The sequence below is a fragment of the Muntiacus reevesi genome, chromosome 7 (assembly GCF_963930625.1).
Source record: "Muntiacus reevesi chromosome 7, mMunRee1.1, whole genome shotgun sequence".
Lineage (NCBI taxonomy): Eukaryota > Metazoa > Chordata > Mammalia > Artiodactyla > Cervidae > Muntiacus > Muntiacus reevesi.
The window spans coordinates 97,153,144-97,729,859 of NC_089255.1; the positions used below are offsets into that span (position 1 = coordinate 97,153,144).

The 576,716-nt window shown below is 47.6% G+C and overlaps 5 protein-coding genes, 1 long non-coding RNA gene and 1 pseudogene across 18 annotated transcripts; 3 read left to right on the forward strand and 4 right to left on the reverse strand.

Annotated features, from left to right (window-relative positions):
* Nucleotides 1-43,033: 43,033 nt before the first annotated feature.
* Nucleotides 43,034-204,665, reverse strand: EFCAB11 (EF-hand calcium binding domain 11). Of its 8 annotated transcripts, XR_010663963.1 has the most exons (8): nucleotides 204,549-204,665; nucleotides 203,917-204,012; nucleotides 199,538-199,583; nucleotides 183,513-183,614; nucleotides 182,456-182,546; nucleotides 52,926-52,982; nucleotides 50,516-50,618; nucleotides 43,034-45,217 (listed from the first exon to the last, which is right to left on the reverse strand). XR_010663963.1 is itself a non-coding variant. In XM_065941291.1 (7 exons), the coding sequence occupies exons 1-7, from the start codon at nucleotides 204,621-204,623 to the stop codon at nucleotides 44,772-44,774; spliced, it is 579 nt and encodes a 192-aa protein (XP_065797363.1). In that variant the 5' UTR covers nucleotides 204,624-204,665; the 3' UTR covers nucleotides 43,078-44,771. The 8 variants fall into 8 exon arrangements, 6 of the variants coding, with proteins under 6 accessions (XP_065797363.1, XP_065797365.1, XP_065797367.1 ...); XR_010663962.1 differs by lacking the exon at nucleotides 52,926-52,982 and having other exon boundaries at nucleotides 43,035-45,217; XM_065941291.1 differs by lacking the exons at nucleotides 50,516-50,618; nucleotides 52,926-52,982 and having other exon boundaries at nucleotides 43,078-44,868; nucleotides 45,146-45,217.
* Nucleotides 149,954-153,235, reverse strand: LOC136172152 (uncharacterized). The gene is made up of 4 exons (XR_010663964.1): nucleotides 153,129-153,235; nucleotides 151,705-151,850; nucleotides 150,983-151,125; nucleotides 149,954-150,066 (listed from the first exon to the last, which is right to left on the reverse strand). It is a non-coding gene; the product is annotated as an uncharacterized lncRNA (long non-coding RNA).
* A 1,799-nt stretch (nucleotides 204,666-206,464) lies between the features above and the next one.
* On the forward strand, nucleotides 206,465-280,735 carry TDP1 (tyrosyl-DNA phosphodiesterase 1). Of its 5 annotated transcripts, none has more exons than XM_065941427.1 (17): nucleotides 206,465-206,642; nucleotides 209,597-210,171; nucleotides 213,748-213,791; nucleotides 214,982-215,037; nucleotides 218,335-218,431; nucleotides 222,724-222,758; nucleotides 228,227-228,319; nucleotides 233,434-233,601; nucleotides 234,036-234,114; nucleotides 236,910-237,092; nucleotides 237,711-237,759; nucleotides 239,344-239,410; nucleotides 241,287-241,394; nucleotides 260,941-261,043; nucleotides 272,934-273,045; nucleotides 273,450-273,614; nucleotides 277,784-280,735. In XM_065941427.1, exons 2-16 carry the CDS (start codon nucleotides 209,601-209,603, stop codon nucleotides 273,569-273,571), a joined length of 1,887 nt encoding a protein of 628 aa, XP_065797499.1. In that variant the 5' UTR covers nucleotides 206,465-206,642; nucleotides 209,597-209,600; the 3' UTR covers nucleotides 273,572-273,614; nucleotides 277,784-280,735. The 5 variants fall into 5 exon arrangements, with proteins under 5 accessions (XP_065797499.1, XP_065797501.1, XP_065797502.1 ...); XM_065941428.1 differs by lacking the exon at nucleotides 206,465-206,642 and adding an exon at nucleotides 206,739-206,851; XM_065941429.1 differs by lacking the exon at nucleotides 273,450-273,614.
* Nucleotides 280,736-345,710: 64,975 nt separating this feature from the next.
* LOC136171880 (biorientation of chromosomes in cell division protein 1 pseudogene) lies at nucleotides 345,711-346,984 on the reverse strand (annotated as a pseudogene).
* An 84,780-nt stretch (nucleotides 346,985-431,764) lies between these two features.
* Nucleotides 431,765-443,924, forward strand: PSMC1 (proteasome 26S subunit, ATPase 1). The gene is made up of 11 exons (XM_065940158.1): nucleotides 431,765-431,820; nucleotides 435,368-435,421; nucleotides 436,451-436,547; nucleotides 437,547-437,671; nucleotides 437,860-438,045; nucleotides 438,227-438,355; nucleotides 439,440-439,536; nucleotides 441,401-441,590; nucleotides 442,056-442,207; nucleotides 442,530-442,684; nucleotides 443,635-443,924. Exons 1-11 carry the CDS (start codon nucleotides 431,818-431,820, stop codon nucleotides 443,767-443,769), a joined length of 1,323 nt encoding a protein of 440 aa, XP_065796230.1. The 5' UTR covers nucleotides 431,765-431,817; the 3' UTR covers nucleotides 443,770-443,924.
* On the reverse strand, nucleotides 443,712-488,541 carry NRDE2 (NRDE-2, necessary for RNA interference, domain containing). The gene is made up of 14 exons (XM_065940157.1): nucleotides 488,390-488,541; nucleotides 474,334-474,445; nucleotides 472,249-472,482; nucleotides 468,565-468,714; nucleotides 461,348-461,798; nucleotides 459,499-459,904; nucleotides 458,019-458,152; nucleotides 456,444-456,564; nucleotides 454,227-454,402; nucleotides 450,983-451,369; nucleotides 448,914-449,812; nucleotides 447,721-447,859; nucleotides 445,778-445,849; nucleotides 443,712-445,388 (listed from the first exon to the last, which is right to left on the reverse strand). The coding sequence occupies exons 1-14, from the start codon at nucleotides 488,445-488,447 to the stop codon at nucleotides 445,263-445,265; spliced, it is 3,465 nt and encodes a 1,154-aa protein (XP_065796229.1). The 5' UTR covers nucleotides 488,448-488,541; the 3' UTR covers nucleotides 443,712-445,262.
* Nucleotides 488,542-564,264: 75,723 nt separating this feature from the next.
* CALM1 (calmodulin 1) lies at nucleotides 564,265-574,692 on the forward strand. Of its 2 annotated transcripts, XM_065941934.1 has the most exons (6): nucleotides 564,265-564,463; nucleotides 567,000-567,030; nucleotides 568,082-568,225; nucleotides 570,370-570,476; nucleotides 570,856-570,991; nucleotides 571,161-574,692. In XM_065941934.1, the coding sequence occupies exons 1-6, from the start codon at nucleotides 564,461-564,463 to the stop codon at nucleotides 571,187-571,189; spliced, it is 450 nt and encodes a 149-aa protein (XP_065798006.1). In that variant the 5' UTR covers nucleotides 564,265-564,460; the 3' UTR covers nucleotides 571,190-574,692. The 2 variants fall into 2 exon arrangements, with proteins under 2 accessions (XP_065798006.1, XP_065798005.1); XM_065941933.1 differs by lacking the exon at nucleotides 564,265-564,463 and having other exon boundaries at nucleotides 566,994-567,030.
* The last annotated feature ends 2,024 nt before the right edge of the window (nucleotides 574,693-576,716 follow it).

Genomic DNA, 576,716 nt, shown 5'->3' on the forward strand with positions numbered 1-576,716 from the left:
TCGCATGATGTACTCTGCATATAATTTAAATAAGCAGAGTGACAATATACAGCCTTGACATACTCCTTTTCCTATTTGGAACCAGTGTGTTGTTCCATGTCCAGTTCTAACTGTTGCTTCCTGATCTGCATATAGATTTCTCAAGAGGCAGGTCAGGTGGTCTGGCATTCCCATCTCTTTCAGAATTTTCCACAGTTTATTGTGATCCACACATTCAAAGGCTTTGGCTTAGTCAATAAAGCAGAAATAGATGTTTTTCTGGAACTCTCTTGCTTTTTCTATGATCCAATGGATGTTGGCAATTTGATCTCGGGTTCCTCTGTCTTTTCTAACTCCAGCTCGAACATCTGGAAGTTCACGGTTCAGGTAGCCTGACTTGGAGAATTTTGAGCATTACTTTGCTAGCATGTAGCTCCCTGGTTAGTTGACAGTTAAATCCCAAACAGAAATGAGAATGCCTGCATCCAAGGATGATGCAGAAGACCAGATGGCCATCCCCACAACCCAGAACTTAGATGCAACTCTAAAACAAATTAGGAAAACCCCAAATAAGCTAGAATTCCTTTTCTGCTATGCCAGAGGCATGGAAACTCAAGAAAATTAAAGAAAGTCACGCTTTCGATACCCTGAAATCAATACCCAAGATATTGTCTGAGCAAGCAAGACATTTTCATAAAAAGAGAAGCATAGACACCGGCTAGAAGATACATGGAGTAAATATGCTGTGTCACAGAAACTTTCCATTGATGTTCAAGGCGTTTTCAGTCTGCAGAGGTGGACAGGACATCATGAATGCCCAGTGATCTTGTAATATTAACTGACCATATTGGTTAAGGTGATACGCAACGCCTAACAAGCTGATTGCTATAGGTGGCACTAGTGGTAAAGAATCCTCCTGTCAATGAAGGAGACGCAAGAGATGTGGGTTAGATCCCGGGGTCAGCAAGGTCCCCTGGGGTAGGAAATGACAACCCGCTCCAGTATCCTTGCCTGGAAAAATTCCATGGATAGAGGAGTCTAGAGGGCTACAGTCCATGAGGTCGCAAAGAGTCAGACACGACTGAGCAGGCACACACACACACACACACCAATTTAAAAGATTAACCACAGCTCTTCTCGCGTCTGTAACAGTTTGACACTAGTGATCCTTGTTGCTGGGTGACGTCCTCCACACAGTCATTCAGGGACCCAGGACACAAGGCATGCGGGGCAAGGTGGGACATTGTAACACAGGGAATTCCTAATGAAATGGATCATTCTATTCCCACTGGTCAAGTGCTTCCTGCGTGCCAGGCGCTGTGCCGAGACTCACTATTCCATCCTCACGACAGCACTGTGTGAAGACGCTGAGGCCTGGGAAGGTTCATGCTGAGTGAACCAGACTCTACACCACTCTACTCTCCACCAGGCTCTTGATTTACGCCAATATCATACTCCTGAGAGGTGACAGTTAATTCAGAAGCATGTAGAGCAAAACTGAATTTTCTCACCAGGAATGAAGGGAAAGAAATGCAAGAGAAATGCTCTGGTAGATTGCAAAAGACTCTGGTCATGTAAATGTTTTTTTGCTATATTGCATTAATATGAACAGTAAATAAGCAGTTTATGGGGAAAATTGAATATATTAAAATTTATTCATGGAATAACAAGAAAAAAATAGCCATTGATTAATGGAGCACTGGCCAATATAGCCTGTAAATTGTGAGTCTGCAAGGCTCCATTTTCTACATTATGAGAATTCTAATGTGTGAAGTCGCTCATCACATTAGTGGTGTTCTGAACCAAACGCTCCTGTACTCTTGGTGGTTCTGCTTATAATTTTTCTTAGCACTTTCATCAGAGAGCAGCCGCATACAACTAAAGCCTCTGACGATAGTAATTAATAATAACAATAGTCAAGAGCAAACTCTCACCGAGCCCTGTGCAGACACTGTTCTAAACGCATGCATTGATTCATTTATCCTTTACGTTCACGGAATAGGACAGGCTCTTCTGTATCTCCATTTTATAGATGAGAGCACTGAGGCCCTGGGAGATTGACTTCCTTACGATGGTTGCTTTCATGTGTCAACTTGGCTGGGCCATAGTGCCCAGATATTTGGTCAAACATTATTCTGGATGCTTCTATGAGGGTGTTTTGGGATGAGATTTACATTTAGATCTGCAAAGCAGATTGCCCTCCATAGTGCAGGGTGATCCTCACACAGTTGAAGGCCTGGAAAGACCAGAACGCTGGCCTCGCTCTGAGCAGGGAGAAAGTCTGCCAGCAGACTGCCCGTGGCCTCCGTCTGCGGCGCCGGCTCTTCCCGGCTCACTGACAGCCTGCCTTTGGGGTTGATGTGCCGCTCTTCCCTTTGTCCCCGGCCCACTGGCCTTCCCCACCAGATTTAGGACTTGCCAACCCTCCACAATCGCACAAGTCAATTCCTTGGAATAAATCTCTTCCTATCGGTTCACATCCTGTTGGTTCTGTTTCTCTGGAGAACCCCAGCTGATACATTTGCCTAAGGTTATATTCCCAGTAAATGGTAGACCTGGCTTTCAACCCTAGTCTGGTACTGGGGTCCATACTCTCTTTTTTTTTCTGACTGCATTTGGTCTTAATTGCAGCACACGAGACCTCCGTTGCAGCTCACGAGCGTCTCTCTAGTCGTGGCCTTCGGGCTCTAGAGTGTGTGGGCTCAGTTGTCCCACTGCATGGGGAATCTTGGTTCCCTGATCAGGGATCAGACCAATGTCCCCTGCATGGAAGGGCAGATTCTTAACCACTGGACCACCAGGGAAGTCGCCTGGAATCCATGCTCTTGATGGGAGCTGTTCTGTGAGCCCTTATCAGTGCAGGTGGTAACCTCCTGTTTTAGGCTAATAGTGATAGCTTTCCCTCACTTCTTCCTATTAACTGATCATATTGGTTAAGATAATGCAAATTGCCTAGGAAGCTAGCTGCCATAATAAACAAGCCCCAGCTTCCAGAGGCCAACCACAATAGACCCTTATTTCTTACATCTGCAGCAGCTTGACAGGACTCATTCTGGTTGCTAGGTGACCTTCCTTCACATATTCATCCAGGGACCCAGCTGCTAGAGGCTCTGTCATCTTCAACACTGTAGCTTCCAAGGTCACCCTGGGGCTTGACTCCGTTCCAGCTAGCCAGAAAGGGAAAGGATCATGGTAGATCATGCATGAGAATTTTTATAATCACTGTTGCTAAGGAATTTTTTGTTAAAATAATTAGGCAAGCAGTTTAAATTCTGTTATTCCAAAATTATTTTATGTGCATGTGTTGCTCATTTATTGTTCATTTTAAAGAATGTAATTCTTTTAAAGTAACATGTAAAAGCACATTTTAAAGTCACTTGTTTATTTCATTTTATTTCACACTCAAATTAACAGGCTGTAAATTGAGGGGCAGGTGTATTTCTTAATGAATCAAGCAAATTGAATAGAGGGCTGTTTTTTATAGAGGATACAAAGAAGTTTGGAGGTGAAGTTGGGACAAGATTATGGAGGGCATTAAGTGCCAGGCCAAGGGGCTGGGACTTTTTCCTTTGTTGTTGCTGTTGTTCAGTTGCTAAATCATGTCCTACTCTTTGCAACTCCACGGATTGTAGCTCGCCAGGCTCCTCTGTCCTCCACTATCTCCTGGAGTTTGCTGAAATTCATGTTCATTGAGTCCACTGGGTCAGTGATGCTATCTAACCATCCAGTCCTCTGCCCTCTTCTCCTTTTGCCTTCAACCTTTCCCAGCATCACAGTCTTTTCCAGAGTCAGTTCTTCCCATCAGGTGGCCAAAGTATTGGAGCTTCAGCTTCAGCATCAGTCCTTCCATTATATTCATGACCGATTTCCTTGAGATTGACTCATTTCACCTCCTTGCAGTCCAGGGGATTCTCAAGAGTCTTCTCCAGTACCACAATTTGAAAGCATCAGTTCTTCAGCACTCAGCCTTCTTTAAGGTCCAGCTCTCACATCTGTACATGACTACTGGAAAAAGCATATCTTTGACTAGACAGACCTTTGTCAGCAAAGTGATGTCTCTGCTTTTTCAATATGCTGTCTAGGTTTGCCACAGCTTTCCTTCCAAGGAGCATGCATCTTTTTCCTTTGAGAGATCTCAAATTCTTACTCTTTCTCCTCTGAACTGATGGTCCTTATTCTCTATACCAACTAATCGTAGGTGATGTTCACCACCATATATGAGTATTAAATACTATCAAATATTTAATATAAGTATTAAATATTTATATTAAATATTATTTGTTTTTTATTTCCTCTCCTCCCTCCACACCCATCACCTGGATAAACTGTATGCATTTCAAGGGCAAGATCATGACTAACACTATCTCTTAACACTGCACAAGCCTAGCAGAACATCTCACAGGTGACGTTAGGGACTACATCCTCTTGAAATTCAAGAGATGTCCCTACATCTTCAAATATAGCACAAATTGGTGAATGTAACTATGGATATAATTTCCTCCTAAAATGCAATATATTTTAAGTTAAAAATATGAATCATGTCTTAAGGCTTCTAATGACTTTATAAACTACCATGTTCTGGCATTCTCACCAAAATGACCTACCCAACTATGCTTTCTGGTTTGGGGAGTGCATCCTTTAACTCTTTTCACATCATGAAACCGAGCTGTCATCACATTTGACATTCCATTCTTTGAAACATCTGTTATTAGATGGGGAATCTCTTTTTATCAGCCTCTTTATTTTCCCTTCACTTCCATCACTAAGATTAGCAGTCAGCTGATACTTTTTCGTACTTTTGGAGGGGGGAAGCAAAGCATCAAAAGAAAGGCATCAAAAATTTAATGCATAAGGAATGACTGAAAGTCGCTCAGTCATATCCGACTCTTTGTGACCCCATGGACTATAGAGTGCATGGAACTCTCCAGACCAGAATACTGGAGCGGGTAGCCTTTCCCTTTTCCAGGGGATCTTCCCAACCCAGGGATCACACCCAGGTCTCGCGCATCACAGGCGGATTCTTTGCCAGCTGAGCCACAGAGGGAGTCCAGGGAATGACTAGGAGAGACCAAAACCCTGTTTGTGCTGGTGGACAGTAAGGATCCCTCAATCACTATCTGAGAAACTGGCTCCCACCCACGAGCCTGGGACTCAAATTCATGACTCAGCAAAATTACAAATGACCAGTATCATGGATCTGGGATTTGCAAATAACTGAAACAATGCATGCTGACTCTAGAGGCGCTAAGTGTCTAGGATCCAACAGTAATGTGACTGTAGCACTGCTCCCGAGTTACTAGGCTGCGTGGCTTTGTGTGTCAGACAGGATGCATGTCTGTATGAACGGATTTGCACACAAAGATGAGTGTGCGCACGTGTGCGTTTTCAAGGTTTCCATGGTTACACGGCAAGCCACCTCAAACAGTGGCTTAAAACGATAATCATCATTTCTTCTCCCACTCAGTTCTGGGACCGACTGAACTCAGCTGACTGGTTCTCACTTGGGATCCACTCCTGGCCACGGTCAGCTTGCGAATGGGACTGGAATCATCTCAAAGATCTGCTCACACACACGTGCAGGGCTTGGACTGGGAAGACCCACAAGAGCTGGGAGCTAAGGGCTGGAAGACAGGCAGCCTCTTCTATCCCTATCTGATTTTTCCATGCCGTTGTCCTAGGATGGTGGCCTGAGAGCGGCTGGCCTTTCCCATGGTGGCTCAGCACTCCAGCGGCTCCGCTGGCGGCTCGGACACTGAAGAATCTGCCTGCAGTGCAGGAGGCCTGGGTTCAGCCCCTAGGTCAGGGATTTGCCCCCAAGTGGCCTGACTCCAGAGTCCCCATTCTCAATTATCATACTAGAGGAACATTTCAGTGTGAGTGAATTAAAAAAAAATTGGGGGGGGGGGGCTGCACCATGTAGAATGCAGTATCTTAGTTCCCCACCAGGGACTGAACCTGCACTTCCTGTGTTGGAAGCATAGCATCTTTACCACCAGGAAAGTTCCAAGAGAGAATATTTTTAATTGTTAAAATCCTCTTTTAAAATTAATACACCCTCCTGTGCATCCTCAGTAAGAAACCAAGCTGATGGAATTATGCTTCTGAGTCTGGAAGGCTGAAGACCAGCCCCCAGGACCTGGTGACTTCAGGCAGATAATGCCACACCCATCGTGAAAGCTTCCTTGGTAGCACTTGCTCCATCCTGATACCTTCAGGTTGCAAAATAAAATACCTAAAGTATTTGTATAAGGAGAGAAAAAGAGCTTGTCAGAGACCGTGCATTTCCTTGGAGCATCTTCAGCCCAGATGGCACATGGGCAGGAACAAATGGGTCGAGTTGTGATGGAAGCAAATGGGGGAGGTCCTGGAGGTGCTGGAACCTCAGCCTTGGGAAGACCTCCAGCAGCAGCTGATCCTCTACCGTACACCAGGCTGAGAAAAACACATCTCCAGGAAAAGAAAGAAAAGCCTACCCGAGTGCAGCTGCCAGCCTTCCAATAATTAGATTTGGAGGATTATTGCTGAGATGAATGGAAGATATCATATGGTCACTGCTAGAAATGTTTGCCATCTTTGTCTAACTGCACTACCAGACACTAGAGTTCTTAGCGGACCCACATATGCTTGTTTTTAATTAAAATGTGCTGACTGAACTGTTCGCTACACTGAAATAATGAAGAAAAGCAACAAAGACATGTCGGCTAATTGACAACTCCAAACATTCTATTTTATACCCTTCAGTTATGTTAATGGAGAGTTCCAATATAGTCGAGTTGAAATAATAATTATACAGCGCAGTTACATAATAACCTAAGAGGTAGATAAAAATGTTACAAATAACTACAGCAGCAAGACTCACAAATGGGTCAAAGGATTAAAATTCATTTACTCAGTCTTTATTCCAACAAGTACATATTGAGTGAGTATTGCTCATTATGTGTCAGGCTCTCATAGGCTAATACTTATGATGAAATAGTCCTCGTGTTTTCAAGCACACATTTTTGTTTAAGATAGCATGCTCTGTGAGTGTCAAGGTGCTATGCAGGTTCTCTCTCCAACCACCTGATTAAATCAAATAGCAAGCAACTTTTGAAAAGGGGAGATTGTAATTTTAAATAATTTCCAAAGCCAGTTTATGTGAAGGCAGAGACTCTGGCCAGGATCTTGGCAAATTATGTTTTATTCAGTGCACAAGAAACTAGTACGGCTGCCTGAAGGGACAGCTTGTCCTGAGATTGTGCACCCAGACCAAGGCCAAAGGGCAGCCACGTTCCAAGTGGGCCGTAAACAAGGGGTTGACTGGAAGCCTTTCCAAAGATCATTGCAGAATTTAAACTGTGTGATAACCAGAATTCTGGCCAAAAGGAGGAGTGATAGAAACTGTCACCTCTCTTTGGGTATTTTGTGGAGATTAATCCCTTGGCTGCGTCATCTCTGATGAATGAAGGAAGATAATTCAGAGTCAGTCACAGAACACTCTTGCTCTTAACTGGAGGGGCAGGATATCGATGAGGTAAATTAACTCCAGTGCATTTAGAGTTTATTTACAACTAAACTGCAAAGCTTCCATCTCATCCATATTCAATCAGACAAAATTGTGGCTCATCCAAGGCAAGACATGAGCCAAATTTGGGGCGAGGCGAAGGGTGACATCATCTGAAAGGGCTGGAAATGAAGTGCAAATTTGAATATCATCCGTATATAAGTGATAATTAAAGCTGTGAGACTTAGTGTGTGCCAAGAGAGAAAGTCAATAAAATGAGGGAAACAGTGTCCCAAGCTACGTGGTGCTTCTGAAATGGAGGTTTTCAAAAATAAGCTGGTGGGGGCAAGATTTTCTTTCCTCTTGAATGACCTCAAGACAAATACAGGTCACTTGTGAGGAAGACTCATTTTCTTGCAAAGAGTCACTGAATCACTTGATTTTTTTAAGCAGAGGAGCTTCCTTGTAAGACTTACATTTCAAGGAAATGTTACTTCATTTAGTTTAAGGTAAACCATTATTTCTCCCCAGAGAAATCATTTTGGTAAGTAATAACAAAGAGAATGACCCATTCGAGCTGATATATGTTTGTCCTTTTCAAGTTTGGTGTTAAATTTGGGCTGGAAACTCGTTGCTTTATCTGGTTTTTCGGTGATTTCATTCATGCAGTGAAGAAATAGCTTCTCTTTTCCTAACTGGGTCTGAACATTGTAACAGTAGCATAACTAAAGTAAATGCAACATGAGTTAAGTTCATAAGAAGACTAGTTCATAAAGAATTATTCATTATGAAAAGGGCAGCTTTTGCCCTAATCATCCCTCTAAAGATCTATGACTTAGGGCTCTCTTTCTTTTTTTTTCTAACTTTTTTCTTTTTTAGACTACCAGCTCTCGAGACCATAGAAACTTCCAAACCGTTTGTTCCTCAGTAGCCTGGGCACGGAGGGACCCTCACCCTGAGTGACAGGTGTTACAGGTTGAATAGTGTGTGTGTGCTAGTCACTCAGTTGTGTCCAACTCTTTGCAACCCCATGGACTGCTGCCCACCAGGTTCCTCTGCCCACGGAACCTTCCAGAAAATACTGGAGTAGGTAGCCATTCCTTCTCCAGGGGAATCTTCCCGACCCAGAGATTGAACACGGGTCTCTGCATTGCAGGCAGACTCTTTACCATCTAAGGCACCAGGTAAGTCTAAATAAGGTCACCCTAAATTCATATGTGGAAGTTTTAACCCCTAGTACCTCCTAAGAAATCTGTATGCAGGTCAGGAAACAACAGTTAGAACTGGACATGGAAGAACACACTGGTTCCAAATAGGAAAAGGAGTACGTCAAGGCTGTACATTGTCACCCTGCTTATTTAACTTATATGCAGAGTACATCATGAGAAACGCTGGGCTGGAAGCAGCACAGGCTGGAATCAAGACTGCTGGAAGAAATATCAATAACCTCAGATATGCAGATGATACCACCCTTATGGCAGAAAGTGAAGAAGAACTAAAGAGCTTCTTGATGAATGTGAAAGAAGAGTGAAAAAGTTGGCTTAAAGCTCAACATTCAGAAAACTAAGATCATGGCATGCAGTTCCATCACTTCATAGCAATTAGATGGGGAAACAATGGAAACAGGGACAGACTATTTTTGGGGGTTCCCAAATCACTGCAGATGGTGACTGCAGCCATGAAATTAAAAGATGCCTACTCATTGGAAGGAAAGTTATGACCAACCTAGACAGCATATTAAAAAACAGAGACATTACTTTGTCAACAAAGGTCCGTCTAGTCAAGGCTATGGTTTTTTCCAGTGGTCATGTATGGATGTGAGAGTTGGACTATAAGGAAAGCTGAGTGCAGAAGAATTGATGCTTTTGAACTGTGGTGTTGGAGAAGACTCTTGAGAGTCCCTTGGACTGCAAGGAGATCCAACCAGTCCATCCTAAAGGAGATCAGTCCTGGGTGTTCATTGGAAGGACTGATGCTGAAGCTGAAACTCCAATACTTTGGCCACCTCGTGTGAAGAACTGACTCATTGGAAAAGACCCTGATGCTGGGAAAGATTGAGGGCAGGAGGAAATGGGGACAACAGAGGATGAGATGGTTGGATGGCATCACCGACTCAATGGACATGAGTTTGAGCAAACTCCGGGAGTTGGTGATGGAGAGGGAGGAGGCCTGGCGTGCTGCAGTTCATGGGGTCGCAAAGAGTTGGACATGACTGAGAGACTGAACTGAAGTGAACTGAACAGTTCAGAACATTGCTGCATCTGACAACAGGGTCTTCAAAGAGGTAACTAAACTAACAGGAGGTCATTAGGGTGGGCCGTAATCTAATATACGACTGGAATCCTTGTAAGAAGAGAAAATGTGGACGCAGGCACACAGCGGGGTGACCACGTGAGGACTTGGGGAGAAGGGGGCTGTGTCTACAAGCCGAGGAGAGAGACCTCAGAGGAAACCAGCCCTGCTGACACCTTGACTTCAGACCTCTAGTCTCCAGAATTGTGAGAAGATACACTTTTGAAAAGTACATTTCTGACATCTAAGTCCCTGCAGACTCTGGTACTTGGTTAAAGCCGTCTGAGCTGACTAGTACAATGGGTGAGGACTTGCCTGGTGGCCCGATGGCTAAGACTCAGCACTTCCAATACAGGGTGTCTGGGTTCAATCCCTGGTCTGGGAACTAGAACCCACATGCCTCTACTAAGTGTTCCCAAGCTGCAGCTAAAGGTCCTGCATGCTGCAACCAAGACCCAACACAGCCAGATATACATTTTAAAAAATACAATGGGGCAAAAGAATACAATGTATACAAGCGTACAATGTATTTTCCATGGAGGAGCCTTACCTTGAAACTCTTCTCTAACAATAGACCTACCATATAGAGTATTTTCTTCTGTCATCTTGAACAAGAGGAAAGTTATTTTATTTCTGAGTTTTAGTCTCCTCATTTCAAAACTGGAATGAACAATCTAAAATTGTTGCTCTGGAAGGAGATTTTCAACAAATTTGCACAAACGTGTCTCTTTTCCCTCCTCCGTTCCCTGTACAGTCATAAGATACTCTGGCTTCCCAAATATTTTCATCAAAATATTTTATTACCGCTTGAAGTTAGTCTGGTTCGGTCACTCCTTCTGTGACTTTGGACAAGTTATTGAAAGTTGCTGTTGTCGTTGTTCAGTTGTTAACTTGTGTCCGACTCTTTGAAACCCATGGACAGCAGCTCACCAGGCTTCCCTGTCCTTCCCTCTCTCCTGGAGTTTGCTCAAACTCACGTCCACTGAGTCCACTGAGTCGGTGATGCCATCCAGCCATCTCATCCTCTGTCATCCCCTTCTCCTCCTGCCCCCAATCCGTCCCAGCATCAGGGTCTTTTCCAATGAGTCGACTCTACACATGAGGTGGCCAAAGTATTGGAGTTTCAGCTTCAGCATCAGTCCTTCCAAGGAACACCCAGGACTGATCTCCTTTAGAATGGACTGGTTGGATCTCCTTGTAGTCCAAGGGACTCTCAAGAGTCTTCTCCAACACCACAGTCCAAAAGGTTATGAAAATCAAAATTCAAGTGACAATTATTTAAGGCTTCCAGCAGAGTGCCTGGGACAAGGTAGGAGCTCTGTGAAGGTTGCTTTTATCCTTCTAAAGGCATGAGTCTATTATCCCCCAGTGGAGAAAAGTTTATTGCATTTGATATTATACTCATCTTACTTATTTATGCCCCTCTTCATTCTAAAAGGAATTTATCACTTCAGGAAAATATCTCCAAAATAAATTAGTCTTCATAAGGGAGACATAGCATGAGGTGGCAGACAAGGTCATGGACCACCTTCTTAGAAAGAACTCAAAAGGAAGTTCAGAGGGCTGGTCCCTAAAGCATCCTGCAGTTTCAAGATGTCAAAATGAAGTGGGAGGAGCAGTGCTCTTTGAGGGAGGCAGAGGTGAGGTGCATCCTATTTTGCAGCTCCTTTATGGAGGTTGTTGCTGTCATTCAGACTGCGCAGTCGTGTCTGACTCTTTGTGACGCCATGGACTGTAGCCCGCCAGGCTCCTCTGTCCATGGGATTTCCCAGGCAAGAATACTGGAATGGGCTGCCATTTCCTCCTCCAGGGGACCTTCCCAACCCAGGGATTGAACCTGCATCTCCTGCATTGCAGGCGGATTCTTTACCACTGTGCCACCAGGGAAGCCTGTACGGTTGGACTTCACCTCGAAATAAATGTCAAGTCCCTTTAAGAACGGATGAGTTGGTCTTCCTTTTTGCTTTTTTAACTTCTTGCATAATTGAAATCTGTAAACACTAGGAAGACTGTAACAACCAAACTCCCGTATTGTACTACCTAGAATTAAAAACCACGCACATCTCACCATATTTGCTTCCAGTGTTTTTACAGAGATAAAGCACTACAGCTAAAGTCACATTTAACCAACTGACACAGAGACAACCTCCAACGCATCTGACTCAATCCTCCCAGAACACTGACACGCTTATACAAAGACTCCTGTGCAGGTGAACGTGTGTGCTTCATGCCCGTGACGGCAAGGGGTAGCACATGCAGTATGTGCACCTTGCATTGTGTCTCTGTGCTCCCTCTTTGCGTTGGGCCCTCTCAACTCAATGCTTTCTGAGTTGATGCTGCATTGCTGGATGTGTATCTGACCCATTCCTTGTGGAGGCCATCTTATGGGATGGATTGTGTGCCCCCAAAATCCCTATGGTCAAGTCCTAATCCTCACTGCCTCAGAATGTGACTATTTGGATGAAGGATCTTTAAAGAGATAATTAGGTTAAAGTGGGGCCATTAGGGTAAAGCCTGGTGGGCTACAGTCCATGGGGTCACAAAGAGTTGGACACGACTGAGCGACTTCCACTTTCACAGTGTTTTTAGCCATTCCCCTAATGGTGGACACTTAGATGGAAACAGCACAGATACGTATCCTTGACCATGGCTTCTGTGCATACATGTAGGAGTAGCTCTAGGGTGATGCCTAGAAATGAAACCGCTGGGTTAAACGAGAGGCACATTTTCAAACTTTCAAGATGCTGCCAGATGGTTCTCTAAAGCATTTGTATCAGTTCATACTCTAAATGACAGTTAGTTCCCCCACATCCTAGCCAACATTTAATATCCTCAGACTGAAAAATTTGTGCCAAAATGATTGACAAAAAAAAATGTACTGCCTTAATTACCTTCCCTAATTATATATGCCCTGGAGAAGGAAATGGCAACCCACTCCAGTATTCTTGCCTGGGAAACTCCATGGACAGAGGAGCCTGGCGGGCTACAGTCCATGGGGTCGCAAGGAGTCAGACACAGCTTAGTAACTAAACAACAAGAACCATTATATATGAAATTGACTATCTTTTCATACACTGCCCTTTCTTATTTCTTCTATAAATTCTCAGTGCGTATCCTTTGTCTGTTTTCACTTTAAATTGTATGTCTTCTTCTACCTGACGTGTGGGAATTATATACATCTTAGATAACAATCTTCTGTCTGCTAGCTCTTTTGTAAATCCTTCTCCCAGGCTACCATTTGTCTTTTAATCTTGCTCATGGCGTTATTTTGACAAAAGTTTTCTAATTAGGTGTAATCAGATGTATCTCTATTTATGTCTTTTTTGGTGTCACCTTAAAAAAAAATCCTTTCCTCTCCCCAATTCATAATTTATTTTCTCACAATTCTGGCATTTTCTTACATTTTTTTCTAATAGTTCTAGAACATTTTTTGCCATGTTTAGATCTTCAGTACATCTTTATTTCTGTGATGGGGATAGGTAGGACTTTCTAATTATTTCCTCTGTGAGAGTCAACTGTCTCAACACCATCTATTGAAATAGCAAATACTTACTCTAAAAAAAAGCCTCAGTAAAGCACCCACAGACTGTCTCATTTTAAGTAGTGTAATTTCCTGCTAACTCCTCCAACATGTATTAGGAGGAAAATGTGCCCGAGGTGAGTAAATAAACTGACCTAAATGGGTATTTGGATATGAGCCAAGCAAATGTTAGATGTTGTCTGCCAAAAAAAAAATAAGGGTTTTGATGTTGGAAGAGGTGATGTCAAGCCCTTCTTCCTGACGGTCACTGGATAGCGGGGCCAGGTGTCTCTCCAGGGCCGTTTTGAGTGTGTAATGCTTCAACCATCAGTGGCGTTTAGGAGGCTTGTCTTTCCACTGTCCCTGGCCAGGGGATGTGTCTCCTGCCCCCCAGAGCAGTGACCCCTTCCTCTGGAAGGACACGCTGAAGTCGGCTACAGAATCGTCTCTGGAGATGGGAGAATGTGTGCTTGTGCAGAGGCTGATTTTTTTACTGAATTCCCCCCTTTTTTGACTAGCTGCATGTAGGAGCCACTCAAGATGATAATTTCTTTTTAAAGCCCCAAAGGAAAAAAAAGACACTAAGTAAAACCAGGAGAAAACATGCCTGTGCTATTCTGCTCAAGGAAAGAAACACTGATGAGAACTTTTGCGGGGAGTAATTTGAATAGAAATTTATACTTTACCTTAATTACCTGAATAATTGACACCAGTGGTTTCCAGATATTTCTTAGCTACAAAAAAACCTTTGTTCAAACTAGACCTTTCTCAGAAGACCAACATGTAGAATCGATGAAAATAAAGCAAGCTTGTTTAAAATGGGAATCCCCACTGAGAGCCTTTGAGGGGGGGCTTGGTGGGACCCTCAGGGCTCTTTAGAGTACACTGAAAATCCTCCTTTAAAGTCAAGGTATTGGAGAATTAGAGTCTGTTATAATTCTCTTTTTCACTTGTATCACGTAGTAATTCTCCTTCCTCTCTGAGATTCACAGTGCTGTGTGTCTGTTCATTCTGTAAACACTCCTTGAGCACACCTACTGTTTTCCAGGCCCTAGGACAGGCAGCCAAGGGGAAGAGGTGATGGGGAGGTGGTGAGGTCTGAGCCTGATTGCGAAGCATGAGGAGGGAACCACTGAAGGTCGGGGAGGGCATCCCAGCCTCCGGAGACTGCAGGGGAAAGTTGGGGGAAGCAGGCTGTGGGATCACAGGGGTGGGGGCGGCAGTGGGGGGCGGCCTGGGGAGACGCACACGGCATCTGTTGGCGGCGGCAGGTGCTGAAACTGGAGAGGACGGGAGGAGTGAGCTGCTGCGTGCCTGGGGGACCTTTCTAAGTTTGGACTTGGAAAGCCACGAGGAAAAGATTGAAGGGTCTTAAGCAGGAGATTGACACAGTCATGTTTGTGCTTTGGAAGGATCCCTCTGGCCCAAGCAAGCATTCAAAGAGGATGTGATTAGGGCAGGGAGGCTGGCTAGGAGATCGTCGCAGACATCCAGGGAACGATGGGCTGACCTGAAACCAAGCACAGAGATGAAGCCGGAGAAGGCTGACTAAGACAGAACATGCGGGACGGTGTTCAGAGGAGGAAGACAGAGGGGTCTGGAGGATCCTGGGACTCTGGGTTTGTATAAGCAAATGGGGGTGGGTAATCAGTGCCATTAACATGGCAAGAAAGATGGGAGAAAGGGCTGGAGGTAATCGGTGATGAGTTTCAACGGGGGCAGGTTTTCGTTTGAAGTACCTGCGAGGTGTCAAACTGGACAGGCCCGGTAGGTAGTTGGATATCTGGTTCTAGATCTTGGGGGAGATCTTGGATGGAGGGGATGATCTGGGAACCAGCCTAAGTGTGATGATAACGGTGGGTCAAAACGGTAGCTAAAGTTCTTGACAGACTGGAAACAATGCAGAGAGGAGTCCCGAGAAGGCAGGGCATGGGGACCCCAGGAAGCAGACTGAGCCAGCTCAGCAGAGAGGAAGAGAGTCAGGGAGGGTGGCGATCAAAGAAACAAGGGGAGAGTCCTGGGGTGAAGGGGTCGTGGGAGGTTCAGATGCTGGCTGGGAAGAAGAAAGGGAAGGACTGTGATGATGAAGAAAGCACAGGCTAACCTGGGTCGAGGATTATCTAACTGCACGATAGAATCACCTGGGGGATCTAAAATAATAAATCCTGCATTACACACTTCATTGGTTTAATGTGGGGCCTGGGCCAGAATATGTTTTTAAACCTCCCCAAGACAGCCTAGCGTGTGGCCACAGCTGGGGACCCCTATTTCAGTTATGCCCTGTTTGGGCCACAGGGGATTGAAGCAGGCTCCCCTGGGAGAGGTCAGATGGCGCTCATATTGACCTGCGTTGCTGGGTCACGCCTGGAGCGGTGAGTAGGAGAAACGGAGTCCAGTCAACAAAATGCATCTATGCGGACGCGGGTCTTTTTGGGAGAGACAGATCCTGAAACTGAGGGAACCAAACTGAGGACCCAAAGATGGGTCCTCCATTGCTGGTGAAGGGAATTTCATTGGGCTTTCCCAGAATGTAAGAGATTTGTCCCCAGTTCAGGCCAAATTTATACCCACCAAATGTCTTTCTGGTGAATAATTAAGCTTTACTTGGTAATTTAAAAGTTTCACATAGTTTTTGAAATTTGAAAGGAATATATGAAGTCACAGTTTTCCTCTTCAAATCATCTCCATCCACAACCACACCCCAAAGCCAACCGCTGGGTCATTTCTCTTTATATGTCTTCTGGTGGTTATCCCATAACTGTAAATGATATGCTTTTATCTGTCTTTCATAACTTACCAATACTGTACATTACTTATCAGTAACAGAAGAGGAACATTTACTTACTCTGCTTCTATGTCTTTTCCCTGCCAAAGTTTGGTGCTCTCTGTATAATTTTTAATTCTTCTTTGGGTTCCTTTTATAAGAGTATATTTTAAATTCTATTTCTTGTTCCATGGGCTTGACAAAATTTCTTACCTCCACACAGTGTGAGATGAAGATATCAGCTCCCTGCTTTCCTCTTTCACCTTCTGTCAGTTTGATCTGTGCATTTCCATTGTTCTGACTGACAGCATTACACTCTGTTCTGTAACCATAAGTCCTCTCTTCTTGGTCTGTAGGTTAATTCTGAGTTGAAAACCAAAAAACTGCACTTCCATTATTTCAAGCAGGTATATGTCATTCCCTGGAGAGCCGAGGACTGTGACAGCACCTGTTTCTTTCTCGGGTCCAGTGTCACGGCTCTCGGGGGACTCAGGGGAGTGTTCCCAGCAGCATGGCTGACGCTCTTTTATCACAGTCTACCCATGACTCGAAATCATGGTTCACTTTAGTTTTCCTCCTTTGGGACCATGATTCTCTTGTACCTTTTGGAGGTTTTCCTGAAAGTGAAAAAGTCGCTCAGTCATGTCCAACTCTGCAACCCTGTGGACCATACAGTCCAAGGCATTCTCCAGGCCAGAATACTGGAGTGGGGAGTCTTTCCCTTCTCCAGGGAATCTTCCCGACCCAGGAATTGAACCGGGCTCTCCTGCATTGCAGGCAGATTCTTTACAACTGAGCTTTGTTGTTCTTTACAACAGGGAAGTCCTAGACTTCTCTTTTTTCTTATTGAAAGAAGAAACATACTTTGTCTTCACCACATGACAAACATTTCTGCGTCCTACTTATTCCATCTCTGTAAGAAGACAAATTGAAGGCATTCAATTTGTCTATTTGTCTCTTTACAGAGATGTCTTGGAGTCCAGTTACTTCCTGTTTCAATTTAAACCTGGGAAAAGGGATGCTAGAGATAAAGAATACAAACATTTTGATCACTGCAAAAGGCCAATCTCATTGTAAACAAATCAGTTTGCTGTGTATTCATTAGTATTGTCTGAATTTAGTTAGCATGACCTTGTCACAGAGATGCTAATTGTCTATGGACACATAAAAGAAAAATTCAGGTTCTGAGCCTCAGAGATTAAGTATCCGATGCTGAAGGTGGTCACTCAGGCACCCTTCAGTCTCACTACAACCAGCCAAATCCCCGCAGGGCGCTTGCAGTGGATCCTGCGCTGTGCCGCCAAACACCCGAAAGGACTAAGGCCTTCCGTCTCGCCTCAATTCCAGACATCTCTGAAGAGCCATCCACCTTCAGAGTTTACCTGGGACAGAGAGAGGCCTCTTCTGCAGCTGACTTGAAATTCAGTTCCTTTTTTTGCCCAATCTTTCTTTCACTTTCTGACGGGTTCTGTTCCCACAAGCATTTCCCAAGAAATATTCTGTCCTGTGGTCTGTTTTCTGAGGAACTGTATCTACAATCCTACTTTTCTCTCACACATAAACAAACAACATAAGCGAATAATAATACAGAACGAAGCTTCGCCTTTCTCCGAGACAGGAAGGGGGCCGGTGAGGTGCAGGAGAGAGGGGCGGAGGCGGCGGCCGCGGGACGAGGCTGGGAATCTGGTTGAGGAGGAGAACGCTCTATTTCTAACGGCAGTTTTCCTATGTCTGTACCGGAGGCCATGACAGGAGAGGCGTGGGGTGGCAGACGGGGACGGGTGTGGTCCTGACGTCCTCCCCAACGAGGACGCCTGTCTCCATGCTGCCAGCGCCGTCGATCTAGAAAGCGGTCTCTCCCTTTGCCGTGCCCGCCACCTCCCCAGACCCAGCCCAGGCCCTCCTCTGCCGACAGAGAGCGCGTCCTTGGACGGAGGAGACGCGCACACACGCTGCGGCGTCTGACTTCCGGTTCCGTATCACTTCCTGCCGGAACCAGCTGCCTCACTGCCCCAGCTCCCATGACACTCTCGAAGTGCGCTTGGACTTGACATGCTTATCAGCTTCCGCCAACGATGAGGGTGGACAGAAACCTTTTCCTCCTCACAAAGACAGATTTGGTGAAAATGAAATTCTCAGGGAACACACACACACACACACACACACACACACACATATATATATATATTTTCACTCAGAATGAGAACTTTCCCAAGGGAAAATGTGCAGCCTTGTAGCTTAGATAACCCACTTTGAGAAGGGGCGGGAGCTCCTAGGTCTCTTTGCCAGCTGGGCAACTTGGATCAGTGACTTACTAACTCTAACCCTCAGTCTCCACGTCTGTAAAATTGTCCTAAGAACAGCACCTACTGAGCAGAGCTTGGAAAACTTTTATGAAAAATTGAGGGAGACAACTGTGAAGACTCGCTGGCACCCTGCCCGGCATGTGGTGAGCACTAAGCAAATGTTACCTGTGATTTTTGAATTTTATTTTTTTCTAATATTTTCTTTTTTGAATTTATTTTTTAAATGGAGGAAAATCACTTTACAATGCTGTGTTGGTCTGTACCACGTCACAACAGAAATCAGTCATAATCACACATGTATCACCTCCCTCTTGAGCCTTCCTCCCCTTCCCCCTCAACCCCCGGGGCCATCACAGCGCACCGCGCTAGGCTCCCTGGTATCAGTGAACTGGCCCTGTTTCAGTTGCTAAAATGCTACTGCTTGGGCCTTTGTGAGCAGCAGTTGTCCGGAGTCAGCTTTCTGTTTTATTCTCAAGTGTTGTTCTACTTTCCCTGAAGGTTTCCGGCTCTGGAGGTCCCCATAAGCCTTAAACCCGAGGAGGTATCACGTGGGAATCAAAATCCAGTCTGTTTCTCTTTGGCGAACACTTGCGCTGCCCCATGCAGATGCCTGCCTACTCCACGTGGCAGATTCGTCTTTCGGAGTCGTCGACTCAGAGATTGACCTATCAGGCCACCCCACTTCCCCAGAGTGACGTCCCGCCTTGGGTGTAATGAGAAGGCTGGCCGGGGGAGAACCTGTCCTCTGCGGACGAGGGTGCACTCTGCTCCTACCTGCCCTTTTTTCCTACCTGTGGATTTCTTTCTGTCATCTTATTTTCTGTCATTTTTGCTTTTTTCTTCTACAGGATTGTGGGTTCTTTTTACATATGAAATAACATATGATTAATCTAAACACAGAAAAGCAAAGAAGTGGGAGGAAATGTAATCCCACAACCTTAGGTGTGTGTTCTTCTAAAGCACCTAGACATGCACACAGTTTTTGTCTCCATGAAAATAAAGTCATATAGGTGAGACTGATGGTTCTCCATCAGGGTGATTTTTGTCCCTCTCTCAGGGGACATTTGGCACCCTCTGGAGATATTTTGGGTTTGCTTGGTGGCTCTGTGGTAAAGAATCTGCCTGCCAATGCAGGAGATGTGGGTTCAATCTCTGGGTCGGGAAGATTCCCTGGAGAAGGAGATGACAACCCACTCCAGCATTCATGGACAGAGGAGACTGGTGGGCTACAGTCCGTGGAATCTTAAAAGAACTGGATAGGATTTAGTGACTAAACAATAAGAACAGAGATATTTTAGTTGTTAGAACTGGAGCAGGTGGTGCTGCTGGCACCTCGAGACAGTGGCCGGGGCACTGCTGGACCTCCCACAGCGCACGGGGCAGCCCCACAACCAGCCGTCCAGCCTCAGCAATCAAGAGGGCCAAGTTAGGAAACTCTGGTCCAGACCAGGCTTTAGCAGATCACAGCCTCTGCTGAGTATCTGCCTGTTTTTATAAATAAATTTTTATTGGAACACAGTGATGCCCAACTGTTTACATGTTGTCTTGGGCTGCTTTGGCCTTGCCAGGGCAGCTGAGTAGTTGTCACAGGGACTGTGTGGCCCGCAAAGCCTAAAACAGATGTGAACCACACATGAAATTTTAAGTTTTTCTAGTATCCACAGTTTTTTAAAATTACCCAATAGCAAGAGAAGCAACCCATCTAAAAGAAATGGGCTAAGGATAGGAACAGACATTTTTCTAAAGAAGGCATGAAAATGGCCAATGGGTTTGTGAAAATATTCTCAACCCTAATCATCAGGGAAATGTAAACTAAAACCACAACGAGATATCATCTCACACCAGTTAGGAGAGCTAAAATGAAAAAGAGAAAAGGTAAGTGGTCCTGATGTAGGGAAAAGGAAACCCCCCCTGCCCTGGTGATGGGGATGAAATTGGTGCAGTCGCTATGGAAAATGGAGAAGGAAATGGCAACCCACTTCAGTTTTCTTGCCTGGAGAATTCCATGTAGCCTGGCGGGCTACAGACCACGGAGTTGCAAAGAGTTGGACACGACTGAGCGGCTAATACTCTCACTTTCACCATGGAGAACAGCATGATGGTTCCTCGAAGATTGAAAATAGAACCACCATGTGAGCAGCAATCCCGCCTCTAGCAATCATGCGACCTGGACACTGAAATCACTGTTACCTCGAGGAGAGGTCTGTGTTCTCGTGTTCACTGCTGCATTATTCACAATGACCAAAAATACGGAAACAACCTGAATATCCATTGAGAGATGAAAGAAAAAAGAAATTGCAGTGTATAAAGTCAATGGAATATCATCCAGCCTGAAAAAAGAAGATCTTGCCATCCGCAACAACATGGATGTACCTGGAAGACATTTTGCTAAGTGAAATAATACAGATCTGAAAAGAAAAAATTACTGCACAATCTCATTGACATGTGGAATCTAAGAGAGGTCAAGTACACAGAAACAGGGAATAGAATGGTGGTTACCACGGTCAGGGAGGGGGAGGAAATGGGGAAACGTCGGTGAGATGGTGCAGAGTTGCCTCAAAGAGCACACATAAATGCTGAAGTCTCTGACAGGCTTTGTTTAGTGATAACACCTCCCTTACCAGGTCGTTATGAGGATTACGTGAGCTAGTACCTGTAACCCAGTTTTATTAATTCAAGTAAGGTTAATAAGACTTGCCTGGCACATAAAGGCACCCTATGAATGTCATCTGTTAGTAGTAGTATTACATCTGAATCCATCTCCAGCACTGTTTTATCAATTTAAGCATACGGTTAAATGTCCACAAATACCTATGCATATGCAAAAGTGGCCTCCTGCTATCGCTGGCTTAGTCTGACTGTAACTCATTAGTCTTCTTAGACTTAGTTTTCCTCGATAGATTTGTCACAGCCTCAGTCTATGGCCATATTTATGTGCTGTGTGCTAAGTCACTTCAGTCATATCTGATTCTCTGTGACCCCATGGACTGCAGCCCACCAGGCTCCTCTGTCCATGGGATTCTCCAGGCAACTATAATGGAGTGGATTGCCATGCCCGCCTCCAGGGGATCTTCCCAACCCAGGGACTGAACCTGTGTCTCTTCTGTCTCCTGCATTGGCAGGCAGGTTCTTTACCACTAGCGCCACCTGGGAAGCCCAATCCATATATATATAGTTGAGCTTATTTTTCACTGAAATGTTTAGGACAATAAATGATCATTTGTATCAGTTAGCTTTCACTTGGTTGTTTCATTGTAACAAACAGCGCAATAGTCTCAGGGGTTTGCACATACATGTTTCTCACCATCATCCCTATCATCATGAGAACCTGGGCTGCAGGAGCAGCACCTATTGGGACCACGGCTTTCTCAGGCAGACAGAAAGGGACACGTGATCAAGAGGACGGGGGCAGCCTCCCATAACCTCTGCCCTCCCTGGCACCCGGTCTCTCCTGTCCACATCTCATTTTGCTCAAATCACGGCACCAAGCCCGGTATCAAGGGGTGGGGAAGTACGCTCCAAACTCAAGAGACATGGCAAGCCACACGGCAGCGGGTGGCGATGGGAAGGGGGAGCAAGTGATTGAGAGCAATACTAAAATCTATCGCATCAGTCAGATCAGTCCAGCTAAGTTAGACTAGTTATGTGGTTTCACCTTCCTGCGATCCGAGACCCTTCACCAGGACTCACTGTGGTCCTTACGGGAGCATCACGGCTCCTGCCCCCTGGGAGGACAGATGGCAGATGCTTAGCTGCTCTCAGGACAGACTGATCGGGGGAGACTAAGCTTAAAGCAGACATGGCCGCACCTCCACTGCCTGCATGAAGGTACAGTCAATGAGAAAACTTTGCACCTAAAGAATCATTCATCATCAAACAGCTAGGAAATGATAAATCCCTGGAAGCTCTTGCAGCCATCAAGGAGATGAAAGGGACCTCAATTTTCTAGGAAAGATGGTATGACAGCCTCCTTGGAACAGGAGGAAGTGGGGTTCAAATGCTAGCTGCATCCCCTATGTGATCAATTTTGTTGTGCAGTTGGTAGGTCATGCCCAACTCTCTGACCCCTGGGACTACAGCACGCCAGGCTCCTCGTCCTCCACTATCTCCTGGAGTTTGCTCAAATTCTTGTCCATTGAGTTAGTGATGCCATCCAACCACCTCATCCTCTGCTGTCCCCTTCTTCTTCTGTGTGATCAATAGTTGCTATCATCATCATCACCGCCACTCCCGCCGCCGCCCGGCCAGCTGCCATGCTTCAGAACCAGCCAATGGCGCCCTGGTTGCTCAAAGGGCTGTCTCCATCGCAGAGAACGGACCCCTGACTGGAAGAAATGGGCCACAGGCTCTGGCTGCCAGATCAACTGGAAAACCACTGAGCTACTTGCAGCTGCATAAAAGTGTATTTGTAAAATCCAACACGAGTTTAGGAATTAATAAACGTGTAGTAAATTACAAGCCTATCCCATTCAAATGTGAAAGAAAGCACTCTAGGAACAGGAAAATCACAAAGGAGAACGCCTGTTTCCTGCAGTAAGTCACTTCAGGTTTGAATCACTTATTATATAACAAGCCTTTCTGGACTGATTAAGGGAACTGCCAATTACACTCACCAACCTTTCTTCAGCTTATGGAGGGGCACGTTCCTTCCTGTTTTACCTGGGAGAGCTTGGCTGCAGACTCGAGTCCTGACCACCAGACTCTCCCACTCGTTGTCAGCCTCTGGAAGGATCCAGGGCGCAAAGGGGAATACTCTCATCCCAAACCAACAGCAGAGGGAAGAAAAGCAACGGGATCCTTTCTATCCCACGGGGCCACCAGGCCTGCCTGAGCCTTTGAAAACGGTTAGGAATGAAAGTCCAGTATTTTCTCCTTCATCCATTTTTAAAATCTGAATCTTTCAAGACCCAGTTCAAACCCCACCTCTGCTGTGAAGCGTTTCCGAACCACCCCAGGTGAGCGTCATTTTCCGTCCTCTGAGCCCCAGCTGCTATTTCCTGACTTTACCTGCCTCTTCGGCACCGTCTCCACTCCTGGTCATGCTGGCTGACTTCCCGAGTAGCCTGGAGCAGGCAGTGACTACAGATTCATTCCAGTCTCCTTCTGGGGTTCAAAGCAATGACTTCCGGGTGAGCCCGTGATCCCAGGAGGACCACTCAGCATCTGCTCTGCATAATTAAAAATGCATCTTGGAAGAGAGGAGCTCCTGTCTTCTCCTGGGTTGGGAGATATAACGAGATCTTAAATCTGGAGTTTTTGAGCCCCATCTTCTCCGGATTTCCACAGAACGCCCAGACTGAGAGATGGCGAGCCCCAAGGACATGGTTTGAGCCACATGCAGACGCAGCTACGCCTGAAATTCTTACCCCAGAGTCCCCAATCATGTGAGCAAATAGGTTCCTTTTTCTGCGTCAGGCAATCCGAGTTGGCTGTTATCATCTACAGCCTAAGGGGCTAACATGGTCACTCAGACCTCCCAAAGAAAAAGGCTGCTGAGGGACCTGCCTGGCGGCCCAGTGGCTAAGAATGCACCTGCCCAGGCAGGGGCCACAAGTCCGATCCCTGGTGAGGATGGATGGATTGTTATTCATCACTATACTTCCTTTGACTAAAGTCAGAGCTTCTGTGGGCTCCTGAGTGGCACTGTGTTTGGTGGGGTCAGCCTGGGCCTGCTTCCCCCCCTGGACCCTGACAACAGGTGCACCTGCCTCCCACAGCCGCCTTCTTTGTAAGCAGAACAGAAACGCGGGAAGCAGGGAGTTGCTTCTTTCAAGACCCACCTGAGTTCAGGGGAGGAGCCCCAAGCACGTGAGGCTGCCGTGGACGGGAGCTGAGTGAAACTGGGGGTACGGGGCGGGGGGAGCCTGCTTTAGTCCACGAGCTGGACCAGCAGAAATGCTGGTCGCGATGTGGGGAATTTTCTGGGCAAAAGATGAGTGTGAAATAGAACTCCCTTTTAAAAACACATCAAAGAAAACAAGTGTGTCTCAAGGTGAAACTGTAGACTTGTGTTTTCTATGTATTTTCCATTAGACGGTGAATAATCGGATATAAATCATCGGGTGCGATCACATGGCCCAATCTCTGGTCCCCTTTGGCGCCCAGGGACGGCTGTTTCTGATTAGCAGGAAGCCCACTGCCCCGCCGAACAACGGGCTCCTCTCTGCCTGCCGAGGACAGGAAATTAAGCCATCAGGCGTCTTGCCTATTTTCCTCATACTATCCTCAAGCTGGAAATCCATCAAATATGAAAGGCAGAAATAAAAATTGGGGCCAAATAGGAGGAAGTCGGAGACGCAATTTTATTCCACATGTCTCTCAGTTTGTCCACAAATGTTCGGCATTTACTTTGGAATTAAAATCCCTGCTCTACAGCAGATATTTTATAGACTGGCACTACTCTGGGTGGTAAGAAGTTTGTATCAGAGCACCGACTATTTCCTTTAGCAACAACTCTGCTTTTATCTATGAAAATATCAGGAAATCATTTTGAGTCAAACAACCAAAATAAAGGCAGCAGAGTTTGAAATAAATGTTAGGAAAATTGTGTAAAACATTATATCAACACCCTTGGCACTGTCGAAAAGCAAGATTTCTGAATCTAGTGAGTAGCTGGAGAAGAAAATTCAATTCCATTTTTTTCACTTTGCCAATTGTATAGCACTTCATTTAAAACAGAATCTCTAAAGAATCGATTCAAATTAGCTGTACAGTTTTCCCTCAAAGAATCTGCTTTAAAATAAATTGAATTGGAGCATGTGACATAATAAGTGAGCATAAAATTCATGCTAACTAGTCTGATGGAAAAACTTCTCACAATAAGGAAACAAATAATCTCACATGACTGAGCTAAAAATAGTCTTTAGATTGTCAGTTTCAAAATTGAACAAAAATAGGGAGAGTTGTTATAATAATGATATGGCACATTTCCTCCTAATGAAATGCCCTTGAATTTTGTAATAAATTACATAAAGAGAATCCTCTGGGCAAAGAGAAAATACTAGACATGAGTTGCTTTCATAAATAGAGTGACAGTGACATAAATACCTTCCATACGGCCCGCACAGTCTGGGCTGGGGGCCTCGTTACTGGAGCCGGGCCGCGCGAGGGTGGACGGCAGTTAGGGTGAGGATGGTCCTTCCTGGTCTATAGCCCAGTTTAGGAAACCGCTTTGCTGCTCTCATCACTTTGTTTTGACCAGGTGTAGGGGTATAAATATCTATTTGAAATCTTTTCATAAAGTTTATTAGGACTCTCAGGCTTCCCAGGTGTCACTAGTGGTAAAGAAATGAAAGAGAAACGTGTTCGATCCCTAGGTTGGGAAGACACCCTGGAGAAGGGCATGGCAACCCACTCCAGTATTCTTGCCTGGAGAATCCCATGGACAGAGGAGCCTGGCGGGGTACAGTCCATGGGGTTGCAAAGAGTCGGACACGACTGAGTGACTTAGCAGGACTCTCAGTCCCCCTGAGGACAGGGATAATAGCTTAGGTGGCTTGGTAACCACCTGTATCTGTCACAGCATCTGACCCATAGTAGGAATCCCTACATGTTTGAGGGGCAATACATACACCAATGAATCAATCCATTATTTAAATCAGATAAAACTTATTTTGTAATTATACCTTTTTAAAGAAATTTCACAGCTAAGTTGGAAAATGTGCGGTCAGTTTCATTAAGAAGAAGATAGTTGGGTTGTATTGATTTTTTTTTCTATTGAAATTAAGAAACAAATCCTTAGGTTTATCATTGAAGAAGGCTTCAAATCTACTATGAGATACCACCTCACACCAAGGAGCCAACTCATTGTGAAAGACCCTGATGCTGGGAAAGATTGAAGGCGAGAGGAGAAGGGGACGGCAGAGGGTGAGATGGCTGGATGGCATCACCAACTCAATGGACACTTGAGTTGTTTTAAGTTTTTTTAAGTTGTTTTAAGGAGATTCCTGTTTTAAGTTTTATTTTTTTGTTTATCCTGTAGTTAGTTTGGAGTGTCGGGTTAGTTTCTGGTGGACAAAAGTGAATCAGCTACACGCGGAAGTTTGCGGCTGCTCGTCCCAGACTCCCAGTCCGCCCTCCGTGTCCCTCCTGGGCAGCCACAGATCTCCTCTATGCCAGCGAGTCCATTTCTGTGTCAAAGATGAGTTCATTTGTGGTATGTCAGACTCCACATGTGAGAGGTTATATGTTATCCGCCTTTCTCTTTCTGACCTGCTTCACTTGGTATGATCGTTTCTAGGTCCACCAGGTTGCTGCCAAGGGCCTCATTTCATTCTCTTTTACGGCCATTGTGAACACATGCAACATCTTTATCCAGTCATCGGTGGACCTCCGGGTTTTTCCATGTCTTGGCTATGCAGAACACTGCTGCTGCGTACATTGGGGTGCACAGATCCTTCCAAATTGCAGTTTTGTCTGGATATATCCCCGGGAATGGGGCGGCTGGCTTCATTTTCAGGTTTCTGAGGAGCCGCCACACTATCCTCCATAGAGGCTGCACCAGCGCACATGCCCAGCAACGGTGAGGGAGGGCTCTCTTCCCCGCATCCTCTCCAGCATGTGTTAGTTGCAGGTTTTTAACGATGGCTGTTCTGACCGCTGTGAGCTGGTGGCTGCGGCTGTTCAGTCACTCAGTCGTGTCCGACTCTTTGTGGCCCCACCGACTGCGGCACGCCCGGCTTCCCTGGCCTCCTCCATCTCCCGGGGCTTGCTCAAACTCGTGTCCATTGAGGTGGTGATGCCATCCAACCCTCTCACCCTCTGCCGTCCCCTTCTCCTCTCGCCTTCAATCTTTCCCAGCATCACGGTCTTTCACAGTGAGTTGGCTCCTTGGTGTGAGGTGGTATCTCATAGTAGATTTGATTTACGTTTTTCCAATAACTAGTGGTGCTGAGCATCTTTTCATGTGTCTATGTACCATCTATAGGTCTTCTTTGGAGAAATGTCTATTTAGGTCTTAATGGAGATTCTTTAAGGCCCTGCCTGAAAGTAACCATACAGGAGAAGTTTATCTTGGTAGAGCCCAATATCTTGGAATTCAGCTATGTCTTGAAGTATGGGCCGGCCCCTCTTTCCACAATTCCCATTTGGGTTTCCTTGTCTTCCCACTGGGCTCACTCAATTTAGCTTGATTTCCTGTTGCCTCACCCATCCCCCCATTCTTCAGTTCACCCACGCATCAGTCTATCCATCTGTCTGATCATCTGTCCATCAAACACTTACGGATACAGGTATGAACAGTAACAAGAGCCGACCTTCACTGAGTGCTTAATCTGTGTCAAGCACCGTAACTAATACTTTCTGCTAATTAACTCATTTAATCGTCCAACATTTCTCTGAAAAATGTACCATTGTAATCCACACAAAGCAACTGAGGCACAGCGAGATGCAACACCCTGTCCAAGACACGAGGAAGCGGGGGACTTAGGAGTGGAACCCAGAGGGTCTGGCTCTAGAACCACCAGCCTGCATGTGGTCTTGGCCCTTAACAAGCTTTACATTCCAGGGGCAGAAACAGAATTTAAACACATAATCACGTGATTTTAACTGTAACAACTTCTTTGAAGAAAAACTACAGGCACTGCAAGAGTATGTTAACAGGGATATGCAGTCTACAGTGAGGAATTCAGGAAGGCCTCGCTGCTGAGGGGGTGGACCCTTGGGTTGACCGTGAAGGGTGGGGGGTGACGCATAAATAGGGAAGACATTCTAGTCAGAGTGGCACGTGCACGGGAAAGCATCTGTGGTGAGGAAGAAAAGATTAGCCAAGGGGCCTTTGGTATCTGCGGACGTCAGTTCAGTCCAGTCGCCCAGTCGTGTCCAACTCTGCGATCCCATGGACTGCAGCAGGCCAGGCCTCCCTGTCCATCACCAACTCCCGGAGCTTGCTCAGACTCATGCCCATCAATCGGTGATGGCATCCAACCGTCTCGTCGTGTCAGTATGATCCGAAGTCCGCTCTAGCACGAGCTTCTTCCGCTGTTCCCATGAGCTGCTTCTGCTGTTCTCCATCCCGCTGACTCGCCCCTCGGCCACCCAGTCACAGAAGTCAGTGCTCAGGAGACAGCCTTATCATCTTCTCCCTCACCCAGCGCCCAGCATGGCCACTCCTGCTACCCGCGCTGCCCAATTTAACTCACTGTCTCCGCCGGTCTATCAAGTCCACTGGTTTCTTTCTGATCCCAGCCTGCCTCCTGAATTCAGACCACTTTCACTTCTTGCTTGGATGCCTGCAGCGTTCCCTTCTATCCAGCACTCTTCCAAGCTCCACTCCAGAACCCCTCCCATCTGTCCTCCACACGACAGCTGGGGTCCTCAGCCAAAAACCTCCGGCGGCCTCCCACCGCTCTCGGGACAGACACAGAACTCCCCGCCCTGGTTGAGCAGACGCGGGGGCCTGGCCGCCCGCTGTGATGCGCCCTGCTGGTCCCCTCTCCCTGCCGCGCCTCCCCCTCTTCCCGAAGCTCCCTTCCCCCCACTCTGCCGAGTTAGCTCTTAGTCTGCTGGCTCAGTTGGTAAAGAATCTGCCTGCAATGCAGGAAACCCCGGCTTGATTCCTGGGTCGGGAAGATCCGCTGGAGAAGGGATAGGCTATCCACTCCCGGATTCTGTCACTTTCAGAGTCATCCTTTAGGTGTCCATTTAACCCTCAGCAAGCCCATCCTGTGACCCAGCTTGGGTATCTGACCTCATTAACATCTCTGTTGAACAAGACACCTCTCTGTAATGACTGAACTGTGTCCCCAAATTCATACACCCAAGCTCTCACTCCCAGCACTCGGAATGTGACTGTGTTTGGAGACAGGGCCTTTAAGGACCCAATCGAGTCACCGTGAGGTTGTCAGGGTGGACCCGATCCAGTGTGGCTGGTGCCCGTGTGAGAGGAGGAAATGCAGGCACGCACACACATAGGGGAGAGGCCCCGTGAGGGCTCCCTGAGAAGGCTGCTGTCAGCATGCCACGAAGAGAGGCCTCAGATGGAACCAAATCTGCTGAAACCCTGGTCTTGAACTTGCAGCATCCACAGCTGTGAGGACACACACTCATTCCTGTTGTTTCAGTCTCCCAGTTTGCAGCCATTTGTCACGGCAGCCTGAGCAGATTAATACATTCTCTTCCATAGAAACTGTCACAGCTAAAGTTAGTTGTCACAGTTAGTTGCAAATTAACTTTCGTTATTTGACTGCTGTCTCCCTAATAGAACGCAAGCTCTGGGAGGACAGGAACCGGGTCGGGGCCTGCCCACCGTGGAGCCGCCGGAGCCCAGCACGGTGTCCGGCGCAGGGTAGGTGCTTAGTAACCACTTGGTGCAGGCGTGGATGAATGGACAAGTAAAAACGTCTGAGTGGGGGGACTTCCCTGCTGGTGCAGGGGTTCAGAATCCGCCTCGCAGTACCGGGGATGTGGGTTTGATCCCTGCTCGGGGAACTAAGATCCCACGTGCCGCAGAGGAACAAACCTGTGTATCAGAACTGCCGAGCCCACGTGCCCGGAGCCCACGCACCACAACTAGAGTGTCCGTGTGCAAGAGAGCCTGCCCGCAACGGGGACTCCATGCAGCCACGTAAATAAATATCTTAGAAAACGTCTGAGCGAGTGGATGAAGTCACAGAGAACCAACGGTAATCACACAGTGGTTTCACCTTTGGGAAGATTCGCTTTGGGCCTGGGTTGCCTCTAGAAGCAAAGGCACCTTGTACTGGCTAATCTGAGCATTAACAGGCACTCATGTAATTTCACTAGACACAGTGAATTCCCAGAATTGCAAGTTTTTAGTCCCCCCGAAAAGCACTGTGTGGTGAATTTTAATCTCATGGATTTTATATTTAAAGAGGCAAATATCTCTCTCTAGGGTAAAGGAAAAAAAAACAATTTTAAGAGACATAAATCCAGCATCTTTACAATTGGAAGAAAATATCTTCTCTGTATCAGTCCACGTTGATTAACGGCAAGCTTGATTTCCACCTGGAAAAACGTCCTTGCAGGTATCCACCCGGGGCCATGACACAGTGAGAGCAGCGTGGACTCGCCACGCGGGAGGGAGGGTGGCTCACACGTGGGAACGTCTGTCGCAGTCTTAAGAGGAGACTTCTTTTCTGAGAAACTCATTATTCACTTAATTATTCATTCTGTTTATTTACTGTATAGTTATTACACATAAATATGGTGCAAATCCCCAGAATCCTCAAACACCAGATGCCAGTTTCCCTCTGCGGTCCCCAAAGACACAGCCAAGCCATCACTGTGAGAATTAAAACAACAACAACTAAAACCCAATTAAAATTGTGCCAGCATGTTCATTTCCAAAATAAAAACCCTGCAAATGAATAAGCTTTTAGTCACTCCCCTGACTGCTCCTGCAAAAGAACAAACACAAAAAAACTTTAAAACTGGCATATAATTAGTATTTAAAACCGCAGCTACAATGTACCTCATATCTGCACAGAAAGGGCATGGGCTGAGTCAACTTCGCATTATCTCTCCCATTTTCAAAATGAAATGATTGAAGAAAACGGCATTTTGCTTTTCAGAATTCCGATGTGCCTGGCGAAAGCCCAGTGATGCTGGAGGCAGAAGCCAAGATGGCAGCATGAAGGTGGGGCCTTGGATCCGCAGGCCACACGACTGCTCTCTCCTAAGATGTGAGGGCGCTCACACCCAGGAGCATCTCGCCTGCCTGAGTACACGCCTGGGCGTGTGAGGGGACGAGTGTGCAGCTCACACTCTTTGAACAAGGGCCAACAGAGCACAAAAGAGGCATGTCCCCCTTTGCCGGGAGTGCAGAGAGAGCCTCGTGACTGAAGGCAGTGCAGGGCTGACGCGGGACTGGAGGACTTGTGTGGGTCGGGGGGAGGAGGAGTGTGCATGTGTCTAAGTGCTTTGCTGCTGTTGCTCTTCAGTCTATCAGTCCTGTCCGACTCTTTGCGACCTCCTGGACTGCAGCACGCCAGGCCTCCCTGTCCTTCACCAACTCCCGGAGTCCACCCAAAGTCACGTCCATTGAGTCGGTGATGCCATCCAACCACCTCATCCTCTGTCGTCCCCTTCTCCTCCTGCCTTCAATCCCTCCCAGCATCAGGTTCTTTTCCAGTGAGTCAGCTCTTCGCATCAGGTGGCCAAAGTATTGGAGTTTCAGCTTCAGCATCAGTCCTTCCATTGAATGTTCAGGACTGATGTCCTTTAGGATGGACTGGTTGGAACTCCTTTTAGTCCAAGGGACTCTCAAGAGTCTTCACCAACACCACAGTTCAAAAGCATCAATTCTTTGGTGCTCAGCCTTCTTTACGGTCCAACTCTGACATCCGTACATGACCAGTGGAAAAACCATTAAGTGTAAATGCTTACAAGTCACCAACCTTCTGGTGATATTGGCTCCACAAAGAACCAAGTGGACTTTTCGGTAAATGTGTGACTAGTCCCCTGCAGCAGAAAGTCTCAGAGTGCTGGGGAGACCCGCCTGGCTGGCTACACTCATACCCACATCACATCTGCCTGGAGGGTCACTGTGAGGCCTGCAGTGACCTCAGAGATGCAGGCAAATGAGTCCGTCACTGGAAACACATGAGGCTCTTCTGGGTGGGCCGGAGGCCTGGCCCTGAGCTCAGACCTGAAAGGCCAGGGGTCCCCATTCTCAGTGTCGGACTCAGGAGTCGGCCTGTCCAGGGTCAAGCCCCGGGTCTGCCACGGGCCTTCACGTCTCTGCGCACAATCCCGTGCTGATGATGAGGATAAGGCCTCGGTCTTAGAGCTGCCATGAGAATTAACTGGCGGTGCGTGTGCAGCGCTGAGAGCAGTCGGCCGCTGGCAGGCAGACACCAGACGCTGGTTTCACCGTCAGGGGGAGTAAGTTTCAGTCCCGTGCCGTTTATCACAGGACTGAGTTTTGCAGGAATGCTGCTGTTTTCCGCCTTGTCTTTCCAAGGTGGCTGTTTCACTCTTGAGCAACAAAATTGTTGCCATTCCTGGCACCTCAGATTAGAATAAACTCATTGCTTTCTGTCTCCCAATACCTCATGGCCATTTCTGTTACCTGCTGCAAATATTTTCTAGTCACGTAGCCTAATTTGGGGGCTTTTTGCTGAGAAGGCAAAAACATTTTCTAATCTATTTGGCAACCAGAGTGTAAAGGATCAGGTCCATGAAAACACAAAAGGTCTTCATTAATAATATATGGAATTGGAACTGCGTATATTTCATTATTGCTTTCTCACTAATATAGCATTAAAAACCTGTTGCTGCTTTAAGAATTCCTAGGCATGAAAGCCTAGTAGATTAAGTTATGGCTCGGATTAGATATATTAAACAGTTACATCCATGGTATCAAGAAACATGATAGAACTGAGAAAATCAATTTAAATGAAAATAAAATCATTCTGTCTTAGGCTTCAATTTTCAAAGCAGCTGCTCCTTTCGATCAGCGTTGACGTGACTTCAGTCTCTGAGGTCTGAAGTTGAGTGCATGCAGCCCAGACCCTTCCCTCTGGCCGGGCATCTCAAGGCGAGCTGCTCAGCGGCTTCTCTTGGGTGGGGCGAGGGGGTAACTAGGAGATGAGGAAGCAGGGGTAGAGGGAGCGGAAGGTTGAGTGTGTGACGGGTGAGTTTACAGCCACACCACTAGTCAAGTTAGGTACCAGCGATGGTAGGATACACGTTCATAAGACATAAAAACACGGAACTGGAAGATCCCTTAGAGACAGCTAATCAATCATTTCCCAAGGTATAATCCACGGAACATTAGTTCTTTAAGACGGCTCTCTCTGTATTCCGCACGTGTGTACACACACGTACACACACACACACACACACACACTCACACAGAGTTACACGGTCCATCCAAGAAGTCTGCGACACTGCATTCTACTCTCTCCCGGGAGTTCCACAATGGACTTCAGCATTTAAAAATTTCCGTGAATTTGTACAGTAAGAAAACACCCATTTGTCACGTTTATATGCCCACAGCTTTATTTACTTACTTCCTCCTGGCTGTGCTGGGTCCTCGGTGCCGCGTGGGCTCCCTAGGTTCGGCAGGCCCGGGCGGGTCTGTAGCTGTGACCTGGGGCTTCCCGCTGGTGGCTGCTCGTGTTGCAGAGCCGGCTGCAGGGCGAGCGGGCTCGGGAATCGCAGCGCGCGGGCTGGCCCTCCGCGGCACGTGCCATCTCCCCGGACCAGGGATCGAACCCGCGTCTCCTGCATCGCCAGGCAGACTCCTTACCGCTGAGCCGCCAAGGAAGCCCGCGTTTGTCATCTTTGGCCAAATATTTCCTGAGCTTTCTCGGCCCAGCACCTCTGCTCGCATAACGCTTACTTGTGTCTAACCAGCGACGCGCAGTCTCATCTAAGTCAGCTTTCTCCTTGAAACTGACGAGGACAGGGAAGCCGAGGCCCGAGAGGAGCGTGTGACCTGCCCAGGAGCCTAAGCGAGAGCGACCGGGCGGAGAGGGGACGTCGGAGCTCTGCCTCTCGGAGACCTTCCGCTCCTTCGTCACTGTGCGCAGACCCGCCGCGCAGCAGGCCCGGTGCGCCGCTGAGGACGCAACCCGAAGGAACGGTGCTGGCTCCGGGGAGCTGGCGCTCCAGGGCGGCAGGCAGGGCTGGAGGGTGCCCATCACACCCCGCCTGGGAGGAGCTCCGAGGGGGCCGCTGCGGGAGGGCGTCCGGAAGAAAGGGGCGCTCACCTCCTAAAGCAGCTGGGGGTTCGCGGCCACGCGGGAGGTGAGGTTGGCACGGGGCGCGGGAGGTGAGGTTGGCATGGGGCGCGGGAGGTGAGGTTGGCACGGGGCGCGGGAGGTGAGGTTGGCACGGGGCGCGGGAGGCGAGGTTGGCACGGGGCCTCGAGGGGCGAGCAGGAGCTCGCCTCCCAGTGTTTTCTCTCCCTCACCCCTTTCCCAGGAGTCCCCACAGCACCTCCCTTCTGTGGGGTGATGTTTGCGTGAATCCCCGCAGGACTCTGTCACCGGATCGGACCGGGGTCCGGGCCCCAGAGCAACCAGCCCAGAGGCTGGAGGCCCCCACAGGAGCGGGCAGGGCCATCCGCAGAAGTGTGTGCAGTGGCGGCCACGATCCCGGGCAGCTACTGAACGACCGGAAGACAGCTACCGGATGTGGCTATTCAGCGAGGAAACGAATCTTTTATTTTGTGTCATTTTGACTAGTTAAAATTAAATTTAAACAGGCACAGGTGTTGGTAGCTTTAGATAGCACAGTTGTAGACTGATTGACAGATTCACTTTGTGATTCCAATTTAAAATACATATTAGCTTAGATTTATGATTTTAAGTTGAAATTCAAGTTTATAAATACTATTGAAACATTCAAGAGAATTAAGACATCAGATTGTAGAGTTTTCTTAATGATACTTAAAATTTAGTTAAATACATGGAAAGACGTATTTGTTCACTGGAGAACTGAAGAGCTTAAAAGAGAATTGACTCAAGGATTTGAAAACATTCAAAATAAGTCCTCTGACCATGGAATTAGCTGGAAATCAATAATGAAAACTAGAAAGCCCACAACTTTTGAAAATGTAACAAATCATTTCTGGATAGCCCATGTGTGAAAGAAGAAATAAAAACAAATTAGAAAATATTTTGAAGAAAATAATGAAGACAAGGCATATCAAAACTTGTGAGATGCAGCTAAAGCAGGGCTTAGACGTTTATAGTCTTAAATGTAAGTATCAGAAAGGAAAAAAGACTGAAAATCAGTGTAGCGTTTGTCTTTCTCTGTATGATTTATTTCACTTAGCATAATGCCCTCAAGATCCATCTATGTTGCCACAAATGGCAGCTTTTCTTCTTTTTCACGACCAAATAATATTCCATTGTATATGTATTAAATACAGATATAGCTTATATTTTCTTTGTCCATTCATCCATCAATGGACACGTAGGCCATTTCCACATCTTGGCTGTATTAACATATTAACTGGCTTTTTGGGACTGGTCACAGGGAGAATCTAGGAGCCACACCTGTGGATTTTCTCAGTGCTGTAGGAATTATGAAGTTCAGAAGAAGTATAAAGGGCTTTCATTTCAATAGGTTCAAAGCTAAGGGATTTTGTTCTTTGAAAGGTTTAGCACCAACAGTTTAATAGGAAAGATCAGTACTTTTTCCCCCCTGGTTTTCCAAGGTTCTTCAAACACAACTCAAGAGCAGATCTATAAGATCTCTTCTTTGTCAGAAACCAACCCATATAACCAAATGTGAATCTACTTCTGTATGGCAAAAGCCTGAGTCCAGCGGACACTGCTGAGAATTCAGAGTCTTATAAAGGTGCCATGAAGTGGTGATCTGCTGGTTTTTGCCAATATATCCTATGACATTACTTTGAAAGGCCATCTACCCCCTTTATATATTTTTAAAATTCATTTATTTACTTTTCGACTGCACCTCATAGCATGTGGGATCTTGGTTCACCAACCAGGAATTGAACCTGCACCCCCTGCACCAGAAGCTCGGAATCTTAGCCACTGGGTCACCTGAGAAGCCCCTATGTACTTTAATTGATATCTAGGCTTTTATTATAAATTAAGCAGTGGCAAGAGATACAATTTCCACCATACAGTCAGGTCTGAAAACTTTTAAATAAACTTTTATTTTACAACAGTTTTAGATTTACAAAAAAACAATTGTGAAGATAGTGTAGATTTCTCACATGCCTCACACCCCGTTTCCCCTGTTGTGAGCATCTTACATTAGTGTTATACATTTGCTATAATTAATGAAACAACACTGATGCATTATTATTAACCAAAGCCCACATTTCATTCAGTTCTCTATGGCTTTTATCCAATGTCTCTTTCCTGTTGCCAGGATCCCCCCTCAGCTCGCACGTTACCTTGACCTGTCATGTCTCCTTAGGCGCCTCTTGGCTGTGACATTTCTCAAGGATTCCTTGTTTTTGACCTTGACAGTTTTGAGGAGTGCTGGTCAGGTATTTTTCAGAATGTCTCTGAATTGGGATTTATCTGCTGTTTTTCTCATGATTGCAGTGAGGTGGTGGGGTTTCAGGAGGAAAGTCAGAGAGGTTAAGTGTCATTTTTATCACTTACATAAAGTACACAGCATCGACAAGATTTATCACTGCTAATATTGACTTTGATCACCTGGCTTAGGTGGTTACTGTCAGGATTCGCCACTGTTCCTGTCTGCCCCCTTCCATCTGGTACTCCCTGGAAGAAAGTCTCTATACGCAGTCCATACTGCAGGGATGGGGAGTCACACCCCTCTCTTTGAGGGCAGGCACCTACATAAATTATTTGGAATTCCTCTGCAAATGAGATTTGTCTCAATTCTTCCATTTGTTTATTTATTCCACCATTTACTTGAATCAGTATGCATTCACAGATATTTATTTTATACTTTGGGTTATAATCCAATACTTCTTTATCTTGTTACTCAAATTGTCCCAGCTTTGACCACTTGGAACTTTTCTAAAATTGGTTCTTGTGTTCCTGTGACATATCCACCTACCAATATGTGGCTGTTCTTTCTTTGCTTGTTTTTTAATTTTCGTTTTGTTTCGTTTTCTGAGTATGTCCTCGTTCTAGCACTACAGGATGACCTGGGTTCATCTTATATATTTTTCTACCCCCCCCAAAAAAATATCCCTCTACCTTACCTGTTTGACACCCCTTGCCAGAAAAAAACACTGCTAATTACTGGTCTTTTAGTCATCACTATATTTTTCCCTTTTCCAGGATGTCATATTGGTGCATAGCAAATGTAGTCTTTTCACTTTGGCTTCTTTCACTTAGAAATATGCATTTAAGATTCACTCATGTGATTTTGTAGGTTGATAAAAGCTCATTGCTTTTAATCACTGGATAATAATTCCATTGCATGGTTGTACCACATTTTGTTTACACACTTGTCTCCTGAAGAACATCTTGGCTGCTTCCAGTTTTGGGTGATGATGAATAAAGCTGCAATAACATTCTTGTGCAAGTTTTCTTGTGGAGAGAAGTTTTCAAATCAGTTGAGTGAAAAAAACAATTTGAGTAGAAAAACAATGAACAACAGTGATTGCTGCATCATTTGGTAAGACTATGTTTAGCTTCGTAAGAAAGTGTCAAACTGTCTTCTGAAGTGGCTGTGCCATTTTGCATTCCCACCAGCAATGAATGAATAGAAACTACTGAACCGAAAGTTAGACTCAGAGAGAAAGAGGAGGAGGAGAGAGAATGAAAGGCATGTCAGATAATATCATCCATATAACATATGTATAACTGGATTCTGAAAGTGCATTTTCTTCCAGAATGTCATGAAAGAAGTGTTTGAAGAGATAATTGTCAAAAACTTTTCATGTTTGATAAAATGCATAAAATACGCTAGAACTTTAGTTTCTATTTGCAGTGGGAGGCGTTGGAGTCTGTTGATACAAGTTTGGACATTGGTCAAAAAGCAGGTCAGATAGAACACTGAATGGCTTAATATATGTAATTCTATTTATGGGTGTGGTGGGGAGAGTAGAACCAAAGGCGAGAAGGAAAGGAGGAGGGGAGAGAGGGACGGAAGGGAGGGGCAAAGGGAGAAAAAGGAAGACAAAAGAATAGACCGCAACCCGCAAGCAGCATTGGCAGCAGCAGCCAGACCTTGGTAAAGACATGGACTCAGGCACTATTTCTGCCACGATTAACCTCAGAAACATCATTTAAACTCAAGGTTGGCTTCCTTCTTTAAAACAAAGAAGATGACCAAACCTACAATAACTGTTATTATGATAATACTTGCAGTGTGTTTCTAGACCTTTGATCAATTTTTTTCTATAAGTTTAATATTATTGAAATTGTTCCGCCTAACAAATATACTACAGCAAACCTAACTGTTTTGTTCTCCTTTGAAGTCTTTTTCTCCCACCAAGCATCAGTAAATCATAAAATAAGGAGTATATTTGGATTTTGGTTTATGTTTTCATATAAATTAATCTGCATTTTCTGTGAAGTTAATGTTCTTTTTGATTCACACTTCTGAGCATTTTACCAATTTAGCAGTCCAAGAGAAATTTAGATTGAACACTCCATATTTTATTATGTTAAATTGTTTTCAGCCAGTTTTGAATCCATGTGGCTAAGCCAATTTAAATGTGTTTTGTAAGAAAGGTCACTTCATGAGCTGCTGTTCCTCGTGTCATTAAATTTCCATTTGTATGTATTTTAACTGTCTAATTCTGCAGCTCTAAACAGATTTCTCAAAAATTATAAACTAAGAAAAAGCAAAGCAACCAACTGTTTTTATTAACCCTAAATTACAATTCTGTTAGTGACGCATGAACCCTGAGCACTGCTGATGGTTGAAAGCACTGTTAAAAATTAACATACGTGAGTGTTGCCCAATGAGCATGCACATTTATTTAAAAAACACTTCCACTGTTCAGGGCAGCTTCCCTGGGGGCTCAGACAGTAGAGCATCTGCCTGCAATGAGGGAGACCTGGGTTCAATCCCTGGGTCGGGAAGATCCCCTGAAGAAGGAAATGGCAGCCCACTCCAGTATTCTTGCCTGGAAAATCCCATGGACGGAGGAGCCTGGTGGGCTACAGTACACGGGGTCCCAAAGAGTCAGACATGACTGAGCAACTTATCTCCTTCTCTCTATATATACTGTTCAGAGCATTTCATCATCTTTGAAAATCACCTTTCCAGCTGGCAGCACCTTTTAAAAGATATTGTCTCTGGTGGCAAACCTTTGTCTTTTGAAAGTGGGTTTGATTAATAACCCAAGGTAATTTGGGCTAAGCTTGGTGATGGGCAAGATGGGAATTAATATTTAATGTTGATCATGTGATAGAAGCTTGACCTGGGATGGCCAAGGAATCTGGATAAACTCATTTTGGATCAAAAACAAAGTGTGACCAAAGACTATGGATGAGAGTCATAGATGATTTTCCCACTGGAAGTGATGTAGTGTAATAGAAGCTGTTTGTGTTTAGTCAGGCTGATGGGTTTTGATCACCACCCTGACACTCCACCCATCGCCACCACGTGGCCTGTGTCAAGTTGCTCAGACTCTGCAGTGGTTTCCTCTTAAAAAAAGAGGGCACAAATGTCTATCACATCAGTTTTCAAGAATAAAATAAAATAATACAAAATATCTAGCACAATCCACCCCCCTTTTCCCCTCTGAAGGTGACAACTATGAAGGGGAAAATATTCATTAAGATGAAGGTGGTCCAATTTTTTTAATGGAATTTTAGCTTTGGTTGTATTTCTCTATTATCTCATCAGATATGAATTCCAAGATTATTTGTTAGCCTCCGATTTGGGGCAAAGATCTAGTTGTTATTTTGCTGTTTTTAGGCTAAGGGTCTGTGTGTGTTGAGTTACCTGGTTGTGGGCTGGGATGGTGGAGATAGTGGTGAAGATAAGGCTGAACAGACAAGTAGAGACCACATTACAGAAGGCTTTGATTGGCATATTAAGAGTTAGACATGACCCGATAGAAAGGGCCACTATAAGGCTTTTGAGAAGAAAGAAAATCCATTCTCTCTGTGCTTTGAGAAGATAACTGATGTGCTGGATGGAGTTTCATGACATGGGTCTGTTTCTCACTGATCAGCATGTCCTCCACTCATCTTTATACCAATGAACAGAGGACCACAGATGGACTGATGGGAACAGAAGACCGTGGTGGGATGGAAGGCAGTGTCATGGAAGTTTCTGCAGATGCAGACTCGGGATGCCATGACTGACTGGATGCCACAGCGAAGGAGGATGGGGAGATGGGAGATCTGGAGGTAATGCTGAGGCGGCTGGTTCGGATGACGGCTTGCACAGGGGAATGGGGTCGGTGCCATTAACAGAAATAGAAGATGCAGAATGAGAAGCCAGTTTGGGAAATCAGGGAAAACGAGTCTAATTTTAGTTCAATGAGCTTATAGGGAGGTGGGAGTGTCCAAGAGGCAAATGAGAGAGGTCTGGGTGGAGCAGAGACCCAGACTGAAGATGAAGATGTGTTGGTGGAATCACACTGAGAAAGGTGGCAGAGAATGAAATCATCCTTGGAGAGGGTGTTGATCTATCAGACTGGCCAGCTAGAGGACCCAGGAGAATACTAACACTTATGAGATGGTTGAAGAAACAGGAAAAGAGAGTGGGGAAAAACAGGCACAGACATGTCACCAGAGAACAGCGCTCTGGAGCCCAAAGAGAGGAGGACGCAAGACAAAGGACAAGTGTGACGAGGTCCAAGAGGGGCTGGGGGTTTGGGCCCTGGGGGATCACTGGTGACCTCTGAGAGATCGCCTCCAAGTTGCCGCAAGGGGAGACTAGGGCTGAGGGTTCTGAAACATCACTCTCTCCCGGGGGTATCAGGGAGAGAGAATTGGCAACAGCTTCCTTTACCATCTTTGGCTACTTCTGAAACCATCAACTCCGAATGGGACTTGAACCCATGGTCTTTTAACTGAGATCACACACCTGGTGTCAGGACTACATGAAATCCCTTGGACTGCAAGGAGATCCAACCAGTTCATCCTAAAGGAGATCAGTCCTGGGTGTTCATTGGAAGGACTGATGCTGAAGCTGAAACTCCGATACTTTGGCCACGTGATATGAAGGGCTGACTCATTGGAAAAGACTCTGATGCTGGGAAAGATTGAGGGCAGGAGGAGAAGGGGACGACAGAGGATGAGATGGTTGGATGGCATCACCGTCTGAATGGACATGGGTTTGGATAAACTCCGGGAGTTGGTGATGGACAGGGAGACCTGGCGTACTGCGGTTCATGGCGTCGCAAAGAGTCAGACATGACTGAGCAACTGAACTGAACTGAAACCGTCAACTCAGAATGCAACTTGAACCCACGGTCTTTTAACTGAGATCACACCTGGTGTCAGGACTACATGAAATCCAGGTTCTTGATGTCTCATTGCAGAAAGAATTCAGTGAGAGATAAGTGATAAGTGAGAAGTGGACTTCTTTAGAGAGAAACACGCTTCACAGACAGAGTGTGGGCCATCTCAGAAGGCCAGAGCAGACCAGGGTACGGGGTTGTCAGTTTTTGTAGGGCTGGGTGATTCCATCGCCTAGTGAGTGGGAGGGGTATTCTAGCTGTTTGGGGGAAGGGGTGGGGATTTCCAGGAATTGGGCCACCTCCCACTTTGGGACCTTGATGGCTGACCTTGGGCCTCCATGGTGCCTGCGGTGTCTCATCTCGCTGCTGTACTTCGATGAGCCTGCACTGAGGCTCAGGGTCTGGAGGCAGGCGACCTGTCTGCCATTTGGGACCGCTTGGTTCTAGTCAGTTTCCTATGTCCCTCTCTAAGGGCTGTGCCCTGCCCCCTTCCCTCCCACGTCACTTCTCCTTCATCTGTTTATTAGACTCTTTTTCTCTGTTGCCCCAGTAAATGTTGATGTTACCTAGGACTCTGTCCTTGGCTCTAAGCTCATAACAGTTAGGGTTCTCTTGGTTTCAGATAACAGAGAGCAACTCCAGCTGGCTTGAGCGGAAAGATTTATTGGAAGGAAAGAGGGTTACCTCATAGGACCCAGAGGGTTATGACTGGACCTTGTGTACAAGCTTTCCCCAGAAATCCAGCACCATGGGCTTTCACTAGCCTTCCTTGTTCCCCTCTTGGTGTCTATTTCACTTTCTGCTCTCGTTGCAAACCAGAGGCCTAGGTTTTCATGCCACGTGGTGGCAAATACGCCTGCCCCTCGCCCCAGGGTCATACCCACTCGCTCAGCCAGAAGAGCGAGCTATGCCTCCCTCACTTGCTCCCGGGGTCTTCCGGGGGAGACACTGAGCTGATCACCTTGCACAGGTGCCCATCTGTGGACCATTCAACTAAGGGCACACCAGTGAGTGAACTCTGCAGACAAAACCCTGTGGCTCAGGACAAGGGTGGGGGCAGGGGCCTGGACATGAAGAACTGGGGCAGAGCTTACAGGAGGAGGGCTGGGACTGGGTTCTGGGGGGCGATAGGAGGGAAGGTGACATGAGCAGCTTCTCAGCTCCCTTCCCTCCTTGGGTCTGTGCTCCGCCCGGAGATCCGGACTTCCTAGGTATCAAATCCTGGAGGTGCCCTTCCTCCTAGAGAAGGTCCAGGTCATGTGGCTTTCTTCTAGAAAAGAAAGTATAATGACTTTCCATGGGTGGCTCAGACAGTAAAAGAATCTGCCTGCAATGCAGGAGATCTAGGTTCAATCCCTGGGTCGGGAAGATCCCCTGGAGAAGGGAATAGCAACTCACTCCAGTATTCTTGCCTGGACAATCCTGTGGACAGGGGAGCCTGATGGGCTACAGTTCATGGGGTCACAAAGAGTTGGACCTGACTGAGCAGCTAACACACACACACACACACACACATACACACACACACACACTCACACACATTATATTTGACTTCCTTTCCCTGTGACCAGCCCTCAGCAGACCTGGGTGAGTGTCCAGGGATCAAGCCTATATTCTCAAGATGAATCAGAGTTGACTGATCCCGAGCCAACTGCAGCCTCTCTATCTAGGGTGTCTGCACTTGGAGCGGGACAGAGCCCGGGCCAGTTCCTCTGGAGAACGCTGCGAGGCGGACAGGGACCACAGGGTAGGGGCAGGGTCCAGAGGAGCTCGTCCTGTTGATTCCCGTTCTCCGGGAAACCCAGCTGCACGGCTGTCCTTCCAAAGTCAGACTCCAGAGGCTAGCCCAGTATTGCCCAGCAAACCCCTTTTCCATCTAAGCTGGTTTGGGGGAGGTTTCTGTCACTGAGACCAAGGAGAGCCTGGACTAATCCCGGGTTGGAGGAGCTGCCCAATAGCTGTTCCCACCCTGGCCTCCTGCCTGCCACTCAGCGGGAGGACGTGACTTCTCCCTCTCTCCTGTCATGCTTCCAGGGAGAAATAAGGTCCAAAGAGTCATTGCAACACCAGGTTGTGGTATTCTGGCAATTACTGAACGCTGGCATTTTGTTAGTGAACTACTCTAATTTTTACATTAAAAAACTTTAAAGCAGGATCACATATGCACTGAGATGAAGACCAATGACTCAACTATTCACATTACAATAAATATGCCTGCTGAATAAAACTCTGCCCAGGGCCTTTTCATCAGTCAGAACAATTTGTCCAAAAACACACATGATGCTGAATGATACTGCTGATCTACGTTTTTCTTGAATGATACTTCATTTGTACTTCTTAATGATTTTCCAAGTTTTCGTCATTTTGGATGCTTAGCATATGCTAACTTTGGGATAAGACTTTATTTTTTAACAACCTTTTTATTTTGGAATAGTTTTAGGTTTATAGAAAGATTGTGAAGCTAGGAGAGCGAGTTCCCACATACTCACACAGTCTCCTCTGTGATGAATATTTTCTGAGTGTGTCCTTGGCTATGGTACATGTGTCACACCAATGAACCAATATTGACACAGTATTACGAACTAAATCCCACACCTCACTAGTGTTTACCTAATGTCCTTTCTTCTATTCCGTGATCCCATCCAGAACACCCAGTCACACTTAGTTATGAAGTCCCTTTAGCTTCCTCTGATTTACGAGTTTGTTAAGTTTATCTGCTAATAATCTGTTAGCAGGATGCTTGGTTAATGTTTCTACGTGACAAACTTACATTTTTCTTGGAGCTTTAATCCTTCTAAAATTTGACTTAAACGAGATGTTTTCACAGTGCTGTTAATGTTTGGCATTCTGAACACTTACAGATAAAATATTAGTATTGATAGGAGGATTTATTTAAAATAAGTGCTGAATGTCCAGGGTCACAGTCCCTAGATCCCAGATGTGGATGGGCAGAGCATGGAGAACAGGAACACAGATGGCTAAGACCCTTGGTGCAGGGAAGAACCTTCCAGAACCAGTCAGAGTCCAGGAGAGGGCAGCCCAGGGCCTGCTCTTCTGTTGTGGAACCCCAGGCCCAGGCCATTCTAATGGATCCTGCAGATAAGTTTTTGCTCCCAAATCCTTGCTGCACCCCGTTCCTCCTCTGTGTACAGCTGGAAAAGACTTACTAATCACAGCCAACTCTGTCTCAGTCTTACTCAGCCAGTTCCTAGGGCCATCTTTGGATGATGATTTTGATGACTGCTAATCATACATTGTAGGCTTCCCAGATGGCTCTGGGTGAAGAATCCACCTGCTAAGCAGGAGTCGGGTTCAGTCCCTCAGTTGGGAAGATCCCCTGGAGAAGGAAATGGCAACCCACTCCAGTATCCTTGCCTGGAGAATCCCATGGACAGAGGAGCCTGGCAGGCTACAGTTCCTGGGGTCGCAAAGAGTCCGACACGATTTATCAACTAAACGGCAACAAGGATACCTCTTCTTAGAGAAGTCTTTGGTCTTTGTTTTCCAAAAGCCTTGCTCATTGCTCGGAACACAGTCAGCACTCAGTACATGCAGGTGCTATTATTTGATCAACCAGTGCTGAATGCATGAAGGAAACCGGCACCATTGGCATGAAAAAAACACCCTCTCCTTGGGGGTCAGGACCTGCTGAGGACCAGGGAGCCTCTGGGTGGGTGTCGAGGACCAAGAAATGAGTGGAGCCTCCCTGCCTGTGATGTGGGTGGGAGTCGGGGGCTGCGAGAGAAGAGGAAGGGTTGGGGACGACCCCAGCGGCAGTGCCAGCAGCAACCAGACTTAGGACTGGGGCCACATGGAAGGAGATGACTTATAATCATAATAACCACCTCTAGGAGTCTGGGATGCAAGCAGTCGTGAGCATCTGAAGACCATGATAGAGAGTTTAATGGGAGGTATGCAGTATGACAGCATTGCTAGGGTGGAATCTGACATCTCATTACATCACCATCTATTCTGGTCTTCCCAAAAGTTGCATACAAGCAGTTAGGCTTACTTTTGTCCAGAGTTCATGGCATATTCAAAGTCTTTAAAGCTGACATGACCATCTGAGTCTTGATCTACTTCCCTGGAAAATGAAACAGAAAGTGATTTACAGTGAGTTTCGTTCTACTTCTGCACTTCATTTCTCTATGTGAGAGGCACCTATCTTATCCGCTAGAAGGCTGAGATCAATGGCTATCCTTTTTTTTTTTTTTTTCTCGCATTGATAATACCTAAGGAGAGAAGGAAAGGAAAAAGTATCTATTAAAACCTACAGAAATGATATATTCAACACATTTAAAGGAATGTCACCAAATGCACAGGTTATATTTGTTTATATTAAAAAAGGCAGGAGTGATGGTTTTTCTAGCCATCCTGCAAATTCTTTCTGTGATGTCAATAAATATACACGCATCTGTCAACCAAAAAAGTAAGACAGGAGACTGCAAACAAGAAGAGAGTTTATTTGGATTCTGGAAGAATTGCAATTCAGGAAATACGAACTTGGGTAACCCTGAAAGTGCCCTGAAGAAGAGATGAAAAGCCACAGGGTTGTTAAAAGTTGCCTGGTGACAACTGTGATTGACTCTGACTCAAGTGGGAAAATATTTGTCCTTGAGGACTCCCAAGTTGTTTCAGGGTAAGCGTCTAGTAAGTATCTTGAGTTTCTGGAAGGTGTTCTGGATGACAAAGGACTTTAATGTCCACAAGTCACACTTCTTACTGGTCTCCTGGCCCCATGGCAGAGAGCTCTTGGCAACACCGACACCATTTTGATTTTTCCCACCATACATTGCACAACAGAAGTGTGGAGGAAAGAATTAAGAGGTAAGAAAAACCTTTTAGGGGACTTATCTGGTGGTCCAGTGGCTGACTCCCTGCTCCCAATGCAGGGGGCCACAGTTAGAATCCTGGACAGGGAACTAGATCCCAAATGCCACAACTAAAAGACCCTGCATGCTGCTGCTAAAAAAGATCATGCAGGCCACAGTTTAAAAAAGAGATCCCATGCTCGACAAAGAAGATTCCACAGGCCGTAACTAAGACCTGAAGCAGCCAGATGAATAAATATTTTAAAAAAGGAAAAACATTTTGGGGGTAAATAACTATAGTGACCGACATCTTGCCTCGCACTGCCTTTACACTGCCCACCTCACTGAATCTGTGCACAGACACCAGGATGGGCCCATTCTGCAGACACTGACCATTCAGGGGTTCAGTGTGCTGGCAGGATCACTGTGTTGGTAACAGACATGAAACTCAGGATGGTTAAATTCCCAAGCGTGGGCTTTACACACTATTCCACACGTCTCCCTATGTAAATAGGATGTTCCAGACAGAAGTGGTTGTGTTGCAATTACCACACAGCTAACTCAAGCTCCGGAAGTTTTCATTGACTTCATTCATGGCCTCGCAAGCTCGGTTAATTCCTCACAAACACCCGATAAGCTTTTCTGAATCCTAGGAAGAAAGGTGAAGGCGTGAGCCTCTGACTGGTCAGCTGAGGGTGTGAGTGGCCTCAGCTGGGTTGTGCCTAAGTGTCCCTAGGGCCACTGAGACAGGGGCATTGCTCCTTTGAACAGGGAGCAGAGAAATGGTGCTCAGGCCCCCTAGTTAACATAACACATGGCAAAGGGAGGAAATCGTGGCATAAGCAATACATTCAGCTGCTACCAGTGACAGCAGTGATTACTTTAAGACTGTGTTTGAAAGATAACTGTTGAGTTGTGGTCACAATTCCTCTTTGGGAGGCATTCTAAAACAATGCATTACATGCCTTATGTGGCACTCCTGGGTGGGTGCAAATTATATTTTGTTGAAACAGCAAATGGTATCAACCAGGACAAAGGGCTTTTTAAAGCAAGGACTGTTCCAAGTAACAGAGTCACTAATCACTGTAATAGTTTTAAAGCAGACTTTTAAAATATTGAATTCTAAAATAAACGTTCTGAATATTTCATGCCAAAGTCTCTGAAGTCTATAACGGTATGGGATAGAGTGATAATAATTTTTCATTCTTTTGAAGTAAAGAAAAATCCCTACTTCTCTGCCCCAGGGCAAAACCATGTTGCAGTATGTTAGTTTAAGATGACTGCAGACTGTAGGGCCCATTATTCTTGCTACTTCTTTTGGTGAAATATACATGACAATTTCATGCCGTACAGGACCAAAGGCGGAATGGCAGATCTCTTCTAAGGGATTAGAAATAATCAGTATCACATGTTACTGACTACAGAGTATAAATCATCCCTTTTATTAAATAAGATAATTGAAGATTCTTAATATTGCCTAAGTATTTTTTCCCAAGGAATTGGATTAGATAAATGGCCTTTTTTCTTTCCACTCTGAACTGGCATGATTGAACTATAAATCTCATAGGGTGAGTTAAGTGGATAACTTAGAAAAGAAATATTTAGGATAAACTGTTTCTATATATATGTGTGTGTGTGTGTTTATTCACTTGTTGAGATGCTGGATACTTGTAGAAAAGGCAATCCCTTGGCCTGATTCTCTCAGTAAATAACCTTTTTGTAATTGCATTAACTTCTTATTTTTCTTGCTATCTTTGCCAAAGCTTCCCATCATAAAATGGTTATGGTGTAACCAAGAGGTATTAAAATGGGAAAGTTTATTCATAAAGCTTGGAGTGGCATTTTTATAATGAATGGAGGAGCGCTGTGTTTATATTTAGAATGAGACATGGTAAAACACCGTCTTCCAACTTTCCTTCCTCATCACATATATATAATGGTCGTCTCAAGGAGAATGAAGAGGAAATTCACATTTCAGAGCTATAATTTTAAAAGCTAAAATACTGTTTTTCATTGCAGACGGCATTATTCCAAAGAAGGAAGCTTTCACAGCACCCACACTCAGATCGCTGTGTGATGGAAGAGCAGATGTGCTGGTGGGTAGAATCGGTGGCGCTGAGAAGATGAAGGCGACATCATTATGTAAAAAGGTTCATGGTTTCTGTTTACACTGTTCAACCCTAAAAGGAGTACACTCTCCTTCTGAAACCACAGTGTACTGTCTCGGTGTCACTGATACACATTCAGCACTGAAATATTCCACCACCATCGCTCCAACTAGAAATAAGCGTTGGGAAGGCAAGAACTTTCTCTTGTTCGCTGCAACGTCCCCATCTCTTGGCCCACAGTTGGCAATGACTGTTTACAGAGTGAATGAATTTGTGGAATAAATGAATCTGGGGAAACAGTGGACAACACTGCCGAATATGTACTGCCTCCCAGGAGGTTTGGGGGGACTAAAGAAAGTATGTCATCACTGTTTTTACAGAGTCGAAATCCTAGGCAGAGAAATAACAGACTGATGATGGCGCCTAGGAGCCATCGCTCAGGGACCCGTCAGGAATGGTCAGCTGTGGCCTCCATGCCCAGCCGCATTTTGTAAACACAGACCAGATGCAAGAGTCCAAGTGAGAGATGCACTCCAGAAGCTGAGGTTGCCTAGAAGAGCAACGAACAGAAGGCACCCGTTGCGTGACTGGGTGAACAGTCAAGGGACAAAGAACGGAAGTTGGAAACTAAAGCAGAACACTGGACACTGCATCTAACCTGCCCTATAGCTGAAGCCCAAGCACTTGAAGCCACTTAAGTAAATGCTCTTTTACCGGACATAGGACTATATATATATATGTATATATATATACACACACATATGAAATATAAGCCTGAATACACACACACACACTTCACTGGTAGCTCAGTTGGTAAAGAATCCGCCTGCAGTGCAGGAGACCCCGATTCGATCCCTGATTCAGGAAGATCCCCTGGAGAAGGATAGGCTACCCACTCCAGTATTCTTGGGCTTCCCTTGTGGGTCAGCTGGTAAAGAACCTGCCTGCGATGCGGGAGACCTGGGTTCAATCCCTGGGTTGGGAAGATGCCCTAGAGAAGGGAAAGGCTACCCACTCTAGTATTCTGGTCTGAAGAATTCCATGGACTATACAGTCCATGAGGTCAAAGAGAGGTGGACACGACTGAGCGACTTTCACTTTGATACACACACACACACACACACACACACACACATATACACACAGGCTTATATTTCACAGCTGGTTTTTTAAAGGAATGAACAGTTTATAAAGATAGATGAAAGGAAAATAAATTGCCATGAACAACAGTAACTGCTTTCTAGACATGTAAAGCCAGTTAAATACTTTTTGATTTGCTTGTTTTTGAGATGCAGAGGGAGAGCTGGAATTGATCTGGGGAGTAGGAACTCCAGAGAGTTGAACTGCTCTGTGTGACTCAGTATGAACATTTCAGGACCATGTGGGTGGAGGAGATGACAAGAAAGCTAACAGAGGGGATTCCCTGGTGGTCCATTGGTTAAGACATCAACCTCCCACTTCAAGGGGCACAGGTTTGATCCCTGGTCAGGGAACTAAGATCCCGAATGCCATGGGGTGATAAAAAAAAAAAAAAAAACAAAAAAACAGAAAAGATGCAAGAAGAAGGGGCTACTGACTGGTAGGGAGAAGGGTGGGATGCAACGAGAGGGGAACTGGCCCAAGAAAGTCCCCGTGCTCAAAAGTCCCTTAATTAACCACTACGTTTATGTGTATTCCAAGACTGTCTGTGTTGTGTGTTGTAACTTCTCTTTTATCCTCACCAAGGACTGTGACAGCCACACAGTCTGAGGGGATGGTGTAGTTGCAGTATGGGCACCAAATCTGGCACTGAGGATGGAGTTCAGTGATGAGTTCAGTCTGAGTGGGTGCAGCAGAAAGCAGGAAAAGTCAGTGGGGGGGTGGGCAGATGACCCATCAACTGAACGAGCTCAGAGAGAAATGAGAACTCAGAGCCATAGGTCTTCCAGAAATTCGCAAAACCTCATAAAGTGCTGTAAAATTCCACAGGAAATGGAATGGGAGTTCCAGGCAATCCTATCTGGACTTTGAAGGGCAGAGGACCCAGGGTGACAATGCGATACATTGAGAATTTCAGGCAGGTCTACGCTCTATCCATTCAGCTGAATCCCAACAGTGTTCTTATCTTTTAAAATTCCGACACTTTTTGGACTCATCAGATAAGTGGTTATAATTTCTTCTATCACCATGAGCTTTAGCATTTGTCTTTGTACGTCCTGATTTGTTATGCAAGATTCTCTCTCCTCTTGGGGATGTGGTGTGGACTTAGCTGAGACGAGATGTTTCCCTGTGATCTTAGAGGCTAAGTGGTCCCCACCTTGAAAGAGTCAGGGTTTCACACTGTGAAATTTTTATTAAGCTCAGCTGTACTGCTGCTCTAACATTATATTCTAGAGAAAAACAGGTTGTTTTTAAATTTAAAAAAGACATAAACAGCAAATGTTTCTCACAAGCACGACATGTTCCTTGTGCAACAATACTTACATCATTCCAGTTTCTTGTAAGGGGCTTCCCTGGTGGCTCAGAAGGTAAAAAATCTGCCTGTAATGCAGGAGACCTGGGTTCAGTCCAGGATCAGGAAGATCCCCTGGAGAAGGGAATGGCAATCCATGCCAGTATTCTTGCCTGGAGAATTCCATGGACAAAGGAGCCTGGCATGCTACAGCCCATGGGGTTGCAAAGAGTCAGACACGACTGAGAGGCTAACACTTTTAACACTTAACCTCTTGTAATGTTTTGAAAATACCTTTCGTAAAATAATTCAAGAGTACCCCATGGCTAGATCTCCAAAGTCAGATTTCAAGTCAGAGTACATGCTTTTGCTCAAGTTAGTTTAAAAAAAAAAAAAAGGAAGGAGAGAAACAGTGAAGGAATTGAAACAATGGAACATTTTCTATTGAAATGATGTAAAGACTATGAAACTGATGTTTTTATGTGGAAACAAGAATAAAAACTATATATATTATAACTGTAATCTCATAAACATCTATATTCATTTGAGCAGAAGTGGAAGATTATAAACTAAATACAAATTTGTCTTATGGGCTGTTTTGGATTAAAATATTCTTTAGTATTGATATCTTTTTCAACTGGAGGAGTATTTCCTTTCTTTTCGGTCTGAATTTTCTAAACAAGTGACCTTATTTCACAACATCTAAATCTTCAATAGAGCAAGATTTCTCAATCTCGGTGCTATTGACATTTGGGGTCGGATGACTCTTTGCCATGAGGGCTGTTGGGCCTGCCCACTGTAGGATGTTTAGCAGCATCCCTGGTTTCTATCCATCTGATGCCAGGAGGACCCTTCCCCATTGGGACAGTCAAAACTGCCTCCAGATATTGCCAGGTGTTCCTGTGAGGGTCGATGGACAAAACCATCCCTGGTTGAAAACCATGAAGCTAGAATATGTGAACTTCAGATGTCCAAGCTGGTTTTAGAAAAGGCAGAGGATCCAGAGATCAAATTGCCAACATCTGCTGGATCATCAAAAAAAGCAAGAGAATTCCAGAGAAATATCTATTTCTGCTTTATTGGCTATGCCAAAGCCTTTGACTGTGTGGATCACAATAAATTGTGGAAAATTCTTCAAGAGATGGGACTACCAGACCACCTGACCTGCCTCTTGAGAAACCTGTATGCAGGTCAGGAAGCAACAGTTAGAACTGAACATGGAACAACAGACTGGCTCCAAATAGGAAAAGGAGTATGTCAAGGCTGTATACTGTCACCCTGCTTATTTAACTTATATGCAGAGTACATCATGAGAAATGCTGGGCTGGAAGAAGCACAAGCTGGAATCAAGATTGCCGGGAGAAATATCAATAACCTCAGATGTGCAGAGGACACCACCCTTGAGGCAGAAAGTGAAGAAGAACTAAAAAGCCTCTTGATGAAAGTGAAAGAGAAGAGTGAAAAAGTTGGCTTAAAGCTCAACATTCAGAAAACTAAGATCATGGCATCCAGTCCCATCACTTCATGGCAAATAGGGGGAAACAGTGGCTGACTTTATTTTTTTAGGTTCCAAAATCACTGCAGATGGTCATTGCAGCCATGAAATTAAAAGATTGCTCCTTGGAAGGAAAGTTATGACCAACCTCGACAGCATATTAAAAAGCAGAGACATTACCTTGTCAACAAAAGTCCATCTAGTCAAGGCTATGGTTTTTCCAGTGGTCATGTATGGATATGAGAGTTGGACTATAAGGAAAGCTGAGTGCAGAAGAATTGATGCTTTTGAACTGTGGTGTTGGAGAAGACTCTTGAGAGTCCCTTGGACTGCAAGGAGATCCAACCAGTCCATCCTAAAGGAGATCAGTCCTGGGTGTTCATTGGAAGGACTGATGTTGAAGCTGAAACTCCAATACTTTGGCTCCCTCATGCAAAGAGCGGACTCATTTGAAAAGACCCTGATGCTGGGAAAGATTGAAAGCAGGAGGAGAAGGGGATGACAGAGGATGAGCTGATTGGATGGCATCACCGACTCAATGGACACGAGTCTGAGTAAACTCTGGGAGCTGGTGATGGACAGGAAGGTCTGGTGTGCTGCAGTCCATGGGGTTGCAAAGAGTCGGACACTACTGAGCGACTGAACTGAACTGAGAGGAGCCAGAGGTGGAGGCCATTCTCTGTAACATTCCAGCTAAATCTACACTTACTAGAAAATTGCTTTAAAGACATGCCCCGGCCCCAAACAAGTGACTGCGCGGCAGGGGAGGCACCCATGTTTCTTGGTTCAATTAAGCAGATCGTTGTTGCCTCAGTGCTCTGCCCCGCCGACACGAAGGTTTTGGTGGAGCCCAGAGAAGACATCTGGGGAGGCAAGCCCTCGGGGTGATAATAGAGCAGCGGCGGGCGCGTCTGTTCGCAGCACACAAGCGGGCAGTCGGCACTTACTCTGAGTCACTGGGATAGTCACACGGGTGTTGGAAGTTGACGCCCCATTTCGCTCACCTGAAACATGGATGAGAAATTTAACGTGGAGGCAAAGACTGAGATAAGAAAATTTTTCTGAGTGGAATTTGAGGGACGGGGAGAAAGGGAGAGAGGCCCTCTTTCTCTCTGATTCTTCACGGAGAAATTTAAAGGAAAAAAGTCAAAACTGCTGTTACGTTAGGGTCAGAGCTGTCACACTGACTGAACGGTGAGAGCTAGAATGGCGCCGCCAGCGAGGAGCCGCTGCTGGGCGCGCGGCGGCCATTGAAGACCACGGCCGTCAGGCTGCGCGCGCCCTGCCTTTCCGGGGCACCCGCGGGTCCTCCCCGCCGGCGCGCGCGCCTCCTTGTTGATGAGAGGCCTGTGGGGCTCGGCGGCCGTTCAGTCGGCGCTGAGCTCATTAATTCTACCTTGTTAGAGACGTGTGGTAAGGAAAGCCACTCAGGCGCACAGGAGAGCCGGAAGAAGCGTTTACCCGGTTTCCGGTCTTTCGCGGCTCCCTCCGCGGCTCTGTCTGACGCCTTCACCTCAGCGAGCCCGCAGCCCCTTCCCGCCCCGCCTCACTCTCGCCGCTCGTCTTTTGCTGCCATGCCTCCGTTGCCAAGTGCTTCCAACCGTCCACCATGGCTCTAACCCGGGGCCGGCCCTCGCCCGCACAGTCGCAAGTATGAAAAAGGGCGCTAACGCCCCCAGGTGATTCTTGCCCCGTGAGGGGTCTGCTGTCAGTGGGTTCACTTTCGTTTGGTCCTTCTGAGGTGCCTCTCTGGACCCAGGGAAGCCCTCACTCACCGTTCCACCCTTGCTCGCCGTGGTTGTACCCCAAACAAGCACCCTCGCGTAGCCCTCATCTAAAGCTCTGCTTTCAGGAAGATCTCAGGCTGACGCAGAGGAAAGTTTGAGAGATGAAGTTCTCACGGGGCATTTAAGTTGCCATCAGCGGTAGCATGTCACAGTAGAATCTCGTTCAGGTAACAGGGAACTCACTAGTGAAACAGATCAGTTTCTTCTCTTTGGGAGCTGACTTTTAGAGCAAATAAAATATTGCCTTTCAGAAGAGCTCTGAAGTTTGAAATTTCAGGCAATTGAAACGCCAAGGACAGCCAGAAGAAGAGAATCTTCCTTTAATTGTCTCATATGCATGTCTTATTTAATACTATTTAGTCTGCCAACAATACGTGGTATTTAGATTTTAGGTGAGGATCATGTGTTCCTCAATGTAAGAGTGTTCTTCTGCCTTCTGGACACAGATGTAGAGCTATGGACCGGTCGTGGGTTGGTGGTGGAATTGGCCACTTAGGATGAACTATGGAGGATAAAAGCCTGGCCAGGAAGAAAAGATGACACAAGCCAGGCAAACCTCTGGCCTCCTTAGGACCAGGTCCTGCCTAGTAGATGAGAGAAACAGCGCATGCTGTTGGTTACTCCCCATCACCTGTGCTACTCAGCTGTGTGGTTTGGGTGAATGGATCCCCACCCCAGGTTCCCCAAGTGGGATCCCACTGGCTTAAGCCAACCAGTTTAATCCCACTCTCCTTACTATAGTGACTGGTTTGAGGGATCATTGGCTAATTAGTACATGACATTCTCCTCTGACCACTACTGATGGGTAAAGAGTTGTGTGCATATGTGCTCAGCTGCTCAGTTGTGACTGACTCTTTGTGACCCCACAGACTGTAGCCTGCCAGGCTTCTCTCTGTTCCTGGGGATTCTCCAGGCAAGAATATTGGAGTGGGTTGCCATTTCTTACTCCAAGGGATCTTCCTGATCCAGGGATTGAACATCTCCTGTGTCTTCTATATTGGCAGGTGGATTCTGGGTAAAGAGTTGGGTCAGTCATAATGAGGCCTGGGCATTTTGTTTGTCAGCTGAGAAAGAAGCAGCTCTCTCACTGGACAGCTGGGATGCAGAGATGACATGACCTTACAGCAGTCATTTTCCTGACACAAGAGTACAACTTCCATAAGAGTTCTCAGAGTCACTGATCTAAAAATTTATGCATCTGCTTTTCATGGTCAATTATCAGCCTGAAAATGGTGCTACATACAGTGAAGGGAAGAGTCAGAAGAATTACAGAGTGAGTTGGAGCCTAACCAACTACACCTGAAGCATGCCCAGTTTCAAAACTCTTAGTTACCTGATCCAATAAATTCCCTGGGTTGTTAAAAGCAGTCTAAAAAGTATTTCCTGGTACATGCAAATGAAAGCATCCTGGCATGTCAGGTATCCCACCTGAAATATTTTCTAAACTTTTCAGTATCTGGAACTTGGTAGCTATAGAGTAGACACTCATAAATTCAATATTTTTGAAATAATTATTCTATCTTGAAAGAAACCCTAAAATAACTCAGATTTTCCCTTTGGGTGCTACCTGAAGATGCTGGATTAGTCTCCATAATTCTGCATTCTAAAGAAGTTACTTTCTCACTGCAATCCAACAAAAATCTTTGTTTACACTGCCTTAACTGTGAATATGTGCTGAAGGAAGCTATTGATGGGACTAATATGGTTTTTTCCCTAAACAGTGACAGAATAGATTCTCCAGTCCAAAAAAAGAAAAATGGATGTGAAATGCAGTCACAGCTGGCAAAAGTGATTAACCATAAATAATGACTCACTTTTTCCTATTTACAAGGTTTTTAAAACAAGGAGTCTTATTTAAAGCTAGAGGTATTTTAAAAGGAGGAAAGAATGTACTTTCAGAATGTCTGATTATTGACTACTTGTGCACATGTGGATAAATGCAATCAACATATAGCCCAAAGTCTCATTTCTGGCAAAGAGTTTCATATTCCTTCTCTATCAAGTGTTTTAGCAGAACCACTAATACATAGTGACATGATCTTTTTACTCAGTTTGAGTCTCTGGAAGAGAAACTGTGATGGCAGAAAATAGCTTGTATCAGAGAGCTTTAGGGATAAAGAGCAAAAACCAAAGTGGGCCTCTCTGAACTAATAATAAAAAAATCTGGTTCCTATATTTTTGGGTCACTAGGTCGTCTGTTCCTCCGCATGCCATGTCTGTCTCAGAGGCCTGCTCTCAATATAGCAGGGAGCAGTGTGGTCCACCAGGAGTGAGCTTTTGTCTCAGTGAGGCTGGGTGGTCCTGGGCAAGTGTCTCAGCTGCTGTGAATTCAGGCTTCTCGCTGGTCAAGTCGAATGGCTGGGCAGTGATTGCTGAGCTGATACAGCTCTACATTTTGATAAATCTACACTGGATCTCAATCTATTACTAGTGTATTTGTACCCAAAGTGTAAAATGGCAAGCCAACCCCCAATCAGTCATTTTTAGCTTTTAAATAGTAGTTTTGAGTCTTCAACCCTGTGGACAGGTGGAAAGATCCATAAATATATAAAAATAGGGGGGAAAATGATCCTGCCTTCAACAGTGTGAAATATGAATGGAGAGAAAGCCATTTCTATTTCAAATATATAATCACTTCAGCTGAGATATCTAGTATCATCGTGAACTTGATTATGAGATAAAAGAAGTGGGCCAGAGATGGCAATCATTTAATCTCTTAAGAACAGTTCTTCTGAAGAGCTTTTCTCACTATGCTCCATAGACTTCTAGCAGGTTATGATCTGGCTAGAAAGAAAGCATAATGATAAGGAAAATTATGTTTTCAATAACATGCTTTTACAGTACAAGTCCTTCCACAAAGGAGGCAATAAAATGAACTCCGACCACTTTAACAGATGGCGTAATGGCTCCATGCACAGATGTGGCCTCTCTGAAAACAACAAGTTCATAGCCTTGATTGGAGGTTTACGAATGAGCTGAACCTTCAAGTGTGATGTAGGAAAGATTACATACTTCCAGACAAGAAAGCTGAGTATTAGTGGGTTCAGATGCTTGGAGAGATGGGCTAAAAGAATAAAGCTTAATGAGCTTCATTTTGCTAATGCAACAAATAGAGTCGAAGATGAAATATGAACTCTAAACATCAAGCCATTTTTAAATGCCCTGCTGATAATGCTGTTAGCCCCTGTCAGATAGGGAAGCTTGCTTTTTTAAAAGCATACTTCCTCGGAGTCAGAAAACACCAATTGTCAGGTGATGCTCATTTTCCCTAGTAGTATGATGTTTTTGAGTAGAATATATTTTTAATAATACATGATGGGACTGTGGAATTTTTTGTTTACTTATCTGTGCTTTCCTTTTTTAAGAAAGGCAGATAAACTGAATCTAAAGTTTATCTGGAGAAAGAAATATGCCAGGAGAATATTTTTTTCCAAAAAATAATAATGATATCAAAACAAAATATAAAGCCTCAGTGTGCTTATGGCCCAGGAATTAATGGAGAATGGCATCCAGATGCACACACACACACATACACACACACACACACACACACACACACACACACACACACACGGGAATTCAGTAGTGGTCAAAAGAGGCATTTCAAGTTTGTGGGGATAAAACAGGTTGGTAGGAAAAGTAGCTGGGATCATTGACCCTCCGTTTATCCATTTCGGGATGGCTGGAGTCTGTTTCCATGGCAGGGTCTGCTATGTGTTCAACAAAACTTGTTTCTTTTTCTTCCTGAGAACATAGCTAAGCCACATTTTCCAGTCTCCCTTGCAATTAGATGCCACTGGGAGTTCTGGCAATAGAATGATAATAATATAATAATATAGAAGGAAAGAATATCCATTGTTCCTTCTAATTAAAAGCCCTCACATTTCAAAGGAGTGTACAGGACCTGACAGTCACCCCAGGGACTGTGGCATGGCCAAATCCTGAAAGATATTCTCATCCTGTGTTAGCGGAGACTCACCAGTAATCCAAGGGATTAACTCTATATTAATAACTTGGTTATAGGAACATTGTTTGAAAATTCTATCAAGTCAGGGCATAGCATTATTTTTCTCACTAAGTGAGAGTACAGGAATTTATAAAAATTAAGATTTTTAACTGTTCACCCTACAGTTTAAAATAATCCATTTGGGAAAAATAAGATTTCACCTCTTAGGCCACTTCTTAATGATGTGCATCGCTGAGCCAATGGAAAATCTGGCCTTACTTCTGCATAATTACAATAAGTTATTGATGGTTTTGTTTACAACATACTCTCAGCATTTAAAACCTCTGAGTCTGTGGACAATAATAAGCAACATAAAAAAAATGAAACATTTCATAATGAAACAATTCCCTCAGATTATCAGAAGTACCCTGTTCACAAAGGCCATCTATAATGGCAAAGGCACACCAAATGGAATGAACACAAGGGCTTTTCCTATGAGAATTTCAGCCGAAGGAGATGAAGGTTCAGAGGGCATACGGCAAATGCTTACAAAATTATGAAATGCAAAGAGAATGAACATGGCCAAATCAGTCAAATCCTATGCTAAGATCAAGGGGCCCCAGATCCAAGAATACTTGAGCACTGACACATGGAAGGGCTTCTTCATACAACAGCTAGGAGACAGGATTTCTTTTCTATCCCTGAAAGAGTGACTCCCAAGGTTAGTATGAGGGATGCTAAAAAGAAGGGATGCACCTCCTCCCCCCACCTTAATGAGGTCCCACAAAGTGCATGACCCTCTTGTCCTGATAGACCTGCTAGACCTCTCCCCACCTGCCCAGGACTGACAATCCATTCTCCAGGGGGTGACCACAGTGCCAGAAGCTGGCATGACATTTGCCTTCCAGAGTGGGTGGGAGGGCTAGGGAGTCTTCAAAGGTGTTAGGCTGAGAATGCAAGCTGGCTCATGGCGCAGTTTCAGTAATGTGTAAATCACATTTGGAGTGTGAAGGGGTGTGTGTGTGTGTGTGTGTGTGTGTGTGTGTGTCGTGCTTGGGGTGGGGCTCTTCCCAGCCTTGGGAAGAAACTGGACTCACCCATAAACGGCCACAGCAATACGGATTTCAGGGATTCAAATTACTGGCCCCATCCAGTGTGACATTTCCCTCCCATTATCCAGTCTCTCCTGCCTCCAGGCAGGGCCACATCATTGATTATGGAGTATTCCAGCCACTAAAAAAGATCCCGACGATTATTAAAGACGTTAAGTGCTGATCGGTGCTGGCGGAGTGAGTTAAAAGGTTCGTGCCCTTCTAGTAACAACTCCACAGGGCTATTTCTGGATATTTATTAAACAAATTAAGTATTTACATTGTGCGCCAGCACAGAGGCAGAGCCACGAGTGCCTTAGCATGGGAAGATGAAACAAGAGAATCTGTGTTGGGGACACTGTTTTTCCAGGTTCCTAGAATTGGGGGCTGAGGACACAGTGTTTGGAACAAGTCTGCATTAGGCAGGCATCAGAGGTGTCCCTGGGACCACCTGCGTGCAACTTTTTCATGTAGCTGAACCATGGGACCAGGAAAAGTTCATCACGAGCCCAGGTGTTTTCCTTGGAGGGTGTACCGTCTGTGTCTTAGAAAGTGGTGATTAAGGACTAGAAAAAGGGGCTTCCCTGATATTTCAGTAAAGAGTCCACCTGCAATGCAGGAGACCTGGGTTCAGTCCCTGGGTTGGGAAGATCCCCTGGAGAAGGAAAGGCTACCCACTCTGGTATTCTGGCCTGGAGAATTCCATGGACTGTGTAGTCCATGGGGTTGCAAAGAGTTGGACACAACTGAGGGACTTTCACTTTCAAGGACTACAAAGACAATTAAGGAAATCTCCTTCAAAGCCTAAATGAAATGGGCCTACTCCCACAATTTTCCCCCCAAAATTAAGCATTTTAATGCCACAATGATGATGAACCTAATGTAAAAGTATTTTCTTGGCCTATGGTGCTATGGTTTCCTGTGGTAAAGGAATCCATGTTTTTCAGATACAGTGATAGGCCATGAATGCTAGGCCATCTGCATTATATTATTATTAGTTTTCCTCCTCACTTGACTGTAAACTTGCAGTTTTTACATTTTATTACATTTTTATTACATTTGATTCACTGTGTGGTTCTTAGGGTTGACACAGTGCCTGGCACACACTGGCATTCAAGGAACATGTGCTATATTGAACATGTGAACAGGAAAGTTCGGAAATGGGAGAAAAGCAATATCACTTACTCTCTAATAGCCTTAAACCAATTACTGTGGTCACTGTGGCACTTTGCCTTCTGATTCGGGTAAGAAATTCTGCATCCTGCTAATTTAAATGTACTAGAAACATTTACCCCCCATCGTTATAGTCTTGATTATTTCCACTTTAATGGCTGTATATGCTTTTATCCTCTGGAGCAGGAAACGGCAGCCCACTCCATGTTCTTTCCTGGACACCCTGGACAGAGGGGTCTGGCGGGCTACGGTCCATGGAGGCACAAAAGCCGGACGCCACTGAGCAGCTGAGCACACGTGATATTACCAGATGGATCTATAATAATTCACATGTCGTTGGGCTTTGGAAATGCCCTGGTCTCTCTGCTTTATATCTGTGCCAGTGAACACATCCATTAAAAATCCTTTCTCTTGGAAATAGATCCTTGAGGACTTCCCTGGTGGTGCAGTGGATAAGACTCTGCCTGCCAGTGGAGGGGACATGGGTTCAGTCCCTGGCTTGGGAAGGTTCCACCTGCCACGGAGCAGCCAAGCCCATGTGATACAACTCCTGGAGCCTGTGCTTCGCAACTGGAGAGTAGTCCCTGCTCCCTGCACCTAGAGAAAGCTCACATAGAGCAAGCAAGACCCAGCACAGCCAAAAATAGATACATAGTAAAATAAAATTTAAAGAATTATATTAAAAAATAGACCCTTGAGTTTATTTATTCATCAGATACACCCTAAAAGCCGCTATGAACCAGGAGCATTAGGTTCTGAAGATATAGGGGTGAGCCAAAAAGAAACAGTCCCTTGCAGCTTTTCGTCCAGCCAGGGAGAGCATTAAATAATTAAAGGAGGAAGTAGAATCACCAGCGTGCTGAGTGCCTTGTGCGCTGCGTGCTGTGGTGAGTCCTCAGTCGTGTCCGACTCTTTGTGACCTCCATGGACTGCAGCCCTCCAGGCCCCCCTGTTCATGGGGATTTTCCAGGCAAGAACACTGGCGTGGGTTGCCATGTCCTCCCCCAGGGGATCTTCGCATCCCAGTGATGGAACCCAGGTCTCCTGCATCACAGGCAGGCTCCTCACCACCTGGGCCACCAGGGAAGCGGAGCACCGCGGGAGAGAGACAGAAGGCGCCAGGAGAGGGAGGATGAAGGAACCAGCGCGGCCAGGGGAGTGGTCCCGAGGAAGCAGCGTGGGGCTGAGATCGCAGTTAAGAGTTACCAGGGAGTGCCGGGCAGGGAAGCGCTGTCCAGCAGAGGGGACAGCATGCGCAAGGGCCTCAAGGCGAGAGACAGCAAGAACATCCAAGGAACTGGAAGAAGCCTTGCGGCCCGAGCGCACATGATGAGCACGGAGCCCAGTGACCGAGCAGCGTGACCGAGATTGCTCAGGGCCTGGTAGGCCACTTAAGGACTCTGGTTATAATCCAAAGGGCTATAGGAAGTTGCTGAACTGCTTCGGGGAGAGTGCTAACGTGCTTAAATCAACATTTTGAAAGTTCATCCTTGTTGAGGTAGGCAGAGTAATGGCCCTCCAAAGATGTCCGGGTCGGAATCCTGAAATGTACAGTTATGTTCCATGGGAAAGCGGGGAGAGGGTTGTATTACGAGAGAGAATTAAGGTCACTGACGTTACAATGGGAGGTTATTCCTAGATTATCCAGGTGGGCCCCATGTAATCTCAAGGGTCCTTAAAGGTGGAAGAGGGAAGGAGAAGGCTCGGTAATGAGTCAGAGAGAGACTGGAAGATGCTAAGCTGCTGGCTTTGAACATGGAGGAAGGTGCCATGAGCCAAGGAATGCAGGTGGCCTCCAGAATCTGGAAATGAATCTTACCCTCGAGTCTCTGGGTGTAATGCAGTCCTGCTGACATCTTGATTTTGGCCCAGCAAGGCCCATTTTGGATTTCTGGCCTCCAGAATGGAAAGCTGACAAATGTGTGTTAAGTCACTAAGTCTAGGGAAACTGGTTATGGCAGTCATAGGAGATTAATACGAGGGAGGAGATCATGAATTTGGCTTTGGTGGTTAAGTTCTGTATGTCCTAGAGGAAAAGAGTATGGACATTTGCAAGTATTCATCTGTTAGTTACTTTTCGAATACCTTGTTGCTGTTTAGTTGCTAAATCCTCTCCACTCTTTTGTGACCCCATGGACTGGAGCCTGCCAGTCTCTTCCCACGGGATCGCCCAGGCAAGAATACTGGAGTGGGTTGGTTCCTTCTCCAGAGGAGATTCCTGATCCAGGGATCAAACCTGGGTCTCCTGCCTTGGCAGACAGATTCTTTACCACTGAGCCGCCAGGGAAATCCTTCTCTAATCAGTTACATGGTAATTCTTTTGGCCACACCCACAGAATATGGGATCTTAGTTCCTGAACCAGGGATAGAACCTGTGACCCGCGCACTGGGAGCACGGAATCTTAACCACTGGCCTGCCAAGGAAGTCCCATCAGTTACATGATTTTTAAAGAAATCTGACTTTTCAGGACTCCAGTTGTATGTTACATTTAAAGTCAGTTCTGCTTCTAAATCTCTTATAAGCTTGAAAAGAAACAAATGTTTTTTCCCTTAGATTCTTGTCAGTACTTGGCAATCATTGGGGGAAAAGTGATATTAAAAACCACTGGATCTAAACTAAAGGGGGAAAAGATTCCATTAAAAAGGCAGCCCATATATAAAATTATCTTAAAATACTTTAATAAAAAATGTGTTGAATTTATGTAGAGAAAACTACAAAATTCCATGGAGACATACAAAAGGATATTTTTAAATGTCCATATGTGTATTTCTGGATGGGAAGACTGAACACTGTAAAGATGCCAAATTCTTCCTGATTAATTTATAGATTGAATACAATTTTAATCAAAACCCCAAAGGGAGGTTTTTGGAACTCCACAGAAATGATTCTACCATTCATCTGGAAAATAAATAGGCAGGAAGAGCCGAGAACAATGTGAAAACAAGAAATAGCAGGTTTCAGAACATATCAGAACTGGGGTGGAGGGAGTGTGTTCCTGGTGTAAGAATATGGGAAGAGAGAGGATCACAGCCTGGAAAGACCCCCTCGTATATAAAAGAACTCAATACAGATTATGATAATAGAGGCATTTTATATAAACAGAGAGTATCTATTATAACAAATGATAAAGGGGAAACTGGCAAGCAATTTGGAAGCACAAATGTTTAGATCATGACCCTATGCTAAATACACAACTAAATCCCGAAGCACTAAACAACCTGAAAATTCAAACCAACCTAGAAAATGGAAGTGGATATTCACCTGGTCTCTAGATGCAGAAAAGTTTCTCAGTATAAAAACACTGGGAAAAAATTGTGAAGAAAAAGATCATGGGTTTGAATACATGAAAACTTAAAATTTTGTGGATCAAAAAAATCATTATAGAAATTAAAGGAAAATAGCACACTGGAAAAATAGCTGTGATAAAAATGGAAATGGGTAAATATTCTCATATAGAAGAGAAAACAGGCAAATGACATGAATAGATAATTCACAGAAGGGGGGATAGAAAGAGCTAATCAACATGTGAAAATGTTCAATATTACTAGCAATCAGGGGAATACAAAAATGAGATACTGTTTTCACCTATTAGCTTATCAAAAATTTGAAAAATAAATAACATTCAGTCATCAGTGAGAGCACAGAGGGGCGGATGCTGAAAGAAGTGGTGTCATTTTCAATGAGGCAATTTAGTAAGAGGAACCAGGAGCCCTAAAAGTGGAAAAGATTAAGTTCATGCTCTCCAGTATGATCTTCCCCAAACTCGGAACCTCTCTGAAGGAAATAGCCTAACAGTGTGAACAAACATGTTGATTGGAGGGCTACTTATGGGGCTTCCCAGGTGGCGCTAGTGGCAAAGAACCCACCTGCCAATGCAGGAGACAGAGAGACGTGGGCTTGCTCCCTGGGTCGGGAAGATGGGTATGACAACCCTCTCCGGTATTCTTGCCTGGAAAACCCCAGGGACATGGGAGCCTGTCGGTCTACAGTCCAGGGGGTCACAAAGAGTCAGACAGGACTGAAGTGACCTCCCGGGCAGGCAGGGCTATTTATAAACTGAGAATGGCAAAATGGTTGAAAAGCGTGGGGTCTAAAATTCATTTATTTTAACAAAAATGTGGAGAGCAACAAAGAAGACTATAAACTAAAATATCAACAACAGTTGTTCCTGATTTGCTAGGAATGTGGTTGGTTTTTATTCTCTTTTTCTTACCTTTTTCCATTTCGGAAATAACTGCACAAGGAGTATTTGTTACTTTTGTAATCAGATCTCTTCCCCCACCATACACATGCACAAGAACTGCTCCCCCCAACCATACACACACACACACACACACACACACACATGTGCGCTCATGAAGGCCCTCAGCGCACACACACTTTTGTCAGCTTCCCACTGCATGCCATCACTAGCTAAGGGAAAATTCATGGTGGATAAAATCATCCTGTGAGTGATGGCCAACAAAGGAGAAACGCTGAGCACTTAGATAACACGAGTGTAAGGGAAGGAGGGAAAGGCACGATGCTAGGGACGGCCCTGGGGAAGGGCCGAGGGTGCTCGAACGCGCCGCAGGCTGCCGTGGGCACACATCCCTCCGAGTTTCCCTTCTGTGCCTGCACGGGCTGACTGTTCAGCGCACTTGACACTCTTTACAAGAAATACATCCCCAGGCGGAAGTCTTCCTGAAATCAGCTCCCAGTGGGGAAGGAAAACAAAATAGCCTTAGTTTTGAATCAAAGCGCAGGCACAGGGAGGAAGCGAGCCTGACACTCGCGCTTGGCCTTCTCACCTCTGGGCCATGGCACAGAAGAGGCGCTGAGATGGGGGCGGTCGTCTCTGCACCCCCACCCGCCCCGCCCTGCCCTGCCCAGCGAGGTGGGCTTCGCTGAGGACTCAGACCTGCCCCCTGTCGCTCCGGGCCCCGGGGGAGAGCAGGCCTAACCTGCCCGGGATGCATCCAGTTCCACCCTCGGCCCAGAAGAGCACGTAGGCATGCTTTTCCTTTCAGAGACTGTAGAAGTCACGCAGCTCACTCTTTCCATTTTATGGAGGAGGAAAGTGAGGCTCAGAAGCGCTAGTCAGCTTTCCTAAACTTACACATCCAGCTAGCAACAAAAGCGGATCAGAAACCTGATCTGTTATCGTTAATGATAACTCTGGGCTTTCTGCGACCAGGAACACCTCTGTCAGAAGTCCACGTGGCTTCTATGCTTGTTGTTTACTGGCTAAGTCCTTTGCGCTCTTCTGTGACCCCATGACTGGAGCCCACCAGGCTCCTCTGTCCCCGGATTTCCCAGCAAGAATACTGGAGTGGGCTGCCATTTCCTCCTCTAGGGGACCTTCCTGACCCAGGGATGGAATCCATGTCTCCTGCGTCGGCAGGCGGTTTCTTTACTGCGGAGCCACCAGGGAAGAGAGGCGGTATTTTGCATAGAACACCAGCAGCTCAAAGCTCCCTAGCCCTGCATGTAGTACCAGCAACCAGGCTCTGGGAGTCCTGTTTCCAACTCCTTGATGACTCTCCCTTTAGGTGTGGACATGGGACAAACTCTGGGATGAGGATCCTTCGTTGTGCAATCAGCCAAGCTGTTCACAGCCACGCAGAATTACTGGCTGAGGAAGACCTGGACCTGGAATGCCCTAGACCATAACATCACACTGAGTGTCCTCCCCAGAGCTGCAGAGAACATTCCAATAATTAGGGGCTGGGAAAAGAAAGCACAAAAACATTTCAAAATATTAGTGCTTCAAAATTACGTAGTTAGTGCACAGTTGAAAATTTTCCATTGACGTTCTTAATTATGTTTTTCTCTCATAGATGCCAGGTTGTCCTTAAGAAAAGAGCCCTTAGCAAAATTTGAGCTTAAGAGAAACACTGGCATCAAAATGAGAGGAATTCCATCATAAAATGTTTTTTAATTAATGCTACATAGATAGGTATAACCTTGAGTTCTGAGCACTGGTGAGGAAGTGAGCGATTAGAGGCAAGTGAGTGCTCCTGGAGATGAGAGCTTTGATCGATTTGACAGAGCACCTAACTGGAAGAATAAAGAGTGGTGAGGATCAAGGGGAAAGTCGAACCAGCAGATCAGAGACAGCGTCGAGGCCAGCGGAGAACGTGAGCGCTACGGGAGCCTGAGCTACAAGACGAGTTGAGCGCGGAAGCCTCCTCAGAGCTCAGAGCCAAGGATGAAAAATCTGCGAAGCGCAATGGAAAGTAACCAAAAATGAAATACGTTCTTCTTATGATATTAACTTACCCCTCAGTATCTTAGAAGACTTCAAGAAGAATTTTATAAAATATAAAGTACATTCTTGACTTTGGACTTTAGTGAAAACTAAACAAAAGCCTTAATAATATTGTTCTTCGTGAATATGTAGATATTAGTGGTATGTTTCCTAAAAGCAATCAAAACATGGGTACTCTTCATGACACATGTTATTTAATAAACTATTAGAGGGTCTTGCCATGGTGAAAAGGCAGGAAAAATAGGTAAGAGAAATTAATAGGAAAGGAATACCACTAATTATGGAAGTCATGCTTATATAACCCAACAAACTCAAAGGAATCTACTAAAAATTGCTGAAATAAAACAATTCAAGAATATTTACCATGTAAAACGTACTACAGAATAACAATAGCCTTCCTTAATGACAGTAATTAATATTTTTGTTTTGAAAAGAGATTTCTCTTATAACAAGGTCAAAATACATCTTTTCTTAACATACTTTTATTGAGTACCGACTTGGTAACTAACCTGAAAAAGCAATGCATAAAGAATTCTCAAAACTCAACAATAAGAAAGTAAACAACAGAATAAAAGATGGGCAAAAGACGTGAACTAAAGAAGATACCCAGGGACTTTCCTGGTGGTCCAGTGGCTAAGACTCCATGTTCCCAATGCAGGGGGCCCTGCCGGACCCCTGGTCAGGGAACTAGAACCCAGATGCCACGTCTAAAGATCCCTGCTGCTGCAGCAAAGACCTGGTGTAGCCACATAAATAAATATACACAAAGAAGATACACAGATGTAAAATAAACTCATGAAAAGATTTTCAGTGTCACTGGTCACTAGGAAAATACAACTGGAAACCACAATGAGATAACCACCACAGGCCTTACAGAGTGGCTTAGTTTACAAAGACCACGTGCCGAGGAAGACAGGGAGCAACTGGAATTCTCATTCACCTCTGGCGGGAATGAAAACGCTTTGCAAAGTCTGGCAGTTTCTTAAAACATGAAACACACACCTACCATATAATCTAGCCATTCTACTCCTGGGGGTTTGCCCAAGGGAAAAAGCACATATACAGAGACTTGTACCTGAATGGCATAGCAGCTTTGTTTGCAGTCTCCAAAACCAGAAAACCCAACTGGCCATCAACATGTGAATGGATAAGCCAACTCTTGCACATCAATAAAATGAAATACTACTCAGGATTAAAAGGGGGTGAACTGCTGATAACATGGACAAATCTCAAAGTAACTAGGCTGAGTCAAAGAAGCCAGGTCAAAAAAAGAGTACATATTAAGCGATTCCATTTATATAATATTCTAACAACGGGAACGAGTCTGCAGTGTCAGAGGACACGTCAGTGGTTTCCTGTAAAGAAGCAGCAGGAAGGTGAGAAGGAGTAGGAGGCCGGGACTGCCAAGGCATACCAGGAAACATTGGATGGTGATGACTCTCTTAATTATCATTTGCTATACATCTCAAAAACCATTAAACTGTATACTTTATGTGCAGTTTATTACATGTCAATTATATTGCAATAAAGATCTTGAAAAATGCTTTAGGTAGAAAATCACTTATACCATCATCTTTTGTAATGGCAAAAACCCAGTAGGAAATCCAAGTGTCCCACGAAAAGAAAACAGTTCAGTAAACTACGGTTCATCAATTTACCATAAAGCCTTTCTGTTGTTAAATAATGTATGTGATGCCATGTAGATATAAATCAGTATTCTCTCATAGTAGAATATAAAGTGATATATACAACGTTACCACAACTATACAAAATCCTGCCAGTTACATATGGCTGAAGACTGAAAGAGGCCACGGAGAAACCTAACAGTTGTCATCGTAGAGTAAGAAATTAAACGTATAGATGTAGAGTTGCTGAAATAGATTTTTCTTTTTTAAAAAAGAATAGGATGCTTGGTTTTCAAGAGTTTTGTTAACATCTTTCTAAAGCTCTCTTAAAGTAGTCAGTAAGTTCAGGGACTCGTCTGGTGGCCCAGTGGTTAAGAACCTGCCTTGCAATGCAAGGAACATGGGCTCCATCCCTGGTCCGGGGAGTAGGATCCACACGCCACGGGGTGCAGCGACTCCTGACGTCCGCATGCCCCAGAGGCCACGCTCCACGAGCAGAGAGAACCCCCTCCTCCCCGCAACAGCTGGGAAGGCCTGCACACGGCAACGAAGACCCTGCAGGCTAAAATAAAGAAATACAAGCTCTTAATTCTTTTCTAAAAAATAATTTAAAAAATGAAGTTTTCAGGAAATTCAGCAGTAAGGAGACAAAGAAACCAAGTGAAATTTCAGTGCTGACTCTCCAACAAGGTAGTAATTATTTGCCTCTTTTCTCTCTCTTTCCAGTACCGTGTGATCTCTCCATCCCCAGGACACTGCTTTCTTCAAGGCCTTGCCATTCTCTCGCCAGCTCCATCATCTGCACACTAAACCTCAGTTTCCACGCTGCCTTCAAGACAGACTACATCACCCATTCCCCTCATTAAAACTATCAGAAGACTCCAGCTGCCCACATGATAGGGTTAGCCACTTAATGCCAGTCTGGCAGGAGCTACCTCAACCCTGCTTCCACCCTTATTGCTCACATTATTTCCTTATTCCCAGACTCTTGCTTCTTAGTCCTTAACTCCTAGGCACCACCCTAGGTTCTGGGAGTATAAGATGAATATTATTTGTGTGATGGCTAATGCTTTGTACCACCTTGGCTAGACTATAGTGCCTATCTGGTCAGACACCAGTCTAGGTGTTGCTGGGAAGGTTAATTTTTAGGTATGATTAGCCTCTAAGTCAGGAGACTTTGAGTTGACAGGTTACACTCCAGGTGGGTGGGACTCGCCCAACCCTTTGAAGGTCTTATGAGAAAAGAGTGAAGTTTCCCAAAGCAGAAGTGATTCTGCCTCCAGGATGTGGTATAGTACTCTCGTCTGAGGGACTCCGCTGGCAGTCCAGTGGTTAAGACTCCACATTCCAGTGCAGGGGCAGGGGGCGCAGACAGCTTCTATCCCCGGTCAGGGAACTAAGATCCCACATGCCGTACGGTATGGCCAAAAAAGGAATAAACATAAATTAGAGAAAGAAAAGAAACCTGGCTGAGTCTGCGGACTTCCCTGTGGACTGCAGACTTGCCAGCTCACAATCACGAGCCAATTCCTTAAAATAAACCTCTCTCCATACATATATGTATCCCATTGTTTCTATGTCTCCGGAGAACTCTAATGCCATGATGGCTCCTACACGGATGGAATGCATAGGCCAACCCAGGAAACAGAAATATACACAGATAATTAAATCCAACTTAGAGGGCACCAGAGTAGCCCTTCTGCCATAAACAGTGAAAGATACATTTTAAAAATGGTTTTCAGAGATTGGACAGCAAAGAGCTGGGTCTATGATTCTGGAGAGGAAAAGCAAAAGAAGCAGGCCCGACGACTGTCCTGAGTTTCCACCTAGCGGTGCCCTCCAAACTGAGATGCAGGGGAAGGAAACCCAGGCGGGGGAAAGGGGCCGCCCCGAGCTGAGGAGACAGAGGTCAGAGTTCAGGGCATGAACGTGTTAGTCGCCCGGTCGTGTCCGATGCTCTGCAACCCCATGGCGGGTAGCCCGCCAGGCTCCCTGGCCGGGGGCTTTCCCACAGAGCACCTGACGTATTCAGCACCAGGAGCGTGTCATTTCTGAAACACCTCTCTCCTCTGCGTGAAGGAGTTATTTTCAGTAATAATCATGTAATAATCAGCAATAACCATTATGTTCTTGATTTAGTCTCTGGTTTTAAAACAAACCATTAATAATGCAAAGAGGAGAATAAACATCATTTTATCATATCTTAATCAAATTTTGGTAAAATGGTTCAGGTGTAAACTAAAATTTCTACTTAACAGACATAAATAGGATGCCCTGCACTGTCTACTTGGTTTCACTATCTTACATTTTAAACACAAAGTAAAACTCCTAAGTGGTCACATACAAGGAAAGGCTTAACTCGCATTACTTATTTTCACAACCACGGTGCTATCATTGTTTATACCACCCCGAGTCACTTTTATAATTAATTCTTCTTGGAGCAGAGTTACTTTGCGTGTCGTGTTAGTTTCTACTGTGGCCCCGTGGCCTCTCTCTGGGTCTCCTTCCCGTTTAGGTCACTACAGGGCTTCAGGTACAGGCTCTGTGTGTACAGGATGGTCTCATTGGTTACCTGTCTCATACACAGCATCAACAGGGTATATACGTCAATTCCAATTCCTCCTTGGTATCCACACAAGTGTTCTCTACAGCTGTGTCTCCACTTCTGCTTCGCAAATAAGATCACCTACACCATTTTCTAGATTGCACATACACAAATCTGCCGTTTAAACAGGGGAGTTTCTTATATTGTAGGCGATGGGAACAAAACCTGTTGGGTTGGCCAAAAAGTTCATTCAGGTTTTTCATAAGCCGTTTATGGAAAAACCCAAAAGGACTTTTTGGCCAACCCTCCATATTCAAAGCCAGTTCAAATGATTCTGAGTGGCTACTGCTGGAAACTCAACTGTTTAGGGTCCCTTGGACTGCAAGGATATCAAACCAGTCAATCCTAAAGGAAATCAATACTGAATATTCATTGAAAGGACTGAGGCTGAAGCTGAGGCGCCAATACTCTGTCCACCTGATGGGAAGAGCTGACTCATTGGAAAAGACCCTGATGCTGGAAAGACTGAAGGCGGGAGGAGAAGGAGGCGACAGTAGATGAGATGGTTGGATGGCGTCACCAACGTGATGGACATGAGTTTGAGCAAACTCTGGCAGATGGTGAAGGACAGGAAGCCTGGCGTGCTGCGGTCCATGGGGTCGCAAAGTGTTGGACAAGACTGAGCGACCAACAACAGCAGCAGCTAGGAAGTACTGCTATGTACTTTCAAAGGAAGCGCATGTAGCTGTTCAATAAAAGGAAGCTATAATAACGTGCAATTTAAAGTTTACATATGTATTATTAAAACTCAAAAGTAACCTCAGCAATTGTTTAGAATGTAGGCCAACAAAAGTCCTATTTCCCGCCCCACCTGTATTTTGTCATCTGATTAGTCAGAGTTGTAGGGACATGAGGACAGATAAAAGATAGGCTTTTAATAATTTTGATAATTATTTAAAATTCTCTTCGGACTTTGTTGTTGTTCAGTCAGTCGCTAGGTCATGTTGGACTCTCTGTCACCCCATGGACTGCAGCATGCCCGGCTTCCTTGTCCTTCACTGCCTACTGGCATTCGCTCGAACTCATGTCCATCAAGTTGGTGATGCCATCCAACCATCTCATCCTCTGTCGTCCCCTTCTCCCCCCACCTTCAATCTTACCCAGCATCAGGGACTTTTCCAAGGAGTCAGTTCTTTACATCAGGTGGCCAAAGTATTGGAGTTTCAGCTTTAGCATCAGTCCTTCCAATGAATATTCAGGACTGATCTCCTTTAGGATGGACTGGTTGGATCTCCTTGCAGTCCAAGGGACTCTCAAGAGTCTTCTCCAGCACCACAGTTCAAAAGCATCAATTCTTGGGTGCTCAGCCTTCTTTATGATCCAACTCTCAGATCTGTACCTGACCGCTGGAAAACCATAGCTTTGACTAGACAGATCTTTGTCAGCAAAGCGATGTCTCTGCTTTTTAATACACTGTCTAGGATTGTCATAACTTTTCTTCCAAGGGCATATCTCTGAACTCCCAGCCCGAGTTGGACCGCTCCCTCACCCTGATCTTTGGTGCACCTGGGTTGGGAGTGGCTGAAAGTCTGGAATTTGCAGGGTGGAGTCCCTCGGGGAAGGAGCTGTGCAGATAAAGAGCTCCAGGATCTGCTTGGGATACCCTGGGATATGCAGGGATGAGAATGCAAAAACCTGGGAAGGAATTGCCAGGGATGAGCCAGCTGAACAACCTGATCTCAGGCAGGGCTTTTTCCTGTCAAGACTGGAGAGACTGCACTGAACACTTGGGCTATTCAGTAGACTCAAGAAAAGCCATACCTCAGGAGCAGGGCTAAATTAGTTGTAAAGGGAACTCTAAAACTATGCAGTTCACCCTTGAACACCACAGGATTGAACTGCGTGGGTCCACTTATGCATGGATTTTTTTCCCAATAAATATAGAATCTGTATTTTCATTTTACAGATCTTTAACTAAGTGTGGGGAAATCTTTGGGTCTGATTATAGATCACAGAGGGCTATAATCTATAATCACAGAGATCACAGAGTGAAGTCGCTCAGTCGTGTCCGACTCTTTGCAACACCATGGACTGTAGCCTACCAGGTTCCTCTGTCCATGGGATTTTCCAGGCAAAAATACTGGAGTGGGTTGCCATTTCCTTCTCCATGAGATCACAGTACATGGATTCAAAAGAACTAGGGTCTGAGTCCTGATTCTACCCAAACTGTTTCAGCTTCCTGACCTTGGGTGAGTCATCTTTCAATTTCTGTTTTTTCATGCAGACAGCAGTGGGTGGGTTTTTGACTACAAGAGGGTCAGTGCTCCAATCTTCCTATTGTTCAGGAGTCAACTGTACAAAGCTCATAAATATGCCTTGAAAAATCAAGCCGATTTGCAAGTAAATTTAACACTTGCCAGAAATAAATCTCAATACTCAAAAGAAGGCATCAAAATCTTGACTCTCAACATCAGAACACTCATAACTGTGGTAGGCAGAATTTCAAAGAATGGCCTTCAATATTCCATATCCTCTAGTTCCCAGACTCTGTAAATGTTATGAGAGATCATTCCCATGATTGTTATATAATCCAGATGGCCCTAATCTAATCACATGAGCCCGAAAAGCAGAAAGCTTTCGCCAGCTGGAAGCAAAAGAGGAGATCAGAGAGGCTCAAAGAGTTAAGAAGCATGTGACACACCATTGCTGCTTTGAAGACAGGACCATGTGAGAAGGAATGCAGGCATCTTCAAGAGCAGAGAGTGGACTGGCTGACAGCCAGACAGAAGACAAGGGCCTCTGACCCACAGCCACAAGGGATTGGGTTCTACCAACAACCCTGCCTGGAAGCAGATTCTTCCCGTGAATTTCTAGATAAGAGCTCAGCGCAACCAACACCTTGAGTCTAGGCAGAGAACTCAGCAGAACACATCAGACTTACAACCTGCAGAACTGTGAGATAAAAACAGGCTGCTCTGAGCTGTTAGGTTTCTGATAATTTGTCACATAGCAATAGAAGACTCATAAAGTCTATACAGAACCCAATAAAAAATTATTGTACATGCTGAAAAGAAAGTATGACCCATAAACAGGCGAAAATTCAGTCAAAAGAAAGAGAACCAGAAACACCCAAGATGACAGAATTGGTAGATAAGGACTTTTAATTATAAGTGTGCTCCAGGACTTAAAAAAGAATAAATAAATATACTGAAGAGAGGAATGGAAAATACAACAGAAACCAAATGGAATTTCTAGAGACTAAAAGTATAAGCTGTGAAGCGAATAGTTCATGGGATGAGATCAACAGCATATTAGGCATTACAGAAGAAATTCTTTGTAAAGTTAAAGAAACGGAAATAGAAACTTTCCAAATTGAATCTGAGAAAAAAAGGTTGAACGTGAAATGGAAAGAACATCAGTGACTTGTGGAGCAACACACAGTGGCCTAATTTATACGTAACTGCAGTACCAGGATATCAGGGGAGAGGAAAAATAGCTGAAGGAATGATGGCCAAATGTTGTCCAAATTTGGTGAACACTAGAATCCTCCTGACCCAAACTCAACACACTCTAAGCAGGATAAATAAAGAACATTATGAAAAGGAACATCATAATCAAATTGCTGAAGACAAACAAAAACCAAATCTAAAAGTAGTCAGTGAAAAAGACACATTTAGAGAAAAAAATATATAAAAGTTACCATGGACTTATCAGAAATAATGGAAACTAGTTAGAATGACAACTTTGAAGTGCTGAAATATCCTTCAAAAATGAAAGAATAAAAACATTTTCAGACAAACAGAAGCTGAGAAAATTTCCAGCTAGACTAGCAACGTTAAGGAGGTTCTTTAGGTTTATACAAAAAATATAGCATGGAAAACTATATCTACACAAACGGAAGGAGAGTCCTGGAAATAAAGGTAAGAGAAGAAGAGAGAGGAAAAAAGGGGAAACAGGAAATATAACGACGACAGGCTTAGACCCACCACACTGATAATTACATTACGTGTAAATATGATGATCACTGACTAAAAAGCAGAGATTGTCGGAATGAACAAAAAAGCGACTCAACTATATGCCATCCTTAGGAAATCCACCTTAATCATAAAGACATAGATAAATTAATAGTGAAAGAATGTTAAAAAGATAACAGAGGAGGAATGGCTATATCAACATCACTTCAGAACAAAGAATATTATCAGGGATAAAGAGATATTGTATAATAATAACAGAGTTAATCAATTAAACAGGAAGACATAATCCTAAATGTACATATACCTAATAACAGAGCTTAAAAACACATGAAGCAAAAATCTGAGAGAACTCAAAGAAGAAAGAGACAAATTTGATAACAGACAAATCTATTATCATAGCTGACTATTTAATACTCCTCTGGTAGTAAATGATAGAACACAAAGAGAGTATCGATAAGAATAATGTGACTAAATAACGCTATGAACCAACTTGACCTGACATTTATAGAGGCCCACTCTCACATCTAAAAGATGTTCATTCACTCCATTTCTCATGGAATATTCACCAAGACAGATGATGAGACACAAAGAAAGTTACAATAAATTTAAAGGAATTAAACAGAATTAAATGAAAAATTAGCAACCAAAAAAATCTGGAAAATATCCAATTCTTTGAAAATTAAGCAATGTATTGGTCAATAACCCATGGTCCACAGAATAAAATACAAGGAGAATTAGAAACTATTTTGAACTGGATGATAATGAAAACACAAAATTTCTGGACTGCAGTTAAAGCAGTGCTTATATGGCAATACAAAATTTTAAATGCTGACATTGAAGATGAAATTAAAAAAAGACTAGAATCAGTGATGGAGACATTTACCTGAAGAAGTCATAAAAGATCGAGGAAAGCAAAACAAGAAGGATATAATAAATATAACAGCAAAAAGCAATTAACAAGAAAACGGAAGAATAATACAGAAAATAAATGACACCAAAAATGATTTTTTAAGAAGATCGATAAAATTAATAAGCCTCTAGCCAGACTGATGATAGGGGAAAAAACCCCACAAATTCCTATATTTGGATTGAAAGTGATACAGATCTTAGTTATTAGAAATATTGTTAAGAGAATATCATGTATAATTTGTGCTAACAATTTTGAACTTAGATGAAATGGACACATTGCTTTTACATTTAACATTTCTTCTAAAAAAGAGAGCAAGAAAGCAGAAAACACACTCAGAAGTGAATACAGCAAAATGTCCAAATCTGTTAAATTGGGTTGATAGGTCCGTGGGTGTTTGTCGCGTTTTCTTCATGCTTGAAATGCTTCGAAACTGAAACTCTAAATTCGCCGAGGAAAAATTACTTCTCGGGATCAGAGAATCAACAAATACGCGTTGATCATCTACTACGTGGCGGCGCCGCGGCGGGTCCTGGGAGCGCGGCGGGCGGTCAGAGACCAGGCGGTGCCCCGGGCAGCAGACACGATGCGCGCGATCCGGCGAGCGCGATCCGGCGAGGGCTGATCCGGTGAGCGCTGATCCGGTGAGCGCGATCCGGCGAGCGCTGATCCGCTGAGCGCTGATCCGCTGAGCGCGATCCGGTGAGCGCGATCCGGCGAGCGCTGCGGAACGCGCTCGCCAAGGGAGGGCGCCGCGGGGAGGCAGTCACCCCCGGGAGCCGGGCGAGTGAGTTCAGCAGGGGAACTCTGCAGACGTGGGGGCCCAGAGCCAGGACGGGCTGGAAAGATCAGAAAAGAAAGGGTTTGGAGGAGCCTGGAGAGGCCCGATGTCTCGGTACGACAGCATGCCACTGGAGGCTTTAAGCGGGAGAGCTGGCTTTAAGGCCCGTGGTCAGCAAGTAGAAGGTGGATCGTCGGGAGCAGAGGCTGGAGGCTGGAAGCCGTTGCAGACTTCAGGGGCGAGGAGGGCGGTGGGCGGTAGGGTGGAGCGGTGCCGGTGGACGGGGCTGGCATCGTTTGAGATTTGCCGCCGGTGACACGAGCTGAGCGTTCAAAGCCGCGAGCTTGTCTTTTTTCCCTGCAAATACGCACCCTCGTGGAAACAGCCACCCACTCCCCACTCGGAATCGGTGCTGTGGCTACGATGACGGGCACACGCAGCGGCCTCGGGTGGGCTCTCCGTCACCATCAGCCGCAGGGGTGGTCCGAGGAATCGCGAAGCCACGGCGTGACGCGGGTGCCGACCACCCCGCGTCTCACGGGCGCTGCGTTCAGGGCCAGACCAGCGGGGCCACCTCCGGTACCACGCATCTTACCAGCGGCGATGCGGCCAGGAAACCGGAAAGGCAGCAGGCACTTTAAAGGAGAGAATTTAACAGGAGAAACGGACAGGTGCTGGAGGACTGCAGTGGAAGCGGGAAACGTGGCAGTTACTTCTTTAAAAACACGGTCGGAACCATGAGCATAGGAAGCCTCTACCATCGGCAGGGCTGGAGAGACAGAGGGGAGAGCCTGAGGTTATGAGAACCTACTAGGCTGGTGGCGGGCCTGGGAGCCTGGAGCCCAGCCTCAAGGGGGCTGCAGCTGGTTCGCTGAGGGGTCCACGGTGAGAAACAGTGGGAAACGAGAACCAGTGATAGGCGCTGGGACGCACCGATCCTCTGGGGACCCCAGGACCTGGGAGGAGGCAGGCAGGAGGAAGTCATGGATTCAGCCTTCCCCAGCGCCTGCCGGAGAGTCGGGCGCCCTGCTCGCACCAGGAGGGGGCCCAGCGGGGCTGCTAAAGCAGAAATGCAGCTTTCTGGATCTCGGGCCGACTCGCCGTCCTAGGTAGAGAAGGGTGGGTTTCCGGCCGAAAGACAGGAGCTTCACAGCCAACAGTTAAGTCGCTCAGTCGTGTCCGACTCTTTCTGAACCCATGGACTGCAGCACATCAGGCCTCCCTGTCCATCACCAACTCCCGGAGTTTACTCAAACTCGTGTCCATTGAGTCAGATCTCATCCTCTATCATCCCCTTCTCCTCCTGCCCCCAATCCCTCCCTGAATCAGAGTCTTTTCCAGTGTGTCAACTCTTCACATCAGGTGGCCAAAGTATTGGAGTTTCAGCTTCAGCATCAGTCCTTCCAATGAACACCCAGGACTGATCTCCCTTAGGATGGATTGGTTGGATCTCCTTGCAGTCCAAGGGACTCTCAAGAGTCTTCTCCAACACCACAGTTCAAAAAGCATCAATTTTTCAGCACTCAGCTTTCTTCACAGTCCATCTCTCACATCCATACATGACCACTGGAAAAACCATAGCCTTGACTAGACAGAACTTTGTTCACAAAGTAATGTCTCTGCTTTTTAATATGGTATCTAGGTTGGTCGTAACTTTCCTTCCAAGGAGGAAGCATCTTTTAATTTCATGGCTGCAATCACCATCTGCAGTGATTTTGGAGCCCAAAACAATAAAGTCAGCCACTGTTTCCACTGTTTCCCTGTCTATTTCCCATGAAGTGATGGGACCAGATTCCGTGATCTTAGGTTTCTGAATGTTGAGCTTTAAGTCAACTTTTTTACTCTCTTCTTTCACTTTTATCAAGAGGCTTTTTAGTTCCTCTTCACTTTCTGCCATAAGGGTGGTGTCATCTGCATATCTGAGGTTATTGATATTTCTCCTTGCAATCTTGATTCCAGCTTGTGCTTCTTCCAGCCCAGGGTTTCTCATGATGTACTCTGCATATAAGTTAAATAAGCAGGGTGACAATATATAGCCTTGACTACTCCTTTTCCTATTTGGAACCAGTCTGTTGTTCCATGTCCAGTTCTAACTGTTGCTTCCTGACCTGCATATAGGTTTCTCAAGAGGCAGGTCAGGTGGTCTGGTATTCCCATCTCTTTCAGAATCTTCCACAGTTTATTGTGATCCACACAGTCAAAGGCTTTGGCATAGACAATAAGGCAGAAATAGATGTTTTTCTGGGACTCTATTGCTTTTTCGATGATTCAGCAGATGTTGGCAATTTGATCTCTGGTTCCTCTGCCTTGTCTAAAACCAGCTTGAACATCTGGAAGTTCTCGGTTCATGTATTGCTGAAGCCTGGCTTGGAGAATTTTAAGCATTATTTTACTAACCTGTGAGATGAGTGCAATCGTGCGGTAGTTTGAGCGTTCTTTGGCATTACCTTTCTCTGGGTTTGGAATGAAAACTGACCTTTTCCAGCCCTGTGGCCACTGCTGAGTTTTCCAGATTTGCTGGCATATTGAGTGCAGCACTTTCACAGCATCATCTTTCAGGATTTGAAATAGCTCAACTGGAATTCCATCACCTCCACTGGCTTTGTTTGTAGTGATGCTTTCTAAGGCCCACTTGACTTCACATTCCAAGATGTCTGGCTCTAGTTGAGTGATCACACCATCGTGATTATCTGGGTCATGAACATCTTCTTAATATCTTCTGCTTCTATTAGGTCCCTACCATTTCTGTCCTTTATCAAGCCCATCTTTGCATGAAATGTTCCCTTGGTATCTCTAATTTTCTTGAAGAGATCACTAGTCTTTCCCATTCTGTTGTTTTCTTCTATTTCTTTGCATTGATCGCTGAGGAAGGCCTTCTTATCTCTCCTTGCTATTCTTTGGAACTCTGCATTCAAATGGGAGTATCTTTCCTTTTCTCCTTTGCTTTTTGCTTCTCTTCTTTTCATAGCTATTTGTAAGGTCTCCTCAGACAGCCATTTTGCTTTTTTGCATTTCTTTTCCATGGGGATGTTCTTAATTCCTGCCTCCTGTACAATGTCACGAACCTCCGTCCATAGTTCACCAGGCACTCTGTCTATCAGATCTAGTCCCTTAAATCTATTTCTCACTTCCACTGTATAATCATAAGGGATTTGAATTAGGTCATACCTGAATGGTCTAGTGGTTTTCCCTACTTTCTTCAATTTAAGTCTGAATTTGGCAATAAGGAGTTCATGATCTGAGCCACAGTCAGCTCCCGGTCTTGTTTTTGCTGACTATATAGAGCTTCTCCATCTTCGGCTGCAAAGAATATAATCAAGCTGATTTCGGTGTTGACCATCTGGTGATGTCCATGTGTAGAGTCTTCTCTTGTGTTGTTGGAAGAGAGTGTTTGCTATGACCAGTGCATTCTCTTGGCAAAACTCTATTAGCCTTTGCCCTGCTTCATTCCGTACTCCAAGGCCAAACTTGCCTGTTACTCCAGGTGTTTCTTGAGTATCCCCCACGGTCCTATTTCATGAAACAGTTTTATTCATTCTTGATGTGTGCCTTCATGTAAATGTTTTCATTATCACCAGAGTCACTTTTAGAGACATTAACTCTATTTTCCAGGGCATGTCATTTTCACATCTATTAAAGTTGTCTGGGATACAGGACTTTGTAAATTCCAGGCTTGGTACTGACACTAGACATTTTTACCTGAAGCCACTTAGTATCTGAGTCAGTTCCTAGGCAGGTTGATAAGAAGTCCCCAAGGAGGAGAGAGGGGTCTAGAATTCTCGAGGAGGAGGAAAGGACAAACATCTTTTCTATCCCTCTATGTTCCTTGGTCTTAGTCACAGAAAATATTTTTTTCTTTAAGCCCGGGACTGATAATTACAACAAACAGCTCCGTGTAAACTCTGTACTAAGGATTATTTAACAAACAGGTATCCGGCTTGAGGAGAGTTTCTCCTTGAAAACCTCCCGAGGAATCCTGTTATCTTAGAATGCATCTGGTAAGATCTTTCTACTATTAGTTCTAATCCTGTCATCTTAAAATGTAAATTGTGAGAGCGGGTCTAGTAAGAGCTTTACAACCTGAGACATTCTTTTGATTTATTGTAATAAACAATTAAAAAAGTATAAACTCCCTTGCTTAGACTAGCGATGGGGGCACTCTCTGCCCCCTTCTGATGTCTGTGTCAGAAGTTTTCTCTGTCCCTTTTGCACTTTAATAAAGCTCTGCTACACAAGAGCTCTTGATCAAGCCTGGTCCCTGGTCCTGAAGCTAAATCTTCAGAGATCACAAATCCAATATCACTCACCATAAGCTATCATGTCTATTTGCATAATATTATAAAATGTATGTTTTGGGTTTCTTTTTCATTCACTCTAAGATATATATATATATATATATATATATATATATATATTTATGATCACTAATAAGGAAAAAAAGAGCCCCTTGATGAGAGTGAAAGAGGAAAGTGAAAAAGCCGCCTTGAAACTCAACATTCAAAAAACTAGTATCACGCTATCTGGTCCCATTACTTCATGACAAGTGAGTGAAGTCGCTCAGTTATGACTGACTCTTTGAGACCAGGCCAGAATACTGGCGTGGGTAGCCTTTTCCTTCTCCAGGAGATTTTTCCGACCCAGGGACTGAACCCAGGTCTCCTGCATCACAGGCAGATTCTTTACCAGCTGAGCCACCAGGGAAGCCCGGGAATACTGAAGTGGTCAGCCAATTCCTTCTCCAGCAGATCTTCCCGACCCAGGAATTGAACTAGAGTCTCCTGCACTGCAGCAGATTCTTTACCAACTGAGCTATCAGGCATGACATGGCATGACTTCAGGACAAATAGAAGGGAAAACAGTGGAAGCAGTGAAAGATTTTCTTTTCTTGGGCTCCAAAGTCATGCAGACAGTGACTGTTTTAAAAGTTGCTCGCTCCTTGGAAAGAAAGCTATGACAAAGCTAGACAGCATATTAAAAAACAGAGACATCATTTTGCTGACAAAGGTCCATATAGTCAAAGCTGTGATTTTTCCAGTAGTCATGTATGGATGTGAGAGTTAGACCATAAGGAAGGCTGAGTGCCAAAGAATTGATGCTTTTGAGCTGTGGTGCACTGGAGAAGACTTTTGAGAGACCCTCGGACTGCAAGGAGCTCAAACTAGTCAATCCTAAAGGAAATCAGTCCTCAAAATTCACTGGAAAGACTGATGCTGAAGCTCCAATACTTTGGCCACCTGGTGTGAAGAGCCAACTCATTGAAAAGACCCTGATGCTGGGAAAGGTTGCAGTGGGGAGAAGAAGGGGATGATAGAGGATGAGATGGTTGGATGGCATCACCAACTCAATAGAGGACAGAGGAGCCTGGTGTGCTGCAGTCCATGAGGTTGCAAAGAGTTGGACATGACTTCATGACTGACCACCGCCAACAACAATATGTAACCACTTACTGGATTGCTTTTAAAATAATCTTTAAATGCTTGTTTGCAATGATAGCCAATATTTGCAATTATGAGTGAATAATACCAGGCAGGAGACTGGATCAATGTGAAATTTCCTTTCTTCTTTATTCATCAACTTCATTAGGTGACCTCTGTAAGCAGCAAAATCTCCTACTGACTGAGGCTACTTCGGGCCCAACACTCTTTTCTGGTTCAAAGTAAAGTAACTGAGAACATGTCTAATAGTTTGAGAGACTTGGTAAGAGAACTAATTCTTTTCAGACGGTATGTTTTCATGAAAAGTCTCATTTTTCTATTAAGTCCCCTAAGGCAGTCCTGCTTAAATTCTCTTTGGTAAAGGACCACTTTCAAAAAATTTTCCAGTGTGTTGCAAACTGATACTTGGTAAAACTTAATAAAAATGAATCACTAGAAAAGTGAAATAAAAAGACATGCAAGATAAAAACTGCAATTTTGTATTCCTAGTTCAACCAACAGGAAATTATATTGCAATAAATAGTACCAAAATAAACAGAAAAAGGACTATGAAAATCGTATGTTGTTCATTGAAAGTATGCATGTAGGCAACTAATACCAAGGATCACCATTACACTTGTAACTTTTTTCATTTTGAGGGAAAAAATGAATCCCCGTGTTACGTGTCTATAGGTACACTGTGAATGAACACAGAGCCCAGAAATACTGTGGCACAACTGGTGGAGAGCCCCGCCAATGCGGGAGATGCCAGAGCGACCCGCTCCCTGGGTCGGCAAGATCCCCCGAAGGAGGAAATGGCAACCCACCCCAGTACTCTTGCCTGGAGAATCCCATGGACAGAGGAGCCTGGAGGGCTGCAGTCCACGGATGGCAAAGAGTTGGAGATGACTGAGCTCACACCCAATAAAAATTTTAACGTGGCGAATTGCCTTGCTGCTTGCTTGATAATTTTCCTAACCTGGGTGCGTTTGCCAGCAAGGCTACTTGTAGGGGATCAAGTACATCTAAACTATTTCTAAGTTTTATTTTCATAATAATAATATGATGGTGATAATAAGAATAGGAAAAAAACTAGTCTCACAGAATGAAACAGAAGAGGTCTTAGAGCAATTTCAGCAAGCTCAGTTTGTTCATTTTAAAGTTTTATCTAAAATGGAGAAAGTGCTACTACGTTTTCAGAGTTCTTTAAATCCTTCAACAGAAGCCAGTTCTAGCAGTATATCTTGTAAGTTATGGTTAAATTTAAGTTATCTTTTGATGAAAGAAATGGATTCTGGATCCATGAATTTTCTGGGCATAGATCTTCTTTTGATGGAAAATAAAATTCAAAATGCCTGATCAAATCTAAGGTGTTTTGTGATAGCCTTTCACGGATGTGCAGTACTGAGATCATCGCTTGCATTGATCGTTGCTAAATTATGGAACGCATGTCATAATGATCTGTAGAAAGGTCCTAGCTTTCCTTTTTTGCCCTTTGATCTTATCAGCTATTGATAAACATGTTTCTTCTTTGCATGGAAGTACCAAGATCGTTAAAAACACTGAAGGTATTAGATATATAAGCAGCCCTGCTTGTCCAGTTCATATCTTCAACAGGCCAGGATCAAACTGTCTTCTGATTTTACAGAAATGTACAGAGTTCTTCTGTAAATCGAACATTCTCAAACAATTGTCCTCTTGATCCTCCTGATGCCTCAGCATGTAGCAACAGCTGTTCATGGTCTGCTTCCACAGGATCAAGTAACACAGCATAATTCGGAATTTAACACAGCAGCCTTTACCTAATCGTGATCTTTAGGACGGCACTCAGCCCATGGTTTAGTTCCACCGACATTTCTTTTCATGGCAAGACTTTCTCATGAGAGAGATGATCTATTGATTTACATTCTGGTGCAGCCTCTAAATCAGGGTGACGTCTTCAGGATGCTTTCTGCACCATTGGAACCTGCTCCTGCACAAAATGTAAACTCCAGTCAACGTTTGTTGACAATCTAATCCTTCATCTACGCAGTTCAGACTTTGTTGTTTGTCAGCGACAGAGCTGAAAAAAGAAATTCTTCCTTCATATCACCATCATGTTCAAACTGCACATAAACAGGAATATGAGTGAAATGACCGTGCTTACCACGGAAAAACACACTGCTGACTGTAATTGCCCCATGAGTTAGCCTCTGCACCGTTAGCTGGTTCCAGAACAGGCTGAGCTGTGGGGGTTCTGGAAGCAGCACTTGCGCTACCCTCTGTGTTAGGGATTTGCACAACATTCCTAGCAAATACCTTTGAAACCATCTTTCACCAATGTCTCACCAACTGTATATGGATTTTAGTCTTGGCAAGCTGAAATGCTACTTATCAAGAAGCTTGTAAAGCCCTCCTGTTTATATGTGAAACCCTGAACATCTGCTTCAATCAGCTTTCGAATCCAATACCTTTTGTTCAAAAAATTTTCATGGTTTTGAACTGAACTTTTTTGGATGGCATTAAAGAAATATTTTTGCGTCACTGTGGATTCTACCACCTTATATACTGTGATGGTTCCACGGCATCATAGGCAGTATGTCTCTACAAATCACCAAGCATTATGCTTTCGGGACGTCAGCATCAGTGACAGCTATAAACTGAACTCGGGGTGTGAGTGATCGCAGTTCCGAAGAAAACAAATATGTACTCTTGTCTGCTTCTTCAAACTCACTCACACCCGCACCTTTTGGTTTACACTCTTTCCACATTTAGAAATGACAAGGATTTTCTCACCAGAAACCAGACAAACAAACAAAAGAAACTCCAGAGAGGCCCGTTTTACCTTCTGTAAACTGAGGGTGAAAATGACCAGCATACATTTTATTTTCTTAATCAACTAACAATGTGAAATAATAAAAATGAAATTTTTGATTATATATGAAAACTCGTAAGGTATAAAAAGAAAGGCTTACATTTCCACAGATTTTTAGATACGTTGAGAGTACAGCTGATAAATCAATCAGAAATAATCACACACTGTAACTTGGTCCTACCACACAGGGTTATTTACTACATAAGTTGCACCGTGTATCACTCACTATTTGAGCTTACCGGAACTGAGGTCGTCTACACCCTGTTCAGTGAGACGAGTCTGCCATTGTGAACGTGGCATCATGACAATTTCAAAGTGCTCTAAAAGCTTCTGACTTCCCAGGTGGCGCTAGTGGTAAAGAATCCGCCTGCCAGTGGAGGAGATGCCAGAGACACGTGTTCAATCCCTGGGTGGGGAAGAACCCCTGGAGAAGGAAATGGCAACCCACCCCAGTATTCTCGCCTGGAGAATGAATCCCATGGACAGAGGAGCCTGGAGGGCTGCAGTCCGTGGGGACGCAGAGTTGGGTACGACTGAGCCTGCACACACAGGCTCAACAGCACAGAAGCTTCTGGTGCCCGCTGAGTGTCCACGCCTAAGTCGTCATGGGCCAGCACCAATCGCCGACCACACTCAGAACAGCACGGTCACAAGGCACCATGAATACAGAGCCAACATTACTTGCTGATTCAGGATAAGGGAAAGCAAGCAAAAGCAAGGGAGGCTTCAAGGAAGACCCTTGGGCGACTTTCAGCTTGGGCCAAAGGATGGAAAGTGATGCCACTTACTGAAGCAGGAGGGAGAAATCTGTTTGTGTGGAGTTCGGGAGGCCATGAGGTACCCAGGCAGAGACGTTAAGCGTGGGTGAGTCAGGACCTTAGGGAGAGATCTGGTCTGCTGGATGCTGTATCCCGGCATAAGATCGTCTAAGGAGAACCCGTGGCCGGAGAAGCAAGTCAGGAGCGAGGCCTGAGCTCTCCGATGTGCAGAGGTGGGCAGAGAGGGAAGTCGAGACAGGACAGGCTCGGGATAGCGGCTCTGCCGTGCATGCCTGGGTCAGAGTCGTTTTCAGGGCTCCACAGGGCGCATGGGGGAGGAGAGAGCTGCACCTCCGACTCCCAGAGCTCCGACGCAGAGCACTGCTACGGAAGCACTTAACAGACAAGCCCTGGGGGACCTCCCTGAGGGTCCAGCCCGCCCCCCACTGCAGGGCACGCAGGTCCGACCCCTGGTCAGGTGAGACCCCACACTGCCACAGGGCAACTAAGCCTGACGCAGGACAAGGGCCAGAGCGTTCCTAAAAAGAAACTAATGAATAAAAAGAGATGGTGAATCATTTAAATAAATAAATAGATAAGCATGGGATGAATGACTGAAAGGCACAACAGCCCTGCATATTCGTGCATCTATTATCCTGGCACTGAAATCTGGGGGCACTTCAGTTTTATAAACTGCCCAGGGATGATCTGTTTGAGTAGCTTACTCCTTCAAACAAACAGTAGCTCCTTTGACGAGCAGAGCTCTTAAATGTTTGTGCACCATGGACCCTTGTGGCGGTTTGATAAAGACTCTAATTTTAAATGCATAAAATGAAGCCAATTATACTGAAATAGATATGAGTATTAAAAAAACAAATTAGCAAGAAGATATTATAGGTGCTTCTTTATTAACACATTAAAGAACAAGACCTAGTGCCAAGACCAATACCCAGTGGTGGGAGGAGGAAAGGGAGGATTCAAGGCAAGGAGGAGTCACTGTGATTCCAAAGCAGCGAAGAGGGTGAACGAGTTCAAGACAGCCACAACACCTAAATTATGATGCCAAAATCTGTGAGCCCTTGAAGGCGGGAGAAGTGGGTGACAGGGGATGAGATGGTTGGAGGGCGTCACCGACTCGATGGACGCGAGTTTGAGTAAACGCCGTGAGATGGTGAAAGGAGCCTGGCGTGCTGCAATCTACAGGGGCCCAAAGAGTCGGCCACGACTGAGCGACTGAACAGCTACAAGCTGCTGGTGACAAAGTCCGAGATGCTGCTAAGATGATGGTGCTTGTTGGCCACGTTTCTAATTTAAAAAGAGGCTAAATATCCATCAGAGGTCTACGTTCACGGAACCCAGATGAAAAATCCTTGAATTGAAAGATTTTGTTCACTTGTACCCTCACCACTACATTCAAGTTAAGTTCTATTTTTTAAATGCATCTTTTTTTAAAATAAGAAAAATCATACAGTCTACCAAATAGTGGGCTTCCCAAGTGGCTCAGTGGTTAGGGATCTGCCTGCCGTTTCAGAGACTCAGGAGACGGGGATTCAATCCCTGGTCGGGAAGATCCCCTGGAGGAGGAAATGGCAGCCCGCTCCAGTGTTCTTGCCTGGGAAATCCCATGGACAGAGGAGCCTGGCGGGCTGCAGTCCGTGGGGTCACACAGAGTCGGACCCGACTTTGACGCACACGCAGGCGGAGAAGAGGCTTGGGAGCAGACTGCTGGGTAACGGTGGAAGCGTGCAGCCGAGCTGGTGCGGACACAGTGGACGTGGAGAAAAAGAAAGGAACCCGGGACGCCCCCAAGGGTCTGGGCCTGAGCGACAGGAAGGATGGAGTTCCGCGACGGTGCAGTTCTGTGAACCAAGATGGAAAATCTTAAGAGAAGCAGGTTTGAGGGAGAAGATCATGGGTCTGGTTGTGAAAGTGAGGGTTCTCCATCACACGTCCTTGTAGAGAGCTGGATACAGAAAAGTAGAAAAGCTAAAGCAATTTAAATGTCACAATAGGGACTGATTATGTTAACTATTACATATTGATAAACTGTTTATATTGATAAACGGCAGTTACAAAGAATGAGGTCTAATCATACTATTACTAAAATCTGTAACATATGCAGAATGGTACACAGCATTTTAATAATATTGTTCAGTTCAGTTCAGTTCAGTCGCTCAGTCGTGTCCAGTTCTTTGGGGTTCTATACGTAATCTGTGCCTGTCCGTCTGTGCATGTACATGCTACTTCATATGCTCAGAAAAAAATCTGGATGAATACACACCAAACAGCTAATAATATTTATCTGGGAAATGAAACTGGCAGAGGATAGGATGAAAGAAACATTTTACTTGATTTATTTCTATATTGTTAGAACTTTCAAATGAAGAACAAGTATTATATACATAATAGAAAAACTAAAAAAGTTTGAAAAGTTTTTTAAAAATGTTTAAATGACGCTTGGTTCACATGTAAGCAAACACTCTCAAATCCAGGCACATTTCCTGATTGGTCTTTGTTTTTTAATTTTATTGAAGTACAACTGATTGAAAATATTGTGTGAATTTCTTCTGTATAGCAAAGTGGCTCAGATATACATGTATATTCTATTTCATATTCTTTTCCATTATGGCTTGTCACAGGATGCCGAATACAGTTCCCTGTGCTATATAATAGGACTTTGTTGTTTATCCATCCTATGTATAAGTTTGCCTCTCCTAATTTTGGAATTCTGCTAATTCCAAGCTCCCAACCCTTCCTTCCCTACACCCCCACCCCCACCCTTTGCAACCACAGGTCTGTTCTCTGTATCTGTGAGTCTGTTTTTGTTTCATAGATATGCTGATTTGTATCAAATTTTAGATTCCACACATAAACGATCTCATCATGTATTTGTCTTCCTCTTTCTGATTTACTTTGCTTAACATGATCATCTCTAGGTCTATTCATGTTGCTGCAAATGGCATTACTTCATTCTCTTTGATGGCTGATAATATCCCTTTGTGTAAACACATACACACACACACACACACACACACACAATATATATATATATATATATACACCACTTCTTGTTTATCCATTCATCTGTTGATGGACATTAGTTATTCTTTGAAATGAGGTAGACACTTTGTGACTGCAGCTCTTGGCTGAAGCAGCAAGTAGTCTGAGATACGGGGTGGATGGAGGTGGGAAGTGAAGCGTGTGGAACGGGAAGAGAGGAAATAAGACAAGAGACAGGCATACATCAGAGATCTGACACTCAAGCTGGGACAACACTAAATCTCCGGACCTGTTTACATTTGGGGAGCACGTGGTTTTCAGTTTTTTAAACATGGATGCCTTTAGGTACCTTGGGAGCTCTCTCTTTTGCCACAAGCCCCACCACCCCCATGACCCCCACCCAGCGTGAGCCACGCCTTTCCGTTTCCGCAGGCAACGACCTTCCCACCCCCGTGCTAACATGCACTGGGCTCTTACTCTGGGCTCGGCACTGCATTCAGTTCTGCCTTCTACTCTACATAGGTAACGTCAGAAGATTGAAAGCGTTAACAATGTTTTCTACAAAACCTGCACCTGCCTCATTGTCTCTCTTTTAGCCTTGTCCATTTCTGGACACGTCAGTAAAAGTTAAAGTGGCCGTAGGATCACTCTTTAGTTCGTTCTTGTGCTGTGAAAACATGAACTCTACGAATCAGCAGGCAGGGAGCCCTGACTCCTGATTTAACTTTGACAAGTCCCTCCTTCCCTGGACTGGTAAGGGTTCCCTCTGCTTAAGTAGAGAGTCGCACAAAGATGGGAAAATGAAAGCAGCACAAAAAGAGTACAACCCAAATCACCATCAGAATGACGGCGCCAAGGACAGAGGAGGCAGGACCCAGGAGGGAACCACGCGGGCCCTGCGAGCAAGCTCATCCTGAAGGTGGGGAAAAGAAACCCTGGCAGGTAAAGGCCAAATAAAGTAAGAAGTAAACTCAGCATCTCTCTTACCAAGCATCCTTCCATACATTAAATAATATCCATTCTAAGATGACTTTAAGAGGCTGTTAACATAATTATTTGGGGATGAATAATGAATGAATAAACAAATAAATGCTCAACATGTGGCATCTCTTTATCTCAATGAAAAGAGAGCCCTAAATAGTTCTCTGTGGAATTCTTTTTTTCAAAGTGGGTGGTTTCAAGATCTAATTATGAACCTGAGGCGGATGTCTGGCCCTCGAGTTTTGAGTTTGGAACATGGAGCTAAGAGAAACTTTACAATGAGTCCTGGAAGAGAAAAGATCATAAAGTTTAATCACATGTCTCTAGGGGGAAAAAGAACAATTTTGAAAATGTTCTATTTCTAATAATCATGGAACATACATCACCTTTTAAGATCTGTTTCTCAGAAGAGCAGAAATCATTTAGTCTAGGAAAACAGTGTGGCTTAATTATTTTATTTTTTTCTTTCCTAGATTCTCTGCCAAGAACTACAAAGCAAAATGAAAAGACAGTGCGGGAGACAGCTGCTAAGTAATCTCTTTGTCGTATTTCTAATAAGATAGCGACATCATTTCTGTTGCTAACATATAGCTGCATTAGGTCTGAAATAAGCTGTTACGGCTTTTTCCCCTCAGTGGACTCCAGCTGCAGTAAGTAATACATCACTTATAATTGGAAATGTGTATCCCTCCCGAAAAAGTTTGCTCCTCCTTGCTCATACCCTTGAGCACCTTGCTTGAATTTGAAGCCACTGCTTGATATGCATACATGTACGTGTGCTCAGTCACTTCTGTTGTGTCCCACTCTGCAACCCTACGGACTGTAGCTGCCAGGCTCCTCTGTCCATGGGATTCTCCAGGCAAGAATACTGGAGTGGGTTGCCATGCCCGCCTCCAGGGGATCTTCCTGACCCAGGGATCGAACCTGCATCTCTTATATCTCCTGCATTGGCAGGCGGGTTCTTTACCACTATCACCACCTGGGATGCCTGGGTGGTCTTAATAAATAAAAATGTGGTCAACCAATAAAAATCAGCCATGTGTCAACTGGCCATCCAATAAGGATGCCTGTATATACACTGTGTCCGTATGCATGCTGTCACTTTGGTCGTGTCCCACTCTTTGCGAACCCATGGACTGCAGCCCGTCAGGCTCCTCTGTCCATGGGATTCTCTAGGCAGGAATCCTGGAGCGGGTTGCCATGCGTGCCTCCAGGGGATCTTCCCCACCCAGGGATCGAATTCACGTCTCCTACACTGCAGGCAGATTCCTTACCTGCTGAGCCACTGGGGAAGCCCCCTTGATTTGCATACATAATTTGATATTGACTGAGCACCTTCCTCCAGCCAGTGCTGAGAGTTCAGTGGGCGAGAAGAGGAGCAGCGGAGGGCAGAACTCTGAGGAGGACGACACAGAAGGGAAGGAGACTCAGACAGCTGGCCAGAAAAGCAGGAGGAGCACGGACGTCGAGAGTGAAGGGCATGCTCAGAGGGCGCGCTCACTCGTGCCAAATGCTGCGCGGAAGGACTCATGTACCCACTCGCTGGGCCAATAGAGGGGACGCTGACCCTGGTCCGCGTGGCCTCAGCGGAGTTATCGGGGCAGAAATAAGACCACAATGGATTAGAGGGGATTTGGAAATGGGAGGCAGAGGAGAGACTGCAGCTTAAATGCAGAACGTCAGACAAAGGAGGTCACTGATGCTCTTAGGTCCGCAGGAAGCGGAAAGGGGAAGAATCCGAGATCCGGGTGGCTGGATCTCCTGCGGCCGCAGACGGCGCGGGCTGGGGGAGGCAGCCTCCTCCCTCTGAGACAGGAGGAGGGGGTCCGCGGCAGATCGGAGTTACGGGTGGGAAAAGTTAGCTATTACCCTCCATCCTTATCCTCACAGCCGTCATCATCTCGAGAGTAAAACTGCAGAGGGAGACCGGAAGTAAGACGTTGTCATTTTGGTGATTTCTATTTTCTTAGAGAAACGGGGAGCAAGGCCGTTCGCTGAGAGTGCCGGAGAAGAGGTAGGGCAGAAGTCTGAGAAGAGGTGGAGGCTTGAAAACGTTTCCAGGGGAGCCAGGAGGAAGCCGCGGCCCCGAGGTCCCTGGGATGCTACGCGGCTTGCACGGCTCACCCGGCAGGCCGTCTCCAAGCTGAGCACGAGGCAGAAGGTGGAGACCTGGGCCGCCAGACAGGAGAGATGCGAAGACAAGGGGGCGAAGCAGTGGGGGGTCTGGCTGAGAGTTGATGGGCCAGGGGATCCAGAGCAGACCGGGGCGGGAGACGGGCAGTCCGGGAAGCACCCAGGGGAAGGACCGGAGGCCTCGGGAAGATGACATCAGGCGACGGGACCAGCACCAGACCCGGCCAGAGGGCACCCGCCCTGGGCGCCGAATTCTCGAGGGCTCGGCTCTGACCCTCCTCCCTGAAAGGAGTCGGTGGGGCCCGGCCTCCGTCCCCCGCCACCCACCTTTCAGATCCCCACGCAGGTCCTGGGGCCCGAAGCTCCCCACCGAAGCAGCCCTCCGCACACTCTGCCCGGGCCGCCCTCCTCCTGGGGGCCCACCAGGGGTGGCCACGGGGGGCCGTGCGGATTCACTCCCATGGGGGGCTGGCTGTGCACACACGGGCACGTGAGGCTCCTTCTCAGGGACAGGGCCGCGCTCCCCCACAGCTATCAAACAAGGCTGTGAAACCAGAAGGTTATGAAAAGGAGAGGCAGAAAGGAAAAGAAACCAACTGAAAATCTTGGAGTGAAAAACTATGGTTAGCAAGTTCAATACAGCTTAAGAGAAATTAAATAAACTGGAAGACAAAACTAAGAAAATCTTCCAGGATGCAGTAGAGAGAGATTTAAAAAAAAAAAAATAAAAGTAAGGGGAAAAACAAGCAAACAAAATAATTACGGAGACAGACGTAAGGAGAAAAAGTTAAGGAAAAGACGTAAGGGAAAGAACTGACATTAAAAGAAGTTTCAAAAGGAGGGGAGAAAAGGAGAAGAAAAAATGTAATGCTGAAAACATCCGATTAAGGGAGCCAAACAATGCGAACAATTTACACGAATAGGGACAAACATTCAAAGAAGGCCAACACCTCTTCAGAAATGAAAAAAACTGAGCTGGTTTGGCGTATAAAGGATTTTTCCTTCCGCCAAAGAGAGTGAAAGTGAAGTCGCTCAGCCGTGTCCCACTCTTTGGGACTCCATGGAAGACAGTCCACGGAATTCTCCAGGCCAGAATACTGGAGTGGGTAGCCTTTCCCTTCTCCAGAGGAATCTTCCCAGCCCAGGGAGTGAACCCAGGTCTCCCGCTTGCAGGCGGATTCTTCACCAGCCGAGCCACAAGGAAAGCCCAGAAACCTCTCCACAGAGAAGCTAGAAACACACCGATGCTCGCTACTGCCCGACCAGCGGGTTTGTGTCAGAGGTCCTGACTCGTGGAGGAGCTCTTTGAACGTGGGGTTTAGAGAGTGAACCTCCTGGTAACGGTCCAGATACCAGTAGGGCTAAACAGGCCCTGCTAGGGGAGCCGTTGGTAAAGTCACGGAGACGAAGGTCGCCGGAGCTGAGAGTGAATCTGGAATCTGAAGCACTGAGCGGCACCCAGGACGGTGTCAGGGCTCTGGGTTTGGGAAGAGGCGCTAGGTGAGGCAGGTGACCTGGGGCGGGACGGGTGACACGGTCACGGACGCGGGGAGCAAACCAGTCCGGTTGGAGGACGATCAAAAAGGGAGGGGCTACCACAGGGCCGGAACTGTCGGTCTCCAGACAGCACTGCCCTTCCGGAGCAGTGTTCCTGGACTTCCGGAGCAGTGTTCCCGGGACTTCCGGGGTGGTCCAGTGGGCAGGACGCCATGCCGCCACTGCAGGGGGCAGCAGTTCCGTTCCTGGTCCGGGATCTAAGATCCGCATGCCTAGTGGGGCAGCAAAAAACCAACAAGAAGCAGTGCTCCTTCCCCATGCTTCACTGGGGGTTCAGACGGTAAAGAATCTGCCCACAGTGTGGGAGACCCGGGTTCAATCCCTGGGTCGGGAAGATCCCCCAGAGAAGGAAATGGCAACCGGCTCCAGTATGCTTGCCTGGAAAATTCCATGGGCAGAGGAGCCTGGTGGGCTGCAGTCCATGGGGTCACAGAGAGTCGGACACAACTGAGCGATTAACACTTTCATTTTCTTTTCCTTCAGAAGAGGAACTGAACAAAGCACTTGAGAAGGGACAGATGTCAGTGAAAACAAGAAGGCAGATGCGAGGTTGCACCCCTCAGTTAAGGCTGTAGGCAAGCTCGTTTAGAATGGAAAAAGGGCTCCAGGGATGTCACTGGAAATGTTGAGTGAGGGAAGAGTGGAGGCCAAGTCAGAACAAAGCAAGACCCAAGTATCAACAGAATCAGCTTGAGACAGCCAGAGAGAGGAAGGGCTTCTGTCTGTGACAGATGGTGTGGCTGGGAGCGTGACGTGGAAGACTCAGCTCTCTCTGTTAGCCTGCCCCAGCCTGAATACTGACAGGAGAACCCGTTTCTACATGGTAAGAAATGGTTCAGATGGCCTCTTGGGGTTACAATGGGAAGAAATTAAAAAAGAAAAAAAAGAAAACAACTCTGAGGACTTCCCTGGTGGTCCAGTGGCTAAGACTCTGAGCTCCCAATGCAGGGGCCTGGCTTCCATCCCTGGTCAGGGAACTAGACCCCACGTGCTGCGGGGAAGATCGAAGACCCCGAATGCCAGAACTAACGCAGACAAATTAAGTGAGTAAATACTTCTTAAAAGTAATGAGTGATCTTTTTTTTTTTTTTTAAACAAATGAATGCTCAAAAACAAATACTCTGACCTCCAGATCAGAACCACTAAGCATTAACTGCATGCGTCATATCTGACAGGGCCCTTATCCTGAAATGTAGTCCTCACTTCTACATCCTCAACACAGGGATATTCTCATTTACCAATACTAGAAATCTAGAGAAATTAGGATATATCATTAAGGAATACTCAAGGTTGCTTTCCTTTAGGATTGACCAGTTCAATCTCCTTGCAGTCCAAGGCACTCTCAAGAGTCCTCTCCACACAGGAAATCAACTCTGAATATTCATTGGAAGGACTGATGCTAAATACACTGGCCACCTGATGCAAAGAGTCGACACATTAGAAAAGACCCTAATGCTGAGAAAGATTGAAGGCAGGAGGAGGAGACGACAGAGGGACAGATGGTGGATGGCATCACAAACTCAATGGACGTGAGTTTGAGCAAACTCTGGGAGATGGTGAAGGACAGGGAAGCCTGGCATGCTGCAGTCCACGGGGTTGCAGAGTCAGACATGAGTTACCGAATGAACAACAACATTAAAGAAGGTATCAGGAACAAACACCAAGGTCTTAAATATAATAAATATTTAGTACATGGCTGTAGACTTAGACTGATGCTGAAGCTGAAACGCCAATACTTTGGCCACCTGATGCAAACAACTGACTCATTTGAAAAGACCCTGATGCTGGGAAAGATTGAAGGCAGGAGGAGAAGGGGACAACAGAGGATGAGATGGTTGGATGCTATCACCGACTCCGTGATATAAGTTTGAGTAAACTCCGGGAGTTGGTGATGGACAGGGAGGCCTGGCGTGCTGCGGTTCATGGGGTCACAAAGAGTCAGACACGACTGAGCGACTGAATTGAACTGAACTGTAGACTTAGAATATGTTAATAGAAGTATTTAATGGCTTAATATTATGTTTAGTCTACTTGAAATATTCTATTTTACAATTTCAACAAAGAAACTGTCTCATACTTTGCATAATTAACTTCAGAGAAAGAGGTTTTGGAGACCAGTATCTGCTGATCACTTAGCTTGGCTGTCCTCCCAAATCAACGCTTTCCATTACGTCTGTCTTATCATTTCCCCTGATGCGGAACATGGCACGTGCAAGTCTCAGGGAGCATCCCTTTGAATAAGGAGCAAGTATCAAAACAAGCAAGGATTGGCATCTGCTAGCCTATGAATCTGGACTGTTAATTATATAAGACAAACACCATGTATTCAAGAAAATGGTACCCATTCATCCACTTTTTTCAAAATGGAAAAGCACTACATTTAATTTGTGGTTCTCTGCATTTTAAATAGGCAACTCAATGAAGCAATAAATGTGTTCATAATGAATAGATTTTTCTACACAGGGGACTCCTAACGGCAGGAACAGAGTTGAAGGTTTAACCTGGTGAACAAAAAAGTAAACAACAGAACACACAGGAATAATTTGAATTTAGCCAGAAAACGATGTTTTGGTTTTTTGTTGTTGTTTTTTTTTTAAAGAATCACTATTGTTAAGGGTAATTTTTAGGTTGTGATATAAATGCATCATTGTGTAAAAAGAAAAGATGGCTGTGATTAAATTACCAGTATCTAAAATAAGATCTAGTTCTCTGTGTACCCTGCCTGTCTCCCCAGCAACTGCTACGCTTGGCCACTCTGGGGAGCCCCCCAAGCCTTCCAGACTCCCCTCTCTTCTTCCTCACGCTGCTCTGGGCTTTTTGCCTCCTTTGATCCAAACTCCCACTACTCTCCTAAACCTTTCCAGTGGGTGCCATGGGACTTCTGCCTCTAATTAAACTGTGCTATATCCTAACTTTGATGACAGAGGAGGAGATGGTTGGATGGCATCACGGACTGATGGACATGAGTTTGGGTAAACTCCGGGAGTTGGTGATGGACAGAGAGGCCTGGCGTGCTGCAGTCCATGGGGTCACAAAGAGTTGGACACAACTGAGCGACTGAACTGAATACCCTAACTCTGGTGGAGCCCTATACCAAGGTCAGAGGTGTGAGGCCTCGTATCAAGGCCACAGACACGGAGCCGCACGGCAACGTCATCTCCAGATCAGATTGCCATGAGCTCCCCTGATCCAAACCGGCCAGCTCCCTGACCCCTTCATCAGTCACCTAATGGCACCCTTCCAGCAGGAATCTTCTTTGTCTTAAGGCTATAGAAGTTGGCAATGCACCATGAAAAGGGGGTGCCCTCGCGAGCTGGCCCGCTGTTCCAACGGTCGACCCTCCTGGTCTGTCGGGGGGTTAGCCCGCTGTGCTCGCAGTGCCCACGATAGCTCTGCTCTTTGTTCTTAATGAACTCACCCCTGTCTGAAACACTGTTGTGTCTGGAGATTCCTTTCCAACCCTCATCCAAACCATGACGACTTATCCAGTTGATGCTCACTCCACCCTGCGCCATAACTGAAGCTCGAAGCTCGGTTCTCTGCTGGCGACCCAACTCCCCTCCAGCCGTTCCCCGAACGCGTGTCTCTGCTCGGCGTTCTGGAAGCTCACTGCTGATGTCCCCTTGTCTCCTGCATCTTCAGCCTTCTCTGCCGATGGGCTCCGCCCCAGGGAGCTGCTGCTGTAACAGTTCTCTCAGTTCTCTCTCCCCGCCCGCCCACGACCCCTTTTCCTGTCTCCCCTCCCCTCTTCTTGCTCTTCCGGTTCCTGGAGCCTAACCATCGTCCCCTGATGCTCCTCTGGATACTGGCAAGGACTCAAGGACTCAACACGCACTTCCTCACTGCTCAGTCTAGACAGCCCTCTGAATCCCGCCTCTGACTTTTCATTTACGTGTTTACTTAGACTTCTGGCTGCTTCAGGCCGCAGGTGCCGTGTGCAGGGTCTCTGCTGTGGGCTGTGGGCTGAGTTGCCCCACAGCACGTGGGGTCTCAGCTCCCCGACCAGGGGCTGAGCCAGCGCCCCCTGCCTTGAAAGGCAGATTCTTAACCACCGGACCACCAGGGAGTCCCGGCTCTCTGACTTACCGACGACACTGGTCCTCACTGACCCCTCCTCCCTCCTCTGCCCCCTTGGCCTCAGTGACCACACAGTCTCTGGGTTCTCGACTTTCTGAGCACTCTTCTCAGCCATCTCTGCACACTCTTTATTGTGGTTGTTCAGTTGCTGATTCGTGTTCAATCTTTGTGACTCAGTGGACTGCAGCACGCCAGACTTCCCTGTCCTTCACCATCTCCCGTTGTTTGCTCAAAGCCATGTCCATTGAGTCGGTGATGCCATCCAACCATCTTATCCTGTCGTCCCCTTCTGCTCTTGCCTTTGGTCTTTCCCAGCATCAGGGTCTTTTCCAAGAGTCAGCTCTCTGCATCAGGTGGCCAGAGTATTGGAGCTTCAGGATCAGTCCTTCCAATGAATATTCAGTGAACTTCCTTTAGGATGGACTGGTTTGATTTCCTTGCCTTACCTTTTACCTTGTTTTAAATTGTCACAACCCTAAATATTGGTGATACTGGTGCTTCCCATGATTCTCTCTTAAGACAGTCTTCCCTTCTTGCTTAAATTCTTCTCTCTGCAAGAGCCCACTCACCCAGCGTCTTCAGTTCCCGTTCACACGCTAATAACTGTCAGATGTGTGGGAATAGACTGGGCATCTCTTCTTGGATAACTCGGGGATGGCTCAATGGAATGCATCCTCCTCCTCTAGTAACCTGCGCCTTCCATTTTCCTTCTGTCAGTGAACTTCATCATGACTCCCAGGTGATAAATCTGAAACCCAAATCTGGTCTTTGCATGGCATGTGGGATCTTAGTAAAAAAAAATTTTTTTTAATTGACATATAGTTGATTTGCAATGTTGTGTTACTTTGAAGTGTACAGCAGTGATTCAGATATATGTATGCATCCTTTTTCAGATTCTTTCCCATTAGAGGTTATAACAAGGTATTGAATATAGTTCCATGTGTTATATAGTAGATCCTGGCTGTTTATTTATTTTGTATCAAGTATAAAATATATATAATATATAGAGAGCATCTGTGTATCTGTGAATCCCAAACTCCTAAGTTACCCCTTCCCTTTCCCCTGGGGTAGCCACGTTTGTTTCCTACATCTGTGAGTCTACTTCTGTTTTGTATATAAGTTCATTGTTCCATTACTTATATGTGGAATCTAAAAAATGACACAAATGATCTAAATTCAGTCTTGATGCCTACCCGTCCGTCATTAACTGCACCCAATCTGTTTACCTGTAAACGCAAATGTCTGTAAACGTCTCCACACAAATGCCCCTTAAATCTGTCCACATCTGTCCAATACCCTGCATGCCATAGCCCAGGTTCCATGATCTCTTGATTTGGCTGCCATGGGGGCAAGACCTCCATGCTCTCGGCAGAGAGACCTGTCTAAAATGCAATCTGATGTCACTGTCCTGACTTAACCGCCCCCTTTCTCCTTGGGGGAAGACCTCACACCTCACACCTGGACTCCCAAAGCCCTTGACAAGGGGGCTACCATCTCCCAGCCCAGGTCCGCGTCTCCCCTCCCCTCCCCCGTGCCCCCGTTACACACCACTCCTTTCACTCTGCAGTGAAGTCACGACCTCTGGCACGGGGACCTTAGTCTAAACACATGCTTTTCCGTACACCCAAAGCCATCAAGCTCTCTGTCTGGCTAACCTGACTCATCCTTCAAGCATCACCAGAGACATTCATTCCTCCTGGAAGTCTTCCCAACATAGGGCCAGGTGCCAACAAAACATCACCTTTTGCCTTTCCTACCATGGCACTTGCCAGACTGTGGGAATCGCCTGTTGAACTGTAGGTGACTGTCCGTTCTGTGGGCAGGACCCACGTCTGTCCAATAACCATACTTTCCCTATACCAGCCCAGCCCAGTACATGGTAGGTATTCTACATGCACTGAATCAGTTGTTCTCAAACTTTCTAACTCAGGATTCTTTTAAATGCTTAAAAATTGACAATTCCAAAGACTTCTGTTTACATGCCTTATATCTATTAATAGTTATACTAGAAATTAAAACTGGAAACATTTAAAACATTAATTAATTAAAAAAATAATAAGTTCATGACCTTTTAACATAAATATTTTTCATGAAAAGTAAGCAAATTTTCCAAAACAAGTAGTGATAAGAGAATTATTTTACATTTTTTGTGGGTCTTAGGAATGCTTACTATAGTATAGCTGGATTCTTATTTCTTCTTCTCAATTCTTTGTGGCATTATGATTGTAGTGTATAAAAAAAATACAGCCTCACAGAGATATATAGTTGAAAAGGGAGGAGTATTTTAATAGGCTTTCCCTATAACTGCAGATACTTATTTTTATATCACACTATAACTCAATAGCAGTAATTTCTTAAAAGGCGAGCTACAATGTATAATTTGAGACCATATCAATTACCTTTTCATACTCTGCTACATTAAAACCCTTCAGTGTATTTTGTCCTTTCAATGGATCTTTTGCCCAACCATGCTTTTGTAACATCATACATTGGTTATCTGAAAAATATTAATTCATTGAGTTACACAGATCTTCTAAAACATTTCATTATACAATATTTTTAGAACTACATTTGTATCACCACTGAATGTGTCAATAAAGTCTTTTAATATTGAGAAACTGTCAAGTTCACAGTGGTGGATACAAGTTTCCCAAATTCTAATTTTCACATGAAAACTTGAATTTTAGCCTTGGCAACAAATACTGTCAGTTGTTTTCCTTGAAATGACAGGCTCCCTTCGCTCATTTTCAAGGAAATTTAGACCAAATACTCAAGTCTTAATAACTGTAGTTTTTCTGTCAGTCATTCTTTCAAATAAAAATGGTATTCCATTAAAACAGTGGCCAGTCATGATCTCAACTTAAAAAACAATTGTGCAAGTGTGTTTCCTGGAGATAACCACCATGCCTTGGCATGTAATAGAAATGCTATATGGATACATCTCAGAATGTTAAAAAAAAAAAAAAAAAAGAGATGGGTAGTTGAGGATTAAGATTTAATAACACAATTTTTTATTGCTTCATCCAGGATATTCTTAAGTGAAACTGACTTTATTGTTATTCTTTAGCTGTGAGGGCCGAGTGATGAAGGACACAATGACTACCAGTGCAGTGTGGTGCTACTGCCTTGATACACGCTAAGACCAGATGAAACAGTTCAGCAGGGTTACCGATCGCCGACTCTGCACCATCAATGCAAATGTCCGCAGAGGGAGACGAGGCAAACTGCCTTAGCGTCATGAAAATGGTTCTGACCACGCAGGTCCCTCGGGGCTGGGATCACATGGACAGAATCTCTGGGTTACATACTATCAGACGTCCACCCTCAGCACCTCCTCCATGGCTGACTTCTCTGCTCGTCACTCTTGGGCCTCTAGTGGCTTCCTCGCTTCCAACTACTGGGTGTTGACACCTGGATCTTAATAAAGTCTTAGTTGGATCTCGATTTCCTGGTTTCATTTTTTATATAATTTCTGAGACCCATAAAGAAGGCTGAGCACCAAAGAACTGATGTTTTTGAACTGTGCTGTTGGAGAAGACTCTTTTGAGAGTCCCTTGGACAACAAGGAGATCAAACCAGTCAATCCTAAAGGAAACCAACCCTGAATATTCATTGGAAGGACTGATGCTGAAGCTGAACCTCCAATACTTTGGGTACCTGATGCGAAAAGTCAACTCTTTGGAAAAACACTGATGCTGGGAAGGACTGAAGGTGGGAGGAGAAGGGGACAACAGAGGATGAGATGGTTGGATGGCATCACCGACTCGACGGACATGAGTTTAAGTAAACTCCGGGAGTTGGTGATGGACAGGGAGGCCTGGCGTGCTGCAGTCCATGGAGTCGAAGAGAGTTGGACATGACCAAGCAACTGAATGACAACTGAGACCCAGGTTTGGGCATCAGCCCTCTGGTCTCAGGCCCCATGATGAGAAGTAAAGGAAATCCTGCTTGGTATTTTTTTTCTGGACCATTCTGGGGTGGACTGACTAGCTATGTGTTTTGCACGATTCGTGTGATGAAGGAGGCAGTGGCGGAGGGGGAAGAATTTAATACAAACTGGTATTATTTAGGAATGCACCTAACTTTGAAAGTAAAACAAAAACTGGTCTGCTGTTTTACTTCTTACAAGGTAAGGCGAACTATTTTTGTGCTGTTGAAGACAGGGGTCAAATAAAAACCTTCATCTGGTCAGTGATTACAAGCCGAGAGAAAGGACCGACATATCGCGGTTTTAAAGACATGTGCTAGTCCATTTTTCTCCATCAGTACCTTCTGGATACGCATCAGGAGTTCATCCAAGTACGAGACCTAGGTAAATGCATCTTTCAAATATGAAAGTTGAAGCTAGGCCTGCACAAGACAAGGTATCATTGCCTGAAAATAGCTTTTAGCAAATAGCAAATTAATTTGGAAGCAAATCGGGATGATTTTCAAGGCAGTCCTTCCTACCTAGTAACTCGTTTTTATCATCACACCAGAAATGCTCTCTTCTCCTTGCATGCCTCTTGTTTTAAAAAAATGTTATGCGTCTTGATGACTGAGTGTTTAAAGATTTATTTATTCTTGGTTACTCGGGTCTTCACTGCCGTGGGAGGGGCGTTCTCTAGTTGCAGGGAGCAGGGGCTGCTCGCGAGCTGTGGCGTTCGGGCCTCTCTCTGCGGTGCCTTCTCTTGCCGTGGAGCCTAGGTCCTAGGGTGCATGGGCTCGGTAGTTGGGGTGCACGGGTTTAGCTGCCCTGTGGCCTGTGGGATCCTCCCCAACCAGGGATCGAACCCATGTCCCCTACACTGGCAGACAGAGTCTAAACCACTAGCCCACCAGGGAAGCCCCTCCGTGCATGCCTCTTATATCACTTTACTGAGAAATCCTTGAACTAAAGCTTTCACATCAGCACAACCACCTCCTTGCAGTCTGAACAGCCAGGCTCCACTATCCTCATGCGTCAGAACGAAACGAACCTTGACTATTTCCAAGAGTCGATGAGAGAATGAAATGCCTTTCCTGCCGTTCCGCAGCATTCTTGCAAGTGGAGCCCGGAGGTTTAACCTCCAGGGGGACTATGGGAAGACTTCGGGTGCTTCCCTGGCAGGAAGGGCACCTGGTGAGAAAGCAGCGCTGTGTGGGTGCTCGAGGGCAGAGCCTGTGCTCTGGGGAGAGGCGGGCTGCCGGCGGTGGGCACCGCGCGGACCCCAGCCCAAGAGCGCGTCTCTGGGATGGTGAGCGGCCAGCCCCTCCTCCTCCACCGACAGGAACCTGCTGGATCCAGCACAGGCTGGGCTCGGCTCCCCGGCCACGGCGGAGCGAGGGTCTGAGTTCTGGAGGCACGAGGCCTGGGTCTGAATGCGGGCTCGGTCACCCACAGGCCGACTGACCGGGGCAGGGTCTTGTCTAACCGTCAGAGCTGTCATCTACAAAACGGAGAAAACGCGCCCAGCTCCTGGAACGGTTATGAGACAGTAAAGAATCATCAACACAGGACTTCCCTGGTGGTGCAGGGGTTGGAACTTGCCTGCCAACGCAAGGGACATGGGTTCAGTCCCTGGTCCAGGAAGATCCCACGTGCCGCAGAGCAGCCCAGGCTGGGCCCTCACTACCGAGGTGTAGGGCCCGGGGCCACGGGAGGAGCCGCTGTGCAGAGAGGGCCGCACGCCAAGACCGGAGAGGGGCCCGCTCGCCACAGCCAGAGCCAGCGCGCGCAGCGACGCAGACCCAGCAGGGCCACAGTAATGACACAAATACTCTCTGAGAATCACCTACACCAAGCACTCAGCCGGCAGCCGGCGCTAGCAGTGAAGAAGCCGCCTGCCAGTGCAGGAGACGCGAGAGATGCGGGTTTGATCCCCGGGTCGGGAAGACCCCCTGGAGAGGGCATGGCAGCCTACTCGTGTTCCTGCCTGGAGACTCCCGGGGACGGAGGAGCCTGGGGGCGGAAGCCCACGGGGTCACAAGAGGCAGACACGACTGAGCGGCACACGCTGACTTTTCACAGGAGCAAGTGCCAGCTGCTGACAGTGCTATCACTCTTCTACAAGCAGGAGCTGCACATCCCCTATTTTTTTTTCCATATTAGTTTCCATATTACCACAAGCACCTAAAAGGAGAAGAAATGCATCTAGGACTTTTATGTAATTCCTCCTTTACCCATGCCAGGAAGAGGCTCCTGAGGACAAGCTGGAAGATCCGATCTAATTTTTCAGGCGTCAGTTAAAGAATACGTCACTCGCTGAGGCGGTCCTGGCACCTGGGACCCTTTGCTGCAGAGCTTACACCAGGCACACCACCCCTGGAGCTGCAACATACAAAGAAACTAAATGGGGCTAAAAACAACTGTGTGCGTGCACAGCTGGGGCAAATTCTGCACCAAAAGACACAGAAAAGGACCAAAACCCCAACTGCCATTTCTGAAGAGCTGGGAGCACAGGAGCAGAAGCAGGGTACTGCCCCCGGCCTCCTGCACGCAACAGCACCCGGGCGGGGGCCGACACAGCCCCCTCCACACCCCGCCGAGCGAGCAGAGGGGCCTGTTACTCATTGCGCACGCGGGAACACCAACAAAGCCTTGCCTGAGTCTCCAATCTGGCCCCTGGTCAATTCCTATTGCTTGGAGACGGCCAAAAACACCAGTTTCGGTATCATTCCCATCAGGCGTGTTTACACCCTAACTGGGAGGGGCCTCTTGAGGTATAAACATCTGGATTAATAACAAAGCTTGACAAAAAGATGCAGTCTCATCAGAGGAAGACTTGGAAAGGACCCCAGTGTGAAGACTCAACCACAATTCTAGGCCTCGAGCCCCTCAATCTTCTCAATCCTGGCAACCTTTCCTTCGACTTTGCTTCAGAAGGGAAAGTGAAAGTCGCTCCGTTGTGCCCAGCTCTTTGCGACCCCATGGACTGTAGCCCACCGGAGCCCTCTGTCCATGGGATTCTCCAGGCAGGAGCACCGGGGTGGGCCGCCATCTCCTTCTCCAGGGGGTCTTCCTGACCCAGGGACCGCAGGAGAGGCTGTGCAGACTCGTGGGCCTCAAGGCCAGACCCCGTTCATTCAGATCGGGAGAAAACGACTGACAGTGGTTTGCCGTCAAGCTGGTGGGAACAATCCGTGTGAGAAGGGATCCCGCTCGGTGACCGGCTGCAGACCTGAGCCTCTCAAGCTCCCCCTGTCTCCCCTCCACGCTCCACTGGGTGGAGAGCTCCCCACTGCTCCAGGCCCCGTGGTCCCGCCAGCCGGGGGCCCTTGGCCTGGGACACCGTCCCTCTAGCCGCTGTCTTTCCCAGTCTGACCCGGTTCTTCCTCACCGTTCAATGTGGGCATTATCCACAGGGGGTTACTCGGGACAGAGTAAACGTCAAACCACAGGAGTTAAGCTGGAACAGCGCAAAGTGCGACACTTGGCAGACGGCTTAGACAAATTACACTGGTTTCCAAGACACACGTGACGTGACCCTGTTTCAGCGGGAACAAGGCTCACAGACACAGAAGCGGGTCTGAGGAGCTGCTCTCCAGGGGCTTTAACCGTGATTTTCTAAGTAATGGGTGGTATGATGTGTGTTTTTTGGTCTATAATTTCTGTAAGAAGCATGTGTTGTTTTTATAATAAGAAAACCTATTTTTGTAAGAGCCGTTTCATTGTTAATGTCTTTGCATTCCGATTGCTCACAATGATAGACCATTTTGGACAAGGATGGTGACTGGATAGAAAAAAAGAACCTGGAAAATAATGGAAAACAGGTAAATGTTTTTGTGCGTGGTTTACAACAGCACACGTTTATCATGTTGCAGTTCTGGAGGTCAGAAGTCCAGAATGCGTCTCATGGGGCTATACTCAAGGTGGCAGGAGGCCGCCTTCCTTTCTACGGCTCTTTGGGAGAATCCATTCCCTTGCCTGTCTCAGGTTCTAGAAGCTTCCGGCATCTCTTGGCTCCTGGCCCACTTTCTCCATCTTCAGAGCCAGTCCAGTTGGCCTGAGTCCTCCTGCTGCCATTTCCCTGATTCCAACTCTCCTGCCTCCAGGTTCTCCATTAAAGAACACTTGTGATTACCCTGGGCTCACCTGATCTTCCAGAATCATCTTACTGTAAAGTTGGCTGGTCGCCACCCTACTTCCAGGCACGACTGTGCCTCCTCCGTGTTGGGTACCACAGCGTTTTCAGAGTCTGGGATCGGGACGTGGGTGCCGCCCGGGGCCAATCTGCTGTCCACCGGGAGCTCCCACATGTCTCTCTCGAGCTCAGCCTCGGCCCCAACCTCAGATGGTCTTTCTACCTGACATTCCCTGGGTGTGTAACAGGCATCGTGGCCAAAGCTGACCCCCTGACCTTCTTCCGAAACCTGTTTCTCCCCTCGGGGTCCCCGCTCCATCTTTCCAGCTTCTCAGGCCGCAAGCTCAGAGTCTGCCTTGACTGTCCTCTGTATCCCACCACCCGGCTCCTCGCATCCCAGCCCGCTGCCTGCACCTTCCTCAGGATGCCACCGCATCCATCACTGCCCGGCCCAGGCCAGCATCGATTCTCAGCAAGGCCACCGTGGCAGCCCGCTCACTGTTCTTCCTGCCTGCCTGACGTCTCCTCCTGTGCACTAGTCTCAAAACACAGCCCCTTTTGTCCCTCTGCGTCTGCTTGTCCTATGTATTCTTCACCTCGTGCTTTGGTTAACGTACATCATGTGCTTGTTTATTGTTTTTCTCTGTTTTCCCCACCAGAGCATATGCTTCCTGAGGGCAGGGAAGCTTTTTATTCCTTGCTGCACCCCCCGAGCCTAGAACTGTGGCTGGCACAGAGTAGGTGCTCGGTGAATGCTTGGCATTTGCATAATGGGCCCTCCTCCAGCTCACCCCTCTGGACTCTGCCCCATGTGCTGGGCGAGGGCTGGGACAGAGGCCACGGGAGGACCAGGGCCTTCGGAGGCCTCTGGGTTGGCTCTGGGCTCCTCGCCGGTAACGTCCGGGTCAGCAGGGACCCAGGGTTTACGGGCTCGGCTGGGGAGCCACCGCCCCGCTGCTGAAACCCCGCAGCCTGACCCAGGGATCTGAAGAACAGTACAGGCCGGGGTGGGGGGCGGCCAGCGCCCTGAGCCCACTCTCCCCCCGGGAGGGAAGGGCGGTGGGCCGCCTTCCCCCGAGCACAGGTGACCCCTGCTGACGGCGGTGAACCCCCCAAGAGGAGCCGGCTGCGTCCACTCTTCTGTTCAACAGGCAGAAGCACCTACTCTGTGCTCAGTCCTGTTCTGGGAGCTGGGGAGACGTGAGTGAGCCCGGCAGGCAGGGTCCCTGCCCCCAGAACACGGACACGAGGGGAGCCAGACAGTGAACGAAAAAACAGCAGCAGATCGCCAAGGGGAGACAGAGTGTGAGGGTGGGGGGAGAAGGCGATGGGGTGTGCGGAGAGGCGCTCCCTGGAGCAGGCGGGAAGGAAAGCGCTTCACTCCAGCAAAGCGCCTGCCTTCTTCCTACACATGTCACCACCGAGCTACGTGGCCTTGGAGGACTCACACCTCCCAGGACTAAACTGGGCTACACAAAAACATTGGCTCAGCAAGCTAAAATGTCTGAGCTATTGTTGCAGTTCAGTCGCTCAGTCATGTCTGACTCCTTGCGACCCCATGGAGTGCAGCACGCCACGTCTCCCTGTCCATCACCAACTTCTGGAGTTTACTCAAACTCATGTCCATTAAGTCGGTGATGCCATCCAAACATCTCATCCTCTGTCGTCCCCTTCTCCTCCTGCCTTCAGTCTTGCCCAGCATCAGGGTCTTTTCCAGTGAGTCTGAGTAGCGTCAATCAATAAAGCTCCAAGGCTGGCTTAATCCAGTACTTCAATGAGCAGGCTCTTTCTTTTTCTCTAGAACTTAGCAAAACAGGTCATTTTTAATCACATGTAACTCACCTTAAGTGAGTGAAAGTGAAAGTTGCTCAGTTGTGTCTGACTCTTTGTGACCCCATGGCCTATACAGTCCATGGAATTCTCCAGGCCAGAATACTGGAGAGGGTAGCCTATCCCTTCTCCAGGGGATCTTCCCAACTCAGGGATCAAACCCAGGTCTCCTGCATTGCAGGCAGATTCTTTACCAGCTGAGCCACAAGGGAAGCCCAAGAATACTGGGGTGGGTAACTATCCCTTCTTCAGCAGATCTTCCTGACCCAGGAATCAAACTGGGGTCTCCTGCATTTCAGGCGGATTCTTTACCAACTGAGCCGTCAGGGAAGCCAACTCATCTTATGGTAAACAAAAATTACCAGAACTGAAGAAATCAGACACCAGAAAGATTAACTTCCAACTAAAGTGTGATTCCAGCAAGATGATTGGGTTAACAATTACATTTGAGCAAATTCTTCACTATCTGTAACTCTACCTTCTCAGGAGCTCTTGTGAATTTTCATATTTTCTCTTTTCTGTTTCCTTTGATTGTTAGGAAAACAATCAAATTCCTTAGGGCACCCAAGATCCACTATGATCAGAGCTCCATCTAGTTCTTGACACCTCTCCTGCCACATGCCAACCCTCCCCCCGCCAAAAAAAAAACCCACGACCTAGCCAGCTGTGTGCCCTCTGCTCCGGTGACACAGACTCCACGTCCCTGAATATATCTTGTGACTTCAGTTTTCCATGCCTTTGTATGTGCTATGGGTTCTGAAAAGCCTTGAAAACACATCTGTACACACACAGTGATATAATGTGATTAGTAAGGTTACAACATAGAGTATTAAAATTAATCCTTTCTGCCCTAAGGACATGACCGTGCCTTCTTCACTTTGGAGTTCTGAGTCTCTCTGGAACTTGGGTCCCCAAAGTGGGGTCTGTACACCATCGGAATCAATATTACTTGGGCTTGCAGACATGCATGTTTTCAGGCCCTGCTACAATACCTACTGAACTGGACACTCTGAGCAGGGGTCCCAGGAACGGGTGTTTAAAAAGTCCTCCAGGCGATGTACACACACCAGAAGTTTGAGAAGCCCTGATCCAGGTATTTGTTCATGTTGGCTGAATGAATGGATAAATGGTTAAAAAATTGTGATGCTCCTCTACATTTCTAAAAGCATACCTCCCTTCCAAGCTTTTGCCTTCACATGTGTCCATTCAGACCTATGTACATGTACATACACCAGTTCAGTCCAGTCGCTCAGTCGTGTCCGACTCTTTGCGACCCCAGGGACTGCAGCACGCCAGGCTTCCCTGTCCATCGCCAGCTCCCGGAGCTTACTCAAACTCATGTCCATCGAGTCAGTGACACCATCCAACCGCCTCATCCTCTGCCGTCCCCTTCTCCTCCTGCCTCCAATCTTTCCCAGCACCAGGGTACATACATAAATACAGTAAATAACCAGTCTTTGTAAGATGTCCAGTGAAATTTTGGTTTGATCACTGTAGGATGGTAAACGTTTTCCTCTATAAAGAAGCAGCTAACAGAGGGCTTTGTTTACTGTTAGTTAGCTGTTCAGTAGCTACATGTACACATACAACACTGCTCTGAATTTTGGCTGGAAGAATGGAAGCTCAGGAAGTTAAACTCTCAGTGTCTTCCCTGGGACCACACAGCAATTTAGCGGGAGGCCAGGATCAGACCCACCAGCCCCGGAATTTCCTACCATGGCTTAGTGTACTAACCACAGAGGCACTAGTGGTAAAGAACCCGCCTACCGATGCAGGAGATGTAAGAGTTCAATCCCTGCGTCGGGAACATCCCCCAGAGGAAGGCATGGCAACCCACTCCGGTATTCTTGCCTGGAGGACCCCACAGACAGAGGAGCCTCGCGGGCTACAGTCCATGGGGTCGCGAAGAGTCGGACACAACCCAGGGACTAACACACGCAGAGACCTTGGAAGGTTCCCATAAATACTTTGTTTTGTGGTCAGGCAATGAAATGTGTAAAGGTCCCTACCCTCTATTTGATCATTGCCTAAAGGACTTTCCTCTGGGGCCAGAAGTGATTTGTCCGTGTTGTAATAAAGGCAGCCTTTTCACATCTCCCTCGGTAGCTGTGGAAATCCTGGCCTGCACCCAAATGCCCCACTTGGGTTTTGTTCAGGAAAGATTTCTTCCAGCTGCTTTATTTGTTCCCCGATTACATGTATGAGCTTCCAGAATGCACAAGATCTCAAGTCAAATGAAAGGCTTCAGTTCCCAGTTCGCATAAAGAGAGAAAATTTGAAACCAAGGGAAGCAACGAAACATGGCTAAATGAAGGGCTAAGAATTATAGAAATGAGACTGGATAGCTTTCTTCCTAAAAGGTCAGCACGTGCCAACGCGCGGAAGGAGAATGAGGCAGCCTGGGGTAATCACGGTGTCCCTGTGCCATATTTATGGCCCCGCTTGCAAAGGAAGTCAGACACCCTCTTTAGCATTTACAATTTGGGGCATGGCAAGCTGCTAGAAATGAAAATATATGTCTGCACTTAAAAATAAAAACGTGCGCACTCACATTCATGGTCTTATTCTCAATAACCAAAAGGCGGACACGACGCAGATGTCCATTGACGGACGACGGGATAAACAAAACGTGGTTTATTCACACGATGGAATACTACTCAGCCTTTCAAAGAAAGGGAATTCCTTTTAAATGCACACAGCCCTTGAGGACATGCTGCTGAGAGAAATAAGCCGGTCCAAAATGAGAAACACTGTAAGATTTTACTGATAGGAAGTATCTCGTGTAGTCTAACTCACAGAAACACAAAGGCGAGTGGTGGCTGCCCAGGGCTGAGGGGAGAGCGAATGGGAGTTTCCGTTTGCAAACTGCAAAGGTTCTAGAGGTTGGTTGTACAACAACGTGAAGACAGTTACTGCTATGGCGCAGTACGCTAACACACGGTTAAATAAAAACAAAACCAACAGCGGAAACAAAACAAACAAAAAAATCCCCACAAACAAAGACACACACAGGACTTCTCTTTTAAGGATTGGAAGAGCATGTCTAAGAATGAAATTGGGGCGTCCTGGAGATTGGCCCTCATTCATGTCAAGAGCCTGGGATGAGTACTAAAATGCGGGTCTAAATGGAAAATGTGAAGTGAGGGCGCAGGTGGGGCCGGTGAGTCGTGGCAGATAGAGAGACACAGAAGAATCTGGAAACAGAAGACTACACACACAGGCGTTAGAGGAAGATGACCTTTCACACCAACACGGAGAGTTTGAGCAACCCCCCTTGCAAAGTAATCAAATGCTAAAGTCTGGAAATGTAAGAAGCAAAATTCTGAAGTTTCATGAATCTTGAAATATATTCTGGAAAGTATTTAGAAGTTGATGGAGTCCCAAACATCATTTGAGCATTAAACACATCCCACACATTTATCTACTGTGATTAAGCCATACAGTCTTACAATATCACAAATAGGACAGCTGGTGTATGTAATGATTAAACACAGTGAGACCTTCAGAAGAGCATGCATAAACAGTGACGAGCAGACGGTAAGGACCTCCTGGGCTCCACCTGCAGCCAGCGGAAGTCACCTTGCTCCCCTGGGGGCAGGCCACACCCGACGCCTGATCAGTGCCTGAGGACACGTGCGAACGCCTCTCTGCCACGTCTCTGGAGGGTGGCTGGCACCAGTCTCCCACCTGGGCGTCCAGTCTCCTCCTCATGGTCCTGCCTCCCTCACCCCCATCCAGGCCTGGGTCCGAGAGCGCTCGCTCTCCAACGAGCTTCTGCACACCTCCATCTCAGGCTATTCCCCAGGAGCCCACTCTAAGACACGTGTGTAACTTAAATGCCTGACTTAACATTTTAAACATAAGCATGTGTTCATTTCCTTATATCCTGATCTATGCCAAAGCCCTCGTCTTTGGTACATGGATCAGCATGATTTGTTCTCTTTCTCAAATGAACTACACCTAAAACGCGTTACCTACGATTTCCAATTTCGGTTTCCTGAAAATAAGAAAACTTAAACCGCCACTAGAAAACAACCTAGATGTGGAATTCCTCTAGCTTTTTAAATTCCCTGCTCGCCAGTCTTTAACAGTTCTCTCACCCACAGTTAATGTGACAGATTAAAACAATTTTTAAAGTTGCAATAAAATACACATAACATAAAATTTGCCATCTTAGCTCAGTCATATTAAGCGGCACACTCATTGTGCAGTCATGACCACCATCCATCTCCAGAAGTCACACTGCAGACCTGAACCTCGGTCCCCATTAGAGCAGAACTCTCCGTTTTCCTGCCCCGCAGCCCCTGGCAACCACGATTCTACTTTCTGTCTTTGTGAGAATGACCACTCGAGGTCCTCAGAAGTTTTTCTTCAATTTATTGAGTTACCTTTATTAAGTCTTTCCAAAATTCATTATCTTTTTTTAGAAAAAGGCAGCTGTCTTTTTGTACTGACATTCTGTTTGCTTACTATTTAATTAAATCACCTAATTACAAGGACAAGTTCAGCTGGCATAAAGAGGTTTGAGAACAAACAACATAGAACAGGTTTGGGGACGCAAACCACTCAGGTAGTTGGAGCAGACGTACATGAAGGCGCTGCAGAGAAGCTTCTGGTTACAAATGTTCCACATGCTGCGGGCACCCACCAGACGGCTCAGTATAAGGACCGGAAGCTTCTTTTAGTCTGCTGAGCTGCTAAAAGGACGCCTTCTACTGTGTCAACATAGATATTGATGGCGTTTCTTGAGCACCTGTTATGGGTCAGGCACTGTGTTAAGCATGTAGCTTGCACTGTGTCACTGAATGTCCATAATCTGCGAGGCAAATATTATCACCTTCATTTTCCCTACAAGGAAACCAAGGCCCAGAGAAGGAATCAAGCAATTTATCCAAAGTGGCGCCACTGAGAAGCGGCAGAGCTGAGATTTTCAAGTTGGTGTGACTCCAAAGCCTGTCTCCCCTCTTCCTGCCCACACTGGCTCTGCAAATGAATGTTAAATAAAAGGTGTAACAAGAATAAAAACACAGAAGTGAGCCTTTGTTTCCTATTGGCATCATACAAAATGACAAAATATGTCACTTGCTTTTTTAAGACTATAATTTAACAAACAAGGAATGTACTTAAATTCTCATAAGAAAGGAGTATAGGTAATACAATCTGCAATTGGTATTTGTTTACATAAGAATGATTTCAGTTAATTAAAGGCAGAAGAGCTAGGCAGCATTTGTAAGGAAAGAACTGAAGTCAGACATTTTAATTATGCTATCAGATTAGCACAAAAAAGAATAAGCTGTAAAGTTTTATCGAATATAATAAAGGGAAGTGCGTTACGTCTCAAGATAACTCTCTGGATCAAGACAGAGAGAGAGAGGACATCTGAGATAATTCACAGACTCAGACAGTAAGTGACTAATCAAAGAGGTCTCACTACAACCATCTATGTCAACCGCCACGTGGAAGAACCAAGTTTTATTAACAAGCATATTCCCAAGAAAATAAAAGAATTTGTGCTTTCTTTTAAAAAGGGGAACGAATGGCATTTCAGAACAGATACCAACATCACTGAAAGCTAATAGCAAATTAAAAAAAAAAAGGAGGTATGTAAGATTGCCAAACCATGAGCAGAAGCAAGCATCGTTTAGCAGCCTCTGCAAGATGTGGCAGAGTGCTGGCCCTCACCGGCCAGGAAATGTGGCAGCTCCCTTCCACATCCACAAGCCAGAGCGCACACACGCTCCCCAGTCCGTCCGGGACACTGAGCTGTGACGACACACGCCGAGACTCCCAGAAGGTCAGCGCAGCCAAGAAAGGCTGCCCGTGCCCCGAAGCTCTTTCTACACCAACCATCCATGAACTATCATCAGACACAGCTAAGCCCCAGGCCCTCTCCCAGAGAGCCTGGCGACTTCTCTTTCATGGAGCCATCCGACCTAGAGGTCCACGTCTAGACAGAACACCTGCCCTGGGTGTCCCACAGACACGTCCCAGGCTGACGCCATCACCAAGCCCTCTCCTCTCCCCCACGGACATGTCCCAGGCTGACATCAACACCAAGCCCTCTCCTCTCCCCCACGGACACGTCCCAGGCTGACCCCATCACCAAGCCCTCTCCTCTCCCCCACGGACATGTCCCAGGATGACATCAACACCAAGCCCTCTCCTCTCCCCCACAGACACGTCCCAGGCTGACCCCATCACCAAGCCCTCTCCTCTCCCCCACGGACACGTCCCAGGCTGACATCAACACCAAGCCCTCTCCTCTCCCCCACGGACACGTCCCAGGCTGACCCCATCACCAAGCCCTCTCCTCTCCCCCACGGACACGTCCCAGGCTGACCCCATCACCAAGCCCTCTCCTCTCCCCTTCCTGTGTCCCCCATCCCACTCAGTGGGGCCACCACTCACTCAGACCCCCAGTCCAGGGGCCTGGGGGCCATGCTCAACTTTTTACCCCCCTCCACCGCACATCCCATCCCCATGGTGATTCACACGTTAGACACCACTTGAATGCATGTGCTCGTCCACTGAGCCCTTAGTTTAGGACCTAGACCCTTGCAGGAAGGCTTCCTATAGTGATCAGTTTAGTCAGGGGGTCTGATAACAATCTCCTCGTTTACTGATCTCCAACTTCTTATCTTTAATTTTGCAATAAGGAGTTCATGATCTGAACCACAGTCAGCCCCTGGCCTTGTTTTTGCTGACTATATAGAGCTTCTCCATCTTTGGCTGCAAAGAATATAATCAAGCTGATTTCGGTGTTGACCATCTGGTGATGTCCATGTGTAGAGTCTTCTCTTGTGTTGCTGGAAGAGGGTGTTTGCTGTGACCAGTGCATTCTCTTGGCAAAACTCTGTTAGCCTTTGCCCTGCTTCATTCTGTACTCCAAGGCCAAACTTGCCTGTTACTCCAGGTATCTCTTGACTTCCTACTTTTGCGTTCCAGTCCCCTATGATGAAAAGGACATCTTTTTTTGGTATTAGTTCTAGAAGGTCTTGTAGGTCTTCATAGAACCGTTCAACTTCAGCTTCTCCAGCGTTACTGGTTGGGACATAGACTTGGATTACTGTGATACTGAATGGTTTGCCTTGGAAATGAACAGAGATCATTCTGTCACTTCTGAGATTGCACCCATGTACTGCATTTCGGACTCCTGTTGACTGTAATGGATACTCCATTTCTTCTAAGGGATTCTTGCCCACAGTAGCAGATATAATGGTCATCTGAGTTAAATTCACCCATTCCAGTCCATTTTAGTTCTAAGATGTCTACGTTCACTCTCGTCATCTCCTGTTTGACCACTTCCAATTTACCCTGATTCATGGACCTAACATTCCAGGTTCCTCTGCAGTATTGCTCTTCACAACATCGGACTTCACTCCCATCACCAGTCACATCCACCACTGGGTGCTGTTTCCGCTTTGACTCAGCCTCTTCATTGCTTCTGGAGCTATTTCTCCAGAAGCATATTCTTCTCCAGTAACATACTGGGCATCTACTGAGCTGGGGACTTAATCTTTCAATGTCCTATCTTTTTGCCTTTGGGAGAGACTGAAGCCAGGAGGAGAAGGGGACGACAGAGGATGAGACGGTTGGATGGCATCACCAACTCAGTGGACATGGGTTTGAGCAAGCTCCAGGAGATGGTAAAGGACAGGGAAGCCTGGCATGCTGCAGTCATGGGGGCGCAAAGAGTCAGACACGACTGAGCGACTGAACAAATTCATATCTAAACACCATGTTCAATTCTTTCAAATCAACCTGGGTAGAATCCCTGAAAAAAGTGGAGAAAGAGACTTTCCCTTAGCACTTTAGGTGTGAGAAATTTTTTGCATACCACTTAGAGATGAAAGCACATCAAGTAACACCAAAAATTGATTTGTAGCCCAAATGCAATAGGCCAGTTTATTTTCAATATTCTTTTATTTGATCCCCAAACTGTCTCCTTCGAGCAATCTCTCTTACTTTGAACCCCAAACTCTGCCACTTACTAACTGCAAACCTTCAATCAAGTTACACAGCGTTACAGAGAAAAGGAAGACAATGGTATTTAGTTGTATGAGGCTCGTTAAATTCAACAACAGACAGTAGAGCTCAGCTAAGGGCCAGGCACTGCCTTGAGCATCTGAGATTCAAGGGTGAAAGTCACAGCTCTGCACCTTGCACTTCCAGTCTAGTGGGGCAGACAGATACGGACCAAGAAGTGTGCAACACATGAATGCCGGAATCAGGATGTGAGCGAGTTTCATGAAGACGGAAGACCGAGATGATGTAGAAGAACTGAAAGGACTTCTTCGAAATGGGATAATTGTGTAAACATCTGATGCCTGGCTTACTTATCACTTTTGTTAAGCTGGGTGTTTTGTTTCTTTTTAACCCACGTTTAGGCTTACCACTGCTACTGACCTAACCTTTCTCTCGTCTTTCTGATAGTCCATATATGAAATCACCAACAAAACACCTGACGGTCCGGTCCCTCTACTGTGAAGACACCCGCACAGCCCTGACAAGGGGGCCTCACGCGAACGAGAGGCCCGCGCTCCCAGCGTCTGCGGGAGCCACCTGGGGGCGGGCCCTCCGGCCCCAGTCAGGCCTTCAGATGACCGCAGTCCCGGCTGACATCCTGAGTGCGACTTCATGAGGGGGCAGGAGAGGCCAGGACCCGCGGCTCAGTCATTCCCAGAGTCCGGACCCACAGGTGTTGCATGAGACACCAAATGTTCATTGCTTTAATCTGCTAAGCGTGATGGTAATTTGTTACTCAAACAGAGATATGCCACACACGGCCATGAGCGTGAGAGCACTCGGGTTAGTGCTGGTCCTACGCCTTTCCCGGCTTCACATCGCGACCTATCAAGAAAGCACAGCTTAAAATACCGGAATCACGTCAGTGAGAGAGAGAGACAGGTTGTGACTTCCTAAAGACAGTTAAAACAAAGCGTGTGGCAAGGCAAGGAGACCAAGCCAGTCCACCCTGAGGGAAGTTAGCCCTGAATGTTCACTGGAAGGAGCGATGCTGAAGCTGAAGCTCCAATACTCTGGCCAGCTGGTGCAGACACTTGGAAAAGACCCTGATGCTGGGAAAGGCAGAAGCAGAAGGAGAAGGGGGCAGCAGAGGACGAGCTGATCAGTTAACACCACTGACTCAGTGGACATGACCCGAGCAAGGTCTGGGAGACAGCGAAGGACGGGGAGGCTGGCGTGCCGCGGTCCACGGGGCCGCAGAGTCGGACTCGCCTGAGCGGCTGAACAACAGCGTGGGAAGGGAAGTGATGACAGGAAATGACCCTCACTAAGCTGTCAGAGTTAAGCAAACAAAGCAAAGGAGCTCTAGCCGCAACTACTAGGTGACGAACCATCAACTCTTAAATTTATCAGAACCGGAAATTTGGGCATTCAATTCATTCCATTTCTTTAAAACTAGAATTTATTATGAGTAGTATAAATTAGTATTTAAAGTTTCGAGGTGTTACATCTGCAACCAAAAGAAGGAGCATTTTGTTCCCATTTATCATGAATCTCAAAATTTAGATTCATTTGTTCACAAACAGTATATACCTACTTTCTGCCAGAGATTGCCCTAAAGTATAATCTGTGACCTCCAGGAACTCACAGATGGTAGATCAGTCCTTCTCACATGAGCATGACCGACGGGGATATTTTTAAGTATGGATATGAAAGGCCGATTTATAGAAACTCAAATACTGAAGGTGGGGGAGTGGGGCATGGAGATCTCCATGGTTTTAAGCTCATAATCGCTTCTGATACTTAGTCTGATGGTTCTGCATCACCAGCGTGGAGCATAATACAAGACAGGCCATTTACTCAGTCATCAAATCCTTACCGAGCACCTGATCTGCACCACAGGTGCTGGGTGCTGGGGTGTGGGGGTTGGGGGCTGCTGGATACCAGAAAATACACATCATGCAGCTAGAAGGATAAGAGAGTCAGCCAAACAAAGAGCAGATGATGCTCCACCGTAAACAGAACATCTCCAAATGTGGAATCACACCATATGGTAGGCTTGATGACTAAGTTAAATGACAAAGTATATCCACAGATTCTGAGATTTATTTTCTTTTATTATTTTCTTTTGGTAGCAAATTCCATGGCAGGTTTAAAAAAACAAACAAGCTTTTTTTATATTAGAGTAGAGCTGACTAACAATTTGTGCTGGTTTCAGGTGGGCAGCAGAGGGACTCAGCCATCCATGTACCTGTATCCTTCCTCCCCCAAACTCCCTTCCCATCAAGGCTGCCACACAGTATTGAGCAGAGTTTCCCGGGCTATACAGTAGGTCCATGGCTGCCGGAAGGGGGGAAGGATGGGAGGAAGGGACATTTGGGGAGTTTGAGATGGACATGTACACAGCTCAGCTCCGTCACTCAGTCGTGTCCGACTCTCTGCAGCCCCATGGACCGCAGCACACCAGGCTTCCCTGTCCATCGCCAGCTCCTGGAGCTTGCTCAAACTCATGTCCTTCGAGTCGGTGGCACATACACACTGTTCTACTTAAAATGGACAACCAGCAAGGACCTTCTGAGATTTTTTTTTTTTTTTAAAGAGACCTAATTGATCCTCTACTACAACCTCCAAGATCACACAACAAAGAAGGGAACTGAATCTAGGTCCTGTGACTCCTGCTCTTATGCACTTTTTCCTTGACTGGAAGCTTCCGCTTAGGAGTAAAGGAACCTCTTCAAGAACCAGGACAAAAACAGAGTGTATTTCTCAATTCTCAAAAGCTTGTGTTGTTACTACAGGTCCACTGTATCTCGGGAGCTATCAATCGGGGTGTTTTTGAAAAGATACAATCAGCAAAGGAAAAAACAAGGTGGATGTGAAAAATATCTTTGAAGCTATTTCAGCTGCTACTCTCAGAAAATGCTTGAATTTCAACTCTAGTAGGCATAAAATAAGCTCATAGAAAACGCTGGTTTTGAAATCTGAATCAATGACCTAGAAATAAATCTCTGAGAGGGATAAACGAAATTTTGAAAGAGTAGAATCAAAGAAAATAAAAATGTTATCTTCAAATGGCTTGTAAAAATAATGTTTTGGGGTTACAGTGTGGAAAGAGGTACATTTTAGAGCTACAGGTATTAATGACATACTGGCATTTTCTGACAACATAAGTCAGCTAAGGAGTAGGTTTCCTTCAAGGGGGTTTATCGCTGGAAATAACCGAAGGACGGATCTTGTCTACAGTCGCACCAATAATACAAACATCGCGTCCCTACTCAGGGTCTTTGCCAGGTGGCATCCACTCCTGCCACTTTCCTGAGGCTCCTCAAGGGTCAGCATTTTGTCCTTCTCTGGTACAATATCAAACTTAGACCTCTTATTTTTTGACACCTCCGTCCACCCTGTCTTCCCGAAACCCCTTGCTCTCACGGAGCTGCAGATTGCGGGCTCTCTCCTGCCCCCTCCTTGCCCGCCCCCAACTCACGCACACCCTCTCAGGCCTCTGCCTGAGAGGTCTAGTCCTCCATCCACACTAAGAGGTGGGGGAGTGGGAGGTGGAGATCTCCGTGGTTTTAGGCTCATAGCCGCTTCTGATGCTTGGGCTGAAGGCTCTCCACCACCAGGGTGGAGCATAATACAAGACAGGCCATTTACTCAGTCATCAAACCCTCACCGAGCACCTGATTTACACCACAGGTGTGGGTGCTAATGGACAACTCTCCCACCACCCAGGCTTCCCAGCCCTGGGAGCTCACGGACAGTCCTCTTGGCGCTGCTTCCCAATATCCAATCAGCCTTGGAAGCTATCAGATTCTTTCTGTGTAACGTTCTTAAGATCTGACTTCCCCTTCACCAGTGCGTCCCCGTTAATCTGGAAACACAACCTCCTTGATTAAGCCCTGGACAGTTACCGTGGCTTCCCGGGGACCAGCTCTGGTTCATCCCGCAGCCTGAAGCCAGATGAAGACCATCCTCTCACGCCCCATCCCCGTCCAAGAATCAGTGCCTGCCCTGCTGAATCCCACCTCAGTGCCCCTTACCTGGCACGACTCCCCTCCTTATAAGCCAAACCTTCTACTTTCTCCAGCATGAAATTCCTTCTGGGACGATACCTGCCCAACCTACTCTTCTTCCACAGTGAATTTTAATTTCCCCACCAGTCATATCTGGATCACTTACACTTGCTTTATTGCAACTAAAGGGCAGTTCGTGTTGAGACCACAGTAACAGGGGCCAGCCAAAGGGTCACCCCGTTTGCTAAACTGAACTGAATTTACTGCAACTCTGCCAAAGCTTAATCTAATTATCCAAAGACTGAAGGAACTGACAAAACATCTGACTTCAACCATAACAGTCATTACTTTAATTTCTTAAACTATAATAATAGAAATAGATGCATGCTAAAAGCATTATTTAAATTAGAAAGATCAAGGGAACAAAAATCTTCATAACTTCTTCTTACTTTTCTCTCCCCTGACATTTAAGGTGATTTTATCACTCTGATTGCAAAAGGGTCTTTTGGCATCTGAGGTGCTAAGGACGGATGATAAGGGGCAGACTCAAATATGTGAAGGATGAATTGTGTCCAAAAGCCTGCAGGCCAAACAGATATTTTCCAAATGGGAAATGAATTCCGACAGGAAGCTGCCTGCTGGACAATGAAGGAACATTTTGAAAAGCTGGTCATCAGATTCTAGTTGTGTTGACTAATCTGAACTACACACATGGAATCTATAGTGTAGAAGCTGCTCTGAAAAGATCTCAATTATACAGAATACGCAGCCAAAGATCTTTTAAAATGTGAACATCCACTTTGTCAGATGTGTTAACATGTCACAGAGAACAGGCCCTTCTTACAAAATTAACTGATGTTCAAAGCTATGAGCCTCCTTGAGGCTCATAAATCCTGCCTCCTTCAAATCAAGATTAGCTTCTGACTAGGTAAGACCAGCAGGCAGTTACTTTCATAAGATGAATTATTTAGGGGGCTTCCCCAGTGGTCCAGCGGTTAAGAATCCACCTTGCAATGCAGGGGTTTGATCCCTGGTCAAGGGACTAAGAGCTCACATGCCAAGGAGCAGTTAAACCCAACCGCTGAGTCTGCGCTCTGGAGCCTGAGAACCGCAAGTAGAGAGTCCGATGCCGCAGCGGAGCCCGCTCACTGCACCAGAGATTCCGCCTGCCGCAACAAGGACTGGAGGCAGCCAAATAAACACCGGTTTAAGATTGTTTTAAAAAAAATACATGTGAAAATTAAAATCAGGACATGGAAGCAGCCTAGATGCCCATCAGCAGACTAATGAATAAGGAAGCTGTGGTCCATATACACCATGGAATATTACTCAGCCATTAAAAAGAATTCATTTGAATCAGTTCTAATGAGACGGATGAAACTGGAGCCCATTATACAGAGTGAAGTAAGCCAGAAAGATAAAGACCAATACAGTATACTAACACATATATATGGAATTTAGAAAGATGGTAACAATAACCCTATATGCAAAACAGAAAAAGAGACACAGATGTACAGAACAGACTTTTGGACTCTGTGGGAGAAGGCGAGGGGGGGATGTTTCGAGAGAACAGCATCGAAACATGTATATTATGTAGGGTGAAACAGATCGCCAGCCCAGGTTGGATGCATGAGACAAGCGCTCCGGGCTGGTGCACTGGGAAGACCCTGAGGGATGGGGTGGGGAGGGAGGCGGGAGGGGGCATCGGGATGGGGAACACATGTAAATCCATGGCTGATTCATGTCAATGTATGGCAAAACCACTACAGTATTGTAAAGGAATTAGCCTCCAACTAATAAAAATAAATGAAAAAAAAAGAAAATTAAAATCATACATGTGTATTCATACCTAATCTCTTCTGTATTTCTTCTTTCTAATCATATATGAAATGCTGTTTTCATTCATGGACTGAGCTTTCATTGAGCACTGCTCAAAGCTCCGGGAGTCAATGCATCCTACCCGAAAGGAGCTCGCAGGTCAGAGACGGGCGCTCACAGACGTGGTGGGAAGAGATGGAGCGTCAAGGACAGGAAATGATGAATGGGAAGAAATAACACAAAACGGAAATTTCCTGTTTACTCCTAATTTATTGATTGGAGACTAATCCAACAAATTAAGTCAAATAAATTCAGGGAAGAACTCTGCCAGCTTGATCGCAGTCAGATTCAGTTTTCTGAAATTCTCGAGTGAATGTGTCAAGTCAAGGCTGCAGGGAGGAACAGATGCTGAAAAATAGTGACTGTGTAGGTAGAAGAGTCTTTAGGTCTTTGAGATAAGAAACGGTCCCTACATTTATGTCACAGGAAATATACCTGTTGATATCTTTGTCTTCTAGTTTGCTGTCGGCAATAGTTTTACTCTCACTATAAAAGAAACTTAGAATTATGTTACTGTAGAGTACTTCTAAAAGAACGACGGGGAACCGTTACAGGAGTTCTGGAGCACACGCAGGCAGAAGTGGCCCACGAGGCCGGATGCTAGCGATTCTCCAGCTGTTGCTGCTCGGTCACCACGCTGCGTCCTCCCGCCCCTGCCTGCACTGTCTCCCGGCGTTCGCTCAGACTCGAGTCCGCTGAGCTGGTGATGCTGTCTCACCTTCTCGTCTTCTGCCGTCCTCTTCTCTTTTTGCCGTCAACCTTTCCCAGCATCCCAACAGTTCCCCAGGACATTGTAATATACCAAAGCAAATCTTGGAATCAAACAGTATGCTCTAATAATAATTTTAGGGGAAATGGAAGAAAATGCAACTGCAAAAGCAAACTTACCTGGCAACCTGTGAGGTCCTCCCCTTCCTCACAGGACCAGAGCCTCTCTCGTCCTCTGCAGGACCACCCCTCCCCGAAGAATTGATCCCTTTTCTGAACTGCTTATTTCACCTCACCTAGTGGAACTAGGGGGCTTCCCTGGTGGCTCAGAAGGTAAAGAATCCGCCTGCAATGTGGGAGACCCAGGTTCGATTCCTGGGTAGGGAAAAATCCCCTGGAGAAGGAAATGGCAACCCACTCCAGTATTCTTGCCTGGAGAATCCCATGGACGGAGGAGCCTGGTGGGCCCCAGTCCATGGGGTCACAAAGAGTTAAGACATGACTGAGTGACTAGCACTTAGACTTAGTGGAAACAGGCAGTAAATAATCTGCTACTATTTATTTTCCATGTTTTGTCTTTTTCTCCGAATAGATCATACACCGGCTTCTGAGGACAGGAAGGTTGCCTCTCTTCCTCTGTATCCCCAGCAACTAGGGAGCGCCCTGCACGGGATGCGTGCTTGCTGACGTGGCCACAAACGCTCGTTTTTATGTTACTACTTACGTGAATATTAACAAAATGCAGTTGGTTAATATTTTGAGGAAAGAACCTGGGGTTAAAATTTTCTAATGTTATATATTTTGCCTTATTTGCCAAGATTTCTGAAGAATTCAATATAGCTTTGTGTGATTTAGACAAGGAAAAACTGTAAGAAATAAAACCATTCCTGTTTTTAAAAAAAATGGACATTCATTTATTCTGAATTTTAAAATCTCTTTAGGACTTCCCTAATCCCTTGGACTGCAAGGAGATCAAGCCAGTCTATTCTAAAGGAAATCAGTCCTGAATATTCACTGGAAGGACTGATGCTGAAGCTGAAACCAATACTTTGGCCACCTGATGCAAACTGACTCATTTGAAAAGACCCTGATGCTGGCAAAGATTGAAGGCAGGAGAAGGAGATGACAGAGGATGAGATGGATGGATGGCATCACCGACTCCATGGACATGAGTTTGAGTAAACTCCAGGAGTTGGTGACGGACAGGGAGGCCTGGCGTGCTGCAGTCCATGGGGTTGCAAAGAGTCGGACACGAATGAGCGACTAAAGTGAACTGAGGACTTCTCTGGTGGTCTGGTGGTCATGCCTCCCAATGTGGGGACATGACTTGGATCCCTGGTCAGGGAACTAAGATCGCATCTGCTGCAGAGCAACTAAGTCCATGTGCCCCTCTTACTGGGCCCGCGCGTGGGGCCTGTGCTTCACCACCCGTGAGAAGCCCTCACACCGCAACCAGAGAGTAAGCAAATAAATAATAACGATAATAAAATCTCTTTAAACTTAGGTAAAATATACAGAGAACAAAAGATTATGAACCTTTCCACTGACAATTAGCCCTTATTTGCCATTCCCCTCTACCAAACTCCTGTTGATAAAGTCATTCTAATACATCAATGAGGAACACTGTTCAAAATGTTTTAAATAAGTTGTAAATAATGCATAGCTGTCCTAAACAAACAGGATCTACACGTTTTTTGAATTCCACCTACCACACCCTCACACTTAGCCCATTTAAACTTCACATCCAGGGACTTTCCAGGTGGTCCAGTGGCTCAGACTGTGCTCTCGATGCAGGGGGCCGGGGTTCAACCCCTAATCATGGAACTATCTAGATCCCGCACGCTGCAACTGAGAGTTCGCCTGCCTCAACTAAAGACCGTGAGTGCCACAATGAAAAGCGAAGATCCCACGTGTCCCAAGGAAGACCTGGTGCAGCCAAATACATAATAAATAAATATTTTTTAAAAATCAGACTCTCCAATGGCACAGGAGCGTCAGAGACGAACATCACCGGGTAACCTGGGGTCTCCTAGCAGACTGGTGGCTCCTGAGCGTCAGGGGAAGGCCGGCGTGGGGAACACACGCTTCAGGGGCTCCTAGATGGCCTCACCGTCGACTCTGACAATAACGCGCTCCCGCTGTCTTACTGATGCTCACATCTCTGTAACGTTCTGTAAGTAGATGTAAGTTTTAAGACAAAAATACCCCTATGCTGCTGGCACTGTTTAGCTTCCCTAGAAACCCCAGACCCGCCTCCATGGCTGTTATGAAGGATCGCAGTGACTTGGGAGGAAAAGACGCCACCCATTCCCACGGCTCTGGGGTGAGCTCAGCCAACCAGCAGGGTGTCAGCACTATCTGGGTCTTGGACGGGCAGATATTCCTGGCCCTCATAACTGGTTGAGGAGTGTCCCAGGACCATAGAGGGAAGCCCAGAACCTCTCGCCCGCTTGTCTAAGTAGACTGGCTCTTTCTACTTAGGGGTGGTGGTGTGAGGGCTGGAGCCACAGCAGTCAGTGCTACGACCATGAGGAGCATCGGGGTGCGATCTCAGGGGAACAGGGAGAGGGCAAGGCTGGAAAGCATCAGAGAGGCAGAGCCAGGGTCCCAGCTCTGATCGAATTAGCCCCTAGCCACTGTCACCTCTCCAGGGCTCAGCTGTGAAAGCCAACACATTTCCCTTATCATGAGGGCAATCTGAGTCACAACCAGTCACACATTCATGTCCTAGGAGAAGGTCACAGACCGATTCAAAATTGCATCATAAAATTCATTTAAGTCATATCAGACTGATCCTGTCTTGAAGTCAAGTGTTGATTTAATGACTGACATCTGAGCCCTGGACATCTACAGGAGGAAGAGATGTCATGGAGGGAAGGGAAAAGGATGCCTGGGGGTCACTCCAGAAAAGGATGCCTGGGGGTCTGCACAATCAAAAAACGTTGATTTATGCCATAACTTTGACTACCCCTTGGTTGTCAGGGAGCCTGAGTTTTAACAGAGATGAATTCTTCAGTTACAGGACTTTAGACTTTGTGTCAGGGGTGAGTAGGAAGATATTTTGGAGTGAGGGCCTTGCTGAGCACCCCTCAATTACAGACCCACAGAGGAGGCAAAAGTTCGCTTGCTCTGTTCGCCCTTTAGACCTGAACGGCCCGGCGGAAGAGGCTTCCCTTCCTCAAACCTACACTTAGAGTCGGGGTCACACGGTACAACCTGTCACTGCGTGTGTGCTCAGCCATGTCCGACTCTCTGCGACCCCAGGGACTGCAGCCCACCGGGCTCCTCTGTCCGTGGGAGTCTCCCGACAAGAACCCTGCAGTGGGTTGCCATTTCCTTCTCCAGGGGATCTTCCCGACCCAGGGATTGATCCCACGTCTCTAGAGTCTCCTGCATCAGCAGGCAGATTCTTTGCCATTGTGCCACCTGGGAAGCTCTTTCACTTGAAAAGTCCTGAAGTCAGAGCCCAGATCTTTGTGGTGCCAAGCCTGGACGTGTCCGGCAACGCCTGGGATAGAGCTGGCCTCTCTCGGGGCCCCTGCGCCCACAGGCCCTCCCTCTTCAAGTCTCACTGCAATTCCTCAGAAGTGCCGAGAACCGCTCCTCCCTGTTTCGCATGCCCTGTGCGTTTTGCCTGAGATGGTTTCCCCAAGGCCTGGCCTTCCCCCCACCCCTCACCTGGCTGACCTGACTAGATCCCGAGGCTGCTGCTGAAATGTACCCCCTCAGAGAAGCCACCTAACCCCCATGTCACACAGAGCTCCAGTTATCATCAGTCATGATACCCTTCGTTTTCTAAAGTAGCAGAGAGAAATATGTGATCTCGTTTCAGTGTAATTATTTACCTAAGGTCTACTTTCCTAATGTGGTGTTGGAGAAGACTCTTGAGAGTCCCTTGGACTGTAGGGAGATCTAGCCAGTCTATCTTAAAGGAGATCAGTCCTGGGTGTTCCTTGGAAGGACTGATGCCGAAGCTGAAACTCCAATACTTTGGCCACCTGATGCGAAGAGCTGACTCATTAGGAAAGGCCCTGATGCTGGGAAAGATTGAGGGCAGGAGGTGAAGGGGATGACAGAGGATGAGATGGTTGGATGGCATCACCGACTCGATGGACATGGGTTTGGGTGGACTCTGGGAGTTGGTGATGGACAGGGAGGCCTGGTGTGCTGAGGTTCATGGGGTCGCAGAGTCGGACACGACTGAGCCACTGAACTGACTGAACTGAATGAGATGGTACCTAAGTATGAGTCAGGACCAGGGCTACTGGCGCATCACCAGTTCATAGGGCCTGAATTTGCTGAATGGTTTCTTGGTTTCTGCTTCCCAGGTGGTGATAAGTGATAAAGAATTCACCTACTACCAGTGCAGTAGACGCTGAGCAATTCTGGTTCAAGGCCACATCTGGGTCCAACTCTATTCAAAGGTGGCACTACTGCTAAAGAAAAGAAGGTGAAGACTGAAGTCACTCAGTCGTGTCTGACCCCGTGGACTGTAGCCTACCACACTCCTCCATCCATGGGATTTTCCAAACAAAAGTACTGGAGTGGGTTGTCATTTCCTTCTCCAAAGGATCTTCCTGACCCAGGGATCAAACCTGGGTCTCCCGAATTGTAGGCAGACGCTTTACCATCTGAGCCACCAGGGAAGTGGTGCTAAAGAACCCACCTGCCAATGCAGGAGACGCCAGAGATGCGGGACTGATTCCCGGGTTGGGAAGATCCCCTGGAGGAGGGCACGGCAACCCACTCCAGTCTTCTTGCCTGGAGAGTCCCATGGACAGCGGAGCCCAGCGGGCTACAGTCCGTGGGGTCCCATGGAGTCAGACACGGCTGAAGCGATGAAGCAGGCACTAGACCTGATGGATTAGAATCTTCATGCAACAAGGTTCCTAGGTGATTTGTGTGCAAATTTAAGTTCAAAAAGCACCACTCTACTTCATAACTCCCCATTTTTACCTTCAAGGGTCTGATTTTTTTTTTTTTCCTTAAAAAACTTCCAAGGAAAAGAATTCCTATGGTTCCTGCGCTTAGGCAATTCTACCTATGTTTATTTCATTCCAGCAAGAATTTGGAGGGTATTTTATTATTTAAATTCAGTGGCCCTTCTGATCAACCACTTACATTAAGCTCATAAATGAAGGGCACCCCCCACCTGTGGTCTTCAACCTTCCTTTCCTTCTAGAGAGATTCCCGGGGTGCCTTTCTGCTGGCTGTGCTATAGGAAATGGCAGTCCACTCCAGTATTCTTGCCTGGAGAAGCCCATGGACCGAGGGGCCTGGCGGGCTACAGTCCATGGGGTCACATAGAGTCGGACACGACTGAGCAAGTAACACTCACTGTCTTTCCCACAAAATAAGGGACGGATAAGTACATGTCAACAGAGGAGCCTGGCGGGCTACAGCCCATGAGGTCGCAAAGAGCTGGACATGACTTAGCAACTAAACAACAAGAACAGGTCAGACAAGCGTACCCCACAGAAGGAGGAGCAAGCCTCCTCCTGAAAACACTACCCCTGGGGGCCTCCAGCCCAGTCTCACGCACCAGCCTTCCAGACGCTGCCGGCCTGGGGCATCCCCCGGGGAGGTTCCTCCTGCTACTTCTCTGCTGCCTTCCTTGTTTTAAGTGCTCTGTAAGTCAGATTAAAGTATTTGTTTATTTTTTTCAGTAGACAAATCTGCAAGCTAAGGATGAAGAAAGACACTTCAAACTCTGCCTTTGAAGCCTGGTTTCAAGTCAAGTAATTTACTTCCCTCCTAGGGACCAATTATAGATCAGGAGGAAAATGGCATGTGTAGCTTTCACAAGAAAACCAGAGACAGAAGCACAATTCGCACCCTGCTTGCTTTCTCATAGACACAAAAGCACGCACGTGAAAGAAATGTCACCATGTTTAGCAAAATAAAAACATCTCCAAGGTGCTTGTCCCTCCTCCTAGTACTTTAGAAAAGTTAACTCCAACTTATCCAAAAATATTAACTACCCAGATACCGATGACAACAAGGCTTTGATAAGAAGAAAAAGTATAAAATTTCTCTAGAAAGAGGAGTAACAGGATCTCAGCAAGGCAGTCCCCATCCTGCCTGGAGGTCACAGAGCGTGCCCACTTGTCCCCACTACATAACTTCCGATGTCCATGAGGGAAAAAAGTTCCTTACACTGCCATGTTACTGTTGGAATTAAGGGATGAGATGACAAAGCTGTCGCACTGCTAAAAGCACAAGCTGTGGAATCTGCAGAATAGACTTTGTCTTCTGGCCAGAACCGCCCCGTGGGCTGCAGCGTGCCAGGCCTCCCTGTCCTTCACTGTCTCCCAGCGTTTGCTCAAATGCAAGTCCACCGAGTCGGTGATGCCATCCAAACATCTCACCCTCTGTCGTCCCCTTCTCCTCCTGCCTTCAATCTTCCCCAGCATCAGGGTCTTTCCCAATGAGTTGGCTCTTAGCATCAGGTGGCCAAAGCAATGAGCTTCAGCTTCAGCATTAATCCTTCCTATGAATATTCAGGGTTGATTTCCTTTAGGATTGACTGGCTTGACCTCCTTGCAGTCCAAGGAACTCTCAAGACCCAGTGCAGCCAAACAAACAAACAAAAAATAAATAAAATGGAGGTGATGATAACAGCCACCCTGAAAGAGTAAATGGAACAAAGCATGAAAAGCGTTTAGTTTCCAGTGGGTGATAAAGATATTTAGCAGTAGTATGATGATAGCACCCTAGGGGTGACCTTGCAAAGAATCTAGTGTCTTAACTCTCAAGGTCAGCTAGACTGAGGAGCTACTGTCCTCCCACACCAGGAGGGGCTGGAGAGCTCCCAGAGGCCTCCCGTGGGGCTCAGCTGTCAGCAAGGAGCAGAGGTCATTCTTGGGGGATAAAAAAAGGACAGAATTCTCCTTAGAGTTTCACTGCCTGAGAAAGAGTTCAAGGGCACCTGCACTCTCTCTCTCCTAGACAGAAGAAAGAGTTAGGAAGGGAAATAAGATTTCTCCATCCACCTAGGACAGAGAAGTGGGTAGAGTACCTCGAATATTTTCCCAAAATTCCCAAATGCCTGGATAATGCCCCCTTAGCACCATAAATATACAAAACGTTTACAGTCTGCTTTTAGGAGCAATGAACAAGAACAGAATTTAGAAATAACTCTTAATTGATCTTAGCCTAGGCAAATATGAGAGTACTTCATTTGCAAAAATTTCATGACATGCCCACCATCCAAGACGGGTCCAACACCGACCGCTCTGGCATGGCCCGCACAGAGCTGTGTAGGTGTCCCGGTTTCCCGTTGGCTGTGGCGGCACTCTCAAGGAAAGACACTATCCTCTACTGAGATCCACACAGGAATCTAACATGCTATGTCATTCACAGCAATCCAACGGTACTAATTATAAACTAAAATTCCCTAAACTGATCAAAAAGTTCATTATGTAATAGTTGATACACACAAAAGAATGAACACATGCTAACAAACAGCTACCTCATGAAGCCCGATGATGAAACCAGAAGCCACGAGCCCACTCCCATCCAGGACTAGAAAGCCGCCAACACTACTGTAGCTACCCGCATCCTCCCTTCCTGATCTCAGCCCTGTGACTGCCTTCAGAAGTAACTGCTCTCTTAAACTTTGAATTAAAGTTCCCTTGCTTTTCAACTTTTCCTTCTGCCAAAATGGACCTTCAAGAGAATATTACTTAGTTTGCATAAATACTGCAAAAGCTTGGAGACCTCTCCCTCCAGACGAATCTAAAGTGGGTGCCATGGAGCCCAGGCCGGCTCAGCTCCTCTCCTTCTTCCTCCGCAGGCAGCCTGTGTCTTCATGTCCCCAGAGACTCGGCCGAGGTCCTGAGGAGTCTCCTGGTACCTGCCCGCAGCAGTCACAGAACCTCGTTCATCTCAGAATAGGCGTCTGTCTACACAGCCGTTATCTGAAACAGGGTCGAACTTTCTGCCCACTCAATGGGAACCAGTGTCCTCGTCATTTCTAGCTTGTACGATGGGGACGTGAGGCTGCCTGCCGTATGGGTGGGAAAGCCCTCCACCTAAAGCAGAGGAAGCACAACCCAGACGGCTCCGGACAGCTGTCTGTGAATCCACTGCAGCTACCTCCCACAGCTCATCAACAAGGACAAAAGCAGAGACCGGTCAACTGCCTGGGCGACTGCATAATCTGGTCAGCATATCCATTAGCAAGTCCCCTGGACTTTCTCCAACTTCTGTTAAGAACCATGACTTCCTCATCATTTTTCCAGAAAGCCATGTCATTGTCAGCATCCCATCCTTGTTGACGAAATCCTTAAGAACTGTGAAGGATCTGACGGTTCAGTCTCACTGCAAGCTACCAAAGGAGCCCACCGATTTCACGAATGCTGGCAGAAGATCCAGGTCTCCCGGCTCAGAGACAAAGGACGTCATAACTTACACATAGCAAGCAGTGCGAGCATGATGCGTTCGTGTCAGCTTTGGAACCTCCAGATTCTATGGGGGGATGTGATGGATGGGCTTAGAGGGGTGCCTATGCACATCAAGAGCCGCAGCCCAGAAGAGGGGCCTTGAGCTTGCAGAGTCCGCGCCTTTTAAGGTGGCTGGTAAGCATGCCTGCCTCTTGTTCTGGGAAGAAACACTTGCTCCATCTTCCAAGGATGCTTCCTATACAAACATTCTTGAAAAGAGACTATGGAACAAAAGGCAGTCAGCGCCTTACTTATAAGATGTGCAGAAACAAGAGAGATCCAGGATTTCCCGTGGTCTATCATTATCTGTCATACATCAATTAAAATTTTTATTTACACTGTTTTAAATGGCATGATTGTTTAAAAGTCCATCTTGAACCCAGAAGTGACAGAGCCTTGTGGAAGACTGTGTGATGATGTGCAGAAACGTGGCCCCCAAAGATACACATTTATTAGAGCTGACACGTGGGTGCTTCACAGGTTCACACGCTCACAGGCTTTGAGGGAATCTTCCTGACTTAGTTTTTTCTGTACTAAACAAGCATAATAATTTTTCTCTGCAATATTCACTTAGAATTTAATGAACAATTCTAAAAGACTTAAAGATCTGCTGCGAAATAGAATGACAAAAATACTGAAGCTCCCAGCCACGGTCGGTACGGCCAGCACGCTTCCTTGACAAGATGTAAGCTCATCTGTACAGTGAAGCACCTACTTTACATTGTCCTACCGTTTGCACCTTTTCTGCCCAAATCTGCCAGTTTTCTCGTGTTACTAATGTACTGACCTTTGCTTTATATTACCCCATAATTTATGCCTTTTCTTTAAGCCCATCACATTTCCTGAATTACTAACAGACTGACCTCCCCTGGATATTATCCTGCAATTTACACCTTTTCCTCCTGACTCCCATCAGATTTCCCAGTGTCACAGCTAAAGTACTGACGGCTCACAACCTGTACTACATTTCTTGCAATTTGTACTTATTTTTCAGAAAAGCCAGGGGGAAGCCACCCTCTTACTGTGTGTCTACGGCCGAAGCCCAGGACTGCTGCGGCAAGGGCTCCGACTGAGGAAGGCATTAGGACATGGCCAAGCTGATGAGCTGGGTCCCGAGGTGTTGAGGAAGACGTATATTTCCTCACTGTCCGTTAAGTTTAGGGGCTCTGCAGGATGAGAAAAGTCTTACATTGCACATATTACAAATTTACTTGTATTTAACACGTTTCCCCCCATTACATTCACACGAATGAGAGACTTTTTCATATATTAACAACTTCGGGAGGATAGGGAGGTGAGATGGGGGACCGGGATGGGGAATATGTGTAACTCTATGGCTGATTCATATCAATGTATGACAAAACCCACTGAAAAATAAAAAAGAAAAAAAAAAAAACCAACTTTCTCTCGGTTTGGACTCCTGCTCTCTGTTGCACTTCCTCCTGGTCACTCTGAAGGTAAACATCCTACGGAATGTGGTAACTCCATGCAGTCTGAGACGAGTTAAAGCTGGTAAAACAGAGGGAGGCAGGGCTAACCAGACCACCTTACCCGTCTCCTGAGAAGCCTGTGTGCAGGTCAGGAAGCAACAGTCGGAACCAGAACGGAACTGACTGGCACAAAACCGGGACAGGAGCCCGTCAAGGCTGAACGCTGTCACCCCGCTTACTCAACTTGGAGAAGGAAACGGCAGCCCGTTCTAGAGTTCTTGCCTGGAGAATCCCTGGCAGGCTACAATCCGTGGGGTCACAAAGAGTCGGACAGGACTGAAGCGACTTGGCAGGCAGGCAGGCTTATTTAAATTATATGCAGAGTACATCACGCGGCATCCCGGGCTGGACGTGCTGGAGGAAGCACAAGCTGGAATCAAGATGGCCAGGGGAAATATCAACCTCAGGTATTCAGATGATACCACCCTTATGGCAGAAAGTGAAGAGGAACTAGAGAGCCCCTTGATGAGGGTGAAACAAGAGAGTGAAAAAGTTGGCTTAAAGCTCAACATTCAGAAAACTAAGATCACGGCATCTGGTCCCATCACTCATGGCAAATAGATGGAGAAACAGTAGAAACAGTGGCAGACTTTATTGTTGGGGGCTCCAAAATCACTGCAGATGGTGATTGCAGCCATGAAATAAAAAGATGCTTACTCCTTGGAAGAAAAGTAATGACCAACCTAGACAGCATACTAAAAATCAGAGACATCACTTCACCAACAAAGGTCCGTCTGGTCAAGACTACGGTTTTTCCAGTGGTCATGTATGGATGTGAGAGTTGGACTATAAAGAAAGCTGAGCACCAAAGAATTGATGCTTTTGAACTGTGGTGTTGGAGAAGACTCTTGAGAGTCCCTTGGACTGCAAGGAGGTCCGACCAGTCCACCCTATAGGAGATCAGTCCTGGGTGTTAATTGGAAGGACTGATGCTGAAGCTGAAACTCCAATACTTTGGCCACCTGATGCGAAGAGCTGACTCATTGGAAAAGACCCTGATGCTGGGAGGGATCGGGGGCAGGAGGAGAAGGGGACGACAGAGGATGAGATGGTTGGATGGCATCACCAACTCAATGGACATGAGTTTAAGTAAACTCCAGGAGTTGGTGATGGACAGGGAGGCCTGGCGTGCTGTAGTCCATGGGGTTGCAGAGTCAGACATAACCAAGCGACTGAACTGAACTGAACTGAACTGAGGCAATCTAGTGGTGTAATCAGAGGAATCCCCTGGAGGTCCAGGGGTTAGGGCTCCATGCTTTCCCTGCATGGGGCATGGGTTTGATCCCTTGTTGGTGAATTAAGATCCTGCATGCTGGGCCACAAGGCTGAAAACAAACAAAAAGCACAATAGACAAACAATAACATATATATATATATATATATACACACATATAAAATCGGTAGCCACTGCAGAGTTTCGAAGAGTTTTAGGCAGGGAGAGTAATGTGCTTGTATTTGAAATCAGAACAGTCTCCCAGATGGTGGGATGCAGGCTAGTTCAGGATGGAAATGACACTGGAGGTAGAGAAACAGGTCAGGAAGAGTCACACTTGCTGGTGAGGAGATGACAAGTGCACTCTGAACACCATCTCAAAGTGAAAGTGAAAGTGAAAGTCACTCAGTCGTGTCCGACTCTGCTACCCCACCAACGATACAGTCCATGGAATTCTCCAGGCCAGAGTACTGGAGTGGGTAGCCTTTCCCTTCTCTGGTGGATCTTCCCGACCCAGGAATCAAACCAGGATCTCGTGCATTGCAGGTGGATTCTTTACCAACTGAGCTATCAGGGACTCACAAGGCACCCTTCATATAGTAAGTAACTGAGTAACTATTTTGAGAGCCAACTGATCACTGCCCAAAACAGTGAGCAGGAAAAACTCTAATTCACAGAAAGTTGCTACGCTGTATCATGTCCCAAAACTCAGTAATGAAGAGACTGATCATTACCATTTCTTGTTCAATTGTTTCTACATTTGTAATGAAGTCGTGCCTTCCCTCCAAGACTGCTGGAGGTGCTGAGCCCACTGCTGCCATGCTGACCACTATCTTGTTGCTCAGCCGCTAAGCTGTTCCTACTCTGCAACCCCGTGGACCGCGGCATGGCAGGCTCCCGGCCATCACCACCTCCCGGAGTCTGATCAGACTCATGTCCCCTGAGTCGGCGATGCCATCCAGCCATCTCATCCTCTGTCGTCCCCTTCTCCTCCTGCCCCCAATCCCTCCCAGCATCAGGGCCTTTTCCAATGAGTCAGCTCTTCACATCAGGTGGCCAGTACTGGAGTTTCACCTTCAGCATCAGTCCTTCCAATGAACACCCAGGACTGATCTCCTTTAGGATGGACTGGTTGGATCTCCTTGCAGTCCAAGGGACTCTCAAGAGTCTTCTCCAACACCACAGTTCAAAAGCATCAATTCTTTGGCACTCAGCTTACGTGGGTCAGAGGAAAACAACTTTAGACTCTCAAAGGAGAGAAGGAAAATTCTAGTTTACAGTTCAGACAGACTCTGAAGAATATTTTGAGACAGTAGTCTTTCACCAGAAGAATTCTGTGGTAACTGTGGTATTTGGGGTTTGTAATGCTTTCAGTGTTTTCAAGGTCAAATCTAAATTTATATATTGAAATGTGTTCTATTTTCACTGCTGAGTATGGGCGGAATCGATTTATTTGCTTATTTTGAAATGCATCTACTGGCCTTTAGAAGATATTATTTACATAAAGGTGCTTTTGAACTTTACAAACATGTTTGATGCTACCTGCTATTCTAAATATTTTAAATAAAGTATTAAATATGTACAAAGCAACAACTTATATCCAAAATAAGAAAAGGAAAGATGGAAATCATTGCCAAATGCCTTCCTAAATCATTTTCACAGATTTGTTTTTATCATACTGAATTAAAATATACTTTCTTAAAATATTAAACCATGTGAATATCTAAATCTATTTTCAATGTTTTACACAAAGAGTATGGAGAACATTTTTGATAGCAATCCATAGGTCTACTTTGGACAACTATTTTATTTAATGGTTATTACAACCCAGTGTCTGTTTTTTAAAACTGACCTAAGAGACAATTAACAAATGTGAATATTATTTATGTTAACCTTCTTTAAGGCCTAAATTCAGTTTTCATCTCGGCTTGTCTCATTTTCACCTTGTACCTGAGTACTTTACAAGGCATATGTCTCTTTAATTACTTTTTGTACTTCCTTTTTCATTTTTTAAAAAAATTGCTTGTTGCTAAGCAGTGTGCATCACATTAGGGTATACATTCACTCTCTGAGAAGACGGTCTGGTTGGTGTTATTTTCCTCTATTCCTTTACCTCACTGGAATTGACCTAAACTGTACTTTCTGCTTTCTTTTGACTTTTCTTTTTGCCAAAATACGTCTCCCCATCTTCCGGTCCTTTGATCAGTACTCAATCACTACTGTTTTCAGTATTGAGCCCCATGTTCTTCTGTTTTCCACTGTTTTGTTGAGCTCTGATGGACAGCCTCAGATCATATGACTATTTTTACTTTAGTCTACTCTGTCTTGCTTCTTTCTTTTGTATTTTAAGACATTAGAAAGATACCTCTTCTTTTATGAAATTTAGGTCATTTCCTGCTTTTTTCCTTTAATCACTTTTTCTGTTCCAGATGTTGGCATTGGTTTCTTCAGGACGATGCACCTGTTCTGCCCTCTTCCTTGTCTTACTGATACTTTAGCAATTATAATACCGATTACGGTATAATTCTATGAAACCACTACACTTACCCAACTTATACTTGTTGTATTTTTCAATGCACTACACTGCATTTAATTAATTTAGCTATGGTAAGCTGCCCAAAACAGAAAGTTCCCCCAGAAAACCAAGAAACAAAACAAAACATCAAACACGTATCAATGACTTCCGTGTATCCGTGATTTTCTTTTACACACGGGCCTGAATAAACACATCTGGAGGACACAGCGCACACTTCGCCTTTAGCAAACCAAGCTCCCCTGCAGGCGCCGTGCACTGCCAGGCCATAGACTCTGGTTCTGTTGTTCCTGGAGACAACGATTTCTAGGTGTAGGGTGAATGGGTTTATGACACAGGATTACCTGGTATTCAGCTTGACTGACTCTGAACATAACCTTATAAGGTCTTGCTTTTTCTAATTATAAAACGAAAGAGGTGAGGCTTCTCCTATTATAATACAGGGATGTTACAGAGTTACAGAACAAGTTTTAAGCAAGATTCATTATGGGTAAACTCTCTAGAACAAAGTTGCTCTAACAGATATGTCGGAGATATGTTTGGGTGTACATGTTAATATCACTATATCCTCTTTCACATCTGACCTATTAATACTTTTCTAGTTCTATTTAATCTAAGCTTTGCAAGTATTATACCCTTCTTAATATTTACTTGTATTTCCTTTCTCTAGAGTAACAGACTGCACAGTCAGATGAAAGGGCTCAGATTGACTGACATCACAGTTAAAGAGCCCTTCTGTATTCCAAGCTGATCCTAAACTGAGAATTCACTTCCATTTTTTTCTACTGAAGGTGGTTTATAATAAGTTGAAAATTAACAGTAGAAACAAAATAATAAACTGGAAAATGGTTAAGAAATGATAAAAACATAAAAATGAAAACAAGTGATAAAAATATACGTTATGTCTGTCTATAAACTCTGGCTTATTGAGAGGCAGTAAGTGTAGTTATTAAGAATATAGGCTTTGGGGTCAATTGGCTTGGTTCTCTTGACTATTTCATTAAAATGAAAGCTAATAAAACTTATGGAGCAGTGAAATAGTGGTTAAGAATGTGAGCTTGAAATTTTATAAGGCAATGCACTGAGTTTAGGACAGTCAAGACAATTTTGAAGAAATCATAAGGCTGTAGGACTTATACCACTAGATATCAGGATTTATAGAATCATATAATTAAGAGAGTGTGGTATTGGCACAAGGATAGACAAATATAAAGATCGAGGAAAATAACAGAGAGTCAGGGAAGAGCTGAAGTTACAGCCTCTCAAGTCTGAATTCAGTCTTGAGACTGAAGGGAAGGGCAGAACTCCTTCCTACTCACGGAGTCTCAGTCTTTTCTTATAGACGTTAACTGGTTAGATAAGGCCCACCCACATTAGGAAGGGTAATTTACTTTACTCAAAGTCTACCATTTAACTATGCTGTTTAGTCGCTAAGTCACACTCAGCTCTTTTGTAACCACATAGACTGCAGCCTGCCAGGCTCCTCCGTCCATGGGATCTCCCAGGCAAGAACACTGGAGTGGGCTGCCATTCCTTCTCCAGGGGATCTTCCCAACCCCGGGATCAAATACCTCTCCTGTACTGCAGGCGGATTCTTTACTGCTGAGCCACCAGGGAAGTCCCAATTAAATCAATTAAACATTAATCACATCCTAAAAAATCTTCACAGCAACATCTAGACTGGTGTCTGATGAAAAACTGGATACCACAGTCTAGCCAGGGTCACACTCAAAACCAACCATCACACTTGCATCAGGCAAAGAATAGACCAAAAAAAGCATGAGTCCTAAAAAAAATGATAAATTGGATCTCATCAAAATAAAGAACTTCTATCTTTAAAAGAAAATGAAAATGAGAGTCATAGGCTGGGACTTGCATCTAGAATATGTAGAAATCTCTTACAACTCAGTAGTTTAAAAAAGTATTAAAATACAAGCAAAGAGTTGAACAAATCCTACATTACAAAGGTGTGGATAGAAAACAGAACAAGAAACCATTGTTTGAGTCATTAGTCATTAGGGAAGCACGAATTAAAAACACAATGAGATACCATTATACACCTGTTAGAAATGGCTAAAAATAAAAACAAAATAAAAAATTAATAATACCGAGTGCCAGCAACAATGGACAGCACCTGGAGTCTCATATTCTGCTTTGCGGGAATGGAAAACAGTAAAGTGAATTCAGAAAAAGCTTCCCAGCTTCTTTACAAGATCAGATGTACACCTACCATGTGGCTCAGAAATCACACCTCTTAACTCAAAAGAAATGGGGGTAAATATCCAAATAAAAAGCTGAACACAAATGTCTACACAGCAGCAACATTCATAATCACTCCAGCTGGAAACAGCCCAATGTCCATGAACAGATAAAGTGGTACATCCAGAATGCGACTAATGATTTAATCTGATCTGTGCAATGACATGGATGAATTTCACATGCATTATATTAAGGGAGACAAGCCCAATACAGAAGATTACAAATTGTATGATTCCATTTACATGGCATTCTAGAAAAGGCAGTAACATAGGGACAATAATAATAATAATCAGTGGTACCAGAGACTGAGTAAAGGGAAGGAATTGAAAGGAATAGAAATATTTTTATGTCGATTATGGTGCTGGTTACACAACTGTATACATTTATCAAAACCCATAGGACCATAATACATCTATTAATGGACAATTCTATGATCTGTAAACTGTATCTTAATAAACCTGACTTTACAGTACTAGCAGTGAAAGTCAAAAAGATGAAAAAAATATTCCATTAGGAAGACACTTCCTAATGAGATGGCTGAATGGCATCACCGACTCGATGGACATGAGTGTGAGCAAGCTCCGGGAGTTGGTGATGGACGGGGAAGCCTGACCTGCTACAGCGCAGGGGTCGCAAAGAGCTGGACATGACTGAGTGACTGAACTGAACTGAAGGCAGAAACTTAGTGGGGGAAGAAAAATTGAAATATGAGTTCAGAAAGGAAGGGTGTAAAATTTCAGATTGGTAAAGAACATTTTCACATAATTTTAAATGCTTGTTCACACATTTTTTTATTGTATTTTTTTGTTCACACATTTTTGAAAGAAAAATGATGAGTGTCAAATCACTGTGGTATGTACTCAATAAATACATTTAAGAGTGACATAACAGTTTTATTTTTAAATGTCAATGTTTGCAATACACTGGCAATTATATGCTTTGCAACCATTAAACTTACTTTGACAAGTTTTAGCATCAATCTAAAAATGCACAAGGAAATGCACAGTTTTAAAGAATACTTTTAGAGAACTACAAAGACTCCTGCTCCAGAAGGCAGCTTCCCCAAACTCTGCCACAGATGGCTGGCAGGTGTGGCAAGATTGAGCCCCAAAGTCCCTTGGGCAGGCAGGCTGTTTGCCTTCAACCAAAAGCAACTTGCCTGCTCACTGAAATGTGCTTTTGCAGAGACTCTCAATGTCTCTGAATGCAAGAAGGTAAAGGAGATTGTAAAACACTGCCCTAGAGAGATTCTTGCACATTAGTACAGATGGAAAGATACAAGAAAACCTACTGCATAATTAATTGCAATAATGAGTCACTGAGAACAAATTCAATGCCCATCCACTAGCAAATAGATAAATAAGATGTAGCATTACCTTTTAATGGGATTTTATGTAGCAATGACAATGAATGAGCTATAGCAGCTCATTGATAACATGCATCATTATGGATGAATCTCCAAAACTTGATGTTGAGTGAAAAAAATCAAGGTCACGATCACACATACTACGATATTATGTATGAAACATTTGGAAACATGCAAAACAAGATAGTGGATTGCTTAGGAATAAATATCTATGCAATAGTATTAAAATATACACAAGATTGACAAATAACCAAAATATAGATCCCATGGTTCTCTCTAGAAAGAAAGGTTAAGGAATCAGGGAAGGATGCATAAAGGTTTTCAACTCTTTGTGTAATATATTTCTTTAAAAAATCTGAAACAAATATGGCAAAAGTAGACTGCAGAAAGCGAAGCAGCTGGACCACAAGTGTTACGTTATATTAGTATCTATGCCACTCTGTGTTTAAAGTATTTCCAAAAGACACAAAAAAATAAAGTATGTATGTGGTATCCTGAAACTTGGCAGGAGTTCTTTGTCATGATTTATACCAGATACAGAATCTTCAGGTCCGAAGAATGAGAAAGGGTGATTAAGCTTAGATATTAAATATACACATTATTAATTTTTTAGTTAGTTAATCACTGGAGCCTAAATCCAAAGTCAGTCTGGATATCCTCCTCAAGTTCCAAGAAACCCAAAGAAAATGTGATGCACATGAATAGGTAAAGATTGCATATCGCATCTAACACCAATAACTTACTTTCTGTGGGTGGGTGTGTGCTAAGTCGCTTCAGTTGTGTCCTGCTGTTTGCGAACCCAAGGACTGTAGCCCGCCAGGCTCCCCCATCCTTGGGATTCTCCAGGCACGAATACTGGAGTGGGCTGCCATTTCTTTCTCCAGGGGATCTTCCCAATGCAGGGACTGAACTCGCATCTCTTCTGTCTCCTGCACTGGCAGTTGGGTTCTTTACCACTAGCGCCACCTGGAAAGCCCATCTTTAATAAATTAATTCTTTGATTCATCAGACAAGAACTAAATGACCGTGTGCTTTGCGGTAACGTGAACCTCCAGAGGTAGTCAAGGCAGACGATAGACAACACTGCCCCATGGAGCTTCACAGTCAAGGGCGAGAAAGAGGCAGTGAGCGCACGGTCTCAGAGATTAGTGTCATGAGTGACACAAACTGGGCAGCAAAGCTTTACTGCTGGGGGAAGGAGGGACAAGCTGAAGCCACTTTGGATACAGCAGGCGTCTGAGGATGCAGTGTTTGAACAAGGAACCTCGGTGCAAAGGCTCGGAATAGAAGGGAGCAAACGTCTTGACCAACAAGATGAGTGAGACTGAGGACGCATGACGAAACAGACGTGAGCTCTACAAGCCTACAGAAACAGAGGACACGTCATCAGGTAGAAATTTAAAGTTTCACGATTCTTTTTTAAAAGTTATTAATAAAACTAACAGTACACTGCTTCCTATCCAGGAGCTCTTGAAAGTATCACACCTCAGTCCTCTAGCTTGACTTCTTACCTGATGTTTCAGTAAAAGTAGTACTTGGATATTACCCTGAGATAAAGTAAAAGTACTTTATCAGTAAAGTACGGAAAATAAAATAACAAGGAATCCTCAAGGTTTTTACTGAACAACACCAATAAAAATCAACCTTTTCCTAACATATGTGCCAACCATTTAGAAAAGACAACAGACTGTAAATATATTCTTGGGAACAGGTGTTATGAAATAAAGCAAGAAAACTTATGCAGGGATCAAAAAAGCAGGTGACTGTGAACAGTAAAATAATATTACAGTAAGACATTAGACATCTGTATCATATTTCAGCACATGTGTTAACACTCAAACTTTTCTTGAAGCTATAATGTATTCTCCTGGGAATGGGTATAGTGAACAGTGGATCTCTTCATTTCAATCAGAAAAAAAATAATCTAAAGTTGACTGACAGAGAGGCAAACTCTATTAGTTAATAGCCATATCCCAGATGGCCATCTTAGGGGCATTTAAAGACTATTATCTACGTCATTGTCTAATATACTGAGGTAGACAATATGGTTAACACCATGAGAATTACAAGGAAGGAAATAAAACAGAAAACACTGTCCTGTTTTTGTTCAAAAGCCATGGTACAGTGAAATCTTCCCTGTTTGCAGTTCTACTGAAAGAAGCTGTAGAATGAATGCTATTTAGTCGCTCAGTCTTGTCCAACTTTTGCAACCCCATGGACTGTAGCCCACCAGGCTCCTCTGTCCACAGGATTTCCCAGGCAAGAGTACTGGAGTGGGTTGCCATTTCCTTCTCCAGGGGATCTTCCCTGCCAGGGATCAAACCTACATCTCCTGCATTGACAGGGGGATTCTCTACCACTGGGCCACCAGGGAAGACCACAGAAAGAATAGTGGAACTAAAATTAGTTGCCAAAGACCAGACAAGCCTTCTGTAGGAAAATGGAAAAACAAAAACCATTCGGATCCTCTAACTCAGAAACACAAAGGCTTAGGAAAGCCTATAAGATCAGGAAAGGCTTGCATGTGATAATTAGAATGAGTTTTCAAATCTGAAAATTAAAAGCCATGAAAAAACACTGCAGGTTAAAAGAGGTTATATGAAGACAATTTATTTGAATCATGGCTGTATGAAAATGCATAAAACATCTTATCCATGAGGTTGGACAAAATGAAAATAATTTTAAAAAATTACTAGAGTGATAAATCATGAGTTCTGAAGCCTGAGTTTGAATCTTGACTTTCCACTTATTAGCTATGCAACCTTGGACAAGTTTCTTAACCTGAGTTTCATCTATGAAATGGTTGCTGTGAGGATGAAATGAATAAAGAACATGACATTTATTTACTTTTGCCACGGAGTAAATTTAGCCGTAACTCCATGGGCAGACAAGGGTTAACACAGCAGTCCGGCTCTGCCATCCTGCTTACAAGGTTGGCCCCTGGCTGGCCCTGCCCCAGCACTGAGGCATCGAGCGGATCGCCGAGCCGGAGACAGTGGTCCAAGACTGTGGTCTACGCCGAGCCCTTGCTTTCCCCCCGTGAGTGCGGACTTCGGAGCGTGTGCTGCACAGAAAGCGACGCAGTCACCCCACAAGAAAAACCCGAGGTGCTGAGTATCTGAGGAGCTTCCTTCCTTGGTTGCTACGCTTCACACATGATGTCACCACTTGCTGGAGGAATTAAGCACGTCCCGTGTGACTTGGGTGAGCGTGGACCCTCGGAGGCTGGCCCCTGGGTCCCCTGGACCGAGCCCCGCACGCCTTTCCCTTCGCTGATTCCGCATGTTCTTTCACTGCAACAGATTCTAGCTGAAAGGACAGTCAGATGTTGAATTCCTCTAGTGAGTCACAAAGCTAGTGGTGGTCTTAGGGACTCGTGAACGTTTTCAGAAATAATTATAAGCAATTATCTTACATTGGGTCTAACTACAGTTAAGACATGTATTTTAATAAATCTGGAAATCACATTCACGAAAAGTGACTTCTAGCTGTAACACCTCGACGACAATAAACACAGCATTCTCTTTTCATAAGTAATAGATAAGATAAAAAAGCTGAAATTCAACAGCATGTTCATTAAATTATACAGTATTTCTTGATAACATGCTTTTATGTTCCATGAAAATAAATATTTAGCTGCTACATCTTTCTAAATGATATTTAAGACAAAAACTAATTAAGAGTTCAGAATTACTCAGACATATCCTTCAAACAGCAATAGAAGATACAGCACAACTGAAATGCCAGAATCACTAAACTGTGGCAATGGATCACTAATTTTGTATATTTTCATCATCTCTTACAAATAAGTGATTAGTCTTTCCCAAAACTTAATAAATCCAATATTCTGCCCAATATATCTAATGTTCTGTCTTAAAAAATCAGTATCTGGAAAAGAGAATTTAGAAAGAAAAGCTCAAGAGAAAAAGCACTTAATAATTCATGAAGACTGTCTGTTTTTGGATCGTCAGATCAATTCCCCCACTGGAAAAAACTATAAGCAAGACACTAAAACAAAACCACCTTAAAGGCACTGAGTTAAAAAGACAGTGGGGGCAGGCCACACTCTTAAGGCAGCTCAGATTCAGAGGCTGCAGCGCCCCAAGGCCACTTCTGCCGTGAGGGTGCTGGCCCCTATCCGAACCTGGGCCCTGGTTTGGTGGCTTCATTGGAGAAGAGTCCAGGAGACAAGATTCAGGGCTTGCACAGCACGGATCATCTCATGGGATAACTTTCCCACATTAAGCTTATCTCCAAAAGGTAACGTGAAAGTTACCTTAAGCAAACAAGTAAAAGAAAAAGTTTTTTAAAAATGATAAGCTATCTCTTAAAAAGTTATGGCTACTGATTGCCCTCATATAGACTTGTAGCCTGAATCTAAGCAAACCTTGAGCAGGAACAAAAATTTCAATCTATGGATTTATTTTAATGTGGTCCTATACTGAGAGTACACATACACACACACATACACACAAATGTCTTAGGTAAAATATTAGCAAACTGAATATAATAGTGTATAAAAACAGTATCATGACCAAATTGTGTTTACATTAATACACACACATACTAATGAGCCATTAAGCATATTAACAGATTGAAGGGAAAAAAATCTCAATAGATAAGGAAAGAGCATGTAATAAAACCTAATGCCCATTCTTGACAGAAACTCTTATACTAAACTAGGGAGAAACTTCTTTAATCTGACACAGGACATAATTATAAAACATCTATAGCTAGCTATGATCAAAATAAATGAGAAAAAGGTGTAGGCTCTCTCCCCGAGTTTGGGAACAAGATGCTATCACTGGAAGTACTGGCTAGCTTAGTAAATCCAGAAAAAGAAATTAAAGATATGAGACTGGAAAGGAGGAAAATGTTACTGTTTTCCACTGGTATCAGAATCTTCTTAGAAATACCTTCAAAAATCTACAGATAAACTTAACAAGGTTGCTGGTTATAAGATCTATATATAAAAATTAACTGCATTTCTATTTAATTGTTTCTATAAGCAGCTTAAAAATAATTTTTCAAAAGCTACCATTTTAATAGCAACAAAAACTATAAAATATCATATTATAAACTCCAAATTTGCTAAGACTAAATCTTAATTGTCCTCACCACAAAAAAGAAACGATCCTTAAGTGACCTGATAGAAGGACTAACTAATGCCACAGAGGCAATCACATCACAATATGTAAATATCAGACCAACACACGTGCACCTCAAATGGACATAACATCATGTCAATGATAGCTTGATTTTAAAAACCTATAAGTATGTAGGAATAAATCTAACACAAGAACAGAAAAACCTATTTGCAATATAGAGTCATGATTAAAAGCACAAACTCTTTATCTAGGAATCCTTGGCTCACTGGTAAAGAATCCGCCTGCAACGTGGGAGACCTGTGTTCAGTCCCTAGGTTGGGATGATCCCCTGGAGGAGGGCATGGCAATCCACTCCAGTATTATTCTTGGGGCTTCCCTTGTATCTCAGTTGGTAAAAAATCTACCCGCAATGCAGGAGACCTGGGTTCAATCCCTGGGTCAGGAAGATCCCCTGGAGGAGGGCATGGCAACCCACTCTTGTATTCTTGCCTGGAGAATCCCACGGATGGAGGAGCCTGGTGGGCTACAGTCTATGGGGTCACAAGAGTCGGATACGACTGAGCAACTAAACCTCCTCCTCTGCCATTTACTAGCTGTAGGATCGTGGGCAAGTCAATTAACCTCTGTGTGCTTCAGTTTCCTATGGAAAACATCACATGTTACGAGGACCACCTCATGAGGTTGGTGGGAAGACCGAACACAAAGTAACAGAATGAGGCCTGGCACACAGGGGACCCCTAGAGTGCTCCCTAAAGCGAGAACCATCAGGATTATGATGATGATACTGGTAGCAGGATGATGCAGAAAACTGCACACGCTTTCTGAAAGGCTTTTAAGAATACTTGATTAAATGGAAAATATACCATATTCATGGATAGGAAGACAATATTGTTAAGACATCAATTCTCCAGAAAAGTCTCTAGACTCAATGCAATCCTAATTAAAATGTGAGCAAGGTTTTTGATGCTCAATAAGCCAGCTCTGGAATTTAAAGCAAAGAGCTCATAATGAGTACACCACTGAAGAAGAGGAGTAAAGAGGGAGACTCGCCCCACAGACTTTAAGGCTTTATGAGGACAGTGTGGTATTGGTGTTGGGATAGGTTAAGTGACCAGAGAAACATAATAGAAAATTCATAAACGAAGGCAGTGTGGCAGAGCTGTAGAAAAAAGAAGGCACAGTCAATAAAGAGAGCGAAAAATGTCGGCTATCCATAAAGAAAAAGAAGTTAGGTTCTCACACACTTAAGCCATACTCAAAAACCACCTTTAGAAACCTCCCTGGTGATCCAGTGGTTAAGAACCTGCCTTGCAATGCAGGCGATATGAGTGCCAATCCTCGGCTGGGGAACTAAAATTCCACCTGCCATGGGCAACTACAAAAGCCTGCACGCCACAAGCAGAGAATCCACGCACTGCAGTGAAAGATCCACGTTAGGCAATGAAGACGCCCTGTGCCACACCTAAGACCCCACGCAGCCAAACAGACAGATGTTTAAAAAATCAACCCTAGAAGCATTAAGGGTTTAATTTTCAAGGGCAAAACTTTAAAAACTGTGAAGAAAACAAGAGTATTTCTCTGAACTTGAGATAAGGAGGGGGTTCTTAAATAACACACTATCACTCTAGAACCAAAACAATTCACAAATTTAACCAAATGAAATTTGATTTATATTTCAAAAGGCATACCTGAAGAGAGTGAAGACAAGTCACAAACTGGGAGAATATATTTGTGAACTGACAACATATATGTACCAAGAACATATATAAAAAAACAACATGTTCAAATCAATAGAAAATGCAACAGAAAAAAACGTGGGTGAAAACCATGGACATACCTACAATATACAGATACGTAACAAACATGAAGCGATCCGATAGATGAATCATTATTAAATCAAGCCCACAATGAGTTATCATACCTACTCCCCTGGAAAAGATCAAGAAGTCTGACAATACCAAGTCCTGGAGAAGATGCAGGTCAACAGGCTCTCTCACACACTAATGACTGGAGTGTAAATTAACACAAATGATCTGGAAGCATCATTTGGTATTATAATATTTTGGCACTAAGGAAATATTCCTATATTTTATAAGCTAAGTACATATCAAATAGAAACACTTGCACACAGCTACCAAGAGTGACGATATAAGATTATTCATACAGTATCAAGAGTAATAGCAAAAATAAGCAGAATTATTTTTTGTGGCGATTACTAAATGCCCATCAACAGTAAAAAAGATAAATTATGGTAAATTCATGCAATGGGATGTCAAATATACTTAAAATGAGTATAACTATACACAAAACAGGAATAAATATTAGAAATATATTATGAGTGAAAAAAAAAGGCACAAAAGACCTAAATTTGACACTCTTTTTTTAGATACTTTTAAGATAAAGATTTTATTTTCTTGGGCTCCAAAATCACTGTGGATGGTGACTGAAGCCACAAAATTAAAAGACATTTGCTCCGTGGAAGAAAAGCTATGACAAACCTAGACAGTGTATTAAAAAGCAGAGAGATAACTTTGCCAACAGAGTTCTGTCTAATCAAAGCTTTGATTTTTCCAGTAGACATGTATGGATGTAAGGACTGGACCATAAAGAAGGCTGAGCACTGAAGAATTGATGCTTTTGAATTGTGGTTCTTCTAGAGAAGAAGTCTTCTAGAGAAGACTCCTGAGAATCCCTTGGACTGCAAGGAGGTCCAATCAGTCCATCCTAAAGGAAATCAACCCTGAATATTCATTGGGAGGACTGATGCTGAAGCTCCAGTACTCTGGCCACCTGATGTGAAGAGTCGATTCATCGGAAACGTCTCCAGTGCAGGGAAAGATTGAAGGCCAAAAGGAGTAGAGGGCAGCAGAGGGTGAGATGGTTGGATGGCATCACTGACTCAATGGACGTGAGTTTGAGCAAACTCCAGGATATAGTGAAGGACAGGGAAGCCTGGCGTGCTGCAGTCCATGGGGTCACAAAGAGTTGGACACGACTCAGTGACCAAACAACAAGATGAGGAAAATTAAACATTAGGAAAATACACAGGTCTGTGTGTGCTTATACATGTATGTGTATTTTTAAGGCAGGAGAATAATAAACACTCAATTGTGGACAGTAGTTCTTGGAGGAAAGCAGGAAGACAGGCTGGAGGACCACATGGGTGTATGTGAGTTAATGATAATATTTTAGTTCTTGGGTTGAATGTACTCATTTTATCGTTAATCACACTACTTTTAATGAATAAAAATATCCATGTGTGGAAAAATTATAAAGAACTACATACATTTACCAACTTACATCTTTACATATTTAAACTAGCATACCATAGTTTTAGTTTATGAAAACTGTTACTATGCCACTTTGGAATAATTTGCTGTAACACTGAACTTATTTATATAACCTGTTGGAAAAACTAGCATGTAAACATTAGTTAAATAAGGAAGGAAAACAGTATATACTACTTCCATAAAGCCAGTTTATGGAAGCTAATTTACTGATTAAGTGTTCTTCTGGTACTAAGTAATTGAAAAAAACAAAAAATCTAACTGCACTGACAGCTCTCAGCCAAGGAAATGCAGCTGTAGAAACACAGCCAACTTACCCACAGACAGACGGTGAAGTCCTGACCCCGTAACGCACACCACAGACGAGAGGTCTGCATCCTTCCCGATGCCCACGCTGGGACCTCGCCCGCGGCGCGCGGGTCTTGGGAGGCGCGGCGATGGGGCCTCAGCTCCCGAGGCTGCAGCCTCACGCGTGGGAGCAGAGCCCCCGTGGGACCCGGAGAGCCCCCGCCGCGTCCCCGTCGGGACACGCGGAGGAGACGTGCGTCCGCGGACCTCGCGGCGGGCCCTCAGCGGACGCGCGTCCGCCAGCACCCGGCTCTCGGGTTCCGGGCTCCTGAGGACGAGGGCCAGACCTCCGCGCGTTAAGCCCCGAGGCCGTGCGCTTCTGCTCCGCGGGCGAGCTCAGGCGCCCAACCGTGCCCGACACCCCGCCAGCCCGCGGGCTGCAGCCCGCCGGCTCCTCCGCCCGTGGCTTCTGCAGGCAGGGTTCCTGGAGGGGGCTGCGTCTCCTCCCCCGGGGATCTGCCCGACCCAGGGACTGAACCGGGCCTCTTGGGCCTCGCACTGGCAGGCAGCGCCCGGCCCTGCGCCGCCTGGGAAGCCCCCCGAGAGGTCCCGGCTACAGGGGGCACTCGGCGAGAGAGACCGCGGGCCCAGCCTCAGCCCACGCCCGGCTGAGTGCGCACCCGGCGGGTTCTTCACCCACGTGCGGAAGCCCGGAGGCTGAGCCACGCGTCCTCCAAGAATCTTCTAACTGGTAAAAATCTATAACCCTGTAAGGAACTACGCGTGTCAAGAATTAACAAAATTGTGATGTAATCTCCTTATATAAGTGGCACAGTATTTAATCCACATTCAACTGCCTTTGGATAATACCAGTGTTCACAAGCTCTGAGGAGAGAATGAAGCATTAATATAGCATTACCGTAGGATTAGTTAAAATGAAAAAGCAGAATTCCACACATAAGAGTTTCCAAATAGTAGATAAATTTGCTTTCTGGTAGATCAGAGGCATCTTGCAGTATAGCATATTAGCTATATTGAGGGAAAAAATTATAATTTAAGTATTAAGGTTTAAACATCCAACATCAAATTCTATAGTGTAAAAGAATTTGAAAAGTAACATAAATCCTCCAGAAACAGTGCTCAAATTGCCTAAAATAGGGAAGAAAGAGTAACAGCTGTTCAAAAGTGATATAAATACTTCAACAGGCAAAAATTGACAAGACCCTGTTAGCGTGCTTAGGTGACCTGCCCACATTCTCTAGTTAAATTTACATTTCGGACAAGTCAAGATCTCTAAAGAGAAATCCCTTTGATGTTCCAGATTCACATCAAAAGACACCCTATTAAAAAAAAGCAAAGTCAAGCCTCAAACAAGTAAAGAGTTTTTGTACTTAAATGAGAAAGGATTAGTACTAAGAATATATAAAGAAGCCCTACAGATTAAAAGAGACAGGTCAATATTTATATGTGGGCCAACAGTATAAACAGGCAACTGACAGATCAGGCTGGCAGACCTGACGCTGAACCTGACCCGCAATCAGGGAAATCAAATGGTAATAAAAGCCATCGCACTCGTCGGCTGGGCCCCAACTGAAGAGCTGGGCGACCAGTGCTGACGAGGCTGTGGGCAGGAAGGAATGCGGACGCGCGAGCAGGAGGGAATGCGAGAGGCCGCTCAGGAGGCAAGTCGGGCGCAGGGCAGCCCGTCTGCGGCCCCGCGCTCGGTTCCGAGGCGCGCAGGGCCGCCGCGTGTGGACAGAAGGCCGCTGCAGGAGCACCCCGGCAGCGCATCTGCGAAAATGACGCGCCTGCCAACAGGGGGATGGATCCACAAAGCGTGGGACACTTACACAGCAGGGAAAGTGCTCTGGGGGAGAAGCTTCCTTTCCCCGTCTGTTGCCGCGCTGAGGGACCGCTTCTGCGGTGACGCCCCCAGGCTCTCCCCACCTCCTCACTTGTCCCTCCTGGAGAAATGACTCCTCTAATTGGCGCTCCCCTTCTTCTCTCTGGCAGAGCCTCCTGACTGCGGGGGGTGGGGGTGTACACAGTACTCTGCTCCCCAGTGCCGTGGGGGTCCCAGGCTGACTGCACCGCCTGTGATCAGAAGGGCGAACATATTTAATTCTGGCTGTGTTCCAGCAAGCTGATCCCTCGCACAGAGCTACCTCACAAACGCAGAGCTGATATCTGTATCTGCTGCTCTCCATCATTCGCATCTATTTCTCAATTTCCTCTAGATGGCAAAAGAGAGTTCTGGTTATTCTGCCCTCTCAGGCTTCAACAGAATGCTATACAGCGAGGAAAAATACGTGAAAGCTATCAAGGGGGCTGAGTCTTCAAAATGTAGTAAGAGGAAAGGCAATTTGCATTTATGTCAGCCTGAGAGATAAAAAAAATAATGCTATGCATTATTTAAAATACATAAATCTGTATCATAAAATATAAAGACACATATGAATGATTTAAAAAATTCAGGGAATAGTGATTATCACTGGGGCAGAGGAAGGGAAATGCAGACAGGCAGGGTTAACCAAGGGCTTCTCGACCATGTTTGGAATGGAATGGCTCGTTTCCCAGTTTGGGAGGAAAGTATATATAGATCTTGTTTTCAGCCTCAAGTATTTCAAATACACACACACACTTGTGCGCGTGTGCACACTTACCTACCACAGACACTTTGACAGGAGAACAAGCCGTGGAGTCGCAGAAGCTCCGAGAGCTGCTTGAAGGCGCCTGCCCTGTCCACCAGGCCTGGCCAGCTCTGCTCCAGACCCCCTGGAACCAAGCCAGTGGGAAGAAGGATTGCCTGTCTGGAGATGGATACTAAATGGAGCGCTGGCTTCTAAAGTGTTACTCCAAACAGGAGGAAAATCTATTAAACCACAGAATCAGTGAGAGTCAGAAGGGATAAAGCAAGACAAGGATCCAAGGAGTGGAATTACTAGCAGCAAACTATGGAAAGCTCTCTAGAACTTTACTGTTGCCAGAATGAAACCTAAACTATCATCTTTTTAAAAAAAGGCAACAAAATCTTTTTATTATCTCTGAAGGAAGAGTCAATAACTACTCCAAGCAATGCATTTCAGTGTCTTATAAATCACTAGAATGCTAAATTCAGTGGAAATTTTCAGTCAGTATATTATGACTGCATATGGTCCGAAGCTGCACAGAAAGGAGATAATCTGTATTATTTCCTGATTCCGTTGGCTAAACGAGACACTCTGAATCACCACCATAATAATAGAACAAAGTCTGCAAATCTGTGCTACTTCATTGAAGAGAATGTGTCTTCTTTTTTAAAACTTTCATATATTTTATTAAGTTGTTAATTATTAACAACTTCCTTCCTCCAGAAAAGAGGTATTCAAATGATAAACTCTTTTTGGCCTGATGCACAAGCCAGCCTCAAAATCATTTTTTCTTGTCTTGTGTCTCCAATGAGGAGGAACAAATGAAGACCATGCTAACATTACAAATCACTGGCATTTAGACGAGATGTTCAGTCCTTACTGCATGCTACGATTTGTAACCTAGGGATAAATAAGATGTTGGCAAGTAAATAAGAGGTAGGTGATCACCGACTGAAATAACAGATACAATGCAGGAAGCTGCTTTCCAGTGAAAGTCGGCCACACTTTCTGCTGCAGCCGTCTGCAACTGCCCAGTAGGCTCATCAGGTTCTCGTGCCCAGCGGGGATTCAAAAGTACCTGCTGAACGGTATTTACCTGATAATTAAAAGAAACATGGGAGGACGGTGAGGATCCAGGAGAGGATACTACACCACACAAGCATGACTTCACATCCGGGGAATGCTCAGAGACCGAAACGTTCTGAGGACTCCAACGTCTTTCTTTAACTCGTCATCCCCCTGTTTACAACATACAGGAACATAAATAGATAGCATGCGGAGACGGAGAGAACCAACGCATGGAGCCCAGGGGAAAGGACGTGGGCAGAATGAACTGGGAGACGGGGATTGATATATATATATAATATACTGTATATGCACTGAGCATACAGCAGATAACTAAGGAGAACCCGCCGTACAGCTCGGGGAACTCTGCCCGAGGCTCTGCAGTGACCTACGTGGGAAGGAAACCCAAAGCAGAGGGGACACATGTACACGCCTAGTGGGTTCACTCTGCCGCACATGCAACTAGACTCTGACGAAAGTTAGTTAAACAAAAACACCTTTCAAGTTTCACTGCAGCCCTGCCAGCCCGGTCCTCCTGTCCTGTCTCCATCCCGCCAAGCTGAGCCCCACCGCAGGGCCTTTCTAGCTGCTCTCCTCTCGCAGGGCGGCTCCTCCCAGACGGCAGTCAGCTTTGCACCATTTAGGTCTCACTCCGACCTGAGCCCCCAGAGGCCCTCCCGTGCCTCCCGTGCCTCCCGTGCCTCCCGTCCCGCTGTCGGCGAGCTGTTGCTTGGCGTCACTTCCCCAGGGCACCTGAAGGGAGCCTGCTGCTTCCGCGGTCAGACTGCCTGCTTGCAGCGAGCCTCTGAGTCCTGCAGAGCAGGGACGTCTCTGCTTTCTTCACAGCCCTGGCCCCGGCAGCCGGAGAGTAGCAGGCACACAGTAGGTGCTCAGTAGCCCTGTAATGAGTGAGTTAATGAGCCGGAGAGTAGCAGGCACACAGTAGGGGCTCAGTAACCCTGTAATGAGTGAGTTAATGAGAACGTGCCTGCTCAGTATAAAACCCCTCGACGTCAAGGGTTTTTCAAAGAATGTAACAAACGTATTCCCTAGTTCACCAAATTCAAAGTCCTGACTTTCGCATCTACTTAAAAGTGGGGGGCGGCAGCAAACAAGGGAGTATTTGGGGTGAAGATTAGACAGGGAGCTGACCCCACTGCAGCGTGAAGGCTGCCATTTCACGGATTTTCAATCACACTGACCCGGTCCATCAAGAACTAAAAGCGATCCTTCACTATTTTTACAGTAAGCACTGATTTAGCCGTATTCTGTTCCTACAGCTCTCAGCATTATTTTCTATCCAAACTGCCTTGTACTTTTCTAGCAACGGTATGAACTATCTCAGTGTGTCGCAGATATTCTTGGGGTCTGAGAATCAGTAAGAGGTGAAAGGCAATATGAACATAGTATGGAATAAAATGCTTATAAGATGCGATTCCTTCTCTCAGCCGGGAAAAGGAGACACAACATTTTAGGTGGTCGTTTGGAGTAAAAGCGCCAAGAACGATACATCTGTGTTACACGTGACTCCGGCTGTCTTACGTGTCGACTAGAATCTGAATAACTGTGCTTGACCAAATACACACTTAAAGGAAAAAGCTATCGCCTAAAAAATAAATTCAAGAATCATTCAAACACAGTTTTACTGGCACAGTTTTGGAATCTATCATGAGGTATTCCAAGCTGAATTTAAAACTCCTCATTTTTCAAGCTGACCTGTTACCACTAATAGGTTTTAAAATGATGAACAGCCACAGAACCATAAAAATAAATTCCGTTTTATAAAACTGAAGATCATTTTATCTGAAATGAAGTTTCATTTTTTAAAAACATCATGCATTTGGGAAAAAAAAAGTCATATACTCCTGGAAGCAATGGTCATTTTCCACGAAAGAAAATGTTATTGGGATACAGCAGTAGCACAGAAGTGAAATATATACTGTGAGGGAGAAGCTGATTTGCTGTTTGGCAAATACAGGGCTTGTTTCCATACAGTGGGTAGGACAGAAGGCAAGAGGAGACTCCAGGATTACATTCAGGAAATTAGGAGAGACAAAACCGAACCATGGTATCAGAGGCTGGCCGTCATCACAAGTTGTTATCTGCTTTTAAGACCCTTTCTATTGATGTGTAGAAATTTAAGATGCAGCAAGACGGTGGCTAAAGAAGCATCTTACGTGTAAAACAGATGACTGATGAGGACCTGCCGCATGGCAGGGCCTCTCCTCAGGGCCCCGTGGGACCTAGACGGAAGCGAACCCACCAAGAGGGCACGTGTGCATCGGGAGCGCTGGGTCACTTCTCCGTGCGGCAGAAACCAGTACAACATCGCAGAGCAGCTATACCCAAAGTAAAAAACAAATAATTAAATATTTTTAAAAAGAAACATCTCAAACCACATCTCCTATCTGTACACAGTAGGACAAAAACTCAGAGATGATGGTTTGATGGCATCACTGACTCAATGGACATGAGTTTGAGCAAGCTGCAGGAGATAGCGAAGGACAGGGAGGCCCAGTGTGCTGCAGTCCATGGAGCTGCAAAGAGTCGGACACAACCTAGAGACCGAACATCAACAGGACGAAAACTCAGGGGCTAATGGGGCAAAAGGGATGGTTCCCAATGGAATCCTTTGTGGGGTGGGAGAGTCTTCAAGGTCACATGCAAGTTCGATGATTTGCTACGTTTTGCTTTGATCTTTGGTCAAAGTCAGAAGGTCAGCTCAAATTCAAAGAGACAGAAATAAACTTCTAGATGGCCATAGAGCCAAGGTGCTTCGCAAAGGCCAGAGCCAGCAGCTGGGGGGAGAGGAGTGGGTGTGGCCATCCATGCAAAGGCCTGACCGCTGCGATCTGTGAACGCGCGTGCTCAGCTTCCAGGGGTCGGGCTTCTGAGGGACGCGGTTTCGGGGGATCCATGAGCGGTCTGCCGACTCCCCGAGCTTGATGCGAGAGACTGGCTATCACGACCGCAGGAATCGCCGTCTTCACGCGTGCACACAGGGCAGGGGACTTGCACAACGCACAGACGGCGGTGCGGGGCGGGGCGCGGGCTGGGGGCCCGGTCTCCATCCCGGAGCACCAAGAGCAACGCGAGGCAGGCAGCGCGAGAGGCGGCAGCTGAGGGTCTGCAAGCGCGGGGCAGAGGGCCCAGTCTCGGAGGAGTGGGCTGACCAGGAGACAGGACAGAGGAGCGGACCCGGCCCCGCCCCGAGGGGCAGCCAGGCTCGCAGAGCGGGAGGCGACACCCCGGAGAGGAGCGCCCTGCACATCCGGGGGGGATAGCACGGTGGGGCCAGCTCACGAGCCCATCGTGAAGGAGGGGAGAGCAGGCGAGCAGGGCAGGGCAGCCAGCCGACCTGGAGACGGGGTCAGAGCCTGGCCTGGCCGACCAGCGCTGGAGCGGAGAGCAGAGTGGGGCCTGGCGCACGGCTGGCAGGGGGGCAAACTGGGCGGCCCCTGCGGAGAGCAGGGTGGAGGGTCCTCACAGAACCAAAAGCCGCCACTCGGGGGTACACGTCCAGAAAAAGTGAAGACGACAGTCTGAACAGCTATGCGCACCCTGATGCTCAGAGCGGCGCTATCTATAATCGCCAAGACATGGGAGCAAACTGCCTATGGACAGATGAATGTGTGAAGAAGGTGTGGCAGGTACACACACACACACACACACAATGGAATATTACTCAGTCACACACACAAAGAATGAAACGCAAGTGGACCTGGAGAACATTAAGCTGAGTGAGTAAGTCAGAGAAAGGCAAACACACAGTGTGGGATATCACTTACATGTGGAATCTAACAAATAACACAGATGATACATATGCAAAACACAAGCTGACTCAGACACAGAGAACTTGTCACCGTAGGGAGCGGGGGAAAGGAGAGGATGTGTTAGGGGTGTGGGTCAGCAGATATAAACGACTATGTGTAAAATAGGTAAGCCGCAAGGAGGCGCTGCACAGCAAAGGGGATCGCAGAGATCATCTGGTAGCAGCTTACGACGGCGTGCGCTGTGCAGAGACACAGAGGCACTGTGCTGACAGCTGAAACTCGCGTAACACTGCACACCAACTGCACCTCAGCAAGAACGAACAAACGGGCCTCCAGCCTCAGAACCTGAGATGCGAGTCCTAGAGCCCTGGGTGGGGTGAGGGCCGAGGGCCGAAGCAGACAGACACTGAACAAGCAGTGACCGGGTGGATTTAGAGCAAGGACGAAAAAGGAAAAATCAATGACTGTGAGGGTGAAGCTGAAGAAACGGTGGTATCGCTGACTGAAATAGGAAGAAGGAGCTGACTTGAGGACAAGGATAAAGACGTTCGATTTAAACATGATGAACTGAAGCTGACGATACACAACCTGAAACATTTTCAGCTACTCACTAACTGTGACATTGAGAACTCTCTAAGCTTAGTTTTCTCATCTGTAAAACGGGAGTGCTAGTAACGTGTGACTCACTGAGTCACTGTGAGGACTGAATGAAGTAATGGCAATGCTAGCACTCACTAAAGCAGTGGGAAAGTAACATATTTTGGCCACTGTTATTACTCATCTTATATCTGACAAATTGCCCAATCAATCTTTTTTTGTTACGTGAACTTATGACTATCCAATACACCTCTCATCAGGAATTTTTGTTTTTTCCATATAACTGAGATAAGCCAAAACACTTCTATTCTAATTGCAGTCCCTGTAAATTTTCCAGAGCATTTGAATCTGGGCAGTTTACAACCTGGAGAGGTCTTCAAATCTATGACAAATTCATCACTACAAACCATTAAACCTAGCATGTCAGCTGATCCATCTGGATTAGATATGAACATTTTGATGGCTATGGGTTCCCCAAGAAGCAGTGGGTTGACAAGGGGCTTCTTTACACTGAAAAAATTGAAAGAGAAGTATTGAATATGGTCTAATAATAATTTGCAACATACTAAAGATCCTCTTGAGATGAAAGTTTTTGTCTTTGCTTTGTTTGTTGGGGGTATAAGAAAATAAGATTAAAGAAGAGAGTAAGATTCTGTAGTCATGATGTAGTCATGAAGGATACATTAGCAGTTGGGAAACTGAGAGGAGGTAAATTCCAAGTAAATCTGAGAACTTAACGCTGCAGTTATCAGTAATGCTGGAGAGTGAAACACAAACACTTATCCTGTACACAGCAAGAGCCTAGCAAACACGTGTTAAATATTGCTGAAGTTGATGATGAAGCAGATGATGAAACTGGTGATGAAGCTGATGATGAAACTGGTGATGAAGCTGGTGATGAAGCTGATGATGAAGCTGATGATGACTGAAGAAACTGACGCCCAAGTCATCTGCGTGTCCTTTTGTTCACTGTGGCGACGACCTCACTGCGCTCTTCATCGTAACTGTCTTTAAAGGGTAATTAAACAAAAGGTATGGAAACAGAGAATCGAGGTATTTAAAGCTAGGAAAGAAACTGAGGTCCAGGGAGGTTAACAGACTTGCCTAAGTCAATTCCCCAGAACGTGAGACCAGAGTCTGAACAGCTAAGTCACAGCACCACACACATGCCATCATCGTGTGACGGAGGAGAGAGAGTTACCGAGAGACTCAGGCCAGGCAGTTTCGTGATTTGTCTGAAGGTCTAACAAAAGGTTGAGATGAGTAGATGGATTCTGAGAAACATGCACTTCAATTATTTAAGCCATAAATGTTTCTCATTATGATGCTTAAACAATTCATGACAATCTAAAATAGATTTTTTTTTGCTATTAATGCAGCCACATTTTATAGTATTGCAATATGAGGTTTTTATATTTTTTATCAAAAGATTTTATGACTAAATTGCCAGAAATCAGGGAATTTCATAAAAAGGGTGTACCAGTTAGCTTGTTTAGGTTCATGAAAAGGGTTACAGCCATAGATTATAGAGCTCTGTTTTTGACTGTGAAAATTTATATGCTGTCTAGATCTTTATTCTATTGAAATTGAACCACAAAAGGCCGTTAAGTAAAATGATTCCTTTGAAATCCATAAATTGAGGTAGATGGGACTGATGAAGAGATTCAAAACCCCTTTCAAGGGTGCACCTGGGGGGCCAGAAGGGACCGGCACAGTCTCTCTTGCACGACGTGTTTCCAGTGTGGAGCCAGGCTGTCTGGGCCAAGGCCAAGTTCTATCAGCTACTGTGATCTGGCCCAAGTGAGCTGGCCACTGTGCGCCTCAGTCTCCCCGTCTGCAGAGTGGGGGCGGCATCAGCGGCCGGGGAGGACCGCAGTGGAGACAGGCAGAGCGCTGAGGGCAGCGAGCACCGGGCGCGGGTTCCAGGGTCACACCCGGGGCTGCGTGGCGTCCCGCGCCAGCCCCGCCGCCCGCTCTGCCCTCCGCTCCTCTCTGCGGGGTGTCCTTCCTTCTGGGAAGTCTCCAAACCCTCACGCAGCTGCTGGCTGCCTGGATGACCCTGGCTGGGATTAAAGGCTCCCATCTCCCTGTTCTTCTACAACAGGCAGCAGTTTCTACTTCATCTTACGGTCACTCTCTAAAAGACGGTCCCCGTTTGACTTGCTCCTATAGCCCGGAAGGGACCCTCCTCAGCGCCTCACGCGTGGCACCCAGCAAGTATTGATATTTGTGGAGTGAACTGATTCATCGGCAGAGTTGTCTTCTCCTGCCTTATCAACTGATAGCTGTTATTATCTCTTCTATTAAGAAGGAAAGGCAGGTCCCAAGAGGCCCAAACTAGTTGAGGCCAACATCGCTAACTGTCTTTTGGAATAAAGCATAATTGATGAGATGCAAAGCTAATTTAATTTCATGAAAACTCAGAGAATTTCTGGAAGAAAATCAACACAGACTAAAACCTCAGGTTTGGGACGTAGCCAGGATGGCCAGTACCCGTACTGGGCAGGGAACAGCATTATTACTGTCATCTCTTGATGACCCGCAGGGAAGAGGCTGGCCCCCTTGAAGATGAATACCTATTTGTCTGTGGCAGATTACCCCTAAGTCAAAGTTCCTTTATGTTCTGCTGCTGCCTTCTCTCAGTCTAGAATTAATAAACGGTGAGCGCCGACAATGGGACAAGAAGCCTGTTGTGCATGCAGCCGCTCATTCGATCCTTCAAACAACTCTGCGATGTTGGTTCTCTTAACAACTATCAGGAAACAGAGGCACAGAGACACTAGACATCTTACCCAAAGTTTCCTGTCTAGTTCAACTCGTCTGACTTCAGTCCACTTCCCCACATTTACTGTCCTGTACGGGGGTGGGAGGGGATCGGCGTGGAGTATGTGGATTACCCAACTACCTGTGGGACAAAGGGCCAGGAGGACTCTTCGGGGGCACGTCCAGTCTGGTCTGGTTGGGCTGGGCAGGAAGGTGCAATAATGCAAACTGCGATGAATTTCAGGGGTGAAAGGAACCCTGTGAACTCAGGCTAGATGCCCATACTCCAGGAGATCCAAGTTGGTAGGTAAGACAGTGGACTCTCTGGGCAATGGTGGTGTGCAGGCGCCCGGCAGGACGCAGTTACCTTAGAGCAAGAACTGGCCAGGAGTGGAGTCCTGGCCACCAAGACAGGAAGCTGGAAAAGGGAAGCTGGAGTCTGGGACTAGCCGCAGTGCCAACCAGGAAAACAGGAGAAGCTGGGTGTGCAGGGCTGGACACACTCTGGGCTTCAGGAGGCGCGTCTGCACGGGAGTCGCCAGGACCAATCTAGACAGGGGTTACTGCTGCCGCATCTCATTCCCTTCCTCATCACGCAGTGGAAGACAGCGGGAGCCACACACCCGATCCTGGTGCGTCTCTACTCAAAACACTTCAATGCCTTCCCAGTATCCTCAGGGTCAACTCCAAACTCCTCAGCACCTCACGCGGCCCCTCATGGCCTGGTCCTGCTCACGTCTCTGGTCTCATCGCTCTCCATTTATCCTTCCGCCCCACCCAGCCAGGCAAACAAGGACAGCTGACGATTCCGGTCATTCAGAGGACCAGGCTCTCCTACTCAGCTCGGTGAATACGCTCAGCTTAGAACACACGCCATCCCTTCTGGCTACACTTCCATCTCTCAGGCCTCCCATCGGCCATCACTTCCCCTGAAGTCAGCCTTGCTTCCCGGTCCCCGGCCTGCATCCAGCAACCTTCTGGGATACTCCCACAATGCTCTGCAGTCATCCCTCAGGATTAACCATCTTGGATTCTAACCACCCACCTCCCCAGCTAGACGCTAAGCTCCTAGAAGGCAGGGCGGTGTCAGTCTTCTCTGCTTTGATCCATCCCCAGTGTCTGCAAGGCAGATGAACATTTGTTTCCAAGTCAAAGAAAGACAGAAACCTGAGGAGAGAGGAGGGCGTGGCGGACCCACCTAGTCCAGTGATCAGGGCGCGAAGAGAAGACTAGAGGGCCCAGCGCTCAGGAAGCGTGAGGTGAGGACCGCGCGGTCAGGAAGGGGCCTCAGGAGCATTGGAAACGTCACCGAGTATCCGGAGAGGCTCTCCGTTTCGGTCACTGACTTGAAAGCTGTGCACAGGGTGCCCAGCGCAGTCGCAGAGCAGAGGGGTCTCCTGGGCGCCCTCGTCACTTCGGGTTTTGAGAGCTTCTCAAGGAAGATGTGAGAGCCCGCCTCTAGAGTTTTTATCACAGGAGGAAAAAAAGGAAGAGGGACAGTGAGGGGAGATAAACACAGGATTCCAAAAAGTCAAACTGACATGAGCCTACTGATAAACATCCAGGGGAGAACAAAGAGGTAAACAGAACTGGGGACTCCGTGCTGCAATACTGGCCTGTGACAAAGGGGAAACCACAAAGGCCATTGTGTTTAATCATTAACAAAAGTGCTCCTGGTTCACACGCTATGATCAGGCTCGGCGGGGGGAAAAAGACAAATTAATCTAAGGCTGTTCATTTTGTGATAGCTTAAAGCAAACAACTTGGAGCAATACTATGAAGCCAGCTAGTAAAATAAATAGAAATGAAGTCCAAGGAATTTAAACATGAAAATTTGGGGAGGGTAAAAAGAACCGCACAAAGCAAAACAGACGAAATACAAGGCTAACCAAACAAAAGCTAAATCAAATAAATAGGCATTGCCGTGTGCCCTGGAGGACTGCCAAGGGGAGTGAATTTCAACAAAGAATGCTTCTGCTATCAGTTTGGAAAACTTCAATTCCAGAAAGACAGGAGGAAGGCGGAGCCACATCTGAGTGACACCGGGAGCATGGGGTGGAGAGGGAGCTGGTCAGTCGTTATACTGGGCTCTGCGGACAAACGCTAGAAGCTTCTCCTTGTTCGTTCAGTCGCTCGGTCGTGTCCAACTCTGTGGCAGCACGCCTGGCTCCCGTCCTCCCCCATCTCCCAGTTTGCTTAAACTCACGTCCACCCAGTCGGTGATGCCATCCAACCATCTCATCCTCTGTCATCCCCCTTCTCCTCCTGCCTTCAATCATTCCCAGCATCAGGGTCTCATCCAATGAGTCAGCTCTTCGCATCAAGAGGCCAAAGTATTGGAGCTTCAGCTTCAGCATCAGTCCTTCCGAGGGATATTCAGGGTAGATTTCCATGAGGATTGACTGGTGTGATCTCCTTGCAGAACCCTCCCCTGCTGCTGCTAAGTCACCTCAGTCGTGTCCGACTCTGTGCGACCCCACAGACGTCAGTCCATCAGGCTCCCCTGTCCCTGGGATTCTCCAGGTAAGAACCCTGGAGTGGGTTGCCATTTCCTTCTCCAATGCAGGAAAGTGAAAAGTGAAAGTGAAGTCACTCAGTTGTGTCCGACTCTTAGTGACCCCATGGACCGCAGCCTACCAGGCTCCTCCGTCCATGGGATTTTCCAGGCAAGAGTACCGGAGTGGGTTGCCATTGCCTGCTCCAGAACCCTCCCCTAGCAAGATGCAAAAAGGCAACCCACTCCCTCCCCATGCCTCCCGTGGACCCTACATACAGCCAGGTATGAGAAACAATAGTACGTCATAGACAAGAAATTGGCGACACCTGCGGCAGCCTTCTCTTCTCCACTTGCAGATAAAAAGGCCATTGTAAACACCTCTAGGCTACCGTGCTAGGAATCCAGTCCCTGGAGCCCAAGTCAAACAAAGCGCTGGCAATTATTTGTGAACGTGGATGCTGGGGACAGGACCCTAGGCTTGGTGCTGGCATCGCTCCCTGCAAAAGTCATAGTCCTGACAGCGGTACGGTAATCCTCTCAGTCATAACCATCACCACCACAACAGTCACCCCCGCCCGAGTGTTTATCCCCTGGCAGGCACAGAACTAGGTCCTTTGCATGAATCATCCCCTTGGAGCCCCCAACAAGTCATCATCTTAATTCTATAGCTGCTCACTCTACAGATAAGAAAGCCAAGGCAAGTTAAGATGCTTTTCAAAGACCTCCCAGCAAACCAGGACTGGAGCAGGGATTTAGATCCAGACAGTTATTTCAGGACAAACTCTTTTAACCAAGAGACTTGTTAGAAATCCAATTAAAGGAGGTGGATAATCAGCAAACACTTATTAACAGTGGGGAGATGTGTACTATGAACCCTGCTAGGTTAAACTGGGGTAAAATAGTTAAAAAACGACAAGAACAACAAAGCGAGGGGCTTTCCTCGTGGGCTGGTAGCTGAGAATTCGCCTGCCGCTGCAGGGGACGCAGGTTCGATCCCTGGTCCAGGAGATTCCACATGCCATGGAGCAGCGAAGCCCGTGTACCACAGCTACTGAAGTCGGCATGCTCTCGAGTCTGTGTTTCACAAGAAGGAGTCCCCACCCACAGCTGGAGAGCAGCCCCCGGCTCACCGCAGCTAGAGAAAGCCTGCGTGCAGCAACAAAGACCCAGGGCAACCAAAAATAAATACACGATTTTTTTTAAATGAGGAAGACTAAGGCTGAAGCTGAAGCTCCAAAACTTTGGCCACCTGATGGAAAGAGCAAACTCACTGGAAAAGACCCTGATCCCTGGAAAGATTGAAGGCAGGAGGAGAAGGGGAAGACAGAGGATGAGACGGTTAGATAGCATCACCGACTGGATGGACGTGAATTTGAGCAAACTCAGGGAGAGAGTGGAGGAGAGGAACCTAGTGTGCTGCAGTCTATGGGGTCGAAAAGAGCCAGACATGACGGAGTGACTGATCACCCATGCACCCTTCAATGTCCACTGTATCTCTCCAGCAAACATGTGGGCTGCTCAAGCCCCTAAGGAAACTAACAAAACAAACCAAGACGAGAGCTGATAATGAGGAGCTCAGTGCTGTTGGGGGGTTAGCGTTACCCAAATGCAGACTTAGCTCCAAGCACCGGGAGACTGGGAATCTGAAGTTCCTTAAGATTTCCTTAGCATGGCAATGCCGTCTCCTTACATTTCTGTATTGCTGTCTTTATTGAGATTTCTGTACATTAATATGTGCTTTTTTTTCCCCCCAATGTGACCTATTTTCCCAAAGGGACTGAAGGGGGGAAAAAAATCACAAATGCATATTTAAGGAAGCAAGAATATTTAAATTCTCCCAAATTTTGTCATACATTTTTTTGTGCTTTCTATTTGAGATGAAAGATAAAAAACCTGTGTGCATGATTAATTGTCATGATGAAAGAATACGAGGCAGTTGCTTAAGAGACGAGAACAACAAAGGAATAAACTACTGCAGGCATCACCAGGGCTGGAATGACACGGCTATGTGTACTCCGTTTCCATGGCAACTAGCGATGGGAAGATGAATGTTTCATAGTCACTCCGCTCCGCGGTACACGTCTATAAATCAAACTTACATAAAGAGCGCAAGATTTCTGCTGTGGGCTGAACGCAGAGCCGGTTTATTTTCCTGTTACTGTATAATTATGAAAAGAAGCACAAAACAATGAGGTCACTCTGAGCGGGGAACAAACTCAGAAACTGCTAGCACACCTGCAGAGCGCCATTCACCTCGCAGGAAGCGAGAGGCAGGCAAGGCGGTGGGTGGACGGAAACCCAGCCCGTCTTGGTCGCAGGCTTCCAGGCACCGACCCGCTCTGGCTGGCGGCTGCGAGTGACGTGCCCGGCCTGCGCTCCCCACCATGCTCACAGGGCAACTTAATCGGCTGCCTGCCATGCCCTACAGGCTTTCACTCTGACAGACTGGGCAGAAACAGTACTCCACGTCTAGTATGAAAGTTTGCTGAGGCTGAACAAGCATACGCTTGCTCTTAGTTACACCCAAAATGGCTCATCTTGCAGACGTGAGGATAGAAAAACAATGCTTTGGCATTGAATTGGGAGCCAGGAGACCCGAGTCTTGACCCAGGTCTATGTAACCTGGGTAAGCCATGAAGTTCATGTGGCCTCCATTTTCTTAGCGATCGTGTAAATGATTTTTAAAGTCTCTGCCAATATCTGCTTCCATGAGTCTGTATCTCAAAAGTGCAAAGATCTGACTCAATCAGATCTAACCAGAGATATTAGTTGTGCTATTCATATATGTGTGTGTGTGTGTGTGTGTGTGTGTGTGTGTGTGTGTATACACACACACCTTACGCCAGCAGTCTCCAACCTTTCTGGCACCAGGGGCCGGTTTCAGGGAAGCTGGAGGGATGGTCTCAGGGTGACTCAAGCATGCTACATTTACTGTGCACTTTTACTTCTATTACTAACACATCAGCTCCACCTCAGATCATCAGGCATTAGATCCTGGAGACTGGAGACCCCTGCTTTACACAGTTACACTTTTAAATTCTATACTGGCTAAAACACCTAAGTAATAGCATTTTAGGATTACCATTGCACTGAAGCTTGCTTCTGACTTCTGTCAATCTCTCAAACACAGAATATGCTCTGGAAAACTGAATGGTATCATCAGAGTTTTAAATGCATAAGAAAATTGTTACAGATGATCCTAGGACTGATTTTCTTAATATTATAAACAACATTTAAATTTTAATAATCTTCCTGTCACCTAGATAAGGGCTGCCTGTTAATTCCTGCCAAACAGGAAGCGTCCTGCCCCTTGAAGTCTGCAGCTCTCAGAGACAGGGTGAGGCTCTCCTGGACTTCATCTCTGAAGAGTCATGCTCAGTACAACCTGTGGAACAAATAAATGGATGGACGAGCAGACTCTTAGTAACACCTCTGCTGCACCTTTCAGAAATCTTTCCCCAGTCTTACACGTTTAGGCAGGTTCAGAGCAACACATAAATATCCCCGGGACAGACAGGCACATATCTGAAAACCAGATATAACTATACGAGTCTCTCCTTTGTGGGTCTGTGAGCCGACAAAATCCTTGTGACACTTTATAACTGGGAAATAGCTTTGCTTTAGTGGAGCACAAGGCAGTATCAGACACGGAGAAGAGCTCGTGTCCTGAGGCTCTGGCTAAAGTTCAGGGGTATCGTGGGGGCTCAGAAATAATTGAGACCCAGTGTCTGCCTCAGGGGAGGAAAGTGTGGGGAAAACAAGACCCAACGGCACTCACTACTTCCTCTGGAGCTTACAGCAGCTCAGGAGAAGACTTGGTCACCCCACTTCACAAGCTGAGATCACTGAGCTGTCAAGGGTTGATACAGGCTTCCCTGGTGGCTCAGTGGTAAAGAACTCACCTGCCAATGCAGGAGACACAGCTTCCATCCCTGGTCCAGCAAGACCCCACATGCCCTGGAGCAGCTAAGCCCATGCTCGACAGCTCCCGAGTCTGAGCCCTACAGCCGGGGGTCGCGGCCCCTGAGCCTGTCCCTGGGGTCGGGAGCGGCTCCCGAGCCTGTGCTCTGGGGCAGGACAGGCACTTTGGAGCCCACGCTCTGAAACGAGAAGCCCCTCAGGGAGAAGCCTGAGCCCCGAGACCAGAGAGCAGCTCCCGCTCTGCAACCAGAGAAAAAGCCTGCACACGGCAACCAGGACGCAGCATAGCCAAAGTGAACAAACTCGCGTGAAAACAGAGGATGGACACTGTGAGAAAGGGAGGGCTTTCGTTTTCAAAAGACCTGCTGGAGGGTTCTGAATTTCCCGATTTCCTGAACTGACAGGCAGCCCTCATCGAGGTAACAGGAAGATGATTCAAATTTTAACATTTTTTCCTTTATAAAAATGAGTTCTAGCAGGTATATCATTTTGATGTTTTCATGAATGTTTCTAAACAATGTACTTTGAAATCAGAATCACTTCTTATTCGTTTTCATATAATTCTCCTGATGCTCTTCATCACACATAAGTGATCAGAAACGAGATGTAATTCCCCAATCCCTGCCCGCAAGACCTGAGCAGGATCTTACTGTAAGCTGAAGAGGTTTTGCCCTAACCCATGGATTGTGCCGGAATGAACTGCTCCTGCGTTTGACTGACTGTAGGTGGGTTGTGGTGTGGTGTCTCTGAAGGCTACTGAATGCAACTTACAATGCTTATTAAAAATCTTTATTCTTTCAGTATCAAAAAAGAAATGAGTTCTAGGATTGTCTGTTTAAAATGTGGGTTTGTTTGCTTGCTTTTGTTTCTTTTACTTTTTAAAACTCTGATGGTTTAATTAAGTTTTCTACCACATATTCAACGACCGCAACAAGCCAGAAGGAAGCTTCAATGTGATGATAAGACCCTAAAACACTATTAATTAGGTGCTTTACCCAGGAGAGTAAAGAATCTGCCTGCAATGCAGGAGACCCAGGTTCAATCCCTGGGTCGGGAAGATCCCTTGGAGGAGGAATCCCCTGGAGGAGGAAATGGCAGCCCACTCCAGGATCCTTGCCTGGAGAATCCCCTGGACAGAGGAGCCTGGGGGCTACAGTCCCTGGGGCTGCAAAGAGCCGGACAGGACTGGGCGACTAACAATTGGCCGGGACAGAAGTCAGAAGCGCACCTGTGTGAGCTGTGTATGTCTAAGAGCGCACACGTGCCGGAACTCCCGGGGGATCCAGGGGTCAGGACGCAGCGCGTTCACCGCTGGGACCCAGGTTCAATCCCCGGTCGGGAACTAAGACCCCCGGAGTGAGAACAGCACAGGACACCTTTGGTTGGGTCTGCCGGCCAGAGCCGCGCCTGAGCTCCTGACTCCAGGGCCTCCCAGCTCACTGAGGGCGCCTCGGGACACGTTCAAGCAGCAGACTGCCCTTCCACTGAATCCTCTGTGCAAAAACCAGAGTTAGCAACAAACAGACCCTAAAAAGCACATGATCGCATTTTTTTGTTAAGTCGTAATAATACAACACAATATTTCTTAAATCTCCCGGGCGGGCACATGCGCTTATCTCCCTTCCTGGTCCGCAGCCAGCAGGCTGAGGGTCACTCCCGGGTGGACCCAGCTGTTACAAAGCCATGCCGTCTCAGCAGGCGAATCCTACGGGAGCCAATGACATCGTCACGTAAGGTCACCGCAAATGGACTCTGCTGCCCATCAAAGATATTTAGTTTGGTGTGTGAGCTTAGAAGATGCAGTAATTTGGGCACACATTTTTGGCATGAATGTTTCAAAAACTAACAGAATAATGTTTATTAAGAAAGCCTCCAGGTTAACCTCCTCGCCTTCCAATTCGTTTCTTAACAGAGTTTTTAGCACCACCAACTGGTTAAAGAAATCAACGACAAACGTGCTTGGTTCTCAAGCTGCTCTGTTCAGGAAAAGAGGGATCATGTATACATATTTCACATTTAGTTTGTGGTAAAGTAATTTATTTCAGTCACTAAATAAAATTAAAAATGCCTTTCCTTGTCAGTCAAATAAAAAATATCCACTTTGGCTTTTCCACTTAAGAAGGCACATTTTACTTACTAAGTCATTAGAGAAAACTAAATCTACCCACTAAAGCTAATTTGATTTACTCTACCGTAAGTTCACACTCAAAAAGCAATGACTAAAAAATACTACAATGAAAATGAAAAACTAAGATAGCAAACTAAATGGTATTGAGGAGTATGTGAGCCTACAGCGTCCACCTAGGACATTAATCTAATTTGAGATAAAAACGATTGAGGAGGTAATGTAGGTAGTTTCACATTTTAGAAAATCTGGGCTTTTTCTGCCATGATTCCTGGCTCAGAGATGAACGCTGCCATGTGACATGTGAATATCCACTGTCATTTATCTTTTCCTCCCTTGACTGAACCACATCTAGCAACGGATGGGTACAAAGAGTGCGCTGAAGCCTAGGGCTTCAGATCTGACTGCCGTGCAATGAGTCAGTTTGTGAATCTGAGCGTTACTGAAGCACTGCCCAGGTGGTCTTTACCCCAGAACAACCAACCTGTGGATACAAGTTGTCTATGAAAAGTGCATGCGGCCACTTGCTGCCACGACAGATCTGTAACCGGCAGAACGAACCGCACCACGCTGAAACAGGTGTGGTCGCTGAAGGTAACTTTTCTATGAGACAATGTAGGAGAGGAAGTTCCATCCAGGTTATTAACTTTGACTCCGACAGCAGAGTTCTGTCAACGCCTTCTGAGAGAGTTTAGAACTAGCGCAATGAGTTTATGATGACAGCAGTTTCAATCTCTCCACAAACGTGTAGTCGGGTTTGCAGTTTTTAAAGCCGCCAACTCCTAAGTCTGCAGTGGAAAGTCCAGTAAAGCAGATGAGGACCAGCACCGCCCACCGACTCGACACGCACTTTCAGCATGCCGACTCCGATCTTCACTCTACTGCTCTGCTCATTTATTTACTCGTTCACTCGCTCATGTATCTGTTGAAAACTCTCTCTCCAGCAAACACAGCGAAAATTCTGTAAACAGGGCAACAGACACAGGACTCTTCCTCTGTCCCCCCTTCTCCCCGGATGAGAGCCTTGACGTGCTGTCCCGAGGCAGAGAAGACTCCCATTTGAAACCATGAACGGGGCACCAGGAATCTTAACAAGACGAGGACTTGGGTTAAGAAAAGCATTTTGAAACTTTTAATTGTTGCTTCTAAATTCCTTCTTTGGCAGAGATGCAGAGGACGGACACATGGAAGCAATGGGGTGAGAGGACGGTGGGACGAACCAGGAGGTGAGGACTGACGTGTGCACACCGCCACGCGTAAAACGGGCGTGCGCAGGGTGGGGAGCTCGACTCAGCGGCCTGCGGTGATGGAGAGGGTGGGACGCGGGTGGAAGGGAGGCCCCCGAGCGGGGACGCACGTGCACCCACAGCTCACACCTTGTGGTACAGTGGACGCTAATACCGCACCGCAAGGTGGTTACACTGCGATGTAAAATTTTTTTAAAAAGGGGATAAGGAACGAGGAGTAAAACATCATTTGCATAAAGTTATAGTAATCATTCACAGGTATAAAAATCACTCATAGGTATAAAAAACAAACATGTTTAACGTGATCCTTAAATGATAAATGTAAGTATATTTAGACATTTTAACTGCAAATTCTTTCCACTATTATTGGACAGCAGTATTGTGAAAAAAAGCACAATTTTGAGGTGTAACAAAAACACTAACAAGTACCAGCAACATGACTGCCCTCAAATTAAAAAAAAAAAAGAAACTGACTACATGTCAATTTACTATGATTTTTCTTTTTTTAAGCAAAAGACAAGATAATTGAGAAGTCAGTCCAGTTTGGCTTGGGATTAGCAATAAAGGAGCTCAGCTTTATCTGTAGAATGGATAGGCATAAAGCTGACACCAGGGATCTCTGCACCGATGCAGTAAGGTAACACTGGCAGCTCTTTAATGAACGGGAATCGCTGTCTTGGCACAAAAGATGGGGTGGGGGAGCGGGCATCGAGGGGAGAGTCCCCAGGAAGAGCGGTGGACGCCCTGGGAGGCTGACAAGAACCAAAACCCGGACAAAGGGCAGAAGGCGGCTGGAGGGACTGCGGCTGGGGAAGCAGATTTCTAGGCTGGGGAGACTGAACGAATCTGCAGTCAGGCATGGAAGTCATAAACTGGAGAGGGGGTGACTGACGGAGAAAGGTCTTAGAAGGAGGGGAAATGATACAGGAACAAATCAGAGGCACTAGAAAAAAGAAAAAAAACTAGAAATCAGAGTTGAAGGAACATAGAAAGCTCTGGAGGTGAACAGGGAGGCAAAAAGGAGGCTCAGGCAGAGGTCGTGACCCTGCCCATGAAGCAGGCGGCCGCGCACGGCGGCGGACAGGTTTACCACGGGCGACAGAGCAGGGAGAGGCTGGCGGACAGGCTGGGGCGTCCCACCGGAGGGTCACAGCGGGCGCAGATGGGGGGGGCACCCGTGCCAACTCTGCCATCCCGGAGCAGGGGGCTGAAGGCAGGCGAGCTCAGGGTCTCCTGGAAGCAACAAGGGCACCACGAGCTTGAGTGACAGGCGGCCCCGGCTCCAGCACGAGAAGGGGACGCATTCTGGAATCACGCAGCAGAGGGGCTGGAGAGCTGGGCAAGAAGGCGGGTCTGGGTGGTCAAGCAGGCACAGCAGCCTCTGCCCGGCCAGGGGGCACCGCTCCACGCTGGGCAGGCCGTCAGGGGGCCCGCAGCGGGCAGCTGGGGTCACGGCGTGTCCGGGGAGCTGCACGCGAGGTTGGGGGGTCACTGGACACGCCGCCTGCTGGCAGAAGGGGAGGGAGGGAATGACTGCGGGTGCGTCGCTGGCGGAGGAGGTCAGTGCAGCGCAGAGAAAACGGAGGGCGGGCTCACTGCAGCTCTCAGGCTGGCGAGGAGCCGCTCCAGGGACCAGTGTGCACTCGAGAGCGCGCGGGACAGGACCGGGCCAGGCCGGGACCCGGGGCGGGGGCGGGGGAGCTCAGTCCAGCGCCTGGGTGTTAAGTGAACACAAGGAGGGGAGGTGGTGCCAGCACCCTTGGGGCTTAGTTGCAGCTAAAGGGAACAGCAGTGGGGGTGTGGAGGACACAGCGTGGGCGGGAAGAGGGAAGACGGGGTCAGCAGCCACGGTCACCACCAGGAGCCAGTCGGGTTGGTGGGGGCTGAAGTGCCTCCTGATGAAGGCCAAAAAGGAGAGCGAAGACCCCTGCTTAAAGCTCAACACTCAGAAAACAAAGATCCTGGCATCCGGTCCCATCACTTCATGGCAAACAGATGGGGAAACAGTGGAAACGGTGGCAGACTTTAATTTCTTGGGCTCCAAAATCACTGCAGACAGTGACTATAGCCATGAATGACATTGAAAGACGCCTGTTCCTTGGATGAAAAGCTATGACAAACCAAGACAGCGTATTAAAAAGCAGAGACATCACTTTGCTGAAGTCACCTAGTCAAAGCTATGGTTCTTCTAGTAGTCATGTATGGATGTAAGAGTTGGACCATAAAGAAGGTGAGTGCCAAAGAATTGCTGCTTCTCCAACTGTGGTGTTGGAAAAGACTCTGGAGAGTCCCTTGGACTGCAAGGAGCCAAGCAGTCCATCCTAAAGGAAATCAGTCCTGAATATTCATTGGAAGGACTGATGCTGAAGCTGAAGCTCCAATACTTTGGCCACCTGATGCGAAGAACTGACTCATTAGAAAAGACCCTGATGTCGGGAAAGATTGAAGGTGGGAAGAGAAGGGGATGATAGAGGATGAGATGGTTGAATGGCATCACCGACTCGATGGACATGAGTTCGAGCAAACTCAGAGAACTAGTGAAGGTCTCGGAAGCCTGGCGCTCTGCAGCCCACGGGGTCACAAAGAGTCGGACACGACTGAGTGACCGAGCGACAACAAAGCTGGCCCGGGGACTGTACCATTCTTAGTCCAGTCGGGAGGAGGGAACGGTGAGTGGTAGGCAGGATGGAGTGGCCGGTGACGGGTAACGTTATTAGCAGCTTTCCTGCCTCTCCTGGCGTCAGCTCAGGAACACGCAGGGTGAGGACAAGCGTCAGAATGGAGAGGTGCCCTGGGAAGCCTGGAGCGCCCTGAATTCCTACTTTGCCCAGATCTTCTCCAGCAGCAGTTTGCCACCAAGCAGGGAAAACAAGCAGACAATATGGACAAATTGGAACCAGATGACGCTAAATGCACTGCAACTGCTCAGAAGTGTCTTGCAAGTGAATCAAAGTATAATCCTGTCTTATAAAGAGACAATCAGGAATTCAGTTTAGCACTCCCACCCCAGCTAAGATGATAAAAATTCTGTCGTCGATTTTAAATATTTTTAGCTTTTCCATTTGCTTTGGCAAACTCTTTTGCTATTGTGGTGTAATTCCAAGGCAACATGCAAAACACACGGGTTTCCATCAAAGCAACCTGATCTGGAATGCCTGCTACCATTTCACGTGATAAAATGCTGCATCCGCTGCCTTTTTTACATTTTTGTAAACAGTTATTTTCATTTATGTGCAGATGGGCTTCTCTGGTGGCTCAGTCGGTAAAGAATCTGCCTGCAATGCAGGAGACCTGGGTTCGATCCCTGGGTCAGGAAGATGCCGTGAAGGAAATGCAACCCACTCCAGTATTCTTGCCTGGGAAATCCCATGGACAGAGGAGCCTGGTGGGCTACAGTCCATGGGGTTGCAAAAGAGTCAGACATGACTTAGGGACTAAACCACCACCACCAATCAAACAAATCTCAAATGTCACAATCCCAACCTAACCAACTCATGTGCACAGGGGGAAGAGCTATATAATCGTGCGACTGGTTGATCAAGAACACTTCTGGGCAGAGCGAACATGCCTCGCTTCCTCTGGTTCTGGGCAGGCATCAGAGGGACGCAAAGGCATCCTGGTTCCTGCCCTCAGGGGGTTTATGCTGTTAGAGGTGAGGGAATCTAACAGTGATTAAGAGCACAAGCAAATCTTGGTCCCCTTACTCACCAGCCAGCAGCATCAAGCCCCCTAAGATTTATTTTTCTAACATATTTTTGTTTATTTGGCTCTGCGGGTCTTGGGGTGTAGCAAGTTGTGGCACGTGGGATCCAGTGCCCTGACCAGGGGTTGAACCGGGGCTCCCAGCACCGGGAGGGCAGAGTCTTAGCCTCTGGACTGCCAGGAAAGTCCCATCTCCAAGCTTCCAAATGCAGACGGAGAGAGCCTAACCCAGGAGGTGCCTCAGAGGATCCCCTCAGTACAGGGTCTGGTACCAGGAAATACTCAACAAGCGGTACCTGCCAGTGTGACCGTGGTCACTATTACTAGACACACCACTGTGGCGAGTGTGATGGGAGCTCTAAGGAAGAAACAAGAAATGTGGGCTGGAATGGGCAGGGCAGGCTCCACAGAAGAGAGAGTTCAGCTAAGTCTGTAGGAATGGATGCTATTTAGACATGTGGAGGGGAGGGGAAGACGGAGAGGTTGGAGGCGGAGAGGAGAGGGCAGAGGACGAGACAAGGCTGGATCAGGATACTGCCAGCAAGTCAGAACAGTGGGACGGAGTCTTTGATTTGGCCACGCTAGGTCTGGGAGCTGGGGAGGGGGAGGACTCCCACGTCAGGCTAAGGAGTCGGGGTGTCACCTGGCAGGAGGTGAAGTTACTGAAGTCAAGAGGTAACATTCAACAGTGATGCTAATTTGCTCTCACTCCAAAGTGGAATGAGGAGGGTGGCCCAGGGATTAACGTGCATATGGATCCCCCAGAGATCACAGTAATGTAAACACGCCGGACTCAGTGCATCTGCAGTCAGACCCGAGATTGGGCCCCGCCAACAAGTTGCCTCGTCCTGATGCGGCTGGTCTCTGCGGCTCTGGGTGACAAGGATGCATCTCCTCAGGGAAGCCTGATGGGAGAGGAGGCATGTGTAGGATGCAGGTGGACAAGATGGCTAGACGTCATCTGTGAGGTCATAAATGCCCAGGTCACGCTTGCTGTAGTATTAGAAACCTTTGGTCTTGATTTTTAAGGCTATCTCTAAGGGGGACAACGGAAACTCTGAAGTGGAACTTTTAATTCTGAGCCTTTTTATTGGTGCCATCTTTTTTTTTTACTTATTTACTGGGCTGTGCCGGGTCTCAGCGGCAGCACACGGGATCTTTGACCTTCACTGTGACACATTTGTATTTTTTTTTTAGGGGCGGCATGCGGGATCTATTTCCCTGACCAAGGACTGAACTCTCCCCCTTGCACTGGGAGCACGGAGTCTTAGTCACTGGACCACCAGGGAAGTCCTTTTTGAGGACATCTTAAACAATGTTAACTTAAATATTTCCTGTAAAATGCAAATTTATTAAATACAAGTTTTTCTTATCTTATAAACGCAACACACAGAATTGTCAAAATTCTCACCCAGAAGTTAGCTGTCATTCTCACCCAGAAGTTAGCTGTCTATTACAAGAGAAAAATGTAGGAGAGGGATTCTTCCTTTCTTTGAAGGAAAATAGCGTTAATATATTCACGAGATGCGCCTATCACCAACTGCAAGGATGACCGAGAGGGTTAGCAACGTTCGGTCGTAAGAAAGAAACCATGGCAGTGGTTTCGCAGGTGACAGTGGGATTAAAAGAAAAATAGCCCTCACGGCATTACAGCAAGGACAGTGTATTCAACCTTATATGTAGATGAGCGGCTGGAAACGCTGACCGTAACACTTGTTATACTGACACCTCAAAACCGAAACCCAGGCTGGGAGAGCTGTCAAGCCCAGTAATTTTCTCTCGAGAGCAGTCTTTGTCACACTGACAGACCACATCTGTATTCACGCAGTGGTGGACTCTGAATGCTGTCTGGGATATGCAGAGAAAATCAAGGAGATGGCACGCCACCCTCCGTGATGGATAACCCCGCCGGCGGGTTCTGGAATGAGAAGAAGAGCTGCCAGGACGTTCGGCACAGCCCCTCCAGGCAGAGACGCGGACGGCACGGGCCAGAGAGCTTCGGCGACTCGTGGCAGGAGGGGCAAGAGGCGGGGCGGGACGAGACTCGCGTCTTCTGCTCCCCTGGCCCGGCGCTGACCGCACTCCGCGGTCCATCCAGGGTCCTGACCCCAGCCCTGGCGCTTTCTACAACACGCGGGCTTGATACAGCACTGGGGAGGCGTTCAGTGCGCAAAGCAAAAGAGGCAGACTAAGAAGTGTGTTCACTACATAAGCCGCTCATTTACATCAAGTCTAGTCACCTGCTTGACATGCGTGAAACGTGCTCTGCCAGTGTGAGGCTGTGCACCCCGCGCGTGCCTGTTCGTTTCAAGCTCATTTTCTAAAACTGGATATAACTGATGCATACAAACACCTATGTGTAAGCAGAAACAGAATATCTATGACAGATCAGAGTTTGAAGAGGACACACACGTGTTAACACGTCTCTGTCTCTCTGATCTACTTCACCCTGTGGGGCGGGCTCCAGGTCCACCCACCGCTCCACAAACGACTCAGTTCCATTCCTTTTCATGGCCGAGTAATATTCCACTGTGCGTACCACGTCTTCTTTATCCATTCGTCTGTCGGACACTGAGGCTGTTTATGCATATTAACGCATGCAGGTGGAATCCAGAAAAACAGCACAGCTGAACCTGGTTCCTGGGAAGGAACAGACGCAGCCGTAGAGGCGTGGGGGTAGGAGGAGGGTGGGATGGACCGGGAGACCAGGTTTGACATAGACACAGTGTGTGTGTTAGCCGCTCAGTCATCCCCGACTCCCTGTGACCCCAGGGACTGCAGCCCTCCTGGCTTCTCTGTCCATAGGACTCTCCAGCAAGAACACTGCAGTGGGTTGCCACTCCCTTCTCCAGGGGATCTTTCCGATCCAGGGATCAAACCCAGGTCTCCTGTGCTGCAGACAGATCTTCAGCATCTGAGCCGCCAGGGAGGCAGACGCACGACCAGGTGTGAAGCAGACGGCCGACGAGAACCTGCAGTAGACCAGAGGGGGCTCACGGCGCCGCGACGGCCCAGAGGCACCGGCGGGGGCCCGAGAGGGAAGGGGCACAGGTAGACATGCCACTGAGCCACTTCACTGCACAGCGGAAAGCGACTCAGCGTTACAGGGCAATTGCACTCCAGTGGGAAAAGGGGAGACAACTTCTCTTTCAGGGTTAAGAGGTGGTGGGTAGGCTGTCGGTGGGGTCAGGTTTCAAGATAAGAAATACCTTAACACCTGGGCCTTGAAGGAAGAACAGAATTTGCATCTGGATGGGTTTAACATGATAGAGGGCTACAAAACCTGGACATTCAGAATGTGAAAGAGATTAAAAGCTTCTTCCAATCAAACAGTACATCCTTCTAACATGAACTAATTAGCTTAACTGAAGAAACCAAAATACCACCTTCTACTTGAAAATCTATGTAATGAAGTCATCTCTCTTCTCCACTGGTTTTCTGGTCCGGTTTCTGAGCATCAATTCCTGCATCACCAATTCTCAAATTTACTGGTAAGAAGAGAGCATCTTCAAAGGCAAGGATTTAGTTTTTGTTCATGAAGCAAAAGAACTCCCTGGGAAAACTGACATTTTCTTAAAACAATTAGTGTATCAATATTTCTCTAGCTGGCTTTTGCATTTACTTTAAATTTTATTTATTTATTCTTGGTTGCACTGAGTCTTAGTTTCAGCACACAGGCTCCCAACTGTACAGGCTCTGTAGCTTGTGGTTTGCGGACTGAGCTGTCCCTAACGCTCGTGGGATCCTAGCTCCCTGACCAGGGATGGAACCCACAGCCCCAGCATTAGAAGGTGGAGTCTTCCCCACCAGGGAAGCCCCCTGGATTCTTAAAGTGCAGTTGTATTTACCATATTACATGTGAAAGTCCCCGGGGAAAAGAAACTCCGAGGTCAGTTTGAAAAGCTTATACATATTCATACTCCCTATTCAGTGATCATCAGAAAACGGAATCTCTGGCAATAAAATTTCGAAACCAAAAAAACTGAAAGAAAACCCAAGGCATTATCATTGCAGAGAAGATGCAAAAACTCATGAAATAAAGACTGGAAACTCAAGAAGTCTAGTTATCTGGTCGTTACACTCACACACCAGGAATAGCTGGTTAACAGCTAGCCATGTATAGTTACGAAGAATGAGAGATGATTTCTAGAGCTTTTTAACTTTTCTATACACAAAAGTATGTGGGTACTTCAGATAGACGATCACATTCATCAAGCAGGGGATAACCACTAACACCTGTGATCTGGGGCAGCCACCTGACCCATTTATAAGTCATTCTGATGCAGGGAATAATGGCAGGGGAGCTTCAGAGAGAGACTGTCCGAGAAAACGACACAAGTCAGCCGCCAACAGAAAGCATGTGCAGGACTCGAAAGATCATGGTGAGGAGTGATTCTTTAGAAGAGGTGCAAACGACTTGAAAAAACATGCGATTCTTCTCCCTTAAATACACGCTATCCTCCGTCACTCCCCTCTGAGCTCCTTGGCTCTCTAAGACTCTCCCACTCGGCCCATGAGCTCACTTCACCCCGCCTCGGGAGGCCCCTTTCTCCTCCCATGGCTGTGACCTAAGGCATACACGAGAGGGTACACGTCACTCCCTTTGAAAACTGCGTTCCTGGGACTTCCCTGGCAGCCAGTGGTTAAGGCTTTGCCTTCCAGGGTAGGGGGCGTGGGTTCGATCCCTGGGCTGGGAGTTAAGATCCCACATACCTTGTGGCCAATAAACTAAAATATAAAGGAGAGGCATCATTGTAACACAGTCAATAAACACTTTAAAAATCAGTCCACATTAAAAAAAATCTTTAAAAAGTAAATAAAAATAAAATGGCATTCTTAAGCCCGTCCTCCACTGACACTCTGACACTGAAAATATATTATCCAACAAGTCATGAGGCTCTTATTATTCAACCAATTCTTAATACTCCCAAAAGGAGAGCTGGATATTCTATGCTTTTTGACCTTCCCCACAGGGTATGAAGAATGAAACTTAGACCCAAACTACCAGACACCACTCCAAGTGTCTCCAGCTGTGACTGAAGCGCATCTTGGTGCCTCGCATTTCTGCCTGACGTTACTACCTGCACTCCACCTGCACTCAAACTCTGGGACACCGGTGGGCCTGCTGACCAACCATGCTTCTTCATTTCATGGCTGGAAAACAGAAGCTTCCCAGAGCTTTTTGCCAAACGACAGGTGCTGGGAAAGTGCAAACCTCGATGCTTACAGTGAGATGGAGAAGGCTCCTAGGCATGGAGAGGCAGAGATGCCCACTCAGAGAAACACACCAGCCGGAAATACCATGGGCATCGGTGGGGGGTAAAGTCAAGACAGGACATTAAGTCGGCGCCCTGTTAACAGCTGGGGCTAAATCAGGAACTGAAAAGGCTTCTCAAAAAACAGCAGAGAGAGGCCATCCGAGGTTAATTCATAAAAGTCACACGGAGAATGAGAAAATGGAAGGCAAAGCCATATGTGGTTATAAAGCTTCTGACTGCACTTGAAAGGGCTCTTTGCTAGATTATAAGAAATAAATTAAACCATAAAGAAAACAGCAAGTGAGGATTTTTCTGTTAGTGGATATTTGGAGTAAGTGACAACAGACCAACAATTATTCAGTAACTAGAACTCCTAAGGCAGGCAACATAATGACAGCAGTGGAAGTTATAGATAAATCTGCAAACTCAAAGGGCTTTATGGAGATAACTGTAAACACTGTATTTCTGTTTATCAGGTGATTAAAAAAATTACACAACCATCTATCAAAATTCAGAGAAAGGAGAGAAGACTGTTCAATGTAAACAAAAGAAGGCTTTTTCTGTGTGTGTGTATTTATTGAGCAGGACCTCGAAAGGCGGGTCTAATTTGGACAGGTGAAAAGTAGAGAAAGGTACAGCCAGCAAGGGCAACAGAATGAAGTATAAATACACATCACACATTGAAAGGAACAAGTGTTCTGCCAGAAGAAACAGAGGAATTTGGGGTGATGAATGAAAGATGAGTTTGGAAAGGGGACCAGATGTTGGAGAGCCAGGTTAAACAGTTTTAAGTTTACCCTTTAGAGTCACTAAAGGGCTTTGAATGTGTTTCTGTTCTTGCTTTTTTTTTTTTTTTTTAAAGCACTACAAAGTTTCCATTAAGGTCTATTAGTATTAAGGAGGAAAGACTTGTTTAAAACATGCAGCGCTAGAAACAGCCTATCATCTCAGATTTATTTCACTGGACAAACAGCACTACCCAGTTCATGGCAAATAGATGGGGAGAAAGTGGAAAGAGTGGCAGATTTTATTTTGGGGGGCTGAGAACGGTGACTGCAGCCTCAAAATTAAAAGATGCTTGCTCCTTGGAAGAAAAGCTATGACAAACCTAAACAACATATTAAAAAGTAAAGACATCATTTTGCCAACAAAGGTCTGTCTAGTCAAAGCTATGGTTTTTTCCAGTAGTCATGTACAAATGTGAGAGCTGGACCATAAAGGCTGAGAGCTGAAGAATGGACGCTTTTGAACTGTGGTCTTGGAAGAGACTCTTGAGAGTCCCTTGGACTGAAAGGAGATCCAACCAGTCAATCTTAAGGCAATCAAGCCTGAATATTCACTGGAAGGACTGATGCTGAAACTGGAGCTCCAATACTTTGACCACCTGATGGGAAGAGCCGACTCATTGGAAAAGACCCTGATGCTGGGAAAGACTGAAGGCGGGAGGAGAAGGGGACGACAGAGGATGAGACGGCTGGATGGCATCACCGACTCAACGGATGAGTCTGAGCAAACTCCAGGAGTCAGTGAAGGACAGGGAGGCCTGGGGGACGGGAGTCCATGGGTTGCAGAGTCAGACACGACTCGGCGACTGAACACCAACAGTCCTCATGCCTCTTAGACTTCTGCCATTTGTAGTGGGCAGGGGAAAAAAAGAGTTCTTCAAGGATAGAATTTCCTAAGAATTCCTTAGTAATAATAATGAAACATCATCTCTGACATAGCTTTAGTATTTGAGTACACAGGTATACAAGTCACGATTATCAGCTCTAAGTGAAAAGCAAAGTTGTAAGCTTCAAACACTGAGAGGAGCCTCAAGCTTGTTTTGTGTGATGCAGCAGGTCTCACCTGTGGCAGGTGGGATCTTTAGCTACAGCATGCAAACTCTTAGTTGCAGCATGTGGGATCTAGTTCCCCGACCAGGGATTAAACCCAGGTCCCCTGCACTGGGAGCGTAGAGTCTTAGCCACTGCACCTCCAGGGAAGTCCCCTTAAAATCTGAAATCCAAACAGTCAGCATTTTATGATATCTTTAGAGGTCATATAAAGAAGCACCTTTTGTGTGCCTGTGTGTGGTTTTACACAAGATATCACCTCTTAGTTTAAGACAGAAATACAACTCAAAAGCTTTCCCTTGGTAGAAAACTTCCCTTCTTAATTTATAAGAAAAAAAGCTACAATTAGCAGCCCCCAAGCAATCAACCATTAAAAGTAAAACCCCAAAACTGCTTCCCTCAATAAAAGCCAACAATTCCATAAAACAAGAGATGAAAGCAGATACAGAAAAGCTTAGGGGAGATAGTATAAAATAACAAGATATAGCAAAATAGCAAAATGAAACGAAACCTCAGCAGGCATACAGCCCAAGAGAGAAGCACAAGGGGAAAATAAAACCCTAACAGGAAAAAAAGAAGGCCACAATGGACACAGCACAGAGGAGGACAGACCCCGCTGAGGACATCCGGGGCGGGGTGAGCAAGGCCAGCCGGGCAGACGGGGCTCGGCTTATCACACACTGAGGCGTCCGGGCGCACGCCCTCACGGGAGCGGCCCCTCCTGGTCTTCAGAGGTCTGCTGGGGAAGAATCTGGCAATCTCCTCCCATCCTTCAGACCACAGGCGGCTGCTCCAACCGGGCTGCCTCCCTGCGGGGGTCTCCAGACCTCCGCTCTCCCCTGCCTGACGGGGAACCTGGCACTGAACTGCACTCAGGCTGGGCACCTAAGTCAGAGCCGGGCAGGCTTCCCGCGGCGTCCAGCCCTGGAAATGCGACGTCTTTGGCATCGCAAACGGCCCCAGCAGCTGCTTTTCTTTTCCCTTCTCTTGAAGACTATTTGCATCCCTGAAACAGGGACGTATGGAAGTCAGACAACTCTGTCCTGGCCAACTTCAGCTTACACACCAAGGAAACGGCTTTCTCTCTTTTGGTGTCACAATTTCACTTCATTCTTCTCAGGCATCAATCATTCTGCTTCAGGGGATGTGGTGCTATAAATAATATTGTAAATGTGACTTTAAGCAGGCTGGGTTCGGTTAACTAGAAGGCCTTGTCCGGCTGTTTACAGCAGCGGTCTCTAAACTCTGACCATCATCCTAGGAAGTACAGGATTTGTGGGCCTGCAAATATGTTTATGGATAGATGATGTGGACCTGTGCTATAGTATTCATACGCTATGTTCATTATAAAATACAGAAATTTGTAAAATAAAATCAAAGATAAAAACATTTCACTTATTCATGGCAAATGAGTTTTTGCCATCACTCGAAATTATTAAGAACACTTAACAAGAACAATGTGATTTTCACATACTTTATGCTTCCTGAACATCTCAGGTGAATTCTTTGTGACTGAGCGATTTCAGTGTTTTTTAAATACTTTATTATTTATTTGGCTGTGCGGGGCCTTCACTGCGGCACGAGGGTCTTCGAGGCACACACACTGTCTCCAGCTGCGGCTCAGGGGCCCAGTGGTCGAGGAGCACAGGCCTTGTTGCTCCGCAGGATCCGGGACATGAGTTCCCCAACGAGGGATCACACCCGTGGCCCCTGCACCGCGAGGCGGATTCTTAACCACGGGACCACCAGGGAAATCCCAAGTTCAACTTGTTTTAATACTAGGTCTTATGTAGACAGATCCAAACAGGAAATGGGCATCGTGAGACTAAATCTCTCAGTTTCTAATTCTATCCTCTGATTATAAAAAAGTTTAAGGGCTTTGTTTTATTTTGTTAACCATTTTGTTGGTATTGCTAATTGAGATTCAGCTAATAAATATTCATCTCTCCTGATATCAATTAGTTGCTCTTAACTTATCAAAGCTATTAAATTTTTATATTGATACTTTAAAAAAATTGTGCTGTCAAATCACAATGCTTCCTTTTTTCAGCAGATTAGAACACTGTTTCCGACTTATTGAGCATGCAAATATAAAGGTTTTAGCAGGTGACACATATTTTTTAAAACAGAATCACATTTCCAAACACCCATTCTCAAAAATGTTCTCCCTATAGCATAGGTTTCTTTGGAGAAGCAGTTACTTTCCCACTCACTGTTAAAACATGGTTTCTACCTTGCAAGGTTGTACTTAAGTGGATTTTTCAAAATTACATTTGTGGCACGAGGGGACAGCTCCTAAAACCGTTTAACACCCAAAGGTCAGCAAATGTGGACACCTGTCTTTTTGTAAAAGTAAAATGAAGTAATTCTTCATTCTTTTTGTGAAAAACCACCACCATGTGGTATAAATACATTGACTCTCATCACTCATCCCAGAATGTACACAGATACCACGGTATCTGAGAGGCCGTGATATTCTGCAATAAACGGAGTGATACTGTCTTGGGGTACCTTGTCTGCAACTGGCTTGAACTCCCTTGCTCTTCAATAGCTTGCTCAATAATCTGCTTGCAAATGACGCAGCAAAAGAATTTCATATATGTCACTATTGATGACAGTGAGTGTAGATTCTTATTTCAAATAACCTGCTTGATAACTTCTACTGAGGACTGGCTTTGGTCAGATTTCAGAAATTACTTTAATCCAAATGGGAACACCTGCCAGATGCCCACCAACGTCTCTGCTCTCCTTCCTCAGAGCAGAAATTCCATTTGCGCACACACGACTGCCCAAAGCAGAGACTACACTTTCCAGACCCACCTCTGCCTTATGCTACTCGTGGCCTTGGAACTCTGCTTCGGTCACGGGGATGCATGAAGAAACAACGGATAGCTTTAGAAAGAGAGGCCTATCTTCTGCTCCCTTTCCCCCTACCTATTTGGAATTCAGGTGTTGGAATTCAGCTGGAACTTCGGCAGCTATCTGGAAGCAAGAGGGAGAAGCCAGGTGCTGAGGCGGCCAGAATAAGAGGGCAGGCATCTGGGCCCCTCACAGCTGTCCTGCCCTCAGATCAGCCCTGGACACCCCTGTGTTTAGGCTCTCTTTTATGAGCTTTGTTATTTTGGGTTTTCTGGCAACAGGGCTGATGACACGCTCATGTCAGCAGTCGGAGTAGAGGCAGCGCTGCCAATTCTCACGGCAGCGTGTGCTGACGCCACTTATGATGCCTTCAATCTGCAGTGTCCCGACAGAAGTGTTTACACCACTCGCCCATTTGGTCAGGATCAGCTTACAAGGACGACGTAAATGCAGTCCTTACGTCTCCTTTCTCAGCGTGCATGAACCGCAGCACGGGTCCACCACTGCGGAACCCACCTGTATTCTCCATACGACTCAGAGGCTGATCGTCACCTGTGTCTGATGAATGCAGACCAGGAGCACCGGCATCCCCGTCAGTGTTAACAGAGCTTTGGGGGGCGGGCGTGGCCAACACCTCACTGCACAAAGACGCCCTGCTTTCTCTCTGCTCCTCTCCACTCCACCAACAAACGATTCCTGCACCTTCCTGGTATGCAAGCACTCCACCCACTTTAGGGCCCACTGTCAAGGCTGTGGATGGACTAACAGCTAACTACATAATTCTCCCCTGGACCATGACAATATCCTGTGAGAGGAACACATCCACTAGGGAAAAACAAGCATAAGTGAGTGTTCTCTGTAAAACCGAAAACTTGCGCAGGCAAATGGTAACACAAGGGCGTGTACGCATAAAGACTGATGCCTTACCTGAATACCTCGAGAATTATCCTTTCTGATAACTTGGGAGCCACCTGCTTAAATGCTTTCTTGAAGTCTTCCAGAGTTAAATATCCACGATCTATTTGAAAGCAGAATACATAACATTCATGTACTACTAAAAGTCCTGTGAACCGCTATTTCAGCCATAATATTTGCGTGAGACTTTAACATATAACTGGGAGAAAAGCAGTAATCTACAGTTGATTTTACATGTCAGGTAATCTGAGATTGCCTCATGGATTACTGTATTACTCTAGTATCACTCCTGTGATACAGGACAGTCCCAGATGCTCCCGAAGTTTTCTTCCAGCCCCATCCCTTGCCGACTCCCTGAGTCCCAGCGGGAGCACTAGGAGACAACCCGCAGTAACGGCAGTGGGCTTCCGGTCTCTTTGAATTGCCAAGATAATTCATTCTTCAAAACACACATTTTTTTTTTTACATTTTTTTTTCTTGCTTGGTTTTAGAACTGCATTATTATTTAGAGGAAAACCATTACAGAAGCCAAAATACTGAACCTGGACTCCACGAGTCTTTCAACCCTGCCTTCTCTGAGGAGTGGGTCCAAAGCCACCCCTCTCGGCCACCCCAGCATGGGAAAACAACGCCTCCAGTCACATGTGGGTCAAAGGAGTCAGAGGAAAAGGCCCTGTGGTCTCCCAAGCTTCCGCAGGTTGCGCTTCACCTATATTCCCACGTGGCCAGCCCTTCTGACGTCCCCATTAAAATGCAAGCAAATCGTAAGTACAATCAGATTACTGCCGATGCTATTTCATCCACTGTAAAGGTCAAGATGTAGTTAAGGCTGTGATGGAGGAAAAAATATGTACACCAACATCTACCATAACAGCTAATGAATATAGGAAAACAGCCTTCCAATATATTATTTTATTGGGTTGGCCAAAAAGTTAGTTCAGGTTCTATAAGATGTTATGGAAAAACTCGAACAAACTTCTTGATCAGCCCAATATTTACTGAGTATATGTTCCCATCCACAGTTCCTTAATAGCAATTTTTTATATCCAAACACTTTAAAGATACTTACAGTGCCTGTCAAAAGCCGTGAAGATGTGTCTTACTTCATTGCAATACAGTTGAGCTTCCTTCTTTTTCCTTACGATGTCTAAAAACTCCTTAAGTTGTATCCCTAAAAATTGGAAAAAAACGAATTTACCAAAAATGACTGTCTTCCTCTTTAAGAAAAAAATGAAAGTGAAAGCGGCTCAGTTGTGTCCGACTCTTTGTGACCCCATGGACTGTGTAGTTCATAGAATTCTCCAGGCCAGAGTACTGGAGTGCATAGCCTTCCCCTTCTCCAGGGGATCTTCCCAACCCAGGGATAGAATCCAGGTCTCCCGCATTGCAGGTGGATTCTTGACCAGCTGAGCCATCAGAGAAGCCCAAGAATTCTGGAGTGGATAGCCTATCCCTTCTCCAGGGGATCTTCCTGACCCAGGAATCGAACCTCGGTCTTCCTGCATTGTAGGAGGATTCTTTACCAGCTGAGCTGTCAACATAAATGGATAGTGATACTATCGCCCACAAATGTCATCTTGATTTTGGTAAGCGGTATTCATTCATACAGATCTCTAAAGCTGAAGAGGCATTTTGTTAAAAGCCAAGTCGGCTCCACATTAGTAACATGTAAGACACTTCAACAAACATCGTAGCACTTAGGAGTTCCCTGAGCTGCCTCTGGGAGCAGAGATGATGGCCGTGCAAAGGTGTGACAGTCTCCCCTCTAGATCTAACGGACAGGGCTAAAACTACTTATAACACAAGGTCTCCTAATTCTTCTTTCCACGGGTGTCTTTGATCCCTTTTTACCTAGCCAGGTGTCATTACGACAGGTTTTTCTCCAGCTGGGAGAGCGGGGCGAAGAAGTGGTTTCTCAGAAGTCAATACCGATCGCACACCGCAGACAGAGGTGGAGCCAACACCCCATAAACAATAGAGCTGGCAGTGTCCCAGCCTCAGGGACACCCCAGGACTGTTCTGCAGCCTCGGGCTCTACTTCCTGCGGTCCTCATAATAAAAGAGCCCAGCGTGATCACAGGAGATTGGATACTGCGCTCACGATGTCTATTAAAATGAATTCTAATGTGATCTTTGTAGTAGGCTTAAAGAGTGAAGCCAAGAATTTAAACGTTTTAGTGAACTGAGCCCTAAATATATAAAAAGAGCAGTTCGTTTTTATAAGTCAGGATTTCCATTTTAAAATGTATCACTCTTTTAAAAACAGCCCCAAACACACAGTAACCATGTGCTAATTTTTAAGGACTTGCACCCTTTTCCTTTTGGTGAGGTATACTGAGCTACATACAGTTCCCAAAATAGTTTCAATTTTTTTTTTTTTAAGTAGAAAATAGTTTTCTAAATGTTCCACAGTTTTCTTATTTGTAGTTAAAGACTTAGGAATTTGAAAACGTCTATCTTGGGGACTTCCCTGGTGGTCCAGTGGTTAAGACGTCACCTTCCAGAGTAAGGGGCGCAGTTTCGATACCTGGTCAGGAACCAAGACTCCACGTTCCTTGAGGCCAAAAAGCCAACACATAAAACAGAAGCAAACTGTAAGATATTCAATAAAGACTCAAAAAATGGTCCGCATCAAAAAAAGAAAAAGCCGATCTCTGTGTTTAAATGATCCTTTTGTAGGACTGACTGTGTGCCCAGCACTGAGTTAAGCTCTGGAAATAGAAGGGAAAAGAGAAAATACACATTTCCTGTGCCAAGGGCGTCAGTGGTCTACTGGGGGAGACAGACTCTGCAGGCTCAACTACAAATGCGTAAATAACTGCAGACCACGACGTGCAACGAGGGGGACGGCAGGAGGGGGTGAACACGGCACAGACACCCTCCTGTCGGGCAGGATCAAGGCTGGGGACAGGCAGGCCCGAGAGCGAGTGGCTAGAGGTACGCTCGGAGCTGAGTCACTCGTGCAGCAGGAGCCAACAGAACGCTGTAAGGCGATTACACTCCAGTAAAAAGTGAGTAAGTAAACACGAGAAGATCAACTTCCTCCCTCACTTAACTAAGTGTGTGTGTGTGTTAGTCACTCAGTTGTGTCCAACTCTTTGTGACCCCATGGACTGCTGGAGCCTGCCAGACCCCTCTGTCCATGGGATTCTCCAGGCAAGAATACTGGAGTGGGTTGCCATCAAAAGCCTTTAAACTGTATACCAAATGATAAAACAGGAACTGAAATAATTAATATCAATAAATTACTATTACCATGAAAACAAACAAACAAAAAGAAATCCTCCTCTAGAGTGGACTCTGGTGAAGAAGAGATCTCTCAGAGGAGGTAACACCAAGGCTAAGACCTAAATGAAACTCCAATACTTTGGCCACCTGATGCGAAGAGCTGACTCATTGCAAAAGACCCTGATGCTGGGAAAGACTGAGGGCAGGAGGAGAAGGGGATGACAGAGGATGAGATGGTTGGATGGCATCACCAACTCAATGGACACGAGTCTGAGTAAACTCCAGGAGTTGGTGATGGACAGGGAGGCCTGGCGTGCTGCAGTCCATGGGGTTGCAAAGAGTCGGACATGACTGAGCGACTGAACTGAACTGAATACCTAAATGGTAAGAAGGTACCAGCTGGCTAAAGCGTCAGAAGAGCACTCCACACAGTGCAATGAGCATGTGCCCAGGCCACGGGGAGGGAAGTGCGGGAAACGAAAAGGCCGCTGTGGCTTGGCAGTGGTGAAGACACGGGCTGGGAAAGGAGGGAGGGGCTGAACAGGAAATAAGGTGGTTTTTATTTCGGTTGCAATAGGAAATCAAGTAAGAAGTGTGGATTGAGAAGTGACAAGATCTGATTTAGAAAGATCGTGGAAAGATCTCTCTGGCTATTGTTTTGAAAAAGGACGAGGGAGAAAGCAAAATAGAGAAAGGAGACTCATTAGGCTCCTACTGGCCAGACAGGTGGTCAGGAGGGTGCGGGCAGCAGGACCTGGGAGCGATGGAAGGTTCCAGACAGACTGCAGAGAAGAAGGGTTAGACATGGAGCGTGCAAAAGAAGATGTCAAGGACAAGCCCTGAGTGGAGGTTTGAGGAGTCGTTTAAAGAGACAGGAAAGACGAGGGTAAGCGGGAGGCGGGTGGCAGAGAGACAGAGTGGCGACTTGGAGATGCTAGCGGCTTGATGCTTTGGAGACAACCAAGAGTGAAAGGCAAGAGCAAGTGGCAGCAGACGCCCTGGGCACTCAGACGTGCGATGATGCAGCCCACTTTCACCAGGCCCCCGGTGATCACCGGCTGCGCGTCTACCCGAGAGTCGCTGAGAGGAGAACTGTCGTCAAGTTCATCCCGTGTCTAGGAAGATGTTTAGATTGTAGAAGCGCTCCTCACATGCTGAGTAAGCAAGTAAACGCACGCGTGCATGCTAAGTCACTTCTGTCGTGTCCGACTCTCTGTGACCCCGTGGACTGTAGCCCGCCAGGCTCCTCTGTCCACGGGATTCTCCAGGCAAGAGTACTGGAGTGGGTTGCCATGCCCTCCTCCAGGGGATCTCCCTGACCCAGGGATCGAACCTGCTTCTCTTTCGTCTACTGCATTGGCAGATGGGATTTTTGTCACTATCGCCACCAGAAGACATTTTTTCTATTAAGAGTTTTCAGCAAAAAGCATTAAAATGTGTATTTTAAATGCTCTTATAACTCTGGACACTAATGCCAAAAAGTAGGTCACTATTTAATCACACGGCTAGCAAAATCATCATTTTAGAAACCCCAATTTCTTAATACCTATGATACAGTAAAAAACAAAATTCAGAGGGAAAGGAAATACATGCATAATATTTGCTCTTCACTTATTGCATTTGATTTTGGGAAATGATAAGAAAAAACGCACAACTGCATTGTACAATATGTGATGCAGAGTCACAAGGGAGAAAAGGCACATGAGCGGGGAGTATCTTTTAAATTACATATTTAGAAGACTCCTCACTATTTGCAGCTATATAGTCAGGCCTTTATTTCATAATCTTGGGGGTAAAAAGCAAATGTTCCTTACTCTTTTCTAGGAGAAAATATATGTGGGTTTCAACTGCAATGCTTATTACGAATTAAAAAGAAGAAACAGGGACTTCTCCGGCAGTTCCGTAGTTAAGACTCCAAGCTTCTAACGCAGGGGGCCTGGGTTGGATCCCTGATCAGGGAACTAGGATCCCACAAGCCTCATGGCATGGCCAAAAAAATAAGAAGAAACAACCTAATAATACAAATAACTCCATAAATGTAATCAAGTTCATTCATACTGTTTTCCCACAGGATCTAACCTTGTGTTTTTAAGTCAACATCAAACCACATAAACATACCCTATAGCCTCATCCCCACCCCACCTTTAACTTGCCTTAACCTTCAGTGGCAACACATGCAAATGCGTTCAATGTCAAGGCAAGTTTCTCTTCCAGAAAGGACAGGGCAGTTTCCATCCAGCCGAGTGCTCATGAGCAGAAGCGTGATGACTTCCCAAGGCCAGTGTATAAAGGTTGGTTATTCCTACAGCTCTGGGACGCAAACACTTTAATGGAAGTTTTAAACGTCTTACTGCTCTTTAAACGGCCTAGAAATACAGTTCCTACTATGAGCTCCACCTGCTGTCACAGTATTCGAACCTAAAACTACCACTTCACTTGCCATAGACTCACCATCACTCTAAATGCATTACCTGTGTCCACGCCTGGAGTGAAAGAGAATGTTGAGAACCTTCTAATTCCAAACACGAGGTTGAGTCTTCTGTGTAAACTATTCTAATGATGAAAACTACCTAAATACACTTTGCTATAGTCACATGTTACGGTCATAACAACAGGAATCAGTAGACCTGTGTGCTTGTGTTTGTTATTAATCTCCAGAAGGTGTTCAAAAATTGCCTAGGTCAGGTAAGAGACGCGGAGGACAGACTTACGGACACAGCGGGGCAGGAGAGGTGAGACGAACGGAGAGAGCAGCCCTGAAACATACACTCGACGGTGAGCAGAACAGAGAGCGGAGGGGAGGCCGCCGGGGGCCCCGGCCACCCAGAGGGGTGGGCAGGGCGGGGAGCGGAGGCTCGGGACGGAGGGCGCCGTGTTTACCCACGGCTGGTCCATGTCAACGTACGGGGGATCCCGCACCACACTCTGAAGCAGTTATCCTCCAATTAAAAATGAATTTAAAAAAACTGGGTAAACGGACTGTCAGTGGTTCTCAGACTTTTTTTTTAAGCTGGAGGAAAGGTTCCTCTTTATAAATACAGGACATCCCGCTGTGTAAAGATGAAGGCAAGGCAGTCGGGGTGCAAGGAGCTGGGCTCCCCAGGCCTCCCTCTCCAGCAGCCCCCGGAAGCGCCGCAGGAGGAAGGACCCAGGATTGAGGGTCCCGCCGTAAAGACCACTGGAGCCACCGACCTTCACAAGTCCTTCCGGACTCTGCCGCTCTGTGCATTTCCCACCGTGGAGAGCATTCTTTTCCACCTAATAAACGACTCTGGGCAAAAGGACTCTTCATGTTCTATAAGGAATGTATGCATTCCTTTCCAAGCTACTTAATACATGTCACAGAGACATATCATATAGAGAAATGGCATCTTTTCTCCTTTTTTGTTTTTAAGCAATTTCCTGGGAGGGTAATCATCTTGCACCACCGGGGTGGAAATATTCAAAAAGTACAATAAAACCATACACATTTTTCCTTGAAAGGTATTTTTTTTCTTTTCTTTTCTTTCTTTTTTTTTTTTTTTGTGGCTCACAGTTCTAAGTTTCAGGGTCAGCATGCAGAAAGAAACACTCTTGATAAAGGAGTCGTCTTGTTTTGGGCTATCACAGAAAGCTTAAACTCACGAGAGGAAGGAGAGAATGACAGAAATGCCAAGCTATTTAAACTGGAGGTCTGGTCTGAGATTTAGTAGAAAAGGTAGGGCTACCATTCATTGGGCCATATATTAATTTTTTCCAGGGACTGAAAATGCCTAAAAATGAGGGCTTAAAAGGATTAAGTGGACTTTTAAAAGCAATAATGCAAGCCTTTTTAGTTTGAGAAATAAAATTCAGATTATGACCTTTGATGGCCATGCAAAGGGGGAGAAAAAAGGATAAAATGTGTCCACATAAAAACACTGTAAGGACAGAAGGACTTTCATGGCACCAACAGTGGCGAGCTGTCACAATAAGATGGGAAAGGAAATTCAGAGGACTAATACTCTCTTCCATCCACACGCTTAAGAGTAGGGGAATGAAAAGAATCTGTCTTAATGGAAGAAATCAAGTTTTACTATATCATTGAGAGGAAAACGAAAGAGGAAGAGTTAAAACAGCTTACAGCAGAATAGAGAAATCTGAACCAATAAGACCTTATTTCTATCAGACGTGGACAGGAATCACTACCTGTTTTATTAAGTACATCTCCTGCTCATAAACCTTCAAAGGTTCCTCAGCATTAATAGTGCCAAGTCCTGATACCTTATTCTGGAATTTAAAGCTTCATTATTCCTTCCAGGCAAACTGGTCCTTAAATCTCCCCCTTCCCAACTCCCCGCTTCCAGCAGGGTCACTCACTCTGAACACAATTCATTCACAGGAACCCACCGCACTCCATACTGGTGTAGCGTGTAAAAACGCCCCAAGGAGGGTGGGTTCTGTTTCCAGCGGGACTTGACATCAGCAGAGCCACAGCTGAGAGCGCTCTGCTGGTGTTCTTGTTCAGTCGCCAAGTGCTTTCCAACTCCGGGACCCCGTGGACTGCAGCACGCCAGGTCTCCCCATCCTTCACTGTCTCCCAGAGCTGGCTCAGACTCACATCCATTACGCCGATGACAGCATCCAACCATCTCATCCTCTGTCGTCCCCTTCTCCTCCTGCCCCCAGTCCCTCCCAGCATCAGGGTCCTTTCCAATGAGTCGACTCCTCGCATCAGGTGGCCAAAGTACTGGAGTTTCAGCTTCAGCATCAGTTCTTCCAATAACACCCAGGACTGATCTCCTTTAGGATGGACTGGTTGGATCTCCTTGCAGTCCAAGGGACTCTCAAGAGTCTTCTCCAACACCACAGTTCAAAAGCATCGATTCTTTGGCACTCAGCTTTCTTCACAGTCCAACTTGCACATCCATACATGATCACTGGAAAAACCAGAGCCCTGACCAGACGGACCTTGGGTGTGAAGCTGGAAAGGCGTGCAGGGAAGAGGGGTGCTGCAACACGAGGGGCGGGACCTGAGCGAGGAGGGACACATGGGGTGGGGGGGCTGTGGGCCAAAGACACAGGGCTGGCATGCAGAAAGAGCCCCCCAGAGGAGAAAGTGTGGACCTGGCCTTCCCACTGCTAGCAACGGAGAGCGAGTGACAGCCCCTCCTCTCCACCCCTGACCAACACCGGGCACAGTCTAGAGAGCAGACAGGCAACGTCTGTGCGGGAACGGACTGTGCAGGCTTCAGTGCACCCTGACGCCGAGGTCTGCACGCACGCTGGCTCCAGCACAGCACTGGGCCACCCGGAGATGGAGGACGAGCCGGACGCTGCCACCTGTCCTCTGCGCTGCTCCACCCTCTCAAACCCCGCCAGCCTCCCACACCCGGCTCAGGCCCACACCGCGGGCAGGAAGCGAGCGCCACGCTCTTCAAACTCTTAGAGGCCTTCTCCTCTATCCTGCTCGTGTGACATCTGGCCGTCACGAAAGTCACAATACTTCTTTCACCTTCCCTATGACATATTACTTGGAAGAAAAGCTATGACCATCCTAGAGAGCATATTAAAAAACAGAGACACTACTTTGCCAACAAAGGTGCACCTAGTCAAGGCTATAGTTCTCCAGTGGTCATGCATGGATGTGAGAGTTGGACCATAAAGAAAGCTGAGCGCTGAAGAATTGATGCTTTTGAACTGTGGTGTTGTAGAACACTCTTGAGAGTCCCTTGGACTGCAAGGAGATCCAACCAGTCCATCCTAATGGAAATCAGTCCTTAATATTCTTTGGAAGGACTGATGCTGAAGCTGAAGCTCCAATACTTTGGCCACCTGATGTGAAGAGATGACTCGTTTGAAAAGAACCTGATGATGGGAGGAATTGGGGGCAGGAGGAGAAGGGGATGACAGGGGATGAGATCGTTGGATGGTATCACCAATTCAATGGACATGAACTTGGGCAAATTCCAGGAGATGGTGAGGGACAGGGAAGCCTGGCATGCTGCAGTCCGTGGGGTCGCAAAGAGTCAGACACGACTGAGTGACTGAACAACAGCCAGTGGTTAAGACTTCACACTTCCCATGCAGGGGGTGTGGGTTCAATCCCTGGTCTGGAAAATAAGGCCTCACGTGCCTTGAGACTAGCCAAAAAACAAACAACAACAACAAATGGTCCCAGGATTTCAAGATAAGTATAACGTGCACAGCGCAGTCAGCAAAGAATCTGCTGCAATGCAGGAGACCCAGGTTTGATTCCTAGGTTAGGAAGATCCCTGGAGAAGGAAATGGCAACCCACTGCAGTGTTCTGGCCTGGAGAATTCCATGGAAAGAGGAGCCTGTCGGGGTCGCAAACAGTTGGACCCAACCGAAGCGACTGAGCACACACACAGTGAAGAAAGTTCAAGAAGCTTTATGCCGTTCACTGCTCTATTTCCTGAACTGTCTGCAGATATCAACGTCCACTCATCGGTCGCTTCCCTCCGAGACGTCGTGGGGGACCCGGCCTACGTCACGGAAGATTACGCCTCTCTGGAGAAGGAGCTCCCACGGTGCGGCTGCTCATCGCGGTGCGTGGCTGTGGCTCCCTTTTTGCTCTGGACCCTCGGCATCTCAGGAGCAAACCTGACGTCAACCTCTGGCGATGCACAGAAGCTCGTGGCTTGTCTTCTGTGTACTGACCCACCCCGATGGTGACTCATTCATTCACTGAGTAAGTAGGACAGTGAAGACTGGCCTCGGGCCCGTCACAGTGACTAGTATGACCCATGGCAGTACTGGCATCACGCATTGCCCAGCGGCTGCGAGGGTAAGCTTGAAGACTGCACTACCGAGGTGCGCTGCGCGCGAGCCCGCTGTACCACCTGGGCAGACTGGGCAACCTCTGTAAGAGTCAGGATTGCGTGCACTTACAAAACGAGATAATCCTGACATGAGAGTGAAGCGGCTCAGTCGTGTCCCACTCTGCGTGACCCCACAGTCCGTACAGTCTACGAAGTTCTCTAGGCCAGAATACTGGAATCGGTATCCTTCCCCTTCTCCAGGGGATCTTTCCAAGCCAGGGATCAAACCCAAGTCTCCTGCATTGCAGGCAGATTCTTTACCAGCTGAGCCATCAGGGAATCCTAACACAGAGCTGTGTTAAATTTAATAGTCCCTGCATAATACTCATCACAGCATCTGCACATGGTAAATGTTCAAGGAATCAAAGCTATAATTATTATCTGTAATGACAATAAATACTGTAACACATGTAAAAGTATTTTATAAACCAATAAAAGAACCACCAAATGCCAGGATTAAGATTTTTTATTACTCCCTGGAGTTCAGCTTACTCATTTGAAAGCAGGGAACATGTGACCATTTTCTAGCCTCTTCTAGATGCAAACTTCTATAGTTAGAGAAGATATGAAATGTTCTATACTCTCAGAGAACAGAAATAAAACCCTCTAAAGTGAGGTAGCAACACCAGGTGGCGCAGTGTAAAAGACTCCACCTGCCAAGGCAGGAAAAACCAGAGTCAGGCGCTCGCTCCCTGGGTCGGGAAGACCCCCTGGAGGAGGACATGGCAACCCTCTCCATCCCATGGACAGAGGAGCCCGGTGGGCTAGACCACAGAGTTGCAAAGAGTCAGACACGACTGCAGTGACTGAGCGCGCGCGCACACACACACACACACACACACAGACGCACACACGCAGTGTGCACTAGAACCAACCCCAACACCGATCTGTTTCTTCCTTAAACAAGTGGCTTGATTTTTTTTCTTGTTAGTGTTATATAACTTCTTGTTCCTGGTGCCTAGTAGTTTTTACCAGTACTCACTCGCTTTGTTGAGTTATAAGGCATTAAAACGCCATTAGCGCCTCTCTGCTCTTCATCTGGCTGCCCTCAAACTCTCCCCGTGACTTCCCTTGAGACAGCCTACTCTTCCAATGGCCTGGTCTTACCTTTTCACTCGTCTTGATTGTCACAAGGAGCCTCTTTAGCGATGACCCGTCTTCCATAAACAGAGACCTAGGGACGCAGAGTGTGGGCGTGGAGGCTTAGTACTGCGGGCAGCGTGGACGTCGTCAGGGCTCTGCGCAGCCAGGCTCCATCCAGGATGACTCCGGACCTCGCCCAGGAAGCGGGGCAGCAGCAGGCCCTCGTGTGGGGTGGCGTGTTGGAGACCTGGCCCAGCCTTCTCTAGATGTAAGAAGGGCTACACCTAGTGGGAGAATTCCCCAGTCACAGCTACCCAGAACTTAACGATGGCTCAGCGGGTAGGGAATCAACCTGCAACGCAGGAGACACAGGAGATGTGGGTTCACCCCTGGGTCAGGAAGATCCCCTGGAGAAGGAGATGGCAACCCACTCCGATGTTCTTGCCTGGCGAAATCCCACAGACAGAAGAGCCTGGTGGGCTATCGTCCACGGGGTCGCAAGGAGTCGGACACCACTTACTGACTCAACAGAAGCAGCGGAGAAGAACTCCGGAAAGTTGATTATATGAATAAATAGCTCCCAGAAAACCAAGGTCGACATTTCAGTTTTTTAAGATCAAAACATTGAGAGATAATATATTTGCTAAAAGAATCTGTGCATAAACTCTTCCTGTAAAAAACTCAAGTCAGGGTCTTCCCTGGTGGTCCAGTGGCCATGGCTCCATGCTCCCAATGGAGGGTGCCTGGGTTCGATCCCTTGTCAGGGAACTAGATCCCAAGTGCCACAACCAAAGACCTCAAATTCGGCAACTAAAAAATAGCGTGTGCGTGTTGCAACAAAGATCGAAGATCCCGTGTGCCGAGACTGAGATCCAACATAGTCAAATAAATATTTTTTAAAAAATAAAGAACATGAAATGTGAGTCAAGTCACTCAAAGGGAGAAAAAAAGGAGCTGATGGTCTGGAACTGGTTCAGGACCGAACAGTTCCAAAGAAAAACCGCCACGTTAGCAGCACTCAGAGCTCGGCAGTGACTTCTTGCGAGGCTGGCTATTTCACTTTCCCAAGGATGTCTGTGCTCTGGACTCTCCCCTTTCAAGGGGACATGAATTGAAGCTGGTTAGAAAGTTAGTATCCTGACTGTAAGTCTACTCCTCTAATCAAGAAGAAAGTGGGGCTTTGAGAAGGTTAATTTGCCGTTGACATCAGGACCAGAGAGGGAGGGGAAGCCAGGAAGCCTGCAGACGAAGAAGGGCCCTTCCACAGCAATTCTGGAGCGAGGCACTGACCGCCAACGCTCGGATCTCGCTCCTCCAACCCTGTCTTCCCCTGAATTTCTCCGATGGATAATTTACTTTGCAACCGTCTGCTCAGTTCAGTTCAGTTGCTCAGTCATGTCCAACTCTTTGAGACTCCATGGACTGCAGCATGCCAGGTCTCCCTGTCCATCACCAACTCCCGGAGTTTACTCAAACTCATGTCCATCGAATCAGTGATGCCATCCAACCATCTCATCCTCTGTCTTCCCCTTCTCCTCCTGCCTTCAATCTTTCCCAGCATCAGGGTCTTTTCAGATGAGTCAGCTCTTCGCATCAGGTGGCCAAAGTATTGGAGTTTCAGCTTCAACATCAGTCCCTCCAATGAACACTCAGGACTGATTTCCTTTAGAATGGACTGGTTGGATCTCCTTGCAGTCTGAGGGACTCTCAAGAGTCTTCTCCAACACCACAGTTCAAAAGCATCAATTCTTCAGCTCTCAGCTTTCTTCACAGTCCAACTCTCACATCCATACATGACCACTGGAAAAACCATAGCCTTGTAACTTTCTGAAATATATTTAAAAATTAATTCCTTGGAAAAGATGCTGCAACAGGAAGCATCCTAACCATCTGATGGAGAAGCGGCTGTGAGAACAGCTGTCATATCCCTGATAATAAATGTGAGGGACACGTGTATGAGAGCAGGTCTGGGGGCACAAAAATCACCAAAGTCGAAAGCCCTCACAGGGATGCCTGCTCTCTGGAAGAAAACCTCCAGTTCTGAAGCAACCCTCAGGCCACTAAGTCTGAAAAAATGTCCCACAGTAAGGTGCTCTTCGCGATACAGAAGAGACTAGGGTTCGGGAGAGACCACGTGAAGGGAATGCATGCAGAGGAACTCCCGTCCAGACCTTAAAGCTTTAAGGTGGATCAGACCTAATATCAAAAGGAGGCCCCATGATTGCGAACACGTGAGGACTGTCTCTGCAGGAGGTGCAAAGCCGAGCATTAGAGAACTTGGGGAGGGGGCGGGTTCCCTGGCAGCTCAAACGGTAAAGAATCTTCCTGCAGAGACCTGGGTTTGATCCCTGGGTGGGGAAGATCTCCTGGAGGAGGGCAGGGCAACCCACCCCAGTATCCTTGCCTACAGAATCCCCATGGGCAGAGGAGCCTGGCGGGCTACAGTCATGGGGTCGCAAAGAATAGGACAGGACCGAATAACTAAGCGAACTTGGGAAGGAGAGAAAAGGATCATGAAATTTACAAAGTCTCCCGCCACACGTCAAGCTCTCTCAAACTTCAGAAAAAGAGAAATATAAGGAGGAGACTACTAACAGCATACCTAGAAGGTCCTTCTGCCACAGACCAATCCTCACACAATATCGGAGCACTCACACTCCAGAGAAACCTTCAGGGGCCTCCCCAGGGGTCCAGGGGCGAAGATTCCATGGTCACAACAGGGGAGGCCAGGGTTCGATCCCCGATGAGGGAACTAGATCCCATGGGCTGCAACTAAATATTCCGCATGCCACAACTAAACACTGAAGATCCTCCCTTGCTGCAGCTAAAACACGGGGCAACCAGAAAAATAGATATTTTTTGAAAAGAGAGAAACCTTCAGAATGCAGTAAAGGTGGAAAAAGCTTCGGCCAGAATTTACACTTCAGTGTACAGCAAATCATCACAAAGAAACCATATGAATGTGACAGACGTGTGTAAGGCATGTCTTACTAAACGTGAGATAATACACACGGGGGGATCTTAGGAGACAAAACGCGGGAGGTCTTGTCGGAGGTCAACCTTCACGTCAGAGAGCTTGCCACACCTACAAACAACACGGGCCACCTTTCCTCCAGAATAATACCTGTTTGTACATCAGGTAACTGGTTTAGAAAAGAAAACCTCCCTTGTGAAGTCAAATCTTTAATTCAGAATCAAGAAACCTACACGAGGGAGAAAAGCTATGGAAATAATGACTGTGAGCGTGCCTTTGGCAAGCTACATGTATTTATGTAGAAACACTACATAAACAAGAGCAGGGGAAGGCCTGCATCCAGAGAGAATCACTACTAACTCCCAGAGGACTCCTAAAGGAGAGAAACCTGAACAATGCAAAAAATGCGAGCAATCCTTCTGCCAGAAGACAGAAGTCTTTCTAGACTAGAAGGTTCACAAGAAGCACAGAAAAAAATACGTAGCGCAGGGCTCACCAAGAACTAACAACCTAAATTGAACAGCAAAGAAACAGTATTTGAGTGTTTTGACAGTGTGAAAAATTCTAATAAGAAATTTAAAACCTGGGAAAATTCCATCTAGTTAGGGAGTAAAGAAAACAATGAAATAGTGACGAGTGGGCTATGTCCTCAAAAATATCAATGCTGCAAAAAGGCAAAAAAAAAAAAAAGGCAAAAACACCTTCTCCTAGAGGCAATATTGTTCACAAAGTCATGTTCAATCTGTGATACCAAAGTGAAAAGCGGAAGTGTCGGTCGCTCAGTCGGGTCCGACTCTTTGTGACCCCGCGGACTGCAGCCCGCAGGCCCCTCTGCGCGGGAGTCTCCGGGCAGGACCCCTGCAGCGGGCCGCCACCGCCTCCTCCAGGGGACCCTCCCGACCCAGGGGCCTGACCCGCCTCTCTTGCGCCCCCTGCCTTGGCGGGCGGATTCTTCACCACTGGCGCCAGCTGGGAAGCCCAATTAAGCATAGGAATGAATTATAAATCATTGAAAGCACACAAATTCATGAGTCCATAGTGATAAAAGAGCTAGACTGATCAATCAAGAAGGCGGGAAGTCTCTTGCTTATAGTAAAAATGCCAGGGGCTAACTGAAAGAAGTCCTGAGATTAGAAAATCATTACTTTACAACCATATGGCAAAAACTGGATCAGACAAGAATCATAAATGGATAACAAATCCTGGGGGAGATGTTGATGAGAAGCACAATATTTGCAACATCAAACATGTCTCTCCACAGGCTGTTGATGAGTGGCAAGGGAAGAAAATATAAAGAGAAATAATACAATGAAGAATCCGGACACCACCTTGACCGGTGATGAAATCAACATCAGCTACAAGAGACAGGCAGACAGACATCTGGTGTCTCAAGACGTGGTGCCCTGAGAAGGACAGGTCAGCTGAACAGGATTCCGTCTGAGAACGCAACAGCTCAACCGAATGACAGACGAATGCCAGGCAAACACAAGCGGAGGGCTATTCCTAAAGAACAAAACAATGAGGAGTGGGCTATTTCCTCAAAAAAATCAATGTTGCAGGAAGGCAAACCAAAAAAGAAAAGTTTACAAAAACGTCCTGGCTTAAAAGAGGCTAAAGAGACATGATACCAAGAACTAACTCCTGTCCGAGATGAGGGAAGATGCTCTGAAGAACATAATTAGAGCGAGGGACAGCACGGGAATCTAGCCGGCTGTCGTTCAGTCTCCAAGTCCCGTCCGACTCTACCACACGGACGCTGAAGACAGGCGTCGGTGTGAACTCCCGATAAGTGTGCCGAGGCGAGGGAAGCTCCACGAGAAGAGGCAGAAAGTGCGGATGGGCGGCGAGACGGGGCAAAGTACGAACGGTGAGGGAATCTGGCCAAAGGGTCCACGGCTACTCTCTGCACTGATTTTATTGTGCAACTTTTCATAAGCCTTCAACTATTTGCCCCAAAAGTAATTGTTGAAGAGCCAATTCCGTGTACTGTGGCCCCTGCCTCCTCAAACAACAGGGTCATCTTGCTCCTCTGCCTTTTCCCTCTTCACTCAGTCACCCGGCTGAGCTGAGAAACAGCTTCATGTTCCAAACAAAGGCAAACGATGCAAAGCAAAGGGCTCTTGATCCACAGCTGCTGGACCTACTGGAAGACTGACCTCCTCACACGGTCGCTTTCTCACTCTGTTTGTCTTCAACCCCCTGCAGCCTGGCCTCTGTCCCCACCACGCACTGACACTGCTCTTGCTAAAATCACCAGCGCCCCCGGGTGCCAGCTCCATGGGTCCCCTTCAGTTCTTCTGCTCCTTGACCTTTCAACAGCACTGAACAGTGCTGGCCACACCTGCTCCTTGAAATATCCACTTCTATCGGTTTCTGATCAAACACTCTTGATTTTCCTCTGGGCCCTCTGCCATCTAAGTCTCCTTTGCCATCTCTTCATCCCCTGTCTGACTTCTAGTGGTTATCATTCCTATGGCTCTCAGTCCACACTCTCCCTCAGGGGGTCTCATTCATTCCCGCGGCTTTAAAAACACCTACACGCTGACGACTCCCAAACATCTCTGCAGCCTAGAGCTCTGCTCTGAATTCTAAAGTCATACAGCCCAACTGCCTTGATGTCCTCGAGCAAAACCTTTCAAACTCAAAATTGAACTCTTGCTGTTTCCAAACCTTCAATCTTCCCCCCTAGTCTTTCCATTTCAGTAAGTACCACTTCTGTTCACTCAGCTGCTCAGAAAACCCAGATCATCCGTGGGATGTTGAAATTAGAAGCAACATTTTGTCTTTAGGCTTTTCAATGGTTGAAAATTCTCCCATAATTCACATATTTATGAATACATTGATTCATCAAAACTAAAAGAACCAAATCTCTTCTTGTTTGGGGGGTAATGGGAAACAAAGCAAAGATCTGCTTTAACGTAACGCTTTAGAGTCTCTATATTTGTTCTCCGTTTTAGTTTCATGAGTGTCTAAATAAGGTAGGTAGTAAAAATTAACTTTCACATTACCAGAAGTGTTTGGATCTACTGACGACATCACAGAATCAGCTTCTATCTAGAAAAGAAAAAAAATAAAATAATAGAATATACAATTTCATCAAATGTTTTCACAGTATAAGTTCTTAATTCCTGGGATGCAGGAAAGGAATGCATTTTATGAGAAACCACCTTTGTTGAATCCAGCAGACAAGTTCTATCACAGGACAGCTATCACGGTCATTTCACTGTTCTGTCAGTAAGACACCAGAAGCTAATCTGCTACAGACCCCAGTGGCCCCCAAAACTTTAATCCATTGATCAAAACAGTTAAATCATATAAAATCAACTTGGCTGTCATATACCCAGCATACCCCATAAGGCAACCTTTCTGTCTTACACAAATACAAGTGATTGTTAAAATGGGTTCTTTGGCTTCCCTTAAAATATTTTCTTCCTGAATGTAATAGTAACAATGTAGAAAACATGAAAAACATTTTTACATTATGAAGAGAAACAATGAAAAAACGGCCACCCGGTGAAAACCACTGTCAACATTTCCGCCTAGTATATCTTTCTTTTTCCCATGCTTTTTTTTTTTTTTTAATTGGAGTACAGCTGTTTCCAAACACTGCGTTAGTTTCTACCGCCCAGGGAACCAGTCACACGCATCCACACACCCCTTCTTTTTCGGATCTCCCTCCCATTTAGGGCGGCGCAGAGCACCCAGCAGAGTTCCCTGGGCGGCAGTCAGCTCTCATTAGCCATCTCTTTATACAAGTGTGTGTACATCCATCCCAGTCTCCCATCCATCCGACCTCCTCCTTTCCTACCCACGCGTTTTTAAACATATTCGCGAACACACTGTATGCTAAGCTTGTGGACCTGCCTTCACTAAGGATTAAGACACCAGAATTTTCCCACATTGCTGGGAGACCTTTACAAACGTCTTGGAATTAGGATCTTGGCAACATGTGACATAGCTTCTCCACCTTGGATTCCGTGCCCTGCACTCTGCTGGTTCTTCCTGACCCTTCCAGACGACTAGCTCCCAGCGCGGCTTCCTCTTGGGGTCCCCGCCGACCTTTAAATGTGCAGACGCCCCCAGGCTCTCGCCTCGGGATGCCGCCCTTCACGCTCTGCACACCCTTCCTGGTCAGTGCCACCCACTCGCACACCTGTGAGGGATCCCAAACCTATCTCCGCCCTCCCCTCTCCACCCGATTTCAGATTCCCACATCTGAGGCAGGCAGCACAACCTGAGAGCGGGTCGTTAGCACCATCATCGCCTCATCATCCAGCACGGGACTTAAAAAGTGAGTGCCTGAGGCTGTATTTAACATGGATAACCAACAAGGACCTGCCGTAGGGCACGGGAACTCTGCTCAATGTCAGGTGGCAGCCTGGATGGGAGGGGGCTTTGGGGGAGAGTGGATACACATACACATAAGACTGAGTCATCTGAAACTGTCTGAACATCGTTGATCAGCTGTATCCCAATACGAAATAAAAGTGTAAAAAAAAAAAACAGTGAGTACACTTAGGGTGCCTGCATCTCCTCAGAATTAACGCACCCCTCTCTGAACTCACTGCCCTTCCCCCAAACCTCCTCCTTCTGAACTTCCCTCTTTTCTTATCCTTCAGTCCTGAGGCCGCATCGCTCGGGTAGTCACCAGGTCCAATCACGCGGACGTAGCTTCTCCCACCACCACGGGGCGCTCCCAGGCACCTCCTATCAGTGGAGTCTATCTCCGCTGGTCTAAACAAGGCCCAACCTCCTACCACAGTTCCCACTAGAACTCCTTGCCATCTTCTCTTTCTGTTCTCAATCTCCTTGCCTCAGTATTTATCAGAGTTTCATAAGTCTATCTAAACTGAACTGCTTCAACCTGTGTGTGCTCAGTCACTCAGCTGTGTCTGTCTCTTTGTGGCCCCGTGGACGGTAGCCTGGCAGGCTCCTCTGTCGTGAAACTTTCCAGGCAAGAATGCTGGAGTGGGTTGCCATTTCCTATTCCAAGGGATCTTCCTGACCCAGGGATCGAACCCACGTCTCCTGTGTCTCCAGGACTGGCAGGTGGATTCTTTACCACTGATGCCCCCTGGGAAGCCCTGCTTCAAAGTAGCGTCTGTGTTTTATTCATCTTTATATTTCTAGCAACTTGGAAGTGCTCCTCTTACTACAAGAGAATACAATAAATTTCATTCTGTAAACATTTTCATGAATGCAGATTGATTTATTATATAAAAGTGACTTACAGCTTCAGAACCTGCATTCAGGAGTTATTTCATTTGCTCAAAAGCAATATTTAAAAACAAATCCCAAACCTCAACCTAATGTAAGAGTAAAAACCTGTTAGATTTCAGAGGGAATGTATTGTCACTTAATAAATGTTTATGAACATTTGGTTCATGAACATATGATTATCATGAACACATGGTTATCATGAACATATGATTTTTTATTGGTGATTTGTTATATCAGTATTTTACTGTTTAGCAGTCTGTAGTCAACAAGCATTTGATTAAAAGGTAAACTCCAAAACCTCAACCGAAAGTAAAAACCTGTTAAATTTGATGGTGTGTAGTATGTATGTTACCCTATCACCGTACATGTCATTAAATTCTTCACTTATGCCCTGAAATTAAAACCGAGTGAGTAGATCCAAAAGAAATAAAGGCAGAGAGACCAGGTGTCTTTCCAGCTGAACCTGGGTTAAACGCAGTGCTTTACAGGCTGGGTCCACGTAGCTGACCTGCTCTGGAATTCCAGCTAAAATGACTGCAGCTTAACAGGAGAGCTGCAGCCTCAGGGAGGTAGCCCTGACTAGCCCTGAGGATTTCTCTGAGCTCCACAATCAACCTCTCAGTAACTAAGCAGCTCCCTGGCAGTTGAACCACTCGGAACCTATCTGAGCTGTTCATAGGACGCAGTTATATCAACGGAACACACTAACAGTGACGGTGTGATACACTTAAGCATGATGGAGAAGTAGATGCTATGTGATCCCTGGCTTCTCGGGGTTTGTAGTCTGAGACAAGTAGAGCTCGATCATAAGGCAGAGCTGAGCCCAAGTGGCCGCCGAGTCCCTTGGTCTAAGGAGGGCAGGAGGGAGGGCATTCCAGAGACAGCCCCTAGTGCTCCCTCGGGTTGATGCCTGCCACTGAATTTCTTACACCTGGCCAAGATCTCGCCTCTGATTTGTTCAGCAGCCTAACAAGAGGGACCTGGGACTAGATGGATGTAACAGACAAGGGGACAACGCAAGGATGTGGAGCCCCAGGAAACCTGTCCGACGGAAGCAGGGGGCTCGCTGGAGATCAGCTCAGATCTTAACTAGAAGCAGTGCCCAATAAAATTTCAAGTGTACCTAGCACTTGTACTTCTAGCAATTAATTCCACAGAGATGCATTCACAAACAGAGATACAGTTATAAAAGAATGCTCACTGTAGCAATATTAGCAGGAATGAAAAATAATGGAAACAACTGAAATGACCAAAACAAGAAAACTAGCTAAAGAGACTACTAGGCAGATACTTTTTAAAAAATGTAATGTGTGTGCTTTTATGTTCTTCTACTGTCAAGTGAAAAAAAGCAAGTTCGAATAAAACAGGCCCACTATGCACCTCCCTACGCTTTCAACAGAATGCCAGGCATGTCTGTCATGCATAAGAAATTTGGGATGATGCACAAGAATGGTTAATAATGGTAACTCCTGAGGAATAGGGAGGGAAAAGATTTACATCCAACTTCATATTTTTCTGGTCTGTTTTACATTTTTGACTATATAAATGCATTTTTTTCATAATTTAAATGGGGCAATTTTTTTTTTTTTTTTAGTTTAAGAGAAAAAAAAAAAATCCTGCACGTCCCTTCCTCTGTGAATTCCTCCTGTTACCAACATCCCCCTCCCAGGCTTCCGTCTTGAAACCATGCTAGTGTCTCACATTTAACATAATTATTAGCAGCCTTGTGGTAATTTAGTCTTGATAGATTCTAATTCATCCCTTATTTGGGTTCTTAAGAAGAAAGTAAAATTCAGCACTAGACACATCCCTAAAATTGCTCAAAAGGCAATGGTTTGTTTTATAAACATCCTAAGCTAGCCGTCTGCACTTTACTTAGAATCCATCCACTACTGTATTGGGCTTCCCTCATAGATCAGTTGGCCTGCAACTGCAGGCCTGGAATCTGCCTGCAATGCAGGAGACCCTGGTTCAGTCCCTGGGTCGGGATGATCCCCTGGAGAAGGGAATGGCAACCCATTCCAGTATTCTTGCCTGGAGAATCTCATGGACAGAAGCCTGGCAGGCTACATCCATGGGGTTGCAAGAGTCGGACGTGACTTAGTGATTAAACCACCACCATTACTGTATTCTCTGCCCTGTCCCCAAACACAAAAGAAAGTTCTACCTTGGATGGCTTGTAACCAAACAGCATTACAACAGCAACTTTAAAGTCCTCTCTGCTTAGATAGCCTTTGTTATCTTCATCGCATGCTTTAAATACCTAAAGAACATTAAGTGTCTTCAGTTAATAAAACAGAAACCATTTGTTCTACTATTTTTATTACTAACATATATTAAGTCTACACCTCTCAAATTTAAAACTTAGCTGAAAAGTTGGGCTGAGAAGTGAGTTTCATTATCCTAATTTTAATTCTCAAAACACCTTAATGATGTGCTAAAACTTACTACCCCCTCCAAAAAAGTGCAAATGACTTATCGGTAGGTTAATTCTTTTAAACCATCGGGATAAATTCCACCCAAAATTCAATGCTAGAATGAGGAAGATGAGGCAACGGGGACGGCTCTGAAAGGCGGGAGGACAGGTGCAGGTTACAGCTTATTATAAAGAGACTCTGTCGCAGAGAGCAGAAGGAGGTTGGAAGTAGGCAGAAGACTAGACGGGGATCCAGAAGCTTGGAAGCCCCAGGCTGGGTCATTAGCCAGCACACCTCGGGGCTGAGCGAGACCCGGGAGAGGGGACGGCGCAGGCGCCCCGGGTCAAGCCGAAGTCCGACACCCAGCCCTCCGGACACCTACTTCCACCCACTTCTTGTGCTCCGGGGGACTGGCTCCCCACGTCCGCGGCCGGGCGCCGGCCTGGCAGTGAAACATCGCGACAGCCGCACGCGAACCCGCAAGCTCTGCTGCGCCCCGCTCGGCGCAGTCCCGGAAGCTGAGCCTCGCAGGGCACCTCCAACGTCTCCTCTCATTGGACGACCTGCGAGCCGCCGGCGTTGATCCCGCAGCTCTATTGGCCAGAGGCTTTGTTTAGCAACGTTTCCTTGGAACAGCCTATGGCAGAGAGGCCCTCAGGCCCGCCCCCAGTCCTGGCTCCGCCCCTCTGTTTTATTAACTCTTGTCACAGCCTATGGCAGAGAGACCCTCAGGCCCGCCCTCAGTCCTGGCTCCGCCCCCTGGAACAGCCTATGGCAGAGAGACCCTCAGGCCCGCCCCCAGTCCTGGCTCCGCCCCTCTGTTTTATTAACTCTTGGCACAGCCTATGGCAGAGAGACCCTCAGGCCCGCCCTCAGTCCTGGCTCCGCCCCCTGGAACAGCCTATGGCAGAGAGACCCTCAGGCCCGCCCCCAGTCCTGGCTCCGCCCCTCTAGTTTTATTAACTCTTGGAACAGCCTAAAAGAGACAGTCCTGGGTGTTCATTGGAAGGACTGATTTTGAAGCTGAAACTTTGACCACCTGATGCGAAGAGCTGACTCATCTGAAAAGATCCTGACGTTGGGAAAGATTGAGGGCAGGAGGAGAAGGGGACGACAGAGGATGAGATGGTTGGATGGCATCACCGACTCAGTGGACATGGGTTTGGGTGGACTCCGGGAGTTGGTGATGGACAGGGAGGCCTGGAGTGCTGCAGTCCATGGGGTCACAAAGAGTCGGATACGACTGAGCGACTGAACTGAACTGATCTGAACTGGAACAGCCTATGGCAGAGAGGCCCTCAGGCCTGCCCCCCAGCCCTGGCTCCGCCCCTCTAGTTTCTCCCTGCGCGGCTGGGACACGTGCTCGCCTAGGCGCTGTTTCACTGTGTCCTGAGTGATTCTTTTCATTTCCTGTTCCCACACCTTGCAGCGTTTACTTTTGATAATTTCGATCAATGACACTATGCTAGGCATCATGAGAGACACAAAAAGAGTGTGAACAAAGCATAAAAGGAGCCTAGCACTAAGACCTGTGCCTGGTACAAACCAGACGTTCAGTAAACCAAGTGAACCCTTAGAAAGTTTCCATCAAGTTATTTCATCCAGCTTTCTGGGAGGGGAGGAAATTACAAGACCGGTATCAAGAGCACTGAGTCCAGACTCCATGGCAAACTCCTTACTAAATGCAAGGGATAGGGCGAGGGTTCCATTTTGCAAGAGTTTATCTCAGACCCCTCTCCTGGCAAATCAGGAAGATTAATAAGGCAACACACACACAGAGGCACACACACACACCTGCTTTAACAAAGAAACCAATATTCGAGGTTGAGTCTGAGGAAGCTCATTTAGCCTTTCTTCTTACAACAGGGTTTACAGTCTGTGCCCCAGGAGAAGCCGGAACACTGGTCTCAGGCTTCAGCTTCCTCTAACCTCTCAGCTGATCCTCTCTCCCTTTGAAAAGAAACCCTCCTGCCTCGAGCTCCGGGAGCCTGAAATTAGGAGATTCTCCCTAATCTTCTGAAGAGGATGTATTTTGCAGATCAGCTACGAGGAAAGAGGGAAACTTTTCCTCCTTTCTCCTGCTTTTGTCAGCCGCGGCCAGGCGGCGAGAGGACAGGTAAAGGCGGACGGGACTCCTCGCCGCCCCACTCTGAGGAGCCCACGGCGGTCCCCGGGTGACCCGGCGGGGTTTAGGACCCAGTGGCGCGCGTCCCGGAAGGGGCAGGGGCAGGGGCGGGGCCACGCGGCGCGCGCCGGGCCGGCGGGTTTGAATTGCGCGCATGCGCGAGCTCGGGAGACGGAGCGGGGTCCCGGGCGGACGCGCGCTCGGGGACTTCGGGCGCTAAACCTGCGGAGGCCGCGGCGGGAGCGCTGCGCCTCCTCTCGTCCCGGCCCGGTGCGCGGGAAGCCCGGGTCCGGCGCGTCCTCACGGGCCAGCGGGCTTGGAGGCGGGTCCGGAGGGCAGCGGAGCGCCCAGGTAGGGCCCTCCTGGGCCTCGGCGGCCTCCTCTGAGGGGGCCGGAGTCCGCCCTGAGGGGAGACCGGAGTCCGCCGGGAGCTCTCCTCCGCGGGTTCTTACTCTGGCCTCGGTGGACGGGCGGGCGGGCGTCTTCGGCCGTTGGCGAGCGCGCCGGCGCTCGCTCTGTGCTGTTCCCGGTCAGAGGGAGCCGTCGTGCTGCTCCCAGCGGTGAGACTTGCGAGCGTGAGGTGAGGGGGCGCGCGGCGGAGCCGTCCCCGGCCCGAGGCAAACTCAGGAAAGTTAGCGGCTGTTCTCTCTTTTTCCGTGTACCTCCGCCTCCGCGCCCTTCGCTGCCTCCCCTGCGCCTTCTCCAGCCCCCAGGGCCCCCGCAGGAGCCGTCTCCTTCCCCTTCTGTCCCCCTCAGACCGTTCTCCGGGCAGAGCTGTTGTTGTTCAGTCTCTCGCGCGTGTCCATCTCTTTGCGACCCCATGGACAGCAGCAGCCAGTCTTCCCTGTCCATCACCAGCTCCCCGAGTTTGCTCAAATCAGGTCCGTTGAGTCGGTGATGCCGTCCAACCATCTCATACTCTGTCGTCCCCTTCTCCTACCAGAGGATGTTGAGACACAGAGTTGTCGAGAGCCGAATTTTTTGGGGGGGGGCGGGGGGGAGCCGAATATTTTAGAAGTAAATCGGACAAGGTACTCCCCTTTAGTGTAGCCCTACTGTTCATCGAGTAAAATCCAGAATCTGTAACCTAACTCCTTATTCCTGCCATACGCCTTCACCTTGGACCATCTCCCTGTCTCCCTTACCCAGGTCCGGGTCTGTTTTCTGGAGTTACTGCAGCCTTCTTCTGGCCTGGCCTTTGCAGATTGGGTTCTTTCGCTTGGAATACTTTTCTTTCCCACCTCCACTTTATTTGGCTGATTTCTTTTCTTCTTTCGGCGCTCAGTTAAATGTTAAATTCAGGATATTACAAGGTAAAGGCATCTGTGTTACTTTCTCATACCTATGAAGTATAATGAATATTTGTAAAGATATCTTGGTCTTCTTGGCTATTTTTGTTCCTGTCTGTTTCTTTCTCCCTGAAGTATAACCTTTCCTAAGGCGGAAGCTGTTTCTATGCTATTAATTTCTTATTCCCAGAGCTTGGCACATAGTAACTGCTCAATAAACATTTTCTGGACAAACAAACTCAGGGAGGTAGATCTGATACCCATTTTCAGAGGAGAAAATTGAGGCTGAGCAGTTATGTAACAAGCCCAAGTGCATGTTTACCACCTAGTAATGACTGGATTTTATATTGGAGTCCATATTTGCCCACTACTGGCCACACCTGGCCTCAGTTGAAATTGATTCCCACGCCCTCCTGATGGTTTGCAAGCTCTATGAGAAGCAGCTGGAAGTGTAAAACAGATAGCTCAGCTGGGACTGGGATGGTAGGGGGAGAGGAGGAGCTAGCAGCTTTAAGAGGAGTATACATTCGCAGTCACAAATTTTTTTTAGTATCAAATAGACACTGATGTTATGAGTTGGCATTTGGTGGTAGAGTTTCTTTAGGTTTCTACCCTCCTTGGCATAGTAGCTTAATGCGGTGTTTGCCGAATTTCATTAATGTGGTTGGTTCAGTTCAGTTCAGTCGCTCAGTCTTGTCCGACTCTTTGTGACCGCATGAATCGCAGCACTCCAGGCCTCCCTGTCCATCACCAACTCCCAGGGTCCACTCAGACTCATGTCCATCGAGTCGGTGATGCCATCCAGCCATCTCATCCTCTGTCGTCCCCTTCTCCTCCTACCTTCAATCTTTCCCAGCATCAGAATCTTTTCCAATGAGTCAGCTCTTTGCATGAGGTGGCCAAAGTATTGGAGTTTCAGCTTCGGCATCAGTCGTTGGTTACTTCCCCAGTTTTGTCTTACTCTCAACAGCTATGGTCTTGGAGGAGGCAATGGCAACCCACTCCAGTGCTCTTGCCTGGAGAATCCCAGGGACGGGGGCGCCTGGTGGACTGCCGTCTGAGGTCACACAGAGTTGGCCACGACTGAAGCGACTTAACAGCAACAGCTATACCTCTATTTGCTTAATGTTTTTATTTGAACCCACTTTTACGTAAAAACTGTCTTTAAGAAGTAAACTTTAGTTACTGTAAATGTCATGGAGCCGTTAGATACCTCCTGCTCACATTAAACCAAAGTGTTACTGGTGCCTGCAGAAGAATCCAAAGCCCGTTGTTTTTTCAAAAGCAGGATTAAAGGCATTTCTACAAACAACCTCCTCCTTGATTAAGCTGAGGGATTGGATAGGAATGGAAAAGAGAGGTAGTTTCATAATGAGATGTTAATGTCAGGTCCCAGTCATCTCCACTTTGGGAAACACTGTACTTTGATGACCCAAATGATAAATATCAGATCTTAGAGTCAGCACACGTGGGTTGTAATTCTGATTCTACTGCCATCCCTTACCCAGAGAGTGATGTTAGACCTGTGCTGTGCCAGACACCACCCAGGCATTTATCAAGATCCAGATGGAAAGACAAGGGGAGAAGGTGAGCAGGGTTTCTGCTGTCACTTTATTTGCCAGGTTCTCATGGCAGATTCTGCTCATGTGCCCTGAACACCCACATAGCAGCTGATGTTAGCAAAAACAGCTCAGCATCTGCTAAGGTCAGGTGTGCTGTATGTGTGTCCTAATAGCTCAGGACACGGAATTTGAGAGCAAGAGAATGAGTTTGCCAGTGTCTGTGCGACTCTATGGAGTGTAGCCTGCCAGTCTCCTCTGTCCGTGGAATTCTCCAGGGGAGAATACTGCAGTGGGTTGCCCTGCCCTCCTCCAGGGGACCTTCCCGACCCAGGGATCGAATCCCACTTCTTTTTGTCTCTTATGTCTCCTGCATTGGCAGGCGTCTTCTTTACCATTAGTGCCACCTGGAAACTGGTGAATGGGAAATAACAAGATTTTTGCCTTTCTTTTCCAGAAGCATGGCGTCCCAGGAAGGCAATTATGGGAAGTGGACGATATCCAGTAGTGATGAAAGTGAGGAGGAGAAACCACAGCTGGACAAGCCATCTGCCTCTCTCCTCCCCCACGCCAGGCAGGGGGCCACCGGGCAGCCTAAGTATACCTGCTCCGAGGCTCGGAAAGCCGCCCACAGGAGGAAGCTGGAGCCCGTGAAATTCAGCACCGCAGACTCAGTTTCAGAAGCTTCACCTTGCAAAAGACAGAAGAGTGGTTCCCAGGAGGACCTGGGCTGGTGTCTGTCCAGCAGTGAGGATGAACTGCCTCGAGAGCTGCAGCAGGAGCAGGCGAAGGCCTCGAGGGTCAAAGAGGAGAAAGGCCCCCCTTCTCCCAGGGACTGTGCGGCCCGGGGAGCTGGGCCTCACAGCCCCCCCACCAGCCGTGGGCTCCTGGAGGAGGAAGATGAGCAGGAAACGTCAGGGGAAGGCCAGGATGTCTGGGACTTGCTGGATGAAGGGAACCCCTTCCAGTTCTACCTCACGAGAGTCTCGGGGATTAAGCCCAAGTATAACGCGGGAGCCCTCCACATCAAGGGTGAGTGAAGCTGGAGAACGGGAGCCCTCACTGCGTTGGGGGGGTCCCCCTCGGTCAGACCGTAGGGCGGCCTAGGAAGGACCTCCAGGAGTGCTTCTGAGCCACTCTTAGGGGAAAATAACCATTTTCACAGGCAGATGGATTTGTTTGACAGCAAACTGTTTACTTAGGTCAGGAAACCAGTGGCTGCTTTCCACAGCCCAGTAGATCAGGGGTCCCCAACCTCTAGTATCTAATGGCTGATGATTTGAGGTGGAGCTGATGTCATAACAGTAGAAATAAAGTGCACAGTAAATGTCATGCGCTTGAGTCATCTGGAAACTCCCCCACTCCAGTCCGTGGAAAAATTGTCTTCCACAAAATCAGTCCCTGATGCCGAAAGGGTTGGGGACCACGGCTGTGCACCAGCCTGGTGGAAGCCTTCAGACAGTGCTTAGCGTTGCTTCACTTGTAAAGGTTGAACTTGATCCGGTAACACTTTATCAAGAAAGTAGCCAGTAATTATCAGCAGTAGTTAGTTCCCTTGGACCAGAGCATCAGGTCCCCTGGAGCTTATTAAAAGTGCCAGTTCTCAGCCTCCCCTCCAGATTCCTTGCATCAGACTCTGGGAGCCTGGCCCTGCAGTCTGTTTTCAGAAGCCTTTCGGGGAATTCTATTGCCTGAGCGAGTTTGAGGACCACTGTGTGAAAGCCTGGGTTTGGTTCTGGGTGAAAACAAGAGTGCCCTGGTCTTTGGTTTCTATCTCCAGGGAACATCTGTGTGATATTGTGATATATATAGATATTTGGTCTTCCCTCCTTATAGTTGGGTTTTTTGGTTTGTTGTTTTTTTTTTGTCCCAGGTTCCTGAAATAGCTCCAAAGTAATTAAAGGTGAAAGGAGTGTATTTTGTTATTCCTAAGGAGCCCTTCAACCCCACCTGTTTTTTTAATGCAGAGACTTTTGGAATGCCTCTAGGAATGGGGGGAAGGGGCTGGTTGCCTGGGGAACCAACCTTGGGGTTAAAGTTGGAACTTTCAGCCCTAACCCCCACCTCTGGGGAGAGGTTCAATCAATCACTAGTGGCCAATGATTAGTCTTGCCTGTGCAATGAAGCCTCCATTTAAAAAAACAAACCGAAAACCTCCCTTCAGAGGTTGGCAGAGCTTCCAGGTTGGTGTATACAGGAGGTGCTGGGCCTGGGTGCACCTGGAAGGGGTGTGGCGAGCCCCTCCTCCATACCCAGGCCTGTGCACGGCTTCCTCTGGCTGTTCCCAAGTTGTATCCTTTTATAAAAAACTGGTGATCTGGTGAATAAAGGGCCTTCATGAGTTCTCTGAGGCACTGCGCAAATTATCAAACCCAAGGAGAGGGGTGGTGGGTGTAGCTTAAAAGTACAGGGGTCTGGGCTCCTGATTGGCCTCTGAGCCTGAGATGGGGGCAGCCCTTCATCTGTGGGGTCCAATGCCAGCGCCAGGTGGATGGTGTCAGAATTTAGTTCAGTTGTAGGACAGGCAGCTGGTGTCTGGAGGATGGGTCTGTGAGGAAACACCCCACGCTCCCCGCCGCACCTGTGGTCACAAGTATCCGGTGCAGAGAGGAAACAAGGCTTACCTTTAAGAGGCCGGCAGGAGCCCTAGAATCCTGGACACAAGACTTGAATCCCGGCCTCAGCATTTGCCTGCTGTGTTGGTAATTGACAAAGGACCTTTGTTGTTGTTCTGACTCCCTGCAACCCCATGGACCGCAGCACACCAGGCCTCCCTGTCCATCACCAACTCCCAGAATTTACTCAAACTAATGTCCATTGAGTCAGTGATGCCATCCAACCATCTCATCCTCTGTCATCTCATCCCCTTCTCCTCCTGCCTTCAGTCTTTTCCAGCATCAGGGTCTTTCCCAATGAGTCAGTTCTTCAAGTCATATGGTCAAAGTATTAGAGCTTCAGCAAACAAAGGACCAAACATTCTTCAGAGTTTTAGTTTACTCACCTTTAAATTGGGGATTCAGAAAAAAGAAAACGGGGCTGGGGGAGAAAACACCTAAAGTGCCCAGCACAGCATGTACGTACATAGCATGTATACAAAACAAACATTGTCACCCTTATTTCACAGTGCCTTTCTTGCCCACATTCAAGAACAGATTGTGTTCACTGTGAATAGTATTTTAATCATATATCAAATGTGTAATTGACCAAAAATTTCCTTCAGGATTTTCTGTAACACCTTGCGGAGTCCCTGAACAAACTTTTTGGCCAAACCAATACATCTTGTGTGTGATGTATAAATGTTAGTGTATTTAATTCCATACTATAAAGACTTTGATTCTACAAGTTGTTTAAACATTTTTTCTTTCTGCAAATGTCTGCCTGCTCTGAGGAAATGTAAGATAGATTTCAGTGTCATATTGAGAGAGATTGAAACAGGAAATAGAGAGCTATGCAAGGATTTGCTATATATAATAAACTGATGACACTAGCTGTTAGCACCAAGATACGAAGGAAGGGGAGGTAACATTTATGATAGCAACTTTTATGTGGATTATATAGGTGATCTTTAATTCTCATAGTGGCCTTGTGAGTAGATGCTAACAGTTGTCCTCCTTGAATCCATGACCGATCTGCAGAGAAGTTGAATAAACCTGCCCAGGGTCACAGGAATATGGTTGAACTGGGATTTGAATGCAGGCATTCTGACATCATGGCTTCCCTTGTGGCTCAGCTGGTAAAGAATCCGCCTGCAAAGTGGGAGACCAGGGTTCTATTCCTGGGTTGAGAATATTCCCTGGAGAAGGGAAATGCTACCCAGTCCAGTATCCTGGCCTGGAGAATTCCATGGACTGTATAGTCCATGGGTTTGCAAAGAGTCGGACACAACTGAGTGGCTTGCAGTTTCATTCTGGCATGAAATGCTTGCTCCTATGGTATCCCACACCAGCAAATGCCATAATTGTAGGTTGTTTAGAAGATCTCGTGGAGGAAGAGGAACTTCAGATAATTCAGAAAGGTAGAAAGAGGGGCTGCAGTGGGAGGAAATGGGGAAACAACATATTGTGATTTCTCTTTGATTGTTCAACTCTCCCTTTAAGACAGAAGCTTCCAGAGCTTCCCTTTCCTGATGGCCCACTGGATAAGGCACTCTGCTCCCCTGCAGGGGGCGTGGCTTCAGTCCTGGGTCAGGGAACTAAGATTCCACAAGTCACATGTGGCCCAAAAATAGAAGAAGAAAAAAATTTTTTTAATTAATAAGAGATTTGGAAAAAGGAAGGATGTGTATCATCATCGTTCTCATTGACAGTTTCTAAAATTGACCAGTCATCCAGTTCTAAAGTTGTGGATCTTGATTTTTTTCCATTATGTTTGATTTCCAACCAAACCATTATGTTTGGTTAAATAATAGTGATACATGATAAATATTACCAGCCCAGGGAAATTTTCTCTTGAATTTTCTAGAACATTAAAGTCTAGCCTCATAGTAACTCTTCAGTGCACTGTTTTCTAAGCCAAATTCTGCTCGTCAGTGACTGTTTAATAAGTCAACTGTGATCGTTATTAGGTAATTTTTATCAAAAATATGAATTTGATGTTTTGTCTTTTCAGATATTTTATCTCCTCTCTTTGGGACACTTGTTTCTTCAGCTCAGGTGAGTTTCCAGTTTGGTCTTTGGATGGGAGGGGAACACATAAACCACTCTGTAGGAAAATGAGCGTGGGACCGCTGGGTCAGTCCCGTGCAGGGTCCCCAAGGTGGCACCTACCTGGAGGCCAGCACCCAGCACTGCGGTTGTGGGATCCGTCAGCCTGGAACATGGATGCACACTCACCGGGGCTTCTGACTCTCGGTTTCCTGACTGGCCAGGAAATCATCCTGGAAATTCCACCCTGGGGGACTTCTCTCTGGCATGCTGATAATCTCATGGGACTCTGGTGCAGCTCCTTGGGAGGTGTGGGTAGAGAGATGAGGGCCACATCAAGTTTGATTTGATTTAGAGAAATAAATGAGAAATTTCCTACACCCTCCAAAGAGAAGCGAGGAAAAGTTTTGGTTGTAGATGTGTCGGCATGTTTGATTGCTCCTGCCTGACAGGCCTGGTCCCTTTGTGTTGATAACTCACCTTAAGGTGCCAGGCTTTCCAGCAGATAGAACAAGGTCTTGTCCCTAAAGAAGGCAAAGCTTCCTGTGTGCTTCACGTTCTGCTTGGCGGCAGAAATCCTGGTCTCCAGGTGGAACATGGGGTGAATTTGTGTGTGTTCTCCCAGCTAGGATGAAGTCGTTATGTTCAGGAGAGGGGCCAGGGATTACCCAGGCGTGGGGAGGACACCCATAGGTAAGCCTGGTCCAGAACTTGTAGCCTGATAAGCCTGTAGTGAATGTCCAATTCCAGACACCTGTTTACAAACCTAACTCAATAGATTGCACACATTGCAACTGAGAGGTTCCCCCTTCTCCAGGGGATCTTCTCAGCCCAGGGTCTCTGGCATTGCAGGCAGATTCTTTACCATCTGAGCCACTAGGGAAGCCCCTTCACTACATTATGGAAAAACCCAAAGTAGCTTTTTGACCAACTAAATACAGATGCTGCCAAAGTGTGCAGAGATAATTTTCTGTTTTCTCAGGCGCTCCCCCACTGACTCAGAACCTTTAAGCCATGTATTCCCCTCAGCATGTATTTTAGGTTTGTGAGTATTGCAGCATGATGGTCCAGGTTTATAAATAACAGTGTGTGTAGTTCATGATTGGTTTAGATTCTCTTTGAGTTCAGTAAGTTGACAGTTCTCCTTATGAACTGCTTTTCTGAATTGCCCGTGACATCTTTTCTTTCCTCCCATCTAGTTTAACTACTGCTTTGACGTGGACTGGCTCGTAAGACAATATCCACCAGAGTTCAGGTGAGTTCTGCAGAATGATGGATGACGTCAAAATTCTAACTAATGGAACTTGAAAACACAAGGTCTGTGTTTCTCAGGCACCTGCTGTCCATCTTTCTTTGAATATTTCTTTTGAAACTATTGAAATCTTTATAACATTATTAAAATGGGAAAGCAGCCTTTTTTAAAAAAAATCTATTCTAAACTACAATTCTAAACTATTAAGCCTTCTTAATACAGATCTTAGCATGTCCCTCTGTTCTGTCCAGAAGTAGGGTAGGATAAATTTCAACCTGAATAAAAGAATTTTAGGTCCAGTGCTCATAGGAAGGAAAAGGTCCTTGCCACCTTCGTTCTTGACCAGTAAGACAGCACTTCACTTAGCACTTTGATGCTGGGTGGTTGTTTTGTTTTTCTTTTTGTTTGTTTGTTTGAGTCCCTCTCGTTTCACAGGTGATTCTTCCTATAGCCCAGAAGTTAATACAGGAGTCATAGGGCCTTCTGTGATGCAGATATGGAGGTGAGGTTAGGCAGTGCAGACCAAATAAAGATCCCATTGCATGGTGACATGCCACCTGTCCCGTTTCCAGTACATCCACTTGGCAGAATCCTGTAGCAGCAAGTAAAGTAGAGGGATACACATGCAGGAAAATGGTTGTCAGGATCCTCAAAAGTCCATGTTGCATTGAGCACATCAGACTGCGTGAACTTTCGTTAATAATTGTGTGTGTGTGGGTGTGTGTGTGTGACTCAGTCGTGTCCGACTCTGTGTGACCCCATGGGCTGTAGTCCACCAGGCTCCTCTGTCCATGGAACTCTCCAGGCAAGAACAGTGGAGTGGGTCATCATGGCCTTCTCTAGGGTATCCCGACCCAGGGATTGAATCCTGGTCTTCTGCACTGCAGACAGACTCTCTACCATCAGTGCCACCAGGGAAGCCCTATAGACAGAACGCTGTTGAAACTCCCCAAACAGCTTTGACACTCAAACGCATAACGTGTAAGATGAGTCGCAGCTGCATGTGACAGAAAGACGGAAATAGCGATTTAAACCAGGGCTTCCCGGGCGGCTCAGTGGGAAAGGGTCCCCCTGCAGTGCAGGAGACTCGGGTTCAGTCCTTGGTCAGGAAGATACCTACTCCAGTATTCTGGCCTGGAAAGTTCCATGGCCAGAGGAGCCTGGCGGGCTACAGTCCATGGAGTTGCAAAGAGCTGGACACAACTGAGCATACATGCACACAAATCTGAGAGAAATTTCTCCAGCCCGTTCAGAGGACGGGGCGATGCCTATTCACATCAGGGAGGGTGATCTGCTTTCCTGAGCCACCAGTTCAGATGCGCATGGTATCCAGAAACGCCCTCGCAGACACACCCAGAAATAATGTTTTATCTGGGCCCTCTTGGCCCCGTGAAGTTGGCACACAAACTTAACCATCATGCAGCCTTTTTGTGATAGTTTTTAGAACACTGATAAATTTGAAGTGAGGCTTCCCTGGTGTTTCAGTGAAAGAATCTGCCTGCCAATGCCGGGGAGGCCAGTTTAATCCCTGGGTCAAAAAGATCCCCTGGAGGAGGAAATGGCAACCGACTCCAGTATTCTTGCCTGGAGAATCCCATGGGCAGAGGTTCCTGGCAGGCTACAGTCCATGGGGTCGAAAACTGAGCGCGCACATGCCAATTTGAAGTAATTAATGAAGACTACTACTTCTGTCAGTAATGTTTAATCTTTTTTTAAAAAAGAAAACCTCATGATCTGATAACAAACAGTTTCTGGACGGTAGAGTTGTGGTTATCTATTACATTATTCTCTGTAGTGTTTTTCTGGTTGCAAAACAGAAAATTTGTTCCAGGTAGAAAGCAACTGAGAAGATGTGTTTCTTTGTTTTATTTTCCCAAACATATTAGCATAAAGCTGTTAGGGGTTAGGCATTAGTCCCGGACGAGTGTTTTCTGTCATGTTTCTCTTTAGTTGAGCGTTGTCCCTTCCTGTATGACAGAATCGTTCTGCATGTGACTGATGACCGTGGAAGTTGTTCATCTTCCTTGATTGCTTGTTGGAGAAAAATCCAATTTTTGTTTTGTTGGGCGAGCTTGTAAAAATATATTGACTTCTAAGGATTATGTCACTTCGAACTAACCAGAGTAGATCATGGCTCTCTTAAAAGCCTTTTTAATCTATTACTGCAGAATATTTTTTTTTCAAACTTTAAACTTCTTATTTTGTATTGGGGTATAGCCAATTAATAATGTTGTGGTAGTTTCACGTTGAACAGTGAAGGGACTCAGCCAGACATATACATGTATTCATTCTCTCCCAAACCAGCCTCCCATCCAGGCTGACACGTAACATTGAGTAGAGTTCCATGTGCTATACAGTTGGTCCTTGTTACCCATGTTGAATATAGCACTGTGTACATGACCTTGCCAAACTCCCTAACTATCTCTTCCCCGCCTCCAGCCACGGTAAGTTCCTTTTCTAAGTCTGTAAGTCTCCTTCAGTTTTGTAAGTTAAGCTCACTTGTATCATTTCTTTTTAGATTCCACATATAAGGGATGTCATACTGTATTTCTCCTTCTCTGACTTTCTTCACTCAGAGTGAATCTCTCTAGGTCCATCCATGTTGCTGCCAATGACATTATTTCTTTTTTTTCATGGCTGAGTGATATCCCACGGTATATAGGTACCACGTCTTCTTCATCCACTCCTCTATCGATGGACACTTGGGTCGCTCCATGTCTCGGCTGTTGTAAACAGTGCTCCTGCAGAATATATTGTCCTTTTGAATTGAAAAATAAGGTGTTTTTAATGCACATTGGGCTCTGTTTCACTGAAATATAACTACCTCCTAGTGAATCCACATGCGTAGACCTGGGCCCTTTCACTCTTGTATCTTGGGGATGTGGTGCAGGCCTCGCTCACAGCAGGTGTTTAATGAATGGATGGCTAGTGAGGAAGTGACCTATTGTTTGGTCCAAAACAAGGGAAAGAAAAGAGCATCACACTCGACAACAATAAGTGTGTATCTCTTAATCTAATAACACAGAACTGATGATGCGTCCTTTTGGGCCAAAGAAGATAATTACTGAAGGACTTTGGATAGTCCCAGCCCCTCTGGGTCACTGCAGAGATTCAGGATCAGGCCATGGGGCCCCCTTATAAAGGTAACCACTTAGCAAAGTGATCACTTGCCCTGTGCTGGCCCTGCACTCAGTCACCACACAGGCCGGACTCACATCGGTCGGTGGTCAGCCCTCCTTCACTGGGCACCAGACCAAGTTCATGAATGAGGGGTTTCAAATACCTGTGATCTCCTTCCAGGAAGAAGCCAGTCCTGCTTGTGCATGGCGACAAACGGGAAGCAAAGGCTCACCTCGTTGCCGAGGCCAAGCCTCACGGGAATGTCAGCCTCTGCCAGGTAAGCTGCTTGTTGCCGTTCGCGATCTCGCTTCGGCCGAGAGCTAGAGGGAAGTTGGGCCGGCAGTGTGTCCACCCTCCGGATGCAGGAATCCTCTCCAGCATCACCAGTAGGCGTCTGTCCAGCCTTGGCTTAAATATTCCTGAGGTCGCCTGTCCTGTCTGTGGGTAACCCTCGTGGTGGAAAGCTTTTTCTCTATGTTGACCCAGTTTCTCTGTAATTAGTCTGTGTCTCCAGAGAAACAGAGCCTGTGAGGTTGTACCTGTGTGTGAATTTGTAGAGACGTTTACTGTAGAAGAGCTGGCTCACGTGATTGTGTGGGCTGGCAAGTCCAACATCGGCAGGGTGGGCTGGACACCTCGAGAAGCGCTGATGTTACCGTTTGGGTTCAGAGACCGACTGGAAACTGATTCCCTGTTCCTGTGGGAACCGGTCTTTCAATTTTTTTTTTTCTCTTAACAACTTCAACTGACTGACTAAGGCTCACGAACATTCTGGAGGGTAATCTCCTTTCCTTACAGTCCACTGATTTAAATGTTGCTCTTCAGTCACTAAGTTGTGTCTGAGTTTTCGTGACCCATGGACTGTAGCATGCCAGCCTCCTCTGTCTTCCCCTGTGTCCTGGAATTTGCTCAAATTCATTGATTTAAATGTTAATCTTCTCAAAAAAAAAAAAAAAAAGCCTTCACACAGCATGTCCCCAGATACCTGGGCACTGTGGCCTGGCCGCGCGGACACGGCCTTCTTTCCCCGCCGTCCGCCTTGGTTCTCGCTTTCCGCTCCGGAGTCGCACAGCCTCCTTGCTGGTGTCAGTTGTTCTCGGGTTTGAAGTCATGTATTTCATCTTCCTAGTTTTCTCTTTCAGGTTCCAGCATTTGCTTTCTTCAGCTGTACCTGGGGTATCAAGGGTTCCCTATCTTTCACAAGCTGCCAGTCCGCTGGTTGGCATCTCTTTTGTCCATGGCCCTCTGGAAACGGAGGTTTCAACGTGGAGCAGGTTCTCTGGAGTCAGTTCAGTGGCAGTTTCTGTGAGGGCAGCTTCAAACTGGTAGTTTTTATTGTGACCACCTACCTTATGTTAGCTGCCATTGACATTTTACCCACAGCCCTTAGGTCCTTTTTAAAGACTTGTTTTTTTAAATGTGGACCATTTTTCAAGTTTTTATTGAATTTGTTACAGTATCGCTTCTGTTGTTTACGTTCTGCTTTTTTAGGCAGCAAAGCTTGTGAGATCTTAGCTCTCCGAACAGGGGTGAAACCCACACGCCCTGCACTGGAAGGCGAAGTCCTAAGCCCTAAACCAGGCGGGATGTCATGCCCCTAGTTCTTTTCGCAAGAATCACCTGATACTAGAGAGACTCAGACTGAAACCCAGCCTGTTAGAAAACTGCCTCGCGACTTGCGCATGTATGTGATTCAGGTCCCAGGAGGGGCAGTCACTGGTCTCATAACAGCCTTGTTTTGCGGGCACCAAAGCAGAGAGGCGGTGGAGCGAAGGCTGCTGCCCAGCTGCTTTCCTGTCGTCCAGTCGCTCAGTCGTGTCCAGCTCTTTGCCACCCCGTGGACTGCCGCACGCCAGGCTTCCCTGTCCTTCACTGTCTCCCAGAGTTAGCTCAGACCTGATGCCACACAACCATCTCGTCCTCTGTCGCCCTCTTCTCCTCCTGGCCTCAGTTTTTCTGTTTCTTTCTACATCCCTGTAATTTTGTCCTGATACTTTCCAGTCAGTACATGGAGTTTCCTTTGGACTCATTGTTTTAGACTCCATGTTTGAAAGGGTCTTTTGATGTGTGACATTTTCTGTAAGAATTAAGGAATGTTGATGATTTCCTTCCTGTGGTGGTTCTCAAGTGGCTGGTGAATGTGTACCTTTTCCTGTATGAGCAGGTGGGTCAGTCCATTCCTCAGCAGCTTGATGAATGAATCTTTTCATGGCCCTTTTCTCTCTTGGCCAATAGCTTAGTGCAGTTGACTCAGGACTTGGACTCTTGGAGTACAGAGACAAGGGTAAATTACATAGAATCTGATTATTTTTATTTTCCATTTACTTTCTAATGTCCTTTTTCTTCCATTCATGCAAGATTAAAGAATTCCAGCTCACAGTTGTTTTATCATTCTTCAGCTGTGGAATATTAACTGTGTGTGTGTATTATTTTAAAGATAAAAACAGTGAGAAATCTCAATCTGATCAATTTTAAACCCATCTCACAACGTTTTTCCTGTGATTTAACTCACTGTACTTTATGTATTTGGAGTTTTAAATCATTCCATCTCTTTAACCATCACTGTTTAGGCTCGCCTTCTGCACAAGATCCTCCTTTGATTAGCAGTTGCCTAAAATCTGTTTTGCATTTGTTTCCAAAGACAGCAGAGGTTAAACTGAAGTAGGATAGCACTTCAAATGGGCAGAAAATAAATGACACAGGAATCCTGGCAACCATCAATAAAATCGATGGAAATACAAAGTGTTTTTCACATGTACTGAAAAGTTTAGGAGAGGTGGTAGCGTGCTTCAAGGAAGCCACTAGAGGGCGTAAAGAGCCTTGTCTTCCAAACCTGTGTTCAATTCAGTTGCTCAGTCCTATTCGATTCCTTTCGACCCCATGGACTGCTGCACACCAGGCTTCCCTGTCCATCACAAACTCCTGGAGCTTACTCAGACTCGTGTCCATCGAGTTGGTGATGCCGCCCAACCGTCTCATCCTCTGTCGTCCCGTTCTTCCCCCACCTTCAGTCTTTCCCAGCATCGGGGTCTTTTCCAGTGAGTCAGTTCTTCGCATCAGGTGGCCAAAGTATTGGAGCTTCAACATCAGTCCTTCCAGTGAATATTCAGGCTTGATTGCCTTTAGGATGGACTGATTTGATCTCCTTGCAGTCCAAGAGACCCTCAAGAGCCTTCTCCGACACCACAGTTCAAAAGCATCAATTCTTTGGCACTCAGCCTTCTTTATGGTCCAACTCTCACATCCACACATGACCACTGTAACTACTGTATACAAAATAGATGACCAACAAGGACCTGCTGTATAGCACAGGGAACTATACTCAGTATTTTATAGTAATAACCTATGAGGGGAAAAAACCTGAAAAGGAATATATATCTATACACACACATATATACCATGCACATGCATATACACGAAGGACCTTACACACACATGTATGTACACGTGCAGAGCTGAGTCACTGCTGCACTCCTGAGACTAACGCAAGGCTGTCAGTCATCTCTTCTTCGATTAGCAACAGGACATGAATTACCCCTTCCTGCCCACGCTTACCCTGAGTTTGTGAGGCTGGTAAACACAGCCCCCTGTCCGTGAGCATCGCCAAGACGGGCTGTGTCCTCCTCGCCCAGGTGCTCCGGGTGCCCGTCGCTGCCCCAGGCCCGTCTGGAGAGAGCGGGCGGGGTGCACTCTGATAGTCTTGCTTCCGTTTGCAGAGCGCTCACTCCATCCAGCTGCTTTTCCTAACCACCTTAAGTGTACTTCTCCAACTTATTCCTAACAACTCCCAGAACCCCTTAGCAATGCTCTCATTTCAAAGAGGAGAAAGACAAGGTTTAGAGAGTCGAGTATTTTTCCAAAGTTATACAAAGCTGTGAAGAAAGGACTGGGGCCTGTCTATACACAGAATTCCTAGCTACTAAGCTGTTTTTGATATCTCTATTTAATTTTTTCATATTGAGGCATATTCTGCTTAATTAAGGTCTTGCTATACCAGATGTTAGATAAAATGTTTTACTCCCTCACCTACTAGCCCAGTTTGTAAAATTATCATTTTGTAACATGAAAATGGATATAATGTATTATCTTTACTGTCAACACTTGTTATGTTAAAAATACAAGAAAACTTTTGTTTTAGTATCATAATGTTTCCATATCACCACCACTTTCAATGTTTCTTTAAAATATGCTTGGAAAACTTATTGGGTGTACTTGTATGAGCCAAATGTCTAATTTTAAAACTGCGTAGAATCTCATTTGCTTTCACTAGTTTTCTGACAACTAAAGAGATTTTCCTTCTTTCTTCTAATTACTGTAATTAAAAATGCAGCATGTATTGAATCATTCTGGGTAACTTAAGAACAAAAGTTGTTTTTAAATAAGCCTCCCTGGATGCTGTTGTTGTAAAGGCTCTTGGTGATCAAAGGCTTACCCACTAGAGGGCAGTAAAAAGTTAAAAAATTGAACTGGATCTTTTCTAATTTTATTTTCAATGGATATGGGTATTAAGGTTTTTTTGTTTGTTTGTTTTTGTTTGTTTTTAATGACTTGACCTCTTTTTTATCCTAGGCAAAGTTGGATATTGCATTTGGAACACACCACACGTAAGCAATTTTTATGAAATGGGGGAGGATATGAGTTTAAAAGATCGAATGATGCTCTTCAGAAATTACTCTTAAAGGGGATGCACATGTGACAGTTTTGTTGAGGGGAAAGCTGTCAGGAAGTGGAGGAAGTGGAGTTTTCCTGACAGTCTTGAGACCCGGTACCAGGGGGGCGGCTCTGGACATGACGTCTGAATCTGTGATGTGGTTTCTGCTCTCTTCCCCTGGGGGGGCGGAGGCAGGGATAGGTTGTGGTCTGTGGTCCGTGGTTGCGAGTGGCTGTAGAACCATGGTCGTCACATGCGTGAAGATTCCCCTGGTTTAAAGAAAGCCCTGTGAGTTTTGTAAGATTCTCAGTTGCAGCAAATAGATTATTGTTAGGTCAGCTCTGTGCTGTGATTAAAAGAAAAACTATTTTGCAAGAAGTTGTCACCCTGAGAGACTGGTGCCTGTCCTGCTTTAGGACATCTCAGAAAATTCTCTTAGGGTGGTGTCTGAGACATTGCAAGCCATAGGCGGGAGAAACTTTTGTCTTCCTTCATGGCATACCAGCTTGACTCCCGTTTTAGTTGCATCTTAAAACTCTTATGGAGCTCTTTTACATAATTGGTTCTCTAGCTCAGAAAAGAATAAGGCATGGTTGCCTTCATTTCATTGTTTTTGTAAATCAAATTTATCTAGAAATATGTCACGCTCTTCTGAGTGTGACAGCCTCATCTTGCTTCTGGACCAGCAGTGGAAACAGATCGCCTGCTGCTTCAGGCTTGTCCCTTTGGGCACCTGTTCCTCCTGTTCCTAAGGCAACAAGGAAGCTGGTAGGTGGAAGTGTTTGGCCCGAGTCTTGCAGTGACCACTGTTTTCGGATATTATGCCAAAAATGAGGGCATGTGTTCATCATTTGCTCTGTAAGCTTAAAGCTATACTTTGCCAGCCTCTTTTCAGAAAGGAACCAGAGCAGAAAGCCTTGAGCCACTTTGTAAAGGACGCCTATCTACCCCACGTCATCTGGTTTAGATGCTCTTATGTAAACGTTGCTGCATTTACTGACCGTGCCTAAGTGGTAGCTTTAGTGTAATGGAGGGGTTGAGAGTGATCTCAAGTACCTGTATCGCTGGGGAATCAATTGTTCTTTACACGGCATAGAGCTCACAGGAGACTGATTTCAGCCCAGGATGCAAACAGCACTGAATAGACTGGACAGGTGTCTTGGGCTCCTGCAGCTTCTCCACGGGAGAGGCTGGTGGGCAGCAGCAGTCAGCTGTCCTGGGTCGACATCCTGCCCGGAACGGGCCCCACTGGATGGACCCTTGTCCCCCCCTTAGCTGGAATTCAGCCTAAATACCTTCCCGATTCGGAAATACATTCAGCACGCCCTGTCAGTCTTGTGGATCCCGGTTCGCTAGGCCTGCGGTGCTGGGTTCCTGTGCGGGACGCACGTTCCAAGCCGGCAATCAGCTTTTCTCGGGCACATTCACGCTACACGCTTACTGTGTTGGCAAGTAATCGTGGGAGCGCCTGGGGCCCGGAGGGACAGAGTGCTGGGCTGGCCTGGGTCTGCCACAGTAACACGTGAGGCAGTGGGGCTGTCCTTCCCTTTTTTTCCCAAAAAATTGCTTGGTCCTTTGTCTTCATTTTCTAGATTAGAGCCCCCAAGTCAATAGGCAGTTCTCCTCCAGTCAGTGTTGGAGGCAGGATTAGGACTGTTTATTTTTGCTTAGGTTCTTAGTTTGCTTTTTTCTTAAGTTTTTTATTTTATCTTTTTTTAGTTTTTAATTTTTTTTATTTTTGGCCATGTGGCATGTAGGATGTGTCCCCTGTAGTGGAAGTGCAGTCTTAACCACTGGGCTGCCAGGGAATTCCCTTAACCACTTCCGTTGCTTCCTCACGGGTAAAATTAAGTCTGTTTCCTTTGGCCCATCCCCCCGGCCACATACACACAACACACACACACTTTGCAAGTTCCATCCTGCCAGTCACACCCCCCCACACACACCCCCCCATCCCAGCGACACACACTTTGAAAGTCCATTCCTCCTTTCCCCGCCAACACAGGCATTTTGCAGGTTAAACCCAGGAGCGTTCCTCATTCAGAGCGGCAAGTGCCTGGGGAAGTAATGGTGGTAGAACCATTCCCTCACCCTGTAGTGTGAGTAGTTTACCTCTTGTTAAAATGCCAGTATCTTGTAGGAGATTGAGCTCATGTCTTGAAATTACTTCAGTTGCTCATTTTAAAATGTGTTAAAAATTATTCATTAAATCTATTATGCCCTTGAAGCCCAGCTCAAGGGGATATAAAGCATTTTGAGATGGACTGACTTTTGTCCTTGCAGCTTTCAGTCTTTGGGTGAGAGAGGCAGACAAACATGAATTACCAATGGAGGGAGGCCTCAGGTCCTGGTAAGGTGTGGGCCCCCCCCCAACAGAGTGGAGCTGCCACGGTGACTCCCCGGGGTCTCTGGGGTCACACAGTCTTACCTGCACCTGTGTCATGGAGGATCTGGAAGTGACAAGACGCAGCCCGTCCTCCGTGAGCTCATGGTCCTCTTGGCGACAGTGAACGCGTTCCATCCGTCCTTCCCAGATGCCCTGCCGTCTTGGGATGTATCTCCTGGTGCTTTAGAATGCTGAGGCTTTCTGTTGGCCCATAGAGCTGGGAGCGAAGGCCCCTTCCAGGCCCCGAGAATCCATGGGGGGAGAAGCATCAGATACGGCCGGTAGCTGGGCGCAGGGCTACCCTCTGGGCTGTAGGAAGCCTTCCTCCTTCCCCTCAGGATGCGGTCCCCTCTCTCACCTGGGCTGCCCCGACCTAGCCTCGCCCGCCCCTGCCCCAGAAACATGAAGTAGCTGCAGCCCACTCCCCACTGGGGAAGCCGTGCCCAAGGATTGCTGCGTGCAAGACATGTGATCCCAGTAAGCGCTGCTTCTGGTTCATGTGGGACCCTGGATGGTGCTCGTGACCTCTCCCAGCCACGGAGTCTGCACTTGCATTATAAAATGGGAATGATAGTGCCTCCTCTGGATTAGGTGGGGTTTAGCATGCTAGCATTAGATGCCTGGCACATAAATTGCTGTTGTTCAATCACTAAGTTGTGTCCGACTCTTTGTAACCCCATGGACTGCAGCATGCCAGGCTCCTCTGTCCTCCACTATCTCCTGGAGTTTGCTCAAATTCATGTTTGTTGAGTCGATGATGCTATCCAACCTTCTCATCCTCTGTCATCCCCTTCTCCTCTCGCTTTCAAACTTTCCCAGCATCATGGTCTTTTCCAGTGAGTCAGTTCTTCGCACCAGGTGACCAAGATGTTGGAGCTTCAGCATCAGTCCTTCCAATGAATATTCAGTACTGATTTCTTTTAGGATTGACTGATTGGATCTCCTTGCAGTCCAAGGGACTCTCAAGAGTCTTCTCCACCACCACAGTTCAAAAGCATCAATTCTATGGCACCCAACCTTCCTCAATGGTCCAACTCTCACATCCATACATGACTACTGGAAAAACCATAGCTTTGAGTGTATGAGCCCTTGTTGGCAAGTCACGTCTCTGCTTTTTAATACGCTGTCTAGATTTGTCATAGTTTTCCTTCCAAGGAGCAAGCGTCTTTTAATAAATGCTCCACAGATATTAGCTTGCTTTACCCTGTGAGGGAACAGCTTGAAACGTGAGAAACGTTGCTTTTGCTCCCTACACAGCTTACCAGATAATATGCAGGTCAGCACTCCTCCAGGGAGACCTCGTTTTGTGTGTTTTTATCCATTTTTAACTCTGACCTTCTTGGGACACGCCACTTGGTCTATGAGAAGATTAACATGGCTCCCCTTAGAGCAGTCCTTGGTGCTGTTTAATAGGATTCACTGACATTGGTGTGTGATTTTCCCTGTAAATGATGCTTTGACTAATGGAAATATTTGTAAAACTTACATCATGAATTCATAACTGGCTTATTGTTAATTAAAACTAGCTACTAATTTGGCAACTGTGTATGTAAATTTGTAGAGGCTTCAGGAAGCACATCTCATAAGTGGGAGGAAGATTGGCTCAACAGCTGTCTTTCTCCAGCTTTGCTTTAATTTACTGTTTGCCAGCTTAAATTTTTTTTTTTTGTAAGAACTAAATCTTATTCTCTGTTTTTATATGCTTTTGTATGTTTTTTAATGCTAACTCCATTCTATCTAAATAGTATTCAGGTTGTTTTTCTAGTGGTTCATTTTTTTTCCCCAGGTGTAAACTGACTTCCATCAGTAAACATTAAGTAGCATTTTGGCCTCAGTGGAAATAAAGCAGAGTTACTGCCTTGAATGAAACTCTAGCTGGGTGTGGGAGAGAGAATTTAGGTTCCTGAAATAATCAGAAAACCATCAAGAGGCCAAGAATCATCTCGTAGCAGATGACAAAGTAAAGCAGGTCATTGAAGCATAGAGGGAACACACACATGGAACACTTTAAGTTAAGCGAAAAGCGTATCGCGTATTATCATCACAGCAGCCCTGTGAGGTGAACAGAGGATTGGTCCTTCATGTTACAAGTGAGAAGCTGAGGCTTAACCACACAGAATGACCCGGGGTGTTCAATGTTTCCTTGGCATCATGTGGTTTCCAAGTGATAAACAGAGGTGCTTAGGTCTTCCAGCCTCAGATGGGAACCTCCTATCTGTGTACTGTTCCCTCTCCCCTCCCTGGAATTCAACTAAGAGAAATAGTCTGATGACTGGGGAAGCCCCATCTGAAAGAAAGGAATCTCAAGAGCTGATTTGAGTCAAGGGAAAAGAAAAGACAAGACTCACCTCCAGCCCAGGTTCAGGCTCCTGACTAGTCTGGTGTCTATGGAGTATGAAGAAAGTTCAGTGGTTATTTGTTCTCACTCCCCTCTGCTGTAGCAGGGGCCCCAATAAAGCCTTGCCTGAAGACAAAAAAAGATCAGTCACTTGAAAATGAGGCATCTTTCAAACTTAAACTGCATCCCACAGTAGGAAGTGCGTTTGTCATTTCGGTCTACTGCACACATCCACACTGATGAGTGCTGAGACCAGGTCCATGAGCCTGCACTTACCTATATGCAGTATACTCTTTGAGTTTCTAATTTATTCTGTTGCAGCCTTCTGTGTGGTTTTGTTTTAACGCTAGGTAGCCAGAGTGTAGCGCAAGGTTGTGACCAGACCCTGAAAACACTGAGCAAGCAGGTTGCTCTTGTCCCTCATAGTGAAAGGTGATGCAGAGCAGATGGTGAGGGGCCAGGCTGGCCACGTGAGCGGGGCGGAGCAGAAGTTCACTTCAGCCATCCGGCACTCCGAGCATTTTGGAAGGTGGCTTTCCACCTGTCACTTGAGCGGACTTTGATAATGTATAGAAGAAATGGAGACTATACATTTTGAAGTTTGGGTGATGTAAGAGTTTTTTACCTATTGCGTTTGCACTGGAAAGGTGTCTGAGAGTACTGCTAATGCTGCTTGTTCCTTTTTCTGCTCTTAAAGGAAAATGATGCTGCTGCTGTATGAGGAAGGCCTCCGGGTTGTCATACACACCTCCAACCTCATCCGCGAGGACTGGCACCAGAAGACGCAGGGGTCTGTAGGGCTCTGTCCGTTTCATGCTGAGAAACATCCAAAATGAGAACATTCACTGTAGTCTTTTTCTTCAGTTTTTTTCATTGTGGGAGGAAAAAACCAGAATTATGGCCTAGAAAAGAGATGCATGCAAAAAAGTGATACTGCCTCCCTGTGGTAACTGATGTTAACCATTTAGCCCATGATCATTCACACCTGTCTATACTGATAAATGTTGTCCAGTCGCTAAGTAATGTCCGACTCTTTGTGATTCCATGAAATGCAGCACAGCAGGCCCCCCTGTCCTTCACTATCTTCCTGAGTTTGCTTAAAATCATGTCCATTGAGTTGTTGATGCCATCCAAAGATCTCATCCTCTGTCATCCCCTTCTCCTCCTGCCTTCAATCCTTCCCAACATCAGGGTCTTTTATAGTGAGTTGGCTGTTTGCATCAGGTGGCCAAAATATTGGAGCTTCAGCTCCAGCATAAGTCCTTCCACTAACATTGAGGGTTGATTTCGTTTAGAAGTGACTGGTTGGATCTCCTTGCAGTCCAAGGGACTCTCAAGAGTCTTCTCCAACACCACAGTTCAAAAGCATCCGTTCTTTAGCACTCATCTTTCTTTATGGTCCAACTCTCACATCCATCCATGACTGCTGGAAAAACCATAGCTTTGACTGTATGGACCTTTGTTGGCAGAGTGATGTCTCTGCTTTTTAATATGCTGTCTAGGTCTGTCATAGCTTTTCTCCAAAGAGCGTCTTTTAATTTCATGACTGCAGTCACTGTTCACAGTGATTTTGGAGCCCAAGAAAATAAAGTCTGTCATTACTGCCATTTTTTCCTGTAAACATACCAGTACATAAAATTTATATGCTGTAGTTTTTTCCTATTTTTTACAGAAATGGCGTCATAACTATCTTCTCCAGCCAAGTAGGTCTGAGGGTCTGAGGCAGGATAGAGGATAAACATGGCAGGGCCGAGCGTGTTATGTTCCCATAAGACCCTCCTGATAGCCTGCTCGGCCCTCGCTCAGCCTTACACCCACCTGGGCCTGAGCCGCCAGCTCCCAGCAGGCATCAAGGGAAACTCAGGGGCTGATTGTATGCTAAAAATATCCCTTTATGGAGAAGGAAATGGCAACCTGCTCCAGTAGTCTTGCCTGGAAAATCCATGGACAGAGGACCCTGGCAGGCTGCAGTCCATAGGGTCACATGACTGAGCAGGCAGGCATGAGGGTAGAGGGAGATGGGTTGGTAGCAATAAACTGGTAGAACTAAAAAATATATATGTCCCTTTACCTCCAGTCAATTTAGTTTCCCATGAAACATTCTAAATTGCTGTCTTTTCAGAGCCTGTAATATGGTTGTAAATCTCCGAAAGAGTTGAACGCAAAGGTTTTTCATCCTTTTTTAAAAATTACTAACGCTTTGTTGGTGCATATTTACTAGATCTAGTTTTTGATCTCTTGGGGAAGTTAGGGTTTATCCTTAGACATTTTAGGGACTTGTTTGAGTCACATTTCACCGTTCATTCTCCTTCCCAGGAAGCCCTCTTTACAGCCAGCCTTGGGTTCCCTTTCCTTCGTTGAAGCCGTTCTGCATGTCTCTGCCTGCCTGTGTCAGAGGCACCCTTTCAGGGTTTACGCATTTTCCCCTGCCTGTGTTAGAGGCACCCTTTCAGGGTTTACGCATTTTCCCCTGCCTGTGTTAGAGGCACCCTTTCAGGGTTTACGCATTTTCCCCTGCATTCTGCTGTGTCCCCTTGCCCGTATCATCACCCAGCCTGGAGAGAGCCCTGACCCAGGGCTCTCACTGGGCCCGAGTTGAGCTGAGACAGGGAGCCTCCCAGCCCCCATCTCCTGACCCACTAGCCCGGGTGGGCTGCCCAGCCCTTGAGTCGCCTCTTCTATCACACAGCCCTTATGAATGTGAAAGGCAGTTTTTCCCCAAGCCAGGCATCTTGTCCCTCTTCACTCTCCTGCCCCACCAGAGCTGGTGTTTGAGCCCCTGTCCCCCTGCCTGGTCGTTTTCCGACAGACACGTTCTTGTGTCCCATTTAAGATACACTTCCAAACCACCCTGTTCTGACGGGGGTGGGGATGGACGGTCCCTAAGAGCCTTGGCTGCTGGGCTCCTGATCCACTGAGTTTCTGGTTGATAAGGTCTTTTGCTGCCCCTCAAGCTTCTAAGCTGCCAGTTGAGTTTTGGGACCCATGACTCATCTGTAGCCCCATTTAAAAAGGAAATGAAATTGACATAGCTTGTCCTTAGAGGAACAGTAACTAAAAGAATTTGTCGAGTTGACTCTGAGTCTCCTGTGGCTCAAAGAATCCCACCCACGGCTCTCTGGCTCCTTCTGGAGCTGGGTGTAGAGGCAGCCTTGCTTCCTTAGCTGTCTTTGACTTGACTGATGTGGGGAAGGGATTAAAGATAAAGAGTTTATGTGTTCATTTTTTCCTTTATTTAAAAACACTTAATTTTTTAAAAATGTATTGACTAGGTGTAAGTTCACATGGCTCAGAACTCAAAGTACAAGTGGTCTAAAATCTCCCTCCCACTTCCCTCTGCTGGCCGCCCAGGAAAGGGGTGCTGTCAGTCTAGATCCCACTCTGTCCTGCACTTTACAGTCGTGTGGCGAGTGTAATCTCATTTCCTGTGAATCCTCTCTCCTGATGGTCTCCACCCGTCCTTTTCACCAGCTTCTTGGTCGCCTGTTCACACCTCAGTTAAAATCATCTGGCCTGGGGCGCTTTCTGTTCTTATTCTGTCAAAGGGCAAAGGCGTCTCACATCTCGATGTCCTGGTTTGGAAAGTCGTCGTCTGTCATGTTCCTCCTCCAGAACCATTCTTGTGAGTGACCCTCTGATCCAGGAAGAGCCCCCCTCGTCCTGCAGCTCCGAGTTGCTGTGGGAAGGAGAGACTACCCCCATCCATCCCCCCCAGCGCAGTCACGGTACACGCAGGAGCCAAGTGGGGCACAGAGGGTTCACCGAGCTTGCCCAGAGTGACACAGCCAGGTAGCAGCAGATCCCGGGACAGAACCTGGACTCCTCCTGGTCTCACAGGTTACCCATTGTGCGAAGGGTTTACTTTTAAAAAAATGCACACCGTCAGAGCTGTGAGTCAAGTTTTATTTGGGGCAGAATGAGGACTATAGTCCAGGAGATGGCATTTCAGATAGCTCTTCAGAAGCTGCTCCAGAGAGGCAGGGGGGAAATTCAGTATATATGTGATTTTGGTGAATATGTGCATGCCATCAAGCACATTTTTAGCAGAGGGTTTATGCTAGTTTCATGAAGGTTACTGCTACTCATGAGAAGCAGGTATGACCGTGAAGGATTTTAGAACTTTCCTGGGTTCGAGGAGATACAAGAATTAGGCTCTTAAAATCAGCTCCTGAAAATATCTAACTCTCTGAAGGCCTGTTCTGCCAGTTTTTCCCCCAAGCACAGAGTGCCTCATTTCTGCTCTCAGCCCTGACCTTTCAGCGGGTGTTGAAAGGCAGCCGCTACAGCAGCACATGATTTAATGCTTGTAGATGTAGAGGGCAGGTGCCAACCTGCGGTTGACAGAGGGGTCTCCTTGAGGTGGGGAAGGAAGATGTGACAGGCCAGCCTGCTGGGAGCAAGTTCGGAGCTCAGGAGGTGCCCCCCCAGCGTCCTCGAGGTTCTGACGGCCTGCCTGTCCGTCTCCTCTGAGGGCTGCCAGCGAGAGAGGAACGGGCGGTTCTGTTGTGGCTTCCCGGGTCAGACGGAGGAGGTGGCGGGAGGAAGCACGGTAGGGGAGACCGGCAGGCGCAACTCCTCGCTGCTGAGGCTGCTTTCTGCTGGGCCCTGCTCATCACCTCGTGGGCATCTTTGTGAGGTGGGACTGCTAGCCAACCCGGTTCTGCAGCTGGAGGAGGTGCACAAGAGCTTTGAAGCCATGTTTCTCTGTGATCCACAAGGGACCAGTTCACAGAAGGACTGGGTTTAGGTCTGGTCCCTTGCCATTCGTGGGTATGACATAGAGGTTTTGACAAAGTACACTGACAAATAATTGATGAAGTTAGAGATGTCATTAAAGTTTTTTTACCAATTTATTTGAAAGCCTGAGGTTAGTGTTAATATAATATGACCAAATGTAGACTATACCTCATTCCAGACACCAGATATGGGAGATATATATATATATATATATATATATATATATATATATATATATGAAAATGAGTTTGTTTATTGAAAACAGATTTGCACATACATTTTTTCTTAATATAGATAACTTTTATTTTCCGCTTGGCTAAAGAGCTGCATTGACATACGTTTGGGCAGAAACTTGCTGGGGTCACCACTCTGTAGAGTTGCCATAGCAACTAGGAGTAGAACTGTTTTCATCAGGCTTTGAAAGCAGTGTAGGGACTTACCTGGTGGTCCAGTGACTGTGACTCCACGTTCCCAATGCGGGGGCCCGGCTTCGATTCCTGGTCAGGGAACCGGATCCCACATGCTGCAACCAGGGGTTCGCACGCCACAACTAAGAATCGCACATGTTGCAACTAAGCCCCAGTGCAGCCACATAGATATTTTTAAAAAGGCAGTGTAGAGCTGAGAAGGTAAGCGGGGGAATAAGCAGGGTGGGTGAGTGAGTCAGGGAGCATGGAGGGATCCAGTTGGGGGAAGCAGGCAGAGGCCAGGCCTTCCTGGGTCTGAAATTCACTGTGATCTTTTCAAAAATAATTCTGGGCATGATGAGACCCATTGGAGTGGTACAGTCAAATTTGTTCTCTCTTTCATAAGGATGACCTAGGGCATCCCGTATGGTGCTAGTGGTAAAGATGTAGGACACCTAAGAAATGCAGGTTCGATCCCTGGTTTGGGAGAATCCCTGGGGAAGGGCATGCAAACCCACTGCAGCATTCTTGCCTGGAGAACCCCATGGACAGAGGAGTCTGGCGGGCTACAGTCCATAGGGTCACAGAGTCAGAAATGACTACAGCAACTTGGCACTCACACACACAAGGATGCCCTTACTAGCAGGTGGAGAGAGGTAGTGAGAATTCCCCTCCTCAAGGTGAGAGCCTGATTACAGAGAGAGCATGGTGATCAGCTCTGCTCCTGACTGCTCAAGGTGGTTTTCTTTTTCCATTCCAGAATATGGTTGAGCCCCTTGTACCCACGAATCGTCCATGGGACCCATAGATCCGGAGAATCGGCCACACGCTTCAAAGCTGACCTCATCAGCTACCTGGCAGCTTATAACGCCGCCCCTCTCAAGGAGTGGATAGACACCATCCAGGAGCACGACCTCTCAGAAACAAAGTAGGATGATCATGGCATCTTAGCAACTCGGGGGCTTACCTTGAGAACCGCATGAGGTCTGCTGTGCGGGGGCCTGGCGGGTGGTGGAGGAACACTGGGCTGTCCCTCAGGAAGTGCTGAGAGCAGGGCCCGTCCCTGTCGGCACCTGCTGGTCCTCAGGTGCTGGAGCAGAGGCTCCGGGCCCTCCCCACTCACCTGAGTCCCCACCGGAGTGCCTGCTCGGCAAGCCCGTTTCAGGGTTCTTTGAGTTCCGCCCCGTGGGGGTCCCGTGGGGTGCTTGAAAATTATTTTAAGTGTCAGTTAACTCCTCGGAGGAGGCATCTCAAGAAAACGGGTTGGCTCTTGGAATATTTCATGCTTATTGTTACTGTTTGTGTATATTTTGAAGTCCACACATCACTATGTTCTTTAACTTGTATTTTGTATCGTTTTAGTGTTTACCTCATTGCCTCAACCCCGGGACGCTTTCAAGGAAATCAGAAAGATAACTGGGGACATTTCAGGCTTAGGAAGGTAATAAAATGTTTACTATTTTAAAAAATTGTATTATATGTTCACTCCTATTTCATTTACAATTGGTATGTTTTGAAAGCAGCTTTGTAATATCTCTAGGACAACTCTGGGCAAGTATTAGGCACTTGAAATTGATTATCTAATTAAAAGTGAAACTGAAAGTGAAGTCTCTCAGTCGTGTCCGACTCTTTGCGACCCCATGGACTGCAGCCCACCAGGCTCCTCTGTCCATGGGATTCTCCAGGCAAGAATAGCGGAGTGGGTTGCCATTTCCTTCTCCAGGGGATCCTCCCGACCCAGGGATCGAACCCAGGTCTCCTGCATTGCAGGCAGGCACTTTAACCTCTGAGCCACCAGGGAATTATAGTTGGCATTAATTACTTGCATTTTAACATTTTGCCTCTTTTTTAGGTGCAGAGTTAACAGACCTAAATGGCAAAAGCATATGGACAATTTTTAGTTTTTTATTTCTTGTAATAAAGATAATTAGAGACTTTGTATTTATACAAGTAGTTTTTGCTCAGCATATGAAGGATTTTTTTTTATGTCAAGGATTTTTCACACAGATTCAACAAAGAACAGAAAATAGTGTTGAGCAAAGACCACAACTGAGCTATGATGTGTTTTGTTTGCTAAACCAGTGCCCTAGGAATTGTAATTATGAGAATGACATTTGCTGCTGGTATGAAAATAAGCCAAGAAAGATCTTGAACAAAATAAAACAAGCAGCAGGTTAAAGTTTCAAGTTTTCTCTACCTCCCTCTAGCAGTCAGTTTACCTTAGTAAATTCCCAACACGATTTCTTAAAAGCCCCTCTTTTTCCATAGATTACTGATGCTGTGTGAGAATTCCCCTTGGCTGATGACCATTTTAAATTTCCTATTTCTAAGTGAGAGCACAGCTGAAAGCAGGCAGGGTCTCAGCACCACCGTCTTTCTATCCTGAGCTCAGGAGCAGGCGAGCCCCACAGGCTGGGTGGTGAACGGCGCTCGCGCTCAGTCGTGTCCGACTTTTTGCGACCCCACGGACTGTACCGTCCATGGGATTCTCCAGACCAGAATGCTGGCGTGAGGAGCCTTTCCCTTCTCCAGGGGGTCGTCCCAACCCAGGGATCCAGCCCAGGTCTCCCGCACTGCAAGCAGGTCCTTCACCAGCTGAGCCACCAGGAAGCCCAAGAGTACCGGGCTGGGTAGCCTGTCCCTTCCCCAGCAGATCTTGCCAACCCAGGAGTCAAGGCTGGGTCTCTGCACTGCTGGTGGATTCTTCACCAGCTGAGCCACCGGGGAGCCCGCAGGTTGGATAAGTGCACGGCTTTGTGGGTTGATACCCACGGCGGGGGCCCAATCCTGACCCGGTTACAAGCCGTGCGACTGTGACTTGCTCCCACCCTCTCGACATCTGTCAGTGGGCATGATGGCAGTACTTCCCTCACAGAATCATGTAGAGGTTGAATGAGGAAAGGAGGGCACGGCGCGTGTTGATTGTTCAGGAAGCACTTGTGGACTGGTGGTTCAGAAAGGCTGGGTGATCACACACACTTGTGCAGCATCCCTGTCTTGCTGAAAGCTGAGTAGCCTCTTATCTGAGTTTGCGACCCCTTTGCACACTCAGGAGCTCGTGTTGCATCACAGCTGTCTTCCAGTAAAGACAGGGCGTGATCAGAAGTCTGCCTCCCTCCTGGGGAAGAAAAGCCCAGGACTTGGGCCACAGTCCTGTGGCTGATCAAGGACTGAGCCCAGAGTAGTAGCCGAGTCTTGTGATTGTCAGCTCAGTCCTGCTTCCTGCCCCATGCTGCTCCCAGGGTGGAAGTTGAGAACTGTTTGGGGCCCTTTGGGGAAGTGTGTTTATAAGTATTAATGCCTGCTCAGTGGTAAGGAGAATAACACATATACCCTGAACAATGCATCTGTCACATTATGAGCTCCCCTGGAACAGGAACTGTGGCTTATTTTTATTGCTGTCTCCAGCTAAAGAGAGAAAATTCTCAAGTGTTTTCTGACTTGTTTCTGCAGCTTTGCATAAATATCAAACAAAGCAGGAAATGCAGGTCAGTCTTCCCCAGGGCTTAAGGTGGTATGTATCCATATGTAAATATATTCTCTTTCATTTATAGAGCTTCACAGCAGCCCAGAGCCCAGGCCTTTTTCAAATGATCGGAGTCAAAATATATAATAGTTTGACCTTCTAGGTTTTATTTCAGTGTATTAAACCTTTGGAATTTCAAGGCGGAAGGCTAGTCTCGTATGGCAGGTTGCTAGTTTGTCTGACATTGCTACTAAAATGGGTCATTCTTTTTTTTTAATCTGTTTAAGTACAAATCAAAGAACTTTGGGAGAGAAATACTTTTGTCCTCTTACTCCACTAAAATAAAATATTTTTAGTATTTAAAAATATTCCCCAAAGGATTAACATATATACACTACTATATATAAAATAGACAACTAATAAGGAACCTACTATGCAGCACAGGTCACTCGACTCTGTGCCCTGTCGTGACCTCTATGGGGAAAAAATCTAAAACAGTGGATCTGTGTCCAGCTGACTCACTCTGCTGTACACCTAAACCCAACACAACATTGCATATCAATCACACACCAGTAAAGTTTTAAAAAACAAAGTAAAATTTTCCCCAAAGAAGAAAAGCTGTATGTGGGTATGAAACTGAGCATTAACCATTTTCAACATTTCCTTGTGAAGTAGGCAATCCGAGGACAGAAAACCGTGTTCTGCGCGGTCACGGCTTTTCTCTCCACACGATCGGACTGACTCTAGCATTCATTTTTGTTCTCTCACAGCTTCTAAAAGAGCACGCCTCACCCATACCTAAAGCAGAGTCTTGGCCAGTCATAGGCCAGTTCTCTAGCATTGGCTCCATGGGGGCAGACGAATCAAAATGGTTGTGTTCTGAGTTTAAAGAGAGCTTGGTGACCCTGGGCAGGGAGAGCAGGACCCTCGGAAGTGCTGTTCCTCTCCATCTGGTGAGTGGCCCTCCTCCCCAAGGGCACTGTTCTTACCCTCTGGTCAGATCTGTCCTCCTCGCCACAGAAAGGGGTTTCATTCCATGGTTCGCAGATGGAAGACGTTGAATGCAGTGCGGTAGCACTGCCGTTTGTAACCGAGGCTCCCTGATAGCGTCTGGTGCTGGGAGCTTGCTGGCTTCTTCCAGGCTCTGTCTCAGCCACAGACAAGCCTGCAGATTCTCCATGCCTTCCTTTAGGTTGTCAAGCCAAGGGAAAAAATTTTTGAAAAAGCATTGCCGGCAGAATTACAGGCATTATTAATTTTTTAGAGACATTTGAAGTAACAATTAATTGTACATTCAGTTCAGTTTTCTTTTGGTGTTTCAGAGAAAAGATACTTATTGAGATGTAAGTTTCTTTAATTGACTATAAATGCTTTGTATAGTTTAATTACTAGAAGTTCAATAGTTTTCAATAAGATGGGAACTTTTTAAAATTTAAAGCACGTTTTCTAAATCTTGAAGTATTATTTCTAATTGAGGTTTTCATCTGCGTAAAAACTAAATTTCTTTCCTTTTAACACGCATGGATAGTTTCTTCAACATGGTGCATTCTAAGTGTTGTTTTTATTTTTAGATCTATCCTTCAGTGGAAAATGTGCGGACCAGCTTAGAAGGATATCCAGGTAATTGTTGAGAAGACTGTCCCGATTGTGTTTTTGTGTGTACGCTTCATAAATACCCTGGTAAACTTTTTAAAACAAGTAATAAGGATGCCTTCCTCCTTAAGGTCAGAAAGGTATTGATGAGAAATTTGGAGATTGTTCTGTCTTAACTGGATGAGGATCTTTAAAGTAGGTAACATTGAGTGGTGCTGGGTTCCAAAGATGATGCCACACAGTTGAGCAATTTGAGTGATGTTTAATCTTCACAGTAGCCCTGATTATTTGATACTTTTGCCAAAAAGATTGTTCTCCCCTCTGCCACCAGTGGTTGTCCGGATAAGACATCCAGATAAAACCAGCTTCCGCCACAGCTCTGTGCTATGCCTTTTTTTAACACCCCCCTCTCCCCCAACATCCCCTCCCGCCCCCCGGCCTAAAGTACTGTGTGTGTGGTTCTTCCAGATTTGAATCCCAGATACAGATCATATTGAGGGTCCAGAACTGAGGCTTAACTCTGAGATGCAATAATTTAGTTGATATAGCTAGTGTCTCAAGGGCTTCATCTGTAAACCCCAGGACTATTTTGTAGACATCTTTCAGTCTTGTCCTCTAGTTCCCTTGTCAGTGCTGGGCAATTAACTTGTTTGGAATTCAACAACCCCCAGGTAGTGTATTCAGGAGGTATTAACCAAAATCCCAAACAGGGTATACGTGTGTGCTAAGTCGCTTCAGTCATGTCCTGACTCTTCTGTGACCCCATGAACTGTAGCCCACCAGGCTCCTCTGCCCATGGGATTCTCCAGGCAAGAGTACTGGCTTCTAACTGTGTTTCCACTTGGAACTGTATCTTTATTCTCTCTGTAGGACTATGGCTTTTAGGATTCATTTTTAAAAACGAAATGGTTTATTGAACATTTTATTTTAGTGATCTTAGGTTATTGCATTTGTAAGAATCCATGTGGCTAGGACAGAGTCTCTTTGGAAATATCAGTATAAAAGGTGAAGGAGGCAGGAGAACCAGGCTTTCTCCTAGTCTCCCCTCTCCCAAGTGTCCTGATCTTGGGCCCAAAAAACGACGCACAAGACCTCGTCTCACAGGATGTGTCTCTGGGTGTCCCACCTGCGCGAGGACAGCAGGGTGGGCTGGGACTCACGCTCTGGTCTCTCCTAACATTTCAAATCTGTGCCATTACAGATGTTATAGTGCCACCACCACTACCCCCTCCGATGATTAAACATCTTTTTCTATTAAGATAGTCAACATTTACTATTTGATATGCACCCTATGAAGGAAGTGTATTCATTTCTGTCCAGTTTTCTTGCCTGAAGAATCCCATGGACAGGGGAGCCTGGTGGGCTACAGTCCATGGGGTTGCAAAGAGTCGGACATGACGAAGTGATGAACGCTATGCACTTGTAAGAAAGGAAACACCATTGAGAGAACAAACCTCATGCAGGGATAGATGTTTCCTTCCAGAGAGCTATTCCGTAAGATGAAATAAGTACTGGCTTCTTTAACCACTATATATAGATTTTCTTAATGAGGGTCCTCAAAGTATAGTCAATAATTTTTATTTGTTTACTTTATTTCTCTTATTTTAAAAGCTGGGGGCTCTCTTCCCTATAGCATCCAGACGGCGGAGAAACAGAATTGGCTTCATTCCTATTTTCAGTAAGTAATCCAGTTAGAATGCTGCTGTTGCTTCTTTCAAGTAAAATAAGAATGTTGTCTGCCTGATTTTCTTAAAAAAAAAAAAAAAAAGAGCTTTACATAATATGGCTGTATTTTTAATCTGTATATGTTAGTGATAGAAATCCCTTAAAGTTCTAAACATTTCTTGGAATTGGTTTTTAATACCAGAATCTGATTTATCTCTGTAAGGTCCCTGTTTAAATATTGGCATACAAAGACAAAAGATAAGTGAAAGAACATGTTGGGAAATTTAGAATTTACATAAGCAGCGTTTTAGTCCATATTTCCAAAATATGCCATCCTCTGTGTACACATTCATGCGCTGGGAAGCTGCAGGCTTTCTGAGGGGAGAATCCATGTGCCTCCTCTGGGACACAGGGCGGCCTCTGGCTTGCTGCACGGCGAACGCTCAGGCTGAAGGGGTGCTCTGTGTCCTCCGGTCGGCCACCCTGCATGTTCTCGGCCAGCTGCAGCCTCACCCTGGCTTCAACAGGCACTTAAGCTGGAACCAAAAACGAAGACAGATTGCCTTTCAATAGCTTTAGTCTGGGAAGTCCCTGCCGCTCCAGTGGTTAGAACTCCTTGCTTTCACTGCCAAGAGCCCGGGCTCAGTCCCTAGTCAGAGAACTAAGATCCTGCAAGCCACCCAGGGCATGGCCAAAAGGAAAAAAGAAAAAGAGCTTTCATTGTAATTCAGTATGTCATCCTAGAGCCTTTCTTTAATGCTTTCTTTGGAAGTATTTGGTTTTATTTTGCAAAGGACGTTTCTCCAAATCGAGCCCCTTTGAGTATTGTGTTCTTATCAGTGAATTTTGGTTTTTTGTTTTTAACTACTGTTCATTTATTTATCGGCTGCCCTGGGTCTCTGTTGCCACAAGCAGGCTTTCTCTCATTGCAGAGAGGGGGGCTGCTCTACTTGCGATGCGTGGGCTTCTCATGGTGGTGGCTCCTCTCGTTGCGAAACCCAGGTCTGGGGCGCGTCAGCGTCAGTAGCTGCAGCTTGAGGGCTTGCCGGTTGTGGCTCAGAGCCGCGATGGTTAACGCATGGTCTCAGTTGCCTCGTGCATGTGGGATCTCCCCACAGCAGGGATCAAACCTGTGTCCCCTGAGTTGGCAGGTGGATTGTTAACCACTGGACCACCGGGGAAGCCCCACAAGTGAATTTAATAATCTAATAATGACTCTGCCAAATCCCAATTTTATTCTTTCAGACAGTCTGTTCCTTTGAGGGACCGGCCTCTTATATTCATAAGTGAGAATTGTTACCTTATGACACAGGTCTTTTTTTTTTCCCATGAAACCTTAGTCCCCAAAATGTTGGAAACTTAGAAACCAAACTTAGACATATGAATATCTGCATTTGACTGGGGTATTTCTGAGTTATCCCCCTGCTCTTCAGCATTCCATTTTGATATTCATACCGTTTGTATTTTGTTCATTCAGCAAGCATTTGGTGAGCCTTTCCTACTCAGTAACATGCTCTGGGAACACAATTCCTGCTTTTAAAGAGACAAGGTGTGCTTACATGCAGCTAAAAGCACGATGGAGATAGTATGTATGCATATATGTGTGTGTGTTCCTAACATGATGCAAGGACCGCAAGGACCGTGTGCCTGCAGGTCACACTGCTGTTTGTAGGTGGTATTGTCTACATGCCTACACTCTGAAATGAACATGTGCTATTCTGTTAGCTCAGCAGAATATAGGGCATTATCACAGGTCGTATCCAGAGAACAATTTACTCACTGTTTTTTTACACGATAGGATTTTACTTTTCATACGATTTTCTCATATTAGGACTATGATGACCCGTTTGTGTTTTCTGACTAGTGATTTGTGCCTTTTCCATCACTAGCAAGTGGTCAGCTGACACCTCAGGCCGCAGCAATGCCATGCCACATATTAAGACGTACATGAGAGCCTCTCCAGACTTCAGTCAGATCGCTTGGTTCCTTGTTACAAGGTACGAATTCTTATATTCTTGATGGGAAAATTGTTAAAATGTATTTGCATCTCCTGTTAAGAGTACTGAATGCACTTCCAAAAAGTGATTTTGTGAATCGTCCTTCGTTTTCTCTTAAATATGTATGGGTGTTTGTGTCTTTGTTATTTGTTGTTTACTCGCTAAGTCGTGTCCAACTCTTTTGGGAAAGTGGTGGCTGCCTTTGGGGGTCCTTGTGAGAGTTAAACGACAGAGCCCAGTGCTGGGGACAGAAGGACCCAGGACACACGAGGCCGTGGTCACACCTATTCAAGCTCCGCCCTTGAGGCCATGGAGGATGGCCAGGGGGCGGCTGCCCTTCTCCGTGCTGTGTGCCTTTACAAAGAGAAACTTCTGCCTCTGACGAGGAGGGTGCCTGGGTATGAGGTATGCCCTGTAGAATTCCTGGTGGAGAAGTCATCGTCTGGGGCAGGAAGTGCCAAGGAGAGCAGAGGTGTAGAGGTCTTGTGGCCCCTCTGTGGGCTTGGAGCTCAAGCCCTAGCTGCTTCAATGAGTGCAAGATTGTTCATTACTCCCCTGATTTCACTGTAAATAAAACACCCCTGCAAAAGCTAGGTTCCTGCCAGTATTCCTAGAATGAAAGTGATAAGAAACCAAGTTACGGTGCTACCCAGTCTTCTACAAAGTTAACCAACAAGAACGTGAACTCAGTCATCACGTGGATCCTTGAGCATTCTCCAAAGGGACCTGGATATTCAAAGCCACGTCTCGTGTCAGTCACCTGTGTGCTCAGTAACTGTCTGATGTGAAATGTTAAGCCAAGTTACTAAGTTGAGGGAGAAAGACCTGGCTGTTGACTCTGGTTCTGTCACATCCTGATGCTGCGTGTGACCCTCACCTCCTGTATACTCTGATGACAGTCAGTAGGGCTAGGTGAAGCAGTGCATCTGCTCCCGATTCTAAACCACCACCCTTGGAAGCGGCGCAGAGAGCCGGGCCACCGTACACCCCAGGGGCCACTTTATTACAAAGCTCGCTATTTTGCTCTTTGTTGAGGCCCTAAAATGATGCAACATTCCCTTCAATCAGATCTGACAGATTCTCTACCAGTTTGAGTAATAGGACTCTACCCATCGTATTACTTTTTTATACTCATCAAGGCTCTTATTGAAATCATGTCACTTTGCAGGAATGTTGAATTTGAAGGCTGTTCTTCCAACTTTGGTTAAAATCCTCTTAACTATTAACTTAGAATGCTTTTTCTCAAAATAGGGTCAAAACAAATATAGAGAAACATATCAGTTATTGGGTAAAAGTGGTCTCGTCTAGCACCATGGGTTTTTTTTGCTGGGAAAACAGGTGCCCAGGGAAATTAAGCATTCAAAAGCTTGCAGCTCGCCAGAAGGCCACGATGGAGGCTGTACCAGTGAAAGCACTGCCCTGACTTTGCACGTAACTGACTGTGGGAGATGCTTCAAAGACAAGTCCTGGGTTTGGGGTGTGGCTGGTAGGGAGGTGGGAGGCGGTCACCTTCTAGAGAAGTCGAAACAAAACTGGTTTTGGTGGGAGAATGGCCAGCTGGATTAGATTGACCTATTGTGGTGGGATGGTTAAGTGGAATTGTCCATTGGCGATGTTGGAGTCAGAAGGTCAGTGTGTGCGTAGTATGTTTCCAAGTTCTCTATACCATTGATCGTTGACACCTTGAGCTGGTGTGTGGATGGAGGGTCGGGGGAGAGGGGAGGAACAGACCAGGACAAAGCATCACACTCCCGGGTTCCCAGGCTGCAGGGCGGATTGGGCCCACGCCTTCCCTCCTGCGTTACGGAACAGCTGGTCACCATCCTCCACCAAACAGTCTTCCTTCTGCTTAAAAAGCAATGTTCTGCATTTGTATTTTTGATATCATAAAATTTAACCATTTCAACATGTATTTATTGAGCACCTACTATGTGGCAGGCACTTTTCCGGGTTCAGGGAGTACCGTGATAGCATATAATCCTTGACTTTATGGTAGTGAGAATTGCGCAAAAACCAAGTTTATTTGCATATATCAAATGATGATAGTTGCTGTAGAGAAAAATTAAGTAGAAGAATAATTTAGGTGCACAGTCCTTTATTTGGAGCTTAATATGAATACCTATAACATCTGTTTAATATCCCTAGTGTTGTTACAAGTAGCCTCACATTAGCTTAGGTCAGCTTTTGTCACCTAATGAGTTCACACAAATAAGTTTTGCCAGTAAGTATAGTCAGTTAGGTAATAGCTTAATTTCCGAGTTGGTTTCAGTTATTTTTAGACTTCCAAGCTAACATGTAGTGCTTCGTGCTAAGTCGCTTCAGTCGCGTCTGACCCTTTGTGACCCCAGTGGACTGTAGCCCCCCAGGCTCCTCTGTCCATGGGATTCTCCAGGCAAGAATCTTGGAGTGGGATGCCACTTCCTTCTCCAGGGGCTCTTCCCAACCCAGGGCTTGAACCCACGTCTCTTACGTCTCCTGTGTTGGTGGGCGGGTTCTTTACCACTAGTGCCATGTGGAAACCCCAGTGTTTATACTGAGTTTCAGGCGTTCTTCTAAAAAGCAGAGTCTGTGCACACACACCTTGGAGAAGGCAGTGGCACCCCACTCCAGGGTTCTTGCCTGGAGAACCCCAGGGACGGGGGAGCCTGGCGGGCTGCCGTCTCTGGGGTTGCACAGAGTCGGACACGACTGACGTGACGTAGCAGCAGCAGCAGCAGCGCGCACACACACACACTCATGTAATCCTGATAACACTCCTGCAGGTGAGCATGTTCGTCCCCTCACTGGTGGGAGAACTGAAGCACAGAGAAGGTCAGTAAGCGTCCGGGAGCCCAGGCGTGTGCCCTCCCAGTGTCAGGGAGTCTGCCCCTTAAATAGGATGACCAGGGAAGTCCTGACTGACACGGTGACATTTAAGCAGAGACCTGAGAGAAGGGAGGGAGCCGTGTGGGTGGAGAGCTGGGAGAAGCGTTCCTGGAGAGAGGCACAGCTGGGAGTATTCTGGTTTGTGTTTGAGAAACGGCATGGGAGCTACTGGAATGAGTGGGAAAGGAGGGCAGAGCAGCTGCTGGGGTTTTGGTCAAGGTAACACTTTGTGCAGGACTGTCCTCTCCTTCTAGGGCGTTGAGCAGCCTGGCCCGCACGTGCTCACCACCGTGTCGTGGCGAAGCTGCCCAGATGCCCACGCTTTTCTGAGGATCCCGTGCTGTCTCCTGCTGGCGATGCTGGCACCTTGGAGAGTAACTTCAGAACTTTGAGAACAGCTGATTTATGAGTGCTGTTCTTCTTTCCTCTACTGCATTTTCCTGTGTTAGAGTGGTGAGCCGTGGCTTCCAGTTCAAATGAAGGGATAATGCCAGCAAATCCAGCAGTCCATCCACAAGGGGCAGATACATTATGTTTTAAGACTTGGATTGTAGTGAAAGATAAATACATCAAAAGCTGCATGCATACATTTGACTCCCCCCCACTTTTTTCTTGACATTTTACTACTTTGATCTATTGTTAAAACTCCATGTTAATGTTGATGCTTGGGATGAATAAGTGCTTTTTATTAAAACTATATTCTCAGAAAAAAATTATAATAGTAATAAGCAATATGGGTGATAAGCCATGTGAATTTTGACTCTAATATGACTTTTAATAAGCCAGATTTGCACATCCAAAGAAGTGTTGCCCTTTAAAATGGTCACCTTGAGAAACTAGATATTTTATGAAAAATAACTGCCACCACTCACATCTTTTTGCCACTCTTCAGAATTTCCTTCAAAGTGAGTTTCTATGGCACATTAATAAGTATTGTTTCTTAATAGACATGCTTCTGTTCTGGGCCTTGTGACTAAGTGGCTGAAGGCAATTGCAAACTTATTATCTGGCAGTTCCTGTGGGTCAGGAATCTGGCCAGGGTTTGGCTGGTCAGAATTGGTATTCGTTACTCAGCTAGGTTCATCCGTATGCTTCTCCAGCCTTGACTTGAAATAATTTCTTCCTGTTTTGAAAATTGAGGTTTGTTTTCCATAGTCAAGGGAAAGTCTCCTTGAGCATACTCGCAAGACTGACCCTCAGGTTCCCCCAGAGGCTGTCTGAGAAGTGCAGCCCTCACCTTCTTTTGAGCCAAAGGAGGCAACTTGATTGGAGGGAGGTTTTCACCCTGCAGCACCATGGCTTTGGAGACCCACACTCACTCGGGTATGTAGAGTTGCTAAGTAGAACCCTACAAGGTACAACTCCCCCCCCCCAAAAAAAACCCAAACTCATCACTTTGGCAACGTACTTCACATACTTCCTATGAGTGTGCATAGTGATTGCTGGCCGTTTCTCTGCCCATCGTAAGTAGAGGATGTTGGCTTGCTGGTCACAGAGACTTGGTTTTACCCAGCTGACATTTCACAAATGTGGAAACTGGCTTGAAATCAGGACTGAAGTCCTATAGAACATGCCAGCTTTCATGTAGTTTTCATCTTTTACTTTATCCTTCTACATATGCAAATTCCAGATTTTTCCTTCCCTCTCTTTCATGATGTGTTGTGATTGGGGTTCTGACTGAAAGCATTTTTTATAGAGCCTAGGTTACGTTTTGGTATTATATAGTTGCCACATCACCAAAATCTCCCCTAAAACCGTTTTTAATGAAGTTTCTTTGTGAATGGACCTGTCTCCATTAGTTTTTGCCCTTCTCTAAGAGAAAATGAATTCATGTAAGTCCCATACTTTTTTTCCTACCAGAATGCTCTTCCTGACACTTGGTAATTTTGTGAAATACGTGTCGTTTCTTTCAGACCAATAAAATGGTACCTGGTCTGCAGTGTCCCAGGAAATTTTAAATGAATAGATGGTATCCCTCTTCATCTAACTACCATTCGTTTTCTGAATGTTTCTCAGGTTTTAAGTGTGTTTTCTTTTCTGTACCAGAACTCTTAAGCTTATTCTTAAAGGTTTTCTCAAATCTTCCCCTTTGAAACTTCTTCTAGCTCAGCAGACAGGAGTTGTTACTTTTTCCTTTGTGTTTTCCTAAGGCTTCCCAGGTGGTGCAGTGGTAAAGAACCTGCCTGCCAGCGCAGGAGACTCAAGAGACTCAGGTTCCTTCCCTGGGTCGGGAAGATGCCCTGGAGGAGGAAGTGGCAGCCCACTCCAGTGTTCTTGCCTGGGAAATCCCATGGATACAGGCGCCTGGTGGGCTATGGTCCCAAACAAAGAATTGAACATGACTGAGTGTGCACACAGCACTTCTTGCCTGGTCCTTTTACGTCTTCCTTGTACGTTTCAGGGGCATTTGTTGGCCTCGATTTATTATGACCTACTTGGGAGCCCATGCAGGGGCTTACTCATCTTTATCCTCAGCAACTAATGCATCTAACACTGCCCAGCTTATGTTTAAGGACCAGTGCATATTTGAATCAGAGCCCTTTACAAAATACTTCTGTTCAAATAGAGCATATCTACATATCACAGATCAGGAGTGCACAGAGTGAATTTGTCTTCTCCTTGTTCCCCAGCCATCCTGCTCATCCTCAAACCACCACTGCTGGTTTCTTAGCTTTAACCCCATCAACCCTTTCAAACTCAGGTACCTCGGATGATCAGCCATCATACTATGGAGGAAATAGCCCTGAGGTAGAGTCCAAAGATCCATGTCTAAGTTGGGTTTGCCACATACTAGCCTTGCCACTCAAATCTTGGAAAAACCATTTCTTTTCTGAGCCTTTATCTAACTTATGGAATGATCAGAGGACAATGCTGCTGCTGCTGTTGCTAAGTCACTTCAGTCGCGTCCAGCTCTGTGTGACCCCAGACATGGCAGCCCGCCAGGCTCCCCCGTCCCTGGGATTCTCCAGGCAAGAACACCGGAGTGGGTTGCCATTTCCTTCTCCAGTGCATGAAAGTGAACAGTGAAAGTGAAGTCGCTCAGTCATGTCAGAGGACAATGATAGTAAGTAAATGTGGCTCAGAGGGTAAAGTGTCTGCCTACAATGCGGGAGACCTGGGTTCAATCCCTGCCTGGGTTGGGAAAGTCTCCTGGTAGCATGCCAGGTTCCTCCGTCCATGGGATTTTCCAGGCAGGAATACTGGAGTGGGTTGCCATTTCATTCTCCAGGAGAGTTGGACATGACTAAGCAACTTCACTTCACTTCTACCCATTAAAGTGTATGAGGTGTTAAGTGTTAGTTAACCGCTTAATTTTTACTGGCTGTTGACAACCACGTGTTATTATTAAGCTCATATTCATTAGACCTCTAGGGAGTCAAGAAAGTTTATCAAGACTTTATCTGTTTGGTTTATGACATATGGATGAGTAACGTGACCTAAAGACTTTTGATAAATAAAGCCTTTTCTCAACTCAGTGTGGTTAAGTTTAAGACTAGTCATAATTATTCTATAAAAGCAACACAAGTATATTCAGCCAGAAGAATATGTTCAAAGAAACTTAAAATTAGCACTTTGGATTGAACTTATTAGAATGTTATATCTGCAGGCTTTTATCTGGTTGCTTTTATGGAAAGCTATTTATAGTTCTCAGTGCTACTGTGAAATCATCCCATGTTTGATGGGCAGCCTGTTATGGAAATTACCAGAACATAATGACAAAAGACAGTGTTTAAATTTTACCACAGGACCAAGCAGGCAAGAAGATGAGCTTGAAGAAGCAGCCTTGGCTGAGAAGATAGTGCCTAGGAGTACTTGGCAAACCCCGATGAGAACAATTATGAAAGCTGTGTATTGTGGGTGGGCAGAACGGGATCGCTGTCACAGTTGCCTAGCAACCGACGGGATGAGTAGAAATGTTGATGCTGCCACTTTAGGGGAAAACAAGACAAGTGCTTGACTACAAAACCACTGCAGCTTTTTGAGGAAACATTAAGGGCTCTCTTGCCTCCCCTGCTTTTCCACACAGTAGTGCGGTGCTTCTTTAATGTCTGTTCCGTTGATTCTGAAACAAATAGTCCTTTTCCTCCGTTGAGCTTTAAAAAACAAAAAAAATCACATTGGACCTCACAGAAAAATTATTCCTAGATGTCACTGGAGCGGACCTGGTTCCCTGGCCCTACGGCTCCAAGTACTGATATTAGCTGGTATGCCTCAGGTACTTTGTTACAAATGACTGTTATGAGTACGAAAGTCTGCGAACGGCTTCTTTATACGGCAGAGGTGATCGCAGGTCGCTTGCTTTCTTGTGCTCTGGTACCAGTAGACCAGGGTCAGCGCATGCCCATTTTCATGCTCGTGGGAGCAGGTCTCTCGAAGCATTATCCCTGATGGGAGAAAGCTTGAAACCCCCAACCTAGAGTCTCTAGACCCTTTGTACTTCAGCATTGCTGGTGACAAGCTGTACCTGTGGCTGGAGGTGAGGCACTGTCTGGGAGGCCTGCAGCAGGAACTGGCCCCCAGAGAACACGCCTCACAATGATGGCCTGCTCACTCCCTGAATTCTCTGTTAGTAGCGAAGTAGTCTAATCCTAAGCAGGGAGGCCTTAAATGACATTCCCCAGGAGGCGCAGATGGCAGGGTGATAGAGGCAGGATTCATGCCCTGAGAGTCCAGCGTGCCTGTTCCCGTGCCTGTATGCTGGACGCTGCTCTAGGCTTTGGTGCCAGATGATGAACGGAGTGTGGTCCCTGCCCTCAAGGAGCTTGTGTTCTAGCTGTTGAGGCCCTGGCGCCTTCTGCTTTGGGATCGGCCCTGCTGGCTGAGACTTGGGAGAACACGCAGCTCAGAACCTCATGGCAGCCTCGTTCCCTGAAGACCACCGTGCCAGATCTTGCCTCCTCCTGGTTAACAGCCTCTCCCTCTGCTAGGCCAGGCGTCTCCCCTCAGCTCTTCTCTCCCGGCGTTTAGCCCAGAATGCTCTGACTTCCTGCCCGTTGCTTTGCCAGAGCCTTGCCTCCCTCCTCCCCCGGTGAGGTTCTGGTTTCTGCCCTGGCTGTCCGTTGTGGCTCCTGCACAAGCTCAGATGACAGCGTGGCTGCTGTGAGGGGCCTGAGGCTGTTCTTTTCCTAGCCTTGTGCATCCTGCCTCTGCTAGTCCATCCACGGACCATCCCGTCTGTGCCAGGATTTGACATGGTCCAGTGCTTGAATCGCCAGGGCTCTTTTCTTTTTTTTTTTTTTTTTTTTTGCTGCACCAGAGACAACATTCAGAATCTGAAATAGTTCCCTGACCAGAGATCAAACCCATGCCCCCTACAGTGGAAGCTTGGAGTCGTGCCCACTGGAGTGCCTGTCTTACCCACTGGAGCGTCCTTTCAGGGCTTTCTTGAAATGCTGCTTCATCCCGGTCATCAGTTCCCACTTACTAGTCAACACCCGGGACCTGAGCGAGGGCCTGACTCCTCCAGCTTCCGCCTAGCTACTGCGTTCACACCAAACCCAACCACATGGCAAGAGAGGCTCATGCCTCCCGGAGCCTGGGTCTTCCGGATGTTCCTGTCGTCCCACTGTGAAGTCCCTTTTCATTCAGTCCTTTATCTGCTCTGCCTTTGTAGACCCACATTCAGCCCCTGTTGTCACCACCAGGCCGGGCGTGCGGGCCTGCCGATGCCCCGAGCTTGGGGTAGTGATGGCTCGGTCTGCCCGTCTTCCAAGCGCTTGATCAGGATAGAGTTAGACATGCCCACACGTTCGGTGCGTGTGTTCAGGGGAGTCCACGATTCACTCCGTGAACTGTGCATCCGGGGTGACAAAATCCAGGGAAGGGATGGCTCAGAGAGGAGAGACCCCTCTGTGTAAAATGACCGCGCTCTGGGACGCGGTCCATCTGGTGTCTGCTGGGCCGAGGGGACACACCCGGTGGAAGAAACCACGGACTTGGAAACCCAGAGGCGGAGCGCGCTGCGGGAGCGGCAGGCACGGGACGCGGGGCGGGGCGGCCGGGGGCGGGGCCCGGGGTGACGTCAGGACTGGAGGCTTTTCAGGGGCGGGCGCTCGGTGCGGAGAACACGGGAGGGGGATGCCACCCGTGGGGTGCCTCACAGCGCTTTGCTGATGCTGCTGATAATGTGGTGTGCTGTTTTCATGGGAATGCCATCCTGTGCTCTCGGGATCTAAGGAGAGCAGATATTTCACGCAGAGAAACGGCGCAGAGCCGAGGCTGCTCCTCGAGGACATGGTCGAACCAGAGCTTGAGCAGCTCCTCCTTCCAAGTCACACACTCTTTCTGGATTTGGTTTATGGGGTAGAAAAGAGGAAATAAAGCATGAGGGCAGAAAAAAACTACCGAGGGGCCGGTGCGAAGTTCCAAAGGTGGCCACCGAAGGGCAAAGCAGAGGGGTGTTCACATAGAGGCCTTCTTACAGAAAGGTCTGCAGGACACGGGAGCAGGCTGGGGGCGGCTGGAGGAACCAGGTCGCCCCGCAGGGCTGTGGACAGAACTCTCCAGGAGAATTGCTGGCTCGGCAGGGTTTGCAGAGCCGGTTGCTCACCCCAGGGAGGCTGCCCACGTGCGGTCTTGGAAGATTTTAATAGAAACCACTCATGGGTCCCACAGCTTCAGTGCTGTTGCTGTGAGGCTCGCAGAGGCTGCGCCTCCAGGAACCCGGGGAAGCAGAAGCCAGGGGCTTGCCTTCACAGACTTTGTTGGGGGCTCTGGGGAGGGCTCTGCTTCAGAAAGCCTTTAGGGCCCTCAGGTTAGTTGACCACTTACCGGCCGTTCATCAGACCTTTCAGTGTTACCCGGATGTGCAAACGGCCCACTGCCCACAGCCGCACCTCTGCTGCTCGGCAGCTCCTTCCATTCTCTGAGCTGCTTCCCCACGTGGGGAGTCAGGGACTGGGCTATCTCGGGAGCTTCCTGCTCTGTCGTTGTAGCCCTGGGGGTTCTGGAAACCACTCTCAGAGCCCACTGTCCTGCTCTGAACAGAGGACTCCCTAGGTTTAATAAAAGGGCTTCCCTGGGGGCTCAGCTGGTAAAGAATCTGCGTGCAGTGCGTGAGACCTGGGTTCAGTTCCTGGATTGGGAGGATCCCCTGGAGAAGGGAACGCCTGCCCACTCCAGTATTCTGGCCTCGAGAAGTCCACGGGGTCACAAAGAGTCAGACATGACTGAGTGACTCACTTCACTTCAGGTTTAAGAAAAAGTTAATATTACAGTAGATAACTTCCCAAAGCCTTCTAACACCATTTCACAGATCTGCTAAAAGTACTGATACTTTCCAGGACTCCCCTGGTGGTACAGTGGCCGGGACTCCATGCTTCCCATGCAGGGGCCTGGGTTTGACCCATGGTCAGGGTGCTAGATTCCACATATTGCAACTGCGGCCTGGCACAGCTTAGTAAACAAATAAATCTTTTTTTTTTTTTTTAATGTTGATGCTTTTCAGATGTTACCTTCATGCCGTGCATTACGATTTCCTAAGCACATTCACCTTATTGTTGATTGTAGTTTTATTCATCCCTCATTATAACCCAGTGAAGTGAACGTATGGTGCTAAACCCATATTACAGGCAAAGAAATTGATGCCAAAAGATGTTAAGCCCAAGGTAACAGCTGGCCAAAACCAGAACTCAAACCTGCACCTGCGGGTGGTTCTTGTTGATGTATGGCAAAAACCACCACAGTATTGTAAAGAAATTATCCTCCAATTAAAATTAATTAATTTTTTAAAAAATCTTACGAATCTGTTGCTCTTTTCAAGTCCTTGTTTTGCCTGTCCACCACAGGAGACAGACCAAAATAATGGAATGTTTCAGTCAAAAATGAAATAGCAAGCAATTCTGGCTCATTGGTTACTAGTAAGTACACGCTGAAATTCTTTGACATGATATTCTAAATGCCAATTTTGACTTGAGATCTGAAAAGCAACTTTGGATCCCACACCACAGTATTTTTGCCATTTTGGATTCTGGATGCTAACCTGATGGCTTCTAAAACCCTTGTTAATTTGATTTGTGGGATCAAAGACAGAGGGATCCTTTTACAGTGCAGATTGACCTTTAGGCTGAACTGTGCAGTGAATGAAAGCTCGGCTTCCAATTCCAGATTAGAAAGGGGGTCGTGACTGACTGAGAAACAATGAGATTACAAATGGATTTCTCAGTGTATCTGGTGATCAGAATCAGTCAGGATCATTACTTGCAAAAACCCACATCCAAGTATCTCTTCTAATGCTTCACTTTGCTTATCAGTGAAAAAGCATGGGTCATAATTGTTTTCATTTTTCTTTTCCTGCTGACATTTCTTTGTTAATATAGTGTATCTGTAAGTCAGATATCAGCCCCCAAAACACAACTGATATAATGTGTCCTTTGTGGTAATTAACCTAACGAGACTATTGGACATCTGCTTTAATTTTAACCATGCTTTTAAATTCCTGGCATTGTGTCTCTCATATCTGTAGTGGAATTTGGGGGACATATATCTGTATGCAGGAGACCCAAATCATTCTTTACAAAATAAAATAGAAGGTCACTCTGCCTTGGACACTTGTGGTGGGATTGCTTAATCAGTGAAGCAATCTGATGAGTAATTTTTGAACCCATCTACCACTATAACCTTCTAGGACTAGGAGACTGAATGGACCTGCCTTCTGGAGAATGCTATTGCTTGGTGAGTCCCACCAGAGAAAAAGAACCAGAGTCACCCTCCCATAAATTGAGCCAAGTATCATGATGGTAGTAGGCAGCATCTATTAAGCATCACATATGTGCCTGGGATTTTACACAACTTATCTGATATCTACACACCATTTTTGGTTTTGTGTTTTTTTTTAATATTTATTTGGCTGTGCAGAGTCCTAGTTGTAGCATGCAGGGTCTTTAGTTGCAATTTGTGGGCTCTATTTCAATCCCTGTGAGAGATCCCTGGAGTCTTAGCCACTGGACCAGCAGAGAGGTACCTGCACATCACTTTTATGAGGCAGGTGTGTTACCCTACTCTGTAGATGCAGAACTTGAAGATGAGCAGGGTTGACCCTCATTATGATTGAAGTGTGTGCGAACTCGTGTTCTGCTCTTGCCCATTGCTCCACTGTGCCTTTCCTGCTTAATTGTCAACAGTTAGACCTTTCCTCTGCGTTTTTGTGGTTAATTCTCTAACTGTAGTGAACAAAAGTCTTAATATATTGTATCTTCTAAGCCTTTGTGTGTCAGGCTCTTTTCTTGAATTAATTACATGTTTCTCGCCTGCCTAACATCTGCAGGATTCAGGGCCAGCAGATGTCTGTGGGCTAGAATAGCCATCAACAGCGTCTTCAAAGAGCTGGAATCTGTGGAGGAGGAAAGGGCTGTCATCACAGGAGTGGGCAGGGTGGGAGACGTCGTGGTCGTGGTCGAGGAAATGATGTTTGCAAAGGTGTGGAGGCAGTCGGTATGTCAATTAAGTTAAGAGTAGAGGAATCATAAAAGGGCATGAGGCAAGATAATCCTGAAGGGCATAAACTTGGTCAGACAGTGCAGGTTCCTAAGCTTCAATATATGCTTAAGGAGAAAGGATGCACTGGCAGTTAGCCCCGGGAGGAAGACACAATCAAGAGATGGAGCAGTTCATTTGGATCTGAGGTCTGGAGTGGGAAGGACTGAACTGGGGAAATCTTCTTGGAAATAGACGATGTTATGGACTTCCCCGGTGGTCCAGTGGTTGGGAATCAGCCTGCCAACGTAGGGGACATGAGTTCAAATCCTGGTCTGAGGAGATTCTACATGCCTTGGGGCGGCTGAGCCTGCACCCTCTAGAGCCCGTGTTCCACAAGAGAAACCCCCCCTCAGTGAGAAGCCTGTGCACCACACCTGTAGAAAGCCTGCGTGCAGCAACAAAAACCCAACAGAGCCCCCCCCCCCCCAAAAAAAAGATGTTATGGGGACAGAAAAAGAAAAAAACTTGATACCTGCTTCTACATTGTTGCCACGTGAGCCAACAAGTCCAAAAAACTGCAACTTCTGAGCCTGCCTGAGACTGGACAGAAGCAAATTCAAAAGGAAACTGGTTTTCAGAAGGGAAGACATGCTGATGAGTTTTCGATTTTTAGAAAGTTGGATTTGGGATGACCATGCAGTATCCCCACAGAGAAATCCAGCTTGTGATTGGAGATGCCGATTTGGAAATTTGGTGAGCCATCCTAGCTGGCTGAGGCTGAGCGTCATTCTGTTCAAGTCACAGTTGCGGTTGGTGCGTGGGAAAGTCCCAGGGAAGAGACAGAGGAGAGAGCAGAGACACAAGGACAGAGCGTCGGTCTAGAGGGCACGGCCGTCATCGTTCAGTCACTCAGCTGTGTCTGACTCTGCGACCCAGGGACTGCAGTACGCCACCACCCTGGCCTCCACCACCCCCTGGGGTTTGCTCAGACTCCTGAGGGTATGGTACCGGGTGGAAGGAGCAGCAAATGTGAGAGAAGCTGAGTCCGAGAGCTGGGAGAGAACCAGGATAGTCACGTCAAGAGGAAGCCAAGGAAGCCAGAGGCGGAAGAGGAACACCGGCCTGCAGCAGAGCGGTCTGGAGCGGATGCTCAGCTGTGGCACCCGGCGTCCGGGGCCGTCCTGTGTGCTGTTGCGTGTCCAGCAGCATTCCTGACCTCTAGAAAATGCCCCCAGACATTGCTCAGTGCCCCCTCAGGGCAAAATCACCCCCAGTGAGAACCACTGGTCTAGAAGAATAAGGAGTATAGAAAGCCCACGGGGTTTTGCACTTAAGAGGATTATTGAGTAGAACGCAGACACAGAGGTTTTGCGGGAAAGGAAGGAAAGCTGCTGACGCCTTGTTTTAGCACAGCAGGACCCATCCAGGCTGATCTCCAGAGGGTGAGATCAAGGATTGGCGGTGCTTTAAGCCCGTGAACTTGTGGCAGTTTGTTAGAGCAGCAGCAGGAAACTGAGGCACACTGTACGTTAATAAAAGACTGATGACGTAATTTACAAGTAGAAAATTCACAGAATTAAACATAGGTTTAGAAATGCAACAGAATCCATCAGAATTAAAGATGATTTCTTTGCATATACTCATTCAGTTTCACATCCTTTGCAGTGAAACTGTCTTTCCGTATTCCTTGCAAAACATGTTTCTCAGTACACTCAAAGAAACAGCTCAGGTTCAGGACACGGAAGCCTACCGCAAATGTGAAGTGGGCTGTGATGCGCGGCGGCCTGTGTGTGAGAGAGAGGCAGGCAGCTGGCGCGTGGGGACAGCAAGACCGCAGCTCGAGCCTGAGTGTGTCCTGGCCGCCCTCGTCACCCAGCTGCTGCGTCGCTGTCCACCGTCTGTTTATGGCATCTGCCCCCCACCCTGGAGGTGTGGCTAAAAGCTCAATCTGTTGGGCATCTCTGCACGGGGACAGAGGACCAGCGATGAAAGATCAAGGACCAACGATGAAAGCAACGTTGTATCAGAGGACACGTTTCCCAGAGCAGCAGTCATCCTCGGCGATTCAGACGCCTTCCAACAGAATCTTCAACTCCACCAGCCGCTCCAGGGCTCAGGCCGGGGTTGGAGGGGATGGACGCTGCCAGTGCTGCTGTTACCAGGTGCTCGGCCTTCAGAGGCACACGGCAGAGCTGTCCCAGAGATCACCTCCGTTGCCCCCTCCTCTCACGTGGCTGCTTTCCCAGAAGGATAGTGTGGATTTCATCACTGCGGTTGGAGTATGTAGGTGAGGACTGATCTCGTTAGAGGTGAGCGTGGATGCCTCTAGTCACTGTAGGCTGTTGTCTAGAAAGTGATGTTTGGGCTCATGGGCTGAAACCCCGCATTCTGGAGGTCAGAAGCCGAGGCCCGGGAGGAGGAGGGGTGCTCTCAGGTGTCACTGGGGGCAGTGTCCTCTCCCAGGGTGGGGGTGCAGGACCCGGCTCTCAGCTCTGGCCTGCCTTCCTTATCCGTGTCCCTTCCATGGCCTTCCTGTGCTTTGCTGAGCTTTCTTTTACAAATTGTCCATTATACATTATTAGTTTAAATTTACCCTTCAAGCTTTAAGCCGTGGGACAAAATTCCCATGTGGTGGGCTGAGATCAGATCTCTTAACAGCCACGCTCTGCGGGCCGTGGCAGAGAATCGACCACAGCTAAGCTTCTGGTTATTCAGCTCAGTCACTCAGTCGTGTCTGACTCTTTGTGACCCCATGGGCTGCAGCACGCCAGGCCTCCCTGTCCATCACCAACTCCCGGAGTTTACCCAAACTCATGCCCATCGAGTCGGTGATGCCATCCATCCATCTATTCCTCTGTCATCCCCTTCTCCTCCTGCCCTCAATCTTTCCCAGCATCAGGGTCTTTTCAAATGAGGCAGCTCTTCGCATCAGGTGGCCAAAGTATTGGAGTTTCAGCTTCAACATCAGTCCTTCCAATGAACACCCAGGACTGATCTCCTTTAGGATGGACTGGTTGGATCTCCTTGCAGTCCAAGGGCCTCTCAAGAGTCTTCTCCAACACCACAGTTCAAAAGCATCAGTTCTTTGGCACTCAGCTTTCTTTATAGTCCAACTCTCATATCCATACATGACCACTGGAAAAACCATAGGCTTGACTAGACAGACCTTTGTTGACAAAGTAATGTCTGCTTTTTAATATGCTATCTAGGTTGGTCATAACTTTCCTTCCGAGGAGTCTTTTAATTTCATGGCGGCAGTCACCATCTGCAGTGATCAGGGCTCCATAAACTGCCCAGTTGAATAACTGACTGTTATTCAGTCTGCTTAGCTGGAGGCTTGGGGGAAAACCTCCCACCCCGTGGAGGCTTCGTAATGTGTCCGCTCGTCTGGGCTGAACCACGTTTGTTTTGCGGAGTCCCTTCTCTTGGGTGTTTCTGGCTGGGGCAGTCCCGAAGGCGCCGTGGCTTCGGCTGCTTGGTGGGGTTCCGCTCGTTGCTGTGGTTCCAGCTGGTCCTCCTCCACTGTGAGTGCATCCTCGCTGGCTCCTGCCCGCCCCGCAGACTTCAGGCCGAGGAGTCAGGGCAAAGTCAGCGGCGTTACCCAGACTACTTTACTGACTCCTGGAGCTCTGATATCAGATTCTTATATATATTGTATATTACAGACACACACACCAGCGTGCTTCTGCTTCTCTGGTTGAACCCTAACTAACATGCATCTCCATCCCCCTGAAGCCACTGTTTTATTCACTATTACTTTCTTAGTAACGGCTTATAGTCAGCCCACTATATGCGTATTTCCTTCATATCTGTAGTTATATATCTGTGATTCAGCCCAACCACCTGACTTTCTTAGTGGCTTTCTTCTGAGGAGTGGTTCAGCACAGCACATCCAGAGTCACGCCGTCCGAAGTTCTCTAGCTTACGAGTGTTTGATACCCCCAAGGAACGCAAAGTCAGTTCACACCCAGCCCTCTCTGGTGATGAAGCACAGACTGTACCCAGATGAAAGCGCAGCCCTGGGGGAGAAGCCACAGCTCAGGCCGGCAGGAGACAGAGAGACACGGGGCAGTGAGCTCGCGGGCAGCAGTGGCCACAGCGGAAAGCCAGGACAGGCAGTGGACGTGAGTCCTGGCCGGAGAAGACTGGAAGCTAAACCACTGCGGCTTTGCAGGAGCAGAGAGCCTGCGTCAGGAGCCTTGAGGTGCCCCTGTGCCCTGACAGGCACCCACCCCCACTGTCCACGCGGGCAGGCAGGCCGGAGCCCGCACATGTATACCCCGTGTCCCGGCTGCCCTGGGTCCAGGGATCCGAAGTGTACTCAGAGTGTAAGGAATTATTAAGGATGCTATTTCAAGGAATAGAAGTTTATCACCTAGACAGCCGAGAAGAGACTTTTTAGTCTCATTTTTCAGAATAGACTTTAAGGTTCCAGGTGCTTAGAATTCTGTTAGAAGCCAAATACAAAGGAGGCCTGGAAGAGACCATCTGAAGAGGTGTCCTCAGATTGATGTTTATCTTGGAATAAGCCCTCAAATCTTGGGATGTTGAGGAAAATGAGACTAAAGAGGGAAGAGTGGAAATTAGCCTTCCAGAAAGTGCCTTTAGCCTGCGGTGCTGTGCTGACACGTGGAGAGAGTTACCAGGCGGTGATAATCTAGAAAGCCGGGAAAAAATTCACAGGAAGACAGTTTCCACCTCACACTGGTTGGTTTTGCCATTAAAGCCTGTGTCTCTGCCTGGGGGGTCACTTCACATTACTAACAAGCGAAAGAAATAAAAGCAAGCTGTCATCTTGGACTTCTAAGAAGCCTTATTTTTTCCTAGAGTCATCACTGTGTTGTCAGCTTCCCACTTCTCCTTTTCACGTTTTCGTGACACATCGCAGATGGTGATGTTCATGACTGTGGCTCGTGTGCATCACAGCAAGTTCCCCTGGTCCGTTTAGGAGGGCAGGAGGTCTGTGAATACACTTCTGTGCCTCCCCTGGTCCGTTTAGGAGGGCGGGAGGTCTGTGAATACACTTCTGTGTTTTGATGTTGTGGCTTAGTTGCGGTAAGAGCCCCCTCAGCTCTGCCCGCTCTGCTTCTCCTGTCTGTTCCCGTGGCGCCCTAACCAGAAACGGTTCTGTTCACCTTGCTGGTGCCGATTTCTCCGTGACTTGGATTCCCACAGCAACAGTTCCGGCCCACGGCTCAGGTATAGTTGATGCCCCAGCAAATGAATCCTTAAATATTCTATTACCCGATGAAGTCTAAGGGTCTGAATAGCTGAGGTTTTCTCTCCATTCCAAAAATAGAATTTGGGTGAACCTAATTTAAAAAATGTTTCCAGCGAGTAATCAATTTTTGAATGAGAGGTTCTGGCCCTATTTGCTGCAGGAGAGTTTGCAAAGATGCTTCAGAGCCTTTTCATCTCCGCTCCTGGTGTCTTGCTTGCCCTGGCGCCTCCCCTCTGGTCTGGTCCCAGCCTCCTTCCTTCCACCGCGATTCCAGCCATATCCAACAGCTCTTAATCTGCATAAAACATGATGCTGTTTTCTTTTGACTGAAAGTAAAAATTAGCAGGAAAGGGAATATGTTTATCAATCTCATCTTACTAACTCTGTAAAATGATACTGACATAATTTTTTTAAGTAGAGTCATATTAATTTCAGGTATAATATAGTGATTCAGCATTTTTATAGATTATACTTGACCTATAGTTTTTTATAAGATAATGTCTCTAGGACCTCCCTGGTAGTCCAATGGTTAAGAATCTGCCTTCCAATGCAGGAGACGTGAGTTCGTTCCCTGCTCTGGAAAGATTCCACCAGGCTCCTCTGTCCGTGGGGTTCTCCAGGCAAGAGTACTGGAGCAGGTTGCCATTTCCTCCTCCAGGGGATCTTCCCAGACAAGGGATCAAACTGGAGTCTCCTGCATTGGCAGATGGATTCTTTACAAAGCCCATACCATGTATCCTTTATTTTGTACATAGCAGTTGGTACCTCTTAATCCCCTCCTCCAGTCTTGCCCCTCCCCTCCTCGCTCCCCACTGGGACCACTAGTTTGTTCTCTGTATCTGTGAGTCTGTTTCTATTTTGGTATATTTAGTTGTTTCTTATTTTTAGATTCCATACATAAGTCATAACATACAGTTTTTTTCTGTGTCTGACTTGGTAAGCATAATACCCTCTGTCCATCCATGTTGGTGCAAATGGCAACAAAATTTCACTTTTTCATGACTGAGTAATATTCCATTGTGTATTTATATAACACACCACATCTTTATCTGTTCATCTGCAGTGGGCACTTGCGTTGCTTCCATAGCTTGATTATTATAAATAATGGAGTGGGTTTTTTGGGTCTTATGGCAGTTCTGTTTCTAGTTTTTTGAAGAACCTCCATACTGTGTCCATAGTGACTACATCAGTTTACATTCCCACTAACACTGTACCAGGGTTCCCTGTTCCTCACATCCTCACCAACATTAATTTGTTATTTGTAGTCTTTTTGACAATAGCCATTGACAGAGCTTTCCAGGTGGTATGCGGGCTTCCCAGGTGGTGCTAGTGGTAAAGAACCCTTCTGCCAGTGCAGGAGACATAAGAGACATCTGTTCAGTCCCTGGGTCGGGAAGATCCCCTGGAGGAGGAAGTGGCAACCCTCTCCAGTATCCTTGCCTGGAGAATCCCATGGACAGAGGAGCCTGGCGGGCTACAGTCCACAGGATCACACAAAGTCGAACACGAGTGAAGTGACTTAGCGCCCACACATTGCCAGGTATGGGCTGGTCATTGTAGTTTGATTTCCTTATCCTTGACTTAGTTTTTTCTTAAGTGCAGCTTTTATGTACAACAACATCAGACACCTTGGCTAGGGCTACAGCAGGATCTTGAACAGGAAGGGTTTTTCATGGGAAGGGGGGGGCGGAATCTTTCTAAGGAAGTCTGATTATTTTAATAGCCTTCCCTCAAGGGAAAACGCAGATGAGGGTGAAGCTGTCTCGGGCAGTTGGATAAACCTTGAAGATTGTAACACAGCAGGATTTACGTTCCTGGAAAATCCCATGGACAGAGGAGCTTGGTAGGCTACAGTCCATGGGGTCACAGAGAGTTGGACACGACTGAGTGACTTCACTTTCACTTTTCCCCAAACACGGGACCCTGCCGGAAGCTGCATGGACGTGATTGGGGCTCTCGGCACTGACCACTGCTCTCACCGCTGGGGGGGTTTGACCCGCGCAGAGACACCTCACTGAGTCCCCCCTGTGCTTGTCCCCGCAGCGCCAACCTGTCCAAGGCTGCCTGGGGCGCGCTGGAGAAGAACGGCACCCAGCTGATGATCCGCTCCTATGAGCTCGGTGTCCTCTTCCTGCCGTCAGCGTTTGTAAGTCCACGCGGCTGCCTAACCGGCCGTGAGCAAAGGTGGGGGGTCGGGGTTCCTGATGGGCTGTGAGTGAGCGTGATGGGGGTGCAGCTCCCTTCTTTGGGCTTCCCAGATGGCGCTAGTGGTGAAGAACCCACCTGCCAGCGCAGGAGACGTAAGAGATGCCGGTTCGATCCCTGGCTCGGTAGGATCCCTGGCGGAGGGCACAGCAACCCACTCCAGCATTCTTGCCTGGAGAGTCCCATGGACGGAGGCGCCTGGTGGGCTTGTAGTCCATGAGTCACGGAGAGTGGGACATGACTGAAGCAGCTTAGCACGCACGCATGCAGCTTCTCTTCCTTAGTCTCCCTGACCTGCCTGAGGTCAGGAGGTCAAACAGCTGTGAATTTGTTTCCCCAGTCGCTGTTTTGGGTGCCTTGTAATCGCTGCTCTCAAGGAGTATATCCAGTAGGTGACGGAGGATCCCGCTTTGGGTAAAGTCAGTAACAGTCTGTAAATAAAGATTGTGAACCAGAACATGAAAGTTACTCCAAGGTGGTCAGTGACATGTCACCACAAGGAGGACTCAGCCAAGTGTGAGACTCATTCTGCACGGGGGTGACCGGAGACCACCTTCAGGAGCAGGACGTCTTGAGGAGGGGGCAGCGAAGGATCCGCAGCTTCTGGGTCAGCAGAGAGGAACAGCAAAGGCAGGCTATGGACGAAGTGGCCTGAGCACCAGCTTGGAGGCTTGGAGGCTCATGGCGTCTGCTGGAGACAGGGTCCCAGGGGTCACAGAAGACCTGCTGTCACACTCACGGGGAAGCCCCCAGGAGGGCACCACACGGGAAGCTGCCTTTCTCTCGGTGTCCTTTTTCTCTTGTTGCCACTCGCTGTAGTTGAGTTGGTGGTAGGCACACCCGTGATGCTGGCCCTTGGCACTCCACTCAGCCTGGACCAGGAGACTCAGCCACGGGAGTGCTGTGAGCTGGTCCTGAGACTTCACTTTGGGCCCCGCGGTGTGAGGGCATCATCTCCAGGTGGGCTGAGAGCGCCTTTTCTTGGTCTCGGGGGGTTTCTCCACAGAGCCGTCTCACAGACTGTCCTGCGGCAGCCTTGTCACAGACGGGGTCGCAGACGAGGAGGTGACTTCCCCAGGCTCTGCCCGCTCAGCAGATCCAGCAGCCCCCAATGCTCCGTCCCCCCGACCCTCCTGTGATGCTCAGCTATGTCACCGGAAGGTAGTAAGCCCTCAGCGCTGGGGAACTAATACTCAGGTGCTGTGATCATCGTGGCTGTAGCTTTGAACTCAGCCGAGAATTATCTTCCAGCAAAAGCTTAAGTCATGGAATAAATTCTGTGTTACTCGTTGGCTTTCATTGTCAGCATCTGCAAACTTCCAGTCCTTTCTAACTGTTCCAGCGTGATCCCTCATCACGAAAATGAAAACAGGAAAGAACTATGCTGCACTTACAGGAGCTCTCAACCCCTCGAAGCGACTGATTTTTACCTCCAATGTTGCTTCTGTGTGTGCATTAGAGAAAGCATGGCCATAATCGTTTAGAATCCGCAGAATGACTCTAGACTAGCCTCTGCTCAGACAGTAAAGAATCTGCCTGCACTGTGGGAGACCTGGGTTCGATCCCTGGGTCGGGAAGATCCCCTGGAGAAGGGCATGGCACCCCACTCCAGGACTCTTGCCTGGAGAATCCCATAGACAGAGGAGCCCGGTGGGCTTCAGTCCATGGGGTCACAAAGAGTCAGACACGACTGAGCAACTAACACACCACTGTGGAGCATTCTAGGTAAAATAGAGATTTAGTCATATATAAAAACCGTCAGGCAAGAATATTAAAAAATGGACTCCCCCCATCCTACACTGTGCCAGCAGGTCCAAGATAGAGGCCTCCAGCAGGGGGACGTGGAGTTGACTTACTGAGGCGGCGGGTTCTCGAGTGAACAATTCCTTGTCATGTTTACACGTGCAGATCCCATGCTTCACAGCAGGCCTCCTGCACACACTCAAGAACCCACACGCGCCGCCATCTTGTCATCAGGCTTCCCATCTGGGCAGATCGCCATGTCCTTCAGCGAATCCTCAGTGACTGGGCAGAGTGCTGAGATGAGGCGTGTGGACAGCACACGAGTATCTGACCTCGCTTCCCAAGGGCCTGATGGTCGAGCTGAGCAAGGAGGTCATCGCAGTGAAGCAGACACCTTGTGTGAGAGACGCCCCAGGTGTAAGCTGGCTGTGAGCCCCGTGAGGAGGGCTGAGAGACGCCCCAGGCGTAAGCTGGCCGCTGAGCCTCCTGAGGAGGACTGACAGATGCCCCAGGCGTGAGCCGCGTGAGGAGGGCTGAGAGACGCGTGAGGAGGGCCAGCTGGCCGTGAGCCGTGTGAGGAGGGCTGAGAGACGCCCGGGCGTAGGCTGGCCGTGAGCCGTGTGAGGAGGGCTGAGAGACGCCCGGGCGTAGGCTGGCTGTGAGCCGTGTGAGGAGGGCTGAGAGACGCCCCGGGCGTAAGCTGGCCGCTGAGCCTCCTGAGGAGGACTGACAGATGCCCCAGGCGTAAGCCGCGTGAGGAGGGCTGAGAGACGCGTGAGGAGGGTCAGCTGGCCGTGAGCCGTGTGAGGAGGGCTGAGAGACGCGTGAGGAGGGCCAGCTGGCCGTGAGCCGTGTGAGGAGGGCTGAGAGACGCCCGGGCGTAGGCTGGCTGTGAGCCGTGTGAGGAGGGCTGAGAGACGCCCGGGCGTAGGCTGGCTGTGAGCCCGCGTGAGGAGGGCACTGGGCCCGACTGAGCAGAGCGCAGAGGTCTCAGTGCGTACCCAAGGTCTTTAGGTGCGTTTTTCAGAAGCCAGCTTGAGCTGCCTTAGGCCCACAGGAGGGGGAGTGTGGTGGGATCACGGGATGGGAGGGACAGTGGAGACGTGGAGGGCTGGGCCGGCCGGCCCGGGGACCGGTGGCAGACGTGGGTTCTGTGGGCGGCCGCCCCTGCTGCAGCTCCGTCAGGGAGCTTCTCAGCCCCATTGCGGGCCGTTCTGCGTTTCTAGTCACTGCCCAGGCCTGGGTCTGCCCTCCATGCCTCTCTCCTTCCCAGCCCCGGCCGCCAGGAGGGCCTGCTTGCAGAGAAGGGGGTTTGGTGAGAGCTCAGAAGCCACCCAAGAGGTAGGAGCTGACTGCCAGAGCGTTTCAGCCGTGAGTGAGGTGATGTGTCTTATCTGCAGGAAGCAGCTAAAGGGTTTTTGCAACACAGGAGACGCTGTCCTTCAGCCGCTCTGTCTCGTCTGCCTCACGTACTGTTCTGCGGAGCTTCTGAGAAAGTAGGAGAACTCTGTGTGGCCCTGACAGGATTAGCAGTTTTGGATTTGACTTTGAGGGCAACCCGGAGATCTCTGCCAGGTCATTAGTCATCTTGCAGAGGCTGCAGGAGCCCAGAGCGACACCTAGCTCGTGAAGGAGAGGCCCTCCCTGCTCAGAGTGCGCCCGGCTGGTCCCTGGACTCGGTGCCTGGGGTGACCTCCCGCAGGTCGGCTCCGCAAGCACCTCCCGCCGCCCGCTTGGTCCCCCCGGGAGCACGAGGAGGCAGACGACGCGGGGGCTTCGTTCTCGGAGGCCCGTGCTGCTGTCCCAGCCAGGCAGCCCTGCGTGTGGTGCCCACACCCAGTGCTGGGGGTCATCTGTATCCAGTCCCCTGATTCGAGTAGGAATCCCATGGAGACACCCTAGAGACGCCTGGGGCGAGGCTTACCGCTTCCCCGGTATCCCGCACCACCCTTCTCAGGAGCCTGATCTATGTTACGGACGACCCCTGAGGCTCCCCGCCTCCCCCCACCCCATCTCTCTCATCTCCACTGCAGGTGCTGCTCCTCTGCACCCCACAGCCTTCGAAAACCGGGGCTTGTCCTGTGTACCCTGTGTTGTCATTGTTGACTCAGGCGTCTCCTCAGCTGGGCTGCGAGCTGCTCTCACAGGAGGGCCTGGCACATGGGAGACTGTCACTGAAGTCTGTTCATCGGTGTTGCTCCCTTGAGGTTTTTGGAGCACCCTCGCCCCTTTGTGTGAGGAGGACAAATATGCAGAGCAGTGACTATATGGGTGATGTGGATTTAATCAAAGGGGTATTGGGTGGTGGTGTTCAGTTGCTCAGTCATGTCCGACTCTTGGCAACCCCTTGGACTGCAGCACACCTGGCTTCCCCATCCTTCACCGTCTCCCAGAGCTTGCTCAGACTCACCTCCATCAAGTAGGCGATGCCATCCCACCACCTCGTCCTCTGTTGTCTCCTTCTCCTACCTTCAGTCTTTCCCAGCATCAGGGTCTTTTCCAATAAATCTGCTCTTCTCACCAGCTGGCCAAAGTATTGAAGCTTCAGCATCAGTCCTTCCAATGAATATTCAGGGTTGATTTCCTTTAGGATGGACTGGTTTGAATCTCCTTGCTGTCCAAGGGACTCTCAAGAGTCTTCTCCAACACAACAGTTCAAAAGCATCAATTCTTTGGCGCTCAGCCTTCCTTATGGTCCAGCCCTCACATCCATACATGACTACTGGATAAACATAGCTTCCACTAGATGGACCTTTGTCAGCAAAGTGATGTCTCTGCTTTTTAATAGACTGTCGAGGTTGGTCATAGTGGAGGCTCGTGGATCTTGTTAGGAGCAGTTGGCAGCATGGGACAGCTCACCTGCAGCTGTCTATTGAAACTGAAGAATGTACACACAGACTCATGCTCGCGATCGTGGTGGTCTGTTGCCTTACTGACAGATAACAGTCCCTCTGTATTCATTCAGTGTCTTAAACTTGCTGTGTTGGTCATTATCTTAAATGGTTGCTGGTAGTGGTACAGTCTAAGGCCCAGTGTGATTCCTGTGTTTGGGTTTCTCCCTTCAGTGCTGTCAAGACAAGCCTTTTAATACGTTTAGCCACACGTTTGTCAAAGACGTACTTAACACCCAGTTCTCGAGTCGCTCTTCTGACTGGACATCATCCAGACCCAGTTTCTGGAGATCAGTCCTCCTTTGTGGCCCTTGGGCAGAATTCCATGTGCGAAACACCCACTTTTCTGAGTTAGCAGCAGCCAGAATCACCGCTTCCGTCCTTCGTCGGTGGGCCATCCCGACGTCTGCGTTCCTGAACACGGGCTTGAGGCCAGCATTGCACGTGGTCAGGTTTTGTGCTTGGCGTGGGCACAGCCTCAAGCGCGGCAGAGGTGCCACCCACAGGAAGCCGGCGGCTCTCCTTGCCCATGGCCATCTTAGGGGCCAGTCGTTCCGAAAGCGTGTGAGCGGACACACTGTGGCCTACAGACTGCAGCGGGTGGAGAGCCGGCACTTCCATTCATAATAGTGGTGCCATTGGAAAGTTCTGGGACTGATCTGAGAGCCGACAAGTTCCCGGTAACCAAGTACTGATGTGTTCCCATTTTTTCTGCTTTTTGTTTTTCTGGCTGTACCAGGCCTTAGCTGCAGCGTTCGGGATCTTTAGTTGTGGCATGTGGGATTTCGTTCCTGACCAGGGATCGACCAGGGCCCCCGGCACTGGGAGTGTGGAGTCTTTAACAGCTGGACCACAGGGGAGTCCCTTCTGCTGCTTTTAAATGCGTGAACACATCCTTGTGTTCAGTGATCAGTAAACACGTCATTTTGAGGTTGGCCTAACTTGCCGTCGAGTCAGCAGCTTTCTCTTCGATCGGGAACACTTTCACGACCTTTGGGGATCAGTGTCAGGACACGCCTGACCGTGCTCCCCTTGGCTTTTCTTGGCCACAGTAGGTGCTTGACAGACGTTTGTTCAGTGAAGACTGTTCCTTTATGGTCTGACTTCAGCTTCCACTCTTACAGTGTTTTTTGAGTTGTCCCTTTTGTCGTGGCAGTCTGAATGCAGGTTGGGAAAGGATTTCCAGACACAGAGCATTTCAGAAAGGAGCGAGTTTATTAAGAACGAAGAGCAGAGAGAAAGCAGGCAGTGCCAGTGCAGGGGGCTGCCACCTCCTGACAGGCCAGGCGGAATTGACATTTTTGTGGGTTAGCAGCCAACTTTTATGCCTCAAGACAACCCTAACCCTAACCCTACTGGCAAATCATCATTAGGTGATTGGTTGGGGCCCCATATGGTGAGTACCGGGGTGAGCATCTCCACCTAATATGGGGTCAGGAGGCCTGCTGGTGATGATCAGAGGAGCTTTGGGCCATGGTTACAAAGGACCTCAGTCAGCTCAGAGGTGACCTTGGTCCCGGTCTCTGCTTTGTGGCCATGATGTAAGGCCTTGCCCCCGTGGCTGTGGGACAGGACTCCACACCTTTAACTGAGGCGTATTTAACTTTTAGGTTAGACTAATTCATCTAGGTTCAGAAAAATCTCAATATAGGAAAGATTACCTCGGGATTTCAAAGGCCAGCATCCGTTTTCTAAATCCTCAGGCATCTGCGAGGGTTTCAGGGAGATACAGGTTTCCCCTCTGTAAACTTGGTGCGTTTTGGTGTTTACTGAGCACCAACATAGGCTGCCCACCGCTTTGTCCAGGGTTCCTCCCACCTCTGGAAGTGATGCACAAAGGTGGCCCGGCATGCTGAGCGTCCCTGCCCTTGTCCCGGGCTGAGAACCGGCCCGGCCCCTGCTCAGCCCCAGGCTCACTGCTCCTCAGACGGTGGGTTCTCTTTCCTGTGACCAGAAACAAAAGTGCTGCAGACAGATGCCCACCAACTTCCAGTTTTCACGTCTTTACTTTCTCTTTTTTCCGTTCTGGTTAAACATTTTTTACCAAACATGGCTCTGGCTGGAAGAACTATTAAAATTTACAAGCGCCCCCACCTTAACCGTCCCCTTGCTCTCACTACACCCTCTCTGCCAGCCTGCCCGGGGCCCAGCACATGGCTCGGGCTCTCAGAGTTTCCCAGGAGGCCACGGCTGAGGTGATGTTTCTTTGTAACCTCTGGTGTTCTTCTGCCCAAGTGACAGGACCACATCCTGGCCTTACCTCAGCGCACCCCCCACGCCCCACCCCACTGCTCACCGGTGCACGTGCAGTCCCCACGCCTGCCTGTCCCGTCTGCCGGGCACAGCCTACGCTTCCCCTTCTGGTCCTGGCCTCTGCTGCCCAGGACCCAGCCCATCCGCCCCCCTCGGCTCCCACCTCCTGAAGCGGTTTCTGCCCCCAGCAGGGTCTGTGTGTCTCCGCCTGAAGCCCTCCGTGGTCCAGGAGACAGCGTCCGGTGTCCTCACTGACAGCACACAGGGAGTGGGAGCAGCGTGCCTCCCGCCGCCTCTCCCCCTGCGTTCTGCCCCCACCCCTGGACCCACCACGCACAAGTGCTCGTCGGCACGCAGTGAGGTGGGCTGTGGCAGCCATGGCCGTTTCCTAGCTGTGTGACCCTCCGAGCCTGCTTTGTGCTCAGTTAGAATTAACTCAAAGAGACAATATAGGATTGGAGAAATTCCAAGGACCAAGGAAGGGAACTCTCCCAGAGCACAGAGTCTGAAGGTTTAGGGACTTCGGATCTGTAGGAACCAAAATGACAGAAAGAGGAGGGAGGTGGTTGCCGCCCCGCTTATGAGCCATGACTCTTGGCCTTTTTACCTCCTTTTTACTCCTCTGGGCTTCCTTCGCCGCCATAACGTGGGCGGTCGTTTGAGAGTGAAGAGTGGTTACGTGTAAAGTATTTACAGCAGCACCAGGTACTTAGCAAGCGCTGGGCGCAGGTCACAGTTAACATAAACCAGCACGGAGACCAAGCCGTTCCACAGAAGGCGAAGGCGGAGACTGAGCTTTAAGTGACCCGGATTCTTGCTGTCACAGCCGCGATGGCGCAGTGTTACTTCCTCTCCTTCCAGAGCGTCCTCCACACTCTCCTAGTCAGCCCCTCGCTTCTCAAGAGCCCATCCCTCTCAGCCCTGTAAGGAGTACGCTGTCCCACAAAGCTTCGCCAGAGCCTCCGGCTGGAGGCCCTGAAGATCATGTACTTCAGGAGAAGCAAGAGAGCCACCCTCCTGTAACTCACTTCCTTGTCAGTCGCTGCATCTCTGATGAAAGGCACTCACTCCTTCTAGAAGATTCATCTGCCACTAGTGTTCCCCAGGAAAATTGGACACCTTGCCTAGGGTTTTACTGCTTGAGGATGCTGCTCGGTTAGTTGCAACTAAAAACGTAAGTTACATCTGGAACTGAAATGTGAGCCTGCTTCTTGCTCTCTGTGACTGAGCTAAGCTGCTAAACCTAATCTCACTGGTCACAGTGAGAACCAGCTCTTTCCCTCCCAGAAAAGCCAGTAATTTCTCAGGCGTGGTTCATGTCCACCCTCTCACCTGGCGTTTTATCCCTATATTGTCATAATAGCTGTCTTCAAAGTGACCCGTGCCTGGGAGGGTGCCTTCCTCTGTTTTGTAAAATGCCAACTGGTACCACTGTGATATATAAATGATGATAATTAGAAGACAGCCTCAAATTATTTGACATCCAGATTGAAGGGGAAAGTGGCACTTTTTAAAAAAATATATATAGGATACCCTAGAATTTGGATCAGAAGTGGCAGTCTAGGAAAAAAGCACATTGCTTGCTGTCAGACATGGACAGCTCAAAGCTTCTGGTGTGTGAATCAGCCACCGCAGAATGGCGCTGGGGGCCTTGAGATCTGGGTCTGAGCCATAGACATTCATCATCCCTCACCATACTCACTTGAGAAGTAATGCAAGTAGGCCAGGAGCTAAAGAAGAGGGGAGTCGTTTTTTGCCTGAAATGCCATAAAGTTTTTGATAATGATTAAATTGGCATCACTTCCCAACCTCTGGCCTCTTTTTTATTTTTTTAAAGATGTGAAGGGCCAGGGTTTCCAGAATTTGGCTCATTCTGTCTTGTTATTCAGTTGCTAAGTCGTTTCTGACTCTTTGTGACCCCGTGGACAGTAGCCCGCTTCCCAGGCAAAGATACTGGAGTGGGTTGCCATGTCCACCTTTGCAGTGGAACTTACTTGCTCAGAAAACCTTCTGCAACTCCTCACTGTACATCACAGTAAAGGCCACTCTCTCACCAGGGTCCTGCGACACCCCGGCTGAAGTGAAGGATAGCCAGCTGAAACTTGCTTCAGGTGGGGCTGGACCCAGAGGTCTGGGCGGTGCCATCTGGGTTCGTTTCTTCTAATGCCCAGTTCCGTTTGAAGGACATGGGGCCCGGTGGGCAGCTTGGGGCTCACACATTGCCGAACTGTTGCACGTTGTTGCCTTCCATGGCCCCGAGGGAGGGCTCTTGTCTAACACTCAGAAAGGATTGTCCGAGGAGACACGCATGCTGACCACGCAAGACACCTTAGTGGGAAGGGGCGCCGGGTGCAGAGCAGGAGGGAGGGGAAGCCCAGGAGGGCCGCTCTGCCCCGGGGCTCACCGCCGCGGCCTCTGGTGACGGGGTTGGCTTCCAGGTTGTCTGGCCAGTCAGTCTGACCCAGGGTCCTTCCTGGCCGCACAAGCATTCCTCAGCCGAGATGGATTCCAGCACAGAGGATTCTGGGAGGTTGCCAGACATGTGGACTGGAGTCTGCTCTCTCCTTTTGACCTTTCCCAAATTCTTCCAGTTCCGGTAGCTTGTTGGTTCTGCGTTCCTTGCGGGGACCCCTTGTCATCAGGTAACTCACGCAAGGCGTGACTGTCGTGCCTGAACACGGTGGCAGTTTCAGTCGTGGTTCCTGTAGCAAGACGAGCTGCCCAGAGAAAGGTGGTCTCTCCCCCGCATCCCTGACTCAGGGCTCGTGCCCCTCTCTGTGGCCAGGAGACGGGGGTTCCATAGGGAGAAGCCGCAGGCGTCTACGCTGCTTCCCCTGCACAGCCCTCTGCAGCCTGCCGCCGCGTTCCATCTCCGGGTCCCCAGCGCTCCCCCCGCCTCCCTCACCATCCCCCTGCAGTGCCTTCCATCAGGTTGGACTCCTCCCCCCACCCCCGACGTTGCTCGCTGCCAGCTCTCCATTTATCATAATTATCAACTTTTCAAGGTCCAGCAAAAATATTTTCTGTGGAGCCTTTTCTTAACCCACCACCATTACGAGGTCATTTCTTCCTTTTCTGAGTGGAGTCTCACATGTTGCGCAGCTCTACTCACCCGCGTCTGGGGCGGGGCATCACCCCTCCCTCCCTGCCCACAAGGCTTCTGCTCAGACGCCCGTAAAGTAAGTGGGGAAGGTCCTTCAGCCCCATTTTTGCAGCTCAGCATTTCTTGACCACCAACTACGCATCAAGGCTTGTGCTGGGTGTTGAAGTGAGATGCATTAATGCAATAACATCCAGAAGATGGGGGCGTCCCAGAGTTGCAAGTGGTAAAGAATCCGCCTGTCAATGCAGGAGATGCAGTTTCAGTCCCTGGTGGGGAAGATCCCCTGGAGGAGGACATGGAAACACACTCCAATAGTCTTACCTGGGAAATCCCATGGAATGAGGAACGTGGCAGAGTCAGATATGACTGAGCACACGTCTAGAAGGGTATTGTTCCCATTTTACAAGTGAGAAAACGGAGGCCTAATGGATAACTGGCCCAGTATCCCCCTGTGACCGTCTTTTTTAGTTCCTCTCGCACACAAGTTTTTTGCTGCCTCTGGGCCATTGGGGATTCCGTGCCCTCCTCCTGGACCCACCCTCACCTAACCAAATACAGTTCACCTTTCAAAGTTTAATTAAAATGTCACCTTCTCGGGGAGGCTTCCGCTGAACACCCCTCCCCAGCAAATCTAAAACAGGCCTACTATTTTCTTAGGACTCCCCTGTTGTTATTCATAGCACCTATCACAAACTGTAGTTGTTTGTTTTACTTCTATAAATATGTCTGTTTAATGTCTCCCCACTAGACTGTACATCCCGTGAGAACAGGGATTGTGACAGTTTTGGTGACTCCTGTACGTTGAGTACAGGCTGGCCCAGAAGAGGGGCTCAAGGAGTCGTGAGTGGGGTGAATGAATGCAGCCTGAGCCCCTCACACCGCCCTTGATACCTGCACAGACTCAGCCCGGGTTGCCCGAAGGCCAGGTCCACACGGCGCTGACGCTTACCATACCCTCCTGTGCCCAGGAAGGAGCAGCCTCTCCTTCCCAAGTCTAAGTTGTATGCTCACCAGGATAGGAGCTGTAGGCCTAGCACTTTGTACGGGTTCCGGAGACAGAGCCCCGCTTGCACTGTGGGCATCTAGGATGAGAAGGAGCAACATGAGTGTGAACGGGTGCCCAGAGGAATGAGGTAGAAACAGCGTGCTGGGGTCATCCGGGAAGGGGCCGGGGGAGATCAGTGGTGTGGGGAGCACCCGGCTGACCTCTGGGGTGCCCGTGTGGCGGGCAGGCCCCATGTGAGCAGGCAGGAGCAGTGTGAGCACCGGCCGGATGCGGCCCCTGGCCTTGCATCCCGATCAGGATCCAAAGCTAGTACTAGCCTCTTCTGGAGTTCTTAGACTCAGGCTCCATTTGGGTGGGTCTTGTTGAGTTCTCATTGTTACAGTCCTATCCCATTATCTTGGATACTTCCATTATACGTGAAAGGAACATTCACACTTTACCAGAGTGAGCAGCCCATTACTACAGCAATATTGAAAGTGTTCGAAGTATTTTATAGTATCTTCTACATATTCCCTGCTGCTGTACACAGAGATTGGTAGAAATGGGCTATCACAGCTAAAATTGTTTTTTTTTCCTCGTATATCTTTGTATACTTTAATAAACTTTTGCAAGCTTTGGTCTAATTTATTTTCCGAAACTTGGACATCTCATTTTTAGGAAAAGAGTAATTTGCAGAGTGTCATAAATATATTTGACCTAACCAATATCAGAAAAGGCTCTGAAACAGTCACAAAAATAGCTCTGAATTTTGTTGTGAGCACCATAAAAATATAATTGCATCTTGGGACCTTCTTCCAGAAAATGAGATGCAATTATAGATTCTGTGTGTTTGCAGGGCCTGGACAGTTTCAAAGTGAAACAGAAATTCTTCTCCGGGAGCAGCCAGGAGCCCGCAGCCTCCTTCCCTGTGCCGTACGACCTGCCTCCAGAACTGTACGGGGACAGAGGTGAGACCCAGGGGACGGAGAAGCTCGGGTGTGAGCGCCAGTGCAGAGACGAGGGTGCTCAGAGAGAGCCGCAAGGTGCGCTCTTGGCGGGAGCGCGCTGGCGCCCTGCTCTGGGAGCACAGGTTCCCTGCCCCGTCCGCGGCCAGGAGGCACGGCTCTGAGGCCACTGGGTCTCAGAACCCCCTGTGCCCTTACTGATCAAGGACCACAGACAGCTTTCCTTTACCCGGGTTTCTATAGCTGTTGATATTTGTCATATCAGAAGTTAAAGCCAAAAATTTTTTAAGTACTTATTGACTTGTTTTAAAATAATAATAAGCCCACTGATAATATTTAAAATATCTAAAATGACACTTGGCCAATTCAGGTTAGTTTGGAAGACGGCCTTGTTTCCCGTTTTGCAGACTCATGCACTGTCTGGGTTAACGGCTGGAGCCTCGTCGCTGCTCCGCGTGCCGTCACGCATGTCGTGTGGCCTCTGTACACCCAGGCAGCAGTGACCAGTGACAACTCCATGTTAGGGTGACCGTCACTTTCACTTTACAAGTGTGCCCCCACCCCCTTGAAAGGTAGGTCTCCAAGTCACCCGCTGAAAACTGCTGCGCTAGGCGAGGACTTTAAGGTCAGAGACCAGGTATTTTTTGCAAGAGGAAGCCCGTGGCGTCTTGGTGCGGGTTCCCAGTGTTTCTGGAGGGAGCCTGGCCGGGGTGGGCGGCCCCTCCTCTGCACCTGCTCTGACGCGGCCCCTCCAGCCCCAGAGCACTTCTCTCAGCCCCGGGAAGCCTGGCTTTGAGGCAAGTTCACGCTTCGCCAAGCTCACACAGGGGGAGATGTAATACTGTCAGGACGGGGCAGATCCTGGTGCATTTTCCCCTGTAGGGTAGACGTCTACTGGGGTAGGCAAGTTATAGTCCACAGTTTTTGAGCAAACGCTAAATGTGAACAGGGCAAGTTTGAGGTTTGATTGGAAAGTGTTGATGACGTCATCCCATTAATACTCCCAAACCTTGGGTTCCCTAATGGGGTTGGCGGGTCCCTTCCTCCCCCAATCGAGGCTGGCTGGGGTCTGGCCGCCTCCCACCCCCACTCACTCTTCTGGCTTCGTGGTGAGCCAAGCCTGCCCTTCTGATGGCTCCACTTTTGGGTCATCTGGGCTCATCTGACAAGCCCCTCCTGCCTCACACAGCTGGCTTCCTCTCTGGTCACATGGACAGCTTCCAAAGGCATTCTTGTTCCCTTCCTCCCAAGCCATGTGTATTTTTTGAGTCCTCTTAAGTATGTTGTTGTAAATTCACCATATTTGTTTTTCACTAGCAAGAGGTTCTATCAGAATTTCAAGGAATCTGTGACCACTTCTCCCCACTCTCCAGCTCACAGATGGAAAACACTGATTTAGATCCAGGTGTTTATGCACCAGCCTGACAGCTTATCATGTGACGTTGGGTGGTGGTTTGCCTTATCTAGGCCTTAGTGTCTCCATTTACAAAATGAGAAAGTGAAAGCACACAGCTCACTGCTGAAGAGCAACTGAGATGAGGTCTCGAAAGCGTCTAACCAGTGTCCAGCTCAGCATTAGCATCCAGCTGCTGTTAACCAGTTTCTGGTACTTAAAACACCCGATGCAGTTATGACGGAGCGGACGGTCGTTCTCTCGCCCGCCCCTGGGGAGCGGACAGAGCCTGAGACTCGTGCGGGACGTGACCCGACGCCCTCCTTCCCCTGCTGGCTTTGGCTGTGCCTTTATCTTTTTTCCTTCCTCTTGTTTTTCCGTTCCACTCCCTCCTTCCTGCCCCCCCGACCTCCCAGTTCTCTTGAGTAAACATAACTGGTGGTGGGGAAGACCCAGTGTGATGATGGCCTTAGGCTTAGCCTCCTGGGCTAAGCGTGTGCGTAGCTCTGGGCCTTGGGCACTGCTTGACAAAGGGGCACTTTGCCAGGCCCGGCTCAGACCTACTGAAACGAGCTCTCCAGCAGTGGGTCCCAGAAAAACGTGCCAGCAGCTCCCAGTCAGCCCAGACAGGGAGCCGAGGGGCAGACACAGAGAGGGTCAGCATCCCAGCAGCAGGGCGCGCCGGGCTCTGCTTGCCCTCTGGACTGTAACCTGGGGAGGCGCTCGGCTTTGTCTAGCAGGGTGGTGGTGTTTAGTCACTCAGTCGTGTCAGACTCTCTTGCAACCCCATGGACTGTAGCCCACCAGGCTCCTCTGTCCGTGGGATTTCCGAGGCAAGAATACTGCAGCAGGTTGCCATTCCCTTCTCCAGGGGATCTTCCTGACCCTGGGATTGAGCCTACATCCCCTTTAGGCAGACTGTTTACCACTCAGCCAACTGGGAAGCCTGTCTAGCAGCGTCCAGGCACCTAACCAGCACTGACAAGCATCTCACATACACACACGACTGTCATGAGGCACGTTCTCTCATGGGACAGCTGAGGAGGTTTGCCTGAAAAGGCCTTCATCTAAGCCAGTGAGTGGTGATGCTGACTTACCCCCCATCCCCTCCTGTTGGCATTTTTGTGTGTGTGGCTTTCCCCCAAGGTTGTGGAGGGCCTTCCAGCCAGCATGGGGAAGAATCCGCCCAAGAAATACAGACATTTGTTTATTTATAAAACAGAGCATGGGATTTGCCAGGCGGGTGGTTTCCAGGTCCTCACTTGGACATTACCGGCTTATTTTGAAGGAAAGGATTACAGTCACCATTGGTGTCCACAAGGGGTGCCTCCAGGACCCCCTGGATACAAAATGCTCAGATCCTCGAGTCCCATGACAAGCCCTCTATGTCCCCGATTCCACATCCCCAGATTCAGCCAACCCCTGATCGTGTAGTAGTATTTATTGAGGAAATACCAGCGCATAAGCGGACCTGCAGGGTCAGGCCCCGGCTGTCCGAGGGTGCGCTGAAACGCAGCGGTGCTCTTTTCAGTTACTGGAGAGTGTCTGTGTGCCACAGATCCCGCGCTGCAGAGGATCTCGACTGGCTGTTCACATAGCAAGGGTCAGAGTGTCTCCTACCCGGGGGATGAAGCACGGCTGCCGTCACCCCACAGAGCAGTTTGCAGGGAAAGAGGAGAAAGTGCAGGGACGTGCAGATGCAGAAGATGACGTTTCTAGGGCAGGAGAGCGGCCAGTGAGAGTCAGGTCTCCAGCCCTGCTAGCCCCCTGCCTCTTAAGGACATTCACAGAAAGTGTGGTTTCCTGCTTTCAAACCATCTGGAGGCCAAAGGCTAGAGATCAGGCTTCTGATAACGTGTTGCCACCTTGGATGTTCTTTGGCTGCTCCTGCAGCTGGGAGCTGCTGTTTGCATGTTCACACTATGATTATTCAACACAAGGGCGAGGCTGTGCGGTGCGAGCAGCAGGTACCATTGTTAGCAGGCCAGCCTCCCAGCTGCCATCTGCCTCTGCTCAGGAAGAGCCAGCGCCTCCCCCAGGGGCGGCTGGCTGGTCCATCCCAGCCGACCTGCCGAGTGAGCTCCCGCCCTTCAGACTTGTTCCGTCACTCGTGTTTCTCAGAACAGTAGTAGGGGGGTTTGTTTTTAATCCTTGCAATGTATTTTCACCCTACCCAAGGCAGCCCACTCCAGTATTCTTGCCTGGAGATTCCATGGACAGAGGAGCCTGATGGGCTATAGTCCACGGGGTCACAAAGAGTCAGACATGACTGAGCAACTTACACCTTCACACTATTTTGGTTCTTTTGGAAGAAAAAGTTCACATTTATTGAGCACCTACAATATGCTGGGAGCAAGCTTCCCAGTCATTCGCATTCATGCTTCACAGTAATCCTGGGAGGTTGGGAGTGTAATTAATTCCCATTTCACAGACGGGGAACCCGAGAGCAAGACCCACAAGCCTTCCCCAGGCCGCACACAAAGACGAAGGCAGGATTTGAACCTGGGTCTCCTTTCCGTTGTGTCAGTACCATTCGAAGGCCTGTTGCTTTCCTCGATGTGGGTCTACAGTCTTTATTCAGAGATCTTCATGGCTCACCAGTCACTGGCCTTAATATTTACAGAACAAAGCCGCTTCAGGGACATGACTCTGGGCCTGTGGTTCTGTGCGACCGTGACCAGCTGAGGGCAGAAGAGTGGCCACTTGCCTGAGCCCGTTGTCACTGCTGGTTTCTCCAGCTTCTCAAAAGAAGAAAACGAGAGCCACCCTCCTTTCTAGGCTCTCTGTGCGGATGGAACACGGCATCTTGCACAGTTCATAAGCTTATCTCATTTAATGGGCTTCCCTGGTGGCTCAGTGGTAAAGAACCTGCCTGCCAGTGCAGGAATGTGGGTTCGTGTCCTCTGTTGGGAAGATCCCCTATAGAAGAAAATGGCAACCCGCTCCAGGGTTCTTGGCCTGGGAAATCCCATGGACAGAGGAGGCTGGTGGGCTACAGTCCATGGAGTTGCAAAAGAGCCAGACACGACTGAGCGACTAAGCAACAACAGCATTTCATTTAATCCTATTGCCAGCTCCACGTCTCAGGTGCAGATAAGGAAACTGAGGTTCAGAGGTGACGGGACTTGTGAACCTTAGTGGCAAGCCAGCATTCACGCCGGGGTTCACGCTCCCATGCCTTAACACGAACCTTTACTGCAAGCTCCTACCCAGAAGGGCTCAGTTCAGAAAGGGGCTCTCGTGATATGTCGACTCCAGCCTGTGAGTGACTTGATCCTATCAGGTGAGTGGATTTTCTGTAATCGTATTCAAATAAGTATTATACTCATGTAATTTTTTTTCCCCCAGATCGACCATGGATTTGGAACATCCCTTATGTCAAAGCTCCTGATACACACGGGAACATGTGGGTTCCCTCCTGAGAGCAGGAAAGCTCTGTGAAGTTGACATGTGAGGCCTGAGCCCCAAACACTGGATGTCCTTGTTTGTAATGGGTGTTCACTTCCCTTAATGTTTTATCTGCCCCCCCTGCAAAACTCTGCAAAGGTCAGTCTTTCAGACGTGAGTGTTGGTTATCCTTTCATTGGTCACTGTTGATATTCTCACTTGGAAAAAAAAATTGTATATTTTCTTAACTCCCTTTTCTATGCCTTGGAATAAAAGCTATTAAACTTCCCCATATTAAAAGAATATAGATAGATAGATGCAAAATGATCCTTCTGGTGACGCGGACTCTCACGGTGGGGTCAGCGGTTCTGAACAGAAGGTTGACACTGTAAATTGTGCTCCGTTGGGAAGGGTGCCCCTGATTCAGCTGAAACTTTCCAGAGCAGGAGTGTGGCCCGTCACCCCCTCCAGCTTTCTGGGTGTGTGTCGGCATCGCTGCAAGGGCTGCTGTGGGTCACTGAGGCCCACGAGGCTCCGCAGACGCCACGCGCCTCCTGACAGTCGTCGTCCTGCAGCTTCCCACGACACTTCATCCTCCCTGCCCACGGGCCAGCCCCTGCCTGCCCTGTCCTCAGCCATCCCCGCAGGTGCCTGGCAAAGCACACAAGCATCCCACTCGCAGGAGCCCCTGCAGAGGAGCTGACGGGGAGGGGCTGAGGCCCAGAAAGGTTCAGGACGCCCGCGGGACCCCAGCCGCCCAGGTCAGCGCAGCGGGCATAGCCCTGCTTCTCGTCCAAGTGCCCTCCACGGGCGGGAACGGCGCCCTCCTCAGACGACCCAGCGCCTCTGGATTCCTCTGTGTGGGGCTCCTTTCTGTGGTCCTCAGCCTCTTCATCCTGTAACTCAGAATCCAGTTGGTTGTTAATTTTGAAAGATTCTTTTTTAAGATGCTGGTTTTTCAGACTGTTCCTCAGAAGCCAGCAGTACTCACACCAGAAGTTGGGGTGTGGGGGGGTAAGCATTGTGGCAGGAGGAGGCTGGGCAGGCAGGGGTGGGGTCTCCTGCCTCCTGCTCCCCCTCAGAGAAGGCCTCCTTTACTCTTAAGTTTTGGGTTCTATAAAGGATATCATCTGGGCGTGTTTGTTTTGCATTGTGCTTAAAAACATAAAGTTGAAAAGCCACTGAATTAAACTAGGTCCTTCCACTGGTAAGAAAAGTAAGGCTTAAGCCTTCTTGGAACCTGCCTTCTGCTTTAACGACCTTGAAACCCTTATCAGATTTGAGCCCAGCAGCAGCCCTGGGTTCGCAGTAAAGGCTGATGTGACGATGGGACCAGCCCAGGATGGGAACCCAGCCGTCTGAGTGGGCATCCAGAGGACTGTGGTCGACCACCCAGGATGCCCGCCAGCACGGTGGTCCGCCCGGGTGGGGGTGGGCACAGTGCAAGGCCCCAGGCAGCCCCAGACAAGCCACCCAGCCAGGGAGCATTGCAGCTGCAGGCCAGTCATCCCAGAGGGGAGGAAGTCCCTCTTTCCCAGAGGTGCGGGCCAAAGCCCCTTGCGGTGTCTGCTTGGCCAGGCTGAGTCACGTGTTCGTTAGACTCGCCCAGCCCCAGCTCTGTTCCCTCCGCCCTGTGAGACCTCAGGCAAGGCACGTGATACCTGAGTCTTCATCTTCTCATCTGCTGAGTGGGGCTCACAGCCATCCTGCCTGCCTGGTGGGATTGCTATAAGAATCACAGGAAACGGTGTTCCTGAGCGCGGGCAGGAACTGATCAGTATAAATCGGGATGATTCTTGATGAGTACCAGGCTGGCAGTCTCTCCCTGGGGCGTTTAGAGAATGGTAACTCGAGGGTCAAAACCCACGCCTTCTGAAAACTTAGCTACTTCCTGCCGATAGCACTGCTTCCCACACCACACAGGTGGGTTTTCTGAACGATGGCGAGATTGGAGACTCCTGGCTGCAGCCAGGTGGCGGCTAGGCCCCTGGATTCCAGGTGGTGGGGCTCTGTTTACAGAGGAGACTGTGTCACAGGACCCCTTTGCCCAGGGCCCGGCCTCTCTACTCTGAACAGAGTTGAGCAGCTCTGCAGACCGCACGCCTCCTGCCCTGAAAGCACAGATCCACGTTGCCTGCCGCCTCCAGAAAGGGGGGTCCTCATGGAGGCTGCGTGGGACTGAGGCTGGGGTCAAGGAGTCCACGTTCAAGTGACCCCACGGGTGAGCTGACGCTTGAGCCCTGGAAGGAAGTCCATTTCACAAATGAAGAAACTGAGGCTCAGATCTGTGAACTGCCTGAGGCCGCCTTCTTGAAGATGGAGACAGCTCTCGCTTCCTGAACGCCTCATACCGTAACAGGTTCAAGGAGTGGGCACCTTTGTGCCTCCATTGGCAGAATCTTCCTTAAGAGGCAGGAATGAACCTTGTGATTCCACGAGCCACTTCCCGCCTCTAGAAACAGCCTGGGCCCCATGAGGGGCCCGCCTGAGCCCCGACTCCACCCTTCCGGTCTTCTCCGGCATTTCAGGGCACACTTGGCGGTGAGCGGCCTCTCCTCTGCGTCTCTAGTTCCTCCTTCTACTGTGGCTCCCTGGCCCCTGCCCACAGCCCACTGGGTGACCTTAAGAATAAGAGCAGGTGTGGGGAGGGGTTGGTGGCACGAGGGAAACTCGGGTGGTGATGGAAGGGTCTCTATCATGAATGTGGGTTTGGTTACACTTTCTGAAACCCCTTGAATTATGCACCAAATTGGTCATTTTATTGTACGTAAATTATAACCCAGTAAAGCTGCTTTTTAAGAACTCGAAGAACACACAAATTCAGATATGTGCACTGTGAAAATTCTACATCAAAAAAGTGAAAAAAAAAAAACAGTTGTTGAAATCTCTGTAAATAAACTCTAAAGTACTTGAGGGCAAGTGTATTGATCGCAGTTTATTTTGAAATGCTTTAAAATAAGATGTGTAAAAGGATGAGTAGATATATGATAAAATATTGGAAAATTTGTACAATCTAGATTGCTGCTCTAAAATTCTTTCAACTTTGGTACATGTTTGAAATTTCATTATCAAATGTTGTGAGGGGAGACCAAATAAGTTCAGGTTTCTGGTAGGATGAAATAGCTCCTACTGAACCCACTCTTTCAGAAATAAAAATAGAAGTTGTGGTGTGGAGCTTACACAAACCAGCTACTGAAAGTGACCAAAAGAAGGGAGTCAACAACTGCAAGAAAGGCACTCTATACAGGGTGAATTTCCTCTTTTTCCACCACTTCCGGTCTGAGGTCAGGTCTTAGTCTGCACCACACAAGGCAGGTAAACCTCCAGTGGAAAATCTACTGTCTTTGTGGCTTGGAGATCCAGAGCACAAGACTTGGAGCAACCAAACAACAGAAGAGCCAGAGTCGGGATTCCCAGTTTCTCTTTGTAAACTCTTCGCATCTATGGCTGACCACTGAGCCGCACATGCACCACTAAGGCTAAAAGAACTAAACTAAAATCTGAGCTACTTCATGCTGTACGGGAGATAATTTTGCAGTTGAGTTCACCTAAGTTAACCGCCTGTTTAAAAATTATTTTTAGAGGAAGGTGATTAGAATCCAGAATTTCTACATCAAGACTTTTGAGAGTCCCTTGGAGAGCAGTGAAATCAAACCAGTCAATCCTAAAGGAAATCAGCCTTGAATATTCATTGATGCTCAAGTTAAAGATCCAATACTTTGGCCACCTGATACGAAGAGCTGACTCACTGGAAAAGACTCTGATGCTGGGAAAAATTGAAGGCAGGAGGAGAAGGGGACGACAGAGGATGAGATGATTGGATGGCATCACCAGCTCAGTGAACATGAATCTGAGCAAACTCCCAAGAGATAGTGGAAGACAGAGGAGCCTGGCATTCTGCAGTCCATGGGGTTACAAAGAGTTGGACATGACGTAGTGACTGAATAACAACCACCAAATTATATATAGCAGCCACTAGTCACACATGATACTTAAATTTGTTGCTGACTTTAAAGTTAAAAATTCTCGGGGGTGGGGGGAGTTTCTTTGCCCACTTGCAAGTCTAGTAGCAGCATGACAGACTTCAGAAGAGCACAGATACAGGATATTCCCATCGTCACAGTAGTGACGGACAGTGTTTATTGGATCAGTTAAAACATGGAGACTGTCAGAGCTGACCAGGGAAAGGAAAAAGAAAAAACACTGCTGTATGCTGTCCGCAACAAATACACCTTGAAGATATAAAGACACAGATAGATTGGAAAGTAAATGGAAAATATACACTATGAATGTTAAGTAAATGAAGCCTGTGGTGACTAGATTAATATCAGACAAAATAAACTTCAAGGCAAAGGGTATTACTAGAGATAAAGAGAGACATCTCATAAAAATGGTCTCTGCATCAGGAGGATATAGTAATTATAAATGCTTATATTCAGGCAGGAGACAGATGGGTCCCAGGCTGAACAATTTCTCTCCTGTGGACAGAAACTCCATAAAGCAGGTTGATGGAGGAGGCTGGGCCTTGCCCAGATAAGAGATAAAAGGTCACACACTCCATCCTCAAAGTTAAGGAGACCTCCCAGACTGCACATGCCAGAAAGGCTCCACAGAGGTCAACAGGAAGGAAACGTCACCTAAGAGTAAGTGATGCAACTTCCCACAGGCCTCTTCTCTAGCACCCCTCTTGGCTAAAAGATGCACACACATGCAGGAAGATCCTGAGATAAGCCAAAGACAGACTCAGAACCCGGCAAAGCAAGACGATTGGTCAAAGGAAACCTGGAGGAAATGCCCCAAAAAGTGATTCAAACTATCACAAGGGCAAGACTCCCCCTTAGCCCACCTGTGTGTCTATCCACACACACTGTACTCTTCCTCCTATAAATACTTCACTTACTTCATTAATCCCCGTCTCTATATGGAAATTCAGCTGACGGGCCAGAGCCCTGTCCCTGGCCACTGGCCCTGGTGTGTGGTGGTTAGCATCCAGCATTCTCCCTACTGCTCCCCACCTCAACCTCTGGGCAGGAACAAAGCCCTGCTTCAAGCCACTGCAGGCTGAGGCCACCTGTGACCGATAGTAAATAATAGCTTCGAAGTATGTGGAACAAAAACTGACATACTTCAAGGAAGAAACAGACAATTCCACATAGTTGGTGCTTTTAATATTCTTGATAATCGTTAGAATAACTGGAACAAATGTCAGTAAAAGACAGAAGGTCTGAAACACTACCGACACCCGTGACACAGTTCTAGAACACTGCGTCCAGCAACTGCAGCACGCGTGCTCCTTCTTTTAAGGGTTCCTGTTTTTGGCTGTGGTTGGTCTTTGTTGCTGCACGCAGTCTTTCTCCGCTTGCGGCAGACGAGTTCCTCTTTCTTGGGGTGCTCGGGTTTCTCCTTGCAGGGGCTCCTCTTGTGGAGAGGCATCCCTTGCTAGGTGGCTTCAGTCGCTGTCGCTCGCAGGCTCAGTGGTGGTGGCACAGAGGCTTCGCTGCTCTGAGGCGCGTGGCATCTTCCAGGACCAGGGACCGAACCTGGGTCCCCTGCATTGCGAGGCAGACTCTCAACTACTGGACCACCAGGGAAGCCCAGAATACACGTTCTTTTCAAGTGCATATGGTGCATTCACTAAGACTAGATTCTGGACCACAATAGAGTCAATTTAGGAGGACTGAAACATATCATATATGGCCCTCTGACCTGTCAATGAAAAACTTTGCTTGCCTCATCAGTAAACCAAGGATGTGGTAGTCATCAAGCGGCTGCAGCCACCCCAGCGGTGTACCCTGAGGGGACTCAGGGTGGGAAAGAACAGGATACTGGCCCTCATAGCTCAGGCGCACATCAGAGGAACGGTTTCAATGAGCCCAGATGCTTGCATCTTCCCAAAGAAAACTGCTAAACTCATTAACCTGAGATGTCTGCTTTTCTTTAATTAGTGACTGAACAACAATAATTAATGGTAATCTTTTGATGTTCCAATACCTGGTTTTTATTGCAAAATTCCTATTTATCATAGCTTCTCCCCTTCTTCTTCAGAGCCGTCCCTTAGAGCTATCTGAGAAACTGTCTCCTGGTTTGAAGTCCTCAGAAACTCTATCAAATACAATATAATTCTCAACTTTTAGGTTATGCATTTTTTTTCAGTCAACAGACCACACTGAAAATGTTAGGAATAATTTGTCTTAAGAAATAGATTTTTAAAACAAGTAACAATACATGGCTAAATAATTTGTAGGTCAAAGGAGAAAAAAATCAGAAAATATGTTCAATAAAATAATGTAAAAATACAACATACCACAATTTTTAGGGTGCAGCTAGCCCAGGACTAACGAGATTTATAGTTGAAAAATGCTAACATTAGAAAAGAATTTTAGATCTAAAATTTGTGATCTAATAATCCACTATGGGAAGTTGGTGGGGGTGGAGGGGGGGAGTAAACCCAAAAGGAAGTAGAAGAATGAAAATAGAGGAGTGGAAATACTACATTAAATTTATTCCAGAAATGCAAGGTTGGTTTGACGTTAGAAATGCAATAGATGAAATCCAAGATATTAATAAAGGATAAAATTATATGATCATTACATTAGATGCATAAAAAAGCATTTGATAAAATTCACTCATGTTTTATTTTTTTTTAAAAAACTATAAAAGATACTTTCAAGCTAATAGAGGGTATCTATGAAAAACTGACACTGTAGTTAATGCAGAAAAACTAAAGGCTTTCTCCTAAGATCATGAACAAGACGAGATGTTTGCTTCCACCTCCTCTATTCAACATTATACTGAGGTCCTGGCCACTGCACCATGAATAGAAAAAAAAAAAAAAAAAGTATCAAAAAGGAAGCAAAACTCTATTTTGGATAACATGGTAATTTGCATAGAAAATCCTAAAGGAATCAACTACTCAACTAATGCATAAACTTGGCAAGGTTGCAGGAACCCAGTTAATTTGTAAAAAATCATTTCTATTTTTACATACTACAGCAAACAGAAAGTAGAATATTGATATTTCAATTACAGCCGCATCAAAACCCCAAAATACTTTAGAATGAATTTACAAAAGATGTACAAGATCTCTACATGAAAATTTTCCAAGACTGGCATAAATTGAGAGCTATACCTCATTCATGAATTAAGATATCAGTTCTCCCTAAAGTAGATCCAACACAATCCTAATTAAGATCTCACAAGTTTTTTTTTTCTGATGAAATTAACAAGCTGATGGTACAATTTCTATGGAAATGTTAACATCCTGTAATATTCAAAGAAAATTCTGATAAAGAGCAAAATTGGAGGATTCACACAAAAGCTGCAAGTAACCCCGTGGACTGCAGCCCTCCAGGCTCCTCTGTCCATGGGATTCTCCAGCAAGAATACTGGAGTGGGTTGCCATGCCGCCTCCAGGGGGTCTCCCCACCCCAGGGATCAAACCTGGCTCTCCTGCATTACAGGCAGATTCTTTACTGTCTGAGCCACCAGGAAAGCAAAGTAATCTTAACACTGTGGTATTAATATGAGGATGGACAAATAATGAGCAACATACAGGTTCCTAAAATAAATTCACTTTTGTCTTTTCAGCAAATGACACTAAAATAACTGAATATCCACACAGACAAAAGACACCTAATACCTCAACTCTTACCTCACACCATACCGAAACAAACCGAAGAAACAAAACTTAATCAAAGACCAACACAGAGGCTAAAACTATAAAATTTCTAGGGGAAAAGAACCCATAAAACTTATGCAACCGTAAGAGAGGTGAGGTTTCTTGATACACAGAGATCCAAATATAAAAGAAATGACTGATAAATTGGGCCTCACTAAAATTTAAAACATACCCATCAGAAATAAGTAGGCAAGTCAGAGAATGTGGAAAGTGTTTCTGAGACACATATCTGAGAAAGGACTAGCATCCTGGATCTATATAAAGAATCCCTACAACTCATTAGTAAAAGGAGAAATGGATATTCAACAGAGGTTTTAGAAAGTAGATATACTGATGCCAAAAGCTCAGCTTCTCTGCATTGGTGCTGAATAGAATCTTGGAGACAGAGTTTTGAGTGAAGTAGAAAAGAACAACTTTGTTACTTTGACAGCAAAGGAGACCACTCCGTGCTAATGATTGTAAAATCGTGTGTCCTCAACTGGGAGAAGAGAGACCTTTTATGGTAATTGTTCAAAGAGGGCACGATCAGCTCACAGACATTCTTCTGATGAGTTGGTGGTAAGGTTGAGTAAGCAAGGACAGATAAGAAAGCCTTCCTCAGCGATCAGTGCAAAGAAATACAGGAAAACAATAGAATGGGAAAGACTAGAGATCGCTTCAAGAAAATTGGAGATACTAAGGGAACATTTCATGCAAAGATGGGCTCAATAAAGGACAGAAATGGTATGGACCTAACAGAAGCAGAAGGTATTTAGAAGAGGTGGCAAGAATACATAGGAAAAGAATACAAAAAAAATGTTCACGACTCAGATAATCACGATGGTGTGATCACTCACCTAGAGCCAGAAACCCTGGAATGTGAAGTCAAGCGGGCCTTAGGAAGCATCACTATGAACAAAGCTAGTGGAGGTGATGGAATTCCAGTTGAGCTATTTCAAATCCTAAAAGATGATGCTGTGAAAGTGCTGCACTCAATATGCCAGCAAATTTGGAAAACTCAGCAGTGGCCACAGGACTGGACAAGGTCAGTTTTCATTCCAATCCCAAAGAAGGGCAAGGCCAAAGAATGCTTAAAGTACCGCACAATTGCACTAACCTCACATGCTAGTAAAGTAATGCTCAAAATTCTCTAAGCTAGGCTTCAACAGTACATGAACCATGAACTTCCAGATGTTCAAGCTGGATTTAGAAAAGGTAGAGGATCCAGAGATCAAATTGCCAACATCTGTTGGATTGTCAAAAAAGCAGGAGAGTTCCAGAAAAACAGCTACTTGTGCTTTATTGACTAGGCCAAAGCCTTTGACTGTGTGGATCACAACAAACTATGAAAAATTCTTAAAGAGATGGGAATACCAGACCACCTGACCTGCCTCCTGAGAAATCTGTGTGCAGGTCAGGAAGCAACAGTTAGAACCAGACATAGACCAACAGACTGGTTACAAATTAGAAAAGAAGCATATCATGGCTGTATATTGTCACCCTGCTTATTTAACTTATATGCAGGGTACATCATGAGAAACGCTGGGCTGGATGAAGCATAAGCTGGAATCAAGATTGCTGGGAGAAATATCAATAACCTCAGATATGCAGACGACACCACCCTTATGGCAGAAAATGAAGAAGAACTAAAGAGTCTCTTGATGAAACTGAAAGAGGAGAGTGAAAAGTTGGCTTAAAGTTCAACATTCAGAAAACTAAGACCATGGTATCCAGTCCCATCACTTCATGGCAAATAGATGGGCAAACAGTGGAAACAGTGACAGACTTTATTTTTGGGGGGCTCCAAAATCACTGCAGATGGTGACTGCAGTCATGAAATTAAAAGACGCTTGCTCCTTGGAAGGAAAGTTATGACCAACCTAGACAGCATATTAAAAAGCAGAGACATTACTTTGCCAACAAAAGTCCATATAGTCAAAGCTAGTTTTTCCAGTGGTCATGTACGGATGTGAGAGTTGGACTATAAAGAAAGCTGAGCGCCGAAGAATTGATACTTTTGAACTGTGGTGTTGGAGAAGACTCTTGAGAGTCCCTTGGACTGCAAGGAGATTCAACCAGTCCATCCTAAAGGAGGTCAGTCCTGGGCGTTCACTGGAAGGACTGATGCTGAAGCTCCACTACTTTGGCCACCTGATGCAGAACTAACTCATTTGAAAAGACCCTGATGCTGAGAAAGATTAAAGGCAGGAGGAGAAGGGGACGACAAAGGATGAGATGATTGGATGGCATCACCAACTCAATGGACATGAGTTTGAGTAAACCCCAGGAGTTGGTGAAGGACAGGGAGGCCTGACGTGCTGCAGTCCATGGGGTCACAAAGAGTCGGACACGACTGAGCCACTGGACTGAACTGAAGTTTAAGTAGGAGTCAGCATCAGCAACTTTCACGTCCAACTGCTATGGGTCTACATGCTTGTGGGCGGCCTATCATCATCAGTCATTAACTTTTCCCACCTGAAGGGGTTTCAGTGTCTGCAGAATCGGTACAGGTAGTGTGTGTGTGTGGGGCGGGGGGGGGGGGGGTTTACAGGTGGAGTGTGTGTGTGTGTGTGTGTCCGTCCCGTTGTGGGGGAAACTTGACCTTGCCCCAAGGCTGCCCTTGGCTGTTTGTTTCTCCTGGTCTCACATCCCCGCCCTTCCTAATTAACAACTGCTTGAATCTGCCCAGTGGAGCTCAGGGAAGGTCCAGGATGCTGAATGAAGGCCGTTTCTTGTAATCCAAGGAATAGGGAGGGGCAGACACAGGCTTTGTGCCCCGGAGCCCCTCAGGACCCTGCTTGTATCAGTGCAAATGGCCAACAAGCACATTAGTCAATGCAGGTTTTCAGTCCCGTCCGACTCTTTGCAACCCCATGGTCTGTAGCCCAACAGGCTCCTCTGTCCATGGGATTTCCCAGGCAAGAACACTGCACTGGATTGCCATTTTCTCCTCCAGGAACTCTTCCCAACCCAGGGATCAAACCCTCATCTCCTGCATTGCAGGCAGATTCTTGACTGCTCAGTCATTGGGAAAGCCACATTAATCATCAGGGAAACACAAATGACACTACAGTGAGATACAGTACACATCCACCAGTATATTTAAAATTAAAATGACTGGTACTGCCAAATGTTCACAAGGATATCGGACATCCAAAACTTTGCCTTGTCAATTGGTGCAGCTACTTTGGATAAAAGTTAGTTTCTTATGAAATTAAACACCGCCACGATAGTCACAGAGTCAGACACAACTGAGCGACTGAACTGAACTGAACTAAACTATGACCCAGCAATTCCACTCCTAGGTATTTACCCAAGAGATGTGAAAACATACATCCACAAACACTTGAGCAGGAATGCACCTAACAGTTTTATTTATGATGACAAACATCTTTTTATCTTCCTTTTGGTAGTCCACTGATTTTTAATTGCACGTAGGGATAATTCAGCAACTCAACAAACATTGCAACCCCATGGACTCCACAGTCCATGGACTTCTCCAGGCCAGAATACTGGAGTGGTTAGCCCTTCCCTTCTCCAGGGGATCTTCCCAGCCAAGGGATCATACCCAGGTCTCCCGAATTGCAGGCAAATTCTTTGCCAGCTGAGCCACTAGGGAAGCCCAAGAATAGTGGAGCGGGTAGCCTATCCCTTCTCCAGCATATCTTCCTGACCCAGGAACCGAACTGGGGTCTCCTGCATTGCAGGTGGATTCTTTACCAACGGAGCTATCAGGAAAGCCAAACAGATAACAGATAGTGGCAATATTATGGGGGGAAATACAGCAAAGCAGGAGGACAAAATTCCCTGCTCAGTCTTGATGCGCTTTCTTTCTAATATTGTAATTAGAAAAGACGTAATAATAAGGTGGCACTGAAGAAGGGCCTGAGGAGATGAGGAAGAAATCCAAATCCATATGGAATTCGAGGGAAACTTGGCAAGTAGAGAGGAAGCATGTGCAAAGACCCTGAGGTGATGTGTTCAAGGAAAATCAGGAACTCAGGAAGGGGAGTGAAATAGATAAATTGAGGTCAGGTCATTAGGTATTTGTGTAAATTAAAACGGTCTTAGAAAACATCAGAAGAATTTCAGCAGAGGAGAATCATACCCTAGTGGATGCCAAGCAGTTTTAATAATCCTGGTTTCTATCAGTAAGGAGAGAATGAATATTCAAGCAGTAAAAAGGGACAGATTAGTAAGATATATAATGTGGCTAGATCTCAGAAATACAGTGCTTTACACAAAAGAATACATAACTATGAATCCATTTATATGAAGATCTAGAACAAGCAAAACTAATTTCTACAAAGGGAAAACAAGTTGATGGCAGAAAAATTAAGAACACTGATTTCCTCTGTAGGAACGTGGTTGGGAACTTGCTGGGAAGGGACCTGGGGTATTTGGTGGATAGGTTGGATAGATAGGTGTTTAATTCGCAACAGTGAATGCATTTGCCAGAACTCATTTAATGGCACACCTAAGATTTGTGCATATCATAGTATGTAAATTTTATTCCCAAAGAACAGTATCTGTAAGTAAGCAGGGTTGTATTGATCTCTACCGGCTTCCCAGGTGCTCAGTGGTAAAGAATCTGCCTGCAATGCAGGGGTTCGATCCCTGGGTCGAGAAGGTCCTCTGGAGAAGGAAATGGCAGCCCACTCCAGTACTCTTGCCTGGAAAATCCCATGGACGGAGGAGCCTGGTGGGTTACAGCCCATGGGGTCTCAACAGAAGTCAGACACGACTCAGTGACTGAACAACACTGAGCTCTCGGAAGTAGAATGCAGGAGAGGTGCGGAGTGGGGGCGGGGAGGAGTGCACCGATGTCTGCCACTTAACTCTGAAATGAATCCGAACGGGTTGACTTGGATGGAAAGAGGGACGGACATATGTGAGAAAGCACGTACAGTAAAATGTTCGTTGAGTACAAGGCAATTCACAGTAGCATTCTTTCGACGGCGTGGTACTCGCAGGACTCGCCCTGGGTGGACACACATGCTCCTCCTATAAGCGTTGTTCTCTAAAGCCCTTGCTCCCAAGAGGCTAGATGAAAGCAGGGCATCCGGGGGTGGATAACGCAGAGAAATTGGAGAGGAACACTGGCGGCATCAGGACTTCCAGTGGCAGGGGACGGGCACCTGGAAGTGTGTGTGCTTTAATTCTCTGCTCCTGGCAGGCTCGGTGGTGGGCCCTGAGCCCGGGGCCGCTCTCAGGAGGCGAGGAAATTCTCGTTCATTGGAAAATGCCCACGCATCTTTTCCTCCGCGGTCCGCCTTCACCCCTGCAGGCCAGGGCGGGTGATTCCAGAGGGGCCGGGAGCGCGGGTGGGGGCGAGCCGCGTCTGGAGAGGACGGAGCGCCCTCTTCCGGCCCCAGAGGGCCCGCACGGGCCGGTGAGGCTGCCCCCGCCTCCGGCTCCCCTCTCGGGTCCGCGTCCGGAGGGGAAGTGCCGCAGCCCCGGCGGCCCAGCCGCGGGGCCGGGTTCAGCAGGTGGGCGCTGGCGCTGGGGCGGCTTCGCGCGGCCGGGGGCGGAGGACCGGGGTGTCGCCCCCGCGGCTCCACCTGTTGCAGCGCTGAGCGCGCGGGCCGGCCGGGCGGGGCGCGCCGAGGACCCGGAGGGAGGTCTGGCCGGAGCGGGCACTGCTCGAGAGGCGGGACGCGAGCGTGGCGCCAGCGCCCCCTGCAAGGCGGGGGCTCGCGGGCGCGCCGGTGGCCGGTCGGCCTCGGGTGGGGATGGCGCTCTCCGAGCCCTGTCGGGTCTCTCGAGCCTGCCGAGGCGGCCAAGCCCGAGCCCCGGGGCTGGAACTCTCCCGGGTCATTGTCTCGCGGCCGCGCGCCCCTCCAGACCCCGGTCCCCCGCAGCCTGTCCAGGAGCTGGGGCTGGAGCGTGGCGCTCGTTAGCAGCGGGCGGGCAGGACACGTGGGCGCCCCAGGCAGGGTCCGGGGGCCAAGGGCGCCCAGTGCGGACACGGCGAGCGAGGCTTCCTGCGGGAAGGGCCCCAACCTCCTCGCCGCCTCGCCCAAGCCTCCCTTTCTGGTCTCCTCCTCCAAGCAGCCCGGCCGCCGGCTGCCGCGCAGCGCGCGGAGGTCGCAGGCGGAGAAGCACGCTTGGCACGACCGCTCTGTGCGTGCGCCCCCCGGGGACCGGCTCCACCCAGCCCCTGAGCCCCGGCCATCGGCCGGTGACGCGAGAGGCCCGAGGCCCCGCGCGACGCCGAGGCCGGGACGCGGCCGCACCGCGGACCCAGCCGGGAGGCACCTGCAGCGCCAGCGGACCGAGGCCCCGGGTGCCAGCCGTCGGCGGCCCGAGAAGCGACGGCCGAGGCGCCGGGGACGTGGGACCCCGCTCCCCGTCAGCCCGCGAGGCCCGCAGACCCCGTCTCTGGGGGCGGGTCCGGGGCTTGTCCTGAGGACGCCCCACGCCCCCCCGCACCCGGAGCGGGGCTGCGCGCCAGGGGGCACGGCGGCGCGCCCTCGGGCCCCGCAGAAGCGGGCGCAGCCCCGGGAGGGCGGGGGCGGCGGCGGACCAAAAAGCGGATTTGAAACCGCGCGTCAGGGCGGACGTGGCAGCTAGCGCTGTCCACGCGGCGGCCCCGGGAGCTGCGCGGCCGGAGGCGATGAGCGAGGCGGCAGCCGCGCGGCCCGGGGCGGGCTGAGCGCGCGGCCGCGCCCCTACCTCCCGGGGAGCCCCGGCGACGGTCGCCCCGCGGCCCGGCCATGGCCGGCCGGGGCTGCGGCGGCGGCTGCGGGCCGGGCCGCGCGAACGAGGACAACGCGCGCTTCCTGCTGCTCGGCGCGCTCCTAGCGCTCTACCTGCTGGGCGGCGCCGCCGTCTTCTCGGCGCTGGAGCGGCCGCACGAGCGCCAAGCCCGGCAGCGCTGGGAGGAGCGCCTGGCCGCCTTCGGCCGCCGCCACAACCTGAGCCGCGACGCGCTGCGCGGCTTCCTCCGCCACTTCGAGGAGGCCGCGGCCGCCGGCGTCCGCGTGGACGGCGCGCGCCCGCGCTGGGACTTCCCGGGCGCCTTCTACTTCGTGGGCACCGTCGTGTCCACCATCGGTGAGTGCGCCCCGCGGGGGCAGCGGGCGGGCCGGCGCTTCCAAGGGCGGCCCCCGGCTCCCCAGCCCCGCCACCCCCGCGCCCGGCCGGCGGCGCAGGTGGGACCCGCTGAGGAACCAACAGGGGCCGCCTTGCTGTTTGCGGCGAGGTCCGCGCACCAGCGGCAGAGCCACCCGGAGCTTGTTCTGAACGCAGTCCCAGCCCCTCCCGGACCCCTGGAGTCAGAATCTGTGGGTTCAGAAATCCCCCAGGGGGTTGAACGCTCAAGTTGGAGACGCTCTGTTCTGGGAGATGCTCAGTCTAGTTAAGGAGGCTGAGCTTGAGTTCATAGAATATTAAGGAGAAGGCTTACAGATGGGGACTAGAACCTACATTTATTAAATGAATTCAGCTCAGTCATGTCCGACTCTTTGCAACCCTATGGATTGCAGCACGCCAGGCCTCCCTGTCCATCACCAACTCCGGGAGTTTTCTCAAACTCACGTCCATTGAGTCGGTGATGCCATCCAAGCATCTCATCCTCTGTCGTCCCCTTCTCCTCCTGCCCTCAATCTTTCCCAGAATCAGGGTCTTTTCAAATTAATCAGTTCCTCGCATCAGGTGGCCAGAGTATTGGAGTTTCAGCTTCAGCATCAGTTCTTCCAATGAATATTCAGGACTGATTTTCTTTAGGATGGACTGCTTGGATCTCCTTGCGGTCCAAGTGAAGTCACTCAGTCGTGTCCGACTCTGCGACCTGGGGACTGTAGCCTACAGGTTGCTCTGTCCGTGGGTTTTTCCAGGTGAGAATACTGGAGTGTAAAATGAGTTAGTACCTTGCATAAAGCACTGGTCTGAGGGGGAGACACATTTTTAAAAGACTGACCATGACTTCCTACTCACAAAGAGAAAATAGGTTAAATATGAGTTTGGAGGTAAGGAGGCAAAAGTGCTAACAAAGATGAAAATTGTTTTCTACCAGGCGGAAGCTGGTGGGGGTCTGCAGAAGGGTCCTACAGGCTGAACCAGTTAGCGCTGACCTGATTGGGGTCTGGAGACGAAAGCGCTTCACACTCTGGAAGAGGAGAGAGTCGCTCTCAGGGCCCGGTGAGCTGCCTGGTCTTGATGGAGTGGTGGAAGGAGAGCTAGGAAGGTCTTCTGGCCGATGGGGTGAGGGAGGGAGCTCTCCTGCGGAGCTGGAGCTGATGGAGGGGCAGCTGGGAGCTAGTGAGAGTTTCTGAGCGAGAGTGTCGCATGGCCGCCATCTGTTCTGCCTTTATTACCAGCAGAAGGAAAAAGATTGGGGGTCTCTGCACTCCTAGGGCTTGCTCACCCTTGAATGCAACGAGTGAGAAGGGGTTTGGGGGAAGATGCTGCACAAATTCTAAAGAAAGCCGAGGGCTGGAGTGGAGGAGGGGCTTTGAAAGGCTTCCCAGAAGCGGAGTGGCGCAGGGCTGGCTGCTGGAACCCCAGGAGCACCAGCAGGGCTGGCAGGAGCCTGGGGGTGTCCTGCTGCTGTGACCCCGAGCTGCCGGAGAGCTTGTCCACGAGGCGGGTGACACGGTGAACTTCCCTGATGCTCACACTCAGGGTCGTCTTAGACAGACATTCTGCCAGAAGGAGGAGCACCGAGTGTAACAGAGATCAGCCTCAGGCCTGGGTAGTCAGGAAAGACTGCCTGGGTTCGCCCAGAATCCCAGGGCCTCAGCCGGTGAGCAGGACGCCAGGTGGACGGGGCTGGTGTGGTTACGGACCCGTGGGCTCCGCCAGAAGTCCGTGCACGCAGTCACTTCAGTCCAACTGTGCGACCCCCTGGACTGCAGCACGCCAGGTCCTCTGTCCGCGGGAGTCTCCAGGCCAGAACACTGGAGTGGGTTAGCAGGAGATGTAAGACGTGCAGGCTCCATCCCTGGGTCGGGAAGATCCCCTGGAGGAGGGCATGGCTACCCACTCCAGTGTTCTTGCCTGGAGACTCCCGTGGACAGAGGAGCCTGGTGGGCCACAGTCCATGCGGTCAGGAAGAGTTGGTCCTGATTGAGTGACTGACACCCAGTCGGTGGGAGATTTAAGTCCTCCCTACCCTCTCCACAAGCCCCCATCTGTACTTCCCATGGACACAGAGGTCGGAAGGAGCGAATGCATGTGTAGACTGGTGAACACCAGTGCCGGGGAGCCTCGGGCGTGGTGGATGGGTGGGCATGCGAGCTCACCTGGGGCGCAGATGGAGCACCGTAGCCCAAGGGACAGAAGGAAGCCTGGACCGATCGTGGAGTTGGGGCTCCCCACCCTGCCTGTGACGGGCGGGTCTCTTAGCGTCCGGAGCCCCATCCTTGTCCTCTGAAGCATCTGTAGGTGCCCACGCTGGTATCCAGCACGCTGTAGCCGTTGAGTAAATATTAGTCCTGTCTCCCTCCCACACCCTGCCCCGAAGCCTGCCCCTCTGAAGGGTCCTTATAAGGGATAATGAGCTCGTATAATTAACTGTTCTTTAAAAAGTACGAAGCACTGTGTGAGTACGGGTTCATTTTTCCTCTCTCATTTCTCACGTTTCCTTTAATTGTTTCATTAATTGCTGATGGAGTGGCTCGGTACTTGCTGTCCTTTATTGGGGTACATCATTAGGTGTGCACTGTGATTGTTATGTGAGGATGTAATGCAGCTAGTTGCATAAATTAATCACAGTTTCAATCAACATGATTCATATGGTAAGTGTGATTATCCCTATTTTATAGATGAGGAAACTGAAGCTTCATGTTCTTTGTGAAGAAGAAAAAAACCATCTGTAATGACGTCACCTAAAACTAACCACTGTTGACATTTGGATACGTTACATTTTTTAACTGAAGCCTAGTTGACTGACAGTGTCGTGTTAGTTTCAGATGCACCACAGGGTGATCAGTTATACGTGCACAGCACCTGGTTTTTCAGACTCTTTCCCCTTACAGGTTATCGCGAAGTATTGAATATCGCTTTCTGCTCTTTGTTCCCCATGGACACACATGTACATACATATTTTTCTAAATTTGGATCATATTCTATAATCCATTTATATCATGTGTTTTTTTCCCAATTATTTTTATTAGTTGGAGGCTAATTACTTTACTGTAGTGGTTTTGCCATACATTGACATGAATCAGCCATGGATTTACATGTATTCCCCATCCCAATCCCCCCTCCCCCCTCCCTCTCCATCCCATCCCTCTGGGTCTTCCCAGTGCACCAGCCCTGAGCACTTGTCTCATGCATCCAACCTGGGCTGGCGATCTGTTTCACCCTTGATAATATACTTGTTTCAATGCTGTTCTCTCAGAACATCCCACCCTCACCTTCTCCCACAGAGTCCAAAAGTCTGTTCTGTACTTCTGTGTCTCTTTTTCTGTTTTGCATATAGGGTTATCATTACCATCTTTCTAAATTCCATATATATGCGTTAGTATGCTCATAAACAGTATTTTCCTGGAAAATGCAATTGAGGGTTTCATGCAGCTGTTGTCTAAGACCTTTTTAAAAAATTTTTTCTGATATGGACCATTTTAAAGTCTTTATTGAATTTGTGACAATATTGCCTCTGTTTTATGTTTGGCTTCTTGGCCCTGAGGCATGTGGGATCTTAACTCCCTGACAAGTGATCCAACCCGCAACCCCCGCATTGGAAGGCGAAGGCCCAGCCACTGGACCATCCGGGAAGTCCCTAATTGAGACGTTTGATTTAGAAGTCAGGGCAGTGAGTTTTTCTGAAAGTTGCATAGAGGGAAGCACTGATCACAAGTTAAGTATTTGTTTGAAATTGTGCAGACGTTCATAAATGTGTATTATGAAGGTGTTAACCATAAAAAAAAGAGCAGACTGAAAGACAATTTTACAGTTTCTCAAAAGTTTAAACATAGAACTTCACGTGAAATTCCACTAAAAGAATTGAAAGCAGAAACTCAAACAGATACAGGAACCCCTCAGAGACATCATGAGTCTGGTTCCAGACCACCGCAGTAAAGCGAGTGTCGCAATAAAGCGACCTTCTGCCTCCCTCGTGCGTGTGAAATTTGTGATTACACTGAACTGTAGTCTATTAAGTGTGCAAAGCATTATGTCTAAAAAAAGTACATACCTTAATTTAAAAATGCCTTATAGAGAAAAAATGCTAACCATCACCTGGGCCTTCAGTGAGTCGGGCTTCTTATAGTTGTAACAACAAGGTCTACTGACCACAGCCCACCAGAGCAAATGTAACAGTAAAGAAGAAGTGTGAAGCACCGCATGAGCTTCCAAAATGCAGCACAGAGGCGTGCGGTGGGCGGACGCTGCCGGGGAAGCGCGTCTGTAGACTCCCTGGTCACAGGGCTCTCACAACCTGCAGTTCGGAAAACACCCAGTGGCCGTGAAGCCGTCAAGCGAAGTGCAGGGGAGAGAGGTCTGCCTGGCTCTGCACACCAGCGTTCGCTGTAGCGCTGCTCACAGGAGCCGAAAGGTGGGACCAGCCCAAGCGGCTAGCGTCAGATGAATGGGTTAAAGATGTGCACGCCTGCAACGGAGTCTTATTCAGCTATAAGAAGGAATGAGGTTGTGATGTGTGCTGCAACCTGGATGGACCTTGAAAACACACCGAGTGAAATACACCAGACGCAGGCGGACAAGTACAGTTCCACTTATGTGAGGTGCCTAAGATAGGCACTTCCCATGGGGTGAAAAGTAGAATAGAGACCGGCAGGAGCTGAGGGAAGAAGGGGAGGCTTATTTAATGGGACTTTTGTGGGGGACAATAAAAAAGTTTTGGCTGCATATAGTGGAGATAGTCACATAACAGGGTGAACACGTTTAATACCACTGAGTTGTGCACGTATGAGCGGGCAAAATGACAAATACTCTGTATTTTACCACAGTGTGGAAAGTCAGAGCAGAATACTAAACACATCTCGGGGATGTTGGTTCTCAAAGAGGCTGGTGAGCAGACCTGCAGCAAGAATGAGTTTGAAGTGCAGTCGGAGTAGGCTGACCGTGTAGCCTGTAAGTGAGCCTCTGTAAGCGGCCTTTCCACCCAAGCAGGCATGCAAAGATTTGTGAGGCGTTTGTTTCTGTGTTTGCCTGTGTATTTATAACTCAGCTTTTGTCCACAAAGGATATGAGATCATTTGCAAATTGATACGGTCAGGGTAGGCTTAAAGCCTTGGACTACTCCGTAATCTCAGTTCAGTTCAGTTCAGTCCAGTCACTCAGTCGTGTCCGACTCTTTGCGACCCCATGAACCGCAGCACGCCAGGCCTCCCTGTCCATCACCAACTCCCGGAGTTCACCCAAACCCATGTCCATTGAGTCGGTGATGCCATCCAACCATCTCATGCTCTGCCGTCCCCTTCTCCTCCCGCCCTCAATCTTTCCCAGCATCGAGGTCTTTTCAGATGAGTCAGCTCTCCGCATCAGGTGGCCAAAGTACTGGAGCTTCAGCTTCAGCATCAGTCCTTCCAGTGAGGACCCAGGACTGGTCTCCTTTAGGATGGGCTGGTTGGATCTCCTTGCAGTCCAAGGGACTCTCAGTAGCTTAATATACTAAGTCTAACCCCCCCCACCAGAGCCCATTGTGGGCAAGGGGCCTCCCCAGGACAGTGGTCTCCTGGCTTGGCCGGTGTTCCAGGCTTTTAGCTCTGGCTGATCTTCATCAGCTGACACCTCCAGGACTGCTCGGGAAGGGTCAGGAAGGGCTGGAGTGAAGCACCAGCAGTTAAACGGCCACTGCCTGGTGGGGACAGGTCACCCACGTGTGTTTCATTGACCGCATCGAGGACCTGGAGAACCACACCTCTCCCATGAGTCCAGAATGGGTAAAGCTCGATCTTGATGAACACACGGACGCCTACCATACATGTGTGTCCAGTGCGCTAGAAATGGATACGAGTGGATTTAAGACTTGGAGGGGGTGAGAAAACACAAGTAGGATAGAACAGTTGAGCTGCAAATTGTTGATACACAGAGAGATGTGTCAGGAGGACCTACGTGATTGCCAAAAACGAGCCCCAGAGCTGGCTGTGAGTTTTCCAGTTGTTGAAAGAGGCAAGGACGACCACTACATGATTGCTTTTACTCAGAGACTGCTTAGAAAACACCCACCTCTTCTCAAGTGTGAATAACAATGTCTTCTATAGACTTGTCATGAAAAGGACGAGATAATGCGATGAGTAATCCCCACAGCGTCTCCGCCATCGCCGTGCAGGGGAAGCCTGCACCCCTGCCTGGCACAGGGCCGCAGGGCGCGGTCCAGCTTAGCGCAGGCCGCTCTTGCCCGGGTGCGGGTGGCGCAGGGCCGCGCCTGGTTCCCAGCGGCGGGGTCCAGGGGGACGCCTTGGATCTGTGCTGGCTGTTCCTACGCGCTCCCCCGCGGGGACGGTGGTGCCTGTTCCGGCGCAGGTTTGGGGCCTGCCTTCAGAGCCCCTGGTGCCTTTTGAGAAGCTCCCCTGGATGGCTCGCAGCCGGCAGAACAGGGAGTGCGCGTAAGGCATGTGTGGCAGGAGCTGGGCTCGGCTTGCAAAGTGAGACCACCCTCAAGGACTCTTGCTGTTGGAATAGTGGTCCCGGAATCAGCGGGACCAGCGTCTCCTTGGACCTTGCTGGGATTGCAGTCTCAGGCCAGCCCCGGACCAGCCGAGTCAGAACCTACCGGCTGGTCTCTCGTGTAGGGCAGCCAAGTTTGCACTTCTCTCTCTGACTTATTTCACTAAGTGTAGTGTGTTCAGAGTTCAGCCGTGGTGTAGCATGCATCACGGTCTCATTCCTTTTTGTGGCTGAATAATAGCATTCCACTGTGTGCATGAACATCTTGTTTATCCATTCCTCTGTTCAGAGACACTTGCGTTGGTTCTTCCTTGCGGTAAATCATAACCGCGTTAAGTTTTGAGAACGCTGGAGTCTGGAAGGCTGCTGACGAGGTGGGCGCTCCCTGAGCTTAAGGACGGAGCTGCTTGAGGGGCTGGAACGGAGAGGAGGTGAGACGCGCGCCCGCGGCTGGTTAAGGAGGCAAGGAGCGCAGTCTCTGGGTGCGGGGCGTGCTGGCTCTGGGCTGAGAGCGTGACTGTGGCTTGTGTGGGTCTGGGGAGATACCCGCCCCACCTCAGTGGTAGACCAAAGTAGGTGACCAGATTCTCTTTTTTAAAAGTTTATTTTTAATTGGAGAATAATTGCTTACAACGTTGTGTTGATTTCTGCCATGTGACAACACAAGTCAGTCTTCATTATACATGTATCTCCTCCCACTTAAGCCTCCCTCGGTAACCCCCATCCCAAGCCTCCAGGTCGATGACCAGATTTTCAACAACAGTTTTACTCATTTTAACCAAACAGAGATAATTTATCCTGGTGCCCTCTGTTGGTCCGGGGTGTGGTTCATGATTAGCACCTGTGTAGTGTATTCTAGAGGGGCTTCCCAAGTGGTTCAGTGGTAACGAATTCGCTTGCCAGTGCAGGAGATGAGGGTTCAATCCCTGGGTCAGGAAGATTCCCTAGAAGAGGAAATGGCAACCCACTCCAGTGTTCTTGCCTGGAGAATCCCATGGACGGAGGAGCCTGGGGGTTTCAGTCCTTGGGGTCGCAAAGAATTGGATATGACGGAGCAACGAATACTCATTTTCCATATAACCATTATAACATGAGCAGATTGTTGTACCAACAGGTAAAAATTAATCTCATCATATTTAGAATGTCTTTGATCTGTATTAAAGTTGATTAGTTTTTTAAAAAGTATATGTGTATTTGGCTGCCCTGGGCCTCACTTGCGACATGCAGGGTCCGGTCCTCAGTGCAGCCTGTGTGATCCAGTTCCCCGACCAGGGTCAAACCCAGGCCCCCTGCAGTGAGAGCGTGGGGTCTCAGCCCTGCACTGGCAGGGAGGCCCACCAGTAGCAGCGTCTTGATATTTGCAGTTCCCTTAAGTACCTGTCTGTGCAGGACGCTTGATCACACGAAGGTGACTCCGACACGGTCACTGCCTCCTTGCACACCCTCTACTCTCTAAAACGAGCTGGAGGCAGCCACCTTTCCTGACTCTTCTGACTCTAATTACTGTGCATACATGCTGTCATCCATTAGTCTCTACTGTTATTTTCTTCCCCTTTCTTTTTACATTGTTTCCTATTCACTGTCCCAAGAATTTTATGTGTTTGATTAATGTATAATAGTTTCTTTAGCCATCCTTAAATTGTTGGATTTGGGGGTTGAATGTGATTTTAATTTTTAGTCTTCTGTTTATTAAAAATTATTGAGTGCTTACCATAGGTTAAAGCCAGTACATTCTTTACATATGTTTAATTCTTGTGACAACTCCATCAGGGTAGGTACTGTTAATATTCTCAGGTTGCAGACCAGGATCTGAGCCTCAGAGAGCTTCCAGGCAGTGTCTGAAGCTCCCCGTGGAAGTGATGCGGGGTGTCCCGTTAGAACCTTCACTTGGACCCACCACTTCTTTGCCATTTCCTCCTTTGGGGTCCTTGTGGGAAGAATTGCCACTTAAAGAGGTCGCAACCCCTTTTTGCAGTGTGATGGCCCTTAGGCGACCTGGGATCACAGAAGACAGAGATGGTCTGTTTAGCAGAATCTCAGGATGGTAAAAGGTTTGGGTGGATTCCCCAGGCAAGAATTCTGGAGTGGGTAGCCATTCCACTTCTGCGGGGGGATCTTCTGACCCAGGGATCTTGTGTCTCCTGCATCGCAGGCAGAATCTTTACGGTCTGAGCCACCAGTGAAGCCCCACCCCCTTTATCTGCCTACCTCGCAGCATGTCCCTTGAAACGCAGCCCGTACCTTCGGTTGGAATATTAGATCGTCCTCTCAAAGTCGCAGCCTCCCTCCCATCACGTAACTAATGTGCCTAGAATCTGGCTGCCCCAGAATTTCACTCTCCAGGGTGGACATATCTGATCCCATAAGCCACTTCCTGACTCTGCCTGTGAGCAGAGTATCGGCACCAAAGCTGTCTGTGTCTTGGGTCTTCCCTAGTAGTAAGCATCTGATGAATAGATTGATCTTAGAGACCAATATTGATCTTAGAGACCAACCAGGCAAGTGGTTTTCAAACTATGTTCCAGGAATCCTGGGATTCTCTATGGTATCTAAGGACTGTCTTGCAAATCCAGGGGTACACATCAAGTTCTTACCTCTGTTGTATGTATTTACTTACTTTGGTCCAAAATAATTATCCTATTCTGCTACCTTTTTTATGACTCTTGTCTGGGATGTAGAAAAGATTCTTATATACTCAAATACACTCATGTTTTATGATGAGAATTGTCTGGCTGGCTGAAGTACAAACTGGAATCAAGATTGCTGGGAGAAATATCAATAACCTCAGATATGCAGATGATACCACCCTTATAGCAGAAAGTGAAGAAGAACTAAAGAGCCTCTTGATGAAGGTGAAAGAGGAGAGTGAAAAAGCTGGCTTAAAACTCAACTTTCAAAAAACTCAAATCATGGCATCTGGTCCCATCACTTCATGGCAAATGAATGGGGAAACAATGGAAACAGTGACAGACTTTATTTTCTTGTGCAGAATCACTGCAGATGGCAGCTACAGCCATGAAATTAAAAAAAGCTTGCTCCTTGGAAGGAAAGTTATGACCAACCTAGACAGCATATTAAAAAGCAGAGGCATCACTTTGCCAACAAAGGTCCATCTAGTCAAAGCTATGGTTTTTCCAGTGGTCATGTATGGATGTGAGAGCTGGACAATAAAGAAGGCTGAGTGCTGAAGAATGGATACTTTTGAACTGTGGTGTTGGAGAAGACTCTTGAGAGTCCCTTGGACTGCAAGGAGATCCAGCCAGTCCATCCTAAAGGAGATCAGTCCTGGATGTTCATTGGAAGGACTGATGCTGAGGCTGAAACTCCAGTACTTTGGCCACCTGATGCGAAGAACTGACTCACTGGAAAAGACCCTGATGCTGGAAAAGATTGAGGGCGGGAGGAGAAGGGGACGACAGAGGATGAGATGACTGGATGACATCACTGACTTAATGGACATGAATTTGAGTAAACTCTGGGAGGTGGTGATGGACAGGGAGGCCTGGCATGCTGCAGTCCATGGGGTCACTGAACAACAAACACACTCATTTTGACTGACATTTTTTTTCTATATTTTTTCATAAATGTGAGTCCTCTCCATGGTTGAGATAAATATTCTCACCCATTCTCTGTTTAGTTCTAACTCATCACAATGTTATTCAAAAGGACTTTTTTATAAAATGTTTTTGTATGGTTGTCTATATAATTATGCTTTATTTCTAAAAGTATCACATAATGATTTGAGAATGTGCATTTTCCAGAGTTCTCTTTTTCATTTGAGTGTTTCTTTACATCCTAGTATCTGTATATATCTCAGCTGGGTTTTTTTTTTTTTTTTTTTTTTATGTTACAGAATTTTGGAGCAGGAGGGGACATAATCCCCACCCTCCAAACATAGTAAAAAAAAAAAAAAAATACAACGTTTGTGTGTCTGAGGACATATACATTCAGTGTTATTGATTTCATCACTTGAGTAGCTTTAAATTCTGTTAATACTTTTATCTCTTAACACTTTATATGCTAACATCTATTTTTAAACTGCTGCCTCAGTACACCAGGCTTCCCTGTCCTTCACCCGGAGCTCACTTAAACTCATGTCCATCCAGTCGGTGATGCCACCCAACCATCTCATCCTCTGTCGTCCCCTTCTCCTCCCGCCTTCAATCTTTCCCAGCATCTGGGTCTTTTCTAATGAGTCAGTTCTTCACATCAGGTGGCCAAAGTATTGGAGTTTCAGCTTCAGCATCAGCCTTTCCAATGAATATTCAGGACTGATCTCCTTTAGGATGGACTGGTTTGAATCTCCTTGCAGTCCAAGGGACTCTCAAGAGTCTTCTCCAACACCACAGTTCAAAAGCATCAGTTCTTTGGCTCTTTATGGTCCAACTTCACACCTGTACATGACTATAGGAAAAACCATAGCTTTGACTATATGGACCTTTGTCAACAATGTGATGTCTTTGCTTTTTAATGCACTATCTAGGTTTGCCATAGCATTCCTTCCAAGGACCAAGTGTCTTTTAAATGGTTACATTTGATTAAATTCCTGCGTTAGCTTAGCAGAGACTTGCTGATTTTTAGATCATCTCTCTAGTTGTAATTTTGAAAGTAAACCACTTAATTTTTTAATTTCCCGTTTTTGAATTGAAGTATAGCTGATTTACAATGTTGTAGTTTCTGGTACAGCAAAATGATTCTGGTATACATATGTATATATTCTTTTTCACCTTCTTTTCCATTACAGTTTATTACAGGGTATTGAACATAGTTCCCTGTGCCATCCAGTAGAAACTTGTTGTTTAATACATTTTCATACTTTTATTTTTGACAGTTTAAAATATTTCTCTAGGGGAGTTGGCACATTTGAAATTTGGTCTCATTTGTATTATCTTTTTCTCTCATTTTCGTTTCACTTTTCAATTCTATACCTTCTATTACAGTAGACTGGGTATCCTTTTTGTCGTTTTAAGTGCAATCAGAATAAAATCTTACCTAAGTTACCTGAGGATAAAAAAGCAATTTCTGCCTTCATTTTTTCTGTCTTTCTATAAAACTGAGGCTTCCTTCTCTGAACGATAGAGTCTTGCATCTTTGCTTTCAGCCCCATTTTCTCTAACCCCCTTGTCTCTCCAACTCCTCAATGTATCTTGTTCTCTGGGACAGAAAATAAACTTTTTAAAATTACATTTCTGCACCTTCGAACCTGCCTTGAATCATCATATGTTATGACTGATAACGACCCATCAGCTGCATCACCCTTATCTCTGTAGTGATTTCTAGCACTTTTCTTTATTTGTACTTTCTTCTTCATTTCAGTTCTGTTCTTTCTTTTCATGCCTCTGGACCTTTGGGCTTTGATCAATAATTTACTTATTACCATTGCATTTTCTCAAGCCTCGCTTCTGCTTTCAAGCAGAAAGTAAAGGCCAGATAATTAACCTTCAAGGAAAGGACTTTCCTACATGGTCTGAAAATAATGTTCTATTTAGCACTGAGGGAAGAGTGAGGAAAGAAAGGAAACAGTGGCTTTCATCACCTGCTTCTTCTGTGCTTTGCGCTCCGTGCTTCTCATGTCTAATTTTGCAACCGCTTTTATTAGCCCTTCAGTCTTGAGGTTGGATTGCTCCTTTCTGCTGCCTGCGGTACTGTTTCTCTGTTTCAGATATTAAAAAGGAAAAGAGAATGACAAATATAGCATCAGCCGCAGCTTGTGTAGGGCCGTTATAGCAGAAAACCCCAATAACAACGGCCTCATCGCATAGAGGCTTGCTTTTCTTGCCTAGTAAGAAGTTCAGTGGTCTGCGTCTTAGCCCTGGGAGAATGTCCACGAGGCGCCGGTGTCCCAGCACTGCCCTTCTGTCCTGCTCGGGCAGGCTTAGACGGCAACTCTGTCCTTGTGCTCACAAAATAGCTGCTGCGGTTCCAGGCCTTGCCCCTGCCTCCGAGGCAGGAGGAGAGAGAGGAGAAAAGGCAGAAAACATGTGCCGGCGAGTCAGCCGCCGGCAGGGAGTTTGCCTGGAAGTCTCCGCTTCTGTTTACGTCTCCTTGGCCAGAGTCGTGTCCGATTGCCCAGGTGCCGTCTGCACGGGAGCTGGTCGCGAACATGAGCACAGTTAAGTTTCCTTTGTTAAGGCGGAAGAGAAGGGCAGTGTCGTGTGGCTACAACACTGTGTACGAAGCTGAGTGTTTTCTTAATGTTTGTTCAGACACTCCTGGTGGCGGGGGGCGTGTTTGTTTTGGCTTTTCAGTCTTGAGGTTATTACTCTCCAGCTGGATATCCCTTTTATGTTTTTTTAAAGTCTCTCAGCTACTTTTGCATTGCTTTCATCTATTTGCTTATTTCATAGTTGGGGTTTGAGCCTCCGTTTATCTTCCAGCTCATTAATTCTTTTCTCCACTGATAACTGTCTTTAACAACCGAAGATGTTTATTAAGGACCCGCTTTTAAGCATTGGTCTAAATATTGTCGGTTCTTCTTTGCTCTTCTCCCACTGTCTTTATTATCATCCAATAGCCCTTCATTTGTAATTCCTTTTTTAAACATCCTCAGGGCTTAATTTATTTTATGATTGGGAGTTTGTGCCTTTTGATCCCTTTCGTTCATTTCACTGCAGCCCACCCGCTGCCCTTGGCAGCTTCTCTGTGTTATGAGTTCAGGTGTTGGTTCTTTCCTTTTAAGAGATTCTGTATATGAATGACATCATACAGTATCTGTCTGTCACTCTCGATCCATCCATGCTGTCCAATGGCGGCATTTCCTTCCTTCTTTCTTTTTTTTTGGCCACGTCACGTGTCATACGGGATCTTAGTTCCCTGACCAGGGATCAAACCTGTGACCCGTGCAGTTAAGCATAGCGTCTTAACCAGTGAACAGCCAAGGACGTCCTCCTTTTTAAAAAACAGGTGAATAATATTCCATCATATACGCCGAGACGTCGTTATCCGTTTACCCACTGATGGACGCTTAGGCTGTCTCTGAGCCCTGGCTGTTGTGAGTAACACCACAGGGAACATGGGGCTGCAGCCACCTTTGCAAGTTAATGTTTTCTTTTCCTTTCATTTCCTTTTTCAAGTTAATGTTTCATTTATTTTCTGGGTAAATGTCCACAAATGGAATTGCTGGATCATGCGGTAATTCTCTTTCTAATTTTTCAAGGAGCTTTCCCCTGTTTTTCCGTCACTGCCCCAGCTTACATCCGCCCTAACGGTACCCAAGGCTTCCCTTGCTCCATACCCTTAACAGTGCTTCTTATCTCTCGTCTTTTTGATACCAGCCATTCTTACAGGTGTGAGGTGGTATCTTATTGCAGCTTTGATTTGTATTCACTGATGGCTAGGAATGCTGAGCATCTGTATATCTTCTTTGGAAAAACGTCTAGTCAAATCTCTTTTCTCTCAAAGTGGATTTTCATTCAGTCTTGCTCATTTGTGGGGTCCCTCCTTCCTTCAGTTTTACTCCTGTTTCCTATAAGCTACTTCCATTCCCAGTGGAATCTTGAGATCTTTCTTTGGGACTTAAAATTTGAAAACTGAATTTATGCTACAGTTAGCATTTTCTTTACTTTAAAAAAAAATATTGATTGCTGCCCTGGGTCTTCATTGCTGCATGCAGGGTTTTTCAACATCAGTCCTTCCAATGGATGTTCAGGGTTGATTTCCTTTAAGATTGACTGGTTTGTTCTCTTTGCGGTCCAAAGGACTCTCAAGAGTCTTCTCCAACACCACGATTCAATAGCATCAGTTCTTCAGCACTCAGATTTTAGGGTTAGTTTCTTTTATTTAACAACCTGTGACTTGATACCAACATCTGTAAAAACAAAGGTATCGAAGGCATGCTTTGGCCACACAGAGACTTACTGGTGTCCTGTTTCCTGGGATGATGGATGAGGACCGTCCGTCTGGGAGCTGATAACTTAAAACAACAACTATCACTCCCTCTTCAGCTAATTAAGACAAATTTCCTGGAGGATATGGAGTCCAGGGGCTGACTGGGGAGAGTTGATGACCTGCTTATCTTTCAGCAGTTCTTTGCATTAGCGAAAGTAAGGTTCAGAGAGAGTCAGTAAATTTCCCAAATACACACAGCTGGTAAGGGAGTATATCATCCTCAAGTTAGAAGACCCAAAAAGCAGTGGTTAAAGCACGCAGGGTTTCAGTCTGTCCCGGAAAAGAGGTCTGCGCTGCATGTAGGGCTAGTGTGGTGGCAGCGTGATGTCAACAGGGAGTCAAGCCTCTTCAGCTCTGTTATCCTCCTCAGGTGTTGCTCTGGTCCTCGGGGCTCAGTATGGTTCTGGCCATCACATCCACACCATAAGTTGTTCAGTCGCTCAGTCATGTCTGACTCCTTGGGACCCCATGAACCGCAGCACGCCAGACCTCCCTGTCCATCACCAGCTCCCGGAATTTACTCAAACTCATGCCCACCGAGGTGGTGATGCCATCCAGCCATCTCATCCTCTGTCGTCCCCTTCTCCTCCCGCCTTCAGTCTTTCCCAGCATCAGGGCCTTTTCCAGTGAGTCAGCTCTTCGCATCAAGTGGCCAAAGTACTGGAGCTTCAGCCTTAGCATCAGTCCTTCCAGCCAGTATTGGGGGTTGATCTCCCGTAGGATGGACTGGCTGGATAAGTAACAGCAGGGGTAGAAACGGGAAAGTTATGATGTGTCCTTTCCCTCTCCAGGAGGTGTCTTAGGTGATTTTCTTAAAGAAGCAGACTCTGGGCTAAAGGTTTGGGTCGAAGTGATCCGTCAAGGAGGTGCCCCAGAAGAGATAGCAGGAGGGTGAGGGATGGAGGATGGGGCGGGGGGAGCCAGGCAGGAGGCTGTCTTCGGGAGCACAGGTTACACCTGTGCCTCACCCAAGGCGAAGGAGCCGGCTTCCGGATGCCCACCGTCTCTCACTGGCCATGGCTAGGCTGGAAGAGACCCGGGCACTTGGCTGTGCGTGAGGAAAAGTCACATTTGAAAGGGCGAGATGGCCTCTTGTTGGGGGCTGCTCTGTGCCTTGTGGGATGTTGACCAGCGTCTCTGGACCAAAGACCAACTTTTGAAAGCCCTCTTGTCTGCCCCTCTGCACGCCTCACCCACACCTCACACCTCACCTTCGGCTTGAGTTGTCAGCTGTGAAGTGGCTCTGTTGTTTTTTAATCGCTTGCGTTGTTTCTGGCACGCTGAGTCTCCCGCGCGGCCTTTGGCGGGGTGAGCAGGGGCTGCCCTTCAGTGGCGGCGGCTCCTCGTCGCGGCGGCTTCTCCTGTTGCGGGGCGTGGGCTCCCGGGCGTGGGCTCCCAGGTGTGGGCTCCCAGGTGTGGGCTCCCGGGCGTGGGCTCCCGGGCGTGGGCTCCCGGGCGTGGGCTCCCAGGTGTGGGCTCCGGCGTGGGCTCCCGGGCGTGGGCTCCCGGGCGTGGGCTCCCGGGCCCCGGCTCCAGTGGCAGGGAACGGCCTCAGTTGCTTTTTGACACGTGCGATCTTTCCAAACCAGGGATGGAACTTGTGTTCCCTGCCTTGGCAAGTGGATTCTTAACCACTGGACACCAGAGAAGTTCCTGTTCTTTTCTTTTGAAAAATATCTTTTCCATTAAAAAATTCCTAAAGTAATGGATGCACATTTGAATCGATTTTCAAATCAATGCAGTGTTTAAAGTGAAAAATCACAGTCTCCTTTCACTTCCCCATCCTACTTCACCAAGGTAACCATAGGTTTTTTTACACTCACTGGTGGTTCTTTTTTAGTTTTTATTTTTTGGTAATAGGTTTATTGAGCTATAATTCTTATGCCATAAAAATGACATATTTAAAGGATACAATTCAGTGGTTTTCAGTGTATTCACAGAGTTTTGCAACCATCAACAGAATCAGTTTTACATTTCATCGTCCCCCAGAGAAACCCCACACCCTTTATCAGGCGCCCTCTTCTCCCCTCCAGCCCTCAGCAACCACTAATCTACTGTCTGTTCCCGTAGACTTGCTTATTCGGGACATTTCATTTAAGTGGAATCATATAATATTTTATAGCCTTTTGTGCCTGGTTTCTTTCAGTTCAGTTGCTCAGTCGTGTCCACTTCTTTGCGACCCCACGGATTGCAGCACGCCAGGCCTCCCTGTCCATCACCAACTCCCGGAGTTTACTCGAACTCATGTCCATCGAGTCAGTGATGCCATCCAACCATCTCATCCTCTGTCGTCCCCTTCTCCTCCCGCCTTCAATCTTTCCCAGCATCAGGGTCTTTTCCAGTGAGTCAGCTCTCTGCATCAAGTGGCCAAAGTATTAGAGCTTCAGCTTCAGCATCAGCCCCTCCAATGAACACCCAGGACTGATCTCCTTTAGGATGGACTGGTTGGATCTCCTTGCAGTCCAAGGGACTCTCAAGAGTCTTCTCCAATATCACAGTTCAAAAGCATCAATTTTTTGGCACTCAGCCTTCTTTATGGTCCAACTCTCAAATCCATACATGACTACTGGAAAAACCATAGCTTTGACTATACAAACCTGGTTTCTTTGGCCAAGTAATGTTTTCAAGTCATTCACATAATAATACTTCACTCCTTTTTATTGCCAAATAATATTCTGTTATATGACTGTACCATGTTTTATCTGTTATTTAATCAGCTGATAGATGTTTGGGTTGTTTTCATTTTTTAGCTATTATGAATAATCCTGTATAATGATGAATAAGTGTACAAGTTTTTGTGTAGACATAGTATTTTTGTTTATCTTGGGAAGATTTGGAATTGCTGGGTCATATAGAAACTCTTTTCTCAACCTTTGGAGGAACTGTTAGACTCTCCCCAAGTAGCTGTATCATTTTGCATTCTCACCAACAGTGTTTGAGCGTTCCTCTTTCTTCACATCCTTGCCAAGACTCTCAGTGACCCACTTCTGTGGTTACATTCATCTTGTGGATATGAAGTTGTGTCATTGTATCTTGGATGTGCGTTTCCCTAATAACAGATGATCCTGAGCATATTTTCATGTGTTTTTTAGTCATTGATATCCCTTCTTGAAAGAAATGTCTATTCAGATCCTTTGCCCATTTTTAAATTGGGTTATTTGGGATTTTTTAATTATTGTTGAATTATAAGTGTTCTTTATAGATTTAAGACCCTTGTCGGATATGTAATTTGCAAATGTTTTCTCTCCTTCTGTGGGAGGTCATTTCACGTTCTTCATGGTGTCCTTTGAAGCACAAGCACTTTACATTTTGATGAGGTCTAACGTAACTGTTTTGTCGTTGTTGCTTATGCCTTCAGTGTCATGTGTAAGAAACGTCGCCTAATCCAGTGTCACAGAGATTCGTGCCTATGTTTTCTTCTGAGAGTTTTGTAGTTTTGCTCTTACTTTAAGGTTGTAGATCTGTTTTCAACCCATTTTTGCATACGGTATGAGACAAGGGTCTAGCTTAAGCCTTTTCCATGTAGTGTCCAGTCCCAGCACCATTTGTTGAAAAGACTATACTTTCCCTCATTGGATAGTTTTGATTCCTTGGTCAAAACGCAGTTGACCACGAATGTGAGGGTTGATTTCTGAACTCTCAGTTCTATGCCACTGATCTCCATGTGTATCCTTAGCAAGTAGCACACTGCCAGCAGTACTATAACTTTGTAGTCAATTGTGAAATCAGGAAGTGTGAATCCTCCAGGGTTGTTCTTCTTCAGAACTGTTTTGGCTCTTTTGGGTCCCTTGAACTTTCATGTGAATTTTAAGATCAGCTTGTCAGTTTCTGCAAAGAAGGCCTGTGTTGGCTCTGTAGATAAACTAGGGGAATATTGTGGTTTTTAAAATATCAAGTGTTATAATCCATGGGATGTCTTTTCATTTTTTGGATCCTTTCATCTGTTTCAGTAATGTTCTGTTGTTTTCAACGTATCGCTATAAGGAGGCTATACATTTGGCTGGGAAAAGCATTCCACCTTTATGCTCACTGACCTCTGACTGCGCAGCCTCTAGCGTTTCCTTAAGAAGAGAGTGTAGACAACAGCTCGGAGGCAGAACAAGCAGAAATCACCAATGGGCTCTTCTCACTCACGCCAGCGTGTCATGCCCCGCATCACACTGCAAACTTTCGGTCGGCGTTAGACCTGTTCCTAGCTAACGATGCAATAAAGTTGCTCATATCCTGTATCATGGACGCCCTGACGGCTCAGCGGGTAAAGAATCTGCCTGCAATGCAGGAGACACAGGAGACGCGGGCTGGAGCCCCTGGCATAGGAAACAGCAACCCGCTTGCCTGGGAAAGTCCGTGGACAGGGGCGCCTGGAGGGCTACAGCCCATGGGACCGCTGAGCGTCGGACACAGCCGGGCACACGGCGCACGTCCTGTGCCGCTTCTCAGTTTCGTGACTTTAGTACGATGGTTTTTGTAATCTTATGCACTTTATTTCATTCATTAAAAAAAAGAAAGCATTCTGAGACAGTGGGCACCTGCAGGCTTCCCCAGACTGCCGGAGCTCCGTGTCACAGAAACAGGAATTGAGAAGCAGGCCGAGGTTGGGCGGGCTTTGAAGGGAAAAGGGGAAACGGTCGGCTCATCACTGCTCTTCGTGTGGCTGGCAAAGAGCTCCAGTCCCCTTGCAGCTGCTTGAAGCCTGACTGGAAACGCTCTTACTGCTCCATCACTGCATAATCTCAGCTCTTCTGATGATTCAGAAGGCGTCTCAGGCTGTTGCGGTACCGGAGGATCGTTCCCCCTTGGGAAGGATCACCCGGAGCGATGCACCGCGCCGCCCCGAGCGCTGGGGGCCCACGAGCGTTGGCGAGTCGTGTGGGGTGGCCGGGCCGCGGGTCGGCTCAGGGCGGCTCCCGGGCCTTCCTGGGTCCTCCGCGCACGGGGACCCCCGAGCCTCAGCCCGCCGCCTCCGCAGGCTGTGTGGTCTCCGTTGTCAGTACCGGGTGGGGAATACATGCCGCTCCTTTGCGTATGTAACTCCTCCTCTGTTCACGGGCTTCTCATGAGGATGGGAGGCTGGATGGCATCACCGACTCGATGGGCACGCGTTTGAGTAAACCCCGGGAGCTGGTGAAGGACAGGGGGCCTGGCGTGCTGCGGTCCACGAGGTCTCAAGAGTCAGACACGACTGAGCGACTAGACCACCACCACTTCTAGTTTAGTATTTACATTAGAAGTTGCAACTTTGGCCAGAGGTGACATGCTTTGTTTGGCCCACAAATGGAGATGTGCTGGAAAATGTTTGACAGCCAGCTTAAGGAGCAGAGAAACAAGAGCCTGATTTGTAGCATTTGCCTATTTCTGTGATGTGAATATTCCCCAAATGCCCATGCACATTTCAAGCTGTGAACGTGAATTCATGGAAAGAGGAGCGGAGAGAATAGATACTCTGAGGAGCCTATAGCAGCCAGTTCCAGGAAGCTAACATGGGCAGTGGGGTGTTTGAGAAGACTCAGAGCAGAGGTCAACGTTTAAAAATGAGATTTCCAGTCAAAGTGTAGATTTCTGATTTTTCTTGGAAAATGAGAAATCTGGCTGTGCTGGGGCAGCTTTCCTAGGTGCCAGCCACTGGCTGAAAAAGGGGTATGATGCTCCCTTCAGGCAACACACTGGCCTGGTTCTCACCCTGTCCAGGCTGAGCGTCACCTGTCATTCATCACTGACCAAAGAGCTGAGGTCCACCCTGTCTCTTTGAGTTGTAAGAACCGAGTGACCTTGCCCCCGGCTCTGCATCAGAAAATCAAGAAAGACCTGCAGAGCTGTGCCCTCTGTGATCCTACTTTTTAGAAACTGCTTCCGGTCTGATCATGGGGCAGTCAGGCCTCTCCCGATGGGATGCGTGGAGACTGGATCCCACTCCTGTTGATTTCTCTCTGGTCGCCCCCCCATCAGGAGGCAAAGAAGCCATTCTTCTTAAGCTGTGTAATAAATGAGGTTGGACCGGAAAAGCATGAACTTTGTGACCAGCTAAAGGTTTTCCTCTGGGAAATTAAGACCCACTAACTGGAAATGGTGAGAAGTGACAAGTTCAAAGGAAAGTCAGTAGAGTAATTAAAAATGTATCAAGCTCTGTACAGTACGCAATTGACAAGGCACAGTGAAAGGAAAAGAGCGTCTCTGAGGTCTCGTTGGATACTGGCCATGTTGATTTTGGATAACGCCCAAGTGTCTGTGGGAAAGATCATTCTGAAACCTGGGATGCCAACCCCACCAAAGTGATTGTCCCATAAATACTTCATTATTTATGGGTATTAAGGGACTCATAAAGGGTATTAGGCACTCTAATACCCTGTTCTTGGGTGGGGTGAAGTGCTTCTGCAGATGATTTAGGAATATGAGGCTTAGGAAAGAGCTAAGGGAGAATCTTGGAGTTTCCAGCGCCGGGAGACGAGTGGAAGTTGGTAAGAAAACAGCGATGTTAAGAATTGCATTACTTAAACATTGGCAAGTGTTATTTAAGTATAAAATCAATTTCATTGTGGGAAAGAAAGCTCCATTTTTAAAGACACTTTTGTGAACATTAACGCAGTGAGACTTTTTCATGACTCCTCTGTGAAAACCCTCTAGACTCTCATAATCCCGTGTTCGTTTGGGGAGGAGATAGGACCCTGTGCTAACATCCATCCCTTCTGGTTCTTTTTTCCAACAAGTGATATTAAATGAAGAGAGGAGAGGGTTTTAAACTGGTGAACAGAGTTTATTAAAAACAGATGCAGTAAAGCCACAGTTAAAACACTGAGGTTGGCAGGCAGAAGATAAGGAAATGTGGAGGACAGATGTTAAAGGGAGCATTTTGAAGCAGCAGGAAGATCTGCCTGGGAGGGAAGAGAACGGATGGGGTGCAGAAACAAGCTTTGCAGACTTGAGCATCTTCACTTCTTTAAGGGAGCATCAGGAGGCTCTGAAAAGGCAGGGAGACCAGCGGCCACCACTGGTACCCACTTTGCACCAGATGCTGAGTGTCCTCTAGACACTGGGCAGACACTCCAGTAGGTGCCAAGATTATAACAATTAAATTTGTTGAGCCCTTCACTGCACCAGACACTGTCCTAAGCAATGGTTTATGTTTGATCCTAAGAACAGCGCTCGGTGGTGACAGCCCCACTCACAGATGCGCGCACTGAGACTTCGGAAGCTCGCTCCTCACCCTGCAGCCAGCAGGAGGAGCAGGTCCATCTGGCTTCCAAACCCACGCTTTTTCTCGACTGCGGTGTCACCGACATAAGCATCAGATTGTATTGTGCACTAATTAATTATTTGAGCATAAAGCTCCCCCAAAACATGATGTAGAATTACTGTTCTATGTTCCCAGCACTGATGAAGAAAATTAATTCAAAATATCAGCAAAGATGAAGTCAATCTACTTGATTTTATTCTTTCTTGATAGTTTTTTTTTTTTTTTAATAAAAGCTATTACCATTGCCTTGGTTACTCTTTGCCACCTCTGAACGTTCAGCAAAGCCAGAGTGAGTCAGGGAGAATGGTGGATTGTTTCGATGCTGTATGCAAGGAGTCCCTGATCCCGCCAGGGTGCCCTGACGAGAGCCTAAACAAGAAGAGGTATGAGTATCGCCAAAGGGCCGAAGGGGCCTGCAGAGAGCAGCCAGCCCTGGGGTTATTTCAGGGTTCCTGTCCCCCATTCTCTCGCAGAGAACATTGTGAGCTGTCTCAGTTCTCCAGGGGAGTCCCTCCCATCTCTGCTTCCAGAAGACTAAGAGGTCTCCTTGACCAGGCATGGGTGGAGATTTATGTCAACTCCTCATTAATGGACTTCTGGAATGCAGTCCTAGGTCTTTCTCAATACCTCAAATGGTCTTTTCTGTAGTTGGATTAGGGCCTGCCATTTGGAAATGCTGTTTTGTCACGTAATTGGTGGTTGTATTGAAATTTGTGTTTTGTTTTGTTGTTGTTTTTACTGATCAGGGTTTTTTTTTTTTTTAACTATTTCTTTTTTAAACTTTGTCTAGACATAATTTATATGACACATGTATAAATACTATATGACATGCAATTTATTTCAAATGTGGAATTCAGTGATGTGGAGTACATTTATGGTGTTGGGAAATAATCACTACCTTCCAGTTGTAAAACATTTCCATCATCCTAAAATTAATCGCTACATCCATGAGGCAGTTATTCCCAATTCAGCGCCCCCCCCAGCACCTGGCAACTACTTTTTCATTTCAATTATTTCCATTTGGTTATCTTTATATTTCTACTTCTTTCTTAAAAATCACTAGTTTGTTCATTTGCGTCATACTTTCCATTAAGTCTTTTTATTCCTGGTTTCTTTTTCTCTTTGAACCTGCTTATAATGGCTGTTTTGAAGTGTTTTCTGTTAATTACCACATCTGGAGATATTCAGAGACAGTTTATATTGACTGTTTTCTTTCTCTGCATATTTCATAATTTTTTGGTTGAAAACTGGACATCTTGGAAAATATATCATAACTCTGGACTCTTATTTTTCCCCGGAAGGTCATTGTTTCTGATTCTTTAAATTAATCAGTAACCTGCCTGGTCTAAATCTGTGAACTATGTCACTGTGTGATGTGTGACTGCTGACTTATCTGGTCAGAATTTTTGTTGCACTCTTTTTTTTTTAAAGCTTGGTTTTCTAAAGGGGAGCTCTGCATCCCTGTCGCTGGGTGGCCGGTCAGTAATTGCACGGAGGTTGTCGTCAACCACCTTGACTCTATAAAGGTTCTGTCCTCTGCCAACAAATCTGTGTGTGAGAAGGGAGCGCATTCCGAGTTCACGCCGTTTGTGAGTTTGCCAGAGCTTTCACCTTCCGCGGAGCCTTTCCGCATCTCCTCTGTGCACTGCCTCAGGGCTGATGGAATTTGTTTTAAAGGCGTCTGGCGGGTGCTTCTTTCTCTCATCGTATCAGAGCTCCACCGCCCGGGGAAGGGTGAGGCGTCTCCCCAGTGCCGGAGGCCTTGCCGGCACCCGGAACCACGGGCCCGGTCTGTCTCATTCACCTGCACGGTGCGAGGCAGCCGCAGGCCTCGGGAACCTGGGGGGATGGAATGGAAACTCACTTTCCACGGGTTTTGGCGCGTGTACCCTCCCTTTGTCGCCCCTGGATGAGATCCCGGCATTTGTCTGATCTCCCGAAACGAGAGGGCAGTGAGCCAGCTCGTAGCTCTGCGCCGGTGTTGCTCGAATGAATTAGCAGAGGTGGACACTTGCAAAGTGACTTAATGTTTAATAAAACAAAGAGAAGCAGACTCACAGAGAACGAGCTAGGGTTACCGAGGGGAGGGGTGGGGCGGGGAGGATGGACTGGGAGTTTGGGGTTGACATGCACGCACTGCTCTATGTTGAAAGTAAGTGCCTTAAGAAAGGTTAGCATGATTAAACAAAACTTGATTTCTTGCAGTCTGAGGGGGGCTTCCCAGACGGCACTGGTGGTAAAGAACCCGCCCGCCAATGCAGGAAGCGTAAGAGGTGGGGGCTCGATCTCTGGGTCACGAACATCCCTGGAGGAGGGCATGGCAGCCCCCTCCCACATTCTCGCCTGGAGAGTGCCATGGCCAGAGGAGCCTGGCGGGCTGCGGTCCGTGGGGTCGCAGAGAGGCGGACACGACTGAAGAGCGACAAGAAACAGCAGCGCGCCGGGTTCTTGCTTCCCCTCCTGTCTGACGGAGACCGAGTCCTGTCCCAGGCCCCCTCGGAGGAGCGGCTCACCCTCACTGCACGCGCACCGCGGCATCACCGGCTTTACCTGGCACCTAGGGGACAGCGTGCTAGTCATCAAGGATTTTCCCCTAGCATTCAAGTTTTCTGTAGAAATGCATTTGTCTTAAGCCCGTTTCTAGGTTAATCATTTGGGTAGAAGCATTTTAATTGATTAAATATTTGTATACTGATATTTATCATGTATCAAAATTTATTATAGTATCTTAGTGAGAATTTAGCTTTCTAAGCCTGGAAATCACAAAGGATAAGATTAAGAGATCTGACTGATATCTTAAAGCTTCTGTGTATTTAACACTTAAAACAATAAGCTACAAAAAAGGTTTCTAGCTAATGAGGAGTTAGTGTCTATTATGTATATAATAAAACGTGAACATCCCTCCTCTGAGAACAACCTAATATTCCATCAATAGGGAAATGATTAATCACTCACTGTAGCAGGAGTAAAACCTACCATTTACTGAGCAGTTATCATGCACCTCACATGCATGTGGGTCTCATCCAACCTTCACAAATCCACCCATAGCTGTAATACTATGAAGCTATAAAAAGTATATTTTGACACAGAACGGGTTCATAATATATGAAGTGGAAAATATGTTATAAAACAATATGGTCCTATTTCTATAAGGGAGAAATATATACATAACCTGATAAAGAGAGAAGAATATAAACCCCACAGTGTGATAAAAATCACAAAACAGTGGGTCATGAGATTCTAGGACATAATTTGTTTTCTTAATGCTTCTCTTTATTTTCTGACTTCTACAATGAAGAAGTAATTTTAAAATTCTATACAAATCGCAAACTCGACCCCTGTTTTGTTTTGTTTAATGGATTACATGTTATCCTTCCTCTTCAAGAAGTGTATACTGAACATAATTTAAGCCATTTTGGAGGTCTGAAACTCATCATCATGGGCAAGAAAATTACGTGTTTCTGAGCTAGGAATGACCTCTACCTGTACCAACAAGGAACCAGTGCAGTTAGCATTATTTGTCTTTGCATTAATCTGTGATCTCCAGAGTCCTTCCTTTTCTCAGACGTCCCTTCATCCTGGGGTCAAGTGGCTCTTCCTAACAGGAGTGCACATCAAAATCTCCTAGGAAACTAAAAAAAAATGTGTAGCTGTCTTGACCACTTGACTGGAGTTTTTGATTCAACAGGTCTGAGGTGGAGCCTTGGAAGCTCCATTTAAGACAAACTCCAAAGCTTCCTTTTTATCTTCCTCGAGAGCCAGCATTACAGTCAACATGCCTTCTGCTGCCGTTGTCAGCTGCCTTATTTTCTCAGGTTGTTTGTGTGAGGACCCAAGAAAGGCTTTCTTCCTTCCAGCAACGCAGTGGAGCAGTCATCCTCAGACTTGTTCAGATGTTGTTATTGCTCAGTCGGGTCCAGCTCTTTGCAACCCCGTGGACTGCAGCACGCCAGGCCTCCCTGTCCATCATCAACCCCCAGAGCTTACTCAAACTCATGTGCATTGAGTTGGTGATGCCATCCAACCATCTCATCCTCTGTCGCCCTGAATTCTTACTCCTTGCAGACTACAGTGAAACATTGTGACATTCATTTCTCTTCTAAAAACGACATTTAATTCTCTTATAAAAATTCAGAGAAGTTTTATTAGCAGTACCTATGACCGTGTTTTCTGTACTCGCTCATTTTCATGCAAGCATTAGCATTCACTTAGATTGCTGCTGCTGCTGCTACCAAGTCACATCAGTCATCTCTGACTCTATGTGACCCCATAGACCGCAACCCACCAGGCTCCCCCGTCTCTGGGATTCTCCAGGCAAGAACACTGGAGTGGGTTGCCATTTCCTTCTCCAATGCAGGGAAATGGAAAGTGAAAGTGAAGTCGCTCAGTCGTGTCCGACTCATTGCAACCACATGGACTGCAGCCTACCAGGCTCCTCCGTCCATGGGATTTTCCAGGCGAGAGTAATGGAGTGGGGTGCCATTGCCTTCTCCGTCACTTAGATTACGTCAAGACAAAAATGCAGAATGCATTATAAGGACAAGGGGGAAGTTTCTGGAACTGCAGGGCAGGAAACACAGCCCCGCCTCACAAGAGCCCTAAACCAGGAGGGAGAAAGCCAGCGGGAAACAGCAGTCACTGCTCAGTTTCTGGTCTTTGATCCTGCTCTCTGCTTCTCCCCCCCATTGAAGGTGAGGCCACCCCTCAGCCTGAGTTTATATCTTCTGAGCTGAAACAACTAACAGTGACTGCGTAGGGCTTCACAGGCCTCCCTCTACATTCCTTCAGTTCAGTTCAGTCGCTCAGTTGTGTCTGACTCTTTGTGACCCCATGGACTGCAGCATGCCGGGCTTCCCTGTCCATCCCCAACACCCAGAGCTTGCTCAAACCCATGTCCATTGAGTCAGTGATGCCACCCAACCATCTCATCATCTGTTGTCCCCTTCTCCTCCCGCCCTCAAGCTTTCCCAGCATCAGGGTTTTTTCAAATGAGTCAGCTCTTCCCATCAGGCAGCCAAAGTATTGGAGCTTCAGCTTCAGCATCAGTCCTTCCAATGAACACTCAGGACTAATTTCCTTCAGGATGGACTGATTGGATCTCCTTGCAGTCCAAGGGACTCTCAAGTTCTTCTCCAACACCACAGTTCAAAAGCATCAATTTTTTTGGCGCTCAGCTTTCTTTATAGTCCAACTCTCACATCCATACATGACTACTGGAAAAACCATCGCTTTGATTAGATGGACCTTTGTTGGCAAAGTAATGTCTCTGCTTTTTAATATGCGTCTAGGTTGGCCATAACTTTTTCTTCCAAGGAGCAAGGGAGCAAGGGTCTTGTAATTTCATGGCTGCAGTCATCATCTGCAATGATTCTGTAACCCCCCCAAAAAAGTCACTGTTTCCACTGTTTCCCCATCTATTTGCCATGAAGTGATGGGACCGGATGCCATGATCTTAGTTTTCTGAATGTTGAGTTTTAAGCCAACTTTTTCACTCTTTCACTTTCATCAAGAGGCTCTTTAGTTCTACATTCCCTCAGAGCGTCGGATTGGTCGTAAGTAGGACAGCTGTTTATTACTTGTCCAATCAAATCAAATCTTGGGGGGAGAGGGCTTTGGGTCAGGCAGGATGAACATGACTGCCAAGGCAAAGTCCCCAGGGCAGAAACAGGCTGACTGAAAACCAGAATCTTCTTTATCTCTTAGCATGAATCCCTCTTCCTGTAGACCCTGAGACGTGGCCCACCGTAACCACTCAGGTTATCTACAGCGGTGGTCGTGACCCACATCCCTGATGGGAGCGTTCAGAGTCCTGTGAGCGGCAGCGGGCAGAGACCCGGCTCCCAGGTATGACGCCTGTTAGCCACCATCTGTGGGCGAGGTTACCTCACCCACAACACACCCAGCACACAGTACGGAAGGAAAAAGACAAAACTGCAACATAAATTCCCCTTTATTAAAAAGAAGGGGGATTAGGGGCCCTGTGGCATCATGTCCAGTTACTCACTTCATGGCAAAGAGATGGGGAAACAGTGAGAGACTCTAATTTCTTGGGCTCAAAAATCACTGCAGATGGTGACTGCAGCCATGAAATTAAAAGACACTTGCTCCTTGGAAGAAAAGCTGTGACCAACCTAGGCAGCATATTAAAAAGCAGAGACATTACTTTGCCAACAAAGGTCTGTCTGTTCAAGGCTGTGGTTTTTCCAGTGGTCATGTATGGATGTGAGAGTTGGACTAGAAAGAAAGCTGAGCGCCAAAGAATTGATGCTTTTGAACTGTGGTGTTGGAGAAGACTCTTGAGAGTCCCTTGGACTGCAAGGAGACCCAACCAGTCCATCCTATAGGAGATCAGTCCTGGGTGTTCATTGGAAGGACTGATGCTGAAGCTGAAACTCCAATACTTTGGCCACCTCATGCAAAGAACTGACTCATTGGAAAAGACCCTGATGCTGGGAAAAATTGAAGGCAGGAGGAGAAGGGGACAACAGAGGATGAGACGGTTGGATGGCATCACTGACTCGATGGACATGAGTTTGAGCAAGCTCTGGGAGTTGGTGATGGACAGGGAGGCCTGGCATGCTGCAGTCCATGGGGTCGCAGAGTCGGACAAGACTGAGAAATTGAAGTAAACTGATCCCACATTTGTGTAGAGTGTGTACAGCAGCCTGAGGGTCAGACAGAGAAAAGTGAACCCAGGCTTTTTAAAGCACAGGTACCAAAACCCACACACGCTGACGTGAGCAAACAAGGATCCAGCTTGCTCTCAGCATCCCGGGTAGGCTAGAGGAAGGCACCTGCTTCTCCATCGCGTTGCTCTCTCTGCTGCTGTTGATGCCAGGCCCTAGCCTGGGGATTCTTCACAGGCTCTAAAATATGGACTCAGCAGAAATAGACATTCCTACTGCAGGGCTCTTCAGGTCCCACTGGGGCTAGTTGTAATTTTAGGTGATACATGGACAACGCCATCTTTAAATGGGTGATTTTTTTTTACCTTTGTTTAATCTTCTAAGGAAGCAATATGCAAAATATACCAAATTATAAGATCATTTCAGCTATGCATCTTAGCCTTTTTTGAGATTATTTAATGTAGTCAACAAAAAAAATACTAAGTGGAAGCCATCAGAAATGTCATAAAACAGTTTAATGTATCAGTTAAAAAATGGAACCTGCACATACATACACATATATGAAGCTATAAAAATATTTGTATATATGTATGAATAAAGTTCATTTACAAAATTAATGGGGATTATATTGCTGACCTCGTGGGGTTGTTTAGAAAATTAACTGAGATAATATATATGTAAAGTGTGTGCACATAACAGATACTCTGTATTTTTTTTAAATAGGGCCAAAATATTAAATTCTATTTCTTTTTTATTGTGGCTGTTTTAATTTTAATTTTTATTGGAGTGTAGTTGCTTTACAATGTTGTGTTATAACACAACATTGTAAATGGGCATTTAATTGGCATTTATCTACTCCAGTTTTTATTTAAATGGTACACACACACGTACACACACACAAAACCGCTTTGTGATTCTTGCTCTCTTTGTTTCGGAGGAAGTTTTAAAGTGCTGCAGTTTACATAACATCATTATTAGGTCCATGACCATCCAGGCCAGAGGTCAATATGGGCTCATCATGGAGAGAGTCCCCCTGGAGACCTGAAAAGCCTCACCCAGATTGCATTGGGACTGGAATTGGTCCCATGGGTTGTCTTCTCTTATTGTCAAGAAGTACTTGAATCTTATTTCAAATCTTAAAAAATAAATTTTGTCTCCATCTTTGAAATTAAAGAATAAAAGTCACTTATTGTCGCACCAGCGAGAGTTAGGCCTTCATTTTTGTGTGTTTCTTTCCAGACACTGTATGTGGTTTTCATGGGGTTAAGATGAAATAGTTCTAAAATACGTGAGCCCACTCTGCTGTCTCAGTAAGAAGAGCTGTTTGGGATTCTGCGTGGCCTCCAGCACTGAAGGACTGCAGGCGTGGGGGTATCAGAAGCGGAGCTCTCTCACCCTTACTCACCTTATGCCCCTGGGGACTTTGTAAATGTCCTCAAATCTCTGATGCACCTTGCTTCTTGTTAACGGTGTCCTGAAACATGTGTATATGAGAAATCGCAAGGAAAACAGGGCGTCCGTCAGTGGGTTTCAGGACACTGAGCACCGATTTATCTGTGAGTTATTAGATCGCTTCTGACTCGGTAGTTGGCTCTGAACGCATCGTCAGGTTTTCTTTCTGAAACAACCAGGGGAAAGTGCTGGTTGTCCAGGTGGGTTTTGAGGGCCCAGATGAAAGGCATCGCTGTCAGAGAGCAAAGTCCCGAGTGCCCGGAGCAGAAAGGCAGCATCTGTGAGAACCCGACCCTGCCGCGGACAAAGTGGAAATCAGGCTGTGCGTGATGTTTGCAGAATTATTCAAAAGGGTTTCTTCTGCTTAACGGGGAAAGCCCCGAACCACACCCTCTGTCCTACCAAACCAACAAAATTCTTCCTTTCAGGGGAGGCAAGCAGTGTAAACAATCCTCGAATTGTGTGTATTTGGCTTTGGCGTGCCTCCCACTTTGATAGGTCATGTAGATGATCTACACCTGGATAAATAGGGATGGGCCATAGTAAAAAAAGAAAAAAGAATAAAACCAGAAAGGGCTTCATGTAGGAACCCTGGTGCAAGGGGGTGAGTTCGCTATCCACTCTCAGAACCCCAGAATAGGTGTCATGGGTGCGGCTTACTTTTTTGTCATTGACCCTCTCTCGAAGCTCAGTGGTGTTTGACCCTAAGGGAGTTTGAACTGGAGGTAGATTCTGCATATAATGAAACTACGCTTAGTAAGCCGCTTTCCTGGAGGCCTCCAGGACACAAGGCCTTTCGACTTCCTGGAGAGAAAGTTCTCTCCCTCACAGAAGACAAGGCCTAATCAGCCCCACATTTATTAGGCAGGCCTCTTAAGTGTGAAGCAGTGATTTAAACAAAGGAAAATAGTAATTTTACCCAATTAGTAGTGGTTATTTTTGTAGCTTTGATTTGTTCACATGAAAGAGTGGAATGATTTTGAAACATATTCCGAATATCTGCTACTTATTAAGTTGTATTTGTGTTTGGCCGAGTCCCTTTGCCATCCACCTGAAACTATCAAAACATTGTTAATTGGCTATCCTCCCATATAAAAAAAAGTTCTCACAAATTGTATTTGCATCGTAAGGGTAGGTGTTTGACTTACGAAGATGCCTCTGACTCCTTCACAGCTAAGTGAGCCGAGCTCATTGATGGACTTACCCGTTGCAAGGTGCGTGCCTCGTCTGTATCTTACAATAGTTTCTCTGTCTGTCATATGGGTGCTCATTGTCTGATTCTCTGACCCGTGGATTGTCAGGCTCCTCTGTCCATGGGATTCTCCAGGCAAGAACACTGGAGTGGGTTGCCATTTCCTCCTCCAGGGGATCTTCCCGACCCGGGGATCGAACCCTCGTCTTCTGCTTTGGCAGGCAGATTCTTTCCCACTGCGCCCCCGGGAGGCCCCTGTAGTATGGGGGTGATGATAGTCACCACTCACAAATTGTGCTGAGGGATAAAGAATGACCTAGGCAAGGTGGTGAGAGCCATGTTTTCCACTGAACTCACTCCCAGTACAAAACGGGCAGGGGACCCTCTGAAATCGTCATCTGATGTCCCAGGGGTGTGTCCACCCCCAAAGCTTGTCAGGGTCGGTGACTCCCGTGAGGGTGTCTTGTTCTTTCCATGGCAAACCCAGTCTTGACACGGGGGGCAGGGTCTCATCGTCAGGAATGTCTCATGAAGTGGACTCCTCTGCAAATACGTGGGCGCTCCATTAATTCTGGTTGAAGATGGAGACATTCATGGAGATGAAAATGTGTGGTGTGGTACATGTGCGTGCTGAGTCACTCAGTCGTGTCTGACTCTTTGCGACCCCATGGACTGTAGCCTGTCAGGCTCCTCTGTCCAGGCAAGAATACTGGAATGGTCTGCCATTTCCTTCTCTGGTGGGTCTTCCGAACCCAGGGATCGAACCCGCGTCTCTCACATCTCCTGCACTGGCAGACGGTTCTTTACCACACGTGCCACCTGGGAAGGCACCTACCAAGGGTGCCACCAATCATCGTAGAGAAAGCTCGTTGGATGCCAGACTCAGCACACAGCTCTTCCACTTAGAGGAGTGTCTTCACTTCGGACGAGAGAAAGCTGAGGCTTTGAGGGGTTAAGTGAGACTCCTGCGTGTGTTCAAAGCTTGGTGGCAAAGGCAGGACTCAGTCTTGGATGGTCAGACCCCAGAAGCCATTATCCCGACCCTGAGCTTACTAACAGCCGCCTTCAGGACGTTGTGGTCCCCCTGCCCCGGGCCTGGTGGCTGGAATCAGTGACATGAGCAGGGCGTTTTTTCCTGGGCCCCCTCCCCCGCTGCCCCGTTCCCCTCCTAGCTCCGCGTAGCTCTTGGGAGCTGGGACCTTTAGGGGCTTCTAAATGAGGACACTGTGATGATTCTTCACACGTCACACTCAGTTTCCATCTCTCTGTTTTCCGGATTTCCAGTCGAATTGGAAAGCTTCAGAATATTATGAGTTTGAGGGATTTTGTGTTCGTTAACACTTTGGGAGTTTTAATGGCAACTTGGGTTATTTTATCCAGGAGCTTTTCCCATGAAAAATCAGGTATTTTGGGAGATGGAAGATTATATGGGAAAGTAGACACCCCCACCCCCAGGAGAAAAAGGTGTCTCTTCCCCGCTCTTCAGCCAGAGAGACTTTGAAGGTCATCTCCTGCCTTTGAAGACTTCTGTTTTCGTCTGCCGTGCTCCCTGGCTAAAAGGAAGCTTGGATCTTACCCAGACGTTTGGGCTCCGTCTCTCCGTCTCCTCCGGAGCCGCCCCATCTTTTTCTCGGCACGCTTCTGCCGGCCAGGAATCCGCTCTTGTCTGGTGGTCGTCCTCAGCTCTTTCTTCCCTGAGCTTTCCCCTTTCTGACAGCTCACTCTGCTCCTCCGTCCGATGTCCCTTCAGCATGTTTCCCTCTTCTTAGCAGGCCTTCTGATCTCGCCCCTCCTCCAGGACACGGGCAAACAGAGGCCTCACTTCATTCCTTGTGCCTTCTCCTTCCATGCTGTCTGGCCCCCTCCCTGCGTTCTCCTTGGGTGTTAGGAACTGAGTCATGTTGGGGCTTCTCGCTGGGACTTTTTCTTCTCTTAAAGCAGTAACCTTATTCTCTGTAGAGACTTTCAAATCCATCACTCTACAGGCTTCTCTTTGATGAGCTTCTGAAAACACAAGTTGTCAGAAGCCTGGTTTCTGTCTTGGCACAGCAGCGCCCAGCTGGCGGCAAGTCACATGGGCCTTGTGACAACGTGTGTCCCCGTGTCTGGGGACTCTGTGACTTGCTTGATAATTGTATCTTTTAAAGAATATCTTTTTTAAATTAATTAATTTATTTTAATTGGAGGCTAATTACTTTGCAATATTGTAGTGGTTTTTGCCAGACATCGACATGAATCAGCCATGGGTGCACACGTGTCCCCGTCCTGAACCCCCTCCCACCTCCCTCCCCCTCCCACCCCTCAGGGTCGTCCCAGCGCCAGCTCTGAACGCCCTGCTTCTTGGAAGACTTTGTGTGAGCATCTGAAACATTCCGCCAGAATGGTTTCATGAGGGTGATAGCTGTTCTGTTTCTGCCCCAGGCACTGTCCTCATGGGCTGATCAGGGTAAGCTCAGGAGAAGACTCTGCCTTACTCAGATTTGGCAAGGAAGGTGGGAGAGTCCCGGGGACTCCCTCTCCTGGTGACGCCCTGTCCTCTTAAACTTGGGGACCGACCGCTTTCCAACTCCAGTTCGCTGTTAAACAGCCAGGTGATGGGGCTGCGCCCAGCGCACTCCTGAGACCTTCACCCCCGCTGTGTCACACCCGCCCTGCTCTCCTCTCTGTGCTTCCAGTCCTCCGAGCTCCTTCCTGCTTCGGGCCCCTTCACACTTACCTTTCCTTCTCTTCAGTTCAGTTCACTTCAGTTCAGTAGCTCAATCGTGTCCGACGCTTTGTGACCCCATGAATCGCAGCACGCCAGGCCTCCCTGTCCATCACAAACTCCCGGAGCTCACTCAAACTCATGCCCATCAAGTTGGTGATGCCATCCAGCCATCTCATCCTCTGTCGTCCCCTTCTCCTCCTGCCCCCAATCCCTCCCAGCATCAGGGTCTTTTCCAATGAGTCAACTCTTCGCATAAGGTAGCCAAATTCCTTCTCTTAGCTCTGTATGAAACCTCCTCAGCCTCCTTCACTTAATCTGAGGACGCACCATCTTCTGTTACTCACTCTGTGGCAGGAGCCCCACCCACTTTTATCTCCTCTCTAGCCCTTGCCTGAAATGCTGGATGTTAGAGGCAGAAGCTGTCCCTTGATTTTCACGTGCAGGATACGGAAAGTGGCAGAACCACCAAGGTCTGAGCCTCACAAGCCCCTACTGTTTGTGGGGACACCCTGTGGGCACAGACCAGATGCCACCCACCCTGTGATCCTGGATTGTTGTCCTTGAGGGTGGCAGTTTACTAATAGCATACCAATGAGATGCTTAGCTTTGGGTCTTTATATACAAAATCCATTGCCTTCCAAAATCAAGGAAGTTATTTTCCTCTTCTTGTCATTTTTCTTGATGTTCCCTTGAGTCTGATTTCAAACAAACAAGGACAGGAAGCAATTTGTGTCCCGAGGAGCCAGGAACAGGGGCTCCATTTATTTTGTAATTTGTAATTTGTTTCCAAGAAGATCCTGCATTAAAAAAAAAATCATAATTGAGAGTCTTGCAAAGGTTTCGTGCTTCCTTGTGAAGCTGTGTGATGTTACGTGTCATTACCGAGGACCTTGGTACGAGCCGGGCCGGAGACGGAGGTTTCCAGTGGGAGGCCATCTGCTGAAGGCCGGGCAAACTGAGTGGGCGGTGCTGGGGGAGCTGCTGAAGGCGGGTCCTGGGAGGGTGGGAGGGGCTTGGGTGGGAGGGGCTGGGAGAGGTAGGAGGGGCTTGGATGGAAGGGGTGGGAGGGGCTTGGGTGGGAGAGGTGGGAGGGGCTTTGGTGGGCGGGGGCTGGGAGGGTGGGCGGGGTTGGGAGGGAGTGGGAGGGGCTTGGCTGGGAGGGGTGGGAGGAGCTTTGAGAGGGACGGGGTGGGAGGGGTGGGAGGGGCTGGGGAGGGGTGGGCGGGGCTTGGGTATCCTGTCCCGCTGATGCAAATTACCCTATGACCTTGACCACTCTATCTCCCTGGGTTTCAATCCTTTATCTAAAAAGTGAGGCGATTCAGTCAGGGCATTTCTTCTTAACTCTGTCATATCCAACGCCTTCCTTTTTTATGTCAAAAATTTTCTTACGGTACTAAAAAACTTAAAAAAATAAGATATTCCTTCGCTATAAATAAGCCGTCAGTACACATAATTTCAGTCTTTCCAGGTGACACAGTGGTAAAGAATCTGCCTGCCAGCACAGGAGATGCAGGAGTCATGGGTACCATATCTGGGTCGGGAAGATCCCCTGAAGGAGGAAAAGGCAACCCATTCCAGTATCCTTGCCTGGAGAATACCATGGACAAAGGAGCCTGGGTGGCTACAGACCCTGGTCCCAAAAAGTTGGACATGACTGAACGCATATATAATTTCACAAAAGACAGTATACTGACTTAATTTTAATATGAACAAAGAAAGGAAAATATTTCATAGTAAAATTGCATGTATGTAATAACTCGATTCTAGGGTCTGACTCTGAAGGGGGCTGGTGCTGAAGCTACAGATGCACTGACGGGTATGCTGTAACAGGCTGCACTATTGTCTGTGATGGGGTTGTCTGGGATGGAGTGTTCGAGTCCTCTAGGCAATGAAACCAATGGGGAGGAGAGAAGAGGAGATTTACTATAGAAATCGGCTCAGGAGTCCCATATGCTGCTGTCTGCAAGCTGGAGAACCAGGGAAGCTGGTGGTGTAACTCAGTCAGGGTCCAAAGACTTGAGAATTGAGGGGCAGATGGGGTGAGTCCCGATCTGGGTCCGAAGCCTGAGAGCCAGGAGCCCTGGGTCCGAGGGCAGGAGAAGACAGATGTCTCACCGCCAGCAGGGGCACATTCTCCTCTGTCGGCCTCTGTGGTCCGTTCAGGCCCTCAGCTGATCAGATGATGCCCGCCTGTCGTGCTGAGGGCCATCTTTATCCAGTCTGCTGAGTCAAGTGCTAATGTCTTCCAGACACATGTTCATAAATCCACTGAAAAATAACGTTTCACCAGCTGTCCGGGCATGCCTTAACCCAGGTGAGCTGGCACATAAACCATCACTTAATGGTGAACAACTCCTGGTTATACTTAAAATAAATGACTCTTCCCTCAATTTATACAACGGTTGCATTCCTGGAAATCTCAGTGTATATAAAAACCTGTTGTTTAGTCCCTAAGCCATGTTCAACTCTTTGAAACCCCATGGACTGTAGCCCACCAAGCTTCTCTGTCCATGAAATTTTCCAGGCAAGAATACTGGAGTGGGTTGCCATTTCCTCCTTCAGGGGATCTTCCCGACTCAGGGATTGAACCCGGGTCTCCCACATTGCAGGCGGATATTTTACCACTGAGCCACCAGGGAAGCCCCATATAAACATAGTGCCCCCAAATGGCCAACATGAATTAGGTTCTAGGCTTAGATAAATCCAGATACGTTTTCTGTACCCACGAATATCCAGCAGGATGTCTGAAGGTCTGCCGGGTTCGGGATGCTCTTTGAGGGGCTGACAGCCCTGTGGGATGCAGGAACCACGTATTTCCTGAACGCCCTGTGGGGGCAGCACTGCCCTGTTGAGAACTCGATCTTCCATGAGCCCAGCATTTGCTGCTGAAACTTGGACGTGCCCGTGCACGCGTTACCTGGAGGATCTCATTTAACACATCTGACTCAGCTGCTCTGGGCTGGGCCCAGGATTCTGCCTTCCTATCAGGCTTCCAGGCGCCATGGCTGCTGTTGGGCTGGACCACACGTTGAGTAACAAGGACCTACAGAACTTGGCACCTTCCTTTTTTTTGTTGTTATGCAGATCCTAGTTCCTTGACCAGGGATCGAACCCTTGCCTCCTGTAGTGGAAGCAGAGTCCTAACCACTAGATCGCCACGGACGTCCCCCACGGTGTCTTCTTGCACTGAGTTTCTGTGAGTTCAGAGCTTGGCTCTCCAAAGTGGGGTGTCCTCGAGAACCACCTGCTATCAAAATTCCTGGAGTGCTTGTCAAAAATACAGGTCCCAGAGCCTCACCTGGATGTCTTCTTTTAAAAAATATTTTACTAGTATTATTATTTTGGCTGAGCCAGGTCTGAGTTGAGGTATGCGGGATCTTCAGTCTTCATTTGCGACATACAAACTCTTAGCTACGGCATGTGGACCTAGTTTCCTGACCAGGGATCAAACCCCTGCATCGGGAGTGCAAACTCTTAGCCACAGGGCCACCTGGGAAGTCCCACCTGGTCACCTGGAATCAGGAGCCCCCTGCATCTTAATAACTAATTCCCCGAGTCTGGCCTTAAAATCAATAATGTTGAAAACCTCCAAGTACATTTCTTGACATCTGTGGGTGTTGAGGGTCTTTGTGGAACAAAGCCCCAATTCTCCATCCAAATCTCAAATGTGAAAGAGGTCAAAAAACTGTCCTCAAATATCATATGACAGCACTTATCTGTGGAATCTAAAAAATGATGCAAATGAACTTGTCTTTATAAAGTAGAAATAAATTCACAGACTTAGGAAATAACCTTATGGTTACCAAAGGGGAAAGCATGGGGGAGGGATTAATTCAGAGCCTGGGATTAACATATATAGACCACTGTATATAAAGTAGGGAACCAACCAGGACCTGCTGCTCAGCGCAGGGACCTCTGCTCAGAGCTCTGTAATGACCTACGTGAGGAGAGAATCGGGAAACCAACAGGTATATGTCTGCCTAAGTCACTCTCTGTGCATCTAAAACTAACACAACATTGTGAATCAACTAAGTTCCAACATAAAATAAAAATTAAAAAAGCAACCTGTCCTGGTCCATCAGATTGAGGTTGGAAAGTCATCCACTCATCGGAGGTTTTAGAAATCTTCTGTTTCAGGGGTTCCTCACCTCCAGGGTCTCATGCCTGATGATCTGAGGTGGAGCTGGTGTAAAAATAATAGAAATATAGTGCATGATAAGAGTAATGTTCTTGAATCATCCTGACACCATCCCCACCACCTGCAGTCCATGGGAAAATTGTCTTCCATGAAACAGGTTCCTGGTGCCAGAAACGTTGGGGAAGGCTGTTCTATTTCATGACTGGGTGGTGGTTACATAGATCTTCAAGCCTTTTACAAATTTATTCACTTTTTTTTCTGACTGCATGTTACATTTCACATACCAGGAAGACCTCTCCTTGGTGGCTTTAATATGTATAGTCAACTAGCCCAGGGAAAGCAGGGAAGGAATTGCTATTTACTACTCAAGCCCAGGGCTTCCCCGGTGGCTCAGGCAGTAAAGCGTCTGTCTGCAATGCTGGAGACCTGGGTTTGATCCCTGGGTCGGGAAGATACCCTGGAAAGGAAATGGCAACCCACTCCAGTACTCTTGCCTGGAAAATCCCATGAACGGAAGAGCCTGATAGGCTACAGTCCATGGGGTCGCAAAGAGTCGGACACGACTGAACGACTTTACTCAAGCCCAACTGGGGGCTTCCTGGTGGCTCAGTGGTGAAGAATCTGCCTGTCAATGCAGGAGACAGGGGAGTCATGGGTTCAGTCCCTGGGTGGGGAAGATCCCCTGGAGGAGGGGATGGCAACCCGCTCCAGTGTTCTTGTCTGGGAGAATCCCATGGACAGAGGAGCCTGGTGGGCTCCGTCCGTGGGGTCGCAAAGAGTCAGGCACAACTGAGCACACACGCGGCCATTAGCCTTTATCTCCCAGCTGGGTCATTTCCAGCTGTGTCGTTTTTTCCTGTTGGTTTCATTTATTCTAATCTGCTGGTGGGAGAGGGTCACATGGAAGACACAGAGAAATGTTTCTTTTGTTGTCCTGAGACCCGGCAGAGAGCTGTTGACCTGCTCTACTTCGGGAAAAGCGGTCGGGAGCCCCTGGAGAAGGGGTGGAGTCTCTGTCTCTGGGTCCAGCACGCCCCTCCTGCCCTGGGACACGGCATCTCTGCCCGCTGGCTCAGCCACGAAAGTCGCTCTCCTCTGCACTGGCAGGTGCGGCCGCGGTGTTACAGGCGAACCTGTGGAGGGTGTGCGTGTGTTCCCTAAATGAGGCCTCTGACCTCCGATGAATTACCGGCCCTGTGGATTCCTGGCTCCTCCCCAGCCCTGCGCCCTCACAGGTGGGTTCGCTGGTCCACCTTCCGATACGGAATGGAGACCTCTCGCCTGTGGGCGTCCAGCGAGGGGAGTCCGGCGAGTCCACCCCGACCTTGCACCCTGGTGCCAAGCACCGGGCTTCTTGGACCTTCCTGGCGGGCCAGTGGCTTAGAGTCTGCGCTCCCAGTGCAGGGTCCTGGGTTCGACCCCTGGCCAGGGAATGAGATCCCGCCCGCAGGCCCCTCCTGGGACCCAGTGTAGCCCAAATACATAAATTAAAAAAAGAAACTCGGACTTCTGCCCTTTGGCCACGCCTCCGCGTCAGCCCACGCCCGGCATGCATGTCTCTGCCCCAAGCCCTGTCCTGCTCGTCCTGCGTGGCCCTGTGACCAGCCTCTGGTACCCTTCCGTGGCTGCGCCGCAGGCTGTCACCCCTATGTGTCCGGGGTCGCACCGACTCTGCAGCCTGGGGGCTCAACGCCACTGCTGTGTGCGAGCATCGCCGTCAAAGCCACCCCCCCACCCCGCTTTTTTTAAACAAAGCCACTCATTTGGGCCACCACTTGTCCTGTTTTTCTTTCAATTAATATTGTCGGCTGCGCGCTCTCTGGCTGCAGCGGGCAGGGGGCACTCTTCACTGCGAGGGCACGCTCCTCACCGCAGAACCCAGGCTCTAGGCGCTCGGGCTTCAGTGGTTGCGGCTTGCAGGCCTGAGAGCACCGGTTCGGGCGCTGGGCGCGCAGGCTTCGCTGCTCCGCGGCCTGTGCAATCTTCCCGGCCCGGGGATCGAACCCGTGTCCCCTGCGCTGGCAGACGGACCCATGTCCACTGTGCCGCCAGGGAAGTCTCCGCCTCTCGTTCCCGCTCTGCCAGGCCATGCGTGTGGAAGGCGCGCAAGCATCCAGGAGAGCTGGACGGGCAATACTATAGACTCCTTCTGGACGGCGGGGCGTTCCTAGAGTATCTGAGAACTGCTCCTTTCTCCCAAGGCTTACCAAAAAAATACAGATTATCTGTTTTTACCCAAGTAATCAGTAAATGTTACTAGGAGAAATATCTAAAGCAAAATGAAACTGGCAACAGTTAACAGTGAACATAATAAAATGTCACAGATGAGAAACTCATGGATGTACGTTTGTTTGTAATTTTGAAAAGTACAACAATTTAACTGGGAAAAATTAGGTATAATAGAAAAACCCACAGAAAATAAACCCAGCAGAAGGAAACATTCACATTTAAAACTGATTTTTTTATCAATATCATTTTCACAGAAATATAACAAACAATCCTAATATTTATATGGAATTACATACGACCTCAAAGAGCCAAAGCAATCTTGAGAAAGATGATATTTAATACATTGCAAATACTGAGCCATTATGTCATACACCTGAAAGTAATATCATGTATGTCAATTATACCTCAATTTAAAAAGTAAAAATTGATTTTTTAAAAATCAGAGGAATCAATCTTGGAACAATCGGGATATGGAGATTTTGACCCAGGAAATTGCTGTTGGATAATTGGAGTAAAAAAGAAAACTCAGATTATCACAAGGCTTGACTGAGAGCATTCATACAGACAAAGATAACTGAAGATCCATATTTTTTTGTAATATTTTTAGTAGGAAAAAATCGTGTTGAAAGAAAAATTTTAATAGAAAAAAACAAGGTAATATTTAACTGCACAGAATGGAAAAATTGTTGAGGGATTAAAGTGGTTTATGGTAGAATTCACTGAGAAAAACACTTTCTCAATGAAATTTCTTCAGTGTTGGTAAAATTCAGATTAAAATATATGTGTGTGCTCAGTTATGTCTGACTTTTTGCGACTCCATGACTGTAGCCCTCCAGGCTCCTCTGTCCATGGGATTCTCCAGGCAAGAGTACTGGGGTGGGCTGCCGTTTCCTCCTCCAGGGGGTCTTCTGGACTCAGGGATGGAGCCCGAGTCTCTTGTGTCTCCTGCATTGTCAGGGAAATTCTTTTACCGTTGCACCACCTGGGAAGCCCAGATTGAAACATACATAGACTTAAAAAAAAAATACATAGACTTAAAGACAGAACAAAAACTGTTTTTAAGGGGAAAGCATCAACTGGATCAATTAGAATCTTTAAAAATGAGCATGGAGGGGGGCAAAAGAGACACAGTGGCTTAAGGCCAGTTTAGATTGGATCCTGGGACAGAAAAAAAAAAAAGGATGGTGGTGGAAAAATTGGTCATTGGTGAAATCTAAGTCGAGTTCAGTGGACAGTAATGTTGGTTTTTTAGATTTGGCAAAGGTATCACAGTAATGTTACATTTTTACATCAAGGAAAACTAGTTGAGGCGCTAGAGGAATTTTCTGTATTATCTCTGCAACTCTTCTGTAAGTCTCAAATTCCTCCCCAGATGCGGTGGGGTCAAGAGGGCCTGGACCAGAGGGAAAAACCACGCAAACCTACTGCTTCTCCCCCGTGAGCCCTGCCGCGCTCTCCCCAGAGGAGCCCCGTCCTTGCGCCAAACCGACTTCATTCCGGGTACTGGTACCTGATTCCGTGGCCTCCCTGCTGCCTCAGTGGTGAAGACTCCGCCTGCAATGCGGGAGGTGCGGGTTCGATCCCTGGGTCAGAAAGAGCCCCTGGAGAGGGAATGGCAGCCCAGCGTTGTTGCCTGGGAAATCCCACGCACAGAGGAGCCTGGAGGGCCAGAGTCCATGGGGTCGCAGAGAGTCAGAACTTAGCGACTGAACAACAGCGACAAGCCGCGGCCATGCCCGCCCCCAGTGCCCGCGAGTGCACGGCCAGCCTCTGCCCCTCCCGACCGCACCCTCCCGGGCCCAGACAGCCTGCTGCCGCGCGTCCTGGCGCCCGCTCCCTTGGACCTCCCAGTGCGTGGCCCCGGTGCTCCACCTCGGCCACGCAGTGAGGTCACCTGAGGCGTTTAACAGTTCCTGGTGCTGGTTCACTGCTCCCAGAGGTCCTGATTCAAGTCGTCTAGGGCATGGCCGGGTGCCTGGATACTAAAAGCCTCCCCAAGTGACTCCAATGTGTAGCCAAGCTTGAGAACCCCTGGGATCACCTCACTAAATCCTATTGGTCCTTGAAAATCTGGTGACACCCTCACTTAATTACAGCAGCCCTTGTCTGTCCTCCAGACCTTGGAGGTCAGGCATGCTCCTTCCAACACAGATGCCTGCATATATACATCACATGTATTCTGCTTTCACTATGTTAATTAGCACCCTGCAGGCAAAAGTGGTTTTTGCAAATTTGTGTCTCCACTGTCTTCCCTGGTGGCTCAGACGGCAAAGAATCTGGCTGCAATGCAGGAGACCCAGGTTCCATCCCTGGGTTGGGAAGATCACCTGGAGGAGCAAAAGGCAACCCACTCCAGGATTCTTGCCTGGAGAACCCCATGGACAGAGGAGCCTGGGGGCTACAGTCCACGGGGTCGCAAAGAGTCGGACTCGACTAAACGGCTAACAGGCTAACAGTCTTTTTCACTTGCGTCTCCACCACCGGGAGGCGTGTGCTTCTGACTCTGAGGATAGTCTTGGGAGTCATCCTGAGAGTGAGGGATAGCGGCGGGTTTCTCTTCTGGAAGCAGATGGCCCTGACCGTCCGGAAGGACTTCACTGTTGGGTGGGGCCTGGCCTCACTGGGGAGCAGCCCCCCGTGCCTTCTGGGCGACCCTTGTCTCCGATGGAGCTGCTCAGCCCTCTGATCACTTCCTCTCACAGCGGAGACTTTCGGGGGCCCCCTGAATGCAGCCTGGGCAGAGCCCCCTCTCACACCTGCACTTAAAGCCCAAATCAGATCACAGTCCCTGGGCTCTCACTCAGCCAGGGCCCACACCAGCCTCCAGGGGAACTGTGCCTTTGAGACGTTTGATCTGGGCTGGGATCCGGTCCTGTCCCGGCCTGAGTGTCAGCTCCCCAAAGATGGGGGGAGTTCGGGGAGTTTTTCTTGGCTTCTTAGTGTTTTAATCACAGCAGTCGATGGAGTCTCCCCCAGACTGACCAACTCAGTCTCTGAAAGGTAACTGCTGGGGACCTGAGTCCACGTTCGTCACAAGATGCTGGGGAGCCAGCCCACTGCTGCTGCAATTTGGGCTCCACTGGGAACTGCATCACCCCCATGGGGCTGGTTTGGAACTCATGGTTCCTTGTGAAAATCTGGAGTTTACAAAGACATCAGGCCCACGCCCTCTGCCTGAAGAGACCACATGTGGTGGTGATCGTCTGAGTGGTTTGTAAACTCCCCAAGTGGTTCAAGCGTGCAGTCCTGATCTGATGTCGGGGTTAGCAGACCTTTTCTGTAAAGGGCCAGTGAATAAGTATTTCAGTCTATGTGGCCCCCGGGGCTCGCCTTCTCCACTGTGGTGTGAAAGCCGCTGCGTGAATGAATGCATGTGTTCTTGGTTATGTTCTAGTAACACTTCATTTGTGAAAATAGTCTGCAGGCGGATGTAGCTCTCAGGTCCTAGTTGGTCCACTCCCAATAGAACTACCTGGAGAGCTACAAAATTGTCTTCTCCCCCAGAGCCAATTAAATCACATTCTCCATGGGTGGTCCTCAGTTCAGTTCAGTTCAGTCACTCAGTTGTGTCGAACTCTTTGAAACCCCATGAATTGCAGCACACCAGGCCTCCCTGTCCATCACCAACACCTGGAATTTACTCAAACCCATGTCCATTGAGTCCGGTGATGCCATCCAACCATCTCATCCTCTGTCGTCCCATTCTCCTGCCCTCAATCTTTCCCAGCATCAGGGTCTTTTCAAATGAGTCAGCTCTTCACATCCGGTGGCCGAAGTATTGAAGTTTCAACTTCAGCATGAGTCCTTCCAATGAATATTCAGGACTGATTTCCTTTAGGATGGACTAGTTGGATCTTCTTGCAGTCCAAGGGATTCTCGAGAGTCTTCTCCAACACCACAGTTCAAAAGCATCAATTCTTCAGCGCTCAGCTTTCACTATGGTCCAACTCTCACATCCATACATGACTACTGGAAAAACCATAGCCTTGACTAGATGGACCTTTATTGGCAAAGTAATGTCTCTGCTTTTTAACATGCTCTCTAGGTTGGTCATAACTTTTCTTCCAAGGAGCAAGCATCTTTTAATTTCATGGCTGCAGTCACCATCTGCAGTGATTTTGGAGCCTAAAAAATAGTCTGTCACTGTTTCCACTGTTTCCCCATCTATTTGCCATGAAGTGATGGGACTGGATGCCATGATCTTAGTTTTCTGAATGTTGAGCTTTAAGCCAACTTTTTCACTCTCCTCTTTCACTTTCTTTTTTTTTTTTCTCTTTCACTTTCATCAAGAGGCTCTTTAGTTCTTTGCTTTCTGCCATAAGGGTGATGTCATCTGCATATCTGAGGTTATTGATATTTTTCCTGGCAATCTTGATTCCAGCTTGTGCTTCATCCAGCCCAGCATTTCTCATGATGTACTCTCCATATAAGTTAAATAAGCAGGGTGACAACCTATAGCCTTGATGTACTCCTTTCCCTATTTGGAACCAGTCTGTTGTTCCATGTCCAGTTCTAACTGTTTCTTCCTGACCTGTATACAGATTTCTCAGGAGGCAGGTCACATGGTCTGGTATTCCCATCTCTAAGAATTTTCCACAGTTTATTGTGATCCACATAGACAAAGGCTTTGTCATAGTCAATAAAGCAGAAATAGATGTTTTTCTGGAACTCTCTTGCTTTTTCAATAATCCCTCGAATGTTGGCAATTTGATCTCTGGTTCCTCTGCCTTTTCTAAAACCAGCTTGAACATCTGGAAGTTCATGGTTCACATACTGTTGAAGCCTGGCTTGGAGAATTTTGAGCATTACTTTACTAGTGTGTGATACGAGTACAGTTGTGTGGTAGTTTGAGCATTCTTTGGCATTGGGCTGGGTGGTCCCCAGTTGCTGGTATTCATGAAAACCTCTTCAGCTGAGTTTTCGATCCTCCAAGGTCAAGAACCACAGCTGTTATGCACTACCATCACACACATCGTCCTCAAACTCTTCTCTGAGATGATGTTTAGTGTGCTGCAGAGAATTTTTCGTTTCTGTGTTTGCTTGATTTTTAAAATTTATTTAAATGAAAGGATTCCAAGCATATTGTTCTCTGCCTGCCTCTCCCTGGACCACAATTTTTTAATGTGTTGACTGCATTACAAAGGTGCGGTCAAATGTATAAATCTTGTGCCCACCTTGATGAGTTTTTACATTTATTGGTTGCACTCTTCTTCACAGATATGATAGCCTTGTAACCACCAGTCAAATCAAAGTATAACACACTCAAAGAAGGCCTGTTCCCCTTCCCAGTCAATAGCCTGCTGAGGTTTCTTTGAAGCCTGCTCTGAAATCTATGTTCTCTAGGAATAGGTGTCACTAAGGCCCCAAGTATTTGGCACTTGCTTTGCCCAAATATCTTCTGGCTGTTATGGGGGTGAAAGCAAGCCTGGGGTGTGCCTGGCACTTCCCACTGCATACCTCGTTGCCACGGCACACGGCGCCCTCGGGGGACAAGGTCCGCGGACCTTCTTGCCCCTCGATCACCAGGAAACAGGTGGCACGCGCTTGCGTGGACTCTGCTGGGAAGGCAGCAAGCAAGTGAGCGGACAGCTCATTCCAGCACCGCGGCAGCTCAAGCCCCGTCTTCGCGTGGTCCCTGGCTTCTCCCGTCCCAGGGGAGCCGGGCACAGCCGGCCGGGGGATCGCTGCTCCCGGGGACCCCGAGTGCAGGAGAGCCCTCGCCCAAAAGGAACTGCAAGCAAACGTGCTCAGCGTTTTTCCCACAGGGAGACATTAGCTTTATTTTTGTGTGTGTGATGAATTTGGCATAGCATAAAATTCACCTTTTTGAAGAAAAAAGTTTTGTTTTATCTATGCTGTGCTGGACCTCTGCCGCTGCAGGCGGGCTTCCTCTAGTCGTGGTGCGTGGGCTTCTGGCTGCAATGCTCTCTCTGGTTGCAGGGTCCCGGCTGTAGGTGCTTCAGTAGCTGTGGCCTGCGGCAGGTGGCATCTTCCCAGACCTGGGATCAAACCCATTCCCCTGCATTGGCAGGCGGACTCTTAAGCACTAGGCCACCAGGGGAGTCCCTCAGATTTGCCTTTTTTAAAGTGCTCAGTTCAGGGTCCTTTAATATGTTCACCAAATACCTGTATCTAGTCCTGGAACATTTTCATCACCCTAGAGAACAACTCCACACCCTTTAAGAGCCACCCTCGTTCCGCCACACCTCTCAGCTCCTGGCGACCACCCGTCTGCTTGCTGCCTCTGTGAATTTAACCAGGACAGCTCGTACAAAGACAGTCATTTGACATTGTGGCCTTTGGGGTCTAGCTTCTTTGATTGAACATAACGTTTTAGTGGTTCATCCGCACTGGCATATATCAGGGCTTCATACTTGATGGACGTTTGGGTTGTTACCACCTTTTCACTATTCTACACAGTGCTGCTATAAACATGTGTATGTACGTATTTGATTACTGGTTTTCAGTGTTTAAGGTGTACATCGAGGAGTGGAATTGCTGGCTCACCTGATAATTCTGTGTTTGATATTTTGAAGAACCTCCGTGCTGTTTTACACAGCAGCTGCAACATTTTATATCCCACCAGAAATGTACAAGGGTTCCAGTTTCTCCATATCCTCACCAACACTTGTTATTTTCCATTTTATTAACGGTCATCCTGCTTGCTTGCTTGCTTGCTTACTCAGTTGTGTCTGACTTTGCGACCCCATGGACTGCAGTATGCCAGGCTTCCCCGTCCTTCACTATCTCCTGGAGTTTGCTCACACTTAATGTCCATTAATGTCACACTTAACACCATCCAACTATCTCATCCTCTGTCATCCCCTTCTCCTCCCGCCTTCAATCTTTCCCAGCATCAGGGTCTTTTCCAATGAGTCAGTTCTTCACATCAGGTGGCCAAAGTATTGGAGTTTCAGCTTCAGCATCTGTCTTTCCAACGAGTTTTCAGTGTTCATTTCCTTTAAGGTCAACTCGTTTGATTTCCTTGTGTCCAAATGACTCTCAAGAGCCTTCTCTAGCAGAATTCGAAAGCATCAATTCTTCAGCACTCAGCATTCTTTATGGTCCAACTCTCACATCCATACATGACTACTGGAAAAACCATAGCTTTGACTATATGGATCTTTGTCAGCAAAGTAATGTCTCTGCTTTTTAATACACTGTCTAGGTTTATCATAGCTTTTCTTCCAAGGAGCAAGCGTCTTTTAATTTCATGACTGTAGTCACTGTCTGCAGTGATTTTGGAGTCCAAGAAAATAAAGATATTCTAGATACAGGACCCTAATCACTAGGCACTTATCATCTATATTATTTGCAAATATTTTCTCCTACTTTGCAGGTTGTCCTTTGATAATGTCCTCTGATGCACCAAAGTTTTAAATTCTGATGGACTTCAATATACCTAATTTTTTATTATGATTTTGGTGTCATACCTAAGGTACCATTGCTAAATTGTAGAATGCAAGCAAATCTGCTCCATGCCTCAGAGCAGTTTTGGAAACATCATTGAACAGAGCTGCTAATACCCTTTGCTCAGAAGATAGGCAGAAAGATTAGAATTATCTCCCAATAGGCCAACATGCAAAGACCGAGATGAAAGACAGAGCTGAAAAAAAGAGTCTTTGTAGAAGTTTAGGGGCTGGGCCCAGTCGTCCTAGAGCAGAAGATTGCTTTCCCTTGGTCTGGTCACATGAGCCAGTCCCCCTTTTCAGCTTATACTGGCTTGACCTGGGAGATAATTTTTTGAATTTCCCATAATCATAAAACTTAAAAATGTTTTTAATTTTTTACTGAGTGACTTATCCTTCCGTTACTGGAAGCACATAATTGATCAAACCCATGGGCTGCCCAGGCGGCTCAGTGGTAAAGAGTCCTCCTGTTAATGCAGGAGCTACAAGAGACTTGGGTTTGATCCCCCGGGTCAAGAATATCCTCTGGAGTAGGAAATGGCAGCCCACTCCAGTATTGTTGCCTGGAAAATCCCATGGACAGAGGAGCCTGGTGGGCGACAGTCTACGCAGTCGCAAAGAGTCAGACAAGACTGAGCACACACACACAAGAATATGTAACAAACTTTAATAAATAAGAAACACAGGAAGTGAAATTTTATTGAAAATACATTTCTAAGTGAGGTGAGTGGAACTTTCTATTTTTTCCTAGTTAATTTTATTTTTTATTCATTTATTTGACTGCACCAGGTATTAGTTGCAGCATGCGGGATCTAGTTCCCTGACCAGGGATTGAACCTGGGCCCCCTGCATTGGGAGCTCAGAGTCTTAACCCCTGGGCCAGCAGGGAAGCCCCTTTTCCTAGTTGATTTATCAGTGAATAAGTTACTTGTTGCTAGAAAGAACACAGCCTAGAGTAAATTTGATTCTTATTTTTCATTTAGGCTTCCCTGGTGGCTCACTGGTAAAGAACCTGCCTGGCAATGCAGGAGATGTGGGTTCAATCCCTGGTCAGGAAGATCCCCTGGAGAAGGAACTAGCAACGCACTCCGGTATTGTTGCCCGGGAAATGCTGTGGACAGAAGAGCCTGGTGGGCTACAGTCCATAGGCTGCAAAAGAGTCAGACATGACTTAGCGACTAAACAACAGCTACATGCCAGCGACCTTGTTTATATAGACAGGCGAATGAGATTGGGAGGAAATTTTGTTTAGCAATGTCGCTCAATTTTCCGAACGGCTTCTGAGTTATGTGCCCAAAGCGACACATGCATTGTCATCAAGAAGCATTCCGAATGACTGTGGAGAGCTAAGTAAATGCTGCGCACCCAGTCTCTCCATGTCTAATCCCTGGAACTTGGGGATGTTGCCTGATGTGACAAACGAGACGGTGCAGACACAGTCAAGTTCAGGATCTTGAAGTGCGGGGACAATCTGGCTAGTCCAAGAGGGGGCTGATGTAATCTCGAGCAACCGTAAAGGGGGACGCAGGCTGAGTTCCGCGAGGAGAAGGCGGTGACGCGCATAGAGAAAGGGAAGGAGTTTCAAAGATGCCGTGAAGCTCGAGGCAGGGCCAGAGGCCAGGGGTCGGGTGAGACACGCAGCCCCGAGGCTGGAGAAGACGGGAACTTTTCTCCCTTTAGGTCCTCTGCAAGGGACCCACCCTCCGCATACCTTCACTCTAGCTCCGTGAAACCATTTTCAGACTTCTGGCCTCCAGAATTGTAATGAGTTTGTGTTGTTTTATGTCCCTGAGTCTGTGCTGATTTGCTATAGCAGCTGAAGGAATCTAACGCATTATCAGCAGACAGTTCAATTACCTCCTCCTAATACCATGCCTTCATTCCAACCCGTGGGAAGGGGACGGGGAGAAGCGGGTGCCCGTGATCCTGAAGTTGCCACATCAGTCACCCGGCCTCACCTGATTAAAGACACAGAGAAATGTAGCTTTTTCTGAAGTGGCCACGTGCCAGCTCTTTTAGGAGGTTCTATGAACGACAAACACACTAACACGTCACTATACTGGGCTTCCCTGGTGGCTCAGACGGTAAAGAATCCGCCTGCAATACAGGAGACCCAAGTTCCATCCCTGGGTGGGAAGATCCCCTGGAGGAGGGTATGACAACCCACTCCAGTACTCTTGCCTGGAGAATCCCATGGACAGAGGCGCCTGGCGGGCTACAGTCTACGGGGTCGGAAAGAGTCGGACACGACTGAGCGACTGACACACCAACCCATTATTATGGAAGAAGGAGAGGATGAATCTAGAAGGAAAGTAGTCTCTGGCTTCCAGTTGTTCACGGGAGAGAGGGCGGTGGCCTTAGCCACACGGAGAAGCGGACGCATGGGGAGGCATTCGGTTCTTCAGCAACGGGGTCTGAAGGGCTGCTCTGGGAGCGCAGGGGAGGCGGGTCGGCGCCGGGATCTCCGGCTTAGCTGAGTGGGGGTCCGTGAGGCTCCCCGCAGAGGCAGGGCCCGCTGCGCGCTGCAGGGCGCAAGGCTGGCGCACGCGCCTCACCGGAATCACAGGTTTATGGAAATGCTGACTCTCACCGGCAGGTTTCTGGTAATCAAGGAGAGTGCTTTGCGAACGGGGTGAAGCCGCTGAGGCGGCGCTTGGCGGCTTCCTCCCCGCGCCCCGCTTTGAGCTCCGTGGCTTCCTTGGGATGTTTCACACCCGCGCCAGGAGAGCCAGCCCGGACGTCGTCAGGCCAGAGCCGTGTCATGAGCGGGCTGGCGTTCGGGCGCCTGTGTGCGTTGTAAGGAGACGGCTGGATCTCCGGCAAATGGTTCGGGCGGGTCCTGTTGGTGTTGTTTGTTGTTGACTGTTTTATACGAACTCTATTTCAATTTCCCCCCATGATAAATGTACTCTACAGTCGTTAGAGAAGAAAGTCAGAAACTCCAGAGAAGCAGAAGGAAGGAGGAGATTACACATAACCCCACCAGCTAACTTTCTGCCTTTATCATCAGTACCTTGTTGGATTTCCTTTTAACCTTATCTCTATGCATTTTTTCTTTTTAAAAAAAATTTTAATGAGTATAGTTGATTCACTATATTCACAACAAAAAAAATGTTGTGTGTATGCATTTTTAACTTTAGATATTCTGCATCTTTTTCTTAAGTAAACACCATAATATGAGCATTTTTCATCATTTTGATAGCTTCACAAATAGCCTGTGTTGGAGCATGTACCATTTTCTATTTTATTTACTCTCTTTCACTGGGCATTTAGATTGTTACTGGTTTTTCACTACCTATAATGCTGTGAGTACTAGCAAAGTTCTCTCTGCGTTTAGCATCTGTTCCTCAGAAGTAACAGAATATGATGATGTTCACCAGTTGGCCCAAGGCATTCAGCAAAAAGTGCAATAAAAAGGCTGTCACTGGGGGAGAACACCATTAGAATTAATTTTTAAATCATGGCTGAGCTGATGGAAGACAAAGTGTGCGCGGATTTGCTCCATGACATTCTGTTCTTTCCACACGCACCCAATAGACCCTTCCACTGAAATCAAAGCCACACAGGCTGAGGAGGGACCTAGTCCAGGGGTCCCCAACTTCCAGGCCACGGACTCGTGCTTCTGTTAGACCAGCGGTAGCGTTAGACTAGAAAAGAAGTGCACAGTAAGTGTAACATGCACGAATCACCCTGACACCGTCCCCCTGCCCAGGGCACGCAGAAATTGTCTTTCAGGTGACTGGTCCCTGGTGCCAAAAAAGCGTAGATCTCCCCTCACAGGGGTTTTTCCATTGCACGTTCTCCCAGCAGTCGCAGGTGATGGCATTTTACAGAGGAGGACGTGCCCAGTGACTTCGCCAGAATCGCAGAGCAGTGGTGGAGACGAGACAGCATCTCAAGCTGCCCTGGCTCGCTGCCACCCGTCTGGACTTACTGACCCGCTGCTGTATTCACAACCGCAGGAGAAGCTTCAGGAGAAACAGGTGAGAAGGCCACCCGCCTAAGAGCTTGTACTTATTACGGGAGATCAGAGGCCCTAATGATGCTTGACGCTGTCAAAGTGCTGCCCTCAATATGCCAGCAAATCTGGAAAACTCAGCAGTGGCCACAGGACTGGAAAAGGTCAGTTTTCATTCCAATCCCTAAGAAAGGCAATGCCAAAGAATGCTCAAACTACCCCACAATTGCACTCATCTCACACGCTAGTAAAGTGATGCTCAAAATTCTCCAAGCCAGGCTTCAGAATACCTGAACTGTGAACTTCCAGATGTTCAAGCTGGTTTTAGAAAAGGCAGAGGAACCAGAGATCAAATTGCCAACATCTGTTGGATCATCGGAAAAGCAGGAGAGTTCCAGAAAAACATCTATTCCTGCATTATTGACTATGCCAAAGCCTTTGACTGTGTGGATCACAATAAACTATGGAAAATTCTGAAAGAATTTTCTGGGAATACCAGACCATCTGACCTGCCTCCTGAGAAATCTGCATGCAGGTCAGGAAGCAACAGTTAGAACTGGACATGGACCAACAGACTGGTTCCAAATCGGGAAAGGAGTACATCAAGGCTGTAGGTTGTCACCCTGCTTATTTAACTTATATGCAGAGTAAAAGTGAAAAGTGTAAGTGAAAGTCGCTCAGTCCTGTCTGATAGTTCATGAAATTCTCCAGGCCAGAACACTGGAGTGGGTAGCCTTTCCCTTCTCCAGGGGATCTTCCCAATCCAGGGATTGAACCCAGGTCTCCTGCATCACAGGCTGATTCTTTACCAGCTGAGCCACAGGAGTGCATCATGCTAAATGCCAGGCTGGATGAAGCACAAGCTGGAATCAAGATTGCCAGGAAAAATATCAATAACCTCAGATATGCAGATGACACCACCCTTATGGCAGAAAGCAAAGAAGAACTAAAGAGCCTCTTGATGAAATGAAAGAGGAGAGTGAAAAAGTTGGCTTAAAGCTCAACATTTAGAAAACTAAGATCATGGCATCCAGTCCCATCACTTCATGGCAAATAGATGGGGAGACAGTGGAAATGGTGACAAACTGTTTTTGGGCTCCAAAGTCACTGCAGATGGTGACTGCAGACATGAAATTAAAAGACGCTTGCTCCTTGGAAGAAAAGCTGTAACCAACCTAGACAGCATATTAAAAAGCAGAGACATTACTTTGCCAACAAAGGTCCATCTTTGGACCAAAACAAAGGCTATGGTTTTTCCAGTAGTCATGTATGGACATTAGAGCTGGACTATAAAAAAAGCTGAGCGCCGAAGAATTGATGCTTTTGAACTGTGGTGTTGGAGAAGATTGTTGAGAGTCCCTTGGACTGCAAGGTTATCAAACCAGTCCATCCTAAAGGAAATCAGTCCTGGGTGTTCATTGGAAGGACTGATGTTGAAGCTGAAACTCCAATACTTTGGCCACCTGATGCGAATAACTGACTCCTTGGAAAAGACCCTGATGCTAGGAAAGATTGAACGCGGGAGGAGAAGGTGACTACAGAGGATGAGATGGTTGGATGGCATCACTGACTCAATGGACATGAGTTTGAGTAAACTCCGGGAGTTGGAGATGGACAGGGAGGCCTGGCGTGCTGCGGTTCATGGGGTCGCAAAGAGTCGGACACGACTGAGCAAGTGAACTGAATTGAATTGAGAGCCACTAAATGCTTCAAAGGATATATTCCTCTCCTTGGGCTGCCCTAACAAAGCACCTCAGACTTGGTAGCTTAAACAAGAGGAATTTACTTTCTTTTTTTTTTTTTTTTTTTCAGAGTATCAAATGATTTAATTACAAAACTCAAGTCCCTTTATTCACTTTCTAAACACAAACATGAGAATAAAATAAACACACCCAACTCACTAGCCCTTGCAGGACAGGAAGAAGCCCTAGACGGACAGCCTGCCAATGTTTCTCCTTGCACTTAAGTCTGCATCTCCTCAGGCATTCCAGGGTCCTGCTTTTGACACCTCTTGCAGGGGAAAGGAAGTGGAAGCTAAAGAGTCACCTACAAGGGAGTCACAGTGACCTTACAGCTGTTTGATGCTACTGGCTTGTAAACTCTGATTTGCAACTCTCAGAAACTGATAGTATCAAATAAGCATTGTTAAAACCCTACCACCCCTGGCTAACTTTTACTGTCAATTCTTTGAAACTGCACCTTTAGGACTGGTTATGTTCCTTCACTGTAGCTTCTGATTATCCTCAAGCACAAACCCTAAAATCCATACACAATCTCTAAGTTCAAGTACAAAGGTTCGCTTCAGGACAAACCCCAAAGTGATGTAGTGTTTCTTAGTATGTCTGTAGTGTCTATGGGGTGTCACCCTCTTGGACAGGCTAGCTGGGCGGCAGCACAATGTGGGGGCCCACATGGTCAACTTTTCTATAGACCCACTTGCTCCCTATTCCCTCTGGACACCGCCCCACAATCGACATTGAATTCTGAAGTCAGTGAGGACTTCGGCCTGTCTTCGTTCTGAAGCTGTGCTCTTATGTAACTGAATCCAGGTCTTCACCGTTAATTCAATGGAGCTTCCAAAACATGTCAGGCGTATTTTCAGGAAGCGTCCTGGGATGGAGCAGCAGGGTCCTGGCTTTCAGGCTCTGGGGGTGGTGCTGGCGCGGCTTCTTTTTTCTGGGCTGCCAGCAACTCATGAATTGCTCGTTCTATCTGTGGTCTGAAGATATGGTTCAGTTTGGGATCCACCACCTGGGAAATAATTCTGTCCACTCCAGCTTCCAACGTCCCTGACTGAACCACACTCTGCCTCAGACCATTTCGCAATTGGTTTTTGTTCATCGTGGGATTCCATTCCTGCTTGTCCAGATGTGTTGACACAAAATTATCCACTTTTTGCCTCAGGTTTTGGTAAGCTGGCTTGGTGTCCACGTCGGCCAGGCAGTCCCGGCGAAAGCTGTCAAAGAGACCCCGGCTCTCAAGGTGCTCCACGATGAGCGCGATGAGCTGCGGGTCGCCCGGGGGCAGTGAGGCCGGGTTGATGGGGCCGCCGCCCCCGCCGGCCCCCCGCCGCCCCCGCCGCCCCCGCCGTCAGCCATGGCTGCGGGCCTGGCCCGCGAAGGGGCCCGAGTAAGGCTTCCTCTCAGGAACAGAGGGCCTAGGTCGTGGAGAGGTGGCGGAGGGCCCGAAACGGTGAAAGCGGCGGCGGCGCCGGGGACGGAGGAGGAAGGGGCGGCGTCGGCGTCGACAGCGGCCGAGGAATTTACTTTCTTACAGTTCTGGAGGCTTGAAGTCCAGAGTCAAGGTGTTGGCTGGGTTGGTTTCTTCCGAGATCTCTTTTCCTGGAACGTGTAGACACTTGTGTCCCCCACGTCCACACACTGTCTTCTCTCGCTGTATCTGCTGTGTCCGCATCTTCTATTAGGACACCAGGCATTCTAGATTAGGGCCCTACCCTTAACTTCACTTAATTAGCTCATTTTGACCTCGTTTTAACTTAATTTCTTTATTGAGTTACTAAGTTCCTATATTTCCTGCCTCCAAATCTTCCCACTTCCTGAGATACTGGGGGTGAGGATTTCAACATACGGATTGGATTGGGGGCGCGGCTCAGCCCGTCACAGAAGGTCACAGAATCTGAAATCTGGCTAATTCCGAATCAGTGCATCTCCACCTCAGCAGGGCTTCGACATCACCTGGGGGGCTTTTTTAACAAATAACCGTGCCTCCCCCAACCCCCACCCCCAGATAGTCTCCCTTGACTGATCTGTGGAGCATCTGGCAAAGGTGTTTCCTGAAAGCTCCTAGTGATTTGAATGTGCTCCCAGGACTGGGAGCCTTGTTGAGCTGAGATGCCAGACAGAAGCTGTTTCCATCTTCCTAAAGCTGTCCTTCTTTCTGTCCCGCCAGCACCTAGCTTTATGCAGCATAGACTACCTTCTGACTGACAAAGTATCAGAGCTGAGTGCACGCTCAGCTTTCTCTTTCATTCATTAAAGGAGATAGTCATTCTGTGACTCCCCAGACACTATGCTGATGTGAGTCGCTGAGTAACGACACCCAAAGATGTTCACGCCCTGCTCCCTGGAACCGTGAATAGGGAGATTATTCTGGATTATCTGCCTGGGCTCCACGTGTAATCATAGGGTGCATAAAAACAGAGAACACTTCCTGGCAAACGTCAGAGAAAGGTGACTAAGGAGAGCAGAAGAGATTCAAAGCACAACAGGGACTCCATCTACCACTTCTGCCACTGACCATGGAAAGGGGGACACTCGCCCGGGGATTGGGGGGCCTCAGCCACCTGGGCAACTGGTGGCTGGGAATGGCCTTCAGCTCTCAGCCCGCCAGGAGATGGGTGCTCAGCTCTGTAACCTCAGGTCACTGAATTCTGACAACAGCTGACCAAGCTAGGGAGGAGCATTCACCCCCAGCAGCTCCAGACAGAGAGGTAAGGAACTGCAGACTTGTTTGGTTTTATTATTATTATTATTTTAATGGGAGGATAATTGCCTTAACAGTGTTCTGTTGGTTTCTGCCAACAGTCCCGAGCCTCCCTCCCCTATCCCATCCCCGCTTCTAGGTCATGGAGGGCCAGATCTCATTTTTAGCTTGGTAAGGTCAAGTCAGACTTCTGGCCTCTAAATCTGTGAGATGATGAATTTGTGTTGTTCAGAGCCACTGAATTTGTGGTAACTTGTTATAGCAGCAGTACAAAACGAACAGAGCCTAAAAGGGAAAAATAAGATAAGAGCACATTCTCCCTGCTGTCACGGACGCAGCAACTCAGATTTGCCCAATGGCTGCCACTGTCGTCTGTGACTCCAGGATCAGTCCCGGTTGCCTCCTGCCTGTCCGTGAGGCCCTTCAAGAGTAGCAAGTGAGTCTGACTCAGGCTCCATTCAAATGACTGCTTCTGGTCTGAGTCTCATAGTGCGTAAGACTTCGTACGTGCCCCGTGAGTAGGGGCCTGTTTCCTCTAGTGCTTCCCTGTGGCTCAGAGGTAACCAATCCGCCTGCCAAGGCAGGAGACTCAGGTTCACTCGCTGTATCAGGAACACCCCCTGGAGGAGGAAATGGCAACCCACCGGTATTCTTGCCTGGAGAATCCCATGGACAGAGGAGCCTGGCGGGATACAGTCCTGGGGGTCACAAAGAGTTGGTTACGACCAGTGATGCAGCAGCAGAGCCTCAGCATTAACAACTGCCAAGTAAATGGCTGTAATTTGGTACGTCCATGGGAGGAGATAAGCTCAGGGTCTTCCTACTCTGCCATCCTGGGCACTCTTCCCAAATACTGCACTTAAAAAAAAAAAATTTTTTTTTTTGACCATGGAGCACAGCTTGTGGGCTCTTAGTTCCTTGACCAGGATTGAACCCGGGCCCTCAGCAGTGAGAGCAGGGTCTTAACCTCTGTACTGTCAGGGAAGTCCCAGTTTCGCACTTTTTTGGTGGAAGTTTCCCATAAAACGAGAATGAAAACCAGATGGATGGAAAAGGGAAATTTTTGTGGCTAACATATAGGAACATATGTTAGGACTGATCACAGGAAGGACAGATCATATAGAAAGGGTAGACTTTAATAAAGAAATAATGTAATAGTAGCTCCTCAGACTTCAGATGAGTACCTATCCTCTCCTACCGTCAGCTCACAAATCTCCTTAATTTTAGGATGAAAGCTCATAGTAAAATCATATGCTCCAAGTAAGGAAATGCTCAAAATTTTAAAAAGAAGATGATGAAAATCCCACAACGATGGGAGTGTGTCAAAGGGACACAGGATCCAACTGAAAGAGCTCCAAGTGGCCAAAGCTGGGACAACTTGAGGAATAAAATAAAATAGTGTTGGATCATAACCCAAGTGGAAAGTAACTATCCATGAGTCTATACTAGCATAAGGAAACGCTTCCATGACTTGAGCGGAGACAAGCCTCCCTGAAGGCAGACGGTTTGCCTAGATGCTGCGCCCTCGGGGGTGTGATGGGGCGCCTTCCCGCCCTCGTGTGTGTGCACAGCGACCTCCCCACGAGCGCCGGGCGGAGAAGCCTGTCGTACTCCCCGCAGCCAGTGATCAAGGTTTTACTGCCATCTGTGATAAGGCACGTGGGTAGAGGGTTTCCCTGACGTGATATGCTGAGCAGAGCACTTCCCTTCTGTGGTCTTCCTCCCCAGGGATGTGATATTAGACAGATGACCTCAGTCCAACCATGAGAAGCTGGAGAAGGGCATGGCAGCCCACTCCAGTACTCTTGCCTGGAGAATGCCACGGACAGAGGAGCCTGGTGGGCTACAGTCCACGGGATCACAAAGGGTCAGACATGACTGAGCGACTCACACACACACACACACAACCACGAGAAAGCATCAGACAAGTCCCAATTGAGGGGTGATCTACAAAATACCTGACCAATACCTCAAGACTCTCAGGGTCACCCAAAACTTTCTGTCTAAGCAAGTGTCACAGACCAATGCCATCTACTGAGACCTGATGGCTAAATATAATATGGTATATTAGATGGAATCCTGTAATGATAAAAGGACATGAGATAAAAATAAAGGAAGTCTGAATAAAGAAGGGACTTGATAACAATGCATCAATATTGCTTTTAATGGTAACAAATATACCATACTCATGTTGTTCTGTATTTGGCTTCCCTGGTGGCTGAGCAATAGAGAATCTGTCTGCCAATGCAGGAGACGTGGGTTGGATCCCTGGGTTGGGAGGATCCGCGGGAGAAGGAAATGGCAACCCGCTCCAGTATTCTTGGCTGGAAATCCCCATGGACAGAGGAGCCTGGCGGCTACAGTCTGTGGGGTTGTAACATGTTGTTTAGTGACTAAACAGCAACAACAATTGCTTAGTAACGGTAACAAATATACCATACTCATAGAAACTGTAATAATAGGGGGAACTGGGTGTCAGGCATAGGAGGCTCTCTACTTTTTTTAGCAATTATTTTGTGAGTCTAAAACTATTCTAGAATAAAACTTAATTTTTTTTTTTAACTGACCACGCCATGTGGCATGTGGGATAGATCCCTCACCGGGGATTGAACCCATGTCCTCTGCAGTGGAAGCACAGTCTTAATCACTGGACCACCAGGGAAGTCTCCAAACTTAATTTTTTTAAGTGAAAAACATTATGTGTACCTTACAAATGTTTCTTTCACCAAACCACATATGTCCTGTAGAGTAAGAACCTTTCTACATGTCCCAAAGGGGAAGGGAGCTCTCTGTGTGTGGATCTGGGCACGGCCCTTAAGGAGTCAGAGGAAAGGGGCATTTATTTTGCAGGTGGTTTAAAAGTAAAAGCACTCACCATACTTTTTTTTTGTACACTACTTTCTCTGCTTCACATACAACTCACTCATCATAGTTTATTAGAGCTATTAGATGTTCCAAAAGTATGTTTCATCTAACAAAGTACATTCTGTGACCATTTTGAGTATACTTTTGGGAAACAAGGAAAAATATGTATCATGAAAAACAGATGGAGCTTTGGTACTTGCCTGGGCTGAAGACAAACCTGCTTTGACCCTGGGCCTCTGGGAGCCTAGCTCGAACTCGTGCCACGTGGAAGAGCTTTCCACATTAGGACAGGGAGGGAGGCAGGAAATCCATCTGCACATGGACATAAAAATGGGTGCTTTACCCTCTGGTCCATCAGAGGGAGAACAGGAATTGTGTATCTCATCTTAAATGATGAAGTCGATGGTGCAAACATTTAAGGACCCTGAGAGGTGGTTAAGTTCTCTATCTTCAAATGAAACTAATTTATTCATTCAGGGAAAGAGTGACAGCTTTCCAAGCAGCAATTTATTACCAGTCCCAGGGAAGATTCAACTGGCAGTAAGAGAAAAAAAAGGTTACAGCAAAAGTAGGAGTAATGCTCAGTTGTGTCCAACTCTTCGTGATCCCGTGGATCCCATGGTCCTCTGGGAGCTCAGCTCAAACTCATGCTCGAACTCAATGTTTAATATACACAGAAGAATGTGTGTAACACAAATATAGCTTACAAATCATTCTAATAAGGTGGACACCCATGAACCACCCCCTGCTCTAAAAACTGGGGGTGCTACCTACGTCACTGCATCTCCCCCTCTGTCCCCACCTCCCCTCCCTAAGAAGTGACCATTACCCCAAAGTATGTGGTTATCAGCCCCCGAGTGTTTAAAAAGTTATACTTTCATCACATAAGTATATAGCCATGAGCAATATATTGTGTCATTTTCGGCTTTGAGGTTGACAGAAGATGAATAATATGAATGTAGTAGTCAACTGCAACCTTCTCCTGCTGCTGCTACTGCTAAGTCGCTTCAGTCGTGTCTGACTCTGTGCGATCCCACAGACAGCAGCCCACCAGGCTCCCCCGTCCCTGGGATTCTCCAGGCAAGAACACTGGAGTGGGTTGCCATTTCCTTCTCCAGCTCATGAAAGTGAAAAGTGAAAGTGAAGTCACTCAGTGGTTTCTGACTCTTAGCGATCCCATGGACTGCAGCCTACCAGGCTCCTCTGTCCATAGAATTTTCCAGGCAAGAGTTCTGGAGTGGGGTGCCATTGCCTTCTCCAGCAACCTTCTCCTAAGCTGCCATATTATGTTCCTAAGATTCATGTATATTGTGTGGAACCTTTAACTGTAGTTCATTTATTTTGGTGTCTTCATAATAAGTATATTATGAATATTCCAGTTTACTTCTCCATTCTTCTGACTTGGGGCATTTGAGGTTTTGTGCCATTATGATCAGTGGCCCAGGGAACATTCTTGGTGATGTCTCCTGGGCATCTTTATATGAGCCTTCACTAGCGTAGTGGTTCTGACATGAGCGTGCATCAGAATTCTCTGGAGGACTTGTTAGAACACAGACTGCTGGGCCTCGTGCCCAGAGTTTCTGATTCAGTTGGCCCGGGTGGCGCCGGAGGTTTTGCATTTGTCATAAGTTCGCTGGTGGTCTGGGCCCACACTTTGGGAACCACTGTCCTGGGAGAAGCACCGAGGGGAGGGACGGCTGGGTTGCTGGGGATGCACCTGTTATAAGGTAAGGCCCAGTTGTTTTCCTGTGCAGCTGGATCATTTTATTTTCTCCTGGCAGTATGGAAAAGTTCCATTGAGCCATGTTTTCACTCATCCTTAGTTTTATTCATATTCTTTCTCTATGTTCAATGTGACTGACCCTGTAGGAAAGGAATAGGATCCATACATGGAGACTAGTATGTTTTACACTTTTCAAAAATTGAAGTCTAGTTGATTTACAATATTGTGTTAGTTTCAAGCAAAGTGATTCAGTTATACATATATATTTTTTCAGATTTTTTTCCATTATAAGTTATCATAAGGTATTGAATGTTGTTCCTTGTAGCAACAAGCATCTTTTTTGCACATAGTAGTGTGTATCTCTTAATCCCAAACTCCTAATTTATTCCCTCCCTTTCTTTTTTTGGTATCCATAAGTTTGTTTTATGTGTATGAGAGTCTGTTTTTGTTTGTATATAGATTCTTTGCATTATTTTTAGATTCCACATGTGCGTGATATCATCTAATACTTTCGTCTTTGTCTGATTTCCTTCACTAAGTCTAGTATTCTCTAGGTCCATCCATGTTTCTGTAAGTGGCATTATTTCTTTTTTTTTTTTTTATGGTGAGAAGTATGGGCTTCCTAGGTGGTGCTAGTGCTAAAGAATCCACTTGCCAATGCAGGAGACCTGAAGGACATGGGTTCGATACCTGGGTCAGGAAGATCCCCTGGAGGAGCGCGTGGCAACCCACTTCAGTATTCTTGCCTGGAAAACCCCATGGACAGAGGAACCTGGCAGGCTATGGTCCACAGGGTTACAAAGAGCTGGATACTACTGAAGCGACTTAGCACACAGCAGTGTGTCTGTATACACACACACACACACACACACGTGTGTGTGTGTATATATATATATATATATATATATATATATAATGGACACACATGCACACACACTACATATTTATCCATTCATCTTTTGATGGACACTTAGGTTGCTTTCATGTCTTGGCTACTGTGTTCTATACTTTTTAAAAAGAGATCTTCTCTGATTGTGTTTCATTGAGCTTAAGCAAAATAATGAACTCTAATAGGTTTTCCTGTGAAAGTAGATAGTGAGGTAAAGGGAAACAGCAAACAATTCACAAAACTTTAAAAGAACATCCTTTACCAGTGTCGGGGAGTTTGGATGGCTGTCATTTAGGTTCTTTTCAAGCAGCCGTAACAGAAAACTGGCGCGGGTCCTCACACTCTAAGCCGTGCCACTTGCAGAGACTCCATAGTTCTCCACAGAACTGAAGGCAGTCAAATTTATATTTGCTCTCCCATCAAGCGTACAATGTTGTTGTTTAACCACAAGCTAGCTCTTTTTGAGAAGATGAAGACTCAGGAGGGATGTGGTTGAAGTCTCATGATAGTGTGAGAGGATGATCTTGGACTGATGTATCGCCTGCGAGAACTGGAAGAAGGTAGAGAAGGACACTGAAAATAAATAAGAGGAAGCTGCCAGGACGTTTAGGTGTTAGCTCCTCACAAGACGGCGAAGCCTCAGGTGGAAGAAAGAGGATCCGCTTCCACCCACCAGCCCTGAGCGTGAATTTCCGCTCCTCTAGCCCACCTCTGGTGTGAGAGCGGGCCCAAAGGTCTCGCTGTGTCCTGAGCCTCAGTAGTCAGTCCTCAGCGCCTCACAGGGCTGTGGAGGGTCACAGGAAGCAACACACACACACACCACGCACACGGCAGGGCCCTCAGTCAGCCTTCTGTGTCCTCTTTTTCTTTGTGACAGGTTTTATGATAAGAGTACCAGTTGCCATTTTTATGTTAGTTCACCGTTTGCAAAGCCCTTTCCCAATCGAATTCTCATGGCGCCCAAGAAGATGCTCTTCCCATCCTCCCCAGCTGCCGCGCCTCTGAAGCACTCACCGCTGAAATGGCGCTCCGCCATGCCCCCCGGCGCCATTTTGAACTTTGGACCGCAATGCGCAGGCGCAGTGGCTCCTGGTTGCTACCTGCCCCGGGGGATGACGGGATCCTTCTATAGACCTGGCAGGTGTGTAAGCTGATCCCCTCTCTGGCTCTGCCAAGAGACATCAGCGTTGAGGCCTTCCTCTGCGCCAGACACTAGGCAGCTTCTTCTCTTCTAAACCTCATAAGACGTCTCAATTCAAGGCAGGTTCAATTATTACTCTTCTTTGATACAGGAGGAAACAGTCATAGATCTTAGCATAAAACATTATGCTAAGTGAAAGAAGTCAGTCACAGAAGACCACGTATTGTGTGATTTTTTTCTGAAATGTCCAGAAAAGGCAGATAAATGGAGGCAGAAAGTAGGTTAGTGGTTGCTGGGAGCTAAGGGGATTGGAGGGAAATGAGGAATGACTGCTAGTGGGTATGAGGGTTCTTTCTAGAATGATGAGAGCATTCCAAAATTGGGTGTGCAGGGAATGGACAACTCTGTGAATGTCCTGCACTGTAATGAATTGTACCCTTTAAACGGGGGCGTATTATGGTGTGTGAGTTGTAGCTCAATAAAACTGATTTTTTGAAGTCTTACCTAAAACAAAAACAGGGACGCCCCTGGTGGTCCAGTGGGTAAGACTTTGCCTTACTGTGCAGGGCATGAGGGTTTGATTCCCGCTCAGGGAAATGAGATTCCACATGCCTCATGGCCAAAAAACCAAAACATGTACCACGACCAATATTGTAATAAATTCAATAAATACTTTTTTTTTTTTATTGGTCCACATTAAAAAAAAAAAAAAAAACCCTCTAATAATAATAATAAAGCAGGCCCAGAACAGTTAGGGAACTTGACCAAGATTATAAGTGCTAGCAAGTGGCGGGTCAGGGTTGAAACCAGGCAGACTGAGTTCCAAGAACACACGTGAGGGCACTGGGTTCCTCTCTCCCCATTTGTCTGCCTGAAAGCTCTGGCTGCTCCTTCAGGACTCAGCTCAACACTTCCTCTTTCAAAAGGTTTCCTATGTCTCCAGGCAGACTCGATGCTCCCTCTCTTGGGCCCTCACTGTCCCGGGAAAACCTCCTCTAGAGCACTTTCCAGACTCTTGTAAGGCGGGCTGTCTGTTTACCTCAGCACAAACACACTTATGTCTAGAAAGAAGAGAGTGGGTAATTTTCATCATATAAATCCAGGGCCTCACTCCTCTCTGGCACCAGTTACATATGTCCAGTTCTGCTGCTATGGCTGAAATCATGGGCCAAGGGCTAGGCCCTTCCATAAAGCATCCTTTAGCACTGGCATCAAAGAAGACTCCCAAGCAAAATGACCGCACGTGAGATACCTTTGTGTATGCAGTTGAGTACGATGAACTTGACTGATGCCATCTTCCTATTAATGAGGCCCAGGTGGCCAGTCTAGTCTCCATGCAGGTTGCTGAGCATTGCTTCCTTTTCTGTGATTGCAAATTGAGCCCTCAGTCCAGACAGTCTTCATTAAAAAAAAAATTATTGGAGTATAGTTGCTTTACAATGTTGTGTTAATTTCTGCTATAAAAAACAGCAAGATGAATGAGCTATAGGTATATATATGTCTCCTCTTTTTTGGATCTCCTTCCTATTTAGGTCAGCACAGAGCACTGAGTAGATTCTCAGAGCACACGGCAGGTTCTCATTAGTGATCTGCTTTATACCTAGTCGTGTATATATATGGCAATCCCTGTCCCCCAATTCATTCCACCCCCAGCTTTGTGTCCATACATTTGTTCTTTATGTCTGTGTTTCTATTTCTGCTTTGCAGATAGCCCATCTGTATCATTTTTCTAGATTCCACACATAAGCGATATTATATGATATTTGTTTTTCTTTTTCTGGCTTACTTCACTCTGTATGACAATCTCTAAGTCTCTGCAGTTGGCACTGTTTCATTCCTTTTAATGGCTGAATAATATTCCCCCATACATATGTACCACAACTTCTTTATCTATTCCTCTGTTGATGGACATTTAGGTTGCTTCCATGTTCTGGTTCTTGTATATACTGCTGCATTGAACAATGAACACTGGGGTGGATGTATTGTTATGATTTTCTTCCATATATGCCCAGGAGTGGGATTTCTGGCAGACAGCTTTCTTGTAAAGCCTATGCAGTTAATAAGATAGGAGATTAGATTTGACTATTATGATTAGGGGAAAGCACATTATTGCCTCTGGAAAAATATCTGCAAGTTCCTGTCCAAGTGGTGGGAATGAGCACTATTCCTTATACACAGAGCTGACACTTCTTAGTTTTTGACCCTCCATCTTTCTTCCTCTGATAGTTTTTAGAACATAGCCTTGGAAGATTAGTTACAACCCAGCTAAAGTGGGAGGGAATTTTAAGAAAAATTAAATTCCTCCATAAGATCCAAAGTCTGTGAAACGCTGATGTTTGTAGACAGACACACACAGGACCGGAGGAAATACATCAAGATGTTATCAATAAAGCATGTTACGTGCTCAGTTGCTCAGTCCTGTCCGACTTCTCCATGACCCTGTGGACTGTAGCCCGACAGACTCCTCTGTCCATGGAATTTCCAGGCAGGAATACCGGAGTGGTATTTCCTTCTCCATTTCCTTCTCCAGGAGATCCTCCTGACCCGGGGACCGAACCTGGTGATCTGCACTGGCAGCCAGATTCTTTACCATTAAGGACCTGGGCTGCATTAATTATCGCTCATCTTGCACTGAGTTCTTTACTCTATAAACTCATTCAATCCTCCTGCACTTGTACTATTGTTTGTCCCCGTTTGGCCAATGGGAAATCTGAACTATGGAGAGTTGTGGTAACCTCTTTTTCTGGACAGCAGGGTAGTGAGGGGGTTTTAATTGCTCCTTTCTGCTTTTCTGCATGTTCTGAATATTCTACAATGAATATGGGTCATTAGGAACAACCCATGTGGTGATTTAGTTGCTCAGTCGTGTCCGACTCTTCGACGCCATGGACTGTAGCCTGCCAAGCTCCTCTGTCCATGGGATTCTCCAGGCAGGAATACTGGAGTGGGTTACCATGCCCTCCTCCAGGGGATCCTCCTGACCCAGGAATCGAACCCAGGTCTCCTGCATTGCAGGCAAATTCTTTAACGACTGAGCTACAAGGGAAGTCCTATACAATAACACATATGAAATATTATTGTAAACAAAATGTTATTAAACACAAACCAAAGAATACAGCAACCTATGAGGACAAAACTCCCAGGTGACAGGCTGCCCCAGTAAGGTGCTTGTGGGGCTCAAGATGGCTGATGAGTCGTGCACAAGACTGGTCTGAGAGCTTCTGCCCTGGCTGCAAGGCTTACTGGAGTATGCCGTGGACTTCCTGGTGGTCCAGTGGCTAAGACTTCACATTCCCAATGCAGGGGGCCCAGGCTCAGTTCCTGGTTGGGGAGCTAGATCCCACCTGCCATAGCTAAGGGTTCACATACCACAGCTGAGACCCAACGCAGCCAAACAAATAAACATAAATAAATATTTTTAAAAGAAACCATGCCAGATTGCTTTTTTAAAAAATTGTTCTGGCCACGCAGCATGTGGGATCCTAGTTCCCCGACCAGGGCTCGAACCCATACCCTGGATTTGAGTCATGGAGCCTTAACCACTGGACTATCAGAGAAGTCCCCCCAGCTTACTTTTAAGGCCATCTGTGCATGCCTGACATTTGTGAAATCACAGAGCAGTTGGACCCAGTGACTCATGTGAGGGACTTGCACCTCCATGCCGCTGACCTGGGTCTTCTAAGAAAAACACACACACATCTATGCCTGATCCTTCAACCAGGACTCATTCAAAAAGAAAACAAAGATAAGGATAAAGTGAGTTTCATGAAAGAAAACCCTCCATGTGCTTGATAACTTATTGGCAAAGAAAGACGGGAAGTGTGCAGCCCGCCAGCATCTCCTTGGCCGCCCCAGAGCCCGTCTCGTCTGCCGCAGTGTGTGGTCAACGTTTATCTCACCCAGAACCAAGGGAAGGGAGGTGCTGAGGCCCCCGGATGGCTCACACCGTTTCCAGGCTGATAAAGGGTGCTATGGACGTGAGTTTTCAGATTTTCAAAACATAAAAATGTTGAGCTTCCATTGTGTTCTGTTTGATGACCACTGCCTGGTGTCAGGTCTGAGAAGACCTTTCTGGCTTCATCAACATTCGGGGGATGACTTTCCCGACTCACAGCCAGGCTCTGGGGAGAAGACAACCGGCGGTGTCTCAGTAGGTTGTGGTTCCCGCGTCACGGGTGGGTGTGAGAAGCATTTGGCATGGTGGGGGGACGGTGGTCAGAAGTCACTGGGCTTGCCTTTTGGCTCTAGATCTTGCAGATGGCCTCTTCAAAACAAGGAGGCTTTGGAGCTTCCCTGGCAGCCCAGTGCAGGAAAGCAGGTGGATCCCTTGTCGGAGGACTATGATCACACACACTGCACAGCGAAGTGTTGAGGTTTTTTTTAGTCACCTGCAGAACACGTTCTCCTGGTCTGAGTGAGCCAGGGCCGGGAGAGCCGTGCTAGGGACCGACAGGCCAATGGTACTGGGGACCGAAACACTTGGCTGAGGAGGGCGGCCCTGCATGGCCTGGCTCATCGTTCCACTGAGTTAGACCAGGCTGTGGCCCATGTGATCAGATTGGTTAGTTTTCTCCGATTGTGGTTTTCAGACTGTCTGCCCTCTGATGGAGAAGGATAAGAGGCTTATGGAAGCTTCCTGATGGGAGAGACTGACTGAGGGGAAACTGGGCCTTGTTCTGGTGCTTGGGGCCATGCTCAGTAAATCTTTAATCCATGGGGTCGCAAGGAGTCGGACACAACTGAGCAACTGAACTGAACTGAAGTGAGGAGGGAGGCTGGTGCGTGAAGGTCACAAACAGTGACCAGAGCGTGGGTGAGAGCGGACGGGATGGGGCCAGGCAGACGGCTGGAGGTCAGGGAAGTCAGTGCCTGTGGGGTGTGTCCTCTCCGTATCTCTGACCTGAATGGCTCCTCCTTTCCTGCAAAACAGAGTGGATGGGGTGGACGGCCCCTGATCTGTTTCACAGGCCTCCCCTTTGCCAGTCACAGAGCTTTGCGTCTATTCTTGTGGTTCCCATGCAACGGGCCGCTTCTAAGTGGGAACAGGAAGGGCAGGGGGCAGCTGGGGACATGGAACCCAGAGACTCCTCCTGAACCCAGAAGAGGAAGCATCCCCTAGCAAGGACCCCACAGAAAGCATATGCAAGCCTCTCCCTTAGGGCAGAGACACAGAGTTACTGATAGGTTATAGGTGGGGTTGTTGTCTTTTTTTTTTTTTTTTCCAATTTTAGTAAGACCTGAATTGTCTCAAGGTTTTACTGAGAATAAAATAATTGGTCGTAATGGTCATCATTATAACAAAAACAGCACGTAGCATCCTGTGATGGAATGACCGCTTCCTCTCTGTCTCTCCAGATAAACTTTCTGAGCTATTTGAGGCTGGGACTCTTTCACCTCCACCCTTAGAATCTAGCCAGAATAGGTGGGGATTTTCCCCCCTTAAAAAAAGTCAACTTTATTGAGTTATAATTTGTCTACAATAAAATACACTGATTTTTAAAAATCAGGTTTATGGAAGTATACATTGCATACATAAAATTCACCGGTTTTGGTATACTGAGTTTTTTAAAATTAAAAAGTTTTATTGGAGGACAGGTGATCCACAGTGTCTGAATAGTGTTGAATGAAGGTCCAGGATGGACTCGGGGAGACACTGGGGAGACAAGCAAGGCCTTCCCGCCTCCCTGCCCCTCGTTCCAGGCTGAAGCGAGGGCGGCTGCAGACCCAGTGGGCTTTCACACACCGCTTGGGACAGTGAGGCCCTCCCTGGTGGCTCAGACGGTAAAGAACCTGCCTGCCATGCAGGAGCTGCGGGTTCGATCGCTGGATGGGGAAGATCCGCTGGAGGAGGGCACGGCAACCCACTCCAGTGTGCCTGCCTGGGGAATCGCATGGACAGAGGAGACTCGTGGACTAGCAGAGTCAGACACGGCTGAGCAACTAACACGTTCCCTTTTCACTTTGGGATGGTGGAAGGCTGCCACTAGGAAGAGCTTTAAAATGACAAGGTCACGTTTATGAGTAGCTCTATGTGTATTTCTCAGGCTAGGACAGACAACGAAAGAGAAGTGAAAAGCAGAACCAAGCAAAAGGCACGGAACTGCAAAGCAGGCAGGGAAGTAGTTTCTAGGACCGATTAATTAGCCACAGGTCACGGGGCAGCTGAGTGAGTTTTTCTGATTCATATTTATTCTTTTTATGTTTGTGCTCATTTAAAAAGAGCCAAAGTAAACACACAAAGACATGGCCAACCTTCTTCTACCTTCTCCACCTTTGCTTTCCTCTCTGCTTCACTGGGGTCACTGGCTTCTTCATTCCACTTGCATTTTCCTGCTGGTAACAAGGTATACACTCAACGGGGTGACTTTTCCCCCAACTTTGCTGCACTGTGGGCAGTCATCCTATTCTCTTTTTAAAATGACACATTGAGAACAAATAAAACTATTAACTGTGTAGTATTGCCTAAAAATGGAGGGAATAAATGAGCTGTAAAATGTGAACCGTATAATTGATTTTCAGTTGCATGCTTGCCGCATTAGAACTGCAAGTGCCAGAATTCGTTTCCCACCCAGTGGCCTGACACACGGCAATGAGCTGCTTATACACAATTGTGTGTTCAAAAAGCCTGGAGTTTCTTTTAATTAGAGAGTGATTTCACTGTTAGCCTGGCAAACAGTTTAACTGTTAGCATGAAGCCAGGATGGTTCTGCCTCTGAGGACTTGCTGTCAACGTGTGGAGTGGGGTGGTGTTCCTGGCCGGATTATTCAACCCTTGGCAGAATCTCCTCTTCTGACCCAAGTCATCTGGGGTCATTTCCCTGCTTTCCAGCACCCATAACGGGAAGTAAAATTTAAAACTTTAAGCTGAAGTGTCGGTGATTTACAATATTGGTAAAGTGATGGCTGTACATATCTTTTCATGTTATTTTCCATCGCAGGTTATTACAGGACATTGAATATGCTCCTTGTGCTGTAGATGCATCCTTATTGCTCACCTACTCTAGGATAGCAGTTTGTGTCTGCTCATCCCGTCGCTCCTAACTTTTCCTGCCTCTCTTCCATCTCCCCTTCGGGAACCATGAGTTTTTCTATGTCTGTGAGTGTGTTTCTGTTTTTATGTAGATTCATTTGTATTATTTTTTAGATTTGTATTTTTTTATACTTTAGATTTATGTAAGTGATGTATACCATTTGTCTTTCTCTTACGTACTGAGCTGACGCGATACGCTCTAGGTCCATCTGTGTTGCTGCAAATGGCAGCGTTTCGTTCTTTTTTGTGACTAGTATTCACTGTCTGTACACCACGTCGGAAGCCCGGCTGACGGTCTTGGGCTGTTTCTGTGTCTTGGAAATTGTAAGCAGTGCTGCTGTGAACACTGGGGTGCATGCAACTTAAAAAAAAAATTTTATTTCGTTTATATTTACTTTTTTAAACACTTATTTACTTATTTGGTTGTTCCAGGTCTTAGCTGTGGCATGCAGGATCTAGTTCCTTCACCAGGGATCGAACCTGGGCCCCCTGCATTGGGAGCACAGAGTCTTAGCCACTGGACCACCGGGGAAGTTCCCCCTATATTTACATTTTTTTTTTAACTGATAAAAGAACCTGAAATTTAAAGTAATTAATTAGACCTTTTACTTACAGTTTTTTAGTCCATGCTATTTTTTCCAAATAGCATTATTGTTTTCTGTTTATAAAAGTAGTGAGCACATTATTTTTTATCTAATTTAAATATTAGACAATTCAGAAATGTATCAACTGTAAAGTCCCATTGTAAATCCTGCTCCCCCATATGGCTACTATCTACTGTCCTTTCCAGGCATACATATATAATTCATTTTAATTTTATAATGGGATCATGTATCTATTGAATTCTGTAACTCATTTTTTCTTTTTACAAAATGCTAATATCATAAGGTTGATAACATGTGACAACGTGCTTCACTGTCTAGTCCAGCACCTGGCACATAGTGAGGGCCTGGAAGACAGTGAGATTTCTGAAAGTAAGATTCAGGGGTTATCTTTGAATTTCAGATCTCCGTTCTCTATACTGTGGATAATTGGGAGTGCATATAAAATACCAGAAAACTGAGGTGTATAGGGAGGGAGCTAAAAGTCGAGCCTATGGGGCTTCACCTGGTATCGCTGAGATGCCATGTACAGCTGGTTGATGCGTGTGCTGCACCAGAGGAATCGAGTAGAGAGTTCAAACCTACATGCACTTCACACCCTGCGTCCAGGGATTACGTCTGCCCAGAGGGTAGCCTCTTCCTGAGTTTCACACAAATTCACACATCAGCTAAGTCCCACCCCTTTGGCTACTAGGAAGAGATTACTTCTTAGGGGGTAGTGTTCTGTTCTATCATAAGACACAGCACAGTACCACCCTGAAGAAGTTGGTTTAGAGCACTGAGCGCCCCCACATGGATGCTGCTAACTCCAGCGGTCCTCCCAGGGCACCCCAAGCAGTGTCTGCAAGATGGATTGCATAGGCAGCTGGTGTTATGCTTGGGGACCAGGGCTCCCGGATTCCCGAAGAACCCCTGAAGCAGGGGAAGGGGATTTGGAGGCCAGAAAGAAACATGTCCAGGCAGGCAGTGCTCAGAAGTCAGTAATGAGGCTGGAGACAAGGTCCACCAAGGCATAAAGGATTGGTTCCATTAGTCACATGGAGTATGACTCAGAGGATTCTAGAAGGATAAAACCACACGAGAGCCAGTGTGGTCCAGGTATCTACTTGGCCCTGGAGAGACAGCAGGGCAAAACAATGAGGTCCAGCATCTCAGGGAGCTTTCATTCTGTGATAACAAGTTCATCAGGAGGTGATTTGAGATAGGGGCAAGTGCTCTAAGGAAAATAGAGCAGATGAGATGATTGCGTGCCGCTGGGCAGAGGGCCAGGCTGTTGTTTAGGTGGTCAAGGGCTGGGGGAGGCGATTCTGGAGCTGAGATCTGAAGTCAGCTGTGTGATGAAGAGCATTCCAGATGGAGAATGGAACAGGCACCAAGGCCCCGTGGCAGGCCAGCATGGCCAAGGAATGCTGAGCTGGGGGACAGAATAACACAAGGAAGTTGGAAGTTGAGACGTCGCTTTGCTGACAAAGGCCTGTATAGTCAAAGCTGTGGTTTTTCCAGTAGTCATGTACAGATGTGAGAGTTGGACCATAAACAAGGCTGTGCACCGAAGAACTGATGCTTTTGAACTGTGGTGGTGGAGAAGACTCTTGAGAGTCCCTTGGACTGCAAGGAGATCCAACCAGTCCATCCTAAAGGAAATCAGTCCTGAATATTCATTGGAAGCACTGATGCTGAAGCTCCAATACTTTGGTCACCTGATGCGAAGAACTGACTCATTGGAAAAGACCCCGATGTTGCAAAAGATTAAGGGCAGAAGGAGAAGGGTGTGGCAGAGGATGAGATGGTAGATAGCATCACTGACTCAATGGACTTGAATGTGAGCAAACTCTAGGAGACAGCGGAGGATAGAGGAGCCTGGCATGCTGCAGTCCATGGCGTCACACAGAATCAGACATGACTTAGCAACTGAACAACAATGATAACCAGTAGGAACCCACACCCCAGAGCCTCTGCACATCGTGCAGGCTCTTAAAGAAGGGTTCGATTCTCCCGGTGCCTGGTCTCACCTTACAGAATAAAAGACTTAAGAAATGTGTTCATTTCTTCTGGTTCTTGAAGCGTTACCCCCATGAAGAGCATTCTGCTTCTTAAAGGCCCATTAAGAAGCAATGAGTTTAAATGTTATAAACATACCATACAACAAAGCAGTCATTTAGATCGGTGGGGAATGGAGTCAGGGCACGGAGCTATTCATTGCTCAGCTTTGATGGAGGACTAGAATCACGAGTTGTCACCCCTTCCCGGTCCCTTCTCTCCAACGAGATAAAACTGGTACTAAAACTGGACGAGCACAGAAGTAAACTGAAACCCATCTCGTGTTAATATGATCCCGAGGTACCCTCTGAATTATCAGAGGAAGATGAATTATGTCCAGTAAAGTCTGAGGGTTAAGGATATTGGAAAGGAATGAAAGATAAATGTGCCAGTGACTTTTGTAGGCTTTAGGCTCCTTGGTGAGAAATAAATCAGCGAAAGTTCATTTTCTCCCCAGGGTGGTGAATTTATTGAGATCATTCCTCTGGCCACTTCTGGCAGAGCTCTGACACATCCTGGGGAGTAGGTGAGTAAATAATGGCAATTTAAAAGCAGCCTGTGGGGGAGGGAGCTTGAGGCTCCCCCTGCCGTCAGCCACTTGCCTCTTCCCTTAGGGGAAGACATATTTCTCTCATCAGACCAACTTATGCTCCGACCAAGTGTGAATGACAGGAAGGACTTCTCTTGGCCACCAACCACCCCCTTCTCCAGAGATGCAGGTCCTCTGCACATCTTAGCTTCCCCAGGTGAAAACTGAGAGCTGGCCCTGCTGAAAGCCCACCCAGGACCCTCCCTCCCTCTTGCTTCTTCTCCAGGAAGAGACTCTAAACTGCACTTTCCCAGGAGCATTTACCCCAGTGCAAACCCAAACAGGGACATGGCATCACTTTAGGGCTTAATAGCGTGACCAGAGAGTCATTTGCTTCAAACTGTAGATTCTTTTACAACCTTACTGAGATATAATTGACATACAGGAATATGCAGATATTTAAGGTGGACAATTTGAGGTGTTTTGACACATGTATGCATTCAGGAAACAATGAAGATAATGAACACACCCATCATTTCCAAAAACTTCCTTGTGCCTCTTTGTAATCTGTGTCTCCCCTCCCCATCCCCTGGCAGCCACTGCTACTCTGTCACTCTGAATTAGTTGGCATTTTCTAGAATCTATATATAATTGGGGTTATACAGTACATGCTCTTTTTCAAACTGGCTTCTCTCACTTGGCATAATGACTTCGAGGTTTATCTATGTTGTTGCATGTATCAGTAATTTGTTCCTTGTTACTGGCTGTCCAATATTTCCAACATCATTTGTTTTGATGTTAAAAAACATTTTCATTTCTTGGTTGGATTTCCTAGGCACCCTTGTGAAAAATCAACTGGCTGTGTGATATGGGTCTATTTCTAGACTCTGTTGAGTTTCACTGGTCTGTGTGTCTATCTTTACACTAATACTTCATTGGCTAGATTATTTTAACCATATAAGAAGTCTTCAAATCAGATAGTATTAGTTTCTAGCATTGTTCTTTCTTAAGTTGCTTCGGATGTTTCAGCTGCTCAGTCGTGTCTGACTACTTCAGGTCCTTTGCACTTCTACAGAAAATTTAAAATTAACTTTTGAGTTGCTACCAAAAAAATCCTGCTGGGATTTTGATTAGGATTGCCTTGAATCTATAGGTCAATTTGGGGAGAATTGACTTCTTAACAATAAGAGCCTTTTTTTTAATAAGAGGTTTCTGATCCATTAACATGGCGTGCTCACGCTGAGTCGCTCAGTCGTGTCCGACTCTGTGACCCCGTGGACTGTAGCCCGCCAGGCTCCTCTGTCCGTGGGATGCTCCAGGGAAGGATACTGGAGTGGGTCACCATGCCTTCATCCAGGGGATCTTCCCAGCCCAGGGATTGTCTCCTGCACTGACAGGCGGGTTCTTTACCACTAGCGCTCCCTAATGAGTTCATGAACATGGCACCTCTCTCATGTATTTAGGCCTGCCTTTTCTTTTTTTTGGCCGAGGTAGAAGAAATATGGACTTTAATGAAGATTCTTTCCCTTTGGTATAAGTGAGGCCCGTGAAAACATCCAAACAAAAAGAAAAGACAAAAAGGGAGGCGAGGACTCAGAGAGTCCACTCTCCTTGTCCACACGGCCTAAGACGGAGTGGGCCGGTCCTCTGTTGCTGCCCCAGGGCTGGGCTGCAGGAGGGAGAAGGGATTCCATGACCGCATGTCTCAGGGGACCCCGCCCCATGGGAAAGTAAGAGCCTACTTCTGGACCCGCCCCTCGGTGGGAGGGCAAGTTCCTCCAGTCCGAGCTTCCGGCCCTGTATCTCCTCCTTGGGTTGCTCCGGTGGAAAAGGTAATGCTACCAGCTCCAGCTGCCTCGCAGGCCTGGGTGGAAAATGCCAACGGTCATAAAAGGGCTTTGAAAAAGTCAAAGAGGTGATGTATGCAACAGGAAACAAATCAGGAGAGTAAATCTACAGCCCTAAAGTATATGCACGTGAAATAAAAGTAAACGCAGTTCCAAGCCTGCCCATGGTATCTGGGGACTGTCCCCTGCTTTGAAGTCTTAATGCCCCTGTTCCCCCCCTCCCCGCCACGTCTACCCCTGCGGGGAGAGGGCAGGGGCCAGGAGGCAGCGCAGGACTTTGCCTATAGCCTGTAACATGCAGGGGACGTGGGGGGTGCGGGGGCTTATGAACTGTATATACAGACTCTGGGTGAGGGGCCGGGCCAGGAGCCACTTAGCAACGGAGCGGTCTGTCTGCCCACTGGCCGAGATCACGGCTCTGAGGTAGTCTCTAAGGGCACATACCCGGGGAGAGGGGGCAGCCCCTAAGGACACACCCCGGGGAGAGGGGACGGTCCCTAAGGACACGCCCCCCGGGGAGAGGGGGCGGTCCCTAAGGACACACCCCCCGGGGAGAGGGGGCGGTCCCTAAGGACACACCCCCCGGGGAGAGGGGACGGTCTCTAAGGACACACCCCCCGGGCAGAGGGGACGGTCCCTAAGGACACACCCCCCGGGGAGAGGGGACGGTCCCTAAGGACACACCCCCCCGGGGAGAGGGGACGGTCTCTAAGGACACACCCCCCGGGGAGAGGGGGCGGTCCCTAAGGACACACACCCCCCCCCCGGGGAGAGGGGACGGTCTCTAAGGACACACCCCCCGGGGAGAGGGGGCGGTCCCTAAGGACACACCCCCCCGGGGAGAGGGGACGGTCTCTAAGGACACACCCCCCGGGGAGAGGGGGCGGTCCCTAAGGACACACACCCCCCCCCCGGGGAGAGGGGACGGTCTCTAAGGACACACCCCCCGGGGAGAGGGGGCGGTCCCTAAGGACACACCCCCCCGGGGAGAGGGGACGGTCTCTAAGGACACACCCCCCGGGGAGAGGGGACGGTCTCTAAGGACACACCCCCCGGGGAGAGGGGACGGTCCCTAAGGACACACCCCCCCGGGGAGAGGGGACGCTGTCTAAGGGCCGCATCCCCCAGGAGAGCAGACAGTCACCGCTCCGCCCCCGCTGGCAGCCCCTCCCTCCGGGGCGTGTGTCCTTGGGGACCGCCCCTCTCCCCGGGACAGGTGGCCCCCCTGACCTGGACGTGGTGCTGAGCAGGGCGAGGCTGGGGTCCCAGAAGCCACGACGCTGTCTGCGCCCCCATCCTTGACTCAGGGGCCCCAGAACTCTGCGCATAGTCTCTTCAGCGCTAGGAGCCGTCAGAGGTACAGTGTCACCGCTGGCGGGAGGGCTGTGGAGAGGAGTCGGGCGCCCTTAACCCCGGGGGGACTTAAGGGCGAAGGGTGGTCGCTCCGCTGGGCCCCTCGCATCTTCCGTTCCCGGGAGGCAGACCGCCCGGGCCTCCAGCGCCCACCTTGGGGACGGGTATCAGGTGGACACAGGGCCGGCCAGGGAGGGGCCCCTGTGTACACGGATACTTCGGCGAGGTTTGGGGGGGCAGGACTCCACCCCGCCTCCTGACTGCAGCCCTCCGTCTGGGCTGCGAGCTGAGCCCCGCGTCCTCGCTGTCCGCAGCCCTGCACGAGGCCGGGCGCCCGGAACACTCCCGGGGCGGTCCTGCGGGCGGGAACGGGGGCCGGGCGCGGGGCGTCCTCCGGGGACAGCCCCGGGCCGCTCACGGTTTCCGACCCCGGGCTGCGGGACACCCGGCTCGCCGCCCGCAGATGCCGGGCCGGTGCTGTCCCCGCGGTGGCCGGTGAGGCTCTCCCGGAGCGCTGACCCTCCGTCCCTCCGCACCCTTGGGGCCCCCGAGCAGGGCCTGGGCTGCCGGCTCCGCGGGCCGGCGCGCGCGCCCTGACCCGGGGGTCCGGCCTCTCGCACCAGGCTCACCGCTGATGGAGCGGCCTCGGCTTCCCGCGGACCCGGGGCCGCCCCGGAGCTGCTGACGGCCGATGACGGGGAGGCGGAGGCCTGCGCGGGCATCTTCAGAGGGCTTCACTCAGGGCCTTGGGCGCTGCCACTGACGGCGGGACGGGGCCCAGACCGGCCCCCGCCTGCCTGACCTTGTCCAGGGTCTGGATGTTTTCAGGTCTTTAATTTTTCTCAGCAATGCTTTATAGTTTCCAGTATACAGGCCTTGCACGTCTTTTGTCAAGTTTTCCTCAAGCATTTTATATTCCTGATGCTATTGTAAATTATATTGTAGTTCAATTTTGATTGAAATTACAAATACAAATACAAATACAATTGTATTTGTATCCTGCAATTTTGCTGATTTTTAAGAGTCAGTTGTTGTTTTTTTTTTAATAGACAATCATGTCTCCTGTAAATGAAGACTTTTCTTTTCCTATGAGAACATTTTAAAATACATCCATAACCTTTCATTTTTCATATTTTGATTTTCATTCTATTCAAAATACTCTTCAATTTCTATTTATTTCTTCTTTTACTCATGAGTGATTTTAAATTGTGTTATTTCAAATAGCTGGGGATTTTGTGCCAATCTCTTATTATTGTCTCATTTAAGCCCATGGTGGTCCTCAGCATACTTTTCAGGATTTGAATGCTTTTAGATTTATGAATTTTGTCTTATTACCAAGAATACTATCTATCTTGATAAACTTACAATTCTTGAAAAGAGTGTGTGTTCTGCTCTGTGGGTGGAGTCTCCTTCAAGTGTTAATTAGGTCAAGCTGATCAACAGTGTTGTTCAAGTCTTCTTTATCCTTACTGATTTTATGTCTAATCATTCTGTCGTTTACTGTGAGATGTGTTGAAAATCTTTCGTGGTAATTATGGTTGCTAATTTCTCCTTAACCATTCTAGCAGTTTTTGCTTCATGTATTTTGAAGCTCTAGTAGTTGCCTAAGCATTTAGGGGTTTAATGTCCTCTTGATGAACTGGTCCCTTTATTCATGGTAGAAAATCCCCTTGGAAATATTCTTCTTTCCTCTAGTAGTATTCCTGACTCTCAGTTCAGTTCAGTCGCTCAGTCATGTCCAACTCTTTGTGACCCCATGAACCACAGCATGCCAGGGCTCCCTGTCCATTACCAATTCCCAGAGTCCACCCAAACCCATGTCCATTGAGTCGGTGATGCCATCCAACCATCTCATCCTCCGTCATCCCCTTCTCCTCCCACCCTCAATCTTTCCCAGCATCAGGGTCTTTTCAAATGAGTCAGTTCTTCGCATCAGGTGGCCAAAGTACTGGGGCTTCGGCTTAAGCATCAGTCCTTCCAATGAACACCCAGGACTGATTTCCTTTAGGATGGATCAGTTTGATCTCCTTGCAGTCCAAGGGACTCTCGAGAGTCCTTGCAACACCACAATTCAAAAGCATCAGTTCTTTGGTGCTCAGCTTTCTTCATAGTCCAACTGTCACATCCATACATGACTACTCGAAAAACCATAGCCTTGACTAGATGGACCTTTGTTGGCAAAATAATGTCTCTGCTTTTTAATATGCTATCTAGGTTGGTCATAACTTTCCTTCCAAGGAGTAAGCGTCTTTTAATTTCATGGCTGCAATCACCATCTGCAGTGACTTTGGAGCCCAGAAAAGTAGTCTGTCACTGTTTCCGCATCTATTTGCCATGAAGTGATGGGACCGGATGCCATGATCTTAGTTTTCTGAATGCTGAGCTTTAAGCCAGCTTTTTCACCCTCCTCCTTCACTTCCATCAAGAGGCTCTTTCGTTCTTCACGCTCTACTGTGATGAATATAAACTCTCCCCCTTTCTTTCGCTCAGTGTCAGTGTGGAATATCTTTCTGCTCCTTATGCTTCTAACCTCTCAGGGCCTTTATATTTAAAGTGGGTCTCAAAAGAATAAATAAATAAAGTGGGTCTCGTGTAAACAATATAGTTGGATCTTGCTTATCCTTCCCCTTAATCTGAAAACCAGGGCTGGCCAGTTAGGTGTTTAAATATTAGAGTTAATGTGATTATTAGTAATGACAGATTTTAAATCTACTGCTTTATGATTTCTTTCTGTTTGTTCCATCTATTTTTGTTCTCTCTCTCTCTGTTTTTCATTTCCTGCCTTCTTTTGGAGGACCTGAGTAATTTTTACTATTCCATTTTATCTTCCCTGCTGGCTTATTAGCTAAAACTGTGTGATGTGTTTTTTTAAGGGCTGCTAAAGATTTATGACATCCATACTCCACCTCGTCTGTCTTTGAGTACTATTCTGTCCCTTCTCATGTACTATGAGCACCTTCAAATCACGGGTCACCATTCCTCCCCTCCCAGGCTTTGTTCCATTGTTGTCACACGTTTTACCTCAACATACGTGCTACCTGTTGTTCAGTGTCTGAAAACTGTTATTTCATTTATTTTGTCCAATATATTTAGTCCTTTCAGGCAAGAGGGTAGATTTAGCTCTTGTTATCCCATCATATTCAGAAGAGATGTCCTGAGAGGTTTTTAGACACATTTTTAAAATTTTTAAATAAAAAGTTTTCATCTCTGCTCATTATAGAAATTTTAGAAAATGTCTGACAGTAGACACAAGAGATGGGGGTTCAATCCCTTGGTCGGGAAGATCCCCTGGAGTAAGAAATGGCAACCCACTCCAGTATTCTTGCCTGGAAAATTCTATGGACAGCGGAGCCTGTGAGGTCACAGTCCATGGGGGTCACTGAGCACATGCACGCATACCCACAGTCTTACACTTTAAGAGGAGGAGGCACATTTTCTTAATTAGAACCCTTTCACCAACATCATTTTATTGGCTGCCTCCTAGTTCATCATCTGTTGGCTGCTCAACGTGTCTGCTCATTCCTGCCCTAGTATTATGGTTTGTCGTTCTTCAGTTGCTCAGTCGTGTCCAACTCTTTGCAACCCCATGGACTGCAGCCCACCAGACTCCTCAGTCCATGGGATTTCCGAGGTAAGAATACTGAAGAGGGTTGTCATTTCCCTTCCCAGGGGATCTTCTCGACCCAGGGCTCAAACCTACGTCTCCTGCACTGTAGGCAGATTCCTTACCACTGAGCTGCTAATCCATAAAACACAAATCACTTCAGGGCACCTTCCTGGGGCCCCTGACCCATCACAGTTGCTCCCAAGCCAGAGGCCAAGAAGGAGGTCCTCTCCTTTCATCCCAGCGCCTCAGACCCATTATGACTGGGGGAGGGGGGAATATCTGGCAAACAGACCATGTCACAGAGATAACAGAGGCTGCCACAGACGGGAAAAGGGAAGAAACTCAGGGAAGCTGAGCAAACCTTCATGGAGAAGGCAGCCTCTGAAGCAGACCTTGAATGGCAAGCAGACGGCGCCGCAGGCCAAGGGCACACAGGCAGCCCTGCAGAGGTGCGGAGTGACGTGTGCCCTTGGAGAGCACCGAGCTCTGCGTGTGACAGGGAGAGGCGGGATGTGGGGGGAGCTTGGGGCAGCCAGCTTCTGGGGATCTGCTGTGGAATTCGTCTTTTTTTCCTGTGAAGAACAGCAAGCTCACAGAGGTTTTTACAAAAGAGAGTAATTCACAAATCATACTTTACTTTGATTATTTATTGATGCTTTAGCAGCCGTCACTCAACATGAGATGCCGGAGATGCAGAAATGAACGGATAACAACACACAAACAGAACTCTCTGGGAGAAGGCCGTGCTTTGCATTTAGCTGTAGATACGCCGTCAACCCCTCACAGTGATGTTACAGCTGTGCCAGCGAGACAGGAATAGGAAGGGCTTTGCAGGGTTAATCCACTGCTCAGCAGGGAGAAGAGCAAGGAGATCAGAGCAAGCCTGGTGAGGCTGGAGGGAGACCTAAACTAAGACCAACAGGGCCGTGGTGATGGAAAGAAGGATTCGGGGGGGTGGGTGAGAAAGAACGTAGGTACACGCTGGATTCAGAGAGATGGGAGGGAATCAAGAGGATGACTGAGGTTTCTAACTATATTCACAAAGGCATGTGGAGCAGCGACTGTGTGTCAGGCTTTGTGCTAAGCACCGGTGTATCAGTGATCGAGTAATTCCCAGCCCTCCCACTGCCCTGCCTGGAATCTGGGAAGTGAAACAGACAGGCGAAGCAGCAGTTACAGTGCTGAGTCAGGGCGACCACAGGGCTCTGTAATTTTGCTCACAGGAATATACGTAGGAGCTCACAGGAGGGACACACAACTCAGTCCTCAAAGACGTGGTGGGATCACGACATCTAAACCCAAACTTGAAATTCACTGTTAAAGTTATCTAGCCAAAGAGGTGGGGTGGATAATAAAAGAGAGTTCTGGGCCTAGGTCCAGAAGCTGGGAAGAACATGGTGGGGGTGTGAAATGAGAGGGGTGTAGCCAGAGATGAGATTGGAGAGGCAGAGAGAGACCAGCTATCTGAGGAATTTGGCCTTTACTCCAAGGGCACTGGGGAACTACTGTAGGGTTTGAAGCAGGAGTAGGAGATGGTCGATTGTGCATTTTAACTGAAGACTGGCTGCAAAATGAAGATTGGGTAGGAGGCAGGCAAGACCAGTGGTACCCAGGCAAGGCAGACGATGGCCTGGGCCAGGGATGTGGCCGCGATAGGTCAGAGAGCTCTTCCAGTGCTGGAGTCAATGGGGCGTGACGTCTGACCCGACAGAAGACGCAGGACAGCTAAGTCTGCGCCGAGGGCTCTGTCCTAGGCTCACGGTGGTGCTCCTGACCCGAAGGGGAGGGACCGCTTTGGGGCTAAGGATAATGACCTCAGTTTGGAGCGGGTTGAGTTTCAGGTGTCCAGGAGACATCTAAATGCAGATGTCTGACTTACTGGAGAAATCTGGGTTGAGATACAGCTTTAATGACCCTAGGATGTGGAAGAGCGAAGACTCAGAGAACGTGTTAGTTCTGTCAGAGAGCACTGAAAATGGGAAAAGGACCGAGCACAGAGAGTTGGGAGGAAAACTGACTCTGACTGGGAGCAGAGGGAGAGACCATCCAGGAGAACCAGAAGGACCCCCCAGAGGAGTGTGGCGTCATGGAGACAGGCTACAGAGATTTTCAACAAGAGAGGGGTGATTGTATCAAATGCTGTCACAAGACCACAGAAACTGAGGACTAAAACTTTTCCATTGGCTTCCAGACAAGAAGGGTGTGTGACTTGTTTGAGAACACTTCTGGAGGGGGGAAACTAAGCCCCTATTCCAGAGTTTCTGGAGGAGTGAACTGGAGATACGGAATAGGAACAGCTGATTCCCTCAGCTCTTCAAAGATGTTTGACAGGGAAGCAGAGGAGAAGGAAGAGAGGTGGTGGTCAGACCCGAAAAGTGTGAAAACTAGTAGGGCAGGTCTCGCAAAGGAGGATGAGATTTAGGGGGAGAGGAAATAACTGATGGAGCAGGACCCCTGGGAGACAGGTGGGAAACAGGTGGCAGAGCTAACTGAAGGTGGGGGAGGACCACCTCAACCGTGATCCAGAAGAGGAAGCCAGAAGGGCGAGGAAAGCAAGGCCATGTGCAGGTTTCTTGAGAAGTTCTGGGCTGATGGCTTCTGTTCATCTGGGAGGTGGAAAGTTAGTTGACACAAAGAGGAGAAATCATCCAGCAAGTGAAAGTGTTAGTGCTCAGTCGTGTCTGACTGTTTGCGACCCCATGGACTGTACCCTGCCAGGCTCCTCTGTCCATGGGATTCTCCAGGCAAGAATACTGCAGTGGGTTGCCATTCCCTTCTCTAGGGCATCTCCTCGACCCTGGGATCAAACCCAGGTCTCCTGCACTGCAGGCAAGTTCTTTCCTGTCTGAGCCACCTGGGAAGCCCCACAATCCAGGACGATCAAGAGACAGACTAAAGAGCCAAGAGCTGGCATTCCTTGGGGAGCCAGGAACATTCCTCCCATCACTCTCTAGCTAGACGCTCAGCTCAGGCATTCTCCATCCACCTCCAGGGAAGCTTTCTCTGATGACCTTCCTCCCCTGACCTTCCCCTAAACCCAGTCAGAGTTAGGTGTTTCCCCACAGTACCCCCTAGCACCCCAAAAGTCAACAGCATTCAGTGGTAAGTGTGCTGATTTTGGAGTTAGAAAGGCTGTATTTCTGATGCTGTCTCTGCCCCTTCTCAGCTATGTGACTCTGGGCAATTTATCCTACCTCCATAGCTATCACATGCAAAATGGGAATAACATCGCCAGTAACATGTACCTCATGGGCTCCTAGGTATTAAGTAAAATGGTTCGTGTAAAGCTCAGCGCAGAGCCTGTCACCCAGCGAGTGTCTGATAAATGCTAACTGTGGCTACATTATTTCTTCACTTATACTTGCTGTGTTTCTGTCTTCACGCTGTGCTCGCAGGCAGGAACTGAATTTCCTTCTCTGTGAAGGCCGTGTGCGGCACGCAGCCCGGCCCGCGGCCGGCATTCCGTGAACACTGTGGTATGGATAGAGCTGTTTCCTTCCGGGCCTCCACCTGACGTCATCAGGACGGAAGCGGGACTCGCGGGAGGAAGCGGGGGCGGGGCCTGCAGGCCTCTGAGCCGGAAGAAGACTTACGCGTGCCCCAGCGCTTCTCCCGGAAGCCGCGGTCCCTGACGCCTGTGTCTGCGCTCCGAGAAAGGAGCGCAGACGGGCTCTGTCCTGGGAGTCAGGTGACAGCGAGCGGGTCCTGGCAGGGACCTGCACCTCGTGGTTGGTTCCACTTGGACTCTGGCCTCCACCTGGTCCCTCATCTCGGGTCTGCCCCTGTGCCGTGACCTTCGTCAGGGTTCTTGTACTCCTGTTTTTACCTGGCTATAATTAGGTAGCACAGGTCCCCTTTGGTTTGGCTTGAGAGAAAAAATGAAGAATGCTTCGTTTCCGTCGTATCTGACCCTTTCCGACCCCGTGGACTGTAGCCCGCCAGGCTCCTCTGCCCGTGGGATTCTCCAGGCAAGAATGCTGGAGTGGGTTGCCATGCCCTCCTGCAGGGAATGTTCCCGACTGAGGGATCGAACTCACATCTCTTGTGTCTCCTGAAGCAGCAGGTGGGTTCTTTATCACTGAGCCACCAGAGAAGTCCCAGGCTCCATGTTCTTAACCCTTGTGGGGTGGTTGGCGGCAGTGGAGGGTGAAAGACAAGAGTCTGCCTTCAAGGAGCATAAAGCCTGACGGAATATGAAGAAATGCTGACTGGGAAAAAAAAAAAAAGAAAAGAAATGCTGACCAGGAACTCAGTCCAGGCCTTCAGGCCACAGCACAGTAAGAACACCCAGATTAGAAAGAGAAATTGTGAAGAAAGCAGAAGAGAAGTATATTCCAAGGGAACTTGCAGGCAACCACGAAAGTCTGGACATTGATCGGACAACTTGCCCCTTCAGATAAGTTCTCCTGCCTTTTGGACGTCAAGTCACTTCAGCCAGGTAGAAAGAGTCTCTTTGTTGTTCCTACGCCAACCACTCTCTTGCCTTCACGAAAAAACTCATCCAGAAGATTCGAAAGCACAAAGAGAGAACTGATTTTTTAAATTGATGATTAAAATTTAAAGTTGGGGTATCTGATATGTGCTGAGCTCACAGTCTTGGAATGGGCAAGAGTTCATCAACTGACACAGTGAGGTCGGGGCGGGAGTGAAGCAGGAAGGCATTTGGCAATGGCCTTGAAGGATGAAGAGGTAGTTTTTGGTTTTGTTTGGGGGTTTTCTTGCAGAGCGGAAAGGGAAGCCCATAAAAAAACTAGAAATAGAACTACCGTGTGATTCAGCAATTCCACACCTGGGTACATACCAAAGAAAATGAAAACACTAGTTTGAAAAGATACACGCACCCCCCCCCCACCCCCGGGTCAAAGCAGCATATGTAAGTGTCCTAAGTGTCTTGTCAACAGATGTATGGGTGAGGAAAATATGGTATATATACACAATGGAATATTACCTTAAGAAAGAATGAAATGTTGCCATATGCAGCAACATGGATGGGCTTGAAGGGTATTGCGGTTAGTGAAATAAGTCAAAGAAAGACAAATACGTCTCACAGACTTACATACAAAGAGCAGACTAGTGGTTACCAGTGGGATGGGGGAGGGGCAAGATAAGATGGGGATTAAGGGGTACAAACTGCTACTAAAATAAGCTACATGGGTATACTGTACAACACAGGGAATGCAGCCAGTATTTTATAGTAATTTAGTTTAGTTTTAAATGGAGTATAGTTTATAGAAGCATTGAATTACTGTCTTGTACACCTGAAACTAATATAATTTTGTCAATCAACTATGCATCAATAAAAATGAGAAGAAAACAGCAAAAAATTACATATGTAGAGGGAAAGACCTCATTCACATCATCTACAAAAACTAAGAAATGGAATTCAGTGCCATAGAATTTGTGATGGATTCTTATGAGAAAATTACAAAATTCTACTAAGGCTTATTTGTTACAGACTTCTATAAATGAATAGAGATACAGTGTGTTCCTGGTGGGAAAAGTCTTTTTAGTAAGGGTGTCATTTCTCTATAAATGAATATCTAAACATAAGGCAGTCTAATCAAAATCCAAGTATTTCTTCTGGAGCTTAACCAAATAATTCTAAAACATATCAGGGAAATTCAACATGATGTTAGCTGGGCATTTTTTAAAAGAAAAGGAGGAAAAGAGAAAGGGAGAAGGAAGAGGGAAAAGTCTTCAAGGATATAGAAAAAGGAGAATTATTTGGGTGGGGTACCAGTCTCAGCGTAGACAGACCAATGGAACAGACTGTGTAATCCAAAAACAAATTTAAGAATGTTGCCTCTGATAAAAGTGACATTTCAAGAGAGTGGAAAAGGAATGGACTGTTGAAAAATAGGCTCTTTTTGACACCAGAGAGCCTACACGTGTAGAACTAAATACACAGACACACATGAGTACAAGTAAATAAGGCAACATGTAAATATAAGATGGTAGATTATATCAGTGTTAATATCCTGGTCATGATATTATACTATAATTTTGCAAAATATTAGCAAAAAACTAGGTAAAGTATAAACACAGTCTGTATTTTTATGATTGCTTATCAGTTTGTAATTATCTCAATAAAAATGTTAACTAAAAATAGTCCTGAGAAAAACAAACTAGTACTTTAAAAATATTAGATCCTTACATTTAAGAAGAATGAATTATCAAATTTTAAAATTCAAACTGTAAATGAATTACCAGTATATGGGGTAAGGAAGGACTTTTCTCTCCATAACTCCTGTAGCCAAAAGCCACAAAAGAAGATTGATGGAAAAAGAAAAAAAGAAGATTGATGGAAATTGATGGATTTTTCTACATTTTCTACATAAAAATTAAAGTTTGGCATAGCAACAAAAATTTTTGTAAAAATAAAAGAGAATATTAGGAAAACTATTTCCGTATATGTAAAAGTTGATGAGTTAATTTCTTAGGAATCCCTGAAGTGAAGTGAAAGTCGCTCAGTCATGTCCGACTTTGTGACCCCATGGACTATACAGTCCATGGACTTCTCCAGGCCAGAATACTGGAGTGGGTAGCCTTTCCTTTCTCCAGGGGATCTTCCTAATGCAGGGATCTAACCCAGGTTTCCCACATTGCAGGCAGATTCTTTACCAGCTGAGCCACCAGGGAAGCCCAAGAATACTGGAGTGAGCTCTATGAAGAGCTCTCACAAATCAATAAGAAAAACAGTAGATACTGTTACTGGAAAATGGACTATACATGAATTTACTAAAGAAGAGAAACAAAAGGCCAGTGAACTTGTGAAAAAGTTTAGGCAATGAAGCAGAAACTGGTGGAGAAGAAAATAGAAATTCTGAAAGAAATATAGCTGAAGGAAGCTGAGAGGTGATATCTTATTTGTGCTATGCTTAGTCACTCAATCGTGCCTGACTCTTTGCGACCCCATGGACTGCAGCACGCTGGGCCTTCCTGTCCATCACCAACTCCCGGAGTTTACGCAAATTCATGTCCATCAAGTCGGTGATGCCATCCAACCATCTCATCCTCTGTCATCCTCTTCTCTCACCTTCAGTCTTTCCCAGCATTAGGGTCTTTTCAGGTGAGTCAGTTCTTCACATCAGGTGACCACAGTATTGGATATCTTATTTACTTATCAATATCTTATTTATTTACTGATATCTTATTTACTAATAACAATTAGCTCAGCACCTGGCACATAGTACACGCTCAATAGACATTTGTCGAATGGATGAGTAAGTGGAGAGAACTCAGGTCAAGGAGAAGGAATACTTTAGATGCATGTGGGAAAGAAGAGGAAGGTAGAAGTGTGGTATAACTTTAAGGGAGAAGTGGATAACTTAAGTGAACTGTGATCACAGAGCCTGTTTTGCCAGTAAAACCAGAAGTGATGTCATCGGAAGAAAACCCCTCTGTGTCGGTTCCTGAAGGCCTCCGGTGAAAGCACACTCAGATAGGAGAGTCCTGGAGATACAGTGCAGGGTTTGAACCGCTCTCTTCAAGGCCTTGTGTCTGAGTGAGCAGCTGCTCACTCGTCTTCCCAGCCCCCAGTGGGTGACCAGCAGCTTTGCCCTTTTCCAGCCCCATGATATTTGCCGTCAAATCTGACACTGCTCAGCATAAACAGTGTTGTTGACAAGATGCACACCAGATGCATGGTGCACCTGAATTTGCACTGGGCTCCTCAGACTTGTCCTGTGACATTTAAGTTCACATTTCCATTTTTGAAAGTAACTTACCAAAGACCCTTGAATTTGGGTACATAGCCTGAGTTCACGGGAAATGTTTGTCTTCAGTGTTTCTTCCTTCAATGGAAAAATCAATGAATCAGCCCTTTCTTTCCCTGTGACTAGCTAAAAGGCCATTTTGCTACATCTGTATTTTTCAAATAGCCCCTCTGGCAGCTCTTACACCAACTCCATTTGTGCACAAACATCATTGTGCTCTCTGAGACGGGTTGTCTACTGGCTCTGGGCAAAAGAAAGTCCTATTGCTTTCTGAAACTAATAATATCAAAAATTAAATATTCTTAAGAAAAGGCCCCAACAGAGCTCCCTCAATGAACAGTTTATTACAGAGCAGTGATTCATTTAGATAAAGCCTGGAAGGGGCCTCTCCAAAGAATGAGGTTTGAGTCTCTAAAGGCTCTTTTAAAGAAATGGGAGGGAAAAGAGGGAAGAAGAGAGGAAGGGGGAAATGGAAAGAAAACCTTGATTTTTCTGCAGGAGCTTTGATTCCTAGAGCTACTTTTCATTGAAAGGATGAGGATGTCTGCCAAATATTTCTAGGAAATTCTGGGTAATGATAGGTAGGTATTGGTACAGTAGTAACATACTGTCTTAGCTCAGGCTGCTCTAACGAGTACCATAGACTGGGTGACTAATAAACCACTGAAGTTTCCTCTGTCTCAGTTCTCAAGGCTGGCATTCCAGGATCAGGGTGCCAGCTTGGTTGGGTTCTGGGTGACGGCCCTCTTAGGGGTTTCAGACTGCTATCCTCTCCTGTATCCTTACAGGGTGGAGAGCAGAGAAGAAACTCACTCTCTCTGGCAAGTCTTAAAAGGGCGCCAATCCCAGCATGAGGGCACCACCCTCACGACGTCATCCAAACCTATTCACTTCCCAAAGGTCCCACCTCCTAATGCATTGCTTTGAGGGGGTATGGTTTCGACATATAAATTTGGAGAGGACACAAACAGTCCATAATGTGGGAAATTTCATGAGTTTATAGGGAAGAAATCAGAGAAGGAAATGGCACCCCACTCCAATATTCTTGCTTGGAGAATCCCATGGACAGAGGAGCCTGGTAGGCTGAGTCCATGGGGTCGCTAAGAGTCAGACACGACTGAGGGACTTCACTTTCACTTTTCACTTTCATGCATTGGAGAAGGAAATGGCAACCCACTCCAGTGTTCTTGCCTGGAGAATCCCAGGGACGGGGGACCCTGGTGGGCTGCTGTCTATGGGGTCACACACAGTCGGACACAACTGAAGCAACTTAGCAGCTGCAGCAGCATAGGGAAGAAATACAGAGTGGGAAAGAACATGTGATGTTATAAATGACATTTCTTCAATCTTACATGATTATGTCATTTAGCTTGTGTGGACCATGCTTCCTTCATTCTCGTTACATCATACTTCTAAGTAAAACCCTAAAAGGTGAGAGAGACAGCAATATTCCTCAGGTCTTTGACTTTCACCCTAGATTTCTGGAAGCACTAGGATCCCGTAAAGGAGCTCAGAGGCTGCTGCTGTGGGAAGAGGGAGTGTCGAGACGGTGGGCTGGAAGCCACCCAGGTCACGCAGAACAGGTGGGCACCACTGTTGGGTACACCAGCTACCGCCACTCCAGGGAAGCTTGCAGCCCTCTCATCAGCTGCAAGAAATTCACAATGCCAGGTGGATTTGCTCGTGCTTTATCTAATAAGAGCTTTCAGGTGGCTCAGTGGGAAAGAATCTGCCTGCCACTGTAGGAGATGCAGGAAGTGCAGGTCAGATCCCTGGATCGGGAAGATCCCCTGCAGGAGGAAATGGCAACCCACTCCAGTATTCTTGCTTGAAGAATCCCATGGACAGAAGAGCCTACTGGGCTACGGTCCATGGGCTCACAAAGAGCTGGATACCATTGAGCAGCTGAGCACACACAAGTGCACACACATGCACATGTACACACACACACGCGCACACATATTTTCATAATGCCTCAGAACGCCTTGCAGCCAGATCCTCTCACTCATGTTGAAGAAAAACACCTTCCATCAGTCAGCACCTCTGCTGCGCTAACATTCTACTTAATTGAGCCGTTTCTTGAAGTCTGGGGGAGGGCAGCTTTGTTCATGAGAGAACATAATTATAGGTGCTGGCTTCTAAGGGGTAGTTTCATGATTTCAGAGTTAGGAAGCCCTGGAATTGGGACACCTACTTGAGATAAGTAAATTCAATGACTTTCCCCTTTGAAAATGAGGGTAAAATCAGAAATAATGATAGCATTTATTCCAGCTGTCACACTAGCTAAAGGTTTGTGAGGAGGAAGGGAGCTTGAGAAAGCATTAAACACAGAACTGATGCCCCCCAGGACTCCCATGGATCTCTCAGGAAAATGAAATTTGTTAAATTCCTCTTTGGGAGCTGACAGTGTGATTCCCATGAGGCCAATTTTATTACATTCTGAGGACAAAACTCTGACTTAAAAGTAATGCAAATGATTTGAAGAATCCTTTTTTTTGGTCACATCCCTGTTTTGTGCTTTTACAGTCAGGACATCAGTCATTTATTTTTGACTTATGAACCACTTATTGCTAAAGAGTGTAGAAACGTCGCTTAGTTCAGAGTTACCTAGAGAACAGTTTAATCTTTACTACACATAATATCATAATCTTTTGTCAAGGATGTTTACTGTTAACGAAATGAGAGAGGAATCATAATCCTAAAAATAGCGCATTCTAAAAATGTCCTTAATTTTAGGAAGGACGCCTAACTTTGGAGTCCACAAGCGTGCCTATCGCAGGTGGACACCGAGGATACCTTTGGCCTCCTTGGTGCGTTATGAAACACTTTAAATCAGCTGTGACGTCTTTGTGGTTGAGAAACGTTACCAGCAGGTAGACGGTAGGCTCACCCACCCGACTGGCAGGAGAGCTGCGAACACCTAAGGTGAGCGCACCCGGAATCCTGGGACGCTCGAACACAACAGAATGAGCTCAGATTCACGCCCTGCCCTCTTGAATCACAGCATATTTGAATTTGAAGTTCCTTAGAGCACATATGGGCCATCCTACCCGCATTTTACCAAAGGGACAACCAGAATAAGGTGTGACCATCACACACTTAGGGCATTCACAGTCTGCAGTAGAACCCAGACCCCTAACTGGTGTGCTGAGTGGCTTTCAGCAAGTTTCTTAACCTCTGGGTACTTCAGATTTCTCATGTGTCAGAAAAGTGAAAGTGCAAGTCGCTCAGTCGTGTCTAACTCTTTGCGACCCCTTGGACTATAGATAGAGTCCGTGGAATTCTCCAGGCCAGAATAGTGGAGTGAGTAGCCTATCCCTTCTCCAGCGGATCTTCCTGACCCAGGAATCAAACCGGGATCTCCTCCATTGCAGGCAGATCTTTACTCAGGGGGAAATGATATTCTTACTTTTCAAGGGTGGCAGGGGGATTGAAAAAGCACTGGTGTAAAGCGCTCAGCACGGTGCTGGCTCACAGTGTAAATCGCCGGCATCCGCCTCATCCTCACTGGACCCTGTTCTGCCTGCCTCAAGGATCTGGAGGGAACAGTCAAGTGGCTTTGTGCGTAAGGACCCAGAGAGGTGTAACACTTGGGTAGGACTCCTAAAGCCGCAGACCGTAGAACAGAGGAGGAAATTCCTAAAACTACCCTATTTCCATTGCTTTTCTCACCACCAGATAGAGCAGTTGTCAACGACATCACTGTAAACGATGCAGTTACCGACGTCCTAAAGGCAGAGAGTTGTCTCGGTCCCTTCTGGTCTCTTCCATTGTTGAGCAAGCCTGTCTTCAGTGGAAAGCTAGAACACTGCTTCTCCTGCTTGAGGGTCACTGTAGATACAGGCAGGAGACCGGGCCCAGCCCCAGAGACTCGCTCCAGTGGGCAAGGCTCGGGGTCTGCACCTAACGGGCTCCCCAGGTAGTTTTAGTACCAGGGGGTCAGGTACACAGGTGGAGAGCGCTGCCTGGAACACGACTGTGTGTGTGTGCGCATGTGTGCAGTCGTTCAGTCGTGTCCGACTCTTTGCAACGCTATGGACTATATATAGCCCGCCAGGCTCCTCTGTCCATGGGATTTGCCAGCCAAGAATACTGGAGTGGGTTGCCGTTTCCTCCTCCAGGGGCTCTCCCCGACCCAGGGATCAACCCGCATCTCCTGCGTCTCCTGCACCGGCAGGCGGGTTCTCTACCGTTGAGCCCCTGAGAAGCCCCAGGCCTGCTCTTCACCAAGGTGAGCCTGCCCGGTGCTCAGCAGAGGCCCGTCTAGAAAGCTGATTTAGGACCAGTGGCCACCTCAGCCCTCGCTCACACTCCTCACCTCCCTCACCCCGTAATAATCCAAAACCGCTTACAAAAACTAAATCGTGCACAGCATCCACCAGGGGATGGACTGGCTGGGAAGTGCCCCTTCCTTTGTTCATCTCCTTAGTCACCATACGTGACACGCGCAGTAAAAGTCCTTGAATATTTTGGAAAACATTTCAGTCCAAAGAAGGGGAGCAGCTCCACCATGGCTGCAGCTGCTATGGCCCCACCGTGAATCCAGAACTTTCGAAGACAGCTCATTTTGACACCACGTGCCACCTGAAGGGGTTTTCTGTGTTGTGTATTAACATACAAAAGAAATCTTGGAGAAGGAAACGGCAACCCACTCCAGTATTCTTGCCTGGAGAATCCCATGGACGGAGGAGCCTGGTGGGCTACCGTCCACCAGGTCACAAAGAATCAGACACGACTGAGCGACTTCACCTTAAATTCACTTTGCCTCTAGGCTTCCGTGATAGTTCAGTTGGTAAAGAACCCAGCTGCAATACAGGAGACCCTGGTTCAATTCCTGGGTTGGGAAGATCCCCTGGAGAAGGGATAGGCTACCCACTCCAGTATTCTGGCCTGGAGAATTCCATGGACTGAGGACTGAGTAGTCGCAAAGAGTCAGACATGACTGAGTGACTTTCACTTTCAAAATACCTAAATGGAGGACATGACTCCTGTCTTCCAGAACCACCCAGTCTTGTAAGATAGTTACATTAACTTTAACGTAAAACAGTGCCCCGGTGCTCTGACCCCAGCGGGTGATGTTTTCGTAAGTGGCACCGCAGTCCTTTTATCACAGTCCCTGTAGTGCTGGTTTAAACGCAGGTTTTCTGGCCTCACTGGACCTCCTGAATCAGAATCTCTGGGTGAGTCCTGGAAATCCTCAGTTTTTAACCAGCTCCTCAGGGAGTTTTCATGAGTGCTCAAGTTTGAAACTTCTGTCCTAGGTGACTTTAGTTTCCTTCTGCTTTATTCACTGCTCAGACCTTCCCTTCTTCCTGAAGCTCGAAAGAAGACTTCCATCCGTCTTTTGTGTCATCTGCAGGTGGCTCAGAAACGGAGTCTCCTTGATCTGATAAACAGCCTCGTACAGTTTTCCTTCTGGTGTGTTGTTTCCAGGACTTGATCCCCTGGATTGGGTTTGATGTTCCTGGAGGGCAGAAACTATTTTCTAATTACCCCACCCCTCTGCTCTTAGCACAGTATCTTGTCGTTGTTGTTTGATCGCTAAGATGTATCCCACTTTTTGCAACACCATAGACTGCAGCACGCCAGGCTTCCCTGTCCTTCACCATCTCCCAGAGTTTGTTCAAACTCATGTCCACTGAGTCATGATGCCATCCAACCATCTCATCCTCTGTCGTCCCCTTCTCCTCCCGCCTTCAATCTTTCCCCGCATCAGGGTCTCATCCAGTGAGTCAGCTCTGTGCATCAGGTGGCCAAAGTATTGGCGCTTCAGCTGAGGCTGTGCAGGGCAGCCGTGATTTATTCCACATCCAGGAGCCACAGGGAGCGATGCCAGACCAGGAAGGTAAACTCACAGAAGCCGGAGAAAGCCAGTTCTGTGTCTTGTCGTCCCTTCTTGGTCATTTTCCAGTGGTTGGTTGTAAAGCAAGAACCAAGCCAAAGGAGAGACAGTGTTAGCTAGGCTTTAGGAATTAATAGGGACTGCCTTTTCAGTCTGTATGAGGAGGACTAGGGTGACCACAGACATGGTGACATGTGAAATCCCGTGGAGGCAGACTTGTTTGGCAGAAGAACTCATCTTGCAGAACCCAGCGAGCAGTGTTTGGGACTGGCAAGGAGTGAGTCTCAAGCGTTTTGGGAAGTCTTCACAGAGGCCTGAGGGATCCTCTTGCCCTTTGCCTGAGGACAGGCTGGCTCAGTGGGAGGTGATGGAGAGCGTTTCTTCCCTATGTGGCGTGTCAGCATTTGTTACACAACCAAGCTTCCCGTTAGAGGGTTCAGACTGGCTTGTCAAATAAAAATCCCGACCAGAGTTGTAACAGTAGCTGTTTCTGGTATTATTATATTGTTTGAGTGGCTGTTTATCATTGAACACTTCACTGCAAACAGGTCAGAGTGGGTTGTGTAAGTTAGCCTCAGTTTACACCCTGGAGGCAGTTAGTCAGCAAATAGCAGTGTCTCTCCTGGGGTCCGTTCTCGGAGAGGTGGCTGTTTAGCCCTACGAACATTGTCATGAAAGTCTACGCCAGAGGGAATACTGGGTAGCATGGGGGATGTCTGAAGTAATTCATTCTGGAGGGCAGAAACTATCTTCTAATTACCCCACCCCTCTGCTCTTAGCACAGAAGTAATGTTAGAAGTGAGTGCTGGGCAAGATACCAGGGTGGCCAAACAGACCGCGTGGAGCCCAGCACTCTGTGTGAGTGGGCAATGCACCGAGCAAGCCCGGCATGCTTTCAGCAGCCCTGGAGGCCCGAGCTTCATTGTATCTGTCACCTGGAAGTCAACAAGCGAAAAGGGAGAGGACAAAATAATTGAACAGGTCCTCAAGAGGGTGTCCAAATGACCACGAGGCGCATGAAAAGCTGCTCCACTGTGTAGACATCAAGGAGGTGCCATTTAAAGCCCTGCGTACCCACCAGCATGGTTATACCGGCGAGACTGTGAGGACCAGGACTCTGAAACGTTGGTGCGGGCAGGGTGAGTCAGCACTTCCTCTCTGCTGAACATACACACGTCCTGTGAGTCATCAGTGCCCCTCCTAAGTAAGTGTGCAAGAGAAATGGGGACTATGCTCACCAAAAGACATGAACCAGACACTGTTCATAACAACCCAAACCGGAAACAGCCGACGTGTGTCAACGGGAGAATGCCCTCCCCAACCCACCCCCCCATTGCCCTCAGCTCGTGTCTGTTCCTTAACGTTAAGAAGATCCAACAACTTGCTTGATTACCAGCTGGACTTTCTATTAAATTCCAAATTCCTTGCGGGCCTCCTCTTGAAGTTCCTGTGAGTCCCTTGAAAAACTCCCAAGTCCCAGAGAGAAGACATTTCGTTATCTCTGGCTACGTAGCAGAGCGCCCCAAAGTATTAACAGCAGCTTAAGCAACTTGGGACGTTTCTCACAACTGTGTGGGTCTGCTGGGCTCAGCTGCGGGTTCTTCGGTTCCACGAGGTATCGGCCCGGCACTCAGCTGGGAGCGGCGACTGGGGCTGAAGGTCCAAGAGGCTTCAGTCAGCATCTGGGGAGGCTGGGATGGCTGAGGGGTCATCTAAGGGGTGACACTTCCTACACGGTGACTCAGAGGTCCTGGGAGAGAAAGGCAAAGTTTGGGGCTTCTTGCCATGTAAGCCTGGAACTGGTGCGGCCTCCCTCCCACCGCGTCCTGTTGACCCGAGCAAGCCTCTAGGTCACAGGGTTCACGGGAAGGGAAGGAGGCTTCCTCCCCTCAGTGCTTGCAGGCCTGGGAGCAGTTTGCTCAAAATCTCCTTTGGAACAACTGATCCAGGCAACAAGGGTAAGGAAGGGCAGTCTGGATGGGACCCTGGCTCAGGCCGAGCCTCCACCGCTCGGAAGGCTGCCTGGCTTCGTGGCCTCGGTTTCCTCGCCTGTAACGCCCACGCTTGGCTGTGCAAGTTGTGAAGGCCCTTTCAGCTCTCACAGTCGTGGCTGCATAGTCTTGTAGAGACAGTGTGCCTAGTGAGACCCTCAGACTTCCATCACTGGAACCCCTCCCCCCCACCCAAGAATAATCCACAGGGTCTGCTCTTGCCTTCTTTTCCCATCCCAGTTGAAGGGATGGGTCCCTTCAGTTCAAGGGTCTTTTGAAATTGAAATTGAAGGGTCTTTTGGGAAAAAAAAAATATCCACAAACTCCTTTCATCCCACGCAAAGAGGCATTTCTGAATCAAAAAGGTTATGAAGGCATTGTATTCAAGTCAAAGTTCAATTTCTTAGTGTAATGAGATAAACCAAGAGGAATGCTTCTTCTGGGCAGGTGTTTACATGCAATCTGAAGAAATGTCCCAGAATAATTTCAAAATATTTTAACATATTTTTCTCAGTTTAAAAGTAATTATAAAGATTTTATTAAAAAAACAAACCCATGGCCTATCACACTGGGTGCTGTAGACTTTTAAAAAAAGTGATGAAAGATATAAAACATTAAGAAACAATTATATCACCCATACTATCGCCACCCTGTAATGACCTGATTCAGACTTTGTCTCTTTCTGTTTGTTCTCTGTATGTGGCAGACATTGTTGGTTCCGGGGCCCATCTCTTTTTCGGGGGTGCTGGTAAACCCTAACCAGTCTGAGAAGAAATCCACTCCTCCTGTAGGTAACTAGTTTGAGAAGTGGGCTTGTGACTTGTTGCTGCTTAATGGTATACGATGGAAATTTTGCCAGGGGGGTTCTGGAAAGGCTTCTCTGCTCTGACAAAGATGTAAACAAAGTAGGAATGAAACATGCGCCGACTCTGGACATGGGCATGTGAGGGGGTCATTCCTGAAGCTGCGAGCATGGGAGACCAGACAACATATCGATGGAGCCAAAGTCAGAGAAGGCGAAACGATCCTGGCTCATAGATCAGGTTCCAAAGCCGTCTAATTAACTGTTCCTGGAGCTGCTCTGTCTCCAAATGTCATGTTCTGTGAGATGATACAACCCCTTCATGTTTAAGCCACCCTTATTTATGATTTGTTGTCACTGGCATCCAAAAACACCTTAACTGCTACAATATGTAGAACTGTATTAATATATTTTGTGAAGTTTATTCTTTCATCCAACAAATATTTAATGAAGATGATCCAGATTAGAGTCTTTTCGCAGAGACATTTTGGCTTTGCTTTTTTCCATTTAACATTGTCTCTAGTTGTTAAAAATTCTTTGTATGTGTATTTTTAAAACTTTATTTATTTTTTAATTGAAGGATAATAGTTTTACAGAATTTTGTTGTTTTCTGTCAAACCTCAACACGAATCAGCCATAGGTGTCCATGTAATTTTTTAATTGAGGTATAGTTGATATACAATATAAATTACAGGTGTACAATATAGTTATTCACAATTTTTATAGGTTATACTCAATTCATAGTTATTATAGAATATTGCCTATATTTCCTATGTATATATCCTTCTAGCTTATTTAGTACATAATGTATATGTATATCATATATGTGGAATTTTTAACTTTTATTTTACTGAAGGATAGTTGTTTATGATGTGTTCATTTCTGCTGTGTAGCATAGTGATTCAGTCACATGTGTGGGTATCTATTCTTTTCACACTTTCCATTACGGTCTATTACAGGGTGTTGAACCGCTTCCTGTGCTGTACGGTAGGACTGTTGTCCCTCCATCCTACATATGCCCCTTGGCGTCTGCTGACCCCACACTCCACTCCGTTCCTCCAGCACCCCCTTCCGCCTGACAACCGCCGGCCTGGTCTCTCTGAGTCTGCATGTTTCATAGATAAACTCACTCGCGTCATGTTTCAGGCTTCACAAGCAAGTGACGTCGCGTGGTGCTTGTCTTTCTCTTTGTCTTCCTGATTTTCTTCACTTAGTGTGATCACCTCTGGGTCTATCCGTGTTGCCGCAGATGGCATTTCATTTTTTTTGATGGCCGGCTAGTTTCCCACTGTTTGTACGGACCACATCTTCTTCATCCATTCATCTGTTGATGGACCTTCAGGTTGTGAACCGTGGATAGTGCTGCTCTGAACACGGGCGTGCAGGGGTCTTTTCACATCACAGTTGTCCAGACACGTGTCCAGGAGTGGCGTAGCTGGGCCACACGCCAGCTCCGTTTGCAGTTCCTGAGGAACCTCCGTGCATTTTCGTGCGTCTCTTGGCCCTCTGCGTGTTTCCTCTGGAGGAATGTCTGCTCATTGCTTCTGCCGATTTTTCAGCTGGGTTGTTTTTTCACTATTGAATTGTATGAGCTGTTTGTTTTGGAAACTGAGCCCTTGTTGGTCACATCATTTGTGATATTTCCTTTTAGTCCGTAGATGGTGGTTTCATTTTGTTTATCATTTCCTTTGCTGTGCAAAAGCTTATAAATTTGATTAGGTCCCATTTGTTTATTTTTGCTTTTATTTTTATTGCCTTGGGAGACTGACCTAAGAAAACATTGCTATGATTTATGTCAGAGAATGCTTTGCCTGTTTTCTCTTTGCAGAGTTTTATGGTGTCATGTCTTGTATTTAAATCTTAAGCCATTCTGAGTTTCATTTTGTGTGTGGTGTGAGAATGTCCTGGCTTCATTGGTTCACAGGTGGCTATCGCCGCCTTGAAGAAACTGTGTTTTCCCCATTGTGCGTTCTTGCCTCGTGTGTCGAAGATTAATTGGCCATAGATATGTGGGTTTATTTCTGGATTTCTGTTCTGCTCCACTGGTCCACGTGCCTGTTTTTGTGCAAGGACCACTCTGTTTGATTACGGGAGCTTTGCAGTATTGTCTGAAGTCTGGAAGGATTTTGCATCCTGCTTTGTTCTTTTTCCTCAGGACTGCTTTGGCAATTCTTGATCTTTTATGGGTTCATATAGATTTTACAATTATTTGTTTTAGTTCTGCTATGTATATGTAATTCTAATGGCTTCATCTTAACAGCTACTTTTATTTAGTGGTTGCCCTGTTATCTGCCATTTAGGTTGCTAAAGATTTTCTTTTCTTTTTTTTTTTTTTTTAAGATTTTCATTGTTAAAAGCAAAGACAAGGTGACATTAGTGTACATAATTAGTCACAGTTCTGATAGTATTGAAGATATAGTCCTTCAAAAAACATATAAATGAAAGGATATAAATATTTTTAAGATGTCTGATACATATTCTCAAATTGCTTTCTAGACAATTTATGCTAACTTGTAGGTCTTCCCACAGTGTTTGATATTTGCTACTGCATCTGAGGGCATTCTCATAATACACATTTTCCCCCAAATGTTTCTAGAAAACATTATGTTGAAAGTCTACAGGACACATTTGAACAACGTATCAGTGGCATAAACAAAAGAAAAATGGGAAGGGAGACTGAACAAATGAAAGAGGCTTAAGGTATGCTGCACGCCCTGGTTAGGGTCCTGATTCATACAACTGATCTGTAAACGTGTAGTTTCGAGAGACTGGATGTGGACTCGGTATTATTCAGTGTTAAGGAGCTGGTGTTGATCTTGTTAGGTGTGATAACGACACAGTGGTTACATCGGGAAAATAAAGTCCTCGTCAGTTACAGATGCATCATTAATAATGGATGAGACGGCATGCCGTCTAGGCCTTATCCATACTTTAAAAAACTCCAGCAAATAAAGGGGGTGGGGTGGGATAGGAGAAACATGATTGGCAAGATGTTGACAGCTGCCGAAACCAGGAAACGCGAGTTTATTGTCATACTCTTTCTACCTTTGTGTATATTTGAAAAGTATAACGCGAAACTTCGATTTTTCATCTTAATAAGTTTTTGAAAGAATATTTAGACAGTATGTGCACAAGAGGGCGGGTCTTGCTCTGTCCTCCTGGTCTAGGTGAAGGGCTCTGTGGGGGTTGCTGGGCCCCTGGCCGGGCCTGCCGCCTCCTTCCTGACCCCAAGGACACACCCAGGGCCAGGAGCCACCCTGCAGGTTGCAGTCACATCAGAAACAGACCTGGAATAGTCAAGGGAGCCAGGTGGAAGCAGCCGGCCAGGTGAGCCCCCGCCTTGGCCTCCAGACCACACTGTGCCCGCGACCCCCGATCAGCTGGGCCTCGTGCGCCCAGGCTCGGGGGCTGGACCCAAAGCCCCTGACCTCAGACCTGAAGCTCTGGGAGAGACGGCACAGTGGAAAGCACCCCTCTGACAGTCACCGCCCTGCGTGTGTCTGTGAAACGCGAGGGGACAAGTGCATGGGAGCAGCAGGTTTGTAACACCGGCTTACTGGCATCGCATGTTGGGAGGGGCGCACGTACGTTCAGCGTTGTGTGCTGAGTCAGTGAGGATGGCGGTGTCGGCGTCTGACGTCGGCCACTCCCCGATCGTGTCGGGTTTGGCAGCCGCTCGTGGGGGTGTCTGTGTGAAGCACGGGACTGCAGGCGCTCGGCTCCTTTCCCGCCTCGGTTCTGCTTCCGCACGTGCGCCTGACCGCGGCTTTCCCTGCAGTGCACTCAGGTGGCAGGCTCGGGCCTGGAGACGAGACAGACCTCGGGTCTAACCCGGCTTCACCTCTGGGAGGGGCGTGGGTATGAGGAGTCAGTGAACCTGGCAGGCCGCAGGCTTCTGATAATGCCTGTGTCCTTTTCCCCACCAAGGAGGACCCTGAGGCTTATTATTTCCAATCCAAGGCATTCATAATGCCCAGTAATAGAGGGCTCAGAAAAGTGGAGACTTCTATGAAAAAGCCTGCCTTGTTAGTTGACACACTTCTGAGCTCTGGGAGCAGTCCAAGCTGTGGAAACACCCCAACTGCAGACCCTGGGAAGCGGTCTCTGCTTGCTTCTGTGAACACCACCCCGTGTGCCATCTTCTGTTATTTTTGCTAATTAAAAACATGGCAGCGATCAAAGAAATTCAGTAGCTAATCAAAAGTCACAGATTATCCCTTCTTTCATAAAATTGAATGTTTTAAAACCAGGCAAACAAGAAAGAATCTAGAGATTTTAAATTCCTGGAACAACTGACAGGAATAGATAAAGATGATGTGGTACGTATATACATATATATTACTCAGCCATAAAAAAGAATGAAAAAGGAATGCCATTTGCAGAGATGTGGATGGATCTAGACATTGTTATAGAGACTGCAGTCAGTCAGAAAGAGAAAATATATTGTCACTTACTTGTGGAATCTATAAAAAATGGCATGCATGCATGCCAGTCATGTCCAACTCTTTGCAACCCCCATGAACTGTTTAAGGAATTTTCCAGGCAAGTATATTGGAGTGAGTTGCAATTTCCTACTCCAGGGGATCTTCCCGACCCAAGGATCGAACCCATGTCTCTTGCACTGGCAGGTGGATTCTTTACTACTGAGCCTGGGAAGCCCAGAAAAATAGTGCAGGTGAACTTATTTGCAAAGCAGAAGTAGTCTCAGAGGTAGAGGACAAGCCTGGCTACCAAGGTGGGGAGGTGACCGTGTATAAAATTGGTAACAAATGAGAACCCACAGTGCAGCATGGGGAACTCTGCCTTGCGGCCCGCGGTGACCTAAGTGGGGAGCAGATGTGAAAAGGAGGGGATGCGGGTGTACGTGTAACTGATTCACTGTGCTGACAGCAGGAAATAGCACAGTATTGTAAATCGACTAGACTTCCATCCATCGATCAATCTGTCAATCTCTGGAACATGTCATTGAATCACTAGAAGTCTCATTCATTAGAAAAACATCAGCTTATCAAGCTTGTCAACTGGCTTCAGCCCTGCCCCTGCGTGTATCACAGGCACTTATCCCAAGGAAGGCTGCATTCAGGACCCTGAAGCCAGGGCAGAACCTTCATGCTTTCCTACAGCCCTGGCCTCGGCCCGCCTTGTTCTGTGGACAGCAGTTTATCTGTCCCAGGCCGGAGGCCGGGCTCCTGGAGGCCCAGGACCCCGTCCAGGCCGCCCTTGTGTGGCCCAGACTCTTGGCGCCGGTTCCCGAACCAAGCAGACGCCCAGTGAGTTACCGCTGTTGCCTTTGTGGTGGTTGTGGTTCGCTCGGCAGTGGCCGGCTCTCTGCGACCCCGTGGACTGCCGCATGCCAGGTTGGGAGCCGCTCCTTTTTCTCTGCTCTGCAAGAGGAACATCATTACATCCTCTGTGGATCAGGAAGGCAGTTTTTAAATACTTGTATATTGTTGGCAGTGCTGGGTCCTCACTGCCGTGCCGGTTTTCTCTAATCGTGGTGAGTCGGGCTCCTCTCTCGTTGCGGTGTGCAGACTTCGCACCGCAGCGGCCTCTCAGGTTGTGGAGCACGGGCTCGGGGCATGTGGGCCCCGGGAGGTGTGGTGTGTGGCCCAGTCGTTGGGGCACACGGGCTCACCCGCCCTGCAGCCTGTGGGATCTTCCTGGCCCAGGGACGGAACCGGCGCCCTTTGCACTGCAAGATGGATTCTTGACCAGTGGACCAACAGGAAGTGAAGCCGCTCAGTCGTGTCTGACTCTGTGACCCTGTGGACTGCAGCCCGCCAGGCGCCTCTGTCCATGGGGATTCTCCAGGCAAGAGTACTGGCGTGGGTTGCCGTTCCCTCCTCCAGGGATCGTCCCGACCAGGGATGGAACCCGGGTCTCCCGCATTGCAGGCAGATTCTTTACCGTCTGAGCCCCCAGGGCAGCCCAGAAAGGAAGATCCTGTACAAGAAAACTCTGGCCCTCTCGAATCTTGCGTTACCGAGTAAGTTCTCCTCTGATCGTTGGCAAGTGTGCCCCCTCACCCGTCCACATGTGCAGCTGCTGCCGTTTCTGGGCCTTCCCCATTTCAAGGACTCTGCCCACCTTCTGGAATGTTGTTGGGTCAATAAATGGCCCCAGATAAACACTGCTCCTTTTTCCTGAGTGTTGCCTCAGTTCTGTGTCAATGAAGAGAGCCAAGGTACCCTGCCAGCCTCACAGCCTCAGGTAGGACTCCAGGTTTCCGTTTGACATCTTCTTAGTGCAGAAACATTCATAAGCTTTACAGGTTTCAGGAATTCACTGAGCGGGAGGAGGTGCCCCTGCACCCCTAGATCAGGAACCAATCACTCAACCCCTCGCCGACCCCGCTGTATTCCTTGGACTGGGTAGAAAAAACCACCACTCTCAGTTCAGTCCTTAAACTCAGTTTTTTAATCCTCCACTGCTTCAACTGCCTGATTTCAACTCAAGCTTGGGGATAAGAATTAAAGATACTAAGAAAGAAAAGACAACACAGAGAGAACTTCTTTACATCATAACAAGGATGCCTACTAATGAAACCGCACTGCCGAGAGTCACTGAGGACCGTTCATTTTCACAACAAGCGTTCCAGAGAAGAGATGATGGTCTGACTTTCTACCACTCAGGGCCAGGATTGTACCTGCCGGCGGCATTATCCCCAGTCCCCTGCTCCTTCCTTACCAGCATCCTGTTCATTCCACTCCATGCCACCTACCTAAAGAGCTAAAATTCGGTGTCTGCCTCCAGCCTCTTGGGAGGAATTAATTATATGCTAAGGAGTTCAGTTCAGTTCAGTTCAGTCGTCCAGTCATGTCCGACTCTTTGCAACCCCATGGATCGCAGCACGCCAGGCCTCCCTGTCCATCACCAACCCCCGGAGTTTACTCAAACTCATGTCCATCAAGTCAGTGATGCCATCCAGCCATCTCATCCTCCGTCGTCCCCTTCTCCTCCTGCCCCCAGTCCCTCCCAGCATCAGGGTCTTTTCCAGTGAGTCAGCTCTTTGCACGCTAAGGAGTAGCTGTATGCCATTAATGTGCTACTGTAATGTAGTTTAGGGCTTCCCTGGTGGCTCAGGTGGTGAAGAATCTGCCTGCAATGCAGGAGACGCAGGTTCAGTCCCTGGGTCAGGAAGATCCCCTGCAGGAGGGCATGGCAACCCACTCCAGGATTCTTGCCTGGAGAATCCCATGGAGAGAGGAGGCTGGTGGGCCACAGTCCATGCAGTTACAAAGAGTGGGACACAACTGAGCGACTAACATGCTGAGAGAGGAAAGTTAAATTTAATTGGAAAACTAAACAGTAACACGGTGTGCGCATCCGGGTGTTTGGGAAAGGCGGCCCTCTGGCGCCCCCTCAGGGAGCAGCAGTTACAATCTCAGGACGTCACTGAGGTCTGATCTGACTGTCCTGGGATGCGCTGGGGGCCGCCCCTGGCTCAGCCACTGCCACAAAGCAAAGCGTTATTTTGCAGATAGCAGGCTGTTACCAGGAAAGAGGATTGTGGGCGAATCCAAGAGATTCCGAGGATGGCGCCCCATCTAGGAGACTGGACTTGATTATGCAAACAGCGAGGTTTGATTTGAATTTAAAAAACCGAACCCAGGGAGGCATGCTGAGGACTTACTTTTCAAATGATGTTTTGTTGTTTTTTTTGTTTTTTTTTTCCAAAAGGACTTTGATGCCTGTCCCCTCAAACAACTAAGATCCCTCAGGTTTACTGACTCCGTTGCTTGGAAGGAATCTGTGTCCCTTAGGGTGGGCTAAGCTTAGTGTCCCTGAGTGAGAAGTGCTGAGTTTATTTCTTTTCCGTTTCTCCTTTTCCTTAGTGATGTCCACTGTCCTACAATTGGTATTCTTAACATGTCTGTATATGGGAGTAGAAAGGTCAATAAGGTCACAGTTGTCAGCAGGAAGAGACAAGGCAAGAGAGACTTTATCAAACCGTAACCACCAATACCTCAGCACTCCCAAAGCATGAGCATTTCGTTTAAAAGATGGGAGAATCTTGAGCAAAATGTTGACTTCCACATCTGCTGGCACGTGCTGTTTCTGTCTGAAGCATTACTACCACCACACACGTGTGTGCGCGCACACACGCACCTCCTTGCCTTGCCTGCCTAATTCTTCTTTAGCTTTCTATTTAGACTTCCCAGACCCTAAGTCTGAGAACCGTTTTCCTCTTAGCATTTCCCATAGGACCCTGTACATTATCCAGCACAACGCTCATCACAGAACAAACACTTCACTACATGAGCACTCCACAAAGGCAGGGACCAGATCTGCCTTTTTCCACCATTCTAGTCCCAGTTCCTGGAATGGCAGCCAATACGTGTTTATAGAGGAAGTGAATTCCCATGAGTCTCTGTAAGCCTTCTTTGTATGAGTTTCTGTGTATCTCTATGAATAATGTCTGTTGAGTATGGTTGTTCGGGTTGTCTACTGTACAAGAACATCTAGCAGAATTGGGAGGGGAGGCTGCAATGCAGCCGACGTTCTCATCACCACGCCATTGTCACGGGCTTGGATCCCACTTGAAGGAAGAGGTGTCTTTTTCTGATTTGCAGCACCACACCATACAGGCTTTGAGCAGCCCAGCTCTGAACAACACTTCATGTCTTCTAAAGGAAGTGGGAATTCTCCCTCTCCGTCCTAGAAAGGCTGGGATGAAGTGTTTTTAAAGAAACTGTTTCTTTAGGTCCTCTGAAGTGAAAGTGGCTCAGTTATGTCCAACTCTTTGCGACTCCGTGGACTATACAGTCCATGGATTTCTCCAGGCCAGAATACTGGAGTAGGTAGCCCTTCCCTTCTCCAGAGCATCTTCCCAACCCAGGGATCAAGCCCAGGTCTCCTGTAGTGCAGGTGGATTCCTTACCAGCTGAGCCACAACCACAAGGGAAGCCCAAGAATACTGGAGTGGGTAGCCATTCTCTTTTCCAAGGGATTTTCCCAACTCAGGGATTGAACCCAGGTCTCCCGCATTGCGGGCAGATTCGTTACCAGCTGAGCCACAGGGGAAGTCCAAGAATACTGGAGTGGGTAGCCTTTCCCTTCTCCAGGGGATCTTCCCAACCCAGGGATGGAAGCCGGGTCTCCTGCAGAGCAGGCAGATTCTCTACCAGCTGAGCCACCAGGGAAGCCCCTCCGCCGGCCATCAAGGCCGAGACTCTGACCCCATCCCTGGCCAAGCCGGCCCTCACGCTCCGATTTCTGTCTCCTGCAGGGTTTGGGATGGCCACCCCAGCGACAGTGGGCGGGAAGGTCTTCCTGATCGTCTACGGCCTCCTCGGCTGCTCCAGCACCCTGCTGTTCTTCAACCTCTTCCTGGAGCGCCTGATCACCGTCATCGCCCACGTCACGAGGTGGTGCGGCGCCCGGCGGCCGGGGAGGCGGGCGGGCCCGCGCGCGGGCAGCCCGGGGCGGGCGGCGGCGGCGGCGGCCGGGAAGCCGTCGGTGCGCGTGGTGCTGCTGGCGCTGGGCGCCGCCTCCCTGGCGCTGTGCTGCGGCGCCGCCGCCCTGTACGCGGCCGCCGAGGGCTGGGGCTACCTGGACGCGCTCTACTTCTGCTTCGTGGCCTTCAGCACCATCGGCTTCGGGGACCTGGTCAGCGGGCAGCAGGCGCGCTACGACGGCCGGGGCCTCTACCGCGCGGCCAACTTCGTCCTGCTGCTCGCGGGCGTCTGCTGCCTGTATTCGCTGTTCAACGTCGTGTCCATCCTCGTCCGGCAGGCGGTGAACTGGGCCCTGGGCCGGGCGGCCGGCGCGGGCTGCCGGCGAGGCCGGGGACGCGGCGGGCCGCCCCGCAGGAACGCCGTGGGGCCGGGCCGCGTGCGCAGCGGGGGCGGCGGCGCCGCGGAGACGAACGGCGGCTCGGACGGCGGCTCGGGCGCGCGGCGCCTCTCGGGCGAGATGGTCTCCATGAAGGACTTGCTGGCGGCCAACAAGGCCTCCCTGGCCGTCCTCCAGAAGCAGCTGTCCGAAGCGGCCAGCGGCCGCCCGCGCCGGGCGAGCACGCCGGCTGTGGACGACGAGTTCTCAGGGGGCGTGGGCGCCTTCGCCATCATGAACAGCAGGCTGGCGGAGACCAGCGCCGACAGGTAGGAGCGGGGGCGCAGGGCGCCGACCGCCGGGCGCGTGCGGGCCGTTCAGGAGCTGCTCCTTCCCGCCTGGAGCCCGCCTTGAGAGAGCGCTGCTTCTCCGGCAGGCTGCCCCTTTCCAGGGCTGCGGGACCGTGAAGCCTCCAGGCCTCTCCTCATCCGCGACCTTCTATAAGTGTAAATTCACTCTTTAAACATGAACCACACAAGCGGTCAGTACGTGCTCTCCTGACTCGTCTTGCTCCAGAACTTGGACCCAAGAGAGGGACAGCTTACTTAAGCCTTGATTTCCTGCTGGATCTGGAAGTACAGATCCTCAAGATGCGAGCTCTCCCCTGGAACTCCGAAGACTGAGTTCACAGCCTCTCGGAGGCCCTGCAGCGCAGGGAGGGCAGGAACTGGTCCAGAAGACGCTTGGGCTTGCTTTTTCCCCGAGCTGCCTTCCGAGCAGATGGCTCTGGGTGCTGCGGCTAGGGAAACCACCTGCCCCTCCTTACACCTGCTTTTGTTTCTCCGTTCTTTTATTTGTAAGATCTTAAGGCTTGACTAAGGTGCCTGTGGGACCTCAGCATTAAGGTTAAGAAAATAAAATTCAGTTTCAGGCCTTTAAACCTCAGCAAGGTGATGGCGAGAGTCCGCTCTTGTCACTGAAGACTGGAGGTTACCCTGCTCCTGTGAACGGCCCCAGAGGCCACTGCATTCTTACCCGGACTTGGGGCCCATTGCAGAGATAACGACTGTCTATTTATTAAAATTGAAAATTTAATAAAGCCTCATTTTATTAACAAAGACTAATGAGTGCTCATTAAGGATGTTGGGGGTAGAGTGCTTCATTAAACAGGTACTTACTGCACTCACAGAAAGAGGAAATAAGAAATTAACCTTTAGGGATTGTGAACATCATCTCGGATCCTTGGCTAGAGAAACATTCTAGACTGGATAATGGAACCTGGCTTTTCCTGTCTAATCCTCTTGGGTCCTGCCTCGTGGGACTGCAACAAGCCTGATGATATTACCTGGCATATTGTTAAAGCGGTCCATGCTACGAACTAGGGCTGTTGATCGTCATCAACACAGAAGATTTGGGGAATGAGAGCAGGGTTTGTAAGAGATAGCTGTTGTTTTTTATAAGATAAGAATGCTGTCCACATGGCACTTTCAGAACTGAGGAGGAAAGATGGGCCCCCTAAAGAGGATAAAGCAGAAAAGCCCTGCCTGGTGAAACTGAACTGTTGAGCAGAAAGCATCAGACTGGGAGGCCCCTTAGGAACCATCTCATCCAACCTCCTTGTTTTTGACAGAAGGAGACAGAGGCCGGAAGGGATTGCCCCTCGTCTGGGCACTCGGGCTGATGGTGAACAGCGGGGAGAAGCACTCTGGTCTCTCATGAGGTCTGGGCTCTTGGCCCGTGATCCACCCAGCTTCAGAACCCACAATGGCTCCCTCTCCAGGCTGTTGATTGTTCTTCCAGCTGGTAAACCCAAATATTTTCTTTAAGACATCAGGAGTGCCCTGGAGCCAAAGTGTGATAAGCAGCAGCCCTAGGCTTTGAACTCAGGGCCCCTGCAGCTCCAAAAATCAGAGCCTTCAACAATCACTTCGTTACACTTAAAGGGTGGCAGCCTAGAGTACTGCAAAACCCTTGTTAGGAGCCTCTGATCATAAACCCATCTCCCCGGGAGCTTTGCCCTGCAGGAGGCTCTGTGGGGAAGTGGGGGGTGGGGGTGGAGCTGGGTCGCCACCCCTAGGGGATTTCTTAGTTTTTATTTTATATTGCAGTATAGCCAACTAACAATATTGTGACAGTTTCAGGTGAGCAGCCAAGGGCCTCAGCCATACGTGCACAGGTGTCTGTTCTCCCCCAAACTCCCCACCCATCCGGGCTGTTCCCCTCCCGTCTGTGCTACACCAAAAACTCCAAGCAGGGGGCAGCCTGGAGGACTGGGGTGAGCGTGCCCCTGACATCCGAGCACATGGTGGCTCTCTGAAACAGGCCGAGTCTGAAAGGCTCCCAACATCCCCCCTCCTCGCTCACAAGTTTCAGGTGACAGGTGTCAGCAGCACACTGCCAGGAGCACGAGACAGCGGACAGACCCTGCCTCAGAAGGGTGCAAGGAGAAAAGCTAAACTTCAAGAGCAAACTGACCTGCCCGGCAAATCAGGTTTCATCCTAAACACAAGGATGTCACGCTGCAGGACCTCGAGCCTGAGGGGCGCTGAGGGTAACCATGGCAACAGCCAACCTCAAAGCCAGCCCAACTCCTAATAGATTAAGTCAAGCATTCACACCAAGCATTTATCAGGAGGAGAGGCACGCCATGTCTAGGCATAAAAGCTCTGCCTCAGTCTCTACTGGCATACACGAGATGCCCAACTTTCAAGAAAAATATTATGAGGCAGGCAAAAAAAATTTTTAAAGAAAACATTCTCCAGCACAAAGCAACTATCAGATCTGAAACAAATGTTAGAAATATCTGGCAGGGAATTTAAAATCACTATTAGTAAGTTAAAGATTCAACAGGGAAAAGTGGATATCAGGCAACATCAGATAGGTGATTTCAGTAGGGAGATGAAACGTATAAGAATCAAGTAGAAATGCTAGAAATAAAAAGCACAGCAACAGAGATGAAAGGTGCCTTCAGCGGATTTATTAGTCAACTGCCGCAGCCAAGAAGACAACCCATGAACTTAAAGATAGAAACTGCTCGAACTAAAACGGCAAGAGATGAGTGAGCCAGATAAACGTGGCCTCCAAGAGCTTTGGGACGACGTCGGATGGGTCATCCCCGAAGACAGAGAGCAGAGCCGAAGGTACTTTTGAAAATAATAGCTGACAGCTTTTCAAAATAATGACAGAAACCAAGAAGATCCAAGAAGCTCACAGAACACCTAGCAAGTCTTATATATATGTATTTACATACATGCATATATGTATAGATACATATCTACAGACACACATGTAATACACAAACACACACTGGATATACATAGGCATATATTCAAACTGCAGAAAACAAAGGACAAAGAATCTTGAAGACAGCTAGAAAAATAGGTATATTCACAGGCACAAGATAAGAATTAGATCTCATCAGAAACCATGCATATAATAAGAAAACAGTATCACATCTTTAAAATGCTGAAATTTTAAAAAGAAGCCATGTCAGTCCAGAATTCTATATCCATCAAAAATCCTTCAAACGGGGACGAGAAGCAAATACTTTCTCAAACAAAAATCTAGAGAATTCATTGCCAGCAAATCTACCTTTCAAGAAATGTTTTTAAAAGTTCTTTAATATTTTAAAACAATGAGAGATAAAGAGCATAGAAGAATTCTAATTAGTGAAAGTAGAAAAAAGTAGTGAAATAGCAAATTAGCATTAGAATCCCAAAGTGGTAATTGCTGCAGGCGAGGCCTGCAGACGAATACTAAAACCAGGGCTGTAAAAGTTTAAGCAGGACCAGGGTGTGTGCAGTCTGAATGGATCTCCACCAACTACCGTAATATTTAGGCATTACAAAAAGAACTTTACGGTGGAGAATTTTAGTAACTTTGCAGTGGAGAATTCTGGCAGACACCACTTTAATCAAGTGAGCGGAGCTAATGTTACCAGTTGTGCACACTGACATCTGAAATGACGCGTTGAGACGGCGGTAGCATCCGCGGCATCCTTGCCAATGACGTCAGTCTAATCTCACAGACAGACTCAAATCAAGGGATGTTCTACTCAATAACTGACAGGTATTCTTCAAAAGCCTCAAGCCAATGAAAGACAAGCCTAAGGAGGCATGACAACTAAATGCCATGTGGGATCCTTCATTGGATCCTGGAATATAAAGCAAATGTTAGTGGACAAACCAAGGTGACATTCAGTAAATTCTATAGTCTACTTAATGGTATTATACCTGTCTTACAGTCTTAGTTTTGATAATTGTTCTGTGGTTATGTAAGACATTAAGTAAGAAGTTGGATAAAAGGTATATGGAAACTATGCACTGTTTTTACAATTTGACTGTAAGTCTAGAATTATCTCAAGTAAAAAGTTAAAAAGAAAAAACCCAAGACTGTCTCCAGTTTGCACACAGCCAGTCACACCGGGGCGTGGGCTGCGACTTGAGTGCCGCACCCCTGAGACTCCAGTTCGGTTCTCAAGTCCTTGCAGGTCTTGGCCTCGCTTGAAAGCAAGACTTCCCTGGCAATCCATTGATTAAGACACTGCCCTTCCAACACAGGAGATGTGGGTTCAGTCCCTGGTTGGGGAACTAGGGTCCCACATGCTATGAGGCCAAAAATTAATTAATTAAAAAAATAAAGCACGAGTTTTGTGAGTGTGTACCCCAGATCAGCAGCAACAGCAGAAACAGGGCACTGGGCGGGAAAGAAAATTCTCAGGCCACGACTTCAGGAATCAGAAGCTCTCACAGAGAGAGGGGAGGAGAGGGTGAGATGCATGGAAGAGAGTAATGCAGAAACTCACACAACTGTGTGTAAGATAGTCAGCGGGAATGTGCCGTGCGGCTCGGAGAGCTCACTCGGGGGCTCTGCGCCTCCCTAGAGGGGTGGGCGGGGAGGGGGATGGGAGGGGGGGTCGAGAGGGAGGGGGCACATGTGCACCATGGCTGAGTCATATTGAGGGTTGACAGAAAACAGCAAAATTCAGTAAAGCAATTATCCTTCAATTAAAAAATAAAAAAAGAATCAGCAGCTCTGAGGGTAGGGCCCAGAAATCTTTAACAAATTTTCTAGGCATTTTTTTTCCCCAATAAAGAATGCTTTCCTGAGCGTGAGCTATAAAGGACAGAAAGACACCCTTTTCGGGGCCCAGCCTGCAACCCCCTCAGGCTGCGACCCTGGGGCTGGATCCCAGCGCCTCCCAGAAATTAGCATTGTCTGCACCTCAGAGCCATTTCTAATCATCTTGAATTTCCCAGGCACCCAGATAACTCCTCTGGGAACTATGGTCCCTGAAAGTTATTAGATGCAAGTAATGATTTAGCTTTCTAGATTTAGGCAAAAGGCAGTGTTTTTATGTTGTCAAGGAAATTTTTTTTTTTTAATATCATCTCTTAGTTGTCCTTTGGAGGAAGATTTCTGTGTATCCCTTGAGCATTTGCTGATTGAATTTTGTTTACTCTTCCAAGCAGCTGGCCCTGGAATTTAAGTCACTGCAGAACTCCCTGTCATCAGGAGCCATGCATCCAGTATATCCTGCATGCGTGCGTGCTAAGTCACTTCAGTTGGTTCCAACTCTTTGTGACCCTGTGGACTATAGCCCGCCAAGCTCCTCTGTCCATAACCGTCTCCAGGCAAGAATTCTGGAGTGGGTCGCCATGCCCTCCTCTAGGGGATCTCCCCAACCCAGGGGTCGAACACCCATCTCTTATGCCTCCTGCATTGGCAGGGGGGCTCTTTACCACTAGTGCCACCTGGGAAGCCCCCAGTATGTACTACCTTCCTCAAAAATCACCACAGTCCCCTAGGGAGATTGTTTTTAATGCCGATTTTCAGGAATTTGCCCAGACCTTCTCCATCAGAACCTGTATGGGTGGGGCTAAGGAATCTGCATTTTTAATTTTAATATGCATCCACCCTCCCCATAAAAATCAGTTCTTGGCATATTAATATTTCAGAACCACTGCCTGGCGGGGTGAGGTGGGGGGAAGAAAAGGGCCCGTCTCCGTTTGATGAGAAGGATTCATGAGCACCCGAGATTGTAAATTACAGCAGGGCGTTGTGCATTCAGGTCGGCTGGGCTGATGGCCCTTGAGATAATCAAAAACCGGCATGGTGCACCTATTCCCATGAGACCTTCTTGACTTTGTCTAACCCATACGTGAACGTGGGCACCACCCCGTCTGCTTCTCCACCTGCGTTAGAAACATTCATCTCTGCTTTCTCGTGGGTCCTTGAAAGTCGGCTCAATATTCAGCACATCTCAAGACCTGCCCCGGTGAGCTGCCTGAAGGTACAGCGCAAATCTCGGGCAGCCGCTAACTTCAGGGACTCACTCAACGCACATTATATAACCAAGGTTGGAAAACAAAGCATCCGAAACGCTTCCAGGATGACCAGAGGGAAGTGAGAGTTCATGCGGACTGAGAAAGTCAGGGAGGGCTGCGTGGAAGAGCGGGCTGGGGGCGAGGCCTGGGAGATCGGGCTTGCGCAGCCGGGAGCTCGTGCGGAAGGCGGGGCGGGCGAGGGGCGGGAGGGCAGGGGTGTGTCTGCGTCAGAGGGCGCCTCTGAGCACCTCCCCTGGGCCAAGGAGGTGGCGATTGGGAGCAAACTTGAAGGCAGAGGGAACTGCTTGCTCATCTTTTTCCGGAATTCTTTTCTCCCTCCTCTAAGGAGAGTCAGATGGTGAGTGCAGCCATGAAATTAAAAGACGCTTGCTCCTTGGAGGAAAAGCTATGACCAACCTAGACAACATATTAAAAAGCAGAGACATTACTTTGGCAACAAAGGTCCATCTAGTCAAGGCTATGGTTTTTCCAGTAGTCATGTGTGGATGTGAGAGTTGGACTATAAAGAAAGCTGAGTAATATATTGTAAAGTAATTAGCCTCCAATTAAAATAAACTAATTAATTAATAAAAAAATAAAGCTGAGCACTGAAGAATTGATGCTTTTGAACTGTGGTGTTGGAGAAGACTCTCGAGAGTCCCTTGGACTGCAAGGAGATCCAACCAGTCCATCCTAAAGAAAAACAGTCCCAAATACTCATTGGAAGAACTGATGCTGAAGCTGAAACTCCAATACTTTGGCCGCCTGATGGGAAGAACTGATTCATTGGAAAAGACTGATGCTGGGAAAGACTGAAGGCGGGAGGAGAAGGGGACGACAGAGGATGAGATGGTTGGATGGCATCACTGACTCAATTGATATGAGTCTGAGTAAGCTCCGGGAGTTGGTGAAGGACAGGGAGGCCTGGCATGCTGCTGTCCACGGGGTCGCAAAGAGTCGGACACAACTGAGTGACTGAACTGAACTGAACTGAACTGATACTGTTGTAGCCACGCGTCCCGGTAAAACAGACTCAGAAGGACAATGCAGATAGTGGAGTGCAGTTTCTTACACCGGCGGGCCCAAGACAGAGTCTTCTCTTAGCCAAAGACCCCGACCAGTTTTTGTGAAAACCTTATATACCCTAAGCATACATGCCCAAACCCACCGCCCCAAAATTCCCTGAAACTAGTCTGAACAAAGGAAAAAGAAAGATATAATCAAAGTCAACCCATGATTCATATGCCTTAAACCTAGGTAGTTAACAGTGGACAATCATCAATAGGCGTGTGGTCATTCCCCAATAAGCATGAGAGAGTGTATGATTCTATTTGTCTGTGAGGTGAGGGACAGCCCTGGGGCTCTTCCTTTCAGGGGCCTGGCTTCCCAGTTGGTCTGTTGTCTCCCTGGATGGTCCTGCTTTCAAGAGAGAGCCTGTTCCGTTTCCTCCTTCAGTACTAAAAGGGAGTCTGCCCTGACGCTTCTCTTTCCTTTCCTAGAATCCCTTCCCTTCTTGGTCGTCCTGGGTCCTCTGGAGTTTTACACTAACTGCGGGGACCCTTTAAATTCTCTGTGCGTTGCTTAGACTTGATCTCCTGGGAACAGAAGGTAGTGACCAGCATCAGCGCCTCTTACCCCCGGAGACGGGGCGTGGGGCAGAGGAGAACGCTGAGTGCGGGCACCATCTGGGGAGGACAGGCAGGCAACGGCCGTGTGTTAGCCAGGGTGCTGCGGAGAATCGGAGCCACAGGCTGTGCAGACACCGGGATTGTTTTAAGGGGCTGGCCGTGCGGATGTGGGGGCCGGCTCGTCCCAGTCCGAAGGGCAGGCGGGCATGCTGACCCCAGGAAGGGCTGACCGTGCGGCTCCGGTCCAAAGGCAGTCCGGGCTGAACGCTCTCCCCCTCTCACGGGGCAGCTGGTAGCTGCTTTCTGCACCCCGGCTGCACAGCTGCCCCCGCACCCCGGGATTCTTCTCCTCCCTTCACGCAGTCGGCGCCTTTCCCCAGGTGACCATTCCAACTGCCGGGGTGGTTTCCATCTCCAAGTGGACAGTGAGGGGAGCCCCGAGGCGAGAGCCTTCGATCCTTCTCTTACCTAACTCAGCTGGGAGACTGAGGAAGGGAGAGAAGGGACAGCCTGTCCTCCTCTGAAGGTGGAGGCTGCCGTCTGTAGCTCGCTCTCTCATCTTTTTCCTTCAGCAGGCACGCTCGTCTCTCATTGTCCGCTTGCGTCCCTCGAGAACTGTAAACGTGCGTGATGCCCCGTCCCTCTCTCCGGGGCTTCTGGCTCAGTGGGTCTGGGCTGGTGCTTGGTCGTGAGTATCATTTAGTAGCTTCCATGGTTGTTACAAGAGAGGCTTGCATGAAGTACTAAGATTATGCTGTATAAATTGCTATATAAATTCTGTGTCTGCGTGTTTTTCATTTTCCCTGAGCTATATTTTATAAGATTTGTTTTGAAATTTTTAGCGTGGCTCGGGGGAGAGGTGGTTTGTTCCCTCAGTCAGCCTCAAGAGAAGACCAGGAGTGGGAGAGTCAGATTAGACAGTCATTCCCGCCTCCTGAAGGGCAGCCTCCTGAGGGGGCGGGCTCCTGAGGGGGCGGGCTCCTGAGGGGGCGGGCTCCTGAGGGGCGGGCTCCTGAGGGGGCGGGCTCCTGAGGGGGCGGCCTCCTGAAGGGCAGCCTCCTGAGGGGGCGGGCTCCTGAGGGGGCGGGCTCCTGAGGGGGCGGGCTCCTGAGGGGGCGGGCTCCTGAAGGGGCGGGCTCCTGAGGGGGCGGGCTCCTGAGGGGCGGGCTCCTGAGGGGGCGGGCTCCTGAGGGGGCGGCCTCCTGAAGGGCAGCCTCATGAGGGGGCGGCCTCCTGAAGGGCAGCCTCCTGAGGGGGCGGGCTCCTGAGGGGACGGGCTCCTGAAGGGGCGGGCTCCTGAGGGGGCGGGCTCCTGAGGGGCGGGCTCCTGAGGGGGCGGGCTCCTGAGGGGGCGGGCTCCTGAAGGGGCGGGCTCCTGAGGGGGCGGGCTCCTGAGGGAGGGGGCCTCCTGAGGGGGCAGGCTCCTGAGGGGGGGGCCTCCTGAGGGGGCGGGCTCCTGAGGGGGCGGGCTCCTGAGGGGGGGGGCCTCCTGAGGGGGCGGGCTCCTGAGGAGGCGGGCTCCTGAAGGGGCGGGCTCCTGAGGGGGCGGGGCCTCCTGAGGGGGCGGGCTCCTGAAGGGGCGGGCTCCTGAGGGGGCGGGCTCCTGAAGGGGCGGCCTCCTGAGGGGGCGGCCTCCTGAGGGGGCGGGCTCCTGAGGGGGCGGGCTCCTGAAGGGGCGGGCTCCTGAGGGCGCGGCCTCCTGAGGGGGTGGGCTCCTGAGGGGGCGGGCTCCTGAGGGGGTGGCCTCCTGAGGGGTGGCCGAGAACAGGCTTTCCACGTGTCAAACCACAATTTTCAAAAAATTAAAGTAATAATTCTCAAATATTATTATTAGTGAGCAAAAATAGATTTTCTAATAGAAGATATCTTTAACTCACTGAAGGAACAAAAAGGAAAGGGAAAATGGGAGATGACAAATCGTTCAAAGGACGATCGGAGATGCATCATGCATGTGTATGTACACTCACAGTGAAAGAAGGATGCTGGAATAAGTGCAAAATTAGTTACAGAACAGGTTAAGCTAACGTTTATACAGAACACTCCACCAGACAGCAGCAGAACACATATTTTTCTCAAGTGCACATGGACCGGTCTCCAGGATACACCATATGTTAGGCCACAAAATAAGTCTTAATAGAAAGTTGAAATCACACTGAGTGTCTTTTCCAATCACAACAGAATGAAACTGGAAACCAACAGCAGAAGGAAAGCTGGAAAATTCCAAAATCTGTGTAAGTTAAATAACTCTTACACAGTCAATAAGTCAGAGAAGAAATCACAAGGGAAATTAGCAAACATCTTGAGACAAACAGTAATGAAAGCACAGCATACCGAAACTCTTAGAATGCGGCAGACGCAGCAGCAAGAGGAAAGTTTATAGCTATAGATGATTACATTAAAGAGAAGCAGGATCTCAAATCCACAACCTAATTTTGCACCTCAAGGAATTAGAAAATGAACAAAGTAAACCCAAAGTTAGCCGAAGAAGAAAATAACAGAGCTAAATAAAATAGATAATACAACCATAGGAAAAAATAAGCAAAACCAAGGATGTGTTCTTCAAAAAAAATTTAAAAACTGACAAACGTTTAGCTAAGTTGACTAAAAAAAAAAATGAGAGAAGACTCAAGTAACTGAAATTTAAAAATGAAACTGGGAGCATTACCATTGATTTTACAGAAATAAGATTATAAGAGAATACTATGAGCACTTGTGTAACAAATTGGATGACCCAGGTGAAATGTAGAACTGTCTAGACACCTGCAATTTACCAAGACTGAATCACAAAGAAATAGAAGGTCTGAACCGAGATTGAATGCATAATCAAAAACCTCCCAACAAACAAAAGCCCTGAACCAGATGGCCCCCCAGTGGAATCTACTAAACATTTTAAAATAATGCCAGTTCCTCTCAAGTTCTTCCCAAAAACTGAAGCAGAGGTAACACTTTCAACTCATTCTATGACACTGCATTACTCAGATACCAAAACCTAGAAAAGAACACGACAAGAGAACGATAGAATGACATCCCTTATGAGCATCAACGTGAAAGTCCTCAAAAAAACAAAAAACTAGCACGCTGAATTCAACAGCATCTTGAACAGGTGACGAACCATGACCAAGCGGAACCTATTCCAGGAGCGCGAGGATGATTCAACACAGGAAAAGCAACCAGTGTAACACACCACATCAACAGAACGAAAGGGCGAAGAACACGATCGGAATTGATGCAGAGAAAGTATGCTGCAAAACGCAACATCGTTTCATAAGAAAAACATTCAACAAACTAGGAATATAAGGAAACTGCCTCCATGTATGTAATAAAGGCCAAATATGAAAAACCCACAGCTCTATCATACTCAGCAATGAATGACTAAACACTTCTACTCTAAACTCAAGAACAAGACAAGAATGCCCTCTTCAGCCACTTCCATTCAACATACTATTGGACGTTGTATCCAGGCAGTCAGACAAGACAAAGAATCTATGACAGAAACATCTAGTTTAAAAAGGAGAAAAGAGAGGGAGGCGGGGGAGGAAGGAAGGAAGAGAGGGAGGTAATTATTTCAACCTCAATACTTTTTGTTGCTTAATTTTACAAGGATCTTTTGACAAATACCTCTTGAAAAAAAAGAAACATTTATTTGAAATGTAATGATTTCTTCTATTTCTTGTCAATTATTTTTCCTACAAAATTCAAGTAAAAATGTAATTATTTTTCTAAATGTTATATACAAATCTATCCCATTTTTTCAATAGCTTTTATTTCTACAGCCATTTACTTATCTATTTATTTATCATATTCTGATGCCTAAAAGAATGTCAAAATTTTGTTCAGACATAAACCTGGAAACAAACATACTTAAGATGCTCACAGTAAGTAATTCTGTGTTTCACTATGGCTGACTCTTGATTGCTTCCTGGTGGCTATCTATTACTTTTAAATATTCAATAATTAAAATGAAATAGAAAACTAAGTCAACTCAGTAACATGTAGTGGGAAATTAGATTTCTATTTGAATACTGGCAAGTGTGTTATTTTTTCGGGCTGTCAGCTTCCCATTCAGTGGAACAGAGTAATTATGCCAATCTTACAGCTGAGTTGCACAGCTTAAAAGATTTAATGTCTGTAAAATGACCAGAGTGCCTGGCTCAGAGTAAGCTCCTAAAGGAACCAACTTTGACTCTGTTCTTAACCTGTTACGGTCTCCCTCCCTTTGAGAATCATCCTGACAGCTGTCTTTCAGCTACCACTGTGCCTACTTGGCCAGCCATTCTGCACTGCCTCTCTTAGCTAATGCTCCTAAAAGAGACCTCCAAATGAGTTTTAAGTGATTAAATATGAGCTACTAAAACTGAAAGAGAATCTAAGGGATTCGAATGACTGGCTTTATTCTAGCGTTTATGGCATTTTAGGGCCAAAGCTGCAGCTCTGTTCATTCAATCATCCATTCATTTAGCAAAGACTGAGCATCTACCACCAGTCAGGTGTTGCCCTGGGCATTAGAGGCAGAAAGGTGAATAAGGCCCAGCCCAGTCTTGGGAGATCTACAGACTTCAGACCTTAGTCCATAGGATGGAACTTGTCCCTTTGGTACTGACCATTTGGTGATGTCCATCTGTAAAGTCATCTCGTGTGTTGTTGAAAAAGGGTATTTGCGATGATGAGTGCATTCTTGTGGCAGAATTCAGTTAACCTTTGCCCTACTTCATTTTGGAACTTGTCAGAGGATTGGCGTCTGATGCTGAAATAGGTGTTAAGGTGGGTTACCCTGCCCCTGAAGAGCTGGACAAGGTCAGCTCAAAGCCCTCCCCTCCCTTCCCCAAGACTGCTGTGAATTCCAGGGGCCCCATGGCTTTAGTGATCATTACCGGCTCTGAGACTCTTAGCGGTCTGATTTTTAAAAAATAGGCCCCTAGGTGCCTGCCTGTATGAGCACCAGTGTGGTTCCTGTCGGGCGGGCCCTCACAAGCACCCAGGCACCGTTCTTTTGGATTCTCTCTCCCCTCCCTCCTCTGTGATGGTTAATTCTATGTGTCAGCTTGACTGGGCCACCAGATGCCTGGTTATCAGGCCTTTGAACTATGCTACCAGCTTTCCTGGATGTCCAGCTTGCAGACGGGAGATCACAGGATCTCTCAGCCACCGTAGTTACATGAACCAATTCCTCATCATAAATCTCTTTATATCTGTAGAGCTTCCCTGGTGGCTCAGATGGTTAAAAAAAAAATCTGCCTGCAATACAGGACACCCAGGTTCGATCCCTGGTTCAGGAAGATTCTCTGGAGACAGGAATAGGTACCCATACCCACTCCAGGATTCTTGCTTCTCTGGTTGTGGAGCCAGGCTCTCGATGCAGGGGGTTCAGGGCTTAATTTCCCCATGGCAGGTGGGATCTTCCCAGATCAGGGAGGGAATCCGTCTCTCCTTCATCAGCGGCTGTGTTCTTTACCACTGAACCACCAGGGAAGCCCCTTAAGATTTTTTTTATGTGGACCATTTTTTAAAGTCTTTATTGAATTTGTTACAAAATGGCTTCTGTTTTAGGTTTTTTTACCATGAGGCATGTGGGGTCTCAGCTCCCCACCCGGGGATTGAACCTGCACTCCCTGCATTGAAAGCCCAAGTCTCGACCACTAGATGGCCAAGGAAGTCTGCAGACATGTCTTAAACGACTGTCAGCGTGCTGGCCACAAACCAGTTCCTACAGCCTGTCCCGTGAGTGTACATCCTCTAACCTCACACCGCATAGAACATCCATAAGGGCAGTCAGACCAGGTGCCAGCTTCAGAACCGGCTCTCTCGGCTCTGCGTTAGACGTGGGACGCTCTGAGGCTTGGCGGAGGGACTGGGATCAGTCATCTCCCCTTCCCTTCTGCACACTTCGCCTCTTCCATTGATGCCCTCTGCGAGGACAGCTGACACCTGCTGAGTTCTTGCTGTGCTGAGCGCCTGGCTGTTCAGTCACTCGTCAGACTCTCTGCGACCCCATGGACTGCAGCATACCAGGCTTCCCTGTCCTTTTCTATCTCCCAGAGTTTGCTCAAACTCGTGTCTGTTGAGTCAGTGATGCCACCCAACTGAAAGGTTGATGAACCATGAAAAATGTGGGGATTCTTGGCCTCCAGAAGAGAAGAATTTAATCCAGGCCAGAGAGGAGGCTTGATTGCTCAGAGTTTTTGTGTAATAGAGTTTTATTAAAGTATAAAGGAGACAGAGAAAGCTTCTGACATAGACAAAGGGGGCAGAAAGAGCGCCCCTCACTAGTGTTAGCAATGGAGTTATATACTCTTAATTAGATATTACAGTGAATCGAAGAATGTCTGGAGGTTGTAAAGACCCACAACCATAATTTACATTTTAAGATAATAGGATTAGCCAGGAGGTTTTTTCCAGAGACTGTCTTCAAGCAGGATACATTCACTTCAGTTCAGTTCAGTTCAGTCGCTCAGTCATGTCAGACTCTTTGTGACCCCATGAATCCCAGTACGCCAGGCCTCCCTGTCCATCACCAACTCCCGGAGTTTACCCAAACCCATGTCCTTTGAGTCGGTGATGCCATCCAACCATTTCATTCTCTGTCGTCCCCTTCTCCTCCTGCCCCAATCCCTCCCAGCATCAGGGTCTTTTCCAGTGACTCATTTCTTTGCATCAGGTGGCCAAAGCACTGGAGTTTCAGCTTCAGCATCAGTCCTTCCAGTGAACACCCAGGACTTATCTCCTTTATAATGAACTGGTTGGATTTCCTTGCAGTCCAAGTGACTCTCAAGAGTCTTCTCCAGCACCACAGTTCAAAAGCATCAATTCTTTGGCGTTCAGCTTTCTTCACCGTCCAACTCTCACTTCCATACATGACCACTGGAAAAACCATAGCCTTGGCTAGACGGACTTTTGTTGGCAAAGTAATGTCTCTGCTTTTAAATATGCTGTCTAGGTTGGTCATAACTTTCCTTCCAAGGAGTAAGTGTCTTTTAATTTCATGGCTGCAATCACCATCTGCAGTGATTTTGGAGCCCCCCAAAATAAAGTCTGACACTGTTTCCACTGTTTCCCCATCTATTTTCCATGAAGTGATGGGACCAGATGCCATGATCTTAGTTTTCTGAATGTTGAGCTTTAAACCAACTTTTTCATTCTCCTCCTTCACTTTCATCAAGAGGCTTTTTAGTTCCTCTTCACTTTCTGCCATAAGGGTGGTGTCATCTGCATATCTGAGGTTTTTGATATTTCTCCCGGCAATCTTGATTCCAGCTTGTGCTTCTTTCAGCCCAGCATTTCTCATGATGTACTCTGCATATAAGTTAAATAAGCAGGGTGACAATATACAGCCTTGACATACTCCTTTTCCTATTTGGAACCAGTCTGTTGGTCCATGTCCACTTCTAACTGTTGCTTCCTGATCTGCATATAGGTTTCTCAAGGGACAGGTCAGATGGTCTGGTATTCCCCTCTCTTTCAGAATTTTCCATAGTTTATTGTGATCCACACAGTCCAAGGCTTTGGCATAGTCAATAAAGCAGAAGTAGATGTTTTTCTGGAACTCTCTTGCTTTTTTGATGATCCAGCGGATGTTGACAATTTGATCTCTTTCCTCTGCCTTTTCTAAAACCAGCTTGAACATCTGGAAGTTCATGGTTCACATATTGCTGAAGCCTGGCTTGGAGAATTTTGAGCATTACTTTACTAGCGTGTGAGATGAGTCCAATTGTGTCGTAGCTCGAGCATTCTTTGGCATTGCCTTTCTTTGGGATTGTAATGAATACTGAGCTTTTCCAGTCCTGTGGCCACTGCTGAGTTTTCCAGATTTACTGGCATATTGAGTGCAGTACTTTCATAGCATCATCTTTCAGGCTTTGAAATAGTTCAACTGGAATTCCATCACCTCCACTAGCTTTGTTCATAGTGATGCTTTCTGAGGCCCACTTGACTTCACATTCCAGGATGTCTGGCTCTAGGTGAGTGGTCACACCATCGTGATTTGTTATATGATCCTAAGGAATGTAGAGGGGGAAAAGTTTGTCCTTTCCTCCTGCTTGAGAATTCCAGACCCCTCTCTCCTTGGGGACGCCTGGACTTCTTATCAACCTGCCTAGGAATTGACTCTCTCACAACCATCTCATCCTCTGTCGTCCCCTTCTCCTCCTGCCCCCAATCTTTCCCAGCATCAGGGTCTTTTCCAGTGACTCAGCTCTTCACATCAGGAGGCCAAAGTACCTTGTAGGTGTTGTTTTCTGCAGTCCCCATGATAACCATATGACCTGGGAAGAATCAGAATCCTTGTTTTACCACTAACAGGGTGGAGCTGGAGACGAGGCTTCTCCAAGGTTACTGGAGTGAATGGCGCCCACAGTTGGAGGAGTCAAGAGAGAGGTCTGGCTGGTGCCAAAACGTGAACCATTTAACCACAGACCGAATTTAACCACCGCGGTGTGGTCGAGTCACTCTCAGGGAAACACAGTAAAAGTGAAACAAACAATCAAAAATGCCTTGGATTTGCCCCTGGGTCTTTCTCCTACCCTTCAGGCTGACACTTCCCCGAGCGAGAGTGGACGCTGCCGGGCCCTATTCCCACTCTCCCCCCAGCTCCGAATGGGATTTAGTCGCACTTTATGGAGCAGAGTTGCTCTGCGGTGTGGAACAGGCTGTGTTAGTCTCCGCAGGACGGAGAGTGAACCAGCTCTCCCCACACACACGTCCCCCGTGTTGGACTTCCTTCCCCTCGAGGTCACCACAGGGCGCCGGGGAGGGTCCCCTGAGCTGGGGGGCGGGTTCTCATTAGTCACCTACTGCATGCATATAGTGTACATGTCAGTCCCAACCTCCCAAGCCACCCCGGCCCCGCCCGCCTTGGGGTCCAGACGTTTGTTCTCCGCGTCTGATGTCTATTTCTGCTTTGTGACGAAGCGCGTCTGCACCGTGTTCTCGGATTCCGCGTGTGCCAGATCATACCCGACCCTGGTTCTTCTCTTCCCGCCACCTCCTCTCCTCCGCCCCCGCGAGCCGGTCCCGCAGCCTCCGCGTCGCCAGGGCCCGCGGGCGCTCCCGCACCGGCCTTGCTCGGACCCCGGCCAGCGTATCCGGCTCGGCGGTCCACGACCTCCCTGCGACCGCGCCTTCGCTAGCCCGGCCGGCAGCTCCGCTCCTGCTTCTGTGCGCGCCTTCTCCAGGGCCCCTCCTCCGTGTCCATCCCGTAAACACTCTCCAGGGTCCATACTCACCGCCTGCCCTGGGCAAGGCTGTTTAGCGCTCCATGATGTCGCTCACCTGTCCTGCTGGCGGTAGAGAAAAAGGCAAAGCAGGTTTCAGCCCGTGTAGGTGGTGTTTTCTTTGCAGACCTTTCTCTCCCTGTCGTATCGGTCAAAACTTCAGGATGAGGTGTGTAGTGGGGAAGGCTACGTCCACAAGATGTTGCAAACCTGGGACACCTCCAGGGGTTGCCTAATTAGCGTACGGAATGACAGGCATCCTTCGCTTGGTGGAATTACAGGCGAAGTTTTAGGACCCACCGCACGATTAGGCAGGGATGCTGCTGAGCCCTTCTGATGGGGACACTGCGGGAAGTCTGGTCTGACCGCAGCGCTTTCCTGTCGGCCACGCTGTCACTCAGAGCTTTCATGCACGGGTAGGTGCGAGTCCCTGAGATGGAGAGAGACCGCTTTTCTGAAATTCCAACTCTCAGGAGCTTATCGGCTTCCCTGGTGGCTCAGGTGGTGAAGACTCTGCCTGCAATACAGGGGACGTGGGTTTGATCCCTGGTTGGGAAGATCCCCTGGAGAAGGGCATGGCAACCCGCCCCAGTATTCTTGCCTGGGAAATCTCACGGACAGAGGAGCCTGGTGGGCTACAGTCCATGGGGTCGCAAAGAGTCAGATCTGGGCAGTTAACTAATAAATGTGTTTGGCAGACTCTGGAATGGGACTCGATTTCGTCGTCATACGCGCCCTGGTGGTGGTCGTGGGGAAGCGGACGCAGAGCTTTTTTTCTGCCTCTGAACACCAGAAGCTTCCCAGAGTGGTCAAAAGAAACACGTTCAGTTACAAGACGAGCTTTTGGTTCACAACACTCCTTTTGGAAAGGACAGAATCTAAGGTTATAAAAAAAACTGTCCTGCTATGGATGTTTTTGATATTTTTAAAGTAAATTTTATATTTTGGAATAACCTTAGATTTACAGAAAAGCATCCAAAAGACGGGCTCATGGTCCTGTTTCCTCCCGTGAGCCCAGTATCCCACAGCGTGCCTGGCACATAGCACATGCTCCATAAACATACGTAAGATGGGTGGGTGGATGGATAGGTGAATGGACGGATAGATGAATGGATGGGTGGATGGGTGGATGGGTGGGTGCTTGGTTGGTTTAGGAATACCACAAAGCCTGTTACAGGGGCTTTAATAAGTGAATTAATTTAATTACACTCAGAGCAGGACAGTGACAGTGGCTCAGCCGCACCTGCAGTTAAAGCTCCGGACACACGTCCGGCCGTAGAGCAGGAAGGAGGCAGCTGGCACCTCGCAGGTGGGTGAGGGAAGTGGCGTGGGCCGAGTGCGCCCCAGCTCCTGCACACGGTGCAGGGTCTGCTGGACCTTCCTGGGGATCCTTTCGGGCCCCCAGCCACGGGCCCTAGGGAGCCGGGAGCCCCGCCCAGACAGCACTGATGGGGTCGTGACCTGGGGCCCCAAGGAGGGGTGGCAGGGGTACGGAAGTGGAGCCTCTCTTCCGGCTCAAACTCTGAGCACCTGTTGTCACCACTTTCTAAGGACCAGGAGACACAGGCTCAAGTCCTGGTGCTCACTGCTGTGCGTCTTCGGCCAATTTCACAACAGTCTGTGCTTTAATTTCCTCACTCGGAGCAGTGGGGAGAAGACCCACCTTCTAAGTTGTTGTGAGCCTTAGACCCAACATAGAGGTGGCCCTGGACACAGGGAGCAGCTGTTATTATTCCTCTTGTTACAGAGGATGAGATGGCTGGATGGCATCACCGACTCCATGGGCATGAGTTTGAGCAAGCTCCGGGAGTTGGTGATGGACAGGGAGGCCTGGCGTGCTGCAGTCCATGGGGTCACAGAGAGTTGGACACGACTGAGCGACTGAACTGAACTGAGGTGGCTTTAAACAGCAGAAATATATTCTCTCACAGCTCTGAAGGCTAGAAGTCCTCTGTTTTTGGAGTAAGGACCCACACTACCCCAGTGCTAATTCCAGTATTAATCCACACAACTTGACTAATTACATCTTCAATAACCCTGCCTCCAAATAACCAAATAAGGTCACATTCTGAGGTTCGCAGAAGGACATAAATCTGGGAGGACACTGTCCCACCCAGTACACCCTCTAAGCCTTATCTTTCCTTTTCCATCCCTAAAACGGTGCTGTTAGCAGGCGCCATGTTATAGGACTGCTATGAGGATCGGTTGAGGGATGGCTGGGAAGCTCTGCGCACGGAGCTTGGCACACTGACCCATGCTCACGAAACAGAAGCTGTCGTCATCGCCGTCAACGTCAGAGTCCCCGCTTTATGGCCGATGAGGCAAGGCCTGCAGGGAAAACTGGCTGTCGTCCTAGAAACAGCAGAGCCGGCTTCCCCAGCTCCTGAGCCAAGGCACTGTGCATGCAGCAGACGCTCAATAAAGGCTCCATGCCCGCGACCTGAAATCCAGTGGGCACGCGCACAGTCGTGGAGCCCCGGGACCTCTCTGGGAGGGCAGGAGGGGACCCCCCGACAGGGCGTTCTCCGCCCTGCCGCCAGGCTCCCCCCCAGCTCGCGGCCGTCTCTGTGGTTGTTTCCGTTTGCTCTTGGCCACACAGCCTGCGGGGGCTCGGTTCCCTGGCTGGGCCCCCCTGCGGCCCCTGCAGGGGAAGCGTGGAGCCCGGCCGCGGCCACCAGGGAGGTGCCGTCAGCCTGCACAGTGGCTCCCCCCGCTCCCCGCCTGGCGGGCGCGCGCGCACCGGGGAGATGATGCCTGCCGTTGCCACTGCAGACCGGAGTCCGTGGTCGGTCGGTCCCCGCCGGCGGCACTCGGCCGGAACCCCGCTGGCGGCTGGCCGGCAGCCGGGCCAACCCCGGGACGTGCTGGCTGCGTTTCCCCGGGCCCGTGCTCCCTCACGAAGGCTTTGCGGAGACGAGGAGGCCGAGCTTGACATTTGGGGAACACGCCTGTTAACAAGTTGCAGCCAACCTTACCCCACGGGGCCTTCCCTGGGGTGCAGCGGGTCTCTCTCGGGAGTCGGGAAGCCGGCCGATCGAGGGGACGGGCGCGCGCTGGCGGGCGGCTCCGCTGGCACGATGCGGGCAGAGCGGCCGCTGTGACGGCGGCGGGGTCGGCCCAGGCGCGGGCTGCGGGCTCCTGGCCCGGCCCTGCCTCCGCGATCTCAGCCCCGTTTCCTGCGAAGTCGCTTGCGCTTCCCCCACCCCACACAGACAAGCCTGAGTCAGGCGCAGCTCCCAGGACACAGAAACGAAGCAGCAACGGCCTACTCTGCGAGCCTCCGGGCTGGGAAAGGGGGTGAGACCGGCGTCAGCTGCCTGATCAAGTCAGTGAAGGAAAAGGCCCCGAGAAGGGGGCCCCGCAGCTCCTGCAGCCGGGAGGGGATCAGGAAAAGCATCACGGACAGATAGCATTTGAGTGGGTCTGGAAGGTCGCGTGGGGCTTCTCTGGCGGCTGAGATGGTAAGGAATCTGCCTGCAATGAAGGAGACGGGAGTTCCATCCCTGGGTCGGCAAGATCCCCTGCAAAAAGGCATGGCAACCCACTCCAGTGTCCTTGCCTGGAGAATCCCATGGACAGAGGAGCCTGGCGGGCTACAGTCCCTGGGGTCACAAAGAGTCGGACACGACTGAGCGACTAAGTCACTTTCACTTGACTTTCAAAGGTTGAGTAGGAGTTGGACAGCTAGCGGCAGAGGTGGAAGTGTGAGTCAGGGCAGGGATGTGGGAATCCCAGGGCCCTGTGTGAGAAACAAGACTTTGCCTGAAAAGCAGGCAAGGATGGGAGAAGCAACCAGACAGGTGCAGTTGGATGGTAATGATGACAGTCCCTCTGAGGAGGCAGTCCTAAGTCTGCAAGCAGGAGATGCCTGCAAGCTCCTCAGGGTCCCAATTTGCAATGAGACAGATGATCCAGAGGCATAGCGATTGCTCCGCCATGGTCATGGCCAGGACACCCGCAGAGAGGGGGTGCCCCCCGCCCGGCCCCCAGGATGGGTCTGCCTCGCGCCTTCCATCCTGAGGACGCAGGGGCTGGAAGCCCATTTCACAGATGCGACACGTGAGGCCCAGAGTGTCCAGACGGAGAACAGTATGCTCAGCCTCTCCCAGCATCAAGTGCTGAAAACACAGGGCACTAAAAAAGGCAGATTTTATTTTTTCCAATTACCTTCCAGTGATTTCAAGGCTCTTTAATAATTCAGTGAAGGTAGTGAAGGTGAAAGGCGCGCAGTTGTGTCCAACTCTTTGCGACCCCATGGACTGTCCAGTCCATGGATTTCCCCAGGCCAGAATACTGGAATGGGTAGCCTTTCCCGTCTCCAGGGGATCTTCCCAACCCAGGGATCGAACCAGGCCTCCTGCATTGTGGGCCGATTCTTTACCAGCTGAGCCACCAGGAAGGCCCTGTGGGCTAATTCAATGCATGCTTTCAGTTGAGGTGCTGGGGACGTAAGAGTCATATTTTAGGAAGATTCACTCGTGAAAAAGGCTAGTTCGGTCTGACGCATCTTCCATCCCCCCAGCTCGAACCCAGTTCGTGGTTCAAGACCCACAGTGGGGAGGGCGGGCGCCTCTCCGATCAGGTCCCCCTGACTTCCTCTGCGGCTCTGACACTCCCAGGGTGAGTGCGTGGGGAGGAGGGACAGGCCGCAGGAGTGGTGTTGCGTTCTGCAGTAGAGCATGTTCATTTTGTTATTGTTCAAATTGAGAAATAGTTGCTACAAATTACAGCATACAACATTGTGATTCTATATTGTATGTACTGCAAAATGATACCACAGTAAGTCTACTTAACATCTATCACCACACGTAGTTACAAGTTTTCTTTTTTCTCATGATGAGAACTTTTAAGATCTACTCTTTCAGCAGCTCTCAAGCATACAGTACGGTAGTACTACCTATAGTCATCATGCTGTACATTACATTCCCAGGACTTATTTATTCTATAACTGGAGGCTTGTGTCTTTTAACCCCGTTCATCCATTTCACACACACACTCACCCCTCGCTTTTGCAACTGATCTGTCCTCTGTATGAATTCAGGATGGGAGGTGCTGTTAAGACTGCACATATAAGTGACATTATACAGTATTCGCCTTTCCCTGTCTGATTTATTTCATTTAGCATAATGTCCTCAAGGCCCATTCAGTTCAGTTCAGTCGCTCAGTCGTGTCCGACTCTGTGCGACCCCATGGACCGCAGCACGCCAGGCCTCCCTGTCCATCACCAACTCCCGGAGTTTACTCAAACTCATATCCATCGAGTCAGTGATGCCATCCAACTATCTCATCTTCTGTCGTCCCCTTCTCCTCCTGCCCTCAATCTTCAGGGTCTTCAGGAAAAGCATCAGGGTCTTTTCCAGTGAGTCAGCTCTTCACATCAGGTGGCCAAAGTATTGGAATTTCAGTTTCAACATCAGTCCTTCCAATGAACACCCAGGACTGATCTCCTTTAGGATGGACTGGTTGGATCTCCTTGCAGTCCAAGGGACTCTCAAGAGTCTTCTCCAACACCACAGTTCAAAAGTATCAATTCCTCGGCGCTCAGCTTTCTTTATAGTCCAACTCTCACATCCATACATGAGTACTGGAAAAACCAGTGGACTGGACGGACCTTTGTTGGCAAAGTAATGTCTCTGCTTTTTACTATGCTGTCTAGGTTGGTCATAGCTTTCCTTCCAAGGAGCAAGTGTCTTAATTTCATGGCGGCAGTCAGCATTTGCAGTGGTTTTGGAGCCCAAAACAATAAAGTCTAACACTGTGTCCACTGTTTCCTCGTCTATTGGCCATGAAGTGATGGGACCGGATGCCATGATCTTAGTTGACCCATTCATATTGTCACAAATGGCAAGATTTCTTTTTTCATGGATGAAAAATATTCCATTGTATATAGGTGCCACATTTCCTTTATCTCTTCGTCCTTTAATGGGCCTAGATCGCTTCCATCTTTGTAACCACTGGTAATCACTAGTTTGTTCTCTCAATTGTGAGTCAGCTTCTTTTTTGTTATATTCACTAGTTTATTTTTTTAGATCCCACATATAAAAGATATCATATACTGTTTGTCTTTCTCTGTCTGACTTATTTGCTTAGCATAATACCGCCTAAGTCCATCCATGATGCCACAAATGGCAATATTTCACTCTTTTTTGTGACTGAGTATATACATATATATACACACCACACCTTCTTTTTCCATTCATTTGTTGACGGACGTTCAGGTTGCTTCCATGTCTTGGCTATTGTAAATGGTGTTGCTTTGAACATAGGGAAGCATTTAGCTTCTCGAATTAGTGTTCTTGTTTTATCCGGATATATACTTGGAACTGGAATTGCTGAGTCGCGTGGCGGTTCTGTTTTAGTGTCTGAGGACCCACCCTTCTCGATGCTGACGGCACCGGGTTACATCCTCACCCGCAGGGATGAGGTCCCTTTCCTCCATGCCGGGGCACTCCCACCCCTGTCCCCACCGCGGGTGCAAAGCCTGCAGGTTTCTTTGCCAGACGTGGTGGCTCAACAGGCCGGTGACGGAGCGGCGGTAAGCCTAACATGGTGAGAATGAAGTGGGAGTCACGGGAAGGCTGAGCCCCAAACTCCTTGCCCCTGGCTGACTGCCCAGCTGCACGTGTGAGTGGGGGACCCCAGAACCTGGAGAAAATGCAAAGCCTAAAGAGACCATGGAATCCTGCCCTAAGTACTCAGATTTAGCTAGTTAGTTGCTCTCTGTGGCTGCTCCGGGTCCTCTTGGGGCAAGCAGGATCTTGAGTAATGGTTGTGAACTCTTAGTTGTGGCATGTGGGGTCTGGTTCCCCACCCAGGGATGGAACCCAGGCTCCCTGCACTGGGAGCGTGGAGTCTTAGCCTCTGGACCACCAGGGAAGTCCCAAATACTGCACTGTTGAATGCTTTTCCCAACCCCCTGAATATTCAGTGGAAGGAGAGAGGCCGAAGCTGAAGCTCCAATACTTTGGCCACCTGATGCGAAGAACTGACTCATTGGAAAAGACCCTGATGCTGGGAAAGATTGAGGGCGGGAGGAGAAGGGGACGACAGAGGATGAGATGGTTGGATGGCATCACTGACTCGATGGACATGGGTTTGAGTAAACTCTGGGAGTTGCTGATGGACAGGGAGGCCTGGCGCGCTGCAGTCCGTGGGGTCGCAAAGAGTCAGACACGACTGAGTGACCGAACAACGACGAGCCCAATCCCAGCACGGCTTGGACTGCAGAAGGGAGAAGCCGCGTTGGCTCGTGTTTGAACAAGACCTCTGCTGACCACTGAACACAGGCAGCTGCCAGGGAGCCCTCCAGGTTCTGAAAACACAAAACCCAGAATCCTGAGCAGAATCAGCAGCTGCACACCCCGAGACACAGACTTTGCGATTTGAGTCAGTTACCTAAGAACAAGCAACCAAACAAAACATCGAAACCCTCAGAAGAACAGAACAGAAGCCAAAATGCACAGTGATATCACATATCACCCACAGTGTTCAGTTTCAATTAAAAAAAACATTATTAGACTGCAAAGAAACAGGACAGCGTGACCTCAGCTCAGGAGAAAGGCGGTCAGTTCTGAGTGGCAGTGTGGGACAGAGCAGGACAGGGCTGCAGAGCATTCGTGATAATATGGTCAAATAATTAAAGGAAAACGTGTTAATATTAGTCAACAATATAGAATATTGACAGATAAATGCAAATTGTTTTAAAAAAAAAAGAACTTCTAGATCTTAAAACTCAGTGCGTTCCATGGGCAGAAGAAAGAAATATTTAAAGAAAGATTTAAAGAAAAATGTTTAAAGAAAGATAAATAGATAAAGAAAGTGTATTTAAAGAAAGATAAATAGAAATTAGCCATCTAGAAGATGGGTGGGGGGGTGAAAGAAGGAGCCTGTGAGATTTAGGACAATATCAAGTGTAACAACATGGAAGCAATCACAGTACCAGAAAGAAAAGGAAAAAATGAGGCAGAAAATTTTTTTGAAAAATAAATTGCTGCTACCACCTTAAAGTTGGCAAAAAGGGTCAACTTTCAGATCCAAGCAGCTTCACGAGCTCCAGGTAAAGTGGAAAGCAGAGGGGGACTTTCCTGGTGGCCCAGAGACTAAGGCTCCCCGCTTCCACTGCAGGGGGCACCGTTCAATCCCTGGTCGGGGACCTAGGGAGTGCACACGCCACGCGTCACAACCAAAAAACAAATGTTTATGAAAAATAACCACTGTAGGAGAGGAGGTGGAGGGAGGCGGGGCGTCTGCACAGAGTGCTGGCTGGAGCCCTGGGCTCCCCTGGGGAGGACGTGCAGAAAGCAGCCGGGGCCCAGGGGGCCTCCCGCAGCGGCTGATGGAGGGGCTCCAGCAGGGGTGGGCGGAGGGCGAGGCCCGCCAGACGGGAGCGAGGAGGAGGCCGTGCTCAAGGGGGCAGTGCCGTGGGGTGCACAGAGCCCCGCGGAATTAAAGACAAGGGGCCCGAAACCAGCGGCGTGGCCGTCACAGCCCAGGGCACTCTCTGCCGAAGCCCTCACCCTCCTGCCGGGACGCCCAGGGGCAATTTGGCAAAATGACAAATGGTTAAAAATGCTAACGTTGACTCTCTCACTCTACTTCTAGGAACTTGTCCTACTGAAATTACTAAGGGTGGCACGCAGGCTTCCGCACATTCATGGCAATGAGGACCGCTGGCTTGTGTTACGTGATTGCCAGGGGCTGAGTGCTCTGCGTCTGCTATCCTATTTACCTCGCTGAGGCAAATGCCATTCTTGTACCCATTTTACAGAAGAGGAAACTGAGGTGTAAAGAAGTTGAGTAACTTAACAAAAGCACACAGTATGCGGGAAAGCTCAGGTCTTTCTGACACAGAGCTCCTGCTCTCAAATGTGAAATCAGCATAAATATTGGAAAATACGGGCTTGGCATAAATGATGGTGTCCCCAACAAAGTGCCACTCTATTGTAAATCTCTTTCCCCCAAGAAGGTCAGCTCCATGAGCATGGGGTCTTCATCTGACTTGTTCCTCAAAGCCTAAGACAGTGCCTGATACATAATACATGATCAATAAGTGCATTCATTTCATATTTATTCATAAGATACAGTCATAAAATGAGTGAAGGAATAAGCCTACATAATGGAATATTTTGTTGTTTAGTCGCTAAGTCATGTCCAGCTGGTTCCAACCCCACGAACTGTAGCCTGCCAGGTTCCTCTTTTCATGGGATTTCCCAGCCAAGAATACTGGAATGGGTTGTCATTTCCTTCTCCAATAATGGACTATTAAAGGTCATTAAAAATTATTTTTTCAAAGAGTAATTAATGACGAGGGAAATATTACTGATAAATGACTGTGATGACATTTTTTAAGTAAAAAGGAGAAATATACAGTACAGTCCAAATTTTGCTTAATTTTATTATTGTAGAGAAAAAACAGCTTAAGGAAACACATAAAAATGTTAATGTGGCTGTATATGCATGATGGAATATATATGCATGATGGAATATATATGCATGATGGAATAAATGTGTGATGGAATATATATGTGTGATGGTATATATGCGTGATGGAATATACACGTGATGGAATATATACGTGTGATGGAATATATATGCGTGATGGAATATATACGCGTGATGGAATATATACGCGTGATGGAATACACGCGTGATGGAATATATATGTGTGATGGAATATATATGCATGATGGAATAAATATGCATGATGGAATAAATGTGTGATGAATATATATGTGTGATGGTATATATGCGTGATGGAATATATATATGCGTGATGGAATATATATATGCGTGATGGAATATATACGCGTGATGGAATATATACGCGTGATGGAATATATATGTGTGATGCAATACATGCATGATGGAATATACATGTGATGGAATATATACGTGTGATGGAATATATACGTGTGATGGAATATATATGCGTGATGGAATATATACGTGTGATGGAATACACGCGTGATGGAATATATATGCGTGACAGAGCAGTGTGACTGGCTCGTGTTTTCTCGGTTACGCTTTCTCCTTTAGTCTTTAAGATTGGGTACTGAGCGTCTGTCACTCAGTTGGGGGAAACAGCATGAGCGGGGTCAGAAGAGTGAGGGCTCCCGGTGACTCGGTGTAAAGAGCCTGCTGCCAGCGCAGGAGACATGGGTTCGATCGCTGGGTGGGGAAGATCCCCTGGAGAAGGAAATGGCAACCAGTTCATCTTCTTGCCTGGGAAATGCCACGGACAGAGGAGCCATGGGGTTGCAAGAGTTGGACGTGACTTAGCGCCTAAACCACAAGAACAGGAGAACGAAGGTCACGGAAGCCACACGCAGGCCCGTTTCAGGAGCGAGGAATCCAGGGGCCCAAACAGCGGTCCCAGCGGCCCTCCTGCGAAAATGGGAGCAATGAGGAGCAGACAGGGCAGCTGGGAGCTGAGACTTCCTCTAGGTGGTGAGACCCTCAAACCTGTCTGAGAGCAAGAGGGGAAGAAGCCCAGGGAGCCACGTCGAGCACCCTGGAGGAAAGCAGGAACGGTTTCAGGGCGATGGTGTCTGTGTGGCCACTCGGGGAAGAGGAGCAGAGCTGCCCCCGCGGAGCGGCTCCCAACCCTCAATCAGGGAGCGGGGAGCGGGGCCGCCGCGGGCCGGGCAGGGGCCCAGGGTGCGGGGGTGAGCATAGACGCGGCACCTGGAACACAGCACCTGAGAACGGTCTACATCACGTCATTGCGTCCAGCAATAATCACCCAACTCCGGTGGGATGCTCAGAGAAAAGCAGGGTTGAGGAGACACAGCTGGGCTAAATACCAGCTCTGAGAGCCAGGCAGAAGCGCCCTGGGGCGGATGCTGTTACAAGAGAGGGAGAGACTTTCCTCTGCCTGCTTCAGTTCAGTTTGTGGGCACAAGCGAATTAAACTGAAGAGAGACGTGTTAACAGGAGCAAAGGGTTTATTCATACATATATGGGAGCCTGGACTATAAAGAAAGCTGAGAAGAATGGATACTTTTGAACTGTGGTGTTGGACAAGACTCTTGAGAGTCCCTTGGACTGCTAGGAGATTCAACCAGTCCCTCCTAAAGAAGATCAGTCCTGAATATTCATTGGAAGGACTGACGCCGAAGCTGAAACTCCAATACTTTGGCCACCTCATGCGAAGAGTTGACTCATCTGAAAAGATCCTGACGTTGGGAAAGATTGGGGGCAGGAGGAGAAGGGGACGACAGAGGATGAGGTGGTTGGATGGCATCCCTGACTCAATGGACATGAGTTTGAGTAAACTCCGGGAGTTGGTGATGGACAGGGAGGCCTGGCGTGCTGCAGTCCATGGGGTCGCACTCAGTCGGACATGACTGAGTGACTGAACTGAACTGAACTGATATGGACGCTAACAAAAGAAGTAGGTAAGTCAATAAATGGTTAAAGTTATAGGCTTGGTGGTGGTGGTCCTCAGTCCTCTGTCCATGGAATTTCCCAGGCAAGAACACTGGAGTGGGTTGCCATTTCCTCCTCAAGGGGATCTTCCTGACCCAGGGATTGAACCTGCATCTCTTGGGTCTCCTGCATTGGCAGGTGGCTTCTTTACCACCGTGCTACCTGGGTAACCCCAAAGTTAGAGGCTATGTGCCTTATTTAGTAGTAGGGGAAAGGGAGGGATGAGAAAAGGCTTCCATGGAAGAACAAATAGTTTTCTTTAGGAAAGACAAACATATTTTAGGAGAACAAATAGGAGATAAGAAAGTTTGTGATGGTATTTGTCTATGCAGATTTGAGTACGCTTTCTGTCTTCTTCAGGGCCATAAAACTCCCTCAGAGGGAAGATTTATGGCAAGTTTGCTTGAAATAAGCTCCCCAAGAGAAATTCATGGCAGCCTCATTTCCCAGAAAGTGTTAGTCGCATGGAATTCTCCAGGCAAGAATACTGGAGTGGGTTGCATGCCCTCCTCCGGGGGATCTTCCCAACCCAGGGATCAAACCCACGTCTCCTGTGTCTCCTGCACTGGCGGGCGGGTTCTTTACCACTAGCGCCACCAGGGAAGGCCCATTTCCCAGGAGTTGCAGCTTTCAGGCAGATAAGGCAGCTCCACGATTTCTTACTGCCTCTACTGACTCTCACACGTTTTGAGCCTCTAAATATTCTTCGTACCAGCTTTGCAGTTCTGGCTAGCTCCCCGCAGCGTCTGAGACCTGAAAGTTAAGTAGGAGGAAGCCAGGCACAGATGTCCCCAAGCAGAGATCATGGGCCTCCCAGGGGCTGGCTGAGACACCGAGCAACCGTCGGGGAAGGGTAGACTGTGAACTTGACGCTTCATCCCGGTTCTAAAACCCTCTGTGTTTGCCTCTGAAAAAAAGATGAAAATAAGGTTGAGAGCCAGCGTGTCTAGGTTGGGCCTGACTGCCCGTTAGTGGTGTGGTCTCGAGCACCTCATTTAATGTCTCTGAGCCCCAGCTTCTCATCTGCACACTGGGAGGGGGGTGGGGCGGGGTAATAGGATAAACTCAGAGCATCCTGTGGGTCACCTGAGCCCCTGTGGGCACCGGGTGAGAGCAAGTGGAATCCAAAGTCTTTAGCTTTGTGTCATGTATCTGGGGATCAAGGGCCCGAAGCAGGCGCAAGTGAGGACTGGGTGAGCAAGGCGTGTCGGAGAGGGAGCGGGCGCAGCTTGGGCACTTCGGAGGAGCAGCACCTCCAAAGGCAAGGTAAATATTAATAGTAATCTATTTAGTTAATAATAATTAAAATTACAAGGAAAATCTATTAACGATCCGACTGCTGGGAATATTTGGTTGCATGGCGCCGCCTGCTGGTGAGCTTCTAAACTGCAGGCACCGGTCACCTCAATCCTTGTCACCAGCTTCGGAGACACACCCACAGTCACAGCAGCCTGGGCGCTAAAGCTGGGGTTTGCTTTTAGTAGCAGGTTATCGGACTCTCAGTCATTTTACCTACACCTTTTATTTAAAAAATAGTTTCACATAAATATAGACAGTACTTACTACAGGCCAGGTACTGCTTTAAGTACCAAGTAATTCTGTGAGTGAAAAAGTTGGTTTAAAACTCAGCATTCAGAAAACTAAGATCATGGCATCTGGTCCCATCACTTCATGGCAAATAGATGGGGAAACAGTGGAAACAGTGGCTGACTTTATTTTGGGGGGCCCCAAAATCACTGCGGATGGTGACTGCAGCCATGAAATTAAAAGACGCTTGCTCCTTGGAAGGAAAGTTATGACCAACCTAGACGGCATATTAAAAAGCAGAGACATTACTTTGTCAACAAAGGTTCGTCTAGTCAAGGCTATGGTTTTTCCAGTGGTCATGTATGGATGTGAGAGTTGGACTGTGAAAAAGGCTGAGCGCTGAAGAATTGATGCTTTTGAACTATGGTGTTGGAGAAGACTCTTGAGAGTCCCCTGGACTGCAAGGAGATCCAACCAGTCCATCCTAAAGGACATCAGTCCTGGGTGTTCATTGGAAGGACTGGTGCAGAAGCTGAAACTCCAATACTTTGGCCACCTCATGCGAAGAGCTGACTCATTGGAAAAGACCCTGATGCTGGGAAAGATTGAAGGTGGGAGGAGAAGGGGACGACAGAGGATGAGATGGTTGGATGGCATCACTGACAAGACGGACATGAGTTTGAGCAAACTCCAGGAGTTGGTGAAGGACAGAGCGAAGACTGGCGTGCTGCAGTCCAAGGGGTCACAAAAAGGTGCACACAACTGAGCAACCCAACAAGAAGAAGAACATGTCACATTGGAGTTCAGCTGACTAAGACTGCTACGATCATTTCAGGTGTACAACAAAGTGACTCAGTGTCACACACACACATTCTCTATTCTTTTTTCAATTGGAGCACAGCCGCTTTACAATCTTGTGTTGGTTTCTGCTGTACAACATGAGCCAGTCACATGTATACACATATCCCCTCCCTCTTAAGCCTTCCTCTCATCCCACTATCCCGCCCCTCTAGGTCTGGTCCCAAGCTCTGAATCCCAGGCTTCCTTCCTAACTACAACACACGGACTCTATCGAGTCTATGTTCTAGGTCCTGGGATCTTTCCTTGCCCCGTGAAGCTAGTTTTTGATCCTGGCTTAGGAAGCAGAAGCTCATGTTTCTCTGCTTTGCACTAACAGATTATAAATTTTGTGAGCAACATGTGACCATCTGATATAGAAGAGAATGAGGAAACCAGGAGAAACTTGGGTATTAAAAAATACTACTAATAATAATTATAGCTGATGCTTAAAATTCTAGGCACTTTAGCCCTGAAACAAGGACCCTGTGAAGGAGTAACCATTTTTTAAAAATTTTATTGGAGTATAGTTGATTTACAATGTTGTGTTAATTTCAGGTGTACCACATGGTGATTCGGTTGTGTGTACATATATATAACAATGTATATATTCACACACATATTCATTCTTTTTTTAGATTCTTTCCCCATATATAGCAGGTCCTTGTTGGTTATCTATTTATATATGTATATATACACACACACACATTAATAATAGTGTGTTTATGTTAATCCCAAGCTCCTAATTTATTGAATGCAAACATTTGAGTTTCACAAATGCAGAACTGAGTCACAAAGGGACTTAAATAGCTCACCAAGACCACACAGCTCCTCAGCGAGAAGGCCAGGAAGGAGATTGAAAGTGGCAGCCCACACTCTTAACTCCTGAGCTGATTGCCTATGCAACTGTTCTTTTTTAAATAGAATATGTAATATATTGCGGAGAGATAGCCTGAGCTTTTGGTCTCTCCCTGTGGTTGATGGCTGTCAGCTGAGTGGGTACGCAGGCCCAGGGGGCGCCCGTGATGGGGAGGAAGGAGACGACCAGGTTTGCTCTGGTTAAGCAGCACTTCTTAGTGAATAGCCTCCAGAATCACTTAAGCTGAGACTATCAGCCCGTGTTCCTCAAACGTGATGCCATCTCAGGAACACAACACTTCTTCAGATTACACACGGATCGCCTAGACTTCCTGTGCCGCTCTGGAATCGCTATCAGCAGTCGTGAAGGGAGAGCTGTCTTGCCCCTAACCTGCCGCATCATTTCATACATGGAGTAGATGCCAGATTTGTTAGCGGAGCCTGGTAGTATCAACACTTTCCATTACAGCGTTTTAGTGGTGATGAAATGGAAAGAGTAATTTCCTGTTGTGTGTTAGATAAATATTTTTAGTGTTTCAAAATTGGGCAGGGGGTTGCGGGACAGATCAGACAAATCCATCTCTCCAGTTCAGTGTTTTGAACACCTGCTATGGAAGTTTCTGGAGACTAAAAGGCTGTTTGCCATCTTTATTTTCTTTTTTAAAGGCTGTTTTGAATGTTACAATACTGCTTCTGTTTTATGTTTTCGATATTTTTGGCAGGGTGGCATGTGGGATCTGATGCTGAAGCTGAAACTCCAACACTTTGGCCACCTGATGCAAAGAGCTGACTCATTGGAAAAGACCCTGATGCTGGGAAAGACTGAAGGTGGGAGGAGAAGCAGACGACAGAGGATGAGATGGTTGGATGGCATCACCAACTCAATGGACATGAGTCTGAGCAAGCTCTGGGAGTTGGTGATGGACAGGGAGGCCTGGCGTGCTGCAGTCCATGGGGTCACAGAGAGTCGGACACGACTGAGCGACTGAGCTGAACTGAACATGGGATCTTATCTGCCCAGCACGGGACGGCAGTCTCAGTCCCTGGACAGCCATGGGAGTCCCAGCTTTATTTCTTTCTGACGTCCTGACGGATGTAATAAACGAAGGTACAAACCCGGTGCAAGATGAGGACTTTTAAGACAAAATTCGGCATTTTGACCGGATGTCATATAAGTCATCAGGAAAACAAACAAACCACCAGATTTAGATGCTTCATGAGACACCTTCTCAGATGAGCAGATTAATTCCAGAGACCAAATTAGACGTGAAATGCTGGTGCAAAAGTGTATGTCAACCTCGCGGTTCCAAAGGCTACTCAGGTTCGTGGAGAAGTTAAGGCAAGGTCTCAGTTTGATTTTGGCCTATTTAAAATTGTTTATATTTTCACAAAATTGTTTGTATCTTCAAAATTGTTTATAGCTTCCCTTGTGGCTCAGACGGTAAAGCGTCTGCCTACAATGCGGGAGACCCGGGTTCGATCCCTGGGTCGGGAAGATCCTCTGGCGAAGGACATGGCAGCCCACTCCAGTACTCTTGCCTGGAAAATCCCACGGTCGGAGGAGCCCGCTGGGCTACAGTTCACGGGGTCGCAAAGAGTCGGACACGACTGAGCGACTTCACTTCATTTCACTTCTGTATCTTCACCATTGTCTTTGACAGTCGAGGCCATTGTCTTAACTTGTTGACAGTAACCTAATAACTGCGATTTAGACATGTTTTTCAAGTGAAAGTTCAATAAGGCCCACGTCTCCCTTGTGAGTTAGAGCATCCCCGCCCTTCCGTTCGCACAGGCCCAGAGGGCGCAACCCGGTCCCCGCGAGATTTGTCCCTGTCGGCTTCCGTGGCGCCCCCGGTAACTTCCGCCGCTGACGCACCGCCCTGGCGGCGCACTTCCGGCGGCGGCGGCGGCTCGAGCGGCCGGAGCAAGATGGTGAGTGACTAAGGGCTTCGGCTGGCCGTGGCGATGGGTGCAGGCGGCCCACGGCGAGAGAAGCCGGCCGCTGCCGGAGGCACCGGGTCCGCCCTCCGCCCCGGTCTCCGGGGAGGCACGAAGGCGCCTGGGGAGCGTGTTGAGGACCACGGGGGGCCGGCCGGCGTTTCCCCGAGCCCGGGTCTCGGCGCCGGGAGGGCCCCTGTGGCAGCGGGGTGGCTGAGGTGGGCTGGCTTTGTCCCTTTCCAGCCGGGCGCTGCCCCTCGGCGCGGGGAGTTTCGGCCGAAGCCTCTTCGAGTCACCGGGCCGAGCGCCTCGGGGCCGCGCGGCGGAGGCGGCGGTGGGAGCGGGTGGTGGCGTCCGCGCGGCGCGGGGGCGTTGGACAGGCGCCTCAGGACGCTCTTCTGACTGGGCGCTCGGAGCGAACGGCCCCTCGGTGCCTCGCTCGGCTCGCGTTGGTTTCTTAGCTCCCGGGTTGAAGCCGCTCTTTGAGGGCGGGGGGCGGGGGCGTCTAGGCTCTGCTCTGGGCGCTACACATACAGAGAACGGGCAAGACTGACCCAGTCTTTGCCTCTTGACACTTGCATTCGTTAGAAGGCAGGTTAAAAAAGAGAGGAAGTAGTATGTGATACGATGTCGGGGCGGGATGGGGACGGGCGAGTGGCCTTTGCTTGTGGCTGCTTAAGGGCGGGAGAGGTGGCTGTTTTACACCGGGTGTCAGCGAACCTCAGCGAAGAGGGGAGACCTGAATCCAGTGAGAGGGGAGCCTGTGCAAGCATCCGAGAAAGACTGGTCCTGGTAGGACTGGAAGTGCAAAGGGCCTGAGGGAATGTGTTTGGTCTGTATGGTGAGCAGCAGCTAGTCCCACCACAGATTCAAGCAGGTCTTGGAAGGACTTTTTGGTAGCAGTATTCTAGGCCTGACAAGCACATGGCAAGTACTTTTCCAACATTTGCTCCTTATTCTTCTCAACAGTCCCTGGAGGTAATTATTATTATCCTCAGTTTACCAAGGAAGAACCTGAGACAGGGCCTGCGGGTGTGCTGTGATGTACCAGTGACCCATGCAGTAGAGAAGCACAGATACTGGTGTCCAGTGGCCGGGAGTGTGTTGTCTCTCCGACCAGCTTTGTGACAGCTGTCAAGTCACTTAACCTCTCTGAGCCTCGGTTTCCTTATCTGTAGACTAGTGGTAATGATAGTGGCAACTTCATAGGATCTGTTTGTTTAGTACACCGCTTAGTGTTTAGTATAACACATATAGTTACTTGAGGCTGAGAAACATCATGTAAATGCCCCAGACATAGAGAAGTTTGGGACTGACTTGGGGAAATGTCCTTCAGTGGGGCCAGACCTGGAGGGTCATGGGACAGGTAGACAAACCTGGAAAAGGTTAATTGAAGCCAGTTTGGCAATGGCCAGGCGTGGCAAGCTGGAGAGTTTGGACATTACGCCATAAATGCTAGGGAGCAGTTGAAGGTTTTTGAGGCGATTGAAAGGGTCAGATCTTTGTTGTAGAAGGTACTATCCGAATGGGTGAGGGAAGAGACTAGACCTGGAAACCTCAGTTGGGAGACAAGCGGTCCAGTAAGATACGGCGGCCTGGACAAAGCCAGAGATGGGGGGACAGGAGAGGGGAGACCTGAACCAGGGTGGATTTTAAACAGAGATGGGGGTGGGGGACAGGAGAGGGGAGACCTGAACCAGGATGGATTTCGTTTAGGAGCCCAGACTTTTTAACCACCCTGAGGTCCTGACCCTAACATTTCTTATTCAGCATAACGTTGTATTTGTGAGTAGGTTCTGTGAATCATGCAGATTCAAAGTGGTTATACATCCGTTACCCACTTTCAGCAACATAGAGGAGCTAATATTATCCCTACTTTCCAGTTAGGACATCAAGGCTCAGAGTGGTGACTTAACTTCCCTGAGGTCACATAGACTATTAGTAATGAAGTCGGAATTCAAACCTGAATGCATTTATTTCCATAGCCTATGTTCTTAGGCGCATTGCAATTCCTCATCTAGAAAGTAGTAATAATGAAACCTACCTTGAAGAATTGTCTGGTGTAAATATGATAGTGAAGGAAAGTGTCTTGTACAGACTTAGGCACGTAATCAACATACCACAGACAGTAGCTGCCCCAGTCACCAGCATGTTTCCTTAGGGGTATAGGGAATTGTTAAAGGCCTGTAACTTGGACGGCTTATAGCAGTAAAACTAATTGTGTTTCCCCAAATTTCTCAGAGCCCTTAATTACCTTCTTCAGAAGAAAGTGGAAAGTTTTAAGAATCTTGCAAATGGGGAAATAGATTCAACCTTAATTCCTTTAGGGAGTTGTTTTGTCTTGATAGTGAAGCTCATGATTTAACTTACAGGTCCCTATGTGGAAGTGATTTGAGGGGGCTGAGAGGGCTTTCTAATCAAGTAAATTCACTATTGCTTATTTAAAATGCTGTTGTTTCTGAGAGAGACCTTACTCTGTGTAAGACATTGTCCTGTACCAGAAGGGTCTGTTTTAAAATCAGAAATTCTCCTGAACTTACTAATACACTAAGTTCTTGATAGCTTAAGGTGATTCAGCTTTTTAAATTGGGAAGAAGGACCTGCCTGAGTGCCCAGACTTTAGATCTGCCATTGAGAGGAAAGTCTCCTAGGTCTTGGTGTGTCCTTAGTAAGGAGTGATTGATAAATGATTGTTGAATAGGTTAAATGATTTAGCTGTCATCGTGGCCCAATTTCATACTCTTGGTGGCCTCAGCTAGGTAGTTTTATATTAGAAAATGTCCAGCCCTATACCTTCCCCTCAAGTAGGGATGGTTAGGATCTCAATCTCACCACATTGTGCGTGCATGCATGCTAAATCACTTCACTTGTGTCTAACTCTTTGCGACCCCATGGACTATAGGCTGCCAGAGTTCTCTGTCCACTGGATTTTCCAGGCATTCTCCATGGAGTGGGTTGCCATGCCCTCCAGGGGATCTTCCTGATCCAGGGATCAAAACTGTCTCCTGCATTGGCAGGCAGGCTCTTTACCACTAGCTCCATCTGGGAAGCCATTATAACATATTACATCTTTTTCTTAATAAAGTTGTCCTTGATTTAAAATGCAGTCTGGCAAGGTGCAGCGCTGATCTACTAATAGCTTTTCGGTAAAAAGAAATTTTGCCACGTTAAATTTACACATTGATTGCAAGGTGCATCTTGAGTTCAGAAATGTTAAAGTGAGGGGGTAGTGTTGGTGTCCTAGAATCACAGGAGAATAAGGGTTTTGAAGCGATGGTATTCTAAGCTTACGTTGCTGTTGCTTAGTCACTGAGTTGTGTCTGACTCTGTGAGACCCTGTGGACTGTAGCCCACCAGGACCTTCTATCCTTGGGATTTCCCAGGCACGAATACTGGAGTGGGCTGTTATTTCCTTCTCCGGGGGGTCTTCCTGACTTAGGAATCAAACATGCGTCTCCTGCATTACAGGTGGATTCTTTACAACTGAGCCACCAGGGAAACCCCCCTGAATTTATACCTCTGCTTAATTTTTTTTTTTCAGGGTCAAAGTCAGAGTGGTGGTCATGGTCCTGGAGGTGGCAAGAAGGATGACAAGGTAAATAAATGTGAAGCCAGATGTCTGTGATGTGAGTAAATTGTGGAAAATGTCAGATCTCAGCTGAGAAGTTCTTTGGGAATTCAAATACCCTTTTCATGTTTTACAAAAGATTATTGACCATCAAGTAGGTATTAATGAATTAATAATTTTTAGAGGTATAAAAGTAATAACATTCCAGAAGTGTTCAATTGTCTGTGATTTTAGTGTTTAATATCCTTAGGTATGAAAAGTTGTGTCAAATTATTTAACTCCAACTTCTGGCATGTAACTCTGAATTCTGACCTCTGTTCCTTATTGAATGATCTATTCAGTTCAGTCGCTCAGTAGTGTCTGACTCTTTGTGACCCCATGGACTGCAGCACACCAGGCTTCCCTGTCCATCACCAACTCCCAGAGCTTGTTCAAACTCATGTCCATCGAGTTGGTGATGCCATCCAACCATCTCATCCTCTGTTATCCCCTTCTCCTCCTGCCTTCAGTCTTTCCCAGCATCAGAGTCTTTTCCAATGAGTCAGCTCTTTGCATGAGGTGGCCAAAGTATTGGAGTTTCAGCTTCAGCATCAGTCCTTCCAATGAACACCCAGGACTGATCTCCTTTAGGATGGACTGGTTGGATCTCCTTGCAGTCCAAGGGACTCCCAAGAGTCTTCTCCAACACCACAGTTCAAAAGCATCAATTCTTCTGCGCTCAGCTTTCTTTATAGTCCAACTCTCACATCCATGCATGACTACTGGAACATCCATAGCTTTGACTAGACAGACTTTTGTCAGCAGAGTAATGTCTCTGCTGAATGATCTATTAGTGTGTATTATATATTTTTTTAAAAAAGATAATTACGTTCACACATAAAAATTGAAAGAATGAAAAACATTTTCTTTTTTTTTTTAAGGAGAGTTTTTAATAACATCCTAAAAGATAGGGAAAATTATATCACCTGGAAATAGATGACGGTTCTGCAGAACTACGTTTGTGTTTTAATATGATCTCTGTGATTTTTTTTTTCTATGCTGTTCTGAAAACCCAAGGACAAGAAAAAGAAATATGAACCTCCTGTACCAACTCGAGTTGGGAAAAAGAAGAAGAAGACAAAGGGACCAGATGCCGCCAGCAAACTGCCCCTGGGTAATGACGCGGCTCCAGGTCCCGGGGCGCCGTCACTGTGTACAGCTTAGAGGGCTGAGTGTGGGCAGACAGGAGGTAGCGCAAGGTTGAAGCTCCAGGCCTGTGACTGTGTGTGGCATTCTCTAGGTTGGAGTAGAAGCTATATTTTAGTTCTAACAGTATACAAAGGATAAAACTGTCTCACTTCAAGAAAGTCCATTAATTTCCTTTAGATAAGCAGCTTCTCTAGGGTATTAGAGTACAAGGTTAGGGTAGAAAACACAGGTTGAGCTTGGTTACCTTAGAGATACACTTACTTCATGAAAACATGGAATGCCACTGTATTGGAATTCACAGCATGAGTTTATGCCTGAATGTAAAATTTTTCAAGTCTTCCTGCTAAATAAGGAGTAAGACTCAGAACAGGTGGCAGACTCAGCCCGCCTCTCCACCCCGGGTCTCACCCCTCGCGTGTCGTTCACGCTCTGCCTCGCGCATCAGGGACTCTGCTTCCCCCTGCTTAAAACGTGCTTCTCCAGTCCTTTCATAGCCGCCTGCATCTCGCTCCTGCAGACTTCAGTTCAGATACCTCCACCACCCTCATCTACCACCTAGACCAGGCTCTTCTGACTTAGGTGCAGTAAACTGATTTTTAAAATAGTGCTCAGTTAATAACTGAGTCAGGCAGTTAAAAATGTGCCATTAACCTATTGTAGTGAATCAGGATGTTATTGATAAAGAAAAGGTCATGAGACCAGCAGAAGAGCATATAAAGTTCAAAACCAGAGTTAAGTTACAGATAATTAGTATGTGGTAAAGGTGGCATTTCTGTCTGTTCATCCCTCTCTCCTCTGCCTTTAGGCACCTGCTTGCTTAGGTCACTAACCTGCATTTCTCCGAGACTATCCAACTAAAATAAAACGGGCTTATTTTAAGTGTTAACTCCTCCTCCTCCAAGGGGAACTGAATTAATTGCAGACTCCAGGCTCCAAGTATAATAAGACTATTTTTTAATTACAGTGACACCTCACACTCAGTGCCGGTTAAAATTACTGAAGCTAGAGAGAATTAAAGACTATCTTCTCATGGAGGAAGAATTCATTAGAAATCAGGAGCAAATGAAGCCTTTAGAAGAAAAGCAAGAGGTAAATTGAGAAATTATTATAACTTTTACAAATTGAATTCTATTTAGAACTAAACAGCTGAACCTTTCAGGCTTTAATGAATTATTATTATTTAGCTGCTTTTTAAAAGCACCAACTGCGTTTAAATCAAGTGAACCGTCAGCTTTTCAGTCTAAGCCGCTTTTTCTCCTTGGCCTGCTCTCACGTAGGAGGAGAGGTCGAAGGTGGATGACCTGAGGGGGACCCCGATGTCGGTAGGAACCCTGGAGGAGATCATCGACGACAACCATGCCATCGTGTCGACGTCGGTGGGCTCGGAGCACTACGTCAGCATCCTCTCGTTCGTAGACAAGGATCTGCTGGAGCCCGGCTGCTCGGTCCTGCTCAACCACAAGGTCAGGTGGCGGTCTCGGAAAGCCCCTCGAGCGCCGTCTCCTTCCTCTTAGTCTGTCCCCCTGTCCCGTGGGCGCCGCCCCGGAGCGCTCCTGAGGGCGGAGAGGACTCTGGTTGCCGCCTGTGAGTGAGCAGAGGCGGTGAACCTCAGGATGCGGCGTTCAAGCTGCCTGGTCCCGTCAGGTGCACGCGGTGATCGGGGTGCTGATGGACGACACGGACCCCTTGGTCACGGTGATGAAGGTGGAAAAGGCGCCCCAGGAGACCTATGCTGACATTGGGGGGCTGGACAACCAAATCCAGGAAATCAAGGTACGTCTGGGAAGCAGCTCCGGGTCGAGCCCTGTGCTTTCTCTCTGGGGTGCTGGGCGTTGTTGGACACGCTTCTCCTCTGACTTTGTTTTGGGCCGCGCTGGGCCTTTGCTGCCGTGCCAGGGCTTTTTCTTCAGTTGTGGCAAACGGGGCGCCTCCATGGCGGCGCGTGGGTCTCTGTGGCTTCTCTCGGCGAGGGCCCTGGAGCAGGCAGGCTTCAGCAGCTGCGACACAGGGCTTGGCTGCCTTAGCACGTGGGCTCTGCTGGAGCAGGGGTCGGCCCTGTGCCCTGCCTTGGCGGGCGGGTTCCTGACCTCGGGGCCGCCTGGGAAGTCCTGTTTTTTCTTTGTTATCAGACCAGTAACTGACTCGGAGCTTGCCAGTGGCAGGATTTTCTGTTGCTAATACTGAGCTCGGTAACAGAAGTAAGAATAAATTGTATGGTAGTTCTTACTGCCGCTTAATACATTTTATATGTAACATTTAATGATTATCTGTGTGAGTTTGCTTCCAATTTGTTGATTCCAGCTGTGGCTACACAAACCCCCAAGTGATGTCTGGGGTAGGGTGGTGGCACGCACGCAGGGCTGGGTCTGGAACACAGTCCCAGCTCCTGCCACGGTGCTGGGGTGGGGGCAGCCCTCTGCAGTCTTCCCATCTGTGGGAAGGGCGTTCGGAGACATCGCAGAGCCCCACGGTGACTCAGACAGCTGGGAGACAGCCGTCATGTCTCGGGGCGGGTCAGCAGCAGAAAACCTTGCCGGCTGCTGCCTGCAGTTTCACTGAAAAGGGTGAATGTAAGCTTTAAATTCCTTTTGCTCGGGAAGGGCAAATGTTACTGTTAAATGATACTCAAGGCTGACTCTTTCGGGAAATTGGGTGCTGTTAGGACGACGGGAGGGTGGTGGGAGATCCCCTGCAATCTGTCCTTGCTGCCGCTAGAAGTCAGACATGGTCTCTAACGAGAGCAATTGAAATTTTAGCTCTTTTTGTTGCAAGTGACATGCCCAGGATGCCAGTTAGTGAATAGGATACATTTCAGTAGGAAAACCTTTCACTTTTACCAAGCGTTTGTTTTACTTAGGAATCTGTGGAGCTTCCTCTCACTCATCCTGAATATTATGAAGAGATGGGGATCAAGCCCCCCAAGGGGGTCATTCTCTATGGTCCGCCCGGCACAGGTGTGTACTCTGCATTGGTCGCTTTCCAGGCGCTGACCTCGTTTCTTGAGCTGCAGCATTAGCTGGTTATAATCACTTAGCCATTGAGTCAGGGGGCCTCAAATCCTTAGTTTAAAAATGTGCTCTAAGTGACATATTAGACGTGAATAAGCAGCTCTTCTGGAAACACAGTTATCACATGAAAGTACATCATGCTGTCTAACAGGTGTGCTAAGAAACTGAACTGTCTCAGGCTCACGATTGTAGACCTCACAGAGTTAGTATGTTAACAGCAGTCGTAGGAATCACAGTAGAAAGTAAACAGCAGGAGACACCCCCCCCAGAAGTGCCTGCTTGGTGTGAATGCATGTCCCGTTTCCCAGTACTCCTGTGGTTTGCTCCCATGTGCTACATGTGTGTGTTGTAAAATAGTTCTTTTCGGTGTTAACAGTAATATAAGTCTATTGAAAATAGTTTGTAAGAAAAAATAGGAACAGGGTGCTCCACCTTGGCAGCATATTGGCATCCCCTTGGGAGCCTTAGAAAGCGCCGATGCCTGCTCCCTCCCCTGAGGACTCTGACCCGCTGGGAGCAGAGGTGGGGACATCCACTCGGAGAGATGCGGACACTCTCGCAGAGGTGTGGCCCGCAGCTGTGAGAGCTGTCCTGTGCGGCTCAGACCCGGGCAGTCTCCCGGGCCATTGGCGACTGAAGGAGTGTCACCTCGGGTGAATGAACGGATAAAGATGAAAATGCATGTACACGTTTGGTCCATTGGGCGCTGGGTTGACCTCAGTGAGTTGTGTAGTCCAGGGCTTAGTAAATTCACTGCTCTGTAAGCTCCAGAGAAAGGGAGGTCATTTGCGTGGACTGAGCCGCATCCCCAGGAGGGTCTGTGTGGAGGCCCGTCGCGGGGAGGGACGGGAAGACTGCCGGGGCAGGGAGCTCCTCTCGTTTCACCGCCAGGACGGGAGGTTTCAGGAGAGGCCAGCGGCACTCGGGTCCCCCGGCCCCAAGCATCCCGGCAGCTGCGCCTGGCTGCGTCTGGACCGGAAGGTCTCCTCCACTTAGGAGGTCCTTTTGGTCTTTGTCTGCCGCCCTTAACTGCCACCGTCAGGGAGTAGTCCAGCCCTTTCATGAGCATTTGAACCTGCCGCTGCCTGCCCGCCTGAGGAGCTCACGGCCTCACTGGCGCAGAGCTTAGATCTCGGCCCTCCTTCCCACCGGCCCGGGATCCTTTGTGTCCCTGGCCAGCCCCTGTCCGCCACAGGCCCGAGGGTGGGCCTCTCCCAGGTCTCGCTGTCCCAGGGCGGCGGTCTTGCGCTCTCTTCTCAGGGTGGGTACCCTTGCTGACTCTGATTCTCCACTTTAGAGAGAAGTGTCAGGGCTGTCCTGAGAGCAGTGAGGAGCGCCCCAGCAGGGCGCGGCACAGACAGGGAAGGCTCGAGCTCCCAGCGGCGCTCAGCTTCGGGCTTCCTCAGGAGCTGGTCCTGGCTTAGCACCCAGAGCCTGGGCACGCCCTCAGGTAGCCTTGGGGCGCTGCAGGCCTGCTCAAGAACCCTCTGTCCTTCAGTCAAACCTAGTGCTCCCGGGTCTGTTTTCCTCACCGATAGTTTTGTAGGAGTTGAGTTTGGTTCTCTAACCCTGGTTGAATGGGGTCAGGTGAATATTATATGCAACTTTGAGTAACTTGCAATAAAAGCATTTTCTGATGTTATCATGAATTTAGGAAGACAGTTAAAAATAATCAAAATATGTATTTTAGGTTTTTTTAAATTTCCTTGTCTGCTTTGACAACATGCTTTTCATAGAGGGATCCACCAATTCTTAATGTTAAAATCGCACTCAAGGTTTTTTTCCCTTTTTCTTTTTCAATCTAAAATAGGTAAAACCTTATTAGCCAAAGCAGTAGCAAACCAAACCTCTGCCACTTTCCTGCGAGTGGTTGGCTCTGAACTTATTCAGAAGTACCTGGGTGATGGCCCCAAACTCGTTCGAGAACTGTTTCGAGTTGCCGAAGAACACGCACCATCCATCGTCTTTATTGATGAAATTGATGCTATTGGGACGAAAAGGTACACTTTCTCTTCCCTCTTTTGTGTCATTAAGGGGTAGATCGTGCTGCTCTGCTCTGAGAATGAGGACTGTGGGCAGGCCCAGGAGAGGCCGTGTGCTGGTTTGCCGAGGTCCCCCTGTGCCGCTCCCCACGGATGCCGGGGGCTCCGCCGTCCCGTGCACAGGCAGCAACTCCCCGTCAGTGGATTCGGTCTGTCCACAGCCGTGCTGTGAGCACCGGCTCGGAGCCCGGCATCCTTCGGGCTCTGGAGACAGCGGTGAAGATGAGTCTCTGCCCCCGAGGAGCTCACACGTGGAGACTGAATAAAAATGATGCAATTTCAGGCATGAAAATGACCACAGAGAAGATACTGTGGTGTTCAGCTTGGGCTCTGGGTGGAGAGACACACGGGTGGAGACAGCCGTGTCTCGAGAGCCTTCATCAGCCGGGCAGGGTCCTCATGCCCCCTGGCGTCTTCTCTCAGGTACGACTCCAACTCGGGCGGGGAGAGAGAGATTCAGCGCACGATGCTGGAGCTGCTGAACCAGCTGGACGGGTTTGACTCGAGGGGAGACGTGAAAGTCATCATGGCCACAAACCGCATAGAGACCCTGGACCCGGCCCTCATCAGACCAGGTCAGGCTGCGCAGGCTCCATCAGGGAGCGTGACTGCGCTGACGTGGTTTTGTATCTCTAAAGGGCACTTTGGGGAGGGTGGGTTAACAGGTGATATGTACAGAGGCAAATTCTGCCTTGAAGCAACTTAACCAAAGCTGTGTCCCCTTCAGAGAATATTAAGTGGGATGATGTACTCTGTATAGCCCAACCTTTTTAGCCTGGAGACGCTTTTCTTAAGATTTGGCACAGGACACTGACTGACTCATGTGAGGAGACGGAGGCCTCTCTCAGCCAGGGCAGGGGCACCAGGGCTGTGGCTGAAAGCCTCGTGTGCCCACAGGCCGCATTGACAGGAAGATTGAGTTCCCCCTGCCCGACGAGAAGACCAAGAAGCGCATCTTCCAGATCCACACGAGCAGGATGACGCTGGCCGACGACGTGACCCTGGACGACCTGATCATGGCTAAAGATGACCTCTCTGGCGCAGACATCAAGGTGAGGCGCTGGGCTGGACTGAGCCTGCTTTATCTGTGTTCCCAGACGCTGAGGGGCGGGGTGTGGCAGCCGTGACTGGGCACGCCTGCTCCTTGCAGGGGCACCTGGGTGACGCTCCGGTGAGGCGGGGGCGCACGCAGGCCTGGTCCTGCTGCCTGCACTGAACTGCGTCTCAATGACATCTATGGAACTAGGCTGTTCTCAGCGGGGGAGTGAGGTGACATTATTTTAAAATCTTAACTTTTTATTTAGAAAAAATTTTTCTAGAAAAAATTTTTCAAGCTGTCAGAAAAGTTGCAATAGTAAACACCCGTATACTCATCACCTCCATTTACCAAATGCTACCCTTCTACTTGTTTTTTTGTGTGCAGAAATACTCTTTTCCAAATCACTTGAAGTAAATGCGCTGCTGAAGGCCGTAACCAGATAGAATCTGCAATGCCAGGATTGTGTTTTTATCGTGTTGCTTGGGTTTTTGTTTTACTTTTGGCAAGTAATTATTGAGAAAGTGAATATATTCAAATATATACTCTGAAACTTGTAAACATTTAACCAGAATATATTTTCTCTTAAGACTGTAGGTAAATGAAATGGATGTCACTGTATGTGGCCTCTGGATATCATTTTATCTATTTCTTAGGCTTATTCCCTTTAACGAAAGTAGAGCCTTGAGGATTTATTGACCTGCTAGGCTACACAGCTAGTTAGAGCCTAAGACAGGCGTCTTCCTTAATGAGATACTCTCAGGTTAAGCCACCTCAGGTCCTTTGAGAAAATAATTAGAATGCTTGAAACATTTAAGTTTGAAAAAATTTGTTTGGCCTGGATGCCAACACCAGATTTCCAGATAGTGCTTTCTGAATTAGTATAAATTCAGAGAGTATAAATAAATTCAGTATAAATAGTATAAAAAGTATTTCCTTCTCTGAATACACTGTTCTTTCATACAGGCAATCTGCACGGAAGCTGGTCTGATGGCCTTGAGAGAGCGCAGAATGAAAGTAACAAATGAAGACTTCAAAAAGTCGAAGGAGAATGTTCTTTATAAAAAACAGGAAGGCACCCCAGAGGGGCTCTATCTGTAGTGGACCAGAGTTGGCTTCCAGGAAAGGCTGGGAGGGAGCCGCCTGGGCGCTGTGTGCCCCTGGTGCGGTTGGCGGAGCGTCCCGCGTCCCTCCCGAGCGCGCGTGTAGGGCCCTGGCGGGCTGTCGGCGTCCCAATAAAGCGTTCTTTCTCTCAACACGGAGTCCTGTCCACACGCTGGGTGCTCCGTGGCCGGAGAGGGTGGGCCCAGGTGTGGGGAAGCCCCTGGGGGACCCGGGGCACTGCAGGCTGCGTCCCTGCCGCCCGCGCGGCACAGCGCCGCCGGCGGCAGCTTTAAACAGCAGCCGCTGGCCCGCGAGCACAGGGCCGCCCACCTCTGCTCTGGACGCAACAAGGCTGCGACCCCCGGCCGGGGCTGCCCCTGGAGGGCCTGGGGCAGGAAGCGGGACTGGCGCTGCTGAGACGGGGTTCCCAATGCAGTCTGAGGGGCTGCCCCGCGGCGGTGGGCACCCCTGCCTCTCACCAGCGTTCAGAAGCGCCGGCGCCGCCCCTGCCCCGCGCCTGGCTCCCTCCGCCCCGCGCCCTGCGCAGTGCAGCGTGAGCCCCGAGACCGCCGCGCCGCGCCCCTTGCCCCCAGCCGGTGTCCCTGTTTCTACCCCAGCTTCCACGACGCCCGCTTTTCTGGACGAGCGGCCAAGGAAACTCGCTCTCAGCAGTTCCAGAGCGCATGATTTACGAAGAAACGCAACGCAGAGAAGTCCACTGTGTTTAAAAGGGATTTCCACTCCGTCGGCTGTCGATCACCGCTCTTGGAAATCAGAACGAGAGCAGCGCGGCTGACGTGGCCGGAGGCGACCGTTCGGCGTCTCTGAGGCAGAGACGGGTTCGCCAGGGAGGAGCGGGCGGCGCTCTCTGCAACTGGACCCGGGCCCGCTCCCCTGCAGCGGGGTCCCTGTTTGTTCAGTCCCCTGACAGGGGTCCTTCTTGGAGCCGGATCTGACTCGGCAGGGCCGCGGGCCCAGGCTCTCCACGGGCACGGACTCCAGGCGACGCCGCCGCCGCGTCCGCAGGCGAGAGGTGCGCGAGCGGAGCTTCGGGACCAGGAGGGACACGCGTGGTGCAGCTGAGGACTCCGAGCCGCACCCGATTCCCTGCCGCTCTGGTCTGAAGGGGGCAGAGCAGGCTCACCAGCCGCAGGGAGGAGGGCCTGGTGCGGAACCAGACCTCTCTTGGGACTGCAAGAGCCGGGGGACATGGCAGGATCCCCAAGGATGCCAAGAGAAAACCTTCAGCCGGGCTGGGCGGGGCGAGTGGGCCAGAAGGAGCCGCACGGGGTCTGCAGCTTCGGCGTGATTCTTGTCTGTGCACATGCGTATTCACACGTATGGGCAAAACGACAGCTCTGTCTCGTCTGCATGTGCAAAAACTGCAGGAGGTGAGACGGGCAGGGAGGACCCTGCAGGGCGGAGGTCTGGGCACACTTGCCCGTGTCTCGGGGCTGGTCCCGGCCCCCAGGGCAGGCCCCACCCGGCGTCTAGTCCTCCAGCAGCAGCTCCAGCTCCTCCAGCGGCAGGCGCACCCGCAGCTCCTTCTCCGTCATCAGGTCCACGACCTCCTGCATCTCGTCGGGGAAGTACTCCACGGCGTCCATGTACAGCGCCTGGGCGGGGGTGACACCGGTCAGCGGGCGGCCCCGGCCCCTTCCTGCCCTAACTCGGGGCGCCTTAGCGAGCTCCAGGGGGCACAGGGCCGTGCGGCCTCTCCCCAAGTTGGGCCGGAAGCTGTTGACACGGCGGTCCCCACCCGTCTGCTCTCTCGGCGTCCCCTGACCCCGGTGCTGCAGGCAGCATTGAACATGGGTCCCAACATGCCCGGGTCTGGGCTGGGCTTTGGCAGCTGCCGGGAACCAGCTGCGCCCCCAGACAGGAAACAGGCGCCTCGGCTGCAGGGGGCGCGGGAAGCCCTGAGGGGCCGGGCCCACGGCACTGACCGCACGAGGCCTGGCGGGAAGGTCCCTGAGAATCCAGAGACCACGCCTGGAGAACTCACCTTTGCCCAAGGACAGTTCTGCAGTGCTTTGTAGAACACACCTTTGCTTCTTTCTTTATTTCCTAAGGAAACCTGAAGCAAGGGGAAAAAAATACAAAACTGAGGAACTGAGACAGAATCTAAGGCCATCAGCCGCTGGCCCACACGGGGCAGGGGTGCAGGGGCTGCAGGGGCCACGTGCTCTGGGACACCCTCGGGACCTCCGCTGCGTCCGCGGGCCTGGACCGGGCCTTGAACACGGCTGACCTGTCTTCCTCTCCTCCTCTCCCACGTGACCAGAAGGAGGGTGATGACAGAAAAGGCTTGCTTTAACACTAGCCATTTTCTGAAAACTATCTTACAGAAATGAGATAACCAGGATTAACTGAGTCAACAATCTTGTCAAGAGCAAATTTCTGATCAGGAATTTCAGTCTTGAGAGTGCGCAATTAGTCAGCACATTTCTACTCTAAGCATGTTTTTATCCAATGCATGTGCGCTAAGTTACTTCAGTCATTTCTGACTCTGTGTGACCCCATGGACTGTAGCCTCCCGGCTCCTCTGTCCATGGGATTCTCCAGGCAGAAACACTGGAGCGGGCTTCCATGTCCTCCTCCAGGGGATCTACCTGACCCAGGGATGGGACCATGTCTCGTGTCTCCTGCACTGGCAGGCGGGCTCACCACCGGTGCCGCCTGGGAAGTGCTCATACAACACTGAGGTATGAAGCCTTAGTCTCAACTCACAGGCGCTCTTCCACACCTGCTGCGGAAGCCGGCTCCCCTCTCCAGGTCCCTGGAAGGGACGAGCCCCTCCCCCAGGAGTCACAGGCCCCCAGGCAGCTCCGCGGGCAGGCACCCACAGCTGTGAGTGGGCACAAGCTCAGCTCGTGGAGCTGAAGTCTGGACTTCTGGAGGCTCCCATCCCACACCAGGAGGCAAGACATGAGATCTACGCTTTTGAGCATGAAGAATAAACGTTAAAACCACAGAAACTTTGGTGGTAATTCATCCTGGGGCCGCCTGCTGCCCCTTTGTGCTGGGTGTGTGCCTGCGAGCTGCTGTCTTGAGACAAGCTACCTAGGCCGCTCAGAGCTCGGGGGAGGCGCTCCCAGATAAGTTACAGACTCTAAGAGGCTGGGGGAGGCCCAGACTTCTAACCCTGAACTTCTCCTAGCCCCTACCTTCCTCTCTGCGTCTCTTTACACCCCTCTCTATTAAATGTCATTGGGAAATGTTCAAATATTTTGATCAACTTCTGAGAAATTATCCTATGGAAATAACCAGAAGTATACATATTTATGAATAGGGAGGGTCACTCAGGGCTTCTGAAAGGTACAGTAGTCAATGGAAGGCACTCTGATATGACCACAGCCTTGAGCACTGTCTCGACACTCAAGTGGCCTGGAAGACGCTGTTTCTAAAAAACCACAAAACTCGGCAGTAAATGTATTATAATACAGGAAGTCCAGCCCAATGTCAGGCCTTTAACCAAAGACAAAGCCAACTCAGACCCAGTGAAGCCCAGGAACTGCCTTTCGGCCTGCAGAACACATTGACAAAATTAAATGACTGTGGTGCTTCTAAGTAAAAGCAAAGTTGCTTTGGAAATGCCTATTTTAAAAACCACAGTCCAGACTGAATATTACCTTTTAGTAACAAAATAGAATCAGGACCTGGAAATTCTTAGAAGCAGAATAGCAACACATTTAAGTCTCTTTTGAATGAAAAGCTCTGACACCAATTTCCAACTTGTTTCCTCAGTGAAGTCAACTCAGAAACTCACAGATATCCTGGGGCCGCCAACCGCCCAGGCGGTCCTCCTCACTCACTCCACCAGGGCCCCTCCCGGGTCCCAGGCGCCCCCCTCACTGAACCAGGCCCCTCCGGGTCCCCGGCGCCCCTGCCCCGCTCCTCTGGAAGAGGAAGCAGCTCCGCAGGGAGCAGCCCCGGCTCTGTCCCTACCAGGAAGTTCAGGTACATCCTCCACAGCAAGGGGCACTGGCTGCCGTGGGTGCTCCGCGTGGCGCTCTCAAACAGGGCTCTGATCCGGTGCGTCAGGCCGATCTCGGGAATGGTGGCGTGGACCTCTCTGCCGTCCACCCTGCAAGACAGAGGCTCACGTGACCCCGGGACAACCGCGTGGGCTGCGCCGCAGCGGGGTCAGCGACGGGGCGTCGGGGCGTGTGGCGGGCAGTGCTGCCCGGGTCTGGGGCGCCGGGGTGCGTGGCGCAGGGGCGACGCGGCTCCTCCAGGGCTGGCGGAGCGCAGCATCCAGGCTCGGGGGTACCTCCACCCGCGGAGTCCACCCTGAGGGCACACGGCCTCCTTTTCTCAGGAGAACCTGCCCTTCATCCGCAGAGTGCACACTTACCGTGAGACCTTTCAGTTCAAAGCAGAGTGAATAAAATTCGAATGGAAGGGGCGAAAGACAAGGAAACTGAAATACTATTCAGAGGCAATCTGAACACCGCCTCTCTCAGGTCAGAGTAAAACAACGAAGGTTCTAGAAGGAAAAACAATGCCTCCGCTAACACGTGCCCAAGCCTACTGCTTAATGTTCAGACATAAAAGTGTTATCTAAAAAAAGACATTTAAACCGTGACCCCGTTTTCACCAGTGATAACAACACAGGCTAGTAATTATTTTGGAGTCTGTGCTCAGCACTCCGTCTTTCCAGAAACCCTCTGAGGCAGGCTCTTTAATTATTCCCATTTTACAGAAAGGGAACGGACCAGAGCTGTGAGCCGCCCTGCCCAAGGTCACACAGGTGCCAAGTGGAAGCGCTGGGATTTGACTCTGGGCCCGAGTGCCTGCCCGACAGTTGCTCTACAGGGTCCCAGACCCCGCAGGCGGGCCGTCAGACTCAGGCGCCAGAAGCAAAGCCCAGGACGCCCCGGAGCGAGGCCTGGGAAACACCCCAGGAGCCCTGGCAAAGGGGCCGCTCTCTGCCCTCCTTTCTCAGCACACTTTCCTGCCGCTCCTTGCAGATCTCTCTGCTTTTTCAAGGCATTTTCCTGTAACACGGACCGCACGGCTCCCGGCACCCCCGCAGGCGTTCCAGGCCCCGGGCCGCGAGCATTTCTGTCTCCCCGAGGCTGTGGGCCGTGGGAACCATGGCCACATGGGGGGCCACGGACGAGGGGCTCCGAAACTACCTCTGCACGGCGTCCACCAGCCTCTTCCTCATTCTCTCCGCTTCAATCGCGAACAGCCACGGCTCCAGGTGTTTGGCGGAGCTGGTGACGACTTGGAAGAATCTTCTGGTCCTGCTGGCGCTGTGGGACTTGCTCTGAATCTGCACGTACGCCCTCCAGAGAAGCTGGCTGCCCGGGTACAACCGCAAAGCCTCTGAGAGCGCCTCTCGCAGGGGCGCCAGCGGGTGCGCGGCGACCCGGCCGTGGAACCTGAGCAGGCTGGTGTGCATCAGCGTGACGGCCTCCAGGGCGCCCTCCAGGCCGGCACCCTCGGCGGAGGCGGAGCCCCTGAGCCCTGCAAACACCTGCTCGTAGACGCGCGCAGCGGCGCCAACGCCCACCGTCAGGTACTGGAAGAGCATGAAGCACTTCGCCAGCGTGACCAGGCGGCTGGGGCGGTCGGGCAGGCCCTGGTCGGGGCCGCGGCGCTCCGCCAGGCAGTCCTGCAGCGCGTGTTCATACGCCTTCCGAGCCTTCAACACGTGCACGGCCGAGGGCTGTCCGGGGCAGGGCCCGGGTGGGCCGCGCTCGGCCAGCCCGGTCAGCACGCGCACCGCGCGCGCAGGCGCCGTCCCGCCCGCGGGCGGCGCCAGCTCCGCCTCCAGCGCCGCGTAGAGCAGGCCGAGCTCACAGAGGGCCGCGTCCGCCAGGCCGGCGCCCGCGGTGCCCAGGGCCGCCTCGAAGACCTTCCGGGCATCCTCCGTGTTGCCCAGCAACCACTCCAGATGCGCGTACTGCCGCCAGAGCCAAGAGCTGTTGCGGTTGTCTGGCTCCTTGAGGAGATTCTTGGCTAGTTTTTTGCAGTTCTTTCCTAGTGACTTTAATCTCTTCTTGTTTTTAGTGTGCAGACACCAAATGACCTAAAGGTAAAAAGGAAAACAATGACCTCAAATGCTCCGAAACGTTAAAGACATCCCTTTGTACTGTCGAGTCCTCTGATGGCTCAAATGGTAAATAATCTGCCTGCAATGTGGGAGGCCTGGTTTCCATCCCTGGGTGGGGAAGATCCCCTGGAGAAGGGCATGGCAGCGCACTCCAGTCTTCTTGCCTGGAGAATCCCATGGACGGAGGAGCCTGGCGGGCTGCAGTCCACGGTGTCACAGAGAGTCAGACAAGACTGAGTGACTACACTGTCGTTTTTTCTTTGTACTGTCAGCTGCAGGAAGCCACACAAGGCATCTACACTGCCTGCCTCCGTCACATAACTGGTAAACACATAGGCTCCCTGAGAAATAGGTCAGGATTCTACCAAGGCCACGGGAGCCCTGAAATGAACACGCCCAGGTTTCCACCTGACACTCCTGTAACAAGGCTCATACACCCCAAACAGCCTTCTTCAAAGATACGTGATCAACAAATGTTGTTGTTTAGTCCCTAAGTTGTGTCCAATACTTGGGACCCCATGGACTGTAGCCGCCAGGCTCCTCTGTCCATAGGATTTCCCAGGCAAGAACACTGGAGTGGGTTGCCATCTCCTCCTCCAGGGGACTCTTCCTGAGCCAAGGATCAAACCCACATCTCCTGCATTGGCAGGTAGATTCTTTACTGCTGAGCCAGCAGGGAAGCCCCATCAGAGTTTACCAGACACTATTTTAATAACACAGCCTGGTGTGTGCCCTTTGCAATTAAGGGATCAGAACTTTGGACGTTAAAATTTAATTCTAGCTGGTGGCCAGCAGAGGGCAGGAGAGTCAATACTAGACAAATTTCCAGCAGGTAATGGATACTAAAAAGCAGAATAAGTAGCTTATTTTATCTATTTTAATAAGTCCTTAAATCCTCTAGCCCAGCTTAAGCATGGTCCTTAACACTAACTGCTGACAGTTACAGAGGTCGGACAGAGTCAGCACAGCAAACAGCTCCGGTCACTGATGAACCGGACTCAGTCCTTCTTCCCTGCGGCCCCGAGAGGGGCAGCCCCACACGCGGTGCCCTCGGGTCCCTGAAGGAGGAGGTGCTGTGGCCCGCCACCCTGCTGACAGAGCCACAGGCGCTGAGGTCCCCACCCAGGGAGGGGGGCCCAGCGTTACCTTGGTGATCTCGTACCGTAGCCAGAAGACGCAGAGCTGAGACCGCTCCCTGCCTGCAAACAGAGGCAGTGCCAGGTGGAAGACGTTGCGGATAAACTCCTCACCCTCCCGACTGGGACCCCGGGGCCAGTGCCGGCCACCCAGAGGGTCCATGCGGCCCACACAGCCGACGCCAGAGCAGGAGAGGTCGAGGAAAGTCAAGGGCTTTTCGTCATAAAGTTCGTTGTCGAAGATGCTGTTCTCATCCATGGCCAGATAAAGGCAGGAGGCGGGAGGGCTGAAGCCGGAAGGCACCCCCAGGAACTGCAGGAAGGCTGCAATCAGCTGAAACTGGAGATCCGGGCTGGAAAGTCGGATCAGAGACTGCCCGAGATCGTCAAACAACACCTGCAAGGACAAAGACGGCGTGACGGAATGCGGCGAACAGACAGACGTTTCCCACCGTCTTTGTAAACTGTGTGTGGCTGTGCCAGGTCCTTGCTGCGCTCCTGTCGCCGTGAGCGGGGCTCCCCTCGAGCCACGGAGCCGGGCGTCTCCCTGCAGAGCCCGCACCCCGGGGCACATGGGCTCCACTGCCCCACGCGGGTGGGCTCTTCCCGGACCAGGGCCCGAGCCCGGCTCCTGCTGGGCAGGTGGATTCCCGACCACTGAGCCACCGGGCGGCCCCTCACCACCCCCAGCAATTGTTTTTACATGGATGTGCGCCAGCGTTACTCAAATTTAAACACACGGGAGCCAGGTTTTCTGTGAGATGAGGCAAGCTGAGGGGGGTGGGTGGGCACCAGGGCCAGGGTCTCACCCCTCCCGGGCGCCCTCCGCGGGGGGGAACACCACGGCAGCGACTGCCGAGGTCGCCTGATGGATTCACAGGAAATCCAGAATCGCGTTCGCTTCTGAGAACACACGGCATCGCTTTTATAGTTACTTTCATAAGTTACAGTTGGGAAAAAGTTTTATTTCAAGATAGAAGAACGTTACTGTTTTGTGGTTTCTTTGTACCAAATTGCTTCAGGAAATGAAAAATATGCTCCAAAATATATAAATAGCAGCAAAGGAAAAAGGAGACTGCGGGAGCAACAGGCCATGCTGGGGCGATTATAAGGGCCTCATACTAACTGTGCTCACTGCTGGCTTCACGTCACAGCTTTAAACCGTGAGGCCTCAGGGACTACACTCCGTCTCCGGCCCTGCCTGCCTGGGGTCTGCCACCCTCAGCAAAGAGGAAATCAAAACACGACCACGATAAGACTGGACCACCTGGGACTCGACCCATCAGAACCATCAATTAATCAAAAAGCTTTTCTCCTCCAGGTTTTCACCAAAGCAAAGAAATCTAAGAAACTGCTCACAGCAGTATGTGGCTCCAGGAATGAGCTTCCGGGAAATCATCAAATTGCTGAGCCTCGAGAACTAACTTCTGGAGGTCAGCCATGTAAAACCCTCACACACCAAAGACAAACCCTACCCACTTTCTGAAAACTTCAGCTCAGCCAGGGCGGGGACCTCTCGTGCAGACTCAGTTCCCTGGGAATCCGGCCGCTCCCTCCTGCCCAGAGAGCACCTCTCTCCTTCTCCCCGATCCTGGGTGCTTAACCCCAGTCTGGCCACCCCCTTCACCTCTCCTGGGACACCCCAGTCCTCTGGGGCCTTCAGCCATCCCGAACCCTCTGCTGGAGTGCAAGCACCCAGGTCAGACAGATGCTCGCTCGACATCCAGGACTGGCAGAGGCCTGTCACGGGGCACCCTCTGTCCAGACATTGGGGATGCAGATGCAAACAGGAAAAGTCCCCACCTCGAGGCTCGTGCTCTGTCAGAGCCCGGGAGCCTAGCTGCTGTAAAACCTCTCGGTCTGTACCCGTGACTGTCACAGTCTAGGACCCAGACCCTAACTTGCACATGGGTTTTTTCACTAAGCATGTCCCCCAGGACCACATGACCCACGGCTGGTTGAATCTGAGGCTATGGAACCTTGGATGCAAAGGGCTGACAGCAAAGTTACACTCAGATTTTCAACTGCCGGGGGCTGATGACCCTAACCCCCTCGTTGTTTGGGGTAGACTGTAGTTGCTATTTTGTCAAAGTGGCTCAATTCCAGGTATCAAAATAGAATTTCTTCCTTTATTTTAATGTAAAACTTCTTGGGCTCCAAAATCACTGTGGACGGTGACTGCAGCCATGAAATTAAAAGATGCTTGCTCCTTGGAAGAAAAGCTATGACCAACCTAGACAGTATATTAAAAAGAAGAGACATCACTTTGCTGACAAAGGTTCATATAATCAAACCTATGGTTTTTCTAGTGGTCGTGTATGGATGTGAGAGTTGGACCATAAAGACGACTGACCCCAAAGAATTGATGCTTTCGAACTGTGGAGCTAGAAAAGACTCTTGAGAGTCCCCTGGACTGCAAGGAGATCAAAGCAGTCGGTCCTAAAGGTCATCAACCCTGAGTATTCATTAGAAGAACTGATGTTGAAGCTCCAATACTCTGGCCTCCTGATGTGAAGAGCCAGCTCACTGGAAAAGACCCTGATGCTGGGAAAGATTGAGGGCAGGAGGAGAAGGGGACGACAGAGGATGAGATGGCTGGATGGCATCACCGACTCGATGGACATGGGTTTGGGTAAACTCCGGGAGTTGGTGATGGACAGGGAGGCCTGGCGTGCTGCAGTTCATGGGGTCGCAAAGAGTCGGATACAACTTAGCGACTGAACAACAACAGAAACTTGCAGAGCTGCCAGCCGTACAGAAGGGCACCAGGCCCTGAGGGAGGGAGCCGAGTACCTGGCAAGCACCAGCGCTCAATAAACGCTACTTCCTCCCCGGGAGGGTGGGCCTGGTCACCCACTGTCCCCGCTCGGCCTGCACCCCCTGCCCCCATCTCCCGAGTCACACACACACGCATCTTCAAGGATCAAGAGCGGGGAACGTGGACACAGAGGAAGAATCTAGGACAGTGACTCCATGATTTCCAACCTTGAGCCCTCAAGGCTTAATGTGGAAAACTGACTGAATAACCTGGAAGCCAGTCTCCAGAGGGCTGACCACCAGACCCAACCGCCTCCTCGGGACCGTCAGGGTGGGCGCCTCGAGGCTCCTCCATCACCAGCAGCCAGCGCAGCCCCGCCCGTTTCCCGGGAGAGGACGTTTCTGAGACGGGAGCGGGAGCGGGTCAGCCACCCCTGAGCCAGGCGGGGGCTCACACAGCGCAGCAGGGACGCGCCGCTGGGGTGCGGGGGCCTCACCTGTCGCTCGGGATCCTCGCAGTCCTCCTCCGTCTGCTTCCTGGCCTTGTCTGGGCGCCACGGCCGCCAGTGCCTGCGGTCTCGGGACCGCTCGGCGGCCAGCCAGATCCTCCACCGGGGCAGAGTCTTGTCTCTGATATCCTGCTCCTCGTCCTCCGGCTCCTCGTCCTCGTCATCTAGGCAAAAATGAAACTTCCAGCAACCGAACCAGTGGACAGCGCCGCCCTCAACCCTTAAACCCACCTGCTTGGCCAGGGACAGGGTCACACCCAGAAGGCTGAGACAAACGTGACCCAGGCCTGGCCTTCTGGGCCACTCAGTGGCATCTACGGACTCTCCCATAATCAGTCAGGTTCCCAGGAAAGGAAGGTGAGTCGATGAATCAGATGATTTTTTATGCTATCACAGCAATTAAAAATGGGAATGACATATTTTAGAAGAGAACTGTCCAGGAGAACTTTCTGTGATGATGAGAATGTTCTAATTCTGTGTGATATGGTAGCCACATGTGACTTGCTGGGCACTTGAATTGTAGCCGGTAGAATAACTGAATTTCAAATTTTATTTCAACTAATTTTAATTAAAACAGTCATGTGTTGCTAGTCGCTACTGTATTGCACAACACATTCCAGAATGCTAAAGGACATTTAATGATAGCACTGCTTTAGGTTTTCTTAAGCTGCCAGAATTTCTAGCCAGTGGCCCTATGATTATCATGCATGTTCACTTTTTCTTTTAAAGAAAGAGGCAATTCAAGATATCCTATATTTTATTTTGTTTCCTAACCCTGAACATGCAGAATAAAAAAGAGTCTTCCACTAAAGTTCAATATTTAAAAATAAACAGAGTATGTAAAATGGTACGGCCACCCAGAAAATAGTCTGGCAGTTTCTTATGAAACTATAATGCACTGACCATAAGACCTAGAAATTGTATTCTTGGGTGCTGATCCCAGAAAAATGAAAACCTACATTCAGACAAAAACCTTTACACTAATGCCCACAGCAGTTTTATTCACAAAAGCCAAAAACTGGCAATGACCCAAGTGTCCTACACTAGGCCACTAGAGAAAGTACGGCACAGCTATGCCACGAACAAAACTGATGATAAACGCACAATGTGGAGAGATCTCGTGGGGATTCTGCCAAATGAGAAAAAGCCAATCTTCAAAAGTTATACAGAAAACAAGTGTCGGTGAGGATGTGAGGACATCGGAACCCTGGTGCGCTGGTGCTGAGGATGCGAAATCGTGCAGCTGATGTGGAAAAACTGTGTGAGGTTCCTCAAAGAATTAGAATTACCACATGAGCTGGCAGTTCCACTTCTGGGTGTATTTCCCAAACAACTGAAAGGAAGGACTCAAACAGGTATTTGCACATTCACGGTCCGAGCGGTACATTCACAACTGCGAAAGGTGAAGCGATGCGTCGTGTGTGTGATATATGCACACGGTGGGAAATCATTTAGCCTTAAAAAGGGGAGAAACACCGGCGCGTGCTACGCGCCGTGTAAGCCTCGAGGACACGAGGCTAGGTCCGCCCAGCAGCACTGACTGCGCCTGCTCAGCGCCCGGGCGGGGCCGGGGCGGGGCGAAGCGGGAAGCGGGCTGGGGCCGCTGGGGGAGCGGACGGGCTGGGACGGACGCTGGTGCCGGGTGACAAGCGTCCGGATGTGACTAATGTCCGAGCTGCATCCTTCAAGATGGCCAGAATGGTAAATTGTGTGTGTGTGTTTCACAACTGAAAAGGGTCACATATGAGTCCCTGTATAAACAGGTGAGAGGACACAGAAGTGAAGGGAAACGGAGCCGGGATTCGCGCTGGGGTGGCCGGAAGGGGGCGCGCGGGGGCCTCGAGGGAGGCGGCGCGGCCCGAAGCCGCGGGGTAAACGCAGAGTGCTGAGCAGACACAGGCGGAAACGAGCGACGCTGCGGGCGGACCCGCAGCGACTCCGCGCCGGGGCGGCGGGGGAAGGGTGCACAGAGCCTCCCGGAGCCCTTGCCCCCCAGCCCCTTGGCGGGGGTGGGGGCCGCTTCAAGGTGTCTAGGGGAAGAACAGCCTGCGCGCCCTGGTCTTTCCCGCGTGCATTTCTGACGTTTGGGGACCTGCACCACGTTCTTGAGTCACTGGCGAATCGCTTACACACATAAACAAGCCAGGAGGATGTAAACACCCCGCGAGGAAGGGGCAGCGGCCTCTGCGCGGAGAGGCGCCTCACCTGGGCTGACGGCCACCCAGCCGCCCCACTCCTGCTGGTGCATCCAGGCTCTCCAGCCTCGGGCGCCCTTCTCCCCGGCCCGGGGCTCGCCGCTGTCCCAGAAGGGCTCAAAGAACTCCACCTGCCGAGGTGTAAAACATGGAGGTTAGCCGCCACGTTCAGCTCTGTGGACTCTGCCACCGAGTCCCTACCGTCTGTTGGGAAGATGTATTGAGGTTCGGTCACGTGCTCCAGAGTATTCGAAGCCTCATGCGCCGTGGACCGGTCCTGGGCCAGGCTTCAGCCCAGGGCGGCGCCCCGACCCTCGTCAGCAACCCCTCCCATCACAGAGACTGTCACTCAAGGGGTAGGGATGAGGGGAGCTCTGACCCCGACCCCTGACCACGCCCGGCTCTGCAAAGAGACTGAGTCACTTCTGTAGTACAGCCCGTTCTTAAAATAGCAAAACACGTCTTAAAATAACTGTTACCTGGCTTACTATACTAACAATCAGTTATGTCAATACTAACTAATATTCCTGAACCCAATTTTGTCCAGAAAACAAAGGTTAAAAATAATGATGATAAAAACAGTTTTTGCAGGCCATTCATGAAAGCTCCACAAGATGGAGACCTCAGCCTGTCACAAAAGACCTTGAAAAGTCCACCATAAACTGAGATACCCTGTCCATCTCCTACCAGACCTTCTTCATCAAGCAGAAAACTGAGTTTTCTTAAGTGGAAAAAGGGAAAAGGTTTTCTTAAATCCCTCCCCTACCACCCAAATTAGGATCAGTGTTGACAAAGCACCAACATGTAATTTCACTGCAACTTCAGCCAAGGTCTTAGGTGGAGGAAAGGGTAACCCGGGAGAGACATGAGATGCGGGTTAGAATGCAGAGGCAGGAGAGAGGACCCGCGGTTTAAAAGCTATGATACGACTTCCCTGGTGGCTCGTCTGTAAAGAATCTGCCTGCCAATGCAGGGGACACAAGTTCGATCCCTGGTCCAACAAGATCCTACATGCCTCAGACAGACAACTAAGCCTGTGCACGACAGCTCCTGAGTCTGCACCCCAGAGCCTGGGGTCACGGCTCCTGAGTCTGCGCCCCAGAGCCCGGGGGTTCTAAGTACTGAAGCTGAAACACTCTAGAGTCCCCTGTTCCACATCAAGAGAAACCACCGCAATGAGAAGCCCAAGCACCACAACTAGAGAACAGTCTGCACAGAGACCTAGTCAAATAAAATACAGAATTATGAAAAAATTTAAAAAAAATACAAGGCATGATAACTGCTTCCCTGGAGGTGGGTGGTAACTAGCATTTAAACAGGGGCTGATAGTAAGGGGGAAAAAAAAGACATCAGTGAGTCTTTATAGCTGGGGAGGTGGAGAGAGCATCTTTCAGCTCTCAATGCTTCACTACTTTTATGACGGAATTTTCCTAGGATTGCCAGGATATTTCCGAGACAACCCTCAACTGATGTAAGGAGGATATAAATATTTTGAAAATACTACCACCAACTCCTATTACCCACACCCCTCCCTAAAAGCGGGAGGGGCGGAGACAGAAGCCGGGGACTCAGGCTGGACACGCACCTGGCCTCTGGTGGGCAGGCCCTTCACGCTGTCGGGCTTGAAGAACGTGAAGTCGACCATGGCCTGGAACAGAGAGACGGCCTTCTCGGAGTGGCCCGCCTGCCGCAGGAAGTGGCACTGCTGGAGGAAGAGGGCTGAGGGCGGGAGAGGAGAGGGGACAAGCCTGGTGAGCACCTGGACGGGGAGAGGCCAGCTCCCACAGCCTGCAGCTCGGCACCCGGCCGTCTTCTCCCCGAACCAGCGACTGTCGTAGCTTCCAGTTGGTGAGACAACCAGGTCCTGACTTTAAAGGACCCAAGTAACATACTGCAGTCATAGTACATTTATTCTCATTTTTAAAGGAAACAGCCACAGAGTACAAATAGTAACGATAAAACAAGACCAGTGGATGGTCTGAATATTGGTTATCAAGTACCCTGAGCTCATTATTATGAGAAAAACACTGGGAAAAGGATGGCGCAGTAGATTTTTTTTTTAATCAGAGAGCCAAGCTCTGTACTCAGTTGATCACTAGATGGCATTATTCACCAGCAATTTCCATCATAGACTCAGTCCTGCTGTAAACAAATCTGGGTTCCATGTCTGAAATTTTCAGTTCATTTAAACTGTGGTTCAATTCTCTCTACAAGATACCATTAAGCTGTTTGAGCATATCAACACATAATATCAGACATGAGCCCCTTTAAGGCAGTGACGCAAATGTTTATTATTTCTAGAGCAACAATATATTTGTTCTATCTTTAGAAATTAGTAGCAATATTCAATAGCAGGGATTTGATCAAAGAACGCCTGCTACTGAGTCAGACCCTGAGCTAGGCCCCCCTTACAGCTGACAGGCACAGCCCTCCCGTGAAGCAGGCATCGGCTGCTGTTGCTGGGGGAGAAACCACAGCGCACACACGTTAAGGACCTGCCCAAGGCCACGCAGGAACCTGGGAGGGCAAACCCAGCGTTCAGGTCAGGAGCGATGCACTCCAGTGTAACACGCCCTCTCTGGGATCTCATTACCGGACAAAGTGTGTAACACAGTCTAGTCTCCTTTGGGACCTACTGAAAATGTTAACAGTACAATGATACCAGTAACCTGTATCTATCAGTGATTTCCAGCCAGCCAGGGCACCCTGCAAGCGTGACCGCCTAAGCCCCCACAATGGGGTCAGATGTGGGCATCTCAACAGATAAGGCCACCAACAGCCAAAGCAGTTAAGAGACTGCATTTACCCGAATAATAAGTGGAAAAGTTGGAACTTCTAGTCTGGCGATATTTTCCGAACTGTACTGGCTTAATGCCTTCCGCTGCCCAGAAGGTCGGGGGGCGGGGGGGAACCCGTCATCAAAAGGAGTCATAATACCCTTTTTTAAGCATCAGTTTTATCAACTTTGACTTTCCTAAAATAAATCAAAGATAAACTATTTTCAATGAAGCCAAAAGAAAGACCCACCCCTCCCACGTCACTGGACTGGGTCACTGTCTTCTTACCAAACATGGCCTCCTCGGTGCCCGGCAGCTCAGGGTGGGAGACGATGCTGCCGTCCCTCACGGCAGACAGGGTGCTCAAGCACTTCCCGTAGAGACTCTGAATTTTTGATACGGAGAAGGTGCTGAACTGGCTCTGGCAAAACAACAGGTATTTCTGCCAGAGGGCTGTGTTGTTGGGATGTAAGAAGATCAGTTTCTGCCACTCTTTGAGCAGAGTGGCGGGCTCCCAGAACTCGGCACAGAGCTTCAGCTTGGCGAGCTTCAGGTCCACACTGCTCGGGTTGCTCTCGATGGCCCGCTCCAGGATGGCCAGCTTCTTCTCCAGGACCAGCCTCAGGGACCGCTTTCGCGTCTCCGGCTCTCCTTCCTCCACGGCGTAGAGGCCCGGACTTCTCATGACCTCGTCCTTGACAACAAAAACACCCACTCACACAGGCAAACAGACCCGGGGGCCCAAGGTGTCGGCGCTGCTCAAGGAATGACTTACAAGGCCCACAGGGCTGCTCACTCCACACAACCAACTGCTCTTTGGGTTGGTAGCTCTGGTCTTGTGTTTGGGGTTGGGAGTTTAGTCGGTAAGACATGTCCGACTCGCTGAGACCCCATGGACTGTAGCCCACCAGGCACCCCTGTCTATGGGACTCTCCAGGCAAGAATACTGAAGTGGGTTGCCATTTCCTCCTCCAGGGATATTCCTGACCCAGGGATCGAACCCCCATCTCTTACATCTCCTGCACTGGCAGGAGGGTTCTTTACCAATGGCACCACCTGGGAAGCCCTATCCACTCTCTTATCTCTTCAGAGTCCCTTGGACTGCAAGGAGATCCAACCAGTCCATCCTAAAGGAAATCAGTCCTGAATATTCACTGGAAGGACTGATGCTGAAGCTGAAACTCCAACACTTTGGCCATCTGATGCAAAGAACTGACTCATTTGGAAAAGACCCTGATGCTGGAAAAGATTGAAGGCAGGAGGAGAAGGGGACGACAGAGGATGAGATGGTTGGATGGCATCACCAACTCAATGGACATGAGTTTGGGTAAACTCCGGGAGTTGGTGATGGACAGGGAGGCCTGGCGTGCTGCAGTCCATGGGGTCGCAAAGAGTCGGACACGAATGAGCGACTGAACTGAACTGATTTACTTACTTATTTACCTGGCTGTGCCAGGTCTCAGCTGCAGCTTGTGGGATCAAGTTCCCTGGCCAGGGATTGAACCCGAGCCCTCTGCACGTGGAGCACCGAGACTTAGGCACTGGACTACCTCGAGAGTCCCCGTCATTTTAAACTTAGATTTCTGTATCAATAACTAGCAAGCAGTGTCTTGAAAATCTTTTCTGAAAAGCCGATTTTACCAATAACACAGCCGAATGTGGGACAAATGTGGTAATTACATAAGTGGTTCCAAAAATAAGTGGGACAAAGACAGAGCCACGTATTTTAGAAAGGGAGCTGGTAGCTCTAGCCACGTCACTACCGACCACCCTGTGCACTCCGAATGTTCTCTTGAACTTCAGGAACGCTTCCCCGCTGCGTGGCGAACACCCACCCCCTTTCTGTTCACAGTTCACCATCTCCTGGAGGCTGTTTCTTACTCCCGAGTGGCCAGTCACCCCCTCATTCCATCCCCAGCTTCTACGTCACAGCATGTCCTGCCCCAGACTGCAGCTACCCCTCACACAGCAGTCTTCACCACTGGGCTTTGAGCAGACTCAGGGCGAGGGCTCTACTCTCACCTTTAGAGGTCCAGCACCAGGGTTCCTCACAGGAGCTCAACAGTCACTGCAGGGTACACCAGTGCCCAACATTAGCCATCATTCCCAGGCAGGAGAGCTGGGACATGATGCCTACCTGGAAGGCAACAAAAGCCATCCACAGCTCCGTGTCCCGAGGGTCCTCCCGAACCTTCCTGTTAAACTCCTCCACCCTGGCCTTGAGGAGCGCGCGCTCTCGGTCGGGCTGCGAGTCTGGTGGCCTGGACTCCTGCTCCGAAGGACCCTGTCCCTGTAACCACTGCGTTGTGGCCTGATCGTAAATCCCCAGCGGGTTCAGCCAGCTGGCGGGAGGGGGAGCCGCGTCGTCCACGCCCCCCACCGGGATAAAGGAGAGCGGCTGGGATGACGGAGCTGCAGGCTGCCTGCTGACGGAGAGGCCGGCCTCGCTCATTAGCCCCACGCTCTTCTTGGTGAAGTAGCGCTCAGTGTGCTTGTGGGAACGCTTCTTTTCTGTGGAAGTTCCCTCCCAAGACACACACTGCTTCTTCGGGTTGAGGCCGAGGCAGGAGTCTCCTTTCCTTTTGTATCTAATGTTTGAAAAAGAAAACAGGTTACTGAGAGAAGGCGCACACTGGCTCCACAGACCGAAGGCCCAGCAGACACTCTCGTTCTGCCAGTGAAGTTTACGTATTCAAACTCATTTTCCCTTCAAACTGTTTCTACTCAGAGAAGTTCTAGGACTTTTCCTCTACTGTGCCATTCATCTACGTCTCAGGAATTTCAGATCACGCCTGTCTCCCAGACCTTAGTACCTATGCTCCCCCAAGCTCTGCTCAGCGTGTCATCGCATCCCCTCAGGCCACACCGCGTGTGACGGGAGAGGGGACGCCATCGTCTCCCCCGAGCTCTGCACAGCGTGTCATCGCGTCCCCTCAGGCCGCACCGCGTGTGACGGGAGAGGGGACGCCACCGTCTCCTCTGAACTCTGCACGGCGTGTCATCACGTCCCCTCAGGCTGCGCCAAGTGTGACGGGAGAGAGGACACCATCATCTCCCCCGAGCTCTGCACAGCGTGTCATCGCGTCCCCTCAGGCCGCACCACATGTGATGGGTGAGGGGACGCCATCATCTACCCCGAGCTCTGCACAGCGTGTCATCGCGTCCCCTCAGGCCGCACCGCGTGTGATGGGAGAGGGGACGCCATCGTCTCCCCCGAGCTCTGCACAGCGTGTCATCGCGTCCCCTCAGGCCGCACCGTGTGTGACGGGAGAGGGGACGCCACCGTCTCCTCTGAACTCTGCACGGCGTGTCATCGCGTCCCCTCAGGCTGCGCCAAGTGTGACGGGAGAGAGGACACCATCATCTCCCCCGAGCTCTGCACAGCGTGTCATCGCGTCCCCTCAGGCCGCACCACGTGTGACGGGAGAGGAGACGCCATCGTCTCCCCCGAGCTCTGCTCAGCGTGTCATTGCATCCCCTCAGGCCGCACCACGTGTGACGGGAGAGGGGACGCCATCGTCTCCCCCGAGCTCTGCTCAGCGTGTCATTGCATCCCCTCAGGCCGCACCGCGTGTGACGGGAGAGGAGACGCCATCTTCTCCCCCGAGCTCTGCACAGCGTGTCATCGCGTCCCCTCAGGCCGCACCGCATGTGACGGGTGAGGGGACGCCATCATCTACCCTGAGCTCTGCACAGCGTGTCATCGCGTCCCCTCAGGCCGCACCGCGTGTGACGGGAGAGGGGACGCCATCATCTACCCCGAGCTCTGCACAGCGTGTCATCGCGTCCCCTCAGGCCGCACCGCGTGTGACGGGAGAGGGGACGCCATCGTCTCCCCCGAGCTCTGCACAGCATGTCATCGCGTCCCCTCAGGCCGCACCGCGTGTGACGGGTGAGGGGACGCCATCATCTACCCCGAGCTCTGCACAGCGTGTCATCGCGTCCCCTCAGGCCGCACCGCGTGTGACGAGCGAGGGGACGCCATCGTCTCCCCCCAGCCTCATTCTTTAGTAAGGACGCTGAGGGCTCAGGTGACACCGGGTCCTCTGGCTCCTGGAGGGCCCTTTTCCTCTCTGCTGTCTACTTCAGGAGATAACAGAGAGGTCTTAGGTTCTTTTTTTAATTCTGAGACAAAGTGTGTCAAATAAAATTACATTTGGCTATTTTCTACTCTACAGGAAGAGAGGCTGGGTTCTAAAACGCTTTTATGGATCGTGTAGGCGTCCCCGGAGCTCCAAACGCATGACTACGGAGTATCTGTACAAAGCTGAAGAAGACAGGGCCCTTTGCCGTGTGTGCGCGCTCCGCAAACAACCCGACTAGAACATCTGCAAACGACCTGAGCAGAAACGGCAGGAAAGACACGCGCGGCCGACAAGCACGGAACAGGCGGGCAGCCTCGTCGGCCACCGAGGAAAGGCAGGCGGGAACCGTCAGGCGCGCCCGCGCGCAGCCCACCGGGGACAGGCCGACGGACACCCGGCGAGGGGCCCGCGGGGGCCGGGCCTCCGCCCGCTGCGGGGACGTCAGCCGGCACAACCGCTTGGGGAAAAGGTCTGGCAGTTTAAAAACACCTAAACACAGACCTCACCCATGGCCTAGCAATTCTATTCCTAGGTATTTACCCAAGAAAAAGGAAACCACAATCTACACAAAGAGCCGTGCACAAGTGCTCTCGGCAGCCGACGCGGGAGGACGCCCAGGTGCCCGACAGAAGGGGCAGAACGGCGGTGCGGCCGCGGACGGGCACGCCCGCCAGGAAGGAGGAGTCAGACACGGAGGGGGGCGCGCTGTCCGCTTACGTGCAATTCTGAAACAGACGTGACCGCTGACGGAAAACACTCAGGACGGCGATCCTCTCCGGGGGTGGGGTGTGGACTGAGTGGAAAGGGGCCTGAGGAAACTGCAGGAGGCTGAGGGCCGGGTGGACCAGGGACGTGCGCCCTGTGCTTCCAGCCGCTGCCCACCGCTCGCGTCCCTGCTGAGCCCCGCCTCGGGTCAGCCAGCAGCAGCGGGACGTGAGACCCTCGCGGGAGCGCAGACCCCACCGCTCGCGGCCCTGCTGAGCCCCGCCTCGGGTCAGCCAGCAGTAGCAGGACGTGAGACCCTCGCCGGAGCGAGGGCCCCACCATGCAGGCGTCAGCCCGAAACCACTCCCCTCACCACACCTCTGTCCGTGAAAACTGGTTTCTGGCGCCAAAAAAGATTGGGGACCGCTGCCCTAAGAAACAAGTGTTAAGTTAAAAACGAGTTTTGTTTTCCCTATTTACTATTTTCACTGAAAGTCAACAGTGATTTAGATATTCAAGCGATCTCTTAAAAAATGGTTGCTGAGTTATCTGACTTTAAAACTGTATTTTGAAAAGGTGATTTTAATAGCTTCCTTTTGCAGCAAACTAGATGAAGATGATACAGGAGAAAAAAGCATGCAGCTATTAAGTATCAACACTCAGATAATGTGCATATGTGTTACGCACATTCATTTACATACCCTGGTTTTAAATAGCTGATAAATAGCTTCAGGCTTTTCTCCCTACTTTTAAGCGTTTCTTCATACCACTAGTTTCAGAAAACAACCATTTTTATTGATTTCAAACCAGCTCACTAGAAGTGTCCCATAATTTATTTAACCATTTCTCTGTTGTACATTTAGGTTCTACCCAATTTATCACTTATTATAAAATCTAAATTACTGGACCAGGCCTAGGATGTAATTTAATGCAATAGTTCCCCCCAATAAAGGCACTTTTCCTATAAAATCCTTATCAAATAATCAGCTAGTCTTCAGTTGAATAATTCCAGAGGTAGGAATACCCATTTTGTTTGGAGGTTTAGTGAATGATATCAAATGTATCTGTTATAAAACCAGACATAGGCACTTAGGGGCTTCTCAGATGGACCTAGTGGTAAAGAATCCACCTGCCAATGCAGGAGAGGCAAGAGACGTGGGTTCGATCCCTAGGTTGGGAAGGTTCCCTGGAGGAGGGCCTGGCAACCCACTCGAGTACTCTTGCCTGGAAAATTCCACGGACAGAGGAGCCTGGTAAGTTACAGTCCATAGGGTTGCAAAAGAGTCGGTCACGACTAGCAACAGAGCACACACATTAGGCATTTAGTCACCAGGAGAAAAAAGAGAGAGAGAAATGAAAAGAGAAAACAAGAGAGGACAAGGGCTTGGGAAGTGAACGTGTTTAAATCAAGTGCCCAGTTCTGCCCTGAGTCCACTCAGCGGGTCTGGGTCCTGGAGCGAGCTGGGCTGGGCACCACAAATCTGTCTTTCCTTTGGCGAATTCAATTCACACAGGCCTTCTCAGAGTCTTGACTGCCTTGGTCCAAATTCCAGCTCCTTCACTTACTAAGCTGGGTGACTGTAATCAAGTTTTAAAAAACTGTTTGTTTGCCTCAGTTTCCTCGTCTGTAAAACGGTGACCATAACAGTAATTTATGTCGCAGAATTGCTAGGATGATCAAAAAAGTTTATATATGTAACGGGCTAAGTCATACAGTAAGGACTAGATGAGTTTAAATTATCATTATTATTTCATACAACTTGGCTCCTAAACAAGAGCCAACTATTTCAGCTGGTGGATAGCCAAAGAAAAAATAAACTCTTCCAAAAATGGCAAAAAAAAAAAAGATAGCTGAACTTCACTGACAGTGCATTAGTCCTAGGGAACTTTCCGAAGGTAACTTGGACCCGTTCCACACTAACTTTAGAACCTGACCCCTGTTTACCACAATGCTTCAACACACTGCACGCCATTACTGGGATGCTCACACTCTTAGATCTGCTTTTATGCCGAGCCAAACTTCCACTCACCGGTCCTGGTGCTGCTTCCCAAGTTACACCAGACTCTGCCAACCCACCTTCCCAAGTGCAGCAAAGCCTACAAGACGAAGACCGTGTCCCTGACACAGGCTGGTACCCACAGCCCTCACCCAGTCCTCGCATGACGGTCTTAGCCCCGTGTCTGCTCACTGTCTTGTCAAAGCTCGTAGTTTGTCAGGATCTCTCTTAACAAATGTGAAAATTCAGGGCCTGACCACCGTATTCCCACCGTCCTGACCAGCTCAGCGTGCCACGGGACCACCTTCACAGATCAGGGTACTAACAGTTGTATAGCTGTTACTCTGGGCAAGACTTTACCCAACTTGAGCTTTAGCGAATTACTACGAAATCTCACCAATGTCCTACACCCCTTGGAGTAGTCTCTTTGCAGTTTAGATGAAATAAAGTTGTCTCTAATCACTCTCTTCCTCAGCTCTGGGCCACTCACCAGCAGAGGTTCAAGAGCCACTCTCTGTTAATATTGCTTCCTTTTTTTAATCTAGTACTAGATAGTAAGCCTTTATCTTTGCACACCAATTTCTAATTCCTTATCAAATATTTCTGATATTTGAGTGTGAGGCACAGTAGGAGTTACAATTGCCAGTTTACAAATGAAGACACAGGGGCTCAGAAAGGTTAAGTCAGCGGTCCATTTTTGGCACCAGGGACCTGTCTCCTGGAAGACTTTTTTTCCATCGATGGGAGGGATGGGTCAGCACTGAGGAGCAGCAGACGCTGTGCTCACTCGCGCCCCACCTCCGGCTGTGTGGTGGGGTTCCCCACAGGGCACAGGGCCGCCCCAGGAGCTGGGGACCCCTGGGTTAAGTGACTTGCCTGGGATATGGTACTAGTCACTGGCAAAGTCAGAAGGAGAACCAGCATCTTCTGTTTCCCAACCTAGAAAATGTTCAACCACAGAACCCATCTCTTCCTTGGGGATGGTGGAAGAGCATCAGAGAAGTACAGGCGTGAATCCCAACCCTCTTACTTCCTGGTGTATGACCTCCTGAAGGGATTTGCATCCCTGAGATTCCTCTCCTGGCTGGGTAAGGTCAGAGAGCCTCCTCCTGGAGCAGCTGGGAGCCAGCAGGCTGACTCCAGCAGCAGAAAAGCACAGGCTGGCGCTGCCCCCTCTGTGCCCTGCCGGCGTTCGCAGGGTCGCCCCTCGCTGCGGCATGACAGACCATGGAAGGCTTCAGGGAGCACTGGTATCACTCCAAAATACACACACTATAAACATGAGGGTCATTAACCCCGCCTCGAGGCTTCAGGAGACCGTATGCAGACACAAACATGCAGCAAAAAATAACTGATGTCAGCTCATCATGAAGGGAATTATCGCCGGGGTTGCTTATGTGGTGAGCTACAAAGTCACGCTGAGTGACACCCTAATTAAAAGGCGGAGGGGCGCCGAACGGATGGGAGCAAAAATTTAAAAGGTAATCAACCCATGAAGAACGATCACCAACTTCAAGGCCTCCTCTTGGCCGTGTATCCCGTGATTCTCTACCTCCAGTTTTCACTGCCTCCTCGCTATTTGGGAGCAAGAGGCCGTGCATTATCGCTCACTATGCCCTACAAGGCACCAAGCGTCTGAAGAGCGTAGAGGGTTCAGCTGCTTCTGACTGACAGAGAGGAGAGAAGCTGCTCTTCTGGAGAGCCCCTTTCCACGGGCGGAGAGCTCCTTTCCCGCGCCGTGCTGGCTCCTGCCGCACAAGGTGAGGCTGCTGCACCCGCACAGAGGCCGTCCTTCGCTGACCGCGCCCACCGGGGCCAGCAGCGCGCCGAGGAGGGCTGTCTGTGCGGGACAGCGGTCTGCCTCAGACTCGGCGCCGGCAGTGTGCACGCGCCAGTCCCGCCCCGCGTCCTCCCCCACACACCCCCTTCCCCGTGGGGTCCGTGTGTCTGCTCTCTACGGCTCTCTATGTTTCTGCTTTGCAAATAAGATCATCTATACTATATTTCTTGATTCTACATATATGCGTTAATACAGGATAGAGAAAAAAGCTTAAACTCATCGCTGAAGCAGATCCCGTCACCGGTGTTTACGATTACCTGGTGACATATGCTAGAAACATTTTGAAAAAGTCATTATCATTTCATGTCCTTTTTTAAAATGGCATGCGTGGGGGGCGGTTTGGATAAATAAAAGGCTTTTGTAACTTTTAAGCAAGGCATATAGATTAAACCAAATGATTTATGGATAGTCACAATCGGTTCAAGGTAATTTTTAGACCCATTCAATCCACAAATATTCATTGAACACCTACTGTGCCACACACTACGCCAAGTACCATGGCTGAATAAGATTAATCCAACCTGGATCCTGATCTCCAGGTTTAAGCTTTTATTTTACAGTGTGAGATGGCTCACCTTCTACTGTGTATGCCTGAACAAGTGAACAGTGGGTAAAGCTCAACAGTCAATGGGGGGAGTCGGGGGGACGCAAACAGTGCTGAGAGCTCACAGCAGACAGAAGCCCCCTCCCACCAGTGACGACCAGAGAAGCACGTCGAGACACACACCTGGCAATATCTCCTCGGTAGAGAGACTTATACTCCCAGTTGGCAGGATCCGGCTTCTTATCCGTTCGGAAGGTTTCTCCCGTCAGAGCCTGGATGTCCTCAAGCCAAACACAGTGACGTCCGGCATCCGCGGCGGCATTATTTTCTTGACTGTGGCACAGAGGAGGGTGAAGAAGGAAAAGAGAGCGACATTTAGAAAACCCCCAGTTACATACTTCACGTCTCAGAAGCGTGAACGTGAAACGTGTCAGAGCCCTTACGGCCTCGCGCACACCTCCTGCAGACGATGTGTGCCCGCCAAAAAGACGGGGCCGGGCTCCTGCTCTGGAAAGTGCGTTAAAGTACAAAGTGAAGACTGTCTTAAGTGACACTTTACCAAAAAGAGAAGTCAACTGATCCCAAAACTAAACATGAAAGATACAGGTGTCTTTAAAAAAGAACAGTAATAATTCATTTAAATGATCATAACTTGACTTTCAAACACACTTACACACAAGGTTTCTTCTTGAAAGGAAGGAAGAAAGAAAAAGAAAGAAAGGAATAAACGAAGGAGGGAGAATAAGGCTGCCCTTACTTTGCCTAATTTATCTGAAAGTGCTCAGATAATTGATTTCAACTCAAAACTTAACAACAAAACAAAGCCGCAGCTCTGACTGCTTCAGTTTCCAGCATTGCTAAGACGCGGTCCCAGGCTCCTGTTTACATCTGCGCTCTATGCAGGGCGTTCTGCCTACACACGGACCTCGACCTAAAGGGCAGAGAGTCCACTGTAAAACAGGACCCTTACTTATCACTTTGAACCAATCTGTGACATGGCAGAATTTCAGCTCAGACACAAAAAGAACCAGTTCCCTAGGAGTCAACTAAGAGGCGGGGAAAGGTTTTTCTGGCATCTAACATCTTTCTTCCTCTAAAGAAAATCATCCATAATGGTCCTGACAAAAGAGGCTGCCACAGGAGTCACAACAGCCATTAAGTGTTGTTCCATCTTTGCTTTCTGGCTTCACCCAGATAGAAATCAAGATTCTCCAGGCTTCTAAACCATTCCTGGCTGGGAACACGAGGGCATGGTATTCCAGGGATGCAAAGTAGCTACTCAATAAATATTTGCAGGATGATGCATCTCGGGTTAAAATACATGGTGAGGTTTAACTCACACCCCTCCAGAACAACTGTGGAGGGTTTTCTGATGACAAAAGTCGAAATCAGCAGCAAAAGGGATAGAAGGAGACCGGTGCATTCCGGAAAGAGATGGAAAGCCAGCTGGGGGTGGGAAGGGCTGGCTGCAGACCACGCCTGGGGAGCAGCGAGCCCTTCACGCCTCCCCTCCTGGGTCCCATAGTCAGGAAGCACGATGCAGTCTGGGCTGTGCGCCGGAAGGAAGTGCCACCACCTGGAAGTGAAGAGGAGCTCACCCTAGGACACAGAGGCTATCAGTAGCTGCGGGGGGCTGTCCCTGCCCACCCTGGACTCAGAGTCCCACACAGGACACACGCCCCCAACTGCCCCCAGGCTGCTTTCCTGACCTCATGGGAGACACTCACGACTCACTAATATCTTAGCCCCTTGTCTAAATGGAAACAAGACCTCTTCCTGGTCGCCTTCCCAGGAAGAGACTGCACAAGTGAGTAGTAAGAATGAAAAAGACAAGGACAGCCCGCTCTGACCTTCATGGGGCCGTTCTACAAAATACCAACAGACTCAAAAACGCTGTCTGGATCACATAGCTGCCAAGAGACTGTAAAGATCACTTCTGATGTGGTTAGGCACAGGCTGAAAATAACTATCTTTCAAATTTCTTATGGTTGCTTCTGTACAGTTTCAGGAAATCCTTTAAAACTCATTTTCCTCAGTCATATAAATAAAAAAATAGACAAATAGTTAAAGATGAGTCTTTGGAACACACAGCAACTAATGTATTTTGCTTTGAAGACATACTAAAAAGCAAGAACATCAGTGATATATTCATTCACTCATTCACACTAACAAAAACGTACTTTCGTGTTTACTAAAAGTACAGGGCATCAGGCCCTGTGCCAACTGCCGGGGGGACTCGATGGCAAGCCAGGCGGGAGTGGCTTCTGTCCACGTGCTGTTGTTGCTGAGTCGCCCAGTCGTGTCCGACTCTGCAAACCCATGGACAGCCGCCCGCCAGGCTCCTCCGTCCATGGGACTCTCCAGGCAAGAATACTGGAGTGGGTTGCCATTCCCTTCTCCAGGGGATCTTCCTGACCAGGGACCAAACCTGCGTCTCCTGCACTGTGGGCAGATTCTTGACCACTGAGCCCCCAGGGAAGCCCTCCTGCTCCCAGAAATCCAGCCCGATTTGGAACCTCATTGCTGGACTCCTTTATCTCTTCCTCTCTAGGGTCACAGGTGCAGCACCTGAGAGACAGAGTGGGCTAAAGAAACGCGGACCCTCTGAGCCCCGAGGCCCGCAGCATTCTTCAACGCGGCTCTGATGACGGAGGACCCTGGGAGGCACGGTGTCTGTGTCTCTGATGGAGACCACAGGCCCGAGTCCAGAGGCGCTCCAACCGGAGCTCACTGACGTCACGGGGGCTCCTAAGCACACAGCAAGAACAGACAATCCCTGAAGAGCTGCAAAAACCTTAACAGCACTAAATTTTTTTAAGTATGCCTTGGGGAGGATTTAAAATTTTCTCTCGTCTAGACCATACGAACAAAGAGAAGAAAAAACAAGGTAAATGAGGAATAATTCAAGTAGTTTCACCACATACCACCTGTCCCATGTGTGGGCAAAGTGCCCCTTATGCAGGGGGACGTTAGACTAAGCGGAGAGGAAAAGCCATGACGGGGGCTGATCTGCAGCGCGCCTCGGCCACTGTGGTCAGGGGGGACGCGGGGAGAAAGGCGGGGGGGAAAGGCCCCAAGGGGAGGAAGTGCTGCGGTCAGAAGCCACTCCGCACCTTCAGCACAGCGGCTGTAAACAAACGTGAGAGGAGGACAAACGCAATGACTATTTTCAGGGCTCTGCTGACCACAGGCAGACAGAGAGAGGGTGTGTCTGGAATACACACGGGGTTCTGTTCTTACACTCCTTTCCACGACGGTCTCTCTCGGATATGAACGGCTCCCTGGGCGGTGCAGCGGGGCCCCGCTGCGTGTCCCCCCACACGACAGCTCCCATCGCTCACCCCCTCCCTGTCCGTCCCTGCCTTCACCGCCCGCGTGGCAACCAGGAGTCTGTCCTGTGTCTGCAGACGGGTGTTTTGACGTGAGTGACTGGAAGAAAGATGTATCGAGAAAGAGAAAGCTAAGACAAGTTTCTTACTCTTCACAAAAGTGTAAAACTAAGCAGCCAACTGGCCCACATGCCCACTGTGAGGCCTATCTGTCATCTTTCAAAAATCCTGTAGGCTTTTTGTCTGAATCAGATTTGACACAATCATTGCTGCACCCAGATAGCATTTGTCAAATAAAATCATGGCCCTATTTTTTTAATGAAAGTTTTCTTTTTTTTTTTCCTTTCTTTCACTGACCTAGTGACACAGCTCTTTCTGGTTTTTTTTTTCTTTTCCCCCCAATTTTACTGAGATATGTATTCACTCCATTTTGATTGAGTGGCTAAATCACCATTCAAATGTCTCACTTGTGGCAACAGGGAAGGGAGAAAAATCCAAGATTTGAAAAGCCATAAACATCTGGGAACAGAAAACCTACTTCGGTTTCTCTGACGCCCCCTTACTGTCTCTGATGCCTCCGGAAGGTCGGTCCCTTTCAGAGCCGGCGCCCGGCTCAGACCCTCGGCTGCCCGAGCGCCCGCGCCTGCTCCTGGCTTCCCTGTGGCGCTCACGCTGCCTTCTCTTCTTTTTCTCTTTCTTCTTTTTCCTGCCTGCTTCTTTGGGCTTTCTGTTCGTGTCGCTTTCATCTGAAGGCTCTGATTTTAGAGGACTCCTGTTTGGGAAGGTCAACATTAGAATTATTTTCAAAAGAGAAATAGGGAAATAATATGCAAGTAAACAAACATGCAAAAGGCAATTCTCCATAAACATCCACTCAGGCTTACTATTTGCTCATACATTATACAGTACCCTCCTGGCTTATACTTACCTTGGAGATCTAAAAGTTGGCTTATAAATTTACCTTCAAGATTTAAGAGTTGGACCTAAAATAACATTGGCTGAAGAGATTCTAATCTTCATGGCTTCTAAACCTATATTTTCATGTCTATACATTCTTAATCTACCAGTTATCAAATATAGTATCTTAAAAAATCTACAAAAGGTTTATTTTCAGTCCTATATATTATGCCAGGATGTTCTTAAGGCCAAAAAGAAAAAGAAAATGGGTTTAAAGTTGGTCCCTGTTTTTCAAAGTTAGAATGAGCTCTTTCTCATTACTCCCTCTCATGCATGAACTAGTCTCAATTTCTAAAGGCTTCCCACACTTTTAGGTTACATCATATTAATGAGACCATTTGGTCTATATTTGTGAGGGAGCTCATCTCTCAGTCCAGTGATCCGTAACAAAATTCTTCCAAAGCTGGGTAGAGATGTGTGCCTTTGTTTTCCCCAAAGTTTTCATGAGATTTTTATCCTATGTTATTTCAAAACCTATTTTTGCATGCAACTTCCACCTTTATGCAACTAAAGAAATATCTGAATTACAATATTCTAAAGGTGACTAATGAGGTTAATAAAGTTACTTAAGAATCACAATGATGCCATTTCCCTCATGGCCTAATTATTGGCAGTAACTGTGTCATGTACTTGCCACTGCAATGCAAAGGGGGAAAAAAAAAAGGATGATCCGTAGAGAGTGAGGTAAGGGAAAAACAGTCGAAGATCCGTTACGTTTAAATCAGAGCGTTCCACTTAACCCTTTCATCGCAAGGTTCTCTAAGGGTCACTCTTCAAGCTGAGCTACGGGTGGTGTGCTGACAAAGACTGAAAACCCGCCTATCAAAGAACCACCGTGGGCTTCCCTGGTGGCTTAGTGGTAAAGAATCTGCCCGCCGATGCAGGAGACATGGGTTCAATGCTGGTCTATCAGCAAAGATCTCACTGCCAGGGAGCAACTAAAGCCCGTGCGCCACAACTCCTGAGCCCACGCTCCAGAGCCCAGGAGAACCAACTCCTGAGCCCACGCTCCAGAGCCCAGGAGAACCAACTCCTGAGCCCACGCTCCAGAGCCCCAGAGCCCCAACTCCCGAACCCATGCTCCAGAGCCCCAGAGACCCAACTCCCAAACCCATGCTCCAGAGCCCCGGAGACCCAACTCCCGAGCCCACACTCCAGAGCCCAGGAGAACCAACTCCTGAGCCCATGCCCCCGAGCCCAGAGACCCAACTCCCGAATCCACACTCCAGACCCCCGGAGACGCAACTCCCAAGCCCACGCTCCAGAGCCCCAGAGCCCCAACTCCCAAGCCCACGCTCCAGAGCTCTGGAGACCCAACTCCCAAGCCCACGCTCCAGAGCCCCAGAGACCCAACTCCCGAGCCCACGCTCCAGAGCCCCAGAGACCCAACTCCCGAACCCACGCTCCAGAGCCCCGGAGATGCAACTGCCGAGCCCACGCTCCAGAGCCCCGGAGACGCGACTCCCGAGCCCACGCTCCAGAGCCCATGGGCCGACAGCCGCTGCTCCACAGCCAGAGGAGCCACTGCAGTGAGCAGCGGGACACCGCCCCTAGAGAGGGGGTCGTGCCCTCCGCAACTACAGAAAGGCCTGCGCAGTAATGAAGACCCAGCACAGCCAAGGGTAAAACAGGAATAAATACAACCATTAAAACAAACAAAATCTACCTTGTCAGTGGTGACCCTTCAGAAACTGGGGCTTTGGTGGCCTCTTCAGTTTGTCGGCTCAGAGATGTTATGGCTCCAACACAAAAGCTTGGGTTGCTCAGCCAGTCTAATTCTGCACACGGGCAAAACGGAGAAAAGATGAGTGAAATTAGCTCAATGGGCTTTCTCACGCTGGGAATCTATCTTACCAGCTGACATCCTAATTCACAACCAACATCAGCCAGACATTCTGAACTCCACAGAGGCTGAAGAGAACCCATGAAATTCTTATTTCACAGGGCATGGGGCTTTAACGCACTCTAAAATATTTAAGACTGAAATCCTCTTGTGATATTGGGCTGCAGCTTAAGCAAAAGCCACATAACAAGTGTGGCCTAAAATGCAACGAGACTGTATGTATTCCATCCACAAGCTAATGAGCATAAACCTCCCAAAGCATTAGATTTTCCTGACCCCAAATTTTATTTAGACAATTCTAAAAAGTTAAAAAAAAAAAATGCATAAAAACCTATCATACTTAGTAATACAGAAGATTCAGGTATTTTTATTCTTAAAAAAATTACAATGTTCTATCTTAGTATAGGTTACTTTGACCTGCTATACACTAACTTTGGACTTCCCAGGTAGCTCAGTGGTAAAGAATCCACCTGCCAAGGCAGGAGGCGTGGGTTCAATCTCTGAGTCAGGAATATTCCCTAGAGCAGGAAATGACAACCCACTCCAGTATTCTTGCCTGAGAAATCCCTCGGGCAGAGGAGCCTTGCAGGCCGCAGTCCATGGGGTTGTAAAAGAGTTGGACACAAGTCAGCAACTAAACAACAATAATCTTAGTAGAGGAGCTTAACATAAGCTTTCCCTTATAACAGTGCTCTGTGAAAACAAAAACGGAAGGTGTCAACTTTTTAAATGAATGCTAAAATTATATAAGATATGAATAATGATTATCTCTGGGCAGTGAGGTTAAATGTCCAAAATATTTCTTCTTCCTGCTTATCCATACACATCTGACTCTTCTACAATTTACAATTTCTAAATTACCTATCTTCTAACATTTAGCAGTCTTGGCTGGGAAGGAAGAAGAAACATGGGGTGGCATCGAGGCGGCCCATGGAGGGCAGGTACCTCGTCCTGCTCTGTTTGGGAGCCAGGGTATAATCCCATGCTCAGGAGAGCACCCTCCCCAAAGAAGCCCACGCCTGTCATCAGTCATTCTCTAGCACCCGCCTCCTGCCCCCCCGACCCCCCCTCCACCACGAGCCCTAGGCAAGCACCGATCTACTGTCTATAGATTTGCCTCTTTTGAACATTTTAAAATTCTGAAAGAGATGGGAATACCAGACCACCTGACCTGCCTCTTGAGAAACCTGTATGCAGGTCAGGAAGCAACAGTTAGAAATGGACATGGAACAACAGCCTAGTTCCAAATAGGGAAAGGAGTACGTCAAGGCTGTATATTGTCACCCTGCTTATTTAACTTATATGCAGAGTACATCATGAGAAATACTGGGCTGGAGGAAGCACAAGCAGGAATCAAGATTGCTGGGAGAAATACCATTAACCTCAGATATGCAGGTTACACCACCCTTATGGCAGAAAGTGAAGAACTAAAGAGCCTTTTGATGAAAGAGGAGAGTGAATAAGTTGGCTTAAAGCTCAACATTCAGAAAACTAAGATCGTGGCATCTGGTCCCATCACTTCATGGGAAATAGATGGGGAAACAGTGGCTGACTTTATTTTGGGGGGCTTCAAAATCACTGCAGATGGTGACTGCAGCCATGAAATTAAAAGACGCTTACTCCTTGGAAGAAAAGTTATGACCAACCTAGATAGCATATTAAAAATCAGAGACATTTCTTTGTCAGCAAAGGTCCGTCTTGTCAAGGCTATGGTTTTTCCAGTGGTCATGTATGGATGTGAGAGTTGGACTGTGAAGAAAGTTGAGCGCCAAAAAATTGATGCTTTTGAACTGTGGTGTTGGAGAAGACTCTTGAGAGTCTCTTGGACAGCAAGGAGATCCAACCAGTCCATCCTAAAGGAGATGAGTCCTGGGTGTTCATTGGAAGGACTGATGTTGCAGCTGAAACTCCAATACTTTGGCCACCTGATGCAGAGAGCTGACTCATTTGAAAAGATCATGATGCTGGGAGGGATTGGAGGCAGGAGGAGAAGGGGATGATGGAGAATGAGATGGTTGGATGGCGTCACTGACTCAATGGACATGAGTTTGGGTAAACTCCGGGAGTTGGTGATGGACAGGGATGGCATGCTGCAGTTCATGGGGTTGCAAAGAGTCTGACATGACTGAGAGACTGAACTGAACTGAACTGAACATTTTAATATAAACAAGATCATTCAATATATGTTCTTTTGTAAGTGGCTTCTTTCACTTGACATAATGTTTTCAAGGTTCATCTACGCTGTAGCATATATCAGTACTTCACTCCTTTTTACTGCAGAATAATCTCACTGGAAAGGACCCTGATGCTTAGAAAGATTGAAGGCAAGAGGAGAAGGGGGCAGCAGAGGATGAGATGGCGGGATGGCATCACCAGTTCAGTGGACATGAGTTTGAGCAAGCTCTGGAAGATGGTGAAAGACAGGGAAGCCTGGCGTGCTGCAATTCATGGGGTCGCAAAGAGTTGGACACGACTTAGGGTCTGAAGAACAACAATAATTTTAGTTTATGGATATCCATTTTCAGTTGAGGGACATCTTATCCACTGTCAGTTGAGGGACACTTGGGTTGCTTCCACTTTTTGGCTGCTGTAACAAATCCTGCTGTGAGCATTCAGGTACCAGTTTTTATGTGGACACATGTTTTCAGTCATCTTGGGCAACCATCTAGAAGCAGAACTGCTGGGTCCTATGGGAACCTATGTTCAGCACTTTGAGGAACTGCCAGATCGCTTTTCAAATTGGCTGCACCATTTTATACTCCCATGAACAAGGTATGTATGAGGATTCCAATTTCTCCACATCATTGCCAGCCCGTCCCTCTGTCTTCTGGATCCCAGGCATCCTCGTGAGTGTGTTGTGTTCTCACTGTGGTTTTGATTTCCGTTTCCCTGGTGACTCAGTGTTCAGAATCTTTTCATGTGTTTGTTGGCCCTCCGTAATTCAGGAGAAATAGTTATTCAAATCTTTGGCCCATTTTTTAATTGGGTTGTGTCTTTACTATTGAGTTGTAAGACTTCTTTACACATTCTGTATTCTAGTCCCTGATGCTAAGTGCATCGTAGTGAGGAGGGGATATTGGAACGCACATTCCGACGTTTCACTCACTGCTGTATCCCCAGCACTGAGACTAATGCCTGGCATGCATCAGTAGGAGTTTAATAAATATTTGCGGAAAAGCGGGGGTGGAGGAAGGAATGAAAGTTCCTGAAGAGAGAAGAGAAAAAGCGCAGGAGAAAAGGGAAAGGAGAGAAGGAACCTAGGTTATGGAGGCCTGACTGCAGGCCAAGCAAGAGGCTAAGCGACAGACACATTTAACCCTCACAACAGCCCTCTGCGGAAGGACCCACAATCCTCACAACAGCCCTCTGCGGGAGGAACCGCAATCCTCACAACAGCCCTCTGCGGAAGGACCCACAATCCTCACAACAGCCCTCTGCGGGAGGAACCGCAATCCTCACAACAGCCCTCTGCGGGAGGAACCGCAATCCTCACAACAGCCCTCTGCGGGAGGAACCGTAATCCTCACAACAGCCCTCTGCGGGAGGAACCGTAATCCTCACAACAGCCCTCTGCGGGAGGACCCGCAATCCTCACAACAGCCCTCTGCGGGAGGAACCGCAATCCTCACAACAGCCCTCTGCGGGAGGAACCGCAATCCTCACAACAGCCCTCTGCGGGAGGAACCGCAATCCTCACAACAGCCCTCTGCGGGAGGACCCGCAATCCTCACAACAGCCCTCTGCGGGAGGAACCGCAACCCTCACTGTGCAGAAGAGGAGACTCAGGCATGGAGTCACAGGCGCAGCCCGACCGAGCGGGCGCGGAGACAGCTGCTCACGCGGTCTCTCTTCTGCTGTCTCCTTTCTCCTCCTATGGGGGTTCCCTTCCCTTGGGCCTGATTTCTGGCAAGAGGTATGTGAAAATAGTTCCTGTCGCTCACTGAGAGCCAGTTATTTTCACAATAATTGGATTCTACCACAGTGAAGGCAAGGCAAGCCTGGCATGCTGCAGTCCGTGGAGTCGCAAAGGGTCAGACATGACTGAGCAAAGACAACAATCACGAACAAAGGAAAAGTGGGGAAAGAGGGGACAACAATATGCAAGGAGAGATGCTCTCAAAGAGGTCTGTTAGATTCTTACATAAACATTCAGATAGTGAGAACAGCCTAGAGGAAAAGCAAACACACACGTTAAAACAACAAAGCACGTGGCTCTCCAGAGTCCTTCAGGAGGTTTTAAAAAAGAGCTTTTTAGAAGGAAATGGCCACCACTCCAGCATTCTTGCCCGGAAAATCCCACGGACAGAGGAGCCTGGTGGGCCCCTGGAGTCTGGGCTCCTACAGCCCATGGGGTCACAAAGAGCTGGACATGACTGAGCGACTGAGCACAAGGATGCGTTTAAGGTTTCACCACATGGGGCCACTGGGGAGGGAAAAGAAGGAGTTTATAAAGAACTAAAACTCTTGGGTTTTGAACTCAAATCACTGTTGACCCACTGAGTGACCTTCACCTCAATCAAATGAACTTTTGTAGGGGAAAAAAAGGTATTTTGGCCTGATAAGAAGTTGCTGCAGCTTTTTTTTTGTGGGGGGGGGGGGGTGCAGGGCAGCTAGCGTATTAGCAGTGAACACATGTGGAATATTTAATATTCACTGGATTTCAGGCTTAGAAAAATTGGGGAGATCACCTAGTCCAGAAATTTTCTAATTTTTTACCAAGGAACTCACTGTTGAAATGCAGTCTTTCAAAGAAGTCCAAGATGCAGGAGAGAAGCAGGCTGCTGCTGCTGAGGGCTCACGGGGAGCAGAGCCTTGATGCGCCTCCCTCCCCTACGGATCAGCAGTCAGAGGCCGGGGAAGGGAAGTCACACACACCCCACCCTGTGTCTCAACCCTCCACCCAGCCCCTTCTAACCACCACAGCGCTAACTCCTCCTCCTCAACAAAGGCTGTTTTTCCTAAGTTTCTTTGCAGGTGGCACAGGGGACTATTATGGCAGTTTTCCTATTCTATCTCAGTACCTGCATGTCAAGTCTTTGGATGGGATTCTAAGCCAAAGGCCAACAACCCAGACCTTTACAGGGACCAGGCGAGTAGAGATTACTGTGACACTATCGAGAGTGGCAACAGAAAAACAGAAAACGACAAACGAAAATACTCCGAAGCCAAACAACTACGCTGACTGCTCTGCAACTCTTGCTGCCAAGGTTCCAGTTTGCCTCCGCGCCTCCCACTTCCTTCTTCCCAAAGCAAGAGCCACAGGGGGGCAGGAGCCACGACGGTTCTCTCCCGTGTCCTCTACTCCTGGTGCAGCGCCCGTACCAGGCACAAAGTGGCTGCAGGCAGTAAGGACTTGTTGAATCAATAAAATGAATGAGAATGTGAATCACATCTGCATCCCTGTGCCTCAGCACCTGATTTACAGAACTGAGAGAGTTTGAGATTGTCAAAAGGACACCATTATCTAGGTATAAAGCTCAACTTTATAATTTTTCTGGTATTCATTGTAAATGCAGATTTAATAACTAAAGAATGGAATATCTACAGCATGTACAGGCACAGGTCCAGGCTTTGGAGGCACAGTGGTGAACAAGTCCCTGCTCACCTGGTGCTTGTGTTTAATCCTAACACTTCACATGACACATTTGCATTGTTAAATTTTAATTACACAGAATCCTGGAAAGCTAGCTGAGATCAAAAGATAACTATAAATCAGGTTGCAAAGTCCTTTCCTATATTTACTTACATCCTCAAATAATTTACAAATGCCAATTATGTATCTAGCTAATTGTGCTAATACCAAGCAGGATGTAACATGTTTCAGAGAAGACTGGCAGGATACCACATGCCGAGGGTTTAAGATAGAAAAGCTGAGTGGCTGATAAACCTTTTGTCACTGCAGGTAAGTAAATCACAGGTTGAAACTGACCTGGAAATTAGCACCCTGCTATACCCATACACATGTCTAAGAAAGGAAGAAGGAGGAAAGTACCAGGCAGAAAAACAATTTTAGACCCACTGTCTAACAAAACCAGGCAGGAACTGTAAGAACCACATTATCTGTGACTTTACACAAAATAACACGAACCATCATGAATACTTCGAGTGCAAATCTTTTTGTGATTATATAAGTTTCTTATACAATTGTATTTCTCAATCACTAGGGAAAATACTTTGATTCAATTCCATTATAGATAGAGGAGGTTTCCCTGGTGGTTCAGACAGTAAAGAATCTGCCTCCAACACAGGAGACCTGGGTTCGATCCTTGGGTCGGGAAGATCCCCTGGAGAAGGAAATGGCAACCCACTCCAATATCCTTGTCTGGAGAATCCCATGGACAGAATCGGGCCTACGGTCCAAAAGCTGAGCAGCAAAGATGCATGTTTACAAGAACACACGCTGCTTCATCTCCACCAACGCCCAGGCCCAGCTTGGTCCTGGGGTAGGTGTGGTGGAGTGGGCCTGGGGCTCCTCAGGTGAGAAGCCAGAGTCAGCAGGAGGGTTTAAATGTTGTGTGTTGTGGTTTTTTAGTTCTGAAATTAAAATATGCAAAATTAAAAAAAAAAAAAGAGTCCATGATTTTGAAGCTAGATTGCTTGAGCCCAAGTCATAGCCCAAATCCTGGCTCTGTGTTTCTGCTTCCTTCTGAAAAATGCTGATGACAGTACTGACTTCAGAGTTGTTATGAGGATTCAATGACTGAGTACGTGTTTGTAAAGCATCACCAGTGAATCACACAGTTTGTTTATCAAAGTGTAGACGATTTAACATGCTGTGCTAATCTGCGCTGAGCAGCAAAGTAACTCCAATACACACACGTGTGTGTGAAGGCGCTTCAGGCGCTCTTTGCGACCCTGTGGACTGCAGCCCGCCAGGCTCCTCAGTCCATGGAATTCTCCAGGCAAGAAGACTGGACCGAATTGCCAAGGCCTCCTCCAGGGGATCTTCCTGACCCAGGGACTGAACCCACACCTCTTATGTCTCCTGCACTGGCGGGCAGGTTCTTTACCACTAGCGCCATCTGGGAAGCCCACATCATACACATTCTACTTCATATTATTTTCCATGATAGTTCGCCTCAGGATTTTGAATATAGGCCCCGTGCTGTGCAATGGACCTCACTGTTATCCATTCTACACAGGATGGTTTGCGTCTGCTAACCGCAAACCCCCAGTCCACCCACCCCTACCCCCTGCCCCTCTGGCCCCAAAAGTCTGCTCTCCACCACTGAGCCTGTTTCTACCTCACAGACAGGCTCATCTGTGCCATACTTCAGACTCCACACACACCCGTGGTATCATATGGCATTTGTCTATCTCTTTCTGACTTACTTTATTTAGCATTTAACTTATTTATTTAGATGATCCCCAGGTCCACTCACGCCGTGGCGAGTGGCGTTCTGTCGTTCCTTCCCTGACTGAGGGGCAGCCCGCTGTATATCTGTACCAGCTTTTCTTTATCCCTCCACCGGCTCATGAACAGTTCGGCTGTTTCCATGTGCTGGCTATCGTAAACAGTGCTGAAATGAACACCGGGGTACATCTATCTGTTTTCCCCAGACACACGCCTGCGAGTGGGCCTGCTGGTCATATGGCAGCTCTGTTTTCAGGTTTTTAGGAACCCCCAGTGTTCTCCACAGTGGCTGCGCAAACTTACATTCCCACCTGCAGAGCAGGAGAGCTCCCTTTCTCCACACCCTCTCCAGCATTTGTCATTTGTAGACTTTTTGATGATGGCTATTCTGACCAGTTTGGTACCTAATTGTGATTTTGACTTGCTTTTCTCTAATAATTAGCAATGCTGAGCATCTCTTCATTGTGCCTATTGGCCATCAGTATATCTTGTTTGGAGAAATGTCTACTTAGGTCTTCTGACCATTTTTCAATTGGGTCCTTTAGTTTTTGTTGCTGAATTATATATGAGTTATTTGTATATTTTGGAAATTAAGCCATTGTCAGTTGTATCATTTGCACATATTTTCTTTCATTCTGTGGGCTGTCTTTTCCTTTCGTCTGTGATTTCCTTTGCTGTGCAAAAGCTTGTAAGTTTAATTAGGTCCCACTTGTTTTCTCTTTATTTCTATTACCTTGGGAGACTGCCTAAGAAAACACTATAGCATTTATGTCAGAGATGGCTTCCCTGATAGTTCAGTTGGTAAAGAGCCTGTCTGCAAAGTTGGAGACCCCAGTTCAATTCCTGGGTCAGGAAGATCTGCTGGAGAAGGGATAGGCTACCCACTCCAGGATTCTTGGGCTTCCCTTGTGCCTCAGCTGGTAGAGAATCCACCTGCAATGCAGGAGAGCCAGGTTGGATCCTTGGGTTGGGAAGATCCTGTAGAGAAGAACACGGCAACCCACTCCAGTATTCTTGCCCAGAGAACCCCATGGACAGAGGAGCCTGCCAGGCCAAAGTCCATTGGGTTGCAGAGTCGGACACGACTCAGCGAGTGAGCGCAAGAGCACAGTCTCAGTCATTCATCCATAAGCCTCATCTCTTTCACCCCAGCTCTGTCCAGATGTCTGACTCCCAAGCAACAATGTTTTATCAGAGTAGACAATCCTCATCAATCTGATGATGCAGAAAGAAAAGCTCAAGGACTGGAGGGATCACACCCTGGGGCTCTCTGCTGCTCCTAACACAAGGGAGGCGCTGGACACCTGTTTGTTGAGAGGATGAATTCTGCTGAACTCAGCCTCCCCAAAACGCTTACTGAGTATGATGCCTACTTTAATCCTGGCTTAACTCCTAACAGAACTGAGAGAGTGAAGGAAAGAGCCTCTCTCACTTGCTTTGGTATTGCTGCCCAGGAGTTGTATTTTTTTTTTTAATTAAAACTGCACACATCAGTACTAACACGATCTTACATTTTCATAACATTTTATAGCATCAGGTCAAAAATACAGTACTTCTGTTTTTAACAGCAGAACACCAGAAACAGTTTTAATGTCCTTAAGAGGGACTGTCAGAATAAAGTAAGTGACATTCACTTGGTGGAGCACTAGATACCAGTCAAAAGAACTGAGAAAGATTTACAAACTCCAGTGCAGAGTGATCTCTGGGATTTAAGGGAAAATGCAGAATACTCTGCAGTTAAGAAACAGAAGTGGGGGGGTGGGGATAAACTTGGGACTTGGCATTAACAGATACACACTCTATATAAAATAGAGAAAGAGAACCTACCGTACAGCACAGAGAACTGTATTCTGTAAAAACCTGTAGTGGAAAAAAATCTGAAAAAGAATATATATATATATATATATATATATATATATATATATATATATATATATATAGCTGAGTCACTCTGCTCTACACCTGAAACATGGTGAATCAACTAGACTTTAAAGAAGAAAAGGAAGGGAAATGTAGTTGTTCATACTGAGGATAAAAAAATGGAAGGCTATCACTGACTAATGGAAGTTCTAACCAGTAGGGGAAGGCTGGAGAACAGGCATGGAAGATTTTTAGCTGACAGACCCATGGGCAGCTTCATAACAGATGTAACAGACTGTCCAGGAATCCACTGGTCCATCTTAACTGCTGAAGGAGAGAAAACCAGACAGCTCAGCCTCCTGATTGGAGCAACAGCAAGTGCAGAGCAAACCCAACGAGGGATTTTCAAACTGGACCTAACTCTCTAGATCTAACTACCAGCTGACAGAAGTTCTACTGTCCATACTGTTCATGGGGCTCTCGAGGCAAGAGTACTGAAGTGGTCTGCCATCCCCTTCTCCAGTGGACCACGTCTTGTCAGAACTCTGCACCATGACCCATCCGTCTTGGGTGGCCCTACACGTTTCATTGAGTTAGACCAGGCTGTGGTCCATGTGATCAGATTGGTTAGTTTTCTGTGATTGTGGTTTTCAGTCTGTCTGCCCTCTGATGGAGAAGGATAAGAGGCTTATGGAAGCTTCCTGATGGGAGAGACTGACTGAGGGGGAAACTGGGCCTTGTTCTGATGCAACTGAGGGGGAAACTGGGCCTTGTTCTGATGCAACTGAGGGGGAAACTGGGCCTTGTTCTGATGCTTGGGGCCATGCTCAGTAAATCTTTAATCCAGTTTTCTGTTGATGGCCAGGGCTGGATTCCCTCCCTGTTATTTCAGATAGGACACTGAAAGATGAACTCCCCAGGTTGGTAGTTGCCCAATATGCTACTGGAAATCAGTGGAGAAATAACTCCAGAAAGAATGAAGAGCCAAAGCAATAACAGTCAGTTGTGGATGTGACTGGTGATGGAAGTAAAGTCTGATACTGTAAAGAGGAATACTGCATAGGAACGTTGAATGTTAGGTCCATGAATCAAGGCAAATTGGAAGTGCTCATATAGGAGATGGCAAGAGTGAATGTCAACCTTTTAGGAATCAGTGAACTAAAATGGACTGCAATGGGTTAAATAGTAGAGTAGTGTATCTACTACTGTGGGCAAGAATCCCTTAGAAGAAATGGAGTAGCCATCATGGTCAACAAAAGAGTACGAAATGCAGTACTTGGATGCAATCTCAAAAAGGACAGAATGATCTCTGTTTGTTTCCAAGACAAACCATTCAATAGCACAGTAATCCAAGTCTATGCCCCGACAAGTAATGCTGAAGAAGCTGAAGCTGAGTGGTTCTATGAAGACCTACAAGACCTTCTAGAACTAACACCCAAAAAAGATATTCTTTTCATTATAGGGGCCTGGAATACAAAAGTAGGAAGTCAAGGAATACAGAATCAAGCAGGGCAAAGGCTAAAAGTTTTGCGAAACTGGTCATAGCAAACACCCTCTTCCAACAACACAAGAGAAGACTCACACATGGACATCACCAGATGATCAATACCAAAATCAGACTGATTACACTCTTTGCAGCCAAAGATGGAGAAGCTCTCTAGTCAGCAAAAACAAGACCGGGAGCTGACTGCGGATCAGTCTTATTGAACTCCTTATTGCCAAATTCAGACTTAAATTGAAGAAAGTAGGGAAAACCACTAGACCATTCATGTATGACCTAAACCAAATCCCTTAGGATTATACAGTGGAAGTGAGAAATAGATTCAAGGGATTAAATCTGATAGACAGAGTGCCTGAAGAACTATGAACGGAGGTTAGTGACATTGTACAGGAGGCAGGTATCAAGACCATCCCCAAGAAAAAGAAATACAAAAAGGCAAAATGGCTGTCTGAGGAGGCCTTACAAATAGCTCTGAAAAGAAGAGATCCGAAAGGCAAAGGAGAAAAAGAAAGATATACCCATTTGAATGCAGAGTTCCAAAGAATAGCCAGGAGAGATAAGAAAGCCTTCCTCAGAGATCAGTGCAAAGAAATAGAGGAAAACAACAGAATGGGAAAGACTAGAGATCTCTTCAAGAAAATAAGAGATACCAAGAGAACAATTCATGCAAAGATGGGCACAGAAAAGGACAGAAATGGTACAGACCTAACAGAAGCAGAAGATATTAAGAAGACGTGGCAAAAATACACAGAAGAACTATACAAAAAAGATCCTCATGACCCAGATAACCACAATGGTGTGATCACTCACCTAGAGCCAGACATCCTGGAATGTGAAGTCAAGTGGGCCTAATGAGGCATCACCATGAACAAAGCTAGTGGAGGTGGTGGAATTCCAGTTGAGTTATTTCAAACCCTAAAAGATGATGCTGTGCAAGTGCTGCACTCAATATGCCAGCAAATTTGGAAAACTCAGCAGGGGCCACAGAACTGGAAAAGGTCTGTTTTCATTCCAATCCCAAAGAAAGGCAATTCCAAAGAATGCTCAAACTACCACAAAATTCTCCAAGACAGGCTTCCACAGTACGTGAACTGAGAGCTTCCACATGTTCAAGCTGGATTTAGAAAAGGCAGAGGAACCAGAGATTAAATTGCCAACATCCATTGGATCATAGAAAGCAAGAGAGTTCCAGAAAAGCATCTACTAGTGCTTCATTGACTATGCTAAAGTCTTTGACTGTGTGGATCATAACAAACTGTGGAAAATTCTTAAAGAGCTGGGGATATGAGACCATCTTACCTGCCTCCTGAGAAACCTGTATGCAGGTGAAGAAGCAAAATTAGACCCAGACATGGAATAACAGACTGGTTCCAAATTGGGAAAGTAGTACATCAAGGCTGTATATTGTCACCCTGCTTACTTAACTTATATGCAGAGTACATCATGAGATATGCTGAGCTGGAAGAAGCACAAGCTGGAATCAAGATTGCCGGGAGAAATATCAATAACCTCAGATATGAGATGACACCACCCTTATGGCAGAAGGTGAAGAGGAACTAAAGAGCCTCTTGATGAAAGTGAAAGAGGAGAGTGGAAAAGTTGGCTTAAAACTCAACATTCAAAAAACTAAGATCATGGCATCTGGCCCCATCACTTCATGGCAAAGAGATGGGGAAACAATGGAAACAGTGACAGACTTCATTTTCTTGGGTTCTAAAATCACTGCAGATGGTGATTGCAGCCATGAAATTAAAAGACGCTTGCTCCTTGGAAGAAAAACTATGACCAACCTAGACAGCATATTAAAAAGCAGAGACATTACTTCGCTAACAAAGCTCCGTCTAGTCAAAGCTATGGTTTTTCCAGTGGTTGTGCGTGGATGTGATAGTTGGTCCATAAAGAAAGCTGGGTGCCGAAGAATTGATGCTTTTGAACTGTGGTGTTGGAAAATACTCTTCAGAGTCCCTTGGATTGCAAGGAGATACAACCAGTCCATCCTAAAGGAAATCAGTCCTGAATATTCATTGGAAGGACTGATGCTGAAGGTGAAACTCAAGTACTTTGGCCACCTGATGTGAAGAACTGACTCATTGGAAAAGACCGTGATGCTGGGAAAGATTGAAGGTGGGAGAAGGAGAGGACGGAGGATGAGATGTTTGGATGGCATCACCAACTCAATGGACATGAGTTTGAGCACATTCCGGAAGTTGGTGATGGACAGGGAGGCCTGGGTGCTACAGTCCATGGAGAGTCGGACGCGACTGAATTGAACTGAACTAACAGGAAATCTAGGGTAGAGAGGGGCCTCCCTGGTGGCTCAGAGATAAAAGAATCCGCCTGCCAATGCTGGAGACCAGGAGATGTGGGTTTGATCCCTGGTTGGGAAGATCCCCTGGAGAAGGTCTAGGCAGTTCACTCCAGTATTCTTGCCTGGAGAATCCCGTGGACAGAGGAGCCTGGTGCGCTACAGTCCGTGGGGTCACAGAGTTGAACACTAGGGTAGAGAAGTATGTTACATGACACCACAAGGATTTGGTGGAAAACGTCTGTCGGACAAAGGACCCAGTTTGCTCACTGTGTGCCCCAATTTTTAACAATGCAGAGTTCCTGGTAATGATCAAGGCTTGCATAAAGCATATAACACCATTACCTGGCCTACCATCAGCCTTCAGTAAATAGATGCCAGTGCTTATTCCCAGCAGCTGTGCCCACTACGTTTGATTGGGCTTCGGACCCTAATTTTCTAGCTCTGGTTGGGCCAAAAGACAGGCACCCAGGAAGCGATTCAGAAACAAGTAAAACGGGGAGGCAAGCAAGCTGTGATGAAGCACACCCAGCACCTCCATCAGGAGCCTCCCCGTGAAAACACCACCGCTTCCGTTTCATGGGTGAAGTAACCGTGCCTCGAGAAGAAAGTGGGGCGGAAAGACACGGCTGTACGGAAGCCCCCGGCCCGCCGCCTCTCCCGCCTCTCTCCCCTCTGGACACCAGAACTCCTGCCCAGAAGCCCGCCGAGAGGCCGGCCTCCCAGAAGGCCCTGCAGCGCCGCGGAGAACTCTGGGATACAAGCGGATAAACAAACCCAAGGCAAGCGCCGAGAGCCAGTCCGAGGGACTCCCCTCCAAGCCCGCCGAGCGCCTTCTCCATCCCTCCTGCGGACTCACCTTTCCTCCCGCTGTCCGGAGCCTCGGCGACACCCGCAAAGGCGGGGAAGAGCGCCATGGTCACAGGCCGCACCGCCTCCTCACCCACAAAGATGGCGCCGGGAGCCCGAGGCCGACCGTACGGCCGTTGCGGTGGCGGTGCACTCTGGGAATTGTGGTTTTCTCTGTCGCTCCCTGAGCCTAGTCCTCAGCCATGGGGGCGGGGCGGAATAAAAAAGGGGCGGAACGGAAAGGGCGGGGCAGGGCGGGGCGGAAGGGACCTCCTCCCAGTAATCAGTAGCTGCTTGCTGCTTTGAGAACCAGGAAATACTGCGATTGGAGGTGCCAGTTCTTCAGGGCAGAAAGTTCTAGGAATTTGGAATTCTGATTCCGCTCCTGAGTTCACACCCTGACTTCCTGAGTGAGTCAAATTAATCAGATTCCTCAAGCTTTGTTTTGATGAAATAAAAATTCATATTTTAAGGCAAGATAGAAATTGAAACGAAATTTTTCTCTGCCCATTTTACCTCCTCCCTCCCCGCTAGTGTCCCTTGTGTATCTGCATTCTGCACTAAGGAGCCCTTCCCAGTGACAGAAGGACTTCCCAAGAGGCTCAGTGGGTAAAGAATCTGCCTGCAATGCAGGAGCCCAGAGTTTGATCCCTGGGTGGGGAAGATCCCCTGGAGAAGGAAATGGCAACCCGCTTCAGTATTCTTACCTGGATAATACCACGGACAGAAGAGCCTGGCGGCCTAAAGTCTGTTAGGTTGCAAAGAGTCGGGCATGACTGACAGACTTGAGTGCAAGCATAGATCCTCATTCTCTCTTCCAATGACAGAGATGCCTGCTCAATCATGAACATCTATTTATTGTGTTTGGTTTGTTTTTTTTTTTCTGTTGCCAGCTAAGTAATTCCTTAGAAGATAACATTCCTTTAACAATCCTGTAGGGAGTCACCGATGACCCACCACGCGGCTTGTAAGTGCAGGCTTCTTTGGCGAGCTCTGTACGCAATGCCAACATGTCATTTCCCTGTAAGACGGTGACTGGTGCGGAGAGACTGGCCGGAGGAACTTGGGAGAACACTGACTCATATATTATGGAAATTCTTGCCTTAAATGCGTGCTGATGACTTTATTAGTGTTACTAGCCATATTACTTATATTCTGCCTAATCTATAAGATCATTTCTTGTGTTACCCAGTGTGTGATTGAGCCTCAGATAAGTTAATGTGATTAGGTGACCTGAAGTGATTGATCAAATGCATAGTTCTATAAGATCAAAGATTGTAATAGTGTAATCCTGGAAATGGGAAGAAGCAACAGGAGAGGACCGTTTCCTGGACTGTAGCAGACTAGTAAGACAGGCTGTCCACAGTTTCCCTGGTAGTCTAGTGGTTAAGAATCTTCCCGCTGATGCAGGGGACATAGGTTCTATCCCTGGTCCAGGAAGATCCCACACATCTCAGAGCAACTAAGCCTGCATGCCAAAACTACTGAGTTAAAGCACTAGAGCCCAAGAGCCACCACCACGGAGCCCAGGGGCCGCCACTACTGAAGTCCACGCACCTAGAGCCTGTGCTCCGCAGCAAGGAGGAGCCAGAGCACCGCGGTGAAGAGTGACTCCTGCCTGCCGCAACTGGAAGAAGCCCACGTGCAGCAGTGAAAAGCCAGCACAGCTAAAAATAAACAAATCATCTTAAATATGAGCATCCAGAGGCTTTTGGTTACTATTAAAGGGGCCTGGTCCAGTAACAGTACATTGAGTGACCTATCAAGAAAATCTTTGCCTGACCTGGGAATGAGCATTCTTAGCTCATGACAAACTGGTCATGAAATGCCTCCCAAACCTTGGTCACAATTCAGACCAAAAGGGTGGGGATTGTAAAATAAAGAATGTTGCCCACCATCCAGTTCTACAACAAGTCACTAGGCACTGAAGCCACTGAAAGGAATCTGTGAGAGGAATTCAGGGTGAGTATCAGGATGAGACTGTGCTCTGGGAGAGCTGACGGAACTGACCCTCAGGTCGTTAGAGATTTTCAGAAGAAAATTTTATGAACCCAATTTCTTGCATCTTCCTATACTTAGAAAAGCACTTAAACCATTAACTAAGATATCTGTTCCTCCCAAATAGCAATAACCTTCTACCAAGATGAGACTTAATTGTCTGTAAGAAAGTGAAAGTGTTAGTCACTCAGTTGTGTCCAGCTCTGTGTGACCCCATGGACCGTAGCCCACCAGGCTCCTCTGTCTGTGGGGATTCTCCAGGCAAGAACGCTGGGGTGGGTCGCCATTTCCTTATCCAGGGATTCTTCCCAACCCAGGAATTGAACCTGGGTCTCCTGCATTGCTTCCCTGGTGGCTCAGAGGTTAAAGCGTCTTCCTCTAATGCGGGAGACCCGGGTTCGATCCTTAGGTCGGGAAGATCCCCTGGAGAAGGAAATGACAACCCACTCCGGTGTTCTTGCCTGGAGAATCCCATGGATGGAGGAGCTTGGTAGGCTACAGTCCATGGGGTCGCAAAGAGTCGGACACGACTGAGCGACTTCACTCACTTTCACTCCTGCGTTGCAGGCAGATTCTTTACCATCTGAATCACTGGGGAAGGCCTAATTGCATATAACCATTCACCAAAATCACATACATGCTGCCTCCTATACCCCTTCAGAACAGTTCTCAGAGTTATCTGGGAGATCATCTCCTGGATTATAATCCTCAAGTTGACTCAAACAAAATTTTCCATTTCTTTCCTAGATTGACTATTGATTATTTATTTGTGTGTGTGTGGACAGTTTTCTCTGCAAAATGTTTAGAAGGTTAAATGAGCACAGAGGTCAAGTGCTTAGACTTATACCTGGCTCATCAAACACACTTAATACAAGTTAACTATTACGTGAGTTGTGACTGCAAGTCTGACTCAAAGCTGTGTGAAATAGCCAAACTTCAAACAATATATCATTTTAAATATGTTAGGAATGTAAAAGAATTTAAGGTCATTTCAAGCTCAAAGATTTTTGCTGGTTAGAAAATATATTCACCCACTTATGAACTATTCTTGACTTAGGAAAAAAAAATGAATCTAATGGAGACTGTTACCAGAAATAAATGGTGAAGGAACAATTTAAAGAGTTCATACTATCTAGAACCCCTAACCGTGGAGCTTCCCAGGTAGCTCAGATGGTAAAGAGTCTGCCTGCAATGCAGGAGACCCAGGTTCAAACCCTAGGTCAGGAGGATGCCCTGGAGAAGGAAATGGCCACCCATTCCAGTATTCTTGCCTGGAGAATCCCATGGACAGAAGAGCCTGGCAGGCTACAGTCCATTGGGTTGCAAAGAGTGGAACACAACTGAACACTAACATTTCATTTCATTTTACTATCTAGAAGCAACCAGCCAAATTTAGAGTGTGGGAAATTATAGAAAACAGCCCAGTTTCTTCAATGAATCAACATCTTTAAGGGTACGAGAGACTGCAGTAGATTAAAAGATTTTAGGGTTGTATCAATCAAATGAGATAGATGACCCCATTTTGATTCTCGTTGGGAAAATTGTAAAAGGACCTTTTTTGAGATAGATGGTAAAATTAAAAATGGATAGGGTATTAGATGACATCAAGTAATTCTTGTTAAATCTGTTAGCTATACTAACGTACTATGGCACTGAGGTTACTTTTTTAAAGTTCTTATATGTTAGAGATACATACTGAAGTATTTGCAGGTATGAATATGTAAATGCATGTATGGATGTGAGAGTTGGACCATAAGGAAAGCTGAGTGCCAAAGAATTGATGCTTTTGAAGTGTGGTGTTGGAGAAGACTCTTGAGAGTCCCTTGGACTGCAAGGAGATCCAGCCAGTTCATCCTAAAGGAGATCAGTCCTGAGTGTTCATTGGAAGGACTGATGCTGAAGCTGAAGCTGCAGTACTTCAGCCACCTGATGTGAAGAACTAACTCATTGGAAAAGACCCTGATGCTGGGAAAGATTGAAGCGGGAGGAGAAGGGGACGACAGAGGATGAGATGGTTGGATGGCATCACTGACTCAATGGACATGAGTAAACGCCAGGAGTTGGTGATGGACAGGGAGGCCTGCAGTGCTGCAGTCCGTGGGGTCGCAAAGAGTCAGACACGACTGAGCGACTGAACTGAACTGAATTGAACTGAAATATATTGGGGGTGAGGAGAATTCCAGGGAGCTCAAAGATCTTTAGTTAGGAAATGCATTAAGAACTAAAGAAGCAAATCTGCCACTTTCAGGTTCTATCAAAACCTCCGGCTCTAAGTCACCTCAGTTAATTGGGGCAGCTCCTCTCTCCCTTAGCAGGTCCCCTCCGGTCGCCGTCTTCCCCACTGCTTTCCTTCCACTGCAGGAAAACAATGTGTGGAAGGTTTAGAAGAATCAGGACCATACTAGTAAAACTTCCATCATAAGGAGGGATCTGGGTAGGGACTTCCCTGATGGTCTGCTGTTTCAGACTCCGTGCTCCCAGTGCAGGGGGCCCAGGTTTAATCCCTGGTCAGGGAACCAGACCCCACATGCCTCAACTAAGGATGCCACATGCCACAGTGAAGACTGAAGATCCCACATGCCCGCAGTTAAGGCCTGGTGCAGCCAAATAAATACAAGAAAGAATAAGAAGATACCTGGACATATTTGATATTTTCTCTACTATGGATGTGTGAGAAAATTTGAGACCTAAGAGACCCCTTATAAGAACAATTTAAAAGTGTGTAAATGAGGAATTGCTTTAGACTTCTGCTTCTAAGTCGAAATCTTGTATAGTTTAGGCAGAGTTTCAGAAGATGTAATAATTTAAAGTTTGCCATACTTTTAGGTATATAATTCATTATCTTTGTAAAGATCAATACTTGAAGAAGACTGAGTATTTTTGGGTAATTGAAATACCCAAAGAGAAAGTAAAATGTACTAAATTTATAAATTTATGTAAAATGTATAAATGCTGAGCAGAGGTCAGCAAAACTTTTTCTTAAAGGGCCAGAGAGTAAATATTTTAGGTTTTGTGGGCCAGAGGGTCAGTGCCACAACTCCTGGTTTCTGCCACTATATTGGGAAAGCAGCCAGAGATAATAAATATATAAATGAATGGGCATGGTTGTGTTCTAATAAAACTTTATTTACAAAAACAGATGGCGAGCCCACAGACTGTCATTTGCCTACCCCAAGATGTCCTGTATTTTGTTGAGGAGTTTTTCATTAGCAACCTTTATAAACTGAGAGCAAACATTATTCAAGTTTCCTAAAAATTATTGCTAAAAAAATAAATTATGTAATCTGAACTTGAACTTTTTAAAGCATTGTTCTACAATTAAATATTTATTCCTTTATACCCAACAACCAGTTTTCAGGAAATGAAGGGACAAAGGAACGTCTTAAACACAAGTAGGGGGTATAATCAGCACAACTCTGACTCTGGGAAACCGTGGAGCAAACTACCTGGTTTCATCAACAAATAAAGTACAAGAAAAAAACAATAATAATAAAGCAAGGAGCCAAAAGGAGATATGCAGGAAAAGAGACTTGAAGGACTTCACAAGTGGTCCAGCAGTTAAAAGTCCGCCTGCCAATGAGGGAACGCTGATTTGGTCTCTGGTCTGGGAAGATCCCACATGCCTCGGGCCAGCTGAGCCCCTGCACCGCTGAGCCTTTGCTCTAGACCCTGGGGGCCAAAACTGCTGAGCCCGCATGCCCTGAGGCCCCGGCTCCCCACAGGAGAAGCCACGCAATGAGAGGCCTGCGCCCTGCAACTAGAGAAAGTCCCATGCAGCAGTGAAAACCCTGCACAGCCAAAAATAAATAGTAAGTAGCTAAATAAAATTTTTAAGTAAAAGAAATTTGAGGGGCATACTGACCAATAGTAATGCTCAGATCTTATTTGGATTCTGATTCAAACAAACTGTGTAAGTAAAATGAGGACATTTATGAAACAGCTGAGAATTTGAACACTGGATATTTAACAAAATTAAGGTATTATTGTTCAGACTTTATGGACTTGATAAAGGTGTTACAGTTATATATATATTTTTAAAGACTCCATTATCTTTTAGAAATACAAGCTGAAACATTTGCAGGTAAAGTAGTGTGAGGCCTGAAAGAAAAGTGAAAGTGAAGTCGCTTAGTCGTATCCAACTCTTTTCGACCCCATGGACTATAGCCTGCCAGGGTCCTCTGTCCATGGGATTTTCCAGGCAAGAGTACTGGAGTGGGTTGCCAGTTCCTTCTTCAAGGCCTAGCGTGAGGCCTAGGATTGGCAAATATGAGAGGGAGCTAATGGGTGAGAGTATGGTTGAAATAGCATTGGCCCTGAGTTGATAGTTGTTAAAGCTGGATAAGAACTGACTCATTAGAAAAGACACTGATGCTGGGAAAGACAGAAGGCGGGAGGAGAAGGGGACGACAGAGGATGAGATGGTTGGATGGCATCACTGACTCAGTGGTCAGTTTGAGCAAGCTCCGGAAGTTGGTGATGGACAGGGAAGCTTGGCGTGTTGCAGTCCATGAGTCGGGTCGCAAAGAGTCGGACACGACTGAGCGACTGAACTGAACTGAAAGCTGGGTGATGTGAGCGTGGCAGGAAGACTATTTTGCCTTTTTTGTTGAGTATATTGAAATGTTTCATAATACAAAATTTTTAAACTAGAAATTTAAATACTTAGTTTTAAAAAAGCATAGCAGTAAAAAGGAACAACCTACTGATAGATACAGCAATATGAATGAATCTAAAAATCTATGCTGGGTAAGAAAAGCCAGACACAGAAGAGTACTTACTGGATGATTCTGTTGACGTAAAATTCTAGAAAATGGAAATTAATATATAGTGACAGAAAAAGAATTAGTGGTTTCCTGGCTCTGAGAGCAGAGGGAAGGATATTCTATGTGGCGGGGGGTGTGGAGGATCTCTTGGGGGTGATAAAAATGTTCTGTATCTTGATTGTGGTAGTAGTGGTTTCATGGACATGTAACCATGTTTTTTTTAAGCTTAAAGCTTTTTTTTAAAAATTTAAACCTTACACTAAGGTTTTGAATTTGTTGTTTCAATAAACTGAACACTAATCTTTTAAACTACGACTCAGTAAACTTTCTGAAAAGGGTCACATGGAAAATATTTTAGACATTTCGGAACATACGGTCTCTATGGCAACTGAAATTTGAATTTTCACATGTCATAAAGTATTATTCTCCTTTCTATTTTTTCCAACATTTGCACATGTAAAAACCATTCTTAACTAATGGGTCATGCAAATCAGTGTGGGCCAATCTGACACTCATAGTTTGCCATGCCGTGCTGTCACTTCAGTCGTGTCCAACTCTATGCGACCCCATGGACTGCAGCCTGCTAGGCTTCTCTGCCCATGGACTTCTCCAGGCAAGAATAGTGGAGTGGATTACCATGCCCTCCTCCAGGGGATCTTCCTAACCCAGGGATGGAACCTGCATCTCTTAAGTCTCCTGCACTGGCAAGCAAGTTCTTAACCACTAACGCCACATGGGTAGTTCATTGGACCCTTGCAAACTTTTTACTGTTAAACAAAAATAAAAGTAAACTTTTGAATGTCTTCTCTGCACAGGAAAAACTGCCCCAGAAATCTTGACCTCAATAAAGTAAACAGACTGGCCTTGAAGAATGAAAAAGACATCGGCATGAGACAGGGGCTGAAAGCCATAGAAAAGAGTCTTTAAGAAATGTTGTTTGAGACACAACGTGAACAGAAAGATTGTCAAGAGGCAGTTAGATGCCAAGTAGGTAGGTGTGTGCTCGGAGTACTTGTTTTCTGGTAAAATAGCACCTACATAATTCACAACAAGGATATCAAACCAGTCAATCCTAAAGGAAATCAGTCCTGAATATTCACTGGAAGGACTGATCTAAAGCTGAAGCTTCAATACTTTGGCCACCTGATGTGAAGAGCCGACTTGTTGGAAAAGCCCCTGAGGCTGGGAAAGATTGAAGGCAAAAGGAGAAGGGGACGACAGAGGATGAGATTGTTAGATAGCATCACTGACTCAATGGACATGAATTTGAGTGAATTCCAGGAGATAACAGAGAACAGAGAAACCTAGTGTGCTGCAGTCCATGGGGTCTCCAAGAGATGGATATGACTTTTCAACTGAGCAACAACAACAAATCACAGAAAAAAGACTAGGTGATGGACACGTTTTGTTCTTGTTCACTTGCCTTCTCTTTTCTGAACCCACAGGATGGTCCTGTTAACACAGCGTGGCCTTGCTGTTCTGGCCCCATCTGACTGGCCAGGGTGAGGATGTGACCCAAATCAGCCTCATCTTCCCTTGGTCGGTGCTCAACCCAGCTCTGACCCAAGCTAGGCCGAGCAAGGTTCTTTTCTAGGAATTTTGAAGCTAGAGCTGAAAAAGAGAAGCTGGTCTCTCTGTGTGTGTCTGGACTGCAAGATATTATAGTCCAGACAAGTAGAGAAAAGCTACCTGTGGAGAGAGAAGGATGAAAGCAGATATGAGTTGAAAAAGAGGGACACAGAGATTTTAGAACTCTGAACCTGGTTGTTCCTGGAGCCTCGGTTCTATGCATGGATTCTGGAAACAGCACGGTATCTCTCTCTATCACGGACCCCTCATTTCAGTTAAGCAGATGCCACGTGACTTTCTGCCACTTACAACCAAGAGTCCTAAATGATACGGAATGAATGAGTGAATGAATGAATACTTGACAACGTTTCCACACTCAAGGTCATAATCCCAGAGCCTAGAGGTTGTTCAATTAGTTTCAGTGATGACGAGACTTTTAAACTGGTATGAATACCACAGAAGGGAAACCTCACTAAAATGAGTTGGGAGGCCAGAAGGGTCTCTCAAGCAAATACCACTTAGCTCAATTACAGGAAGAACTGACAGACCCCAATAGAAGAATCATCGAGAAGAAGCCAGCAATTACATGTCCCAATAGGAAAAAGACGGACATTGTGTCTGCGACAAGCAATCTAATGCTCCAGCAATGCAGCCAATGAGAAATTGTCCTTGCCCCAAACTCATGCTGTTCTCTCGTTGTTCACTCACTAAGTCGTGTCCAACTCTCTGTGACCCCATGGACTGCAGCGTGCCAGGCTTCCCTGTCCTTCACTGTCTTATCAGCCCCTCCCAAGGTCCTCCTTTTCCCTATAAATAACCTTCCTCTCCTTGGTTTATTGGAGTTACATGTGGCTTTGGCTATAGCTTGCTTGTCCCAAATTGCAACTCCTCCTTTATTCCCAAATAAACCTTTTTTGCTCATTAAATAACTTTTATTTTTATTTCTTTTAATTTATTTTTAATTGAAGGATAATTATTTTACAATATTGGTTTGATTTCTGCCATACATCAATATGAATTCGCCATATGTCTTCCCCTCTTGAGACTTCCTCCTACCTCCCACCCTTTCTCACCCCTCTAGGTTGTCACAGAGCCCTAGTTTGAGTTCCCTAACTGACTCTTATTTTTAAGGTCAACTTTGGTCTATGCTGAACATGTAAAAACGAAAACGAACTCTTTCATCTTGAGAAGGATGGAATCTTCACCAACTGACTCAGGCAAACTGGAGTAACGAGTCAATCAACTCTTTCAACCTTAAGGAATTTTCTGTCAGTCCCTATGCGGTAAAAGAAAGACAGTGTGCCTTTGGAAAACAGAAGTAAAAGACTCCAAGCCACTTCGTTCCTGTGATCTGCTTTTTTTTTTCAGGGGAAGAAGGGGAGACATGTCTTGGGTTGGATGCCTCAGTGTGTGGACGCAGCCCCCAGCAACAGTTCTTCTGTCATAGCTTCACTGGCCTACTGATGCCTCTGGTGCTCAGTCACTCATGGTGTCCAGTCCAGTCCTGTCCGACTCTCTGTGACCCCACGGACTGTAGCCCACCAGCCTCCTCTGTCCGTGGGATTTTCCAGGCAGGAACACTGGAGTGCGTTGCCACTGCCTCCTCCAGAGGATCTTCCCAACCCAGGGATCAAACCCGAGTCTCCTGTGTCTCCTCTGTTGCGGGTGGCCTCTTTACCACTGAGCCACCAGGCACGCCCATCATTGCTGACCCTTTTCCCTGATTTCTGTGTCCTGTGTGTAAAGAACCCGTCTGCCAATGCAGGAGACACAGGAGACTCAGGTTTGATCCCTGGGTGGGGAAGATCCCCTGGAGGAGGGCAGGGCAACCCACTGCAGTATTCTTGCCTGGAGAATCCCATGGACAGAGGAGCCTGGCGGGCCACAGTCCACGGGGTCACAAAGAGGCAGACACAACTGAGTGACTAGTCCACCACCATCGCCGACAACGTAGAACGTGTACACAGATTGTTGGGAAACAGATGACACCTGACTAGTGAAGGTGTAGAGTAATACTGGAACTCAGCGGAAGGTGTTGATGAAGGGGGGAGACATGGGGTCGCGAAGAGTCAGACAGGACTGAAGCAGCTGAGCACACACGCGTGCACATTAGCAATAACACTTGATGTCAGCCTTTAGCAGACTCTTTAGCAGGACACTCAGGTTTACTCTGCTATAAGGGGGCTCTGTGGTCAGGCTGAGGGCATTACCTAAGAGCCTTGGAGAAAAGGGATTCCAACTAGGTATTTAAAAAGGTTATATTAATTTTCTTGGGTAGCTTACTCAAACTAACATTTCTCCCCAGTTCAGTTCAGTTCAGTCGCTCAGTCGTGTCCAACCCTTTGCAACCCCATGGACTGCAGCACACCAGGCCTCCTTGTGCAACTCCGGGAGTTTACCCAAACCCATGTCCATTGAGTCGGTGATGCCATCCAACCATCTCATCCTCTGCCGTCCCCTTCTCCTCCTGCCCACAGTCTTTCCCAGCATCAGGGTCTTTTCAAATGAGTCAGTTCTTTGCATCAGATTTCTCCCCAAGATGCCCTGAAAGAGTTTTCAGTCTCTGTTATGAGTAGAGCTCTTTCACAAAGTGGTGTTTTATAAGTTAAACTGATAATGAAAGGGATCAGTAAAAGAACACAAGTCTTTTATGCTTTTTAAATAATTTTTAATTAGCAAAGAGCTAAATCCCCAATATTCAGGCTACATTTCTTTGACTAGGAAAGTGTCATTTTTAAGAATTGGTAGTTTCCATTCAAACCTTCCTTTATCCTATTGACTTTTCTCGCCCTAGTGATTCTCCAGGCTTGTGGTGTCATGTTTTTTAAGTATGGGACAAGTGTGACTGGCTTTTCTGTTCCCCTCTTATTCCCTTCTACACTTCTCTTTTCACTGCCTCCTCTCATTTCCAAAATAACAAAAATGTGCGTTTTTTTCCACCAGTAGTTTCCAGTTGCAAATGAAAGTATCTAAATTAAATCACATCCACCTTTTCAGGAGTGCAGAGAGGAACTACCACGCCAAGCATTTGAAGCATGCTATCTATGCTTGGTACAAGAAAAAAGTTTTACAGGAAATTGCAAAGAATATAGGGAATAATTGCCCATATTTTCTTTCAGTTCAGTTCAGTTCACTCGCTCAGTTGTGTCCGACTCTTTGCATTACCCAATGACAAATACTATTTTAGAGTATTTCTTCTACAAAGGCCCTTTCTTTCTTTTCTTTTCTGTTTTTCTGGGGTCTTAGTTTATATTTTTTCATCATAGTTGTGATTACCTTTCCTCTTAATGTTCTACATAAGCATGTCTGTTTACTACAAACCTCATCAGTTCAGTTCAGTTGCTCAGTCGTGTCTGACTCTGCGACCCCATGAATTGCAGCACGCCAGGCCTCCCTGTCCATCACAAACTCCCAGAGTTTACCCAAACTCATGTCCATTGAGTCAGTGATGCCATCCAGCCATCTCATCTTCTGTCGTCCCCTTCTCCGCCTGCCTTCAATCCCTCCCAGCATCAGGGTCTTTTCCAATGAGTCAGCTCTTCGCATGAGGTGGCCGAAGTATTGGAGTTTCAGCATCAGTCCTTCCAATGAACATCCAGGACTGATCTCCTTTAGGATGGACTGGTTGGATCTCCTTGCAGTCCAAGGGACTCTCAAGAGTCTTCTCCAACACCACAGTTCAAAAGCATCAATTGTTCGGCATTCAGCTTTCTTCACCGTCCAACTCTCATATCCATACATGATCACTGGAAAAACCATAGCCTTGACTAGATGGACCTTTGTTGGTGAAGTAATGTCTCTGCTTTTTAATATGCTGTCTAGATTAGTCATAACTTTCCTTTCAAGGAGGAAGCTTTTTTTAATTTCATGGCTGCAATCACCATCTGCAGTGAATGTGGAGCCCCCCAAAATAAAGTTCAACACTGTTTCCACTGTTTCCCCATCTCTTTGCCATGAAGTGATGGGACCGGATGCCATGATCTTAGTTTTCTGAATGTTGAGCTTTAAGCCAACTTTTTCACTCTCCTCTTTCACTTCCATCAACAGGCTCTTCAGTTCCTCTTCACTTTCTGCCATAAGGGTGGTGTCATCTGCATATCTGAGGTTATTGATATTTCTCCCGGCAATCTTGATTCCAGTTTGTGCTTCTTCCAGCCCAGCGTTTCTCATGATGTACTCTGCATGTAAGTTAAATAAGCAGGGTGACAATATACAGCCTCATAAATATCCATTTGATGCATAATATTTCATCCAATGAAATATTCTACTTAACCACTTCCTGCTCTGGTCCACTTACTGCATGAAAGTGAAAAGTGAAAGTGAAGTCTCTCAGTCGTGTCTAACTCTTTGCGACCCCATGGACTGTAGCCCACCAGACTTCTCTGTCCATGGGATTTTCCAGGCAAGAATCCTGGAGTGGGATGCCATTTCCTTCTCCAGGGGATCTTCCAGACCCAGGGAGTGAACCCGGGTCTCCCACATGGCAGGCAGACGCTTTAACCTCTGAGCCACAAGGGAAGCCCCAAAAGGGGCCCGAGGAGCTCATCAGATTAAGAGATCAATCATTTGAGATGAGATTGAGAGAAAAGAAAGTGGAAGTCGCTCAGTCATTGCGTCTGACTGTTTGCGACCCCATGGACTATAGAGTACATGGAATTCTCCAGGCCAGAATATTGGAGTGGGTAGCCATTTGCTTCTTCAGGGGATCTTCCCAACCCAGGGATCGAACCCAGGTCTCCCACTTTGCAGGCGGATTCTTTACTGCAGGCCAAGCCATCAGAGAAGCCCTGAGACGAGATTAAGGGATTACAAACCTGCTCACCCTCTAATCTTGTCAGCAACCCAACCCTGGAACCTTTGTTTTAAAACTTCTCATCAAATCCTCATGGGTTGGTGTGTGTGTGTGAGTCACTCAGTCCTGTGGGTTCTTTATGACCCCATGGTCTGTCCATGGAATTCTCTAGGCAAGCATACTGGAGTGAGTTGCCATTTCCTTCTCCAGGGGACCTTCCCAACCCAGAATTAAAACCCGAGTCTTCTGCATCATAGGCGGTTTCTTCACCATCTGAACCACTAGGGAAGCATAGTTTTTGGAGGCAGGAGTCCACTGTGTCCCCCTTTGACTGGTTAAGTAATCAAGCTGTCCTTTCCTCCCTCACCCAAAACTGTCTCCAAGATTCAATTCAGCATCAGTGTACAGAGAAGTTGAGCTTTGGGTAAGGTGCTACAGAATGAGGAGTGAGGTGGCCAAGATGGAAGCCAAGGAGGACAAGAGGACACTTTCTAGAAAGACAAACAGAACTTCAAATGACGTAGGCAAAACTCCATGGAACATTCCCTCAGCAGTGACCACATTACATGCCAACAGTATCTACCGACATCTCAAGGAACAAAGGGCAACGATAATCTATAAATAAACAAGGAGTGCTAGCAGTACTGGGGAGGTGGGGATTAACTCTGCCTCAGAGGGCTACTCACCTAGGTCTTGACAAATAAGGAGTTCATTGGCTAGACAAAGGAGAAAACACATGTAGGCGGAGGAAATAGCATGTGCAGAAGTCCAGGTTCTAAAACCTGGTCTTAGAGCCAAGGTGTGTCTTCCCTGGTGGTCTGGTGGTTAAGAATCCACCTTCCAACTAGGGGACATGGTGCAATCCCTGATTGGGCAACTGAGATCCCATTACTGTGGAGCAACTAAGCCTGAGAGCTGCGACTAGAGAAAGGAAAAAAAAAAAAAGGTATGTTCAAGGGCCCTCAACCAGGGCATGTGGCTGCAGTAAAGTGAGGCTGGGGACAGGTTCTGGAGAGCCCTGATGCTGTGTGTTGTACAATAAAGAATTTTCCTGGCCCTTGTTTCTGATCTTATCTCAGTGGGAAACGCTGCTGCTGCTGCTTCTAAGTCGCTTCAGTCGTGTCCGACTCTGTGCGACCCCAGAGACGGCAGCCCACCAGGCTCCCCCGTCCCTGGGATTCTCCAGGCAAGAACACTGGAGTGGGTTGCCATTTCCTTCTCCAAAGCATGAAAGTGAAAAGAAGGTGAAGTCACTCAGTCGTGTCCAACTCTTAGCAACCCCATGACCAGCCTACCAGGCTCCTTCGTCCATGGGATTTGCTAGGCAAGAGTACTGAAGTGGGGTGCCATTGTCTTCTCTGGTGTAAACACTAAACCCTTGGAATTTCCTGAGTGACTGTTACTCATGGTGGCCCCTGGCCACACCTGGTGTTGTTTAGTTGCTAAGTCATGTCTGACTCTTTGTGACTCCATGGACTGCAGCGCCTGGATTTCCTGTCCGTCACTATCTCCTGCAGTTTGCTCAAACTCATATCCACTGAGTCAATGATGCTATCTAACCATCGCATCCTCTGTTGTCCCTTCTCCTCCCGCCTTCAATCTTTCCCAGCGTCAGGGGGTTTTCCATTAAGTCAGCTCTTCACATCAGGTGGCCAAAGTATTGGAGCTTCAGCTTCACCATCGGTCTTTCCAATTAATATTCAGGGTTGATTACAGAACATAATGAGTTTAATAATATCCACTGGAATAGGGTCACTCAAAGTAGGCTTATTAAGCAAAGATGATCTAATTCAAGTCATAGCTTTACAAAAAAATTTACAAACAGATGTTTGTGTTGCAAATAATTTATGAGAATTCAGAGTTCATATTGAAATGATATTTCAATTAAAAAAAAAACCCCAAGTGAAATCCAAATGAAAAAGTTACCAAAAAATGGAGAACAAAAAATAGCTCATTGTTTTTTATTTAAAAAAAAAATAAAAAGCAGGAATATCTTTTAACTGCATGCTAAGTACTATGCTCTCTACTGATGATAAACTTTCATTCCAAGTGAGGGAGATATCATTCAAGATGCCTTCAAGGATCTCATAATTCAGAAGGGGAACACAAAACTTAGCAGATAGATAATGCTTGTAAGATGACATAGTGGGACAATGAAAGAGGTTTTTTCAGCATAACTGCAACAGAGATGAAATTAAAGACCCAGCTGGTAATAGCGACGCCCTTCCTCATCCCATTCAAACTATTGTTTTTACCCTGTACTAGGACCTGAGAATGCCATTTAAATGAAAATAGTCGAGTATTTTCATTTTCACTCAGCTTGCCCGACCAGATTTAAAATGGTCCACAATAATCACAAAAGTCTACAGTAATCCATTGTAAATTAAATGGCATAACACTGGTTTAAAATTACATAGACAGAATAGAGAGTACAGAAACAGAATATGATCTGTTATAAGTATGGTATTCCAAATCAGTGAAGAGAGTATGGGTTATGCAAGAAATGATCAGAAATAAATTTTAATTTGGAGGAAAAATTATATCATATCCCTAGTTTTTCTTATTGACAAATTCTACTTAGATCAAAGATTAAGTATTTTTAAAGCACATGAAAAACTATAAGAAAACAGTATTTTAAAAATCTTGAGTCAAATGAGATCTTTCTAAACATGACACCAAAGTTAGAAGTTCTAAAAGGAAAATGCTCATAGATTTTTGATTAGGTTAAATTTTTAAACTTCAGAATGATACAAAACTGTCAAAAAAAAAAAAAAAGGTAAAAATTAAATCAACAACAAAACAAAAAGCCACCTACGTTAAGGGAATTCTTCTGCAGTCCAGGGGTTTGTACTCCATGCTTCTACTACAGCGGGCCGGATTTGATCCCCGTTTGGGGAACTAAGATCCCACAAGCCTTGTGGTGTAGCCAACAAAACAAAGCAAAGCCTAGGTCATCTGACTATTATCCCTAAGATATAGAAGGAGCTCTTATAAATGAATAAGAAAAATGTGACTTCCCTGATCAAATGGGAACCTGAAAATGCAATTCACAAAAAGAAGCTTTGCGAATAATCATGTGGGAAGATAGTGTTCTCATTAATAGTCAAAGAAATGCAAATTTCATCTCAATAAATGATGGTGAAGATATTAAGCCTGAAAACACCAGATTGTGCAGAAAGCAGACATTACCATGTGCCGATGGTGGTGAGATACCGCGGCAGAAATCCTCTAGATAGAGAATTTGGTATAATACGTGTAAAAGAGTAAAAGGAGCAAAAAAAATAGAGGCAGGTTGATGGGAAGAGGAGATGCTGAAGGGAATATTTTTGAACTAGCCCTTTTCAAGAAATTTACCTTATAATTTATCTAATACATGCTTCAGGTCAAGGTTTCAGCAGGGCGGGTTTCTCTAGAGACCTCCTGGGCCCGCGGACGGCCACCTTCTCCCTGTGTCCTCAAGTGGGTTTGCTCTGGCATTGTCTCCTCTTCCTCCAAGGACACCAGTCATTAGATCAAGGCTCCACCCTTATTTAACCTGAATTACTCTTAAAGCCCTGTTTCCACATACAGTCATATTGAGGGTTAAGACTTCAACATGAAACGTGTGATAGTGTTGCCTCTGACTCTTTGTGACCCCATGGTCTGTAGCCCATCAGGCTCCTTTGTCCATGGGATTCTCCAGGCAAGAATACTGGAGTGGGTTGCCATTCCCTTCTCCAGGGGATCTTCTCCACCCAGGGATCAAACTCGGGTCTCCTGCATTGTAGGCGGATTCTTTACCATCTGAGCAAAATAGTGAAAAAGCGGAAAGAACCTAATGGTACAGAAAGTAAAATATTACACAGCTGCACAAGTCATGAAGTCAGTTTAAATTTATTAACATGGAAAGCTGCCATGATATATCACATGGTTGTTTTTTGTTTTTTGGTTAATTTTTTGGCCGCACCCTGCAGCTTGTAGGATCTTAGTTACCCAACCAGGGATCGAACCGAAGCCCTCGGCAGTGAAACCTGGAAGTCTTAGCCACTGGACTGCCAGGGTATTCCCTATGACTTGTTACTTAACAAGTTTTAAAACAATAGGCATAGTATGATCACACTTTTGCAAAAACATCTGTGTATATTTAAAAACTAAAGCTTATGCTCTCCAAGGTAAATAAAGTGACACCTGGAGAGTAGAGTTCTGAAAAAATACATATTCAATTTTATATTTTTATGAATAATATATAATGAATATCTTTTTAATATATAATGAATATCTTAACCTTTATGATAGAGGAGAAAAAAAGTTATTTTTGAAAGAACAGATCAGTCCTAAATTTATTTCTCCCAGGATTATTTAAAGAAATGGCAAATTCTGATTGCTAATTTTTTGCATAAATAATTGCGAATTGTGAACCGAAGTGACTCTACAGGGTGCACGCTCACAGAGGCCACTGTTGAGAGGCAGATTACAACCTTGAGTGGAAGTGATTCATTTGCAAAAAAATTATGAACATTAAAATAAGTTCACTAGGGTTTGCCTGGTGGTCCAGTGGTGGGGAGTCTGCCTGTCAATGCAGGGGACTCAGGGTTGATCCCTGATCCGGGCAGATCCCATATGCCTCAGAATAACTGAGCCCGTGGGCTACAACTACTGAGCCCACAGGCCACAATTACTGAAGCCTGCGTGCCTAGAGTCTGCTCTGCAACAACAGAAGCCACACACCGCAACTCTAGAGTAGCCCCCATTTGCTGCAAGTAGAGGAAGCCTTTGTGCAGCAATGAAGACCTCGTGCAGCGAAAAATAAATAAATCTTTAAAAAGTTAATTAACCAGTGGAACTCATAGGTGTGTTTAGTTGACACTGGAAATCATGTGCTTAATTTGATTACTGTAGCCTGTCAAACTAATTTAAACCAAAAAGCCCTGTTAGAATAGACAAATATGCTGACAAACTTCAAAGACAATAGATTCTTTTTTTAGTAACGTGGATTCCTCTGCACAATTCCAACACCAACTAAATGGAGTTTCACAAATAAATTCACTCTCACAACCAGGAAAAAGAACCAACATAACAGCATGTGTTAGTTTAATCCCTGTTTGGTTTATCCACTAATTCATTCCCCAGAGTGACAGTTCTTTCTTTTTAGTGAAAAAATTATTGCAATTTTCTACTAATTTTGAGGTAGTTTTTGTACTTAAAGAACCAAAATACAAGATTCAGTTCAGTTCAGTCGCTCAGTCATGCCCGACTCTTTGCAACCCCATGAACCGCAGCACACCAGGCCTCCCTGTCCATCACCAACTCCCAGAGTCTACCCAAACTCATGCCCATTGAGTCGGTGATGCCATCCAACCATCTCATCCTCTGTCGTCCCCTTCTCCTCCTGCCCTCAATCTTTCCCAGCATGAGGGACTTTTCCAATGAGTCAGCTCTTCACATCAGGTGGCCAAAGTACTGAAGTTTCAGTTTCAGCATCAATCCTTCCAATGAAGATTCAGGACTGATCTCCTTTAGGATGGACTGGTTGGATCTCCTTGCAGTCCAAGGGACTCTCAAGAGTCTTCTCCAACACCACAGGTCAAAAGCGTCAGTTCTTCGGCACTCCGCTTTCTTTATAGTCCAACTCTCACGTCCATACACGACTAGGTCCCTCAAGTTTAAAGACCTCATGAGGAAATGTCACCGAGTGTGATGGCCTTCAGACTAAGCAACACTCTAGTGTGCCTCTCTTCTGCATGGTTGATGGTTATGTTGTAGCCAGAACCTTCACGATACAGCTTGATTTGCCTAAACAGAAGAAACAGGTCTTTCTCTGTTAGGCTGAAAGGTGGCATCAAGGATGGAAACTCATGTCCTGATTTTTCACCATCCTCAAATATTTAACTAACTGATTTATTGGGACAGCGAAAGCATAATGTCTTTCAACCTCTCTTGGGATTATCAAGTAGCTGATCGCAACCTTTCACAATCCTTCGGCATATGGGTTGCATAATCTTCAGGGAATTCTGCAGAATGTGCTGGTAATGTTTTCCACTTTGACATTCAAGTTAATTATCACTATTGAATCTTTAATATTTAAAAAAATATGTGTTGCTTAATTTGTTCATGAATCAGTGGTTTAATAAATGCCAGCATATATACTGAATTATGTTAATGTTTAATATCTTTTGAGCAGTCGAAAGTACATTAAAAATTAAAATAAAATTAATTCCCACTTCCCCACTTTACACTTTAGGTAATGTTATTTTACAGTGTGCTATAGTGTTCTACAAGTTGACGTTCAGTGTTTTGAATTAATGAACTTTGTGATTTATTTACTGCCTGGGGTGTTGTTCACTGATTTTTCAATTACTGTAAAACTTTATGCATCCCGGCATGAGACCCTGAGCAATCAGATGAAAGGTACTAAGGGAGTTTTTCTTTTAAATGGGATCATGTAATAAGACAGAAGACTAAATTAACATCTCTAATATGCCAGCCAGGAACACTGAACTCCATGTTGGTCGGCTTGTGAATGACCTTGCAGAATTGAGTCTTTGAGAAACAGAAGGTTCAGGAAAGCCTGATCTCCCGCCCTTGAGTCACTGCAGACGTTTATGACAAACCATCGTCGTCCACAAAACTAAAGAGCAAGAACTTCTAGGATTCAGTGTATGAGCAAGTGGCAGCCGAGATTTTGAAAGTCCTGACATGTCATATCTTCTTATCAGTGTTTGGAGCTGCCAGAAGTGGTGGACATGGTTTGCACCAACACCTAACCATGACCATGCATGGACTTCTTCCCATGTTTCTTTCAGTAAGCACTGGCAGGATTCCTAGCCCTGCCCTGGGCTCCAAGAGCTGAGGGAACAGAACACAGAGATGACAGTCCTCCAGAGCTGGTTTTGGTTTTTTTTCAGTCTCTTGAAAGTCCTGTGTCATTGCCAGGAGGAGCATCCGTGTAGAACGTGGCCCCGGCGAGCAAACTCACAGGGAGGTGAGGCGAGGCGAGGCGAGGCTCCCACAGTCACGGAAGAGTGAGTGCCCAGTGGGGAGCCCAGAGAAGCTGATGGCGAGGCGACAGAAGCAGCGGACGGGCTCAGTGGGAGCCCAGACGGAACCCCGACAAGCCATCCCACAGGGGGCCAGCCTCCTCAGCCAGCTGGGCACCCACACCCACAGGAACCTGGCATGCGCCAACAGGAAGGGGAGCTCTTCACCTGGCGTCAAGGGTTCACTTCAAAAGGAAGAACACAGGCAGGAAGGACAGACCTCAGAAAGGACAGGCCTCAGAAAGGACAGGCCTCAGGAAGGACAGGCCTCAGAAAGGACAGGCCTCAGGAAGGACAGGCCTCAGAAAGGACAGGCCTCAGGAAGGACAGACCTCAGGAAGGACAGGCCTCAGAAAGGACAGGCCTCAGAAAGGACAGGCCTCAGAAAGGACAGGCCTCAGGAAGGACAGGCCTCAGGAAGGACAGGCCTCAGAAAGGACAGACCTCAGGAAGGACAGGCCTCAGGAAGGACAGGCCTCAGAAAGGACAGGCCTCAGAAAGGACAGGCCTCAGGAAGGACAGGCCTCAGGAAGGACAGACCTCAGGAAGGACAGGCCTCAGAAAGGACAGGCCTCAGAAAGGACAGACCTCAGGAAGGACAGGCCTCAGGAAGGACAGGCCTCAGGAAGGACAGGCCTCAGGAAGGACAGGCCTCAGAAAGGACAGGCCTCAGAAAGGACAGACCTCAGGAAGGACAGACCTCAGGAAGGACAGGCCTCAGAAAGGACAGACCTCAGGAAGGACAGGCCTCAGGAAGGACAGGCCTCAGAAAGGACAGGCCTCAGGAAGGACAGGCCTCAGGAAGGACAGGCCTCAGAAAGGACAGGCCTCAGGAAGGACAGGCCTCAGAAAGGACAGGCCTCAGGAAGGACAGGCCTCAGAAAGGACAGGCCTCAGGAAGGACAGGCCTCAGAAAGGACAGACCTCAGGAAGGACAGACCTCAGAAAGGACAGACCTCAGGAAGGACAGGCCTCAGAAAGGACAGGCCTCAGGAAGGACAGACCTCAGGAAGGACAGGCCTCAGAAAGGACAGGCCTCAGGAAGGACAGACCTCAGGAAGGACAGGCCTCAGGAAGGACAGGCCTCAGGAAGGACAGGCCTCAGAAAGGACAGGCCTCAGAAAGGACAGGCCTCAGAAAGGACAGGCCTCAGGAAGGACAGGCCTCAGGAAGGACAGGCCTCAGAAAGGACAGGCCTCAGGAAGGACAGGCCTCAGAAAGGACAGGCCTCAGAAAGGACAGGCCTCAGAAAGGACAGACCTCAGGAAGGACAGACCTCAGAAAGGACAGGCCTCAGAAAGGACAGGCCTCAGAAAGGACAGGCCTCAGAAAGGACAGGCCTCAGGAAGGACAGACCTCAGGAAGGACAGGCCTCAGAAAGGACAGGCCTCAGGAAGGACAGACCTCAGGAAGGACAGGCCTCAGAAAGGACAGGCCTCAGAAAGGACAGGCCTCAGAAAGAACAGGCCTCAGAAAGGACAGGCCTCAGAAAGGACAGGCCTCAGAAAAACGGGCCTGACGACAAGGCGCTACAGCACTAATACCCCAGGAGGCCGGGTTGCCCCTGGGTTACTCAGGCAATTTGAGACCAAACCGCATGAAACACCAGAAGGAAGCCTGTGCATGAGATGAGGGGGTAGCTGTGTATTAGCTCATACTAATGAACCTTTACTAGGGATCGCTTCCCTGATGGCTCAGACGGTAAAGAATCTGCCTGCGATGCGGGAGACCTGGGTTCGATCCCTGGGTTGGGAACATCCCCTGGAGGAGGGCATGGGAATCCATTCCATTCTGGCCGGGAGAATCCCCATGGACAGAGGAGCCTGGCAGGCTACAGTCCATGGGGTCACAGAGTCGGAAACAAGTGAGTGACTAAACACAGCACACAGAGATCTCTTCAGAAAATGAGAGACACCAAGGGAAATTTTCATGCACAGATGGGCTCAATAAAGGACAGGAATGGTAAGGACCTGACAGAAGCAGGAGATATTAAGAAGAGGCGGCAAGAATACACAGAAGAACTATACAAAAAAGATCTTCACGACCCAGATAATCATGATGGTGTGATCATTCACCTAGAACTAGACATCCTGGACTGTGAAGTCAAGTGGGCCTTAGAAAGCATCACTACTAACAAAGCTAGTGGAGGTGATGGAATTCCAGTTGAGCTATTTCAAATCCTGAAAGATGATGCTGTGAAAGTGCTGCACTCAATATGCCAGCAAATTTGGAAAACTCAACAGTGGCCACAGAACTAGAAAAGGTCTGTTTTCATTCCAATCCCCAAAAAAGGCAATGCCAAAGAATGCTCAAACTACTGCACAATTGCGCTCATCTTACAGGCTAGCAAAATAATGTTTAAAATTCTCCAAGCCAGGCTTCCACAGTACGTGAACTGAGAGCTTCCACATGTTCAAGCTGGATTTAGAAAAGGCAGAGGAACCAGAGATTAAATTGCCAACATCCACTGGATCATAGAAAGCAAGAGAGTTCCAGAAAAGCATCTACTAGTGCTTCATTGAATATGCTAAAGTCTTTGACTGTGTGGATCATAACAAACTGTGGAAAATTCTTAAAGAGATGGGAATATGAGACCTTCTTACCTGCCTCCTGAGAAACCTGTATGCAGGTGAAGAAGCAAAATTAGACCCGGACATGTAATAACAGACTGGTTCCAAATTGGGAAAGGATTACATCAAGGCTGTATATTGTCACCCTGCTTATTTAACTTATATGCAGAGTACATCATGGGAAATGCTGGACTGGATGAAGCTCAAGCTGAAATCAAGATTGCTGGGAGAAATATCAATAACCTCAGATATGCAGACGACACCACCCTTATGGAAGAAAGCTAAGAGGAACCAAAGAGTCTCTTGATGAAAGTGAAAGAGGAGAGTGAAAAAGTTGGCTTAAAACTCAACATTCAAAAAACAAACATCATGGCATCTGGTCCCATCACCTCATGGCAAATAGATGGGAAAACTATGGAAACAGTGAGAGACTTCATTTTCTTGGTTTCTAAAATCACTGCGGATGGTGACTGCAGCCATGAAATAAAAAAACACTTACTCCTTGGAAGGAAAGCTATGACCAACCTAGACAGCATATTAAAAAGCAGAGACATTACTTGGCCAACAAAGGTCCGTCTGGTCAAGGCTATGGTTTTTCCAGTGGTCATGTATGGATGTGAGAGTTGGATTATAAAGAAAGCTGAGCGCTGAAGAATTGATGCTTTTGAACTGTGGTGTTGGAGAAGACTCTTGAGAGTCCCTTGGACTGCAAGGAGATCCAACCAGTCCTTCCTGAAGGAGATAAGTCCTGGGTGTTCACTGGAAGGACTGATGCTGAAGCTGAAGCTCCAGTACTCTGACCACCTGATGCAAAGGTCCAACTCACACAAGAGGCTTCAAGTTCTAGTGTTAGGAATTTTATTCCTGTCTCAAAAACATAGCCTCTGTTTTCTAGAACTTTCTTCATTCTGTTCTGGCGTCTCTTGGCTGGTGACTCTGCCCCCAGTCCTTTGGTCACCTCCAAGTAGAACAGGTGCCCCTGCAAAGCCATCACCTCCTTGGGCACAGGGCTGGTCCCCAATCACTATCTGTCATACAAGCATCCACCTGGCCTGACCACCTCCCGCCCCTGCCGTCCGCCGCGTTTCTTCAGGCTGTGCTCTGCTACATTCAGGATCTCAGTTTCCCAACGAGGGACTGAACCTACGCCCCCAGCATCAGGAGCATGGAGTCTTAACCACTGGGCTGCCAGGGAAGTCTCATGACCCCTCCTTTCTTTTCCCCAATCCTGTTCCCTGCTTACAATCTTTCCTGACCCAGGTTCGATCCCTGGGTGGGGAAGATCCCCTGGAGGAGGGCAGGGCAACCCACTCCAGTATCCTTGCCTGGAGAACCCCAGGGACAGGGCTGCCTGGCGGGCTACAGTCCATGAGGTCACAGAGAGTCAGACACGACTGAGCAGAGCGTGGACCCCCGCACCTGCGCGCAGGGTGGCCTCTCTGACGGTCAGTCTCCCGCCCCCTCCTGGATTTGAACCAGCCCTTTGATGAGGCCTGAATAAACCCCTCCTGCAGCTCCTCACCCAGGACAGGTCTGCACCGTGCCGGCCCTGCTTCCTCCAGCCGAGAAGAGCAAGGCAGTTCAGGAAATTTTGCTTTTGAGTCAAGGAGAAAATCTTATTTTATATCAACTCTTTTAAAAATATATATCTATTATAAATGTGTCTTTTGGCCGCTCTGGGTCTTGCTTGCTGCACAGGGGCAGCTCTCTGGTTACCGTGGACGGGCTTCTCCTGGCAGGGGCTTCTCCTTTCACAGAGCACACGCTCTCGGGTACGAGGCCGTCAGGGGCCGTGGCGCGCAGGCTCACGTGTCGTGGCTCACGGGCTTAGCTGCCCCACCACATGCAGGACCTTCCTGGCCGAGAGCGCGAACCAGCGTACCCTACATCGCAATGCAGATGCTTATCACTGGACCGCCAGGGAAGCCCTACATCAACTCTTATAAATAACGTTTATAAGACCTGGTGGATTTCTTACCTGATCCTTCCTCAGTAAAGCAGGATGGTATGCATCTCAGAGTTGTCACTGCAAACATTCAGTTCAATTCAGTTCAGTTCAGTCGCTTGGTCATGTCCAACTCTTTGCAACCCCATGGACCGTAGCACGCCAGGCCTCCCTGTCCATCACCAACTCCGGGAGTTTAGTCAAACTCATGTCCACTGAGTTGGTGATGCCATTCAACCATCTCATCCTCTGTTGTCCCCTTCTCCTCCTGCCTTCAATCTTTCCCAGCATCAGGGTCTTTTCATATGAAGGTTGTACAGTTACAGTTCATCTGATAAGATGGTTCATCCATTAACATGACCAGACACTGGAATTCCTGGCTTGAGTCACCTCTCTTGTCATTCGCTGTTGTCTGATCAGAGATAAGTGCTGTAAAAACAAATAAGCCGCAGGATCCAGTTGTTGCAAGCTGTGAGGAGCAGAAGAGCTATTAGACTTTCTGTGCCATAACCACCAAATGGGTCCTAAAAGAGACGCAGCCCCTGGAAAGTGGCACAAGTATCTTGGTGAGTAAATCACTGCCTAGAAGTACCCAGGAAATTCGTTTTAAAGTTTCTGCTTTCGGGTTATCTGAAGAGCCTGGATGAAAAGACCCAGCATAGGTTGTAGTGACGGAGGTTAAAGGTACCTGCTGCTGCTGCTGCTACGTCTCTTCAGTCGTGTCCGACCCTGTGTGACCCATAGACGGCAGCCCACCAGGCTCCCCCATCCCTGGGATTCTCCAGGCAAGAACACTGGAGGGGGTTGCCATTTCCTTCTCCAATGTGTGAAAGTGAAAAGTGAAAGTGAAGTCGCTCAGTTGTGTCCAACTCTTAGTAACCCCATGGACCGCAGCCCACCAGGCTCCTCCATCCATGGGATTTCCCAGGCAAGAGTACTGGAGTGGGGTGCCATTGCCTGCTCCATAAAGGTACCTAGAAACTCACAACTCTTTCATCTCCAGCTTGGGTGACTTGTGGATATACTGTGGTCAGCTCCACCCTAGACCTACTCAGGGCCCTGCACAGCCTGCCTGGTGACCTCCAGACCCTGCAAGAAGGTGGCAACAGCCTGGGAGGGTGACCGAGGGAAGATTCAGGGATATGTCCCACCCTTAGTCTCCGAGACAGGTGGCTCATTTTGGCCCCAGTTAGAAGTGGTGAATTCCCCAACCAAATGTCAGAGTTGTGATTTCTTGCAGAGAGTGGACAGCAGCCCTGGATATTTGGGGAACTAACCACATCATTTCCCCTTATCTCTTCTGGGAGAGCAGCTTACTGCTACATGTCTGCTCCCAAGAGGTCAGTCCCCAAAATGCCCCACCTGGACTGCAGGAGACGGGGTCAAAAGATGCTGCTGCCCCAGCTGCCAACTGGGGGTGACGTCGGCAGAGAAGCCGGGATGGCAGAAGCCTGCTGAGCTGACCTGCCGCCCCTTCCATTGCAGATGCTGTGAAAACCGCGTTGACAGCCTGAGACCTCCTGATGTACCTGTTCACCTTAAGCTTGTCTTAGTAACTATGAGTTTAGATGGTCAGCTTTTATCCTGATCTTTAGCCTTCATCTTACATCTAATTTTTAAGCTTCATTATGAATATGAATGAACATACTTACTTAAGGATTCACTTAGTGTCTATATCTTTGTGTGTGACTTTTATCACAGCGATTGCAAACTCCTTTAGGAGGGTCATCTGCATAAATATTGCCTCTAGCATTTATATTGGGAAATACTTGATTGCTTTCTGCTTTTTGTTAATTCAGGGAACCCGTTCATTCTCAAAATGTAAACTCTTTGTAATGGAATCAAATGACTCAGGTCTTCACCTCCAGCCAGGCTGCCTGGCCTTTCCCCACAGCCCCAGACAGGTGTCAGGTGTCCCGAGCACACCTCACTCACCTGTCCCGTTGTCTGAAAATGTGTTTCCTTCTTTCCCAGAGTCTCCCTACTGACTCCGACCAATTACACTGCAAACATTCCTGTATTCTTTGGGGATCCCAAATCCCCTACTGGAATCCATGAACCAGCCCTCCAAGGTCACACATCATACCTGGTACATGTGTGAATATTTTTCTGGGAATCACCCATGGTTTTCATTATATTCTCAAAGGGTCCATGACCCTCTGATCCACAGGGCTGGAAACGGCCTGTCATTTTAATCGATACTCTCCTTAAGTTATACTTGCAACAGTCAGGCAGCGTCTGGGCTGACCCCCCGACCTCACTGTCCTTCCGGTCCGTTTTGCTTACTAACACCACTCCACAGACCTTCAGTGGAACAGGAGGGTCACCATCCTTGATTCTCTCCCATCCCCCAGCCCACAGGAGCCACTCAGTGCTTCCCCCACACCCCTCTTATTCCTAATTAGCTGCTTCCCTGCCTAGAACGCACCCCCTGTCTCTCCCCACACCCATCCCCACCCCATAGTTCACGGACCAGCCAAACACACAACATGTGGGCCCCGGGGTCTACAGGGCTGGAAACGTCTCCATGGACTTGAAAACCTTGAAAAAGGAAGAGCTCTCCAAGGTAAACACGAGCAAAAACAGCCAAGCGTTTAAGCCCAGTGTCTGCAGCACTCAGGGGCCGGGCCGGGCTCTGCAAAGAGCCCACCTGAACCCTTACAGAACAAATGTGCAACGTTACATTTGACACAACAAGACGTCTGATGGGGGCATGGGAGCTTCACACGGTTAAGATTTGCCTGCAAAATATTGTGAGCAAAGTACTTTGCAAAAAGTATGTGAATTATTTCCCTAGTCTTTGCCTCAAAAATTATAATTTAGAAAAGCTTTCAACTGGAGTTGAAAGCGGTTTAAAGCGGTTAACAAAAAGTCAAATGACATCCTTAATAGGTGTCTATTAAATATACATCTTTCTATTAACCTTTTTCAGGGATATGATGATAAAGTCAATCTACAGTAGACAGAGGAAAAGTACACGTTGCGTTAATGATTAGTAACTCAGTATCACAGGCATTTCCTTAATTACTGCTACCCATGCAACTCACCCCAGGCATAATTATTTAGGGAAGAATTCACGTCCTCCCAGCAACACGTTCTCAACCATCACTGTTGGTCTCTAAGGAGAAAGTGTGTCCGCAGTTAAGCTAGGTGTTTAATATTATGAGTCAACATTAATATTAAACTAGGGCCGCAGAGAGAACAGGAAACAGGCCGGCGCACAGCCGAAGAGGCTGCTACTGAGGCAGGCAGCCGGGAACTGCCCGGGCAGGTGTCACTGCGCCGGCAGGACAAGCAGGAAGCGGCGGCCCGGCAGGCGCAGCTGGGCCTCCTCCAGGCCCCGGCGATGCCGCGTTCCACCAGCGCTCGTCCTCACCTGCGGAGCCGGGGCTGGGCGTCTGTCAGCTGCAGCCGACCGCGGCCCCGGCCTCGAGGCACAGAGCCCCCCCAGGCTGCTTCTGCCTGCCCACCGGGCAGCTTCGGGACCCCCCGCCCGCCCCCAGGGCTTCGCTGTGCTCTCTGGGCCGCCACGCACAGGAGCCCTGATTTTTATTTGTTTGTTTCTCAGGCGTATTTGCTTGTTGACTTGGCGGCTCTGGGTCTCGGGTGCTGTGCGCAGGCTTGCACGGGCTTCTCACTGCGGCGCGGGCTCCAGGAGCACGGGCGTCAGGAGTCGCGGCTGGGGGCTCAGGAGGTGGGGACCCCCGGCTCCAGAGCGCAGGGCCAGCGGCTGGCACTCACAGGCTGGCTGGGGCCTTCCCAGGCCCGGGGTCAAACTCACGTCCCCTGCGTTGGCAGGCAGTCTCATCCCCCACCCCACCAGGGAGGCCCGAGCTCTTTATTTGTATTTATTTATTTTAAAACAAATATTTACGTATTTGGCTGCGCCGGGTCTTACTTGGGGCACGCGAACCCTGAGTTGTGACAGGCGAGCCCTAGTTCTTTGCCGAGAGAGGGAACCCGGTTCCCCCAGCGCTGGGAGCACGGAGCCTTAGCCGGTGGACCATCAGGAGATCCCGGGAGTCCTCGAAACACCCTCAGCCCCTAAGCTGGCTTCCATAGCAGCCCATCAGCGTTCAGACCACACCGCCCAGCTCTGCCCCACATCTAGAGGAATTCCAATAGGAGCCCTCGGCCACCACGGCTCTTCTCCTCGCACACGTGACGAGGCAGACGCCTGGAAGATCCAGGAGCTGGGCCCGCACCCTGATCCAGAGGACGAGTGCTGAATCCCCGAGCGGCCAGCTGACAGTGAGGTGGGGGAGCCGGCCGCTCGGGAAGTGAGAGTGTGGTGCGTCAGGATCCTGAGCACCTGGGCCTTTGAGGGTGGTCAGGAAAGCCTGGCTCCAGTCGACTGGAAGTTTTCCTTTCACAAAGTGACCTCCTGCCCCTGCCAACCTTTCCATTCCTTTCCTCTGGAAACGGTCTTGGATGCCCCTTGCCATGATCACCCGGCTGTGGGCGCAGGACTCCTGTCTACTAGACTCCCTTGAAAACGCAGTGAGCCTGGCAAAGGATGGGAGGAGGCCAGAGCGACACCGGTTTTTGATGCTGTTCTAGAGCAAGGCCCACAGCACAGAAAGCCAAACTCCGACAGCAGGTCAGCATTTACTTGCAGCAAGGGCTTCTCTGGTGGCTCAGTCGATAAAGAATCCGCCTGCAAGGTAGGAGATCCGGGTTTGATCCCTGGGTCAGGAAGATCCCCTGGAGAAGGAAATATCAACCTACTCCAGTATTCTTGTCCGAGAAATCCCACTAACAGAGCAGTCTGGTGGGCTCCAGTCCAGGGGGTCACACAGAGTCAGACACGATTGAGCGACTAAACCACCACCACGCAGGGGAGTAGGAAATCAATCTCAGATCCACTCCATCTTGGTCTCTGAGTCAGGACTGTGTTCAAGGGGAAGAACAAAGAACCTGGAATTAATTATCTTCTTATGACATTTCTGTGACATTTCCTAATCGTTGTTTCTGGAGTCAGGATGTCTCTGTTTGCGATTCTCCGGCCAGATGATCCATGGTTCAGGCATCTGTGAGCTCATCTTGCCCTAAGTCTTTCTGTTAGCAATTTTACTATGTTAGTATTTAGCGACAACAGCGATCTTCGTCATCTGACTCTGAGGAAGTGTTCAGTTGGCAAAGGATTGAGGTCAGAGGGGACAGGAAAGGGACTGAGGTTTTGAATGGAGAGGTTAATCATAAACTCCATAAGGGAGCTCAGTTTTATGGGACTCGGTTTCCCTGTCAGTGACCAAGTCTTTGACCTGAAAGCTGCCTCAGGTGCCGTGTCTTCATGAAGGCCTTTGGCTGGCTCACAAGAGCCTGGCAGCTCATAGGCTTTGGAGAGTCCCCATCCTGCCTTGTTTCCACCAATTAGAGCTCCCACGGCCCTTTCTTCTCTCCTCTTTGGTTCAGGCAGGTGGCCCAGGTCATCAGCAACTGAAGCTGAGACATGGGCTGAGCTGACTCACTGAGGAACAGTTATTTCTTCCAGAGAAAACTCGCCATTCATTTAGACATTGGAGCAATTATTTGCTGGCTGACAGTCATAATTACTTTTTACTGCAGGTAGGAAACCATTCCAGAAGCCAAGCTAATAGAATTACTGGTTTCTGAAGGGCTTTTGGAACAAGTAATTTTCAAATAGTCAGCACAGCATGTTCAGTGAACTTTCCACCCGGGATAAATTCCTGTCTCTGTGGCTTCTCACGGCAGGCAAGATGTGGGTTCCTGGATGGGACCCTTTGGAACAGCAGGAGTAATTTTCTTCCAGGACCATTTGTTTGAAAATGGAACTTGAGCAAATCATACTTGGAAATATTTTATGTTTGTTCTATTTAGTCGCTAAGTCGTGTCTGACTCTTTGTGACTCCATGGACTGTAGCTTGCCAGGCTCCTCTGTCCATGGGATTTTCCAGACAAGAATACTGGAGTGGCTTGCCATTTCCTTCTCCAGGGCATATTCCCAGCCCAAGGATCAAACCCACGTCTCCTGCATGGGCAGGTAGATTCTTTAACCTTAGTGCTGCCTAAGAAGCCCTGATATTTCATGTCGTTGTTCAGACGCTAAGTTGTATCCAACTTTTTTTGACCCCATGGACAGCAGCACACCAGGCTTTCCTGTCCTTCACTATCTCCTGGAGTTTGCTCAAACTTGTGTCCATTGAGTCGGTGATGCCATCCAACTGTCTCATCCTCTGTCGCCCCCTTCTCCTCCTGCCCTCAGTCTTTCCCAGCATCAGGGTCTTCGCATCAGGTGACCAAAGTATTGGAGTGTCAGCCTCACATCAGGCCTTCCAATGAATATTCAGGCTTCATTTCCTTTAGGATTATCTGGTTTGATCTCCTTGCAGTCCAAGGGACTCTCAAGGGTCTTCTCCAGCACAATTCAAAAGCATCAATTCTTCAGCACTCAGCCCTCTTCATGGTCCAATTTTCACATTCATACATGACTACTGGAAAAACCACAGGTTTGACTATATGGACCTTTGTCAGCAAAATGTTCTCTCTGCATTTTAATATGCTGTCTAGGCTTGTCATAGCTTTCCTTCCGAGGAACAAGCATCTTTTAATTTTGTGGCTGCAGTCACCGTCTGCAGTGATTTTGGAGACCTAGAAAATAAAATCAGCCGGCACTAAATCATTCTTCTAATTTTTGATTACTCTGGGAATTGGCATTAAATTATATCAGCCAACTAGCCAAGTTTTGTAGCAACAGCAGGGTAAATAATTTTCCCTGGCGTGGATCCCACGGTAACGTTTCCCTCCATGCCACCCGTTTCTGAAGGGAAGTCAGGGGAAAAGTAGACCCAGAGGGCCTTTTAGTCAAGGTTTCTAACAAGAGTACCAACAACTGTAGACAATGATTTTGCAACAAGATTCTCTGTTGATAAGAAAAAGTCCCTTTGAATGCTTGTCAGTGTTGGACCCCGTTAGCTGATCTGACATTTAACCGAGTTTAAAAAGCACATCCATGGTCTGTTGGGACAACAGTTTCTTTTACTGAGAAAACATTAAAGGTATTTTTTGCTGTTGTTGTTGTTGTTATGATTACTTAAACATTTCCACTTCCTGCTTTGCCATCCACTGATTAGTTGAGCTCTGGTTCTGAGTGGCTGTGGCTGTTCTCTGTGCGTCCATGAATCAGATTATCCCGGCACCTTCCCAGGAGAAGGAGCAAGATGCAAAACTACATGACTTGGGAGAAGACTTAGGTCTAGTATCACAAGGAGAGACAGCTCTACTTTTAAGTAGATGAGAACACTGCGTTGTTGAGAACCAAGAGAGGATGAACTATATAGACTGTTCATCTGGAGACCATTTTTCAGCTTTATTAAAAGATAATCGGACTTCCCTGGTGGTCCAGTGGTTAAGAATGTATCTGCCAATGCAGAGGACATGGGTTGGATCCCTGGACTAGTAAGATCCCATGGGCCACGGGGCAACTAAGCCTGAGTGCCACAACTCCTGAGCCTGGGAGCCATAGAGCCTACGCTTCCACAGCGAGAAGCCCCTGCAACGAGAAGCCGCTGCTAGAGAGGAGCCCCCGCTCTCCACAACTATAGAAAGCCCACTCGCAGCAAAAAAGACCCAACCCAGCCAAAATAAATAAAATCAATAAAAAGAAGATAATTGACATATAACATGTATAAGTTTAAGGGGTATCATATGATAATCTGATACACATTTATATTGCAAAATACCCCAGTAAGGTTAATCATCTCACATAATTACCATTTGTGTGTGTGTATTTATGGTAAGGACATTTAAGACCTACCCTCTTAGTAACTTTCAAATATACAATGTGCGTGTGAGCCACTCAGTCATGTCCAGCTCTTTGTGACCTCATCGTCTGTCCATGGAATTCTCTGGGCAAGCATACTGGAGTGGGTTGCCATTCCCTTCTCCGGGGGACCTTCCCAACCCAGGGATGGAACCAGGTCTTCTGCCTCGTAGGCAGACTCTTCACCAGCCGAGCCACCGGGGAAGCATAGACGATACAGGACTGTGAACCATACTGCACCCTCCTCGCCGCACAGCAGTCCCTGGAACTCATTCACATTCACGACCGGGAGGCTGTGCCCTTTGATCGACATCTCATCCCCCCACAACACCCCAGTTCCTGGCAGACACTGGTATACTCTGTTTCCTTGGGCTTGGCTTGTTCAGGTTTCATGTGTAAGTGAAATCATTTCTTATTTGTCTTCCTCTGTGGAGACTATTTCTGGGACTTTTTGACATATGATCAATGCATAGAGACCTGTTACAGATCCAGGAATTACTTGCTGTCAGTTTGGTTTATTGATACACAAATTCAATAGAGTCTGGGATCCCCACAGAAGGAATTGTAACCCCACAGCAAACTTCCTTTGCAGCTCTCAGGAGTCAAAACCTTCATTTACTGTTAGGGAAGTTGAAAGGATGCTAGATAACTGCCTTCAAAGCCTGAGAAATGCTTAGCTGAAAATCATAAAGCAGGTTTAAGAAGATGTTTATTATTTAATGTTACACAACACTGAGTATTACCACAGCCTTTGCAAGTCATTCTGACAGCAGCACTAAAGAAAGTGAAGTCGCTCAGTCGTGTACAGACCCCAAGGACTGTAGCCCGCCAGGCTCCTCTGTCCATGGGATTCTCCAGGCAAGAATACTGGAGTGGGTTGCCATTTCCTTCTCTAGGGGATCTTCCCAACCTAGGGATTGAACTCAGGTCTCCCGCACTGCAGGGAGCCACAATCCACAAAGTGGCACTAAAGTCACCCTCAATCACAGGACCCTAGCTCTAAAAGTTTAGGGGAGTAGAGTTTGCAAACTAAGAGCATGTGAGTCAAAGCAAAAGTTTGGAATCAGACAGAACTGGGCTCAAATCCTACTGTATCACTTTCTGCCCGTGTACAATCCTATCTACTTTGCCTGGCACATAGTAAATGCTCAACAAACTGTGACCAATATAGTAATCACTCCAATGAATCATGCTTCCTTCAACGACATACATCATTAACATTTCAAAGAGTGCACCCTTTGCTAGCCAAACCTCCTTTACGGAAGATCTAACATTCTGGGTGTTGAGGAAGTGTCTAAGGTACCCATGTGACTTATGCTATCACAATAGGCCAGTGTGGTCACTAGTCACAAAGTGTGGTCCGTGGGCCACTGCCCCAGAATCACCAATAGTGTACATTTGTAAAACTGGCTTCTGGCAGGCAGAAGTCAGCCTATACTGGCCAGGACTGGCCAGACCATGCTGCAGAAATAGACACAAACTAGACGGCCAGTGAGTCCACCTTGAAAGGCTTCCTTCTAGCTCTGAGAGTCCTTCTGGGCGTCTCATTTTCACCAGGGCTCAGGGACACAGGTTGTTTCTCTCTGGTGGCTCCACCATGGAGATGAGGCCTCTTGCTGTTGATGCAGCAGGTGAAGCCCGTCAGGGTGACTCCTGGCACATTGACTCATTGTCTATCGGCCAGAACCTGTCGTGTGACCTCATCCACTGCCAAGAGCTGAGAAGAAAGGTGAAGAGGGTGGATATTTGGTGAACATGAAATGTCTCTCTCTGTCTCACTCACTGAATCTTCTCCAGGGTTAGGATCTAGGACACTACATTTCCGAACTCCCCAGATTATAGAATTCAGTTATAGGGCTGTGATTATCCACTGCTGGCAGTGTTCCTTTATGGGATAAGTAATTTGAAACAATGGAAATCAGAGAGTGGCTCTGTCAGTCTAATCATTAGAATGAGAGTCTGAGAGTCTAAGACATTAGGCTCTTTTCTAACTCTTATGTAAGTGAAGCTCTTAGGCACAGACGCCTCTCAAACCTTTTCTGGCCCAGCCTCTCCACTGCCTTCGAACTGTTATATACTCAGCCATGTTCTCACAAACCTCAAAGTGTTCATTTCCACCAAGCCTGTCCCCATGTCCTGGGACATTACCGATACCCACCCTCCCAGGGAAATTCCAAGGCTTTGTGACTTGGGAGTCTTCCTTAACTATTCCTGTAAATCAAATTATTAAAACACACACACAGGAAAAGTTAAGGAAGACTCCCAAGTCACAAAGCCCTGGAATTTATTTATTCAGTTCAGTTCAGTTCAGTCCCTCAATCATGTCTGACTCTTTGCGACCCCATGAATCGCAGCACGCCAGGCCTCCCTGTCCATCACAAACTCCCAGAGTTTACTCAAACTCATGCCCATTGAGTCGGTGATGCCATCCAGCCATCTCATCTTCTGTTGTCCCCTTCTCCTCCTGCCCTCAATCCCTCCCAGCATCAGAGTCTTTTCCAATGAGTCAACTCTTCGCATGAGGTGGTCAAAGTACTGAAGTTTCAGCTTCAGCATCAGTCCTTCCAATGAACATCCAGGACGGATCTCCTTCAGGATGAACTGGTTGGATCTCCTTGCAGTCCAAGGGACTCTCAAGAGTCTTCTCCAACACCACAGTTCAAAAGCATCAATTTTTCGGCGTTCAGCTTTCTTCACAGTCCAACTCTCACATCCATACATGACCACTGGAAAAACCATAGCCTTGACCAGACGGACCTTTGTTGGCAAAGTAATGTCTCTGCTTTTTAATATGCTGTCTAGGTTGGTCATAACTTTCCTTCCAAGGAGTAAGCTTCTTTTAATTTCATGGCTGCAATCACCATCTGAAGTGATTTTGGAGCCCCCAAAAATAAAGTCTGACACTGTTTCCACATCTATTTCCCATGAGGTGATGGGACCAGATGCCATGATCTTAGTTTTCTGAATGTTGAGCTTTAAGCCAACTTTTTTACTCTCCTCTTTCACTTTCATCAAGAGGCTTTTTAGTTCTTCTTCACTTTTTGTCATAAGGGTGGTGTCATCTGCATATCTGAGGTTATTGATATTTCTCCTGGCTATCTTGATTCCAGCTTGTGCTTCTTCCAGCCCAGCATTGCTCATGATGTACTCTGCATATAAGTTAAGTAAGCAAGGTGACAATATACAGCCTTGACGTACTCCTTTTCCTATTTGGAACCAGTGTGTTGTTCCATGTCTAGTTCTAACTGTTGCTTCCTGACCTGCATACAGGTTTCTCAAGAGGCAGGTCAGGTGGTCTGGTATTCCCATCTCCTTCAGAATTTTCCACAGTTTACTGTGATCCACACAGTCGAAGGCTTTGGTGTAATCAATAAAGCAGAAATAGATGTTTTTCTGGAACTCTCTTGCTTTTTTGATGATCCAGCGGATATTGGCAATTTGGTCTCTGGTTCCTCTGCCTTGTCTAAAACCAGCTTGAACATCTGGAAGTTCTCGGTTCATGTATTGCTAAAGCCTGGCTTGGAGAATTTTGAGCATTCCTTTACTAGCGTGTGAGATGAGTGCAATTGTGCGATAGTTTGAGCATTCTTTGGGATTGCCTTTCTTAAGGATTGGAATGAAAACAGACCTTTTCCAGTTCTGTGGCCACTGCTGAGTTTTCCAAATTTGCTGGCATATTGAGTGTAGCACTTTCACAGCATCATCTTTCAGGATTTGAAATAGCTCAACTGGAATTCCATCACCTCCACTAGCTTTGTTAGTAGTGATGCTTTCTAAGGTCCACTTGACTTCACAGTCCAGGATGTCTGGCTGTAGGTGAGTGATCACACCATTGTGATTATCTGGGTCGTGAAGATCTTTTTTGTACAGTTCTTCTGTGTATTCTTGCCACCTCTTCTTAATATCTTCTGCTTCTGTTAGGTCCATACCATTCCTGTCCTTTATTGAGCCCATTTTTGCATGAAATATTCCCTTGGTATCTCCAATTTTCTTGAAGAGATCTCTAGTCTTTCCCATTCTGTTGTTTTCCTCTATTTCTTTGCATTGATCACTGAAGAAGGCTTTCTTATCTCTCCTGGCTATTCTTTGGAACTCTGCATTCAAATGGGAATATCTTTCCTTTTCTCCTTTGCTTTTTGTTTCTCTTCTTTTCAGAGCTATTTGTAAGGCCTCCTCAGACAACCATTTTGCCTTTTTGCATTTCTTTTCCATGGGGATGGTCTTGATCCCTGTCTCCTGTACAGTGTCACGAACCTCCGTCCATAGTTCACCAGGCTGTCTGTCTATCAGATCTAGTCCCTTAAATCTATTTCTCACTTCCACTGTATATTCATAAGGGATTTGATTTAGGTCATACATGAATGGTTTAGTGGTTATCCCTACTCTCTTCAGCTTAAGTCTGAATTTGGCAATAAGGAGTTCATTATTTTAAATATATTTTAAGTTTTTATTTATTTTAAAATTGTATTTGTTTTTTATTTTTGGCTGCCGGGTCTTCATTAATGCTCGGGCTTTTCTCTAGTTGCAGTGAGCAGGGGCCGGGTGGGGGGCGCCCTCCAGCTGCGCTTCGCAGGCTTCCCTTTGCGGGGCCTCTCCTGTTGCAAAGCACAGGCGCCAGGGCGCACAGGCTTCTACAGTTGCTGCACGAGGCTTAGTCCTTGCGGCCCTGGGCTCAGTCGTTGCGGCACACAGGCCTCGGTGCTCCGCGGCCGAGGGATCTTCTCGGACCAGGGATCAAGCCCGTGTTTTCTGCATTGGAGGGCGGACCCTTCACCACTGAGCCACCAGCAAAGCCCTCTATTTATTTTTTAAATATTTATTTATTTATTTGACCGCACTGGGTCTCAGTCGAGGCCTGCGCGATCTTTAATTGCAGCATGTGGAATCTAGTTTTCTGATCAGGGATTGAACCTGGGCTCCCTACAATAGGAGTGCAGAGTGAAGCCACTGGACTCCTGGGGATGTGGGCTTTTTCCCGTTTCTCTGACCTCCCAAAGGCAGGGACCAGGACTGCGTGTCTGTCCTTCAGCACACACTGTGCTGTCCCCTCCCCTCCTCCATCCCTGGGCCCCCTGCCCAGCTCCAGCATCTCCTTCTCTGGCTTTGCCCTCGGGGTGATAACCGCGCCTTCACGACAAAGCCTGTTCTCACACTGTGGGACTCAGGAGACTCCTCTCAACCCCTCAGCCTTTCGGATCCCACTCCCCACTCCGCTGCCCCCGCGAACTTTGTTCAGGGTCCCTGTCGGCACTCGTCTGCATCTGGGGCACAGGGAGCCCCGCGAGGGCGGAGAGCAACTCGGCCCCCTCAGGACAGGTCTCCTCAGGACTGGTACCCTCTCAGGAAGGGTCCCCTCTCAGGTCTGGGTCCCCTCTCAGGACAGGTCCCCTCTCAGGACAGGTCCTCTCAGAATGGGTCCCCTCTCAGGGCTGGTCCCCTCTGGACAGGTCCTCTCAGGACTGGTCCTCTCAGGACTGGTCCCCTCAGGACTGGTCCCCTCTCAGGAGTGGTCCCCTCAGGACTGGTCCCCTCTCAGGACTGGTCCTCTCAGGACTGGTCCCCTCTCAGCACTGGGCCTGTCAGGACTGGTCCTCTCAGGACAGGTCCTCTCTCAGGACTGGTCCTCTCAGGACTGGTCCTCTCAGGACAGGTCCTCTCTCAGGACTGGTCCCCTCTCAGGACAGGTCCTCTCTCAGGACTGGTTCCCTTTCAGCACTGGACCTGTCAGGACTGGTTCTCTCAGGACAGGTCCTCTCTCAGGACTGGTCCCCTCTCAGGACTGGTCCCCTCTCAGGATAGGTCCCTTCTCAGCACTGGTCCCCTCAGGACAGATTCTCTCCAGACTGGTCCTCTCAGGACAGGTCCCCTCTCAGGAAGGGTCCCCTCTCAGGAAGGGTCCCCTCTCAGGACTGGTCCCCTTTCAGGACAGGTCCCCTCTCAGGACAGGTCCTCTCAGAATGGGTCCCCTCTCAGGGCTGGTCCCCTCTGGACAGGTCCTCTCAGGACTGGTCCTCCGAGGACTGGTTCCCTCAGGACTGGTCCCCTCTCAGAACTGGTCCTCTCAGGACTGGTCCCCTCTCAGGACTGGTCCCCTCAGGACTGGTCCCCTCTCAGGACTGGTCCCCTCAGGACTGGTCCCTTCTCAGAACTGGTCCTCTCAGGACTGGTCCCCTCTCAGCACTGGACCTGTCAGGACTGGTCCTGTCAGGACAGGTCCTCTCTTAGGACTGGTCCCCTCTCAGGACTGGTCCTCTCAGGACAGGTCCTCTCTCAGGACTGGTCCCCTCTCAGGACAGGTCCCCTCTCAGCTGTGGGTCCCCTCTCAGGACTGGTCCTCAGGGTCTGACACCATACTCAGCACCCAGTCGGCGTGAGGGGACAGAGGACTGAGGCAGGGGGTGGCGCTGCACGGGGCCTGGCACCCAGTAGGCCCCACATAAAGTGTATAGAATAAAGAGAACGTGACTGTCTAACAATTGTCCTCCACTTAGGCATCTCAAATATCCATGAAAGTCTTTCATTAAACCCCAAATAGTAAACTAATTAAAACTGACTATTCATCCACATGGAAATGACACTTTTCTTTGAGGACTTGATAAGCAAAACCATCTTCACTAGAACGCATGTCCTGCAGCCACGATCAAAGATGAGAACAAGAGGTGGAATGAGTCATGTTCAGGGCGTCTGAGGAATATCCTTCTGCAAGGGGAGCTCAGTTTTAATTTGCAGAAAAATAATTTTGAGTAAAACCAAGTAAATTAAAAAAAAAAGTAAATTGCATGAGTGAACTAATTTTCAGTTCAAGAAAGGCTAGCAAATGAAAGTGATATGGTTTTTCTTAATTCACAATATAATCCATAAATATTTGGGGGAGTTAAAAGAGTAGTGTTAATGTTTGTTACATTCCTGGACATTGACAACAGTATTTACTTACACATAATAAATAGTCAGAAATATACTCACAATGTATTTCTAGGAGCATGTCTGTATTTCTAGAATCCATTTAAACATTATACAATGTGTCTCAAGTCATAAATCATAATACAATTTTATTACAAAGGCTTTCTTTTGTCTAGGTCTATTCTTTCACATTTTTAAGGCAAGACTTATCACCTCTATTTACCAAAGATTTCCCAAAAAATGACCCTCAAATAGGAGATTCTACGAAAGAGGGTAGTATTCTAATAATTTTAGAGTTAAAGAGAGATTGATGAATTAGAAATAGTACATGGAAGATATTTGATTCTTTAAAACATAACGTTAATAATACATGAAATATTCAGAAGCTATAGACAATCAAGAGTAATTAAATGAAAATCAGTGATAATTCCTCCCCAAACAGATAACTACTAAATTTTTTAATTTATCTGAAATTGCACAGAAGGTATGGTGTAGAATAGAAACCAAACTTTATTTTTTTCCTAAATATAGTTTAGCCAGTTATCTCAGCTTATACCACTGGGTAAAGCCTTAGCAGAAGTTAATTTACACGCAAGCAAACCAAGATTGCACCTGTGTTGGCAGCTCTTCCTGGTCTTTTGCTTTTGCCACGGTTCCAAGCTTTCTCTGCTCTCTGCCTGAAGGACCTACTCCAGCAGTGGGGGCCATGACGCCCACCAGGCCCCAGTCCCCACGCTGGCTCCTTCCCTGAGAAGCTGGGAGGGTTAGTCCAGCCAGGATGGGGAGTTCCAGGCAGTACCACGTGAGTGAACACGTGGAGGAGAAAGGGTGCTACCGACATCCTCTGAAAATCTGAATGCATGTGCCCGGGATACCACTTCTCTGAATCTAACTGAAAGAAATACTTCTGCATATGGACAAAAGGTAAGAGAAACACTGACCACTGCAGTATTATCAATTACAGCAAAAATATCAATAGGAAGCTGGTTACAGAATGATACATATATATTATGGAACACTTTGCAGAGAGGGAGGGAAAGTCTGCAAAAATATATTAATTAAAACCAAGTCATAGAATGATATGTATGATTTGATCTTTCTCATGTAAAAAGAACCATCATAAATGTGTATATATATCTATGTAATATACCTATGTACACATTTATATGTTTTATATATAAAATATAACATGATAAATATATAAAATATGTATATATATACACATATGCATTCATGCTCAGTCTAAGTCAAGTCTGACTCTTTGCGACCCCATAGACTGGAGCCCAATAGGCTACACTGTCTATGGGATTTCTCAGGTAACCAGTTCTCTGGAACCGGTTACTATTTCCTCCTCCAGGGCATCTTCCTGGCCCAGGGATCAAACCCGTGTCTCTGGTGTCTCCTGCATTGGCAGGCAGATTCTTCATCACTGAGTCATCTTCCCATGGGGCTATATACATATATAAAGATATGTAAAATAAACATATACAGACTTATATATGTAATATATAGTATACCTTTAGAACATTTAAGTGTTTGTACCCAGAAATGATTTTGAAAAGATGTAAATCCCACTAAGGAAATCACAAATGGAGTTGATAAGGGGAGTGCAGGGAAGAGAGATAGCAGATACATTTTTCTTATATCTTGCTTTAAACACTTCATATTTTAAAAAATATTTTACAGTAAAAAGAAATACAGGAAATGCTTATGCAATATTTTCAAGAGAAAAATAAAAGTATAACAAAAGAAGACTTTCGCAGAAACCCTAAGCCCATTTACACCAGTGTGAACCAGCATGTTCCTGACCTGCCTCCAGCTTGGGTTCAGTTTTTACCAGGAGGTGAGGCCGAAGGCTGGTCCACAGGTTCACGCCCATGACGTGAAGCCTAGTCCGTAAAATTCAGGATGGAGCACAGGAGACCGGGAAACACAAGGAGCCCCAGGACCGCTTATGTTAAGGACCAAGTCAACTCAGAATTTTAAAAGATAGAAGGAGCCAGACATGGGGAATACGACAAAAAGAATCATCACCCTCATGAAGAGGACTAGGTGGATTTTGTGCTGGGTTGGGCATAATTAGACCATGGCATGGGAAGGAAAAAAAAAAAAAAAAAATATATATATATATATATATAAAACTTCTTTTTTTTACTGCCTCAGAATAAAAATACAAAAGATGTGGCTTGAAGTGACTGAAAATCACAGTTTTATTTTTCAAAGTGGAAATGATTAGCTTCCCTGGTGGCTAAGATAGTAAAGAATCCGCCTGCAATGTGGGAGACCTGGGTTCTATCCCTGGGTTGGGAAGATCCCCTGCAGAATGGAGAGGCTACCCACTCCCGTATTCTTGCCTAGAATCCCATGGACAGAGGAGCCTGGCGGGCTACAGTCCACGGGGTCGCAGAGTTGGACACAACTAACTTTCACTTTTCCCACGGGGGTGTATCTTAGCAAACTGATTGACTGAAGACTTGGCCTTTAGGTCTTCCTATATTTACAGCAGGTGCCAGATTAGAGTCTTAAACCGGAGCAGGAAGCACCTGCCCTGGCCTGCAGCATCAGCCCAGCTCCCAGGGCCCTCTGAGAGAGAGGCATGGGGAGCCCCCGGCAGGGAGGCCGTGGGCGCCCCTCCGTCAGGGTCACAAGGAGGAACCCTGCTCCTCGGAGGCTGACTCCTGTCGACGGAGAAACACACAGGAAACGGGAGGGGGACGTGCAAGCAGTGGACGAACACCGCTGCCGCCGTCACCTTTTATAAGTCTTGTTCTAGAAAATGTCACTTTACTTCCCACTTGCCACCCTCCCCTTGCCCAGAGGTGAGAGGAGGGAAAAATGATTTGCGTGGACACTTGTAGGAAAACATGCAGACACTGGCCGTCTGCTCTGCTTCTACACAGCGACAGCATGCTGGCCTCTCTGATCGTGGCCCCTGGGCTGAGCCACCCCGTTGGCACGCGGGATTAGCTGCCCACTCGAGGATCAAACCTGTGTCCCCTGCACTGGAAGCTGGATTCTTAACCACCGGACCACCGGGCAAGTCCCAAAGTGCGGGTGTCTGTGCAGAGGCCTTCATCCCCTTCCTCCCACTCCTCAGACCCCTCCAGCCTGGCTCACCGATCACTTCTGTGTTGCTGCCTCCCCTGGACGGCTTGGACTCTCTCGGCTCTGTTTGACCCCTCCCTCTTTCTTCCCCGCTTCTCTGAAGGCACACGCTCCCTGGTGTCCCCCTCCCGACTCTGGCTGCTCGGCCTTAATTTCCGCTGTGGGCGCTCTCCCATCATGGCCCTCAGCCCTCTCCTCGTCCCCTGCAGGCTTTCTTGTCCAGGGTGCACACCGTCAGTTATCACGTACGTGCCAGTGATTCTGATTTTCATCTTCAGCTGGAACCTTCCCTCTAAGCCCCAGATCTATAAATGCCGACGATTCCAAGTGGGGCACCCCAGGCCTAACATACCCAAACTGATCTCCCAATTTTGCCCCTAACCTGTTTCATTAGTGCATTTAGGCAAATGAGTCAGACATCTAGGACGGAATCATCCTTGACCATTGCCGCCTCCATCCTCCATCCGGTCGATCATTGAGGCTCACGGATTTTACTTTCTGCGACCAGTTCCCTCTACACCCCTTCTTCTCTCACCTGCTCTGTTGCAGAGGCTTCCTAACCGGTGCACTTGCACCCTTTCTGGGGTCACCAACCCGCTCTGCACGCTGCAGCCAGGGGATTTTCTCAAAGTGCAGATCGGATCATGTCTAATTCCTGCTGAAATTCTCCAGTGAAGCTGCGCTGCTTTCACATTATGACCAAAGTCCCTAACGCAAGCCTAACCACTACTCTTTACTTCCATTCCAGCTTCCTCTGGCACCACACGTCCCCTTGCTCTGTAGAACTTGGAGGCCACACTTCCTCTCGGTGTGTACTGCGTCCCACGCCCAGAACACTCTTCTGTTCCTCTACTCCGACTCCTGTTATGGGTTGAATTCTGGCCCCGAAAGAGATATGATGAAGCTCCAATCCCCAGGTCCTCAGAATGTGACCTGGTTTGAGCACAGGGTCTTTATAGAGGTGAAAGTGAAGTCGCTCAGTCGTGTCCGACTCTTTGCGGCCCCGTGGACTGTAGTCCCGCCAGGTTCCTCCATCCATGGGATTTCCCAGGCAAGAATACTGGAGTGGGTTGCCATGTCCTCCTCCAGGGGATCTTTCCGACCCAGGGATTGAACCCAGGTCTCCCGCATTGCAGGCAGATGCTTCACCCTCTGAACCAGCAGGGAAACTATTACAGAGGTGATCAAGTTTAAAACGAGGTCATTAGGGTGGGTCCTAATCCCATAGGACCAATGTTCTTATTCCAAAGGGGCCATCTGGGCAGAGACAGACAAGGCCATAGGGAAGGCAATATGAAGACACACGAGAAGACGGCCATGTGCCTCGAGCTCTGCACCCACAAGCCAAAGACACCTGCGGTTGCCAGCGCGCAGAGAAGCTGGCAGAGACAAAGGTTCTCCCCCAGAGCCATCAGAGGGCGCACGGCCCTGCTGACACCTCAGTTCCAGGCTTCCAGCCTCCAGAGTCACGAAATGATACATTTCTGGGGTTTTAAACAACCCAGTTTTTGGTACTTGCCATGGTCCGGGCGCGGGTTGGAGAAGAATTTCCAGACACGAGACAGAAAGAGCGGGAAATAAACTCTATCAGAGCAGGAGACACTGTTAGAACTGCGGGCCAGCTCGAGGGAGAGCCGACGTCGAACAGGCGTCCTCAGCCCACTTCTCTACCAGGGTGCGCGGGGCGTGCGGGCCATTTGCTGGTTGGATGAGGCAGGTGTCCTGGGTGGGGGAGAGCAGGGCAAATACCTCCTCCCTGCGGGGAGGGAGGGGAGACGGGTGATTCCGTTCTGTTAATAGTTACAACATGGGCGAGGGAAGGGCGATAAGGGTCTGGTTCTTCCTGAGGTTCAAGACCCTCCTTGGTTTTATCTGCTCTTGTGTCCTTGGGTCACCACAGTACTTTCTCATGGCAATCCTAGGAAAACAACATATCTTATCAATTCCTTTGTCTCATTCCCAGGGAATATGTCCCGGATCTCCTGGCTGGAGCCCTTATTATACGTACAGGGCACTCTGTCCTCCTCTTCCTAGCACTTCCTACAGTTTTAACTTGACATTTGTTTATACAATTATTTGACAGAACCTCTCTTAGACTATAAAGCCCACTGCAGTAGGAACGGTGCCTTTCTTTCTTTTCTTGTGGTACACCTGTGCCCGCCTAGCACATCACACATAGAAATACCTGCTGAATAAATGAACCGGAGAAGGAAATTTGAGGGGCACGCTGGAGTTGGGACTGGAGACTAAGACCTTAACAGACAGTCAGGGAGGCAGTTTAACAAGAAGGAATTTCCAGAAGGGCCCCCAACGCCTCTGCGGTCAGCGGACGCTACCCATTCACAAGAAGAAAACTTTGAAATGCACATATCCCTGAGGGAGATAAGACGTTAACCTAAATTTTCATTAGCGTATTAATAACACCCTTCCCAGAGGGTAAGCTGGGGGAGAGGGTGTGGAGAAACACTAAATCATGACTCTGAATGTCTGAAGATGGAAGCTGTGACTTGATGATGGGAGCCAGGGTGAATGGTGTAAAAAATAACCTTTATTATGTCACAGTTTTGTTAAGAGTCAGCGTACCATTGGTCAGAAATAAACTGCAAGATTACCACTTACCAAGTGTCAACTAGGGGCTTCCCACGTGGCACGAGTGGTGGAAAACTGCCTGCCGATTCAGGAGATGTAAGAGACTAGGGACTGATCCAGGGGTTGGAAAGATCCCCTGGAGGAGGGCGTGGCAACCCACTCCAGTATTCTTGCCTGGAGAATCCCACGGACAGAGGAGTCTGGCAGGCTACGGCCCACAGGGTCGCAAAGAGTCGGACACGACTGAAGCACCCTTCCCAGAGAATTCTAACACACGCCTCACTGACAGCTGGCAGGCACAGGCAGCCAGGGAAACATTTCTATTCAACTGGATGATGCTGGGGCTTCCTTATGGCTCAGCTGGTAAAGAATCTGCTTGCAATGCAGTAGACCTGGGTTCAATCCCTGCGTTGGGAAGATCCCCTGGACAAGGGTACAGACACCCACTCCAGTATTCTGGCCTGGAGATTTTCATGGACTGTATAGTCCATGGGGCTGCAAAGAGTCTGACACAACTGAGGACTTTCACTTTCACTGTTAACACTAATAACAGGGAGGGAACGCAGCCCCGCCCATCAACAGGAAATTGGATTTACTGAGCACCGCCCATCAGAATAAGGCCCAGTTTCCCCTCAGTCAGTCTCTCCCATCAGGAAGCTTCCATAAGCCTCTTATCCTTCTCCATCTGAGGGCAGACAGACTGAAAACCACAATCACAGAAAATTAATTAATCTAATCACATTGACCACAGCTTGTCTAACTCAACGAAAAGATGAGCCATGCCATGTGGGGCCACCCAAGACGGACGGGTCATGGTGGAGAGTTCTGACAAAATATGGTCCACTGGAGAAGGGAATGGCAAACCACTTCAGTATTCTTGCCTTGAGAACCCCATGAACAGTATGAAAAGGCAAAAAGACAGGACACTGAAAGATGGACTCCCCAGGTCTGTAGGTGCCCAACATGCTACTGGAGATCAGCGGAGAAATAACTCCAGAAAGAATGAAGGGATGGAGCCAAAGCAACAACACCCAGTAGTGGATGTGACTGGTGATAGAAGCAAGGTCCGATGCTGTAAAGAGCAATATTGCATAGGAACCTGGAATGCTAGGTTCATGAATCAAGGCAAATCGAAAGTGGTCAAACAGGAGATAGCAAGAGTGAACATCGACATTTTAGGAATCAGTGAACTAAAATGGACTGGGATGGATGAATTTAACTCAGATGACCATTGTATCTACTACTGTGGGCAAGAATCCCTTAGAAGAAATGGAGTAACCATCATAATCAACAAAAGAGTCCAAAATGCAGTACTTGGATGCCATCTCAAAACAGCAGAATGATCTCTGTTCATTTCCAAGGGAAACCATTCAATATCACAGTAATCCAAGTCTATGCCCCAAACAGTAATGCTGAAGAAGCAAGTTCCAAAGGATAGCAAGGAGAGATAAGAAAGCCTTCCTCAGTGATCAGTGCAAAGAAATGGAGGGAAACAACAAAATGGGAAATACTAGAGATCTCTTCAAGAAAAGGAGAGATACCAAGGGAACATTTCATGCCAAGATGGGCACAATAAAGGACAGAAATGGTATGGACCTAACAGAAGCAGAAGATATTAAGAAGAGGTGGCAAGAATACACAGAAGAATTGTACAACAAAGAGCTTCATGACCCAGATAACCATGATGGTGTGATCACTCACCTAGAGCCAGACATCCTGGACTGTGAAGTCAAGTGGGCCTTAGGAAGCATCACTATGAACAAAGTTAGTGGAGGTGATGGAATTCCAGCTGAGCTATTTCAAATCCTAAAAGATGATGCTGTGAAAGTGCTGCACTCAATATGCCAGCAAATTTGGAAAACTCAACAGTGGCCACTGGAAAGTACTGGAAAAAAGTCAGTTTTCATTCCAACCCCAAAGAAAGGCAATGCCAAAGAATGTTTTAACTACTGCACAATTGCTCACCTCACATTCTAGCAAAGTAATGCTCAAAGTTCTCCAAGCCAGGCTTCAACAGTACGTGAACCGTGAATTTACAGATGTTCAAGCTGGATTTAGAAAAGGCAGAGAACCAGAGATTAAATTGCCAACATCTGTTGCATCATTGAAAAAAGCAAGAGAGTTCCAGAAAAACATCTACTTGTGCTTTATTGACTATGCCAAAGCCTTTGACTGTGTGGATCATAACAAACTGTGGAAAATTCTTCAAGAGATGGGAATATCAGACCACTTTACCTGCCTCCTGAGAAATCTGTATGCAGGTCAGGAAGCAACAGTTAGAACTAGACATGGAACAACAGACTGGTTCCAAATAGGGAAAGGAGTACGTCAAAGCTGTATATTGTCACCCTGCTTATTTACCTTATATGCAGAGTACATCATGAGAAACGCTGGGCTGGATGAAGCACAAGATGGAATCAAGATTACTGGGAGAAATATCATTAACCTCAGATATGCAGACAACACCACCCTTATGGCAGAAAGTGAAGAAGAACTAAAGAGCCTCTTGATGAAAGTGAAAGAGGAGAGTAAAAAAGTTGACTTAAAGCTCAACATTCAGAAAACTAAGATCATGGCATCTGGTCCCTTCACTTCATGGAAAACAGATGGGGAAGCAATGGAAACAGTGACAGATTTATTTTTGGGGGGCTCCAAAATCACTGCAGATGGTGACTGCATCTGCAGTCACGTTTGCTCCTTGGAAGGAAAGTTATAACCAACCTAGGCAGCATATTAAAAAGCAGAGACATTACTTTGCCAATAAAGGTCCATCTAGTCAAAGCTGTGGTTTTTCCAGTAGTCATGTATGGATGTGAGAGTTGGACTAAAAAGAAAGTTGGGCGCTGAAGAATTGATGCTTTTGAACTGTGGTGTTGGAGAAGACTCTTGAGAGTCCCTTGGACTGCAAGGAGATCCGATCAGTCCATCCTAAAGGAAATCAGTCCTGAATATTCATCACTGAAGCTGAAACTTCAATATTTTGGCCACCTGATGCAAAGAACTGACTGATTTGAAAAGACCCTGATGCTGGGAAAGATTGAAGGCAGGAGGAGAAGAGGGCAACAGAGGATGAGATGGTTGGATGGCATCACCAACTCAATGGACATGAGTTTGAGTAAACTCCGGGTGTTGGTGATGGACAGGGAGGCCTGGCATGCTGCGGTCCATGGGGTCGCAAACAGTCAGACACGACGGAGCGGTTGAACTGAACTGAACTGAGACGATGCTGGGGGACGGTGAGAGGACATGTAGCTGGCCCCCACCCAGAAGGGAAGAATCAAGCCCTTCAGTTCTGAGCACAAGGTACTTCTTCTGAAATTAAAATGGAAAAATCTTCATCACTGATCAACATCCAGATCCCACAAGGTACAGGCCACCACACATAGCCAGTTAATAAAGAGCAGTCATCTTTTGGGGGAGGTCAAACTTCGGGATCCAACAATGACAGGAAATGATCCTTATGTTTTATTAAAAAGGACTTGCTGAAGATGAGCAGAAAGAGCAGAGAATGTTGAAATGAGTAATTTCTTTTATAAAGCATTTGTAGAGCTACAGGAGTTCAACTTCTTTTTCTCTACTGTTGACACGACTTTAATGGCAATAGAAAGGGGTAAAGATTTTTCTTCGCTCCCCCAACTCAGGATATGTTTCCAGAATAAAAGCTAAATATCCCCCAAATGCCTCCCATTCATACTCTCTGAAAGTGTTAAGGTTATTACTTAAAGGACCGGTCTACAGTTTACTAAAATCTTAGACTTTTACAGTTAGAAGAGAACTCCGAGCATATCAAGTGAAAAAACACATTCTACAAAATTTCTAGCAGTGACCTCCACTTATGCTTGAGTTTTCACAGGAGCAACGGTCTAGTTTACTTCTTTTATAGCCAAATTATTCCATTGTTAAGCAATTATACTCAAGATTTTCAAAATTGATATACATCTTACTACTTATGTGTGTATGTTTAGTCGTGTCCGACTGTTTGTGACTCCATGGACTGTAACCGCCAGGCCTCTCTGTCCTTGAAATTTTCCAGGCAAGAATACTGGAGTGGGTTGCCATTTCCTCCTGCAGGAGATCTTCCCAACCCATATCTCTGGCATCTCCTCCACTGGCAGGCAGATTCTTTACCACTGCCCCACTTGGGAAGCCCGTGGAGCTCTATAAAACCAGGTGAAAGTGCAGTTGCTCAGTTGTGTCTGACTCTTCGGGACCCCATGGACTGTAGCCCACTAGGCTCCTCTGTCCATGGGATTCTCTGGGCCAGAATACTAGAGTGAGCAGCCATTCCCTTATCCAGGGGATCTTCCCAATCCGGGGATCCAACTTGGGTCTCCCACATTGTAGGCAAATTCTTTACCATCTGAGCCACAGGGAAGCCCTATAAAACCAGTTGGCTCCATTTAAATTTTAGACTGGTAACTTATTCTTCCAGAAGTAATTCCCTAAAGAATTACTTAATTGCATGTTTAAGAAAAAGGCACAAAATTGGCAATGATTTTATCTTGGACTCATGGCCTCTGAAATATTCCTATGGCAGGAGTAAAATTAAGCTAGACTTTGAAATGTAATAGACAGCTACACACTTAAATCTCAACATGTGAATTACACAGTTACAGTCTTTCCCCAAAACCAGGTTTAAGCATTAGAGTTATTTCAATCTTCACCTTTTTTAGTGAAACTTTTACTTCACACTTATTTGTGAGGTATCTTTCCTACGGTGACTCATTTTTGTGAACAATCTCATCTCTATAAAATATATTGTTGGCACATGGTATAGTCATTTAGTTTTATAATGACAGTTTATTTTAAGAGTAAAAGCAAATATAGAATTCTGGAACATGAACTGAGCATCTGGAAGTAAAAACCAAAAGCTTTCTCAAACATGTGTTAAGTGAACTAAAAAGAAAACTTTTAACTTTGATTAGAATTTTAAAACATTTTAAATATTCATAAAAATCTTAAAATACATAACCAAAATAAACAGAAAAATATAGAGGTCACAGGCTTCTGATTGGGTTCAATGTGCAAATAACACTTCACACTATTTCCTGAAATTCACTGATAGGACTTAGTCAAAACAAGACAGAAAATTCTAAAGAAAGGGGGTCTGATAATTAAATTTGAGATGATTAGCAAAAGCATTTACCTTCCAAGAGGCAGCAGGAAGAAGGCAATCTCAGCCAACACCTCTATTCAGCAAAAAGGGGGCCCCCCTGAGAAGCTAGAAAGGTTTGGCTGGACCTCCCCACTGTTCTGTGACTGACAGAGGCTGCTGCTTGATTCGGGCTTTAAGGCTCCATTCCGACAATTAGTTACAGCAGGGGCTTGCACCGCCAGCCCTGTCCACACGCTGCCTTCTGCCACACCGTAATATGTTTCAACTTGAAAGGGGTTAGAAGCTCCACAAATACTGAAGGATACTGAAAATAAATTGAAAACCAGTGGGAAATAGAGCATGGTTTAAAAAGCTTCATGAAATCAGCAACCTTAAACAAGAGAATTACCATTCTTGCCCCACGTAAAATTTCAGAATGGTCTTCAAAAGTAATCCTTAGATCATTTCGGTGTCTCAAATTGTATATTAGTGGGAAGTTGAGGGGGGCATAACAATTTTATTTGGATTTGTTTGGGACAAAACAAAATTCAACTAGAGATAAATTCTATAATTTACTTAGGAACCAGAGTCTCTTTTCCTTTGTCGCTTTATTTGCAATATTTTAAAGTTACAGCTTTGAAAGAGTTGAAAATTGTTTCCTACTAACTCTCCCGTGTTCACTGTGGACAAAAGCTCTGTGTTTTGGATCCTTTACATGACAGAAGATAAATACCAGGAGGAGACGGAAGGAGTGAATTCCACAAACACTCATCCTCGTTGCAGTGGGAAACCATCAACTCTCATAATTTATAGCTATATAAAAAGGAAAAAGGAAGGCTGTTACACTTTAAAACCATGGATGAGTAGCTGATCACAGCGTTCATGAAATATGCATGCCAGCACTTGCCCACAATCACTTCAAAGAGCCATTCTCTTGTTTCAAACAGTTTCAAAAGCAAAGGAACTACCTATAGCTATTTAGGAAAATTGAACTTCGAAAATGAAATTAAATGCTGCCGAGAAAATAATTATTTGGATCCATAAACAATTAAAATTGGCAAGCATTTGCTTGCCAATGCGGGGGACATGGGTTCGATCCCTGGTCTGGGAAGATTCCACATGCCACACAGCAACTAAACCCGTGCATCGCCACTACCGAGTCCAAGCACCTGGAGCCTGTGCTCCACCAGAGAAGCCCCCAAGCACAATGAGAAGCCTGCGCACTGCAACGAAGAGCAGTCCCTGCCTGCCGCAACGAGAGAGAGCCCTCATGGAACAGTGAAGACCCAGCACAGCCAAAATTAGATGAATAAAATAAAATGAAATAGATTGAGAAGTCAAAAAAACCCAACAACAAACTGGAGGCAGGATGTTCTTAGATTTACTTGGATTCTTTCCTAGAAAGTTAAATTAAGAATTATCAAAGAAAATAAATTTCAAAATACTGTTTAAACTCCTTTGGAAGTAAGCTACATATACATAAGTAGGTATTCTCTTGATTTGTTCGAAAATCATCTCCTGACACTAACTACCCTGTATTTTGGTAGTACCATTTAGGATCCATAAGATGGCAGGCCTAGATTTCATAGTGATAGTCTTAAAGTGTATGAATACTGGTTGCCTTGAAATATATATTGCATATTATCAGCAGTGTGTGGCTAGTAATAATATTAAGGGTATCCATCAGATTAAATTTATAAATTAAGAAGCAAGGGAACTGTTAACGAGCGAATGCATTCTATTAGTTCATAACGAATCATAAAATACTACAGCCAGAAGAAATCTTACCACCACCTATTTAGTCTTGCCTTTCTCCATATAAGGAAACCGACCAGAGTCTAGATTTCAGTGCTTTGCCCAAGGTCAGCAGAGACAGAATTTTAAATTGTTTTTTCTCATTTTTTGCTCTCCCATCTCTAGCATAGTTCTCTTAAATTTTGATTGCTTCTTTGGCTGTGTGGGGTCTCATCTTCCTCGTGTTGTGCGGCCTCTTTTGTTGGGGCGCAGATACAGCAAGTGGCAGGCGCACTTGCTCTGAGGCGTGTGGGGTCTTAGTTCCTCGACCAGAGATCAAACCCATGTCGCCTGCATTGCAGGGCAGATCCTTAACCACTAGATCAGCAGGGAAGTCATAATTCATAATCTTTTAATGAACGTGAAGTCAAAGTCGCTCAGTTGTGTCCCACTCTTTGCGACCTCATGGACTGTAGGCTCCTCTGTCCATGGGATACTCCAGGCCAGAATACTGGAGTGGGTTGCCATTCCCTTCTCCAGGGGATTTTCCCAAGCCAGCGGTTAAACCCAGGCCTCCCGCATTGCAGGTAGATTCTTTACCATCTGAGCCACCAGGGAAGCCCTTTTAATGAATGTAACATAAAATGTTTAGCACCTAAACTTTTTTCTAGATATCCTGACAGTGATTGTTACTTGAAATATACTTACTTCCTTAAAAATTCTCAGCATATTGATTGGCTAGAAATCTGTAAATTAATCAATGTCATGAAAAACACAGCCTGAGGAGGGACTTCAGGTTACCTGAGAACAGAGACCCGACAGCTGGACCCAACGCGTGATCTGGGATCTCACTTCGCTGTAACCACCTGCACTGGGACAGCCTGCAAACTTTAAGAGTGAAGACTGTAGACTGGACGCTATGTTATTACGTCCTCTTTCTGATTTTGATCATTGCACTATAATTATGTGATAGAATGACCTTAGTTTTGGAACTATACACTGAAATGTTTAGGAACAAAGTTATGTCTGCCGCAAGAAAGAGCGAGCACAAGAGAACATATACGAATGTGCCATTGTGGCAAATGTTAACATGTGGGAAATGAAGGGTACATGAGGATTCTTTGCACTGCCCATGGAACTGTTCTGTCAGTCTGAAATTATGTCAAAATAAAAAATTAAAAGAAAGAAATCAGAAAGACAACTTTTTTGATGGCTACATGTAGAACTACAATGGAAACCAGAAGTAGAAAGATTAATGGAAGGGCAAAATTGTTCTGGAAAGAAAGCCTATTCACTGACAATACTATATTCTCTGGAATTTGAGTTTATGATATTAGACTTAATACAGTATTCTATGTACTGTAGAAAAGGATGCTCCTAGCAATCATTGGTAGAGGAATTCTTAATTGATAGCATAAATGTTGCTATAATGTCATTCTGCTGTGGCTTGCATCTTTATTTTTATATTCTGCTTTAGCAAATCTTTACCAATAGCCAGTGTTATAACTTAAAATCTCTTCACAGACAATTCACATGAAGTTTCACTAAGATTCTATGTAAAAGCACACCCCAAATAATTAGACAATTTTGAGACTATGAAATAGAAAACATACACAACAAATAGATGTCCCCAGGATTTAGCACATATAAATAACCCTGCTTACTATTTGTTAAGGAATTCAAAGATTCTGGTAATAAATGATTTCCCATATGATTATTATTAAATGTATTTTTCAATCATTAAATGTGTAATTCTTAGTAAAGAATTACATAGATTTTGTCTTCTGTAAATCCTTATTTATGATTCACACATCTCACAAGTAAAATGCCCCTGAATTGAGACTGCAGTTTGGGCTGAGGGGGAAGGCAAGAGGATGCTATTGGTGACTTTCTGGTTATCTCAGTAGGCAATGCATTCACTGGGGCTTATTTTAATATGCTTAAAAGTTTACATTTATGATATACTATTTTACATTTATCAAATATCATATAATAAAGATGTTTTAAAAGAACATATATAGCATTTTCCCTTTTAAAAGCTACATTACAAAATAGAATTTTTCTTTCATTTCTCTTTCTCTCCTATTTCTCAACTATTTTAACAGTTGTTGGTTCAGATGTTCAAACTTTATTTATTTAGTAACTATTATATGCCAGACTGTTGTAAATATTGAGGGTGTAAGCAAATATAAATGTAACTAAATAAATAAAGAAAACCATGGTCCCTGCCTGCATGCAGGTTACAGTTTAGTTGTGAGAATAAGGGCAGAACTATTTGTAATTCTTTGCAAGTTCAGTACTTTCAGAATGCTTTGCCCAAGTAAAAACCTCAATAATACTCACTGATGACATTGATGATGTTTGCACCAGCTATAGACCCTTTTGATGGGTAGAAGATTCTTTATGTTTTAATTAGATCATTTTACCATTTAAAATAGACCTCATCCAGCAGTAAAGAAACCTGTCATACTGGATTACTAAAGGCCACTGGAAATTACATCCTTTTGGGAAACCTCAACAGCCTTGTCTTGCTGAAATAATAATCACTGCAACAGGTGATTTTCAGGTAGAAGTAAAGAGTTGTAGACATTAGTAAACTTGGCTTGGTATCCAGTTATACCACCATTAATAATACACACAGAGAAGAATTTCTCAAGTGACAGCTCGTGTTCCCTCACTACACCTTTTACACATGCAAGTTTTACACAAATTCATAAATTTCAGGTTCCAGATGACAGGCTTTATCAATCTTTCTGTAACAAAATTCAGCAAGTTCAGTTCAGTTCAATCACTCAGTCGTGTCAGACTCTTTGCTACTCCATGAACCGCAGCAGGCCAGGCCTCCCTGTCCATCACCAACTCCCGGAGTTTACTCAAACTCATGTCTGTTGAGTCGGTGATGCCATCCAAACCTCTCATCCTCTGTCGTCCCCTTCTCCTCCCGCCTTCAATCTTTCCCAGCATCAGTGTCTTTCCCAATGAGTCAGTTCTTCGAATCAGGTGGCCAAAGTATTGGGGTTTCAGCTTCAATAGCAGTCCTTCCAATGAACACCCAGAACTGATCTCCTTTAGGATGGACTGGTTGGATCTCCCTGCAGTCCAAGGGACTCCCAAGAGTCTTCTCCAACACCACAATTCAAAAGCATCAGTTCATCTGCACTCAGCTTTCTTTATAGTCCAACTCTTACCTGCATACCTGACCACTGGAAAAATCAGTCTTGACTAGACCGACCTTTGTTGACAAAGTAATGTCTCTGCTTTTTAATATGCTGTGTAGGTTGGTCATAACTTTCCAAGGAGTAAGTGTCTTTTAATTTCATGGCTGCAGTCACCATCTGCAGTGATTTTGGAGCCCCCAAAAATAAAGTCAGCCACTATTTCCCCATCTATTTGCAATGAAGTGATGGGACCAGATGCCATGATCTTAGTATTCTGAATGTTGAACTTTAAGCCAGCTTTTTCACTCTCCTCTTTCACTTTCATCAAGAGGCTCTTTAGTTCCTCTTCGCTTTCTGCCATAAGGGTGGTGTCAACTGTATATCTGAGGTTATTGATATTTCTCCCCACAATCTTGATTCCAGTTTGTGCTTCATCCAGCCCTGTGTTTCTCATGATGTACTCTGCATATAAGTTAAATAAGCAGGGTGACAATATACAGCCTTGACGAACTCCTTTCCCTATTTGGAACCAGTCTGTTGTTCCATGTCCAGTTCTAACTGTTCCTGATGCTAATTAGGAAGAACGGCACAAGGGAATATAAAAAAAACCCACTGGTAAACTGTTCTTCAAATAACTCATGCAATCACTATTCATTCTCGTCAACGAAAATATTTTTTTCAAGATAATAAATAAACATTGATCAAAACATCAATTGTACTAAATCTCATGTGAAAATACTCTGTGAAATATCTCATTTATGTACTCCAGTACTTACCTGACTTTAATTATATATATTTCGGGTTACACAAAATTTAAAACAAGAGAGATCAGAACTTAAAAACTTCAAAGACTAAGTTTACTAACATGGCATATTATAATTTGAAAAATGCTTGTACCAGTGACAAATCAGAACTTTTACTGTAATGAAAAAAGTGATGCTATATTTTGCCTCCCAAATTTCAGTAGCAAAAGATAGCTATCTTTTGCTTTAAAGTCTTATGATTAAAAACCAACAAGTATTGAACTATTTCTAGTAGTACAGTGTGACTTATACATTTAGTCAACTACCCTACACATGAATGCCTACAGATACATCCCATGTAGCCATACAGTGGTGAAGTCTAAACATATCACACCGAGCAGGATTTTCAGACTTCGAGTCTGAAAGTTTAGACTCTGACAGGAGTTGCAGAATTATTTTATATGTTTTACTGGGAGGTTTCTATGGCTTTTATTAGACTCTCAAAGGTGTTGATGACCCAAAAACCATTAATAACCATGACCGCAGGAGAGAGTAATAAGCACTCACACTCAAGGGTATCTGACAGTTAGAATGAATTTAATAAACAGTGTGGAATGAATCTTGAATGAAGAACCTTTTTCTAGAGTATCATTGAATTTTCAACGCTATCATCAGAGATGTGTTGACTAGAAAAACCAGAAAAAACAAGATGACGAATCAAGGTTGAGTGATTACTATATGCAGGACAATGGTGCAGGTAGAGGGAGTTTTTTAAAAGGTACTTTCAGTTTTTAATGAACTTATAATCTAATCAGAATGATAAAAACACACAAATTAGGCAGGAGTATTAGCAAAGGAGAAAAGGTAGCCAGGGTATTAGAAAATGCATACCAGAATTATTTTTTTAATTTTATTAATTATTTCTGGCCGTGCTGGGTCTTCACAGCTTCCCTAGCTTTTTCTAGCTGCGGCAAGCAGGGGCTACTCTCTGGCTACAGTGTGCGGGCTTCTCATTACGGTGGCTTCCTTGGTTGCAGAGCACAGGGTCTGAGGTGCATGGGCTCAGCGACTGCGGCTCCGAGGCTCTAGAACACAGGCTCAGTAGTCGTGCTGCCTGGGCTTAGTTGCCCTGAGGCATGTGGGATCCTCTCAGGGATCGAACCCTCGCCTCCTGCATTAGCAGGAGGATTTTTTTTAACCACTCAGTCACCAGGGAAACTCTTAAAATGTATACTAGAATTACTGAAGAGGAAAAGCATTTCCTAGGTTTGAAGGATTTTTGACAAAACCAGAAGCACAAAGGGTAGGAAGAGGTGGAATAGAAGGGGTTGGAATAAATGAAAATTCCTTCTCCCTGCTTCTCTTTTGACCATCTTTGCTGGTAGGGAAGAGAGCACCAAGGGGAACACAAAATAACCCAGCGGTTCTTGAAGGGCAATTGTTCTTGAAGCTCTTCTTCGTTAATTTTACCAATTTTTTTTTGGGGGGGGGAGGGGGTATTGTGGTAGAGAGGAAGAAATAGCAACCCACTCCAGTCTTCTTGCCTGAAAAAGCCCATGTGGACAGAGAAGCCTGGCAGGCTGCAGCTGCAGAGAGTCGGATATGACTGAGCACCCTACAATGGTGGAGGTGAGGGATGCTGATGTGACTGGAGCGTAGGAAAACTACCCCTCCAGTGCTCTGAACCCGTTAAATATCTTAGTGGGTACTAGCTCAAAGTCTTTCTCCTGCAGGCAAATCCCTTGAAAAATTTTAGTTCACATTCAGGAAACACACCCCATCAAGAGTCGTATCTGGAAGCACAACCTGGCGCATCTCCAAGCTATGCTGTCGGCACTCTTCCTCTGCGACATTTCTGAGTTCAGGTAGCAAAGCCAAGCCACCGAGCGTCTATACCCTTTCTTCATTTGGGTATCATGAGTTTTTGTAAAACTGGAACAACACATTTTGCTTACTGATCTTATCTTTTTCATATAGAAAAACATGTAGGAGATATATGCTGAAACCAACACTGGAGAAGACAGTCCAGAATTCAGCCCAATCATACTAATATCTGTTGCTTTTTTATTCTTCACCTCAAGGTACATAAAGCACTGTAAGTGAACAAGTATCATTTCCTGGACCTTCTCTAATCTCACTGCTAACACTTTAAGGCTAATTCGTGGACCAACTAGTATATACAGTACATGAGTTCAATTTCCAGCTCTGTCACCATGGGTGAAGCCAGGCAAATTATTTATACTCTCTAACCTCAATTTATTTATTTGTGAAAAGGAATGAATAATAAGGTTTTTATGAGCTATAAATGAGATACTTCAAGTAAGGATATTGCATGGCACCTTGTGTTTGCCATTATTCTTGTTGTTCTCATCACTCTGTCTACAGTGTCTCTCTATAAAATTCACCTCCCACTTTGCTGCCATGTAATTATTAACCCACCTCTGACTCGGTCAGTCTCTTGTCAAAACTCTGCAATGGATTCCATGCACACAGGAGAGTCTTATCTTCTGGCCTGCAATGTGTGGCCATTCTCTATCTAGCCTTAACCAACCTGCCTCCAGCCTGTCTCCCACTAGGCCCCTTAGTAACAGACAACTTCTTCTTTAACAGCCCCTGGGCTTTTCAGCTCGGTTGCTCTGTTCCTCTCAGTCCCTCTGTATGGAAGGCCTTCCCAGTGTACATCCATGGCAGTTGCTGACCCACCAAGTGAGCGCTGATGTCACGTCCTCCACAAAGCTCTAGCAAGGTGAGTTCTCATTCTGGATGCCGGATACTTGTCTTCTTTCACCTTGAAAAAAAGTGCTACTTAGGGTCACATTACCTCCCAACCTAAAATGTAAGTCCTTTAAAAACCAAGGTTCAAATCAGTTTTATATCCCCAGGACCTCAAAAGGCCACGCTATAGGGCCACACTCACAAGAGACTTGAAAACCATTTATGGAATGAGTAATCAAGTACTCCTAGCAGACAGTGAGAACAGAGAGGATAAGATAAAGCACTGAGGGGCCAGCCGGGGGAGAGGTTCTATCAGCCAACTTCGCATCTGAAGTCAAGTCTTTAAGGATATCAGAACTCTGTTAGGCAGAGATGATGGAAATCAGAAATCTAGGCCCAGAAAGCAACCTGAATAAAAGATGGAGGAGGAAAAGACTGAAGAACAGTCCGTATGGCTGAAATTTAGCAGATGCAAAGGGTAGTAGGCTATTAGGACTGAAAGGTCAGATTATAGGAAGACCCGGTAGGAATTCCTAAGGAAACTGGACTTAATCCAAAAGGCCAAAGGAAGCCAAGGGCGGTTGAGGACAAAAATCATATAGTCATATGTATGCTTCAGAAACACTACTCCATCAGCTGGGCATAAGAAGGAACTAGGGGTGAAAGACCAACTTTTGCAATAGTTAGAAAACAGTCTTGAACTATATTGGTGATATATAATGGCAAGAATGCAAAGGTGAAAGAGAATAAAAGAGGAGGCTGGAAAGAGAACTGCAGCGGGGTGAGGGAGAGGGAGCAGGGTTCTGAACCTGGCCTACATGGAGACAATTCAGGTCCATCAACTTGGGTGGAAAAGCACAACATCTACCTTCACTAGCCTCTAAGTGCAATGCAGCACCATTAGGCTGCATCAGACTAGCGAACGGGTCCACGGCATAAACAAGTACTTCTGCACTCAAGTGATGAACCATTTGGGAAAGCCTTTACCAGACAGAGATTGGGCTTCCCTCATAGTTCAGTTGATAAAGAATCCGCCTGCAATGCAGGAGACCCCGGTTCAATTCCTGGGTTGGGAAGATCCCCTGGAGAAGGGAAAGGCTACCCACTCCAGGATTCTGGCCTGGAGAATTCCATGAACTGTATAGTACATGGGGTCGCAAAGAGTTAGACACAACTGAGCGACTTTCATTCATTACCAGAGATGAAGATTAGCACTAAATAAGAAACTTCAAAAATATGAAAGCAAAATTTTGTGTGGGGACTGAGAGAAGGAAGAATAATAAAGATGGATAAAATCACGTTTGACTGGGACATGCTATGTTTCAGGCCCCACCCCACACTCGTCTCACACAAGGACATCCCTTTTCTTGAGCCCAGTGGCCTCCAGCTGCAGGGAAATCTAATTGCCTCTACATACTTGGAATCTTCATTTCCTATTCTGTTCATCCTCCCATTTTGTGACAATGAAAACAATCCAAGGGTGACCAAGTGTCCTGGTTTGCCTGGGACAGAGGGGCTTTCTAGGACATGGGGCTTTCTAGGACATGTGCCTTTGATGCTAAAACCAGGAAAGACCAAGGCAAACTGATGAGCTAGCTAGTCACCCTAAGGGCCCTCAAATCTGGCACTGCATGCTAACAAGGCTATATTAATACTATGCTTCGATTAAGAAAAACACCAGGCCATTTAAGGTTTATTTTAGATCTGAGTTTGTCCCTCTGTTCTTCCCACAAAGCAGAAAATATTGAAGGAGAATCTTCCTATCACAAGGTCAGACAGTTATGGGCACTCCAATGCTTTAGCAGATGAATATTATCATCAATAGTTCTACCATTTACCAAGTCCTGGCACATTTTTATCTTATGCAACGCTCACAGGGGCTGTGAGACAGACTTGGTTCTCTTCACACTACAGAAGAAACCAAGGCTCTGGAAGACTTCGTCCTTCGCTCTCTCTCACAGTGCAAGCAAAGTGGCTGACTCCCAGCAGCGCAGCTGCTAAAGAACACTGAATTACTGCGTGTCCCACAGCGGCACGAGGAGTTCTTGCTACATGGAGATGATGCAAAACTGCAGTTGTCTTTCTTTTGCAATGTCCATGAACTGGCATTATACTAATACACAGTAAAATGCAGTGTTAGCTTTAGGCAGAAGGCACCCTAAGGTAAAGTGAGGCCTATGGGAAAACGAGTAAAAGCCAATGATTAAGTGTTCAAAATTGGTATGATTAAGAGAAACAATAACTTACAAATCAAATGTATGGCAAGTGGTATCAAACCCATATTCCCAACTGCAGTCTCTAATTAGAAAATCTTGTAAGGCAGAGGCTGTGCCTACCTTGGTCAATACTGGAATCAACACAGACCCACGTGTGACTGTAAGGATCAGTCCAGCATCTTGGAAAGGGATGGGAAAGGTGAAAGCCTGGATACACAAACCTGGGTAGTCAATCACTACTAGGACTTCACACAAGGGAGCGGCCTGGCGTTGCTGGGTTTATTGGCCTTGCAATTCACCCTGCAGCCATGGCAACGCCCACACCACGAGGCAGCTCCAGAATTCACCTTTGGATAGCCACGCCGCACCTACGCGGCTCAAATAAAACCCAACCAAGACATCGCTCCCACTAAAGCAGACGACCGTGGCCTTTTCCCATTTCTCTAGCACTAATTCACCCAGGGAACATAGATCTTTTTCTTCACCCATATCCACCGAAGGGGTTCCTGAACCACGACCACTTTTGCTACAGTAAAAGAGAAATTGGAAAAAAAAAAAAAAAAAAAGCGGGCTTTTTCTTCTTTTTTGCAGGGGTGGATATCAGAGACGAACCAAAGCCGGATGCACACACAAACACAATAGTTGCCTAAAAAGGCAACCAAACTGGTATAATCAAAATAATGTTCAGCCAACGTCTCGCAGCGTGTCTGTCAGGCAAACTCCGTTTCGCTCCCGCAGGCCACGATCTCTGGAGCCGGTAAATAGTTTTTAAGACGGCTGTTAGGAGTTACAGCTCTTAACAAAAAAACAAAACGCATTCCCTGCAGGCGGGGACCGCGCTCGGCATGAGCAAGAAACATGACGTATTCGGGAGAGGTTTCCAGAACTGCCTTCCAGCGCGACCAAGACGCCCAGGGGGCGAATCTCCCTGTCGCGCCTAGAAATGGAGTCAAAGCACCCTCCCGGCGCCCGGCGACGGAGTGCACACCCAGCGGTCTGAGGGTAGCGGCCTCGGTCTCCTACCAGGCTCGCCTCACCCAGGGGAGCCGCCAGCCCTCCAGTTCTGCCCCCGCCGCCTCCTGGGACCTACGCACACACGAGGCGGCCCACCGCAACGGAAAAAGGGAAGAGAACCTCCCCCCCGCCACCCCCCAACACACAAAACTTCTGTCGCAGGGCCTTTCTCTACCGGCCCAAGGGCGCCGTGAGAAACCCCGACGATACCGGGGCGCCCGCGCCGCCCCTAGTAAAGATGGCGGCCACAGGCGCAGCCGCTCCCTCCCCGGGCGGCCGGCTGCCCCTCGGCCCACAGCCGTTCACGCGGAAGCCCTCCACGCCCACCGCGGCTTGACGCATTGCAGGTGTGGCGCGGCCAATCAGGCGCCTCGACTCTTTCCGGCCAACCACTGCAGGGTGGCGCTGGCCAATCAGAGCGCCCTTCTCTGATTGAGCGAAGAAAGCAGCCTCGGCAGCGCCAGCTAAGCAACCGGCTCCAGGGCAGCGCGTTTTGGAGCCTGTGAGTCACGATTTCATGTGCTCCTCCGCCGGGAGATATAGTGCCCCCGCCCCGCCCCGCTCCGCCCCGCCCCGCCCCGCGAGCGCGCGCGCTTGAAAGGCTTCGGCGCAAGGCTCGGCGGTCTTCTGGCTCCCGGAGCTACGGGAGGCGAGTAGTTCTATAGAGAGGATTGGATTCTTTTGCCTTGCTCTTGGCCCTCCGAGGGGCAATCTCGAGTCATCCTCGCCCTGCCTCCTGGCTCGGTGAGGTCGCGCCCCTGATGGCTCGTACGACACCTTCAGTCAGGTGCCGCCGGAGAGATGAGGAAAAACATCCCCTTACCTCGAAACCCTGACTCGGCCTTCGAAGGCGACCCTTCCTGTTTACAGGCGGAGGTCGAGCTTCCCGGGAGCGCACTCGCGGGCACCTTTGTTTCAGAGAGGCCCGTTTTCGTTTCCCTCACGTGGTTTTTTTTACCTTGTCCCGCGGGCGCGGGTTTCCGGAGCCGGCCGGGCCGGAGGGGGACGCCCCAGGGGCCGGCCTGGGGGCCCCGGGACAGAGCCGACGGTTAGCTCCTGGGTAGACCGAGGGGCAGTTTCTTGAGTCCTTAGGGAAGACTCCTAGATAGGGAAGGCTTGGCGAGATAACCTGTCAGTTGAGCCATCAGTTCAGTCAGTTCAGTCGCTCTGTCGTGTCCGACTCTGCAACCCCATGGACTGCAGCAGGCCAGGCCTCCCTGTCCATCATCGGAGCTTGTTCAGACTCATGTCCATCCAGTCGGTGATGCCATCCAACTACCTGGTCCCACAGTCTGCCTAGTGCAGAGTCTGTCCGGGGACCCCTCATCCCGCTCTGCAGTGAGCTGAGATCCAGAAAGGTCAATCCACCTTCCAGCAATTGCCCCGCGCCTGAGGAGCAGAGCACAGACTAGAAGCCAGGTTGTCTGTCTCCCAAGCTAGTGCTATAGTAACACCCCATCTTCTGGAGCTTTTGCTGTACTGTGAGATGACTCAGAAAGTCCCTTTTACATTTATTTTCACACTGGAGGGAGAGTCCCCATTTACCAAGAAGTTCGGTTTACGGTAAAGTGCATCCCAGGCTTATCTTCATGTGAATCACTGTGCCACAAAATACTCCTCTGAGCTTACTTACGTCCTGGTACATATTAAACCCACTACTTTTTGGTGGTCAGAAAACTAGCTCGCTAAACTGTGAGCTTCTCAAGGACAGGACCTATCAAATTTATTTTCATATTCTCAGTGTTTGGTGAATTTCATTTCCATAGCTCAATAAAGGTTATTGAAGGAATACATGAGCAAATAATTAAGACAGAGGTAGAAAGAAAACCTGGATATGAAAGGTTCTTTTGAGTTCCAAAAAATCAATCAACCAGTACTTACTGAGAATCTGTATAGAAAGTATAGTTTCTTCTTTCAACACCAGTTTTTTTTTTTTCCCCATTTGAATTTTCTCCACTTTTAAATTAAGGAAATATCATCGTTATGGGACATTATTTTTTTAAAATAGCAGGGTTTATTTCCAAGCTTCCCTTTGTATAGTCTATTATGTTCTTCGAACAATACAGATGTAGAAGAAAATGATTTTGTAAAAAATCTGACTCATTCAAAAATGCTTACTTTCCCCTTTTATTGTTGCTTTTCTGTTCTTTGCAAAGAGATAATGTCCTCTACCCAGCTTTTGATTATTTTTGGCAATTTTTGGAAATAAATGTCCAGGATTGATCAGTTGGAGTAAACATGGCCTAGTCTGTTCTAAGTATTTTAACTATAATTCAACAGAGTAAGAACTCTATAATGGTCTTAATTTTTACCATTTATAAAAAGATATAAATCTTGAGTCAAGTCCCCTGTGACCTCTATTTGTAGCCACACCTCTAGGGGTCTCCTAGTTACTAGGGAATTCGGTACAAGTTCTTCACAAGTTTCACAAGTAAAATATTTAGAATCATAAAATTCTAAATCTGGGAGGAACCAAAGTCCATCTGGGTCCCCTTTTCCAATTTTCAGATAAGAAAACTACGTTCCAAGAAGTACAAGTTCAGGACAGAGCAGCCTTTAGGATCTTACTAGACTGAACTTTCCTTTGACCTTTGAAAACATTTTAATCAAAGATTAATCATTTTAAGGGGAGCAGAGGAATGTTATCATCTGCAAGGCCTCCAAGTGATGGAAAATCTCAGGATGACTTTTCTTTGGACTTTGTGATTCCATTTAGGGATTGGCTGTCCTGAATTGTTCTCTGTGCTAGGCCTTATCTATACAGCTTATTTAAAATCTTTGACCTTCATTTAAATTGCTGACACTTTCCTCTTGTTAAGCTTTATCATATTTACTTACAGCTTCTTCAGGCTAGCAGAGGTCCCCTTTTTTATTCCTAAAAGAGCTCAGAGAAGCTAATTATTTTTAAATTGAAGTATAGTTGATTTGCAGTGTTGTGCAAAGCTCATTTTTTTGAAATGAGTAATAAACAAATGAAAGCAAAGGTAGTTATATAATTATAATTCTTTCACAACCTTCTGAAGTGTTTTTCAGGATATTCAAAATGCTAGTAAAGAATAATCATGGTTATATCTTCATTTTTCACTATGCAACTTATAAGCTGGTTCCTAAAAACTTGGTTCTTTTCTTTAGTTGATTAAAACAGGTATAACTGAACTTGTTCAGAGTATGGTGCTTTTTCACAGAAAGAAAAGCTTGTTCCATGACTTTAGCAATGCCTAACCCTCTAACCTAGCTGACCACCTTGCAAATGTTACAAGCAACAGAGTTTAGAAAGTAAGAAATGGCTTTGTGAGGGCCTGTGGTATCACCACACAAAACAGAGGTTGAAATCTCAAAGTACCTCAAAATACAAAGTTCCCACAGGTACAAAGTCCTGAATGGCTTTGATTAGTTTTTGACCTTTCTTTAGGATTTGAAAGTCAGAAATGCCTCTATTAGAATCACTATGTCAATAGACCATTTAAAGCATGGCTTCTATATTTTGCTGCTATTCAGTTTTAAGGTCATTTTCTAGTGACTCAGACAGTAAAGAATCTGCCCGCAATGCGGGAGACCTGGGTTCGATCCCTGGGTCAAGAAGATCCCCTGGAGAAGGGAATGGCTACCCTCTCCAGTATTCTTGCCTGGAGAATTCCACAGGTAAAGGGGAATTGCATGGATGGAGAATTTACAGGCCATGGATTCACAGAGAGTAGGACATGACTGAGTGACTTAACACTTAGGTTTCAAGCTTTGTGTGAAACAGGTGCAACAAGGAAACTGTGTGTGTCAGAGGAGAGCTAGAGCAGTGAAACGTGAAACTATAAATCAGTTCTCTGAGTCACCAATTTCTTTGGCTGCTCTAGGAGAGGGTGATGACTCAGCAGCATTCCAGTGGCGTGGTGGAGCAAATGAGGCTGTGAGGGCTTGTTGCCCTGGGTACCAGCCCATGGGGGGCGCTGAAAAATGGGAAGCCTTGGATCTTCCCACTGCTGGATTGTGGAATTAACCGAAACTGCTTGATTCCCTGACTGATTCTGAATTGCCTTTTATCTGACCTTTGCCATATTTAGCTGATTGATGTTATAAAATATTATGAACAACCACAGTTTGTTTAGGTCTTTATTGTTTACAAACTAATTTGACATTCTTTTCTCCTAGGTAACCCTCACACAAGCCCATGGCTGAGTCTGTGGTTAACTGGCTAAGGAAATAGTCATTTAACCTGGCAGATAATATTGCACAATAATGTCCCTTTCTTGGGAAATAACTGTTTTCTTTGTCAGAACAATAAAAATAACAAAACCTTCTTTCTTCACTGAAAGAAGACAAAATTTCTGTGCCTTGCTTTGGTTTATAGGGGAGAATGTGGGAAGAAAGGCGCCCACCAGTACTCGTGGTGTAGCTTGAAAACTCTCCTGAAGGCAAATCTTCCCAGTGGCCAAAACGATCCAGTCATCCTCTGGTGGTGCCTAGAGTTGGTCTATTAGCCAATGACTCAGAGTCTCTACTTAGAATGAATAAAACTCAAAAGCATCTTCACTGGACTTGGGCAGAGATAGGCCCAGTTTTTCTGTTCAACAACCTGCCTTTGGCGGAATTTTCTCCACACAGGAAGCTGGGAATGGATCCAGTCACATGAAAGTGGGGAAAGAACTGCCAAAGAAAGGAAGGCTCAGCCCAGGTAGGTACTTGTTCAGGGCTGTAGAAGGGTACAGGTCAGAATCAAAGCAGGAACAGTCCAGCCTATTCCTGAGGAAGTATGACCCACTGTACTCTAGGGAGTCTCGTTTCCGGTGGTAGTTCCGGTGGCGGGATTAAAGCAGAGGACTTCCTTTCCCTTTTCTCTCTGCTTTGGAAAATTCATTTCTCATATCCTCTCTAGCCCAATAGTGAATTGAGCTCAGCAGTAATCAACTAAATAATCTATTGATATTTATTACCAGGTACTGAGCTGAGTTCAGGGTATAAGATGGTAGCTTCTCCTAGTATGAGGAGATGGAATATATGAAAAGATAATATCAAGTCAGTACAGTCAGTCAGTACAGTCTCTCAGTCATGTCCAACTCTTTGCAACCCCATGAATTGCAGCACGCTAGGCCTCGCTGTCCGTCATCAACTTCCGGAGTTTACTCAAGCTCATGTTCATCGAGTCGGTGATGCCATCCAGTCATCTCATCCTCTGTCGTCCCCTTCTCCTCCTGCCCCCAATCCCTCCCAGCATCAGGGTCTTTTCCAATGAGTCAATTCTTCGAATGAGGTGGCCAAAGTATTGGAGTTTCAGCTTCTGCATCAGTCCTTCCAATGAACACCCAGGCCTGATCTCCTTTAGGATGGACTGGTTGGATCTCCTTGCAGTCCAAGGGACTCTCAAGAGTCTTCTCCAACACCACAGTTCAAAAGCATCAATTCTTCAGTGCTCAGTTTTCTTTCTAGTTCAACTCTCACATCCATACTTGACCACTGGAAAAACCATAGCCTTGACTAGACGGACCTTTGTTGGCAAAGTATTGTCTCTGCTTTTTAATATGCTATCTAGGTTGGTCATAACTTTCCTTCCAAGGAGTAAGCGTCTTTTGATTTCATGGCTGCAATCACCATCTGCAGTGATTCTGGAGCCCCCCAAAATAAAGTCTGACACTGTTTCCCCATCTATTTGCCATGAAGTGATGGGACCGGATGCCATGATCTTCATTTTCTGAATGTTGAGCTCTAAGCCAACTTTTTCACTCTCTTCTTTCACTTCCATCAAGAGGCTCTTTAGTTCCTCTTCACTTTAAATGGGTAAAAGGTGTAGGAATTAAGGAGACAGGAAGAGTTATTTTGAACTACAGTGTTACTCGCTCAGTCGTGTCCGACTCTGTGACCCTGTGGATTGTGGCCTGGCAGGCTCCTCTGACCATGGGCTTCTCCAGGCCAGAAGACTGGAGCGGGTTGCCATTCCCTCCTCCAGGGGATCTTCCTGACCCAGGGATAGAACCCAGGTCTCCCACACTGCAGGCAGACTCTTTACGGTCTGAGCGGCCACCAGGGATTGAACCCGCACTCCCTGCCCTGGAAGGTGAAGTCTTAGCCGCCGGATCACCAGGGAAGTACTACTTAGAGCTATGATCACTGGGAAAATGTGAAAGATATGTGATTTAAACAGGACATGAAGGACTGCTGGGATTTAGATAGGTGGTAATGAAATGGATGGGGCTTCCCTTGTGACTTCCCTTGTGGCTCAGCTGGGGTCGCAAAGAGTCGGACACGACTGAACGACTTTCACCTTCCCAGGTGGCTCAGTGGTAAAGAATCTGCCTGCCATTGCAGGAAGCTCAGGAGACAGGGGTATGATGCCTGAGTTGGGAAGATCCCATGGAGAAGGAAATGGCAACCTACTCCAGTATTCTTGCCTGGAAAATCCCATAGACTGAGGAGGCTGCTGGGCTGCAGTTCATAGTGTTGCAAAGAGTCAGACATGACTGAGCACGCGCACATGCGGGCGCACACACTCATGGATCTGGAAAGGTATCTGGACACTGGGAATGGCATGGAAAAGGCAGTGCGTTGGGAGGACACAATGTGTATTCAGGGGTCAGAGAGGAAACCAATTTGTAGCAGAAAATCCATGTTTGTAGAATAACGAAAGTAATGCTGAAAAAGTTAATTAACAATGTGTTGAATGGCTTTGAATGCTAGACACAAGGACTTTACATTTTATCTCCTGCAGGCACTGGGGAGCCTCTGAAAAGTTCTGAGCAGAGAAGAGACTGGATGAAACTACGTTGGTGACTGTGTGCTGGATGTATCAGAAGGGAACAAAGTCGTCAGGGATGAACAAAGAATAACACATGTGAGGCTAAAAATTTGGGGGACCCTCAGGATTCTTGATGGAGAAGGAAATGGCGACCCACTCCAGTGTTCTTGCCTGGAGAATCCCAGGGACGGGGGAGCCTGGTGGGCTGCCGTCTGTGGGGTCACACAGAGTCGGACACGACTGAAGCGACTTAGCAGCAGCAGCAGCAGCAGGATTCTTGATCCAGGTAAACATGGATGTTCCTTCCTATTTTCTTTCTTAAAGTTCTAGAATGGGGTTCTCAGTATAGCTTGGTGCAGCCCAAGAAGACTTCCATGATGATGGAAATGGTCTACACTGTTCAATTAGGTAACCGCTAGGTAACCCCGCTAACCATGTGAGCCTACTGAGTGCTTGACGGTGGCTAGTGAAACAAAGGAACTAAACTTAAAGTGTAATTCATTTTGATTTCGATAGCCACATGTCGCTCATGGCTAGTGGACACCACAGCTCCAGAGGCAGGACAAAGCTATTCGTTATGAGTCAAAACCAAACCACACAGTCACCAGACTAGATCTTAGTTTGTTGGCATTGGTGAGGCCCATTCTTTGGGTATAATCCACCATCAGCATCAGTTTCTCTGATTTATCGTTGTGGTCCAGTTTTCTGCATATCAGGACCTCAATGAAAGTACCAGTTTGTGGTGACCACTGGCTCTGCCCTTCAGGCAAACTGAGTCACCCCAAAACCTACCATTCCAGCCTACCACTGTGGCCACAGAGCCCTCCGCTGACCTAGTTGTTAAATCATCTGTAAACTGCTAAATGCCTATTGTTGCCTGAATGTCTTAAACATGCTCTCTAGTGTCCCCAACTCTAGCTCACATGGTAGAAATGAGACATTGTTGCTTACTGTTCAGATGTTGATTGAAGTAACTTTGGCACTTGATTTTTGAATTAATGGGGAGAATGGTGACTCAGGAAATTTCCAAAATTAATATGGCTTAGAGAATACTTTGCTCGATTGGTCAGAGCAATTTTTTTTAAAAAAACAGTCTGAGTTTAGTGTAAACAACTAAGGCAAAAAAACCTATGATCTTCTCCCACTGGGCATTTTGGAATTTGAATACACATACTTGGTCCCTAAGTCTGTATAGCTATTGGTTGCCTGTGACTTGAGATCTCAGTCCATTAAAGCACAGGTCCCCAGGAGGAGGACATGGCAACCCACTCCAGTGTTCTTGCTCAGAGAATCCCAGGGACGGGGGAGCTACAGGTGGTGGGCCACAGTCCATGGGGTCGCAAAGAGTCGGACACGACTGAAGCGACTGAGCATGCATGCAAAGCATAGAGCTAATGAGGCCCGAGTCAGGGGTCCAGTCTCGTTCCTTGTCGGTTATTTTGCTCTGTTCTCTATCCGTGACCTCAGCTGGCTGTGTTGCATATTCATGACCTTGGTCCCCAAGGGTGGACCAGGTGGAGGGAATAATGCAGATCCATTACCACAGCTACTAGCAAAACAAGCACAAGCGCTATGAATGTTGGGCAAGACTTGTCCGCTACTGTACAAAGGAATTTAAAAACAAGAATGGGGCACACAGTCAAGGGGAATGGTGCTGTTCCTCTTTAGATCATTAATATGCTGAGGACTGCTGCAAGTTGAAACACATAGTAGGGTATACAGTGGTCTGGTTATGATTCACTTAAAATTCTGGGACTCTAAATAGACATAGGGCTTCCCTGACGGCTCAGCAGGTAAAGAATCCGCCTGTAATGCACAAGACACAGGTTAGATCCCTGGGTCAGGAAGATCCCCTGGAGAAGGGAATGGCAGCCCACTTCAGTATTCTTGCCAGAAAAAAAGTCCCATAGACAGAGGAGCCTGGCGGGCTACAGTCCATGGGGTTGCAAAGAGTTGGACACAACTGAGTGGCTAAGCATGCATGCAAAATAGACACGCTAAAATTGATAATGTTTTTCTCATGGTAGTAAGTCATGGCTTAAAATTCACTTATTTCCTTATGATGGTAACACATTTCAAATTTAAATGTAATGTTAGAATTATCCCTGACTTCTTTACCTGAGCCATTCATAAAGGATAATAGCAAAAAAAAAAAAAAGATATTGTAATAGCAAAATTTTAAGTGGAAAAATAATGAGGTATTTTGTTATTGATAGAGATAGTAAAGCTTATATAATAATCCTGTATAACATTTAATGAAATGTAAATCCACACACAAACAGCAGGAGCTTGTTCTGGCTATTGGAGATGATTAGTGAGGAAGAAAATCCCAAATGGTGGATCATCATCAAATTATATTGGACCATGGGACAGAGAAAGAGGCGGCTGTGGATGGCGGAGAGGTCGAAGACAAGATTTCTTTCCTGTGAGATAGCTCCAGTTTGGGACTGCAAATTTCTTAAAGAAAATTCTCTAACTAGAATAATCCATCTATGAAGACACAACAGCCGACGGTTATAGTGAATGAATTTAGACTTGTTACTTCATAAAAACCATCAAGCCAAGCATCCACCTCTCTCCCCCGACCCCACTGCCCCCACATGCATACAGAGTCATTTTCTCAGAACAATGTAAGCTCCATGAATGCTAGAAGATCTGTCTGTCTACCTATCTGCCTATCCATCTATCCATTTCCCTCTATTTAGTTTAAAATACCAGCTCCTCAGCTTCCCTGGTGGCTCAGTGGTAAAATATCTGGCTCCCAGTGCAGGAGGCAGGGGTCCAGTCGCTGATCCGGGACGATCCCACGTGCCGCGGAGGACTGCCGAGCCTGTGCTCTAGAGCCCGGTAGCCACAACTGCTGAGCCCGCGTGTCCCAGCTGCTCAAGTTCGAACGCCCTAAAGCCCACGCTCCCCAGCAGAGAAGCCAGCACAGTGAGAAGCCTGTGCGTCAAGCTGGAGAGAGGCCCCCGCCTGCTGCAGCTCGAGAGAAGCCGGAGCAGCAGCAAAGACCCAGCACCACCATAAATAATAAATAAAAACATTTACAAAAATAAAATACCAACTCCAAGAGATGCATCATGGAATAGAACTGGGATTAGAGAGTTCTCGGTTATCTCTTTCAATGAAAGCATAGAGTCGTCAACTACATGTTTGATGGTGAGCAAGTCTCCTCACCTGTTTAGATCTCATTTGCAAAATCAAAAATGTCCTCTGGCCAGGAAGCATCATAAAGTGAATGTTTTGCTTTTTCTTATACACTCTGCTCCTGGTGTGGTAGGTACAGCTATTACTACATTCCTATGATCTTATTTTAATTTTAAGTCCTTGGGTAAGAAGTATTTCTTAAAAAATCAAATTTTAATCTTATTTTCTTCCAAAAAAATTAAAAATTAATTCTATTAAATTAGAAGAGATATAGTGTAGTGCTTACATGCTTGGTCCTCTGAAATAGATTTTTTTTCGTTTCAACACTTAAATTAGGCAAATCGCTGAGTCTCTCAGTGCCTCGGTTTCTACATACGGATAATGACGCTGGCCTCACAGCATGGGCAGGAGGATGGAATGATACAGTTAGGACAGGGCCTGGCCATAGCCAATGCTCAGTTCAGTTCAGTTGCTTAGCTCTTTGCAACCCCATGGACTGCAGCATGCCAGGCCTCCCTGTCCATCACCAACTCCCGGAGCTTACTCAAACTCATGTCCATTGAGTCAGTGATGTCATCCAACCATCTCATCCTCTGTCGTCCCCTTCTCCTCCTGCCTTCAATCTTTCCCAGCATCAGGGTCTTTTCCAATGAGTCAGTTCCTTGCATCAGGTGGCCAAATGCTCAGCAAATGTTTTTTTTGTTTGTTTGTTTTTCTTTTAATTTTTGGCTGTGCCACAGGGCACATGAGATCTTAGTTCCCCAACCAGGGATCAAACCTGTGCCCCCTACATTAAAAGCCTGGAGTCTCAACTGCTGGACTGCTAGGGAAGTCCCATCAAATGTTAATCTTTAAGCTATTTCCATTTCTCCATTTGCCCTCTCCACCTTCAGTATGTTTGTGTGTACACATATGATAACACATATTATACATGTATATTACAATCATATATATTATAATCTCAGGGACAGGGTTTACAGTTGGAAGGAATTTCTAGATTAAATCCAAACCTGTCTTACCCCTGAATATGTACATTGATTACATTTGTATTTTTTCTGTTAGACTCAAATGGGTGATCAGGTTAGTGACAAAAATGATATTAAAATTTGAGATTCCTGACTTGGGGTTGCATCCTTTCTATTTTTCTTCAATTTAACATTACTTTATTCCCCAGTGGCTCAGACAGTAAAGAATCTGCCTGTAATGCGGGAGACCCGGGTTCAGTTCCTGGGCCGGGAAGATGCCCTGGAGAAGGGAATGGTAATCCACTCCAGTATTCTTGTCTGGAGAATCCTGTGGACAGAGGAGCCTGGTGGGCTGCAATCTGTGGGGTCACGAAGAAGGGACATGACTGAGCAAGTAACACTTTCACTTATGTGAATAGTCATTCTTTCTCAATATCATGAAATATTCCATAGTCTGCTGACTCTCAGTAAACTGTGACTTCACAGTGCAGTGCTGTGCTCAGTCATGCCAACTCTTTGAGACCCCGTGGACCGTAGCCAGGGTGGCTTAATGGTGACGAATCCACCTGCCAATGACTTCACAGCAATGTGGCTTCAGTTCAGTTTAGTTCAGTCGTCCAGTCGTGTCCGACTCTTTGCGACCCCATGGACCGCAGCACGCCAGGTTTCCCTGTCCATCCCCAACCCCCGGAGTTTACTCAAACTCATGTCCATCGAGTCATTGATCCCATCCAACCATCTCATCTCTGTCGTCCCCTTCTCCTCCCACCTTCAATCTTTCCCAGCATCAGGGTCTTTTCAGATGAGTCAGTTCTTCGAATCAGGTGGCCAAAGTATTGGAGTTTCAGCTTCAACATCAGTCCTTCCAATGAATATTCAGGACTGATTTCCTTTAGGATGGACTGGTTGGATCTCCTTGCAATCCAAGGGATTTCTTGATTCCTGGTCTTTTCATAAATTAGAAAGTTTATTCACTTAAATCTTTAATGAAAACCCAGTGATCATCCAGGTGGTCAGAAGAACCTGCTTCAGGAAATACATAAATCTTCACATGGTACATTTTCAGTTTTCAGATATTAGTTTCATCAATACATAATCTAATCTTAGAGTCCCTGAACAAGGGCTCACATGCTATTTTATGCTCCATCTCTGATTCATGGCAAGATCTTGGGCAAGTCACTTGACCTTCTTATATTTCAATGTGTCAAACTGCCATAAAACTGAGTAAAGCATGACCTCATTACAAATCCAATAGACTTGAAAGCTGTACTTTAATAAAGAATTATCAAAAGAGAACTCTAGCTGGTAAAATGTAAAGAATCACAATAATGAATTTTACTATAATAAGTTAAGATGACTTTGAAATACAGTCTTTAGCAAATAAAGTCATGATAAAGTTTCAAAGTGTTTTATTTGGGTGAAATAGGTTAAATGATGGAAGAAGAAACATTATTTTAGAAATTGCCTGGTTTTCAAAACCATAGATTCTAGCAACTTAATTATAAGGAGCAGAAGACTATCAGAACCTAATAAACCTTTAAGAATTAAACACATTTCATCTCTAGGCCATTTTTCCTTCTTCTTATACAATGTATACCAAGTTTTAAAATGTATTTAACTAACTACTGTATGAAAAGCATGGCAAAAGAATACCAATTCCCTTAGCATATTTGGCCATTTAGACTGTAACTCACTGTATTACTGAATATTCTTTTAATTGACTTTGTATTCATCCCTTTCCCCCTATTTCCAACTCTCCTATTAACATACAGTTTATTCCCACTCAAGTTTCTGCCCAGGAAGACAGGATGATGGTGATAATCACGTTCAGTAGATGTTGTCTTTCTCATCTGCAGGGGGAAGGCAGCACCATTCCCTGGCTCTCTGTGGCAGCCTCCCTTTAAATTGCACAGCTGGTTCCCCCTTTCTACCACATTCCAGAAGGCATATCAGTAAGAACAGTTCCACAGTTATTTGTCTGAGGCTATCACACAAGTCCTGGGCACCTACAATGTGCCCAAACATTTTCCATTGTTTTAAAACATCTTTTCTGCAGGCTGTGTCAAAGCCAGAAACAAGCATAACCAAGCAAAGCCTTTTCTAGCAGAGGTTGTCAGTCACACACTTTGCCACATTCTCTGAAAGAGTATGCAAATAATAACTTTCAACTGTTGCCCAGGCCCTGTAAACAAAAGATCAGATTCTGTGCTCTGCCTTGGCAAGAAAAGAAACTGCAGCATTTTGTCAAGATTTTTACAAAGTTCTGGACTTTGCATTTGTAACTGATATGGTCCTTTTTCTGGTATACAGAAAATTGAAAATATGAGTAAATTTTAGATGAAAATACTACTTGAAAAGAAATATAATCAAGATTGTGCATTTAAAAATGGTCGAGCTCCATAGTAGAGTCAATTAAACTGTGTGTTCCAACTCTAATCTAGGGAATTCTGTGTATCTATTTTTTTCCTTCTTTGTTTCTGTGGATCTACGAATAAAGATCTGATCTCTTAGGACCAGGTAACTAACACACACACACACACAAATCAAAGCATGGGGTCTGAAAGTCTACAGAAGATGTACCGGTGCACTGATTTCAGCAAGACTAGGGTCAGGATGAGTAGTGTTTTCCATAGCGGGAAAAATACAGGAGAGGGAGATTATTCAAACATACAAAAAAAAATTCAGTGGAAACGTAAAAACATTAAGGTAAAACTGGCTAAACATATGAGCATGACACGGATTTAGCAACCGAGCATATATATTCACTTGTCTTCGACGTTACTGGAAAAGCAAACGTCTAAGCAGTTTCTTGCGCGAGGACGCTTGCTTCCTCCAGACCCCTGTCCTCGGCTGCCGAAGTGCGGCCGCCCCCACCCTGCAACTGCCCACGTCTCCCCAGCGGCGGGGGCCAGCGGGAGACCGCGAGGCCAGGGCCAGCCCGCTGCCCCGGGGCGCGACATGCGAGGGGCGGGTGGTGGGGTTAGGAAGGGGAGGAGGGGGTCTCGCCGGCGGGGTGCGCCTGGGGCGAGGGGCGGGGGCTTCTGAAGCCGGAGCCGCCCCCCGAAGGCTACGCAGCCGCTCTGTCTCCGTCCTGGCCCTTCGGGCACTCCTCGGGGCACGCGCCCCGCACCCCTCCCGGAGTCTCCGCGCCGGGGTCCCAGCCCCGCCGCCCGCCGCGCGCGCGCGCAGGGTCGGCGGGAGGCCGGGCGCGCCGGGGGCGGGGCCAGGGCTGGGGGCGGGGCCGGAGGCGGGGCCAGGCAGCAAGGCCCAGCCCTCGCGGCGCGGCGCAGGGCGAGGCGGCGGCGCGGCGGCGGAGGGATACGCGGCGCCCTATATATACCGCGGGGCGCAGGCTCGCGGCGCGGCGGCGGTGTCGGTAGCCTGGGGGTGCGAAGCCGTTAGCGCAGTTGGCGGCGGCGCTCGGCGACGGCACAGCACTCAGCGCACACGGCGCCCCGGCAGCAGCTGTAGCGGAGGCGCCCTGCGGTCCCGGCCCCGGCGCGGCCACCCTCGTTCTCTCGGCCTCCCTGCCTCGCTCGCACCATGGTAGGTGGGGCGCGGCGAGTGTCGGCGCCGCGGCCGCCTGCCCAGGCTCTCCCGATCCTGTCTCTTTCCCCGTCTTTCCCTCGCGGGTGGCTTTTCCTGGCTTCCGGGTGTTGCGCAGCCGCTGCGGCTCAGGACGCGCTCTGGGTTTGCCTCGCGGTTTTCTCGACCGGGCGGCACCGTTTACGTTTCGGCCCGTCGTGGGGCCGGGGTTGGCTGCGCCCGGCCCCCGGCGGGGGTTCTGGCCGCGCGGGGCCCCCGCACCCGCCCGCTCCGCCGTCCGCCCCCGGGCTGCTCTAGGGGTTGGGGGCCGGGCGGGGCTGCGGCCCGACTCCGGCTCGCGGGCGGCGGAGAATGAATGGGCCGGAGCGAGCCGGTGGCGCACGTCGCCGCGGCCGGGGCGCGGGACCGCCGCCGTCCCCTCGGGGCGCTCCTCCCGCCTCCCTCCCGGGGGGCGCGGCGCGGGCGTGGGTCGGGAAGGAAGGAGCCGGGGAGGGTGGGGTGGGGGCAGGAAGGCGCGGGGCGGGGGGCGGGGGGCGGCGGGGGCGGAAGCGGCGGGCCGGCAGCTCTGCCCGGGCGGGGCCCTGCGGCGGCCCAGGGCCCCGCGTCGCGGCGGCTGGCGCCCCTGCAGACCCGCCCCGCGCGGTGGTGGAGGCGAGCGGGGCACCGGGCGGGCCCCCCCCGCGGGAGGCGCTCGGCCGCGCTAACTGGGGCGGGGGGCGGGGAGGAGCGCTGGCGCGCGCCGCGGTCTCCAGTGGAGACGCGAAGTTTGTGCTCCGGGGGAGGTGGCGGCGCGCAGGGCAGAAGCGGGTGGAAGGCGCGGGGCGAGCTCGGGCCCCGCCCGCGGCGGGTGTGGGGGTCTCCCTGGCCTGGAAGGAGAGGCGCCCCGCACCCTGCTCCCGGGGCCACCTCGCCCGGCACTTTTCTCCGGCCCGCGGTCCCTCCCGTCCGAGGGGAGATGCCCTCCCCGTTTCCGCCGCCTCTGCGGCTCCCGGGCGGCCAGATGCGCCCGTGCGCCTCTCCGGGTGTGCCATCCCCCAGCCGGCAGGGCTGACATCACCCCCCGTCTTTCTGGCTCGGCGGGGCGGGGAGGCGGCTCTCGGCGGGGCCCGTGCACCTCTGCCCCGAGGCCGACGCGTTGTGGCGGTGAGCGTGTCCTTCTGTGTCGAGACGGGCCGACAGCCTCGATCTCCACTCTCAGAGGACACTTCCCCCGGCGAGGTGACAGCTTCTTGCGAGGTGTGGCCGGCAGCGCTTCCTGTTCTACGAGGCAGAGACGTAGTCCTGGCATTACATAAATCCTCGTGTCTTCTTCGGTATAAGAAAACCGGCGTGCCATTTCTGGGGTAGGGAGGAGAGGAGACAGTTCTAATTTGAAAAAAAACGTTTCCTCCTTAAGTCAATATGTTGGAACATCATTCTTATTGTGCAAGTTTTCATTTGAGAGTTCGGGTAAACTACCATCAGCTTTCTACTAGGACTTGTTTTGGAACTGGCTTCGTTAAGACATCCTTCATTAAAATAAAAATACATGTTATCTGTCCTTGAGATCCCGAATTCCCATGGCTGGAGGCACAAGATCAGCGTTGCAGAGACCAAATAATGCAAGTGAGAAATTACCTTCGTGGCCATTACCACCTCTAGTAAAGTGTGTTTATTAGGAGCAGCTCTTAGATCACTCTTAAAATGGGTAGAGTAAATATCCTCTAACAAAGTTAATAGTTCCTCTCAAAAAAAAGAGGGTACAATCTCATTATGTAGTTTCTGTGTACTTCATTTTTGCAGTTTTGTAACAGTTCAATTGTAGGACCGTTCCATTATTCCCTCCCCCCCAACTTTTCAATCATAGGATAATTTGACGAAGGACATTTAGTTGTTGTAAATGGTAGGCTTTTAACAAATAACTGCCTAATATAAGTGATTGGAAAGCATGGAAATGAAGTTGGTAGGATAACCCATTGCTGTATATCTATTTTTTCCACTTAATTGTATCTCATAAAATAGATATGAAAGCCTGTTAATCCAAGCCAATGCCATTATGTAACGCCAGTTTGGAGATCTGGAGTGCCCGCAGCGCTGCGCAAGGTGCACTGAGAGCCTGACCTGGCCCGGGTCCTGGCTGCAGGGACAGCCGCGGCAGGTCGGGTCCCTCCGTGGATGGCCGCGGGGATCGCGGCGTCGCCGCGCAGTAGGTGGCGCTCTTCTTCCCAGAGCCGGGCCCTGCGGCGGCTGCCGTGGGCCTGTTGCCACTAGAGGTGCCATTTCTCAAATGATGAGCTGACTCTCCTGTTCCACCCGCCGCAGAGCAGAGCGGGTAGGCCCAGAGAAGAAAACCTGAAGTGAGACCTTGTCTCCAATTTGTCATCCTTTGTTTTTAAAACAGCATAAAGGGTTCCCTGCGTTTTAATTGTTTCTCTTAAATGACATGGCTGAAATTTTCGCAGCTGAGAAAGACCACTATTAAAAGACTTAATTGGAAAAGCTATGCTGACTCCAGTCTCCCGTGGGTTGAGTTATAACCTTTTCTGTTTCTATGCAGGCTGATCAGCTGACGGAAGAGCAGATTGCTGGTAAGTGGATGGCTACAGGGGGTCTCGGCAGACCAGGACTGGGTAGACTCAGTTCTGGTGACTCTTCCCTCTCCCCTCAGCATGAGCAGTTTTCTAAGCACTTTGTTTAAACGCACACAACAAGCAGAGATATTTAGGTTAAGTGCTACTCCTTGTCAGTCTTTGTAAAGATTGTCGGATAATGTAAAAGTAAGTGGAACTAAGGATACACACTTGTTACACTCTGGGGTACTTCCAGGTGTGCTAGGCTTTGTATGGAATGAGATTGCATGGAGCCTGCTATTCAGAAATGTAGTTTAGAATTCTTACGCCTCTTTGTAACGCACCATGAAAGCTTGTGCTTGCTATTCTAAATGGGAATAGGTGAGGAGGATAGTGAAGACCACCGTAATCATCAGGAAGGGAATGAAGTTAGTGTAGATTTTAGCTTTTAACGTTCCTTGGAGGACTTTTTTGTGGTTTTTTGACCTTGGTATGTGGCATGCCAGACCTTAGTTCCCCAACCAGGGATGGAACTTGTGCGCCCTGCATTGGGAGTGCAGTCTTAACCACTGGACCGCCAGGGAAGTCCCGGGAGGGGTTTTTGAAATGGTTTCTCTTCAGGAAACCAGGATTGCCTTTGAAATACTCTGAGTGCCGTGCAGAGAGGACACACTGGTTGCCGGGGATTGTCCATTTCTGGTACCTGCCTCTCCTGTTGCTATGAAACAAGGCGTTCTTACGGCTGTGGCGATGCCACAGGAAGGGACCTTCAGGGAGCATGCGGAACCACCTTCCCTTGTCGGGTTGGACCTGGCACTAAACTGTGTTGAAGCTTAGCCTTTAAAAATGTGGGAATTTTGTTTTATGGAACTGGTTGCCTGGAGTGACGTGTGTTCTGTGTGAGGGCGCGTCCAACGTGACTGCTGTGGTCTTTGTTTCTGCAGATAAAGAGCAGGCGGTTTCTGCTAACTTGCACAACTTGGCTTGCTTTGGCAAGTTCAGGGGATGGGCGTGCTGTGACTGGGTTGGGTGAAGACATTCATTCTGAAAGGTAAACTTGTGTTTTCAGAATTCAAGGAAGCTTTCTCCCTATTTGACAAAGATGGTGATGGCACCATCACAACCAAGGAGCTTGGAACCGTCATGAGGTCGTTGGGTCAGAACCCAACAGAAGCCGAATTGCAGGACATGATCAACGAGGTGGACGCTGATGGTAAGGGCTCTGGAACTGTGAAGGAGTGCGGTGTTGTGTAATTCAAGTTCAGACACGTCACCAGGTTGTCTTTCAGGTGTCGAGATCAAGGAAAGTGTGCAAAGATCCTTTCTGTGGCTTCCTTACCGCTGTGACAATTAAAATAGAAGATTGCAGGCCTGCCTCTAGCCCTGCTTGCTGTCAGAGCGTTTCCTGGATCAGATCACAGGGTTGTTCTCTTTGGTTGCCATGACCTGTAGCTCAGTCTTTTATCAACTGGCCCATGAGTCTGCACTGAGTGCTGTGGGGAAAGTAAAAACAAACAGCCATAGACCTTTTAAAAAAGCTTGGTCATCTCAGAAGACAAACCCCAAGTGAAGTGGGAGAAGAATCTTCTTAGATGTTAATGTATAAAAGTGAGTACAGTGTGAGCTGTCGATGTGTTTATTGAAGAGAATTTCAGGGATCACGTGAGGCTTGGGGGTGGGGTGCATGATGACCAAAGGAACTAGGTTTATAGAAGCTACTAGGAGGACGTGGAGCCAGAAGCAAATGGCTGTTGGGTCATTTGTTCTCTGGATTCCAGAGCAGTGGACAGGAGACCTTTTTACTGTTTGCTTCTATCAGTAAGTAGTTTTTAATCACTACCCTCTCCCCCCAAAGAAGAACCGTGTGCTTTGGAAATAGTATTAAATTAGTAGGTTTGGTTTATATAATACATTTAAGTAAATTAAATCTATAAACATAACATTGTAGAACATTAGTAAATTTTGAAAAGATGAAATCGGAATGAACAGTTTGGATCTAGACTTTCTTGATCAGCTTGATAGGATAGTAGCCATTTAAAAATATGGTATAATAAAAAAAGTATGGCATAATGTGATAAAACAGTTAACACTGCTGGTCACATATATTTAGAAGCAGGGGTTTGGAGTCAGCTCTTTAACAGTGGTTTAAGTCCATTTGAGCTATTTCTAAAGACTGTTTTTATCATTAATAATTTGGAGAAAGAGGTTTATTCATAGTTCTGTCTCATTTGACTGCTAAGGTGATCAGCCATCTGGGAACATAGGGTGGCTCTCTTATAGTCTAGCCCAGGAAACTGTCTGGGGACTGGCAAAATGCATTAGGCCCTCCGATTGTATGGAACAAGGAGGGGAGGTTTTCTCAAGCTATAGAATCTAACATTTGCAGTGAGTGAAAGTGTTGAAACGCTGAAGGACATCGCTATAGGGCTATAAGAGATCATTTCAGACAACTGATTTTTGCCATGAGCATCAATAATGCTTTAAATATTTGGAGGCCAAAACGCTTTGAAGGAATCTGTGAATTATTACTTTGTTTTAAAGGTACTGGTGAAAAAGAGTAACTTCACGTAAGGCTTTTTTCCTTCTGATTTAATTTTTATTTCTGTTTAGTTCAAGTCACACTGTTTGATCTGGTGGCTCGTCTGTGACGTATTCGTCTGTTGGTTTTAAAGGAGGAGTTTGGAATACTGGCCACAGAACAGATTCTGCTGACAGTTCTCTGATTGTTAATGGTCTGAGCTGAGGAAACGCTTCCGAGCCCATGCCCTTAGTAGGAAATAAAGATACCGAGTTGGGAGAAGATAGCTAGGTGACTTCCCATAAAGTGTCTGGGAAGACTCTGCTGCATCCATGGCCCCTGGCATGAGTCATCTTTTCCCCACTCGTGTCTTTCCCACTTGGTTTTTCCTTAAAAACCTTGGTGGCTCAGGGATGGGCCTTCACCAGCATCACTAGTATAGGCAGACTTGGATCCAAGGGATCTCCCTGACTTGGGGGAAGGCGGTCTCAGGTGCCTCCCTTGGGAGTGGAAAGATTTCAGCCACCACTGCTGTGGCCTCCCCCCCCGCTGAACTGTGCACACCTTTCAGTGGCCAAGAAGCTGTGTGTGCAGTTTCCTTTGCATCATTAAATGCTGTCCTGGCCATTGATTACTAGTTTGAGTTACATGAATCATGTGAAATTGCCCTGGGAAGTTTTTGAATAGTTTAGATCTAAGGTAATTCAACCTGATAAAGCAATTCATCAGTTTGTCTTAGCAAATGTTTACTGTTCTATAAAGTGATTCTAAAATTACCTCTCTTGAGTGGCGTTAACTGGAGCACTTATTTTACACAAGGTTTTGTTTTTTAATTTGAGGTAATGGCACCATTGACTTCCCAGAATTTTTGACTATGATGGCTAGAAAAATGAAAGACACCGACAGTGAGGAAGAAATCCGCGAGGCGTTCCGAGTCTTTGACAAGGTAACCCTGTGTCTGCATTGCTGACTGTAGTGAAATACGACTTTCCCATCGTTTGTAGAAGCTTTTCTAGTTAGAACACTTTACCTACCTGCCTCACCGTCTGTAATCTCACTTGAAATATCTTGACTTATTGCAGTAACCTTATCGTAAGAGAGTAAGCATAATAAATAGCAGAGAAATGTTGAACCAGGTTTCTTGGCTGTGACTTGCCACTCCTTTGCTTTGTAAACGCCCCTGCGGCTTCTCCTGCCTGCATGTGTTCGGTGGTGGAGGGGGAGCTCGAGAGCCGGCACGTGCACACAGGGCCAGCGCCTCGGTCAGAGCCCTGCTGGCCACGCGGCACCGAGTCCCTGCCCCTGACAGCGCGGCCTGTTCGCAGGATGGCAATGGATACATCAGCGCCGCAGAGCTGCGCCACGTCATGACAAACCTGGGAGAGAAGCTGACCGACGAGGAGGTAGACGAGATGATCAGAGAAGCGGACATCGATGGAGACGGGCAAGTCAACTACGAAGGTAAAACCCCGCCTCTCCTCAGCTTGCTCTGTAATGGTCCTCCCTCTAGGGTCTGTGAGCAAGTTAACTACTGCAGCTAGGGGTTTTTCCCTTATGCAGACTAGAGATGTTACGTTCATTAATGCTGCATTTGAAGGTAACTGAAAGTTATGATTATTTGTCTTTTCAGAATTCGTACAGATGATGACTGCAAAATGAAGACCTACTTTCAACTCCTTTTCCCCCCCTCTAGAAGAATCAAATTGAATCTTTTACTTACCTCTTGCAAAAAAAAAAAAAATGTTCATTTACTCATTCTGTTTCTATATAGCAAAACTGAATGTCAAAAGTACCTTCTGTCCACACACACAAAAATTCTGCATGTATTGGTTGGTGGTCCTGTCCCCTAAAGATCAAGCTCCACATCAGTTTTCCGATATAAATACTTGTCCTACCTTAACAATAAGGACGCGCTTAGTGGACTCCTGGCAGGTCCATCTGCTCATGATTAATAACACTGTCTGGGCTGGCCAGTTTTTCATGCATGCAGCTTGACAATTGAACACAGTCAGGCGTTTGTATTAAAAATGAAAAAGTGAAAAAAACAAATTCAAAACGTACTCCAAGGGGTTCTAGTTCAAATTGTTAGTGTAAATTGTCGTAGCTGGTTTACTGAGGAGGGGCGTTCAAGGTTGGTTCACCTCAGGGTGCTGTAGGAGGACTGTCCGGGCGCAGCCCCACTGCGGCAGGATGGGCCTCGTCGTCCCCTGGTGACCGTGACACACCCTGTCTGCACTGTGCTAGAGCGGAATGGGTGTCAGGCTATCACCATTCATACAAATTTTTAAAAAGAAACTTTTACCAAGGGAGCATCTTTGGACTCTCTGTTTTTAAAACCTTCTGAACCATGACTTGGAGCCGGCAGAGTAGGCTGTGGCTGTGGACTTCAGCACAACCATCAACATTGCTGTTCAAGAAATTTACAATTTACGTCCATTCCAAGTTGTAAATGCTAGTTTTTTTTTTTTTTTCCAATAAAAAGACCATTAACTTAAAGTGGTGTTAAATGCTTTGTAAAGCTCAGACCTAAACGGGGATGAGCCAGTCGGAGGGGAGGCCAGTGTACCTTTAAAAACGCCCACAGCCCAGCATTGGGTACCCCCCACCCACACAGACATGCATCCCAGCACCAACCACTGAGCCCAAGACCTTGCCCAAAACCAAGCAGATACTGATGGCTTCATCTTGTTTACGGACATGTGGGTCTATTTGTATTTTCACTGGGGGGAGGGGGGAGTGAATCATGGTAACAATGATTATTCAGGCAGTAGAGCTCTTGAAGGAAAAAACAAAAACCACTTTCTCTCAAGCATGTATTTAGGGGTTCTTATAAATTGTGCTGCTGATTACCTGTTTTATGTGACTCTTTGAGACCATCTGTGCAAGAGATGACTTAGTGCGTCTGTAATTGAATCCTTGCTGTGTGTGGTAGAAGCAGTGGTCACTTTTCTAAGCCAGTCTCTTCATGCCTAACGGACACTACCGTTCACCTTTTGATGCACAATTTTTAATTTATGATTGTACTTAACTTTAGACTTCTACTTTTTAACTTGACTTTGCTCTTCCCCACCCCCTCCCTGCCCCCAGTAGAACCAATTCTAACCCCCAGCTTGGAAGTAAAACTCCAGCCTAGAGGGAATTTTGTATTTCTTTATGAAACTGTAACTAAAACTAAAGAGATGCTGGTAATGATCTTGGTGGTGGGATTGGTCTGCCTAAAAGTCCCCTAAAAAGCATATTGGATTTAGTGCAGAACTCTTTGAAGGCTGAGTGTGCATTTTTCAGGGTGTTAACTGGTTGCATCTTATTAGGAGGTTGGGTTTTGAGTGTTCCTGTGTGGGAGGTCTTCCCTTGCACCGGAACAGCAGCAGGCTGCTAGCGAGGCGGTGAGATGCGCTCTGCAGCCCATCGGGTGCCTTCAGGGTTGGTTTATGGAGACCCTGCGCTTCTCCGTCTCCTGCTCCCCGTCTCTCTGGCATTTTGCAGCTCCTTCGTTTTCCCCGCCAGAGGGGTGGGTCAGAGCCATGGGGAGGAGCCTGCCCCTCTGCTTGGCTGCTGGTCTCTAGGCTGGGTGGTCGGTAGAAGAGAGTTTGGCATCGTGGGCGAGGCTTGGCTTCCTTAACTCCCTGAATCTGGAAGGAGCATCTCAGTACCGTGGAGGTTTTCTCCTGGTGAGATAGGACTGGGGTTTCTGGTTTGAGGAAGTGGATAACCTGAATATTTCTTGCTGGGAGGTCAAGTAGCCAGACTTCACCCATTGTCAGGCCTGTGGCCAGTGACTTCTTGGTAGCTTTAAAAAGGGTTAAGGACAACTTGGCTTGTTTTTCAGGAACTTTGCCTTCTATCTTAACCCTTTCACCATGTCTTTTTTTTCTAGAAGCTGAGTGGACTCCATGTTGGTCCCATAGCCTTTCCTAAAAGACCACCCTTGTAGCCAGATTCTTAAGTGGCCAGGATCCTGTTTAGGAACCAGAAACGTAACCCCAGGGGGTGCTGAGTTCCAGTTTGGCCTCGAGGGGAAGCTTAGTCCACTGGAGACTTCCTGGCCTTGGAGGAGACGACCAGCCCCCAAGGGTCAGGTGTCTGCAGTCCACGGGGGTTTGTGAGGAGATGAGCTGGGCGAGGGGGGCACGACTCTGAAACTCGGCCAGACTCCTGTAAACTCTGGCCCCACTTCTAACTGCTCTATAAATACATATACATATATTTATATACATATAGAGTGACTAGTTTAACTGGCATCCGCTTGAGCCTGAGACTTGCCATAGAAAACGGCTGAGCCCTTGGCGCGCACGCTCGTGGTTGCGTTCTCCATCTGTTCGGGGTAGGTGTCGAGCAGCCGTGTCTGGATGTTTCAGATGGGCTTCTGATGCACTGTTGCCAAGGAAGGCTTTTTTTTTTTTTTCCTGGTTTTTTGACAAACGAATTTTTTGCACACTTTTAATTGGTGACTTTCAGCAACTTTCAAACACTGAAAACTAGCTACTGTACATATTTTTATATCCTCTTTATAAATGCATGTCTGACTGCACTCGTGACCACGTCGTCACGCAGGGCTGTCCAGTCGGCCTGGTGCGCCTTGGGCCGTTGGAGAAGCAGTGTGACTGGCGGCCCCTCGGCAGTCCTGGGAACTTCCTCCTGAACAAAGAATGTAAATTTGGTCAAGTCTGCTCCTGGTTCATTCAGTCATTTTCAACATTTGAAGTAGTTACTGTATATCCTAAATACACCTATCCTTTTGGCAGTGACTAGATTTCCACGAATGTGTCTTACTCTATCCTTCAGCTGGCGGTTACTCTTAGCTCTTACTGATCCCTTGAAGTTGTTCTGCAGAAGACAGAAGTTCTCTGCTGTCTGTATCCCTCGGAGGAAGAAGGTAGTGGCGGTGGAGTGTGTGTTCTTTCTCCAAATTTATTATAATGTTTGTTAAACACGTCTGTAGCCAAGATGGTGGTAGTTCCCTTGTTACGGAAGTCACCCTTCACCGTGGCGATTTGCGAAGGAGATGTACTTGAATGTTTCTGTAAATCTTTTGAGATAAACTGTTTGGGGATTTAACCACCTCTCTGATGGGGGACCAACTCTATGGAAATTGTAAATAAGTTTTATTTATAAACCTGGCACTGTATTCAATAAACATTTCTGCAGCCTTTCATCTCTAACTGTGAACTCTGGAGGTTTTTAGCCCGTGCTGCTGTCCATTCCGTTTGCTCAGTGAACAGGCTGTACCTGCCCACAGGTGTGATTCTGCTTGGGCCCCAGTATGGTAGCGGAGGGGCCAGAGCCACCACAGAGACGTCCCACTCTGGCCTTACCCTCTTGAAAGTTCAGGCCTGGGGGCTTAGCCTGGTGGTGCAGTGGCTAAGGCTCTCCCTTCAGGGCATGGAGCTGGGTTCAAACCCTGGTCGGAGAACTAGACCCCGTATGCTGCAATGAAGTGAAGCCCGGATTGGCCAAATATTAAAAAAAATACAGTTCAGGTGTTAATAGCTGACATTTTAGCACAGTATCCTGGCATTTCAATGTATCCCTGTTGGTGTTGTGTGGAAAATTCACACCATGAAAAGATTGATTCCTCTTTAACCTCAAGGTTAATTCAAGTCTCTTTGGAAATTGTGTGAAGAAGTACACTTAGACATTAGATGGGGGTTTTCATATTAGCTGGGAATTTACAGTTCCATAAGCAGCTGCTTCTGCCCAAGTCCTGGGCAGGACAGCTGAGGAGCAGCGGGGTCCGGGTGGCGGCCGGGAGAGGGAAGGGGCGGTGGTGCTCCCCATCGGGACCTGGGAGTGGAGGCCTGGCCCTCGCCACTGTGGCCCCCACGCCAGTCTGGAACCGCGTCCTCAAGCAGGAGCGGCGGCCGGCTGCCCCCTGTGTTTGCAGAAGGGCCTACGCCGACTGCCTCGCCCCCTTAACAAAGCCCGAGAGCTGAGAAGGCGGAAAGGCCGCAGGCTGAGGCCCCGCTCTGGTCAGAGGCGCGCTGGGAGCCTCCGCCTCTGCACCACCAGCCCCCGTCTGCAGGGTGGAGGTGCCCCCGCAGGGACCGAGCCCTCTGCTGAGACCTCAGGCCTGGCCTGTAGCCGTGGACAGGTTCTTTCCCTCTCTGCCCTGCATTCAAAAAGATTACTGGACTAGCTACCTTGTTTAGCCGCTCAGTCATGTCTGACTGCGACCCAAGGGACTGTAGCCCACCAGGCTCCTCTGTCCATGGGATTCTCCAGGCTAGAAGAGGAGCGGGTTGCCGTTTCCTCCTCCAGGGGTCTTCCTGACGCAGGACACACACCCGCGTCTTCTGCGCTGCAGGCAGGTTCTTCGCCCCTGGGCCACCAGGGAAGCCCAGGTACCTTCTGCCCGCGGCTCTAGGAGTCTGACCAACCCAGCTTGGCATCGCTTGGTATTGAAATAGAAATTGCAGCCTCAAGGGTGGGAGGCAAAGGAGTATAGGCGTGTTGTATACTTGGAGATGATAAGTGGGATTTTAAAAGTCTCATGGTGGGGGTGGAGCAGAGGGTTCAGTTCAGTTCAGTCGCTCAGTCGTGTCCGACTCTGCGACCCCATGGAGCAGAGGGTAAGTTTTGTTAAGACTGTGGGATGTAATATTGGAACGTGGGTCAAGGGAACTGATCACGAAGCGACTTCCGTCCTCCTGGCAGGACAAAAGTAGGAAGCTGCCATTCACCGCAGGCGGGAGATTCAGTCCAAGTGACGACGTCATCTGGATTTTCAGCAGTTTTGGTCCAGGAGGAACAGCACACACACACACTTCCAGTCTGAGCCGAACTTCCCTGGGCCCTGTGGCTGCCGCGTCCAGTGACTCAGGCTGCCTTAGAAGGAAATCAAACCGCAAGTTTTTTATAGCTTGCCGCCGCTTCTCTCCCACCGCCCTCAGCCCTGTGCCGGGGCGGGAGGAGCCGCTTGCCGGAGCCCTCGGGAGGGCCGGGGCGGAGCTGCGTCCCCGCTGACCATCCCTGAGTCTGGGTTCAAAGAACGCTGGCAGTCTCCAGCCTAAGAGTCACTGATGTTCTGCCTATGTGTCAGCAGCCTCGGAAGTGAGGGTGTATTTACACACTCCCATAGCATTTCAAATGGGACTTTTTTTTTTTTTTTGGACTGTGCCTGAGGCCTGTGGGATCTTGGTTCCCCAGCACAGGGTTGAACCCTCGTCCCTGCATTTGAAGTGCGGAG

Excerpts from the sequence above, each read along its gene's own strand:
- CALM1 (XM_065941933.1), top strand. The coding sequence starts at position 566,994 with ATGCAGGCTGATCAGCTGACGGAAGAGCAGATTGCTG. Across the intron at positions 568,226-570,369 it reads CAACGAGGTGGACGCTGATG|GTAATGGCACCATTGACTTC; the intron begins GTAAGGGCTCTG and ends TTTTAATTTGAG. Across the intron at positions 570,477-570,855 it reads CGTTCCGAGTCTTTGACAAG|GATGGCAATGGATACATCAG; the intron begins GTAACCCTGTGT and ends GCCTGTTCGCAG.
- PSMC1 (XM_065940158.1), top strand. Across the intron at positions 437,672-437,859 it reads CTTTAGAAGAAAAGCAAGAG|GAGGAGAGGTCGAAGGTGGA; the intron begins GTAAATTGAGAA and ends GCTCTCACGTAG. Across the intron at positions 442,685-443,634 it reads TCTCTGGCGCAGACATCAAG|GCAATCTGCACGGAAGCTGG; the intron begins GTGAGGCGCTGG and ends TCTTTCATACAG.
- NRDE2 (XM_065940157.1), bottom strand. The coding sequence starts at position 488,447 with ATGGCGCTCTTCCCCGCCTTTGCGGGTGTCGCCGAGGCTCCGGACAGC. Across the intron at positions 459,905-461,347 it reads TGGCTTTTGTTGCCTTCCAG|GACGAGGTCATGAGAAGTCC; the intron begins GTAGGCATCATG and ends TTTGTTGTCAAG. Across the intron at positions 451,370-454,226 it reads GCGAGGATCCCGAGCGACAG|GTGTTGTTTGACGATCTCGG; the intron begins GTGAGGCCCCCG and ends TTGTCCTTGCAG.
- TDP1 (XM_065941427.1), top strand. The coding sequence starts at position 209,601 with ATGGCGTCCCAGGAAGGCAATTATGGGAAGTGGACGATATCCAGTAGT. Across the intron at positions 239,411-241,286 it reads TGGCTTCATTCCTATTTTCA|CAAGTGGTCAGCTGACACCT; the intron begins GTAAGTAATCCA and ends TTCCATCACTAG. Across the intron at positions 273,046-273,449 it reads AGAACTGTACGGGGACAGAG|ACTCATGCACTGTCTGGGTT; the intron begins GTGAGACCCAGG and ends CCCGTTTTGCAG.
- EFCAB11 (XM_065941290.1), bottom strand. The coding sequence starts at position 204,623 with ATGTTTCACTGCCAGGCCGGCGCCCGGCCGCGGACGTGGGGAGCCAGT. Across the intron at positions 183,615-199,537 it reads AGTAGATCCAAACACTTCTG|GGATACAACTTAAGGAGTTT; the intron begins GTAATGTGAAAG and ends TCCAATTTTTAG. Across the intron at positions 174,549-182,455 it reads ATAATTCTCGAGGTATTCAG|GTTCTCGTCGGCCGTCTGCT; the intron begins GTAAGGCATCAG and ends GGTCTACTGCAG.